Source organism: Heterodontus francisci, chromosome 18 (assembly GCF_036365525.1).
Source record: "Heterodontus francisci isolate sHetFra1 chromosome 18, sHetFra1.hap1, whole genome shotgun sequence".
In the NCBI taxonomy this organism is placed as follows: domain Eukaryota; kingdom Metazoa; phylum Chordata; class Chondrichthyes; order Heterodontiformes; family Heterodontidae; genus Heterodontus; species Heterodontus francisci.
The window spans coordinates 45,309,045-45,873,977 of record NC_090388.1 but is presented as its reverse complement, the minus strand read 5'-3'; the positions used below and the strand labels follow the sequence as shown (position 1 = coordinate 45,873,977).

Sequence of the window (564,933 nt, the reverse complement as noted above, 5' to 3'; positions counted from 1 at the left end):
TTCCAATTTAACTCCAAGTTAAATTTCAAACCTCCCATCTTATCCAGCATCAAGACTTTCTTACATTTCCACAACATTGCCTGCCTCCATTCCACTTCAGCTGCTCTACTACTGAAACCCTTAAGCTTTGTTCACTTTAGATTCGAGTTCTCAATGCTCTCATCTTTGGTTTCCTGTCCTCCACTTCTCCAAATCTCTGCTGCAAGTATCCTGTCTACAATAAGACCCACTTGTCCGTCATTCCCCATCCCCACTGACACACATTATTAATCCTCAATCTGGGACAGATTCAGTTCAAGATATTTGTCCTCCATGGTCTTGCCCCACCCATTCCCTGCAACCTCCAAAACCCCACACACCCTTCCAAGTACTCTGTTTCTCTGACTCCAGCCATCTCTATGCCTCTCCAGTTCTCTCCTTAATAGTTGCAAAACCTTCAAATACCTTGACCACATTCTTCTTTCCACCTGTAACAATCTCTTCAAAAGCCAACCCTTCAGCCTAGCTTTTACTTTTCTTTCCTGGATCAGCATCCATTTTCTTTACTTGTGAAGTATTGTGGGACTTTTTTTTAAAGAAAGAACATTCCCAAAGCACTTGACAGCCAAAGAAGTACTTTTGAAGTGTCGTCACTGTTCAAGTGTAGATACACATAACAGTCAATTAGCACACAGCAAGATCCCACAAACAGCAATGAGATAATTAACCAGATAATGGGGGTAATTTTCATCTCGCTGCTTCCTTAGTGAATAGGGTAGTAGTGGGACAGAGTTTTATTAAAAAGGTGCTGCTAATCTTATGCCTAAGGCCTACCTGATGTGATTTTCCTGCAGGCTCTGTATTAGCTGGTCAGTGTTCTCACCTGAAACAGACGAAAGTTTAGTATCCAAATACAAATCAGTGCCCTGTGCTGGTTTCCCATCCAAAAGCCATAACTGATAGTAGTTTTTGGATGCTTAGAATATGTACAAGTAAGCAGTCATCCGTTTTGCACCCATGAAAGATAAATCAGAGTATTTTCTAAGTGATGAAAAACTGGTACTATAGAGGAGCAAAGAGGTTTGGAATTCAAGTACACAAATCAATCGAAGCGCGTAGACCAGTAAAGCAATCAATAAAACTAATGGAATGTTGGCCTTTACCTCAAGGGGAATGGAATACAAAAAGAAGAAAGTTGTGTATAGAACCTTTGTTAGATCCCATTTGGTGTATTATCCTTAGTTGTGAACACCACACCTCAAGGAGGATATATTAGCCTTGAACATAAAATCTAAATTGCAAATTCACCAAAATTATACCAGGCTTAGAAGGTTAAGTTACGAGGACAGGTTGTATTAACTTGGGTTGTATTCCCTTGAGTGTAGAAGTCTAATTATAGAATGGTTTTAACACAGGCCATTCAACCCATTGTGTCCGTGCCAACTCTCCGCAAGAGAAACTCAACTCCCCTGCCTTTTCCCCATAGTCCTGCAAATCTTTTCCCTTCAGATAATTATCTAATTCCCTTTTGAAAACCATGATTGAATCTGCCTCCACCACACTCTCAAGCTGCATAAAAACGTTTTTCCTCATGTCGCCTCTGGTTTTTCGGTGTCCTCCGGTTCTCACCCCTTCTGCCAATGGGAACAGTTTCTCTTTATCTACTCTGTTCAGACCCCCTCATGATTTTGAAAATCTCTATCAAATCTCCTCTTAATCTTCTCTAAGGAGAACAACTCCAGCTTCTCCAGTCTATCCACGCAACTGAAGTTCCTCATCCCTGGAACCATTCTCATGAATCTTTTCTGCGCCCTCTCCAATGCTTCACATCCTTTCTACTCCAGTTGAGGCCGAACCAGTGTTTTAAAAAGGTTCACCATAACTTCCTTGCTTTTGTACTCTATACCTCTATTTATAAAGCCCAGGATCCCGTATGCCTTTCACAACCTGCCCTGCCACTTCAACAATTTGTGCACATATACTCCCAGGTCCCTCTGCTCCTGCACCCCGTTTAGAATTGTACCCTTTATTTTATATTGCCTTTCCTCATTCATCCTACCAAAATGAATCACATCACACTTCTCTGCATTAAATGTCATCTGCCACATAACCACCCATTCCACTAGCCTGTCTATGTCCTCTTGTTGTTTATCACTATCCTCCTCACACCTCACAATAATTCCAAGTTTTGTGTCATCTGCAACTTTAAGGGGTGATCTAATTGAGATCTTTAAAGTATTAAAAGGATTCGATGAGGTAAATACAGAGAAATATTTACCCGGTCTAGAAATCAAGAACAAGGGGTTAGATGAAGAGGGGTGGGAGGAGGCTCACGTGGAGCATAAATGCCAGCATAGACTAGTTGGGCCAAATGGTCTGTTTCTGTGCTGTGGAATGGTTGTAATTCAATGTACCTACTTTGGTTCCTGGTTCAGCAATGCCTTGAATTTAAAATTCTCGTCCTTGTGTTCAAATCCCTTCATTGCCTTTTTTGCATCTTCTCCAATGCCTCCATATTCTTTTAATATGGAAACCAGATCTGTGCACAGTACTCCAAATGTGGTCTAACCAAGGTTCTATAAAATTTGAACATGACCTCCCTGCTTTTCAATTCTATCCCTCTAGAAATAAGCCCCAGTGCTTGGTTTGCTGCTTTTTTTAAAAAATAAAAGGAGGTCTTATTAATCTATGCTGCTACTTTTATTGATTTGTGTATCTGTATCCCTAGATCCCTTTGCTGCTCTGCCGCATTTAGATTCTTATTATCCAAGCAGTATGTGGCCTCCTTTTTCTTCTCACCAAAATGCACCACCTCACACTTGCCTTTATTGAAATTCATTTGCCAATTAAACATCTATTCTGTAAGTTTATTAATGTCTTATTGTATTTTGTCACAATCTTCATTTTTATTAACTATACCCCGATTTGTAGTTGTCCGCAAATTTTGAAATTGTACTCGATTCCCGAGTTCAAATCGTTAATGTAAATAATGAACAACAGTGGTCCCAGCATCGATCCCTGTGGATCACCACCCCCCACTTTTTGCCAGTCTAAGTAACTGCTCTTAATCCTTACTGTTTAAAATGTTGTAGTCAGCTTGCTATCCATTCTGCCCGATTCCACATGCTGTGACCTTAGTCACGAGTTTACTATGTGGTATCTTGTCAAAAGTATCGGAGCATCGTGTGATGGGCGAATGGAACTAGTGCAAGTTAGAATACGGGCAGTAGTTTTGGATGAACTGAAGTATATAAACCAGTAATGTATAAAGATTTAGTGTAACTTCCTTACTTTTATACTTTATACCTCCGTTTATAAAGCTAAGGATCACGTATGTTTGGCACGTGTTACAAAGCTGTAAAACAACCAAGTGGTTAAGATGATTCAATAAATGACACGAGTTAATCATCTCAGCTCTTGCTATTGTGTTTTAGCTTTAATTGCATAATGCAAACCAACTATCATTAATTATAATCTATACAAGTTTTTGAAAATTTTAAATTAAATCACTTGCAGTATTGTTATTCTTTGGAGTCCGTGGCAATGTATGGAGATGTTATGTATCAAGGATGACAATATTTCAGACTTTTCTTTCCCGGTTTTTCTCTCCATTGCTACTAAAGGTGACAATTATTTCCCAAATACAGTTCCAAAACCACTAGTAGCCCTCTTGCACTTTGCTCAGGTGGCTGTGCTTCATGTGTAAGCTTATACAGTGTGTTGGTGGGTTATTACAACATGGATGGCATGTTCTGTTCTTGCCCAAAGATATGAAGAACAATTGCTAAACCCAATTGCCACATTGTCCTTGATAATTCAGCACAAAGCAGGAATTAAACCTGGGACCTTCTGATCTAAGATGCTTATTTTTAGACCATGCACAGCATTTGCCAACATGCCACTGGGACAAAACAACAGATCTTATGAGATCCACATGGCAGGAGAAGAGATTGACAAAAACAAGAAATGCTGGAATTACTCAGCAGGTCTGGCAGCATCTGTGGAAAGAGAAGCAGAGTTGACGTTTCGGGTCAGTGACCCTTCTTCGGAATGAAGAGATTGACAATCCTGATAAAAGTATCATTTTAATTACATGTCCTGCTGTTAATTGTAATAGATTTGCCTTTATTTTATTGAGACAATAACGTGCCAGCTAGCTTTTTAACCCAATAGTCAATGGGCGTAACATCCAGTCTTAGAGAGCAAGAGTGAGTATAAAGCTGTGGTGTAGTGAAGCTATTATAATTTACTATTCCTGCTTGCAGTACTCAAAACTTGTGGAAGAGGTGTTCAGGAGAGAGGAGAGAATGTACCTTTCTGAAGAGGAGGAGTGGCAACAATTGTATAAAGATCTTCAAATGGGAGAAGGGGAGGAAGCTATTTACAAATAGAAAAAACATGAGAACCATGCTCATCTATTATAACTCTGCCATAACTAGGATCACTGGAAAATTTAAATTTAGCAACTGAGGGTATCAATATATGTCCAGGAATTTTTCTGCAAGAAATGACTGGAAATCACTACAATATTCCAGAATTTTTCAGTGGCACATAACTTCTAGGTCTTTCTCATATTTTTCACTGTTACTTCCTAAGTACAAGGTACAAATTGATCAGCTGAATGGTTTAACACAACTTTTCTACTGAAGGTATTGCCAAAAGGTTGATTTCACCCAGCTTCATTATTGCACACTTGTCATGCCTCGATGATATCTTTGCAGTGACGAAATGAGGACCATGATTGATGGGCCCACAAAGACTTTGTGACCCCACAGCAAGAAAAGGACATCGTCACAAGTGTACCCATTCCCTAGACATATTCTTTGTGATTAGAAAAGCAACTGTCAGATGTCAAGGTCAATCCTGGAGTGTTGTACTAGAAGCAGAAGGAATGAGACTGGCATCAGCAACTGGCTGTGTACTATAATTGGCTAAAGCTGTGTTTTATTTCTCCCTCCACAGAAGACAGTTCAATAGCACAAAGACTGCTTAGATATTTGAGATCCACTTGATAGGAAATGGCAAAAATAGGCTATCGCTCCAAACATTGAGAAAACCTGTTCCAAAACTTCCCAATACAAAATAATCTCCCTTAAACCTACAAGGCTGTTACTAATTATGTAACAGAAGGAGGAACAGCTTGTAACATTTATATAACATTATTGATGAAAAAAATGAACAGTATTGGCAATTCCTCAATTATATAATATTGAGACTGACAACATGTCATTAAATGGGTCACAGAATCAGAAATCTAATGGAAATCAGTCTCACACCATAAATCATGTGTACAAATATACGATGCCCACAACCCATGAAATGAATAAAAAAACATACAAAAAGGGTTACAACCACCACCAGCATCAAGCTCACCCCATCCAGTAGATGATGTACCTTCATATACTGTCCGTCCTTCCACTCCGTGGTATTATTGGACAAGAAAAAAAGGTCAAAGACTATATATATGCAATTGTGCTTCTAGTACCAAGGAATGTCAGAAAGAAAAGAGTACACAGCATCAATACAATGAAGCACTTGTTGCCCTTGATATTTTGGAGGATTCCCTCCCACACACAAAATGATGTCTTCTGCTGACCTGATCTTTAATAGTTAGATCAGGAGACCGAATTGTGGTGAAACACACAAATAAATGAAAATAAATCAATCTGAAAGCCAAAATGTTACACATGGATATTAGCATCTGCAGTATTTTGCTTTTATTATGTTACATATGGAAGTGGTTTATATAACCAAGTACAATCAATTAAATTTATCATCTTTACATAAGAATTTATTTTTAAGACAAAATCATGCCTCAAGACTTATGCAAACAATACATTGTTCAAGCTTCATGCAATTGCATGGGAACAACTATACTAAGAGGAGCGTGCAAGCAACAATTGGTGAGTAGATAATGTATAGCAGAGAGATTCTGCATATTCCTTAGTACAGCAGATGTACTTTGATTTAAATATTTTCACAGCTCAACTTGAGAGATTAAAAAATAGAGCAACACAATAACTACAAAATATTAGTTTTTAAAAAATCATGTAAAGTACAGTGGGATTTTGAAATCAGCTAAAAATTAACAAATAAAAGCATTCAATCTGTCAGAAGCATCCTGCAGTCTAAAATATTTTACCCACAATTCTTTGCAATTCAAAACCATGTACCACTTCTTTAAAAAAGAAAATGACATTACATTGCTGATGCAGAAGTTTATCCTAAATTTTCAAAAAGAACATAAAGCTATAAACAGAAGATCTTAAGATAAGGGTGGTAAAATTATATTGTGGTAGATCCTAAGAAGTTTGATTCAGAAAGCAATGTCAGGAAGCATTCTTTCGTGTGTGTTTTTGCAGGGTTGATGTGTATCACTTAAAAATACTTGTATATAAAATCACAAAATTAATGTTGGGATCTTATGTTCACAAAGATAGTTACAATGTTATTAAATTTCAGTGAAAAGCTATGTGTATGTATATTTGTTGGTGTCCTTTCTGACTAGATAACAACTGAATCACTAAGTCACATGCAAAGTTTGTAGGTTTGGAAGAATTAAAGATATTTGGATTCAGATTTTATAATGCAGTTGGTGAAACTGAAATAAAAGTAAGCAAACTCTCCGACAGAACAACTTCAATGATCATTAAAGAATAGCAATTGAAGACAAGTCACTGTTCTTCCAAAATGGTCTGGTGATCTTTAACTATATTACCTAATATAAGTAATATTTTGGAGCGAGAATTTCTGTTGTTCTGTTTCCCCAAGCACCAATCTGCCAAATAGAAATGTGTGATTTAGAAAAAAATTAATTCAGAGCTTCATTAGTCTTCCAAGGTTGCTATTCTGTGGATGGGCTCAACAGACCACAGCTGAATCTTGTTTCTCAGGCAGCATGTAGCATTATGACAGATGGGATTGGCTCATTGCTGCATTTATCATACCAGTTGACCCGAGGGAATGGCTGAATTAGGAAACAAATTTCATTGATAAAAATACTCCCCAAAATATTATATATCTTAATATGAGAGCCATTACATTTAATAAATAATCTGTACAGTTCAAACAATGCAATCATGAACAAACATATTGTTATATAGGAATATAGTAATTGTGCAACAAAAGAAGACCAAGGTCCACCTGGCTTGCCATCTAGCATTCTGGAGGTCACATAATACAATGATAATGGAATTGCTGACGAATCATACAAACAATCTCCATCAATTAGTCTGCAACAGACCCAGATATGAGGTGAATAAATCCCTGGTGGTGGAAAGCTTTGGGTACCAGAGGTCCAAGTCACCTAATCGCCCCAAACATGCTACCCTTACCATATGTCTTTGTCTCAAATTACTCATATACTGTAACCCAAAATATTATTTTCTGAAAGAATCCATATAATTTGCATTTGAATTAATCAATGCTACCTGCTTCCACCATCTCCCTTGGGAGCCTGTTCTATAGATAGACCACCAGCACACTAAAATAATTTTTCTCCAGCTTAGTTTTGAACTTGCCCACTTCAAGTGCAGAGCATGTCCTCTGATTCTACTTTTCTGGACAATGTTAAGCAGTTTATCATGGTCTACTGTATCTAGTTCCTTTAGAATCCTAAGACAGCAACAGTATTACCTCTCAATTTTCTCTTTTCCAGTGAGAGTATGACCAATTTACAAAATCATAGTGGAAGGCAAATGGAGAGGGGATGGTGGTGTCACAGCAAGGGCTAAGAAGGGCGATTGGTAGGGGGCATGAGGAGGGAGAATGAGGGTGGATGTGGATGGTGAATGGGACAAATGGGAGTGGGGAAAATAGCGGGACACAGGGAGGGCGAACGTGGGGACAGGGGAAGGCGAATGTGGGGGACGGGGGAGGGAAGAGGTTAAGCAGATAATTTTAAATAAAAAAACTCCTCCTGCAACACACTTCCGCCATCTGAGACTCTGCTCCCACCTGGCGACATGCAGATGGGGTTTGAGAGTTTAAATTACCTTGTGTAAATTGAGCACTGTGCAAATTGTTGGAGCTGCAGGCTGACAAGTCCCCGGGTCCTGATGGATTTCAGCCTAGGGTCTTAAAAGAAGTGGCTAGTGAGATAGTTGATGCATTGCTTTTAGTTTTCCAAAATTCCCTAGATTCGCGGAATGTTCCTTTAGATTGGAAAATAGCGAATGTAACTCCTTTGTTCAAAAAGGGAGACAGAAAGCCGGAAACTACAGGCCAGTTAGCTTAACATCTGTCATAGGGAAAATGTTCGAAGCTATTATTAAAGACTTTATAGTAGGGCACTTAGAAAAATTCAAGGTGTTCAGGCAGAGTCAACATGTGAAAGGGAAATCATGTTTAACCAATTCATTGGAGTTCTTTGAAGAAATAACATGTGCTGTCGATAAAGGGGAATCGGAGGATGTACTGTACTTAGATTTCCAGAAGGCATTTGATAAAATGCCACGTGAAAGGTTATTGCAGAAAATAAAAGCTCATGGTGTAGGGGGTAATATATTGGCATGGATAGAAGGTTGGCTAGCTAACAGGAAACAGAGTAGGCATAAATGGATCATTTTCTGGTTGGCAAGATGCAGTGAGTGATATACCACAGGGATCAGTCCTGGGGCCTCAACATTTTACAATTTACATAAATTACTTGGATGAAGGGACTGAAGGCATGGTTGCTAAATTTGCTGATGACACAAAGATAGGTAGGAAAATAAGTTATGAAGAGGACATAAGGAGGCTACAAAGGGATATCAATAGGTTAAGTGAGTGGGAAAAGATCTGGCAAATGGAATATAATGTGGGAAAATGTGAAAGTGTCCATTGTGGCAAAAAGAATAAAAAAGAAGCATATTATCTAAATGGTGAGAGATTTCAGAGCTCTGAGATGCAGAGGGATCTGGGTGTCCTAGTGCATGAATCACAAAAGGTTAGTATGCAGGAAAGCTAATAGAATGCTATCACTTATTGTGAGAGAAATTGAATACAAAAGTAGGGAGGTTATGCTTCAGCTATACAGGGCATTGGTGAGACCACATCTGGAGTACTGCGTACAGTATTGGTCTCCTTACTTAAGGAAGGATGCAAATGCGTTGGAAGCAGTTCAGAGAAGGTTTACTAGACTAACACCTGAAATGGGTAGGTTATCTTACGAGGAAAGATTGGACCGACTAGGCTTGTAACCGCTGGAATTTAGAAGAGTAAGAGGCAACTTGATTGAAACATGTCAGATCCTGAGGGGTCTTGACTGGGTGGATGTGGAAAGGATGTCTCCCCTTGTGGGAAAATCTAGAACTAGGGGTCACTGTTTAAAAATAAGGGGTCACCCATTTAAGACAGAGATGGGAATTTTTTTTCTCTAAGAGGGTTGTGAGTCTTTGGAACTCTCTTCCTCAAAAGTCAGTGGAAGCACAGTCTTTGAATATTTTTAAGGTAGAGGTAAATAGATTCTTGATTATGTTATGATCGAGGCAGGAGGAGTGCACTGATCATTCTAGTCCCACTTCTCCACAGGCCACAATATATATTTATTTTTTCCCACTTACTGATACGGTCAATCATACACTTTATTTTTCCCAGAATAAAACACACTAACCAGTTTTCGTTAAATAAACAACAAAATTATCAGTTTATTATAAAACAAGTCTTAACCAGCAATGAAGTAAAGCATAAACACACAGATTGAAGTGTTAAAGTTCCCCTTTTACCTTAGCCCCTCACACTCACACACACATACACCGATTAACTGGAAAAATAAAGGGATTTCTGTTTCAGAGCCCTATTACAAACAAAAAAACAGGCTGAATACTTGCTCATTCTTGAAGAAACAGCAGATGAGATATGTTGTGTTCCAAAACTAGTATACAGGCTGGCCTCCGTGTACATGTAGATGGGTCACTGGGATCTTGTTTAGAACAGTTCTTTTCAGGTGGCGTTGCGAATTAATTTAGCAGGCTTTTCTTCAAAGACAAGAGAGGAGATGAATTGACACAACGGACTTCTCAGCATCTTTTAGAGAGGTGCTGGAAAGCTGAGCTGGGTTGTGGTCTTCTCTTCTTCCTTGGGAATTCTCTTCTCTCCTTGGAAGTTCTCTCTCTTTTTATACAGTTCAACCCCAACTCAAAACAATTCAAAAGCGAAACCAAGAACAGGAGGTCAACCTTTTGACCTCCATCAATCTCGACCTGTCACTTCCTTGTAAACAACTTCTCTATGTGTCCAAGGTTCTCTGTTGTTTATTGAGCTGGAATTCAGGTGGTTTCCTGGAAAGGCCTGTTTTCCTCACAAGTCCTCTCAGTGTCACTTTTAAAAAATATTTCCAGGCATTGTTTTTAAAGTCAAGTGGCCTTTACATGACTCCCCCCTTTTGAAAACCCAAAGTTTTTCATTACTTCAATCTTTCAAAAATGAATTCTCAAAAAATATATTTAACAAAACACAGAGGCACTTTTGTAACAATAAGCAAGGGGGTGAAAAGTTATCAGGGGTAGGCGGTAATGTGGAGTTGAGGTTACAATCCGATCAGCCATGATCTTGTTGAATGGCGAAGCAGGCTCGAGGGGCTGAGTGGCCTACTCCTGCTCCTAATTCGTACGTATGTGCATTTGTATGTTTGTTAGGTTCAGGGACATTTAGTGCCTGCCTAGCCTTCCCAATGCTCCCAGTGCCCAGTATCCTATCTACGGTTCCAAAACATCACCATCTAGCTCAGACGCCCAAGCCACCACTCCCAGTAGTGCAGACCTTAAAATCCTCCCTTACTTGCTCCAAGACTGAATAAGCCTCTCTTATTAATGGACTTTTAAAAATACAAAACATTGATGAGTACACATCAAGGTACATATCATAATAAAGGTCACTGATTTAAAACTTCCATATACATTTGGGCATAATCACATAATTTGAACCCCAAAATATCACATTTTCCACAGCATTTGTAATGAAAATACAATTCAAGTTATTTATAGCAAATAACTTGGTTACAATATATCAGCAACCTAATATATTGTGCATTATGTAGGGTAAAGCAGTGTTTCTTCAAGCTCACCTTGAGCAACACCATGGGAGATCTGCTATATATTTCATAGGATCTAAACTTAATTCTTCTTAGATTTTAAGAATTACTTTTACAAAAAATGTAATCCATACTATTTTGTTGCTTTTCTTTAAATATTTTTGTTGAAGCAGTGAGCGCTAAAGATATTGGTTTCCAGGGCTGCTGGAAGTATGGGTATACAGAATGGGTGTAGAACTATCTCGAGTTCATGATCATCTCGACTTAAGTCGATAATTCAGCTCCCTCATAGACAGGCCCAATAATACCTTTAAATCAGCACCGCAATAATATTTATTCCCCGGAACAAAAGATATTAAATAGCGCTTTTGTAATTGTTCGTTTTTTTAAAGGGCCCTGACGGCGAGTTCCCGTTTTTATTTAATAGATTAAAATGGATATTCGTGGAAGGAGGTTTTTGGAATCGGTATCACACTCAAACCTTTAAGGAAACAAACCAAAAGAATTAAAAGAAATTAATTCTAACTAGAAGTATTTCGTCAGAATTTAATTTTGCACAGATCCATTTATTTTTGAGCATGAAAAAAATCGGAACTCTTTAAGTATACAATTTTGCTGCAGTTTCTCCACCAGAACATTTTAACTAGTATTTTTGACTGCGATATTTCCCTGCAAATTTGTGGTTTCCTCTTTTTTCCCCCAATATTGATTTAATTGCAATAATTTCTCTTTAATTAATATTTGAAAAGACAGGATCAACATCTCCTTACTCCACATCGTCTCCTGCTTCCCACATGTTCTACACACACTACCTGAAAGCGCAGCCATGCACAAAGGATACTTGATGCTCTAGTATTAAAAAAGTAGCGCCGCAGCCCAGGTCAAATGGTTATGTTGTTCTTAGGCAGAGCACCGCTCCTCGCTGCAAAAGAAATCCCCAGGAAGGCGAGCTTCAAACCCGCTTAAGGAGATGTATTAGAAGCTGAGGGAAAAGAAACACAGGCATCATATTACATACCCGGGAGGGGGAAAACACAACTAAAAGTCTCTGTATTATAGCGAGCTTGCCGAAATAAAATAGTACGTTGGGAAAAAGAGCAAAAAAGGAGGGTGTTAGTGGCGGAGGGAGAGGAGGCGAGTGTTGTCGTGTGCTTGCGCCGACGGTGAGCGGAGATTGTGTGTGTGTGAGAGAGAGAGTGCGCGGCAGCAGAACCATGGCTGGCGACAGGGATACTTTGCAGCGCTGCCCAAAGTAACATTGTAACTATGTGCTCCGATGTGTCGCCACGCTGAGCTTTCTTTGACGACCTAGAAAAGGAAAAGAAGAGGAAGGGGAAAATGGGTACCGCGCTGAGGAATTTGCTGTTGTGCAGCGTTTGCTCAATGATAAGGGGTGAGTCAAAGTTAAAAGATTGCTTGGCCCTCTTTCTGCAAAAGGAGGGTAAGTGAGAGAAGGAGAGAGTGGCCTTGCATGCTGTTGTGAGGGGCCCGCGAGGGGAGCGGGTGGGGGGGTTAATGTCTCTTGTTTTGCGCTGGGTTTGTATGCATGATCATTTATGTTGGAAGTCAAGTGGCTCAATTACAAACTCCAATAAAATGTCGTTCAGCGCTTTCTGCTGTTGTAGTCTCGTGTGTGTGTGTCTGTGTGAGAGACAGAGTGTCCGCGGTTAGGTAGAATGAAGGCAGAGATTTCTGTGACTGAGGAGTGCTGCCAGTTTGTGTGGGGAATATGCTTGGCAATGCAACGCGGGGTGCTTCAAAGGGAGGAACGGATCTACTGGAACTTTTTTGCAGCAAAAGTAATGGTTTAAGCATCTGTTTGCCATATTGTGGTTATTTACGAAGCATTAAAGAAACGCGACTGATCCAAGTGTTGCGATGCACCGATGAAACAGACGGACGACCCTATTTTTGTACTCGAAGCACCAATTGATTTATAAAGAGCAGTTTATTTTAATTTGTTTCGTAACACTTTTTGTAAGGACAAATAAAAGAATAACCCCAGGGCACGAAAATCGCTTGAAATATCTGATTAGTTTTAGAACTTTTCTTAAATGTTTCTTCAACGCATTGGGGTTTATTTGTAAATGCAGTCAACGGTCAGAAAAATGTAAAGAACCTGAGTTTTTTTTTAAACCTGGAGCTACAGAATCAGATTGAAGACGTAATTGTTTTGATAAACAAATTGTTTATACTTCTGTGTTCGTTAAAGTAACGAGGATATGTTGACTAGCCAAATGCAACAGGTAGTAATAGTACTGTAAAGCGCTCTTGATTTAAGCGACTTAAGGACAAAAGTAAGAAATGGCTTGTTTCAGAAGATGACAAATAGTTTACTGGGTAATTTGAGTGGAGCTTGTATCTGGTTACTTCATATACCACAGACAAATTACTTTTATTAATAGTACAACTCCATATCTCATCCTCATTTCGCATTACAGCTATGAGGATTCCTGACAGGTGGGTACTGGTAAATTGGCAGGATTAGTCTTGCTGGAAGATGAAATAACGTTAATTTAAGTTTCCCAAAAAAGGGTATTTTGAAATAAAATGTTTCCTACATTATTAAAAAAAAAATGAGGTTTACAATATTTTGTATAAACTTTATCATTCAGAAGCAAGTAATATACAGTACATGGTAAACCTTGGGGAAACCCCAAGTTTTGAATATGAAATACTGTACAAGTTTGTACCTGGTTTTAGTTGCAGATGTAAGAATAAGATGATGTTTAGGCCCCAAAGATGGGCAAGGTTTCTGTCCACTTTACCTTTTAATATGTTGTTTACACTTAAATGTTATGCAAATTTGATTTAAATTGTTAATGCATTGAGTCACTTGATAATGTCAAAATTGACTCTGTAAGCAGGTGTTTTTGGGATCATGCTTGTGTAAAAATTATTTTTTTTTTCATTAACTATTAGGCAGTTCTTCTATTTAAATGGAATGGAGAGTCTGGTGTGGAGATGTGGTTTTACTGCCTTTCATTTTGGATTCCACGCATTCTGAATGGAGATTTAAAATGTATAATTTTGGCAATATGCAGATACAGCTTGTCTGTTACTTTGAAAAATTATTGTGCATTATTGATTGGGGAGGGAATGCTGTTGATGATAAAATCTGAAAAGCTACTCATGGAAAGTCTCAAAACTGAAGTATTTTGATTTTTACATAGCTAATTGTAAAGGTATGGGGCAGTCTGTGATTTATGACTACTAATTTTTGGTTGATATCCCATGTGAACTTGTGTTTATATTATGTTAGTGTAGTACAGACAAATGTGAGGTGATGCATTTTAGCAGAAGGAATAGGGAGAGGCTATATATACTTAATAGCATAGTTCTAAAGAGTGTGCAGGGCCTGGGGTTCCATGTGCATTGATCTTTGAAGGTGGCAGGACATATTGAGAGAGTTGTTAGCAAAGCATATGGCATCTTGGTCTTCATAAATAGAGGCGTTGAGTACAAAAGCAGGGAAGTTATGCTGAACCTTTATAAAGCTCTGGTTAGGCCCCAACTAGAGTACTGTGTCCATTTCTGGTGGTCAAGCTTTTTAGGAATGAGGGTCCTTGAGAAGGTGCAGAGGAGATTTACCAGAATGTTTCCAGGGATGGGGGATTTTAGTTACATGGTTAGGTTGGAAAAGCTGGGTTTGTTCTCTCTGAGCAAAGGAGATTGAGGGGAGAGTTAATTGAAGTGTAGAAGATTATGACAGCCTTGGATAAGTTAGACAAGGAAAAACTGTTCCCATGGACTAGGGGACACAGATTGATAGTTTTGAACAAGAGATGCAGGGGGAATATGGGGAAAACTTTTATGCAGCAGGTGGTAATGACCTGGAACACACTGTCTCCGCTTCCACCACACTTATGGGCAATCAATGACTTCAGAAGGAAATTGGATGGCCACGTGAGGGAGATAAACTTGTAGGGCCACGGGAATTGAGCAGGGGAGTGGGTCTGACTGGATTGCTCCACGGAGAGCTGGCATGGACTCGATCGGCCTACTGGCCTCCTTCTGTGCTGTAAATACTCTGTGACCCTATAAGTATTAACTCACTCTGGAATTGTATTGTCACACATTGTAGCCATAATCTATTTTTCACTGTTGCTCTACAAATGCAATGTTTACCTTCATGAAGTTGGTAAAGGCAATGAAAATTGTATTTTAGTAATGATTAAATTAAGAAATTTACACCAATTACTGCATTTCACATTCGGTTGCTCCTGATAGCAAAAGTCTTCAAATGCATTAATTTGGTAATATTACATGTACATTAGGTTAGAAGAAATTATACATTTATAAACATTTGCAAGGTACGCATTTCACCCACTTCTGATAATTTGAGGATTGGTAGAAATCGTCATCATTTAACATATAGCTGAGTATGGTGTAGACTGAATTTTACACATTGCTTCTTTTCAGTAACACCATTACCTTGTAAGAAGTTGTTTACAGCACTGAAAGCAAGAAGACTCTTTCAGTTCAACAGGAATCAATTGGGGGAAAATTGTAGAGGGTGAAGTACAGTTTTGATATAACTGGAATTATGATTTAAAAGGGCTAATTTATTCTTGTGTTGTATTCATCAAATGTTGTCCTTATGTGCAGAAATAGGGGAAAGGTCTTCATTTAATTAATTGTCAAACTTGTACACTGCTGTATGCATCTGATCCAACAATGATGAAAGGAAGGATATAAGTGAGGTTTGCGTATGTTTTTTCCCAAGCTGCTACAATTGGCGATTCAAGAACAATGGTTTGTCATGATAAAAAGACAACTTCACCAAAGAACTCAGAAAATCACTAAAGTTGAGGTGTAGCCTGCATTGTTGTCATCATTCCTGCATGCTTGTGAACAAAAACCGAGGTCTCATGATATTTTATGGCATTTGGAATATTCTGTTTATAAGCACAAAGGTACATAGATCAGAATGCTTCCTGTACAAACAACTTGAGTGTGTTTGGGAATCTATGGTTAATTTTTACTTTGTGCAAAAATTTCCAGTTTGCACTTGATACACTGTATGTGATGAGTGCTGACACCGATCACTGGACTCCATTTTGAGAGTTTTGTTAATTTTACGACTCCTAACTGACTATACAAAAAGCTTAGCATTGTCTGTTTTTCCCCAGGTTACTCTCCAAACAATATGCATGTTAATTTTATATTTACTACAAGATGTGTGTGGGATTGAGATGAAATAATTGCTTGCTGGAGTAAGTTGTTGTTTCATTGTGCTAGTGATATGTTTTCTTTTGCTTGAGCAAGTGATGTTTTACTGACGGTTGTCAATAACTTTATTTCTCTATGTATATAGGTGCACCACTGTTATTATTTGCAAATCGGCGAGACTTGAGGTTGGTGGATGCTGCTGGTAGCAAGATGAACGCCACAATTGTTGTAGCTGGTTTAGAAGATGCAGCTGCAGTGGATTTTCTATTTTCAGAGGATCTTGTATACTGGACTGATGTGAGTGAAGAAGCGATCAAACTGATTTTTCTAAACCAGACAGGGAACACTCAGAATGTGGTGATATCAGGGCTTGTATCACCTGATGGACTGGCTTGTGATTGGCTGGGGAAAAAGTTGTATTGGACAGACTCGGAAACTAATCGGATTGAAGTTGCTCATTTAGATGGATCATTGCGTAAAGTATTATTTTGGCAAGACCTGGACCAGCCCAGGGCAATCACGTTGGATCCAGCAAGGGGGTGAGTACAGTGTACTTGAATTAAACATTCTGTCTGCAGAGCAATGATCAGATTTGGAGATGTTTTTTGAAGCAGGAAATGGAAAGAGACAGTTAATCTGTGTTGCTGTTTGTCAATTTGTAATTTCTTTTAAATAAGTGATTCTCTTACTCTTTCTCAAAACATACAAGATTGTCTTATATTCATAAATTTGGCAGTAAGGTAGTTTCATTAGAATGATGAAGAAACTCCAATATTTTTGCTTTCTGGAAAATTTGTGATTTAAAAATAAAATTCATACTGTCACTGCAATTTTTTTTTTTGAAACTTTATTCATGCAGAGAGCAAAAGAAATGTATTTTGTAAAAACTTAATTGGATCATAGCATTTTAGAAAAAAAATCTGGAATGGATCCACTTGTAACATTTTCTCAGATTCTGCTAATGTAAACTCTGTTGTTCAATTTTATTTACCTTTGCAAGTTTCCGCAACTCTTATGGTCAATGGTCTTGTACAATTGCAGCAGTAGGAAACTAAATGTTGATATTTGACGAGGCAGTATTAAAACTGCATATAACTTGGGGTTGGGGGAACTGTTTATTAAATAAAAGCAAAATACTGCGGATGCTGGAAATCTGAAACAAAAACAAGAAATGCTGGATTCACTCAGCAGGTCTGGCAGCATCTGTGGAAAGAGAAGCAGAGTTAACGTTTCGGGTCAGTGACCCTTCTTCGGAACTGACAAATATTAGAAAAGTCACAGATTATAAACAAGTGAGGTGGGGGTTGGGCAAGAGATAACAAAGGAGAAGGTGCAGATTGGACCAGGCCACATAGCTGACCAAAAGGTCACGGAGCAAAGGCAAACAATATGTTAATGGTGTGTTGAAAGACAATGCATTAGTACAGATTAGGTGTGAATATACTGAATATTGAACATCAGCAAGTGCAAACCTGAAGAAAAACAACCTGAAAAAAACAGTGGGTAAGCAAACTGAACAAACTAAGATGAAATGAAATAAATGCAAAAAAAGATTGTAAAAAAAGAATGTAAAAAAAAAGGAAGAAAAAATAACTAAAAATGACTAAAAATGAAAGTAAAATGGGGGGCTGTCATGCTCTGAAATTATTGAACTCAATGTTCAGTCCGGCAGGCTGTAGTGTGCCTAATCGGTAGATGAGATGCTGTTCCTCGAGCTTGCGTTGATGTTCACTGGAACACTGCAGCAATCCCAGGACAGAGATGTGAGCATGAGAGCAGGGGGGAGTGTTGAAATGGCAAGCAACCGGAAGCTCAGGGTCCTGCTTGCGGACTGAGTGGAGATGTTCCGCAAAGCGGTCACCCAGTCTGCGCTTGGTCTCCCCAATGTAGAGGAGACCACACTGTGAGCAGCGAATACAGTATACTACATTGAAAGAAGTACAAGTAAATCGCTGCTTCACCTGAAAGGAGTGTTTGGGGCCTGGGATAGTGAGGAGAGAGGAGGTAAATGGGCAGGTATTACACCTCCTGCGATTGCAAGGGAAGGTGCCCTGGGACGGGGACGAGGTGGTGGGGGTAATGGAGGAGTGGACCAGGGTGTCGCGGAGGGAACGATCCCTTCGGAATGCTGACAGGGGAAGGGAGGGGAAGATGCGACTGGTAGTGGCATCACGCTGGAGGTGGCGAAAATGGTGGAGGATGATTCTTTGGATATGGAGGCTGGTGGGATGAAAAGTGAGGACAAGGGGAACCCTGTCACGGTTCTGGGAGGGAGGGGAAGGGGTGAGGGTAGAGGTGCGGGGAATGGGTCGAACTGTTTATTAAGTTCAACTGCCTAGTTTTTGTCAATACAGCTATTTAATTGGTTGTTGAGATGTGCTCGAGTAATGCCTTCTCCCGTCTACCTCCCCTTCCCTGACGCCCCACTTTCTTCCTTGGTAGGAATCAGGTATTTAGCATGCAGAGAAATGCAGCTTGTTGTATATTGAATATGTTGTAGCACTGTGCCATGTGAGGAGTGTGTATAGGTAAAAGGGTCTTAAGACATTTTGTATCCAGATAGTATAAAATTACAAGCATAAAGCTAAATGCTGAGTGTGTACTAAAGCCAAATTAATGGAGAGAACAATGTAGCATTATTAAATCCATTGAGCCTCCCATTACGTTTTGTAGCTCAACTGAAATCTGCTTTGGAAGTGGGAGTGTGCATTTTTAACTCCTGACTGATCAGAATGAACTCTTAGCACTTAATAGTGTTAGGAAATTGTCTGCAGAAACATTTAGTGTGGTGTAAAGTAGGCTAATGAAAGACAGTCATTTAATCTACATAAGAATCCATTGATTTTTGTCCACAATGCTTCGGTATTCTTTTAATCTGAGCCAAAGAAACCAGGTAATAGTGTTCTGGTATAAGTATCATTAATTTCAAAAATCTGAGTTGCTCCTGCTTATTTCTTTCTTCTTCTTTTGGGCCTCCTTATCTCGAGAGACAATGGATACGCGCCTGGAGGTGGTCAGTGGTTTGTGAAGCAGCGCCTGGAATGGCTATAAAGGCCAATTCTAGAGTGACAGGCTCTTCCACAGGTGCTGCAGAGAAATTTGATTGTCGGGGCTGTTTCACAGTTGGCTCTCCCCTTGCGCCTCTGTCTTTTTTCCTGCCAACTACTAAGTCTCTTCGACTCTCCACATTTTAGCCCTGTCTTTATGGCTGCCCGCCAGCTCTGGCGAACACTGGCAACTGACTCCCACGACTTGTGATCAATGTCACAGGATTTCATGTCGCGTTTGCAGACGTCTTTAAAGCGGAGACGTGGACGGCCGATGGGTCTGATACCAGTGGCGAGCTCGCTGTACAATGTGTCTTTGGGGATCCTGCCATCTTCCATGCGGCTCACATGGCCAAGCCATCTCAAGCGCCGCTGACTCAGTAGTGTGTACAAGCTGGGGATGTTGGCCACCTCGAGGACTTCTGTGTTGGAGATACGGTCCAGCCACCTGATGCCAAGTATTCTCCGGAGGCAGCGAAGATGGAATGAATTGAGACGTCGCTCTTGGCTGGCATACGTTGTCCAGGCCTAGCTGCCATAGAGCAAGATACTGAGGACAGAGGCCTGATACACTCGGACTTTTGTGTTCCATGTCAGTGCGCCATTTTCCCACACTCTCTTGGCCAGTCTGGACATAGCAGTGGAAGCCTTACCCATGCGCTTGTTGATTTCTGCATCTAGAGACAGGTTACTGGTGATAGTTGAGCCTAGGTAGGTGAATTCTTGAACCACTTCCAGAGCGTGGTTGCCAATATTGATGGATGGAGCATTACTGACGTCCTGCCCCATGATGTTCATTTTCTTGAGGCTGATGGTTAGGCCAAATTCATTGCAGGCAGCCGCAATCCTGTCGATGGGACTCTGCAGGCACTCTTCAGTGTGAGATGTTAATGCAGCATCGTCAGCAAAGAGGAGTTCCCTGATGAGGACTTTCCGTACTTTGGACTTCGCTCTGAGACGGGCAAGGTTGAACAACCTGCCCCCTGATCTTGTGTGGAGGAAAATTCCTTCTTCAGAGAACTTGAACGCATGTGAAAGCAGCAGGGAGAAGAAAATCCCAAAAAGTGTGGGTGCGAGAGCATAGCCCTGTTTCACGCCACTCAGGATAGGAAAGGGCTCTGATGAGGAGCCACCATGTTGAATTGTGCCTTTCATATTGTCATGGAATGAGGTGATGATACTTAGTAGCTTTGGTGGGCATCCGATCTTTTCTAGTAGTCTGAAGAGACCACGTCTGCTGACGAGGTCAAAGGCTTTGGTGAGATCAATGAAAGCAATGTAGAGGGGCATCTGTTGTTTGTGGCATTTCTCCTGTATCTGACGAAGGGAGAACAGCATGTCAACGGTCGATCTCTCTGCACGAAAGCCACACTGTGCCTCAGGGTAGACGCACTCGGCCAGCTTCTGGAGGCTGTTCAGAGCGACTCGAGCAAAGACTTTCCCCACTATGCTGAGCAGGGAGATTCCACGGTAGTTGTTGCAGTCACCGCGGTCACCTTTGTTTTTATAGAGGGTGATGATATTGGCATCGCGCAAATGCTTATAGCATTTCTTTTATTGCAGTAGGTTGAATCAGTTTGAACAGTTACTTGGTGAACTTTATCCTGAATTGATTTTTTATTTTGGATAAATTCCAAAAAAAAAGCTGGCCAAAAGATATCTGTGTCTGTTTTGCCGTTTGCTTAATTAATTTCAGTCTTAGTTTAAGGAATACATGGGAAATGTGATTATGCTGCCATGCTTTGTTCACCTACTTCTAAGCATTCTACTATCCTGATCTAGAGGAAGTGGGTGTATATGTATATATTTTTTATCCATATAATGTGTGCATATAAGTAAATAAAGATCTTTAAGATCTCAATTTACATTTTGACCTATCATTTCTCATTGTGGGTTGCTTGGTCCATTTTAGTGGGATAGATTCTCTTTTTTTATTCTGAAATGTGAGACAAGGATATGCCAGCAATCCAAAGCATGTAGGTTTGTGTTGCTGGCAGCTTCTTATTTCAACTTTTGCAGTGAGAATTTGACAGTTCTGTAAATGCTGACTCACATTGCTTGCTGCTGATCGTTATGTAAAGTAGTTCTTGAATGGCTGTTACTTCTCTCAAAAATAAAAGCAATAGAATTGACAAGTCTACTTTATTCGGTAGCCCTGTTGTGGATATATGCTTTAGGTTGATCAAATTTAGATTGAGCACTAATGAGGCTGAAACTTTGTAAGAATGGAGCATTCTATTTATAGATACCTGGTTGGAAAGTCCCAGCATCAAGTTCTAGTGACACTGGAGCAAGATAATTTTAAAAATGCAAATTATCTACAAAATTTAAAACACCTGACCACAATTTATCATTTTTAAAAATGGTAGCAGCAGGTTGGAGTCGTACCTAGCACCAAGGAAGAAGGTTGTGGTTGTTGGAGGTCAATCATCTCAGCCTCGGGACATCACTGCAGGAGTTCCTCAAGGTAGTATCCTAGGCCCAACCATCTTCAGCTGCTTCATTAATAACCTTCCTTCAGTCATATGGTCAGAAGTGGGGATGGTTGCTGCTGATTGTGCAATGTTCAGCACCATTCGTGACTCCTCAGATACTGGAGCAGTCCGTATAGAAGTGCAGCAACACCTGGACAATATCCAGGCTTGGGCTGATAAGTGGCAAGTAACATTCGTGCCACACAAATGCAAGGCCATGACCATCTCCAACAATAGAAAATCCAACCAACACCCCTTGACATTCAGTGGCATTACGATCGCTGAATTCCCCACTATCAACATCCTGGGGGTTACCATTGACCAGAAACTGAACTGGAATAGCCATATAAATACCGTGGCTACAAGAGCAGGTCAGAGGCTAGGAATCCTGTGGCGAGTAACTCACCTCCTGACTCCCTAAGGGCTGTCCACCATCTACAAGGCACATGTCAGGAGTGTGATGGAATACTCTCCACTTGCCTGGATGGGTGCAGCTCCAACAACATTCAAGAAGCTCGACACCCTACAGGTCAAGCAGCCTGCTTGATTGGCACCCCATCTACAAACATTCACTCCCTCCACCACCGTCGCACGGTGGCAGCAGTGTGTACCATCTGCAAGATTCACTGCAGCAACACATCAATAAATGCTGGCCTGGCCAGCAACGCTCGCATCCCATAAATGAATAAAAAACAAGTGGATAAAATTTTCTTGATCTTTTCTGTTATAAAATCACACTTTTATGTAATGCATGATCCAAACTTCTCCCTCCAAGTTGCAAAAGGCAAAATTACATTGAAAGCACATTAAAGTACTTTGACAATACAGTACTTGTGTAACACTCAAATTCATCCACCACCTGTATTCCTTTAACCCCTGTATTTCACGCTGTTTATTACCCAAAGTGCTCTCCTTGAGGCACAATTTGATTTTGGGAAGATAAAATCTGCTATTATACTACTGAATGTTTTCTGAAGTTCAAATGACCATATGAAAATTTTGTTTACCAACTATTGCACTTGACTGAAATCCTAGGATTTAATAATTTGTTCAAAACTTCAACTTATAGGTAGTATCCATTTTACTGCTTAAATCAGTCATTTGTTGCAAAACCTATATATAACAACAAATATTGTTTCCTTGAAGTAGTATGCTTTAATTCCATTGGTGGTATAACCATTGCTGCTGTGATGCAACCACTGAAGATCTGATTAACAAAGTTCTGTGATTTTTAATTTGTTTTTTCTCTCTCTTTAATTCTTACACTTGGCTTTAGTGTCCTTTTATGAATGAGATAGATTTTTGAAATATCAGAGTTCAGGGCTATGAGGAACTGGCACAAAAGAGGAATTGAGGTCTGGGGCAGATCAGCCATGATCTTATTGAATGGTGGGGCAGGCTTGAGGGGCCGAATGGCCTACTCCTGCTCCTAGTTCTTACGCAATAGCCCACATTGTCTGCTTGAGATCAGCTAATTTAGCACAAAACAGGAATTGAACCTGGGAACTCAATAAACTCAATCTCAGCCACGCGTGCACCCAAGAAGCAGGAATAACCTGCTCGGTGGTGCTTAGATTGGGTTCCACCAGGGCCACTCAGCTCCTGACCTCATTACAGCCTTGGTCCAAACATATACAAAAGAGCTGACATCAGAGGTGAGGTGAGAGTGACTGCCCTTGACATCGGCAGCATTTGACTGAGTATGGCATCAAGGAACCCTAGCAAAACTGGAGTCAGTGGGAATCGGGGAAAACTCTCCACTGGTTGGAGTCGTACCTAGCACAAAGGAAGATGGTAGTGATTGTTGGAGGTCAATCATCTCGGTCCCAGGACATCACTGCAGGAGCTCCTCAGGGTAATGTCCTAGGACCAACCATCTTCAGCTGCTTCATCAATGACCTTCCCTCCATCATAAGGTCAGAAGTGGGGATATTTTCTGATTATGCAATGTGCAGCACCAGGCACGACGACTCAGATACTGAAGCAGCCTGTGTCCATAAGAAGCAAGACCTGGACAACATTCAGTGTTGGGTTGATAAGTGGCAAGTAACATCTGTGCCATGCAAGTGCAGGCAGCATCACTGAATTCCCCACTATCAACATCCTAGGGGTCACCATTGACCAGAAACTGAACTGGACGAGCCACAAAAATGCTGTGGCTACAAGAGCAGGTCAGAGGCTGGGAATTCTGTGGCAAGTAACTCGCCTCCTGACTCTCCAAAGCCTGTTCGCCATCGAGAAGGCACAAGTCAGGAGTGTGATGGATTAATCTCCACTTGCCTGGATGGGTGCAGCTCCAACAACTCTCAAGTCAGCTGGACGCCATCCAGAACAAAGCAGCCCGCTTGATTGGCACCCCATCCACCACCTTCCACATTCACTTCCTCGACTACCAACGCACTTGGCAGCAGTGTGTGCCATCTACAAGAAGCACTGCAGCAACTCATCAAGCCTCCTTCAACAGCACCTTCCAAACTCGCAATCTCTACCACCTAGAAGGACAAGGGCAGCAGGCACATGAGAACACCACCACCTGTAATTTCCCCTCCAAGCCACACACCCATCCTGACTTGGAACTATATCACTGTTCTTTCACTGCCATTGGGTCGAAATCCTGGAACTCCCTTCCTAACAGCACTGTGGGTGTACGTACACCCCAAGGACTGCAGTGGTAATTAGGGATTGGTAATAAATGCTGGCATAACAGTGACACCCACATCCCCTGAATGAATAATTTAAAAAAAAACTTGCAAACACTTCTGTCCTCTCTGGTCTGCACTGTCTGCCTGTCATTTTCAAAGCAATAAATTTAAATCCCCACCTTTGTCTTCAAATCTCTACACTGGCTAATCCTCCCTATTTCTGTACCCCCTCCAGTCCAGTATCCCCTCCTGCATTCTTTAGTCGCCTGACTCTGGCCTTTGTGCACCCCACTCACTCTACCATTGGTCAGAGAGCCGACAGCTGTAGTGGTTGCATTTTCAAATTCCACACTGAACCTTTCCACTTCTATCTCTACTTCAAAAACTTTCACAAAATCCATCTTTTCAACCAAGTTTTATGACCCCTGCTTGGTACCCTTTTCTTATTATCTATTTCCCTGTTCCTGTCATACAGCACTGGGTTTTGTCTATGTCCAAGGCACTAGATAAATGCAAGTTGTTCCTGTGGATCTGTTTGGTTCAGCATGGGTATGTTGAGCCACTCAACTGTTATGAACATTTCAAACAATGTACACATGCCTACCCCAACATAACTGAAGAAGCAAATAATAAAAACACTTGATGTACACAGCTGACAAGCAAAGGTGTGGAGACGCATAAATCCTTAACTGGCAGATAAAAACAGCCATATACTGCTGAGAGGATTTGGTGAATAAGCCATAACTGAGTCATAGAAAGATGTACTCTGTACATTTTAGGAATAATCAGGTTGGACAAAATACTTGTCTGCTTTATATATGCAGCACAGAGAATTTTTTAAATTGTAAATATTAGGTCTGACAAGTAACTTAAAAATTGTTCCTGTTTTAGGAGAGTGACTTGAGTGCACTGCTTTCCATTTTTTCACATTTAATGCCAGGTGTTGGTCTCTATGGGCTAGACTCCGACGCAGACTACTTCAGTGCGCAGTGCACATAATAATCTTCCTGTGGTTGGCTCTGCTGCATTAGAAACCCTAATCCAGTACTAGAATTATACATCCACATTTTTGTGCTATAAAATAACCATCAATTTTCTTCCCCCTACTCCAGTTTATGCAATAACTGATGGAAGAACAACCACACATTTGCACTTGGCTGCTTTTTTTGCTATCCTCGGGATGTGGACAATATGGCAAGGCAGCATTTATTGGTTAACCCTAGGTGCCCCGAGATAGATGTGCAGTGCGGAGCTAGAGACAAATGCAGGCCAGATCAGGTAGTGGTAGCAGATTCCCTTGCCTGATGGACATTCATGAACCTGTTGAGTTTAATGGTTATTTTTTTTCTGATAGCCCACAAATTACTTAACTTTTGAAAATTCAGTTTTGCATCTTGCCACTTTCTACTGCAGTATGTAAACCACGAGGATACAATACCTTTTCCTCTCCTTCACAAGAATCCTGAGCCTCTGGTCATTTCTGCTGTTTGAATCAGCTAGAATGGTAACTGCATTAGTGAGCCTCACCTTTCTCTGCCTTTTTCAATCTGTTTTAACGTGCAATCTTTCTCTGTGTAAGATCTAAAATGCTCATTTGCCTTCTAAATGGTTTTTATCTCTCTGCCAGTTAAGGATTTGTGTGTCTCCACACGTTTGCTTGTCTGCTTAATAGAGAAATGTACCATTTCAAATATATCTTCACTTTTTTTATTCTTGGTTCTAAAATATACAGCCTCATTTTGGTTATTAACTGCATCTGGCCATCTTCCTAGCCTGCTTATGTCCTCCTGTGGTCTCTTGCATTCTTCACAGTTGTTTGCTCTGCATCAGAGTTTGGCATCAAACTTTGATAGCCACTCCTTTGTGGAATTGCAATTTTTTTTTTGTGAATACCGTTTTTTATTTGATCCATTCAGGGATCTAAATTTATAAAACAAAGATGGACATGTTCACACATTGTTGGCACAAGAATTAAATGAACTGCTAGTGGCATTGATGAGCTTGTTACCCATGCACCCTAATTTATTTATTTATTTATTTAAACAGCACTGAAACAGGCCCTTCGGCCCACTGAGTCTGTGCCGACCAACAACCACCCATTTATACTAACCCTACAGTAATCCCATATTCCCTACCACCTACCTACACTAGGGGCAATTTACAATGGCCAATTTACCCATCAACCTGCACGTCTTTGGCTGTGGGAGGAAACCGGAACACCCGGCGAAAGCCCACGTGGTCAAAGGGAGAACTTGCAAACTCCGCACAGGCAGTACCCAGAATCGAACCCGGATCCCTGGAGCTGTGAGGCTGCGGTGCTAACCACTGCGCTGCCCTAAATATTTAGTAACTTTCTTCCCTCCCCCTCTCTAAAGGACTGACTCTCTTGTTGGGCTGCAGTTTCACTGGTGCTGGCAAAGAAAGGCTTGCATTTACATTTCACGACCTCTGGATATTCCAAACTGTTTTACCGCCAATTACATGATTTTGAAGTGTAGTAACTGTTGTAATACACACTGTGGTAGCCAACTTTGTAACATTGCCTGAATTTGTCCCAATCTCAACTCATCTGGTGTGAGGTTAGAGTAAGAGGGAATGAAATAAGTTTACTGTATAGAGTGTGGTAAATAAGGTTGGTGTACTGCAGGTGCAGATAGCCACGTGAGCATATGATGTGGCGATAACTGAGACCTGGCTCAAAAAAGTGCAGGATATATACTAAATATACCTGGATACAAGGTGTTCAGGAAAGAAAGGAAGAGGGGTAGCCATACAGATTAAGGAGAGCATTGCAGTGCTGGATAGAGAGGATGTCCTAGAGGGGTCAAGGATGGAACTCTTTGCTTAGAGCTAAGAAACAAAAGAAGTACCATTACACTACTGGGTGTATTCTATAGGCCACCAACTAGTGGGGGAAAAATATAGAGCAGGGGTGTTCAACCTTTTTGCAAGAGGGGCCGCCTGTCAATTTTTGTCCTACATAAAAGGCCAGTGAGCAAATTTCGGAAAGATAAAGGCATTAGAAATTTATCTTGCTATTAATCAAAACCACAAATGTGCAATTTTGTGAACAAGCTTTAAATGAGAAGGCTAATTTATTAACTTACTTTCTCGTCACTATGTTGAACACTGATTTAGGGAGATACCTGGCAATGTTTTTGCTTGCATAAGTAGTCAGTGTCTGCCTGTACACTTGTAGCAATGTGGAATATTTTGGATAGATGTCCATCTGTCAGGAGTGATCTTGATTTTGTTTTGAAGCTTTTCATTCTTGAAAAAGACTTAGCAGCAATATGTGCTGCCAACAGTGCAGTGAATTGAAGGGCATGCATCCTTTCTGCCTGTCTCTCTCTCTCTCTCTCACTCTCACTCTCTCTCTCTCTCACTCTCACTCTCACTCTCACTCTCGGCGTGTGCGCTCCCTCAGTGTCGCTCCACCCCACACGTCTGGCTGTGTGTTGGTCCGCTTCTTGATCTCTGCTTGGCCTTGCTCTCGCCTGCTTTCCCCCCCACCCCCAGCAGCAGCCATTCCTATTCACTTACTCATTCCCTGAACTGTCCGAAAACAGCAGGCTTGGCTGATCCCAGTGTGCTTGTGCTGAAAACCACCAATCTGTGCCTGGGGAGCCCACTGTCAGTCACACAGGATTGGTTGGCCAGATTCTGATATAGAAGAACAAACTTGCAAGAACTATAGAGTAGTTATAATGGGGGACGTCAGTTATCCCAATACAGACAGGGATCGTAATCGTGTAAATGGCAGCGAGGGACAAGAGTTTATGAAATGTGTTCAAGAGAATTTTGTAGATCAGTATATTTCTGGCCCAACAAGGAAGGAGGTGCTCCTGGATCTGGTTCTGGGGAATAAAATGGCTCAAGTGAATCAAGTGTCAGTAGGGGAACATTTAGGGCACAGTGACCATAGTATCATAAGACTTAGGTTAGCTATTGAAAAGGACAAGGGGCAATCCAGAGTAAAAATAATCAATTGGGGAGGGCCACCTTCAATGAGAACAGATCTGGCCCATTTAAATTGGAATCAAAGGTTGCATGGCAAAACTATATCAGAACAATGGGCTTCCTTCAAAGAGGAGATAGTTTGGGTACAGTCCAGGTACATTCCCACAAGGGTGAAACATAGAACAAAAAAATCCAGAGCTCACTGGATAACGGCAGTGATAGAGAGTAAGTTAAAGCAGAAAAAGGTTGCATATGTCAGGTGGATAGTACAATTGAGAACCAGGCTGAATATAGAAAGTTCAGAAGGGAAGTGAAAAAAGAAATGAGAAGCTAAGAGAGAGTATGAGAAGAGATTGGCAGCTAATGTAAAAGGGAATCCGAAAGTTTTTTTTTAATGTAGGCATCTAAATAGTAAAAGGGTAGTAAAAGGAGGGGTGGGGCCAAAAAGGGGTTTTGCTCATGGAGACAGGGGACATGGCTGAGATACTAAATGCGTACTTTTTATCTGTCTTTACCAAGGAAGAAGATGCTGCCCAGATCATAGTGAAAGAGGAGGTGGTTTTGAGATACTGGATGAGGTAAAATTGATAAACAGGAGGTATTGGATAGGCTGGTTTTACTTAAAGTTGATAAGTCACCAGGGACAGATGAGATGCATCTGAGATGAGGGAAGTAAGGGTGGAAATTGAGGAGGCAGTGACCATAATCTTCCAGTCTTCCTTGGTGTTATGAAAGTGCTTTCATTTGTTTGTTAAATATTTTTTGAGGACTCATGTAAAGTGTGGAAATGGATTCATTTTGGAAGACTGAAAATTTCATAGATGCTGAACTTTGCTGAAAGTTCACTGGGAGGTCTTGTTTGAAAACAACCTTTACTCTACTCTATATATAATGCCTTAAGCTCAATAAACAACAGAAACCTTGGTGACTTGGGGGAGATGTTTACGAGAAGTGACATGTCAGTATTTATGAGGGTCATGGTTTGGTTTCACTTGTGAGATTTTGTTTTGGTTTAGTTGGGGTGTGGACAATGTTGAAAAACAGTTTGTTTTGTAGCTGGCTGAAAAAGAAACCCCCAGCTCATCTTTCCTGCATCTCTCGAAGAGACCCTGAGAAATCCAGTGTGTCAGCTCCTCTTTCTCTACTGTTTTGAAAAAAACACTGCGAATCCAGAGTGTGATAACTGAAACCCCTGATGCTACATTTCTCTTGGAAAGCCTACCAGGTTATTTCTCGACATCTTCAGAATGAACTGCTTCTGAAAGGATCCCAGTGACCTGTCTCCGTATAACTGGATGGCAGACGAAAAGGGACAACTGACATACTTCCATATCTTTTTTTTTCAAGAATTAGCAAGTATTTGGCCAATGTAGAATATATGATTGACCGTACTGGGAGCTGGATAAATATTTAAATATATGTTCTGACCTGTGGAATTAGAAAAGAAAATGCACTCCTCCCACCTCAGTCGTAACACTTAGATACAGGGCTGGTGCCAGACGACTGCAATTGCAAATGTTACAATGTGCACAAATCATTGAAGATGGCAGGGCAGGTTGAGAATACATTAAATAAAGCATATGGGATCCTAGGCTTTAAATAGAGGCAGAGAGTACAAAAGCAAGGAAGTTATGATGAACCTTTATAAAACACTGGCTCGGCCTCAACTGGAGTATTGTGGTCCGATTCTGGGCACCACACTTTTAGAAAGGATGTGAAGGAATTAGAGAGGGTGCAGAAAAGATTCACAAGAATGATTCTAGAGCTGAGGAACTTCAGTTGCGTAGGTAGATTGGAGAGGCTGGGGCTGTTCTCCTTGGAGAAGAGAAGATTAAGAGGAGATTTGATTGAAGTATTAAAAGATCATGAGGGGTCTGGACAGAGTAGATAGGGAGAAACTGTTACCATTGGTGGAAGGGTCGGGAACCAGAGGACACCGATTTAAGGTGATGATTGGCAAAAGAAGCAACAGTGAAATGAAGGAAAATTGTCTTGCGCAGCGCATGGTTAGGATGCAGTGCTTGAGAGCATGGTCGGGGCAAATTCAATTGAGGCCTTCGAAAGAGAATTAGATAATTATCTGAAATGAAAATATTTGCAGGGCTACGGGGAAAAGGCTGGGGAGTGGAACTAGGTGAGTTGCTGTTGTAGAGAGCCAGCAGAGACTGGCCGAATGCCACCCACCTGTGCTGTAACCATTCTGTGATTCTATCTGCTTTATGAATGAGGTTTTCAGCCTTTGTGATCTCCGAGAATCAACTATTCCAACACACTCCTGGCTGGTTGCCCACATTCTACCCTCTAATCTTGAGGCCATTGAAAACTCTGCTGCCTGTGTCCTAACTTACACCAAGTCCCGTTCACCTATCAGCCCTGTGCTCGCTGACCCACATTGGCTTCCAATCAAGCAACATCTTGATTTTTAAAATTCTCATCCTTGTTTTCAAATCCCTCCATGGCCTCTCCCCTCCCTATCTCTGTACTCTGCTCCAGTGCCACAACACTCCAAGATATCTGCACTCTTCTAATTCTGACCTCTTGAGTATCGTCCGTTTTAATCGCTGCACCATGCCTTCAATTGCCTAGGTCCTAAGCTCTGGAAATACTTCCCTACACTCCACTGCGCCTCTCCCTTTCTTTCCTCCATTAAGACATTCCTTTAAAACCTGCCTTTTTGACCAAGCTTTTGGTCATCTGACCAATATCTCATGCTGCTTGGTGTCATATTTTGTGCTTCTGTGAAGTGTTTTAGAATGTCTTAAAGGTGCAATATAAATATATGTTATTGTTGGGAAACACAGCTGAGCTTGATTCTCTCCCTATGTCCACGTGCATGCACTTTTTGACGGAGCCAATGGATATCTGTCGGGTGTGAGAGAACCATGGCTGACTTTTCTCCCCGCCCCCCACCATCAACCAGCATTCTTAGCTTGCCCATGGACATTAAGCTAAAGTTGCACCGCAACTACTTCCACAACTGTGATCAGATAATTGAATGTAGACTGTGGGGTGGGGTGGGGTGGGGGGGGGTGTAAAATCAAGTGGGAGGTGGGGTGTGTGTTGTCATTGCCTATCTGCCCCTGCTGATATTTTACCAGTGGTGGGGGAGGTGGCAAATGGCCCACCTGCCCCAGGCCAATTGAGGCCCTTAAGTGGCCATTGGTCACTTACGGGCCACACCCCGCTGCCACTGTTATATTACCAGCAGCGGACGGGCACCTCACCACTGAGGAGGCCGAGAGTAATTCCTGGCGGTTTCCTTTTGGGCATGCAGGTGGGGTCCCCGTGATCGGGCACCCTGTGCCCCACAGAGGGTCCCCCCAGCAGCACCTGCTGCCCCTACTAAAACTACCTCCCCGACCTACATTCCAATCTCTGCTCCACTTCCCGGGGCCCAGCCGATTGTCCCCGGCAAGGCCTGATGCTCCGACACCACCACCCCACCGCCGCTCACCTGTTTTAGGTCGGCATCCATGCTGGCTTATCTTGCTAGGTGCAGTCCTAGCATTGGCTGCCGCTGCTGGGACTGAGGTGCTGCCAGCCCTGTAAAATTTGCTGTGTGGCTTCCAGGTCTGGTGGAGGTGGGCTCTGTCCTGACTTTTCAGGCGGTGAGTGGAGTCGCCGCCTGAATGTAAAGTTCCAGCCATTATTTCTGGGAGGCATTCGTTATGGAGTTGGTCAGATATTCCACAAATGTTGCTGAAATTGTTTGCTGCAAGTATCCAGAGCTGCGGGGAAGGTACTTTGAAATCTTTTAAGGAAGTCTTATTAATGCTTTATATCAGTGGTTTTCATCCCAAACAGGTTGATCTTCGGAAGGGGACAATATTTTGACGACAGTGGACACATTTTCATCCATCCTGCTGACACTGGGCATGCAGGCAGCCAAAAACCTTTTGAAGAACTGTATATCTGAACATGTTACTGCCCTGAGGAAGTTGTGGAGGGGTGGTTGCAAAAACCTGGGCAATGATCTTTGCCTGCCATTAATAGTAGTCTCTTGCTTTAATTTCAAATTGTTTTAGGTGTAATTGTTTTGAGGTTTGTAGTTAAATGTCTAGAATTGTGAAAATAGTTCATTTTATAGTTTCTTTTCCCCTTGCTGAGCTTTTCAAAGTGGAGTAGTTTATTTTTGAGTATTGTAATTACTCTCCAGCCCTTTGCCCACTCCCCAGAATGTTGGATATCTCTTCCTCCAAAATGGAAGATTACGCAGCAGAGATACTCCATTGTGCAGTTTGACTATGAACTGTTGAAAACCTGTTATCTGAGGCAATCTGGTCAGAGATAGCAGCCCTGAGATCTGGAGTGTACAGTTTTCTAATTGTGAGTCAATGGCCTAACCTGTGTGGTATCAGTAGCATTTACACAAATCAATGGTGTGGTCGATTGGCTTGAAGAAACCTGATGTGTTTTCCAGTAGTTTTCTTCTTTTGCACAATATTGAGCTGTTTTGATGTATTTTTTTAAAAATAGTATGAAACCTGTTGGGCTTATCTCATGGATCAAGTCATTACTGCACCTGGGACAGGCTAACATTACAAGGGAATTTCATATTTCAATTTCTGTACTATCAGATGTAGTTTAAATTTGTTTAAATGAAAATGTTCATTTATAGTGCAGTTGAGTGCAAAGAAAATGCTGCCAGTACGTCATTTGTTTCTGAGATGCAGGCTATCGTTTTACTATGTGACATTTTCTTAAAATTGGTAGTTTGGGTGCTGGGTTTGGGAGGGGAAAAATCAGATGCAGTTTTTGTTCCTGGAAGGGCAGTCATTTTCCTTTTGGGGAGGGAGTGAGGTCAAGGGCACAAATGGTGACTCACCGCAGGCTGGTAGTATGTTACTTATTAAGCCTCTGCTTCAAGGTTTTGGGAACAGAATTAATAAAATAGATACTTTCTGTTTCTAGCTGTCTAAAATTGAAGTATTTCTCTATTTAAGATTATTGTCTCAGATTTCTTCATGCTAGAGTTATGCAGTTGTTTGAATGGGGTTCCCCTATAAATCAGGCTGATAGGAGAATTTGTTGTAATGAGATCTGTACACATCAGACGACTGTATAGTAATCCAAGGTATGTTAGAAAGAAATTATCTACTCTGAGGACTTGTTCTTAAACCAGGTTAGCTAAACCTAAGTGGGTTGTGAATATCCTGTAAATCCCAGAAATACACTATCACCTTTTAACTAAGTACTTCATTTAGTTTGTGACTGCTCCAACTTAGTGAGTCATAAAGTCTAATGTTACTTATTATGACAATCTTGTGGAGAGTTGAGTACCTATCATTATTTGTAGGTCTTGTGCAGTTGATGGGCTTAATTTTTAGCCTCAATAGTCTGCACTGTTGAGTGTAGCAGAGATCCATTCTTTCCTGGTTCTTCTGATCTGCCATTTGTCTTTAGAGGGGAAAAACAATAAACCTCGACTGACCTTTAAAGCACCAGTTTGGTTTGTTTCCATGAATTGTCTGTCTCACTAGTGACTGAAGCTTTTATTTTCTTGTTTTAATAAACCGCTGTAATCATTTAAATATGTCTTGTGAGTGTGTCTGTTGATGGATTTAGGCTGGCTTGTGCACCAAAGAGATGAATGTTTCCACCTTTGACAATTATTTTTCATTTTAGACTAATATGGAATCCATCTAAATGTTTGGCAGCTGGAAACAGTAATTGAAGGTGTGTGTGTGTGCGCGAGAATTTTTTGCTCTCTGCAGGAGTATAAGATCAGCTGATAGCTGAAACAGTTATGCATACGTTAACAAGTCCATCCTGGAGTGTTTGTCCTTGGCAGTGTAACTGGCTAAGATCACAATAGACTAATGAGACTGGTTGTTCAGGTATAGAGGATGAGAATTTCTCTGACACTTTGGAAGGTACTGCATTGTAACTTCAGGATGAATACAAGGTGGCTTTTGTTATTGTGTGTGTGTGTGTGTGTATATATATATATATGTATATAAAAACTTTTTGTGTGGTTACCAAGGTGCAAAATGCCAGTAATAAAAGTGGCACTGGGGTTTCACTTTTCTCAACTTTGTCTTTAATGCCACTGAAGGCTCTTAATTCTGGTGTGGTACAAAGTGCCTGCTGTGATGATGCACAATTTGCCATCACACCAACCTGAGAAGGCAATCGCACTGATTCTGCCCGTGTGAATGTTTTTTTTTACTTCCCTCAGCAGCCATCCTTCAGCATATGATTGCTGATGTATGGCTATTTTTATGTTGTGGATTGCCACTCACTAGGCACACTAGGTGAGGAGGAAGGAGCCAGTTATTCCTTTATGCAACATCTGAAATGCACACTAGTGCAAGCTAAAATAGAAAGAAATGTGTAGTGTTTAAACTGGGTGGCTTTGTTTAGTCCACATTTGTGGAGTTTCCTGCTGAGCATGAATTATAGACCATTGATCGTCTTGGTATAACCAGGATGCAAATGGAAGGTAATGTGCATTACTGCTCGAGTTTGGTTAAAAGATATTGCAATTGCTGGTGTAAACAAACTCCGAAATATAATCGGTCGCTAATGGTGATCCGTATTCTATGCAAGGATGCATTTAATTTCTGTGATTTGTTATGATATAACGATGTTTCCAAATATGAATGTATTCCATGTATTTGAGTTCAGTCTATGCTTCAAAATCAAAATTTGTAATTCCAATTATCTGAATTTAATTTTTAAGCATTAAATTTCACTTTCCTTTATTTAGAGTGCTCAATTTGAAATCATAAAAGTTTAGTGCAAAAAATGACCTGAATTATCAAGAATAGACTATTATCCAATCTGTTCTGACTTCAGCTGTGATTTTTAGTTTCTCACTCCTTTAATGCAGCAAGTTTGTTTTGGTCCAGAATTTTGTGGTGTAATTTACATAAGGTGTTTTTTAATTTTCTTTTTCACTAACACTGAGTCTGGACAATGCATGTTTTGTATTACGTTCTGTGCAATGAATTCCTACTGCTGATAAAGTAAAACTTAGAAACTTCTGTAACTACAGATCATTTTGTGCTGCAGAGTGGCTTACTTTATAAATTTAAACTTAACTTTATTTGCTCAGATTCCTCAGCTCCCTTCAATTCTGTCTCCTTCTGTCCTTTAGTTGTATCTCCTGTTGGGACCTACTGCTACCTTTTCTAAAAAAGAATGTTCTTTGAGGTTAATTGTACCACCTTCACTTCTGTCCCAGCTAAAATAGCTAACTCAGCAGAGAATGGAAATCATACCTGACTTGTCCTGCTTGTTACAGGAAATTCTATACTGGGTAGCGCATTTACCAATGAAACCATATTTAAAACTCTGAGATTCTACCAGTGTTTTTATATTTGGTCAGGAATGAGGGAAGTATTCCTGGTGGGAAAAGAAGCTGGACACGATTCACTTTCCATATACAACTGCAAGCAATGTGACATGATGTGATGACAGGAGATGACTAGTGACCTCTCCATAGCAACTGGTGGCTGCTCTTAAGTGAATAGAAAGCATCTACCTTGAAAGCTTTGAGCATGAAATAGTGCTGGTGACTAAATATCAGAAATGTATTTTGTATGAAGTATTAAGTTTCATGTTTTCTTTCTTGCATGCATCTCTGCATCTGTTTGATCTCTGTCTTCTGTTATCATATAATCCATCCTGTGGCCAGTCCATGGTTGTCTTTCTACGACACACTATCAATTAAACTCTGCTCATTGTTGCAAAAGTGCTTCCATTTTTTAATGTTTTTGATGATTTGTGCTTATAAATTGTGGAAATGGGTTCATTTGAAAGACTGGAGAGATTCCATAGATGCTGGACTTTATTTTTTTTTTTAAAAAGGTCACTTGAAGGACTTGGGGACTTTGTTTAAAAACACACTTACTGGAAGTCACATGTCTTAAGCTAAGTAAACAGCAGCAGCCTTCTGACTAGGAGAGTTGTTTACAGAAAAGTGATGTGTCAAGATTTATGGTGGTCAAGAGTTGGTTTCGTTTTGGATTTTGTTTTGAGTCAGTTGGGGGTAAGCCTGCTAAGAAAGATGCCACCTGCTCATCCTTTTTCCACCTCTTTTGAGAAACCCTGTGAATCCAGTGTGATAGCTGAAACCCCTGATACTGTGATCCTCCTGGAAAGCCTGCCAGACTAATCCTCAGCGGCACCTGATAAGAACTGCTCCAAAAAGATCCCAGTGACGCATGTTTGGAAGCCAGAATAAAGGACTGGGAACCATATCTTATCCTTTTCAGGAATTAAAAAGTATTTGGCCAAAGTATTTTTTATCTTTTTGTCAAGAGTTTCTGCAGAGAAAACTTCTTTTTTCTTCCTGTGTGTGTGCGCGCATGTTTGTGTTGGAGTAATTTAGAAGGGAACTGTCATGTTTCAACCTGTATTAATAAGCTTTGCATCTTTTATTATGTCTTTTATAATTTAATTTTGTTTATTGAAGAAACCAGGTTGGTGGAGTTTATTCTGAAATTAAACTCAAGTATATAATTGGCCGTATTGTTTACTGGGTATAATGTTTCTATGTTGTGACCCATAGAAAAGTGGAACTAGAGAAAGACCGTGCACTCCTCCAGCTTCAGTCATAACACCGTCATCAACTTGGTGAGACTAGGAAGTTGGAGCTGAAGTTTCTGCAGAGATGATATTCACTCTTGAGTGAACCTTGTAGTTCATTGCTTCTGTACTTCAAAAAGTTGGCCTCAACAGTGTAAATTCATCTCTGGTCGAATTCTCTGATCAGCCGCATTGTGTGTCTCCAGGTTGCAGGGGACAACATTGAAAGGATATTTTGGCTGTGCACTCTTTTTCACTCTGCTTCAGTTACTGGAAAAAGCATGTTAAACCGTGCAAAGTTTGAGTGGAAAATTACTGAAGGGGTTTCGGTTTAGCACCCCACCCAAAAATAATTCCGTCTTAAATTGGTAAATTTTGTGACCAGTTAGATATTGTAATAAGGTGATAAACTGCATGGATGCATCTTGGCGCAGGGCATCAAGAATTGATTGTTTATGAAATTAATGAATGAATTAGGAGTTTATAATTTTGAACTCTACTTGTGGTCCTTTTAGAGAGGCAGAAAGTCTTGCTAATGTTGAGAAGGAAAGAAAGTGTCCTGTGGTATTCCGTTTGCCATAGTTGGCAGTCATGTCCACCCTTGAAATCAAGTATTCAAGTAATTAAGTCAAAGTTGACTTGCAGTCTGGTTCTGTTTAAACTGTTTCCTTTGAAACTACACCATGTGCAAACAACTGTTTGAGCTGCAGCAAAGCAGTTTGAGCTGGTGGACTTGTGATCATTTGGGTGAAAGAGTCAAATGTCCTGAGTGGTGGGAGCTGTTTCTCTTCCCCCCCCCCCTCTTTATTCTGTAGCTAACTGGTTAATCGCTTTCATTTCTATCATACTGCAGTTGAACAAGATGGTTAGATAACATTTTTAATGTTTCCATTTCAAATAGTTAAAGTTGTTGAACTGTCTTTTGGCATACATTGCAAAAATCCTCTGTTGTGTAAGAATACTTTTGTCAAAGTAAGAGTAAAATAGAGATCATAGAGAGATACAGCACTGAAACAGGCCCTTCAGCCCACCAAGTCTGTGCTGACCAACAACCACCCATTTATACTAATCCTACATTAATCCCATATTCCCTACTACATCCCCACCTTCCCTCAATTCTCTTACCACCTACCTACACTAGGGACAATTTACCATGGCCAATTTACCTATCAACCTGCAAGTCTTTGGCTGTGGGAGGAAACCGGAGCACCCGACGGAAACCCAGGCGATCACAGGGAGAACTTGCAAACTCCGCACAGGCAGTACCCGGGTCGCTGGAGCTGTGAGGTTGCGGTGCCAACCATTGTGCCACTGTGCTGCCCTAAGTAGTTAATGAATGTATACCAAGTCCACTGATTCTTTAGCAAATTGGGTTTTGGACTAATTATGGCACTCACTGAAAATTATTCCAGTTGTCACTTTTAAAATGCTTTTTATGTTTATTTTTGTTTGGAAATACAGGTTATGATGGGCTTTGCATTTTCCGTACTAAATTTAAAATGCAAACCATAGTGCTTTTACATACAAATTGCAAAAATATACTAATAGATGTAGCAATTCTAACTCATTTTTAAACATTTTGTACAAAGATTTGCATAAGTGAAAGTTGAAACCATGCAAATCAAATTGACAATTGGGAAAAACATGATGTCAGTAATTTCAAATACTCTGATGAAACCAATGAAGAGCTAAATCATGTAAATCAACCCAGTCCCAGGGCTTTAATGAGTTAATAAATCTCAGGTGGTAAGGAGCTACAACAGACCTCAGTGACCCTTGGTTAGGGATGGGAAAATCAGCTGGAGTTCCTCTCCTTGTCATTATCCAGTAATGTCAGGAAATGCATGTGTATAAATATTGGATTAGAATGGGATCATGCTTGGCAGTGATTTCTCTTCCACCCTCCCTACTAGACTCAGATGAAGTGTGATCACTTGCATGAGGTGTCAGAAAGTGAACTGCGCCCAACAGGAAGTTGACGAGTTTTGCTCCGTGCTATTGGTGTAGCCATCAGTTCTGCCTCAGTGATGGTGCTCTCGCCTGAGTCAGAAAGTTGTGGGTTCAAGTCCCACTTTCTCCACAGCCTTGAATACATGAACCAGACTGACACTTCCGTGCAGTACCGAGGAAGCACTGCACTATAAAAAGTGTAATCTTTTAGATGAGATGTTTAATCAAGGCCTTTGTATGTCCTTTTCAAGTGATGTAAAAGATCTTGTGCCACTATTTGAAGTGAAGCTGGCAGTTCTTGTCTCCTGGCCAAAATTATCTCTCAACCAGCATCACTTAAAAACAAATTATCTGGTCATTGATTTCAGTTGCTGTTTGTGGAAACTTGCTGTGTGCAGATTCGCTGCTGTGTTTTTCTACATTCAAATAGTGACTAACATATTCCTAATCAACTTGAATGTTCATATATGACCATTCTGAATTGGTGTGAGAAGCTACAGTAGTCATTGATTTGCAGCAGCTGTTGGAAAGTCCTGATTTTGGTTGTGCTGAAGGGGAAAGATGCAAGGAATAGTTCAGGTTTTCCTCTCAAGTATTCATTGAGCTGTGGAAAGATGTGTAAAACTGAAAAAGGCTCTAAAAGTAGTATTCAGATTAAAGTAAACATAATTTGTGCTTGTAATTACATAAGAACAGGAGTAGGCCATTTAGCTCCTTTAGTCCGTTCCACCATTCTATGAGATGATGGCTGATTTGTGACCTAAACTCCATATACCTGCCTTTGCCCAATATCCCCTTAATACCTTTGGATAACAAAATTCTATTAACTTCAGTTTTAAAGTTAACAAGTTATCTAGTATCAATTGCTGTTTGCGGAAGAGAATCCAAATTTCTACCCCTTTTGTCTGTAGAAGTATTTTCCTAATTTCTTTCCTGAAAGGTCTGGCTCTAATTTTTTTAGACTCTGCCCCCTAGTCCTAGACTCTGTAACCAGTGGAAATAGTTTCTCTATCTACCCCATCTGTTCCCCTTTTTATTCGAAAACTTTGATCAAGTTAACCGTCTGAATTCCAGGGACTACAAACCTAGTTTGTGTTATCTCCCTTTATAATTTAGCCCTTGGAGTCCAGGTATCATTCTGGTATCCTTCCTAAGGTATGGTGCACAGAACTCCGAGTATGTTCTAGCAAGGGCTTTGTTTAGCTCTAGTATGACTTCTACCCCTTGTAGTTTAATCCTCTAGCTCTAAAGCCCAGCATTCCATTAGCCTTTTTGATTATTTTCTGTTCCTGTTCATGTCATTTTAATGATCATTGTACCTGGATCACCACTGTTTCTTACATTTCATCATTTGGAAAGTACCCTGTTCTATCATTTTAGGTCCAAAGTGGATGACCTCGCATTTGCCTACGTTGAAGTCCGTTTGCCACAGTTTTGTCATTCACTTGATCTGTCAACATCCCTACATGTTTACAGTGCTATCTATCTTTGTGTCGTCAGCAAATTTGGATATGTGTCTTTCTATCCCATCGCCGAAATCATTAATAAATACGTTGAATTGTTGAGGCCCCAACACATTTGCACATGGGACACCACTAATCACATCCTGCTAATTAGAGTTCATTGTCTCTTTTCTCTCCGTTTCTTGCTGCTCAGTCAGCTTCCTAACCAGGTCAATAATTTGTCGTCTTTTCCATGGTTTTCAACTTTAGCTAACAGTCTCTTATAGGGACTTTATCAAATACACTCCAAACAGCATCTCTTGCCTACTCTTCCATATGTTGTTGATCCTGACATATACCACAATGATTGGACCTTCCCCCTTCCCTCTCCAGTATCCTCACAGGTCAATTTGAGATGTCCCTCAGCCTGGCAACACAGCATGTGGGACTCTCATGACACAAATTACACATCAGAAATAGAGGATGACTAAGGAGCTACTAAGAGTGAGAAACTTCAAGTAATCACTATCCGCAGAGAAAAAGTATTGGAGAAACTTATGGAACTAAAAGCTGACAAATTCTCCAGGACCTGATGGCCTATGGCCTAAAAGAGGTAGCGGCAAAGAAAGTGGATGCACTGGTTATGATTTTCCAAAATTTTCCCAGATTCTGGAATGATCCCAGTGTATTAGAAGTTAGCAAATGTAACACCACTATTCGCGAAAGGAGGGAGAGCTAAAACGGAATTAGTCTAATTAGCCTGACAGCAATTGTCGGGAAAAACTGCAATCTATTAGTAAGGAAATCTCAATGTAATTAGAAAATTGTAGTAAGATCAGACATAGTCAACTGGGTTTCATGAATGAGAAGCTGTGTTTGACAAATTTATTTACATTATTTTGAGGATGTAATGAGTAGATAAGGGGGAGCTGGTAGATGTAGTATACTTGGATTTCCAAAAGGCATTCGACAAGGTCCTACACAAAAGGTTAATGCACAAGACAAGGGCTCATGGAGTTGTGGCTAATATATTGACATTGGTAGAAGATTAGTTAATGGATGGGAAGCAGAGAGTAGGGATAAATGAGGCATTTTCAAGTTGGCAGACTGTAACTAGTGGAGTGCTGCAAGGATCAGTGCTGAGACATCGCTATTTGCAATCTATATTTGATGACTTAGACAAAATGACTGAGAGTAATGTAGCCAAGTTTTTTGACGATACAAAGCTAGGTGGGAATATAAGCTGTGAGGAGGACACAGACTGCAAAGAGATAAACAGGTTAAGTGAGTGGGTAACAAGGTGGAAGATGGAGTATAATGTGTGTGAAGTATGAGCTTATTCATATCGGTAGTAAAAATAGAAACGGCGCGAAACTTCTAAACATTGATGTGCCGAGAAACTTGGGTTTACTCATACAAAGGACACAAAGTTAGCATGCAGGTGCAACAAGCAATTAGGAAGGCAAGTGGCATGTTGGCCTTTATTGCAAGGGGATTGAATTACAAGATTAAGAAAGTCTTGGTACAGTTGCACAGGGCTTTGGTGAGACCACACCTGGAGCACTGGGCTGGATTTAGTGGAGCCAGCAGGGCTCCCGGCACCAGGCCGAAAAGGCGGTGGGAGCCCCGCCTTTGCCATTTGAAGCCACTCCCCCAGCTCTATTTAACAGTGCTTGGGCAATTTAGTGCTCCAGAATAGAGTGCATTGTAAACAGAGTACAAAAGTTGGGAATTTTGTGCAAGTGGGAATTGGGTGCAGCGGGGCAAGGAAGTGCTGCTTTCTGCCGCTTGTAGTGGTCCGTGCAAGCTTGAGACAGTATGTATTCAAAATTGCTGCCCAGTGTTTTAGTGCTTAGTGCAAGCTAGTGTGTAGAAAAAGAAAAACAATTATGACAAACTAACAAGAAGATAATATACTCTAAGATATGGTAAATTGAGAGTCTGGATTGAAGTATGTGGGAGTTTGTAGACTGTCCAGAAGAACACACCTGCAGAAGATGTCTCCTTCTGAAAACTCTCCAGCTCAGTATCATTGAGCTGCAGTGAGTTGAAGATATTCTGACACATAAGGGAGGGGGAGCAGTCTCTGCATAGTTTGCTCCAGACTTCCGCCACACCTTTTAGAGCGATGTAGGTTCAGAGTGAGGTTAGTGTGACTGATAGTGTACAGAGTAAGGGGAACCAAGGTAAGATAGGTAATGTAGATCTACAGAGATTTTACCATTGTCTTGACTCTTTGCTGTTCAAAATCATGGAGGGTTTTGATAGAATAAATAAGGAGAAGCTGTTTCCAGTGGCAAAAGGATAACCAGATGACACAGATTTAGGGTAAGTGCAAAAAAATCAAAGGTGACATGAGGAAAATGTTTTTATACCGTGAACGGTTATGATCTCGAATGCACTGCCTGAAATGCTAGTGGAAGCAGATTCAACAATCAGTTTCAAAAAGGAATTGGATAAATACTTGAAGGAGAAATATTTGCAGGGATATAGAGAAAAGCAGGGCGGTGGAACTAATTTGATTGCTCTTTTAAAGAACCTGCACAGGCATGTTGGGCCAAATGGCCTCCTTACAATGCTGTATCATTCTATGAAACTGACCCATCCAACAGCAGTGTACTTGCCATATGTGATAAGGATAAAGACTGTCAGGTGTACAACCAGACCATGGCACTTTGGAGGAAGAGGCTATCCAACAGGGATAGGAGGAGGCGGAGTGTAATGTTGTAGTTGTAGGGAATTCACTAATTAGGGAGACAGACAGTGTCCTTTTGTAAGAAGGATTACATAACATAACCTAAGATGCAGGAGTAGACCATATGAGCCGTCGAGACTGCTCCACTATTTAATATGATCATGGCTGACATTCTGCCTCAACTCCGCTTTCCTGCCCCTCTTTCCACAACTCGTTTCTCTGAGACACCAAAGATCTATCTAAGCTAACCTTGAATATACTCAATGGTGGAGCGTCCACAACACTCTGGGTTAGAGAATTCCAAAGATTTACAACACTGTGAAGAAATGTATCCTCATCTAAATGATCGACCCCTTATCCTGAGTGTGCATCCTTGTGTTCTAGATTCCCCAGCCAGGGGAAACAATCTTACTGTCTACCCTATTCAACCCCTTCAGAATCTGTTTCAAAAAAATCACCTCTCATTTCTAAACTCGAGAGTATAGGCCCAATTTACTCAGCCTCTCATCATAGGACAACCCTCTCATCCCAGGAACCAATCTACTGAAACTTTGCTGTACTGCCTCTAATGCAAGTATCCTTAGATATGGAGCCCAAAACTGCACATGGGGGTGGGGTGGGTGGGGGCCCGATAGAGTTGCAGCTGGAGGCAGGGGCTGGAGGGCCCGGTGCACTGCAATTAATTCGGGGCCGGGCAAGGCTTATCATTAGCCACTAAAGGGCCTCTTCCTGTCAATGCTGGAATTAAGCTGGGTTGGGGGGGGATGGGGGATTATCGTCTATCACATGGGGAAGTCAGAGTAGAAAGAGGCGACCTCCCTGCTCACTTTGATGGGGTCGGGGGGCCTCTTCCGTGGACAATCTGGCCCACAGAGGGCCCCCGGAGGTAAACACCCCACCCCCGCACTCCTCCTCAACCCCACTCCCAAACACCAGGGCCTGCCTCGCTTACTTAAGGTCCGGGTCTCCAGTTCTAGGCCTAGTTCCAAGGCATTCTATAGCAGCAGCACTGGTCAGTGCTGATACTACTGAGCTACCGACCCTCTAATTGGCTGGCACCTCTTGGAGGTGATATCCCACAGTCGGGCACTTAATTGCTCGAGTGCTGTTAAATAGAGCCGGGGAGGTGGGGGCTCCAAATGGCCATGGCGGGGCTCCCACCGCCTTTTCAGCCTGGCGCAGGGAGCCCTGTCAGCTCCACTAACTTCAGCCCAATACTCCAGGTGTGGTCTCACCGAAGCCCTGTGCAATTGTCATAAGACTTCCTTATTGTACTCCAATCGCCTTGCAATAAAGGCCAACATGCCATTTGCGCCTTAATTGCTTTGCTGTACCTGCATGCTAACTTTGTGTTTCTTGTACAAGTAAGATAGTGCTGTTGGAGAAGGTTTAAGCTAGTTTGGCAGGGGGATGGGGACCTGAGGGTAGACTCAATTGGGACAAAATCAGAAATGAAAATGGAAGGCAGAGGAAACAAAGGTTAGAAAATAAAAAAACAAGGGTTTGGCAGTGCTCAACAGTATCTACTTCAATGCAAGGAGTGCAGCAAATAAAGTAGATGAGCTGAGGGCACAGATAGACATGTGGCAGTATGATATCATAGCTATTACAGAAACATGGCTTAAGGAGGAACAAGAATGGCAGCTCAACGTTCCTGGTTATAGGGGTTTCAAACGTGATGGGATAAAAAAGGAGGGGGTGGCAATTTTGGTCAAAGAAACAATTACAGCTATGAGGAGGGATGATTGGTGAGAAGGATCATCAACTGAGGCCATATGGATTGAGCTAAGGAACAAAAAAGGGTCAGTAATACTGCTGGGAGTGTACTATATAGGCTCTCAAACAGTCCGAGGGAGATAAAAGAGCTGATATGTAGGCAAATCTCTGAGAAGTGCAACAACAGGGCAGTAATAGTAAGGGATTTTAACTACCCTGATAGTAACTGGGATAGTTTTAGTGTGAAAGGAATTAAGGGAACCGAATTCTTGAGGTGCATTCAGGAGAACTTTATTGGCCCGTATGTAGTAAGTCCAACAAGAGAGGGTACAGTTTTGGACTTAGTTTTAAGAAATGAAGTGGGACAGTGGAAGAAGTGGCAGTGGGAGAGCATTTTGGTGGTAATGATCATAATTCAGTTAGTTTTAACATAATGGAAAAGAACAAAGAACAGGAATTAGTTTTCAATTGGGGCAAGGTCAGTTTACTAAGCTGAGGAGTGATTTAGCGAACGTGGACTGTAAACAGTTCCTTGAAGGTAAATCAGTGTCAGAGCAGTGGGAGGCATTCAAAGGGGAGGAGATTCAGGGGGTTCAGAATAAACATGTTCCCACAAAGACAAAGGGTGGGACAGCCAAATCCCACCCTGGATGGCAAGGAGCTTACAGGATAAAATAAGGCAGAAAAGGAAAGCTTATGTCTGACAGAGAACTCAATACTACAGAAAGCTGAGAGGAGTATAGAAAGTGGAGGGGTGAAATCAGAAAGGAAATTAGGAAAACAAAGGGAGGGCGTGAAAAAATATTGACCAGCAAAATCAAGGAGAACCCAAAGATGTTTTATCAATACATTAAGAGTAAGAGGATAACTAAGGAAAGAGTAGGGCCCATAAAAGACCAAAAGGTTACCCATGTTGGTATTGTTCTTACTGAATACTTTACGTCTGTCTTCACAAAAGCGGGGGATGATGCAGATATTGTAGTTGAGGAGGAGTGTGGAATATTTGATGTGTTAAACATAGGGCGAGAGGAAGTATTAATGGGATTAGCATCCTTGGAAGTTGATAGATCACCAAGGCCGGATGAAGTGTACCCCAGGTTGTTGAAGGAAGCCAGGGAGGAAATATTGGGTGCTCTGCTCATCATTTTCCAGTCCTCGCTGGATACAGGTGTGGTGCTGGAGGATTGGAGGACCTCTAATGTTGTACCTTTGTTTAAAAAGGGAGCGAGGGATAGACTGAATAATTACAAGCCTGTCAGTCTAACCTCAGTAGTGGGCAAATTATTGAAATCAATTCTGAGACACAGAATAAATTCACTTAGGGCATGGATTAATCAAGGATAGTCAGCATGGATTTGTTAAGGGAAGATCTTGACTGACTAACTTGATTGAATTTTTTGAAGAAGTAACAAGGAGGATTGATGAGGGTAGTGCAGTTGATGTGGTCTACATGGATTTTAGCAAGGTTTTTGACAAGGTCCCACATGGCAGACTGGTTTTAAAAAAAAAAAGCCCATGGGATCCAGGAAAATGTAGCAAGGTGAATACAAAATTGGCTCAGTGGCAGGAAACAAAGGGTAGTTGTTGGGTGTTTTTGTGATTGGAAGGCTGTTTCCATTGAGATACAGCAGGGCTCAGTACTCGGTCCCCTGCTTTTTGTGGTATCCATTAACGATTTGGATATAGAAGTAGAAGGCATAATCAAGAGGATTGCAGATGACACAAAAATTGGCCGTGTGGTTGACAGCGAGGAGGATAGCTGTAGACTACAGGAAGATGTTGATGGACTGGTCAGGTGGGCAGAAAAGTGGCAAATGGAATTCAACTCTGAGAAGTGTGAGGTGATGCATTTGGGGAGGTCAAACAAGGCAAAAGGATACACAATGGGAGAATACTGAGAAGTGTAGAGGAAGTGAGGATCTTAAAGGAAGTATCAGCGGAGATAGTGGATCCATTGGTTATAATCCAAAATTCCCTGGATGTGGGAAAGGTTCCAGGGATTGGAAACAAGCTAATATAACGCCCTTATTCAAAAAGGGAGGGAGGCAGAAAGTAGGAAACTATAGACCAGTTAGTTTAACATGTCATTGGGAAATTGTTAGAATCCATTATTAAGGAAGTAATAACAGAACATTTAGAAAGTCAAAACGCAATCCATCAGAGTCAGCATAGTTTTATGATGGGTAAATCGCGTTTGACTAATTTGGTTGAGTTCTTTGGCGATGTAACAAGCAAAGTGGATAATGGGGATCCTGTAGATGTATATCTGGACTTCCAGAAGGCATTTGATAAGGTGCTGCACAAAAAGTTAATATACAAGGTAAGTTCACATGGGGTTAGGGGAAATTTATTAGCTTGGATAGAGGATTGGCTAACCAACAGAAAACAGTAGGGATAAATGGGTCTTTTTCTGGTTGGCAAGATATACCGGGTGGGGTGCCACAGGGTCCGGTCCTTGGGCCCCAACTATTTACAATATATAATAATGACTTGGATGCAGGGATAGAAGGTACTATAGCCAAATTTTCAGATGGCACTAAAATAGTTAGGATAGTAAGCTGCAATAAAGAAATAAGAAATGTACACATGGATAGGTTAGGTGAATGGGTCAAAATGTAGCAGATGGAGTTTAACGTGGATAAGTATGAGGTTATCCACTTTGGTCAGAAGAACAGAAAGGCAAATTCTTATCTAAATGGAGAGAAACTTCAGAATGCTTCGGTGCAGAGAGATCTGTGTGTCCTCGTGCATGAATCACAGAAAGCTAGTATGCAGGTAATAAGGAAGGCAAATTGAATTTTGGCATTTATTGCTAAAGGAATAGAATATAAAAGTAGGGAAGTGTTGCTGCAACTGTACAAGGCATTAGTGAGACCGCACCTGGAGTATTGCGTACAGTTTTAGTCCCCTTACTTGAGGGATGTAATTGCATTGGAGGCAGCTCAGAGGAGGTTCACTAGATTGCTTCCAGGGATGAGGGGTTTGTCTTATGAAGAGAGATTGAGCAGTTTAGGCCTTTACTCTCTGGAGTTTAGAAGAATGAGAGGGGATCTAATTGAGGTATATAAGATGACTAAGGGGATTGACAAAGTAGACGTAGAGAGGATGTTTCCTCTTGTGGGGTAATCTAGAACGGGAGGTCATAGTTTTAGGATAAGGAGTACAGATTTAAAACAGAGATGAGAAATTACTTCTCTCAAAGGGTCATGAGTCTGTGGAATTCACTATCCCAGAGTGCGGTGGATGCCGGGACATTGAGTAAATTTAAGGAGGAGATAGATTTTTAATTAGTAATGGGTTGAAGGGTTATGGAGAATGGGAAGGAAAGTGGAGTTGAGGCCGAGATGAGTTCAACCATGATCGTGTTGAATGGCGGAGCAAGCTCGAGGGGCTGAATTGACCTTGGAGTGAATGTCCACAGATCCCTGAGGTGGCAGGACAGGTTGATAAGGTGGTTAAGAAGGCATATGGAATCTTTTCCTTTATTAGCTGAGTTATAGAATACAAGAGTCGGGAAGTTATGCTGGAACTGTATAACTCATCGGTTAGGCCACAACTTGACTGTGTGCAGTTCTGGTTCATTACAGAAAGGATGTAATTGCACAGAGAGGGTACAGAGGAGATTTACGAGGATGTTGCCAAGACTGGAAAAATGCTATGAGGAAAGATTGGATAGGCTGGGGTTGTTCTCCTTGGAAAGGTGAAGGCTGAGGGAAGATTTGATTGAAATGTACAAAGTTTTGAGGGGCCTGGACAGAGTGGATGTGAAGGACCCATTTACCTTGGCAGATAGGTCAGTGACTAAGGGGATTAGATTTAAAATGATGGGTAGAAAGATTGAAGGGGAGATGAGGAAAAGTTTTTTTTTCACCCAGAGGGTGGTAAGGGCCTGGAACTCAATGCCTGTAAGGCTAGTAGAGGCAGAAACTGTCAGCTCATTCAAAAGGAGTCTGGATATGTACCTCAAGTGCCGTAACATGCAGGGCTAAGGACCAAATGCTGGAAAGTGCGATTAGGCTGGATGGCTTGCTTTCGGTTGACGGAGACTCAGTGGGCCAAGTGGCCTCTTTCTGTGCTGTAAACTTTTGATGATTTTGTGATTTCTAAGTGTGCAAGAAAGGAGGATTACACTATGTGGTGCATGTGGAGAAAAACTGCAGTGCAAGCTTGATCAGCCAAATGACCTATTTCCATGCTATAACATTGTGATTTTAATATAGCTTAGACTGGACACCTGGGCTGGGTGATCTAAAAAACTGAGTTGCTTGGAAATCTCAAAAGAATAGGTCATTCTCAGAAATTCATTTTGCTTTAACTAGGAGCTGCAGTAGTATAAGCATTAAATCAGATTCTGGAATCATAGATATGTCATGAAATTCAATATCCTGCAACCAGGGATTCTACAGCTGACCTTCTGACAAAAAAATCAATACTATTGATATGTAAGCTATATCCGTTAGGTGATTAAAAACCTGAAGGTGTGACTTGATGCATTGTGTTTTATGTTACCTGAGTCCTGGCCAGTGATCAAATATAATCAATATTTTCCACAAGTGAAGCTGTCTGGATAATTCAGAGAAAAGGTATACGAGGCACAAGAGTAGGGGTACCTACCTATTGTAATTTTCTGCTGGAAGCAATGCTTTCTTTATCTCGCTTTTGATGTGTTTCTAAATGAAAATCTTTTTGCTTTGTTATGTCATTGGACATATTCTTTTGCTTTTGCGAATATGCTTTTTTAAAAAAAAAGACATTTTTGCTCACCGTTTCGCAGCCTGTTTTAAAAAAAAAAAAAAGTTCAATATGTTCTACCTCCATTTTTGAAATGTCTTACTGACTCCCCCGCCCCACAAAAAATAATAATTTGAAGAAATGAAGAAAAACTTCTAAATAGAGAGTGCCAAGACTGAAAGAAAGGTCTTCCATCAATAGAGCTAGCTGCACCATGTGGATGCATATGGAGAACTTGGGTGCCTTAGTCAGGCTTGGACTGCACATTCTAAATTCAACTCTGGCTCTAGCCTTGGGCAAAAAGAGAAACTCCATGCCAGGGTCTGAGGCCTTCAAGTAAAAATTTGAATAAAGACATTAAAGGAGACGAAAGGCCGTTCAATTGATGTATTTAATCATGTTACTGTGTGGCATGTCATTTTACAATTTTTATTTTGTTTCAGCCTTTCTTTTGGAAATTGGAACTTCAGTTACTGAAGAAAAAAAGCTAAAAGAAAATTCTCATAGCATTTTGAATGATTTATGCATGACTGCACGGTGCCAGGATAATATATTGTAACTATAAAATAGCACCTATTTTGCCACACAGTGCGATGTCATGAACATTGAAAATACCCATTATAGCATCACCTACAGGTGCACAAGTTTTCAATGAAAAGCACCATATGCCAAGTCTAATCTATAATTCCAAATTACAGATGTACTTCATGCTGTGAATAACCACTTCCTTATCCATTTTGGCTGTTGATTTTTGTTCATGAGCCATAGAAGCCCATTGGCAAGTGCATTCTTAAAATTGTATGTATGACTTTCAAGCTCAACTGTGCACTGAGTTAGAAAACAGACTACCTCATTCTTGTCGGTTTGATGCATTTAGGTTTGTTTTTATGTTCCCTTTTGATAAGCTCCACATAACATTAAAAACGTAACTGGAATACCTGCTGTTTGCTTTTGCTTTTGTTTAAAAGATAATAGCAGAGGCTGGTTTAGAAGACAGATGCTTTAATTTGGCAGTGTTTGTAGAATTTGCCACCCTTTAGATTTTACCATAAGCCATCTATTATGTGTAATAGCACTCGCTGCGAAAGTTGACATTGGAATTGCATATTTATGCCTTTCCGCAGGCTGAGTACATTTGGCAGCCAAGGTGCAATAGAATAATTGGTGTATCTGTTGCTCTCTGCCTGGCCTAAAGACAGGTTCCACTGGGAGTGTGCAGTCCACTAGTGAATGAAATTGGTACCCTCCAGTCCAGTTTTAAAAACAGGAAGAAACTACTTTTAGAAGATTGCAGCGAAGCACAGTATTTCAAAGAGGATGGAATTTTACAAGTTTATAGATAGGAATGGCTAGGTTGGTATCTGTCGTTCAGTAAAAGCCCCCTTCTGAAGTGCTCAAAATTAAGGCTGCATAATTACTAGCGACAAGGACCAATATGCTCTTGCTAATCTTATCTGCTTGAGGCACTCAATGCCACCTCATTCACTGGGTGTATGCAGTGTTCTGGCTTCCTCTGAAATTGGGATGCTATTTAAGAGGCATAAATTTGCCTGTGTGCACACTGTGATAGTTCAAGTTTCAGAGGAAGCTAAGTATGTCCTCTTTGATATTTGATCTATTCATTAGTGTGACCATTTCAACTCAAGGGATGGGGAGGGTGTGAGAATCAGATTCACACTAAATATGGATGGTTTCTGTATACATTTTGACATGCTGTACCGAGAGAAAGGTTGGGGAACTGATTTGTAAAGGCCCCCCCCACCCCAAACAAAAACATTTGCAGTTCCACTAATAGGAACTATTGCCTGAATAGATTTTTTTTTTTCACTGGGGTCATTGAAAGGACACTTTGAAAACATTTACTGAAGTCATCTATCTTCAGCTAAATACCTCACAGGGGCTTTTTGAGTTGGGAGATGTTTACGGAGAAGTGACAAGTCAAGATTTATAGGAGTCAGAAGGCTTGTCTCTTGAGATATTGTTTTTGGTTTCGCTTTGGACAGTGTGTTGGAGTGTGAACTGTTTTGAAGGCAGTTGGAGAAAACCAGCCAACAGAGCAGTCACTGTCTGCCGTGTCTGCTGTCTCTCCCATTGAATCAGGTGTAAGAAATAGAGAAACTGATGCTGCATTTCTGCTGAAAAGCCCACCAGAAACCCCTGATGCCTCATTTCTCCTTGAAAGGCTGCCAAACTGATCTTCACCGCCTGAAAAGAACCGCTCCAGAAAGACTTCAGTGATGGCCTTCTACGCGTATTTGGGATGCTAAACTAAAAAGGGACAACTGACATCTTTCCATATCTTTTTTTTTCTTCAAGAATTAACAAGTATTCGGCCAAAGTATTTTTTGTCTTTATTTTTAAAAGTGTGTCTAAGGTAAAAGGGAACTTTCATGTACCAATGTATTAATGCTTTGCTTTGTTACTGGTTAAGTCTTGATTTATAATAAACTGATAATTCTGTTACTTATTAAAGAAAACCTGGTTGATGTATTTTTTGGGATAAAGAGCAGAGTCTTTGATTGAACATATTGGTAACTGGGCAACATTTAAACATATGTTTAACTAGAAAAAACAGTGCACTCTTTCCACCTCAGTTGTAACACTGTTTAAAATAATTTTCTAATCTACTTCACTTGTGCATTTGCTATGGATTGAAAAATGGTGAAGGATTGTAATGAAATAAAAGTTTATTATGACCCAAGTGTTGTAACGACAGAGTTCAATCAAAATCATGCTTTCTCTGTGACGTTGAGTGAAAAATATAGATTATTTTGCAGTCAGTTTTAAGTTGTTGTCCATCCAACATGAAATATAACTGGTAACCTGTGTTTTCAGTCACAGGTTCTTCTATTACTGGCAAGATGAGGACAATGTGGCTTCACATCCCAAAGGAAATGATTTTTCACTGGAAAGTTGAAACATGGTATTCAGAAATTGGAAACAATGGAATTATACCCTGGTTAGACTTTCCCCAGTGTCTAGCTCTACATGTTCTGGCTAAACAATGGCCCTTGATTTCTCCTACTTTGGAACACCCTGTAATGCAGCAGTGTGCATTCTTCCACCTCCCACTTTGCCTTAAATGACACTTAGGGCTCAATTTTATGAGTGCGCCGCAGTTCACGGTTGATTTAAATAGAGGGGGTGGAGTGGCTGCCCCCGATGACAGAGGGTGCAGCCACCGCTTCCCCGGCAACGGCTTCTGGCGCCACCGACATTTATAAAGGGCTTTAAAATTTTTTAAGGTAATTTTTATTAAATAAAAATTTGTGTAATGGAGGCCCTTCCCCAACGCCCCCAGTAGTTATTTCATTGCCTGAGATAACCAAAACATGCCTTTTTCCTGACCAGAACTTTACCTCCCAACCTTCAAATATTTGCCCGTCAGCCCCATCCAATCAAAACTGTTTTCCCTGCTCCTGCACCCCTCCCGCCCTGAAAATGTTATTCCTCTCCCCTCCCCACCAGGTTCCCCCCTCTGAACTCCATATGGAGTTTCAAAGGCGCGGGAGGGACGAACGGTGGCTGTAAAATCAGCGTGCAACGGCGCCCCCAGTAGCTAAGTGAATTTGCATCTAATATAGTATAATTTGCATATGTACATGAAGGCCAAGCGGCAGGGTGGGGGGTGAGGGCCGCACTGAGGTCCCCTCGCCGCCGGTAATGTCCAGCGGGCCCTTGATGTCACTGGTCGAGGCGGGCCTCTCCCCGCAGAATGTTACGGCCCCCCCCCCCCCACTGCAACCAAGGTGTCGAGGGGCTGGTAAAATTCTGCCCTTAGTGTTAAATTATGGACAATTCACTGCAGTTACCTGCACCTTCTAAAATATGGATTGAGACTTCTGCAAAGTTTAATTTTCGTAAGGATCCTTAAATCTAGTAGAGAGAATTTCATCACAGTGGTGCAGGGCATATTTAACCCATGTTCCAAATGGAAAAGGATGTCGTGCTGACCATAGCACAGCAAAATATTTCCAGTTTCTCTCATGTTTATGGACGGATGCATGGTTTTACTGTGGATCAGTTTCTGTACCAATTGCAGGTCCAGTTGCCCAGTGGCCCTGTGGCCTTAATTTTGAACTCTGATCATATAAGAAGTTTGACCAAAGAGAAAAATAACAGAAGATCGCATATGGTTTTGATGTAGTGGAATTGAAAATTTTTGAAATGTTCAGCCAAAAGATTTTCGTATTTGCGTTGTGTTTTACACTTAATAACAGTATGAAATATTAACAACTTCAGTTTGCATTGGGAACATTGTATTGTCATTTCTTCGTCCATTGTGCAATTCTTCCCAAGGGCATGCACCACGTTGACTAAACTTTGATCAGATGTTTACAAAAACCTGAAATTGTCAGCTTTGCAGAAAATAGCAGATTGAGGAGACAGACTTAAAGCAGTGCAGAATACAGTGAGACATAGAGATTTCTTAATGTTATTGGCAGATTTCATATGAGAAGCAGAGTGTAATGGTAATTTTGATGTTGCTTGTATTCCTGGCCATTGGATCAACTGTAGCCTGCCAGTCAGCTTGATGATCAATTGTAAAGTGCCGCTGTTCTTCTGTCCAACACTTAAGATCTGGCTGGATTTGTTTTGGGGAATCTGTATAAGATAATCTGAATGAATGCAATTTGGGATGAGGATATGCTTACTTTTACTTTATAGTAGTAAATGTTTTATTAATCTGTACAGTTTGGTATGAAACTTTGGAATTCTCTTCCTCAAAAGGCAGTGGAAGCAGAGTCTTTGAATATTTTTAAGGCAGAGGTAGATAGATTCTTGATAAGCAAGGGGGTGGAAGGTTATCGGGGGTAGGTGGAAATGTGGAGTAATCAGTTCAGCCATGAACTGACTGGCAGAGCAGGCTCGAGGGGTCGAGTGGCCTACTCCTCCTAATTCGTATGTTCGTAAACTTTGCAGTGAGTTGTCTTGAATATGTAATGAAGATAAAATAGATCATCATCTGTCCACGTGCATCCAACTTGAAAGAACCTACTGTCCAGAACTGCCACTGTGCATGATGTGCTACTTGCACCACAATGTGGATTTTTATGCCAAAAGTGTGGTATAAATAGAATAAATGTATAAATACACAGCTGTTGCCTCCTCTCCTGAAGCTGACTTGTCCTGGGATGTGGTCCATAGGTATAGGCAGTCACGTGGTATCTCTGTTGATGCCAAGTTTTTATTGTACTCTTAGACAGTGACTTAGCAAGCTGTTCAGCAGTTGAAAGCAGCACAACCAAATCAAATCCTATCTTCATTGTATATACCTACGCACTTTGACGATCAGACTTCTGCAAATCCCCAGAAAGCTACAGGTGGTGGTGAGATAGAGGATAGTGTCTTTACCCCTTCCCCAATTAAGAATAACTAACTCATCGTAGAAGATGGATCAGAACTATGATCCAGGAAGGCCATAAACTGCCCTGTGGTAGTAATTTGCACTGTCAGCTGCACTCTTTCCAATCATGTTTCCCAGCACTGAAATGTTGCGGAGACTTGAAAATGTGGTTATGGCCGTCATTCAGAACTGAATGTAGTTGATGAATATTCACTTGTCCAGGTTCCTGATCTGTGGATTACACTGTCCCAGTAATGGTGCCGGTTACATAAAACTATTTTGTCTACTGTTGTGGCACTGACATTGGTACCAGTAGGGGACTGGTAGCAATGGATTAAATGTAGGATCACATGAGATCTCATGACTCAATATCTTGAATTTCAAGTATTTACACTTGGAATTCCTCCAAATAACCATGGGGGAAACTGGAAAAATAAGCTCATTATACTATTTGTTTTTTGCCCTCAGTGAAGTGCCTTATTGCATTTTTCTACAGTAATGGCATTATATAAATGCCTATTTTTGAATTTCCAAAAGTTACAAAAGAAACCGTGAATATTTGGTTAGCATTTAAAAACTATAACAGTAAATTCCATCCAAGTATTAGAAAGCTGATGCATAATGCTACATTTGTCATTCAGTGAAGCTGACCCTTTTACATCCCCTCTCTTTTGGTCTCTGGGACCTTACTGTGGTGCAGATTGGCTACTGTTTTCCCCTTCATAAGTGGCTACACTTCAGAAATACTGTTATTACGAGTTCTTCGAGACATCCTGAGGTCATGAAAGTCACAATATAAATGCAGATTATTTCTTACTGGACTTTTATGAAATTGTTTTAGTGCTGTGTAGTGGTATATTTTCTTCGCTCTCCTCCCATTGCTAACTTTTAACTTAAAAGCCTATGGATGTAATGCTTATAACTCAATGTAACTGTAACTAAGGATGATTGATATTGTACAATGTTGAGGGGGCCTTGCTTATGTTCCTCATCTTGAAGACTTCTCTAGTTACTTCTGCTAGTCCTGCATTCTTAAATTAGTTTAAGTGTGGCTTCCGTCATATCCGTAGATATGTGTCTAGTTTTCTTGTCTCTTCAAAGAACATTCATGGTATATAGACCATGTCATGCAAGCAAACTGCATATTGGCTGAGTGTAAGTATCTGTATATATTTCTATTTTTGTAAATGGAAGAGTGGCTTAATAAGACATGCAATAGAAGTGTTAGTTTAGTTTAGTTTAGTTTAGAGATACAGCACTGAAACAGGCCCTTCGGCCCACCGAGTCTGTGCCGACCATCAATCACCCATTTTTACTAATCCTACACTAATTCCATATTCCTACCACATCCCCACCTGTCCCTATATTTCCCTACCACCTACCTATACCAGGGGCAATTGCTAATGGCCAATTTACCTATCAACCTGCAAGTCTTTGGCATGTGGGAGGAAACCGGAGCACCCGGAGGAAACCCACGCAGACACAGGGAGAACTTGCAAACTCCACACAGGCAGTACCCAGAATTGAACCCGGGTCGCTGGAGCTGTGAGGCTGAGGTGCTAACCACTGCGCCACTGTGCCGCCCGTTATGAGGAGAGCAACTCTAGAAATGTAATTTAAAAAAAAAATCTTCCTTTTTTGCCACCATTATGTATTTTAGGTAATGTTCCGACCTTGAGAACACTACTTCAGAAAGTGAAGTGAACACTGCTGGATCATTTTTCAAATTAATGGATCATCTTCCATTTCATTGCTGATGGGTAGTCAGGATGTTGTGCTTTATAAGGAAGAAGGCATAGTGTATGTGTTGCTGATGTTTAGTGCGCATCAGATTTTCAGTTATTAGCTTTGTGTTGATTTGAATGATGACGCAAGAATAATTTAGGGAACTGGGAAAGTGAGATGCTTCAGGAGGAAAGTTGGAAGGTAAAACTAGTTGGTGTAGTATACCTGCTGAGTATTTCCTGCATTTTCTGTTATTTTAACTTTCCAACACCCTGGCAAGTTGGCAATAGTGTGACATGATCTTGTAAAATCAGGAAGTTTGAGCATTAATAAAATCTTTAATTTTGATGGATGGGAATGATAGTATAAAGGCCATTCAGGGAATGCCTGTCACCAATTAGGTTAAAATTATATTGTTCTAATAAAATGCTTAAAACCTCCAACCAGGTTGTGTGTCCTGTAAAACCTTTAGTTATTAGGGTAGTCAAAATCATGTGGTCGAAAGCTTGAAGCATGTGATAAATGCTGCGTCAGCACTGTTGTTCAATTATTCTAGGTCTCCATGCACAAGCAGGCTTTGCTCCCACAGGAGGCTTAACGAGATGAGCTGAGTAGGAAGGCATTCTTTTGGCAGTTGTACTATAATTACTGTATTGTACAAATAGCTTAGTAAGTATTCTATTAATTACCCAAGCTTTCTGAAACCCTCCTGCTGTGTTCAGTTAGGGCTGATTACTTTGCCTTTAGCAGTCAATGAGTGTTCCTGCATCCTTACCTTAAAAACAAATTCAAAGCTTCCATTTGCTTCATTTTTTTTTTTGCTGATGAACTTTTGTTTGAATTTGTGAGGTCTGAAATAAGCCATTATGAAACATCAGCTTTAGAATTTCTAATATGAATGCAACTTACATACAATACATGCTAGGATACTGAGACATGTGGAGGAACAGAGGGACCTGGGAGTGCAAATCCACAGATCCTTGAAAGTGACTGGACAGGTAGATGGGATGGTCAAGAAGTCATACGGGATACTTGCCTTTGTCAGCCAAGGCATAGAATTGAAGACCTGGGGAGGTTATGCTGGAACTGTATAAAATGCTAGTTAGGCCACAGCTAGAGTACTGCATACAGTCTGGTCACCGCACTAGAGAGGAGATATGTTTGCACTAGAGAGGGTACAGAAGAGCTTTACAAGGATGTTGCCTGGACTGGACAATTTCAGGTATGAGGAAAGCTTGGATAGGCTATGGTTGTTTTCTTTGGAAGAGTGTAGGCTGAGGAGAGACCAAATTGAAGTGTATAAAAACTGAGGGGTCGAGATAGAGTGGATAGGAAGATCCTGTTCCCCTTAGTTGAGGGGCCCATAACCAGGGGGTATAGATTTAGGTAAGAGGTACGAGGTGTAGAGGGGATTCGGGAGGAAATTCTTTTCACTGAGGGTGGTGGGGGATCTGGAAGTCACTGCCTAAAAGGGTGATTGGGGCAGAAATACTCTCAACATATAAAAAGTACTTGCATATGCACTTGATGTGCCATAACCTACAAGGCTACGGACCAAGAGCTGGAAAATGGCATTAGGCTGGATGGCTAGTTGTTTGCTGGCATGGACACTATGGCCTCCTCCCGTGCTCTTGATTTCTATGATATGAGCTTGTGTGCCCTATGTTTGATAGACTGCCAAATTTTTATATAATCAATTTAATTTGGTCTGAAACTAGTTTTTGAAGGAACACTCTTTCATAATATCACTGTTTTACCTAGAGGTGCTGGTGTTTAGCAACTTATTTTGGGATATATATATTTTACAAAAAAAATGCTCCTTTACCCTTCCTTTTCTTCAGACCCCTCGCATCAGCTATGACCGAATGCAGTTAATGTACCGACGAGGTGTGAGAGTGGACCATTGTTAATTTCATATCTTCTCTTTCCCCCCCCCCCCCCCCCCAACTCCCTGCTGCACAAGCATCTCCTTCCATCTGACTTCACCTGATCCTATCAGCATAACCTTCTATTCTTTTCTCCCTCATGTACTTGTCTAACTTCCCCTTTAATGCATCAATGCTATTCAACCATATGATTCCATGTGTTAGCAAGTTTCACATTCTAGCAACTCTAGAATTAAAAAAAAGTTTCTCCTGAATTCCTTCTTGGATTTATCAGTGACCATCTTATTTCAGTTTTAGTGAGCTTGAGGGAAAACCCAGCCCCTATCTCCTTAGCTGAGGTCTGCCTGTACCCCACACAGCTGAAGGGCTGGTCAGTAATTTATTCCTAGGCCTGAGCCTTGTTTATGCACTGAAATTTGTGCATTTGCTGCCCTTTTCATAAGAAGCTTGGCTGAAACTCTACCTGAAGTTTCCTTACACAGTCTGTGGAGGGACAGGTTCCTTCTACCATTTGGTGGTAAAGTGTACTTAATTAATTATGTTTGAATTGGAGATTTAGGGCGCCTCGTATAACAATAACAGCATACATTTAAGGACTTTACATAAATAAAACATACCAAGGTGCTTCACAGGAGCATTGTAAACCAAAATTTGACACTGAGCTGCAGACACTGATATTGGGGCAGATGACTATAAGCTTGGTCAAAGAGGTAGATTTTAAGGACCACCTTCAAGGATATAAGTGAGGTAGCGAGACAGCGGGTTAAGGAGAGAATTTCAGAGCCTAGGGCCTATGCAGCTGAAGGCACAGCCACCAATTGGGGATGCTTAAGCGGCCAGAATTAGATGAGCATCGATATCTTGAGAGTGTTGTGGGCCTGAACGAGATTAGAGAGATGAAGAGGGCTAAGGCTGTGGAGGGACTTGAAAAGAAGGATGAGAATTTTAAAATCAAGGTGTTGCTTCATCAGGAGCCCAATGTAGGTCAGTGAGCACAGTGAATGAGACTTGGCACAAATAAGGTCACGGGCATCAGAGTTTTGGATGCATTCAAGTTTTGAGAAGATAGAAGGTGGGATGCTGGCCAGGAATACACTGGAATAGTCAAATCTGGAGTTAAAAAAGGCATGGGTAAGGGTTTCTGCAACAGATGAGCTGAGGCAAGGGTGGAGTCAAGCCATGCTACAGAGATGGAAATAGCTAGTCTTAGTAATGGCATGGATATGTAGTTGGAAACTCATCTCTGGGTCAAATATGACACCAAGGTTTTGAACAGTATGCTTCAGCCTCAAACAGTTGCCAGGGGGAGGAATAATGTTGGTAGCTAGGGAATAGAGTTTGGAGCGGGAACCCAAGATAATGGCTTTAGTCATCCCATGTTTCGTTGGGGGGTTATTCCTGTTCATCCGGTACTGGTTAACGGGCAAGTAGGATGATTTTAGCAGCAGTAAGGAGTTGAGAGATGTGGTGGTGTGGTGTTGTCAGCGTACATGTGAAAATTAACCTTTTGTTTTTGTATAATGTCGCTGAGGGGCAGCATGTAGATGAGAAATATGAGGAGGCCATGGCAAGTGATACTCTGGCTATGATTAAATGGTTAAGAATGGAACCAGGCGAGTGCAGTCCCACCCAGTTGGATGACAGTGGAGAGGCATTGGCGAACCTTTATTAGTGGGGAATTTTGTATCAAAAATGGCCCCGCATTTCGGATTAGTACTGCAGGTGTTAAAAGATTTTCAGACAATCTGGTGTGTCAGATGAAGGCAATGAGGTATGTTTATTCTGGGAGATTCACCTCGATCATACCTGATCCTAACAGGTGGGCAACAACAGTGATATGTGTTGAAGTCTGAAACTGTAGGCTTGTGTCGTTCCTTTGGTAAGGAGGTTTCAGGCCTTGCAGGTACTGGTAAATATGAATGATGAGTGGCTGGCTTTAGACTCAAAAGTGAGTGAGTCAGAGCTAGTGTGGATGATACTAAACTCAACAACCGTAGACTTGGTAAGACTCCACAGCACAGTGAAGTGGCAAGACTTGGAGGACAAGTTATTAGAAGTCACAAGGATCAGTTTAACCAGGCTGAAGGGAAATTTGAAATAGATAATGAGAATGGTGTAAGAATAATTATCCCATTTTCATAAATGATTACAATGCTTTGTGGGGGGTGGGTGGGGAAGAAAGACAGGATGCACCCAACTAGCAGATACTATGAGACCTGTGAAGGGCTGAGAGGCTGCTATTGAAAAACATTTAAAGTAGTTTAAGGATGTGGAGGAGGATGGCAGAAAGGAATCTGGATCCCCACACAAGACAGCTCTAGAAGAAGAAAAAGTTGTACAGCCAACTGATGAGTACAACTGTGATAATGAAGGATTTAGCTTTAAAGAACGGGGGCACTAAAAGGAAAGGAAAAGGAAGACAAATCGACATTTAATGAGCAAAAGAATGCTAGAAGCATTCAAAACAAGATTCCTGATTTCAGGCTGTGTTGTTGTAGTGACAAATGACTCAATAGCATTGAGAGGTTGGAAACTGTCACCTCTGAGTTGGGACTCCAAATTGCGGAACACTAGTACCCAGGTGTATGGTTTTAGGAAGATCAACCTAGGATGTTGAAGGAAGAGCTTGAAATGCATTGATTAACTGGGGGAAATAGTGAGCAGGAAATCCATCTTTCCTATATCATACTAAATTAATCGATTCATTTCGATCTGTGATGTGCAGGGTGCAATATTGAGATTTTGGCCTATATGTATATGATTTTCTTTCACTCCTTTTATAGTTGTCTTGATTACTGGAAGAATTTTTTTTTAAGTATACTTTTACTACAATCTCAAAATGGTACGCAGTGGTAATGTAAGTGTAAGATTATGTTCATATCTTATGAATTCATTAAGAACTCACTGATTTGAAGATCAAATGCACTGAGTATGTATAGTATCTACATTTAATGCTATAGGATAATCAAGCTATAAGCATGTCTGTAAATCGGATTGATCCATTTAGATTTAGGTCTAGATGTGGTGGATTTACAATAAACTTTCACGATCCTTTTTCCCCTAATAGTCTAATGAGCATTACATCATATTCATTTCGTTTGGAGTGGTGATGATTTGATGTATAAGTGAGCCTGGGCTCACAGAAATATTTTCTATATGTATAATTAATAAAGGGGGTTTATGGACAGGAACTTGATTTATATAGGCGCAACTTTGAGTTAATAAATTTCCTCATCAGCTCAACAGACTGTAATGGATAGTGCAGGGAATTAGAAATCGTTCTGACCCAAGGAGTTTTTGCTTTTTTTTTCCTGCTAGAATTGCAGCCAAATTTTCATTTTGAGACAAAGTAGTGCAGGCTTGGAATGTTTTTTAAGTTGCTCAAAAGACTCTAATACAAAAGGAGTGAGTGGTGCATGCATTGATTAACAGCTGGGAACTTATCTGCAGTGGCTGCCAAAACTTGGCGAACTGAGATGATAAAATGGAAAGGAGAGGATTTTTTTGTTTAAGTACTTAACTGTCTGAGTGATGAAGGGTACCTCTAGTCTGTTGTGGAATGACATTGGCTTTCTCTTTATAAAATTGGCCAAGTGCGAGATTTGGAAAGGTTTGTTGTTTTTTTTCCCCTTTGTTCAATGCTGCTGTCCAGGCCACAAGAGGCCTAGGATAAGGGAAACTGCATGCAGCCTTATTCATTCACTCTGCATGCTTGGCTGGATTTGTATGCTGACTGGAATGGGGGTCATTGTTGGTGCTTCCTGCAGGAGCAGGTGAACAATTTCATCAGCTTATAAAACCTATGTAAGCGGCAGCATTAAACGACATGCTAGGAGACACTGAGTGGAATTGTACAATGCAGCGTGCCTGTGGGATGAGGGTATGTATCACTGTATGTCAAAAACTCCAAGTTCCAGGTGCAATTAGGCGGGCACATGTATAAGCATTTGCTGTATTGACGTTTGCATTATCCCACCCGGGTTTGTCTTTATTTTTTACGCTGGTGTACTTCTCAAATGATCTTGGGCTTCATTCACCTGCAAATTAACTCTCACATTTGTGCAGTTTTATTTTTTGATCAAGAACCAAAGTGGAAAAAGTAGGATTGCAAAACTAATAATTAATAGTACGTTTATGTCAAAGAACAGCTTCAGATCTTGGTTCCTTATTTATACTGTAGAACCGTTTCCTACAAGATGGGAAACATATTTAAATGGCTGTGCAAGAATTAGATTACATGTGTGCATTTGTTTTAAATTCATTAGTTGTAACTATTCTGCTGCCGAGGTTACTTACCCAAGTCTTCCCCGGGTGCTGGAGAAGAAAATAAAGATATCACCATGCCCTGTATGAGGTGAGCACAATTGCTTCAGTTGGTCAGCTTTCCAGCAGCCAAATAATCGTGGCTACCTTGGCCATGAGTAGAAAGTCTACTTTTGTTTATATTCCCACTGGAAGTGGTGCAACCATCAGCCATGCACGAATTGTGTTTTTAACACAAAAATAGGTCCCTTTAACACAAAGATGGGTCTCAAGGTCCTTCAAAAGAATAAAGAAAACTGATGCAGATCCAAGCACTACATAGAATTTTACAGCACAGTAACTGGCCATTTGGCCCAACTGGTGTGTGCTGGGGTTTGTGCTCCATGCAAACCACCCCACCCCGCTTCATATGATCCTATGTGGATTAGAAGGAACCGTAGAACCATAGAAATGTTAGGGCACAGAAGGAGGCCATTCAGCCCATCATCTCTGCGCCAGCTTAAAAAAAACTAGCCAACCAATCTAATCCCACCTTCCAGCACCTGGTCCATAGCCTTGCAGGTTACAGCACTTCAGGTGCATGTCCAGGTGCCTTTTCAATGAGTTGAGGGTTACTGCCTCCACTACCGATCCAGGTAGTGAATTCCAGACACCTACCATCCTCTGGGTGAAAAATCTATTCCTCATGTCCCCTCTAATCCTGCCACCAATCACCTTAAAATTTGTGCCCCCTGGTAATTGACCTCTCCGCTAGGGGAAATAGGTCCTTCCAGTCTACTCTATCTAGGCCCCTCATAATTTTGTATACGACAGTTAAGTCACCTATCAGCCCCTTTTGTTCTAAGGAAAACAACCCCAGCTGATCCACAAACAAGAAATGCTGGAAATACTCAGCAGGTCTGGCAGCATCTGTGGAGAGAGAAGCAGAGTTAACATTTCAGGTCAGTGACCCTTCATCAGAACTGTCAGATATTAGAAATGTAAACGGTCTTAAGCAAGTAAAGTGGGGGTGGGGCATGATATAACAAAAGAGAAGGCATTGATAGGACAAAGTCACAGAGACTAACTGACCAGAAGGTCATGGAGCAAAGGCAAACGGTATGTTAATGGTGTGTTGAAAGACAAAGCATTAGTACAGAGAGGGTGTTAATGGACAGAAAACTGAGCAGACTGGCCAAGCACAAACATGAAAAAAAAAAGTGGGTAGGCACAGTAGAAACAAACTAAACAAACTAAAATAAAATAAACATTTTTTTTTAAAAAAGAAAAAAAACTGAAAATAAAAAAGTGGGGGCCTGTCATGCTCTGAAATTATTGGGCGGCGCAGTGGTTAGCACCGCAGCCTCATGGCTCCAGGGACCCGGGTTCGATTCTGGGTACTGCCTGTGCGGAGTTTGCAAGTTCTCCCTGTGACCGCGTGGGTTTTCGCCGGGTGCTCCGGTTTCCTCCCACAGCCAAAGACTTGCAGGTGATCGGTAAATTGGCCGTTGTAAATTGCCCCTCGTATAGGTAGGTGGTAGGGAATATGGGATTACTGTAGGGTTAGTATAAATGGTTGATGGTCGGCACAGACTCGGTGGGCCGAAGGGCCTGTTTCAGTGCTGTATCTCGAAATAAATAAATAAACTCGATGTTCAATCCGGCAGGCTGTAGTGTGCCGAATTGGTAAACGAGATGCTGTTCCTCGAGCTTGCGTTGATGTTCACTGGAACACTGCAGCAATTCCAGGACAGAGATGTGAGCATGAGAGCAGGGAGGAGTGTTGAAATGGCCAGCAACCGAAAGCTCGGAGTCGTGTTTTTGGACTGAGTGGAGGTGTTCCGCAAAGCGGTCACCCAGTCTGCGTTTGGTCTCCTCAATGTAGAGGAGACCACATTGTGAGCAGCGAATACAGTGTGCTAAATTGAAAGAAGTACAAGTAAATCGCTGGTTCACCTGAAAGGAGTGTTTGGGGGCTTGGATAGGGAGGAGAGTGGAGGTAAATGGGCAGGTATTACACCTCCTGCGATTGCAGGGGAAGATGCTGTGGGAAGGGGACGAGGTGATGGGGGAAATGGAGGAGTGGACCAGGGTGTCGCAGAGGGAACGATCCCTTCAGAGTGCTGACGGGAAGGGAGGGGAAGATGCGTTTAGTAGTGGCATCACGCTGGACATGGCGGAAATGGCTGAGGATGATCCTTTGGATGTGGACGCTGGTGGGGTGGAAAGTGAGGACAAGGGGAACCCTGTCGTGGTTCTGGAAGGGAGAGGAAGGGGTGAGGGCAGAAGTGCAGGAAATGGGCCGGACACAGTTGAGGACCCTGTCATGCACAGCGGGGGGAATCCTCGGTTGAGGAAAAAGGAAGACATATCGGGGCGGGAGTAGGAAACGGCACCGATACGGTCATCAATGTACCGGAAAAAGAGTTGGGGGAGGGGGCCTGAGTAGGGCTGGAACAAGGAATGTTCGACATATCCCACAAAAAGACGGGCATAACTAGGACCCATGCGGGTACCCATAGCAACACCTTTTATTTGAAGGAAGTGAGTGGAGTTGAAGGAGTTGTTCAATGTGAGAACAAGTTCAGCCCGGCGGAGGAGGGTGGTGGTGGATGGGGACTGGTTGGGTCTCTGTTTGTTTAAGGAAGAAGCGGAGAGCCCTCAAACCGTCCTGGTGGGGGGTGGAGGTATAGAGAGATTGGATGTCCATAGTGAAGAGGAGGCTTGGGGCTAGGAAACTGGAAATTGTCAATGACGTAGGGCTGATCCAATCTTTCCTCATAACTACAACTTTCAAGCCCTGGCAACATTCTAGTAAACCTCTCTACACTCTCCAGAGCAATTATGTCCTTCTTGTAATGTGGTGACCAGAACTGTATGTAGTACTCCAGCTGTGGCCTAACCAACGTTTTATACAGTTCCAGTATTACATCCCTGCTTTTGTATTTTATTCCTTGGTCAATAAAGGAAAGCATTCCATATGCCTTCTTCACTTTATCTCCTGTCCTGCCACCTTCAGGGACCTGTGGAATGCACTCCAAAGTGTCTCACGTCTTCTACCCCTCTCACTATCCTCCCGTTTGTTGTGTATTCCCTTGCTTTGTTTGCCCTCTCCAAATTCATTACCTCACACTTCTACAGGTTGAATTCTATTTGCCATTTTTCCACCCACTCAACCAAACCATTGAGATCATTCTGGAGTCTACAGCTATCTTCACTATCGACTACATGGCCAATTTTTGTGCCCTCTGCACATTTCCCAATCATGCCTGCCACATTTAAGTCCAAATCATTGAGATATTCCACAAACAGCATGGGATGCAACACTCAGCCCTGTGGACCGCCACTGGAAACTGCTTTCCATTCGCTTTGTTTCCTGTCACTGAGTCAATTTTGGATCCAATTTGCCACATTTCCCTGTATCCTGTGGTCTTTTGTTTTTCTGACCAGTCTGCCATGTGGGACCTTGTCAAGTGCCTTACTAAAATCCATGTGACAACATCCATTGCACTACCCTCATTAATCCTCCTTGTTACTTCCTCAAAAAATTCAATTAAGTTAGTAAGACATGACCTACCCTTAACAAATCCATGCTGACTATTGCTAATTAATCCGTGCCTTTCTAAGTGGCAGTTTATCCAATTTCTCAAAATTGATTATAATAATTTGCCCACCACCGAGGTCAGACTGAGAGGCCTATAATTATTTGGCCTATCCCTCGCACCTTTTTTGAACAATGGTATAACGTTCGCAGACTGCCAATCCTCTGGTACCTCACCTGTATCTAGTGAGGATTTGAAAATGATCTGTAGAGCATCCACTATCTCCTCCCTGGCTTTCTTTAACAATTTGGGTACAATCCATCTGGCCTTGGTGATTTATCCACTTTCAAGGACCCTCTAATACTTTCCCTCTCATTATGCTTTTCGTATGTAATATTTCACACTCCTCCCTGCCCACATCTTTTGCATCCTTTCACAAGTTCCCTTGCACATTTGTGATAGGCCTTACCCTTTCCCTCATTATCCTCTTGCTCTTAATTTACTAATAAAACATCTTTGGGGTTTCCTTGATTTTACCTGCCAATAATTTTTCATGACTTTTCTCTTTCCTTTCCTAATTTCCTTTTTTACTTCACTGCTGCACTTTCTATACTTGTATTAGGAAGGGTAACCATGAACTTGTTTGAAGAGTTGAGTTTTATGGGTGTTTCTCAAAAGGAAGAGATGCAGTGATTTAAGGGTGGAGTTTGAGAGTAGGACCAAGAAAACAAAAGTTCTGCCATTAATAGTGGATGAAGGAAGAAACTGAGCACTCAGCAGATGATAATTGGACTGGGAGCGAGTGCAGAGATACAGTGGGGTTAACTCCTGGAGGGATTTATAGATGAAGGACAGTGATTTTGAATTTCAAGAGTTGGGGGACAGGAAGCCACTGTAAGCTGGCAAGGACTGCGGTGATGGATTAGTGAAACTTGGTGCAGGACAGGATATTGCTACAGTTTTAGACTATTTAGAGTTTATGGAGGTTGGAGCATAAGAGACCAGCAAGGAGAGCGTTAAAGTTTGAAGGTGACAAAGACATTTCCAAGGGATTCAGCAGCAGAGGGGCCAAGGCAGGTGTACTCTTGGTGATGGGTGGGATATTTTGCTTAAAACTCAGCTCAGGATTGAACAGGATGTCAGGATTATGCACAATCTGTTTCAGCCTGATTTGTTTGGCCAGGAAGGGAGCTGAGTTGGTGGCAGGGGCTAAAAGTGTGATCGCTTTTGTCTTCCTGAGGTTTCGCTGGAAGGAAGTTGTGATATATCCAGGACTTTGTGTTGTACAGGCAGTCTGACCACATGGGGGCATTCAAGTAGTCAAGAGATGGGGTGGAATGGTAGGGAGTAGGTGATGTTGCATAGGGGCAGCATGTGGATAAAGAGGAGGATGACCCTGGAAGTGATGTACGTGGTCCCCCACCGATCTATCTATTCATCAGCATGAGATACAAATCTCTGAAAACACCTCAAGTTTGAAATACCTGACCTAAATTTTCATATACACTGACAAAATATGAATGTTGGGTGTAAACTTTTGATCAACATCGTTAGTTGTGTATGTGCTTCTTCCAATGATTGATTTTTTAAATGTATAAGTATAGTTTTCTACCTTAATTTATATGTGGTATGTAAAATTATGAATAAGTTGAGCTCCTCTTTAGTTTCTCCTCTTCCTACCCCCACCCCCACATAAATGTATCCCTGTAATTATTCTTCCTAGCATATTCTAGATAGCCTGGTGGGCAACCATCTCACATACCTCCCATAATGCTCTTTTTGGCTCGCTGGTGGAAGACATGAGTTTGGCTCAGCAAAGACTCCAATTGTTCTCCACCCCTCTAAGCACCCCTGTTGCACTTACTGTGCCTCCCCCTGCCAAAAAAAACCATACACACCCTTTGCAGGAACAGCAACACGATAGCTAAGAATGGAAACTTGGCCGACTGTAAGGATTACATTCCCCTCCCTCCACTACGCCAACAATATTTTTCATTAAATGTGCTTATTGTACTATCCACCAAGACCCCTCAATGGAGGTGGTGCGGTAACATGAACAGGGGAGACCACATTTCTTAAGACAGGAAAGAGCATCTTTGGAGGTAGTTTGATTCTCCCTCTAGCTGAAAAGCACTGATGCTGATGGAGGTAAATGGTTGCTGTTGGGGCCACCATTTTATTTTGCCGACAGGTCGGCTGAGTTCTCAACTCACCCGTACAGGCCAACGTCGCTGTATGTTGACTGTTGGGGTCTCCCCTGATATCAAGGATGTTGTCTCGCCAGAATGTATGGGCGGTATACCTTCTGTATCTTTTCTGCTGTGTAGTTGCCTATGATATAAGATGGGCAGCATTGTAAGCAGTGTAGATGGAAGCATAAAATAAGAGATTATTAGATTGTGAACAGGCAAAATTATGGCAAATGGATTTCAATATAGGCAAGTTTGAGATCATCCACTTTGGACCTAAAAAGGATAGATTGGCGTACTTTCTAAATGGTGAAACGCTAGAAGCGGTGGAGGTCCAAATAAAGTTAGGGTTGCACTAACATGATTTTTTTGTACCCGTCCATGATCTAATCAAAGTTGTTGATAAAATGCTGGCCTTTATATCTAGATGACTGGAATACAAGGAGTTAGAAGTCATGCTGCAACTATACAAAGCCCTAGTTAGACAGCATCTGGAGTACTGTGAGCAGTTCTGGGCAGCACACCTTAGGAAGGATATATTGGCCTTGGGAGTGAGATATAGATTTACTAGAATGATACCTGGACTCCAAGGGTTAAACCACAAGGAGATATTACACAAAATAGGGTTGTATTCCCTGGAATTTAGAAGATTAAAGGATGCTTTGATCGAAGTTTTCAAGATATTAAGGGGAACTGATAGGGGAGGAACACTTTCCACTGATTAGGGAATCTAGGGCGAGGGAATGTCACCTAAAACTTAGAGCCAGGTCTTTCAGGAGTGACGTTAGGAAACACTTCTACATACAAAGTGTGGTAGAAATTTGGAACTCTCTTCTGCAAGCGGCAGTTAATGCTGCTGGTTCTATTAATTTTATATCTGAGGTTGAGAGATTTATTTTAACATTAATGGGGCAAAGTGGGTATCAGGAGTTAGATCACAGATCCGGCACCATCTCACTGAATGGTGGAACATACTTGAGTATTTAAATGGCCTATTCCTATGTTCCTGAATCCACCTCGCAGTAAAATGGGGTGAAGTCAGCATCGTGGGATCTGGGTATTATTGTGGGTATGCAGTATAAATGAAATATCCGTTAAATTATTTTCTTCCGAATGACAGCTAGAGACTTCTTTCAAAAAAAGACCATATTAACAATTGTAATGCTTACCCAAATGTTTGCTACCTAATCATATGAGCCAAATGGTATTTTTCACCAACCAGTCTTGTTTAAAAAAAAATGTTTCTGTTGGGAGTATGGATTAAAGTAGCAACCAACCGCCTATGTTAATGCAATATGCTGATGCCCCAGTGCATTGTGCCACATAGTAGTGGATTGAGATTTGCAGACATGGTTCTGCATAAAGTGAGTGTGTTTTCAGCTGTGCTGTTAGGAACAGTCCAATATAGAGAATGAGGGGCGCAAGTTACATGGGTAGTGTTCGGATTATGTTGCCTAGTTGCTGCGTCAGCTAGGGTTGTGACCTGTGGAGATCTGCAGAGTACTGATTTTCCTCTCCCCTTGTCCCTCAAACCACTCTTTTCTGCAGACATGAATGCTCTTTGAGGTATTGCTCCTCAGGCACTTTGTGCCCTCACCCATTAGCTATTCTTCAAGTGTCAGCCTGGACAGTAATTGTTGGCAAACCATTTGACTACATTTTTGTCACAGCCGAGCTGCAATCCGCCCTTCACTGTCCACGTTTGTGCACTTTTCAGCAGAGGTCACTGAATATCAATTAGGAGCAGAAATGTAGGCTTTCTTTTCTTTCCTTTCCCCAACCCAGTAACCTTTTAAGAGGCGCATTTATAACTAAATAAGTTTGTTCTTCTCCGGATGGGTGTTTGTATTTGCACTGCATGGCCAATTACTGAGTCACATCCAATGAACGAGAATCTTGGGTTTGATTTCTGGTGAGACTGGTTAGCCATGACTGTAGTTGGGATGTCAACATTCTTTGATTAGAACGCTGAGAGAAAACCAGAGAGAAAAATTAGCAGAAAGCAACAAAAATGGACTGCTAACCTAAGAAATACTAAGCATTTTGTCATTCAAAGCGGTAATTAAGCTTAAGCCTATCAGCTGATTCCAGTTAATAACACTGGGGAAAATGTTCTTAAAAAGCATCAGCTAACATACACAAGTGTCCAGAGATATAGAAAGTGTTATTGTAATGCAGTTGTATTTCACAGTTAAATCTCAACCTGAATTTGATTTAATCGAGGTGAAAAAATTGCCAGACTGCAATAGCTGGGCAAAGAAATACACAGGATAAAATCTATCTATGGTCAGATCTGGAAATTGATGCACAAATGTAATTACATCGTGTGCTGTCCAAGAATGAAAGGTAACAGTAGAAGGAAGGAGCTATATTGATTATTTACAAATAACTTTCTATTTGGTATTTGTTTTATTATATCCTATTTAGTCTTAAAAGGTTTGAAATTTATCAATATCATACCAATAATTTTTTTTCTCCTGAAGTAATGGTATTAACAGGTCCATTTTATCATATCTACACAGTTCTAAGGGTGCAGCCTAGATTATAGTGCTTGGTAGAAGTCGGGCTTTAGTGGAAATTTTAGTGTGGATTTATTGAGAGTGAAACAATAGTTTTCCAGCGATGAAATTTAATCTATAGCAGTATGGTCATCGCATATCTAAAACATTCTCCCTTACTCCTGGACTTCAGTTGCACCATCCAATCCCACTCTTCCTCTTACCATTGTTAAAACGTGGCCCATCACATTGTCTCCGCTTCTGCAAATGATTTGTGCCTGGAAAATTCTAGCAAAGTTAAACTGCAAGCTCCCCAGTGGGGGTGCAATTCTGGCTCCACCATAGTTAGAAACATAGAAAATAGGAGCAGGAGTAGGCCATTTGGCCCTTCGAGCCTTGCTCCGCCATTCATTATGATCATGGCTGATCATCCAACTCGGTAACCTGTTCCTGCTTTCACCCCATACCCTTTGATCCCTTTGGACCCAAGAGCTATATCTAACTCCTTCTTGAAAACATACAATGTTTTGGCCTCAAACAAAAACAAGAAATGCTGGAATCACTCAGCAGGTCTGGCAGCATCTGTGGAAAGAGAAGCAGAGTTAACGTTTCGGGTCAGTGACCCTTCTTCGGAACTGACAAATATTAGAAAAGTCACAGATTATAAACAAGTGAGGTGGGGGTGGGGCACGAGATAACAAAGGAGAAGGTGCAGATTGGACCAGGCCACAAAGCTGACCAAAAGGTCACGGAGAACAGGCAAACAATATGTTAATTGTGTGTTAAAAGACAAAGCATTAGTACAGATTAGGTGTGAATACACTGAATATTGAACAGCAGCAAGTGTAAACCTGAAGAAAAACAACCTGAAAAAAACAGTGGGTAAGCAAACTGAACAAACTAAGATGAAATGAAATAAATGCAAAAAAAGATTGTAAAAAATGTAAAAAGGAATGTAAAAAAAAGGAAGAAAAAAAATAACTAAAAATGAAAGTCAAATGGGGGGCTGTCATGCTCTGAAATTATTGAACTCAATGTTCAGTCCGGCAGGCTGTAGTGTGCCTAATCGGTAGATGAGATGCTGTTCCTCGAGCTTGCGTTGATGTTCACTGGAACACTGCAGCAATCCCAGGACAGAGATGTGAGCATGAGAGCAGGGGGGAGTGTTGAAATGGCAAGCAACCGGAAGCTCAGGGTCCTGCTTGCGGACTGAGCGGAGATGTTCCGCAAAGCGGTCACCCAGTCTGCGCTTGGTCTCCCCAATGCAGACTGGGTGACCGCTTTGCGGAACATCTCCGCTCAGTCCGCAAGCAGGACCCTGAGCTTCCGGTTGCTTGCCATTTCAACACTCCCCCCTGCTCTCATGCTCACATCTCTGTCCTGGGATTGCTGCAGTGTTCCAGTGAACATCAACGCAAGCTCGAGGAACAGCATCTCATCTACCGATTAGGCACACTACAGCCTGCCGGACTGAACATTGAGTTCAATAATTTCAGAGCACGACAGCCCCCCATTTTACTTTCATTTTTAGTTATTTTTTTCTTCCTTTTTTTTTACATTCCTTTTTACATTTTTTACAATCTTTTTTTGCATTTATTTCATTTCATCTTAGTTTGTTCAGTTTGCTTACCCACTGTTTTTTTCAGGTTGTTTTTCTTCAGGTTTGCACTTGCTGCTGTTCAATATTCAGTGTATTCACACCTAATCTGTACTAATGCTTTGTCTTTCAACACACCATTAACATATTGTGTGCCTGTTCTCCGTGACCTTTTGGGCAGCTATGTGGCCTGGTCCAATCTGCACCTTCTCCTTTGTTATCTCGTGCCCCACCCCCACCTCACTTGTTTATAATCTGTGACTTTTCTAATATTTGTCAGTTCCGAAGAAGGGTCACTGACCCGAAACGTTAACTCTGCTTCTCTTTCCACAGATGCTGCCAGACCTGCTGAGTGATTCCAGCATTTCTTGTTTTTGTTTCAGATTTCCAGCATCCGCAGTATTTTGCTTTTATTTTAATGTTTTGGCCTCAATTGCTTTCTGTGGTAGCGAATTCCATAGGCTCACCACTCTGGGTGAAGAAATTTCTCCTCATCTCAGTCCTGAAAGGTTTACCCCATATCCTTAGACTATGACCCCTGGTTCTGGACTCCCCCACCATTGGGAACATCCTTCCTGCATCTACCCTGTCAAGTCCTGTTAGAATTTTATAGGTTTCTATGAGATCCCCCCTCACTCTTCTGAACTCCAGCGAATATAATCCCAACCGACTCAATCTCTCCTCATACGTCAGTCCCGCCATTCCAAGAATCAGTCTGGTAAACCTTCGCTGCACTCCCTCTATAGCAAGAACATCCTTCCTCAGATAAGGAGACTAAAACTGCACACAATATTCCAGGTGTGGCCTCACTAAGGCCTTGTATCATTGCAGAAAGACATCCCTGCTCCTGTGCTCGAAACCTCTCACGATGAAGGCAACATACCATTTGCCTTTTTTACTGCCTGTTGCACCTGCATGCTTACCTTCAGCGACTGGTGTACAAGAACACCCAGGTCTTGCTGCATATTCCCCTCTCTCAGTTTATAGCCATTCAGATAATCTGCCTTCCTGTTTTTGCTACCAAAGTGGATAACCTCACATTTATCTACATTATACTGCATCTGCCATGCATTTGCCCACTCACTCAACTTGTCCAAATCACCCTGAAGCCCCTCTGCATCCTCCTCACAAATCGCCCCCCCATCCAGTTTTGTGTCATCTGCAAATTTGGAGATATTACATTTAGTTCCCTCATCTAAATCATTAATGTATATTGTGAATAGCTGGGGTCCAAGCACCGATCCCTGCGGTACCCCACTAGTCACTGCCTGCCATTTGGAAAAAGACCCATTTATCCCTACTCTTTCCTGTCCGCCAACCAATTTTCTATCCATCGCAATACACTACCCCCAATCCCATGCGCTTTAATTTTACATGCTAATCTCTTATGTGAGACTTTATCGAAAGCCTTCTGAAAGTCCAAATAAACCACATCCACTAGCTCCCCCTCATCAACTCTGCTAGTTACATCCTCAGTTAGGTTGTTGAAGCAGGTTTATTGGATATTTGGGTCCCTTTTTTTTTGGTGGTGTTATTGCCAACCACTTAATCTGTCTCTGTATTGGGAGGGTAATAGAAATTGTTGGAAGATTTTTGCACTGGGCAACAGTTGCAATCTTCCTTGTAGTAGGCAATGTCTTGATCTGAGACCCAAGTCAACCTTTGTTTGATATCCATGTGGTAACTGTGCCAAATCCAACTAGGAATGGAAAAACTGGTAATTGCTTCTGTATAAAGAATGTAGTGCTCCTAACAGCACTTCAGGATGATTACAAAAAGTAAATCAAAATTGCACAGCTTTGATTTCTTTGTGCGCATTGCGGCATATCTGTGACATCATGGCACCTATACTATGCAGTGTGCATGCTGATATTGTGGATGCAGAGTATCTCTATGAAATATTTGGAAGAGAACTGTGGAAAATAGGGATTTTTTTTTAGAAATTCAGAAGAATTTCTTTTTACTGATTCGCATTTAAGGGAAATTGGTAAAAAAATTGATTTTTGGTTGTGATGGGAATCGCAGTTGAACCTAATGATCACCTTGCTGAGTATCCACACAGATCACTGGACAGCAATCAGGAATGCTGGCAGATTTTCTGCCCCTCCCCCCACATGGCGCTGTTAGTACACTCCTGGATGAGATCAGCTTTGTGTGTATATTATTGCACTTAAGTTATGCCCTCGGGGGAGTGAGAGCATGAAGGTATACTACTGAGGCTTGATATATAAATGGAGAATAGTTCATGACTGAAGCATTTAAGGATAAGTTATTTAGGTGTCTAAAGGAAGAGCGTAAAAGGATATGGGAACCAAGCAGGCAAATAAGATGAGAAATGGTGCTAAGATTATAGCTGAACTTCTACATCAACTCTACTTTCCCCTCCTATCACCATATTCCTTGATTCCTGTAGTGCCTAAAAGCGAGATCACCTCTCATTCTTCAAAACTCCAAAAATTTTCAGCCTATTCTACTCAATCTGTCCTCATAGGATTGTTCTCTCATCAGGAATCAATCTAGCGTACTTTTTTTTTTGCACCCCCTCAAAATATAGCCTTCCTTAGGTAAGGAGATCAAAACAGTACTGCAGATGTGGTAATCCTATATAATTGCAGCAAGACTTCCTCACTCTTGTATTACAATCTAAAGACCTGCTCAGGTCGGGAAAAAGAACCTGACCCGAACCCAACCGTACCACAGCAGACCTGAGCCTGACCCCGACTCAATCCGACCCGACCATCCCTTTACTTACCTTCCTGACACCGAACCCGCAGAAAGCTGCAGTGCATGTGTGTTGACGCATAATGACGCCACTCACTCCACTGCGCCGACTCCGTTTCGTCCCGAACTCCCAGCTCAGGTAAGTTTTTTTTTTTTTAAATTCCAGTACTTAACAGCAGAGCACTTAGCGTGTGTATCTGACCCGACCCGAGCCCGAAAACTGGCCCTGGAAGAGGGACCCGCCCTGACCAGAACCCAACAAGTCATTGGGTTCGGGTCAGGTAGCAGGCCTTTACTACAGTCCCCTTGCTGCTTGTTGTACCTGCGTGTTAATGGTCTGTGACCGCCAAGTCCCTCTGCATACTAACATTTACTAGTGTCTCACCTTTCAAAAAATCATCTTTTCCATTCTTCCTACCAAAGTGGATAATTTCGCATTTCCCAACATTATACACATCATCTTGCCCTATTACTTAACTGAACTATATCACTTTTCAGTCTCTTCGCATGCACCTCATAACTTACTTTCCCTCCTAGATTTGTATCGTCAGCGGACCTGGACATTTTACATAGGTTCCCTTACTTAAGTCATTGCTATAGGTTGTAAATAGCTGAGGCCCAAGCTTGATCCTTGCGGCATTCTACTGGTTACACCCTGCCATCCCAAAAATGACCAGTTTATTCCGACTCCCTGTTTTCTGTAATTAACCAATCCTCAATCCATGCTAATATATAATCCCCAATCCCACGAATTCTAATCTTGTGTAACAACGTGTGTGGCACCTTATTGAATGCCTTCTGAAAATCCAAATATAGGGTGTCACGCTCACGCAATACGAACTTATGAACTGTAAATATGAACTTATGAAGTAAACCCAACACAGACACTTTCCTGGAAAACAAAATGGAGTTGAGGTCAGGTGACTTTTTTCCTGTCAATACACGTGGAGCTACAAGAACCCCAAGCTAATGTTCATGTCTGGACAAGGTCTGGTAGTCATTAAAATGCAAACAACCTTTCTGGACATTTCTTTGAGAAGTCATTAAAATGCAAATGGCCCTTCTTGTGGTAATGGCTGCATTTCTCTAACTAATTAATAAAAAAAACAACTGGGTTCACAATACTTCTGCTCCAAACTTGGAATCCAGAGAATGGATGTGAAAAGCTCTATTTTTATCTAGATGGGATATGAATGAGTGATTCCAGGACTCCATTGTCCGACAATGACCTTAACATAAACTATTTCAGAACAATGGAAAGCGATGCTGTGGTCACTTGACAGAAACTAGGTTTCTTATGAGGGTTTTAATAAGGTATATTCTGACTGAGGAGAAACTTCTATGCCAGCGAAGAGAAAGGACTCTGTCGAACACCACCAGCTTTAAAGCAGAGACTGGAGTTGGCCTTGAACTCATCCACCTGAGGAATCAGAGAAGGGCTTCAACATCGAATCTTGACTGGAGTATAACAAGAGAATTCTGCTACTGTGAAAAATAAAACAACAGCGAATCCGTCCTCCTAAACCTTCAGAGCTTTTCTTCAGTGTACGAGAAAGGATTACAGGCCTGTGTCATTTCAAGTCTTCACCCTGGGGAAAAGCAGTTGTAAAAGAGAACTCCTGAAATCATAAAGTCTAAACACATGCTACTTTCATAATCTCAATCTTTTCTTGAGTGTGTATGGATCAGTATGAATGTGAGAGTGGCTGTAGTTGCGTGTACATTTGTGAGTTGAACAATAAACATTTATCTTCCTTTTAAAACTCACGTGAAAACCTTTCATTTGTCTGTTCCTGACAATTAAAGCACTCGGGGTTAAAACAATTTTCTTTCAAAAAAAAACATTCTTCGGTCAGTCGAGAGGTGAAAAAGGGGGTGCCATCCCTACCATCCCATACCTGTCAATAACAACAATACCCACTCATTCTCCCCATCTACCCTGTTAGTTGCATCCTCAAAATACCTCTTAGAGTTTTAAACACTATTTCCCTTTCATAAAACTGTGTTGACTTTGCCTAATCATATGGTAATTTTCCAAGTCACCTGTTAGCATGTCCTTAATAGATTAGGCGTCGTCCCTCCTACTAATGTCAGGCTAACTGGCCTTTGGATTCCTGTTTTCTCTCCCTCCTTGAACAGTAGGATTACATTTGCAAATTTCCAATCCATGGGGACCATGGACTGATCACAACCAATGCATCCACCTCTTTCAAAACCCTAGGGTGTAGGCCATCAGATCCAGGGATTTGTCAGCTTTTAGTCTCATTAATTACTCCAGTACCCTTTGTTTGTTAATTACTTTTGAGTTCCTCACTCTCATTAGACCCATGGTTCCTCACAATTTCTACCTTTGTGTCTTCGACTGTGAAGACAGACACATGATGAGTCAGAATCATAGAAAGTTTAAGGCACAGAAAGAGGTCACTTGGCCCATTGTGTCTGTGCCAGCTGGAAAATGATCCTGCTATTCTAATCTAAAGGCCTGCTATCCGACCCGAACCCGACAACGTGTTGGGTTCGGTTCGGGTCGGGTCGCACTTCCAGGTCTGGCATTCTGGGTCGGGTCGGGCCGGATCGGACTTGCTCTATCACCACCTCGGGTAAGTGATCCTACTTTTTGGACTTTAAAGGTGGTTTTGTTACAATTATGCAAAGCGTGTGCAGGTAAGGAACAAAGTGAAAAACGGAAGATGGGTTAACTGATGGTCGGGTCAGGTGTGGGAAAAAATGGAAGGACTCGGGCCGGGTCAGGCTCGGGGTTGGATGGGGTTCTGTCAGGCTCGGGTCAGGTCTCATTTGCAGACCCAAGCAGGCCTTTATTCTAATCCCACCTTCCAGCATTTGGTCCATAACCCTGCAGATGACGGCACTTGAGGTGCATATCCAGACTCCTTTTGAATGAGTTGAGGGTTTCTGCCTCAACTACCCTTTCATGCAGTGAATTCCAGACCCCCACCGCCCTCTGGGTGAAAAAGCTTTTCCTCATCTCCCCTCTAATTTTTTTACCAATCTCTTTAAATCTATGCCCCCTAGTCACTGACCTCTGCTAAGGTGAATAGGCCCTTTACCGCATCGCTATCCAGGCTTCTCAAAATATTGTACATTTCAATCAGATCTCCCCTCACCCTTCTCTGTTCCAAGGAGAAAAACCCCTTTATCCACCCTACTTGTTACAAAAGTTGTCAAACATGATATCGCTTTCATAAAACCATATTGACTTCGCTTGATCGCCTTATGATTTTCTAAATGTCCTGCTACTACTTCCTAATAAATGGATTCTTGCATTTTCCCAGTGGCACGTTAGGCTAACTGCCCTATAGTTCCCTGCCTTTTGTCGTTCCTTCCCCCCCACCCTTTCTTGAATAGAGGTGTTATGTTTGCAGTTTTCCAATCTGCTGGGATCTTTATAGAATCCAAGGAATTTTGGAAGATTACAACCAGTGCATCTGCTATCTCTGCAGCCGATGGCTTTGTCCTGTGTGACTGTGACAAAGGTAAGCTTTCTCTTCACATCCTTCTCTACCTCTCTGCAGCCTTTGACACGGTTGACCACACTATCATCCTCCAATGCCTCTCTGTTGTCGTCCAGCTGGGTGGGACTGCTCTCTCCTGGTTCCATCCTTACCTATCTAATTGTAGTCAGAGGGTCACTTGCAATGGCTTCTCTTTCTGCTCACGCACAGTTACCTCTGGTGTCCCCCAAGGATTTATCTTTGGCCCCACCTATTTCTCATCTGCACACTGCATCTCGGTAACATCATCTGAAAGCACAGCATTAGTTTTCACCTGTATGCTGGAGACACTCCGCTCTACCTCACCACCACCTCTCTTGACTCCTCCACTGTTAAATTATCAGACTGATTATCCCGACATCCAGAACTGGATGAACAGAAATTTCCTCCATTAAATATCGGGAAGACTGAAGCCATTGTTTTCAGTCCCCACTCCAAACTCTGTTCCCTAGCAACTGACTCCATCCCTCTCCTTGACAACAATCTGGGATTAAGGCAAACTGTTCACAACCTTGGCACCACATTTGATCTGACCTCATATATTGGTGCCGCCACCTATTTCCACCTTCGTAACATCATCCAGCATCCCTGTCTCAGCTCATCTGCTGCTGAAACCCTCATTCATGCCTTCGTTACCACGTGACTTGAGTATTCCAATGCATCTCTGACTGGTCTCCAACATTCTACTCTCCATAAATTTGAGGTCATCCAAAACTCTGCTGCATGTATCTTAACTCGCTCCAAGTCCTGGTTTTCTAAAAGATGATATTTGTTATTTAAAATTCAATGGAGAAAATGCAAATGTTGTAAATCTGAAATAATTTTCAAGCTGTGAATGAAGAAATGGCTAATTGAATACTTTGTATGTGTTTCGCTATTGCAGATGTCAGTGGTGTCAAATTGAAATGTTGCTAAAATATGGTCTATAGAAGTAAATTCCAAAATGATCTTGGCTAGAATTAAGGCATCAAAGCTGTTTGGGCTGCTGGCATTTCTGTGAAGTGCCTTGAGACAATGGCATTTATCCCAGATTGCTGAAGGAGATGGGAATGTATTCAAGCTATTGAGTCATTGTCACTTACGGCATAGAAGGAAGCCATTCAGCTCATCGACACTACGCCGGCTCTCTGTGGAGCAATCCAGTCAGTCCCACTTCCCTTCCTGATCCCCATAGCCCTGCAAGTTTGTTTCCTTCCCATTTCCTTTTGAAATTATTGATTGTCTCTGCTTCCACCCACCCTTGTAGGCAGCAAGTTCCAGATCATTGCCACTTGCTGCATAAAAAAAGTTCATCCTCACATTCCCCCTGCATCTCTTGTCCAAAACCTTCAATCTGTGTCCCCTAGCCCTTGTACCATTAGTTAATGCGAGCAGTTTTTCCTTGTCTAACATAACTAAGCCTGTCACAATCTTGTACCCCTCTATCAAATCTCTGCTCCAATCTCCTTTGCTCCAAGGCAAACAACTCCAGCTTTTGCAACCTAACCTTGTAATTAAAATCCCCCATCCCTGAAACCATTCTGGTAAATGACCTCTGCACTCTCTGTGACCCTAGCATCTCTCCCATAGCTTTTGAAGATTCAGCATAACTTGGCTACTTTTGAACTCTGCCTCTATTTATGAAGCCCAAGATCCCAAATGCTTTGCTGATCACACTCAATATGTCCTGCCACCTGCAAAGATCTTTGCACATGCACCCCAGGTCCCTCTATCCCCACACACACTTTACAACTGTGCCATTAAGTCTACATTGCCTCTTCCTCTCCCTTCTGCCAAAATGCATTACCTTACACTTCTCTGTATTAAACTCCGTCTGCCACTTGTCTGCCCATGCTGCGAGTTTTTCTATGTCCTGTTGCAAACCGTTTGTATCATCCTCACTGTTTGCCACTCCTCCAAGTTTGGTATTGTTGGCATATTTTGAAATTCTACTCTATATTCCAAGATCCAAGTCATTTATCTGTAACAAAAAAAGCACTGACCCCTGGGGAACTCCACTATCTGCCATCCGCCAGTCTGAAATATTGCTTTGTATATTTAATAGTTCTTTGAGAACTGGCCTAGAGGGAGACTCATATAGCTTCTGTATTTAAGAAGGGCAAGAAATCAAATTCAAGAAGGGCGACTTATAGGCCTGTCAGTTTGGCATTTGTATTTATGCAAAATGCTGGAAGACATTATAAGGGATGTAATTCACCTGAGGAGTTTGTCAGTTATTAGAAAATCCCAATATGGCTTTAGAGAATGGGCTCCTGCCTTACTTTGAGGAAGGAACAAATTAGTGAAAGGAGTCCAACAAGAGTTGTATACCTTGAGTTCCAGAATAGCCTTCAATCAGGTGCCACGTAGGTGACTGTTTGAGAAGATGAGGTGAGGTGAGAGTTAGTACCCATGACGACATCAAGGCAGCATTTGACCGAGTATGGCATCAAGGAGCCCGAGCAAAACTCAAGTCAATGGTAATCGGGAGAAAGTTCTCCACTGGTTGGAGTCATACCTAGCACAAAGGAAGATGGTTGTGTTTGTTGGAGGTCAATCATCTCAGCTCCAGGACATCACTGCAGGAGTTCCTCAGGATAGTGTCCTAGGCCCAACCATCTTCAGCTGCTTCATCAATAACCTTCCATCAATCATAAAGTCAAAAGTGGGGATGTTCGTTGATTGTGCAATGTTCACCATTCGTGACTCCTCAGATACTGAAGCAGTCTGTGTAGAAATGCAGCAAGAACTGGACAATATCCAGGCTTGGGCTGGTAACTGGCAAGTAACATTCGTGCCACATAAGTGTGAGGCAATGACCAACTCCAACAAGAGAGAATCTAACCATCTCCTCTTGACATTCAATGACATTGCTATCGCTGAATCCCCCACAATCAACATCCTAGGGTCTAGCATTGACCAGAGACTGAACTGGAGTAGCCATATAAATACCGTGGCTACAAGTGGAGGTCAGAGGCTAGGAATCCTGCGGCGAGTAACTCGCCTCCTGATTGCCCCAAAGCCTGTCCACCATCTGCAAGGCGCAAGTCAGGAGTGTGATGGAATACTCTCAACTTGCCTGGATGGGTGCATCTCCAACACTCAAGAAGCTCGACACCATCCAAGACAAAGCAGCCTGCTTGATTGGCACCCCATTCACAAACGTTCACTGCCTCCACCACCGACGCACAGTGGCAGCAGTGTGTACCATCTACAAGATGCACTGCAGCAACACACCAAGGCTCCTTGGACAGCACCTTCCAAACCCGCGGCCTCTACCAACTAGAAGGACAAGGGCAGCCAATGCATAGGAACACCACCACCTGCAAGTTCCCCTCCATGTCGCACACCATCCTGACGTGGAACTATATCACCGTTCCTTCACTGTCGCTGGGTCAAAATCCTGGAACTCCCTTCTTAACAGCACAATGGTTGGCCCTATCCATCATGGACTGTAGCTCACCACCACCTTCTCCAGGGCAATTAGGGATGGGCAATAAATGCTGGCCTAGCCGGCGACACCCACATCCCATGAATGAATTTTTAAAAATTCATCATTTGTAATTGGCGGTTCGATTCTACGCTGGGTAGTTATCTTCTGTTGCAAGCTCATAGGCAGATAGTCATTATAAATAGGAGAAATTGAGTCCCACAGCACTTCATGTTGGGGGCATTGCTGCTTATCATCTTTTATGATTTGGATACAATAACAACTTGTACTTAAATAATGCCTTTAATGTAATAAATTGTTCCAAAGCACTTAACAGGAGCACTATGAAGTACAATTTGGCACCGAGCCACATGAGATATGAGAGTTGATGACCAAAAGCTTGATCAAACAGGTAGGTTTAGAGCACTGTCTTTTAAGAGGTGGCGAAGTTTCGGGAAGGTATTCCAGAGCTGAAGGCAGTGCTGCTGAAGGCATGGCCGCCAATAGTGGAACAGTTAAAATTGGGGATGCTCAAGTGGCCAGAATTAGAGGAGCGTGGATATCTTGGAGTGTTGAGAGACTGGAGGAGATAACAGAGGTAGGGAAAGACGAGGCCTTGGTGGGATTTGAATACAAAGATGAGCATTTTAAAAATGAGGCATTGCTTAACCAGGAGCCAATGGAGGTTAGCGAGCACAGGGGTGATGGTGAACAGGACTTGGTGCGAGTTCGGACATGTACAGCAGAGTTTTGGATGACTTCAGGGTTAAAAAATGTAGAGCACGGAAGGCCACCTATGCTGATCTAAGTGTTGATTTTTCTGGGCTATGACTTTTGTTCTCACTATTGTTTTTTCTCACTACTGTCTTTATCTCATCTTTTTTGTTCAGGGCTCCCCCTCCCGCTCCCCAGCCTTTTCCAATTCTCCTATCTTTTTTCTAAAAGTCAAATACCCTGAAATATTAGTTCCCTTGCTTAGTCACCCTGCAACCACATCTCAGTAATGGCTACTGGGGTCAAAATCATTTATCTTTGTACCATTAATTCATCTATATCTTGTTACGAATGCTTTGTTAATTCAGGTAAGGCACCTTTGCTTTTAACTTCATACTATTTTCCCTATTGTGGCCTCAGTTGCTAATGCTCCTTCACTTTTGTTAAATCCTCTGTGCCTCCTGACACACTGCTTGATTTCACCCACATCTGTACTTTGCCCTGCAGCCTTGACATTTCTCTTTTGGATTTATGAAGTTACCCTGACCCTCCCTCCCTCCCCCTTATTAGTTTAAAACCCTATTGTGCAAGGGTGTTAATAGCCAATGAGAAAGTTGGATGGCAACTTGAGAGAAATAGACTTGCAGGGCTATGGGGATAGAGCTGGTGAGTGGGACCTACAGCATAGCTCCATGGAGAGCCAGCTTGGACCCGATGGACCGAATGGCATCCATCTATGTCGTAACTGACGCGATGACTGTTAGTAAAACAAGGTGTTGCATTGTAACCGTTGCCTCTGATCTGAGAAACAGCTTGGCAGCAGTATTGGCCCAGATCTTGCAGTGTAATGACGTTGAAACTGTCAGCATTCGCTGCTGTTATTCTTGTGAAACTAACAGCAACTTCTGGAGTCCATACATGTACAGTTAAACGCAGAAATCCAGAAGTTGCTATCAGTGATTCTACGCTTCTCCAGAGGGTGCACTGATGCGGTCTCCCCAGAATGCAATCAATTCGAAATGACTGAACTAATGAGAACTTTCACTCTTTTGCTATTATGTCTTGCAATAAAAGCCCTTGAATAACTAACCCCCTGTTGAATGAGGTGTAACTGTGTTTTTAATGGTGCACTAAGTTCATAATTACTGCGAAATAGCTTCCCTGGCCCTGAAAGAGTAATTTTATATGAGCAGTCAAATGAGCTCCCTTTCTTGATGTACAAGTTGAGAAATCTGTTAAGGGGTTCTCTACCACCGGTCTACCGCAAACCTACCTTTACTGGTCAGTATACTGGTTGGGATTCTTACAGTTCCATGCATTATTAGATTGGCCTTATCGGCAACCTTGTAAATAGGGCCCGAGCCATCTGCTCACCATGCAAGCTTGATGCTGAAGTAGGGCGAATCAAAGGCATCCTGCGTGACCCTGGCTACCCTGATCAGATCACTTCTTGCTGTATATCGCACAAACTTATGAATGGGCCTAAGGCCATCATGATCAGCCTTTAAAAGTGCCCAGTTTACCTCAAATTACCCTGGATGGGTAACGCATCCCAAAAATTTGAGCAACAGGTGAAGCTAGCTGTTTCACACTGCTACTGTGCGGTAACAAAACGTGGTGTTCGCCACTAACAGGATGCTGCCGTCAAGCCAAAAAGACATCCTGCCTATCACACAAATGAGTAATATGATATATGAATTTTAATGGCAGTGTGATGCTAGGTATAAAGGCCATATGTCCCAAAGACTGGTGGATCGTAGCAAACAACATGTCCCTTCTACTGTTCGCAACCAGCAAGGTACAGACCATATCCAACCAGCCCGTGCTTGCAAAACACAAAACACAATGTCCAGCATTAGATGTGATTTCGTGATTGGAGAACATTTGCTAAACAATCCTCAGTGTACTAAGAATTACACTGACAACCAATTTAAGATTGTCAGTAGGGCTCGCAGTGTGACGCATTTACTTGTACTGGAAGCTACATATATTAATACACAGGGCAGACAGAAAGAACATGTAGAAACATTGCGTCTGTTTCAGCTAAACAAAATAAGTGACAGCCATTTGCTGGTTCATTCCTCAGGGCAATGCCTTGACCATTCAGAGTCAAGCCGCCTGGTTTAAATTTCAAACTAAGTTTGGCAGTTGACTGTCAGTCACCGTAAACTGGTGCATTCTGCCTGGCAATGCCTCTACCAATCACAGTTCACTTGCCAACCAATCAGCACTCTCTTATACAGTATAAAGTTGTTTTCCCTTACATTGATATTATTGTGGATTGTCCTGATGAGTGCAAGATGAAAAGCTTCAACAACATGTCTCTATTTTCAGCAATTCTCAAGTTCTGTATTACCAAACAACTATTTAATTTATTGAATGTCCAAATTCTTCATTGATAAATTCCACATTTTTAATTTTCTTTTAAAGTTTGATGTTTTAGCTTCCACCTTAATCCCATGTGTATGTCCCAATCATTTATTTTGCTATCTGTAAAATCCAAAAATTAAAAGTGGAGATTCAGTGATTTTTTTTTTTTACTTCCTGTTTTGCCCACTGAGAGAATACTTCAGTGCGATTGGCTGCTTGCCCTACTTGATAACTGTTACTGGACACCTGGAGATTGCATTGACTTGGCTCCAGATTCAAACTGACATTGGGAAAGGGAGAATCCCCGACAATGAGATCACTCGGTCTTTGTAGGTAGCTTGAGGTCAGTGGCAAAAATCATTGCCTCGCTGTTGACTGCAAAAAGCCAGCCCATTATTTTACCAATTTTGTTTCTCTTCGCAAACAACTCAGCAACCTTATGTTTGTCTACTGCTGCTCATTTACAAATTCAGTTTGAAAAAGGGAAAATGAAAACGTAGTTTACCTGTCAGTGTTACAGTACATAAACTTTGCATCTTGTCTCTCTTGCCTCTTCCTCAGACTAAAATATGTATTTTCGTTGTCAGTTTGTCTGAAAGGTATGTAATGGTGTAAAATCAAGACTAATTCCAGTTCGTTGTAGTTATAACTCTGATTTCTATCTCCTTAGACATTTGGTTGATTGAGTTTGACTGTTCTGTACATTAATTTTGTGCCCCTCTTTGTGAAAGGACAGAATAAATTTGGTTGGAGCTCGGAAATAACAGATTTGTCATTACATTACTGGGAGCAACTAGTGGGAGCAAATGTGCAGAGGTGCAAGAACTATAGAGTAGTGATAACGGGGGATTTCAATTTTTCTGATATAAACTGTAATAGTGTAGCAGGCAGAGAGGGGGAAGAATTCCTTAAGTGTGTTCAGGAGAATTTTCTCGATTAGTATATTTCAGGCCCAACAAGGATGGAGGCATTGCTGGATCTGGTTCTGGGGAATTAGGTGGATCAAGTGGCAGTAGGGGAACATTTAGGGAATAATGATAATTGTATCATAAGGCTTAGATTGGCTGGAAAAGGAAGTAAGGGTGGAAATTGCGGAGGTACTGGCCATTAACTTCCAATCCTCCTTAGATGTGGGGGTGGTACCAGAGGACTGGAGAATTGCAAATGTTACACCCTTGTTCACAAAAGGGTGTAAGGATAAAGTCAGCAACTACAGGCTAGTCAGTTTAACCTCATTGGTGGGAAAGCTTTTAGAAATGATGATCTGGGACAAAATTAACAGTCACATGGACAATTGTGCATTAATTAAGGAAAGTCATGATGGATTTGTTGAAGGCAAATTGTGTTCAACTAACTTGATTGAGTTTTTTGATGAGTTAACAGAGAGGGTTGATGAGGGTGATGTGGTGCATATGGACTTCCAAAAGGCGTTAGATAAAGTGCCACATAACCTGCATGTCCGCAAAGTTGAAGCTCATGGAATAGAAAGGACAATGGCAGCATGGATACAAAGTTGGCTGACTGACAGGAAGCAGTGTCGTGGTGAATGGTTGTTATTCAGACTGGAGGAAGGTAAATGGTGGAATTCCCTAGGAGTCGGTACTAGAATCACTGCATTTCATCTATATTAATGAGCTTGACTTGGGTATGCGGGGCACAATTCTTAAATTTGCAGATGATGCAAAACTTGGCAATATAGTGAACTGTCAGGGGGATAGTGATAGACATGAAGATATAGACAGGCTGGTGGAATGTGCAGACAAATGGCAAATGTAATTTAATGCAGAGAAGTGTGAACTGACGCATTTTGGTAGGAAGAATGAGAGGCAATATAAAATGAAGGGTACAATTCTAAAGAGGGTGAAGGAACAAAGACTTGGGGGTATATGAGCTCAAATCGTTGATGTCAGGGCAGGTTGAGAAAGTGGTTAAAAAGGCATACGGGGTGTTGAGCTTTATAAATCGAGGCATAGAGTAGAAAAGCAAGGAAGTTATGATGAACCTTGATAAAACAGTGGTTCGGCCTCAACTGGAGTATTGTGTCCAGTTCTGGGCACCACTGTTTAGGAAGGGTGTGAAGGTTTTAGTGGGGATGTAGAAAAGATTTACGGGAATGATTCCAGGCATGAAGGATTTTAGTTACGTGACTAGATTGGAGAAGCTGGGGCTTTTCTCCTCGGAAAAGAGAATGTTGAGAGGATATTTGACCGAAGTGTTCAAAATCATGAGGGATTTAGACAGAGTTGATAGAGCAACTGTTCCCATTGGCAGAAGGGTTGTGAACCAGAGGACACTGGTTTAAAGTGGCAAAAGAACAAAGGTTGACAGCAGGAATAACCTTTTACTCAGTGAGTGGTTATGATCTGAAATGTACTGCCTGAAAGGGTGGTGAAGGCACATTCAATCATGGCTTTCAAAAAGGAACTGGAAAAGCATCTGAAGGGGGAAAAAATTGCAGAGGTATGGGGAACAGGCGGGGGAGTGGGATAAGCTAAATTGCTCTTGCAGAGAGCTGGCACGGGCCAGATGGGCTGAATGGTTACAGCACAGAAAGAGGTCATTCAATGAATATGTTCTCGCTGTAATAACTCAATTACTAGTGGAGTCTCAAATTAGTTCCTCATGGCATTGCAGCACAAAACTATCCATGACTTGGCACTAATTGGAAGGCTATAATTTAGGCATGTCACAGAACCACTCGTATGATCATTTGAAAAATATTTTGCTGTTTGCTGAGTAAATAAAGTTTGTTTGCTATGTTAGTTCTGTTTGATGCATGTCCTGCTGGCAACAAGTCCAGCCCCAGCTGAGATTCATTGGCTGACACAGTGGTGTCACTCTGAGAAAGGCCATGCTGATGCAGTGGGGGTAGTCCTGAATTTGAGGCAAAGTAGAGAGAGCTTTACTCTGCATCTCAACAGTGCTACATCTGACCTGAGGTTTCTCAATGTTGAAATGAGTGTTCAAAGTAGAAAATGTCCTGTTACCGACCCCCGCCCGCCACCGCCAGCACTAATATTCCTCCTCTTAAAAATCACAGAATTGAACAAACATAAAATGGCAGTATTGCATGGTGCAGGTAGCTTGATGTGCTGCATCCAAGAGTAGTTTGTATCTGCACCTTCCCACTGAGAGTTTCTAATGTGATCTGAACAAAAGGTGCTATGTTGACGGCTGGTGTCATTTCTGCAGGGAAGTGGGGAAAGATAGCCTGAGTGCTATACTTGCGCATTTTCTGGTGACTGGTTGAAGAATGGTGATGGCTCTAATCATGTAAGGCCTACCACTGAGAGAATTATGTAGATTGATCGATCTGAAGAGTGTTTTTTAAAAAGACACAACTTAAGTGCATTGAAACTGGAGGTGATGGGGGAGAGGAATCGACTCTTCAGATTGTTGTTACCAATCTTCCTTTGTAGTTAAAGACACAACCAACATGCTTTGCTTTTCTCAAAGCAGCAGCAGCATCTTCTCTATGTCTTTTTTCCAAGTGTATTTTAGAATTTTTCCTCAACTTTTGAAAAGTAATTTAGTACTTCTCTGGGTTTCTAAAAATAAAAATGCAGGTATCCAGTTAGGGCCATGAGCACTTTGAATGTTTATCTTAAAGCATTCTGTCATTAAACATCAACATGTTACCTCAATAACAGCCTTTTAAACCCATTTTTTAACCAAATTTGATGGGCTTTTTTTAACCATAACTTCTTAATATGAAAAGAATCAATGAGCTTGTGCTTTTATTTCTTTGCCTTCTCCCACTGTACCATTCTACAGCTTGTTATCTAGTGAGTGAAAGTGACCCACAAACAACCTTGTTTAGTTTAGTTTAGTTTAGTTTACTTTAGAGATACAGCACTGAAACAGGCCCTTCGGCCCACCGAGTCTGTGCCGACCATCAACCACCCATTTATACTAATCCTACAGTAATCCCATATTCCTACCACATCCCCACCTGTCCCTATATTTCCCTACCACCTACCTATACTAGGGGCAATTTGTAATGGCCAATCTACCTATCAACCTGCAAGTCTTTGGCATGTGGGAGGAAACCGGAGCACCCGGAGGAAACCCACGCAGACACAGGGAGAACTTGCAAACTCCACGCAGGCAGTACCCAGAATTGAACCCGGGTCGCTGGAGCTGTGAGGCTGCGGTGCTAACCACTGCGCCACTAGATTTAAAAAAATTTTTTGCCAACCTCTGGATGATTTCCACAAGTTTCTGCAGTAAACATTTTTGTTTGGGAACAGGTTGTGGGGAGGTGGGGGGTGGTGGCAGTGATTTGTCCCAATACAGCATTCACTGTATAAAGTAGTTTCAGCTTCACACCGGCTCTAAACTCGTACAGCACAAATTGGGTGTTGAGGCCTAAACTAGCTCATTAATAGTGTGTTACGACCAGGTGAGAAAGGTGTCTAGGGGTCCCTCTCAGCCTTCACCTGGTCTTACTGTAACAGGGTTTAATTGTAAACACACTGAATTTTGAGCTCCCCCTTGGTGCATCCTTGTTCGCCGCTTTCCAATTATATGCCAAAGAAATGAGCACAAACAGGCTTTCTTGGGTTTAAAGAAGAAAAGTGAAATTTATTAAACTTAAACTTAAAACTCTAATTTGGTTAATGCCTATGGATACATGCTGTGCCCCACGCTAGCATGCACACGTGATATGTACATGCAAATAGGGACAGAAAAGAGCAGAAGAAAAAATGGCGTGGAAAGATTTGAGGCAATATCTGAACAGTTGTCACGGTTCTTTGAGCTCACTGTAGAGTCCTTGCTTGTAGGTAATTCTTGCTTTTCGTTGGGGCTCAGTATCCTCCATAAACCTTGTTCACAGTAGGCGACCTTTCTCTCTTGGGGTTCACGTGTCTTTAGTGGATTCTGAAGCTGGCGAGAAAGAGATGGTAGCAGACAGGAGAGGCTCTTTTCAATCCAGGAGCCAAGAGCTTTCTGTTTTCAAACACTGTTTCTCCAATTTAAAACTCTCAGTTCAAACTGAGAGTTTGTAGTGTATATTAATGATTTAGACGTGAATATAGGAGGTATGATCAGTAGGTTTGCAGATGACATGAAAGTTGGTGGTGTTATAAATAGTGATGAGGAAAGCCTTGCATTACAGGATGATATAGATGGGCTGGTAAGATGGGCAGAGAAGTGGCAAATGGAATTTAATCTTGAGAAGTGTGAAGTGATGCATTTTGGGAGGACTAACCAGGCACAGGCATATACAATGGGTGGTAGGACCCTCGGAAGTACATAGGGTCAGAGGGACCTTAGTGTACTTGTCCATAGATCACTGAAGGCAGCAGCACAGGTGGGTAAGGTGGTTAGGAAGGCATATGGGGTACTTGCCTTTATTAGCCGAGGCATAGAATACAAGAGCAAGGAGGTTATGATGGAGCTGTATAAAACGCTAGTTAGGTCACAGTTATTCTGGTCGCCACACAATAGGAAGGATGTGATTGCAGTGGAGAGGGTGCAGAGGAGATTCACTAGAATGTTGTCTGGGCCGGAGCATTTCAGCTATGAAGAGAGACTGGATGGGCTAGGGTTGTTTTCCTTCGAGTAGTGAAGGCTGAGGTGGGACCTGATTGAGGTATACAAAATTATGAGGGTTATAGATCGGAAAAAACGTTTTCCCTTAGTGGAGGTGTCAATCACCAGGGGGCATACATTTAAGGTAATGGGCAGGAGGTTTAGAGGGGATTTGAGGAAATTTTTTTTCACCCAGAAGGTGGTAGAATCTGGAAGACACTGCCTGAAGGGGTGGTAGAGGCAGGAACCCTCAACATTTAAGAAGGCTATGGGCCAAGTGCTGGAAAATGGGATTAGAATAGATAGGTGCTTGATGGCTGGCACGGACATGATGGGCCAAAGGGTCTGTTTCTGTGCTCTATGACTCTATGACTGCGTCTGTTCTGTATGTTGGGAGTAGGGACTGGTCATTTGTTCCAAGCAGTGTCTGTTACTATGCAAAAAATGTCCTTCCGGCCAGGGGCCTGGTAATTCCTTGTAACAGGCCTTCTATTCTTCCCAGCAACAATTTGAAATTTAATGTCCATGTGGTGAAATTAATGTGCTTCATTCTTGGCAGGTGGGGGCCTGCATGACAAGTGGAATTCAACAATCTCCTCCCAGGAGTCTTGCACTGCTTCACCCTACTGTCAGGGTGAGAACAAAAACAAAGATGCTGGAAGTACTCAGCAGGCCCACATCACCTGTGAAGAGCACGTCAGTCAACGTTTTGGATGTTGTACCTCTGCTTGGAACCAGCTCAGTAATTGAAAAGCTAACTTGTGTTCTCTCTGCTGCTGCTGCCTGACCTGCTGAAGTTATGTGTTTCATATTTCCAGCATCTGCAATATTTTGCTTTTTGGTGTCATGGCAGATATAGGCTTTATTTAATTATAACTGCTGCATTAGTGCGAAGCAAAACCACTTTGCACTGATGCTGTAGTTATTGTGGTAATGCAGCCTTAGCTCTGCTTTTAATTTTCGTTTTGAAATGAGCAGTATGGTTTGGCCACCTGAAAAGTAAAAAATTGGTTTACAGAGCAACTAGATCTTGTCTGTTGCTGTTTAAAAATACGAACTGTTTAAAGTAGTTATCGTGTGATGTTGCATTTATTTCAAACGATGTTGGCCAGATTCTCTTGCTAAATCCTTTTTTGAATCTAGATCTGTTTCAAGGTTTGCCAGAAATGGCTGAAAACCCTTCTGTGCTCAAAAAGACAAAAAATGGCAGCAAGATGTTAAGATAATGCACACCATGTTGGCAGTGAATCTCTGGCTTAGTGTGTGTCAGCAGCATGTGTCCCACACTGGAATTCCACATCATAACTTGTCGAACTGTTATTCGTAAAATGGTCCCAGTTGGTTTCTGCAGAACATGTGTGCTTTCTGTTGGCTCTTTGGGTCTGTCTTCATTCTAGAGGAATGTTACTTCAGTAGCTACAAAGCCTAGCATGAATGTTTTTCAAGTACTTGATTTTTAAAAAAAAAACTATTATCTGAGCCAAAGATTTCACCATTTGTAATGCTTCGGCTTTTTTTCTATGTTTAATCAAAACCGTTCAACTTGGAAGTGCTGAGAAAAAATCTCTTACAGATCACTGAAACCCTGCTCTCAAACTTTTAAGGGGGCTTTTTTTAAACTTTTTTTATTTTTTATTTTATTTTTGTTTTTAGAGATACAGCACTGTAACAGGCCCTTCGGCCCACCGAGTCTGTGCCGACCATCAACCACCCATTTATACTAATCCTACGCTAATCCCTATATTCCCCTACCACCTACCTATACTAGGGGCAATTTGTAATGGCCAATTTACCTATCAACCTGCAAGTCTTTGGCATGTGGGAGGAAACCGGAGCACCCGGAGGAAACCCACGCAGACACAGGGGAGAACTTGCAAACTCCACACAGGCAGTACCCAGAATTGAACCCGGGTCGCTGGAGCTGTGAGGCTGTGGTGCTAACCACTGTGCCGCTTTTTGGTGAATTTTTATCGAGGAAAGGGGTACACTGCTGGGGCATGGCATATATTTTCACTTCTATGCAATGTTACGATAATGGATTAACAGAACTTTTATTAAAAACTGAGTTAGGACCATGTTAATGCTTTGCACGTAATATAGACCCATCTCATTGTCCCTGCCTGGGCTTGGTCACACAGCTCGCTGGTCGTCCACTTCACATCTGTTCAGCCACTCCTATCCCTCTGCAATGGTCAGATTCCTGAGATTTTCCACCTCCATCCCCCAACATTTCTTATACCAACTTATCTCTCCGAGTTAGATTACTGGTTTAGTGCTACTTTGTAGGTACTTCTAGGCAGCAGGTTCAGACTCATTGGTAACCAGATTGAGATGTTTAAATTATTTCCAGATAAGATAATTACTGTCAACAGACAGGAGAGATGGAAAACTTTCAGTCCTGTAGTCCGGGTCAGTTTGTAACCCAGGTACTAGTGTATATAAACCTTTGGAAAGCTCTCTAGAAAACCCTGTTTATAAAAGCATAGTGCTCCACAGTTGTTGCATTTATTAATATTTTCGGATGTATCGGTGCCTGGTCCTGGGAAAAGTTTAAAAAAAAAAATCTCAGTGCTTTCATTTCATGATTTTCTAACAGGTGAAGGCCTGATATTAAAACCATTTTGTACAAAGGTTATTGAAAAATGCAGAATGGTGGTTGATCAGAGATTAGTGATTATAAGCTAGACATATGTCTAAATTTGGAATCCCTCTAAAATTATTTTTTGTTCAAGTTGTTTTTAGCTCCTTCCTATGCTCGAGTTTAGGACATGAACTGTAAACATACCGTTCTATGTTCTAGACGCTGGTTGTGGTTAAGACCTCCCATCAAAATGTAATATGCGAACTGTACCAAACATTAGAGTGTGTGTGTGTATATATTATATACACAGCTAGTTTAATACCACCAGTGAATAATTTTTTTTGCTAATTTTCTCTCCTTTTGTGAAAATAATGACTTTCGGGGGCACAGTTCGTGGGTACTGGCAGCTTCGTATCTTAACCAAGTGGCCTTTGTCCATGTGTGAGCCTGGGCAGGTGTTTTGTAAAACCTCACAACTGATCTGAATCCTGTCTTCCAGCTGTCCTAAACACTGTCATAGCTCCTGTCTAAAAAATTAAACCTGGAATGTTATTGTGTCCCTCTAGTTTATAATTCCTGAAAGCTTTCTTGATGGCTCAGTCATGCAAACCAGAAGATCACGGGTCTCTCTAGTCTGTGCTGAGTCAGCCAAGGTGGCATTAGAGGCACAAATATTGATGTAATTGTGGCTAAATTAATAACAGCAAGCTTCCTCCTCTTAAAGACCTGTTTTTTTAATTTTTCACTCCTAAATTTGTAGACACCAGATGCAGAAACTAAGATGAATGTCTAGTGTTAGGCAGTCCAACTGTAAACTGGGTTTCTGTATAGTGTTAAAAAAGCATTGTTGTACTTCATAGGCTTTCTCTTTGATTGCAAGCAATTTATCTTTGTCTATCCTGGAATTGTTCGTATTGTGAAAGTGAAAATGTGAAAATCTGATTTTATTTCAAGGCAAATTGAATTTGCTCTTGACAGGAATTGATCCTGTGTTCCACTTATGACATCCAGGACTGGATGAGCAGAAATTTTCTCCAATTAAATATTGGAAAGACTGATACCATTGGTTTAGGTCCCTGTTCCAAACTCTGTTCCTTAATTATCGACTTCATCCCTCTCCCTGGCAGCTTTGAGTCTAAAAAACACTGTTCATTACCTTTGGTGTCATATTTGACCCCGAGCTGAGCTTCCGACCGCATATGCACACTGTCACTAAGACCGCTTGTTTCTATCTCCGTAATGTCACCCAACTTTTCCCCAGTGCTCCTCTGCTGCTGAAACCTTAATTTTATGCCTTGTTTACCTCTAGTCTTTGTTATTCCAACGCATTCCTGGCTGGTCTGCCATATTGAACCCACTCTGACCTTGAGGCCATCAAAAACCTCTACTGCCTTGCACCAAGTCCAGTTCCCTATCACCCCTGTGCTCACTGACCTACATTTTGCTCACAAGCAGCGTCTTAATTTTAAAGTTCTCATCCTTGTTTTCAAATTCCTTTGTGGCCTCGCCCCACCGATCTTTGTAATCTCCTTCAGCCCCACAACACTCTGAAGTAGCTGCACTCTTCAAATTCTGGACACTTGAGCATCTCTGATTTAAATTGCTCCACCATTGGTAGCTGTGCCTTCAGTTGCCTAGGCCCTAAGCTCTGGAATTCCCTCCCTGTATCTCACCGCCTCTCTACTTCTCTTTCCTCCTTGAAGATGCTCCTTAAAACCTACTTCGTTTGGTCATCTGCCCTAATATCTCCTTATGTGGCTCTGTCATTTTTAAAATATAATGCTCTGGTGAAGCATCTTAGGACATTTTATTGCATTAAAGGCACTATATAAATATAAGTTGTTGTGGGAAGATTTAATCTGTTCACTTAGAAGTATTGCTGACATGTTTGCTACAGAAAGTAAATTTAAATTTCAGTGTATGAATTCCTGTTAAATGAATATTTATGTGAGTACCATTTAAGCTATTCATGTACACATCGCCTGCAGAACTAACCCATGCTTCAAGAGTAAATGCCAATCCCTGTGAGTGGGGTCATTTTAGTATTCTATGGATTATGCGTCAGGCACAGTGGTTCCTTTAGTAACTATGTGAGGCTCTCTAGAGCCTGACAAAGATTAGAAATAACTGAAGGATTTGGATTATAGGATGAAGTGGGTAGTGCAATTCAACCCAATAAATTGGTTTTCAATTTATTGAAGATCGTTCTGTGTTGCAATTAGAGTAATGAGTGTTTTTGAGTATCTGCAAAAGTATCTGCCACTTAAATAATTGTAAGTATATTTTCAGCTCACTTGCTCCATACCTCCTAATCAATTTTTTGTTTCTCTCTCTGAAATTAATGAGGAACTTATAGGATATTGATGGCAGAACAAGAAAGGCTGGAGTTAAAAGCATATTAGAACAATATGAGGGAATCAAACTTTAGTACATACTTTAGTCTTCTGATTTATGCTGCCACTTTTGTATTGATGCACATCAGAATCAGTTTGCACTGATACAAAAGTAATTATACAGCTACACTGTTTATTTAAAAAAAATGCATGAAAACCAGTTAGTTTCATTACTTCTCATGACATAACTTCATGATATCCATCAAGGGAAAAAGATAAGGAAACCAAAGGCAGGGCTTCTTGGATGTTGAAGGAGATAGAGATGATACAACAAAAAGAGGGTGTATGATGCACTTCAGGTGAATTCTTCAAGCAAGAACCAAGCCAAATGCAATAAGTTGAAAGGGGAAGTGGAGGGGAAAATAAGTCTGGCAAAGAGAATATCCCAATAGAGTGCACACAGTGTGAAGCCAGGAGTTTGGTGAGTGAGGGGATCTTAAGGGTTTATCTCTTGCTAAAGTCTAGTTTTTGTTTACGTTTAGCAGTTAACTAAAAATTACTGTTTAAGTTAAGAGGCAATTTAAGTTTCTTCCCATCTTAAACAGGGATGTACAAACTCTCAGAGCAGCTGGAGCTAGGTTATTGGGTAGCTAGCTTAAACTGGTTTCTGAGCTCTAGCAGAGCTGACTGTTCTTCAGAGAGTATAAATACAGGGGTCTCTGAGTGCACAGTGTATGAAGCTGGGAGTTTGTTGAATGAGGGAGTTCAGTGAAGAGGGGAACTATAAATTAAGTAAAATAAATGTATTTAACACAAAGATGGCAGGGCAGGTGATTTGTCGCAGCTACAACATGTGGGAGCTCCTGGATGCCATTGCAATCCATGGCAACCACGTCTGTATTAAGGGGGTGGGGGAAGAGATACCTGGGCACCTTGTTCCAGAAGGCAGTCACACTCCTTAGGATAGGGTCATCTGATTTGGTCAGTGGTCAGGAACAGGAGGGTGTGACTGCAAGTCAGGCAGGTAAGGGAATCAAGAAGGTGGGAGTGGAGGGGCCTCAGCCCTTGCAATTGAGCAACAAGTTTGAGGTTCTTGTTGCTTGTTTGGACAAGAACGAGGGCTGTAGTGTGGATGAGCAGACTGACCATGGGAGAGGAAACCATTCAAGTGGGGGGAGTTAAAAGGAATGCAGTGGTAGTTGAGGACAGTATAGTCAGGGATAGACATTATTCTCTGCAGCAGCGAGCGAGAATCCAGAAGGCTGTGTTGCCTGCCCAGTGCCAGAGTTCGAGACATCTGCTCAGGGCTGGAGATGAGCTTGCAGTGGGAGGGGAAGGAAGGATTGAGTTGACATAGACCATGTAGGTACCAGTGACTTGGGTAGGATTAGGAAAGAGGTTCTGCATAGGGGGTATGAGGAGCTAGGCACTAAATTAAAAAGCGGAACCTCAAAGTTAATAATCTCTGGATTATGCAAATTGGCATAGGGTAAATAAGATTAGAGAGATGAATGCGTGCCTCAAAGATGGGTGTGGAAGAAGTGGTTTCCGGTTTATGGGGCACTGACAACAGTACTGGGGAAAGTGGGGGCTGTACCATTGGATGGACTTCACCAGAACTGTGCTGGGACCAGTGTTCTAGCGAGTCATACAACGAAGGAAGTAGAGAGGGCATTAAACTAAATAGAGGGGAGAAGGGATCATGTAGGGGAAGATTGAGTAAATTAAAGGGAAATGACAAGGCAAGAGATCAAGGTAGCAATAAAGTTCGTGATAATCAGAGTATGGAGGAAGGGACAGTGATTGCAAACTAGAGTGTGCCAGCAGATAGGGCCAGAGTTTACAAAAACAGTTAAAACAAAAACTGAATCAAGGGCTCCATATCTGAATGCCCACAGCATTCACAATAAAACAGATGAATTGTCAGCTCAAATAGAAATTCATATGTATGACCCGATAGCCAATACAGAGACATGGCTACAAGAAAACCCAAGCTGGGACCCGAATATCCAAAGGTACTTGACATTCAGGAAGGACAGGAAGCTGGGAAAAGGTGTTGGGGTAGCTCTGTTAATTAGAGGGTTTTAGTACTGTAGTGAGAGATGACCTTAGTTCTAAAGATCAAGATGTAGAATCAGTTGACCGCGTGGGTTTTCGCCAGGTGCTCCGGTTTCCTCCCACAGCCAAAGACTTGCAGGTTGATGGGTAAATTGGCCATTATAAATTGCCCCTAGTATAGGTAGGTGATGGGGGAATTGAGGGAAGGTGGGGATGTGAGAGGGTAATGGGATTAATGTAGGATTAGTATAAATGGGTGGTTGATGGTCGGCACAGACTCGGTGGGCCGAAGGGCCTGTTTCAGTGCTGTATCTCTAAATAAAATAAGAAACTGCAAGGGGCAGAAAAGATTGGTGGGAGTTGTTTATAGGACACCAAACAGCAGTGGTAATGTAAATCACAGTATAAATCAGGAAATTAAGAGGTGTGTGCAACAAGGCTAATACCGTAATCATGGAGGATTTCAATCTACTTATAGACTGGGTAAACCTAATGAGTACTGATGTTGTGGAGGACAAATCTTTGAAACGTATGTGAGATGGTTTTCTAGAGCAGTACATTGAGGAACCAATTAAGGTGCGGGCTATTTTAGATTTAGTATGATGCAATGAAAAAGGGCTAATTTATAATCTTGTAAAGAAGCCTTTAGGAAAGAATGACCATAATATGGTAGAATTTTAAGTTTGAAAGTGATGTAGTTCAATCAGAAACTAGCGTCTTAAAATCTAAGCAAAGGAAGCTATGAAGGTATGAGGGCAAATTAGCTATGGTGAATTGGGAAACTACATTAAAAGGTATGACTGCCGACAGGCAATAGCTAACATTGAAAGAATTAATATATAGTTTTCAACAAAAATACATTCCTTTAATGCACAAAAACCGAGCAAGTGTCCAACTGTGGCTAATGAAAGAAATCACGGATTGTATGAGATCAAAGGAAGAGGCATATAAAGTTGCCATAAAAAGTATGCCTGAGGATTAGGAGCATTTCAGGATTCTGCAAAGGAGGACCAAGTAGATTAAGAAAGGGAAAATAGATTGAGAGAAATATAGAACGGACTGTAAAAGTTTTGATAGGTATAGGTATGTTGAAAGGAAAAGGTTAGCAAAAACAATTGTCCATTACAAGCTGAGTCAGGAGAGTTTATAGTGGGAATAAGGAAATGACAGAGAAACAAAACAAATACATTGCCTCTGTCTTCACAGAGGAAAATACTAAAAACCTCCCAGAAATAATAGAGAATCAAAGGATTAGTGTAAATGAGGAATTGCAAGATATTAATATTAGTTAAAAAAAAAGTTATTAAAAAATTAGAGCAATTAATGGAACTTAAAAGTAGACGAATCCCCTGAACCTGATCTGCATCCCAAAGTGTTGAAAGAGGTGGCTGTAGATATAGCAAATGCATTGGTGGTCATCTTTCAAAATTCTATAGACTCTAGAATGGTTCGTGCAGATTGGAAGGTGGCAGTTGTAACGCCACTATTTACGAAAGGAGAGAGAGAGAAAACAGGGAACTATAGACCTGTTCGTCTATCAGCCATAGGGAAAATGCTAGAATCTATTAATAAAGCATGTGATAACAGGACAATTAGAAAATAATGGTAGGATTGGGCAGAGTCAACATGGATTTATGAAAGGTAAATCATGTTTAACAAACCTGTAGGAGTTTTTTGAAAATGTAACTAGCAGAATAGGTAAGGGGGAACCAGGGATGTTGGTATATTTAGATTTTCAGAAAGCATTTGTTAAGGTCCCACACAAGAGGTTAGCAAACAAAATTAGAGCACATGGGATTGGTGGGAATATACTGGCATGGATTGAGAACTGGTTAACAGGCAGAAAACCGAGATTAGGAATAATGGGTCATTTTCAGGTTGGCAGTCTCTGACTAGTGAGATACGGCAAGGATCAGTGCTTGGGCCTCAGCTGTTCACAATCTATATCAATGATTTGAATGCGGGGATTAAATGTAATATTTCAAAGTTTGTAGATGACGCAAAAGAAGTGTGAGTTGTGAGGAGGATGTAGATATGCTTCAAGGGGATTTGGAAAGGCTAAGCAAGGGGACAAAAATTTGGCAGATGGAATAGAGTCGTAGAGAGATACAGCACTGGAACAGGCCCTTCGGCCCACCAAGTCTGTGCCGACCCATTTATACTAACCCTACATTAATCCCATACTCCCTACCACATCCCCACCTTCCCTCAATTCTCCTACCACCTAGCTACACTAGGGGCAATTTACAGTGGTCAATTTACCCATCAACCTGCAAGTCTTTGGCTGTGGGAGGAAGTCGGAGCACCCAGCAGAAACCCACGCGATCACAGGGAGAACTTGCAAACTCCGCACAGGCAGTACCCAGAACCGAACCCGGGTCGCTGGAGCTGTGAGGCTGCGGTGCTAACCACTGCGCCACTGTGCTATATACTATGTGGAGAAATGTGAGGTTATCCACTTTGGTAGGAAAAGCAGAAAGACAGAGTATTTCCTAAATGGTGAGAGGTTGGGGAGTGTTGAACTTCAGAGTGACTTGTGTTTCCTTGTTCATGAGTCATTGAAAGCTAACCTGCAGGTACAGCAAGCAATAAAGAAGTCAAATGGCCTTTATTACAAGAGGATTTGAGTAGAGGAGTAAAGATGTCCTACTGCAATTATATTGAGGCTTGGTGAGACTGCGCCTGGAGTATTGTGAACAGTTTTGGTCTCTTGCCCAAGGAAAGGTAACTTGCCAAAGAAGGAGTGCAATAGATGGTCATCAGACTAATTCCTGGGATGGAGGGATTGTCCTAAGAGGAAAGATTAAACAGACTGGGCCTTTATTCTCTGGAGTTTGGAAGAATTAGAGGTGATCTCATTCAAACATACAAAATTCTTAGAGGGCTCAACAGGATAGATGCAGGAAGGATGTTTCCCCTGGCTGGGGAGTCTAGAACCAGGGGACACAGTCTCAGAATAAGGGGCAGGCCATTTAGGACTGAGATGAGGAGGAATTTCTTCACTCAGAGGGTGATGAATCTTTGGAATTCTGTACCCCAGAGGGCTGTGGAGGCTCAGTCGTTGAGTATGTTCATGACTGAGAACGATAGATTTCTACATATTTTAAAACATCAAGGGATACGGAGAAAGTGCAGGGAAATGGCGTTGAAGTAGATGATCAGCCATGATCTCATTGAATGGTGGAGCAGGCTCGAGGGGCTGAAAGGCCTACTCCTGCTCCTGTTTCTTGTGTTCTTGTAAATGACAAACATAAGAGGGAACCCAAATACAATACAAACAATAAGCAAGTAGCAAGAGGCAGGGTGGGACTGATTAGGAACAAAGAGGGTGATATATGCTTAGAGGTGCAGGGCAAGGCTGGAATGCTTAATGAGTATTTTGTATCAGTGTTTACTAAGGAAGAGGATGCTGCCAAAATACCAGTAGAAACGGAGATGATAGAGGTAATGGATAGGGTGAAAATGGATAGGCTGGGCATTCTGAAAAGGCTGGATATGCTTAGAGTTGATAAGTTGCCTGGTCCAGACGGCTTGCATCCCAGGTTGTTGTAGGAAGTGCGGGGTGGAGATAGCGGAAGGGCTTGCTTGCCATAATCTTCCGATCTTTCCTAGATATGGGGGAGGTGCCAGAGGATTGGAGAGTGGCAAATGTGACAGCCTTATACAAGAAAGGGGGTACGAACATTCCTAGTAATTACAGGCCGGACAGTTTAACATCAGTGGCGGGTAAGGTTTCAGAAACAATAATCAGGCAAGAAATCAACATGCACTTGGAGGGGCTTGAATTAATTGAAGAGAGCCAGCATGGATTTGTACAAGGCAGATTGTGCTTGACTAATTGAATCTTTTGATGTCGTAACAGCAAAGTTTAATGAAGGAATGCAATGAATGGTATCTATATAGATTTTAAGAAAGCGTTTGATAACCTGCCTTTTATATGGCACCTTAACAAAATTGAGCTCATGAAATAGGAAGATCAACATCAGCTTGGTTAAAAAAATTGGCTTAAGGATGGAAAATAGCGAGTCCTGGTCAAGGGTTGTTTTTCAGACTGGAGGATGGTATCCAGTGGTGTCCCACAAGGGTCAGTGCTAGGACCACTGCTTTTTTGAAATATACATATGGCTTGGATATAGGAATAGTGAAATTTCAAAATATTCCAATAATACCAAACTTGGAGGTGTGGCAAATAGTGAGGATGATACCGATCAACTGCAACAGGACATAAATAGGCTAGCAGAATGGGCAGACAGGTGGCAGATGGAACTTAATACAGATAAGTGTGAGGTGATGCATTTTGGCAGAAGGGATAGTGAGAGGCAATGTAGACTTAATGGCATAGTTGTAAAGGGTGTACTGGGACAGAGGAACCCGGGGGCTCATGTGCATAGATCTTTGAAGGTAGCTGGACATATTGAGAGACTAGTTAGTAAAGCATATGGGATCTTGGGTTTCATAAATAGAGGTATTAAGTACTAAAGCAGTGACGTTATTCTGAACCTTTTATAAAGATCTGGTTAGACCGCAATGCAAGTATTGCATCCAGTTCTGGTCACCACACTTCAGCAAGGATGTGAGGGTCCTTGAGAGGGTGAAGAGGAAATTTACTAGAATGGTTCAAGGGATGAAGGATTTTAGCTACAAGATTAGATTGGAGAAGCTGGGATTGTTCTTGCAGCAAAGGAGATGGAGGGGAGATCTGATAAAGGTGTACAAGATTATGACCGGTTTAGATAAGGTAGGCAAAGAAAAGCTCCCATTAGCTGCTGATACTAGGACTAGGGGACACAGAATTAAGATTTTGGGTAAGAGATGCAGGAGGGATGTGAGGAAGAACTTTTTTAAGCAGAGTGGCAATGACCTGGAACTCGCTGCCTATGAGGGTAGTGGAAGCAGAGGCGATGAATGATTTCAAAAGGAAATTGGAAGGACACTTGAGGGAAATAAACTTGCAGGGCTACATGGATAGAGCAGGGGAATCGGACTGACTGGATTGCTCTACAGAGAGCTGGCATGGACTTGATGGGCCGAATGGGCTCCTGCGCTGTTATGACTCCATGATTTATGCAATTAATGTTGAACCTTCTAGGCGACTCATTCTATGTTTCTATAAAGCAGGGATGTGGGACAAAGCATGACCACTGTTCCTCAGAGCCAGCACAATCATGATGGGCCATATAGCCTCCTTCTATGCTCTTTTTTTTCTTCTTCTTTCAAGGGATGTTAGCGTCAGTGGAAAGGCCAGCATTTGTTGTCCATCCCTAATTGCCCTTGGTGGTAGTGAGCCATCACCTTGAACTGTCACTGTCCATCCAGTGCAGGTACACTCACAGTGCTGATAGAAAAGAAGTTCCAGGTTTTTGACCCAGCGATAGATCTGTTGTCACATCTACCCACCTGCACTGTCCTCCTTTTACTTTTGACCTTTTGAAATCCTCTCTCTTCATGTGTTTCCACAGCCAATACTTAAAACATCATTATGGGCGGCGCAGTGGTTAGCACTGCAGCCTCACAGCTCTAGGGACCCGGGTTCGAATCTGGGTACTGCCTGTGTGGAGTTTGCAAGTTCTCCCTGTGACCGCGTGGGTTTTTGCCAGGTGCTCCGGTTTCCTCCCACAGCCAAAGACTTGCAGGTTGATGGGTAAATTGGCCATTGTAAATTGCCCCTCATGTAGGTAGGTGGTAGGGAATATGGGATTACTGTAGGGTTAGTATAAATGGGTGGTTGTTGGTCGGCACAGACTCAGTGGGCCGAAGGGCCTGTTTCAGTGCTGTATCTCTAAATAAAAATAAAAATTATCATAATTTGCATGATGCTAAATCAGGATGCCATTTTTTCACTCTGCTAATTCCTAAAGTTCATATTTAACACAAATGTAATCACATTGTCGTCATCCAGGGCAAACTTTCCTCTAAGAACATTTCATAGTTCTGAAATTAAGTTTAATTCCAGGAGCGTGCGTATTCATCAAGTATACAGTGATGCTTGACTAAAATGTGAATTTCAGCTTCAAGTAATGTTCAACAAATAGATAGTTCAGTTTACTTAAATCCAGTACAAATACTAAACACAGCCTGAAATGTTGGAAACCGAAGATCCAATTTGTTTCCTTACCCAGAAAATCTAAACTCAAAATGATCAGTTTCACATATTATATGCACGGAGTTTTAGGGAATGCTATTGTAAAGTTGCACACCATTCTTTTTATTGTTTGAAATTAGGTTGGGAACATGAAATTATTCATGTTTTTAAAAGGGTCAAAATTTTCACAATGTAATTTAGTTCATGGCAGAATGTAATTTTTGAAATGCATGTTTTTTCACTTTATTTTTTATCTAGAAAAATTGGTCAATTGTGCTAAGATTCATTTGACCAAGGTGCTGGCAAAGTCAGGAGTTCTTGTTACTGCTTTGCGATAATCACATCACCTGTCTGGTGCCATTCTAGTAAAAGAATGATTGATTTGCATTTATATAGTACCTTTTGTGATCTCTGGGTATCCCAAAGCATTTTACAGCCAATTAAATACTTCTGCAATGTGGTCACTGCTGTAATACTAGTATTTATGCATCCTATGGGAATATAGATATTAAATTTACAGAAATAGGAAACAAACGTTTGAGGAATAGAACAGAAAATTTAACCTTTTAGTCAAAAACATTTTCCTAATCTGTTCAGAAGTGTAGTACAAGTGCCCATGGATGTTTATGGATAGCAAAAATATTTAAATACTAAATATTCCATTATACTTCCTTTGTAACTCTCAGTTCATCAGTACAATTTTATTTTCTTAAATGACCGATTATTAAATCATCTCTTCTATTGTCCGAGCAATGAAATGTCTGATATCTGTGAAACATTGCATTGAGAAATAGTACAAACTTGATTGGAGTGGGAGGAATTCTCCTGCCTGTGGTCCGTATCAGATGTAACAGACAAAACAGAGGCCCAGTGAGACCCAGATGACTGTCTCAAACTATTGAATGGCAGTCGTTGTCAAGCACATAGTAGGAATCTGTTCCTTTTAGGTTCAGCAGACGTCACATTTTGGCTGGTGTGAGTAAGCCCTTGGGCACCGGGCTACTTTTGCCTTTGTGACTCCATACTGCGAGAGCATACGTTTGTCAGTCTTATGGATTTGTTCCCACTTCTCTCTTTAATAACACTGAAATTGTAGAGCAGCAGAAAACTATGCACTATATATTTCTTATATTCCTGCCCAGATTAATCATTGCAGCCTGGATTTAGAATTGCCCACACATTCTTGCTGCTGATCCCCTGTGGCTGTCCATGTCGATTTGTGTTTCCAGTGTACAGCAGCAGAGCTTGCAATGCCTTCCCAAAGGTGACAGCTTGTCATTCATACTGAGTGTTGCTGAGACTCCAGAATGCCTCAAAGTTTTTGCTGATTTAATTGACATCACAACGTACTGGTGAGGTTTAGCTGCCACATTCCCTACCTTTTGGAATTTCTTAATTTATGCAACTGAAGAAAGAATTCATGTAAACAGAGTTACATCTTGTCACAGTTTCCTTTAGGACAGAATCCTGACCATGTTTTTTTTCTGCTAAAAGAATGAAACAGTAGTATTATGAAAAGTGAACATGTTGTGCTTATTGAACATGCACGTTCAGGCTAACCGAAGAGCGAATTTTTGGTGCAGCTGTATGAGTAAACCTTGTTTTTGACTAATTACTGACTGCAATAAATCAAATGTATGTTTTGTTTTTGCAAAATAAAAATCTCTAAGCAAAGATTGCAGGATGACTAAAGCTTTGTTTCTATAGGGGAAAAAAATCCAATCTTTAGAATTTAAGAGTTCTCCTACTCTGGTATTTCTGCTCTCCTTGAACATTTGAGTGAGGAGAAATAATAATCTATTAGCAGTATCATCTGGGAACTATCAAAGTCTGGTAACATTCTTGCCAAAGTGATTAATTGCAGTGACTGGGTAAATGGAAAAGCCTCTGGGCTGGAACATCCTTTTAATTGAAATGATGAAATTATTTTTATAAGTTGGATATTGAGGAGTATCTTATCCAGTAAATTCAGATTGTTGGGTGGTGGGGGGTGGTTTTCTCCCCCTTTTTCATGAGGAATCTGAGAGGAGGAGAAAATAATGTTTTCTTACGTTCCTTGTAATGTTTGTTCAAAATCATTTTCATGTGGTTGGCATCTGTTTCTACTGAATAACCTGAATGACTACTTTACAAATGCCCTGCAATGGAAAAATTACTGAAATGAGGATGTGCTCTAAAATGCTAGAATTATACACCACAGAAAGAAGCTATTAGGTTCAAGATGCTTGTGCCAGCTCTCTGAAAGCTGTCTGCCTAATAAAGGAAGAAAGACTCGCATTGCTTTAGCGCCTTTCACGATCACCGGATGTCCCAACGTGCTTTACAGGCAATTAAGTGCCTTTTGAAGTGTAGTTGCTGTTATGTAAAAAAACGAGGCAACCAATTTGTACACAGCAAACTCCCATAAACAGCAATGCGATAATCACCAGATAATTTCTGCTGGTGATATTGATTGAGGGATGAACATTGACCAGGATACCTCTCCTGCTCTTCTTTGAAATATTGCCATGGGATCTTTTACGTCCACCTAAAAGGGAAGGAGGGACCTTGTTTTAAGGTCTCATCCGAAAGGCAGCACCTCCAGCAGTGCAGTGCTCTTAGTACTGCACTGGAGTGTCTTGATTTTTGTGCTCAAGTCCTGGAGTGGGACTTGAACCCACAACCTTGTGACTAATCAAAACAAAGTCCTAACTTAGTATTTCCACTACTCCTTCCAAGATTTTCTTTTCATCTTTAATCGTCATCATTGTCCTTTCTTTTCATGTGTTTATAAAGTTTTTGCTATTCTTCTGTTACCTGAAAGTCTTTTGTCCAACCTACTTAACTTTTCTCATTATCTTTTTGTTTCCAGTATTGTAGAAAAGCCTGTTGGAAAAGCACTACTAATTGAGTTATGATGATGAGATAGTCACATATTCAAGTTTGTGGATGACGCAAAGATATAGGTGGAATTGTGAGCAGTATAAACGAAACACAAAATTACAGTAAGATACTAATATATTAAGTGAATGGGCAAAATTGTGACAAATGGATTTCAGTGTATGTAGATGTGAGGCCATCCACTTTGGACCTAAAAAAGAGTCCTTCCTAAATGATGAGTTAAAAACAGTGGCGGTCCACATAGATCATTGAAAATGATCAAAAAGGTGAATAGAATGCAAGGGCGCAGAAGTTATGCTGCAGCTATTGCAAAGTCCCTGGTTAGCCCACATCTGGAGTACTGTCATCAGTCTGGACACCACACCTTAACAAGGGCACAGTAGCCTTGGAGAGATTGCAGCTTAGGTTTACCAGAATAATAAATGAAAGGGTTAAATTATGAGGCGCGATTACAAACTAGAGTTGTATTCGCTGGAATTTTGAAGTTTAAGGGGTAATTTGAATGAATTTTTCAAGATAGTAAGGGGAACAGATAGGTAGATAGAGAGAAAGAATTTCCAGTGGTTGGGGAGGCTAGGACCAAGGGCCGTAGCCTAAAAATCGGAGCTAGATTTTTCAGGAGTGAAGTTAGGAAGCACTCTTACATGCAGAGTGGTAAAAATTTGGAACTCTCTTCTGTAAATGGCAGTTAATGCTGTTAATTGTTAATAGAGTCAATTGTTAATCTTACATCTGAGATTGATGGATTTTTGTTAACCAAAGCTATTAAGGGATATTGGACAAATGGAGCTAGGTCAGAGATCAGCCATCATCTCATTGAATGGCAGAACAGACTCGAGTGACTAAGTGGCCTCCTCCTTCCTGTTCCTATGTTGTTCTGCTTTATTGCATCATAGTGTTGCCTCTCTTTTTAAAAAAGGAAAATGTCAGTCATTGAAAACAAACTTGGCTGGGACTGGATGAAAATTAAAATGCTGCTTTAATGCACTGAGGCACCTAAAAAGTCAAATACAAAGCTTTCAAAAATATTAGTTCAGGGGATGGGAATGTCACTCGCAAGGCCGAATTCTTGCCCATTTTTGTTCACCCTTGAGAAGGTGGTGGTGAGCTGCTTTCTTGAACTGTAATTTTCCATGTGGCGTAGGTACACCCACAATGCTGTTAGGTAGGGAGCTACAGGACTTTGACCCAGCGACCATGTTGGAACGGTAGTAAATGTTGAAGTCTGGATAGTATGGGATGGGGGGAAACTTGGAGGTGATGGTATTCCAATTCTCCCACTAAGTGATCAAGGCCATGGTTTGAGAGGCACTTTTGAAGAAATCTTGTCGAGTTGCTGCAGTGCAGCCACGTCGTGTTGATGGAGGGAATGGATGTTAACGGTGGTGAATGGACTGCCAATCAAATGGATTGCTTTGTCTTGGAAGATGTTAAGCTTCTAGAGTGTTGTTGCAGCTGCACTCATCCATGCAAGTGGAGAACTTGGCTCTTGTCTTGTCCCTTTATAGATGGTAGAGGCTTTAGGGAATTGGGCGGGGAGCCACTTGCTGCAGAATACTTGAGGTCTCTGACCTGCTCGAGGAGCCACAGCATTTATAATATGTCATCCTTTCCTGGTGATTTCAGAAGAGTACTTTCTCTTTGTTTTAATCAAAATAAGTTGGCGCAGTGGTTAGCACCGCAGCCTCACAGCTTCAGTGACCTGGGTGCTGCCTGTGCGGAGTTTGCAAGTTCTCCCTGTGACCGCGTGGGTTTTCGCCGGGTGTTCTGGTTTCCTCCCACAGCCAAAGACTTGTAGGTTGATAGGTAAATTGGCCATTATAAATTGCCCCTAGTATAGGTAGGTGGTAGGGGAATTGAGGGAAGATGGGGATGGGGGAGGAAAATGGGATTAATGTAGGATTAGTATAAATGGGTGGTTGATAATCGGCACAGACTCGGTGGGCTGAAGGGCCTGTTTCAGTGCTGTATCTCAAAATAAATAAATAAAAATAAGTTCCTGTCTGTGCAGTTTCCTCCCATTACAACTCCTCTCCCAAAGGTCAGTCATACTGGGATAGCATTTAAGAAGCTCTCTATGACTTCATTTGAGACCTTTCTCCATACAGACCTGTACAGGTGAGCTTTGACATCCAAACTGGTTCTGGTTGCCATCCAATGTTCACACTTGCACTTTTCAATTTAGATCACTGACCAATACAGTGAAGGAATGTTGGGCAAATTTTTCCCTTCCTAACAAGAAATTGGCCATTAGGTGGAAAACAAATCCCTCATTCTTCTTACTCTGACAATTTTCTTGTCTCCTGTCCTGTGGTATTGAATCCTTGCTGTCAGGTGTGGTTGCGAAGGCAGTATCTCACTCGTGATCACTATTCATGGTTGAACCTTGATGGCAAGTAGGATTTTTCACTGTGGGAAGCAACACAACTGAGCTTGAAACTGTTCTCGCCATGGTTCTCAAATACTCAGAAAGAGTTTGTTGTTGCTTTGCTTGTTTCCAAACTCTTCTCTTGGAGAATAGTGTGAAGCAGTGGAAGGACTCGTAGGCTGCTTAACAGTCTGGCAGGCGTGAATGCTCCTTTATACCAGCCAACTGGGATGGTTAGTCCTTTACACTGCTAGGGTTTGATGGGCTTCCACAATGCATACTCTCTCAGGACTGAAGTATCCTGCTGCATGTTGCTTGCAATTCAGCAGGAGCTCTGGTCTAATAGGAGCAGGATGAATCCCACCACTAAGCTGAAGGCTTGCTTCTCCAAAAAGAGGTGCTAGTTTGTGATTAGAAGTGAGAACCTTGGCTGATGTCTTTGAGGTGAAACCTGCAATTTTCTGTACAGTATACCAATAAAGTCGGAGCAGTCATTACGAGGATTTCATTAAATAGTCAGAGGCATCCCAATTTTTAATAATGTGCCCATCTGAACTGTCAGCAGTACAACCGTAAGGTTGTGCCTTTTCAAAATAAAAACAGGAAGTGCTGGAAATAGACAACAAATCTGTCAGCATTTGTAAAGGGAGAAGGTGGGGGTAATGTTTTGCATTCTGCATTTGACCAAACTAGAAATAGGATAAACGAGCTCCTCTAAAGGACTGAACAAAAAGGAGGGTGAGAGAAACCGAGTTAACGTTTCAGGTCAGTGACCTTTTATCATTGATCTGAAGCGTTCACTCTTTCTCTCTCCACAGATGCTACCTGACCACCTGAGAATTCCAGTATTTTCTGTTTTTATTTGATTTCCAGCATCTGCAGTATTTCGCTTTTGGAAAAAGGAGGGTGACCGCTTCAGCAAACTTACCCCTTCTGTTTTTGAGTTCAATCCTGACCTCTCTGGCTCACCACTTCAACTCTCCCTCCCACTCTAAGAGCTGTATTTTATGGACCCATGAGGCAGGGGTGGAGACGGGAGGCCCATAGAATCATGGCCGGGGGTGGAGGGCCCGTCACCACCTCGTTGCCTAGCGATTTTGCTGGGGGCGGGATAGGCCGATGACGGCCTTCCCATCCAGAGGCCAATTGAGGCCCTTAAGTGATAGAGTCCCAGTCCATAAGGCCCAGTAATACAAGGCACCTGCCCTGTGGGCTTGGGGGATGGGGGGGGTGGTCGGTTGGAGGTCCCCCCTCCATGCGAAATCTGTGGCTCACTGAGGACCCCTGTCAACAAAACCTCTACCTCCATGGACACCCCCCTCCCCTGGATTTCACACCCACCTCTCCCTCACTGGGACCTCCTGGACTGGCCCTGGCGACCCCGCCTCACTTACGCCTGAACAACAGAAGGTAGCACTGGGGGACTCAAAGGCCAAGGTACCAGGAGCCCCGTCATCGCCAAAAAATCCAGTCCTAACTTTCTGTTCTTGGCCTACTGCAGTGTTTCAACCAAGCTGATTGCAGAGTTCACTAATAGTATTTTATCTTTTTCCTTGGCACTTGGCAACCATCTAGTATGAAAATTGATTTCAGAAACTTAAGGGTAGCAAATCGCCTTGGACGGTACTGCAGTGAGTCCAATGGAACTGATTATCAGGTGGGCCGTATAACTAGCAGCTGAAAAGAGATGGCCTGTTATGCACTACCACTCGAGGTGAATTTCTACCCAATGAATTCTGTCTCCTGTTTTCTCTTTAGTCTCTTGCATTTTGAAGCTTTCCCTATATCTTTTTCCCCTTGCATTTTCACTGCCTTAATTGGTTATTGTGAAAAGTTTGACATTTTTTGTAGATGCTTGAAACAAAGATAGAAAATCCTGGAAGCACTCCAGTCAGGTGGCATATGTGAAGAAAGTTAATGATTTGGCTGTGGATCCTTCCTCAGAACCTGTTTTCACTCTTTTTGTTTTAGTACCTTTTCACTGCCAAATTTGTATGATCTTGGTATAGCAGTACAAAATTATCTAGCAATTTTTCACTTTTCAGTTTTGTTCTAAATGTTTACAGACTATTAAACTCATTAACTCTTTGTTGCAGGGAGTCGGCATTTCTGACTCAAATTTTACCTGGTCACCCTGCCCTTTCGTTTTGCCCAGCTCTATAAATAGCCTCATTTATTTGCTTGTTGCATTTTTGCCGAAGAATCTGCATCAACACACGAACCTGCCTTTACTCTTCAGCGATATTGACTGACCTGTTGTTTGTTATTAACATTTTCTATTTTTATTCCAGGTTTTCCGTGTTAGTTTTCTTTTTACCTTTTGTAACTAGGGGGGGGAGTCTTTTAACTGAAATATTGGGGCAAAAGTTTTATTATTCATTTGGGGGATGGGGGCATTGCTGACTAGACAAGCATTTATTGCCCATCCCTGATTACCCGTGAGAAGGTGGTGGTGAGCTGCAGTCCTTGGGGTGTAGGTACACCAACAGTGCTCTTAGGGAGGCAGTTCCAGGATTTTGACCCAGTGACCGTGAAGGAATGGCGATATAGTTCCAAGTCAGGATGGTGTGTGGCTTGGGGGGGATCTTGCAGGTGGTGGTGTTCCCATGCATCTGCCGCCCTTGTCCTTTCTAGGTGGTAGAGGTCACGATATTGGAAGGTGCTGTCGAAGGAGCCTCAGTGAATTGCTGCAGGGAATCTTATAGATGGTCCACACTGCTACCACTGTGCGTTGATGGTGGAGGGAGTGAATGTTGAAGGTGCAGGATGGGGTGCCAGTCAAGACGGCAGCTATGTCCTGGATGGTGTCGAGCTGTTTGAGTGTTGTTGGAGCTGAACTCATCCAGGCAAGTGAAGAGTATTCTATCACACTCCTGACTTGTGCCATCTGTGGTTAACTATAACGGTTAAAGATAGTATCAAACTTAAAGAAAAAGCCTATAATTTGCGCAAAGATGAGAGGCAGGTCGGAAGATTTGACAGACTACAAAAAACAGCAGAGAATGACAAAAAGATTGATAAGAAAGGTAAAATTAGAGTATGAAAGAAAGCTAGCGAGAAATATATAGACAGATAGTAAGAGTTTCTATAGATATTTAAAAAGGAAAAGAGTTAACAAAGTGAGCATTGGTCCTATAGAAAGTGAGTCTGGGGAATTAATAATGGATAATAAGGAGATGGCAGATGAATTGAACAGATAGTTTGCATCGGTCTTCACTATTGAGGATACAAGTAACCGCAGTATTAGGTGTCAGTCAGGAACTGGAAGGGAGGAAGGAACTGAAGAAAATTACAATCATCAGGGAAGTGGTACTGAACAAACTGTTGGAGCTGCGGGCTGACAAGACCCCAGGTCCTGATGGACTTCATCCCAGGGTGTTAAAAGAAGTGGCGAGTGAGATAGTTCATGCGTTAGTTTTAATTTTCCAAAATACCCTAGATTTGGGGAAGATTCTTTTAGATTGGAAAATAGCAAATGTATCTCCTTTATACAAAAAGGGAGGGAGACAGAAAGCAGGAAACTACAGTTATTTTAACATCTGTCTTAGGGGATATGTTAGAAGCTATTATTAAAGACGTTATAGCAGGGCACTTAGAAAAATTCAAGGTAATCAGGCAGAGTCAACATGGTTTTGTGAAAGGGAAATCACGTTTAAGCAATTTATTGGAGTCCTTTGAGGGAGTTACATGTGCTGTGGATAATGGGGATCCAGTGGATGTAATGTACTTAGATTTCCAGAAGGCATTTGATAAGGTGCCATATCAAAGGTTATTGCAGAAAATAAAAGCTCATGGTGTAGGAGGTAACATATTTGAATGGATACAAGATTGGCTAGCTAACAGGAAACAGAGTAGGCATAAGTGGATCATTTTCTGGTTGGCAAGATGTAACGAATGGCGTGCCTTAGGTGCTGGAGCCTCAACCTTTTACAATTTATATAAATGACTTGGATGAAGGAACCAAAGGTATGGTTGCTAAATTTGCTGATGACACAAAGATAGTTTAGTTTAGTTTAGAGATACAGCACTGAAACAGGCCCTTCGGCCCACCGAGTCTGTGCCGACCATCAACCACCCATTTATATACTAATCCTACACTAATTCCATATTCCTACCACATCCCCACCTGTCCTTATATTTCCCTACCACCTACCTGTACTAGGAACAATTTATAATGGCCAATTTACCTATCAACCCGCAAGTCTTTGGCATGTGGGAGGAAACCGGAGCACCCGGAGGAAACCCACGCAGACACAGGGAGGTGGGAAAGTAACTTGTGAAGAGGGCATAAGGAGGCTACAAAGGGATATAGATAGGTTACGTGAGTGGGCAAAGACCTGGCAAATGGAGTATAATGTGGGAAATTGTCCACTTTGGCAGTAAGAATAAAAAAGAAGCATATTATCTAAATGGTGAGAGATTGCAGAGCTCTGAGATGCAGAGGGATCTGGGTGTCCTAGTGCATGAATCACAAAAGGTTAGTGTGTAGTACATAATTAGGAAAGCTAATAGAATGTTTCCGTTTATCGCGAGGGGAATTGAATACAAAAGTAGGGAGGATATGCTTCAGCTATACAGGGCATTGGTGAGATCACATCTGGAGTACTGTGTACAGCACTGGTCGCCTTATTTAAGGAAGGATGTAAATACATTAGAGGCAGTACAGCGAAGATTTACTAGACTAATACCTGGAATGGGCAGGCAGAAAGGTTGGACAGTCTAGGTTTGTATCTGCTGGAATTTAGAAGAGTAAGAGGTGACTTGATTGAAACATATAAGATTCTGAGGGTTCTTGACAGGGTGGATGTGGAAAGGATGTTCTCCCTTGTGGGAGAATCTAGAACTAAGGGTCACAGTTTAAAAATAAGGGGTTGTCCATTTAAGACAGAGATAAGGAGAAAATTTTTCTCTCAAATGGTCATGAGTCTTTGGAATTCTGTTCCTCAAAAGGCAGTCGTGGCGGAGTCTTTGAATATTTTTAAAGCAGAGGTACATAGATTCTTGATAAGCAAGGGGGTGGAAGGTTGTTAGGGGCAGGTGGAAATGTGGTGTAATCAGTTCAACCATGTACTTATTGAATGGCAGAGCAGGCTTGAAGGGCCGAGTGGCCTACTCCTACTCCTAGTTCATATATGTTTGTATATGCCTTGTAGATGGTGCACCGGCATTGGGGAGACAGGAGGTGAGTTACCCGCTGCAGAATTCCCAGCCTCTGACCTGTTCTTGTAGCCACGGTATTTATGTGGCTGGTCCACTTTAGTTTTTGGTCACTGGAAACCCCCAGGATGTTGGTGGGGAATTCAGTGATGGTAATGCCATTGAACATCAAGGGAAGATGGTTAGATTCTCTCTCATTTGAGATGGTTATTGCCTGGCACTTCTGTAGCGCAAATGTTACTGCCACTTACCAGCCCAAGCCTGGATGTTTTCCAGGTCTTGTTGCATATGGACATGGGCTGCTTCAGTATTTGAGGAGTCGCAAATGGTGCTGAACGTTGGTCAATCATCAGCGAACATCCCCACTTCTGACCTTCTGATGGAGGGAAGGTCATTGATGAAGCAGCTGAAGATGGTTGAGCCTAGGACACTACCCTGAGGATTTCATCAGTGATGTCCTGGGACTGAGATGATTGACCTCCAACAACCACAACCTTTGTGCTGGGTATGACTCCAACCAACGGAGTGTTATCCCCCTGATTCTCATTGACTCCAGCTTTGCTCGGGCTCCTTGATGCCACACTCAGTCAAATGCTGCCTTGATGTCAAGGGCAGTCACTCTCACCTCACCTCTTGAGTTCAGCTCTTTTGTCCATATTTGAACCAAGGCTGTAATAAGGTCAGGAGCTGAGTGACCCTGGCGGAACCCAAACATGAGCGTCAGTGACCAGGTTGTTACTGAGCAAGTGCCGCTTGATAGCACTGTCAATGACCCCTTCCGTCACTTTGCTGATGATCGGGAGTAGACTGATAGGGTGGTAATTGACCGGGTTGGATTTGTCCTACTTTTTGTGTACAGGACATACCTGGGCAATTTTCCACATTGCTGGGTAGATGCCAGTGTTGTAGCTGTACTGGAACAGCTTAGCGAGGGGTGCGGCTTGTTCTGGAGCACAGGTCTTCAGTACTATTGCCGGAATGTTGTCCGGGCCCAGTGCCTTCAGTCGTTTTTTGATATCACATGTGGTGAATCGGATTGGCTGAAGACCGACATCTGTGATGCTGGGGACCTCAGGAGGGGACCGAGATGGATCATCCACTCAGCACGTCTGGCTGAAGATGGATGCAAACGCTTTAGGCTTGTCTTTTGCACTGATGTGCTGTGCTCCCCCAGCATTGAGGATGGGGATATTTGTAGAGCCTCCTCCTCCTGTCAGTTGTTTTATTGTCCACCACGATTCACGACTGGATGTGGCTGGACTGCAGAGCTCGGATCTGATCCGTTGCTTGTGGGATCACTTAGCCCTGTCTATTGCACGCAGCTTCTGCTGTTTGGCATGCAAGTAGTCCTGTGTGGTAGCTTCACCAGGCTGACAACTCATTTTCAGGTATGCCTGGTGCTGCTCCTGGCATTCCCTCCTGCACTGTTCTTTGAACCAGGGTTGGGCCCCAGATTGATGGTAACGGTAGAGTGGGGGATATGCCAGACCATGAGGTTACAGGTTGTGGTTGAATACAATTCCGCTGCTGCTGATGGCCCACAGCACCTCATGGATGCCCAGTTTTGAGTTGCTAGATCTGTTCAAAATCTATCCCATTTAGCGCGGTGGTAATGCCACACAACACAATGTTTTTTCACCTTGTTCGTTCCCTAACCACCTGCCGCAGACTCAGTCTAACAGCATTATCCTTTAGGACTCGTTAGCTCTGTCAGTAGTTGTGCTACCAAGCCACTTTTGATGAACATTGAAGTCCCAATCAGAGAATACATTCTATGCCCTTGCCACCCCCATTGCTTCCTCCATGTGGTGTTCAACCTGGAGGAGTACTGAGGGGAGGTGGTAGGTTGTAATCAGCAGAAGGTTTCCTTGCCCATGTTTGGCCTGAGTCCATGAGACTTCATCGGATCTGGAGTTGATGTTGAGGACTCCCAGGGCAACTCCCTCCCGACTGTATACCACTGTGCCGGCACCTCCACTGGGTCTGTCCTGCCGGTGGGTCAGGACACATCCGGGGATTGTGATGGCGGCGTCTGGCACATTGTCTGTAAGATATGATTCTGTGCGCATGACTATGTTAGGCTGTTGCTTGACTAGTCTGTGGGACGGCTCTTCCAACTTTGGCAGAAGCCCCCAGATGTTAGTAAGGAGGATTTTGCAGTGTTGACAAGGCTGGGTTTGCCATTATCGTTTCTGGTGCCTTGGTCGATGCTGGGTGGTCCACCCGCTTTCAGTGCTTTTCAGACTTTGTAGCAGTTTGATACAACTGAATGACTTGCTAGGCCATTGGAGAGGGCATTTCAGAGTCAACCACATTGCTGTGAGTCTGAACTCACCTAGAGGCCAGACCAGGTAAGGATGGCAGATTTCCTTCCCCAAAGGACATTCGTGAACCAGATGTGTTTTTGCAATAATCAGCAATGGTTTCATGATCACCACTAGCCTAGCTTTTTAATTCCAGATTTTTATTAATTGAATTCAGATTCCACCAGCTGCCGTGGTAGGATTGAAACCCATGTCCCTGGAGCATTAGCTTGGGGTTCTGGGTTACTAGTCTAGTGACATTGCTACTATGTCACCACCTGCCCGCATAGTCTGTCAATGATGGTGGAAACAATGGAAAAATTTGAGGTGGTCAATTAAGAGTAGCACAGTATGAAATTTCACTGGCTTGGCATTAAAGCATTTTTGTGCATGGTTCCTGATTTCCATGAATTCTGATTTTAAATGATTCATCCTGTTTCAAATTTTTCTTGCAAGTTTTAGAATATTGTGTTGATTTTTTAAAAAAGAAACACAACTGAATGCACCTTTGGCCACTTAAAGAGCCAAGTATTGTCCTTCTAATCATTTGGAGTTGTTCCCTAATTGCTGGAACAAACCCATAAAATGTAGTTTTTTTAAAAACTCTGGTAATATCACTCTGTTCTACTAATTCACTTTAGCTAAAGCCAAATTTCTGGTTTGAATAAAAAAAACCACTAATAAAATAATATTAGAATAAGTATTGAAGCAAAATACTGCAGATACTGGAATTTGGAAATAAAAACAGAAAATGCTGGCAATACTCAGCAGGTCTGGCAGCATCTATGGAGAGAGAAACAAAGTTAACGCTTCAGGCCAATGATCTTTTTGTCTGACCTGAAACATTAACTCTGTTTCTTGGTTCACAGATACTGCCAGAATAAGTCTTTCTAGATTGATTTTTATTGAAATAGGCAGTGGGAGCGCAAACAAAGTAATACTTCTGACTGCAAAAGGGAGACTTCAGGAAAAAAAAGAACTTGCATTCTTATAGCATCTTATCATGGCTTCATGATGTCAAAGAGTAAGGTCTTACAAGCAGCAAATGGATAAATGGCCAGTTCATGTGCTTTTGGTGATCTTGGTTGATCTGAGAATGTTAGCCAGGATATCAAGAGAACTTTCAGCTCTTTGAGAACTGTTATGTGTTTTTTAATATCCACCTAAGCAGTCCGACAGATGGGGCCCTTAGTTTAACAGTTCATCCGAAAGACAGTACTCCCACCAATACAGCACTTCCTCAGTACTGCGGTAAAGGGTCAGCCTAGATAATATGCTCAAATCTTCACCTTTTTTTGGGATAATTGTCTTACCATCCTTATAATTTTGATTACGAGACCACAGTTCCAGCTTCATTGCCTGATGTCTATTCCTGCACTCCCACACGTCTTGTCAATGCTCCTGTGTGTCCTCCACAATGCTTCCATTGCTCCCCTTCAATCTCTTCCACCTGCTCACTCTCTGTGTCCACTTTAGACATACCTTCACTTCCCTCATTGCCTTTCCTTTTCTCCCTTCTCCTTTTTGCCAGTGAAGATCAAAGCGAGATGGCTGGATGTTCCGTTATTCCAGATGGTCATTACGTGGCACACACATTACCTGCCACTTGTTAGTCAAAAGCTTGGCTTGCTGTCCAATTCCTGCTGTTAAAAGCCTGCTTTGCTGTCTCGGTCAATCAACAACAGCAATGGCTATCAATTATATCGTGCCTTTAACATAAGGCTGTTTACGCTGGAAAGTGGCGGCACTCTCCCTCCTTTGCCTGATATCCTGCAGCAGAATCTGAACTGCTGTGATGAGAAATGTCTTGCTGAAAATTGTATAATTGAGGTGCTATTGTCAGGACAGTAGACTTTGGGAACTGGAATATCATTAACAGTGATAGTCATAAAATTCTAAATATAGTATCAACTGTACATGCTAGTTTAAGTTCTGTGAGATTCTGTTTAGCAGTCCTGCCAAGTAGTAATCTGATTTTTTTTAAATTCCAAAAGTTGACTGTAAAGAACTTAGCAAAATGAAGGATATATGTTCTGTCATGGTTCTGATAGGAATTTTTAGCTTGCAGTCATTATGATAGAAAACTTTTTGTCGTATATTTGAGAATCAAATCTTATATTTAAAGTGTTTTTAAGCATTGGAAATTATGAACTAGTGAAATGCAATATGTTCAGTAGTCCTTTTTTAAAAATGCCGTATATACTGAAATAGGCGCCATCTTCTATTACAGCAACATGAATTTATATACTGTACCTCACAAATAAGAACGTCTTAGAGTGCTAAATAAATTAACTTGTGGAAAATGAGGTGCTCAGCGGAGCTGGCTATATTTATTTTTTAAAATTTTTTATTTAGAGATACAGCACTGAAACAGGCCCTTCGGCCCACCGAGTCTGTGCCGACCATCAACCACCCATTTATACTAATCCTATACTAATTCCATATTCCTACCACATCCCCATCTGTGCCTATATTTCCCTACCACCTACCTATACTGGGGGCAATTTATAATGGCCAATTTACCTAACAACCTGCAAGTCTTTGGAATGTGGGAGGAAACCGGAGCACCCGGAGGAAACCCACGCAGACACAGGGAGAACTTGCAAACTCCACACAGGCAGTACCCAGAATTGAACCCGGGTCCCTGGAGCTGTGAGGCTGCGGTGCTAACCACTGCGCCACTGTGCCGCCCTAATAAACTATTAAAATTAAATTGGAGTGCTGCAGAAGTGGAGTTCATTTGTTAAACTGTATCTTTTGTAAATAAATTGTTTTATTTGAATGTATGTGGAAAAAGTATCATTTGTTAATTGGAAGATACTGCCCATCTTCATAAAACTATTACATCCTTGTAATAGTGTGCATCTTTTCTGTTCTTCAGCTCTGTGAAGCATCATGTTTGAAGTTATATTCACTTTTCCTGAGCATATTCCTTTTTAGCCAAGAGTTGAAGTGTTCAGATGACAGGTTGAATTTTTTTGGTTTGCTGTTGATTATTTCATGCCCATCATTTGAATTTTTTATAAACTTGAAGTGATGTGCAGTAATCTAATTCATGACTTCTGAGGGCCTGAATCATCCTAATCACAGACTACTATGTGGTCAATTTTAAGTTTCATAAACATAAATAAAAATGATTGAAAAAATTATTGCTGTTTTAACACTAGTAGTATGGCTCCCAAAAATTCAGTCTGTATACTTATGGAGGGTACCTTAGCTATTAATCTGCTTCAGTTTAATTACAGCAGTTGGATTCAATGGGTTAGCAAAAGACAAATTATTTATATTAATTTGTTCAAGAAAAGTTATTTAATATTGGGGATGAGCAAGAAATGCCCTAACCATTCCCCAAAATCCATCCTTTCTGTGAAGGAGTGTCACTAATTTCGCCAGTTATCCTGAGTTTGAATAATTCGCTTACTTCCTGTCCAACAGTTAATCTTCAGCATATGTGTAAAAGCCTGTTTCAGAATCCTAAAGTGCTGTAACCAACTGTGTTTTTCATAATTCTAGGTACATGTATTGGACAGATTGGGGAGAAGTACCAAAGATAGAACGAGCTGGAATGGATGGTACAACGCGATCAATCTTAATTGACAATAACATTTACTGGCCAAATGGGCTGACTTTGGATTATGAAGAAAAAAAATTATACTGGGCAGATGCGAAACTGAGCTTCATTCACCGATCAAACTTTGATGGAAGTTTCCGGTAGGTGTTTCCAAAAAGAGGAAAACATGAAGTCAAATTCTCTGTTTGGATATGTAGTTATCGAGGCCGAACAGTTGGAGTTATCATGACACATCTATTGAAGTATGCAGTTCAGCAGTTGGAACTCTTCACTTCATTTAATAGACGACATGTCCTTTTACTTCCTTTAAAAGAGGGCTTCCAGCAAACATTTTCCATGTTATGCTAAAGAGGACTATAAACCTGGTAGCACAGATGCGTTAATACAGAAATACAGAATTTCAATGGGAAGAATTTAAGAATGGAATATGAGATCTGAATAGTCATGAATCATAGAATGATTGTAGTATGGAAGGAGACTGTTTGGTCTGTTGTGTCTGTGCTGGCTGTCTGCAAGAGCAACTCACCTAGGTACCCTTCCCCCGTCTTTTCCCGTAGCCCTGCAAACTTTTTCTCTTCAGATAATTATCCAGTTCTTTTTCAAAGGCCTCGATTGAATATGCCTCTACCATGCTCTCAAGCAGTGCAATTCAGATCCTAAACACTCGCTACATTTAAAAAAAAAGTTTTTCCTCATGTTGCCGTTGCTTCTTCTGACGATCACCTTAAATTGGTGTCCTCTGGTGCAGGAACCTTCCGCCAATGGGAACAGTTTCTCCCTATCTACTCTGTTCAGACCCCTCGGTTTTGCACACCTCTATCAAATCTCCTCTTAATTGGCTCTTCTCCAAGGAGAGCAACCCCAGCTTTTCCAATCTATCCACACAACTGAAGTTTCCTCATTCCTGGGACCATTCTTGTGAATCTTTTCTGCACCCTCTCTAATGCCTTCACATCCTTCCTCAGTGAATTAAATGTAGTACGCATTGAAAACACCGCATAACTGGTGAGAACCCTACACTGGTAATATATTAATTGTGTAAAGGATAGAGAGGGTCAAGAGTTTCTCAAGTGTGTTGAGGAGAATTTCCTACATCAGTATGTTTCCAATCCAATGAGGAATTGTTGGATCTGGTTCTGGGGAATGAAATGGGTTAAGTGAATCAAGTGTCAGTCGGGAAACATTTAGGGGACAGTGATCATAACTTCAAAATTAGTAGGTTAGCTATGAAAAGGGACAAGGAGCAATCCAAAATAATAATTAATTGGGGGAGAGCCAGCCCAGAACTGGACACAATACTCCAGTTGAGGCCGAACCAGAGTTTTATACAGGTGTCTCATAACTTCCTTCCTTTTGTACTCTGTGCCCCTATTTATAAAGCTCAGGATCCCATTTATTAACCGCTTTCTCAGCCTGCCGTGAAACCTTCAATGATTTGTGCACATATACCCCCAGGTCCCTCTGCTCCTGCACCCACTTTAGCATTGTACCTTTTAATTCATATTGCCTCTCCTCATTCTTCATACCAAAGTGTATCACTTCACACTTTTCTGCATTAAATTTCATCTGCCGCTTGTCTACCCAGTCTGTCTGTCCTCTTGAAGTTTATCACTATCTTCCTCACAGTTCACAATACTGCCAAAATTTGTGTCATCTGCAAATTTTGAAATTGTGCCCTGTACATCCAAGTCTAGGTCATTAATATATATCAAGAAAAGCAGGGGTCCCAACACCGACCCCTGGGGAACCCCACTATATACCTTCCACCAGTGCGAAAAAGAACAGTTTACAACTACTCTGTTTCCTGTCACTCAGCCAATTTTGTATCAATGCTGCTACTGTCCCCTTAATCCATGGGCTTTAACTTTGCTGACAAGCCTGTTATGTGGCTTTTTATCAAATGCCTTTTGGAAGTCCATGTACACCACATCAATCACATTACCCTCATCAACCCTTCTGTTTCCTCATTAAAAAAACTCAAGCAAGTTAGTTAAACACAATTTGCCCTAAACAAATCCATGCTGACTTTCCTTAGTTAATCCACATTAGTCCAAGTGACCAGTAATTTTGTACAGAATTATAATTTCTGAAAGCTTTCCCACCACTGAGGTTGAACTTACTGGCCTGTAGTTGCTGGGCTTATCCTTAAACCATTTTTTTGAACAAGGTTGTAAATTTGCAATTCTCCAGTCCTCTGGCACCACTGCTATATATAAGGAGGATTGAAGGATTATGGTCAGTGCATCTGCAATTTCCACCCTTACTTACCTCACTAGCCTTGGATGCATCTGATCAGTCCTGGTGACGTATCAACTTTAAGTGCAGCCAGTCTATTTTATACTTCCTCTTTATCAAATTTTAGCCCATCCAGTGTCTCAACTACTACCTCTTTCACCATAACTTGGGCAGCATCTTCTTCCTTGGTACTCATTTAGTACCTCTATGCATAAATCCCTTTTTAGGTCCCTAATCGGCCTCACTCCTCCTTTGACCACCCTTTTATTATTTATATGTCTGTAGAAGACCTAAAAAGGGATTTATGGGCTACTTTTATAGAGGATCTAGTTCGGGTACAGTAGGATTCCCTTTTATGTTAGCTGCCAGTCTCTTTGCATACTCTGTCTTTGTTTCTCTTATTTGTTTTTTCACTTCCACTCTGAACCTCCTTTATTCAGCCTGGATCTCAGTTGTATTATCCAGCTGATATCTGTCATATGTACCCTTTTTCTGTTGATCTTGCACTCTATTTCTCTCATCAGCCAAGAAACTCTGGATCTGTTTGCCCAACCTTTACTGCTTGTGGAATGTACCTTGACTGTACCCGAACTAGATCCTCTATAAAAGTAGTCCATTGTTCAGTTACAATTTTGCCTGCCAATCTTTGAATCCAATTTACTTGGGGCTGGCCCTCCCCCAATTAATTATCTTTATTTTGGATTGCTCCTTGTCCCTTTTCATAGCTAACGTATTAATTTTGAAGTTATGATCACTGTCCCCGAAATGTTTCCCGACTGACACTTGATTCACTTAACCCATTTCGTTCACCAGAACCAGATCCAACAATTCCTCCTTCCTCATTGGATTGGAAACATACTGATGTAGGAAATTCTCCTGAACACACTTGAGAAACTCTTGACCCTCTCCTATCCTTTACACAATTATTATAATTTTACCAGTGCAGGGTTATCACCAGTTATGCGGTGTTTTCAATGTGTACTAAATTTAATTCACTGATCGAATTTAGATAACTTTTTACAAATTTGTAAGTCAAAAAGCAGCCTAATTATATGAACATGGCTGTTATTTTATTTGTATGTATAAGCAAGGGTTTACTTTCCGGTTACCCACCATGCTGACTTTCAATTTTTTAAAAATAATGCCAAGAGATAAATGGTTTTAATGAGCACAAAAATATAGCTGTGCTGTTGTAACAAGGCATTGAAATTAATCAAATTGGAAGCCTTACACCAGGTGTCTGTTTGCGACCTGTTTTTTCAGTGTGGACGAGTGATGTATTCAGCTCATAAAATAATGCTTTGTATTTGGTGAAAGTGACTTGTGACACTTCATGTGTCTCGCCCTAATTGTTCCACGTAGACCTGTTTAATAATGAGTGATGAACCTGAAGTCAAAGTTTGAGTTTGGTCTAGTTGGCATTTAAAAAAAATCCACTTTTGTAAGATACCCATTTGCAACATATCGGGGCAGAAAGCTTTTGAATTCTACAATTTGTTTTCCATAATGATGACAGCTGAGTACTTTGGCTGGAGCCACAGGGAAAAGAGGTCGATCATTTCCAAAATGGAATGGTTGTGGCTAACTTCAGTGCTTAGTTGGCATCTGAAAGTCATTCAGTGCATATGCTTTCATATGGTTTGAGGCAGTCACATTTCTGCCATTTTGTTTTTTTGTCCTGAGTAGGTCAGAGAAGATGGTCTTCCATTTCCATTGCTCTTCAATATCCAAACTTGAGATTTGAATAAACCTGTGGAACTTACTTGTATGAACACAGATCTGTACTGGTTTACAGTCAAAGGTGAAAATAGTGTGGTCTTGCTTTCAAACATCTTAAAAATTACGCACTGCTATGTTTGAATAATTTTAGAGTTTAACACTCTTTAAACATTCCTTCATGTAAGCATTTTTTGTATTTATTCGTTTGTGGGATGTGCGCGTCACTGGCTAGGCCAGCATTAATTGCCCTTGAGAAGGTGGTGGTGAGCTGCCTTTTTGAACAACTGCAGTTCTTGGGGTGTAGGTACACCAACAGTGCTGTTAGGAAGGGAGTTCCAGGATTTTGACCCAGCGGCAGTGAAAGAACGGCGATATAGTTCCAAGTTAGGATGGTGTGTGGCTTGGAGGTGAACTTGCAGGTTGGTGGTGTTGCCATGCAGCTGCTGCTCTTGTCCTTCTAGGTGGTAGAGGTCGCAGGTTTGGAAGGTGCTGCCAAAGGAGCCTTGGTGAGTTGCTGCAGTGCATCTTATAGATGGTATGCACTGCTGCCACTGCGCATCGGTGGTAGAGGGAGTGCATGTTGATGTTGGATGGGGTGCCAATCAAGTGGGTTGCTATGTCTTGGATGGTGTTGAGCTCCTTGTGTGTTGTTGGAGCTACATCCATCCAGGCAAGTGGAGAATATTCCATCACACTCCTGACTTGTGCCTTATGGATGGTGGACAGGCAATGGGGGGGACAGGCGCTGAGTCACTCACTGCAGAATTCCCAGCTTCTGACCTGCTCTTGTAGCCACAGTATTTATGTAGCTGGTCCAGTTCAGTTTCTGGTCAATGGTAAACCCCAGGATGTTGATGGTGGGGGATTCAGCGATGGTAATGCCATTGAACATCAAGGGGAGATGGCTGGACTCTCTCCTATTTGAGATGGTCATTACCTGGCACTTCTGTGGCGCAAATGCTACTTGCCACATCAGCCCAAGCCTGGATGTTGTCCAGGTCTTTCTATATATGGACATGAGATGCTTTAGTATCTGAGGAGTCGCGAATGGTGCTGAACATTGTGCAATCATCAGCGAACATCCCCACTTCTGACCTTTATGATGAAGCAGCTGGAAATGGTTGAGCCTCGGACACTACCCTGAGGAACTCCTACAGTGAATGGAATTGAGATGATTGACCTCCAACAACCACAACCATCTTCCTTCGCACTAGGTACGACTCCAACCAGTGGAGTGTTTTCCCCCTGATTCCCATTAACTGCAGTTTTTGCTTGGGTTCCTTGATGCCACACTCTGTCAAATGCTGCCTTGATGTCAAAGGCAGTCACTCTCACCTCGCCTTTTGAGCTCTTTTTTGTCCTTATTTGGACCAATGCTGTAATGAGGCCAGAAGCTGAGTGACCCTGGTGGAACCCAAACTGAGTGTCAGTGAGGCAGGTTATTTTTATTTATTTAGAGATACAGCACTGAAACAGGCCCTTCGGCCCACTGAGTCTGTGCCGACCAACAACCACCCATTTATACTAACCCTACAGTAATCCCATATTCCCTACCACCTACCTACACTAGGAGCAGTTTACAATGGCCAATTTACCTATCACCTGCAAGTCTTTGACTGTGGGAGGAAACTGGAGCACCCGGCGAAAACCCACGCGGTCACAGGGAGAACTTGCAAACTCCACACAGGCAGTACCCAGAATCGAACCCGGGTCCCTGGAGCTGTGAGGCTGCGGTGCTAACCACTGCGCCACTGTGCCGCTTGACAGCACTGTTAATGACCCTTTCCATTGCTTTGCTGCTGATCGGGTGTAGACTCATAGGGCGGTAGTTGGCCAGGTTGGATTTGTCCTGCATTTTGTGCACAGGACATACCTGGACAATTTTCCACATTGCTGGGTCAATGCCAGTGTTGTAGCTGTACTGGAACAGCTTGGCTCGGGGCGCGGCTAGTTCTGGAGTGCAAGGCTTCAGTACTATTGCCAGAATGTTGTCAGGGCCCAAATCCTTTGCAGTATCCAGTGCCTTCAGTCATTTCTCTATCACATGGAGTGATGCTGGGGACTTCAAGAGGCTGAGATGGATCAACCATTTGGCAATTCTGGCTGAAGATGGATGCAAATGCTTCGGCCTTGTCTTTTACACTGATGTGCTGGGCTCCCCCATCCTTGAGGATGGGGATATTTGTGGATCCTCCTCCTCCTGTCAGTTGTTTAATAGTCCACCACCACTCACGACTGCATGTGGCAGGACTGCAGAGCTTAGATCTGATCTGTTGGTTGTTGGATCGCTTATCCCTGCCTATCGCACACTGTTTCTGCTGTTTGGCAAGCAAGTAGTCCTATGTTGTAGCTTCACGAGGCTGATGCCTCATTTTTAGGTATGCCTGGTGCTGCTCCTGGCTTGTCCTCCTGCACTTTATTGAACCAGGGTTGGTCTCTTGGCTTGATGGTGATAGTAGAGTGGGGGATATGCTGGGCCATAAGGTTACAGATTGTGGTTGAATACAATTCTGCCCACAGCACCTCATGGATGCCCAGTTTTGCATTGCTAGATCTGTTCAAAATCTATCCCATTTAGCATGGTGGTAGTGCCAAACAACATGATCCTCAATGTGAAGATGAGACTTTGTCTCCAGAAGGATTGTGCGGTGGCTTCTCCTACCAATACTGTCATGGACAGATGCATTGTCAACAGGTAGATTGGTGAGGACGAGGTCAAGCATGGTTTTTCCCTCTTGTCGGTTCCCTCACCACCTGCAGCAGACCCAGTCAAGCATATTTTTCCCTCTTGTTGGTTCCCTCACCACCTGCTGCAGACCCAGTCTAGCAGTTACATCCTTTAGGATGCGGCCAGCTTGGTCAGTAGTGGTGCTACTGAGCCACACTTGATGACAGACATTGAAGTCCCCACCCAGAGTACATTTTGTGCCTTTGCTACCCTCATTGTTTCTTCCAGTTGGTGTTCAACATGGAAGAGTACTGATTCATCAGCTGAGGAAGGGCGGTCAGTGGTAATCAACAGGAGGTTTCCTTGCCTATGTTTGACCTGATGCCATGAGTCTTCATGGGGTCCGGAGTGGGGGCTGAGGACTCACCGGGCAACTCGCTCCCTACTGTATACCACTGTCCCGCCACCTTTGGTGGGTCTGTTTTGCTAGTGGGACAGGATGTACCCAGGGATGGTGATGGTGGTGTCTGGGACATTATCTGTAAGGTATGATTCCATGAGTATGACTATGTCAGGCTGGTGCTTGACTCGTCTGTGGGACAGCTCTCCCGCTCTTCCAACTTTGGCACAAGCCCCCAGATGTTCCTAAGGAGGACTTTGCAGGGTTGGGTTTGCCGTTGTTGTTTCTGGTGTCTAGGTCGATGCTGAGTGGTCCATCTGGTTTCATTCCTTTTGCATTCCCTTGAGTTTAGAAGGGTTAATGGGTGATTTATTTTTTTGGAGGTATTTAAAATGATAGAGATTCAATAGGATAGATGGAAAGAAACTATTTTTTAGTGGAGGAATCCAGAACAAGAGGGCACAATCTTAGAATTGGAGCTAGGTCATTTCGGAGTGAAATCGCAAAGCACTTTTTCATGCAAAGGAAATTTGGAATTTGCTGCTCAAATGTCTGTGGATGTTGGGTCAGTTGAAATTTTCAAGAATGTGTCATAGATATTTGTTGGGTAGGGGTATCGAGAAACTTGAAGCAAGGGCAGGTAAATAGAATTGCAATGCAGATCAGCCGTAATTAGAACAGCTTTGAGGGCTGAATGCCCTTCACCTGAACCTAGGTTCCCATGAATTAGTTAATGTGAGTTCTGGCTTCTAAAACTGTTTACATTTTATGTGGATGCCGTTCGGCTGTTTTTTTTAATAACGGGTGGGGGGTCACTGATCACTCAGATTTAATTATATGCTTGCCTTATATAATCCCACCCCTCCCTGCAAAATTAAGCATTGGGCTAGAAACATAGAAACAACCAATTGCATACAGACTAACTATGTGTGTGAGCCATTCATTTGGATGGAAAACGGGAAGAAGAATGCAAAATATAAACTGAGTAAAAGGATGGAGAATATAGTGGGAGAAGACGACTAATAGAGGAAGAAACGCAAGATAAAAACAAGAGAATAGCATTGGATAATAAAAACCACCAAAGTATGATGCAACTAGTATGAAGATAATTTCTTGATTGCAATATCTACATCTGAGGCAGAGAGCTTTACTTATGAAATGTTTTCAGACACTTCCAGACTGCAGGGCTTTTTCTTCATTTGGGAGGAGAGAGGGGGGGGGTGGGGGGAGAGGGAAGGAAGACCAATTGAAAATTGTACAGATAATAGGGTTAGCTTTGCCATCAGAAATAGTGGCTGATTCTTATGTAGAACATGACAACCTAAAAAGCGTGTACTGAATCAGATGAATGCTCAATACGGAGTATATATTCTAAAACTTAATCGTTAGTTTATTTTTACAGTCCTATCTTGTTTAAAACCGACTCAAAGGGAAGATATATTCTTACTTGTGGCTGCATTTAGCAATTATACTGCAGCAATCATGGCTCCATAAAATTGCATCTTTTTTGGTATTATCGTGATCCAAAAATCATCTTTGGTCATCCACGAATAGCATTTTACAAAATGTCTGTTTTTGCGTACTGTTACCTTTTACCATATTTGAGTGAGTAACTGCAGTGTTCTCACAATTTTGTGTACAGTTTTGGTCGTCTGACCTACGGAAGGATATACTTGCCATAGAGGGAGTGCAAAGGAGGTTCACCAGACTAATCCCTGGGATGGTGGGATTGTCTTATGAGGAGTCGTTGAGGAAACTGGGCCTGTATTCTCTAGAGTTTTAGTTTTTTTTTAGTTTAGAGATGCAGCACTGAAACAGGCCCTTCGGCCCACCGAGTCTGTGCCGACCATCAACCACCCATTTATACTAATCCTACACTAATTCCATATTCCTACCACATCCTCACCTGTCCCTATATTCCCCTACCACCTACCTATACTAGGGGCAATTTATAATGGCCAATTTGCCTATCAACCTGCAAGTCTTTGGCATGTGGGAGGAAACCGGAGCACCCGGAGGAAACCCACGCAGACACAGGGAGAACTTGCAAACTCCACACAGGCAGTACCCAGAATTGAACCCGAGTCTCTGGAGCTGTGAGGCTGCGGTTCTAACCACAGTGCCATTGAAACTTTAAAAATTCTTACAGGGCATGACCAGGTGCATGTAGATTGGAGGTTTCACCTGGCTGGTGAGTCTAAAGCCAGGGGACATAGTCTCAGAATAAGGGGTAGGCCATTTAAGACTGAAATGAGGAGGAATTCTCTACCCCAGAGGACTGTGGAAGCTCAATCATTGAGCATGTTCAAGACCGAAATGGGTAGATATCTGGATACTAATGACATCAAGGGATCTAGGGATAGTGGGGGAAAGTGACATTGAGGTAGATGATCAGCCATGATCTAATTGATTAGTGGAGCAGGCTCAAAGGGCTGAATGGCCTATTCCTGCTCCGATGTTCCTAATTTTAGATCCGTGTTCGGTAAAGGATCAGTTAATATCAGCTGCCTTTCAAAATATCAAGGGCCACCTCTGTTGCCTAAAACTCTCGTTAAATTTTTGCACAAAGGCATCAATATGGGTTCAACAAAAATTACAACATAGTACAATCACAAATCTAAAGTGAAGGAAGAACTTGTATTTATATAGCATTTTTCATGATCTCTGGACAACCCACGATGTTTCACAACTGGGGAAGTATGTTTGAAGTGTCATCACTTCTGTCATGTAGGGAAGCATACTGACTCTTTAATTGTGGCAAAATTTAACAGTATATTGAAAGAACTGTTCATTCATGAGCATGCACAATCAAGATCTGGATTTATTGTGCTTTAAAAGGATCTTCTATTTACTGTAATGGCAACCACTACTGAATAATCAGTAAGACTTTGAAGTTTATACATGATTATGAAGAAGTAACTATAAAAATAAACTAGTCCTAGTGATTAAGTATTTAAACATATGCTGTGTATTGAATGCCTTCTGCAGGGTATACTTTTCCTTTTAAACAGCAGCCCACATCCTCTGTAAGAAACATACTTAAAGTTTTTTAATGGGCGTGGAGTGGAGGAGAGGGCAGTTGCATGCCACATTGGTATAGTAATGGAATTGTAGGGTTTGAGTAGGTTTCCTCAAATTTTCTCTCAGCGTTTTGATCTCAGCAGACCTATGAACAAAAGCAATGTAGAGATGCACTTTGAGCTCCATTTAAAGTGCGGGAACAGGAAGTCTGCTCAAAAACTTAGTGTACAATGCAAGGAAACAATGGGACAAAACACAAGATTGCGCAGGGATACTTAACATTATCAAGTAAATAAAGTGTAAAATTATAACAAAAATTGCTGGAAATACTCAGCAGGTTGGGTAGTTTCTGTGGAGAGAGCAACAGAGTTATCGGCTGGAATTTTACGCCACCTCAATGAGCGGGATGGTGGCGGGGGGAGTGGCGTAAAATGAAGCTGGAGGCTCCGGGAAGCTTTCCTGACGTTCTCCCGCCTCCGCCGCCCTTTATGTAGGGTGGGGGAGGGGGTGAGAGAAAAATGGCCCGCCCACCCCAGGCCAGTCAAGGCCCTTAAGTGGCCACTTAACGACCTTCGCCCGCCTCCACGCGGATTTTGCGTGTGGCAAGGGGGTGTCCTGGAGCCGGGAAAAGCTGGCTGGGAAAAACAGGCAGCTTCTCCGCATCCCGGGGTTTGGCTGGGGTGGGGGGCTTGTCTGCTTATCGGGCACAGTGTGCCTGATGGAGGGCTGCCCCCACTTCCTCCGCCCCCCCCCCCCAAACGACCACCCTTGCCTCATTGGGGCCCGACTGATTACCCCCGGCGAGGCAACCAAAACTTACCTGCCTTCTCGGCTCTCGGGCATCTTCTGTGCACGCTGGGTGCAGTCCCAGCAGTGGCCACCGCTCCTGGTGGTGCTGCTGGGACTAAGAGCTGCCAGTCCGCTGATTGGCCAGCAGCTCAATGAGGCGGGACCTCCTCCCTCCAGCGGGTGGAAGACCTGCCTCTGAACAGTTAAAGCCTGGGGACCTGTAAAAAATGGAACAGATCTCCAGGCGAGGCGGAAGCGGATTCGTCACTGAATTTTATGTCGGAAGCTGGTTCACGTCCGCCCACCGTAAAATCCAGACCATCATTTCAGGTTGATGACCTTTCATCAGAACTCTGCTTGACCTGCTGGGTATTGCCACTATGTTCTGCTTTTATTTCAGATGTCCGGTATCTGCGTTATTTTGCTTTTGCTTAAAAGTAGAAGTGTATTGGTTCTAAAATGGGAGTTCACTGTGGTTTAGCAGTGTCAAGCTTGAGTTAGTTTACTTATCCTGTCACTAAATATTTATGTAAGAGTCTTAAAGTAATGTTATGGTAATAGTCTATCTGGTAGATTAGTCAATGGCCTAATAGGCAAAGGCTACCCAGCATAGCAGTAAGCTATACAGACCAGAAGGTTCCAGGTTTGAACCCCAATCTGTGCTGAGCTGGTTGACTTGAGTTAGAGCAGCAATTGTATTACACATGACTAGAGAACCTCTGGTTGAGCTAGAGGGAAAATTGGTTAGAGTTTTGACTTCTTGGCTGTTCAGTGGCATTGGAAAATCTTTGTGTGCTTGGACATAAGCTGAGGATCGGGTCCCAGTGGATTGTGATGCTCCCCATAATTGAAGAACCTGCTAGCGCTAATGTTTTTTGCTCACAGTTGAAGAGTGACATTTGGATAAGTTCCTGGTGGGCGGGCAACATCAATGTAATTGTTCTGCATCGCTGGTCTGGGGTGGGGTGAGGGGTGTGGATTCTTCATAGATTCACATGATGGTTACAGCACAGAAGGAGGCCATTTGGCCCGTTGTGACCTTGTCAGCTCTCTACAAAATCAACTCACCTGGTCCCACTCCCCCACCTTTTCCCTGTAACCTACAAATTTTTTCTCATAATTATCCAGTTCTTGTTTGAAGACCTTGATTGAGATACACTCAGGCAGTGCATTCCAGATCCTAACTACTCGCTGTGTAAAAAAGTTTTTCCTCAAATCGCTGTTGCTTCTTTTGCCATTCACCTTAAATTGGTGTCTTCTGGTGTTGGATCCTTTGGTCAATGGGAACAGTTTCTCCTGATCTATTCTGTCCAGATCCCTCATGATTTTGAACATCTCGATCAAATCTCCTCTTAATCTTCTCTTCAGAGAAAACAGATTCAGCTTTTCCAATCTGTCTACATAACTAAAGTTCCTCATCCCTGGAACCGTTCTCGTGAATTTTTCTGCATCCTCTCTGATGCCTTAACATCTTTCATAAAGTGTGGTGCTCAGAACTGGGCACAGTGCTCCAGTTGAGACCAAACCAGTGTTTTATTACAGGTTTTTCATAACTTCCTTGCTTTTGTATTGCATGCCCCTATTTATAAAGCCCAGGATCCCATATTCTTTAAGAACTGCTTTCTCAACCTGCCCTGAAACCCTCAATGATTTGTGCACATATACCCCCAGGTCCCTCTGCTCCTGCATCCCCTTTAGAATTGTACTCTTTAATTCATATTGCCTCTCCTCGTTCTTCCTACCAAAATGAATCACTTCACACTTTTCTGCATTAAATTTCATCTGCCAATTGTCCGCCCATGCCACCAGCCTATGGCCTTTTGAAGTTTATTGCTATTCTCCTCACAGTTCACAATACTTCCAAGTTTTGTGCCATCCGCAAACTTTGAAATTGTGCCCTGTACAAAGAAATCTAGGTCATTAATATATATCAAGAAAAGCAGGGGTCCCAACACTGAATCCCGGGGAACCCCATTATATACCTTTCTGCAGTCTGGAAAAACAAAAGTTCACAACTGTTTCCTGTCGCTAAGCCAATTTTGTATCAATGCTGCTATTGTCCCCTTTATTCCATGGGCTGTAACTTTGCTGACAAACCTGTTATATGGCATTTTATCAAATGCCTTTTGGAAGTCCCTGTCTATCACATCAATCGCATTGCCCTCATCAATCCCTCTGTTACCTCATCAAGCAAATTAGTTAAACACGATTTTCCCACAACAAATCCATGCCGGCTTCCTTAATTAATGCGCATTTGTCCAAGTGACCATTAATTCTTGTGGTGTATGTATTAAAGTGTACTACCTTGGCCCACAGTTTTCTGAAACTGTGTTACTGGCAAGTTGTACTGAAATTTACAGCGGTCTTCCTGACAGTGAGATATGTTGAAATTTTCTGCATCTCATTAGCATACACCGGAGCATAAAAACTGCTGGAAATCAACATGAACACTTGGGGATTAAGGAAAGCAGCAAACTTATGCCATGTTTCTTCAAGTCTCTATGCATGAAAGTGAAAGTTCGAACACATCAAACCATTATTTATTCACAATATGCAGAGTACTGCAACATGGAAGTTTTTCAATTTTTCACAGAAATCATTCTGATTCCATAAAGATGCATTTAAAGGTACAGAAAAATACATTTTAGATTTCAGGAAAAATATTTTTAAAAATCACAGCCACCTGAAAAATAACTTTGGGAACCATTGCACATAAAACTTTAGACATAAATTTACAGCTTGTTCAGAACTGGTGTAAATTTGTGACAGCTGTACTTTTGAATGGGGGCAGAATTATGTTAACAGTGGAGGGTGTTAGCAGAGGTTCTGCAGAATTAGCTTTTAAAAAATCAAGGAAGTTCAGGCACAGCATAAAACTGGATGTAAATCAATTGCGTCCAAATCTTCTGCACTGAAAATGACATTGTGATGTTGTTTCAGTGCAAGTTTTTAAAAGAAATTTTGCATAATGTGCATGCTAAAATTGGTTCTGTACTGATCACATTATTGAAAAAGGCAGCTGAGTCACTCCAGGCTGCAAATGTGAATTGGAATGTAAGTTGCTTTATTTCTCCCTCCGAAAGCCACACAGGGCTTGGTGATTCGCGGGTGGGGGCAGGGAGGGACTTGATACAATTGTGGCTGGCTGTGTATGACGACACAAACACAGATACATATCTGGACTTAATTGGAGTGTTTCCAGGACTGGAACCATTTCCAAAGGATACACTGCTTGCTGCAGTTAGTCTTTAATACCTGCTGAATTTCTGATTTTGTTCCAATTCGGAAGTCCATGTGAGTGCAGTGTTCTAAAGAAAGACTCTTATTTACATAGCTCCTTTCACACCACCGGGCATCTCAAAGTGCTTTACAGCCAGTGAAGCAATTTTTGAAGTGGAGTAATGCTGGAAATGTGGAACCCAGTATGCACTGAGCAAACTCCCACAAACAGCAAATATGATATAAAAACAAAAAAATGTTGGAAATACTCAGGAGGTCTGGCAGCATCTGTGGAGAGAGAAGCAGAGTTAACAGGTCAGTGACATTTCATCAGAACTGGCAAAGGTTTGAAATTTAATAGGTTTTAAGCAAATAAAGCGAGTGTGGGGCGAAGGGTAACATAAGGGAAGGTGTTGATAGGACAGAGGGTCACAGAGACTAACTGACCAGAAGGTCATGGAGCAAAGGCAAAGGGTGAGTTAATGATTGGTGAAAGACAAAACGTTCGTGCAGAGTTGAATGATGGAATAATGAACAGCCCTGGCCAAAAGCACAAACATGAAAAAAAAGAGTGAGCAGGGACATGGTCAAAAAAAATGTTGAAGCAAACTAAAACGACATTTTTAAAAAATACTAAAAATAAAAAAGGGGGGCCAGTCATGCTCTGAAATTATTGACCTCAATGTTCAGTCCTGTTGGGTGTAGCGTACCTAATCGATAAATGAGATGCTGTTCCTCGAGCTTGCGTTGATCACTGGAACACTGCTGCAAGCCCAGGACAGAGATGTGGGCATGAGAGGAGGGGGTGTGTTGAAATGGCAAGCAACAGGAAGCTCGGTCATGTTTGCGGACTGAGTATTCCGCAAAGCGGTCACCCAATTGCCTTTGGTCTTTTGCATTATCAAATATGATAATGAGCAGATAATCTTTTTTTTTTGTGATGTTGATTGAGGGATAAATATTGGCCAGGATATCAGGGATAGCTCCCCTGCTCCTCTTCAAAGTAGTACCATTGGATCTTTTACAACCACCTGAGCAAGCACATGGGCCCATGGTTTAACGTCTCATTCAAAAGACGGCACCTCCAAAAGTGCAGTACTTCTGCAATACTACACTGGAATGTCAGCCTTGATTTTTGTGCTCAAACCCTGGAGTGGGAGCTGAACCCGCAACCTTGTGGCTGAGGTGAGATTGCTGCTAACTGAGCCACAGCTGACATGAAGTTAGAACTTTTTTTAAAACATCTATATTTCAAAATACATGTTTTTTGTGGAGTTAGCTGATCTGTGTATGGCAGGGCTGGGGAGGGGAAGAGGAGGCAAAACGGTCAAGTTTTCCTATCCAACTGAGTCCTGGAAAATGTGCAGGTGACAACAGGATTGGAACCAGGTATGAAGCTATAAATATTTAAATAGCCTGTTGCCAATGTCAAGGTTCATATAACTGGCCATTTGGGTGAGGTAATAATAAGCAGGTACTTCTAGAGCTGCACTACACTTAAGATTCAACGTCTTTGAGAGAAGGGGGGAAAAAGTGATCATATTTTCCTCCCCCATATTTTATCATGAAATCTAACATGCTTTCTTTAAACTAATTTGCGCAACAAGTATTGTCATACTTTAAAAAAAAAAAATCCCCTGTAATCATGCCAAAGTCAAAAGAAAAAAAGACTACAATTGATTGTGCTCTATTGAAACTGTTAGATCATTAATTTGCATTCAGGAAACTTTTTTTTTGTTAATTTCATGGGATGTGGGTGTTGCTGGCAAGGCCAGCATTTGTTGCCCATCCCTAATTGCCCTTAAGCAGGTGGTGAGCTTAAGATTCAACATCTTCAAGAGAGATGCTGCAGTCCATTTGGTATAGGTACACTCTCAGTGCTGTTAGGGAGGGAATTCCAGGGTTTCAATCCAGCGACAGTGAAGGAATGGCAATATAGTTCCAAGTTAAGATGCCATGTGGCTTGGAGGGGAACTTGCAGATGATGGTGTTCCCACGCATCTGCTGCCCTTGTCCTTCTAGGTGGATGAGGTTGTGGGTTTGGAATGTGCTGTCCCAGGAGGCTTGGTGAGTTGCTGCAGTGCATCTTGTTTATGGTGTACACTGATGCCCACTGTGCATCGGTGGTGGAGGGAGTGAATGTTTAAGGTGATGGATGGGACGCCAATCAAGCGGCTACTTTGTCCTGAATGGTGTCGAACCTCTTAAGTGTTGGAGCCGCAGCCATCCAGGCAAGTGGAGAGTATTCCATCACACTTCCGACTTGTGCCTTGTCGATGGTGGACATGCTTTGGGGAGTCAGGAGTTGGGTTACTCTCTGCAGAACTGCCAGCCTCAGTCCTGCTCTTATAGCCACAGTATTTATGTGGCTGCTCCAGTTTAGTTTCTGGTCAATGGTAACCTCCAGGTTGTTAATAGTGGGGGATTTAGCGATGGTAATGTCAGGGGGAAATGGTTAGATTCTCTCTTGTTGGAGATTGTCATTGCCTGCCACTTTTGTGGTGCGAATGTTACTTGCTATTTATCAGCCAAAGCCTGGATATTGTCCAGGTTTTGCTGCATATGGACACTGACTGCTTCAGTATCTGAGGAGTTGCAAATGGTACTGAACATGGGGATGGATAATAACTGTTAGCCTAGCCAGCGGCGCCCACATCCCATGAACGAATCAACAAAAAATCGTACAATCATCAGCGAAGATCTCCATTTCTAACTTTATGATGGAGTGCAGGTCATTGTTGAAGCAGCCGAAGATGGTTGGGCCAACGTCACTACCCTGAGAAACTTCTGCAATAATGTCCTGGGGCTGAGATGATTGGCCTCCAACAGCTACAACCATCTTCCTTTTGTGCTAGATATGACTCCAACCAGTGGAGAGTTATCCCCCTGATACCATTGATTTCAATTTGGCTAGGGTTCCTTTATGCCATACTCTGTCAAATGCTGCCTCAATATCCAGGACAATCACTCATTTCACCTCTTGAGTTCAGCTCTTTTGTCATATTTAGACCATGGCTGTTATGCAGTCTGGAGCTGAGTGGCCCTGGTGGAAACCCAAACTGAGCATCAGCGAGCAAGTTGTTGCTGTTTAAGTGGCGCTTGATAGTACTGTCAACAACACCTTCCATCACTTTGCTGATGATTGAGAGTAGACTGATGGGACAATAATTGCCCGGATTGGATTTGTCCTGCTTTTTGTGGACAGGACAGAACTAGGCAATTTTCCATATTGTCAGGTAGATGCTCTGTTGTAGGTGTACTGGAGCAGCTTGGCTAGGGTCTTGGCTGGTTCTGGAGCACAGGTCTTCAGTATTACAGATGGCATGTTGTCAAAATCTGTAGCCTTTGCAGTATCCAGTGTCTTCAGCTGTTTCTCTATCACGTGGAGTGAATCAGATTGGCTGAAGTCTGGCATCTGTGATGTTGGGAACCTCAGGAGGAGGCCGAGATGGATCATCCATTTGGGGCCTCGGGGTCAAGATGGTTGCAAATTCTTCAGCCATTTCTTTTGCACGGATATGCTGGGCTGCTCCATCATTGAGGATGGGGATATTTGTGAAGCCTCCTCCTCCAGTTAGGTGTTTAATTGTCCACCACTACTCATGACAGGATGTGGCAGGGCTGCAGAGCTTAGATCTGATCCTTTGCTTGTGGGATCACTTAGCTCTGTCTACTGCATGCTGCTTCAACTCTTTAGCATGCAAGTAGTCCTGTGTTGCAGCTTCACATCTAATTTTTAGCTATTCCTGGCGCTGCTTGTGGCATGCTCTCTGCACTCTTTTTATTGAACTACGGTTGATTCCTTGGTTTGATGGTAATGATGGAATGGGGGATATACTGGGCCATGAGCTAAGAGAGGGTGGTTGAATACAGTTCTCCTGCTGCTGATGGTACACAGCGTCTCATGGATGCCCAAGTTTGAGCTGCCAGATCTGTTCTGAATCTGTCCCATTTTGCACGGTGGTAGTGCCACACAACACCATGGAGGGTATCCTGAGTGTGAGGACAGGATGTCATTTTCACAAGAATTGTGCAGTGGTCACTCCAACAGTACTGTCCTGGACAGATGCATTTACAGCAGGTAGATTGGTGAGGACAAGATCTAGTAGGTTTTTCGTTCTTGTTGGTTTCCTCACCACCTGCCGCAAACCCAATCTGGCAGCTATGTCCTTCAGAACTCGGCAGCTCAGTTAATAGTGGTGCTACCAAGCCACCCTTGGTGATGGACTTTGAAGTCCTGCACCTAGAGTATATTGTGTCCTTGCCACCCTCTGTGCTTCCTCCAAGTGATGTTCGACATGGAGGAGTGCTGAGGGAGGGCGGTAGGTGGTAATCAGTAGGAAGTTTCCTTGCCCGTGTTTGACCTGATGCCATGAGACTTCATGGGTCCGGAGCCAATGTTGAGGACTCCCAGGGCAACTCCTTCCTGACTTTACTTCACTGTGCCGCTACTTCTGGTGGGTCTGTCCTGCCGGTGGGACAGGCCATACACGGGGATGGCGATGGTATTGTCAAGAATATTGTCTGTAAGGTTTGTTTCTATAAGTATGACTGTCAGGCTGCTGCTTGACTCGTCTGTGGGACAGCTATCTCAATTTTGGCATAAGGCCCCAGATATGAACATACATACGAACATATGAATTAGTAGCAGGAGTAGGCCACTCGGCCCCTCGAGCCTGTTCCGTCATTCAGTAACTTCACGGCTGATCTGATTATTCCACATTTCCACCTACCCCCAATAACCTTTTACCGACTTGCTTATCAAGAATCTATCTACCACTGCCTTAAAAAAATATTCAGAGACTCTGCTTCCACCGCCTTTTGGGGGAAGAGAATTCCAAAGGCTCACGACTCTGAGAAAAAATTTCTCCTCATCTCTGTCTTAAATGGACAACCCCTTATTTTTAAACAGTGACCCCTAGTTCTAGATTCTCCCGCAAGGGGAAATATCCTTTCCACATCCACCCTGTCAAGACCGCCTCAGGATCTTATATGGTTCGATCAAGTCACCTCGTACTCTTCTAAATTCCAGCAGATACAAGCCTAGTCTGTCCAGTCTTTCCTCGTAAGACAGCACGCCCATTCCAGGTTTTAGTCCAGCAAACCTCCTCTGTGCTGCCTCCAGCGCATTTACATCCTTCCTTAAATAAGGTGACCAATACTGTACACAGTACTTTGGTTTCACCAAAGCCCTGTATAGCTGAAGCATAACCTCCCTACTTTTGTATTCAATTCCCCTTGCGATAAACGATAACATTCTATTAGCTTTCCTACTTACGTGCTGTACCTGCATACTAACCTTTTGCGATTCATGCACTAGGTTACCCAGATTCCTCTGCATCTCAGAGCTCTGCAATCCCTCACCATGGGATTATATGCTTTTTTAATTCTTCCTGCCAAAATGGACATTTTCACATTTTCCCACATTACACTCCATTTGCCAGATCTTTGCCCACTCACTTAACCTATCTATATCCCTTTGTAGGCCCCTTATGTCCTCTTCACAAGTTACTTTCCCACCTATCTTTGTGTCATCAGCAAATTTAGCAACCATACCTTTGGTCCCTTCATCTAAGTCATTTATATAAATTGTAAAAAGTTGAGGCCCCAGCACAGATCCCTGTGGCACGCCACTATCTACATCTTGCCAACCAGAAAATTACCCATTTATGCCTACTTTCTGTTTCCTGTTAGCTAGCCAATCGTCTATCCATACCAATATGTTACCCCCTACACCACGAACTTTTATTTTCTGAAGTAACCTTTGATGTGGCACCTTATCAAATGCCTTCTGGAAGTCTAAGTTCAATGCATCCACCGGATCCCCTTTATCCACAGGACATGTAACTCCCTCAAAGAACTCCAATAAATTGGTTAAACATGATTTCCCTTTCACAAAACCATGTTGACTCTGTCTGATTACCTTGAATTTTCTAAGTGCCCTGCTATAACGTCTTTAATAATAGCTTCTAACATTTTCCCTTTGACAGATGTTAAGCTAACTGGCCTGTAGTTTCCTGCTTTCTGTCTCCCTCCCTTTTTGAATAAAGGATTTATATTCGCTATTTTCCAATCTAAAGGAATCTTCCCCAAATCTAGGGAATTTTGGAAAATTAAAACTAATGCATCAATTATCTCACCAGCCACTACTTTTAACACCCTAGGATGAAGTCCATCAGGACTTGGGGTCTTGTCAGCCCGCAGCTCCAACAATTTGTTCAGTACCACTTCCCTGGTGATTGTAATTTTCTTGAGTGCCTCCCTCCCTTCCATTTCCTGACTTACAGCTAATACTGGGATGTTACTTGTATCCTCAATCGTGAAGACCATGCAAAATATCTGTTTAATTCATCTGCTATCTCCTTATTATCCATTATTAATTCCCCAGACTCACTTTCTATAGGACCAACGCTCAGTTTGTTAACTTTTCTTTTTAAAATATCTATAGATATATTTCTAGCTAGCTTTCTCTTGTACTCTAATTTTGCCTTTCTTATCAAACTTTAGTCTTTGCTGCTTTTTATATTCTGTCCAACCTTTCGACCTGCTACCCATCTTTCTGCAATTATAGGCTTTTTCTTTAAGTTTGATACTATCTTTAACTGTTCTAGTTAACCACGGATGGCGGGTCCCACCCTTGGAATTTTTCTTTCTCGCTGAAATGTATCTATTCTGTGTATTCTGAAATATCCATTTAAACGTCTACCACTGCATCTCTATTAACCTATCCCATAACCTAATTTGTCAGTTCACTTTCGCTAGCTCTGCTTTCATGCCCTCCTAATTGCCCTTATTTAAATTTAAAATACTGGTCTTGGACCCACTCATCTCTCCCTCAAACTAAATTTTGTAAAATTCAATCGTATTATGATCGCTGCTACTTAGGACGCCTTAACTATGAGGTCATTAATTAATACTATCTCATTGCACAATCCCAGGTATAGTATAGCCTGCTCTCTGGTTGGCTGCAGAATGTACTGTTCTAAGAAATTATCCTGAAAGCATTCTATGTACTCTGCATCTATGGTACCTCTGCCCATCTGATTTTTCCAGTCAATATGTAGGTTAAAATCCCCCATAATTATCACCGTACCTTTCTGACAAGCTCCCATTATTTTTTCCTTTATACTTCGTCCTACAGTGTGGTTAATGTTAGGTGGCCTGTACACCACTCCCACAAATGACTTCTTGCCGTTATAATTTCTCATCTCTACCCAAACTGCTTCTACATCCTGAACTTAGGTCATCCCTCTCTATTGTGCTAATACCTTCATTAATTAACAGAGCTACCCCTCCACCTTTTCCTATCTTCCTATCCTTCCTAAATGCTATGTACCCTTCAATATTCAGGTCCCAATCTATGTCATCCTGCAGCCATGTCTCTGTAATGGCTATCAGATTGTACTTATTTATTTCTATTTGTGCTCTCAGTTCATCTGTTTTGTTTCGAATGCTACACTCATTCAGATATAGAGCCTTTAGTTTTGTCCTTTTATTATTTTTGTAACCTCTAGCCTTATTTGTTGATTTACTCTTATATTTGTGCGCTTTGTCCCTTCCTGTCACAGTTTATCATTTCCCATATTAATACCTTTCTCTCTTGCCTTGTCTCTACTCCTTGATTTACCATATCTTCCCAAATTTGAGCCCTTGCCCCCACTATTCAGTTTAAAACCCTCTTTACTTCCCCAGTCATGTGGCTCGTGAGAACACCGGCCCCAGCACGGTTCTGGTGTAGACCATTCCAATGGTACAACCCCCAGTTTCCACGGTACTGGTTCCAGTGCCCCACCTAATGGAACCCACTTCTACCACACCAGTCTTTGAGCCATGCATTAATTTCTCTAATTGTATTTGCCCTATGCCAATTTGTGGAGATTATTACCTTTTGAGGTTCTGCTTAATTTGGTGCCGAGTTCCTCATACTGACTATGCAAAACCTCTTTCCTGGTCCTGCGTATATTGTTGCTACCTACATGGACCATGACGACTGGATCCTTCCCCCTCCCACTGTAAGTTCCTCTCCAGTCCTGAGCAGATGTCCCGAACCCTGGCACCAGGCAGGCAACACAGCTGTCTGGACTCTCGCTCTTTGCTGCAGAGAACAGTGTCAATCCCCCTAACTATACTGTCCCCTACTACCACTCCATTCCTTTTTTCTCCCTCCACTTGAATGGCTTCCTGTACCATGGTGCCATGGACAAGTTGCTCATCCACCCTGCAGCCCCCACTTTCATCCAAACAAGCTTGAAAGAACTGCAGACCTGTTGGACAGTTGCAAAGGCTGAGGCTCCTGCACTCCTGCCCTCTGGGTCCCCTTACATGCCTCAGCTGTAGCCACACTCCTGTCCCTGACCACTGACCAAATCAGAATACCCTATCCTAAGGGGTGTGACTGCCTCCTGGTACAAAGTGTCCAGGTAACTTTCCCCCTCCTTGATGTGTCGCAGTGTCTGCAGCTCGGCCTCCAGCTCAATGACTCTGAGCTGAAGCTCTTTGAGCTGCAAACGCTTACTGCAGACATGTTCACCTTGGATCACACTGGCATCCAAGAGCTTTCACATGTTGCAGTCGTGACACATCACCTGTCCTGCCATCCGTAATGTGTTTTAATTAATTACTTAATTACTGTGTTCAATTATTTTCTTTTTATATATTTTATTAAGCTTACCACCAGTTTCTTTACTATTTGAAATGTTAGGATTAGAATAGACGTTAATCACTTCCTAGATACTCACCAAATAGGTAGCTTCTTCCCCAACCAACCATCTCCATGCTTGCCTGTGATGTCACACTTGATTTTCTTGAACGGGCTCGTTCCATTGAACTGAACAGAGGATCCGACAGAGGACAGGAAGCCTCTCTGCGCGCTCTCTGAAATGAAGCCTCTCCCCGCGCGCTCTCTGAAGTCAAGCCTCTCCCCGCGCGCTCTCTGAAGACCTGCCAAGCCTCTTTCTCCCCCCCCCCCCCCCACTGTTAGTAAAGAGGACTTTGTAGCGTCAATAGGGCTGTGTTTGCCATTTTGGTTTCTGGTGCCTAGGTTGATGCTGGGTATTCTGCCAGGTTTTATTCCTTTTCAATTTTTGTGTAGCAGTTTTGTACAACTGAGTGATTTGCTAGGCCATTGGAGAGAGCAGTTAAGAGTCAACCACATTGCTTTAGGGCTGGAGTCACATGTAGGCCAGACCAGGGACGGAGAGCAGATTTCCTTCCCTAAAGGACATTTGTGAACCAGATGGGTTTTTATGGCAATCGATGGTGGTTTCTTGGTCACCATTACTGAGACCAGCTTTCAGTTACAGATCTTTTTCATTAATTATTTGGATTTGTTAATTAATCGAATTTAAATTCCACCAGCTGCCAATGGTGGGATTTGAACCAGTGTGCCCAGATTATCAGCCTAGGTTCTGGATTACTAGTCCAGTGACCTTGCCAGTTTAATTTAGTTTAGTTTAGAGATACAGCACTGAAACAGGCCCTTCGGCCCACCGAGTCTGTGCCGAACATCAACAACCCATTTATACTAATCCTACACTAATCCCATATTCCTACCAAACATCCCCACCTGTCCCTATATTTCCCTACCACCTACCTATACTAGTGACAATTTATAATGGCCAATTTACCTATCAACCTGCAAGTCTTTTGGCTTGTGGGAGGAAACCGGAGCACCCGGAGAAAACCCACGCAGACACAGGGAGAACTTGCAAACTCCACACAGGCAGTACCCGGAATCGAACCCGGGTCCCTGGAGCTGTGAGGCTGCGGTGCTAGCCACTGCGCCACTGTGCCGCCAGTATGCTACCATCTCCACAAGTGAATGCCATTTTTACCATGAACAAAAATGAGAGCATATGGAATTCGAGGCAACCTATCAGCTTAGATGGGAAATTGCTTACGACGTAGGTGACCAAGAGTAGGAATAGTGGGTGGGTACTCAAATTGGCAGGATGTGATAAGTGGTGTCCCCATGGATCTGTACTCAGGCCTCAACTTTTCATTCCATTTGTATATGACTTGGAGGAAGAAATAGAGAACCATATACCTAAGTTTGCTGACTAAACTAAATCAGTTGGCACATTAAATAGTGTAGACTGGAGCAGAAAATTACAAAGGGATAATTCTACACATGCAGATGTTAAACTGTTACATTTTCAACTTTTGCTTTAGCTATGGATATTAAGGGTAATTACTTGGGTCAATAAAGCAAAAATTACATTGCTGGCCTATTAGAGCAGTTTGAGCTCTTAGGAAAAAGAAAAGGTGGCTCGGGGTATACAGTGCAGTTCCCACTCCTTATAGTGGGTGGATGCATTCGTGTTAACGCCGTGATTTGTTCGTTATAAGAAGTGAACAGTATACAGAAAGCAGAATTGAGGATTTTTTCTGCATCGCCATCTCTGGATCATTGTGATTCTCCCAGTTGCTCCCCTGTGGACCCGATTTGTCACTACTACATATCCGAGGAATTCCGTAAGTGTTGTGCATCTTGATTTATAGAACCAATCAGTTCAAAAGCATAAAAAGGGCTGGTTGCAGTTTCTGAACAGCAAAATACCAAAGCTTCCAGGTCCTATATGCCTAAAATAGCCGACGCATTTAATGTCAAATAAACGGTAGTTTTATAATTGACTTCACTGGTGATGGCAAATGATTAATGCCATTTGCTTGCTATAGATGGATGCCCTTGTTATGCATGGTTGATATAAGTTACGGGGACTGTACCTCCAACAGTGCGTCTTGTCGCCAGAGGGACTAATACCACCTTGTTCCCCTTATCCTGCTGCCACAGGAGTTGGGACTTGCCTGTAATATAAATGTGATGTAACTTTTAAGCATCCTGTGTATCATGTTTGCATAGATTGGTTTAGATGTCATTTCATTTGAATTCAAGATGTTTTGTATAATCTTTCATCCTCCCCTCCCCCCATATACCCACGCAGTTTTAATTGTTTCACCAGATTGTTGATAAAATGACCCTTCTGCATTCCTGTTTTGTAGCTTTCCCATCGTGCCATATGGGAGAATTTTCTAGCTTCATTTTTAGTGTAAGCCAACATAATTAAAAGAAACCAGCACGTAGCCTGGTGCCCAGTTTCTGAAGAATATTTTACTGAAATGCAGTCTTCATCTGACATGGTAGGGCCATGCCAGTCAAATTCACTCTTGTCTCCTGTGACCACTGCATGAAGCAGATGTGGTTTAGTTGAGGCAGCTTATCAATTATATTTTGGTTTGTTCCCTGAAGCGATAACCCTTAATAATAAGTTAGGATGTGGGTTGATGCAAGCAAATTTGCTACCTTTTCCCTGAGGAAACATCTGTGTTAATAAGCCAAGCTGTGAGTTATCCTGGGAACATGTCTGACTGTTTTTTTTTCCCACTTTGTTTAGAATTATTTTGTCAAATGTCACTGCAGAGTATCCATCAAAAATATGTGCAGTCAGAATGGGTCTGTTCAGTGTTGCTTTGAAACTGAATATAAATGTGAATGAATCTATATAATCTGTACTATTTCACAAAATGGCCAGGCTTTCTTCCCCTTCCCCACTTTGAACTAAATTTATTTGGGGGTATAGCTAGCACTGAGGAAGTATGCAACGTAATGCAAGAAGACATTTGAAAATTTACAGACTGGGCAGTTAAGTGGCAATTGAACTTTAACAGAGATACATGTGAGGTGATGAGCTTTGGTAGCAAATATAGAAACATCACCTATACTATTTATATATTAAAAAATTATAAACTGAGTGAAGTAGAAGCACAAAGGGATCTCTGGATACAAGTGAACAAATCATAAAAAGTTGCAGGTCAGCAAAGCAATTAAAAATGCTAACAAAGCACTGGGATTTATTTCTTGGGGTATAGAATTCAAAATTAATGAAGTTAATGTATAGACGCCTGGTAAGGCCGTGCTTAAGCATACTGTGCACAGTTCTGGTCTCTAAACTATAAAAAGGACATAGAAGCACTGGAAAAAGTGCAAAAAAGATTTACAAGAATGGTACCAGAACAGAGAGTTGCAGCTATTGGGAAAGATTGAAAGGTTGGGGCTTTTTTTTTCTTTAGCAAAAGAAAACCAAGAGCTGACCTATAGAGGGCCTTAAAATTTTGAATGGCTAGTACAGGGTAGATGTGGAGAGAATGTTTGCCCTTCTGGGGCCATAATACAAGATAGCAGAATCATAACTGCTTACAGCATGGAAGGAATGCCAGTTGGCAGACCCATACCAGCTCTCTGCAGGAGCAATTTAGTTTGTCCCGCTCCCCTGCCCTTTCCCTGTAGCTGTTCAGGTGCTTATCCAATTCCCATTTGAGGGCCACAATTGAATTTGTCTCCACCACCCTTTCAGGCAGTGTATTTGTTTTTCCTCATGTCACCTTTGGTTCTTTTGCCAATCACTTTAAATCTATGCCCTCTGGTTCTTGATCCTTGGGTGAATGGGAACAGTTTATTTCTATCTACTCTGTCTAGGCCCCTCATGATTCTGAACACTTCCATCAAATCTTCTGTCAACCTTCTCTTCAAGGAGAACAACCCCAGCTTCTCCAATCTGTCCATGTAACCCAAGTTGATAGGGTTGTTAAGAAGGCGTATGGTGTGTTGGCTTTCGTTAACAGGGAGATTGAGTTTAAGAGCCGCGAGGTTATGCTGCAGCTCTATAAGACCCTGGTTAGACCACACTTGGAATATTGTGTTCAGTTCTGGTCGTCTCATTATAGGAAGGATGTGGAAGCTTTAGAGAGGGTGCAGAGGAGATTTACCAGGATGCTGCCTGGACTGGAGGGCATGTCTTACGAAGAAAGATTGAGGGAGCTAGGGCTTTTCTCATTGGAGCGAATAAGGATGAGAGGTGACGTGATAGAGGGGTACAAGATGATGAGAGGCATAGATAGTGGATAGCCAGAGACATTTTCCCAGGGTGGAAAGGGCTATCACCAGGAGGCATAATTTTAAGGTGATTGGAGGAAGGTTTCGGGGAGATGTCAGAGGTAGGTTCTTTACACAGAGAGTGGTGGGTGCGTGGAATGCGCTGCCAGCAGTGGTGGTAGAAGCAGATACATTTGGGACATTTAAGCGACTCTTGGATAGGTACATGGATGATAGTAGAATGAAGGGTAGGTAGGTAGTTTGATCTTAGAGTAGGTTAAAGGTTCGGCACAACATCGTGGGCCGAAGGGCCTGTACTGTGCTGTACTGTTCTATGTTCTATGTAACTGAAGTCAGGGGGAGGCAGTGGTATGGTAGTAATGTCACTAGTCTAGTAATTCAGAGCCCAGGCTAATGCTCTGGGAACACAGCAGATGGTGAAATTTGATTTCAATTAATTTTAAAAATCTGGAATTTAAAATAAAAAGCTAGTCTAATGGTGATCATCAAACAATTGTCTAATGTGGTAAAAAACCATCTGGTTCACCAATGTCCTTTTGGGGAAGAAAATCTGCCCTCCTTACCTGGTCTGGCCTACATGTGACTCCAGACCCACAGCAATGTGGTTGACTCTTAACTGCCTTCTGAAAAGACCTAATAGTTCAAGGACAATTAGGGATGGGCAATAAATGCTGGTTAGCCAGTGATGCCCACATCCCACAAAAAAAGTTCCCTTATCCCTGCAACCTTTCTCATAAATCTTTCCTGCACCCCCTCTAAAGCCTTCTCATCCTTCCTAAAAAGTGTGGTGCCCAGAACTGGACTCAATCCCCCAGTTGTGGCTGAACATGTCTTTTATAAAGGTTCATCATAACTTCCTTGCATTGTGTTCTGTGCCTCTATTTATAAAGTCCCGGATTCCGTATGCCTTTTAACCACTTTCTCAAGCTGCCCTGTCGCTTTCAACAATTTGTGCACGTATACCCCCAGACCTCTCTGTTCCTGCAACCTTTAGAATTGTACCAGTTAGCTTATATTGCACCTCCTCATTCTTCCTGCCAAAATCTATCACTTCACACTTCTTTGCATTAAATTTTATCTGCCATGTGTCTGTCCATTCCACCAGCCTGTCTCTGTCCTCTTAAAGTCTTTCACTATCCTCCCCACAGTTCACCTATACTTCAAAGTTTGTCATCAGCATGTTTCAAAATTGTGCCCTGTGCACCCAAGTCTTAAGTAAGGGAAATGAGAAGAAATTTCTTTACTCTGGTTGGAACATGGAACTCTATCCCACAGGAAGTGGTCGAGGCAGAGATCTTAGATGCTTTCAAAAGGAAACTAGACGAACATGAGAGAAAAGATGAGGCAGATGGAATGGGAGGAGACTTGTGTGGGGTATAAACACCAGCACAGACTAGTTGGGTTGAATGACCTGTGTCTGTGCTGTGTTATATGTAATTACAAGCATTTAACAATTAAGGTCCAGGTGTAAATATTTTAAACGCAAGTTTGTATGCTGTATACTTCTTCATGTGACACCGTTATTTGTTTTAATTCCCTCCATTGGACTACCTCTCAATCATAAATCCCCCTCCCTCCGTGCTCCCTGCCCCCAACCCCATTTCAGGTGATTTCACCATTATTTCAGCCTATTATTCTAAGCAGCAGTGCTTTTGATTTGGCTTTATAATGGGCTGGATTTATTTTTTATTATTTCGTTCATAGGATGTGGGCATCGCTGGCTCGGCCAGCATTTATTGCCCGTCCGTAATTGCCTTGAGATGGTGGTGGTGAGCTGCCTTCTTGAACCGCTGCAGTCCTTTGGGTGTAAGTACCCCAATAGTGCTGTTAAGGGAGTTCCAGGATTTTGACCCAGCGACAGTGAAGGAACGGTGATATAGTTCCAAGTCAAGGTGGTGTGTGGCTTGGAGGGGAACTTGCAGGTGGTGTTGGTGTTCCCATGCATCTGTTGCCCTTGTCCTTCTAGGTGAGAGAGGTCACGCATTTGGAAGGTGCTGTCTAAGGATCCTTGGTGAATTGCTGCAGTGCATCTTGTCGATGGTACACGCTGCTGCCACTCTGCGTTGGTGGTGGAGGGAGTGAATGTTGAAGGTGATGGATGGGGTGTAAATCAAATGGCTGCTTTGTCCTGGATGGTCTTGAGCTTCTTATCCAGGCAAGTGGGGAGTATTCCATCACACTCCTGACTTGTGCCTTGTAGATGTTGGACAGGCATTGGGGAGTCAGAAGGTGAGTTACTCCCGGCAGAATTCCTGGCCTCTGACCTGCTCTTGCAGCCACAGTATTTAGGTGGCTGGTCCAGTTCAGTTTCTGGTTATTGGTAACCCCCAGGATGTTGATCGTGGGGAATTCAGCGATGGTAATGCCATTGAACATCAAGGGGAGATGATTAGATTCTCTCTTTGAGATGGTTGTTGCCTGGCACTTGTGTGGCACGAATATTACTTGCCACTTATCAGCCCAAGCTGGATGTTGTGCAAGTCTTGCTGCATATGGACATGGGCTGCTTCATTATCTGAGGAGTTGCCAGTTGTGCTGAACATTGTACGATCATCAAACATCCCCACTTCTGACCTTATGATAGAGGAAAGGTCATTGATAAAGCAGCTGAAGATGGTTGGGCTGAGGATATTACCTTGAGGAACTCCTGCAGTGATGTCCTGGGACTGAGATGATTGACCTCCAACAATCACAGCCATCTTTTTTTGTGCTAGGTATGACTCCAGCCCGGTGGAGAGTTTTCCCCTGATTTCCATTGACTCCAGTTTTGCTAGGGCTCTTCGGTGCCATACTCTCTCAAATGCTGTGGTGGTATTGCAGTAGGGTGGGACTTCGACTCATTGCCCAGGCAATGTCATAAGCCTGACCCGTTTCCTGGATTGGGACGATTGGGTTCTAGTTGGGCACAGAGTCCGACAGTGGGACTGCTACTGCAGCAGTACAAGAAATGATTGACCTTTTAAAGAAAACTGTCGAGCCCCTAAGAGGAAATTTTTTTCCGGGCCAAGACCGAGGCCTAATAAGGCATGGCATTGGTGTTGATGTGGATGGAGGTTTGGTGAGGTGGCAGGGTCTCTACTAGACTCTCCTGCCAGTAAAAGTATTTGGCGCCGTTCCTTCTTACCCTGGGCTTATTACTACCATTCCCTGAACAGTTACAGTAAGACGGGGCATATGGGAACAAAATCAGCTATGGGCTGTGGATCAACCCAATCAATTAGTTTTCTGTACCATAAATTTTAGGAAAAATAACTTCACCTTCACTAACCTTTCTTTTGGGTTAATGCACATAAAATAGTTTGACTGTACTTTCGGTGTCTAAGTTTTTATGACGTGCATGCAAAACAGCATTGTTTTTATGACATGACTGCTACCACTGTTTTATTGCGTAGCATGTACAGTTCCTTGAAGGGAGGGAGAGTGACGAGCACTTTTGTTAATTTGGCCTTTCCACCCTTTCTCTTCACTCCTAGTGTATAGAATTGCAGGTATCAAACATGGCTGTCCGTGGTAATGTGGTTAGTACACTGTGTCACTGGACCATTTTGGTTGTACAGAAAAGTCATGCTAATGATAATTTAAGGAAAATGGCAAACTCATTTCTTCAGTTCCCAAGTGTACTGGAGAGGCAGCTTACCTCAGACCAAATGTTTGTACTTGAGAAGTGAACAAACCAAATGAGGGACGCTTTTGTAACATCAAATGTCATTCTTCTTGACAGTGGATCAGTTGGAAACCGTATCTGCTGCTTATTTGTATATCCAAAAATAAGTTGATTGTGACCTCAGCTACATTAATTTTAACTAAACGCAAATAGTTTCATCTTGGCAGAAACAAATTTGTTTATTTAAAAATATATGTAGCCATATAATTCCCTCCCGCATTTGGCTTAAAGTGTTATTGGATCCCATCAGTACTCTATTGGGCTTGCTTTGTATTGTTAAAAATTCCTTCCTACAACAGATCCTTGAAGTCACCCATAGTTTTGTATTTAATTCAAGCTGGCAACACCGATTTATTTTTGTTTTTATTTGTAAATTAAGTCAGTTTTTCTCTCATGCTTACAACAGATGTAACTGTCACTGTATTTAAATTTGTCTTAGTACATTTGACCAGTAGCTTAGTTCTGCCCGGTAATCCACTGTATTGGTAATAGCAAACGTGAAACCTTGTTCTACTACTCAATGACACAATGTGTTGGTACACCACTAAACTGCGGCACTAGGCCACCCTTTTGTTTTTGGGATTTACCCAAAGGGAAATTATGGCATATGTCATTGGCAAAGAACTACCTTTGATTTTAATGTTGAGTACTATCGAGCTAGGTGTTGGTTTTAAGTAATTCCTATTTATCTGTTTCTTCTCCAATATTTTCTCAGTGTGCTTTTGGGAGGAGAAAGCAAGAGTATTTTTTGTACTCTGTTGCTAAGCCTCTTTTAATATTTTGTATCTGACCATTATGTTGAATATTTAAGGATTAGTTTAAAAGAGAAAAAGGCGCAATTGTTAATAAAAAGCATGATTTCATTAGCTGTGGTGAATGAGAATAGGTGGGCAATTATATGTTAAGTGCAGTACTGGAAAAGTAGGGGGGGCTAATCCTGTTTTCCTGTGTAATTGGATGGGTTGAACCTCATTTAAAATAGTGCTTTAAAAGGCAGCTGGAATTTATGTCGAAACTATTTTGCGTGCAGCTATTACAGTCAATTAGGAAAGGGATAATATGGTCTATTATGTAAAGGCAGTGGCTTTTATGATACAAACTATCATCAAAGTTGTAGAACAACATGAAGTGATAGTACTCATTTCATTCATTTTGTTGTGTAAAGGTGAAGTGTTAAGATTTACACTCAAGTAGTAAGGTCTGCAACAATTGAGTAAAGCAGTTTAAGTCTGGGATTTTGTTCAGTATAAAAAGAATAATAACATGCTCGTTCCTCGACAAGGATGTGATGCTGGCTAACCTGATTAGTTAACCAGATGTGCAATGAGCTTTGTCAGTTCTCAGCTATGTCTTTTTGGTATTTTCCTCCCTTTCTCTCCTATTTTTACCTGTTCTCAAGGCACTAACTTGTGACAATAATTGCATCCATATAATACCTTAGCATATTTCAATTTTCAAAAGTACGTTATATAGTAAATTGCTTTTGTCATGTTACCGTTATATAGGTATGAGTCTGCTGGGATGTGGCTTTAGTATTTCGCCTCGAGTGGCCAGTTTAGAGCTATTAACATTGTGGGGGTGGGGAAACTGTTAAGAGTTAGGCCTATGTGAGCTAACAATGAGAAACACGGTGAAGTTGTTAGCTTGACTCTTGTGTATGATGCACCCTCACCTCTGATGTTTGCCTATCTAATAGTCACATCACTTAAAAGGAATTATTTTATGTGAAACACTTCTGATGTTGAGAGTGCCATGATGAGCCATTATGTGAATCCAAATCTTTTTCTGTTAAAGGTTTGACTTGAGATGCATCAAAATGCATTAGAATTGTAATCCAAAATGAGTGTGGCTCATACATGACCATGGGGCATGTCACGGCAAAGGTCGATTACCCTGCACCCCACCTTTCCCCAAAGAGTGGAGACACTGGGGAATTATGGCACTGTGTCAACTGAGAGAAGCGATTGAACCTACATGGTGCGTTTGTACACTGAACCATCAACAGAAGAGGCCCCATTCCGTATTTGAGAGGATATGCAGGGGGCCTGTTCTCGGACCTCTAGTGATACTTCTCTAACTGGTTGCTGACGAGTATGTAATTATGCCCCATGATGTCTGGATTGTGTTTTGACATTTCCCCTGATAATGTGCTTGAGCTTGGAACTTACTATTTAGCCATGTTATAATCTGCTTTGCTATGTCTCTGCCGTGCTTCAAAAAAAAAAATCCTTTAACTTTTTTTTATCCCTTCTCTGGAACCCATTGCTGTGTGTTTCCCAGTACTGCTTTTGAAGCAATGACTAGGAGCCTCATGAGTTGATTTAAGATTCCTAGCTGTTGGAAATCACTTGGCTTCAGTTGACATTTCCCTCCCTTTCTGGCACAATTGTAGTGTGGGGCATTGTATGAATGCACAATGATGCCACCCCATCATCCTTGCTTAATTGAGTATAGAATCAGCATTTCCGGCTGAAAGAGAAATTACTTCACTGGCTTTCACGAGATGTTGCAGTCATCTTCAGATCATGATATCTGAGCTGAAAGCTTGGGAGCTACTTTTCTTTCAGCTAACAATTGCATTCAATCATGTATGAGGACACATGGCTGTGAAAAAAGCTTTTAATTTTGTAACCACAGAATCTGTTTATATGTATTTTAGTCTTTGAAGTTGCTAGACATTTAATTGCAATGCAAAACTTCTAAAAGCAGACAATGCTTTAGTCCAGCATTGTTTGGAATATTCTTTTTTTTTAGTATTTTTTTGTTTAATACATGAGGTATTGTATTTTTCTTTTAATCTGAATTTTGTTTTGTCAGGCAAGTTGTGGTTGAAGGCTCACTTCCACATCCGTTTGCTTTAACATTGTTTGGAGATACCTTATATTGGACAGACTGGAACACTCATTCTATTCATGCATGCAATAAATACACTGGAGAGTATCGCCGGGAAGTGCACAGCAATATTTTCTCTCCCATGGATATTCATGTCTTTAACCAGCAGAGACAGCCCAATGGTAAGTGTGTGTAGTTTTCTCTCAATCGATATATCTGAATATATGAAAAATGGTACATCACACATTGTTTAATGCTGAATGCTTCTCCCCAGTAGTTTGAAATTGATGAGTATTTTCCAATTCACAATGTTACCAAGCCAATTAGTTAAACCCTGTAATTGATCCAAACTTGAGTTTACTGAAGAATTAAACTTTATGGCCTTAAAGGGAGGACAGCTCCATCTTAGAATAACATTCTGCATTATGTGATCAATGTAAATGCATTTATTGCATATGCAGTTGCATAGTGCCTTTAACTTAGTAAAACAATCCAAGGAACACCTGCAGTACCTGTTACACTTGTAGATAATTGTGATAATGCTTTTCAATTGAAAGACAGAAAGACTTATATTTTTATAGCACCTTTCATTACCTCAGGATGTCCTAAAGCACTTTACAGCCAATGAAGTAGTTTTGCAGTGTAGTCACTGTTGTAATTTAGGAAACATTAAAGGTCTGGAGCTCTTTGTAAAGCTATGTGTTGCAATAACCATTATGTTGTAGTGAGAGTAGAACAATATGAGAAAGAGAAACTGCTGATTTGCATACCTATTATAATGTTTGTTTGTGCTATATAAATTTATAACTCTCGGTAATGTTATCATTGAAATTAAGTTTTTAAAAATTTTAAATGTTTAATTTTGATGCAAATAGCCCCTTAATTATCTCACCTATTATGTTAATTTGGAAATCTAATCATTCTAATTACAAACCAATGTGTGTGTGTAAGAAAATCTTCCATTACTGTTTGTTCCATGAAATATAAAGGGTTGGATTTTGAAAGCTGTAAAAACTGTCTGTATTTTACTGATGGTTAGTAATTGGAATAGACAGATAGACTGTTAATTGTCCAAGAAACAATCACAAAATATCAAACTCAAGGTAAAGAGATTCCTTGGAATATTACCATCCAGTGGTGCTAGACATGAGAACCCTCCCTTGAAAAACCAAAGCCATCAGGCCCATACCCTGTCCCTCTTCTTGCAACTGGCGGTTGTTAGTGGCCTAAACTTCATATTCAACCTGTAGTACGGTCAAACCCTGGTTTCCCCTCCACAGTGATGATCAAAGGACTCCCCATGCTATCAAACTTCAGAAGACCTATTCAGTACTTTTAAAACCCAGGACTCCAGTCCCTCCCTCATTCTTTCTAGTTCTGACAATGTCCAGGACCATCCCTGATGCTACCGAAGTCCTGTACTGCCTTCGTTGTGACCAGAAATCAGGATTCCCCCTACTTAAATGTAGCTAAATACCAGATGTTTACCTCCACACTGCATTTTGCATGCAATTTTGCTGTATATTCTCAGTTTTAAAATGGTGTGGCATAAAAATTAAATCAGTAAAGGTAAATATTTAAAAATCAAGGCCGCTCATTTACAGTTTTGATAGAATAGTTGTCATAATTGAGAAATTCAATAATCAGAGCATCAGAATAACAAAATTTATCTCATTCAATCACTGTAAAACATTGATGCTGATGCTATACCCTGAATGCCATAAACGTTTGTTATTATAAACCAGTGAATACTTCAACTTACCATATGCAATGATCTTCTAGCTTTATATCGAGAGCAATATATTACTCCTCACATCTTGTATTTCTGGTGCCACACTTTTAGATCCACTCACAATCTGTAACAATAGCAACTCCAGGAAAAACAAGACTAAACCACTCAAATTTTAAAAAGAAAATAAAAGCAAAATACTGTGGATGCTGGAAATCTGAAATAAAAACGAAGTGCTGGAAATACTCGGCAGGTCTGGCCGCAGCTGTGAAGAGAGAAACTGAGTTAACGTTTCAGGTCTGTAATGGAAGTTCATAGACCTGAAACGTTAACTCTGTTTCTCTCTTCACAGATGCTGCTGGACCTGCTGAGTATTACCAGCGCTTTTATTTATTTTTATTTTAAAAAGAAAATCTCTGGTCTGCTTTTTTTCTTTTTCTTTCAAAGCTTAGCTGTCCACATCTCAAAATAAAGTTAGTCATAAAATTTAAAAAAACTAACTAAAATTGCATATTTCCCTCTGGTAGCCCTCTTGGGGCTGGAAGACAAAGGCAGAGAGGATGAAAGAATTAGAGATTGGGAAAGAAACTGAGGTAGAAATTAGGAGGTAGTGACTGGAAGTTGGTGAAAGAAATGGGCTTTGAGTCTTTTAAAGGTGGAGAGGGGTGAAAAGGTTTAGGTAAGGAGTTCCAAAATGTTAAACAAAAGTGGTTGAAAGCTCTGCCAGCAATGATGGGAAGGACGAGGTGGGGAATGCACAGAAGAGTAGAGTCAGATGAACTGAGCTGGAGGAAGAGGGGCGGCACAGTGGCGCAGTGGTTAGCACCGCAGCCTCACAGATCCAGCAACCCGGGTTCAATTCTGGGTACTGCCTGTGTGGAGTTTGCAAGTTCTCCCTGTGTCTGCGTGGGTTTTCTCCGGGTGCTCCGGTTTCCTCCCACAAGCCAAAAGACTTGCAGGTTGTTGGGTAAATTGGCCATTATAAATTGCCCCTAGTATAGGTAGGTGGTAGGGAAATATAAGGACAGGTGGGGATGTGGTAAGAATATGGGATTAGTGTAGGATTAGTATAAATGGGTGGTTGATGGTCGGCATAGACTCGGTGGGCCGAAGGTCCTGTTTCAGTGCTGTATCTCTAAAACTAAAAAAACTGAAAAAAAAAGAGGAGAGAATATATGGAAAGATTGCACAGACAGGGTGGGGAATGGCCATGGAGGGATTTATAGATCATGGGGATTTTAAGTTTTATCACATGGGGACTGGGGATCAGTAGAATATGTAGAAATGGAGAAAGATAATATACGGTCCCCGGAAGTGCAGAAGGTCTTAGTTTAGACAGGCATCAAGATCGGCGCAGGCTTGGAGGGTCGAAATGCCTGTTCCTGTGCTGTACTGTTCTTTGTTCTTTGTGTGTTAAAGCAGGTGATATATTTCATAAGTGCTCGTATGTACAGTTTCATTTCAACCAAGGGGTGCTGGTCTAAGCTTAATCACACAGCTTATATGGCTAAGAGGGCATGGTAGTGTTATGACCTCAGTAGAGATCATTAACTTTAAAAACAAGAGATATGAACTCCCCAGACCAATTCAAGAATTACACGACAAGATTTCACATTTTAAGACTTTTACTATAACAACTGAACTAAAAATGAACATTAACTAAACAGTACTTCGTTGGTTTAAAAACAAGAAATGCTGGAACCACTCAGCAGGTCTGGCAGCATCTGTGGAAGGAGAAGCAGAGTTAACGTTTCGGGTCAGTGACCCTTCTTCGGAGCTTCTCTTTCCACAGATGCTGCCAGACCTGCTGAGTGGTTCCAGCATTTCTTGTTTTTATTTCAGATTTCCAGCATCCGCAGTATTTTGCTTGTATTTTAGTACTTCGTTGGTAGCTAATACACGAAATCAAAAGAGAAAGGTATTTCTCATTAACTTATTAAAACTCTTGAAAATTCCACACCACATTTCTGTTTTACCGTGTTCTCATCAAATCGGTATCTTTGCAGTTAAAAGTCCCAAACTCTTCCCAGTTGCAATGGTTTGGATCTTCCAGTCCTTCTGAAAAACCAAAGTCCCCTTCGCTCACTTCTTCCCAGCACATTTGACTGGTCTTCTTTAAGGCAATCTCTGGTAACTCTGTTGTCTTTTCTCCTCCGCAAACCTCAACTTTTGAATCGGATTCAAGTCTTAGCAGCCTCTCACTATATCAGTGCTCTGACAACAGTTTTTTTTTATCTCTTAAGGCTGGTTACCTTGTTTTCCATTCTTCCTTACAGCCTGTCAGACTTGGGGAAAACCTGTTGAATTTATCCAGAACCAAAGTCAATAGTTGCTTTCATTTTACAATATTTAAAGTCCGTAAGTCTGGCCATATCAAAACCATCTAGGCCACTTTTTGTTTCCCAGTGTTAGCAATTACGTCTTGAATTTGCATTTTAGAACCTCTGGGTCCCTGTTTACGATTAGAGAGTCTGGGAGAGCGAAACCCATTGTCATTCAGGTATTACAACCTTGCACTCTGCTTTCAAAAGAGTCTTTGATCTGGGTTCCATGTGTTCAAGACCCCTGGCTTTTTTCTCGCTAGACTTGGTGTGAGGTCGTATGTCTCCTTCTTCGACTTTTTACCCTGCGTTAAAAATCAGTTTTTAGAACATAATCATGCTACAAATTCAAGCATTCATAATAGTGCGTCGCCTTATTGAAGCTACAACATTCTGCAGCAGCATTCCACCCTAAAACTATTATGGGTTTCCCTTGAGTGGCAATCATTATATGCATGCACAATTTTCTAGCAAGTGTAGAAACACCCATATCTGAACTTAATCTGAAAATATGTGTTTCTTCAGGATTGTTGTGTATAGGAAAACCATGTTGAGGTCTTGTCAATGTATTATAATTGAGAGGTTAAACTTGTGTATCCATTTGCTAGACTATGGGTGTAAGATCAATGTTTACTTAGAACTACCATTCATCAAATAGAAATAGTACTGTTGGGAATTGAAAGTTATAGCAGCTGAAATCCTTTGGTAGAACTGCTGAATATTGATTTGACAAAGTTATCGTAATTAGAAGCCTTAGATTCACTGTTATCCAAATAGCTTTGTTCACCTGATATTACAAAAGTATCTAGGTTCCTGGACAGCAGAAGATAAATTATCATTATCCTACAATTCTGATCCACATGCTGCTGTTTGGGCTAAGAAATTAATCTTTCAGAACTGGAAATAATAACTTAAAGCATATCACCCATTTCCTGTTTCAGCATTGATGTATGTGGCTCCATTTAATACTTAGTGGATTAAATTAATGCTTCAAATCAATTAAATATAATGCTGAAGAAAATGATGGTTATGATATATGAAAGAATATACTTGGGTTTCCACATGGTTATGTAAAAACTGTACATAGATGGGGCCTCAAACCTAGTTGTTTTTAAATTTTATTTTATAACCCTGTATCTGCGTGGGTTTTCTCCGGGTGCTCCGGTTTCCTCCCACAAGCCAAAAGACTTGCAGGTTGGTAGGTAAATTGGCCATTATAAATTGTCACTAGTATAGGTAGGTGGTAGGGAAATATAGGGACAGATGGGGATGTTTGGTAGGAATATGGGATTAGCATAGGATTAGTATAAATGGGTGGTTGATGGTCGGCACAGACTCGGTGGGCCAAAGGGCCTGTTTCAGTGCTGTATCTCTAATCTAATCTAAACCTGGACATAGTAATTGTAATTCCAATCATTGGTCTCTAAGTATAGTAACTTATCTGGTTGCTATTACACTTACCCTTTGATCACTGACCTGAAACGTTAACTCTGCTTCTCTCTCCACAGGTGCAGCCAGACCCGCTGAGTATTTCCAGCACTTTTTGTTTTTATTTATCTTTACAGTTTTGTGTTGAGTGTAGTGCTTTACATTTACACTATTCCAGTACATTATTATTTTTGCGATGGCTCATCTCAAGTGTATAAAGTTTTCACAGGTGTTTTGGATTTTATAAGGCTCAGTTAGCCACGGTCTAGTCTAACTTGATCTGTTTTATTTTAGCAGCAAATGGCACCAGATAAAAATAGTGCCAACTAATCACTTGAAAGTTGCAATTATAAAAGCAAACTGCTCTTCTGCAAAATTGCAGACATGATGATGTCAGCAACATTTTGGTAATGCCGTATGTTGGAGAATCAGCTTGTACTGCTGCTAATGGGACAGACACAGATTTGACCCACCTATTGGGAGGTGTTGAGCAGAAACTAGGTCCTTCCCCCACAGTGAGAAAGTTAGATGCGAGTCTCTTTCTTAGCATGATCGTGCGTGCTTCCTGGTAGTTGGTTCAAAGTGATATTGATGGTGCTCAGAAAACAGACAAAAATGATGCATGGCCTAGGAAGACAAGAAATCAGAAAAAGGGGAGAAATCACGGAGTATCCTAGAGCCAAAAGAAAGCTGGTATGCCAGAGCTTTGTGGTATGAACTGACAAAGTGCAGCTTTCTACCTATTGTAGTTCTTTTGGGCCTCCTTATCTCGAGAGACAATGGATACGCGCCTGGAGGTGGTCAGTGGTTTGTGAAGCAGCGCCTGGAGTGGCTATAAAGGCCAATTCTGGAGTGACAGGCTCTTCCACAGGTGCTGCAGAGAAATTTGTTTGTTGGGGCTGTTGCACAGTTGGCTCTCCCCTTGCGCCTCTGTCTTTTTTCCTGCCAACTACTAAGTCTCTTCGACTCGCCACAATTTAGCCCTGTCTTTATGGCTGCCCGCCAGCTCTGGCGAATGCTGGCAACTGACTCCCACGACTTGTGATCAATGTCACACGATTTCATGTCACGTTTGCAGACGTCTTTATAACGGAGACATGGACGGCCGGTGGGTCTGATACCAGTGGCGAGCTCGCTGTACAATGTGTCTTTGGGGATCCTGCCATCTTCCATGCGGCTCACATGGCCAAGCCATCTCAAGCGCCGCTGACTCAGTAGTGTGTATAAGCTGGGGGTGTTTGCCGCTTCAAGGACTTCTGTGTTGGAGATATAGTCCTGCCACCTGATGCCAAGTATTCTCCGAAGGCAGCGAAGATGGAATGAATTGAGACGTCGCTCTTGGCTGGCATACGTTGTCCAGGCCTCGCTGCCGTAGAGCAAGGTACTGAGGACACAGGCCTGATACACTCGGACTTTTGTGTTCCGTGTCAGTGCGCCATTTTCCCACACTCTCTTGGCCAGTCTGGACATAGCAGTGGAAGCCTTACCCATGCGCTTGTTGATTTCTGCATCTAGAGACAGGTTACTGGTGATAGTTGAGCCTAGGTAGGTGAACTCTTGAACCACTTCCAGAGCGTGGTCGCCAATATTGATGGATGGAGCATTTCTGACATCCTGCCCCATGATGTTCGTTTTCTTGAGGCTGATGGTTAGGCCAAATTCATTGCAGGCAGACGCAAACCTGTCGATGAGACTCTGCAGGCATTCTTCAGTGTGAGATGTTAAAGCAGCATCGTCAGCAAAGAGGAGTTCTCTGATGAGGACTTTCCGTACTTTGGACTTCGCTCTTAGACGGGCAAGGTTGAACAACCTGCCCCCTGATCTTGTGTGGAGGAAAATTCCTTCTTCAGAGGATTTGAACGCATGTGAAAGCAGCAGGGAGAAGAAAATCCCAAAAAGTGTGGGTGCGAGAACACAGCCCTGTTTCACACCACTCAGGATAGGTTGTAGTGAGAGCTGAAAGGGTAAAATCCAGAAAATAGGTTCTTCCTCTCATCCATTGTCCAGAAGGTGGGGAAATGGAAGGTGAGCCAACTAAAGGTGTTTTTGGCTGAGCTCCAAGCATCATAAGGTTGGGAATTGGCTGCCTTCCCAACACAGTCCACCTTTGCATGGATGAGCCAAAAGGAGGGGAGGAAAAAATGAATGTGTGAGTGAGCGGGAAGGAAAGAGGATCTGTGAAGAGTGATAGAACGTGGTTATTTAAACTTGGTATCTAGTTTAGTGTCTCAAGTTTCAATATATGCTTGAACATTGCCATTTATTTTCTTCTGAGACTGATTTCATGGTATTTCAAGCACCTCTGTTTCTTATTTGGATGAAAGTAATTTTATTAATTAGAGTGGATGGGTTAAGATTGCTTGTCATAATTTTTTGTATCTAAAATGCACTGTATGCAATGTACACTTAGTTCTTTCTCTAACATTTTGCACACAACACAAACGTCAAACACGTTTTCTGGTTTAAAATAATGCATTTGTTTATTTTTAAACTTTCTCAACATGCGCCTAGGTTTTTTGTTTCTGTATGATAGTGCATCATGTACATGAAAACTTTAAAAAAAAATACCTCTGGCGTACAATTAATTCTTTGTATTTAGGCATTGAAACCTGTTTTGACCAAAAGTTGAAATGTAGTGCATTGTATTAATATTTATAAACTTTGCTTATTCAAACAGCTACAAACCCCTGTGGAAGCAATAATGGTGGTTGTTCCCACTTGTGCCTGATGTCTCCAATCAAACCATTTTTTCAGTGTGCCTGCCCAACTGGTGTCCAGCTGCTAGAAGATGGGACAATGTGCAAAGATGGTAATTTATCAAAGATTAATTTCAGGAAATTAAAGCGGTACTACTGAAAAATTACTCCTCACTCGAGCATTTTCTGATCTTTTACTTCGTTGAAACCTTTATTTAATATTTAAATTTGAAAACTAAAACCCTTTCAGGACATGAATACAGCAAACTCATAGTTCGTTGTCCAATTTACAGTCACTTGCCTTGTTGTCTTTAGAGTTGATCACTATGCAGGCGATAGCCAGGTTCTTCTTATGAAGTCTATATGGATTATAGTGAAAGCTTTGTTAACGTGGACTTGCGATTAATCTCACTCCTGGAAATAAGATTCTTATCTCACAGAGGCACCGTTTATCCCATGTTGTACCTCTTTCTGTTTTGGGGATTCTAAATGTTAATGTCTGCTATATTTTATAGAACCTTTTACACTATCACTAGATCATTGCACCATAGCAATTATGAAAATGTGGAAATCATTTCAGTGGGTTTCAACTGACTGTGATTGTGGTTACTGGATCAAGATTCTGTTAATAAACTTCAAGTTCCTACCTTTGCAATTGCAATATTACATTATCAAATATTCTTAATGTGAAGAGCATTCTTAAAGAAAAATAATGCTTTGTGGGTTTCATTGACCTGTTCAGTACATCTGCATTTGGTCAGGTGTGTTGTAATGCTGAATATGGGATCTGCATCCTTTCTGGTTCCAGATGCCACTGTCAGAGCTTCAGTCCAACTATGAAGTTCATCAAATCTCTGCTGATATGAAACTTGCTGAGTGTACATACAGAGTTTCGAACAGGCTAGAAATTATACAATATCTCCTCTCGGATAGACATTCTGAACAAAGTTTTAAAACAAGTATATCCAAGAAAAATGAGATTAAAAATACCTCACTCCCCACCAAGTAGTAATCTCCTTTGTCAAGTTATTTGAACGCTGAGTCAATTGCGGCCCACGTATGTTTTGCTGACTTGAAAATGCAAATGGTGACCTTTGTTTTGGGATGCCTCTTGGCGTTGATTGATGATCTTTGCAGTAGAAGGTGAGGTGAGCTGACCCTAGTTAAATAGCAGCAACTATGGAAATCTGTAGTTTTGAATAGTCGGGATTTACAACTCGGCCATTCTTGCATGTATTCTGACCAGTGCAAGAAGAAGCTGTCTTTTGTTCTGTGGCCCTGTGACTTATACAAGAACAATTCCTCATTCATCTGTACCTTCACTGTTTCTTTTTCCCTCAGTTCTTAAATTAAATGAGATAGTGCATGTTTGGTCATGCGTGGTGCAATCCTTGGCTGCCTGGTTGAGATGTCTCTAACAGAGACTGACATGAGCCATTGATACAGCTTAGACCATGCTATTTACATTCCAACTGTGAAAGACTGCATACGGAGTGAAACCTAATAAATAGAAACTTACAGCGGTGGAAAAAGTTTTGTAGATATGCAAAAATGGTGTGTTTTTTTCCCTCCATACTGAAATTTGTATAATAAAAACCCTGCCAGAGAGAGGAAAGAATTTTTTTTTGTAGGGAGACTGATTCCTGTGTTGCTAGGGCATGAGCATGTGAGGGCAGCCCTGACTTTTCAAATGGCTATTTTGGTAAGAAGAGGAAAGCTGTAGCAGATAACTGTCCTATAAATATATATGCGAATATATATGCTATCCTGTAAAGCAGTATATCCTAAAATGATGGACATCCACATTCATTGTTGACATTGGGGTTGGGGCAGTTTACATCTAACTGTCTTGACCTGGAAATGCTCAACGCTGACTACAGAATGTGGAATATGTATACCAGTTGACTAGCACGGATATTCCTTATTTTGATAACCATAGAAATTCAGGAACAAAAAAAGATGGTACTTAATTGTTTTCAGTTTTAATTGATTCACTGCAGTTTATGTTGTTAACATTACCCTGTCACTTGCAGTCCTTTTGTAGGCCAGTAGGACTCTTCACTAAATGCTGCCACTGAATTATTCCTCAATAAAGCCCATATCCAATCTGCACAGCTTGCAATAATGACACCACCAATTGGCGTTTTCCCAGGAACAAGGATTATAGTGGTAATGATGCCAAATTGCGTCTGTAATGGATAACCCATTAATCAGCATAAAGACTCAAATTGCAGTGATAGCATTATCAGTATACGCTTCATCAAACCCAAGAAATTTTGCAACAGGATTATTTAACAGCAAAACTTCCAATATTTTTCTATAAAGTAAAAATTACTTCACAAAATGCTCTTCTGTGACCTATGAAATGAGCATATGCATACATGTATTTTGTTTTACTCCCAGGTTTTTGCATACTCAGTACTTTAAACTCACTATTCACTTTTTTTATAAAGAGAGCATTTATTTTTTAATAATGGCCTAAATATCCAGCCATGCTCAATAAAATAGAAATACAGTAACACTGCTCAGCATTGAACTAGGGAAATAATACTTTCTCTTGCTTCTTCTAATGCCATTCGGCCACAGTAATTAGATGGCTGTAAGTTATTGTGTGTCACGTTGATGGTCTATAGAGTCATGACTTATATGCATTTAACAGGCTTTTTAGCCCATCACTTGCCAGCAACAAAGCAGCTTTTGTCATCAATCACAGCAATAAAACTGCTGCAAGGCTGAGAGTAAAATATCTGAAGCTGAATGGTGGTACCCCATTGGTCAGATACAGCTGTACAAGCCAAATTGCTATAGCAGCAGTAGTTTAGCTCTTTAAATCTAAAAGTTTTTCTTCGCGAGTGAAGTCAACTGCTTGAAAAAAGATAATTATATTAGAGCACATTTCTAAGTTTACTTCTGTCCAATTGTGGCTTTCTTGTCTTTCTATTTGATAAGTATGATTTTTCCCTTGACTAAATGCCATGAAATTTCTATTCAGGTTGGTCTTGTATTGAACAATTATTTAGCAAGACAGTCAATAGGGTGCAAACCGAATGATGCCAGTTGTAAGTTTATTGTGTATCTTTTTAAAAACAAAATTAATTTATTTTAAAGGTGCCTCGGAGTTATTGCTGTTGGCGCGACGAACCGACTTAAGGCAGATATCTTTGGACACTCCTGATTTTACAGATGTCGTCTTGCAGCTGGATGATATCCGCCATGCAATTGCAATAGATTATGATCCAGTGGAAGGATATATATACTGGACTGATGATGAAGTGCATGCTATCAGGCGTGCTTACCTGGATGGCTCAGGAAGTCAGTTTGTTGTGACCTCCCAAATCAACCATCCTGATGGCATTGCTGTAGATTGGGTAGCCAGGAACCTTTACTGGACAGATACTGGCACTGACCGTATTGAAGTAACTAGGCTGAATGGTACAATGCGTAAGATCCTAATTTCTGAGGATCTGGATGAACCAAGAGCAATTGTGCTTGATCCAATGTCTGGGTAAGAATTTATTTGAAATTTCTTCCATGGTTTAGTGAAAATTCCTTTACTGAAGTCCACTTATTGGTGTCGATTCTCTGTATTAAATTTATTTGTGTCCTTGAGATTAAGAGGGGGAAAAAATTGTAACATTAAGGGAACAATTATATTTTATGTTGCAAGAGACTGTGTAAAATGTACTGGTGCTCTGCGCTGTGAACTCGTGGTTTGGAAAATAGCATTGGAACTCCCAAAGTTTATTTCTTGTAGTACCTTCGCACGCTGGAGAGAGAGAAATTTCATACTTTGACTGTGTGGCCTTTCAACCATAAGTCCCATATACTTTTCACGACTGTGTAGATGTGTTTGAAGTCAAAATATATCTTATAAAGAGTATCCTGTCACAATATTTTGCTCCCTCTCCACTTTTAAAATCCAAGGGTGATCAGCCATGGTAGTGAATATTTTGTTTATTTTTGTTTAAATATTAAGCAGCCATTTTTAATTTGTGCCTTTACTTCCTCCAACCAGGTACATGTATTGGACAGACTGGGGCGAGATTCCAAAGATAGAACGTGCTACTTTAGCTGGAACAGACAGGGTTATCCTTGTTAACACTTCATTGGGTTGGCCAAATGGTTTAGCCCTGGATTATGAGGAAAGAAAAATGTACTGGGGAGATGCTAAAACCGATAAGATAGAGGTTTGTATATAATTCAAATTAAAATAGTAACTGTCATAATTTTTGTATGTAGATTCTCATGTTATACATTTTTCATTGAACATTCCAGTTGAAATTGTTTAAGAAGTTTTGGATATATTTAAGACAAGATATATTTTATTTCATTTTATTCATCTATATCATCCAGTCCAGTTTTCACTGCTATATTGCCAGATAAAGTTATTTCAAGGTATTCCATTCTGTTTTCTTTCAACTAGTCCAGCCATTGTGCCTATGGTTGAGTACATGTGGAGAATAATGCCTTCTTTTGTTTTGAAATGGTGAATCTCTTTTTGTTTTTTAGCTCTGTTCCAGGTGCCCCCTCCCTCCCAACCCTTTGCTCTCTGTATCTTATTTTAACTTCATCCACCGTGTCAAATATTATGCCAAATAATAATGAGGAAAAAAACTTTCTGGTTTTTGTCCAAAGTTAAACTTATTTTTTTAAATAAACAGCTGAAACATTCTACTCTATAATCAACTCCTCCCAATAAATTCAAAAGCTATATATAATATTTAATTAAACCGTCTCTACTACAGTATATTGAGCATCTCTAGCTACAGAAAAGTTGCATTTATGGTCCTGGTCTCTCTTTTAGCAATGGAGACATTAAAGTTGCAATAAAGCAAATAGTTTCATTATCCAATTTCAAAAATGACATTTATAGATGCCACATCTGAGTTTATTTAAAAACCAATAAAAATACCCTTAGTATCCATCCCATCATGTCTTGTGCTACTCAGTCCTGTCTCCTCATATTCTATTCAAATATTATCAATCATTTAAATAATGATGGTTCTCTCTGTATCCTCAGCAGATGAGCTGTTCCATATGAATGGTGTACATGCCCAAATAGTTAGAGCCCACAGCTTTCAGCTCTAGGGAATTTCACAAGTCAGTTGTAGTGAGAATATGGTGTTTTTTCTCACATTGGTGCAATAAAAATGTCAATGCCCTCAAGTGACCATTTTAACTTGACAGAGGAACCCATGCACAACCAAAGACATTACTGTGAATATAATGCTGGCAAGAAATGTGTGTCTGACTAGGAATTCAAAATGGTTAAAATCTTGCTTTTTATGCGCTAGCTACCTCGCTAATGGAAGATGTGTTCTGATTTCTGCATCTAAAATTGAGATTGCTATCAGTTAACTTCTAATTGTCAACTTGGAGAAAGAAAGAAGTCAGCATTATTTTAGTTAATTCCAACAGAAATGGATGAGTTTCCTGTTCAAAGTAATTTTGTTTAGAAGGGCTTCTTACATTTAGTGAAACAAAATCTTCCTGGAACAGCACCAATGTTAAAAGCATTGTAACTGAATATCTTTAGTTTATTAAAAAATATGCCTAGAATCAACAGCTTGAGGATCAAACTTTGTGTTTAAGAAATCAATAATTATACCCACACTTGAAGTTTATCGAGATGTGTGGAGGGGAGGGCAATGGTTTTAGTATAGGACTGTAACAAAGCTTCACTCACTCAAGTTAGATTCATTGGCAAGATGCTGATTTTACAAACTTCCAATTAGGTTTGATCCTGCTTGCTCACTTGGCCTATATTTTTGCATCTTTTTACTCTTAATACTTTTTTTTAAAACCACTGTAAAGGAAACATGCAACATTTTGAAACCTCACTCATTTTTTGCTCTTCCTTTTCTCCAAACAGCTCCATTATATTCTGATTCCAAAAGGTTTAGACAGACTGCATGCAGATAATTCAATTGCCTTGTGCCCTAATATATTACTGATTTAGTCACTACATTGTTCTGATATTACCCTCCATTGATGCTGGCAGCAGCAGCTGATGTGAAATTATTTTCCCCCCAAAAAATGTCGTCTTTTTTTTTCAAAACGAAATGCTCTCCCCATTTGACAAAACTTCATATCATATCCAAGGACAACTAATAGGTTTTTATCGTGGCCAAATCTGCACTACCACCAAGATCTGCGAGAATTTCCTAGGCTTCTTGTCCTGTTCCCCCCCACCTCCATTTCTTCTTTCTTGTGCTAAAACACTTACTTCTGCTGACAGCATGACTGAGATGGGAAGTGGCAGGGAGCAAAGCTGCATCTTAACCATACTGCAGACAGCTTGTTAGAGGGCTAAAAGATTGTGCTGCTAATTGCAGGTTTTATTAGATTTTTAAAAAACTTTTAATATACTTCTTGTGCTATATAATATATAGTCGATCCCTGTACAGATTAAGCCTTTGTTTTGTCAGATGGAGAGAATTTTGTTTACAAAATAGTTGGGACACTTGAAGGTAGAGCAATTGTAAGCTAGTCTTTATGTGTAACCCAGTTACTTTCAGACTGTTTTTTAAAAAAAAACTCTGCACTTTTCTGTGAACACAGATTCCCCTAGCTTTGACCTTTTGATTGCTTAGTAACCAACTCTGTGGATGGTATGCAGATGCAGTCTGTTTACATCAGCAGTGAAACATTCATTAAGAAGCATGGCAATAGAGATGGCTGCTGTAGTACTGGGGCCCCAAGGAGATGATAAACAGCAGCAGGGGTTAATGGAGATCAGCAGGAGGTGCAGCAGGATTCTTTTGTTCCCAGTTTATCTGGCAGTGTACACTAGGCAAAGCAGCCTGCAACTTGGCAGTCTGGTTTGTCATCATTCACAGTTGGTTGCTGCTGGTAAACTACGATATGATTGGGGCTGCTGACATCTTTCGTCTAGCACGAAAGCTTCAGCTTTCTACACGTAAATATATTTAGGCGCATTTGCCATTAGTGATGTTTTAAATACTTAAATGTCATAAGTGTCATTTCTCCTATTTTCTTTCAAAAACATTACTTGGTGCTTACTGCAAAATAGGACTAGATAATTCTGTTAATCTCCAGTTTTAAACATGCATAAAGTCAAAACCTTGAACAGTGTCAAACTGCTTTCCATAAAATATAGCTTGCCTGCTTTGAAACTATATTGGTTTATGCAAGAAGAAAACATTTTCTGTTGGATCTAATTATTGGAAAAATAAATTTACAACTGGATAGATTTCTGGACTGTACCCAGCAAGGTTAGACATGTTTGGAAGTATTTTTGAGAGCTATGATAATTTCTCAAACTAACGAATTATTTAAGTGACAGATTTTGCTTTATGCAATTTACAGACTAAATTACCAATATGTTATGGTTCTTCACATTTAACTCCATTAGAATTTTCAAGTGTTTGAAATTCCCTTAAGTAAGGAAACCCAGTGGTATAGTACATAATGCATTGTCAGAATAGTGAGTCAAGTTCACACCTATGATTTCATATACAAAAAAACTGTTGGCTCATGCAGATTGGAGGCTTGGTGCTTTCACAAAAGGATATGGAAGGTCTACCACCCCCATTGATCCTCTGATTTGAACTGACAAACTGGCACTGGCAGGTTATTTAACCATTCTTTCTTCCCCAAAGAATGTTGTGTGAAACTTGACCTAAAATAGGGGTGGCATGGGGAGTATTCAGAAGGAAATAACACTGATAATTTAACAATGGATTACACTCTGTGCCATGTGCTAGTGAGTATAGAAATAGAAGGATAGAGCAGATGAATTAGTGGCTGGAGAGACAGTGCAGGAGGGGTTGCTTTAGATTCCTGGGATATTAGGACCAGTTCTGGGAGAGATGGGACCTATACAGACTGGACAGGTTGCACCTGAACAAAACTGGGACCAATGTCCTAGTATGGTGGTTTGCCAGTGCTATTGGGGAAGGTTCAAACTAACTTGGGAACAGGAGATAACATTAGAGAGGAAAAACAAAGAATTGGGAGAGACAGTTTGCACCAGAGTGAGTGATAGTAAGGTATTAGTTGGGATCTGAGTAAGAAGAAATGTAATAAAGCCTAAATTGGGTTTACTGTGCATATAATAAAAGTAAAATACTGCAGATCCTGGAAATCTGAAAGAAAAACAGTTAACGTTTCAGGTCTGTGACCTTTCATCAGAACTGACATCAGAACAAAGCTAGAGCTCCCTGGGTGACGATAGATAGAGGGTAAGATGAAGCCAAAAAAAGGGTGCGTAATAATCCAAGTGAGAGCCAGGCTGAATATAGAAAGTTCAGAAGGGAAGTGAAAAAAGAAATAAGAGCAAAGAAGACAACCAACATAAAAGGAAATCCAGAAGTCAACTATAGGCATATAAATAGTAAAAGGGTGGTAGGAGGAGTAGGGCTGTTTAGGGACCAAAAAGTGGATTTATGCATGGAGGTAGAGGGCATGGCTGAGGTACTAAATGAGTACTTTGCATCTGTCCTTACCAAGGAAGAAGATGCTGCCAAAGTCGCAGTGGAAGAGGAGATGGTTAATACACTGGATGGACTAAAAATTGATAAAGAGGAGGTAATAGGCTGGTTGTGCTTAAAGATGATGTGTCACAAGGACCAGATCAGATGCATCCAATGGTATCGAGGGAAGTAAGAGTAGAAGTTGCAGAGGTACAGGCTGTATTCTTCCAATCCTCCTTACATACAAGAGTGGTGCCACAGGACTGAAGAATTGCTGATATACCCTTGTTCAAAAAAGGGTGTAAGGATAGGTCCAGCAAATACAGGCCAGTCAGTTTAACCTTGGTGGTGGGAAAGCTTTCAGAAAGGATAATCCAGGGCAAAATTAACATTCACTTGGACAAATGTGGGTTAATTAAGGAAAGCCAGCACAGATTTTTTTAAGGGCGAATCATGTTTAACTAATTTGTTTGCGTTTACCGATGAGGTAACAATGTTGATGATGGTATTGCGGTTCATGTGTTGTATGTGGATTTCCAAAAAGCATTTGATAAAGTGTCATATAACAGGCTTGTCAGCAAAATAGAAGCCCATCGAATAGAAGGGACAGTGGCAGCATGGATATGAAGTTGGCTGAGTGACAGGAAACAGAGTAGTTGTGAACGATTGTTTTTTGGAGCAGAGGGCAGTATATAATGGGGTTCCCCAGGGGTTGGTATTTGGGCCACTGCTTTTATTGATCTTTATTAATGACCTAGACATGGATGTACAGGACAAAATATGAAAGTTTGCAGATGACACAAAACATGGAAGTTGTTGTAAACTATGGGGAGGATAATGATTAGATTTCAAGAGGGCATGGACAGGCTGGTGGAATGGGCGGACACGGGGCAGATGAAATTTAATGCAGAGGAGTGTGAAGTGATAAATTTTGATGGGAAGGATGAGGAAAGGCAACAAAGTAAAGGATACAAGTCTAGAAGGGGTGCAGGAGCTGAAGACCTGGGGGTATATATGCACGGAGCATTGAATCTGGCAGGGCAGGTTGATGGGACATACAGGATCCTGGGCTTTATAAATAGAGTATACTCTGCATAGAGTATAAAAGCAAGGACGTTGTGATGAACCTTTTATAAAACACTGGTTCGGCTTCAAATGGAGTATTGTGCCCAATCCTGAGCACCATACTTTACGAAGGATGTGAAGGCATTGGAGAGGGCGCAGAAAAGATTTAAGAGAATGATTCTAGGGCTGAGAGATTTAATTGCTTGGTTAGATTGGTGAAGCTGTGACTGTTCTGCTTTGCGAAGAGGAAGGTGGGGAGGAGATTTGATAGAGGTGTTCAAAATCGTGAGGGGTCTGAACATAGTAGATAGAGAGAAACTGTTTCCATTGGCCAAAGGACAGGACCAGAGGTCACGATTTAATGTGATTCTCAAAAGAAGCAGATGTGACCTGAGGAAAAACTTTCATGCAGTGAATGACTAGGAGGCAAATTCAATCATGGCTTTAAAAAGCAAATTAGGTAATCATCTGAAGAAAAAAGATTCGCAGGGCTACAGGGTAAAGAGGGAGGAGTGGCAATAATGGAAGCATGGAAAAATGGCGAGGAAAAGTGCTTAATACACAGGGATATAAAGTGTTCAAAAAAGATAGCGAAAGTTAAAAAGGGAGGTGGGGTGGCAGTACTGATTTGGGAAGACATTGTAGTGTTGGAAAGAGAGGATGACTTTGAAGGGACAAAGACCAACCATTTGGTTAGAATTGAGCAAAAAGGGTATAATCACACTACTAGCAGTATTCTATAGGCCTCCAAATAGTGAGAAAGATAGAGGAGCAAATCTGCAGGGAAATCACAGAGATGTACAGGAACTGTGGAGTAGTGATATTGGGGGACTTTAATATCGATTAGGATAATGTTGGAGTAAAGGGAAAAGAGGGGAGGAATTTCTGGATTGTATTCAACTAGAAAGGAAGCAAGCATTGCTGGATCTGGTGCTGGGAAATGAGGTGGGCCAAGTGGACCACATGTCTGTTGGGGAGCACCTGGGTAAGAGTGATCTTCGTATTATAAGGTTTAGACATGTAATGCAGAAAAGCATTGAGCAGTGGGTAAAATGGAACCAAAGACTGACAGGAAAGGCTGTATCTGAACAATGGGTTATTTTTAAGGAAGAGATGCTTCAGGTACAGGCTAGGAACATTCCAACAAGGGCGAAATGTAAGGGAACCAAAAACAAGACACCTTGGATGACGAAGGAGATAGAAATTATGATGAAACAAAAAATAGGGTGTATGATGCATGTCAGATGAATTCTTCAAGTGAAAACCAGGTCAGATACAATAAGTTGAGAGGGGAGGTGAAGAGGAAAATAGGACTGGCAAAGAGAGAATGAGAATAGAATGGCAGTCAACATAAAAGGGAACCCAAAAATCTTGTACTGGCGTGTAAACAGTAAGTGGGTAGTAAGAGGTGGAATGGGACCTATTGGGGACAAAGAGGGTAATATATGCTTAGAGGTGCAGGGTAAGGCTTGAGTACTTTGTATCAATGTTCACTAAGGAAGAGGAATCTGACAAAATATCAATAGAAGCAGAGAGAGTAGAGGCAATGGATAGGGTAAAAGTTGAGAGTGAGGAAGTACTGGAAAGGCTGGCTTTGCTTTGGGTGGTCACCTGTTCTGGATGGCTTGCATCCCAGGTTGCTGAACGAAGTTGGGGTGGAGATAGCCATAATCTTCCCTGGATACCAGGGAGGTGCCAGGGGATTGGAGAGTGGCAAATACCCTTACTCAAGAAAGAGTATAAGGACAGTCTTAGCAACTACAAGCAAGTTAGTTTAACAATAATCAGGGAAAAAATCAACAGATGCTTGGAGAGGTTTGAGTTAATTAAGGATAGCTAGCATGGATTTGTGAAAGAGAGATCATACTTGACTAATTGAATTTTTTGATGAAGTAACAGAGCAGGTTGATGAAGGGAATGTGGTGGATGTTGTCTGTATGGATTTTAAGAGAGCTTTTGATAAGGTACCACATAAAAGGCTGGTTAACAAAATTGAGGCTCGTGGAATAAGAGGGTAACTGTCAGCTTGGATAAAAAAATTGGCTTAAGCAGAGAAAACAGCAAGTCATAGTAAATGGTTGTTTTTCAGACTGGAGGATGTTAGTGTTGTTCCCCAATGTTCAATACTGGGACCACTGCTTTTTTTTTGCTCTGTACAAATGACTTGGATTTTGGAATACAGAGTAGAATTTGAAAATTTGCCGATGACACCAAACTTGGAGGTGTGGCAAACAGTGAGGATGATGTGAGCCACCTGCAACAAGATATAGATAGACTAGCAGAGTGGGCAGACAGGTAGCAGATGAAATTTAATACAGACAAATGTGAGGTGATGCATTTTGGCAGCAGGAATAGGGTGAGGCAATATGTACTTAATGGAACAGTTCTAAAGAGTGTGCAGGAACAGAGGGACCTGGGGGTGTGTATGCATTGATCTTTGAAGGTGGCAGGATATATTGAGAGAGTGGTTAGCAAAGCATATGGGATCTTGGTCTTCATAAATAGAGGCACAGAGTGCAAAAGCAGGGAAATTATGCTGAACATTTATAAAGCTCTGGTTGTCACACTTAAGGAAGACTGTGAGGGTCCTTGAGAGGGTTCAGAGGATGGTTCCAGGGATGGAGGATTTTAGTTACTAGGTTCAGTTGAAAAGCTGGAATTGTTCTCCTTAGAACAAAGGAGATTGAGGGGAGATTCAATAGCAGTGTACAAGATTGTGACAGGTTTAGATAAGTTAGACAAAGAAAAACTGTTCCCATTAACTAATGGTACAAGGACTAGCGGACACAGATTGAAGGTTTTGAGCAAGAGATGCAGGGGGAATGTGAGGAAGAACTTTTTTACGCAGTGGGTGGTAATGACCTGGAACTTGCTGCCCACAAGTGTGGTGGAAGCGGAGACTGTCGATTTCAAAAGGAAATTGGATAGCCACTTGGGGATTGAGCAGGGAAGCGGAACTGGCTGGATTGCTGCACAGAGAGCCAGCGTGGACTCAATGGGCCAAATGGTCTCCTGCACTGTAAATAACTCTGAGTGGGAGTAGCTGAGTTGTTGTTGCAGAGAGCTGGCATGAATACAATGGGCCAAATGGCTGGCTGCCTTCTGTGCTGTAACCATTCTATGATTCTATGAATTATTTTAGGGAGCTGTTTAAGCACATTTTTACTTCTGCATTGAAAAGTGGAAATTAAATATTTATAAAGATTAATTTACATGCTCCCAGTGGTGCACATCTCAGTATTATGAAAAGCAATGTTGGATTTGATCAACGCATTCCACAACTACATCTTGCATAGATTGTCCAAGAATTGCTTGAACTCCTGACCAGGAAACTTGGATTAAAATACTTGTCTTGATTTTACTTTTACACTGAGACATTTTAATTCTATTAGTAGTGGTTATGGGAGGCCAAGTTGCCTGAGGAAAGACAGGAAAAATCAGTTGAGATGCGAATTTTTTTTTTTTATTTACAGTGCTCGAATATGGTTTCCTGGAGTCTTGGAAGATATGGCTTTGATAGGAGAATGGGGTCAGTGTAGTGAGCTGATTTTGGAGGAGTTTTAGTGGGGGGGGTGCGCGGTGGGGAAATGACAGAGAACATTTATTTTCTCCGAGGAGTTGAACCTTTGGATAGATAATCCCCTGTTTGGCAGTGTTGCTGTCCAAGTTTAGGCGAAAATGGCTCCTTGTGTATTCAGGAAGTGATTTCAGTGACACATAGGAAAATAATTAAGTTTTGGTAACCCAGGATGAAATTGTGACTGTATAGCCTTAATCCTCTTTGTGTTAGTTCTTTGCTGCTGTTTTGTAGTTTCTTCTTGTGTCCTATGTGTGGAGCAGGATCACCAGCATTATTTTGGATTTTAGGCTGTTTTTGGGAAGAAGTGGGGAGGGAGAGTATGAAGGGAAAGGATTAAAAGCACCTCTTTTTGTTTTCAGCTGGTGGTTTTACACTGTCATCCATCTTGAATCATCAGCTTGCTAAGAACTGTTGTAGACATTTGCCTGTGTGGTGTAGTTGGATTTCTTTCAGTAAAACAAAGCCATTTGTGTTGTCTGAGGTTGCAGTCTTTTTGTATTCAGCAAGATACTGCATTGGTTCACACAGTAATTTGCCTGATAAAGAGCTGTGCACAAAGTCAGAGAAACAGAGGGGGTTTTTTTCCTTGTGTGTTGGCAAATCATTTGTATTAGATGGGAACAGAACCGGTATCCGGAGAATGCTTCGTTTTACATCCTAATCCTGAAATTGAGGCTGCCTTTTCCTCTGATGACAGACTACAAAGTCCAGCTAAAATGAAGGTTGTTTTTAGCTGTCTAGACTGCGTAAAGTTCTATCGGTGAGTGGCAGCTTGCACTGCCTACTGTGGGGAATAATGAAACATAAGGCCTCCATTTAGTCAAGCAGAGAAGATTCAAAGGTTGTAACCTTGACTTTAGTGAATACTGAGTTGAATACAAATTGATTTGGGGAGGAGGTTTACAGCTCAAGCAGTTGAAGGGCTGTTCGATACTGTTTGTAAGCAGTGTGTAACTGGATTTGACATTTTAAGATGGTCAAATTCCCAGAGGGGTTATGGGGCGGAGATGGAGGTGGAGCAAGAGAGATTTCTTCAGCAATTGTTTTTGACTTACAGTGAACCCTGTAAATTAAAAGGCAAAACCTAAGCAGTGGTTATCTCTTAATTGACAAGTGTGCCCAAAAACTCTGCATATTAAATTTATTAAAACTCTATACATATGAAGATTTTGGGAAATATATAAATCTACATTTTTAGTTCATTTATTTTTATATTAGAATGCACTCTTGTTTTTGAAATCCTTTTTAAATCAGTTAATTTCTCCTCTTCCTCTCCGCTTTAGTCTGGAGACACTGATTTGAATTGGGTTCAGATCGATATCTATGTTTAATAGCTTCTACTCCAAAGTGGCCATGTTTCATATTCCACCATAAATAATGAGTGTGAGACAAGCTGTTTAACCCGGGTAGCAGCACAGTTGAGCCAGGTCTTGCCCTCATTTTCAGCAGGTGTCGCTGGATAGAAACAGAATGAAAACACTGGCTGCCTTTTCTGTTCCCTAGCTCTTGTCTCAGTGCCACACTCCTGGGCTAGATTTTATAGACCGCCCCACCCCCCCCACCCCAAACCTCCTCAACGTCAGGGTGGGGGAGGTGCAGAAAATGCCTCCGGGAGTGGCCCGTCATGGCCTCGATGCCAGAAAGGCCCAGCTTGATATTGCCGGCGGTGACTGGACCTTGTGGCAGCCCCCCTACCGCTCGGCGACGGGAGCAGCAGCAACGTAGTCAAAAAAATGCAAACGAATGAATTAAATGCTTACCCACTCCCGCGCCTTTGGATCTCCATTCTGAGATCCGATGCAGGACACTGGGTGGGGGTGGGGGGGGGGGTGGGGAGAGCAGGTAAATATTTCAGCGCCAGTTGCGGGGAGTGGGTTCAAACTATTCTGATTGGAGGGGATGGTAGGAAGGGGTTGAAGTTAAAAGTTTACGAACTTTGTGAGGGGAAGGTCAGGTAAACAAGGTAAGTATTTTGGGGGTGAGAAGGCAATGAATTAATTGGATATTGGGGGGTGGGAGAGGGGATAATCTAAAATGCCTATTCCTTTAAATATTTAAACAAGATGTAAGGGCTGAAAGCCCTTTAAAAATGGTGTCAGCGACTGCGCAATGGTGCCGGATGCTATTGCTGGGGACGGACCGCCCGCCCCCACCTTCTCATTGGGGGGGAGGGGTTGTCCCGGCCTGGCCATTTAATGAGCCATCGCATTTATTATTGCGACGGCTGAGCGGTCTGCATGTGCGAACCACCGTAGTTTACGGCCACCACCAATTTCGGCGGAGACCGTGTAAAATGCAGGGCTGGGTTTTAAAATTGTTTTTTTTTTGAAAGACTCGCCCACATGAATTCAGCCAATTTTGGATGACAGCCCTAGCTTGTAATCTAGAATCACAATAAGCGCAAGGAATTTTGTTAAACTGACACAGGTGTGGCATCCATGCCTCGCATCAGTACCAAGATGTTTGCATTCCAATTCCTTGAGATAAATGCTAGGGTAGTGGTTCTATTATATCACAACTGTTAATTGATGTATATCTTTGTGCATACCATACTTTAAAACAGGCTACAACATGCTCAGAAATGAGACTTCAGCCCACTGTAGTTTGATCGTGTGGTGTTTAAGTAGGTTATTAAAGTTGGGTATCTTGCACTGTGGTTCAAGGTTACTGTATTTGTTTTTGATCTGGTGGGTTGAGAAGTTATGTTGTACAAGATTTGTGTCACAGGCTTTGTGATCAGTCTTTGTCCTACCGCTCACTGCATAACTGATTGTGGGAAAATCTGCTCAAGTCTGCATTAATGATTTGTCTCCAATTATGCTAACACGTAATCTTTGAATTTTTGTTGTGGGTTGGGATTTATTAATGGTGGTTGATCACTTTCAAACTATTCAGACTTTTGGAGAAGGGGGAAATGTTTGTAAAAGTTAGCCCATTTACTTTCAGTACTTTCAGCAGAATTAATTTTGGTGTAGAAAGAAAAATGTTCCTTTACAGTTATGATTGAACACATGCTGATTTTAGGTAAACAGATTTTGAATTACATGTCTGATTGTACAGCATCTGTATTTATGAAATTATATAAAATTACCATTGTGCTTCCTCACTCTAGATGCATTTGATGTTTCTTACACTTGCAATATCATGTTACACGTTTGTGTTGAAAATCTATTCCTAACTGTCAGTGGCTCATTTGGGAAGCAGATTGCTTAAAATGGAGCAGATCTGTGAACTCCATGATTGGATCGTAGGATAGGAGGTCTCAGCTGGGCTCACAGGAACACTACAAATTGTCCCTGTACCTTTGTTACTTCTAGACTTGACTATTACACCACACTCCTGGCTGGCGCCTCTCATTCTGCCCTCCATAAATTTAGGTCAACCAGAATTCTGCTCATGTCCTAACTCTCTCAAAATCCCCTTCGCTCATCACCCCTGTACTCACTGACCTACATTGGCTCCAGGTTAAGCAACAGCTCGAATTTTAAAATTTCTCATCCCTATTTTCAAATCTCTCCATTACCTTGCCCTTCCCTATCTCTGTAGTCTCCTCCAGCCCTATAACTCAAGATATCGGCCCTCCTCTAATTCTGGCCTCTTGATCAACCCCAATTTTAATCGGCCCACCGTTGGTTATGCCTTCAGCTGTTTGGGCCCTGAGCTCTGGAATTCCCTCCCTGAGCCTCTCTGTCTCGATACTGCTCTTTCCTCCTTTGACGCTCCTTAAAACCTGTCTCTTTGACTAAATTTTTGGTTGTCTCCCCTAATTTTTTTTAATGTGCATTTTCTTTTTTGATGCTCCTGTGCAGCACCTTGGGACATTTCATTGGAATAAAAGCCCTTTATAGATGCAAATTATTGTTTCTGTTGTGGACGTATGATGTTTTCTAGATACTGGGACTGGCCAGGTGGATCACAATTTTTTTCCAGTCCTATGCATTTTTATGTCCTCTTGTTCTATTCCTTTTGCTTGTGTAGAAAGTGAGTACAGGATCAGGTTAGCTGGGATATCTCACCCTGTTCCATTTAAAGTTAAGTCTGGGTTCACACATAAAGAATGGCTGCTTGAATGAAGTGCCAAAGACCAACTGACACTTTGGAACCTTTCGCCAGCAGGAATGAGGGCAGTGGTTCACTGAGACCAGCGCAGCTTTTTATAGTTTAAATTTACTTCAAAACTTTTTTTTTTAAAAAGATTACGTAGTTAAAACAAGATTGGGTGTGAATAACGAGGTGTGTAAAATTGTGATAGAGGGAAATGAGGAATACGGATGATATAGTAGGTATGAAATACATTACAAGGAGGAAAGTGTACTTCAGCCTATTCCAATAGGTACAAAAACTGTTCACATCATAGCACTGGAAGTTGTTGATGATATCATCAATAGGCATCGGGTGAACTTTCAATGTATATTGGTAATACCCAGCATCCTTAACCCCACAGCATCACTGTGCTGTCCAACAGCTCGTCATGGAGGAGCAAGGTGTTTTTATAACTTGACATTCATCAGCTGAAAGGCATCTGCTTGGCTTCCACCAAGACTCTGTATCCTAGCCCACTCCATCCCCTTCCCCATATGCTTGCTTAAGCTGAACTTAATGGTAGGCACTTTCAATGTCCTGTTTGACCCGAGGCTGAGTTCCAAATGCTCTATCCTATTCATCACTAAAACCGCCTATTTTGATGACAGAAACATTGCTCTCCTGTGGCATCACCACTCCCACTGAAGTCTACGGCAAGTCAGCCAATGCAATTCATTCAGATTCTTTGTTTTCATTTACAAATCCCACCTTGCATCACCACTTCCTAGCTCTGCAACTTCCAACCCTCAATGCCAACACACGCTGCCTACTCTTTTAACACTGGCTTCCTTTGCAACTTCAGCTCCAGGTTCAATGACCGATTCCTTAACCGTCTTAGGCCCTCACTCTGACATGCTTTCCCTAGCTGCTTCCATCTTGCTATTTTCTACCCACCTTCAAAAACTTCTTCAAATTCCACCACTTTGACCATTCTTTACATCTCCTCTCCTGGTTCTGTTCTTGCTGCTCAGAGTTTATCAAGCCCTCTGTGAACTAACTTGGAATGTTTTGCTATGTTAGAACTACTATATAAAATGTAAGTTGAGAAAATACTCCAACTCGTCTTTCTTGAGTCCAAACTTTTAATCTCTGAGAAAATGAGACTTCGCTCTGTACATCACTGGTGGGATGCAGAATCTTGTGTGAGGAATTATAGGAAACATTTCATTGATTTCAGCAGCACTGAGTTTCTGATATTTTGTGTTGCTTTGAGCTTTATTTCAGCTACAGGGTGGGTACCGTAAAAATGCTATTTTATTCTTCAGTAATGCAGGTAAAGTCATCCGTCGTTGCACCACACCCAAAATCTGCCAACATCCTAAATCCTGACTGATTAATAGTAATGCCTGTTGTTGTTTCTATAACTGACTTTGTATTTGTAATTTTTCTTCCATCTTCACTTCGGCACAGTGGCGCAGTGGTTAGCACCGCAGCCTCACAGCTCCAGCGACCCGGGTTCAATTCTGGGTACTGCCTGTGTGGAGTTTGCAAGTTCTCCCTGTGTCTGCATGGGTTTCCTCCGGGTGCTCCGGTTTCCTCCCACATGCCAAAGACTTGCTGGTTGATAGGTTAATTGGCCATTATAAATTGCCCCTAGTATAGGTAGGTGGTAGGGGAATATAGGGACAGGTGAGGATGTGGTAGGAATATGGAATTAGTGTAGGATTAGTATAAATGGGTGGTTGATGGTCGGCACAGACTCGGTGGGCCGAAGGGCCTGTTTCAGTGCTGTATCTCTAAACTAAACTAACTTTGTCTTGTTCTTTAGATACTTTAGTCTCATGCAGCTGCTTTGTTTTCTTCAGGCCCTCAATTAAATATTGACCAGGTTATGTGCAGCAGAACAGTAATGTGCAATGATTATTGGAATTCATTTATTGCTCGATTCAGTTTTTCTGGATTGAAGTGTGGCTCATCTGGGCAGATGCATGTGTTTGTTGTAAAGAATTGTTCTACCTTATTGGATGTAATTATTGTCTTTGTGCCTGATGAATTAGTTTATTTTAATAGTTTAATTTTAGTATTCATTTGTGCAATCCACAAAAGTCAGTAAGCATATCGTAAGTAAATTTATTTAAAATCAATTCCAATCTTAAATTCTGGTTAAGATCAAATGAATGGATTCCGGATTCCTATTCCATTGTTGATTTGACGTAGTCCCTAGTAGGATTGCTATTTTCCTTGGAAAATTAAATTTATCTTTTGTTCTTTTTGTTTCTTCAAACTAGATATGGTGAATTTGCTTTTACTTTGTGTTACTTGTTTCAGCCTTATTACTTATTTTGGTGGCATGTATTTTTAAAATAAGACATGGAAAATTGTTGTCAGAAACTTGCTGAGAAAAGGTTCAGGCGCAGCATCTGCCATTGCTAGTGCAGTGGTAGAGTTTTATATTTGTTGTGTCTGCATTACGTTTGCAGTGTTGCTGAAGTATGTCTAGTAAGGTGGTGATTGTGGTGTAGTCACAGCTGTTTGCTGTTGTAGACAATATTCTTGCTGTGGTTTGAGTGTTTGATGGCCTCAGAATGTGAAATCTATACCACAGTGTGGTTTGCACAGGAAAAGAAACACTGGTTGGTAGAGGTCTTGAAAAATGACAAGAGCTGACATGAATTGTAAATTTGTTTTTGGAAGGGCAAATGTCAACCTTATGTTGCACCCTTTTTCTTTAAATGAGCCAACATTTTTTCTTTGTAATACATAGTGGAAAGGCACTGTACAAAAGCTTTGTATTTCCCAACTACAATCTAGGCTCTATTAAAATAGCATTGACATAAAAATAGGTAATCATACAATTAAACTCCAAATTATATTATTTTGATTCGATTTCCAGAGAGTACATAATTACGGAAGAGATGAAAAAGCCCTCTAGGAACTAAAAAAAAAAGTAGCTTGATTAAACCTGACTTCATATACAGTAACAGGTCATTAAATTGCGCTGTCATTGAGGTCAACCATATGAAAATAACTTAAAGGAAGATTATTCTAGAATAGTTTAGTGCACTTTTTGCCTTGCAAATTCCTCCTCCAAATGAAAAGTGACCCATATTGAATAAGTTAAATTTTTGTTGTTCAAAATTGTCCTTTTTGGATTTTGCATTTTTTTAAAAATAAAATAAATATGTAATTATATCACTGATGTCTGCAAACGTTATAATCAAAGAAGAGTTAGTAATTACTGGCGACTATCATGCAATAACTTATGAGCACTGGTCATATGAAATTGAAGAATACAAAATGGAAAATGCACTTGTATATTTTGGCCTGAAAGTGATTTGGATTTAAGCCTATTTCTGATCGTAGGCAGTGTTCGAAGCTTGGAGTAGGAGAATATTCCCTATTGATGGCATGCTTTGTGATTAGCTCCCCTTACTGTTTCGTTTCTGTAAGCCATAAGAGTAAAAACTGGTTATGCAAAGAATCTGAGTTTAACCTGTATTTACTGGTTCATAAGGTAAATGGTGATGTACCAATGTGTTAAACTGCTGTGCTGTGGAGTGCTATAGCTTACTTTTCTGTTACCTACAATATCTATTGCACTTACTTCAAATGAGCAGAAATAGCATCTGAAACTGCAACTTGGTATGGTTTGAAGGAAAAAAAATGTTTGGCTTAGTTTCAATTAAGAAATTATCTCAATAATACGAATCTTAGAAATTTTGGAATTGTAACATAACACCATATATGTTTTCAGTCATGTTATAAGAAGGGCTTTGCTGTAAAAGCAGCTCATTATTTCACTTTGTTCTACATTAAAAAATAAATTGAACAACTTTATTCAGCAGAGATTTTTTTTTAGGAATTCTTAGCTTGCATTTCTTCAGGCAATACAGTGGTACGCATGTCCAGTACAGTGGTCTGTGGAGGTGAAGGATGGGTTTATGCCTGTCCCTTCCTGAAAATTAAGTTAATAATCTTGGCTGTGACATTGGGGACAGAAAAGGTACAGGGCAAAGGTCTGGGGGGAGATGATGGCACAGTGGTAATTGAGGCCCAGGCTAATGCCCTGGGGAAACAGGTTCAAATCCCACCACGGCAGCTGGTGGAATTTAAATTCAATTAATTTTTTTTTTTTAATCTAAAATTGAAAGCCAGTCTCCCTAATGGCACCATGAAACTATCATTGATTGTCATAAAAATCCATCTGGTTTACTAATGTCCTTCAGGGAAGGAAATCTGCTGATCCTTACCTGATCTGGCCTACATGTGATTCCAGAGCCACCAGCAATGTGGTTGACTCTTAACTGCCCTCTGAAACGGCCTGGCAAGCCACTCCGTTGTCCAGAACGATTAGGGATGGGCAACAAATGCTGGCCTTGCCAGCGATGCCCACATCCCATGAAAGAATAAAAAGTGGTGGTAACCCATAGTGATAAAGGTTGGCCAGGCTGAGAGCAAGTTATTTGCTTGGCCTAGTAGGGTGCAGGATGGGGTTTCAGATGAGAGAGGGAATCAAAAATAAGGAAGAAATATATCAGCAAAGCAAGGGTAAAGTTTTTTAAACCTTGAAATAAAGTTCATTTAAAAAAAAAAATTATTTGCTTTGTTTCCATTCAGTAGAATGGGTTGTTTACAGGTAAAGGGACGTCTGGCAAGTGGGAGGCTTTTAAAAGTGAGATAGGAAGAGTTCAGGGCTGGCATGTTCCTGTTGGATGGAAGGGCAAGGCTGGCAAGTTTAGGAGACCTTGGTTGACGAGGGATACTGAAGGTCCGGTCAGGACAAAGAAGGAGGCATATGTCAGGTATAGGCAGCTGGGATCAAGCGAGTCCCTCGAGTATAGGGAATGTAGGACTACATTTAAGAAGGAAATCAGGAGGGCGAAAAGGGGCCATGAGATTTCTCTGGCAGATAAGATAAAGGAGAATCCCAAAAGATTCTATAAATATATTAAGAGTAAAAGGGTAGCTAGGGAGAGAGTAGGTCCCGTTAAGGATCAGTGTGGCAATCTATGTGTGGAGCCACGGGAAATGGGCAAGGTCTTAAATGAATACTTCTCGCCTGTATTTACCGTGGAGAAGGTCATGGAAGCTAGTGAGTTCAAGGGAGGGAACAGTGATATCCTGGAGCATATCAACATTACAAAGGAGGAGGTGTTGGAGGTTTTGAAGCGCATTAAGGTGGATAAATCCCCAGGGCCTGACCAGGTGTATCCTAGGAAGCAAGGGAGGAGATTGCTGGGGCCCTGGCAGAGATTTTTGTATCATCGTTAGCCACGGGCGAGGTACCGGAAGACTGGAGGATAGCTAACGTTGTGCCTTTATTTAAGAAGGGCAGCAGGGGTAAGCCAGGGTACTACAGGCCGGTGAGCCTTACATCAGTGGTGGGAAAATTATTGGAAGGGATTCTAAGAGACAGGATGTATATGCATTTGGAAGGGCATGGTCTGATTAGGGATAGTCAGCATGGCTTTGTGCGTGGGAAATCATGTCTCACGAATTTGATTGAATTTTTCGAGGAGGTGACCAAGAGGATTGACGAGGGCAGGACAATGGACATTGTCTACATGGACTTTAGCAAGGCGTTTGACAAGGTAGGCTGGTCCAGAAGGTTCGAACACGTGGGATCCAGGATGAGCTAGCAAATTGGATACAAAATTGGCTTGGTGATAAGAGGCAGAGGGTGGTAGTTCAGGGTTGTTTTTCAGATTGGAGGCCGGTGACCCAGTGCTGGGCCCTCTGTTGTTACAACAGGATATCAATAAACTGGGAAAGTGGGCAAGGGATTGGCAAATGGAATTTAACGCAGACAAGTGCGAAGTGCATTTTGGGTAGTTAAACCAGGGCAGGACATATACAGTGAATGGCAGGGCCCTGGGGAGTGTTGTTGAGCAGAGAGACCTTGGGGTGCAAGTACATATTTCCCTGAAAGTGGCAACGCAGCTAGACAGGGTGGTGAAGAAGGCGTATGGCATGCTTGCCTTCATCGGCCGAGGCATTGAGTACAAGAATTGGGACGTCATGTTACAGTTGTACAGAACGTTGGTTAGGCCGCATTTGGAGTACTGTGTGCAGTTCTGGTCGCCGCACTACAGGAAAGATGTGATTAAGCTAGAGAGGGTGCAGAAAAGATTCACAAGGATGTTGCCTGGTTTGGAGGGCTTGAGTTATAAAGAGAGATTGGATAGGCTGGGTCTGTTTTCCCTGGAGCGAAGGAGGCTGAGAGTGGACATGATAGAGTATATAAAATTGAGAGGCATAGATAGGGTAGATAGCCAGAGTTTGTTTCCCATGGTAGGGGTGACTAAAACTAGAGGGCATAGATTTAAGGTGAGAGGGAGGAGGTTTAAAGGGGATCAAAGGGGTAAATTTTTCTCACAAAGAATAGTGGCTATCTGGAATGAGGTGTTGGAGGCAGGAACAGTAGCGACATTTAAGAGGCATCTGGACAGGTACTTGAATGAGCAAGGCATAGAGGGATATGGAATTAATGCAGGCAGGTGGGATTAGTATAGATAGGCATTATGGTTGGCATGGAAGCGGTGCGCTGAAGGGCCTGTTTCTATGCTGTATGACTCTATAACAAATTAAATGCTGTACCATCCATTTGTCAGTTTTTGATTACCAGTGATCCAGTACTTGGACTATTTATTGTTTAGCCATTACACCTGGAAAGTTTATATAATATGCTGTGGTGTGTTCAATAGGTGTGACTGGCGTTAAACTGATTACTCGTTTATTCTTGATTGGAAAGTGTACTCATAACTTTGTACATGAAATGTATTTTACTTTGGAAATGTTGGACTGCAGTTGATTTGGTCCGAAATAAGTGTAAATGTTGAGTTGTTGATTGACTCCAATACCGTGAATGGATAACAGGAATATGGCAGCTGTATGTATATGGTTTGCCTTTTCGAGCAGTTGCATGTCACTAAACATGAGATGGTCATATTATGTGAACACTGAATGGCTGATCAAACCTTATATCAAAACTTATTTATATATTTATGTACGTGTGTGTTTGTGTAAGAACTTTACTATGCAGTGCTGATTCTACTTTAGATGGTATCCTTGTAAATTAATTGAACAAAGAAGTCTCCTGCTTGTAAGACCATTTTTATTTTGGGGGGAAAGGGATGAATTTATGATACCAAAGTGACGGATGCCTTCAACGAGTTTTATATCCAGATATTCCAAATCAGCTGCAGTATAATCAAATGCAGAGCTACCATCGTGTTGTGACTTTACCCCAACCCCAAGAGAGTATCACTTCTGCTGTAACATTAATTTTTCACGTCAGCCATTGCTGTTTGTGAGATTGCCAATCCGGTATCAATTTCTGCTGAACTGTGGACAATTTTGTGTTGTCATCCTGTGTGCACTAAGAACTGGGTTAAGTGTGATTTTTGTATTTCATATAGAACCTTTGTAGCCAGTACAGAGGAATGTCTTTTATTCCATCAATCAAAGTTAGAATCATAAGGGCTGAAGGCCTATCCTACCTGTGCCATATGGTCCAGAGCAATTTAAAATAAAATCCCATGGCCTGCATTCTCGTCCGAGTCCCATATCGTCCTCTGTTTCAAATATTTATCTAGTTTTCGCTGAAAAGGTGCAATAGTCTCTGCTTCAGCCACTCTACCAAAACATCCTCTGTGTAAATACATTTCATTAACCTTCATCCTCACTCTCAATAATTTTAAGATGATAGATCCTCACCTGTAAGAAATGGTCTTTCCCTATTGATAAAATTCTTCACAACTTGGAAACCCTCTTTTAAATCTCCTCCTGGTTTTCTCTGCTCCCCATAACTACATTGCATGCGCTTTATGGCTTTCATGTCCTTTCTATAATTGGGCACTCAAACTTGCACACTGCACTCTAACTGTGGCCTAACCAATGTTTTGTCTGTATCTATTAGTAAAACCAGAATTCCATTGGCTTTTTATTTGCCTTTATTTACTAACATTATCAGTTTCAGGCAGTTATGTAATTAACCCTCGGTCTCGCACCTTTGTGTCTTTCTTTTAAGTCTGTCTAACCTCCCATTCCTTGGTTTCTTCTCCCAGAATGTCTTGCCTCATATTGTTTACATTAAATTGCAGCTGCCCATTCCACTAACCTGATTATATATTCCTAAAGTATTTTACAGACCAGCTGACTACTTTCCAAACTTTGCATCATGAGCAAATTTTGAGAATGTGTTCCTCTACCAAAGTCCAAATCATCTGCATATATGTGGAAAAAAGTGGACTCAGTGCTGACCCTTGGACTGCACAATTTTCAATGCTTTTCCAGTCTGACGACCTGTTTATCCTTAATCTGTCCTCTCTGTCAAGCAACTTTCTATTTGTGCTGCTATGTTAAATCCTCTTAAACTATATTGTTATGAATTCAGGTTTGCTATAGATATCTACTTGGGTTCTGTGGTCTCAGTCGCTCCCTTAAGCAGTCTGTCTGCTTACCAAAGTTATTCCCACTGTCCTGTATCTACTAGTGCAATAGTGGGACCCGGGAGTATAACAGTGAAACGCCCTTGTGTTCTAGGCTGGGTCAATGTGTCTTGCATACATGTACTGCTTCAGTCTTTCCAAGGGTGAACTGCGTTATCATTAGGTGCCACAATGTTTGTTTTGATTGTAAGTGGCTTTATTCCACAGTAAGCTAAACATACAGAACATAAGAGTATGATGAGAGACACTTAGTACAATCGGTGCAACTTTTTTTTGCAAACTATTACAAAATAAGGAACACATGTACATGAGCCTACTTTTGTGGGCTCCTAACATAAAACCACACCTTCTCTCTGACCAGGGAAGAGTTTTTTCCCTGTACTGCTGTCTTGTCACTGATTGTCTGTGTCCTGATTTTTCCAAGTCTTTGCACAAAGATTAGTAGCGACTGCAGCGTTTAACACCAAGGTGCTAGATGTCTTCCTGAATGGCCAGACATTGCTAATGAACTGGCCATTGTTTGGGATCTGTGCAAAACAACTGCCTTTCCTGCACTTCAAATACTACTTGTCTGTATATGTGCCTAGTACTCAGTATAGGATTGCCCTGAAAAGCTAGCACCTTTTTCAGTAGCTTTTGCTTCGAATATATATTGAAATCTACGTTCAGGCCTTTTCCGTTGAAAAGTTGCAAAAGCATTCTAAACTGTGACACTCAAGTCTGACTTTTCTAATAAGTCCCTTGTGAGAATTCGTGCTGAGGGCTTTCTGAAAATCCATATACACTGCAGCTACTGCATTTCCTTTATCTATCCAATTAATCACTTCAAAAGAAAATTCAAATTTGCCATACCTAACCAGACTTGTAACAAATCTAGCAGCATTCTGAAGGGATCGTTCCCTCCGCGACACTGCTCCATTACTCCTGACACCTCATCCCCTTCCCACGGCACCTTCCCTTGCAATCACAGGAGGTGTAATATCTGCCCTTTTACCTCCTCTTCACTGTCCAAGGTCCTAAACACTCCTTTCAGGTGAAGCAGCGACTTACTTGTACTTCTTTCAATTTAGTATGCTGTATTCGCTGCTCACAGTGTGGTCTCCTCTACGTTGGGGAGATCAAACACAGATTGGGTGACCACTTTGCCGAACACCTCTTTTCAGTCTGAAAACATGACCCCGAGCTTTCTGTCGCTTGCCGTTTCAACTCACACCCCTGCTTTCATGCCCACATATCTATCCTGGGATTGCTGCAGTGTTCCAGTGAACATCAACGCAAGCTCGAGGAACAGCACACCTCCGTTACCAATTAGGCATGCTACAGCCTACCGGACTGAACATTGAATGCAGTAATTTCAGAACATGACTGGCCCACACTTTTTTTAAAATTTTACTTTGTATTTTATATTTGTATTTCATTTTATTTTAGTTTGTTTCATCATTACATTTTTTTTTTTTAAACCATGTGCCTGCCCACTGTTTCTTTTTTTCATGTTTTTGCCTGTGTCTAGGGCTTTCATTATTCTGTCACATAACACCCTCTCTGCACTAACGCTTCGTATTTCACTACAGCATTAACACACACTTTGTCTTTGCCTTTGCCCCATGACTTCCTTGTCAGTTATTCTCTGTGACCCTCTGTCCTATCACCACCTTCCCATTTGTTCTCTTTTGCTCCACCCCCACTTTATTTGCTTAAAACCTATTACATTTCTAACCTTTGCCAGTTCTGATGAAAGGTCACTGACCTGAAACATTAACTCTACTTCTCTCTCCACAGATGCTGCCAGACCGGTTGAGTATTCCCAGCACTTTTTTGGTTTTATATTGTAACAAATCTAGGCTGTTCTTTGATTACTGCTTACTAATTGGTCTTTAATTATAGATTCCAAGAAACTGCTCACAACTGATATACTAACTGGTTCATAGTTACCTAGTTTAGCCTCCTCTCCCTCCTTGAACAAGAGGGCTGCATTGGCTACATGGTACAGTGCTACAGTGATACAATGCATAAGCCTTTGCTATCTCTTTTCCTAGAATGCTCACCATCAGGGCCCAATGACTTAACCGCCTTGAGTCGTAATCATTTTTCAAATCCAATTTTTTTTTTTATTTCCTGGGGTGTGGATGTCACTGGCAAGGCCAACATTTGTTGCCCATTGCTAATTGCCCTTGAAGGTTGTGCTGAGCCGCCTCGAACCACTGCCGTCCATCTGGAGCGGGTACTCCCACAGTGCTGTTGGAAGGGAGTTCCAGGATTTTGATCCAGCAACAGTGAAGGAACGGCGATATAGTTCCAAGTCCGAATGATGTGTGGTTTGGAGGGGAACTTGCAAGTGGTGTCCCCATGCATGTGCTGACCTTGTCCTTCTAGGTGGCAGATGTTGCGGATTTCTGAAGGGGCTGTCGAAGGAGCCTTGGTGAGTTGCTGCAGTGCATCTTGTATATGGTACACACTGCTGCCACTGTGTTGTATTGGTGTGGAGGGCGTGAAAATTGAAGGTGGTAGAGGGGGGGCTGATTAAGCGGACTGCTTTATTCTGGATGTTATCGAGCTTCCTGAGTAGTGTTGGAGCTGCACTAATACAGGCAAGTCACTCCTGACTTGAGACAGGAGGTGAGTTAGCAACCTCAAAATTCCCAGTCTCTGACCTGTTCTTGTAGCCACAGTATTTATATGGCTGGAGGGTTCCGAAGAAGGGTCACTGACCCGAAACGTTAACTCTGCTCTTTTCAACCAGTTCCGAAGAAGGGTCACTGACCCGAAACGCTAACTCTGCTTCTCTTTTCACAGATGCTGACAGACCTGCTGAGTGGTTCCAGCATTTCTTGTTTTTATTTATATGGCTGGTCTAGTTCAGTTTCTGGTCAGTGATAACTCCCAGGGTATTGGCAGTAGGGGATTCAGTAATCGTAATGCCATTGATTGTCAAGGGGAGATGGTTAGATTCTCTCTTGTTGGAGATGGTCATTGCCTGGCACTTTTGTGGTACGAATGTTACTTGCCACTTATCAGCCCAAGTCTGTATGTTGTCCAGGTCTTGCTGCATGTGGGCACGGACTGCTTCAGTATCTGAGGAGTTGCGAATGGTACTGAACATTGCGCAACCATCAGCGAACATCCCCACTTCTGACCTTATGATGGAGGGAAAGTCATTGATGAAGCAGCTGAAGATGAGTGAGCCTAGGCTACTACTCTGAGGAACTCCTGCAGCAATGTCTTGGGGCTCAGATGATTGTCCTCCAATGATCTCAACCATCTTTCATTGTGCTAGGTATGACTTCAACCAGTGGAGAATTTTCCCCTGATTCCCATTGACTTCAATTTTGCCAGGGCTCCTTGATGTCACAGGCAGTCAATCTTGCCTCCCCTCTTGAGTTTGGTTCTTTTGTCCATGTTTAGACCAAGGCTGTTATGAGGTCAGGATCTGAGTGGCCCTGGCGGAACCCAAACTGAGCCTCAGTGAGCAGGTTATTGCTGTGTAAGTGCCGCTTGATAGCACTGTCGATGACCCCTTCCATCACTTTGCTGATCGAGAGTAGACTGATAAGATGGTAATTGGCTGGATTGGATTTGACTTTTTTGTGGACAGGACATACCCAGGCAATTTTCCACATTGTCGGGTAAATGTCAGTGTTGTAGCTGTACTGGAACAGCTTGGCCAGTGACGCGGCTAGTTCTGGAGCACAAGTCTTCAGTACTACTGCCGGGATGTTGTCGGGGACCATAGCCTTTGCGCTATCCACTGTATTCAGCTGTTTCTTGATATCTCGTGGAGTGAATCGGATTGCCTGAAGATTGGCATCTGTGATGTTGGGGACTTCAGGAAGAGGCCAAGATGGAACATCAACTTGGCACTTCTGGCTGAAGATGGTTGCAAATGCTTCAGCCTTGTCTTTTGCACTGATGTGCTGGGCTCCCCTATCATTGAGGATGGGGATATTTGTTGGCTCCTCCTCTTGCTGGTTGTTTAATTGTCCACCACCATTCACGACTGGATGTGGCAGGACTGTAGAGCTTTGATCTGATCCATTGGTTGTGGGATTACTTAGCTCTGTCTATTGCATACTGCTTCCGCTATTTGCCATGCAAGTATCCGAGTTGTAGTTTCACCAGGTTGACACTTCATTTTTAGGTATTCTTGGTGCTGCTCCTGGCATGCCCTCCTGCACTCTTCATTGAGCGGTTGATCCCTTGGCTTGATAATGATGGAGTGAGGGATATGCTGGGCCATGAGGTTACAGATTGTGGTTGAATACAATTCTGCTGCTGCTGATAGCTCACAGTGCTTCATGGATGCCCAGTTTTGAGCTGCTGGATCTGTTCAGAATCTATCCCATTTCGCACGGTGGTAATGCCACACAACACGATGGAGGTATCCTCAATGTGAAGGCGGAATTTTGTCTCCACAAGGACTGTACGGCGGAGAGTTTCATCTGTTGACTTTTTTTAATTAAAATAAAACCACCCAGTTTGTATATTTCCTACCTATACCGTCATGGACGTATGCATCTGCCACGGGTAGATTGGTGAGGACAAGATCGAGTAGGTTTTTCCCTATTGGTTCCCTCACCACCTGACACAGGGCCAGTCTGACAACTATGTACTTCAGGTCTCGGCTAGCTTGGTCAGTAGTGGTGCTACCGAGCCACTCTTGGTGATGGACATTGAAGTTCCCCACCCAGAGTACCACCCTCTGTGCTTTCTCCAAGTGGTGTTCAACATGGAGGAGTACTGATTCATCAACTGAGGGAAGGCGGTAGGTGGTAATCAGTAAGTTTCCTTGCCCATGTTTGACATGATTCCATGAGACTTCGTGGAGTGCAGAGTCAATGTTGCGGACTTCCAGGACAGCTCCCTCCTGACTGTACACCACTGTGCTGCTGCCTTTGGTGGGTCTGTCTGCCAGTGGGACAGGACATACCCAGGGATGGTGATGGTGGTTTCTGGGACATTGGCTGTAAGGTATGATTCTGAGAGTATGACTATGTCAGGCTGTTGCTTGTCTAGTCTGTGGGACAGCTCTCTCCCAATTTTGGCACAAGCTCCCAGATGTTAGTAAGGAGGCCTTTGCGGGGTTGAGTGTGCCATTATCTTTTTGTACAGTTAACTATAATTGTTTGCTATCCTTCCATTCTAATTTGCACATTGATCTGTGAAAACTGACGCAAAATATTGCATCAGTGCCCCAAGATTGTGAACCCAGCCCTCTTGCACCACCACTGCAGCCATAGGTTAACTTTCCTAATTCTCCTTTGCTTAACCTGTCTAGCATTTGTCAGTGGAAACAATCACGATTACCACCCTTGACGTTTTGTTTTACAATCTAATGCCTAACTCATTAAATGCCTTCTGGAAGATCTGAAGCATTCTTCTATTTACATCATCGGTTTCAAAGTGGATCATGATTTTTGGAAACTCTTGCTTCCTTTCCAGTAATATTTGGACCCATTCTTTAATGTCGTCCTGGTACCAGATGGATGAAAGGTGGAACTAAACTTGCAACACTCACAACTCTTGTGTTTTAAAGACCTTCCCTAATAATCTTGTTTCGTTTATAGTTATGTACTTTATTGTTAAATGGACATTTTGTCTTTTTAATGTAATACAGGTAATGAACTGTGATGGCACTGGTAGGCGAGTCCTTGTTGAGGATAAGTTACCGCACATCTTTGGTTTTACTCTTTTGGGCAATTACATTTACTGGACAGACTGGCAGCGCCGCAGCATTGAACGTGTTCACAAGAAATCTGCTGAGCGAGAAATTATCATTGACCAGCTGCCTGATCTGATGGGCTTGAAGGCCACGAATGTTCATCGGATCTTGGGTAAGTAAAGACCAACCCGACGTTTTTTTTTGAGAGATTTTTCTTCTTGGTGTTTCCAAGCAAATGTCTGCATTTACCACTTACAGACACGTATAAAGTGCATTGATGTAGATTGTTTGGAGGATTAAGTAAGCTGGTTCAAGGGAACTGAATAAAACTTTCATTCCTACTAAGAAGCAGTTTTAAATTATCCATGGAAATTTCTATAGATTGGCCTATCTTACTTAACCTTGCTGTTGAGGAATGTTTGCTAACTTAAGAAAGATAATGGAAATTAAGAAAAATTGTCATTGTCCGTTTTAACCTCAAAGGCTGATCCAAGGGGCAATTTTCTAGAGAAGAATCCATTTTAATTTTAAACAGTGCTTGGAAAAAATTACATTTATTGTTTTTGGATTTTCTCTGAAAACTGCTTCCACTATGTTGCATTTGTAGGATGAGACTTGGGCAGTTTTGAAAAATACAGTCATATATGTATTAAAAGATTAATGATTCAGGAAAACCACAGGGAATTGTGTCAGATAATAGTGACTGTGCTGTTATTGAAACTTGTGATTGCTGAATATTTATTGAAATCTCTCTTTATTATACCTGAATCAATATCTTATTGCAGATAAACTAGGTTGAGTTTAATATATTTTCAGGTACCAATCCATGTGCAGAAGATAATGGTGGATGCAGTCACCTGTGTTTGTATAGACCTCAGGGTGTGCGATGTGCCTGCCCAATAGGCTTGGAGCTCATCAGGGACATGAAAACCTGCATAGTACCAGAAGCTTTCCTCCTTTTCTCTCGGAGAGCAGACATCAGAAGGATTTCACTCGAAACGAACAATAACAATGTGGCTATTCCACTAACTGGGGTAAAGGAAGCCTCTGCTCTAGATTTCGATGTGACTGACAACCGGATTTACTGGACGGATATTAGCCTGAAGGTATGAAAAACCTTGCTGCTGCTGTTTTTCTGGTATCTGTGTGACTCTGAGCTGCCAGGGCTAATGGGCTCCCGCAGGATGCTGCTGGAATAGTAATTGCAGCCTAAGTATATATACCTTCCTCCAGTCCGAAAACAACCATTCACCACTACTCTCTCTTTTCTGTCGCTCAGCCAACTTAGAATACAGTAGCAGCACGGATACAATCACAGAGAGAAGGAAAGCCATGAGTCTGGATAATGCACTTGAATATTTGTGTATTTTTTAAAAAATAGTTATTACATAAGTCTGTAATTCACATGAGAGGAGTACGAGAAAAAAGCCCTTCTGCTTAAATGTTTCCATTTATTTATAATGTACTGCAACAATTTTTAGCATTGAAAAGTGGTGAAATTAAAGACCATGGGCCCAGTAACTTGTTTGTAATATTTTGATTACTTTTAAAAATGTACATTTCTCTGTAATTAGTGTGACCAGTTTGGTGAGTGAATGTGAAACTGGTTAAAATGCTTATATAAAGCTGACACCATTTATTTAAGCATGACTTAACCCTTTGCTGACTGACCAATTCAAACCAAAAATCAAAATTCTTCTGAAGATAAGAGTAGAGGCCAACAGCAAGAACATGTGACAGTTTCTTTTTCCTTAATACATAAAAGTAGATCATTTTTAAAGTCACATAGAATCATAGTATTACAGAATGGTTACGGCACAAAAAGAGTCCATTCGACCCATCGTGTTGGTGCTGGCTCTCCAAGAACAACTCGCCAAGTCCCCCGCCTTTTCCCTGTAGCCTGCAAATTTCTTTTCATCAGATCATTATCCAGTTCTCTTTTGAAGGCCTCGATTAAATCTGCCTCCACCACACACTCAGGCAGTGCATTCCAGATCCTAACCACTTGCTGTGTTTTTAAAAAAAAACTTTTTCCTCATGTCACCGTTACTACTTTTGCCAATCGCCTTAAGTTGGTGTCCTCTGGTTCTGCATCCTTCGGCCAATGGGAATAGTTTCTCCCTAACTTCTCTATCGAGAACCATCATGATTTTGAACATCTCTATCAAATCTCCTCTTGATCTTCTCCAAGGAGAACAACCCCAGCTTCTCCAACCTATCCTCGTAACTGAAGTTCCTCATCTCTGGAACCATTCTTGTGAATCTTTTCTACATTCTCCCTAATGCCTTAACATCCTTCCTAAAATGTGGTGCCCAGAACTGGGCACAATACTCCAGTGGAGGCCGAACCAGTGTTTTATACAGGTTTATCATAACTTCCTTGTTGTTGTATTCTGTGCCCCTATTCATAAAGCCCAGGATCCCGTATGCTTTATTAACCACTTTCTCAACTTGCCCTGCAACTTTCAATGATTTGTGCACATATACCCCCAGGTCCCTCTGGTCCTCCACCTCCTTTAGAGTTGTACACTTCAATTTATATTGTATCTCCTCAATCTTCCTACCAAATTGAATCACTTCACGCTTTTCTGCATTAAATTTCATCGGCCACTTGTCCGCCCATTCTGCCAGCCTGTCCACGTCCTCATGAAGTTTATCACTATCCTCCTCACAGTTCACAATACTTTTTTGTCATCTGCAAATACTTCCAAGTTTTGTGTAATCTGCAAATTTTGAAATTGTGCCCTGTATACCCAAGTCCAGGTCATTAATATAGATCAAGAAAAGCAGGGGTCCTAACTCCTGGAGAACCCCACTATCTACCTTTCTCTAGCCTGAAAACAACCATTCACCACTACTTTCTGTTTCCTGTCACTCAGCCAACTTTGTATCTATGCTGCTACTGTCCCGTTTATTCCATGGACTCTAATTTTGCTGACAAACCTGTTATGTGGCATCTTATCAAATGCCTTTGGAAGTCTATGTACATCACATCAATTACATTACCCTAATCAACCCACCCTGTCACCTCATCACCGAACTCAAGCAAGTTGGTTAAAGATGATTTGCCCTGAATAAATCCATGCTGGCTTTCATTAATGAATCCACATTTGTCCAAGTGACTTTTAATTTTGTCCCAAATTATCTTTTCTAAAACCTTTCCCACCACCTAGGCCTGTAGTTGCCGGGCTTGTCCTTGCACCTTTTTTTGAACAAGAGTGTAACATTGGCAATTCTCCAATCCTCTGGCACCATACTTGTATCTAAGGAGAATTGGAAGATTATGGCCAGTGCCTCCACAATTTCTACCCTTACAACCCTCAGTGTGCTTGGATGCATCTCATCTGATGCTGGTGACGTATCAACTTCAGGTACAGCCAGACTAGCTAATACCTCCTCTTCATCAATTTGTAGCCCATACAGTGTCTCAACTACCTCCTCTTTCACCATGACTTGGGCAGCATCTTCTTCCTTGGTAAAGGGGGATACGGAATATGCATTTAGTACCTCAGCCATGCCCCCGCCTCCCTTTTAGGTCCCTAATCAGCTCACTCCTCCTTTGACCAAATATGTCTGTAGAAGACTTTTAGATTCCCTTTTATGTTAGCTGCCAGTCTCTTCTCATACCCTCTTTGCTTCTTCACTTCCCCTCTGAACCTTCTGTATTCAGCTTCGATCTCAATTGTATTACCTATCTGCCATATGCATCCTTTTTCTGCTTCATTTTACTCTCTATCACAATATGTAAGGAGCCCAACAAGGAAGGGTTTGCTACTGGATCTAATAATGAGGAATGAGCCACAGCAGGCAAAAGAAATAAAAGTAGGGGAACATCTAGGAAAAAGTGACTATAATATTATACATTTTTAAGATAATTGGGAAGGACATAAGGACATTACAGGGATAGTGCAAGAAAATGGTGTTGAAGTAGATCAGCCATGATCTCATTGAATGGCGGAGCAGGCTCGAAGGGCTGAATGGCAGACTCTTGCTCCTTTTTCTTATGTTCTATCTCTTTCATCATCCAGGGAGCTCTGGATCTGTTTGCCCTACGTTTTTCCCCTCGTGGGAATGCAGTTGACTGTACCTGAGCTATCTCCTCTTTAAAGGCCGCTCATTGCACAGTTACAGTTTTGCCAACCAATCTTTGATTTCAACGGTATTTGTTTGCTGATGAGAGTAATTTTTAGAAGGGATAAAGCAAACTTGATATGATTCTCATTACCACATCTTAAATACCATGAAACAGATAGCAAAGATGAGCAGCCTCTCCGTATCTTTCGGATCCTATATATGTGGAAGCAAATATATGGTACACTTCTGTTCTACTTTACAGACCATTAGCAGGGCTTTCATGAATGGGAGTTCTCTGGAGCATGTTGTAGAGTTTGGGCTTGATTACCCAGAAGGTATGGCAGTAGACTGGTTGGGAAAGAACCTATACTGGGCTGATACTGGAACCAATCGAATTGAAGTTGCAAGGCTGGATGGACAGCACAGACAAGTATTGGTGTGGAAGGACCTGGACAGCCCCAGAGCTTTGGCACTGGATCCTGCTGAAGGGTAAGTCACCAAGACTACATATTGGGATGCTTCTGGCTTTTAAGTAAAATTGCATTTTCCAAAAGATGGCCTAAAATCACTTCCTAAAAATTGATGATCGGTTAGCTCAGCCTTTCCCAAAGAGTTTTTGTCTGACATTTCTAAAGCATTAACTTTAGCACAGGGCTGTTATTTGGAAATGGAACTTCAACAATCCGTAGAAACAGCATGGGTGGCGATTTGGAATAAAAAGGGTCAGAAAACACTGGTGGGAGTAGTTTATAGGCCCGCTAACAGTAGTTTTGCTGTTGGACAGAGCATTAAGCAAGAAATAATTGGAGCTTGTAAAAAAAAAAGGCAATATAATAATCATGGAGGACTTTAATCTTCATGTAAACTGGACAAACCAAGTTGGCAAAGTTAGTCTGGAAGATGAATTTGTAGAATGCTTTTGCGACTGTTTCCTGGAACAATATGTTGTGGAACCAACTGGGGAAAAAAACTATTTTAGATCTAGTATTGTGCAATGAGGCAGGTTTAATTAGTAATCTCATAGTAAAAGATTCTCTGGGAAAAAGTGATCATAATACAATTGAGTTCCATATTAAGTTTGAAAGCAACATACTTCAGTCCCAAACAAGAATCCCGAAAAACAAAGCTAATTACATAGGTATGAGGGGAGAGCTGGCGAAGGTTGATTGGGCAAATAGACTAAAAGATATGGTGGTAAATAAACAATAGGAAGCATTTAAAGAAACAATGCAAAATATTCAACAAAAATACATTCCATTAAAAAACAAAAACTCAGCAAGAATGATCCACCTGTGGCTTACTCGGGAAGTTAAGGATAGTATTAGGTTAAAAGAAGAGACTTATAATGTTGCAAAGAATAGTGGTAAGCCTGAGAATTTGGTGCATTTTAGAAACCAGCAAAGGGCGACCAAAAAGTTGATGAGGGAAAAAATAGAATGAGAGTAAACTAGCCAGGAATATAGAAACAGATTGTAAGAGCTTTTCCAAGTAAATAAATAGGACAGTGGCTAAAATAAATGTTGGTCCCTTTGAGGCAGACACAAGAGAAATTATCATGGGGAACGAGGAAATGGCAGAGATGTTGAACAAGTAATTTTGTGTCCGCCCTCACAGTAGAAGCCACAGATTACATACCAGAATAGAGGGTAAGCAATGGTCTAATAAGAGTGAGGAGCTTAAAGTAATTAATATCAGCAAAGGAAAAGTAGTGGAGAAACTTAAAGGGCTAAAAGCTGACAAATCCTACGTCCTGGGGTTCTCAAAGAGATTGTGATTATGGTTATCCAAAGTACCTTAGACTGGTCCCAGTGGACATGAAGTTAGCAAATGTAACACCACTATTCAAGAAAGGGGGTAGAGAGAAAACGGGGAACTGTCAGCCAGTTAGCATGACCTCGGTCATCAGGAAAATGCTGGAATCTAATATTAAGGAAGTCTTAACAATGTACTTTGAAAATCATAGTATGATCAAACAAAGTAAACATGGTTTTACGAAAGGGAAATTGTGTTTGACAAATTTATTAGAGTTTTTTGAGAATATAACTAGTAGGGTAGATTAAGGGGAACCAGTAGATGTGGTATACTTGGCTTTCCAAAAGACATTCGATAAGGTGCCACACAAAAGGCTACTACACAGGATAAAGGTTCATAGAGTTGAGGGTAATATATTAGCATTGATGGAGGATGGAAACTTGAAGCAGAGATTTGGGATAAACTGTAACTACTGGAGTGGTGCAAGGATCAGTGTTGGGGCCTCAGCTATTTACAAACCATATTAATGACTTAGATGAAGCGACGAAGAGTAATGTATCTAAGTTTTTTGATACAAAGCTAGGTGGAAATGTACGCTGTGAGGCTGCAAAGAAATATAGACAGATTAGGTGCGCGGGCAACAAGGTGGCAGATGGAGTATAATGTGGGGAAGAGTGAGTTTTTCCTATTTGATAATAGAAAAGCTGAATATTTTTAAAAGGCGTGAAACTTTTCAATGTTATTGTTTGGAGAGACATGAGTGTACTCATAAAAGGAACACAGAGGGTTGGCATGCAGGTACAGCAAGCAATTAGGAGGGCAAATGGCATGTTGGCTTTTATTACAAGGGGATTGGAGTACAAGAATATGGAATTTTGTTACAATTGTACAAGGCTTTGGTGAGACCACATTTGGAGTACTGTGTTCAGTTTTGGTTTCCATATTTAAGGAAGGATGTACTTGCATTGGAGACGGTACAACACAGCTTCACTAGATTGGTTCCTGGGATGAGAGGGTTGTCCTATGATAGGCTGAGTAAATTGGGCCTATACACTCTGGAGTTTAGAAGAATAAGAGGTGATCTCATTGAAATATACCAGATTCTGAAGGGATTTGACGGGGTAGACACTGAGGTTCTTTCCCCTGGTTGGAGAATCTAGAACATGGGGACACAGCCTCTGGATGAAGGGGCGATCATTTAGGACTGAGATGATAACCCTCTTCACTCAAAGGATGGTGAATCTGTGGAATTCATACCCCAGGGGGTTATGGATGCTCCATCCTTGAGTATATTTAAGGCTGAGATAGACAGATTTTTGGTGTCTCAGGGAACCAGGGGATTTGGGGAGCAACGGGTGAGTGGAGTTGCGATAAATGATCAGCCATGATTGTACTGAATGGTGGAGCAGGCTTGAGGGGCCATATGGTCTTCTGCTGCTATTTCTTGTGTTCTTATCTGGAGTTCATAGATGAACTTCATATAACCATTACTTTTTATATTTGGTCTCTAACGAACACACACTGACTGGTAAATACAATACAGTTTTCATATATTACCAGCGGTGAGAACAGTTTATATACAAAGTTAACTTGTAAGGCAGTGGTTCTGAAACTTTTCTGGTTGAAGGGTCCGTTCAATCAGGGAGCCCACATCTATATATACAATACTGTTAATTAAGTGCTGGACGTAAAGTGTGTTCTTAAGAAAACGGATACTTATAGATATCAGTGAGATGAGTGTACCAGTTGTTCACTGCCGAGCCTGCCTATCCTTGGTGTAATGTTTGACAATGACATTAGTAAATCATTCTACATAAAAGCTTGTTTTTTAAGGAAAAGTAGATGGAATTGCCAAATGTGGTTCCCAAAAAATGCCCATAAAAAGCTATCTAAAATTAAAATTTGATTTATTCAGTGCGGTAAAGCAGTGGCTCTGTAGAACACTGCAAGAATGGCAGAAGGATGGTCTAAGTTTAGTTTTGTTGTATTATATTTATCTAGACTAATACAAACAAAGCTGAAGGGCAGGCATAGAGGTTGAACACAGAGACTTGTTGCTTCAGCTTACATGCTTTAACTGTGCAAGAGAACTGAATAATGTGTTATTGCTTCATATCCTTTGATTTCATACATATTAACGTAAACATATATTTATATGATTATATTTAACATCTATCTAAACAAATACACTATCAGAACAAGTTTGACAGCTTTCTGTGTCTCAACAGACAGTGCGCCAATGCAAATGCAGCAGACTTTAACATATGTCACATCGCTCTACATGGGGTTATTAACCAAAATCTCAGCATCGTGAGCAGTGACAGGTGGTCGTGAGGGGTTATGTGGTGGCAAGACGGGTTCCAAGCGCTGACCATGGCACCCTGGGTGGTCGCCCACCCATACGGCCAACCCTGTTCAGTAAGCGCTATCACATTATTTCACAGACTCCCCTGAAAAGTCTGCAGAAATCCCCAGGGATTCACGGACCCTAGTTTGAGAATCACTGATGTAAGGTACAGCAAGTAATATGAAGTTTTGAATATCCCTTGGATTAGTTTTCCCATATCCTGTATCTTTCCCAGGTTGTAATGGTGACCTGCTCCCATACCATTGTCAGTGCTTTGCTGTATATAGCTGATGGTACAAAACTAGAAGTGGGCAATGGTGACTCAATTGCCATTATTAAATATTCTTAAATCATTTTTCTGCCTCCCTATGCAGAAGCACCTAGCTATTTGTCTTTCTACAATGCAGCAATGGATAGTATCTCCACTTGACCCTCTGTACTATCACATTAAACTGTAATGCAAATGTTTTATTTTGTCCGAAAGTAATATAAAAATCTTGCAACATTTCCTGCGATAAATGTTTGGCAGAATATGCTTGTAACTGCACCATTGATTGGTGTGTATTTTCTTAGGTTCATGTACTGGACTGAATGGGGCGGCAAGCCAAAGATAGACAGAGCTGCCATGGATGGAACAGGGCGTATCACTTTGGTGCCAAATGTTGGCCGTGCAAATGGACTAACTATTGATTATGCAGAGCGAAGACTTTACTGGACAGACTTGGATACAAGTCTAATTGAATCCTCCAATATGTTGGGTCAGTTTGTATTTGTATTTAAATTTGGAGGAACAGGCGGACTTTATTTGAATTCAATACTGATTTTATTCTGTACCTTTATTGATGGTAATGAAGGTTTCAAGGAAAATTTTTTGTAAGTTTTAGGCAGCACGCAACTGCTTTCATGAATTCTGTGATTTGGTTTAACTGATAAAATTTGGAAATATAAGCAATTACACTGAAGTGTTTGACTTGAAAATGACGTGCCTGATACAATGATAATTGGTTGTCTTGTAGGTTTGGACCGTGAAGTAATTGCAGATGACTTACCCCATCCATTTGGCTTAACCCAGTACCAAGACTATATTTATTGGACAGACTGGAGCCGCCGTAGTATTGAGCGAGCCAACAAAACTAGTGGCCAAAATCGCACTATTATTCAAGGCCACCTAGATTATGTTATGGACATACTGGTATTTCATTCTTCAAGGCAAGGTGGTTGGAATGAGTGTGCTTCAAGCAATGGACATTGTTCCCATTTGTGTTTAGCTATGCCGACTGTTGGTTACGTTTGTGGCTGCCCTGCTCACTACTACTTGAACGTGGACAACAAAACCTGTAGCCGTAAGAAGTATTATAGTACTTTAAATTTGGTAGTTTGTTTCTAAGGCATGTGTTTTTAAAGTCGTTTTCAAAAGGTAGTAAAGTGGCACTCTGTAATGGAACACTAGAGCAATAGGGCAGAGAGGCAACAACAGTTTTTTCTCTTAATCATATTGCTGGCTCACAGCAACACTGACAGAGGTGGGAGCACGCTCACATAGATATGCATGCTCTTCAAGAGCTGAAAGTAAGAAAAGATGGAAACCTGAGTTTAAAAACTCTCAGGTTTTTTGTTCCATCTGTTAGAGATTATAATTTTAAAGCAATTATATTTTGGATATGGTTAAAAGATTATGCACAGTCCGAAGTTATAAATTGTATTTATTATAAATTGCAGCATTTATGCAAAGTGAACAAAGCTATGATTCTCAAAGGACTTTTCTCTTTTGTCCAGGTGCATTTTTAATTTACATGTTGTCTTTTGGAAATGAAATATCCTTAAAATCTGGTTTTAAAACTAAGCCTGTAAGAAACTTGCTTTCACACATAACGGAAGCATTTTTCATATATTTTCTTTAAATTTTTCCGATCAAATGATTGTTTTTTTTCTCTTAAGCTTTTCAGTAGTCACTCCAGACTAACAAAGGAATAATATTATCATTTTGCAGCTCCAACTTCATTTCTGCTATTCAGTCAAAAGAATGCGATTAATCGGATGGTAATTGATGAACAACAGAGCCCAGACATCATTCTTCCTATTCACAGTCTGAGAAATGTCAGGGCCATTGATTATGATCCTGTAGATAAACATCTCTACTGGATCGATTCTCGTCAAAATGTTATCAGGCGAGCACAGGAGGATGGAACCCAGGTTTGTATTAATAGGGGGAGCTGAGACAAAAATATTTCTGTCTTGAACCACATATATTAACTTGGTGATATTTGAATTTCTTCTATCCCTTCAAACAATAAGAAAAAAGAACAGTTGGTTAATTCACTGTTTTCCTACCGGGATCTGTTCCGAATAGTACTTCTGCTGTTTGAAATGGTCTTTTTTTATTTATTGGATTCTCCCAAGTACGTTCCCATATATATTTCATGGATCCATTATGTATGCTGATCACACAGTGCTGGAAGGAGTACATTGAAACATCCAGGTGGTCTTTTCATAAAATGTGCAGCCTAATACAAAACTTTGGACTCAAATCAAGACTAGCGCTAACTTAGTTTTATGTGGGTATTGCTTGGAAGCTCTTCCTCCAATATAATAATTTAGCAATTGCCATTTTTCTTTTTACACTGCAGCAGCTTTTTAAAAATAAAATCATTACCTTTATCTTTTTCTAAAATACAGTAATTTTCGATCTGCCATTGTTTAAGTTGTCTACTTCCGTTGCAGAGTTTTACAGTTGTGACCAGCGCAATCCCCAACCAAAACTTGGATATGCAGCCTTATGACTTCAGTATTGATATCTACAGTCGTTACATCTTTTGGACCTGCGAGGCGACTAATGTTATAAATGTCACGCGACTGGATGGCAAACCAATAGGCGTGGTCTTGAGAGGAGAACAAGATAGGCCAAGGGCAATCATCGTAAATCCAGAGAGGGGGTAAATCAAAAATTTGATATTTGACTCTCAGCGTTATTATTGGTGAAGCTTTTGTCAGGGACAGCTTTGAAGAGTATGATATTAAATAATTGTTTTCTTCTTTTCTTTCCTCCCTCTCATAATAACTCCATAGGTACATGTACTTCACTAACCTTCAAGATAGATCACCGAGAATAGAGCGTGCTGCATTGGATGGTACAGAGCGTGAAGTTCTGTTTTTCAGTGGGCTAAGTAAACCAGTCGCACTTGCTATCGACAACAAGCTTGGCAAACTCTTCTGGGCTGACTCTGATCTACGCCGCATAGAGAGCAGTGACTTATCAGGTAGCGAGAAAAAAAATATTTTGTATAGTATAGAGAGATACAGCACTGAAACAGGCCCTTCGGCCCACTGAGTCTGTGCCAACCAACAACCACCCATTTATACTAATCCTACATTAATCCCATATTCCATATCACATCCCCACCTTCCCTCAATTCTCCTACTACCTACCTACACTAGGGGCAATTTACAATGGCCAATTTGCCAATCAACCTGCAGGTCTTTGGCTGTGGGAGGAAACCGGATCACCTGGCGGAAGCCCATGCAGTCACAGGGAGAATTTGCAAACTCCACACAGGCAGTACCCAGAACCGAACCCGGGTTGCTGGAGCTGTGAGGCTGCAGTGCTAACCACTGCGCCACTGTGCCGCCCTTTTGGAAGGACTTCTAAGCAGGAGGCAGGGGGAGGAAGAGAAGGAAAAAAATGCTGTTTTTAAAATATCTGTTAAGTGCTATTATTTAAAGCATGGAGAATTTTTATTTCTGAATAAACAGAACAATTTGAGTGCATAGTCAGGATGATTATTGAGATGAGTTTATTCTTTTCCTTCTCTTGCACCTCCCCTCCAAATTTTTGCAAGTTACCTTTTCCCTTCCTGTGTGATTTGGACTGCCTCCAGAAGTCTGCTCCCAGCCTTCTGGTTGGTGGGAGCTGAGGCGATCAATGATTTCAAAAGGACATTGGATGGTCACTTGAAGGAAATAAACTTGCGGGGCTACGGGAATCAAGCAGGCAGTGGGGCTGACTGGATTACTCCGTGGAAAGCCAGCATGGACTCGATGGGCTGAATGGCCTCGTGTGCCATAAATGACTCTTAATTTATAATTTTTATACCAGATATTTTTTTGTTTTGTCATAGCAAAATACTTGAGCATTGTGCTACATAACATATTGCAACATTTCGAATTGTCATTGGTCACGATTATTCGTGGATTGGGTGGGTAACTTTTCCATTTTGTTTCACAATGTAAATTTTTCCACCAGTTTAACAAGATCCTATCTGACACTGATAAAGCACAGATGATTTCTGCTCTGTCCAAACTAACGTGTCTAATGATGTAGAGATATATTAATGCTTACAGGATTTCTGCTGTCTCTCTCTCAGTGCTCATAGGAACAAATAAAAAAGAACTTTGCTGGAAAACCTTGAGAGTTTGATACACTGGGATACTCTCTGGTGGTCCGTAGAATTAATTTTGAATTATGCATTAGGAAGATGTTGCTCAAAAGAAAATACACTAGATGGTAGCGTTGTTCAATGGAAATTGCTGACTAGCCACAGGTGGGTGGCTACAGTGACCCTGCTTTTGCTACATGCACTGATTTTAGTGGAAAACATCTTGCATATACTTGTACAATACCGGTAAATGTACTTCAAGTGTATATTTAATTAACAAATGGCCAACATTGTTCAGTAACCAAGGAAGCAAAGCACCCACAACAACAGCAATTTGTATTTATATAGCATCTTTAATGCGGTAAAACGTTCTAAGGTGCATCAAGAAGTGTTACTGAACAAAACTTGACACCAAGCCACATCAGGAAATATTAGGACAATATGACCAACAGCTTTTTCAGAGATTAAAAAGCACACTCACACTCTGATTTTTGTCCTAATGTGTTAACCAGCAAATGGCCAAAAAGGTTAACGAACATGTTGTGCGAGTATTGAGATTACATGATTTACCAGTGCAGTTAGTCACATGTTGATTTCCCAGTTGTCCAATATGTCAACTACTAGCCACATGTGGCTAACACTGCTGTGCAGAATAGTATATGGCACTAAGCATTACATTCGATTTATAAAATCTTACAAATTTACTTCCAGGTGCAAATCGAATTGTTTTGGAAGATGCCAACATACTTCAACCTGTAGGTTTGACTATATTTGGTAACCACTTATACTGGATTGACAGACAGCAGCAGATGCTTGAGAGAATTGAGAAGACGAATGGTAACAGTCGTACTAAAATTCAAGCCCGTATAGCGCAGCTGAGCGACATTCATGCCGTGAAAGAACTTGATCTGGAGGAATTTGGTATGATAGTAATATAAAAGCTGGATGTATCTATTCTATGTGCCAAAAACTATATAGAAATCTATTTGAGAAACGTTTGAAAGGGAAAAAAATGAAAACAAAAATACAATCTATAGTCTTGTTCTGGTTGTGTAAAGCACTGCAATTTAAAACTAGATAATATTTTACTTCCTGGTGTCTGACTGTGGATAATTACTCCAAAGACTTGCAGCAGTAATATCGCACTGTTTAATTTCTCTATGAATGCCATCACGCATCCACTATGCAGAGCAAAGTGGCAGCCAATGGGTATCACAACTCTGATGCACAACAGAATAAGGCCAAAGCTGAATAAAACCTCTCCAATGCTGGGTCAGATTATTAAATAAAGTAATGATTCTAAGTGGAAATCACTTCCATAGAACCCTTCTTCTGTATCTGCCTGAAAACACAAGATTTTTTTCAATGAACTATAATTTGTCATTGTTATATAGACACCTTCAAGGTATTTAGTAAGCCATTCCTTTACTTTGTGACTTTTTTTTTAAACAATGTCCGTACTTGTACTGATTGATAACACGTGGTTAGAAAACATAACCAGTGTGAACATGTAAATAGTAACTGGATTTTACAATAGTTCAAAAAAAAATCATTTGTTTACAACCAATATAGGTGGTGCAGGAATGTTTTTTGCTATTTAAATCTATGATCCAAGCCTCGGTTATTGCCTTGCTGGGTCACATAAAGATTCTTGCTAAATGGTGGGGAGATTCTTAAAAATTTTAAATATATTGTATTTCCAAATTAATGTTTCAGTATTGAAACATTTTTCAGAGTTGAGATTATTGGTGCTTTCCTCGCTAAATACTGGTTCATTTTTGCTGTAATGGTGCAAGTTAATCTATAACTACTGTTCTGTGGTATTGCAGCGGAACATCCTTGTGCCCAAGATAATGGTGGCTGCTCTCATATCTGTATTGTGAAGGGAGATGGTACTACACGTTGCTCATGCCCTGTTCACCTAGTACTTCTGCAAGATGAGCTGTCTTGTGGAGGTAAGAGAAAAACTATTTATTCTCTCTCTTAGCGCCATCCTTTTTACCGATGTTTGCTTTTCGATTGGCAAACCAAAACTCCAAACACAAAATGTTTGAGAACCAAGAAATTAGTCTTTTTTTAATGATTTCAATCAATCAGATTTACATACATTTGTTTGAAAATACTGAAAGATACCAAAAATACTAAACCTGTTCCTCATTCTGGATATCAACAAATTTAATGGCGATATGGAGCAGCAATTTGGTTCTCCCTGTCCCCAACCCATTTATAAATTTCATAAAAATGATTTATATTTAAGTCACTTGATTTTTTTTTTTCTCTAACTTGGAAAGGTAGCCATCAATTTTGTCTTTTTTTTCAGAGCCACCAACTTGTGCACCAGATCACTTCACTTGTGCCACGGGTGAGATTGATTGCATTCCTTTGGCTTGGCGATGTGATGGGTATCCTGAGTGTGATGATCAGAGTGATGAGCAAAACTGTCCAGTATGCTCAGATAGTCAGTTCCAGTGTGCCAGTGGGCAGTGCATCGATGCTGCCTTCAGATGCAATGGAGAGACTAACTGTCAAGACCAATCTGATGAACAGAAATGTGAAGGTATTTGAGCATTTTTCTTTTATAATCTAAAAATATATATTTTTTCGCCCGTGAAGTACCAACACTAGCTCCATGGAGAGTCGAGCCCCTATGGTCCCTCGGCTGTTTGACCAGGAAGAGTATTACAGCTGAGCTTATCCTGTTCACACTTGGCATTACGCACAGTTTCGAGCATGGGTAACTGATCAACAATTAGGAAAGGGAATCCTTGCCGATTCCCTTCCCTTCCTTACCCAATGATGCTAAGGCCAATAGTGGTATCCGAACTGTAATCAACACTGGCTGGCGATCGACTATTCATGTACAGATTGTATTTTAATTGTGATTAATTGTATGCAGGTGGTGAGCATTAACTGGGGTTTTACTTAAGCTGTCTATAAATAGACACAGATTGTGGTTGTTGGGTTGGGAGGTTTATGCTTGTAATATGTAATTCGGTAAATAAATATAAAAGTAAAGATTGGCTCCAGTTCTATCTTTTGCCAGCTGGCTTTCTGGAATCGAACATTAACTTGAGTCTATTATGATCTATAGAACTCAGCTATTTCATTGCCGTAACCAACTAAGCCATTTGGGAAGTTTTTAAAAGATCTTTAAACTGATTAAAAGAAACCTAAAGACAGATTGGTGTATGACTGGGTGATGTGTTGCAGAGAGGTTCGGTAGGAGTTTGTGCTTTCATGGCATATTGATATTGAGGAGAAGAAATCGAAGGGTGAATCATCGAGGGCTGCTGTTTTGCGTCATTTTTAGGAGCTTGGGAATGAATCACACATCTCTTTTTTTTTATGTTGGGAAATTGTCTTCTGATATTCAGAGGGGTTGGCGGTGCAACTCCTCCAAGAGGAATGAAAAATAGACGTGGTGAAAGGTATATTGGTTTACTAATGAGTTGCGCACCATGTGGCAGGATGTAGGTTCGTTTTCCAGAATTTTTATTCTTCATTCATTGGAGGGGGCACCACTGGCAAGGCCATCATTTATTGCCCACCCCAGTTGCTCTTATGAAGGCGAGGGTGATCCACCAGCTTGAACCACTGCAGACCGTGTGGTGAAGGTACTCCCACAGTGCTGTTAGGTAGGGAGTTCCAGGATTTTGACCCTGTGCTGATAATGACCATATATTTCCAAGCAAGAATGGTGGTGCTCCCATGTGCCTTCTCCCCTTGACTTACTAGGTGGTAGAGGTCGCAGGTTTGGAAGGTGCTGTCAAAGAAGCCTCTGCAGTGTATCTTGCAGATGGTACAGGCTGTTGCCACTGAGTGCTGGTGGTGGATGGTGTGAATGTTTAAGTTGGTGGATGGGGTGCCGGTCAAGTGGGCTGCTTTGTCCTGGATGATGTTGAGCTTCTTGAGTGTTGTTGGAGCTGCACCCATCCAAGAAGTTGGAGAATATTCCATCACACTCCTAACTTGAGCCCTGCAGATGTTGGAAAGGCTTTGGGGAATCAGGAGGTGAGTTACTCGCCACAGAATATCCAGCCTCTGACCTGCTCTTATACCCACAGTATTTATATGGTTGCTCCAGTTAACTTTCTGGTCAGTGGATTAGATAATGCTAATGCCGTTGAATATAAAGGGGAGATGGTTAGACTCTCTCTTATTGGAGATGGTTGTTGCCTGCCATTTGTTACTTCCCACTTATCAGCCCAAGCCTGAAAAGTGTTCAGGTCTTGCTGCATATAAGCATGGACTGCTTGATTATCTGAAGAGTAACGAATGGAACTGAACACTGTGCAATCATTATTAAACATCCCAGATCTGACCTTATGGAGGAATGTCATTGATTAAGAGGGTTGGACCTAGAACACTGCCCTGAGGAACTCCTGCAACAATGTCCTGGGGGTGAGATGATTAGCGTCAACAACCACAACCATCCCTTTATGCTGGGTATGATTCTAGCCAGTGGAGAGCCTTTCCCCTGATTCACATTGGCTTGAATTTTACTTGGGCTCGTTGATGTCAAGTGCAGTGACTCTCCCCTCTGGCATTTAGCTCCTTTACCCATGTTTGGACAAGGCTGTAATGAGGTCTATAGCTAAGTGATTCTGGTAGAACCCAAACTGAGCCTCAGTGAGAAGGTTATTGCTAAGTAAGTGCTGCTTGATAACACTATCGACGACACCTTCCATCATTTGGTTGATGATTGAGAGTGGACTGATGGGGGAGTAATTGGCCAGATTGAATATGTTCTTTTTGTGGACAGGACATACCATGGACAATTTTCCACTTTGTTTGGCAGAGGCATGTGTTGTAGCTGTACTGGAACAATTGGCGAGAGGCATGTCAATTCTGGAGCACAAGTCTTCAGCACTACAGATGGGAAGTTGTTGGGGCCCATAGCCTTTGCTTTATCCAGTACGCTCAATCATTTCTTGATTTTATGTGGAGTGAATCGAATTGGCTGAAGACTGGCACCTGTCATGGTGAGGACCTCAGGAGGACACCAAGATGGATCATCCACTCGGTACTTCTGGCTAAAGATGATTGCAAACACTTCAGCCTCATCTTTTGACTTGGGTGCTGAGCTCTGCCATCATTGACGATGGACGTATTTAGAGCCCTCTCCTCCGGTTAGTTGTTTAATTGTCCACCACCATTCCCTATTGGATGTGGCAGAACTTTGATCTGATCCTTTGGTTGTGATATTCGCTTAGTTCTGCCTAGAGCATGTTGTTTCCACTCTTTAACATGCATGTAGTCCTGTATTGTGGCTTCACCAGGTTGGCACCTCATTTTCAGGTGCTGCTTCTGGCATGCTCTTCTACACTCCCCATTGATCCAGGGTTGATCTCCTGCCTTGATAGTAATAGTGTGAGGAATATACCATGTCATGAGGCTACACATTGTGCTGGAATACAATTCTGCTGATGATGACCCACAGTGCCTCATGGATGCCCAGTTTTGAGCTGCTAGATCTGTTCTGAATCTATTTCATTTAGCACAATGATCGTGCCACGCAATAGAATGGACGGTATCCTTAGTGTGAAGACAGGACTAGTCTCCACAAGGACTGTGCGGTGGTCACTCCTAATAATACTGTCATGAACAGATGCATCTGTGACAGGTAAATTGGTGAGTATGAGGTCAAGAAGGTTTTTTCCCCTGTTGGTTCCCTCACTACCTGCCATAGGCCCTGTCTGGCAGCTATGTCCTTCAGGACTCGGTCAGCAGTGGTGCGACCAAGCCACTCTTTGTGAAGGGCATTGAAGTTCCCCCATTCAGAGTACATTATTTGCCCTTCCAGCCCTCAGTGCTTCTTCAAAGTTGTGCTCAACATGGAATATTGATTCATCAGCTGATGGAAGGCAGTCGGTGGTAATCAGCAAGAGGTTCCCTTGCCCATGTTTGACCTGATGCCATAAGACTTCATGGGGCCTGGAGTCAGTGTTGAGGATTCCCAGGGCCACTCCCTCCCAACTGTTTACCACTGTGCCACCACCTCTCGTGGGACAGACATACCCAGGGTTGGTGATGGACGAGTCTGGGACATTGGCTGAAAGATACGATTCTGAGAGTATGACCATGTCAGGTGGCTTTGATTAGCTTGTGGGAAGACCTCCTCAGTACTGGCGTAAGTCCCCAGTTGTTAATGAGGAGGACTTTGCAGTGTTGACTGGGCTGGTTGTACAGTGCCTGGATCGATATCTGTAATCCATCCAGTTTTATTCTTTAACTTTTCCGTAGCAGTTTAATGCAACTGAGTGGCTTGCTGGGCCATAACAGTGGGCAGTTAAGAATCAACCACATTGCTGTGGTCTGGAGTCACATATAGGCCAGACTGGCAAATTTACTTCCCCAGAGGACATTAGTGAACCAGTTGGGTTTTTAACAACAATCTGGTAGTTTCATAATCACCATTACTGATGCAAGCTTTTTATCGCACATTTGTTTAATTAACTGAATTTAAATTTTCCAACTGCTGTGTTGGGAATTGAACTCGCGTCTCTGTTCAGGGTTGTAGATTACTCCTCCAGTAATATAATTTGTATACTACTGTATTTCATGGCATAGCAGCAGTCCCCAGAAAGGTCTGGGGGTGGGGGGAGAGATGGGGGTGGGTGGATGGTGTGAAGAGAAGCGATTTGGAAAGCGGGAGTGGTCGAGGGGGGGTCACTTGGGCAACTGGGGTTGGAAAGGGTGGTGCACGATTGACAGGGGAGGACTCCCACTCCTCTTACGGCATTACATTCAGTTAAGTATATTTTAAAAGCTTATCTTTCTGGTGGTGACCTGCAACAATTCCTTTAAGGACAGCTGGTTAGGCCATATTTAGACCTGTTTTCCCCAAAAGCAGTTGCCCCAGCTCCATCTGTATTCAGGGCAGTCTGGTTTTACCAAGGGGTCCTCAAATGGACGTTAGACCTTTGCATATGCAAATAACGCCTGTTTCAGGCACCTGCCCTGAATGCCTTTTTTATTTGCCTTTACTGATAAGGCGGTGGCACACTTCTGGCTGGTAATGAGTGTATGCTTCCTGCTCACCATAATGGAAGTTTAGTTGCCCATTTAATACCTGAAGAACAGTTGCGGTGCCATCGAATTTCAAGGCCCAGGAATTTTTCAGATTAGTAACCCTGTGTGAGCTAGATCAAGCTATCCCACTTTTGGCTAACCTCTGGCAAATGGTTGCAGAATGACATTGGCGAGGCTGGGGGTGTTGAAGAGGTGAGCAAGGAATCTAACCATTTTACTTCTTGCCAAATCACCTTTCAGTTGACCATTATGATGGTAACTCTAGCATATTGGAAAAATGTTGCAAAACTGACTACTGCTTTTAAACTGCTCTGTATTTGAGATGTGTTCCAACTCTGAACCTTCCCATTACACCTGAACTCTCAGCAAAGTAAATTCTTGTCTTTTTCTGCTTCTCCTCAGTTCTGTGCCCCATGGATCAGTTTCAATGTGCCAATGGTCAGTGCGTTGCCAAACATAAAAGATGTGATCATAACCGTGATTGCACCGACAATTCGGATGAAGTTGCCTGCTGTAAGCTTTCACCAAATAACTTTTTTTATATAACGGGGTTCTGTTTGGATATGTTTGTGCTTTGTATTTACGGTAACTGTAAAATAGCAGCTCTGTTTACTTCAGTCAGAAAATAATGATTTTCTGTCTTCCTCCCTTAAAGTTGCACAATACAACAAAAAAAGTGAATTTAGTGGCCAATCTGAATTCTTTGCCAGTATTATAGGTACCAGTTGGGATCTCTCATCAAAGCACCTAATAGGACACCACAGATTAAACAAAGGTTGTGAAAATTGCACAGTACCCTCAAGTAAAAGATTTGTTTCCTGATAGTTGTTGATTAGCCAGTTCCCATTGTCAGGTGTCAGCCATGGCTCAATTGGTAGCACTCCAGGACTTGATCACAAATATCAAAGCTGACACTCCAGTGCAGTCTTTCAGATGAGACATTAAACTGAGGCCCCAAAGCCCCCTCAAGTGGATGAGAAAGATCCCATGGCATTATTTCAAAGAGCAGGGGAGTTATCCCTGATATCCTGGTGAAAATTTAGCCCTCAACCATCACAAAAACAGATTATCTGTTCATTATCATATTTGCTGTTTGTGGGAGCTTGCTGTGTGCAAATTGGCTGCTGTGTTTCATAAATTACAACACAAATGTACTTCATTGGTTGTAAAGTGCTTTGGGAAGTCTGGTAGTCGTGAACGGTGCTATATAAATGCAAGTCTTTTGCTAAACCAATGGATTTAGAATATTTGAGGCATTCGAAATAAAGGGCTTTCAGAAATGATGGAGAACCATTGGCAAATAAAAGAAATGGGGCAGAGAAAAATTGACTTACTGATGGTTTGGCTGTAAAAAAAAAAGTGGCATTTAATTGCAGGAGAGAGAATGAACATCCACTTATGTCATGAATTATGTTTTTTAAATTTAAATTTGCAAATTAGGAATAAAATTTTGTGAAACTGCAGATTTCTGTCACAGTGTTGTACTTCATAGTCCCTGTGACATCGTGATCAAGCTGAATATTTTAAACTCGTTACCACAGAAACTTAGTGGGTTTTTTTCTCTGTTTAAATACTTTTCACTTTGTTTCTGCTTTGTTATGCTGATGTAGTGAAATGTGGAGCCGAGTGAGGCAGTGAGATTTCAATTCATCTTAAGAGATTTGCTTAATTATTTTATGTTTGCTTCTCCCTTTTGAAACTAAACCCAGCACTATCTACTTAAATAAATATATCTGTCTGTCTCTTTTCTCCTGAACATACTTATGGTAAACACCAGTGCACAAAGGCTGTAATTATATACACATTTAATGACAACCAGATGCAACAAATTTACCTCCTTGGTCTGCTGACCAAGCGAATCATCCTTTTGTAACATGCTTCTTGTTAATTTATTACAGATCCCACAGAGGAACCTACCCCTCAACCTACAAACACCATTGGTTCAATTATTGGTGTGATCCTCTCTGTCTTTGTGATTGGAGCTATATACTTTATCTGCCAACGTGTTCTGTGCCCACGGATGAAAGGTGATGGAGAAACAATGGCAAATGATTTTGTTGTGCATGGATCTGCTTCAGTGCCTCTAGGCTACGTACCACATACAAACTCCCTCCCAGGATCGCTGCAAGGTAGGAATACTTTATTATCATTACATGCTGAAAATTGAGGCCTTGTGTGTGGAATCACACTGGGAAACAATTATGTAGTTATTAACCAGGCTTTTTCCATCTTTAACTGTTTAGCATTGTGTTTCCTTTGTGGGGACTTCTTTAATATAGCGCTACTCGTGTTTTAATTTGTATTTCACATCAGTTTATATACCTGCATAAGAAAAAGTATTGGATTGGTAACTACAGCTGCAATAAATTTTGATTGCTTTTTATATATTTTACAGTTTTTAGACAGGTGCCATAATAAGGTTATCCTTTATTTAGCCATTATCCCTCTTTATCTCACTGCTCCATATATAGTTTCACAGGCACTGAATATCCTCTGGTGTCACACTCTCGAGGTGTGACCACTGACAGTCGCTGTTGGCAGACTATTCATGGAAACATTGTAGCTACGTCTGATCTTGTCCCTAACTGGTGTCCGTGCACACATTTTCCAAGAGGCCACTGATTGAAGTGGGCTGTCTGGCTGAGGTTTTCCTTTGCCCAGCCCAGCAGTGTTGCAATCAACTATAGCAACTCTACAGCAACTCCAGCAGAAATTGGCTGTTGCACCTTGTGCTTTCTTCGTCTATGTGTCTCTATTACATGCTGCCTTTATCACCTAGGCCACTAGGGGCATGTACCAGGGTTTTCATCTTGTAGGTGTCAGAAGCCTCCTGTACCACAACTGATGTCAGTCCCTACTGACATAATTGCAAATCACTAAGCAGTAACTGTGGACAATAAACAAACACCTCATCTTTTTGAAAACTTAGCTAACTGTTCCATAATGGTATCTATTTTCAACCAGTTTTTAAAAAAAGCTTAGAACCACAGTAGACCAGTTCTCCATCTCTAGTTTCGACTTCAGAAGTAACAGTAATGGGGGGAATCCTGAAAAAAGATAAAATAAAGGAGGGGAGGAGTGGTTAGTGAATGTATCTGCATTTTTAAATAAAATTGTGAATAGTTTAAATATATTTAACATATTGTATAGGATTTAATTTAGTTTTTGTGTTGTGTTTTCTTTAATTGTAGGTATGTCCCGTGGCAAGTCTGTGATGAGTTCCCTGAGCATTATGGGTGGAAGTAGTGGGCCTCCGTATGACAGAGCTCATGTTACAGGGGCCTCATCCAGCAGCTCCTCGAGTACAAAAGGCACTTACTTTCCTCCTGTAAGTAGACAGCTTAGTTTTCAACTTTGCTTTTATCTTTTAAAGAATAGTCTAAATTTAACGAAAGCAAATGTCTTTTTGTTGAAAAAATCTTCAATCTTTCTTTATCTTTGTTTGATCCATGTTTGCTTTCTGAATCGACCTCTGTACTTCCAAGTTGAGAAGGAAAAATTTGTATTGATTCTATTTTTTAATATTCCCTTTTGCACCTGACTGAGGGCTGCGGTGCAGATTTTCTGAGAACAGGTGCCAGAACATAGTACAAGTGGCAATTTTTCATGTCTAGCACAGACAGTGAGTATTGGCAGAATGTCTGACCAGGAGTGCATAATAGCTGATGTGCTTCTGTTCTCACTTGTCATCTTACACACATGCACTCTCCAACAAAATGTTGGTCAGAGGCAAGCACCCTGGCTAGCTTAATTTTTGTTTCGTCCTCTCTGCTCCCCTACGTCCCAAGCTTGGGAAGACTGAGACAATTGCTTTGTTTCACTCTTCTAGCTGAAATAAGCCGATGCAGTACATCAATCTGGGAAATCTGTGTAGTTCAGTACCACAACACATGGGGCATTTACCCACTGTGAATATATCTTCTTAAACAGCTTACCTGAATTTATTGCTTACTTTTTTTCCCCTCTCTAGATGCTGAATCCTCCACCTTCACCAGCTACTGAACGTTCACATTATACCATGGAATTTGGTTACTCATCAAACAGCCCTTCTACTCATAGATCATACAGGTAAATGGAGAACACAATGAGGTGGAGATTTTACTGAGTGCACTTAACCACAATATCATACTATGTTACTTTGCAAATGCTAACAGAAACCAGATAAAAGGATTTTTTCCTCTTTGAATGAATGTAATTGTTTCCTGCAGTTACTCTGCACCTTCAGTGTAAAATATCTAGGAGCTTCGAATGATACCTGACTATCTTTTGATCAAGCGTGCTGGAATTTTGGTTATTTATTTTCCTGTTTCATCTGACAGTGTAATAAAGACTTTTATGTAATACTGAGCAGTTTTATACATTTGAACAGGTTACACTGGAAAGTCAATCTTCATTATCTTATCTTTGGTGGGCAGGGTGGGAAGGAGGTTAAACCATAATCTGTGTATTTTTGCAGTATTTTGTGCTGATGGAATTTGGTTCCTCTTTATGTAGAACTAAAAAAGCTTCTCTAAATTTAGTGTGTAATACTGTAAAAATAAACCACTCCTCAAGTTTATTTAGCCATAATAGAAGAACAGTTTCCTTCAGAAGTAGGTGATTTTGTAAGCCACTAATCGTTTTGTTACCATAGCTGCATCTGGTTTAATTTGAGGTCTGGCATTCCTACTTAGAGAAACGTAAGGGGTGTTCATCCTTTCAATTTTTTCAACCCTTTAAAAACATTTTTATTAGCTTGTGTATCATAGTATATGTGCTCACTCATTTTTTGTAATGAATCTAAATTCTTTTAATCAGTAAATTAAAATTAACTTTACAAACTCTACAAACAAGTTGATATTAATATCTTGTACTTTCTTTCCCTGTCTTCAGCTACAGACCATATGTTTATCGAAATTTTGCTCCACCTACTACACCTTGCAGTACTGATGTATGTGACAGTGACTACACTCCTGGGAGGAGAATTGCTACAACAAAATGTTACAGCGATTTGAACTATGACTCTGAGCCTTTCCCTCCGCCTCCAACTCCACGAAGCCAGTACTTGTCTGCCGAGGAGAACTATGAAAGTTGTCCACCATCACCTTACACAGAAAGGAGTTACTCCCACCATCTTTATCCACCCCCTCCCTCCCCATGTACAGACTCCTCCTGAGCACCATTTTTGCCTATTGTAAATAATTGTTAATATGAAGAGATTGCTTAAAAGAAATACTAAAGAGGGGAGATGTGATTTGTACAGTGAAAATAGATTGGGGGGGAGGCAATGAGTTGCAAACAATTTGTACAGGAGAGAGGATATTTATATATTTTCTAACAGCACCTGCTGGTTGTGCCATAAAAATTTGTAAAATTTGTACAAACAAAAAAAAAATCTTTTTTTCACATGCAAACAAAAATGCCTTAACCCAGGGAAGCAACTGTACCTAAGAAGAGATAGAAAACTAGCACACACATTAACAGGGCACAGGATGCTGGATGGATTGCAACTCTGGTGCCCAAAGAGAATCACAGTGCGTTCTACAGTGAAAACAGAAATGCTAACGATCTTCATTTCTACCAAGAGAAAGACAGCTACACAACACTGTTATAGAACTGAAAAGAACGACTCATGGAAAACTGGCAAGAGGATATTTTTCCTTACATTTTTGGATAAAGCTCTTTCAGCAATGCTCAGTTGAAGGAGAGCGCCTGTAGCGTCACGTACTAAGATTCTTGTCACACCAGTGCCAATAATGTATACAATTTCACAGTGAAACCAATGTCAGCCACTCTGCAGCTTTTAAAGTTGATTTGTGCCATATGCTCTGAAGCTATTCCACACCCTTGCTGCACAGAGTCAGTGTGGGGGTGGGAGGGAAATCACCTTGATCCAGCTTCTTTGTAGTGAAAATCTTCATTATTCTAAAGTAATATGGGGACAAATGGTGGAATAGCATCTGTGACTTTTTAAAAGTATTTGACCAAGGGTAGAAACCATGCCCTGATACCTTTTAAATTCTTACTCAATGAGCTTTTAACTTCAGTGCCCACAAATGTTCTGAGTGTATTTTTATACCACATATTGTGTAGATAACCTATTTATAAGCTATAAAATAACCTTGTATTAGATTTTCTGTAAAACCTGTCCATATATCCTTGCAGTACATTCATGTATAGTTTTATTATTACTTTATGCCTCATTTTATTTTTCTATAAAACATTAGTGTAAGGGTAATGACAATCTCAGATTTTTTTTAATAGATGGCCAGATGAGTTTATTTTTTCCATTTTAAATGCAGTTTTTCAATTCTCAGTTAAGGTACTGTGCAAAATACAGGCACCATCTTTATATATTACATTGTATAAAAACGTTACATTTTGTAGCAAAGACTGAATACTTTGTAATGGTCCTTATCATTGACTGACAAGCCCAGTGGATCTAAATCATGTTGCAGTCCTTGAAAATGTTTTTTTCCAGTATTCAGTTATTTAATTAAGTCACAAAATTTTCCACAAAGCATACATAGGACAATTTGTACATGAGGATTTTTAAACTGTCTGCTGCTGTATACATGGTGCCAGGAAGTCCTGGTGCATTGGTCCAGGTATACTTCTGAGTGATAGTAGAACTCTGTGTGCCAAATTCTGTTACAAAAAACACCATGCGGTGGTGTGTGTCTGAAGCAAACAACCTTGTTTGCAAGTGAAGGATCTGGTGCTGCTGAATGCATTAACTCTAAATCTTTACATGTTTTTTTTCTTTTGATTTTCCTCCTGCTGTCACTTGGGGCTGACAGTCTTGTGTTCCAGGAGCAATCCCCTGGTACCAATATGCTTTGCAAGGATGTGTTTATATTAATGACCAACATTTGGTCAGTCCTATCCATTTTGCCTAATAACATCCTGAAAATGTAAAATAAGTGCTTTACTTGTCTAAGCTGTGTTTTTAAAAAAAAGAGAAAAAAAGCACCTTGTACAAAGCTCTTTCTGTTACTATCAAGTTAAGTTGTAACAAATGAAAAGTTGATTTTTATAATAAAACTGAGTGAAATCTGCATTTATTTTTTTCTACCAAGTTGCCAAAGAAAGGAGCAGAAAGAAATGCTGTTAAAACACAACTAAATTTTATTATTCAATCTGAAGGAACTGATGAACTACTGCATCTTGTAATTTTAGCGAAGTTTGAGATTATCTACTGCCCATAATAGATTTTTTATTGTAATAAAAACAGAAAATGCTGGAAATTGTCAGCAGGTCTGGCACCATCTGTGGAGAGAAACGAGTTAACATTTCAGATCTGACTTTCATCAGAAAGGATTTTTTATTGGGCCTGGGAGGCAGAGTTATTTATAGTATAATAAAGGTTTGTAATAAAGGGATGTCACTGTATGCTGCATATTTCAGAGTTAAATGGATGGTTGAAGATGTGTGTACATTTATAAGCATTTCTCAAGTTAAAACATCAGTGGGATGGCATGGGTATTGGTGCATTAAGTGCCATCCCTAAGGGAAAACCTCAAGTCAATTCTATGGGCTACCAGTGTCACTGGCCACTGGTACAGAATAGTGTATAACATAACTAAATTTAACAGTAATCAAACAGCTTTCTATTTGAGCATATGACATTGTTCAAAGCTGGACCAGCAACTAATGATTCAATTAGTGTAAACAGCCAATATATGAAGCTAAAATGATGTTTAAATATCTGGACCCTGATGTGTATTGCTGTCTTTAACATAGAAAATAGGAGCAGGAGTAGGCCATTCGGACCTGCTCTGCCAATCAAAAAAGATCATGGCTGATCTAATTCAGTACCCTGATCCTGCTGTTTCCTCATATCCCTTGATCCATTTGGGATTAAGAAATATATCTATCTCCTCCTCTATCTTATTTAATGACTTGGCCTTCTGCGGTAGAGAATTCCACAGGTTCACCACCCTCTGAGTGAAGAAATTTCTCCTTATCTCGGTTCTAAATGGCATACCCCCTGTCTTGAGACTGTGACCCCTGGTTCTGGACTCCCCAGCCATCGAGAACATCCTCCCTGCATCAAGCCTGTCTAGTCCTGTTAGAATTTTATAGGTTTCTATGAGATTCCCCCCTCATTCTTCTAAACGCTAGTGAATTTAGGCTCAGTTGACCCAATCTCTCCTCATATGTCAATCCTGCCATCCCAGGAATCAGCCTAGTAAATCTTCTTTGCATTCCCTCCAAGGCAAGAACATCCTTCCTCAGATAAGGAGACCAAAACTGTACACAATACTCCAGATGTGGTATCACCAAGGCCCTATATAATTGCAATAAGACATCCTTACTCATGTACTCAAATCCTCTTGCAATGAAGGCCAACGTACCATTTGCCTTCCTAATTGCTTGCTTTCAGTGACTGGTGTACCAGGACACCAAGCTCTCGTTGCACCTCCCCCTTTCCCAATCTATCACCATTCAGATAATCTGCCTTTCTGTTTTTGCAACCTCACATTTATCCACATTATACTGCATCTGCCATGCATTTGCCCACTCACCCAACTTGTCCAAATCACATTGGAACCTCTTTGCATCCTCATCACAGCTCAAATTCCCCCCCCCCCCCCCAGCTTTGTGTCATCTGCAAACTTGGAAATGTTACATTTAGTTCCCTCACCCAAGTCATTAATATATATTGTGAATAGCTGGGGCCCAAGCACTGATCCCTGCAGTACGCCATTAGTCACTTGCTGCCACCTGGGAAAAGACCTGTTTATTCCTACTGTCTGTTTTCTGTCTGTCAACCAATTCCCAATCCATGCCAGTATATTATCCCCAATCCCATGTGCTATAATTTTGCACACTATCCTCTTAAGTGGGACCTTATCAAAAGCCTTCTGAAAATCCAAATACACTACATCCACTGGTTCTCCCTTATCTATTCTACTAGTTACATCCTCAAAGAACTCCAGTAGATTTGTAAAGCATAACCTCCCTTTTGTAAACACATGCTGACTTTGCCCAATCTCATTTATGCTTTCTATGCTTAACTACTTCATACCTGTTGTCAAATGACCATTTACAGATTCAGTAAAACGGGCAGGACATTAATATGTATAAAATGTACAACATAGATTCACAAGGCCAATGCTACGATGGGAAACTACAATTATGTAGAAAACCTGACCTAAGACAATTTTCATTGCAGCTGAGAAAGCTAGGAGGGGAGTTAATAGAGATTTTTTAAAATTTAAAGGTTTTTTTTTAAAAAGATGGTCTTTCCCTCAGCTTACAGTCAGTAATGAATTTGAGGAGAGATGAGAGTTTTTTACATCACGGGTTGCTGGAGTTTGGAATGCTTTGTCGAAGGGAATCATTGAGGTGGAGACCATTGCATCTTTTAACTAAAAATTGGTAAAATATTGGAAGTGGAGGAAAATGCAGGGCTGTGTAGAGAGAGTAGGGTAGTGGGATTATATTTAGATTGTTCCAGCAAAAAGCCTGCACAAACTTTGCGAGGTTGAATGTCACCCTTTTGTGGTCTAGACGCTATAATTCTTTGAGATTGACTTCTGTGCAATGCAGTTCCACACATATTAAATTTCACATTTAACAGCTTAATATTTAATGTTTGGATTAGTTTTATTTCAATGCAAGCCATAGCCAATGTAGAAGATACTATAAAGTGTCCTCATGTCTTTATATTTCACTCCTCTCCAGAAAGTTTAGTCTGCCCCTGTTGAATATCCTAATAAATGGGGAATAAGGTTCGAATTTTTGGCCAGGGACAGCATGGAGAGCTGTATTTTTTTTTTTTAAACAGCCTTTCATTAAATTGTTGTGTTGGCTTTAACAGTTTGAAATGAATATTGGAAGAAATAAATTTAGTTACTCAGTTTTTGCACGAGCATCTGTTCCAGAAAATAACTTTACTGATTGAATGTTAAAAATATACTTGGAGTGCCAGTAAGATGAAGATAAAAGCAAAATAATTTATCAACAGGAGCATATTATTAAAAGAGGACTGATTAAAAATGGTGGAGGGATAAGGGGTGTGGTAAGGTGGGAAGTTGTAATTAGAGCAGGAGGAGGCTCATCAGCATAGGCCAGTTATAGAATCATAGAATGGTTATAGTGCAGGAGGAGGCCATTTGGTCCATCATGTTTGTGCCAGCTCCCTATAAGAGCAACTCGGCTAGTTCCACTACCCTGCCCTTTCCTCAGAGCCCTGCAAATATTTTCTCTTCGGTTGCTAATCTAATTCCCCTTTGAAAGCCCTGTTTATATCTGCCTTCACCACACTCTCAGGTAATGCATTCCAGATCCTAACCACTCGCCGTTGGTTCTTTTGCCAATCACCTTAAATCAGAGTCCTCTGGTCTTGATCCTTCTACTTATGGGAACAGTTTCTTTCTCTCTCTATTCTGTCCTCATTCTTTCTACCAAAATGTATCACTTCACACTTCTCTGCATTAAATTTCGTCTGCCCATTCCAACAGCCACTCTATGTCCTCTTGAAGTCTATCACCATCCCCTCACAGTTCACATTATTTCCAAGTTTTGTGTAGTCTGCAAATTTTGAAATTGTGCCCTGCACATCAAAGTTCAGGTCATTAATATAAAGGAAAGTGGTCCTAATACTGATCCCTGTGGAATCCCGCTGCGGACCCTTCCTCCAGTCTGAAAAACAACCATTCACCACTACTCTCTGTTTCCTGCCACTCAGTGAACTTTGTATCCATGCTGCCACTCTTTTTTTATTCCATGGTTTCAAACTTGCTGGCATGTCTATTATGTGGCACTTTATTAAATGCCTTTTGGAAGTCCATATACACCACATGAACGCATGACCATCATCAACCATCTCTGTGATCTTATTAAAAACTCAATCAAGTTAGTTGAATATGATTTGTCTTTAACAAATCCATGCTGGCTTTCCCTAATTCACACTTATCCAAGTGATGGTTAATTTTGTCCTGGATTATCGTCTCTAACAGCTTTCCCACTAACGAAGTTAAAGTGACTGGCCTGAGTTGGTCCAAATGGCTTGTTTCTGTGCTGTAGATTCTATGTAATTCTAAATGACATTTAGTAATTTATACAAACCAGGTTATTCACTGTAATGTTTATAGAATAACAATAACCTACAGGAAGCTAAGACTCTATTCCCATGTAATAAAAACAAGAAATGCTGGAAATACTCAGCAGGTCTGGCAGCATCTGTGGAGAGCACAGATGCTGCCAGACCTACTGAGTATTTCCAGCATTTCTTGTTTTTATTTCAGATTTCCAGCATCCGCAGTATTTTGCTTTTACGCTATCCCCATGTGCTTTTCTAATATATGCAATTTTTTTTAAACGGGCTGCACAGTGGCGCAGTAGTTAGCACTGCAGCCTCACAGCTCCAGCGACCCATGTTCAGTTCTAGGTACTGCCTGTGCGGAGTTTGCAAGTTCCCGCTGTGACTGCGTGGGTTTCCGCCGGATGCTCCGGTTTCCTCCCACAGCCAAAGACTTGCAGGTTGATGGGTAAATTGGCCATTGTAAATTGGCCCTAGTATAGGTAGGTGTGAGGAGGATTGAGGGAAGGTGGGGATGTGGTATGGGATAAATGGGTGGTTGATGGTCGGCACAGACTCGGTGGGCCGAAGGGCCTGTTTCAGTGCTGTATCTCTCTCAACGGCTTACTAAAATTAGACAGTCATATGCCTGACATTGTAGTGCAACATTAGATCTAAATATTAAATATTTTATATGATAATGGGACACCATCTTCCATGGTACACAAGTTGAAATTGGAAAGTCATCATTTAGAGAAGTCAGAAGAATGGACCCACAACTCCTAGTCCAGCTAACTTATTGCGCTGCACCAATATTCATGTAAATTTGAAAATATATAAAAGCTGTATTATGTTTCGGTGTAATATGAGCATTTTTTGTTACCAGTTATTATGATGATGCAAGACAATCAAGGACTTTCCTCAAAAGTGTTGCTGTAAAACCACCTCACTGTTTTACATATAGCAATAACTGCTGTACCAGACAACACAGGATGCAATAATTCCAGTTCTGTAACTGTTTGTAAGACAGGAAATTGTACGGTCCTTACTTCTCCCATAAAATATCCATTCTGTTGGCATGTATTCTGGGCTGTAGTGAAATGATAATTAGACATACTGCTTAAGCTTTTCCTTCTGGTATTAATTTGTCAGTCTCCTGATTACATTTACAGCTATGCAACGACAGCTGCTCTGTTATATCTTCCACAGCATGACCCTCTTAGTACTGTAACTTCATGGAATTTGGTTTCCAGGAAAAACACAATTTATTTAAGTCCCTTCAGTTGATGTTCATAAGCAATCTTTAGTTTCCATTTTACTGACTAAAATGAATATAAAATATAAAAACACAAAGGTTGAACTTTGCACTACAGGATTCTTCAATATGGCACCATCATAACTTTTTACTTCAGCTTAGAGTTTTTTGTATTGAATTTTGGGGATGCTTTTCTTTCAGCCATGCTTTGCACAAAGTAACTAGAAACCCCTGCTGGGTGCATTTTGAGAAGGGAGTAAAGCTCCATGTTTGAAGTCAGGTCAGGTGAAGGAATGCTTGGGAATTGTGACTTTGCAATTCATTTAAGTAGAATCTACAGGTTTTAAACATGAATTTAAGAACATTAACTATCAACTACAGTATCTATCTCCGGTTGAAAATCTTTGGCTAACATTTCATTTTTGTACTGAACTGCAGATTTTGCTACAGTTCATTTCCGCTGCCCCCTTTCAAATCTTGGTAAATGGCAGTTTCACAAAACTACATCTACTTCTGTGCCAAAGGAAAACCAGGTACTGGAAAAAAATTCTTCAAGAAATATTGACTAGAACACAATTGTACCCTGCTCCTAACTTGATGTATTTAATGTCATATTTTCATCCACGTAGGCAGCCAAATGGATCCTCACTATTTCAATCAAATCAGTGAAATTCACTCCAAGGAGGATGAGGTTCAGTTTTCAATGGGTGTAGCTTTTTGGGACTGAATAGTTTGATTCAGTTCAGTACTGTTATAATTGGGGAAGTTGGCTAGGAAGTATCACGTGATAATTTAGCTCCCTCTGTGACAAAATCAGTAATTTCACTTGATAATGTACCAGGGTAGAAACGTTGATCAGAATTATTTAACTCGTTTTAAAGGCTATTTAGGTAAAGCCTTCTGCATTAATTGTGTATCTAACAGTATAACCCTACCGAATTCAAAGCCTTGAAAATGCGTCACAGACCATGAAATCTCGGGTCCGCCATGAAATAGGCCATTTTGAAACTTTGTGCATTTTAGTGATTGACACAAGGCTCACCTCGTTGATTGCTGTGGGCATGTACTGAACATCGCACATTTTAGTGATTGATACAAGTTTCAACTTGTTGATTGGCAGATGAGGGAGGGCTTCTGGTGCAGTTTTGAGCGAAATGGTCTCAAGTATTAGCAGACAAGTGAGAACGCCACCATGAGCAAATCAAAAACGGCCACAACCATTACTGCAGCACATCAGGTGAAAGAATTTGGAAGCCAAATTCTGCATGCCGATCGTGGAGTACTGTTTTATACAAGCTGCAGTAAGAACATAAGAAATAGGAGCAGGAGTAAGCCATTCAGCCCTTTGAGCACACTCGCCATTCAGTGAGATCATGGCTGATCGACTTCATTTTCATCCATTTTCCTGCCCTATCCCCATATCTCGATGTTTTCAAATGTAGAAATCTATCGATCTCAGTCTTGAACACACTCAATGACTGAGCCTCCACAGCCCTCTGGGGGAGAGAATTCTAAAGATTCACCATGTTCTGAGTGAAAAAAATTCCTCCTCATCTCGGTCCTAAAGGGCCTACCCCTTAGGCTGAGACTGTGTCCCCTGGTTCTAGACTCCCCAGCCAGGGAAATCATCCTTCCTACATCTACCCTGGCGAGCCCTGTAAGAATTTTGTATGTTTGAATGAAATCACCTCTCATTCTTCCAAATTCCAGAAAATAAAGGCCCAGTCTATTTAATCTTTCCTTATAGGACAATTCCTCCATCCCAGGAATTGGTTTGATGAACCTTTGTTGCACTCCCTCTATGACAAATAAATCTTTCCTTGGGGAAGGAGACCAAAACTGCACACACTACCCCCAGGTGTGGTGGCTCTATATAATTGACATCTTTACTCCTATGCTCAAATCCTCATGTAATAAAGACCAACATGCTATTTGCCTTCTTAATTACTTGCTGTACCTGCCTGTTAGCTTTCAGTGACTCATGAACAAGGACACCCATGTCCCTTTGAAATTCAACACTTCCCAGCCTCACCATTTAAGAAATACTTCATATTTCAGTTCTTCCAACCAAAGTGGATAACCTCACATTTCTCCACATTGTATTCCATCTGCCAAATTTTTGCCCACTCGCTTGGCCTCTCCAAATCCCCTTGAAGCATATTTGCTGCATCCTCACTTGGCAATATCGCATATAATCCCCACATCCAAATCATTGATATAGATTGTGAATAGCTGGGACTCAAGCACTGATCCTTGGGGTACCCCATTAGTCACAGCCTGCCAACCTAAAATGAACCATTTATTCCTACTCTGTTTTCTATCTGTTAACCAGTTCTCAATCCATGCTAGTATATTCCCACCAATCTCATGTGCTCTAATTTTGTTTACTGACCTCTTGTGTGGGACCTTGTCAAAAGCTTTCTGAAAATCTAAATATACCACAACTACCGGTTCCTCCTTATCTATTCTGCTAGTTACATCCACAAAAAACTCCAACAGGTTTGTTAAACATGATTTCTCTTTCATAAATCCATGTTGACTCTGCCCAATCCTACCATTATTTTCGAAGTGTCCTGTTATCATATCCTTTATTATAGATTCTAGCATTTTCCCTATGACTGATGTTAGACTAAAAGGTCTGTAGTTCCCTGTTTTCTCTCTCCCTCCTTTCTTAAATAGTGGGGTTACAATTACCAACTTCCAATCTGCAGGAACCATTCCAGAGTCTACAGAATTTTGCAAGATGACCACCAATGAATCTACTATCAGTCACCTCTTTCAACACTCTGGGATGTAAATCATCAGGTACAGAGGATTTATCTACTTTTAAGTCCCATTAATTTCTCTAGTACTTTTTTTATTAATATTAATACCTTGCAGTTTTGTTGGATCATGCACAGTGGACAACATTTCAGTGCCATTTAGACTCCAAAAGCAATCGCAGCAGGAAGAGAGCATCTGACACCATATTGCTGGAAAAATGAACACAAGCAACAATTTCATCTTTTAACAAGTCGATAGAGAGCTCAGAAAATCGGCAGTTGGTTTCAATGGAACTTGTGGATGCTTTTGCAAGCGGCAGCATACCATTGGAAAAATTTGATCTCCCAAAGCTGCAGGTATTCAACATAATGTGCAAAATGGTGGTTGTTTGCCAAGTGCAAATAAACTACGAAGGTTTATGCTACACATTGTGAGGAGATGTGAGTCCTTTGCAATTATTTGTGATGGGTCCACTGATGAGCAACACAACTATGTGTTGCATGTTTAGTTTGATTTTGACTGGTAAGGCCGAAGATGTATGGTCAGGAAAGTTAACAACAGTGCTCGCAGACTATGTCCACTTAGAAGCTGTTAATTACATCACAGTTTCCCAAGCGATAATCAAAATCATTTCACACTATGGTGCTTTCTTTCATTACTGTCTGCTTTCATTAGTGACAATGCAACTTGCATGACAAAATCTTTCAAATCTGTGCTCCAAGGTGTAATACTTAATGCTGTCCACAATACATGTAATGCACATATATAGGGGCAGGATTTTGTTATGCCGGCGAGGCTCCTGACCCCAGCTGAAAAGTCGAGGGGAACCCCGCCTTGGCCTTTCGGAGCCCTCACCCCGGGTGCGATTTGACAGCACTCAGGCATAAGTGCCTGGTGCCGAGATCACCAGCCCTTCAAAGATGAGGATCCTGCCTCCAAGACCTGCCGGCCAATCAGGCGGCCAGCAGCTCACTAGTATCGGCAGCGCCACTGGGAGTGGTGGCCACTGCTGGTACTGCCTTGGACCCCAGCCCAGTGCTGGAGACCAGACCCAAGGTACTTGAGGCGAAGTCACCGAGGCCAGACTGACAGCCCCCAGCAAGGGGGGGGGGGGGGGGAAAGGGTTGGTGTTTAGTGCAGGAAAGGGGGTTTCACGTAGGTGTAGTGTTTTATTTGGCACCTCCCCATATGGTGGAGGCAACCCTCTCCCCACCCTCACTGCTGGTTAAATCCCAGAGGCAGCAGGAAGATGCCCTTAAATGGTGGGTAATAGGCCACTTAAGGGGTTGAATTGAATTCTGGATGGGAAGGCCATCATCAGCCCTATCCCACCCTCAACTAAATTTCGGTGCAAAAGAAATGTGACGGTCCCTCCACCTCACACCGCAATTCTATGGGCGCACCCCCCTCCCCCACCCAACCCTGCCTGCGCACCTGTCTCCGGAGGGCCCATTAAATTCAGCCCATAATTTCTCTTGTCAGTGAGCTGTGGAAAAGCGAGTTTGGTGAAGTTGAAAAACTGGTCAGCTACATTAAAAAGATCTTCAAACACTGCCCGAGCCACAAGCTTCAATACAGGCAACACATTGCAAATGTGGCTGAAATGGCTGGAATTGGGGAATGAAACAGAGCCAGTAATTACGTGTTGCAATTCTTGGTTTCCGGCAGTACGGGATCATGCAGCTCACCTGAAATACCACTCAAACTTCATCTCAGAAAATCTCACACTGAAACCGAAAACAAAAGTTTTAACAGACATTGTAACCCTTCTAAATAATGCTCAGCTTAATAAGGAGGTTCAGTTTGTGCTAGCTACATGACTGATGGATTTAATCACTTGGTTTGAATCTCGACACGTCACAATCCACAAAGCTTCCAATAAAGTAATGGATGTACTGTACTGGGCTGAAGAACAGTCAAACAAACAATGATCTGATGATGCTGAATTAAATAACTGTGCTCAGCAGGTGTTTTCTTGCATGGCAAAGAAGCTCAAACAATATTAGCTATGCGGAAGAGTCAAGCGGTGAAGAAAAAGCAGCTCAGAGGTTTCAACATCCTTCTGAAAGCTGTGCGTATCTTTGAACCTGCACAAAGGCACCTGCTGATGATGGGTTTAAACTTGTTTGATGCAATTCCTGGCTTTGACAAGAACTGTAGGCTGGAGATTCCTGCTATAAAACATTGCAAAAGAAGCAGATTGTACTTTGCCTGTGCTGCAGTTTTGGAACTCTATGGAATGCAGAATCCCCCACCTTGCAAGGATAGCATGGCACAGTCTGACACTTCCAACAAACTCTGTGGGTGCGGAGAAAGCTGTGTCTAAACATGGACTGGTGTTCACAGCACAGAGACAGGGAATGAAGAAAGAGACAGTTGCAGATTGCTCCAAGTTCACGTTTAACCACTGACTTCAATGAGTAAAGAATATGACCTGTTTATAGTCAGCACTTTACAATAATTTTTGAGTATACAATAAATGAGTATACAATAAATGCCAGAGACTTCTCTCATCTTTTTTTTGTTTTAAATAGATGATTCTCAAGGTTTGTTGTGACCTATAAAAAGGTTAGCTCAACAAATAGCTCCAGATATTACTTTCACCAGAAGCACTAAGCTCTGGAATTGTCTCCTTAAACCCTTCCCTATCTTTTGAAACCCACCTATTTGACCAAGCTTTTTATCACTCCTGCTGCAATCTCATGCTTTGGTTTACTGTTCATTTTCTTTGTTTATAAATCTTGTGAGGCACCCTGGGACTATTTTCTCCACCCATGGTGCTATATAAATCCAATTGGTCTTGTTGTTAAGTAATGTCGATTAACACTGCATGTTCCCACGAATACTATTTTAGCTACTAGGGGCACTCAGATGCAAGCTCCTGTAAAAACAACTTTTGGAAAAACTTCTTACTTACTGCTTTTGCTCAGCAAAAGAAAATGTATTTTTATCAGTAAGTAGAGGCCTGGACAACGTATGCCAGCCAAGAGCGACGTCTCAATTCATTCCATCTTCGCTGCCTTCGGAGAATACTTGGCATCAGGTGGCAGGACTATATCTCCAACACAGAAGTCCTTGAAGCGGCCAACATCCCCAGCTTATACACACTACTGAGTCAGCGGCGCTTGAGATGGCTTGGCCATGTGAGCCGCATGGAAGATGGCAGGATCCCCAAAGACACATTGTACAGCGAGCTCGCCACTGGTATCAGACCCACCGGCTGTCCATGTCTCCGTTATAAAGACGTCTGCAAACGCGACATGAAATCGTGTGACATTGATCACAAGTCGTGGGAGTCAGTTGCCAGCATTCGCCAGAGCTGGCGGGCAGCCATAAAGACAGGGCTAAATTGTGGCGAGTCGAAGAGACTTAGTAGTTGGCAGGAAAAAAGACAGAGGCGCAAGGGGAGAGCCAACTGTGCAACAGCCCCAACAAACAAATTTCTCTGCAGCACCTGTGGAAGAGCCTGTTACTCCAGAATTGGCCTTTATAGCCACTCCAGGCGCTGCTTCACAAACCACTGACCACCTCCAGGCGCGTATCCATTGTCTCTCGAGATAAGGAGGCCCAAAAGAAAGAAGAGCATGAACCACTGATTCAGTAATTCTGCTTTACTTCTGACTCTTAACACCTTTAATAACCATTTTTTAATGAGTATCAAATTATCAAAAATGACAATACATGCCTGGCATTCTGCCTGACAAGGTGATATATGTGATATTTGAAATTCTACTTGAGGCTGGTGCTCACTTGGCCACTAATGAGTTAACAAAGTTGGTCACACTCATGGTTTAAAATGATTGTCATACGATTCAGCATCCTCTATAAACATATAATTTTCTATAATGATTTACCATTTTCTTAAGTGGTTTGTACCTACTGGTGATTTTGGTCCTCAAAATACTTCGATCTGTTCCTTTAACTTTTTACAGATTTTTCTACTGAAATCAAAAATACCAGTTTCAAAGGAGATTAGAATGTTAATGGTTTCTGTGGTAGTTATTTCAAAATGATTTTCTTTCTATTTATGGACCAGGCTTACAAAATTGTCCTCAGTATTCAATTATAGTATGAGAGCATATGGAAATCTAAATTATTTACTACCCAGGGTAAGAACAGATGTTGCTTAAAATGTCTTCTTATTAGGGACATTTTAACTATAGGACTCACAGCCCACTCAACTAAAGTTGTATGGTTCAACAATATCTAACATTTTCTTAAATTTGTTCAATAAAATGAAACACATTTTACTTGATAATTCATTTAAAACAAACTGGGCTTTGCCTTATGCTAAAGATTACCTGATATTAAGTTTTTTTTGGAAAATGAATTTTTAAATTAAAAATAACGAAAGCAGAGCCACATGTTCATTTTCATCTGATTCTTTTTAAAACCTCAAGTTGGGCTGGCATCTGTAATCATCCAGGGTCGGGCACAATAACCAGCATCATTGTGAGCCTATTGCTTCTAACCCTGCATCACATGCTGTTATTAAATTGAATTTAGACTGCAGTGGAGAGGCACACAGGACCTATAGTTAATTTTCACCAGGGAACAATCTCCACTGCCTTGATGGGTTAGTGGATAAAAGCACAATCTATGGTTTCCTGAGTTAGCTGAGGAAACTGCGTAGTGCTAAATGCCTCATGGTCCTTAAAAATAGAAAAATCAACCAGGGTTCAGCTCCAAATGTTGCTTGATGAGGTACTGAAGAGCTGCCAGTGCTGTGGAATTCAATCCCATCAGGAGTCAGCAACTTTAGGAAAGGAAGGGAGAAATTTGAGGAGGAGAAAAGAACAAATATCTTCCAAGATGTAGATATTTGGCCCAAAATGTGTTTTGTTCCCCCAAAGACATGTTCTAAAAATAAATTTTTGCCCATAAAAGAATATCCAGAATATTGGAATTTACACCTTCTCCTCCTGCTTTGCATTTTGTGTCTTGCTACTGTTTTTTTCAATTTGCAATGGAAAAGTACTGATGCAATGATCATTACATTGAAATGCTTTTATTGCAAATTATGAACAAAGTTTAAAACAAAGGAACAAAAACAGAAAAGCAAATAGGTATATTTGCTTCTAAAAACAGTGCAAGTTTATGCCCTGCTTGGAAGTGATGCAACATGTTTTCATTTTTTTCTTGGCACTTTTCAAAACTTAAGGTATTGTTTGAACTTAACTCAGGGTTTGCAACAATGCAGATTTTGGCAGGGTGGAACCTTAAAATATAGTTCCGCAAAACTTTTATTCATTTCCCTTAAATGCTGGATTTCTGAAATAAAATTGTAAACTTACCACACATAAACAACAGCTGTTGTACAAGAAAAGTGATCCAATAACTAGTCTGCTAACATGACTCATGTATGTTTAGAGATCTATCAATTCTTATCTTAATTGAACTGAGTATGCATTCTTCAATGTAATTCCAAAAAAGTAATTTAAAATTATTTTATGAAATAATCAATGTGGAAGTATTTCTCAGTAATTTCATTTTTGAGTAGGGTAACTGTTAAGATCATATGAAGTATACACAATATAATTTTAAAAATGAATTGTAAAAAAAGTGAGTAATTACTGGACTTTTAGATGTTGTACATAACACAATGACATGTCCCTGTGTTGAAACAATGATAAACCACTTAAACTTTCTGTAACTTTTTGGCTCTTTTTGCAACCTTCTTCCCCTGGATTTTTCAGTTTCATACCTTTGATCACTCTTGTGGGTGATTCCCAAAGTCCAATACCTTTAAGAATATCTAAGATCTAGATATGGTTTTAGTAATGTGCCTGCTGAAACAAACAGCAAAACCTGCTCATTATTGAGTTTAGAAATGGATTATCTTATGCTTCCACAAGGACCCACTCCATTCTATTAAAACAGTAGTGCATCACATGAAATCGCATTTAAAGTTTAAAAATGAAATTAATTTATTACACAAAGAAGCGAATAATCTAGAAATGATGTAGAAACATAGAAAATAGGAGCAGGAGTAGGCCATTTGGCCCTTCGATCCTGCTCCGCCATTCATTATGATCATGGCTGATCATCCAACTCAGTAATCTGTTCCCGCTTTCGCCCCATATGCTTTGATCCCTTTAGACCCAAGACTCCTTCTTGAAAACATACAATGTTTTGGCCTCAACTGCTTTCTGTGGTAACGAATTCCACAGGCTCACCACTCTCTGGGTGAAGAAATTTCTCCTCATCTCAGTCCTGAAAGGTTTACCCCGTATCCTTAGACTATGACCCCTGGTTCTGGACTCCCCTACCATCGGGAACATCCTTCCTGCATCTACCCTGTCAAGTCCTTTAAGTTTAGTTTAGAGATATAGCACTGAAACAGGCCCTTCAGCCCACCGAGTCTGTGCCGACCATCAACCACCCATTTATACTAATCCTACACTAATCCCATATTCCTACCACATCCCCACCTGTCCCTATATTTCCCTACCACCTACCTATACTAGGGGCAATTTATAATGGCCAATTTACCTATCAACCTGCAAGTCTTTGGCATATGGGAGGAAACCGGAGCACCCGGAGGAAACCCACGCAGACACAGGGAGAACTTGCAAACTCCACACAGGCAGTACCCCGAATTGAACCCGGGTCGCTGGAGCTGTGAGGCTGCAGTGCTAACCACTGCGCCACTGTGCCGCCCGTTAGAATTTTATAGGTTTCTATGAGATTCCCCACTCGCTCTTCTGAACTCCAGCGAATATAATCCTAACCGACTCAATCTCTCCTCATACGTCAGTCCCACCATCCCAGGAATCAGTCTGGTAAACCTTCGCTGCACTCCCTCTATAGCAAGAACATCCTTCCTCAGATAAGGAGACCAAAACTGCACACAATATTCCAGGTGTGGCCTCACCAAGGCCCTATATAATTGCAGCAAGACATCCCTGCTCCTGTACTCGAATCCTCTCGCTATGAAGGCCAACATGCCATTTGCCATTTTTACTGCCTGTTGCACCTGCATGCTTACCTTCAGCGACTGGTGTACGAGAACGCCCAGGTCTCGCTGCATATTCGCCTCTCTCTGTTTATAGCTGTTCAGATAATAATCTGCCTTCCTGTTTTTGCTACCAAAGTGGATAACCTCACATTTATCCACATTATACTACGTCTGCCATGCATTAGCCCACTCACTCAACGTATCCAAATCACGCTGAAGCCTCTCTGCATCCTCCTCACAACTCACCACCCCACCCAGTTTTGTGTCATCTGTGAATTTGGAGATATTACATTTAGTTCCCTCATCTAAATCATTAATGTATATTGTGAATAGCTGGGGTCCTAGCACCGATCCGCAGTACCCCACTAGTCACTGCCTGCCATTTGGAAAAAGACTCATTCATCCCTACTCTTTGTTTCCTGTCCGCCAACCAATTTTCTATCCATCGAAATACACTACCCCCAATCCCATGCGCTTTAATTTTACATGCTAATTTCTTATGTGGGACTTTGTCGAAAGCCTTCTGAAAGTCCAAATAAACCACATCCACTGGCTCCCCCTCATCAACTCTACTAGTTACATCCTCGAAGAATTCTAGTAGATTTGTCAAGCATGATTTCCCTTTCGTAAATCCATGCTGACTCTGCCCAATTCTACCACTGTTCTCTAAGTGCTCTGCTGTAAAATCTTTGATAATGAACTCTAGAATTTTCCCCACTACCGACACCAGGCTGACTGATCTATAATTCCCTGCTTTCTCTCTACCTCCCTTTTTAAATAGTGCGGTTACATTAGATACCCTCCAATCTTTAGGAACTGTTCCAGAGTTTATAGAATCTTGGAAGATGACCACCAATGCATCCACTATTGCTAGGGCCACTTCCTTAAGTACTCTGGGATGCATACCATCAGGCCCTAGGGATTTATCAACCTTCAATCCCATCAATTTCCCCAACACCATTTCTCTACTAATACTGATTTCTTTCCGTTCCTCTCTCTCACTAAGCTCTGTGTTCCCCTACATATCTGGTATGTTATTTGTGTTCTCCTTTGTGAAGACAGAACCAAAGTATGCATTTAGTTGGTCAGCCATTTCTTTATTCCCCATAATAAATTCCTCTGTTTCTGACTGTAAGGGACCTACATTTGTCTTCACCAATCTTTTTCTCTTCACATACCTATAGAAACCTTTCCAGTCAGTTTTTATGCTCCCTGCAAGCTTGCTCTCGTACTCTATTTTCCCCTTCTTAATCAATCCCTTGGTCCTCCTTTACTGAATTCTAAACTGCTCCCAATCCTCAGGTCTGTTGTTTTTCCTGGCAAATTTATTTGCCTCTTCCTTGGATCTAATGCTATCTCTAATTTCCCTTGTAAGCCATGGTTTGGCTACCTTTCCTATTTTACTTTTGCACCAGACAGGTATAAACAATTGTTGCAGTTCATCCATACGCTCTTTAAATGTTTGCCATTGCCTATCCACCATCATCCCTTTCGGTAACGTTTCCCAATCCGTCATGGCCAACTCGTGCCTCATACCTTCATAGTTTCCTTTACTAAGATTGTCTCAGAATCAACTATGTCACTCTCCATCTTGATCAAGAATTCTATCATATTATGGTCGCTTGTCCCCAAGGGGTCTCGCACCACTAGATTGTCAATTATTCCTCTCTCATTACACAATACCCAGTCTAGGATGGCCTGTTCTCTAGTTGGTTCCTCAACGTATTGGTCCAGAAAACCATCCCGTATACACTCCAAGAATTCCTCCTCTACAGTATTGTGACTAATTTGATTTGCCCAATCTACATGCAGATTAAAATCACCCATAATTACAGATGCATCTCTAATTTCCTGTTTAATGCCATTCCCAACATCACCACTACAGTTTGGGGGTCTATATACAACCCCCACTAATGTTTTTTGCTCCGTAGTGTTTCTCAACTCTACCCATACAGATTGCACATCATCAGAGCTAATATCCTTCCTCACTATTGCGTTAATTTCCTCTTTAGCCAGCAATGCAACTCCACCACCTTTTGCTTTTTGTCTGTCTTTCCTAAATGCTGAATATCCCTGGATGTTCATTTCCGATCCCTGGTCTCCTTGCAGCCATGTCTCCGTAATCCCGACTATATCATACCAGTTTACATCTATTTGCGCGATTAATTCATCCACTTTATTGAGAATGCTCCGCGTGTTAAGGCACAAAGCCTTAAGGCTTCTTTTTAACATTACTTGTCCCCTTCCCACTATTTTTCACTGTGGCCCCGTTTGATTCTGGCCCTTGATTTCTTTGCCTATCACTTTTCTTATTCCCCTTACTGTCTTTTGTTCTTGTCTTTGATCCTCCCTCCTCTGACTCCTTGCAAAGGTCCCATCCCCCTGCCATTTTAGTTTAAACCCTCCCCAACCACTCTAGCAACTACTCCCCCTAGGATATCAGTCCCGGTCCTACCCAGGTGTAACCTGTCCAGTTTGTACTGGTCCCACCTGCCCCAGAACCGGTCCCAATGCCCCAGGAATCTAAAACCCTCCCCCTCACACCATCTCTTCAGCCACGTATTTATCTGATATATCCTGCTATTTCTACTCTGACTAGCACGTGGCACTGGTAGTAATCCTGAGATCACTACCTTTGAGGTCCTACTTTTGAACTTACTTCCTAGCTTCCTATATTCTGCTTTTAGGACCTCATCCTTTTTTTTTACCTATGCCATTTGTACCAATGTGTACCACGACCACTGGCTGTTCACCCTTCCCCTTCAGAATGTCCTGTAACTGCTCTGCGACATCCTTGACCCTAGCACCAGGGAGGCAACATACCATCCTGGAGTCTCTTTTGCGGCCACAGAAATGCCTATCTATTCCCCTGACAATTGAATTCCCTATAACTATTGCATTCCCACACTTTTTACTCCTCTCCTGTGCAGCAGAGCCAACCGTGGTGCAACAAATTGGGCTGTTGCTGCTTTCCCCTGAGAAGCCATTCCCCCCAACAGTATCCAAAGCAGTATACCTGTTTTGCAGGGGAATAGCCACAGGAGATTCCTGAACTGCCTGCCTAGTCCTCTTGCTCTGCCTGTTAGTCACCCATTCCCCTCTTGATTGTGGGGTCTGAGCCTGCGGTGTGACCACCTCTCTATACATGCTATCTATGATACTCTCCACCTCGTGGATGCTCCACAGTGTCCCCAGCTGCTGCTCCAGCTCCAAAGCCTGGGCTTCCAGGAGCTGCAGCTGGATACATTTCCTGCACACATGCTGGTCCCGGGTACTGGAAATGTTCCCGGCTTCCGACATGGAGCACACCACAGCTTTGAGCTCTCCTGCCATGACTTAACCCTTTAAATTAAATTAAACCTTCTGAAAGATCTTAATGTCCAATAATATTAGTTACTCTCGGGCCCTTCTTCCCTGGTCCTTGGAACTCCCTAAAAAAAAACACGACTTATTATATATGAAATAAACTTTAAACTTTTAAACAAAAACAAGAAATGCTGGATTCACTCAGCAGGTCTGGCAGCATCTGTGGAAAGAGAAGCAGAGTTAACGTTTCGGGTCAGTGACCCTTCTTCGGAACCTTTTAAACTTTTCTTACCTGAAATACTCAGCTATTTAGAGCTGTTCCCTAACACCAACCAATCAATCACCTTGCAGCTCTCCTGTGACATCACTGTTGGCTTTTTTTTTCAAAACTCCGGCGCGCTGCCACTGCACTTTTAATAAATAATAACAACAGACTGTCTCTGATCTTTTGTCTTTAGACAAAATAATGAAATATTGTAACTCTAAGGACTAAACTAATCTTTTTCATATGACTTTTAAATACACATTGTGGGATTGAAATTGGTAGGTGTTGAGCTCATTTTTGTGGTGGAGAACTGATGTAAAGCATATCAATTTAGCAGTGGGACAGCCTTTATCGAATCTGTGCAGCTATTAGTTCCACTGCTGAATATGTAGGAACCTCACTTTAGGGGCTGAATATTATTGGAGCGCTGCCGTCTCCCACTCAAGTGTAACATTCCTTCTTGTAGGCGTGCTGCACCTGGGTGAATAATCTTAATTTTTCACATTTCAGGACGTGAGACTTAAATGGACCATAAAAGGTATTACAGAGGTATACAGAGAACACACTGCAACAAATGGGAATGCACGGGTGTCACAGCAGTGTAAATATGTCTTTCACTAAATGTTCCTCACCAACATGTGTGTCCTTTTCTCATTGTGAATGATGTGTGCCAGCATGTAGCACCAATGTCATATCCCTTTGCACTGTTGGCCTTTCAGGAGAACCAAAGTATGCAATAACATCATTGCCATGCCATCATTACACATGAACGTCTCCACGGATGCAGTGACATGGACATTGGCTCAGTCAGCTGCTGCCTCTAATGGTTTACACAGGGATGCTGCAGATGTGGACTGGTGTACAGCAGGTGAGTGAGGGTGATGTGTGGCTTGCAGAGCTCGTGTCGGTTCCTATGGAGTAGACATCCTTTGGCTGATAAGCCACTTCCGTACATCCCTAGCTCACTGCTAGCCCTGCGTGCAGAGTCTGGGTGCCATTTGCCCTCCCATGTGTCTTTCATGTTGTAGGTCCTCAGCATCCTCATAGTCCGAGGAGGAATCCTGTTGACATCGCTCCTCATCATGCCAGGCCTGGCCATACTGGGTGATTTAGATTTTTTAGATTTTAGATTTAGAGATACAGCACTGAAACAGGCCCTTCGGCCCACCAAGTCTGTGCCGACCATTAACCACCCATTTATACTAATCCTACACTAATCCCATATTCCTATCACATCCTCATCTGTCCCTATATTTCCCTACCACCTACCTGTACTAGTGACAATTTATAATGGCCAATTTACCTATCAACCTGCAAGTCTTTTGGCTGTGGGAGGAAACCGGAGCACCCGGAGGAAACCCACACAGGGAGAACTTGCAGACTCCACACAGGCAGTACCCAGAATTGAACCCGGGTCGCTGGAGCTGTGAGGCTGCGGTGCTAACCACTGCGCCACTGTGCCGCCCCTATCTCACAAAGTGAGATAGCCATCATATAGCTGATAAAAAATTGATGAAACTCAGCACCAATAAGCTATGAAAGTACAGCCAGGTATAAGAACACAAGGTACAGCCAGGTATAAGAACACAAGATCTATTATTTATGGCTCCACCATGATTGGATTTACAACTGCTGCAGAAGTTCTGCATTTCAAACTGGTGAAACTACTGTTAATGAGGGATTGTGTTGGCTTAGTTATGCAGAGCAGCAAAGAAAGGAACTGGCCTTTTCGGCCCATAGTACAGGGCATCACCCTATCCATTGGAGGCACTCTTCCAGCATGCTGATCTCCTGCTCAATGATGGCTCATGTAGCTCAGTAGCTGGCATTGTATATCTCCTCTGCAGCAGTGGTGGAGTCTCTCACTGGTGTCGGGAGCCATGTGTGCAAAGGATAGCCCATCTCCAAGAAGTCACCCCTCCATCTGTGTCAGTTCAGTGAACAGTGGTGGCATGCGGGACTGGCGCAAGACCCAGGTGTTATGGCAGCTGCCTGAGAAGCGGTCACCCATTCGCAGCAAGAATCTGCGGTGATCACATACCAGCTTCACCCAGATTGAGAGGTCTCCTTTAATGGTGACGTCTGCAGGTGGTAGCCTGGTGGGAGGCCTGATGGCCACATGAGTGCAGTCTATGAACATTACAACTTATGGTTCTCCCGCAATGGTGCCAGAACCAATGGCTCTCTGGGCCTGGCTGTGAGAGTGTGGCCTGAAGCGGACATCCTCACTGGCCCTCCAGTGCAGGGCATTGGTGACCTCCCTGATGCAGCGGTGCACTGCTGACTGTGTGACCCCACAAAGGTCTCTGTTGGGACCCTAAAAGGCTGCAGAGGCATCAGGCTTGAGAACCTCTGCCACTATGAGGAACAAAGGCATGGGATGTCCACCGAAGCCCATGGGCTGCAGGTCATGCTTGAGCAGGGCACAGAGACATGTCACCACCCTCTCTATATGCGCAATCTCCTCTGACACTGGTGCTCTGACATCCGATGGCATGTCATGTGGGGCCTGTAGATGCACGGCAAACGTAATGGCGGGCTCCCCTTGGGGGCTGCTGCTCACGACCGGTGGCCTCTACATGGATCCCACCTGCCTGTTGGTATTGCCTCTGGCACATACGGATTCTCATGTGTGGAGGATCACACAATGTAGGATGAGCCATACCGCTTTCCATGTGATAAATAAAGTTGAACCCTGCATGTATTCGAAGGTTCCTAACAGGGCAGGGATTGGTGTTGATGGGTACATCAGCTGCTTTCCTGGATCGACTGTGTGGTGTGCCATGGCTTTGCCCATCTTGGCCAACACTCAAAGTGGCACAGCACGACCACATCAAGATCCTACCAGCTGAATCGATTGCCCCCACCATCCATACAACCTTAATGCTCCTGCCCTTTCTAGCGCCCTCCCCACACGCAGGGTGCCTAGTGTGCCATTGCCCCCTCACAAACACAGAGCGTACCCAGTTAATGGAGGGAAGCTACATGGTAACTCCCTTCATGCCAGCATAGCTTTCCCTCCAATGCTCCCAGCCCCCCTCCCTTTCAGAATGCAGAGTGCGACCCCTGTGTATTCCTCCCCCACCTCCTCCCTTTAGGAATGCAGAGTTAGACCCCTGTGTATCCCCCCTTCCCCCCTCCCTTCCAGAATGCAGTTAGACCCCTGAATATCCCCCACCCTCCTCCCTTCCGTAATGCAGATTGAGACCCCTGAATAACACAACTTACCTTTGCTGGCAACAACTTCTGCCTCTGAGGACCCACCGGCTATTCAGATCGTGAACGGGGTGGCATGTGACGGCTGCTCTTTCAACGAAAAATCTGGCAGTGTCGGTGGAGAGGCGGTGGGCTGCATAATCAGCAATGGTAAGTAATCATTACTATATGTTGATTCTGGTGCCGCTGCAGTGCGGTGGGGGGCCGCACTGAGGGCGGTGGGCCCTTCTCGACGTCACTGGTCAAGGCAGGCCTCTCCCTGCAGCATTTTACCGGCGCCCGCGCCGTGGCCCGCAGCATCAAGTGGCCGGTAAAATTCAGCCTTAGGAGTCCTGGACGGACATCTAAAACAATTGTTAGGGCGCTTAAATATGCAAATTAGGGATCTAAAGCATTGAAGGACTCCATCTAGCAATTAGTCAATGATGAGTTGAGGAGGCAGCAGGGCTACCTGTTCAGGATTCCTCAGTGGTCCTACGGTTGCCATTGGTTGTTTTTAGACAGTTCCTCTCAAACAATTTTACAACTGCCAATTGCTAAATTTCTTGTCTTACATCTGAGGAGAGTTACTGGGACTTCATAGGTTTTGGATAACTAATGAATCAAATAGATATTGAAAAATACATAAAGACCTGTATATATTTTTTTTTAAATGTGCGAGACTCTATCTCAAGCCGTTTGCCAGGTGGCTATAACAACAAAGTTCACAGCATTGCTTCAAAATAGGTTTGGTGGAAGATTATTACCTAGATGGCTGTTAAGCTATTCATGTATTATGACAGGATTTAGAGGCAGAAACTAACACAATAATCATTAATGTTGCACTTGGCTTTTGCACTTGATGCCATTGCAACCTTTCTATCCTGTCAAGAAAACATGCCTTACCAAACAAGGATGTTTAATTAATCGATTGGAAACCTACAATAATCTTTTAATGAAACAAGGGAGCTTGAATCAGAGATGGGCACCAACATGCTGCACCACGGACATTTGACAAAATTATTGACTCGGCCACGAACATGAGGGCAATCAATCTGTATATAAAGTGTATAGTCAATCTAATGCGATCAAATTTAAAACACATTTCTCCCTATAAATAAAATAGCTAAGCATACAAACATCAATGAAGAGCAGCAAAACTGTAATAGCTAGCTAGCATGCAAAATAGTTTGCAATGCCAATGCGAATTACTTTCATTGACAGAATAGAGCTAGCTACACCATGTCACAGAAGGTAGAAGGACCTTGTCAGATGACCTCTGTAGATTCACACTGTGTCAGGACTGCAAATTGATCTAATAAACCATAAAACTCAAGGAGAGGATTGTTATTGTGGTTATTTAGGTGAGGCAATAGAAAAATCAGCAATAGGAACAAGGACCATTTCTCGCACTGCTGTTGTCACAAGACAATTTAACCCATGGTCAATGTTTGTGCAACTTTTCCACCTTCTTGTAATATGTGTCTGAAGACAGGGCAGCCAACAAAAGGGCAGTGATCTCCAAATAAGGAGAATTTTATAGGATGGAGCAGATAGTACTTCAGAAGAGTCATGTACAACAGAAAAACAGAGTGGGACAGGAAGGGACAGAGAGATTAATGGTAGGTAGCCAAGATTAGTTTGTTCATCTTGACAGGCTGTTAAACACAGTCCTGAATGCTAAAATACAGAAACAATAGAATCTCTCATGGACAAAATGTCATTTGCTCAACAAAGCTAGTGACAAAATTAGATAAACACATTTACAAATAAAGAGCGTCCTTCAGTTCCTCCAATAAAGTGATTCTCTTAAATTCATTTATGTCTTTATCTGTCTATCACTGTTGATTCTGATTCAGCTCTAGCAAGATAATTATTAACAAAAAACTTTTCTACAAAAGGTTGAGCAGTTGTTACTGCACGTATTATTCAATTACAAAATGTTTAGTCACTATCTGTAAGATTATACTCCAGACTAATAAATCTATGTCCAAGCCAAATCTATTACCTGTTAGCAAAGGTGTACTTATAACGTAATGCAATTATATGATACAGACAACTCTCAAATGACATTAGCCACTCATGTTATCTGCCCTTAAACTGGATAGTAAATGATACACATTGCAGTTACTGATCTTTGACATATTTGTAGAACGTGTCCTTTAATCCAATTCACAGCACCAAAAAAATCAGTAATGACTGTTTCTAACCTAGTCATTGAAACATAATAAATTTTTACTCTGTCTTCCCCAACAGTTTTTAAAACTGTAAATGCAGCATGGATTTTGCTAAGGAATTGTAGGCAGTTCATCATAGATTAACGTTTATTAAAGCTATCCGTAACATTGTATTTACTAACTATTGTATATGGGTCAGCAGCATCCTGTTTTCACCAATATCTGGAGATTCCTTGGATTTTCTTGTCTGTTTTACCCTTTATACAAGTTCTGGAACAATGTGATTCCAAATGGATAGCAGCAGAATTGTGACATTTAAATAGAAGTAAAAGTCCAGTAACTTTGAACATGTCACTGAGCTTGTGTCCCAAATGAATGTAATGCGGCCAGAGCATATAAAGCGAGACATTCCCTAAGTGACCTTTTCCATTTTAAAATGAGCTTACATAACACATGCCTTTAAACTTGTGTTTTAAAATAACCTAGCTGCTAAGTTATTTTAAAATACAAGGTTAAAGGCTCGGAGCGGGGTGTCCATCCTTTTCGCAAGGGGGGTGGGGGTGCACATTACAATTTTTGTCTTACATAGGAGGCCGGTGAGACAATTTTGGAAAGATAAAGGCATTAAAAAATTATGTTACTATTAATCAAAACAACAAATGTGTGCTAATTTATTGATTTACTTTCTCGTTACTATGTTGGACACAGATTTTAATGAGATACCTGGCATTTTCTTTGCTTGCACAAGTAGTCAATGTCTGCCTGCACACTTGTGGGGCAAGGCGAAGTATTCCAGATAGATGTCCATCTGTCAGGAGTGACCTTTATTGCTCTCTCTCATTCCTCTGTCTATCTGTCTGTCTCTCCCTCTCTCTCTATGTCCCCCCATGTTGTCCCGCCTCTTCTGTGTGTTGCTCCCTCCCCCCTCTGTGTTGCTTCCCCTCCCCGTGTTGTCCCACCACTCTGCGTCATTCCCTCCCCCCCCCCATGTCGGCCCCCCTCTCTCTATCCCCTCTCTCTCTGTCCCCCCACACCTCACTCTATCTTCTCTCTCTCTGCTTCCCCACCTCTCTCTCTCTCTGTCTCCCCGATCTCTCTCTGTCCCCCACTCCCTCTGTCCCCACCCCCGTGCTCTCTCCCTCTCTGGCCCCTTCTCTCCCCCACACTCTCTCAGTCCCTCTTTTCACCCACTCCTCCTCCACTCTCCCTTACTCCCTCAAACCTTCCCTCTGTCCCACCACTCTTCCTCTCTCTCTCTCCATTCTCTCTCCCATTTTCTCTCTCTCTCTCTCCCTATGCTCTCTCTCTGTACTGCCCTCCCACTCTCTCTCTCTCTCTGCTCGCCTCTCCCACTCTCTCTCCCCCCACTCTCTTCCTCTCCCCCACTCTTTCTCTCCCCCCCTTTTGTCTCTCCCTGTCTCTCCCCACACTCTCCCTCTCCCCCTCTCACTCTCTCTCTTCCACCTGTCCCACTCTCTTCCCCCAATCTCTCTCTCTCTGTGTACCCCCTCCTCCTTCTCTCTCTCTCCCCCTCTCGCTTTCTCTCTGACAGTTGCTGACTGCGAGAACAGCACTTCTGAACTCCAGACTGCTTCGTGATTTTCTGGCGGATTTTTAAAAAATCAGAACCTGCCGGCAAACTGAATCTGTCTGAAGTTCAGAAAGGACTGTTCTGCTTTCGCATCTGTCAGCTGTGAAACTGACACTTGCGATTTTTTTTTTAAAAAGCTGGTCCATAGAAGCCAATAGGAAATTTTGCATCTCTGAAATTAACAGTCACGGACCACAAAATCTTTTTACCATGGACACTGGTGTCCGTGTACAGACATGTTGCTGACCCCTGACTGGGATCCTACAGTTAACCTTTAAAACGTTGGCAGCCAAGATGGCTACCACAATTTGCATCTGAAATACCTGATATTCCAGGACATTGAATTGGAGACATATGTCTAACAAGAATCCCATCCAGGACAGTGCTTTGGCTAACTGAGTAGATTATCCATATATCAACCTTGTTAGCGGAACATTCAAAGCCATCTTAAGGCATTCATGAGTGGAGACTTCCTTTCAGAGGAAAACACTTACAATACCACCTGAGAGAGGTTTGGATTTTAGACTTTGGACCCCATTAAAAACAAAGGAGATTGAGAGGACTATGTGACAGTCTCCCCAAGCTGTGTAAAACTGGGATACAAACAAGAAATGCTGGTCTGGCAGCATCTGTGGAAAGAGAAGCAGAGTTAACATTTCGGGTAAAACTGGGAGTTTTGTTACACACAGCAGACAAGCTCCTGAGACTTTGAAGCAGACATGCATTGAGTGCCAACCAGGCAGAACCCCAGTGGGGCTGTGTGTGTCTCTCTCTCTCTCCAGATAACATCACAATTTGAAAACCATCTGCGACTGTGGACTATTCAAGCCTACTGTCATGCTAGGCCCCCACCTGCCTAGAATGAGGCACATTAATTTTTCCATGAACATTGATATTAAACTGTTACTGGAGTGAAGAAGGGACTTGTTAATCAGATCAGCCGTGGCTGGAAGATCCATTTACATATTAATAGGCGGTGATTGGAAGGACAAAGGACCATTCCCCAGCACATTCAACCCACTATGGACCTTGATCACAAGGTATTGTGTGTAAGAGGAGCATTCCAGAGACTGCTAAGGTGATACAATCCAAGACATGGTCAGACCAGTTAGTCACATGATGAACCTGCTTGGCAACTTGGGTTTTTTCTGAATGGTACAAACAGTTTGAACTCGGAGAAAGTCTGTTTGCTCCTGAACTGAGAAGATCTCTCCTGTCTGCTCCCATTTCTTGCTCACAAGCCTCTGAATCTACCGAAGACACATGAACCCCAGCAGAGAAAAGTCTCCTACAGCGAACAAGGTTTAAGAAGAATACTGGGCCCCAGCAAAAAGCAAGATCTACCTAAAATCAAGGACTCTACAGTGAGCTCAAAGAACCGTAACAAAACTCTTCAGATATTGCCTCAAACTTTTCCACTTTAGTTTTTTTCTTCTGCTCTTTTCTGTCTCTATTTGCATGTGGGTATCACTTATGCATGCTAGCGTGGGTGCGTTGTGTATCCATAGGCGTTAACCGAATTAGTGTTTAAGTTTAAGTTTAATAAATTTCCACTTTTCTTCTTTAAACCTATGAAAGCCTGCTTGTGCTGGTTTCTTTGCCTTATAATTGAAAAGCAGTGAATAAGGATTCACCAAGGGGGAGTTCAAAAAATGGTGTGTTTAAAATTAAACCCTGTTATGGTAAGACCAGGTGAAGGCTGAGATGGACCCCTAGACACCTTTATCACCTGGTTGTAACACTACAGATTGCTACAGCCAGAGACCCCAGGGAAAGAAAGCCACCTGCAGTTCTGTTTCCAAGAAAACCCTGAGCCAAGTGGGCCAGCAATGAAGGGCACTTCTAGCAGCCAAAGACTTCAAGATCACAACTTCAGCCAGATGACAATGGGATTAACTGACCGCACGGACTGTGTATTCATTTAAACTTATTCTGGACTCTAATCCAAAACAACTTATTTCTTAGCACTCTACTCTATTTGTGTGTATGATTCATGTGTGTGTGTGTGAGTGAAAAGTGTAGCATAATTTTATTATTTTATTTAGATTGGGTTTAGTTTTTTTTAAGTACAATAAGCTCACCTCTTTCTTGTTTAAACTCAAGAAAACCTGTCCAATTGGTTATTTTATGATCACAACAAAGGAAAAGGGAAAAACACTCATTGAAGTGGGAAGCACATTTTAAGAAATAATAAACCTGTTGCGGTCAGACAAAGAGGAGGACAAGAGGGAGCCTTGTGATCCCGCCTCACCTGATCGTGACAATGGGCTGAATTTCATAAACCCACTGCTGAATTTGGCAGTGGGCAAAATAAATTGCTGCTCGCCCATGTGGGCCGCAAGCCAAAAAGCCACTGCGATTCCAAGCACAGCGGCTCATTTAAATAGCCGGGGCAGATTGCCCCCCACTCAATCACGTGCGTTCCCAGCAATGGAGTCAGCTGCCTAAGTGCAGGCGCTGACACCATTCTTAAAGGGCTGTTAGACCTACTGTCATATTTAAATATTTAAAGAAAGATCAAATGAAAATTATTAAATACATCTCTTTTGCCCCTCTCCCACCTCCCAATAACAATCAAATGATTTGCCCTTCCCCCAAAAACATTTACATATACCATCTGACCTTCCCTCCACCCCGCAAACGGCAGAAACATTAAACTACAACCCTTCCCACAATCCCCTACACCCATGACGTTAACCTGACCCCATCCCCACCCCTCCCACACTGAGAAACTTACCTCCTCCCCCCTCCCCACCAGTGTTGCCCCTCACTTCCCTGGATGGGGATCCAAAGGCACGGGATTGCTAGCCGCCGCGCCAAAGATCGCAGCAGGGCATTAGGAGGTGAGGTAAATTTATTTAAATTAATTATTTTAATTGATTTAAATATTCAAATTATGGTCCCGTTGCCCAGCGGCGGGGAGGCCGCCACTTGCCTTGCCGCCGGTAGGAGGATCGGGCTGTGCCCTGCCAGCGTCGAGGTCCATGGCAGGCCTCATCCGGGGCCATCTTCAGGCCCCCCCACCCCGCCACAGATCCCGATGGTGAGGGCTTCTTAAAACCGAAATACAAATCAGAATCATTAACAAAAAGTCATGAACGCTGACTTTGCTAGTTAATGTCCTGAAGGTCACTATAGACTAGTTTAAAAGCAAAATACTGTGGATGCTGGAAATCTGAAATAAAAACAAGAAATGCTGGAACCACTCAGAAGGTCTGGCAGCATCTGTGGAGAGAGAAGCAGAGTTAACGTTTCCGGTCAGTGAACCTTCTTCAGAACTTACTATAGACTAGTTGTTGTTCGATCTTTCACAACTAAGGAATGAACATGCTCCAAATCTTTGACACTAGTAGATTATTGTCAAGACACCAGTATTTCTTCAGGAACGTGAAAAATGGGTTAGCTACATCAATAAAAACCACAATTGACCAGGTAGATAAGTGAAAGAAAGCATTATAGTCCTGTTGCAGCTAGGACTTCAGTTTCATTTAGACCTCATCAAGATTGATGGTGCAATTCAGTGCTAAGCCTAGAAAACCTTAGTGTATCATTATACAAGAACAACAACAATTTGCATTTATATCGCACCTTTAAAATTGTTAAACATCCCAAGGTGTTATACAGGAGTGTTATCAAACAAAAGTCGACACTGGGTTAGATTAGATTAGATTAGAGATACAGCACTGAAACAGGCCCTTCGGCCCACCGAGTCTGTGCCGAACATCAACCACCCATTTATACTAATCCTACACTAATCCCATATTCCTACCAGACATCCCCACCTGTCCCTATATATTTCCCTACCACCTACCTATACTAGTGACAATTTATAATGGCCAATTTACCTACCAACCTGCAAGTCTTTTGGCTTGTGGGAGGAAACCGGAGCACCCGGAGGAAACCCACGCAGACACAGGGAGAACTTGCAAACTCCACACAGGCAGTACCCGGAATCGAACCCGGGTCCCTGGAGCTGTGAGGCTGCGGTGCTAACCACTGCGCCACTGTGTAGATATTAGGACAGATGACCAGGAGCAAGACGTGGGGAGGCAGGAAGGTTTAGGGAGAGAATTCCAGAGCTTAGGGGATAGGCAGCTGAAAGCACATCGCCAATGGCACTCCAGTGCAGTTCTGAGGGAATGCTGCCTTGTCGGAGGTGCTGTCTTTGAGAAAGGACTTTAAACCAAGGCCCTGTTCTCAGGTGGGTGTAAAAGATCCCATGGCACTATTTTGAAGAAAAGCAGGGAAGTTATACTGGCCAATAATTATCCCTCAATCAGAATCACTAAACAAACAGATCGACTGGTCATTGTCACATTGCTGTTTGTTGGGAGTTTGCTGTATGCAAATTGGCTGCCGTATTTCCAACACTATAGTAGCAATTACACTTCAAAAAGTACTTCATTGGTTGTAAGCACTTAGGGACAGTGGAAGGGCATGAAAGGCGCTATATAAGTGCAAGTCTTTTTTTGTCCGATGGTGGAGCAATGAAAATTGGGGATGCACAATAGGCCAGAATTGGAGGAGTGCAAGTATCTTGGAGAGTTGCAAAGCTCAGGGGTTGGAGGATGTTGCAGAAAACGAGAGGGGCAAGGCCATGGAGGGATTTGGAAATAAGGATGAGAATTTTAAAATCGAGACGTTGTTGGACAGTTTGGGAATCTGCAAGTAACTCTGATAATTGATATTTTTATTCCTTCTTGGGATATGGGGCTTGCTGGCAAGGCCGGAATTTATTGCCCTAAGAAGGTGGTGATAGCCGGCCTTTTCCTTGAACCACAACAGTCCATTGTAGTGGTTTGATACAGTAGGCCAATGCAGTTAAGAGTCAACCACATTGGTATGGGACTGGAATCACATGTAGGCCAGATCAGGTAAACACGGCATGTTTCCTTCCCTAAAGGACATTAGTGAACAATTTATTATCAATCCAACACTTTTGCGGTCACTTTTATTAATATCAACTTTTTAATTTCCAGATTATTTTTTAGACTGAATTCAAATTCTCAAACTGCCATGATGAGGTTGAACTCATGTAGATTAACAGTCCAGGTTGGTCCAGTAACATGAGCGCTACACTACCATAACCTAAGCAATTATATAACTGCGTACTTGTTTTATTGCAATAGTAGAGAAATATATTGTTAAATTGACAACCTAGGAGTAGTGGAATACTACATTTCTAAAGAAGTTTTAAAATAATTAAGCTCACTTTTTAAAGAGTTGTTTGCCAGTTTAACATTATTTAGCTTGCCTCAGGAGTACATCCTAGAAAAAAATCCTTAAAATAAATTGTTTTCAGGAATTAACTGCAGTCAAATCCAAATCCCAAAAAGGAGACCTGATTTTTGTGGAATGCTTGTGCAAATCCAGTCTGATGAGTGCCACCTGCTGATTGTTAAAATGTATTACATAAAGCACAAATGTTAGACACACAATCAATTGAGCAAACTTAAGAGGGAGGCAAAATGATCATAACAAAAGGGATATGCAAGAATTCATTAAATGCATATAGACTGTAATTATAATCCAATTGGTTTTGCTACTGGGCTAGTAATCCAGAGAATGCAAATTCAAATCACACTGTGGCAGCTTGAGAGGTTGAATTCATTTACAAAGAAAAACCTGGAAATAATTTTAAAAATACTAACATCAGTAAAAATGACCAAAAAGTTGTCAAATTGTTGTAAAGTTAAAAAAACACACTGGTTCAAGAAATGCCCTTTAGAGAAGACAACCTGCTGTCCCTACCCAGTCGGGTCCATATTGACTCCAGTTCTACATGAATGTGGTTGACTCTTAACTGCCCCCTGAGATGGCAAGCCCACTCAGTTACATCAGAGGAACTGGGAATGGTCAATAAATGATGGCATTGCCAATGATACTCTCATCCTGAGAATACATTTTGAGAAATGGATGGGAACATTTTTTAAATCCTTCATAATTTGTCTAGAGTTAAGTGTTCATTTTTTGGGAGTGGTAACATCTTCAAAGTCCTCAGAATTATGGAACTGCATTTAGAAAAAGTAATTATATATATTTTTAAGATGGATAATAATATAGACACAAGCCTACCAATAACAGCAAGGGAAATGATGAGTTGCATTTAACTAATACTGAAGTATAGAGTCACTGAGGGTTAATTGTAACATCCCTGGGCTCATTATACTCAGCCTTGCCTAACCTCACCTCTCCCATTCCTCCCAGGACCTACCTGTAGCTGCTGCCAGTGTCCCAGCTGACTGACATTTCTGTGGTTCAAAGCCAGTGAGTTGCCTTAGGAGGTTTGTTTGGTGGGTGCAGCTCGGCGGCCGGATTCAAATGAGGCCCAGGTCTCAAAATGTATTTACTAAGAATCATAATAAATGTCCCATCATATTTTTTGCTGGAATAGGAAATCTTGAACTGATTAAACATTAAAGATTCAAGCCCATCTCTATTTCTGCAATGTCCTCCAGCCCCGCAAACCTCCGGGATATTTGCCCTCCTTTAATTCTGGTTTCTTGAGTATCCTTGATTTTAATTGGTTCACCATTGGGGCCATTCCTTCAGCTGCTATGCTCTGGAATTCCTTCCATAATCCTCTCTGTCTCTTTCCTTCTCTTTCCTCTTTTAAGAGGTGTTATATAGTGGTATATTATTCGTAAAGAGCTAGGAACTAACTGTTATGTGTAAGTGTGTTCCAGGGTGCTACATTCACTGCTGCACTGGAGTCATATGACAGGTAACACTACACTGGTCTTGTGGGGTGGGTGGGGTGGGGTGTGGGGTTCCTAAAAAGCAGCATGGAGAGCTTTATCAAAACACAAAGAGCTCCAGCCTTTTCAAGTCTAAAATATGGTTATTTCTAACTTGTGGGAAACAGAAGACATAATATGGTAGCAGCAGCTGTCTGTGAGCAAGCCTTTTGTGAGCAAAACATTTTAAATGAATTTAATGCTGAATTAGATTTTAAAAAATTGATTCAAATTAGTGCTAGAAAGAAAAAACGGAATGAATTGTGCGAAAACGAAATGACCGCTGGCACAGCGATGCATGCTAGCTACAGCCCATAATGAATTAAGAAGCTGATGATATCATAGAGGCATTTGGGAAGTTTAAACAAAAGTGCAGATTGACAGTCAATAGTTTTCTAAAAGGCACAAGTGCAGAGGAGAAGGTTAGCTATGTCCTTCTGTAGGCAGAAGATGAAAGATTAGATTTGTTTAATAGCTGGAAGCTGAGTGAAGAAAACAGCAGAAACCCAAGCAAAATCTTTGAAAGATTCAGCACCTAGCACCAACCAAAATCAAATCATCGAATCTACTGATATGAATTTCAAGGCCTCAGACAGGAATTAGGCGAGCCTATTGATAATTTTGTAACAAGATTGGAAAGTGCAACCAGAAAATGTAACTTTAAGAAAAGAGATGAAAGACTGATAGATCAGCTAATTTGGAGTTCTGCACACCATGAAGTACAAAATGTTTTAATTGGAAGGAACAAGCTCACAATATCGCAGACTGAGCACACGAAGCCACAAGCAGACAGATGAAGTCATTGACTACCCAAATGGCTTCAGTTAAGCCAAGAGAAAGGCAACAGGTTTGATGCAGTGAAACAGCAACAAAAGAATCTACACCAAACAGAGAGAAAGATGTGCAGGAGCTGTAGACAACCACATGAATTCACAGACAGAAGGAAATGTTCCACATATTGATCAATTTGCAGACCTTGCAGAAAGAATAATCACTGGAAAAGATGTGCAGAACAAAGGAAGAAGGTGGTAGACGAGTCACTAGAGACAGAGCAACAGGGTGAATAAGTAGGAAAAGAAACCAAAACATCCATTCGCTGGAAGATGACAATGAATTTGAGAGCAGGATAGACATAGGAACCATACAACTGCATGAAATGTCTGGATGTAACAGTTCCCAGAGAAAAGAAATTCACACAACCTTTCAGATTAGGAAAAGGGTGAGAAATAAGCCCACAACGATAAATCTGAAGGTGAAGATTGACACTGAAGCGCAGAATAACATCATCCCACTCAGAATATACCAGAAGAGCTTTCCTGAGCATTTGGAAGAAATGGTTATCCAAGGAAAGGTGCTCTGAAACTGAACAATGTCATATGAACAGCATGTGGGGGAACTGAGATTCAACAGCTAGGAACAACTCAAATTAGAGGGACACACAAAGGAAAAGATGTTGACTGTATGTTCTATGTCACTGAAACAGATGGTCCTGCTATCCTGGGGTTGAAGAATTGCGAAGAGCTGCAGATTATCTCCCTAAACCTTGAGGTGAAGGAGGCAACACTGAGGGTTGAAGATAGTACACCCATTGAAAAGTGTCCTCCGATCAGAAGCAAAGAAAACCTGGTATCAGGTATCACATCACTATTGACCCAGGGATGAAACCAGTGATTCATATACCACATAAAGTACCAATAGAACTAAAAGGAAGAAAAGAAGGTGATCGCTAGGGTCACAGAGCCTACAGATTGGGTAAATTCTATCGTGGCGAGAGAGAAGTCAAATGGACGGCTAAGATTTCGCCTGGATTCCAAAGATCTTAATCAAGCAATAAAAAGGAATCACTACCCTATTCCAACACTGGAAGAGATCACACCAGCACTGGCAGGAGCAAATGTTTTTAGCAAGCTTGATGCCAGAAATGGCCAGTGGAACATGAGGCTTAATGAGGAATCTTCGCTATTGACAACATTCAACACACTCTTTGGATGGTACAAATTCCTGCATATACCTTTTGGCCTTAAAGTGAGTCAGGATGTGTTCCAGGAGAAAGAAGACGAGACGTACAGGGGATGTAAAGGAGCAGTTGGCATAGCTGATGATATCCAGATATATGGTGTAGGTGGAAAAGATCATGACCACCATCTACATGAAGCCAAGGAGAGAAACAGGAAAGCTGGGATCAAGCTAAATGCAGACAAATGCATTGTGAAGGTGACAGAATGCCAGTTCTTCAGAATGGTGTACACACCTGACGAAGTCAAGCTGAGTCCTGAAAGAAGCTCTATCTGGGATGGAAACCCCAAAAGATAAGAGAGAGTTGAGAAGTTTCCTTGGCTTGATCCATTACATAAGCTCTTTCATACCACATATGTCAGATCACACCACAAACCTGCAGGAGCTGATGAAAGAAGATGTAGAGTACCAGTAGTCGAGTCACATGATAGGAGTTTCAACAAACTAAAAAAGGTAGTATGTAAGGAGACAAATCTGTCATTCATGACAGAAAGAAACCTGTGACTCTGCAAGTAGATGCTTCTACAAAAGGACTGGAAGTAGCCCTGTTACAAGAGGGAAAGCCAACAGTATTCGCATCCAAGGCTCGAACATCAGCTGAGTCCAGATATGCCAACATGGAAAGAGAGCTTTTGGCAGTTGTGTATGTGTGAGACGTTCCATACATATCTATATGAGAGAAAGTTCATGGTAGAAAGTGATCATCATCCACTGGAGCAGATCTACAAGAAAAATCTATGTAAAGCACCAGCAAGACTGCAAAGGTTACTGTTGAGGATTCAGTCACGATGTCACGCTGAAGTACAAAACAAGAAGAGAAATGGTGCTGGCAGATACCCTATTTCAGTTGTCGCCACAGGAGAAGAATGAGATAGAAGATCTGGGTATAAAGATTCATCACCTGGTGAATGTAACACCACCGAAATGGAGTCAAATTAGAGATGAGACCAGCAAAGACAAGGAGTTACAGATGCTATCTCAGCAAGTGATCCAGGGCTGGCCTGATAAGATACAGCAAACACGGCCAGCAATTGGCAGTACTGGTCTATCAGAGATGACATCTCACTAGAAGATGGTGTTCTGCTAGCCAGATCCAGAATAATCCTACCTAAAACAATGCAGAAAGACCTTCTCCAGAAGAAACATGAGGGACACATGGGAATGGAGAAGTGTAAGCTCAGAGACAGATCAGTTGTCTACTGGATAGGCATATACAAAGACATCGAAGATGTGGTGTCTACATGCCATGTATGTCAGAAGTACAGAAACACATAGCAGAAAGAGGATATAACAACTACTGAAGTACTGCCCAGACCAGGGCATACTGTAGGAGCCGGTTTATTCACACAGAATCAGGAATGGTATCTCAAAGTCACAGACTACTACTCAAAGTTCCCTTTTATCTGGAAGGTGAAGGACTTGAGAGCCACAACAATCATCTCAGCAGTATGAGTTCTGTTCACTGAGAAAGGGATTCCTGAAAGATTAACATGTGACAATGGCTCCCAATTCACCTCCAGAGAATTTAAGGAATTCGCTGAACAGTATGGGTTCAACACCATCACCTCATCATCACTACCCATGGGGACACAGATTTACAAACAGATATGCCCAGGCAGTCAAAAGAACCCTTGCGAAACCGAGAGACTAAGACCCAAACCTTGCCTTATTGTCACATCAATCTATACCTCTCAAGGCTGACATGAAATCACCTGCAAAGCTGTTGAATGGAAGGACGTATAAGACAACTCTGCCAAGCAAGTGACCAGGAGGAAGTGAGACAACAACTTACTGAAAACGCAGGTTGAAGGAGGTCAACACTTTGACAAGCATACTAAATCCCTACCTGAGCTATTTAAAGGACAAACAGCAAAGGTTGTTGATGAAGCTGAGACTCCAAGGTCATATGTCATTAAGACTGAAACTGGTAAGTAATCAAGAAGGAACAGAGTCCATATTTGACTACACCTGAGCTGGAAAAACAGAAAATATCATCAACAACACTGAAAACATCAATATCCAGCAAGACAACATCAACAACATCACCAGCAACAGACACAACATTATCAACACCAGAAGCAACACGTGCAACATTGCCTGTGCAGTGTGCCAACTCACCACTGAGAACAACAAATGCCAAGTCTACAAGATGGAGGCACATCTTTCCAAGTAAGTGATACCGTGAACAATACTTTAGAAATGAAAACAAACTATAAAAGACTCTAAAAAGGGGTTCAGTTTATTTCTAAAAGTTGATTGATAATCTTCTTTAGTTTAGGAAAACCCATTAATGATTGGTACAGTTATATTATTATAGAGGCATTATATTTTTAAAGAAAGAGCAATGTTATATATTGTTGTATTACTCGTAAAGAGTTAGGAACTAATTAGTTAGGAACCAACTGTTATATGCAAGTGTGTTACAGGGTGCTACATTAACTGCCACACTGGAGCAATGCAACCTCTAACACTACACCGGTCTCAAGGGTGGGGGGGGGGGGGGGCTGAAGTAATTTATGACTTTAACCCCTTAGAGGGACTAAACCAAATCAACAGTACATCCCTATGAATCTCCTTTAATTAAGTTCAAACCAGACAAACTCTTATAGACACTTATTTGGGTCCAAAGAATTGAACTAGTTTTCCCTCAAAGAAACAAAACTAACAGAGAATATTACCATCTTACGGATAGCCTATTTAAAAAATAATTATGGCTAAGTTATAAATATCCCAGATATTATAATAGTCTAGAAACTCTCTGCAATACGTATCTCTCCACTTAAAGAGACACAGAGAGGGGGTTCTTATAGTTGTATACAGAATTCTACATGAGACGATTTATTAACTTTTATATATTTATTAAAGAATTTAACATGCAATACACTTTTAAGTGGATAAGTATACTACAATATCAAAGATTACTAAGAGATGTAAAACATAATCTTATTTCTAAAATAGAATCCAAAAGTTCAACCTTGACAATGTTACAGTAAAATATCTTAGAATATCCATCAAAATTCAAAGTAAACTGTTACCTTAAATTCCCCGAGTAAACCTCCTGCTTAACAAGACAAAACACTCTTGGCTAAGAGCAGAATTCTCTTGTCATGCAGTCAACCATTCTTACCATAGGTCGAGAAGCATTGATGAGGAATTTCAATACCTCTAATTTTTCGATTCAAAACTCTCATGTTCGTACTGTTTCTAATCTATTAACTCATCTTTTGGAATGTAGATGTTACCTTTCTTTGCGTGTTTTTCCTGCTTTTGTTATTCATATATGGTAATATCATTAGCTACTTATTCCCAATTAATTATGTGCTGAGAATTCCCTTCTCATGAAGTTGTGAGCTTTTATCTGGTCAAAATCTTTGTAGTGTTTTATAGTAACACGAAGACTTAACTTTATAAATGTGTTTTATACTTAAAAGATTTTTAATTAAATTTGTACAGTAACTGTTTTTTCCTTTTTGGGTTAAATTGGGTTTACATGGCATCTGTTTTTGTAGGTAACATTCCATTTTGTGATCGATCATCTGTGATTGTTCTTTGATGGTACCTCGTACCATCTCCTTAAGTTAGTCTGTCTATATCATTAACATTATCAACTAATTAAGATTATAGTTATCAGTATGGACCATGTATAACCTGTCTTGGTATGTTTCCAATGTAGCAGAGACCTTGGAATGGATTTTTTTTTAACTTAAAAGGTGTTTCTGGTACACATTCCATTGTAACAGGGATGTTCATGGATTTTTAACTCTGCTCTTAAAAGGGAATTTCAGTGAGTCTTGAAAACTGACCATTTATTCAATCTTTAATTCGAAAAGGTATAATGTATTAATTATATCTAATTCTACCTAATTAAGCCTATGATACCTATATTTCATCACAGGGCTACCAAGAAGCACGTAGAGCTGTACTAAAACACAAAAGCTCCAGCCTTTCAAGTCTAAAGTGTGATTTTTTTCTAATTTATGAGAACCAGAAGACATAACAAGAAGCTCCTTAAAACCTACCTCATTGACCAAGCTTTTGGTCATCTGTCCTCATATCTTTGTGTGTCTCAGTGTCAGACTTTCTTTATAATGCTCCTGTGAGGCATCTTGGGATATTTTATCACATTAAAGGTGCCAAGTAAATACAAGTTGTTGTTTTGAGCATGAGACTAAAGCTCAAGCTTCAATTAGCTCTCCTATTTTGCTATCAAACATTCTGCAATATTCATTAAAACCATTTTATTGCTTGTTTACTATTGGCTCCACAGCAGATTTATGACACTGCTATGCTGCTATGTTGCAAGTAAGTGAAATTCACCCTGAAAGCTAGACTGATTAGGCCACTCTGTGTTAATACAACATTGATCAGCTTTTAACTCAGATATAGCATTAAAATTGCAGCATAGAATGCTAATTTTGTCTGTTTCCAACAATGAGTGAACTTGGATCAGTGAGATCGGGGGTAATGGTGAGTGTGACATAATGTAGGATAGCATATGGGTGGTTGTGTTTTGATTGAGTTGGAGTTCATGGAGAGAGCATAAGGAGAGGCTGGCAAGGAAGTTATTAGCGAGAACGAGCTAGACAAAAGCATGGGTAAATGTTTCAGCAACAGTAGGGTGAGATAGGCAAGGAGGTTGGAACAACATTCCGGTAATAGTACTGAAGCATTGTGCTGCAGAACTGGCCATGCCCCTAGCCAAGCTGTTCCAGTACAGCTACAACACTGGCATGTACCTGGCAATGTGGAAAATTGCCCAGGTATGTCCTGTCCACAAAAAAACAGGATAAATCCAACCTGGCTAATTACCACCCTGTCAGTCTACTCTTGATCATCAGAAAAGTGATGGAAGAGATCGTTGACAGTGCTATCAAGCGGCACTTGCTCAGCAACAACCTGCTCACGGACGCTCAGTTTGGGTTCCACCAGGGCCACTCAAAGCCTGACCTCATTACAGCCTTGGTCCAAACATGGACAAAAAAGCTGTAATCCAGAGTTGAAGTGAGAGTGACTGCCCTTGACATCAAGGCAGCATTTGACTGAGTATGGCATCAAGGAGCCCTAGCTGATAAGTGGCAAGTAACATTCGAGCCACACAAGCGCCAGGCAATGATCATCTCAACCAAGAGAGAATCTAATCATCTCCTCTTGATGTTCAATGGCATTACCATCACTGAATCCCCCACCATTAACATCCTGGGGATTACCATTGACCGGAAACTGAACTGGATCAGCTACATCAATACTATGGCTACAAAAGCAGGTTAGAGGCTGTGAATTCTGTGGCGACTAACTCACCTCCTGGCTCCACAATGCCTGTCCACCATCTACAAGGCACAAGTCAGGAGTGTGATGGAATACTCTCCACTTGCCCGGATGAGTGCATCTCCAACAGCACTCAAGAAGCTCAACACCATCCAAGGCAAAGCAGCCTGCTTGATTGGCACCTTATCCACCACTTTCAACATTCACTCTCTTTACCACCAATGCACAGTGGCAGCAGAGTGTACCATCTACAACATACACTGCAGCAACTCACCCAGGCTCCTTTGACAGCGTCTTCCAAACCACGACCTCTACCACCTAGAAGGGCAAGGGCAGCAGATGCATGGGAACACCACCACCTGCAAATTCCTCTCCAAGCCATACACCATCCTGACTTGGAACTTTATCACCATTTCTTCACTGTCACTGTGTCAAAATCCTGGATCTCCCTTCCTAACTGCCCACACGCCAAGGAGGCAGCCGTTCAAGAAGGCAGCTCACCAACACCTTCTCAAGGGCAATAAATGCTTAGCCAGCGACGCCCACATCCCATGAATGTAAAAAAAAAATTGTTGCGGAGTTAGAAGTAGGTGTTCCTGGTGAGAGATGAGATCCGGGATTTGAAACTCATCTCTCTGGCACACAGGAGCCAAAGCTTTTGCATGGCCTAAATTAATCTCCAAAAGTGGTTAGAGACAGGGATAGTAGTGGCAAGGAAGTAGAGTTTATGGTGAAGCTCATGCCTTCAGTCTTCATGTTCCATTGAAGTAAATTTTCATTCATCGATAGCTTAATGTCATTTAGGAAGTCTGACAGCATGGCTGTAGGCCAAGGGAAGCACTGGAGGTCTGCTGTTATCAGGATCCATATGGATGCTACCTTGTACCTACAAATGATGTCACTGAGAGACATGTGGACAAAAAGAGGGCCAGGGATAGAACAATGGAAACTGCAGAAGTAACTATACAGGGGAAGAGAAGCTATTGCTGGATATATGCTGACTCTGTTGAATAGGTTGGAGTGGAACCTTACAAAGGTGGAGGATGACATGGTTAACCATGTTGAAAAACCATGTGGGAAGCTAATGCGTCATGGTCTCAGCCAGAGAATTTTGTGACTTTTGTCAGGGCAGCCTCAGTGATGTCATTTGGTCAGAATCAGAAGTATACAAGAAGAAATATTGGGTGCTTGTGATAAAGGGACGGCAATAAACATGGGTGATTTTAATCTACATATAAACTGGAAAAATCAGATTGGCAATAGTAGCCTGGATGAGAAGTTCATAGAATGCTTTCAAGATAGTTTCTTTGAGCAGCATGTTCCGGAACCAACCAGAGAGCAGGTTATATTAGACTTGGTATTGTGTAATGTGACAGGATTAATTAATGACCTCAGAGTAAAGGCACCTCTAGGTAGCAGCGACCACAATATGATTGAATTTTACATCCACTTTGAAAGAGAGGAGAGTGGGTCTAAGACTAGTGTTTTAAACTTGAATAAGGGCAACTATGTGGGCATGAAAGCTGAGCTACCTGAAGTGAACTGGCTTACTAGGCTAGTAGATAGATCAATAGAGAAGCAGTGGCAGACATTTAAGAGGGTATTTCAGAATACTCAGAATAAGTATATTCTTACTATAAAGAAAAATTCGCACCATCTGTGGTTAACTAAAGAAGTTAAGGAAAGCATCAAACTTAAGGAAAAGGCATATAATTGCGCAAAGTTGAGTGGCAGGTCAGATGATGGGTTAGACTATAAAGAACGGCAGAGAATGACGAAAAGGTTAATCAGGAGAAAGAAATTAGAGTATGAGAGGAAGCTAGATAAAAATGTAAAAACGGATAGCAAGAGTTTCTACAGGTATTTAAAAAGGAAAAAGTAAATAAAGTGAGTGTTGGACCTCTAGAGTGAGAATGGGGAACTAATAGTAGATAAAAAGGAAATGGTGGATGCAATGAACAAATATTTTGTTTCTGTCTTCACTATAGAGGATACAAAACACTTTCCAGTAATAGCTGTAAATCAGGAGGTGGAAGGAAGAGAGGAACTTACAATCACCAGGGAAGCGGTACTGACAAAACTGATAGTGCTGGGGGCTGACAAGTCCCCAGGTCCTGATGGACTTCATCCTAGAGTCTTAAAAGAGTGGCTAAGAGGTAGTAGATGCGTTGGTGTTAATTTTTCAAAATTTGCCCTATTTTGGAAAGGTTCCATCAGACTGGAAAGTAGCAAATATAACCCCTCTATTCAAGAAGTGGGGGAGGCAGAAAACAGGTAACTATAGGCCAGTTAGCTTGATGTCTGTCATGGGGAAGGTGTTAGAATCGATCATTAAGGAGGTTATAGCTGAGCGCTTAGAAAAACTCAAGGTAATCGTGAATAGCCAGCATGGTTTTGTGAAAGGGAAATCATGTTTACCAATTTATTGGAGTTCTTTGAAGGAGTGACATGTGCTGTGGATAAAGGGAAGCCCGTTGACATACTGTACTTGGATTTTCAGAAGGTATTTGACAAGGTGCCACAAAAAAGGTTATTGTGCAAAGTAGGAGCTCATGGTGCAGGGGGTGACATATTAGCATGCATAGAAGATTGGCTGGCTGGCAGAAAACAGAGAGTATGCATAAGCAGGCCCTTTACTGATTGGCAGGATGTGACGAGTGGAGTCCCGCAGGGGTCTGTGCTGGGGCCTCAACTTTTTACAATTTATATCACTGACTTAGATGAGGGGAGCGATGGCATGGCAGTTAAATTTTCAGATGACACAAAGATATGTAGGAAAGTATGTTGTGAAAAGGACATAAGGAGGTTGCAGACCGACATTGATAGGTTGAGTGGGCAAAAATCTGGCAGATGAAGTATAATGTGGGAAAATGTGAAGTTGCTTACTTTGGCAGGAAGAATAAAAAAGCAGAGTATTACTTAAATGGAGAATGACTGCAGAATTCTGAGTTGCAGAGGGATCTAGGTGTTCTAGTGCATGAATCACAAAAAGTTAGTATGCAGGTACTTTTCTTTTGGGCCTCCTTATCTCGAGAGACAATGGATACGCACCTGGAGGTGGTCAGTGGTTTGTGAAGCAGCGCCTGGAGTGGCTATAAAGGCCAATTCTGGAGTGACAGGCTCTTCCACAGGTGCTGCAGAGAAATTTGTTTGTTGGGGCTGTTGCACAGTTGGCTCTCCCCTTGCGCCTCTGTCTTTTTTCCTGCCAACTACTAAGTCTCTTCGACTCGCCACAATTTAGCCCTGTCTTTATGGCTGCCCGCCAGCTCTGGCGAATGCTGGCAACTGACTCCCACGACTTGTGATCAATGTCACACGATTTCATGTCGCGTTTGCAGACGTCTTTATAACGGAGACATGGACGGCCGGTGGGTCTGATACCAGTGGCGAGCTCGCTGTACAATGTGTCTTTGGGGATCCTGCCATCTTCCATGCGGCTCACATGGCCAAGCCATGGTACTACAAGTAATAAAGAAGGCTAATGGAATGCTATCCTTTATTATGAAAGGAATTGAAAATAAAAAGTAAGGTTGTTATGGTTCAGTTATACAGGGCATTGGTGAGACCACATCTTGGATACTGTAATGCAGTTTTGGTCTTCTTATTTAAGGAAGGATGTAAATGCTTTGGAGGCGGTTCAGAGGAGGTTTACTAGATTGATACCTGGAATGAATGGCTTGCCTTATGAGGAAAGGTTGGACAGACAGGGCTTGTTTTCACTGGAGTTTAGAAGAGTGAGGGGAGACTTGATTGAAGTTTATAAGATTCTGAACAGTCTTGACAAGGTAGATGTGGAAAGGATGTTTCCTCTTGTAGGTGAGTCCAGAACTAGGGGGCACTGTTTTAAAATCAGGGGTCGCCATTTTAGGACAGAGATGAGGAGAAATTTTTTCTCTCAAAGGGTCGTGCGACTTTCGAACTCTGCCTCAGAAGGTGGCGGAGGCGGGGCATTGAAAATTTTTAAGGCAGCGGTAGATAGATTCTTGTTAGGCAAGGGAATCAAGGGTTATTGGGGGTAGATGGGAGTGTGGAATTCGAAACACAAACAGATCAGCCATGATCTTATTGAATGGCGGAGCAAGCTCGAGAGGCCAAATGGCCTACTTCTGCTCCTCATTCGTATGTTTGTATGTATCAGGACAGAAGGAATTTGAACAGAGACATTACAATAACAACTTGCATTTATATAGCACCTTTAATATAGTAAACTATTCCAAGCTACTTAAAACACATTCAAGGAACTTAGAGAAAAAAGGGAATTTAGAGATGAGACAATAGGTGAAAACGATGAGGCTGGGTCTTTGAGGATGGGGTGGGGTGGGGTGGGGTGGGGTGGGGGGCGGAGTTGTTTGTAGATTTGAAAAGGACAGTGTCTGAGCAAAGAGAACCCTTAGATTAGAGTTTAAGAAAGGCTTTCTAATACTTGGCTCAGAATTTTTCCACTGATGTTAACAGAAGTTGGATTCAGTCTAATGTCTATTCAAATAATGTCCTCTTAGTTACAGGCTGTCTGCAGCTTTTGTACTCTTTCACAAGCAGCCGGTTGGTGGTATTTCTCCTCTGGGCTGACACAAACCTATTGAGTCCATCCCTCAGGATGAGTGAGTCAGGCTCAGCTTTCCTTTGGTTCACAATAGGAGCCTTGTAATAAGTGGCATTGGATACCCTCTGACTGCTCTGGAGCTGGAGTAAGTCTTTGCAGTATGGCCCCTGACACTTTATACTCTATATCAGTAAATCGTTAAAACTATTTGCTCTATAAACTAAAATACTTTTTCAACTGTTCCACCTCTTTGTATCTTGTAGAATGTGTGCATTTGTTTGAATGGTTTATTCCTATATCAATATTATGCTGTTTAACGTCAATTAAAAACAATTTGGGTTGAAAAGATGTCAGAAAAGCACCCCTTAATTGTAAATATGTGAAATGAGTTACTATTGGTAGACACCTGTTGCATTTGTGGTTTAAATTAAGATATTAGGTGAAAAGAATGAAATAATTGGAAGTAGACCGGATAGCGAATAATTTCAGAGAGCAGTCTACCAAGGAACATGACTGGTCTCACAATCCGAGAGGACATAATTTATTTATTTAGATGTACAGCACTGAAACAGGCCCTTCGGCCCACCGAGTCTGTGCCGATCATTAGCCACCCATTTATACTAATCCTACATTAACCCCATATTCCTACCACATTCCCTCAATTCCCCTACCACCTATGCACACGAGAGGCAATTTACAATGGGCAATTTACGTTTCACCCTGCAAGTCTTTGGCTGTGGGAGGAAACCAGAGTACCCGATGGAAACCCACGCGGGCACAGGGAGAACTTGCAAACTCCGCACAGGCAGTACCCAGAATCGAAACCGGGTCGCTGGAACAGTGAGGCTGCGGTGCTAACCACTGCGCCACTGTGCTGCCCAAATTTATATATAATAAAGTTATATATAATATATAATAATGGACACAGTCTCCCCTCCTGTACTGACAGATCCCACAGTTATATATAATATATAATAATGGACACACAGTGCTACCTCCTGCACTGACACATCCCACCAGTTATGTATAATAACGGACACACATTCTCACCTCCTGTACTCGCACATCCCATCTCTGCACTGACACATCCCATAGTTATACATAACATATAATAATGGACACACAGTCATTAACACTCAGATCTTGCTTAGAGGTTTAATGTCTTGGCCGAAAGACAGCTCTTCTGACAGTGCAGCGCTTCCTCAGTGCTGCGCTGGCCAACCTCCATTGTGTGCTCAAGTCCAGACTGACTTACACCGAGAGCTGCTTCCATTGACACAAACGCTCAACACGCTGGAAATATTGAAATCAAATCTAAGTCAATGCTGACACCCGCTGTATGCAAATCAACATCGGCTTTGCTGATGATGTTTACGGCGACAGGGCCGTCATTAACCTTTCTGACTGTTGCTGTTCTGTCTCTGGTTTGGAGGGCGACCCGGAAGTGAAGTGCTGAGCAGTCATTGCTCTCCTTGTGTAACATTTCTGCGAGTGGAATTGCAACAGTGGTGGCTGCGTTCCAGTTCGAACCTTGGCCGGACAGCGCGCGCCACAGCCAGGAGCACCGGCGCCGGCTGCAGGAAGCTGTGCGTTTGTTCAGAGCAGCGGGAAACTTCTACAAATAGTGAGAGAGCGTGAGTTTTGAATGGTTTTGCGGAAAGAAGGTTAGGGAACGGTGGCTACAAAGTGCTTCCGTGCAACAGCAGGCCGCACAGTGTGAAGAGACATCTTTGTTGTGAACTGTGACGGTGTCCACGCGTATGCTATTTAAAGGCAAATGCTTATTGGTTTTCTGCGTTTCCAGGTGACGGTCTGCTTGCAACCTCAGGTACAGCGTTCGGAATGAATGCACTGCTAGATTCTGTTGTTTGAGAAATGTGAGATGTTGCAGGAAAGGGGTGGTGTAATTTAGTGTTAAATAATATAGGTTGTGACTTGTAAAATTATTTGACCTCTCCTGTAACTGTGAGGAATGTTGCTATGGGAGGGATGAAGGATCTGGATACTGAAATATCTGCAACATGCAAACTCAGGTTTTGAAAGGATTGGTCAAAAAATTACTCACGCTAGCAGATTTCTAAAAGTAATTGTCTTGGAATGTATTGCACCTTTTTGTGCATTTTGTTAGGCTACAATACCAGATAATAGCTAAGGAGTCAATATTCGAAAATCTTGTACATATGATAGTTTGAAGCTGAATACCTAACTGGATAGAATGTAAAATCTAGTTGACTAATAACATGCAGTAGAACCATGCTGTATAGAATAAGTCTGTGAAGACAAAGCTGCACATTGTAGGAGTAAACTGAATATCAGGAAAGATTGAAGGCATTTGAGCAATCACTCATATCAGAGTTGTAGAGCATCTGTTGCTGTCAGTTGGATCATAAAAAAAATTGGTTTCCCCCTCTAGTGTACACCAAGTACCTCATATGTTTTGGAAAATACGAAGTGGATCGATGAAAAGAATGTGTGACTTTTCCCTCCTCGACCTTTCTGCAGCCTTTGATATGGTTGACCAGACCATCCTCCTCCAATGCTTTTCCTCTATTAATCTTTGTAAACAGAGTATTTCCAATAATGGCTTCTGTTCTGCTGCCGTTCAGATACCTTCGGTGAAAATAAGGAGCTATCCTTGTCTCCTTCCTGTTTCTCATCTGCATGCTGCCCCTTGGTGACATCATCCACAGATATGGGGTTCAGCTTGCCTGTGTACATGGAAGGCATCAGCTGTATCTTGCAGCAATCTCTGTTGACCCCTCAACTGCCTCTGTGTTGTCTTGGATGAGCTTAGGGAAGACTAGAGTGATCTCTCCAGCCCCCACCATAGCCTCCATATGTTGCAATTGTTTCCATCATCTCAGGGCCATTATGTCATTTTGAACCAGACTGTGCACAGTCTCGATATCCTTTTTGACCCTGAACTGAGCTTCTGACCCCCATGCCTTCTCCATCACAATGACTGTCTACTTCCAGCTCTTTAACACCAACTACTCTAACAGATTTACTGCTAAAACCCTAAGTCGTGCTTTTGTCACCTTCAAAATCAAATACTCCAATACTCTCCTGACCAGCCTCCCATCCTCCATCCTTTTATAAACATCAGTTCCTTCAAAATTCTACTCCTGGTTTGCTGTTGTCCCACATACCTATTGTCCCTGATCTTACTGATCCATCTAGACCCCCCCCCCCCCCCCCACAGACAAACTGCCAATTGAAAATTCTTATCCTTGTCCCTCCCCCCTCCCTCTCCTCTGTCACCTCCTCCAACTCCATAATTCACTCCTGAACTCTGGAATCCTCTGACTCTGGCCTTCTGTGCAAACACCCCCACCCACCTTTTCCCCACCATTGGCAAATGTGTCTTCATTATGCTCTGGAATTCTCTCCCTTAAACCCCTTTGAATCTCTGCCTCCCCCTGATGGTTTGAGGCCCTCCTTAAAACTAATCTCTTTGAGTAGGCTTTTGGCCACCCCTCCTAATGCTAAAAACACAGTATAAATGCAATTTGTTGTTGTTTAGAATTCCTGATTTAAATAATTCCATGGCATCTTTTCCATCCACCTGAGCTGGCAGGCAACAACTCTCTTTAACATCTCATCTGCAAGGTGACACCTCTGTCAGTGCAGCCTTTCTTCAATACTACACTGAAGTGTTTTGTGCTCAATTTCTGAAGTGAGGCTTGAGCATATAACCTCCTTATTCAGAGGCGAGAGTGGTACCAATAGAACTATATGGCTACTTAGCCTTACTTGCACTCGAATTTAAAAGACATCCTTTAAATAATAAGTAAACTTGCCTAGCAAGTATCAGAGGTGAGCTGGTGTTGTATATTTGCTTTTGCCATAGATCCTCCTCTGGTTCGATGACCTCAGTTGTTTCTGTAAATGGATCCCATGTTCCTTATGTTCTGGCATTGACTGACTCCACCCAATATTTACTCATTGAAAGGATAACACGGAAAGTAAAAGTGTGTGTCCTTTGACATAAAAATTGAATATTCTCCAATCTTTCAGTAAGCAGACAGTTTACACTTGAGTGAGACAAGGCCAGAAGGAAACATTAGCTTTTTAAAAATTTCACAACAGAACAACATTTATAATCAGACCCACTTAGTTCAATCAGTAAAACTTGTCTTTGAGTAATAATACAAAATAGTGAACACTTAACTGTTTCCCAGATCAATGGGTTGTCTTGTTTGACTTAAAATAACTTCTAACTACCGTTTTGCATCCTAACATGTGACCTCTCACTTTTCATGGTAGCTTTTGTGCTTGCAGTGCAACTCCTGGTATCTGCTGGCAAGGACGTAAACCTGTACTTGTCAGTTGTTGATAGCCTATTAGTGACTATCCTCCAAGGGGTAGTTTAGCAATGTGTTTGGGACCAATGGAAACATGTGTACCAATGGAAACATGTGTACCAATGGAAGTTCAGGATCGGATTAACCAAGAATGAAAGACTCGGGAATCTGATATCTGAGCTAGGTAGGTTTGCAGTCGAAAGGGCACTGGTAATGCTTGACAAGCCAACCTGGTAAGTATTGGAACTTGGAGGGGAGATCTGTGGGGTTTTTCTCACTCAATTCCAGATAATTCTGCAAGCCAATGTCCGAACAGTAAAGGTGGTCCGAGCCAGACAGTAGCTGGAAACTTTACCAGTGCTCTGTGTTAGTAGACTGTATAATTTTACTTCAATAATGTCTAGCTCTTGAGCTGTCTGGATTTGGCTCCGTATTGTATCCCTCTGCAGAAGAGAGAATGCATCCTATGTCAGGCAAACAAAAAAACCCACCCAATTTCTGAGCAGTTTGGTTTGGAGATTCCTAAACATGGTAATGGATTTTTCACATCTGTCAGAAATTTGGCTGATCAAAAATAAATGTGGCTCATCTTCACAACTAGAACTCCCATATGTCATTTGGGTTTTATTTTGGTTTGTTTATTTAGTGGACATTTAGACAAGTTTATGACTTGTAATGAATTGGATACTTTGCTGAGACTTTTAAACAGCTGGGACATCCTTGGTATTCAAGATAACTCAATACAACATTATACACAAGCTTAGTAAGAAAATATAAGTTGTTGATAGAAATTATGGTTTAAATTGTAACCACCCTTTAAAAATGGTCTGTTTTGAATCAATTATTTATTCTAGATGTGCTTATTTCTGTAAAATAAATCAATGCAATTTGATTGCATTCATTCATTTAACAGGAGCTCCTATCAGAGCACTCAGAATTCATGCATTTGATGACACTAAAACTTGAACCAAATGCCTAGTATATATTGAGTAAGGTGAAAACCAGAATATTTTCTTGCAAGTGCAGGGGCATGAGCCATCTAAAACAAATCTGTTTTGGTTGCATCATTAAATTACAAAATATGTTCAATAATGAATATTGCTAACTTATGCTTTGTTTTGCAGATATTCAAACCTGAAATTGTCGTGACTGAAAAATAGGGCAGATTTACATCCCCCTTTCCAAGTATATTTTAAAAATTAAATTATAAGAAATGTATATTGAGCAATCCAATAATTACAACTCTGGTTGGAGAATAGTAGTGTGCTCTTTCCTAAGATCAGTGTGTAACACACTGTCTTACTGGGCAAACAGCACCTAGTTACCAGCCTCATCTTATAGACCCAGATTTTGCAATCAGTAGTGAAGGAACAGTGCTCACCGTTCATCTGTCTGAAGCTGCCCATAGAGTTTTCTTGGGCTGTGGAGTAGAGTTCCCCTAATACAGTGTCTGTTCTCAGTATGATGTCCTCTACAGGGGATCTGTGGTGCCTGTGAGCTAGTCAAGTAACAGTGTGGCTCTTCAATCAATCAGATTGAAGAATCCTCATTGTGACAGAGTCTAAACCAGGAAGTATAAAGCAGGGACTATAAATTAGATTTAAATATTGTACAGAAGGCAAAATAAAGATTGAGAAATACAGATGGAATAAAGGGGGAGAGAGATGAGAGGCACAGAAAAATAATTTTTTTTTAAAGAGTTCCAACGCTAATTTTTTTCCAAAAGAATGTGACATCGCACTTGTAAAATTAAATTTTCAGAGCTAGAGCAGTTATTTGGCAGCAACTATCACTTATCATGCAGTTCAAACTCACTTTCTCCTGAACGTACCAACCCAAAGCTTTTCAGACATTTTTAGTACGGAACTAGTGGGTAAGTACCCATTGCGTTCACTTCAGTGCTGAGTCTATCAGTGAGGACTATTACAGCACACCTCGTGGAAAAGCAGGGAATTGGAAAGCAACTTCCTGATGGTGTGTTTGACTGCACATGGGTGGATGACAGAGGTTGCTGTCCAATGTATCCTGTTATAACAGTGAGGGCCTCACTGTTTTTACCACAAAGTTCGGGCCATTATCTTTAGGGAACATTCCACAGCATGTAAGTGATGCAACAAAGCAGTTTTTCTGTGATGCTAAAGATGTTGTATAAAAATGGACTAATGGCAGCGTACTCTGATTGCTTTGAACAGGAGAATGCAGGACGCTGACCCCAAGCAGCCGATAGTTTGATACCTGAACTGTAAATTATAATATAACCTTGATCTTCTATAGTTCTGATTTGACTGGGGTGAGGTTGAGTCATTGGCTGTCACATGATGTCACCAGACAAGTGTCATGATGTTATAATGTCCAGTGACTTCAGACTGTTAAATCCAATGTAATTCAGCCCTCCCAACCAAATTGCAGGAGCAATTCACTCAGTTTTTTTTTGTTACATTGTAATTGCATCGTTAAATCAATGAACTTGAGTGGTGAATGTATTTAGTATAATTCTCTTTCTCTTTCTTTCTATCGTTCTATGATTGGCCATGCAAATGTTCACTTCCCAACCAATTTCTTATGTGGTGCTTTATCAAATGCTTTCTGAAAGTTTATATAACTTGCATCTACCACTTCCTCCACAATATTTTCCATTATTTTCTTAAATAATTTTATCAGGTTTGTCAAACATGACGTATCCTTCAGAAATCCATGTTGACTATCTCTAATCATTCCATGCCCTTCTAAGTATTCATTTATTTTCTCCCAGATTATAGTCTCTAGTAATTCTTCTACTACTAATAGTAACAATTGATATTTGCCTGATGTATTCCTTTCTCCCTTTTGGACAGTAGTGCCGCATTTGCCACCGTCAAGTCCTTTGGCACAGTCCTTATTTCTAATGAATTTTGTAAAATGAAGGGTCATTCTTTTGCCGGTCCCTCACTAACCTCCTTGGGTATTCCAGGGTGCCTTTTTAAAAAAAGAGAAATCATTTTCTTATTACTGCATATATCTATTTGTTGTACATCCAGTTTTTCTTCCACAAGCTATTCAAGACATTTTTACTCTGTTTTTTCGTAAATACTGAGGCAAACTACTTATGAGGCAATTTTTCAATTTCCTTATTTGCCACAATAATCTCACCATGCTCTTTTTTAATTAATGCATGAAAAATCTTACTATTTCCTTTATGTTGGCTATTTTTCATGATTCCTCTTAGCTTTCCTTAGCACTTTTTGTTTGTTGGTAGAGTATAGTTATTTTTCACAATTCCCATATGCTTCACTAACTTTAGGATTGTCATGTGCATTTTTATATTTTTATTCCTTGTTTTCAGCTGCTGTTCATCCATGGCATCTCCTGAAGTCTGTTACTATCCTCCTCATTGTTTACTACATTTCAGAATTTCATATCCTCTGCAAACTTTGAAATTATGCCCTGTATCCCCAAGTCCATATGCACGCACACATCTATATCATATATTTAATTACTTCGAATCTTTTTCCATTCTAATGTCAGACCCCTTCCTTAAATAACACTGCACTGTTCCGTTTTTTGCTATGCTATTGGAAAATGTTATAATATTGAATGCTTAGTTTGAAATCATACCATGGGGAAAACCATATAAATCTTCAGACGCCTTCAGCACAGGCCATAGGGCTGGGAGTCGCCTTTGCCTCTTTTTGAGTAGTTTGTCTTTAAAATATCCTTGGTGGAGATTTTGGCTTAAATGTGAGATATTAGAGGTGGAAGGTGTGAAAAAAATGGATTTCCATGATTGTTTAGTAAAATGGTGTAACATTTAACTTCAAATTGAGTTCTGTAACTTGGAGCATCCTATGCTGTATGCTTCTGCGTTGCACTAAGCATTGTGTCTACTTTGTACAATAGAATGCAGGTGAAGCCCTAGTGTTCTGGAGTACAGTGTGCTATGATGCCGATTTGTCTCAGGGGTTTGAAAATCTTCTTTTTAGGCAGTCCTCCACTCCAGGGTTGTGGGTCCTTAGCTGACTGAATAGTCCAATTCTGGATCCACATACTCTGCCATAGGTGGGGCAGGTAGTGTTTGGTGAGGCAAGTGAATGGGATACTCGAAATTCCGAACGCTCCTTCCGTTGTTTGCACTTGGTCGCTGACCATTGCCCTTCCTGGTACAGCCCTCATATCCGCTTCTTTAATTTCATGGGTCACAGACTTGAAAGGATACGGTGGACAACTGGTTTAGCCATCCACTGCCAGATCTGGCTAGACCACATGAAGCACTTTTGGGTTCTGCTCTTGTCTGCTAAAACTGCTCACTATTCCAGGACCATCCTGTCTCCTCCACCCTCATCTGCAAAAATAAGTGCAAGGAGCTTTTGGGCTTCTTTGTCACTAAGATTGAGACCATTCAATGGCATCTGCCACGTCCCTCCCTTCCACTAGCCCAAACTTCCTCTAAACTTCCCCACTGCCCTAGCTCTGAACTCTCATCTCTCTCTAGTTAACTCCCCTCATGCCCTCTCCAAGTTCATCTCGTCAATGAGGCCCACCTCCTGCCCCCTTGGCCCTGTTCTCACTAAACTGCTTGCCACTCTTATCCCCTCCTGGTCCCCATGTTATCCGATATTGTTAACTGTTCTCTCTCTTCAGGTGTTTTCCATCTCTCTTTTAAATATGCCATCATTGCCCCTCCCCTCAAAAAAAAAACCCTTGCCCCCCCCACCCCCCCGGCACGGTTCTTGCAAACGACCACACAATCTCCAACCTCCCTTTCCTATCAAGTCCTTTAACATGTCACCTCCCAAATCCATGCCCATCTTTCCCGGAACTTCATGTTTGAATCCCTCCGATCAGGTTTCCGCCCATGGAACAGTACTGAAACTGCTCTTATCATAAATGACATCCCATGTGAGTGTGATACAGGTAAACTTTCTTGACCTGTCTGCAGCCTTCGACATGGTTGACCACACCATCCTCTTGCAACTCCTCTCCATTGTTGTGTAGCCGGGTGGGACTGCTTTCACCTGGTTTCATTCTTATCTAGCTAATCGTAGCCAGATTATCACTTGCAATGGCCTCTCTTCCTAGTTTAGTTTAGTTTAGTTTAGAGATACAGCACTGAAACAGGCCCTTCGGCCCACCGAGTCTGTGCCGACCATCAACCACCCATTTATACTAATCCTACACTAATCCCATATTCCTACCACATCCCCACCTGTCCCTATATTTCCCTACCACCTACCTATACTAGTGGCAATTTATAATGGCCAATTTACCTACCAACCTGCAAGTCTTTTTGGCTTGTGGGAGGAAACCGGAGCACCCGGAGAAAACCCACGCAGACACAGGGAGAACTTGCAAACTCCGCACAGGCAGTACCCAGAATTGAACCCGGGTCGCTGGAGCTGTGAGGCTGCGGTGCTAACCACTGCGCCACTGTGCCGTCCTACTTCAGCACCATTACCTCTGGTGTCCCCTTGGCCTTGGCCCCCTCCTATTTGTCACCTACATGTTGCCCCTCAGCGACATCATCTGAAAAAACATCATTAGTTTTCACACGTACACTGACGATACCCAGCTCTACCTCTCAACTTCTCCACTGTTGCTAAATTATCAGACTGCTTATCTGATGTCTAGTACTGGATGAGCAGGAATTTCCTCCAATTAAATACTGGGAAGACTGAAGCCATATTTTCGGTCCCCGCTTGTAACTCCGTTCCCTAGCTACCGATTCATCTCTCTCCCTGGCGCCTGTCTGAGACTGAACTGGACTGTTCGCAACCTTGGTGTCATATTTGACCCCTAATCGAGCTTCTGACCGCATATTCGCGCCATCACTAAGACTGCATATTTCCATCTATGTGACATCACCCGACTTCACTCCTGTCTCAGCTCATCCGCTGCTGAAACCCTCATTCATGCCTTTTTTTACCTCTAGACTTGACTATTCCAATGCACTGCTGGCTGGTTTCCCACATTCTACCCTCTGTAAACTTGAGGGGCTGAATTTTACCAGCCCCTCGATGTTGCTGGTTGCTGGGGGTGGGGGGGGGGCCGGTAAAATTCTGCGGGGATAGGCCCGCCTTGACCCCCGCGTAGAGAAGGGCCTGCCGCGTGTTACTGGCGGCAGGAGGACCTCGATCCGGCCCCCACGCCACATGGCGGCGGGCCCTTCATCTAACTATGTATATGAACAATAATGGTAAGAATAAACTTACCTGCAGGCGGCGGCCATCCCACACCGATTTTACAGCTGCCGTTCGTCCTTTGTGCGCCTTCGGAACTCCATCCGAGGCGAGAACCTGGTGGGGAGGGGGGGAAGAATCAAATTTTCAGGGTGGGAGGGGTGGAGGAACGGGGAAAAGAATTTTCATTGGTTATGTGAATGGTGGGAAGGGGTTGAAGGGCAAATGTTAGAAGGTTGCGGGGAAAAGTTCAGGTAGGGAATAAAGTGATTTTTGTCAATGAGGACCAATTAAAAGACCATTGGCAGGGCGGTTGGGGAAGGGCCTGCATAACATAATTGTTTATTGAATAAAAATTGGAACTACTGTGCCTTTATAAATCTACATCTGTGTTAAGGTCTTAAAGCCTTTTAAAAATGGCACCTGCGCAGTGGCGCTGGATGCAGTTGCCAGGGACGCGGCAGCCGCCCCCTCTATGTTATTGGGGGCAGCCACTCCGCCCCCTCTATTTAAATGAGCCCCCATGCGTAACATCGCGCCTTCAGTTGCCTAAGCTGTGGAATATCCTCCCTTTACCTCTCCACCTCGCTTTCCTCCTTTAAAACACTTGGTAAAACCTCTTTGACCAAGCTTTTGGTCATCTGACCTAATATCCCCCAATGTGGCTTGGTGTCATTTTGTTTAAAATGCTCCTGTAACAAAACATCTCAAGATGCTTCACATTAAAGGTGCTATACAAATATAACTTGTTTTTGTAACTCTTTGTTTGGTTTGTGCAGGGTTGAGGTACTCTGGGATCACATTTCAGTACCATGGGAGCTGAACAGAGCACATATAATGATAAACAACCAGAATCCCATGTCTCGGGTAAGTAACTGTTCAAGCACTGGGACTTCATTAACATTCATTTCAGTTCAACTCAAGTGGTTTCTCATGCACCGCCAACGAGCTGTATTGGGTTAGTGTTGAAGAAAGCTGAAGTAGAGGTCAGCTTTTGCAATGCTGATGATAGATGCACATGAAAAAAAGGCAATTTTTTTGTATATTTTATAATTTAATATAGTTTTAGCAAAGGTACTCAATATAAATTGTTACTACATTAGAATCCGTTTGCAATGATTGATGTGAATAGGCCCCATTACAATTTGAGCACTGTATGTAGTAGGCCACTATACCAGTTACTGTACAGCTGATTCATCAACTGCTATGTACTTCAGAACTACCCCCTCATACCCATTCAAGTTACTACTGATCTTAGGGGAGAAGACTGTATAAGCTATCTCTAAGATTTGTTTTGGTTTAGATTCCACACAGACCCCCTGGTGCTGATGTCTGTGTTGCTGGATGTGACTGTCTTTAGCTCTGTAGCTGGAGACTCATTGCAATTGTTTGGAATCATACCTAGCACGAAGGAAGATGGTTGTAATTGTTGGAGATCAATCATCTTAGTCCCAGGACATCACTGCAAGAGTGTCCGAGGCCCAACCATCTTCAGCTGCGTCATCAATGATCTTCCCTCCATCATAAAGTCTGAAGTGGGAATGTTTGCTGATGATTGGTGCTGAACATTGCACATTCACGACTCCTCAACTACTGAAGTAGTCTGTGTCCAGATGCAGCAAGACCTGGACAACATTCAGGCTTGGGCTGATAAGTGGCAAGTAACGTTTTCACCACAAGTGCCAGACAATGACCATCTCCAGCATCTCCCCTTGACGTTGAATGGCATTACCATCACTGCATCCTTCACGATCAACATCCTAAGGGTGACCATTGACCAGAAACTGAACTGGACCAACCACATAAATACTGTGGCTACAAGAGCAGGTCAGAGGCTGTGAGTTTTGCAACGAGTAACTCACCACCTGTCTCCCCAGTGCCTGTCCACTATCTACAAGGCACAAGTCAGGAGTGTGATGGAATACTCTCCACTTGCCTGCATGGGTGCAGCTCCAGCAACACTTGAAAAGCTTGACACCATCCAGGACAAAGCAGCTAGCTTGATTGGCACACCATCCACCACCTTAAACATTCACTGCCTTAATCACTGACACACAGTGGCCGCAGTGTGTACCATCTACAAGATGCACTGCAGCAACTCACCAAAGCTCCTTAGACAACACCTTCAAAACCCGTGGCCTCTACCACCTAGAAGGACAAGAGCAGCAGACGCATGGGAACACCACCACCTGCAAGTTCTCCTCCAAGCCACACACTATCCTGACTTGGAACTATATCGCTGTCATTGGGTCAACATCCTGGAACTGCTTTCCTGACAGCACTGTGGGTGTACCTACACCCCAAGGACTGCAGTGGTTCAAGAAGGCAGCTCACTACCTCTTCTCAAGGGCAATTAGGAATGGGCAATAAATGCCCATAGCCAGTGATGTCCACATCCCATGAACAAAATCGTACAAGCCATAGTTTGGATGCTATATCACAAATGGTGATCATTAAAAGTGAGTTCCACTATATTGGAAGGTTTTATAGAAATATGATCTAGGGAATCTTTCTTAATGAAGTTGACCTCAAACGTTCACTGCTCCTCTGAATCAGTTACTGTCATAGGAAGGATTTTTGGAACTTTTGGATTCTTGAATACCAGTCCAGTGAATACAGCAGTCAAAATGTGCTACATAATTATGTTTGTAGCCTTATATCTTAGTGCTCCTTGACAGTCAAATCTGTTAACTGTAGGGCTTTTTCATTCTCCACGGAGGTGATTTAAATGGGTCATTTATGTTGAAAGTGAAATGATATATGTCTGGAGGTAAGATTCATTGGTGAATTGACTAAAATATGACTTTTGGAAATCAGTATATGGGACAAGTTTATGCTTTCTGATTCCATTGCTGACAAAAGTGAAATGCGCTTAGGAATTTTTCATACTTGCACGAATTCAAATATGTGGATCTCATTGAGTAAATGTTTTTCCCCCTATCAGTTATTCCACTACTTTAGTTTAAAAAATATTTTAACGATGTGTATATATGCGGGAAATCATTAAAAAAATCTTTGTCTATTGTGGTAACAATCTTTGTTTTGCTATATTTTTCTCTCTTACCTTTCTGTTTCTTTGTTTTTCAGCTTCCTCTCTTCCATTTCTCTTTTCCACTTCTGTTTTTCTTTACAATTCTGTTCCTTTTGTATTCCTCTTTCCTTCTCTCTCCATTCTGTTTCTTCCTGTTTATTCATTTAAGTTGCTCCTTACACATTTGTTTCTCTTTCTCCATTTTCATTTTTATCTCTCTCTCTCTCTTCACTTATGTTTCTCTTTCTTTTAATATTCATTCAATTTCTTTCTCCTCATTTATGTTTTTCCCTTTTACTCATTTCTCTTTTTTTACTCTTCCTACTCTTCACATTCCCCTTTCCTATTTTTATCGTAGTCACCTCTCTGCCATGGGCGGATGAAAGGCTGTTGCATCAGTGGGCTTTGAGCTTCTGGCTTCATAGCGCTATATGTTGTAGATGCTGCCGTATTGATTCTCATGGGCTATTTGTGTGCATATTTTTAATAAATGAAAAACCATGTTACGAACGTGTCACTTTTTTCTTATTTAGCAACAAATTCACCAGCAAAGCAAAGAGCAAAAATGGATGACATCATAGTTGTTGCTACAGGAACACAGCAACCTGCTCGAACCACATGGAATGATCCAGATGTTATTAAGCTGCATGAAATTCCTACCTTCCAACCTTTGCTCAAAGGTAATGCTTACGTTTCATCTTTGCTTCGTCAGTACATGGACCGGAATTTTACGCCCCCCCCACCAAACCCCCTCTGCAGGAGAGGGCTGATGGTGGTGGGGGGTGTGGGGGGGTTGTGAAATTAAGTGGGAGGCTAGGGGTGGGGGATGTTCCGCTGCAATTTTACGAGGGGCGCTGCTGGGACTAAGCTGCCGGCAGCTCTTGGAGGCCGGTCTTCCTGCCTCAGGGAGGTAGAAGTCCCACCCGATGCTAATTAAGGGCCTGGTAAGTGTAAAATCCTAGTGTGGAGGCTGGCTTGCCCATGACATTTTGGCTGGTGGGCGGGGCCTCCCGCTCAACGTAAAATTCCAGCCATATATCATTTGATTTCATTACAAGTATATCTAGGCCCACATAGCTATCACAAGTGCCCATCTAATTATTTGCTTCTCCTTTTCTCCACCCTTAATTACCCAAAATAAATCTTTGTCCCGTTTTTAATGCTTTCACATTGTCTCTGTAATCATTTCAGTCACTTTTACTGCTAGCTGATTTTTCAAGGTGTTGCTTATAGTGAGTCAGATTACGCTGTTGCAAAGATTGAGGCTGGAGTGCACATCTCCATTGAGAGGATTTGGAACAAAGTTAGTAAGAGATCTCCTTCGAGACTGTGAAGTAATTGCTTTTGATGGGCTCCTGGAAAAAAATTGTTTTCCTTCACCATTGCAAGTAGACAGATAAATCCATTTATTTCCACAGTTAGATAAATAAATCTCTGCATGTTTCACAAGGAGAGAGTAGCTGTTCAAACAGGCCATCAAATGGGTACTCTGTCCCATCTGTTTATAGAGTATGAGTTTCTATAGTGAGGACTAAGAAATGTAACACTTAAGAGTAGATTGAGATGTCTTGTATCCTCTTTGCCTAATATCTCTGTAACAATAGTGTTATGACGTCAGTGAGACTCTTGTCATGGAATTTCTTTTCCTTCTGTTTAAAAAAAAAAACTAAAGGGGGTCTGTGTGCCTTTAAGACTGAGAGCAGTTTTTATATTCTCTGGGAACAGTGTGTGAGCTGCAAGCCTGTTTCCTAAGCAGCGGCAAGAGAGAGATATCACATTAGATCAGTTTGACTGCATGTAAAGACTGGCTAGAACCGTTTTGAACTGGCAGACCAGCGAAGCATGCTCTCCTGAAGGAAGGAAGAATTTGTGTCTCAACAGAAAATCTACATTGGCCTACAGGCTGTGTTTCACCTAAGGAGGAAAAGACCCTTGGAAAGGAAAATTTGCTTTATTGAAGTTAGCAAATTCCTTTTTACTCCCGTCTCTAAGAAGTATTTGCCTCAGGAGTGACTTTCTGTTGCCTGTCGCGTTTCTGGGAGTTCTGGAAACTCAGTAGGGTTAGGAGCAATAAGAAGCTATAAAGTCTTTTCAGACATAGATTTATCTCAGTATTTAAGATTTAGTTTGTTAATAACTAGTTAATTTGTTGTTGCTTAAAGATACCTGGATTGATGTGTTTTATTCTGGGGGTTAATAAAATGTTTAATTTGGCTAATTTCTGGTAGATGGAAAACCTTAATAATATGTTATGACCTGTGGTGTAATGGGACTGAATTGACAGTGCATTACTCCCGCCTCAGTCATAACACCCTTAATGTTAAAACAAGAACCCACCAGGCCAATTTTAAAGAAGTACACGACCAGATTTCTAGGTAAAGTTGGTGTGAGTCACATATCTCCTCCGAATCCTCCTTATACTGCATTAAATATCACAATTTTTAAAAACATGATCGTACTACCAGGTCCAGTGTTCCTACCAGTAGTTCTGCTTTACTAAAGATATTTAAATTCAGAACTTTAATTCAGAAATTCCCTGAAAACGGTGTTAATGGTACAATTATTCCAGAATTTGCCATCCATAATAAATGTGGTTTTTGCTGATTGCTCTTATAGACGGTTTCCAGTTGCTGAGGGGTCTACAGCAATGGGACATAGACATATGATTAAATATATGATATCATCTACGTCAGGGAACAGGATTTTATCTTACAAGAGCATTGTGAGGCTGTGTAATACATGATGGGAGTTACTGGTTTTTAAACTGTGCTCTTGAGAAGTGGGCAAGGCCACATTTATTGCTGATCCATCTATCTTGAGGTGGACCTTCTCCTTGAACAGCTGCAACCTTTGTGGTGATGTGCTCATATAATAATGTTAAGTAGGGAATTCCAGGCTTGTGGTCGAGTGATGAAGGATGTGTGTCCGAGTTAGATTGGTGTGTTACTTGGTGGGGATGGCGTTCCCACAAAATTGCTGCTCTTGTTCTTCTTGGTGCTAAAGGTCGCGGGGAGGGAAGTGCTGCCAGAGCATCTTTGGTGAATTGTTGCAGTGCATCTGTAGATAGTACATATTGCACCTGCAAACTGTTCAGGATGTTGATCTTGAGTGCTGTTATGGCCAAACCCACCCAAGTGAGTGCTGAGTATTCTGCCACACTCCTGACTTGAAGATGGCACAGAGGTTTTGAGAGATCCGGCGGTGAGCTGCTTATCCAAGAGTATCCAGCCTCTGGACTGTTCTTGTAACACATTGTAGATATGACTGGCCCAATTCAGCTTCCAGTGAATAATGACCCCTAGGATGTTGAGGGATTGTGTGCTACTGGTGCCATTGAAGATAAAGAGATGATGTCTGGAGTTTCTCTTGTGATGGTTATTACCTGGAACTTAATGTTTTCCAAGTCCTGTTGTAGGCTGTCATAACTTGAACAAGGGCAATTACAGAGGTATGAAGAAAGAGTTGTCTAAAGCAGGCTGGGAAGATAGACCAAGGGGCAGGTCAGTGGATGAGCACTGGCAACATTTAAGCAGATATTTCATAACGCTCAGCAAAATTTTATCCCTGTCAAAAAGAAGGACTTGATGCGAAGGATGAACCCACGGGGTTAACGAAGGCGGTCAAGGAGAGTGTCCAATCAAAAACTAAGGCATACAAAGCGGTGAGGATTGGGAATTTTTTAAGAACCAACAGCGATGACTAAAAAGCTAATAAAGAGGGAGAAAATTAATGATGAAAGTAAATTGGCAAGAATTATAAAAGCAAACAGCAAGCGCTTCTACAGGTATATAAAAAGAAAGTAGCTAAAGTGAGCGTGGGAACCTTGGAGGATGTGACTGGAGAGTTGATAATGGGGAACAGGGAAATGGCAGATAATTTAAACCAATATTTTGCATCGGTCTTCATGGTGGAGGACACTATAAACAACCCACAGATTTCAGATAAGCAAGGAGCTAATGGGAGGAAAGATCTTGTAACAGTCTCTATCAGGAGGGACAAAGTATTTGACAAACTATTCGGATTAAAGGCAGACAAGTCACCAGGACCTGGTGGCCTACATCCAAGTGTTTTAAAGGAAGTGGCTGCAGAGATAGTGGAGGCTTTGGTCGAGATATTCCAGAACTCACTGGATTCCGGGAGGGTCCCAGCAGATTGGAAAACCGCTAATGTGACGCCCCTGTTCAAGAAGGGAAGGAGACAAAAAGCAGGAAACTATAGGCCAGTCAGCCTAACATTGGGAAAATGCTGGAGTCCATTATTAAGGAAGAAATAGCAGGGCATTTAAAAAAGGCTTAGTGCAATCAAACCGAGTCAACATGGTTTTGTGAAAGGGAAATCATGTTTGACAAATTTGCTAGAGTTCTTTGAGGATATAACCAGCAGAGTTGATAAAGGGGAACCGGTAGATGTAGTGTATTTGGATTTCCAGAAGACATTCGATAAGGTGCCACATAAAAGATTCTTGCACAAGATAGGAGCTCACTGTATTGGGGGTAATGTATTAGCGTGGATTCAGGATTCTTTAACTCACAGAAGACAGAGAGTCGGGATTAGTGGGTCTTTTCCAGGTTGGAAAGATGTAACTAGTGGAGTGCCACAAGGACCAGTCCTCGGGCCTCAATTATTTACTATATATATTAATGACTTGGAGAAGGGGGCAGAGTGTAATATATCTAAATTTGCTGGTGATACAAAAATAGGTGGGAAAGCATGTTGTGATGAGGACATAAGGAATCTGCGAGGGGGTATAGATAGGTTGAGTGAGTGGGCAAAAACATGGCAGATGAAGTTTAATGTAGGAAAGTGTGAGGTCATACAGTTTGGTAGGAAGAATCAAAAGGCAGAATATTATTTAAATGGAGAGAGACTCCAAAAAAGTGCAGCACAGAGGGATGTGGGTGTTCTTGTGCATGAAACACGTGCAGGTGCAGCAAGTAATTAAGAAGGCAAATGGAATTTTGGCCTTTATTGCTAGGGGGTTGGAGTTTAAAAATAGGGAAGTCTTGTTACAACTGTACAGGGTGTTGGTGAGGCCGCACCTGGAGTACTGTGTACAGTTTTGGTCCCCATATTTAAGAAAGGATAGACTGGCATTGGAGGCAGTTCAAGAGAGATTCACTAGGCTGATTCCTGGGATGAAGGGGTTGACTTATCAAGAACGGCTAAACAGGTTAGGCCTTTATTCATTAGAGTTTAGAAGAATGAGGGGGTGATCTTATTGAAATGTACACAATTCTGAGGGGCTTGACAGGGTAGATGTTGAGAAGATGTTTCCACTAGTGGAGGAATCTCAAACTAGAGACATAGTTACAGAATAAAGGGACATTCATTTAAAACTGAGATGCAAAAGAATTTCTTCTCTCAGATGGTAGTGAATGTCTGGAATCTTCTACCCCAGAGAGTTGTGAAGGCTAGATCACTGAAAGTATTTAAAAAGGAGGTAGTTAGATTTTTGAAATATCAGGGAGTTGAGGGCTTTGAGGAACTGGCACAAAAGAGAAGTTGAGGTCTGGGGTAGCCCAGCCATGAACTTTTTGAATGGCGGGGCAGGCTTGAGGGGCCAAATGGCCTGCTCCTGCTCCTATTTCTTATGTTGTTATTATGTCATGGGCTGCTTCAGTGAGATTGAAGCAGAGGCCCTCTCAACATTGATGAATAGCTTAGATAGATGGTTGAAGGAATGTGGGATAAAGTGATATAGGAATAATGTGAGATAAAACTACTTATATGGAGGGCAAGTACAAACACTGACTAGTTGGACTGAAAGACCTGTTTTCATGGTCTAATTTCCATGACTGTCGCATAAATAACAGAAATACATTTGCTATAAGCATTTAGAATGCATTATAAAATATAAATAAAAATTAAACATTGGCAACATTTCAAAAGTGGACCTATGTTAGTAAAGCTTATGGAATCCTGTGCTTTATGAATAGAGGCAGAGAGTATAAAGCCAGGAAATTATGTTAAACCTATATAAACACCAGTTTGGCGTCAGCTGGAGTATTATGTCTGATTCTAGGCACCATACTTTAGGAAGGACATGAAGGTTTTGGAGAGGGCGCAGAAGAGACTTTCTAGAATGGTTCCTGGGATGAGGGGTTATAGTTACTTTGATAGACTGGAATTGTCCTCCTTTAGAGGAGAGAAGGCTTAGAGGAGATTTGATAGAGGTGTTTAAAATCATCACTGGGTTTAGATAGAGTATATAAAGAGAAAATGTTTCCAGTGACTGGAGGGTCAATAACCAGAGGGCACAGATTTAAATTGATTGACACAGGAACCAGAGGCGACATGACAAAAATCTTTTTTACACAACAAGCAGTTAGGATTTGGAATGGACTACCTGATAGGGTGGTGGAAACAGATTCAGTAGGAGCTGACAAAAAGGAATTGGTAAATATTTGGAGGAGAACTAAATGGATTGACCTCCTACTGGGCTGTACTATTCTATTATTCTATGTGCATGCACAGGAAAGGGGCAGGAAGGCAGAGGGATTGAAGAAAGAAGCAGTATGGGAGATATTTTGCTGTGAACTGTGACTGGAAGCACTCAGTTGGACTCATCAGGGGCCACTACTGGTTGTACCTAGCAGGAAATCGAACCTGGCCTAGTCTTAGTGGCAATGGGACATTAAATGATGGTAAATCTTCAATCAAATAAATAAAAATATATTAAAAAAATAATGTTCAATGATGTGAAAACGGAAACATTTGGGAAATGAAAAAATATAATCACATTTATATGCTTAAAGTATAAACTTAAGAAGTTGAAGTTTTAGGACGAGGACTTACCTGAAGTAGTTAGAATCGTACATGCAGAGATTCAAAGCTGAGTAGTGGAAAGGTCGAAGGATACAGTTGCACAGTGCCAAGATACTGCTCCTCAGTATCGCCCAGTGGCCAGAACCTAGAACTACATGTAGACGAAGCGCAGTATGTTTTAATCATATACTACTGCTGTAAAATAGCTCCAGTTATATCACCAGGCAGTATGCTTTATGTGACAGGTAAGTTGTGATATCTTTAGCATTACCACCTACAGGTATTTCAGGGAAATATGATCACTTTTATAATGTGGTTTTCAATACAATTTGCACCTAGCGTAACAAATTCAATATGTTATGAATAGATATGGATGAGCTTACCTTGTGACAGCACCTCTCCATCCTGCAACATCTACCAGAGAGCAGGGCAAGCATAGCAATGTGATGGGAACACCATTATCTCCAAGTTCCTCTCTAAGTCACACACCACCTGACGTAGACAGATGTTCCCAGCTGAACCAAAAATCTGGAGTTCCTGAAGCAGCACCATTGTGAGAACACCAGCACAAGTACTGGAGTGGCTTAACGAACTAGGGATGGGCAATAAATGCGGCCTTTCCAGCATTTCCTACATTCGTGAGCAAATTTTTTTAAAAAAACTTCCTGATGTGGAGAAAGGCAAGTGGAAAGACTGAGGGATGCAGTTGCACAATGCCAAGAGGCAGATTAAAGAATGGCAATGCTGGAGTTAAGGAGCAGGTTTCTGGCCCCCACAGCGAGGGAAAGTATGTGATTGTTTGGGAGGAAAATGGATTCCATTTGAAACCATGAAGTTAATTTTAGAAATTTAATTTCTAGTAAAATCAATTGTGTTAGTATTATTATGACTTAAAGAAATCAAACCTTTTCAGGAGTAATCCAATTTGAAAATTGGATTATATTTATGTATTTTTGTCTCTTTTTATTAACATTGGGAATGATTTTAAGTCTTGTGAAGACGAGCATCAAGTGTTTGTCAGAGCATATTGGCTGTTTTTATGTTGTTTGAAATATCCAAGTGAAACATTTCAAAATGTCTGGCTGACTGTGACTCAGAATAAAACTTAGAGGAATTAGAAATAGAAGCAGAGACTGCTTGAGTTGTGTACCTATCATAACCTCTGCATCACCAACTCGTTCTTTCACACTAAACCCTGTCACCAGGTTTCATGGAGGCACCCAAGATCACGTCGTTGGCACCAGCTAGACCTCATTGTCACAAGGCGAGCCGCCTTAAACAGTGTTCAAATCACACGCAGCTTCCACAGTGCGGACTGCGACACCGACCACTCCCTGGTGTGCAGCAAGGTTAGACTCAGACCAAAGAAGTTGCATCATTCCAAGCAGAAGGGCCACCCGCGCATCAACACGAGCAGAATTTCTCACCCACAGCTGTTACAAAAATTTCTAAATTCACTTGTAACAGCCCTTCAAAACACTCCCACAGGGGATGCTGAGACCAAGTGGGCCCACATCAGAGACGCCATCTATGAGTCAGCTTTGACCACCTACGGCAAAAGTGCGAAGAGAAATGCAGACTGGTTTCAATCTCATAATGAAGAGCTGGAACCTGTCATAGCCGCTAAGCGCATTGCACTTTTGAACTACAAGAAAGCCCCCAGCGATTTAACATCCGCAGCACTTAAAGCAGCCAGAAGTAATGCACAAAGAACAGCTAGGCGTTGCGCAAACGACTACTGGCAACACCTATGCAGTCATATTCAGCTGGCCTCAGACACTGGAAACATCAGAGGAATGTATGATGGCATGAAGAGAGCTCTTGGGCCAACCATCAAGAAGATCACCCCCCTCAAATCTAAATCGGGGGACATAATCACTGACCAACGCAAACAGATGGACCGCTGGGTTGAGCACTACCTAGAACTGTACTCCAGGGAGAATGCTGTCACTGAGACTGCCCTCAATGCAGCCCAGCCTCTACCAGTCATGGATGAGCTGGACATACAGCCAACCAAATCGGAACTCAGTGATGCCATTGATTCCCTAGCCAGCGGAAAAGCCCCTGGGAAGGACAGCATTACCCCTGAAATAATCAAGAGTGCCAAGCCTGCTATACTCTCAGCACTACATGAACTGCTATGCCTGTGCTGGGACGAGGGAGCAGTACCCCAGGACATGCGCGATGCCAACATCATCACCCTCTATAAAAACAAAGGTGACCGCGGTGACTGCAACAACTACCGTGGAATCTCCCTGCTCAGCGTAGTGGGGAAAGTCTTTGCTCGAGTCGCTCTGAACAGGCTCCAGAAGCTGGCCGAGCGCGTCTACCCTGAGGCACAGTGTGGCTTTCGTGCAGAGAGATCGACTATTGACATGCTGTTCTCCCTTCGTCAGATACAGGAGAAATGCCGTGAACAACAGATGCCCCTCTACATTGCTTTCATTGATCTCACCAAAGCCTTGGACCTCGTCAGCAGACGTGGTCTCTTCAGACTACTAGAAAAGATCGGATGTCCACCAAAGCTACTAAGTATCATCACCTCATTCCATGACAATATGAAAGGCACAATTCAACATGGTGGCTCCTCATCAGAGCCCTTTCCTATCCTGAGTGGTGTGAAGCAGGGCTGTGTTCTCGCACCCACACTTTTTGGGATTTTCTTCTCCCTGCTGCTTTCACATGCGTTCAAATCCTCTGAAGAAGGAATTTTCCTCCACACAAGATCAGGGGGCAGGTTGTTCAACCTTGCCCGTCTAAGAGCGAAGTCCAAAGTACGGAAAGTCCTCATCAGAGAACTCCTCTTTGCTGACGATGCTGCTTTAACATCTCACACTGAAGAATGCCTGCAGAGTCTCATCGACAGGTTTGCGTCTGCCTGCAATGAATTTGGCCTAACCATCAGCCTCAAGAAAACGAACATCATGGGGCAGGATGTCAGAAATGCTCCATCCATCAATATTGGCGACCACGCTCTGGAAGTGGTTCAAGAGTTCACCTACCTAGGCTCAACTATCACCAGTAACCTGTCTCTAGATGCAAAAATCAACAAGCGCATGGGTAAGGCTTCCACTGCTATGTCCAGACTGGCCAAGAGAGTGTGGGAAAATGGCGCACTGACACGGAACACAAAAGTCCGAGTGTATCAGGCCTGTGTCCTCAGTACCTTGCTCTACGGCAGCGAGGCCTGGACAACGTATGCCAGCCAAGAGCGACGTCTCAATTCATTCCATCTTCGCTGCCTTCGGAGAATACTTGGCATCAGGTGGCAGGACTATATCTCCAACACAGAAGTCCTTGAAGCGGCCAACACCCCCAGCTTATACACACTACTGAGTCAGCGGCGCTTGAGATGGCTTGGCCATGTGAGCCGCATGGAAGATGGCAGGATCCCCAAAGACACATTGTACAGCGAGCTCGCCACTGGTATCAGACCCACCGGCCGTCCATGTCTCCGTTATAAAGACGTCTGCAAACGTGACATGAAATCGTGTGACATTGATCACAAGTCGTGGGAGTCAGTTGCCAGCATTCGCCAGAGCTGGCGGGCAGCCATAAAGACAGGGCTAAATTGTGGCGAGTCGAAGAGACTTAGTAGTTGGCAGGAAAAAAGACAGAGGCGCAAGGGGAGAGCCAACTGTGCAACAGCCCCAACAAACAAATTTCTCTGCAGCACCTGTGGAAGAGCCTGTCACTCCAGAATTGGCCTTTATAGCCACTCCAGGCGCTGCTTCACAAACCACTGACCACCTCCAGGCGCGTATCCATTGTCTCTCGAGATAAGGAGCCCCAAAAGAAAGAAAAAAAAGAAATAGGGAAAGGAAGTATGTTCAGGAATAAGTGTCTTGTAGTATACTTACTATTACATATTAGAAATATTGACACTTGCATTGAAAACAAATTCAAATGATGAACCATTTAAAAAAATTTTTTCAAAACTTTTTAATTATTACAGCAATGGACACATGTTGCATTCAAAACATAGTGTACAAGGTATAACATTCATGGTAGATTGCAGACGTTGGTGAGCTATACTGTAGTTGAGGTGGATGATCCTGGCGAATGATTCCAGGGAGTAGCAGTGGTGCTTGGTACATCTCACTATGCTCACCTGCTGTGTCAGTGCTTGATGAGTTTTGCTTGTTTTGCTAAAGTTTTGACAGTCATTGTGTTCAGGTTTTATATTGGATGTAGGGGCAATTGTACTATGCTTACACCATTCTCCTTTCCTTTTGGGCCTCCTTATCTCGAGAGACAATGAATACGCGCCTGGAGGTGGTCAGTGGTTTGTGAAGCAGCGCCTGGAGTGGCTATAAAGGCCAATTCTGGAGTAACAGGCTCTTCACCATTCTACTGTAAAAGAAAATGAACAATTTGTATTCTGCAACATTCTTTGCAGACTGCTAACCAGTTCCTTTGAGCAGTCACTATCAATTCTTTTGACTGCTAGTATTCAGTGCTTACATGCTTTGCAGTAATATTGTAGGCCCTGTTACGGACAGGTAGTAAATGGTGTGGGTGGCTTCCACGTTTCACCTCCCAACTGACAGTATTGTTAAAATGGTGCGTTAGTCTCTGAGTGTTTTAGGACAAATGACAGGTTTTCTCATAGGTTTTTAAAAAAAAGCAAGATAACTGTTGTTACGAGAGTCCATATGTTTTGTCAAAACTTGAGAATCTATATTTTTTTTAAAAACTGAAAGGGATTTCAGTGGACATTGAGGCATATAGAGATTAGCTGAACTTTATGGATGCTTTTGGAAGGAAAGCAGGGTCAACGAGAGGTTCCTGGTTTTAAACAGTAAACAAATACTGGAAACCAGGTAATTTCAAGGAAACCAGCAGGGGGTTTGATTTAAGAGCCACCCTTTGTGTGACAAGGGAGAATTTATGACTTGGAAGGTTTTGGTTTCATTTTTGAACTGTGTAAAAGCCAGTGGGTTTGGACTAAAGCAGGCAATTGAAATTTGATTTGGACCTGCCAGGCGATCAGAAGAAGAACCAGACAAGTATTACCTCTCTGTAAAGAATCTTTGCTCTTGAAAAGAAAAAGCTTGTATAAAGTGGTACTGTTGCCTCCTGCATTTCTGAAGAAACCCTGAATTTGCAGAAACCTTGCATCTTTAAAAAGACTTTTGCATCGAATGTAAAAACTGACACCTGTTGCTACACCCCTAATGGAAGGTCTGTGTGAAGCCTTCTACAGTTGAATTTCTTTGAACGCCTACCCAACACAGACTCTTCGTCAACCTTGCCTGAAAGACTTCAAGTGGCATCCAACTATTTGACTTTGGGACACTTCACCAAACCCAAGAACTTCATTCCAGATCATTGCAGTCTAAGTTTTTTTTATTCCTTTGAAACTGCTGTAAACCAAAATCTCTTTTTTCCTGGTTAACCGGTTTTTGGATGTATGTGCGTATGCATGAAAAATGGGAGAGGGAAAAATTATCTCAATTCTATATATATGTATGTATGTGTGTGCTTTAGTCTGGGGACAAATAGAGTATCTGATTGGCTGATTCGGTAAGTGGGAAAATTTATTGATATGCTATGACTTGTGGAGAAGTGGGACTGAATTAACAGTGCACTCTTCCCGCCTCGGTCGGAACACTATATTTATTTTCAAACAATTCCTGAAATTGTCACAACCTTCACCCACTAGTACATTCACACATACATATATACACAAGAATAGATAGAGAGAAAAGGTTAGGATGCAGTTAAGGTCCAAGGTAATGTAGGAATACGTAGTTGAATCTTTTCAGGAGGAAAGTTTTTTTTTAAATGGTGCCAGGCCTGCTTGTTTGCAGTCTTGAACTTGCTGAGGTGTTGTAGAATTCTAGTGGTTAAAACTCAGTCCAAAGTTGGTGGTGTGAATTTAGTTTACCTTCACAGATGGAGAGTCTCAGTCACTTTGTAATTTCTCTGCTGTCGTGGTTGATCAGCTGTTTTCTGCAGGTTTCTTTGTTTAGCTGGATCTCTCTTACAGCCTCTGGCTAGAAACTAGTTTTCTGTGGTCTTGAATTGATCTCCCCCTCTCTCTCTCCAGAGGGTTTTTTTTTATTCATTCATGGGATGTAGGCGTCGCTGGCCAGGCCAGCATTTAATGCCCATCCCTAATTGCCCTTGAGAAGGTGGTGGTGAGCTGCCTTCTTGAACTGCTGCAGTCCATTTGGGGTAGGTATACCCACAGTGATGTTAGGAAGGGAGTTCCAGGATTTTGACCCAGCGACAGTGAAGGAACGGCAATATAGTTCCAAGTCAGGATGGTGTGTGACTTGAAGGGGAACTTGCAGGTGGTGGTGTTCCCATGTATTTGCTGCCCTTGTCCTTCTAGTTGGTAGAGGTCACGGGTTTGGAAGGTGCTGTCTAAGGAGCCTTGGTGCGTTGCTGCAGTGCATCTTGTAGATGGTACACACTGCTGCCACAGTGCGTTGGTGGTGGAGGGAGTGAATGTTTGTAGATGGGGTGCCAATCAAGTGGGCTGCTTTGTCCTGGATGGTGTCGAGCTTCTTGTGTTGTTGGAGCTGCACCCATCCAGGCAAGTGGAGAGTATTCCATCACACTCCTGACTTGTGCCTTGTAGATGGTGGACAGGCTTTGGGGAGTCAGGAGGTGAGTTACTCGCCTCAGGATTCCTAGCCTCTGACTTGCTCTTGTAGCCACGGTATTTATATGGTTATTCCAGTTCAGTTTCTGGTCAGTGATAGCCCCTCGGATGTTGATAGTGGGGGATTCAGCGATGGTAATGCCGTTGAATGTCAAGGGGAGATGGTTAGATTCTCTCTTGTTGGAGATGGTCATTGCCTGGCACTTAAGTGGCAAGTAACATTTGCGCCACACATCAGCCCAAGCCTGGATATTGTCCAGGTCTTGCTGCATTTCTACATGGACTGCTTCAGTATCTGAGGAGTCACGAATGGTGCTGAACATTGTGCAATCATCAGCGAACATCCCCACTTCTGACCTTATGATTGAAGGAAGGTCATTGATGAAGCAGCTGAAGATGGTTGGGCCTAGGACACTACCCTGAGGAACTCCTGCAGTGATTGACCTCCAACAACCACAACCATCTTCCTTTGTGCTAGGTATGACTCCAGCCAGCGGAGGGTTTTCCCCCTGATTCCCATTGACCTCAGTTTTGCTCGGGCTCCTTGATGCCATACTCTGTCAAATGCTGCCTTGATGTCAAGGGCAGTCACTCTCACCTCACCTCTTGAGTTCAGCTCTTTTGTCCATGTCTGAACCAAGGCTGTAATGAGGTCAGGAGCTGAGTGGCCCTGACGGAACCCAAACTGAGCGTCACTGAACAGGTTATTGCTAAGCAAGTGCTACTTGATGGCACTGTTGATGACACCTTCCATCACTTTACTGATGATTGAAGGTAGGCTGATGGGGCGGTAATTGGCCGCGTTGGACTTGTCCTGCTTTTTGTGTACAGGACATACCTGGGCAATTTTCCACATTGCAGGGTAGATGCCAGCATTGTAGCTGTACTGGAACAGCTTGGCTAGGGGCGCGGCAAGTTCTGGAGCACAGGTCTTCAGTACTATTGCCGGAATATTGTCTGGGCCCATAGCTTTTGCAGTATCCAGTGCCTTCAGTTGTTTCTTGATATCACGTGGAGTGAATCGAATTGGCTGAAGTCTGGCATCTGTGATGCTGGGGACTTCAGGAGGAGACCAAGATGGATCATCAAGTTGGCACTTCTGGCTGAAGATTGTTGCAAATGCTTCAACCTTATCTTTCGCACTGATGTGCTGGGCTCCCCCAACATTGAGGATAGGGATATTTGTGGAGCCACCTCCTCCAGTTAGTTGTTTAATTGTCCACCACCATTCATGGCTGGATGTGGCAGGACTGCAGAGCTAAGATCTGATCCGTTGGTTATGGGATCGCATAGCTCTGTCTATCGCATGCTGCTTACGCAGTTTGGCACGCAGATAGTCCTGTGTTGTAGCTTCAACAGGTTGACATCTCATTTTGAGGTATGCCTGGTGCTGCTCCTGGCATGCCCTCCTGCACTCTTCATTGAACCAGGGTTGGTCTCCTGGCTTGATGGTAATGGTAGAGTGGGGGATATGCCGGGCCATGAGGTTACAGGTTGTGGTTGAGTACAATTCTGCTGCTGCTGCTGATGGCCCATAGCACCTCATGGATGCCCAGTTTTGCATTGCTAGATCTGTTCGAAATCTACCCCATTTAGCACGGTGATAGTGCCACACAACACGATGGACAGTATCCTCTATGTTAAGGCGGGACTTCGTCTCCACAAGGACTGTGTGGTGGTCACTCCTACCAATACTGTCATGGACAGAAGCATCTGCGACAGGCAGAGTGGTGAGGACGAGGTCAAGTATGTTTTTCCCTCGTGTTGGTTCCCCACCACCTGCTGCAGACTCAGTCTAGCGGCTATGTCCTTTAGGACTCGGTCATCTCAGTCAGTAGTGGTGCTGCCGAGCCACTCTTGGTGATGGACATTGAAGTCCCCCACCCAGAGTACATTTTGTGCCCTTGCCACCCTCAGTGCTTCCTCCAAGTAGTGTTCAACGTGGAGGAGTACTGAGTCATCAGCTGAGGGAGGGCTGTAGGTGGTAATCAGTAGGAGGTTACCTTGCCCATGTTTGACCTGATGCCATGAGACATCATGGGGTCCAGAGTAGATGTTGAGGACTCCCAGGGCAACTCCCTTCCTACTGTATACCACTGTGCCACCACCTCTGGTGGGTCTGTCCTGCCGTTGGGACAGGACATACCCGGAGATGGTGATGGCAGTGTCTGGGACATTGTCTGTAAGGTATGATTCTGTGAGTATGACTATGTCAGGCTGTTGCTTGACTAGTCTGTGGGACAGCTCTCCCAACTTTGGCACAAGCCCCCAGATGTTAGTAAGGAGGACCTTGCAGGGTTGACAGGGCTGGGTTTGCCATTGTCGTTTCTGGTGCCTAGGTCGATGCCGGGTGGTCTGTCCGGTTTCATTCCTTTCTATTGACTTTGTAGCAGTTAGGTACAACTGAGTGGCTTGCTAGGCCATTTCAGAGGGCATGTAAGAGTCAACCACATTGCTGTGGGTCTGGAGTCACATGTAGGCCAGACCAGGTAAGGACAGCAGATTTCCTTCCCTAAACGACATTAGTGAACCAGATGGGATTTTACAACAATCGACAATGGTTTCATGGCCATCATTAGGCTAGCTTTTAATTCCAGATTTATTAATTAAATTGAAATTCCACCTTCTGCTGTGGTGGGATTGGAACCCATGTCTCCGGATCAATACTCTGGGTCTCTGGGTTACTAGTCCAGTGATAATACCACTACGCCACTGCCTGCCCCTAACGGGTTACCGTTTTAAAGTAAAGATCCATCATATATGAGTCTCTGTCAGGTGTCACAGGGCCCTCTTACCTGGTGTGACCACACAATAGTCCAGGATATGGATACCATGGCTATCTATTGATGTCTGAATGGGGCCCATTCTGTTATAATGGTGCTACTTCACTCCTATATATTTTGGTTTGGGCTGTGAGTCTGTCTGTCTCCAGAACCCTTTGCTCGTTCATTTGTGTAAGTAGGAGTCTTCAATATGCAATGGTGCTGCTTTCGATTTCAATGGGTTCTCGCCAGAGCTATTTCATTCTGTGCTATGTATTGTCAATACGGGATAGATCACCTGACCACTACTCCATTTTGTCTGTGGTACGATTGACCATGTTCTTGTGGATCAGTTTTACAATTGACTTTCTATTTTCATAATTTCTCCAATCCACTGTTAATTTCATCACGGCTCCTTCTGAGCATGACAGCTCTCTTCCGTTGACCGCACAACATAGTACCCAGTTTCACAGCACAGTGCGAGCTCACTGCATCGTCCAGTCGTCAGATATGTTGTTTGCAATTGTCTTGACGTGGTTCCATCACCAGAAGTTAACAAATGCGACCTGCTGTGATTTTTATTTGTTTATTTTCCACTTGTATCCTTCTCCTCAAACATAAGTTCATGATCTTAACTGTGAATTCAGAGTCTGCAGGTTGGCTATGCTTTCCCCATCTGGGAGGGGTTCTAGGAGCAAGACAAAACGTTCAGTTATTTTTTTCCATTCTCTGACTTCAAAGTAAACATTGCAAATGCTGATATTCAGAAATAAGAACATGAAATGCTGGAAATAAATAACGGTTCCATCAGAATTTAGGAGAGAAAAAGTTGGATAATATTTCAGATAACGATCCTTAACCAGAAGCCAATTCAGTGTTGATTAAGGGCCCACGTGAAACATCAATAAATCTTTTTCTTTTCGAATGTTGAAATACTGTGTATTTTCAGCATTTTCTGTTTTTAATATCTCTAATGTGGCTGACAGTGTTTGAAGCATAGGAGGTTTCGCCTCTGCCTCTTTGGCTGAGGGTTTCTGCAGGCCACCATACAGACATAAAACTATAATTAATGGGCGAGGATGGGAAATTGAGTGTGGGGCCTGGATTGCTGAAGAGACAGCTGCTAACGTTGGGGAGGAAGGAATGCACAAGAAGCCAGAGTCAGGAACATAGAGCTCTTGGGGGTTTTAGGGTTGGAGGAGGTTATAGATACAGAGGATCAAGCTATGAAGGGATTTGAATGAGAATTTTAAATTGGAGCTGTTGACTGACTGGGAACTAATGTAAGTCAGCCAGTACTTGACTGAGATGGAATATTACCATCAGAGTTTTGGGGTGAGGTGAGGTTTAGAGAGGGTCAGCTTGTTCTTCTATACTGTTCGTCACATCCTCCTCTTTCTTGAGATTTTTGTAGTTTTCAAACACATCCTCTTCTACCACTAGTAACAGCAGAAGAGGTTCACTTTTTAGAATAAATTGGCCTTCTAAAGGCAATATCGTGCTTCTATTGCTTTCCCAGAAGTAAGCAGAAGTTACTTTCATTCTATATTTTATTTAATGTATTTATCTAAGTTGAACATGAAGCAGTTAGTCCCTTGTAATTGTTTTTATATTGTGAATGTACAGCAGTATGAACAGTGATTTTCCCAGAAATATGTAGCCACCTGTAACTGCTTGCACCTTGAACAATGTTGTAATGATTTGGCACTTTCATAATAAACATTATTTCAATTGTACCCAAACCTGTTGTAAAGCAGTTGTACATGGAAGCTCTCCAGGAACTACTGTAACATTTCAGTGCCCAAATAAATATTATTTTTAAACAGATGGGGAACTATGTTCTTGGGGAATGTGGCAATACCTTTTCTGCCATCAGTGTCTTTCCACAGCAACATTGTTGAGATTGGGAAATCCAGTCGTGGGTGATTGCAGAAGTGAATTGATTTGCTAATACTCTGTGGCACAGTGCTACATCCCAGTGTGCTTTGCCACCTGATGAGCATTTTTATTTTTGTGTGTCAGGATTGCTAAGTTTTAATGTTCACTAAAACAAAAAATTCACATGGAAACTTTTAATGTCTAATGAATTAACATAAGTATGCAGACGAGTTGAAATATATATATATATTTTTATAAAAATATGAACAGTTAAAGTTTGTTTTTAAAAAAAAATAATAATTTCTGGATACATAAATAATTATGTTTTGAAGCTATTGTAAAGTTGTCTGCAATTTATTTAGCATTTAATGTCTGCACTTGTCCTGACAGCACAGAATAACTCCTAGCTTTATTTCAGGTGCACAGAGAGCTGATTCAGGAAGGAGGATGATTTAGCTTCATACATATGCACTTTGGGCTGGTAATTTCTCTAAGTGCTATTTTTAAGAACTTAACTAATTTGTAGTATTCCTATCTGTGCCATCTTAACAAAGTCACTTTTTTAATAAGAATTTCATAAGAGCATGTTAAGTTGTTTAAAAACAACAACAAAGATAACTTCTGCCCTTTAATCTCATCAAACTATGCTTTTATCCATATGCTTGTTGGATTACAAATGTTTGGAATCCTGGATCAAGATCATTTGGAAGGACGTTTTGTGAATGCTTATGTGTGGACTAAAACAGAGAGTGGAAAAATGGTGACTATGGGTTGGAGCTAAACTGTAAACTTTTGCAATGAGTCATTCTTTAATTTAAGTTTTCTGCTTCTTTGCAAGGACTCTTGGATAAAAGATGACAGCTGTGAAATTCCTGGGAAGCAAGCAGATCTGGGATGGAGCAGAATTTTCTCCAAACTGCCCAATGCCAATGACCTTGACCCTTTTAGAAATCCTGAGGTCAGATTATTTTAAATATCCTGGGTGAGCACCCAACCATTCGCAATGCAATTGGGGCACTGGCTTGAGTCGAGGGGAGTGGGAGGAATTTTGCTGCTGCACCATAAGTGGGCCGACGGTGCTCCAGACTGTTAAGGTGTTTCACTGTTCCCTTGGCTTCTGCAATTGATGGCTCTGTATTCGATTGTGTAGTCAAAGCCAGTCATTCACCTCTCCCATCCATGACCTGAATAATGCCAGACATAGGGACTCATGAGCATTTCTGGTGCCCAATGTTGCTCAAGGTTTAAATGAAGAACTACATCTTGTAACATATTTTCTTCATTTACATCTCATTATAATTCACCCACTCATTTGTGGATGGGTATATTATGGGCCCTCTGCTAAAAGCACCAGGATATCAGGGGCTTGGGCCAGAACCCTAGCAGATCTGGGATTCTCCTTCTCTCCACTGGCAGTTTAATGCAAAATGGGCCTCAGGATTTTTAGGACTACTGTTTCCAAAAATTCACCTGTGATATTAAAAATGGGAGAACTCACTGCTGTCTTTCAAATGACGTCATGGGATCTTTTATGTCCACTGAGTTGGCAGGCGGTGTCTTGGGATAATGTCTCATGTGAATAACAGCACCCCTGACAATGGAGTATCTAGTAGTACTGCCCTGTAATGTCCTAAGTTATGTGTTTGAGACCATAATTTTCTGACTCAGTGGCAAGAATCCTGCCAACTGATCCAAGCTGACACTAAGATGTTTTCCAAACGAATAGCTCCTAGAATTATGCCACGAAATACCAGCTCCCAAGGTTATTTTGAAAGAATAATGCCTCAGCTAAAATAGCAGAGAGCAGTTTCAGATGAATGTGTTAAATGTTTGTGCACTAGCTTTGCACAGTGTAATTTCAGGGCCATAATGTTAACATACTACTGAACAGTAATTAGGCATAACTTATTAATACAGTAATTACAAACAGCATTTAATATTGGCAATAAGAGATTATTTGTCTCTGGGTCATGGGAAAATAGCTAATATGATGGACAGAAGTCGGTGTTACTTCCATAGTTACAGAGAAATTATTTGAGCTGATTGAACATGGGGCAGTGCTGAGACAGAGAATTTACACCTGGAAAGCTGGAGGTAGCTGGCAATAGTATAGCGCTGTGAGAGATTGAAATATGATTTTCAGCTTCTGTGTGTCAAACTGCTGCTGATAGTTAATCTTTATTAAACTGAAACTGCTGGAAACACTCAGCAGGTCAGGGAGCATTTGTGAGGAGAGGAGAGTAAGGTTGTTTCGGGTCAATAATCTTTTGTCCAAAGGTGGAAGTTAAAAGCAAAGTTAATGGAATTCTCCAGCTTGGGATATGAACAGGAAGCAGCACGGACCATTGATGCACCAGAAAAAGAGGTTAGGAAGGGGACATGAATAGGACTGGAATAAAGAATACTCAGTATCCTACAGAAATGCAGGCATAGGTGCGACCCCTTTTATTTGGAGAAAGTGAGTGGAGTTAAAGGAAAAGTTGCTCATTGAGAGGACAAGTTCAGCCAAGTGGCGGAGGGTAGTGTTGGACAGACACTGACTGGTAGGCCTCTGTTCAAGGAAGAAGTGGTAGGCCTGCAGTCTAATCCATTAGGGGAATGAGGAAAGACTGACAAAAGGTCATTGATCTGAAAAGTTATCCTCACCTACTCTCTCCACAGGTGCTGCCTGATCTGAGCGTTTCCAGCATTTTCTGTTTTCATTTCACATTTCCAGCAACTGCTGGCTTTTCTTGTTGATTTGCTATCGATCTTTAGTTTGATATTTACTAGTAACTGGCCTGAGTTTAGCGCCTTTTTTAATAATGATCATGAACGATTGGCTTTGTTGGCTTTTGCATTAATCTGCCTAGCAGTAATGAAGTTTAACCCGTCCACCATACTTTGACCACTAAGGTTAACATTTAATTAAATGCGATTTAGGATTCTGATCTGTTAGCATTCTTCTTTCCTCAAAATGACATTAATCTTGTTTTCAAGTGATTGTTATACACTTAAAAGGACTAATAAAAATTGTTCTGATCGGGCATTGGATAAGTTCTTTACTGACCTCCCTGGGATTGATGAGCATGATAAGTTGCTAGAAAAGTTAAACGACCGAGAAACATAAAAGCAATAATATTTTCTTTGCTATGGTTATATTTCAACCTAATTGACTTAATCTGTAAGATATTGGAATCTGTTCTGGACAGCATGACACACAGATGAACTGAGGGCAGTTTAGCAATAAGTTCTTAGTATGGGGCTGCAATAAACGGTTGTTCATTATTACAATCTGTAGAGGGCGATCTTGAGCTTTTTTCAGTTTTTAAATATAAAGTGGTTAGGCTGATTTTTATACTGTGACTTGTATATGTTGAAACCAAAACAAATTGTCAGAAATCTCACCAAGTCACATTTTACATGTTGAAGGTGCTAAAATGGCACAGTAGAGCCTTGTTAAAAATTTAATTTTTGGCACCTAGCCTGCCATGCAATACTTTTTAAGGAGAGAATGTTACAGAGAGGATTCTTAAATGAGTGGTGTAAGGAAACTGTTTTATCAGCTGGATTGGTGGTGCTACACACTGGGAACTACTATGTGTGAGGCCTCATTTGTTCACTGTCTCAATTCCACAACCTATGTATTTTGAATGACCTTGGTAATACTTGCTAATGGGAAGTTAGCACCTGCTACTGCTAGTATGAGTTTAATGTAGATTTTTAAATTCTGTTTTGGTTGTATTAGAAATGACAGACAAAGGTACCAAGTAATGCAGTGGTTCCTTACATTGTCCTTTCGTCTCTGGGAGTTAAGACGGAATGTGGTCCAGTGGGATCCTCTTTCTTTTCTCAGTCCCTTCACTTTCAAACTTGTTCTTTCAAACAAAAAATTGGAACACAGACATAAATTCTGTTTCTTTCCCTCTTTCTCTTCCCTGCTCCCCTCCCCACTGTGAGACATGTGAAAACATAGCATCTCAGTCTGGAAAGTGTAAGCCATTAGCAATTACTAGTTTCTAATTGTCAACAAACCACAGGCGAGCTAATTAGTTGGCTTCAAGATTCAACTGATTTTCTTTTTCAAAAATGAAGTCACATTACATAAAAATATACCCCCTCCTTACCCTCCCTTTCAAATCAGAGACTCCATCAGGTATATAATAATAGCAGTCATTTTTCTTTCTCATACACCCATGGCCCTTTTTAAAAAAAAAAAAGTACAAATTTTATCTTGAAGTGTTTGCCTTCAAATATTTTTGAAGGGAAACTGCTAGAAGTTAAAGAAAACTATTCTTCAATATAGTTGACAGATGATAATGATGTATCCTGGTTAATGAAGTACACTATACAGGCTGGATTTTATGCAGGAGGCAGGGCTCCTGGCACTGGGCCAAAAAGGCAGGGAACCCTGCCTCTGCATTTTTTCAGCCCCCCTCCCCTCCCCGCCCGCCCCCCCCCACCCACCCCCAGAGTGATCCTTGGGTCTTTTGGGGTCAAAGTTTAAGGAGGCGGGATCCCTGTCACTTTAAAGACTTTATAGGGACAGGGATCCCACTGATTGGCCAGCAGCTCAGCAGTATCGGTGGCACCACCAGGTGTAATCCGGGGGGGGGGGGGGGGCGGGGTCCAGTTGTTCTCATGGGGGTGAGGTGGTGGGTCCTCTGTGGGCCACAAATTGCCCACCAAAGAGGGACCTGCCTCCACCCCACCCAAGCCCGCAGGGAGGGCACATCGTTTTACAAGGTGTCCTCACTGTGCGGCGGAAGGCCCCCCCGCCCTTGGTAAGATCCCAGCGGCAGGGGTAAGAGGGCCTTAATTGGCCTCTAGGTGGGAAGGTTGTCTTCGGCCTATCCTGCCCCTGGGTAGATCGGAACTGGGAATACCAGCGTCTGGTTCCATGACGGATCGTCTGCTCCGATTCTCCAGCATCGCCCCCACCACCCGCACCCCAGCCACGAAACCTACCTTCCAGACGAGCACAAGATCTGACCTTACATTTTTAGGCTGCACGATGCAAATTCAGTTCATAATTTTTCAACTTTAAGCAAAAATATCAACTTCAATCCCAAGTTTTTGGGAGATGTTGAGGCCTTTGACTAAAAACTTTAATGAAGGCATTAAAGGGCACAAAAGACAATGCAATAGATACATTTAATCATGTTACTGGGAAATATTTAATTCTTTGATTCCTTTTAAACCCTTATTTTGAATATTAGAAATTTCAGCTACTGAAGGGAAAATGATGCATGAAAATAACTTTCAGAAAGCATTTAGAGAGAACACTGTGCAGTCTGGCCACTGGCTTCCCAATCAGAGTGATGAGCTTACATAGCCAATTTCCATTATAAATGTGACTAAAGGATTTTATAATGGAAACTTTGACTCAGAAAGTGTGACAAAAACGGGAAGCCAAGTAGCACAGCCAGTAAATGTGCACAGCCATAAGTTTCTAATATAGATATATATTTTCATCTCATAGGACGACCAGCGGGTTGGCAGAGGGACGTGGAAGCTCAATGCGACACTGCTGACCCCAGAGAACGGTGAGGAACTCAAAAGGGATTACAATGGTTGGAGGACCGTGAAACCCCTCTTTGAGTCTCCAGTTCACTGGTGGGAAGCGATTAAGGAGAACATCAAGAGGTTCTTCATCCACAAAGGTGTTCAGAAGGCGAGAGAGAGACAGAGGGAACTGTCCCGACTCCAGAAAATTATGCAAAATCTACTCCGGTTGCAGTCAATGGGGGTCGAGGTCAAGGAGGACCTCCAAGAGGTGAAGAGCCAGCAGGCCTCGGTCTTTGCCAAGGAGGCCTCCAAGATCATCTTCCGGTCCAGAGTCCGCTCCATCGAGCAGGATGAGACGTGCTTGCGTTACTACTTCCAAAAGGTACACAGAGAGAGCTCTGTTATCAGCAGCCTGAAGGAAGAAGATGGCTCGGTAACGTCTTCGCAGTCCGACGTACTAAGGATCAGCAAATCCTTTTATGCTGGGCTGTATGACGCGAAGCCCACAGACAGCAGAGCCTCCCAGTCCTTCCTGTCACCTATCACAGAGGTCTTGGATGACAGCAGGAGGGAGGGACTGGACAAGCCGCTAACTCTGGACGAGCTGACAAAGGCCGTCGAGTCTTTCGAGACGAGTAAAACTCCCGGGAGCGACGGCTTACCGGTCGAGTTGTACTCGGCCCTGTGGGACTGGGTCGGCCCAGACCTGCTGGAAGTATACGAGAGTATGCTCCTGGCCGGCAGCATGTCAGAATCCATGAGAAAAGGCATCATCACCCTCATTTACAAGCAGAAGGGGGAGAGGGCAGAAATCAGAAATTGGCGGCCCATCTCGCTGCTTAATGTTGATTACAAGATTCTGTCCAAAGTCATAGCCAGTCGAGTCAAGTCTGCTCTGGAGTTGGTGATTCACCCCGATCAGACCTGTACTGTACCCGGCAGGAAGATCTCGGATAGTCTCGCGCTACTCAGGGATACGATCGCCTACGTACGGGACAGGAGGGTGGACACCTGCCTCATCAGCCTGGACCAGGAGAAGGCTTTTGACAGGATATCGCACACCTACATGATGGACGTGCTTTCCAAAATGGGGTTTGGGGAGGGAATCTGCAATTGGATCCAACTGCTCTACACAAACATCAGTAGCGCAGTCTCAATCAATGGGTGGGAATCGGAAAGTTTCCCGATCAAATCTGGAGTCAGACAGGGCTGCCCTCTGTCCCCGGTCTTGTTTGTTTGCTGTATTGAGCCCTTTGCTGAGTCTATTAGGAAGGATGCGAGCATAAGAGGGGTGATAATCCCAGGCAGCGGAGACACTAAGGTTAAAACCTCCCTGTACATGGATGACGCCACCGTCTTCTGCTCAGATCCGCTGTCCGTGCGCAGACTGATGAGCATCTGTGACCAGTTCGAACTGGCCTCGGGAGCCAAAGTTAACCACGGCAAGAGCGAGGCCATGTTCTTTGGGAACTGGGCTGACCGATCCTTTGTCCCCTTCACCGTCAGGTCAGATTACCAGAAGGTGCTGGGGATATGGTTCGGAAGGGCCGGGGCGTGCACCAAAACATGGGAGGAGCGAGTAGCCAAGGTACGACAAAAGTTGGGCATGTGGGGGCAGCGATCTCTCTCCATTGTGGGTAAGAACCTGGTCATCAGGTGCGAGGCGCTCACGTTGTTGCTCTACGTGGCGCAGGTCTGGCCCATACCCCACTCCTGCGCCGTGGCAGTCACCCGAGCCATTTTCCGCTTCGTCTGGGGATCTAAAATGGACCGGGTCCAGAGGGACACGATGTTCAAATCTCTGGACAAGGGCGGGAAAAATGTACCCAACGCGGCCCTCATCCTGATGACCACCTTCATGTGCGGCTGCATCAAGCTGTGTGTAGATCCCCAGTACGCAAACTCCAAGTGTCACTACGTGCTGAGGTTCTATCTGTCCCCGGTGTTGCGAAGGATGGGCCTGGTCACATTGCCGCGGAACGCTCCATGCAGTTGGGCGGTGCCGTACCACCTATCCTTCGTGGAGCAGTTTCTGCGGGGAAACACCTTTGACCACCGGTCCATCAGGCAGTGGTCTGCACGGAATGTCCTCAAGGCCCTACGGGAAAAGGAAACGGTGGATCCTGTCGGATGGTTCCCCGAGCAGACCGTCAAAGTCATTTGGCTGAATGCCTCATCACCAGAACTTTCAAACAAGCACCAAGACGTAGCTTGGCTGGTGGTGAGAAGGGCCCTCCCCGTCAGATCCTTCATGCACACCCGAAGTCTCGCCCCCTCCGCACAATGCCGCCGCGTTGGCTGTGGTGGGGAAGAGACGGTCGCCCACCTCCTCCTGGAATGTGCCTTTGTAAAGCAGGTGTGGAAAGAGATGCAGTGGCTTTTGTCAAGGTTCATCCCAAGCAGCTCTGTAACACAGGAGTCTGTGCTCTACGGGCTGTTCCCAGGGACGCACACCGAGACAAACATCAACTGCTGCTGGAGGACTATCAATTCGGTGAAAGACGCCCTTTGGTCTGCCCGAAACTTGCTGGTCTTCCAGCGCAAAGAGTTGTCCACCACCGAATGTTGCAGACTGGCACATTCCAAGGTCCAGGACTACGTGCTGAGGGACGCACTAAAGCTTGGGGCAGCCGCAGCAAAGGCTCAATGGGGAAGGATCACAGTGTAAGGTTCCCCCACCAAGCTGGACTGAGGGGCTGAATCCATGGGAAACCCCTCGAACTGTATCGTTAATATTCTCAATTGCTGTAAATGTAAAACTGTAATTGACATGACAATTGTGAAATGGAAGGGTTGGGAAGAAACTCATGACAGTATTGAAGGAAACTGATCTCCCTTGCAATGTTTGTATTTTTTGGTGCTGTTTGGAAACTGTTTGGCAATGTAATTTTTACAGATTTTTATGAATAAAGTATATTTTGGAAATAAAAAAAAAAATCTCATAGGCCATTGCATACAGGAAGTCAAGGGGCTGAATTTTACCGGCCCCTTGACGCCGCAGGGGTGGGTAAAATGCTGCGGTGAGAGGCCCACCTTCACCCGCGACGTTGAGAAGGGCCCGCCGCATATTACCGGCGGCAGGGAGACCTTGGCACGGCGCCCCCGTCACCTGGCGCCGGGCCCTTCATCTATATATGCACATTAACACTAAAGAGATGCAAATAAACTTACCTGCAGGCGGCGACTGTCCCACAGTGATTTTATGGCCACCATTCATGCTTCGCGCGCCTTTGGAACTCCGTATGGAGTTCCGAGGAGAATCTTCTGGGGAGGGGGAAGAATAAAATTTTCTGGGCATGAAGGGTGAAGGAGCGGGGAAAACAAATTTAATTGGTTGAGTGAATGGTGTGAAGGGATTGGAGGCCAAATGTTAGAAGGTTGTTGCGGAAAGTTCAGGCAGGAATAAAGTATTTTTTTGACACCGAGTGCCACTTAAATGACCATTGGGGGGGTTGGGGAAGGGCCTCCACATCTTTACTAATTGTTAATAAAAAAATTTCAAATTATTTACCTGTAAATATTAAAATTAATTCTAAGGACTTAAAGCCCTTTAAAAATGGCGCTGGCGCCTGTGCCCGGGATGCGGCGCCTGCCCCCTACACGTCATCGGGGGCGGCTGCTCCACCTCCTCTATTTAAATGAGTCCCCACTATTTATATCGCGGAGGCTCCTCGGCGGCACTTCCGTGTTGGAAGGCCGCCAAGCTGAAAGCAGCACGCAATTAAAATTTAGCCCAAGATCATTTGTAGGCTTAAGGTGAAGCAGGCTCAGAAAGCAGAAGATAAATTGGCCAGCGTGCACAAGCGGACTTCAGTCCCCATTTGAAAACATACATTCTGTCCATATTTTAATGTTACTTTGATTTTATATGTTGTTTATAATTAAATAGCAATAATTAGTTCAGCTATGACAGCAGAGAATTAGAGTTGGTTAGAGCATATGATTCTCTGTTGTACATGGCTGAGGAGCTGGGAGAGGCAAATGTGAGGCACTGCAGTGTCGCTACTGGCAGGATGGTGTAATTACAATGTGACAATTGTCAGTATGGACATAGGAATTTACAATATAAATATGACTAACTTTAATAGTGACTTAAGTGTATGCAGATATATATTTGATCTATTGTGGTGTTGCTCACTGAAGAAGAAACAGCATGTCTCTGTTCCTAGAATTGCACCTATATCCCCCTCTATCTTTTTGTCTGTTGCAAACCATAATATCAATAATGTGTAGAAATAACGAGAGCAAAGAGTCAGTTACAAATTTTAGGGGCAAATTGGATATGTCAATTCTGTTCAGCGGGCGGTTTCATTTGCATGTCTCCATGGATATATGCACGTATGCATTAGGAGCAGGAGTAGGCCACTCGGCCCTGCGAGCCTGCTCCGCAATTCAACAAGATCATGACTGATCTAATTGTAACCTCAACTTCACATTCCCGCCTACCTCCGATAACCTTTCACCCCCTTGCTTATCAAGAATCTATCTACCTCTGCCTTAAAAATATTCAAAGACTCTGCTTCTACCACCTTTTAAGGAAAAGAATTCCAAAGACTCACGACCCGCTGAGAGAAAAAGTTATCCTCATCTCTGTCTTAAATGGGCGACCCCTTATTTTTAAATAGTGACCTCTAGTTCTAGATTCTCCCACAAGAGGAAACATCCTTTCCACATCCACCCTGTCAAGACCCCTCAGGATCTTATATGTTTCAATCAAGTCACCTCTTACTTTCCTAAACTCAAGTGGATACAAGCCTAGCCTGTCCAACCTTTCCTCATAAGACAACCTGCCCATTCCACGTATTCTAGTAAACTTTCTCTGAACTGCTTCCAACGCATTTACATCCTTCCTTAAATAAGGAGACCAATATGTACACAGTACTCCAGATGTGGCCTCACAAATGCCTTGTATAACTGTAGCATAACCTCCCTACTTCTGTATTCAATTCCCTTCACAATAAACAATAACATTCTATTAGCTTTCCTAATTACTTGCTGTACCTGCATACTAACCTTTTGCGATTCATGCACTAGATCCCTCTGCATCTCAGAGCTCTGCAATCTCTAATCATTTAAATAATATGCTTTTTTTATTCTTCCTGCCAAAATGGACAATTTTGCATTTTCCCACATTATACTCCATTTGCTAGATCTTTGCCCACTCATTTAACCTATCTACATTCCTTTGTAGCCTCCTTCTGTCCTCTTCATAACTTACTTTCCTTCCTATCTTTGTGTCAGCAGCAAATTTAGCAACCATACCTTCGGTCCCTTCATCCAAGTCATCTATATGAATTATAAAAAGTTAAGACCCCAGCAATGATCCCTGTGGCACACCACTGTACCAACCAGAAAATTACCCATATATGCCTACTCTCTGTTTCCTGTCAGCTAGCTAATCTTCTATCCATGCCAATATGTAACCCGCTACACCATGAGCTTTTATTTTCTGCAATAACCTTTGATATGGAACCTTATCAAATGCCTTCTGGAAATTTAAGTACAGTACATCCACTGGTTCCCCTTTATCCACAGCACATGTTACTTCTTCAAAGAACTCCAATAAATTGGTTAAACATGATTTCCCTTTCACAAAACCATATTGACTCTGCCTGGTTACCTTGAAGTTTTCTAAGTGCCCTGCTATAATGTCTTTAATAATAGCTTGTAATATTTTCCCTCAGACAGATGTTAAGCTAATTGGCCTGTAGTTTCCTGCTTTCTGAATCCCTCCCTTTTTGCATAATGGAGTTACATTTGCTATCTAATGGAACCTTCCCCAAATCTAGGGAATTTTGGAAAATTAAAACAAATGCATCAACTATCTCACTAGCCACTTCTTTTAGGACCCTAGGATGAAGTCCATCAGGACCCAGGGACTTGTCAGCCTGCAGCTCCAACAATTTTCTCAGTACCACTTTCCTGGTGATTATAATTTTCTTGAGTTCCTCCCTCCCTTCCATTTCCTGATTTACAGCTAATTCTGGGCTATGTGCTGTACGTTAGCTCCTGTCTGCTGTTATCTATTTAAGTACATAATCCAGGCTGACACTTAAGTGCAGTACTGAGGGTGTGCTGCAGTAATGGAGGTGCCATCTTTCAGATGAAATGTTAAACCATAGCTTTATCTTGTATAGATGTGACAGATTCCATGGCACTATTTTGAAGAGCAGGGGAGTTCTCCGAATGCTCTGGCCAATATTTATTTCTCAACCAGCATCATTATCTCACTGCTGTTTGTGGGACCATACTGTGTACAAATTGTCTGCCACATTGCCTATATTACAACGGTGACTATGCTTCAAAAGTACTTCATTGGCTGCATTGTGCTTTGGAATGTTCTGAGGTTGTAAAAGGTTCTATATCAGTGCATGTGTGTATAGGGGAAGTGGTTAACTTATAAATGTGAATTGGGAGTATATCAGGAATATGAAAAAGAGAAAAGAAATGCCAGTTCAGGCAGTAGCAGGGAGGTTTTAGTGCTCGCTGTTGGACAGAGAATGAATGAGTAGGAAAGCATAGTGTGGAAGACTGATGAGAAAGAAAAAGTTGAGAAGATGGGCATTAGTTGGAAAGATACGATTACAATTAATGATCAAATTGAAAAATTAGAAACAGACTGTACTTGCATACTTACTAGTACCACTGTCCGAAGCTAGAGGGACACAAGAGCCTATGAGAAATTATTTTGAAGAACCTGGCCCACCCGCTCGCCCGCCACCCCCCCACCCCCAAAATTTGAAAGTCACTGTTTTAAATAACTGCTCAATTTTCTGAGCGTCAGAAGTTGTTACAAAGGTCTATTGTGCTATTCTTTATTGCCAGCTATCTGCAGAACTAAAGTTTTTTTTGTTAAAGAAGTTGAACATGCATTAGTTAGAATTGTCGCCTACAGAAAAATGTATTCTGGATTCTCTTGGCAATTACACAGTTCTATTTCAATTGCAGTAATAAGTGCAGTTGCATTGTATTTAATGACTACTTATTCTAACAAAATTGTAACAACTTCTCAGAAAATTGAATAATTGTTTAAACAGTGGCTTCCAAATCTTTGGGGCTCAGGTTCTTCAAAGAAATTCTCATAGGCCCTTGCGTCCCTCTAGCTAAGGATACTGGTACCAGTAAGTATGCAAATAAAGGTTGTTTTGCTTTACTTCATTTCTGTTTTTCTAGCTTCTGCTTTACTTTTTTGTCTGTATCTTTCTTTTTTTCACCCCAAGTCAAGGCAAAGACAGGGAGTCCCAAAGGCTGTGTTGCCTACCTGGTGCCAAGGTTAAGGCAATCTCTTCTGCTCTGGAGAGGAACTTGGAGTGGGAGGGGAAGGATCCAGTTGTCATGGTCCATGTAGGTACCAATGACATAGGTAGGACTAGGAACGAGGTTCTGCTGAGGGACTATGAGCAGCTCGGGGCGAAATTAAAAAGCAGAACCTCAAAGGTAATAATCTCCAGATTATTACCTGAGCCACGTGGAAATTGGTGTAGGGTAAATAAGATTAGAGAGGTAAACGCGTGGCTCGAAGATTGGTGTGGGAGAAATGGGTTCCGATTCATGGGGCACTGGCACCAGTACTGGGGAAGGAGAGAGCTGTTCCGTTGGAACGGGCTTCATTTGAACCATGCTGAGACCAGTGTCCTGGTGAATTTTTTTTTTATTCATGCATGGGATGTGGGTGTCGCCGGCTAGGCCAGCATTTATTGCCCATCCCTAATTGCCCTTGAGAAGGTGGTGGTGAGCTGCTGCCTTGAACCGCTGCAGTCCATGTGGGGTAGGTGCACCCACAGTGCTGTTAGGAAGGGAGTTCCAGGATTTTGACCCAGTGACAATGAAGGAACGGCGATATAGTTCCAAGTCAGGATGGTGTGTGACTTGGAGGGGAGCTTGCAGATGGTGGTGCTCCCATGCATTTGCTGCCCTTATCCTTCTAGTTGGTAGAATTGTATAACTAAGGTTATAGATAGGACTTTAAACTAATTAGTGGGGGGAGGGTTCAATTGAAGGGAAGTTTAAAAAATCAAAAAGAAACGAGAGAGCAGAGGTGCAGGGTAGTGAAGAGGCTAACGGTAATCCAAGTGTGACAGGAAGGGGCAGAAAATATAAGCAGAAGAGTGCAGCAGAAATTAGAACCAGAATGAGTAATAATGGCAAAAAGTCAAAGCTTGAGGCTCTTTATCTGAATGCACGCAGCATTTGTAACAAGATTGATGAGTTGATGGCACAAATAGAAATAAATGAATATGACTTGATAGCCATTACAGAGATGTGGTTTCAGGGTGACCAAGACTGGGAACTCAATATTCAAGGGTATTCGACGTTCTGGAAAAATAGGCTAAAAGGAAAAGGAGGTGGGTAGCTTTGTTAATAAAGGAAGGTATCAGTGCGGTGGTGAGTAGTGATATAGGTGCAATAGATCGTGATGTGGAATCAGTTTGGACGTAACTAAGGAATAGCAAGGGGAAGAAGTTACAGATGGGAGTCGTCCAATGGCCCCCGAAGAGTTGCCTCACTGTAGGACAAAGTATAAATCGGGAAATAATGGAGGTGTGTAAGAAGGGCGCTACAGTTGTCATGGGTGATTTTAATCTGCATATTGACTGGACAAATCAGATTGACAGAGGTAACATGAAAAACGAATTTGTAGCATGCATCAGGGATTGTTGCTTTATTTTTTCATTCAGAGATGTGGGTGTTGCTGGCTAGGCCAGCTTTTATTGCCCATCCCTAATTGCCTTTGAAAAGGTGGTGGTGAACTGCCTTCTTGAACTGCTGCAGTCCATTTGGGGTAGGTATACCCACAATGCTGTTAGGAAGGGAGTCCCAGGATTTTGACCCAGCGACAGTGAAGGAACGGCGATATAGTTCCAAGTCAGGATGGTGTGTGACTTGGAGGGGAACTTGCAGGTGGTGGTGTTCCCATGCATTTGCTGACCTTGTCCTTCTAGTTAGTAGAGCTCGCGGGTTTGGAAGGTGCTGTTTAAGGAGCCTTGGTGCGTTGCTGCAGTGCATCTTGTAGATGGTACACACTGCTGCCACTGTGCATCGGTGGTGGAGGGAGTGAATGTTTGTAGATGGGGTGCCAATCAAGCGGGCTGCTTTGTCCTGGATGGTGTTGAGCTTCTTGAGTGTTGTTGGAGTTGCACCCATCCAGGCAAATGGAGAGTATTCCATCACACTCCTGACTTGTGCCTTGTAGATGGTGGACAGGCTTTGGGGAGTCAGGAGGTGAGTTACTCGCCTCAGGATTCCTAGCCTCTGACCTGCTCTTGTAGCCACGATATTTATATGGCTACTCCAGTTCAGTTTCTGGTCAATGGTAGCCCTTAGGATGTTGATAGTGGGGGATTCAGCGATGGTAATGCCGTTGAATGTCAAGGGGACATGGTTAGATTCTCTCTTGTTGGAGATGGTCATTGCCTGGCACTTGTGTGGTGTGAATGTTACTTGCCAATTATCAGCCCAAGCCTGGTCTTGCTGCATTTCTACATGGACTGCTTCAGTATCTGAGGAGTCACGAATGGTGCTGAACATTGTGCGATCATCAGCGAACATCCCCACTTCTGACCTTATGATTGAAGGAAGGTCATTGATGAAGCAGCTGAAGATGGTTGGGCCCAGGACACTACCATGAGGAACTCCTGCAGTGATGTCCTGGAGCTCAGATGATTGACCTCCAACAACCACAACCATCTTCCTTTGCGCTAGGTATGACTCCAGCCAGCGGAGCGTTTTCCCCCTGATTCCCATTGACCTCAGTTTTGCTCGGGCTCCTTGATGCCATACTCTGTCAAATGCTGCCTTGATGTCAAGGGCAGTCACTCTCACCTCACCTCTTGAGTTCAGCTCTTTTGTCCATGTTTGAATCAAGGCTGTAATGAGGTCAGGAGCTGAGTGGCCCTGGCGGAACCCAAACTGAGCATCACTGAGCCGGTTATTGCTAAGCAAGTGCCGCTTGATGGCACTGTTGATGACACCTTCCATCACTTTACTGATGATTAAGAGTAGGCTGATGGGGCGGTAATTGGCTGGGTTGGACTTGTCCTGCTTTTTGTGTACAGGACATACCTGGGCAATTTTCCACATTGCAGGATAGATGCCAGTGTTGTAGCTGTACCGGAACAGCTTGGCTAGGGGCGCGGCAAGTTCTGGAGCACAGGTCTTCAGTACTATTGCCGGAATATTGTCAGGGCCCTTAGCCTTTGCAGTATCCAGTGCCTTCAGTCGTTTCTTGATATCACGCGGAGTGAATCGAATTGGCTGAAGTCTGGCAGCTGTGATGCTGGGAACTTCAGGAGGAGGCCGAGATGGATCATCAACTCGGCACTTCTGGCTGAAGATTGTTGCAAATGCTTCAGCCTTATCTTTCGCACTGATGTGCTGGGCTCCCCCACCACTGAGGATGGGGATATTTGTGGAGCCATCTCCTCCAGTTAGTTGTTTAATTGTCCACCATCATTCACGGCTGGATGTGGCAGGACTGCAGAGCTAAGATCTGATCCGTTGGTTATGGGATCGCTTAGCTCTATTGCATGCTGCTTACGCAGTCCTGTGTTGTAGCTTCAACAGGTTGACATCTCATTTTGAGGTATGCCTGGTGCTGCTCCTGGCATGCCCTCCTGCACTCTTCATTGAACCAGGATTGGTCTCCTGGCTTGATGGTACTGGTAGAGTGGGGGATATGCTGGGCCATGAGGTTACAGATTGTGGTTGAGTACAAATCTGCTGCTGCTGATGGTCCACAGCGCCTCATGGATGCCCAGTTTTGCATTGCTAGATCTGTTCGATATCTATCCCATTTAGCACGGTGATGGTGCCACACAACACGATGGACAGTATCCTCAATGTGAAGGCGGGACTTCGTCTCCACAAGGACTGTGCAGTGGTCACTCCTACCAATACAGTCATGGACAGAAGCATCTGCGGAAGGCAGATTGGTGAGGACGAGGTCAAGTATGTTTTTCCCTCGTGTTGGTTCCCCCACCACCTGCCGCAGACCCAGTCTAGCAGCTATGTCCTTTAGGACACAGGCAGCTCGGTCAGTAGTGGTGCTACCGAGCCACTCTTGGTGATGGACATTGAAGTCCCCCACCCAGAGTACATTTTGTGCCCTTGCCACTCTCAGTGCTTCCTCCAAGTGGTGTTCAACATGGAGGAGTACTGAGTCATCAGCTGAGGGAGGGCGGTCGATGGTAATCATTAGGAGATTACCTTGCCCATGTTTGACCTGATGCCATGAGACTTCATGGGGTCCGGCGTCGATGTTGAGGACTCCTAGCGCAACTCCCTCCCTACTGTATGCCACTGTGCCACCACTTCTGGTGGGTCTGTCCTGTCGGTGGGACAGGACATACCCAGGGATGCTGATGGCAGTGTCTGGGACATTGTCTGTAAGGTATGATTCTGTGAGTATGACTATGTCAGGCTGTTGCTTGACTAGTCTGTGGGACAGCTCTCCCAACTTTGGCACAAGCCCCCAGATGTTAGTAAGGAGGACTTTGCAGGGTCGACAGGGCTGGGTTTGTCGTTGTAGTTTCTGGTGCCTAGGTCGATGCCGGGTGGTCTGTCCGGTTTCATTCCTTTTTATTGACTTCGTAGCAGTTAGGTACAACTGAGTGGCTTGCTGGGCCATTTCAGAGGGCATGTAAGAGTTAACCACATTGCTGTGGGTCTGGAGTCACATGTAGGCCAGACCAGGTAAGGACAGCAGATTTCCTTCCCTAAAGGACATTAGTGAACCAGATGGGTTTTTACAACAATCGACAATGGTTTCATGGCCATCATTAGACTAGCTTTCATTCCAGATTTATTAATTAAATTCAATTTCCACCTTCTGCTGTCGTGGGATTCGAACCCATGTCCCCAGTGAAATACTCTGGGTTACTAGTCCAGTGATAATACCACTACGCCACTGCCTACTTAGAGCAATACATTGCAGAACCTGCACAGGAACAGGTTATTTTAGATCTAGTAATGTATAATGAGGTAGGATTAATAAGAGATATCATAGTTAAGGATCCTGTAGTGGGTAGCTATCACAACATGGTAGAATTTCAAATTCAGTTTGAGGGCAAGCAACTCTGGTCACAAACCAGTGTCCTCAACTTAAACAAGGGCAGTTACGGAGGTATGATGAAAGAGTTGTCTAAAGCGGGCTGGGAAAATAAACTAAGGGGAAGGTTAGGGGATGAGCGGTGACAGACATTGAAGCAGATATTTCAGAACGCTCAGCAAAAATTTATCCCAGTCAAAAAGAAGGACTCGATGAGGAGGATGAACCACCCGTGGTTAACAAAGGCAGTCAAGGAGAGTATCCAATCAAAAACTAAGGCATACAAAGCGGCGAAAACTAGTGGTAGGCCAGAGGATTGGGAATTTTTTAGGAACCAGCAGCGGATGATTAAAAAACTAATAAAGAGGGAGAAAATTGATTATGAAAGTAAATTGGTCAGAAATATAAAAACAAACAGCAAGAGCTTCTACGGGTATATAAAAAGAAAGTAGCTAAAGTGAGCGTGCGACCCTTGGAGGATGCGACTGGACAATTGATAATGGGGAACAGGGAAATGGCAGATAATTTAAACCAATATTTTGCATCGGTCTTCATGGTGGAGGACACTAATAACATCCCACAGATATCAGATAATCAAGGAACTAATGGAAGGAAAGATCTTGTAACAGTCTCTATCATGAGGGACAAAGTATTTGACAAACTAATCGGATTAAAGGCAGACAAGTCGCCAGGACCTGATGGCCTACATCCAAGGGTTTTAAAGGATGTAGCTACAGAGATAGTGGAGGCATTGATTGAAATATTCCAGAACTCACTGGATTCCAGCAGAATCCCAGCGGATTGGAAAACGCTAATGTGACGCCCCTATTTAAGAAGGGAAGGAGACAAAAAGCAGGAAACTATAGGCCAGTCAGCCTAACATTGGGAAAATGCTAGAGTCCATTATTAAGGAAGAAATAACAGGACATTTACAAAAAGCTTAGTGCAATCAAACAGAGTCAACATGGTTTTGTGAAAGGGAAATCATGTTTGACAAATTTGCTAGAGTTCTTTGAGGATATAACAAGCAGAGTTGATAAAGGGGAACTAGTAGATGTAGTGTATTTGGATTTTCAGAAGGCATTCGATAAGGTGCCACATAAAAGATTATTGCACAAGATAGGAGCTCACTGTATTGGGGTAATGTATTAGCATGGATTGAGGATTGGTTAACTCATAGAAGACAGAGAGTCGGGATTAATGGGTCTTTTCCAGGTTGGAAAGACGTAACTAGTGGAGTGCCACAAGGATCAGTCCTCTGGCCTCAATTATTTACTATCTATATTAATGACTTGGAGAAGGGGGCAGAGTGTAATATATCCAAATTTTCGGACGGTACAAAAATAGGTGGGGGGGGCATGTTGTGATGAGGACATAAGGAATCTGCGAGGGGGTATAGATAGGTTGAGTGAGTGGGCAAAAACATGGCAGATGAAGTTTAATTTAGGAAAGTATGAGATCATACACTTTGGTAGGAAGAATCAAAAGGCAGACTATTATTTAAATGGAGAGAGACTCCAAGAAAGTATAGCACAGAGGGATGTGGGTGTTCTTGTGCATGAAACACGTGCAGGTGCAGCAAGTAATTAAGAAGGCAAATGGAATTTTGGCCTTTATTTGCTAGGGGGGTTGGAGTTTAAAAATAGGGAAGTCTTGTTACAACTGTACAGGGTGTTGGCGAAGCCACACCTGGGGTACTGTGTACAGTTTTGGTCCCCGTATTTAAGAAAGGATAGACTGGCATTGGAGGCAGTTCAAGAGAAATTCACTAGGCTGTTTCCTGGGATGAAGGGGTCGACTTATCAAGAATGGCTAAACAGGTTAGGCCTTTATTCATTAGAGTTTAGAAGAATGAGGGGTGATCTTATTGAAACCTACAAGATTCTGAGGGGGCTTGACAGGGTAGATGTTGAGAAGATGTTTCCACTAGTGGGGGAATCTCGAACTAGGGGACATAGTTACAGAATAAAGGGACATTCAGTTAAAACTGAGATGCGAAGGACATTCTTCTCTCAGATGGTAGTGAATATCTGGAATTCTCTACCCCAGAAAGTTGTGGAGGCTAGATCACTGAAAGTATTTAAAAAGGAGGTAGTTTGATTTCTGAAATAGCGGGGAGTTGAGGGCTATGAGGAACTGGCACGAAAGAGGAGTTTGGGTCTGGGGCAGATCAGCCATGATCTTATTGAATGGCGGGGCAGGCTTGAGGGGCTGAATGGCCTACTCCTGCTTCTGTTTCTTATGTTATGGTCATTCTTGTTTTCTCTTCACTTCTGCCTGTTTTAGATACTTCTGTGTGTCTCTCCTGTTTTTACGTGTATCTTTTTTTCCTGTCTGTGTCTCCTGTGTTTCTGTCATTTCTCCCCTTACTCACTTATATTTCTCTGCCTAGCACTCTTTCCCTCCTTTTTCATCGCGCTCGCTCTCTCTCTCTTTGTTTTAGTTCCTTTATCTCTTTCATTTCTGTTCCTTTACTTATCCTGCTTCCTTCTTTCCTTTTCTCTCCTCTATTAAAAAGAAACTTATTCACTTTTATAATGCTATGTAAAGTGGTTTGCCTTCTGAAAATTAAAACATAAACAGCTTGCAATCAGTACAAAATCCATCACTGAATAAGCTACAGGTTCAACAAGAATCAACAAGACAATAACTATACCCAGTTAAGTAATGAGTTTGGGGGTGGGGGTGATGTGTCGGTGTTTCCAATATAACAAACATCCCTCCTGTTATACAGTTGGGAATAGATGATTTGTTGTTCCTTGATTTATGGATATATTTCATTTTTCCGTTCAAGCTGCATGTATCTCTTTTGTAACTTGAGAAAGTCTGTTTGTTCAGCTGTCACTTCACATATTCAACCCCAAAGTGAGAGGTGCAGAATGGAAAAGAATGCAGTCTGCCACAACAAGCCATGCAGTCTTCCTGGCAGTCTGACCCACATATCTATAGTTACAGAGGTGGTGGAGAGGATATGTGGTGCGGAAACTCAGAGGATGGATAATATGCACCGTACCAAATACTGGATAACAGGCAGCACTCTTAGACAAATTTAATACTGAGTAAAATTCTCAGGTATCGAATAGTTTAGTAGAATGAGAGCTCAGGAAACAGCACTCAAGGTGTTAATCAATAGATCATTCTGATAAGGTACTTTGAATTCTTTGTGTAGACATTGAGGTGAAATACTTCAAAAGAAATAAACAGTCTTGTTCCTCAGTGAAAATATAATACAGTACGAACTTTAAGGGAAAGCTTATAAAGTCTAATACATCTTTGTGTTCCACAGTGAGACACACCAAATTGCTTATACAAAAATAATTGCTGTTTTTGTTATATTCATTGTTCCGGCAAAGAGCAGGCATTTGCTTTGCAGGTAATTCTGTTAGATAACGGTAATCATCTGAAGAATACTAACAATCTTTCCAAAGGCGTATGGATGACTACCTGGGAGTAGAACAAATATGCATCATTTGGGTTCAGGCAATTTGACACTGTTTCACTGCATAATACATGCCAGATAAATTCAATTGTTATCTGGTCAAAGCACTTTCAACATAATTGTTTTTCTCCTAAAAGTTGAAAGCAGAAAGGGAAATTAACTCCTTACTTTGAGATCAAACTATCTTTACATGAAACATCATTCCCCTGGAAGTGCCAACAAAATATCGTCTCCCTCTCTAAAACTACTTCTCAATATGTGATGACCCTTTCTGCCAGCTAGCTTTCTTGCTGTACTTCTTCATCTCCTACGAAGTCCTTCCAGAGTGGCGTGAGGGTGGGTGACTGCAGTGGAACCCTGGAGTCTTTGAGAATGACTCTCATCTCACGGTATCTGCTATCTCAGGGGGACTATCTGCTGTCAGCCTGGTGCTTGCAGTTGTAAAGGGTACAAGGCCCAGATCTGAAGTTCTCGCCTGTGAAGACATTGGAGGGGGCCTTAAGGAAGCAGGGTTACTGCCATTCTCTGGAGTGACAGCAAAATCTGTGCCCACTCCTTGCAGGCCCCTGATACTGAGCATAGTGATGGCTTGCATCAGAACTGTACCTCCCTCCCATCGGCAGTAAGCCAATGAAGGGAGACTTTCGAGCCTCCAAAATGACCCGCCTGACTAATGCTGTTGGGAGGATAATCCAGAAGGTTGACGGTAATTTCACGTTGGTGGGTGTTTCGACCACCACATGCAAACCCATCAATCGGAGGAATATCCAGGCCATTAGGTATATTATATATTTGTCACTTTCTGGAATTTTGAATAATTTTACCATATAAGTATGCTGGTATGATTTATGTTGAAATGTACTTTTAAGTAAAATTTTGCTGTCAGAATTAATGGCTCTGAACACGAGCACTGGAAGATGTGTGCTAAAACTGGATGAGCCAGTTTGTGATGATGGTACTTGCATACCATTCCAGTCTGAGACAATAAGATAGATTGAGTGATTCCACTTAGAGGCCTGCTTTAGGTCAGGAAAAAGAACCCGACCCGAACTACAGCAGGCCCGAGCCTGACCTGGCCCGAGTCCCTCCGATTTTGCCCCGAGCCCAACTCGACCCGACCCCTGACCCAACCATTCCTTTACTTACCTTCCTGACGCCGAACCTGCAAGAAGCTGCAGAGCGTGCGCGAGACATCATAGTGACGTCATTCACTCGCTGCGCAGACTCAGTTTCGTCCTGGACTCCCAGCTCAGGTAAGTTTTAAAAGTTTTTTTAATACTTAACAGCAGAGCACTTAGCGTGTGTGTCCGTCCCGACCCGAGTCGGCCTGACCCGACCCGGACCCGACGACATGTGTCGTGTTCGGGTCGGGTCAGGTAGCAGGCCTCTAATTCCACTGATATGGCTTCTTTCTCTGGAACCATCCAGGCTCGTTGTGTCTGGATGGCCTTGTACATATGAGAAACAACAGGGAGGTTAGTTTATAGGGGACCTCTGCCCAGGAGCAGTACCTTATTTCATTGGCAATCCTACTGGCCAACTCCCAGTCTGGGAGAAAGCCAAAGGTCAAACCTGCTGGTTTCCTGTCCAGCGAGTAACAGAGAACAAACAATTGGTTTGACACAGGCCTAGAGGGCCTGATCAGGGAGAGAGGCAGGAGGCTCTTCCTTAGAGCAAGCTTTGGTCAGAAAAATGAAATTGAGCCCAATAAATGGGACAATGTGGCATTTTATTATTTTATTTGTTAGGAGGTATGATAAAAGAATCAAGTTGCAGTGTAATGAGATTTGCTATGAATCTCCATTTTATTCACTGAACAATTTCAAAATAAGTTAGTCTGTTGATTGTAATTTGGCTTCAGCTGTTTAAAGTGTGAATCTGTCTGCCTCCTGGGAAATTGGCCTTGTTGTATGTCTCACATTTCAATTTAAAACATAAGGTAAGAAGTTAGTTGAAGAGAAAAGCAAATACGTTTAATGTTATTAATTTCATTTTTTGTACTCCTGTTTAACTAAAGGATATTGCATAAGAGCCTTCAATAGTCTTGTCTCACCTTGCACCTTGTAACTTATTATTTAAAACAAGGGTGTAGGGTCGGAAGACTGGGTAGCGCATTGGTTCAGCACAATGTCCTTTCAATATTTTCAGAACGCTCATAATTTTTTAAAACTTTGTATAAATTTGTAAAATGGCCAGGAGGTCCAACAGGCTTTTAGAGCACTTGTAAATGCTGACTTGACACCACATTGGAGCTATACTCCCTGTGGCTTTGAGCCCAAATTGTGTGAGATGGTCTCCTCTGGTTGGATGGTTTGCACAGGGCAGTCTGGAATCATACTTTGCTGAGATTGAAAAAAGTAACAATATAACTGCACCCAAAGAGATGTCTTGGTAAGTCTGAAACAAATAAATGGCACCTGATGAAAGGTCACAGACCTGAAATCTGTTTCTCTCTCTCCACAGATGTTGCCAGACCTGCTGAAAATTTCCAGCACTTTCTGTTTTTATCCTTCAAATACAAACTTCTCTGAAAAATAAAACAGTTACAACTTATTAAAAATGACTGAAGTACATACTTTGAAAGTGACTTTCTTGCTTACAATCCATTTGCATTTCATTGGCAGCTGCATTGTTTAGTATATTTCTATTGCAATTATAATTTTCAATTTTGCATTATTCACAGATAATAGAACCGTAGAATGACCCCTAGCGTTTTTATTGGACAAATTTAGGATTTCTGAGTTTTTAATTTATTTTTATTTTTTGATCTTTAGTTTAGTTTAGTTTAGAGATACAGCACTGAAATAGGCCCTTCGGCCCACCGAGTCTGTGCCGACCATCAACCACCCATTTATACTAATCCTACACTAATCCCATATTCCTACCACATCCCCACCTGTCCCTATATTTCCCTACCACCTACCTATACTAGTGACAATTTATAATGGCCAATTTACCTACCAACCTGCAAGTCTTTTGGCTTGTGGGAGGAAACCGGAGCACCCGGAGAAAACTCACGCAGACACAGGGAGAACTTGCAAACTCCACACAGGCAGTACCCAGAATTGAACCCGGGTCGCTGGAGCTGTTAGGCTGCGGTGCTAACCACTGCGCCACTGTGCCGCTTTGTGTCTTGGATTTTTATTCTTTGCTTTTTCACCATTCGCCAAGTCATGTAACGATTGCAAATGGGGGAAAATGGCAGGCTCCCCAAACTTTCACCTATGTCTGCCCTTGAGAGGGCACAAGGAGATGTTTAAGAACCAGTTCATAACAACCCTCCCTCTGATTCCTTCCACCACTGCTCCACCCCCCCCAAGCACCTTCCCCAACCACACAATGTCGGGAACCTTATTGCTTTCCCATAGCAGTATGGCTGAGAGAGATCGCCCAGTAGAGAATTCTGCTTCATGCACTGATTCACCACAGACACCGCTCACCCCTCCATGCTTTTGCATTGAGCAGCATCAAGTGATCTTGATTTTTAATTTGAGAAAATTAGAAAATGAGTGCTTTCCTTAGCTGTCTGAATGACGTTAAGTCCATCACGGTAGGATAAACACACATTTAATATCAAAACTGTATTGTAATTCATTTTCAAATTTAGCTGAAAGAATTTTAGATTGGGGGCGGCTGTTTGAGCGTAAATCAACATCTGACATGTGGGAGTCTTTCAAACGTCAGTTGATTAGAATCCAGGACCAGCATGTTCCTGTGAGGAAGAAGGATAAGTTTGGCAAGTTTCGGGAACCTTGGATAACGCGGGATATTGTGAGCCTTATCAAAAAGAAAAAGGGAGCATTCGTAAGGGCTGGAAGGCTAGGAACAGACGAATCCCTTGAGGAATATAAAGACAGTAGGAAGGAACTTAAGCAAGGAGTCAGGAGGGCTAAAAGGGGTTATGAGAAGTCATTGGTAAACAGGATTAAGGAAAATCCCAACACTTTTTATACGTATATAAAGAGCAAGAGGGTAACCAGGGAAAGGGTGAGCCCACTCAAGGACAGAGAAGGGAATCTATGTGTGGAGCCAGAGGAAATGGGCGAGGTACTAAATGAGTACTTTGCATCAGTATTCACCAAGGAGAAGGACTTGGTGGATGATGAGCCTAGGGAAGGGAGTGTAGATAGTCTCAGTCATCTCATTATCAAAAAGGAGGTGGTGTTGGGTGTCTTGCAAAGCATTAAGGTAGATAAGTCCCCAGGGCCTGATGGGATCTACCCCAGAATACAGAGGGAGGCAAGGGAAGAAATTGCTGGGGCCTTGACAGAATCTTTGCATCCTCATTGGCTACAGGTGAGGTCCCAGAGGACTGGAGAATAGCCAATGTTGTTCCTTTGTTTAAGAAGGGTAGCAAGGATAATCCAGGAAATTATAGGGCGGTGAGCTTTACGTCAGTGGTAGGGAAATTATTAGAGAGGATTCTTCGGGACAGGATTTACTCTCATTTGGAAACAAATGGACTTATTAGCGAGAGGCAGCATGGTTTTGTGAAGGGGAGGTCGTGCCTTACTAATTTGATTGAGTTTTTTGAGGAAGTGACAAAGATGATTGATGAAGGAAGGGCAGTGGATGTTATCTATATGGACTTCAGTAAAGCCTTTGACAAGGTCCCTCATGGCAGACTGATACAAAAGGTGAAGTCGCATGGGATCAGAGGGGAGCTGGCAAGATGGATACAGAACTGGCTCAGTCATAGACGACAGAGGGTAGCAGTGGAGGGGTGCTTTTCTGAATGGAGGGATGTGACTAGTGGTATTCCGCAGGGATCAGTGCTGGGACCTTTGCTGTTTGTAGTATATATAAATGATTTGGAGGAAAATGTAGCTGGTCTGATTAGTAAGTTTGCAGACGACACAAAGGTTGGTGGAGTTGCTGACAGTGATGAGGATTGTCAGAGGATACAGCAGGATATAGATCAGTTGGGGACTTGGGCAGAGAAATGGCAGATGGAGTTTAATCCGGACAAATGTGAGGTAATGCATTTTGGAAGGTCTAATGCAGGTGGGAAGTATACAGTAAATGGCAGAACCCTTAGGAGTATTGACAGGCAGCGAGATCTGGGCATACAGGTCCACAGGTCACTGAAAGTGGCAATGCAGGTGGATAAGGTAGTCAAGAAGGCATATGACATGCTTGCCTTCATCGGTTGGGGCATAGAGTATAAAAATTGGCAAGTCATGCTGCAGCTGTACAGAACTTTAGTTAGACCACACTTAGAATATTGCGTGCAATTCTGGTCGCTACACTACCAGAAGGACGTGGAGGCTTTGGAGAGGGTACAGAAGAGGTTTACCAGGATGTTGCCTGGTCTGGAGGGCATTAGCTATGAGGAGAGGTTGGATAAACTCGGATTGTTTTCACTGGAACGACGGAGGTGGAGGGGCGACATGATAGAGGTTTACAAAGTTATAAGCGGCATGGACAGAGTGGATAGTCAGAAGCTTTTTCCCAGGGTGGAAGAGTCAGTTACTAGGGGACATAGGTTTAAGATAAGAGGGGCAAAGTTTAGAGGGGATGCGTGAGGCAAGTTCTTTACACAGAGGGTGGTGACTGCCTGGAACTTGTTGCCGGGGGAGGTGGTGGAAGCAGGTACCATAGAGACGTTTAAGAGGCATTTTGACAAATACATGAATAGGATGGGAATAGAGGGATACGGACCCCGGAAGTGCAGAAGGTTTTAGTTTCGGCAGGCATCAAGATCGGCGCAGGCTTGGAGGGCCGAATGGCCTGTTCCTGTGCTGTACTGTTCTTTGTTCTTTGAAATTTACAATTATTTTCACTTTCATGTTTTTTATTATGTGAAAAGATATCCTAAGTTCTGAATTTTTTTTCATGTGTAACAGCCATAACTCAAAAGTAGTGCAGATGTGAATAAATTATGTCTTTCAGGCTGTTGGACTCAGCTGTGCCCAACCCCCTGCCCACCTTACCCACGTTTTTAGTAAGGCATTTGTTTTACTATTTATAAATTATGTTTAATTTGTGCCAGTAGGGGGCAGATGTGTAATGGAAGAATGGTATTAGTTACAGTGTCCAGTTCCATAATATTTTACTCGGTGGTATTGCACATCTGGTGAAAATCTCAATACTGCGGTTATATGCGCTTTGCAACAAAAACAGAAAATGCTGGAAATACTCAGCAGGTATTTTTTTATATACCCTTCGATTGAACATCACAATTATCTCAATTTTTCCTTCTACATAAGGCTTTCCCTCTAATCTGCATTGTCCAGCGCTTATCTCAGTGGGCGAAGATTAAAAGAAATTCCAAACATGAAATTGAAAAAGTGCACATGCAGTTTTTTCAATGCCTGTCATTCGGCACAAATTCCCAGCTGGCATTGAGAATCTGGGGTAATACTATAAACTCAACACGAAACAGTTAAGACACAAAAAATGTCAAACCTTCCATGGTTCAATTTAGTTTGTACTACTCTAGCTGTTTGTACTTATAATTCGTACTGAAGCAGCAGGGGATGAGTTGAGGGGAGAATCCCAATGGTAGCAGCAGCTGTGTTTGTCAGTATACAAAATTTGACAGGAAAATAAAAGACGATAACCCATTGATCTGCCTGATTCAGTGGACTCTTATTTCTTGTTAGCTGTATAAATAATTATTTGCAAGTGTACCTATTCAAAAGCCCAAAACAGGCTGCAGTTCACTTAATAGTTGCAAGATAAAAATCCCCTTATCCACCTAATTGTATGACCCCTTCTGACTTGGTGTATCTCCCTCCTCCTCCCCCTCCCCGCCCCCTCAAAATAAAACAAAGGGGTAACTCTGGGTGTAATTAAAAATGGTCATATTTGGCATTTCCTGCTTCAAAACTGATAGTTTATCTGCCTGAACCTCTTGGAGCTGTTGTGTATTTGGTCAGATTTTTTTTGCAATAAGCGAAATTCAGAGTCACTGCGTGCTTTCTATAAAACGACATCAGTTTTTAATGATTGTAATTATGACCAAAACACCCTGAATATCACTCCCAATTCCTTGCTGAAGTGGTTACTCTTTACCTGTGAGCCTAGACTGAGTGTCACGAGCCATTCAGTGGTGCATTGTATCACGAGCCATTCAGTGGTGCATTGTATCTCGGTAAACTTTTAGGAATGTGCCTAGGAAAATGAACAGAAAATCCTGGCTGATAATTACTTTTAGCTGCTAAATTATCTTTTTACTCTATTTTAAATTTTAAATAATCATAACCTATTAGAACCAAAGTTTTAATTTCTTTGATCTATGTGGCTACTTTGTTACATTAGGAGGTTTCACTACTTTTATTAAAGAAACCTGATTTGAAGATTATTCAGCTCTAGCTACAAAATGAAAGTACAGTACCTTGGAGGATGGAACTGATGCTATATCTGTATGTGTAATTCTTCATGAATGAGGGTTGGCATCCTTCCATCTACTAACAATGATGGACGCACAGAAAACAATCCATTTAGGTGGGGTGGCTTCTCTTTTTGGATCTTTGTTGATGGCAGTGAAGGCCCATCCTTGAGAGGCAGGTTCTGCCACAAGAATGTGAAGCTGCCAAATGACGCTGTGAGTTGTTGTTTTTGACGTTGGTGCATGTTGCCAAGCTGCTGTAGCTACTGGTTGTCATGGTAGTGCACACCATTCACAGGATGTGTTGCCATTTCCCCCTTTCACTAGCTAGTGACTCCCAAGTGCAATAGTCGACATTTAGGGCCTTCATGTCACACTTGCATGCATCCGTGAAGCAGAGCTTTGGGCGCGCCACTAGTCGTCTGGCCCCGGCGATCTCACCATACAGAAGGTCCTTGGGTATGCGACTGTCTTCCATCCTGCGGGCGTGTCCAATCCACCGAAGCCGTCTCTGTTTGATTCATGCGAACACACTTTGGAGCTCTGCCTTTGAGAGGACTTCCGCATTTGTGATATTGTCCTGCCAGAATATACCCATAATGTGTCGCAGACAGCGAAGATGGAAATTATTGAGCTGCTTTTCCTGGTAGCTGTAAGCCGCCCATGTTTCACAGCCATACAGCAAGGTGCTGAGAACACAGGCCTTATAAACCATGAGCTTGGTCCTAAGGGTCAGCTTGGTGTTATCCTATGTGCAAGTCGGCCAAAGGTGTAGCTGCTTTCCCTAAGTGTGTATCGAGCTCTGCATCAAGGGACAGATTGTCTGTTGCCGTGGACCCAAGGTAGCAGAATTTACTAACAACTTCCAGTGGGGTGTTGTTTAGTGATCAGGGCGGAGATGTAACACCTTGTCACATGAGCACGGTTTTCTTGACGCTTAAAGTCAAGGAGAACAAGTTATAGGCATGGGAGAGACAGTCCATGAGTTTTTGTAACTGAGTTTGTGTGTGTGACCAATGCAGGATCATCAGCATAGAGGAGTTCTCTAATCAAGACGTGATCTGTTTTCGTCTTCACTTTCCGCCTTGACAGATCATAGAGCTTGCCATCTGACCTAGTGTGTAAGTAGACTCCTTCCATATCTGCAGGGAAGGCAAAGGTCAGGAGCATGATGAAGAAGATGCCAAACAGAGTGGCACTTCACTTCATTCTTCACACTGAAACTGTTGGAAGTGGAGCCATCAAACTGTACAGTGCAGTGCATGTTGTCATGGAAGGAGTAGATGAGACATGACTAAAGAACAAAGCAATAAAATGTAAATGGCTTATCCTGCAATGAAGCAAAATTCAACTTGCCATCTCCTGCTATTTACCAGCTAGGATCTCTCTTGTGCCGCTACACCTTCCCTTGCCGCTGTTCCACGCAGGTTGTGGTTCAGGAGTTGAAGCCCTTCAGATCTTCAGGGCTGCATGGCTCTGGTGGTAGAGGGCATTCTAGTTATTTCATTGTTTGAGCTGCCTCTTCACAGTCGACAGAATTAATTTGGCTGTATCCCCACTTCTGCATAAGGGCTTTGCAGCGGCCAACACCAGTCCTGAGACAATTGAGACACAGCTAAGAAGGCCATGTTTCATTGGCTTCTGATGGGAGGGATTCCTCTGGGTCATTAGACAACTTGGTCACATCGCGGCCCCTGTCGGGCTTTGTCTAGCCTGCGAATCCTTCTACAACACTACACTCAAATTTCTGCCATCTGGATTTCTCTATGTGGTAGTGGAGTGTGAAGAATGAATCCACCAGCTATGATATAACTCGTGTATATTGTCATGTAAGGAGATCTATATTGACACACACAAGGAAATCTTTAGGTTATGGTCAAAGGAGATTCAGTGCCACTGTACTCATGGAACATCTGCTAGGTAGTTTTAAGACTGGTGAATAAATGACCAAGTTATCTTCAAATGTTTGTAATATTGATGTTTTACCCCAGAAAAAATTTGAGAATGATTTGAGTTTTTCCTTACTCCACCAATGTTGTATGTTTTAGCCTCATAATTCTCCAGATGGCAAGTTTTTGGTAATTGTTGGGAAATTGTTTTCTGCAAACAATAATAGACAGGCTTACTAAATTACCTGGGGTCTTTATTTTACGACATCAGGAAATTAATCAACCTGCCTGTATATTTACTTTTTGTTTGGTCTTTAGCTTCCCATTTATGACATATTGCCATTTGTGTCTCAACTACAGTGTGGCAGCGTTTCAATATTTAACCAGTCTGATAATGTTGCAAGAATTCACCTGAGAGTGGGGACCAAGCAAAGGTGGCTGCTATGCTGATTTTATTCCTTCCTTACTGCATCGGAAGGCCTGACCTCTGCTCAGATTGTCTGAGATTGAAAGCATGATTTGTGGAGGATTGTGGGTGCAAACCTGTAACTTGCTGCGCTCTGGAACATGTTTGAGTTCCAGCAGGCAGTGTCCTTGAGATGCCCTGTGTACAGATATTTTAAACAATAAATATACACAGTTTCTGCTTGTACAACACATGGGACAATGGTGTGAAGCAGTGTTTTTAACCTGAGCTTATTAATATGTTCATATTTAGACCAGTTAATTTTTATGGCCACGTGTGACCTGGGTGGTTCTCACTGTTCAACATACCACCTGACTGCAGCAAGTGTATTTGTATTAGAGTTTAGCCCTTTGGCATTTTATTTTTCAAATAAACAGACAGCGACAGGTTTTCTTGTAGATTTTAAAAACAGAAAGTCGATTGCTTATTGATCATTACGCCTTACCCCGAAATTGTTGCAACCGCATCCACTGTCACATTCGCTCACGCATGTGTGCACATAAAGAACGATAAACCTGTTGAATTCCTCTTGAGACTCAAGTTCTAGATGGTTGCAGGCCTGAAATGATTGTAGTTTTCTCTCTTGATTGAAGGTTCTGTTGAAGATGGTGGGTCACTTTCAGCTCTCTGCTGTATAATGTAGATGTTGGGTTTTTCAGCGGAGCATGCGCTTTCTGGCTTGTAACAGCTAGCATTTCAACAAGTAGCTTCACCTTCTGGGTCAGTGTCTCTTTCTCATTGGTTTACGCTAACAGTGGATAATTAATGAAGAGTGCATACTTTGTAGTGATAATGTGCAACAACATCTCACTAGTTGGTTTTCTTATTAAATCCAGTATACTGAGGATGTCGGCGATCACAGGTGGGGAGGAGGAGGGAGTAGAAGTAGATTGATCACATGTTGCTTGTATGCTGTTAGCCTGAAAATGCATTGTTTTAAAAGCCTAATTTTTAATTTGGAGAAAATAAAATAGTATAAGGTTTTATCCAGTTTTGAGTTTATCCCGTGAAATAAGTAAATGTTAGGTTTCTGCTTGCAAATACTAAGTGGGTGAGTTACAAGTGACCGGGAAGGAGGCTAGAAGAAGACGGAATGAAAATTATTTGGATAAGTATCTAATGTTAATATGGGAAAACAATCTTTTGTGTGTTTTCAGTTCATGGAAAGCATCAGTAAATACTAATGAATTGAAGTCATACTAGGCTGAATGAAAGATTTGATTCTTATTCCAACAAGCCTGGACATAGAAACATTCTTTATGAACAAGGATGAAAAAATACTTATGTTTGTGTTCATTACATTAAGGAACAAATCATTTGAAGGGGGAGAGGTTAAGGTCTCACATGGCATGCGATCAGATGATGCATTGACAATTTCAAAAAAGAATGTTGTACTTGGGCATCTGTTTAAATATACATAAACAGCACAATGTAATCATTTGTTTTAACATTTGTAGCCTTGAATTTCTTATGTTGAAAATGAATCTCATCTTTGCTCCTTACTTGCCTTTTACTCAAAATTTAAATGGCTAAATTTACTTGGGTAAATTAAGTAAATTTACCATTCTCTTAATTGGTTATTGAAGGCCTGTAATACTCCATATAACTTGTGAACTTTGATGGTGGAGTATCTTTGTTTCAAATCTCATTGAGATAAGAATAAAGGCCTGGAGTTTCTGCTCCATTACATTGGTTGTTTTGGCATGTTTCTCCGAAATCAGTGTAACTGGCACTAGAGATCACAGAATTTTAAGCGCAATTTGCGTTCGGCACGACTAGTTTCTGCAGTCTTTGAACTAATTTTTAAAAAATCACACAGAAAACAGAATCCGCTAACAAAACTGGCCCCCAGGGTGAATTGATCACCACTGGGAGTTTCTGCTAATTGCACTCGTTTGCATGCCTTCAAGGAGGCTTTAAAAATTAAGCTGGTTCTTTTGTGCGCAAGGACACTTAAAGGAATGTTTTCAAAGCTTCTGAATATAATTTTTGTCTTAATTTACTAAGAAACTGACTATTATGCCACAATATAACAAGAAAATTGTTATTTCTTTTAAAAGTGAATTTCAGAGGTAGTGGATTGACACTGATTTTAAAATGCTTATCTTTTGTGATAGATCCAGTTTCAGCTGTTTTAATCAAACATCAGGTTACCATGCTTCAACATAAGAAGGAAATTTTTTTTGACGCAAATCGTTTTGAAAATATTACGTTTTAAAACACTCCCCAGTTGTACTGCTTCATGGTAGATTTTGAGCTCACTGATATGCAAATAACTTTCGGCAGAATTTCGGGGGTGGGGGGCGGTGTGTAAAAAGAGCCCGACTCGAAACGGGAGCAATTTGCACCCGAATTGTCGATTCTGCTCAAAGTAGAAACTCTACTCCAAATTATTTTATCTAGTTTTGGCTTTGTGGCTGTCTCTTTAAAGCCAGTGACAAAACACAAGGTGTTTAAAAGCCAGTTACAGTTAAAATCCATGTCCTCAGGCAAAATCAATGAAACTTTGTAAGCTTAGGCCATTTGTCTCCAAGGCTACCAAGAAACAGGAACAAAACCACATAAGTCAAACATAAACAATGCTGTGTGATTGGTTCAGTTATGTATATGACTGATCGCTCCTTTTCAATTGACTTGTCAGTTAATGAAATTCAGAAAGGCCAGCTACTGTTTTCAGGGATCTTAAGTAATTTGAATTTTTCAATTCAGAGAGATTCAGTTTAAAATCTTCAAAACCTAGATCAACTATCAAATGGACAATCACTCTTTTGGGGAAAACTTAAAATAAGCAAAATGTTATGCATCGAATGAGTATTGAAGCAATTTAGCTGTCTGCTTGCCACTCCTATGTTTGAAAGCAGTAGGGGGAGAAAATGGAAAGAGGGAAAATATCTACTATCTGATCAAAAAATGACACATCCCTTTTACCCTTTACCTTTATAAAACACTGGTTCGGCCTCAATTGGAGTACTTTGCCCAATCTGGGTATGAAACTTTAGGAAAGATGTGAAGGCTGAAGAGGGTTCAGAAAAGATTTTTGAGCATGGTTCCAGGGATGAGGGACTTCAGTTATGTGGATAGTTTGTGTGGGGCTAGGTTGTGCTCCTTGGAGAGGAGAGGGTTGGGAGGAAATTCGATGGAGGGCTTCAGAATCTTGGGGGATCTGGACAGATTGGATGGGAAGAGGATGTTCCCAATGGCAGCGTGGTCGAGGACTGGAGGACATGGATTCGGGGTCGGGGTGATTGGCAAAAGAACCAGAGGCAACATGAGGAACCTTTTAACGCAGCGGGTGATCTGGAGTGTACTGCCTGGGAGCATGCTGGAGGCAGATTCAATCATGGCTTTCAAGGGGGAATTGGATAAGAACTTGAAAGGAAAAAATTGCAGGGCTATGGGCAAAGGGCAGAGTTGTGGGACTAGCTAAATTGCTCTTGCAGAGAGCCAGCACAGAGATGACTGGGCAAATGACCTCCTCCTGTGCTGTAACCATTCAATGATCCAACTAATGTAGCACCCACATTGGTGAGAATAAAAGAACATTGTGTATACAAATTGTTAATTGAAAAAAGTAGTGGCCAGAATTTTACTCCCTCTCCTCTGGGAGTGGGCTGGGAGGTGAGGGAAAGCGTAAAATCGTGTAGGATGGCGGGGGCACTGTGCTCATCGTCTACCAACCCAATTAATGGCCACTTAAGGGCCTCTTCCTGCCACCACAGGTATTCTCCCAGTGGCGGATGGGCACTTTGCTACCTCCGGAGGTCACCCAGTTAAACCTGGCGGCCTCCTTGTGGGCTGCAGGAGGGGGAGGGTGGTGAAGAACTTCCTGATCAGGCACCCTATGCTACACTGAGGACCCATTCCTCCCTCCCACACCCCCCCCCCCCCACACCCCCCACCAACTCATCAGAAGTTTGTTTTATGTGATATTACTGACTAGCAACCCAGAACATTGTCATGCTTTTGCAAGCAATGGGTACTAAAGAATTTCATATAACCCTCTTGTCACGCTTGCAACAAGTGCGACGAGGAAAAAGTACAGACTCAAACTGAAGAGTTATAAAAATTGACTCTGCCTTTTTAAAAAAAAATAGACAATGCTGCAAACGATGGCCGCATGTGTATTCGAACATTGCCACACTGTTTAGAACAAAGGATGCCTAATCAGGTTGAGAAGTGTCAATTACACCCATCCTGAAACATTCCTGAATTGAATAGTTTCTACTGAAATGAAGAACATATGAAATGGAAACATCATAACTGGATTATTCTCTTCGTGTGTGTGTGTGTGCACGTGTGTGCGTGTGCATGTGCGTGTACGCGCATGCGCGAGTGAATGGGTGAGTGGATGCATTTACGACAGTTTCGGGATAAGGTGTATTGCTCAATAAATAATCTTCTGTTTTAAACCTACAAGAAAACCTATCGCTGTCTATTTATTTATTTGGTAAATAAAACGCAAAGGGGTTAAATCCTAATAACAAAAAACATTTGCCGCAGTCAGGTGGGAGTTGAACAGTGGGAACCACCCACACATCTCATTATGTGGCCGGAACACTCTGCAGATATCCTGATATCACATAATCACAAGTTGACCAGTGTTTAGCCTACAACTGAAAATATAAACTCAGGTGTCATTTTGTTGCATACATTCTATTAATTGGCTGAAGGTAAAATAAAAGAAGAGGTAGGCAACTTACGAATCAAAAGTCGAGAGGAGTGAGAAAGTACTAAAAAGATATGAAACAAACTGAAGGATCAGTCAGGAAAACTAACAATAAAAGAAAGAAGGAGAAATGGAAGGGCATGTTTTGCGGTGTAAGAGGTTTTCTGAGTTTTAGTTTTCCCAAATGATGTGAAAACAAGGTGCAGGAAGGATGTTTTGGGTTTTGTCAAAGACTGTGATGAATTACTCACTTCACGATCCCTCAATGCTTCCCCACCAGCTACAAGGCTCAAATAAGGAGTGTGATTAAATACTCACCACCTACCTGAATGGGTGCAGCTATAACAACACAAGGTGCAGCACCATGCAAGGCAAGGTAGTCCACTTGGTCAGCATCACTACCACTGGACTCAGTATCCACTCCCTCCAATACAGGTCACTGCACTATTTACAGGATTCACTCTAGCACCTTTAAAAGCTTACTTTGAAAATACCTCCCAGCCCCACAACATCAACTGCTGGGAAGGACAAGAACAGCAATATATTATAATGCAGAGTTCTTGGAAGGTTGTTAGGCTGGAGGAGGTTGCAGAAATAAGGAGTGGTGAGGCCATGGAGGGATTTGAACATGATGGGATTTTAAAAATTGAAATATAGGTGTGATCAGGAGCACTGTAGGTCAGCAAACACGTGATAGATGAACAGGACTTGGTTTGGGTTAGGATATGGGCAGCAGAGATTTGGATGAATTCAGGCTTACTGAGAGTGCAAGATGGAAGGCTGGCCAGGAGGGCATAGGAATAGTCGATTCTGAAGGTAAAACATTGATGAGGGTTTCAGCAGCAGATGTGCTGAGGTGGGAGCAGAGACACGTGATGTTATATAGATGGAAGTAGGTGGTCTTGGTGATGCGGAGGAAATAGGATGGAAGCTCATCTTGGTTGAATAGAGCGCTGAGATTGCAAACCATCTGCTTCAGCTTGAGGCAGTGGCTGCAAAGGGGATGGATTTTGTGACTGTGGCCGAAGATGATGTTTTCAGTATTTGCAATGTTTAATTGAAGGAAATTGCATCATCAAGAACTGGATGTCAGATAAGCAGTCTGACAATATGCAGGGGTCAGGAGAGGTGAAGCTGGGTGAGGTCAGCATACATGTGGAACCAGGTATCATCTTCAAATGATATTGTCAAGGGGCAGAATATACTTGAGCAACAGGAGGGCACCAAGATAGATCCTTGGGGACTATAGATGCAACAGTCAAGAGGCAGGAAGAGAAGCCATTTGCAGGAAATTATCTGACTGGTTGGATAGTTAAGAATAGAACCAGGCAAGGACTGTCTCTGTCAACTGGGCAAGGAGGGACATTGGAGGAGGATGGTGTGGTTAAATGTGTTTAAGGTTGCAAACAGGTGGGGAAGCGTAATGAAGGGATAGCAGTCCCACACAACATGCCATTTATGAATTTGATTAGGCGGAAACCTGATTTGAGAGCAACACTTTGTTGCTGGTGCAAAACAGTCTTAAATGCTGCTTGCTTTGAGCTGGAGTCTGTAACTGATTTGCAAAATTTCCAGACCAATCATCAATTAAGCATTGACTTGAGACCCTCCTAATTTAACAATTTCATTTTATAGCCATAAAGGGACACAGCTCATACCTTAGCGGCAGGATAATACATTGTGCATTCTAAAGTATAACATTTCTGCCTTTGTAAAATAGAGTATATCAGACCTACCATGACTGACACCCTGGGAGATTTGCTAATATATGCTCTGTTTGATGGCTCAACGTTACTGATTTGTGCAAACCAAGAAAGTCACAGATTCAGTCCCTGGCCTATGCTGATGAAAAATTCTGAAATGTGGCACCCAGGATGAATCTTTTTCAGGCCTGCTGATCTGCAGTCACCGAAAAAGTCAAATTCTCTTTTTATTGCATTGGATTATGGTTTTATTTGAGATTTTGTTCTTTTATTTTGAAGATCGTGTTTTGTGGTCACGTCAATTTTTATAAACTATTTAAATTTTGCCGTTCCAGGTTTTGAAGTTTAGATTGCTGCATTGTGATAATTCCAAGATTAGCGCCTAAAAATTGTACAGTTGAAAGTTATTTCCACTACAGTGATATTATTGATATGCTTTTTGTGAAAAAATGGAGTTCCTATCATTCAGAATCATAATCTTCATAACTATGTAAATAAAAAGTGGAAATCTGGACTAAAAGCAGAACATGTCTGACATGCTATTTCCAGCATTTTCTGTTTTCTTCAACCATATGTTCACCACATGATGGCATGGGATGCAGCCTAATGGAACAGTTAAACAGCAACACGGAACAGCTTAAATTTAGCAATACAAAGGTGTAATTTTAACACCTTTAGATAATTGCCCTGATGAAAGCTTGGCTCTCAAAATAAAATTGTGCTTCTTGCATAAAGATGAATTTTAAATGTTTACAATGTTTTTTTCATGGTGAATGCTTGTGTTTATCAAGCTGACTGATGTCAGTGCTGGGAAATGGAACACATTTTTTCTGATTAGGTCATTTTGTCACTAGCAGCATTGGGTCAGGTATAGGGCAGCCAGATGCAGAACAAAGTTCCTTTTACTCTTCAACAACAGCTTGTCTGAAACCTAACCTTAATCTCCATGTCAGTAAAGCACCTCCTGCTGACTAGGGGTTTTTTCCCATTTCCCACAACAACCATGCTTCTGAACCCACTCTGAGTGAGATTGCCAACTTAATGTCACATGTCCAACTAACTTTTATGGGCACAGTAGGAACTGGGTTATTACCTGTCTCGCGAAAGGGTAACTTGCCAGTTTCATAAATTCATAGTGGAATTGTCTAGGGTATAGATGGACTAGAGTCAACTTTATGTTTCAGTGGTCTATAGTTTTAATGTTTCAGGAAAATGGAGTATTGCAGTGAGTTTTTTAATCTGAATTCTCGGCATACATAAATGGCAGAGGGAAATCATATTACAAGTACTTTTGAAGCAAATTTACTATGAATTATTTCTGGATGTGTGCATATTCGAACTAGGATTGAGCTTCTCTAAATATTACAAACTGTAATGCAGCCGTCTAGGGAGCATTCAATGGGTGCCTGCAGCTTACTGAAAATGTTGTAGGCCCAGCTCCCTAATGGTTTTTTTTCTGGAAGGTACCAAGTCTCATTGTGTGTAACACAGTTTTAGTTTTTGAAAAATATTAAGACAACATAATTGCCTTATGGTGTGGGAACTTAACCATTGCAGAATGTTGCAGTGTTCCCTGACATACCAAGTGACAGAGAATACAAATTTTGTGAAGTGGAGGTCAAATTGTTAGGTTGCTGCTTTTAGGTATATGCTTGTGTTTGTGATTCTGTAAGTCAGCGATGGGTTGAGAAACTATCCAGTGGTACTCTGCACATATATAAGATGCATTCAATGTTGGGAACACTACAGCTGAACTTTAAATATGGAGTTTTGGTTTTGACTATTTGACTTATTTGTTCCAAAAAGTCTTTTATGATGCAATGAGATCCATCTAATTTCAAGTTACAATTATTTGTAGCTAAGAATCGTCAGAGTTTTTAAATTAAGCTAAAGTCTACTGAGAATTCCTTTGTCAGAATGTGTGGGCTAAGTGGAATATAATCTAAGCTTTCCTGCTTGGAATGAGCCTTGATATTTAAAGAGGACCTGCCGCTGTTTGTTTATACCGATTGCTCACAAACACTCCTCTGTCAGAACTAAGTTGATTTGAAAGTTTCCGTTGAGAATATATGTGAATTGTTTTTGAGGAAGCAGGCCAAATTATTTAATCTTGGTGGCCTGTTAGCAAGTTTCTTGTCTGTCGTGGCAGTTTTTTTGTCTTGGACATATGACAATTGCTTGAATCAAAAATCTGAATAGTACGCCTTGGTTTTTTAAGTTTGAATTAATTTACAGTTCTCTGAACAAAGGCAGTTGAGGCTAGGATTAGAAGTGCTAAGTTTTTGCTAGCGCTTTAATTTATGTCATTCAACTGTTAGCTGCACACCACAGTAGCGAGCTGGAATTCCATGGTGATTAGAGCTCATAACGTACTCGTTTATTATGTTGGATATTAACAGCTTAATATACTTGTGAAAGTAAAGTAGTGTCAGTCTAGATTATGTGCCTAAATGTACACTGAAGTTTGAACCTACAACCTTCTGTCTTAGAGGCAAAAGCACTACCAACTGAGCCAAATTGACATAATGAGGAGTGAAGTCTTGATAAATCAAGAAGTAATGATTAGATGATGTCAGACTTGGATTTTAAAACCCTATAGATTGGCAAAGAGCAGAAAGACAGAAGGAGGCAAGAAGTTCCAGTTTTGAGTTCTTGGTAGAAAAATTAGGAATTTGAGTAGGAGTCAGCACAATAAGTCTTGATTTCAGCAGAGATGCAGGGAAGAGTATGTAAGATGGAATGCTTGAAGAAAATAATTCAGAGGAACAATGATGAAAATACTAACAAAGATTAGATTGATTTTTTGTAATATTTAATGTTCTTTTGTAAGGAGGTATGGTCAAAACTCCCCTTCCTCTTTATTACTTTCATTGCTTTTGTAATCCTGTGTTTTTGCAATTCCGCCCAATAAATGAAGCCTGTTCTCCCTATAGTATAGCAGAAGTTATTTAACATACTTGAATTTTTTGAGTGATAAAATGTTAAAGAGAGAACTATGCATGGGTTGGAAAAGCTAATCACTGCAAGATTCCCCAAAAATCTGTGCTTAACATGGAATGAGAAATGAGATGGAAGTGTATTGGTTGTTACAGAAGTACATGTTAAACAAATTGCCAATCACCATCATTTGTGCATTGCTTAGCAAAAACTGAAAATAACATTTATTAGAGGTATATGAAGACTCTTGATATTTAATTTTATTACTATTTGCTGCATAATATATTGGACAAAAATATGGCTTAATTGGTACAGTAATTATTCTCCTAGTAGGTAGGGGCACCCACCGTCTAGTACTAAGAGAAACTGACCAGTAGGTCCTACCAATTAGTTAAGTCCTTCATTTGGGCAGAACAATTGATTTCAGTGTCTTTGCGGATAAGGAGGCTAAAAGATTAGCCTGAGTTTCAACTTCTGATTTCTCTTGCAATGTATGGGCGTTAGGTGATGACAGAATCGGTTTTAATTTTGATGCCTCTATGGCTGCATAACTTGCCAACATGTACTGTACAGTCTGAGACATGCAGAAGAACCATTTGGGTGAGATACTATCCCTGTTAAACAGTGACTTGTGGATGGGTAAATACAGAATTGGCACAGTTACATTGTGATGCATCAGTCTCTGCAGCAACTCCAAAAATGGTACTTCCTATTCTGTAGAGGTATCGGTTAGTTTGTGAGACTAAAAAATTAGTTATATGATCAGTCACATGCTTTTATATCATCATCATTTTGGACTTGGCAGCAAAACTATAGCCAGAGAGACAGTCCTCCACAGACTGAATTCTCAGTGTTGCAATGTTTGGCTAAGATGATTTCAGTGTATGACAGAACTAATCAAGATGTGCAGTCAGGCACACCTGGTTGTGCTCTGATACAGAATGCAAGCCATATTGCCTCATTCTGTCACTTAGGGCTGATTTTCCTATGCTTGGAGGTGGGGTGGGGCTGGGGAAATAGGGGGCAGTGCATCAGGACAGCTCCCCGACGCATTTTGGGGATCATTCCCAGGTTGGAGGAGAGATGAGAGGGTAGGTTGGGAAACGGATAGGCTGCCCGCTCCACGGAGGCGGGTAGTCAATTAATATTGTTAACGCCCCAATTAGGGGCGATTTTGCAGCCTTGTCACAGAGCAGTTACCCTCAACCACCCCGCCCCTGCTGCATGAGGAGACACCAGCTCAATGGAGGCAGTCTCCCTGTGACAGGGCAGGGAGGTTCGTCAGAGCCAGAGGCTCCATGCCCTAATGACATGGCCGTGGGCAGGAAGGGCCACATTTGTGGCCTAAACGATTCCATCAGAAAGGTTTCCCCTCCACTTTGAGGGGCCGAACCGCTTCGGCCTTGAGTAATGTTTTATTTCCATTCACACCTCCATGTTGAGGCGTTCTCAAGGTCCACGACCCCTCCGGGTGGGGCTGCCAATCCTCTGGCTGCCTCCGGGGGCAGGCTCCTGATGCTGCCTGCCCAATCAGGAGACTGCCTCCTAGAAGATTGTGCCACTGGTCTCGCTGCCGGCAAGTGCAGGCATGGGATTCCCATTTGGGCCCGAAGCCCCTGGGAATATCCAGCCCATATTCTCCCTCTAGCACCCGCTGTATTGTACTAAAATTTGTGTTTATACTCGAGCTTTTGTAAACCAAATACACAATACTACGGATGAATTTCTACAATACAAAGTTTTTTAGTTTTTAGAGATACAGCACTGAAACAGGCCCTTCGGCCCAACAAGTCTGTGCCGACCATCAACCACCCATTTATACTAATCCTACGCTAATCCCAAATTCCTACCACATCCCGACCTGTCCCTAGATTTCCCTACCACCTACCTATACTAGGGACAATTTATAATGGCCAATTTACCTACCAACCTGCAAGTCTTTTGGCTTGTGGGAGGAAACCGGAGCACCCGGAGAAAACCCACGCAGACACAGGGAGAACTTGCAAACTCCACACAGGCAGCACCCAGAATTGAACCCGGGTTGCTGGAGCTGTGAGGCTGCGGTGCTAACCACTGCGCCACTGTGCCGCCCAAGGTTCAGTAGTTCAGTGAAAACCATTAGTCGGCACATGTTTGGGATATTTCATAATTCCCAATCATTTTCAAATGTTTTTGTGTTACTGTATCTTATGGCCCCTCTGAAGCAAATGTGCTTCATGCCAGTGAAAAATAAAGACGAAACACTTGTGAAATATCACCCAAGGCTCCGTTCAACATTCCAGAACTTGTGAAAGAATGTGAAATATACAGTCGCCAATTCAGAAATATATAACGCTGCTGAAGAATCCCTATTTGTAATCTACTGTGTAGTGTGAAGTAACTAATCAACAGCTGTTGTATTGCAGATGTTTGAATGGTTTATATGGAAATTATGAAAGGCTGCATTGAGAACCATTCTACAGACATAATGCCTATGGAATTATTCCACGTAGAAAGCCTGCAGTATGCATTCAGTTTGGAAATCTATATTTTTAAAACATTTAAATGCCTCGCATAATATATTGAAAAGAAAATGATAAAATTGCTCTGCATTCTATACACTATATTCACAAATGTCAATGTGCCAATTTGTGGTTCTGCTTTATATTATTGAAATCTATGTATTTTGTTTCCAGTTAGGCATATACTATAGCCCTTGTGTACAGTAATGTGATAGTTTGCAGTGCAAATAATTTAATTCCAATCTTTAAGAAAAAATCCAAGTGGAGGGTTAGTCCCGCAGTGGATGCAAATGAGCTCTCAAAAGATCAGCTCTGCTGATTTTTAATAAGGCTTTGATCTTTTCAATAATTACAATACTACATTTACATCAAAAAACAAGTTCCTCTTCAAAAAAGTAATTCTTAATAAAAACACTCCAGCACAAAGCTTAAAAATGTCCTCTCCTCCTTCAAATTTTCTTAGGAAAAAACATAGCCCATAATTAAAGCTCAATGACTTTGAAATTAACTATGGTAGAGTGACCTTATTTCCTAACTGATCCGGGGACACACAGGTAGCTAGGATGGAAAATGTAGATTGCTCCAAGTTACAAGGCAAACGTTTTTTAGTAGTCTGTATTTTAGCAGTTGCACATAGATGCTACAAATGCAAAACAAATGTGCATACAATTACCATGGATGTGAAGTTGCACTATTGAAGCGCATTCAGACACACTTGCAAACTAATACAATAACACCGTTCAAGAACGTCAATTTTTCGTACCTGCCGTCTATACAGTCTAGTCTGTGTTGGCTCAACTTTGCAAAAATTAAATCAGGAACAGAACTTGAACTAGCACATGTTGTTAAGAGCAACTTTATGCTTAGTGGTACCTATGTGTTCTTTTATAGATATCCTGCCTCCAGTTGAAATGGAGAATACTGATTGGCATATTGAACGTAATACAGATGTTTCTTTTGCAGTTCGTAAATATGGAAAATTCCTTTGAAGCTGGTTGTTAAAACAATTATGCTTTTTTGACAACGCCATTTTCACTTTACGCTGAATCTTGTATGTGTTCTCTGTCATATGCTATTCAATCAGCCTCGTAGCTATGGCAACTGCAATAGTGTTGTACCATCTAGGTTATAGCTAGTACTTACAACAGAAACATTCTGGATATTTCTCTATAAAAGATTTATTCTTACTTAGATTTTTAGCAGACACCTTTATTCAAGGTGACTTACACTACATATTCTGTGCTGCACCTCACTTATGCATTAGATATATTCCAACATGAGAAGTTAAAAGTTAGGCTATTCAGGGACGTGTTTCGTGAACTGGGGACTCTTCCAGGGACATGTTTGCTCAGGGACACAGTACCTCAACCAGGGACTGTCCCTGGAAAATAGGGATGTATGGTAACCCTACACTATGGAATGGGATGAACATCCTTTTTCTGTTACTCTGTCGGAGACTGTAACCCATGATGTTGCAGCTGGCCTTTTCACCTCCCAAGCCCAGGTGTTGCCATTGCTGGCAACTGTTGGCTGGACTGAGGTCAACAATGAAACAGAGCAGGAATAAGACCTATAATCTCTCGTTCTGTATGGTGCGTGTTGTGCCAGGCAGTGCCTTAAGTTTTTTTTGTATGTTTTCATACTTGAATTTATGTTGTGTTTTTGTGTATTCTTTACCTTATGAAAATATCTTCAGTGAACCATAAAATAATTAAACCAAAATCCACACTCCACTGGAGCAATCAGCTGATGTGGTTTTTGTTGTGCCTCCTCTTTCTTGACACAAACACGCCAATCACACAGACAAGATTGGCAAATCTAAAAGGTGGGTTCTTTTATTTAAGATACTAACTTATATACAACAATACTAGGAAGGTAGGTTATAGGTCTTGTTTCTGCAACTGCTTCCAACAAGTGCTTAGAGATCACATAGGTCTGTACATCACATCCTGTCTGATGATTGACAGCCATTTCAGATATGCCCCTTAAAGCAATACAAGTTTTAAATTATGTATATAATCTAATTTTATTCTTGTGTTTCACAGGACTGTTAAGTGGTCAGACCACAGCCAGCAGCAACAAATTGGAGAAGCTAGACTCGCAGCAAGTACTACAGCTCTGTTTACGCTACCAGGATCATCTGCACCAGTGCGCAGAGGCAGTGTCTTTTGATCAAAATGCCCTTGTTAAACGAATCAAAGAGGTAGGATGGAGGAAGGGAGGGAGGAATAAGAACTATCAAATGAGCATCTGTAAGACTGTGGCTTATCTGTAATTAGCTCTGAGCTAGCTTTCTATGGTCTTATTATAAATATCAGGATAGAATGATTTTCACTGTTGTCTCCTATGAGCTGACTTGGATTTTGGCAAGCCTTCAGCAAATTTCTATATTTTTTGTTAGTTTCTAAGTTTTGATATAAGTATGACTGTGTTGCCTCAATTGTTCTTGTGCTGTGAAATATTTTAAAATGACCAGGAACATTTGATACAACAAATAGTTAAAAATTAGATTTGAAAAAGGTAGTAGAATTGGAAAATTTGTTCTACAAAATATATGGATTACTTTTTGCAACAAGTCAGAGCATTATTAAGCATTACTAATTCAGATACAATGCAAGTCTGATAAAACTATCTCCACTTGTGCCCTAGTAATATGCCCTGACCCAAAATTCAGTAGTACAACTCCTACTGTTAGCCTGGCACTTTTCATGTCAGCAAACAGTATAGTCTTCTGGAGTCAGCCAGGTATAGATAGTTCTTTGTCATAGCTAGTCCAGCTAATTTAACTCTGGGGGCCTTACAACCATTTGAGATGCTTTAACTCATAATCTGTATCAGAGTTGAACCCAGATCCCTGAGGTATAAAAGGACAGTGCCCTAACCTTCGATGTAAACTGAGGGTGTGTGTACTGGCCCAAGCACCTCCTGGGACAGTCTTGACCAATGCTTTGCAAAAGCTGACTTGTCAGTTTGCTGCTCCTTCTAAAAATGCAGCCACCTGTTCTGTTCCCTTTTGAAAGTTCAGCTCTCCCCCCTCTGTTCCCTTTTGGATGTACTACTCTCCATTCTCTGTTCCCTTTTGGATGTACTACTCTCTTTTCTTTGTTCCCTTTTAAGACTCCTGCTCTGCATTCTTTCTAAAAGTTCAGCTCTCACCTTTCACATGCTGCTCCTCGTGTGGCAGCTCCAAAACTGCAAGAATCAGCTTGAAAAGAAGCTGTTGAAAAGGTAACAGGAGAAAGTAAGAGGACAGAAAGATGAAGTAAAAACTAAAGGAAGAGAAGCAAAGTGAGTGAAAAATAAACATGGAAGAGAGCTTAAAAAAAAAGAGACAGAAGCAGAAGTGAGAGAAAGAGGTTTCTGACAAATGTCAGGTCCATCATTCAGTGGAAAATCAAGCCAAAAATAAAAAGTACAGGGGAGAACTGAAAAAGGAAGTAAGAAGGGCAAAGAGAATGTATGAGAATAGATTAGTGGCTAGCATAAAAGGGAACCCAAAAGTCTTTTAGAAATATATAAATGGTAAAAGAGTAATCAGTGGAAGAGTGAGGCTGATTAGGGACCAAAAAGGAAATCTTTTTGTAAAGGTAGAGGGTATGGCTGAGGTACTAAATTAGTACTTTGTTTTTATCTTCCCTAGATAAGAGGATGCTGCCAATGTATCAGTAAAGGAGGAGGTAGTAGCGATATTGGATAGGATAAAAAATAAAGAGGAGGTACTTAAAAAGTTGGCAGTGCTCAATGTAGAAAAGTCACCTGGTCTGGATGGAATGCATCCTTGTTTCCCGAGGGAGGTAAGGGTGGAAGGGAGGATTTGGCCACAGTCTTCCAATCCTACTTGGCTATGGGAGTGGTACCAGAAACTAGAGGATTGCCAATGTTATGCCACTGTTCAAAAAAAGTGAGAAGAATAAAACCGGCAACTACAGCCTAACATCGGTGGCGTGAATGCATTTAAAGACAATGACCTAGGACAAAATTAATTGGCTTTTGACACTGCTGTTGTCACAAGACAATTTAACCTGTGATGGTTAATGTTTGTACAACTTCTCCATCTGCTTGTAATATGTGTCTGAAGACAGGGTAGCCAACAAAAGGGCAGTACAAAAGGGTAACTCTGTTACCTCATCGAAGAACTCAATTAAGTTAGTCAAACATGACCTGTCCTTAACAAATCTGTGCTTGCTTTCATCTATCAACCTAGACATAGTAAAAATTTATTATGTACGTGTTAGCAAATGTGCACTTTTAATGTCATATAATTATATGATACAGACAACTTTCAAATGGCATTGGCCACTCAGGTTATCTGACCTCAAGCTGGACAGTAAATAATGCACATTGCAGTTACTGATCTTTGACATACTTGTAAAATTTTAATCCTTTAATCCAATTTGCAGCAGAAAAAACACAGTTAATGACTGTTTCTAACATGGTCATTGAAACATAATTAATTTTTCCTATGTCTTGCCTGACAGTTTTTAAAATTGCAAACACAACATGGAGTTTGTTTAGGAATCATGTGTCCATTATAGATTAAGGTTTATTAAAGGTATCCGTTACATTGTATTTACTAACTATTTGTATATGGGTCAGCAGCATGCTGTTTTTGCCGATATCACTCAGCCCCATTACATCGTACTCTTGTATTCATGAGGAACTTACAGTGCTGACGTCTGGAGATTGGTTGGATTTTCTTGCCTGTTTTCCACTCAATACAAGGTCTGCAACAATGTCATTCCAAATAGGAAGCAATGGAATTGCGACATTTATACAGAAGCAAAAGTCCAGCAACTTTCAACATGTCGCAGAGTTTGTGTCCAAGTGAAAGTAATGCATGCCAGATCGTAGAAACCGAGATATTCCCCAAGTGACTTTTTCTATTTTAAAATGAGTTTACATAACACGAGCCTTTAAGCTTGTGTTTTAAATTAACCCAGCTGCTAGGTTATTTTAAAACACAAGGTTAAAGGCTTGGAGCAGGGGAGTCCAACCTGTTAGTGTGGGGGCCACATTACAATTTTTGGCCTATATAGGGGGCCGGTGAGAGTTTCAGCAAGATAAAGGCAGAAAAATTTATCTCACTATTAATCAAAACAACATATGCATTTTTGTGACGAACCGTGTCTCGCCCCCCCCCCGCGAGTGTCTCGCCCCCCCCCCCGCGAGTGTCTCGCCCCCCCCCCCCGCGAGTGTCTCGCCCCCCCCCCCGCGAGTGTCTCGCCCCCCCCCCCGCGAGTGTCTCGCCCCCCCCGCGAGTGTCTCGCCCCCCCCGCGAGTGTCTCGCCCCCCCCGCGAGTGTCTCGCCCCCCCCGCGAGTGTCTCGCCCCCCCCGCGAGTGTCTCGCCCCCCCCGCGAGTGTCTCGCCCCCCCCGCGAGTGTCTCGCCCCCCCCGCGAGTGTCTCGCCCCCCCCGCGAGTGTCTCGCCCCCCCCGCGAGTGTCTCGCCCCCCCCCGCGAGTGTCTCGCCCCCCCCCGCGAGTGTCTCCCCCCCCGCGAGTGTCTCCCCCCCGCGAGTGTCTCCCCCCCCGCGAGTGTCTCCCCCCCCGCGAGTGTCTCCCCCCCCGCGAGTGTCTCCCCCCCCGCGAGTGTCTCCCCCCCCGCGAGTGTCTCCCCCCCCGCGAGTGTCTCCCCCCCCGCGAGTGTCTCCCCCCCCGCGAGTGTCTCCCCCCCCGCGAGTGTCTCCCCCCCCGCGAGTGTCTCCCCCCCCGCGAGTGTCTCCCCCCCCGCGAGTGTCTCCCCCCCCGCGAGTGTCTCCCCCCCCGCGAGTGTCTCCCCCCCCGCGAGTGTCTCCCCCCCCGCGAGTGTCTCCCCCCCGCGAGTGTCTCCCCCCCGCGAGTGTCTCGCTCCCCCCGCGAGTGTCTCCCCCCCCGCGAGTGTCTCCCCCCCCGCGAGTGTCTCCCCCCCCGCGAGTGTCTCCCCCCCCGCGAGTGTCTCCCCCCCCGCGAGTGTCTCGCCCCCCGCGAGTGTCTCGCTCCCCCCGCGAGTGTCTCGCTCCCCCCGCGAGTGTCTCCCCCCCCGCGAGTGTCTCGCTCCCCCCGCGAGTGTCTCGCTCCCCCCGCGAGTGTCTCGCTCCCCCCGCGAGTGTCTCGCTCCCCCCGCGAGTGTCTCGCTCCCCCCGCGAGTGTCTCGCTCCCCCCGCGAGTGTCTCGCTCCCCCCGCGAGTGTCTCGCTCCCCCCGCGAGTGTCTCGCTCCCCCCGCGAGTGTCTCCCCCCCCCCGCGAGTGTCTCCCCCCCCCGCGAGTGTCTCCCCCCCCCGCGAGTGTCTCCCCCCCCCGCGAGTGTCTCCCCCCCCCGCGAGTGTCTCCCCCCCCCGCGAGTGTCTCCCCCCCCCGCGAGTGTCTCCCCCCCCCGCGAGTGTCTCCCCCCCCCGCGAGTGTCTCCCCCCCCCGCGAGTGTCTCCCCCCCCCGCGAGTGTCTCCCCCCCCCGCGAGTGTCTCCCCCCCCCGCGAGTGTCTCCCCCCCCCGCGAGTGTCTCCCCCCCCCGCGAGTGTCTCCCCCCCCCGCGAGTGTCTCCCCCCCCCGCGAGTGTCTCCCCCCCCCCGCGAGTGTCTCCCCCCCCCGCGAGTGTCTCCCCCCCCCGCGAGTGTCTCCCCCCCCCGCGAGTGTCTCCCCCCCCCGCGAGTGTCTCCCCCCCCGCGAGTGTCTCCCCCCCCCGCGAGTGTCTCCCCCCCCCGCGAGTGTCTCCCCCCCCCGCGAGTGTCTCCCCCCCCCGCGAGTGTCTCCCCCCCCCGCGAGTGTCTCCCCCCCCCCGCGAGTGTCTCCCCCCCCCGCGAGTGTCTCCCCCCCCCCCCGCGAGTGTCTCCCCCCCCCCGCGAGTGTCTCCCCCCCCCCGCGAGTGTCTCCCCCCCCCCGCGAGTGTCTCCCCCCCCCCGCGAGTGTCTCCCCCCCCCCGCGAGTGTCTCCCCCCCCCGCGAGTGTCTCCCCCCCCCGCGAGTGTCTCCCCCCCCCCGCGAGTGTCTCCCCCCCCCCGCGAGTGTCTCCCCCCCCCCGCGAGTGTCTCCCCCCCCCCGCGAGTGTCTCCCCCCCCCCGCGAGTGTCTCCCCCCCCCCGCGAGTGTCTCCCCCCCCCCGCGAGTGTCTCCCCCCCCGCGAGTGTCTCCCCCCCCCGCGAGTGTCTCCCCCCCCGCGAGTGTCTCCCCCCCCGCGAGTGTCTCCCCCCCCGCGAGTGTCTCCCCCCCCCGCGAGTGTCTCCCCCCCCCGCGAGTGTCTCCCCCCCCCGCGAGTGTCTCCCCCCCCCGCGAGTGTCTCCCCCCCCCGCGAGTGTCTCCCCCCCCCCGCGAGTGTCTCCCCCCCCCCGCGAGTGTCTCCCCCCCCGCGAGTGTCTCCCCCCCCCGCGAGTGTCTCGCCCCCCCCGCGAGTGTCTCGCCCCCCCCCCCCCCGTGTGTCTCGCCCCGCCTCCTCCCCCCCCCCCCCTTCTTGCCTCGCCCCCGCTCTCCCCGGCTCTCCCTCGTCCCCCCCATTCCCCCTCTGCCCTCCAACTTACCCCTCCGACTCCTTCCCCTCTCTGCGAACCCCCCTCCCTCGGCTCCCCCATTCCCCACCCGGCCCTCCGACTTACCCCTCTGATTCCTCTCCCTCTCTCCGATTCCTCCCCCTCTCTCCGACTTCCCCCCCCCCACCCCCACTGCCCCCACCACTGCATCTCACCCACCCCCCCCCTCTCTCCAACCCTCCCTGACTCCCCTCTCCCTGCCCCCCGACTTCCCCCTCCCATCTCCGATTCTCTTCCCCGTCCCATCTCCGACTCTCTTCCCCCTCCCATCTCCCCGACTCTCTTTCCCCCTCCCATCTCCCCGACTCTCTTTCCCCCTCCCATCTCCCCGACTCTCTTTCCCCCTCCCATCTCCCCGACTCTCTTTCCCCCTCCCATCTCCCCGACTCTCTTTCCCCCTCCCATCTCCCCGACTCTCTTTCCCCCTCCCATCTCCCCGACTCTCTTTCCCCCTCCCATCTCCCCGACTCTCTTTCCCCCTCCCATCTCCCCGACTCACCCCTCCCACCCCCTCCCCGCACACCCCTCCCCCCCCACTCTTTCCTCCCCTCCCCTCCTCTCTCTTCCCGCCGCCCCCCCCCCCCCCCCCGCACAAACTGGAGTCCGTGTACAGACATCATGCAGATCCCTGAACAGAAAGCAGTGTTGAACCATAATTTTTCAGACTGGAGGGTCGTGTGCAGTTGTGCCCCTAAGGTGTTCGTGTTGGAACTACTGCTCTTTTTGATGTATATTAATGACCTGGATTTGGGCATACAGGACATAATCTCAAAGTTTGCGGATGAAACAAAACTCAGGAATTTAGTAAACTAGGTGGAGGATTATAACAGCCTTCAGGCGAGCATAGAGATATGGTGAAATAGGCACATGGTCATTGGACACGGGACCCCTTGACACGGGTTATTTTCAGGTTGGCAGGCTGTAACTAGTGGGACACTGCAAGGATCAGCACTTGATGCTCAGCTGCTTCCAATCTGTATTAATGACTTAGATGAGGGGACAGAGTCCAATGTAGCCAAGTTTTCTGATGATGCAAAGGTGGGAAAGTAAGCTATTAGGAGGATGCAAGGAGGCTGCAAAAGGATTTAGACAAGTTAAGTGATTGGGCAAGAACATGGCCGATGGAATATAATGTGGTAAAGTGTGAAGTTATCCACTTTCTAGGAAAAATAGAAAAGCAGAATATTTTTTAAATGGTGAGGGACTGGGAAATGCTGGTATTCAGAAGGATCTGGGTGTAAAGGCTTGCTCAGGTCATGAAAATAAAATGACCTGCACCTGGCAGAACCACATCAGACCCGGGCCCGACCCGACCACCGGAATGTTCCCTTTACCTACCTTGCGACTCCCAATCTACAGGAAGCTGCAGCATGAGTGTGATGATGTTATAGAGACGCTCTCTTGCTCATTGCGCAGACTCAGAGTTTCCCTCTTTGATGTCCCAGCTCAGGTAGGTTTTTTACTTTTAACATTTCTTACAAGAATGATACCTGGACTACAGGGGTTAAGTTACGAGGAGAGATTACACAAATTAGGCCTGTTTTCACTGGAATTTAGAAGGTTAAGGGGTGATCTGATCGAACTCTTCAAGATATTAACAGGAAAAGACAGGCTAGATAAAGATAAACTATTTCCACTGGTTGGAGATTCTAGATCTAGGGGGCATAGTCTAAAAATTAGGGCCAGAGCGTTCAGGAGAGATGTTAGGAAGCACTTCTTCACGCAAAGGGTGGTAGAGGTTTGGAACTCTCTCCCACAAACAGCAGTTGATTCTAGAACAGTTGTTAATTTTAAATCTGAGATAGATAGATTTTTGTTAAGCAAAGATATTAAAGGATATGGGTCAAAGGCAGGTATGTGGAGTTAGGCCGCGGATCAACCATGCTCTCATTGAATGGCGAGACAGGCTCGAGGGACTGAATGGCCTACTCATGTTCCTATCTATCTTCCTATGTGTCCGACCCGGATTCGATCTGACCTGTGCCCAAAAGCTGGACCCGGAAGAGCGACCCGACCCAACACATGTCATCGGGTCCCGTCAGGTTCGGGTCGGGTAGCGGGCCTTTACCTGGGTGTCCTTGTACACGACTTACAAAGTTAACATGCAGGTACAGCAAGCAATTAGGAAAGAAACTGGTATGTTAGCCTTTATTACAAAGAGATTAGAGTATAAAAGTCAAGAATCCTTCCTGCAATTATATAGGGCCTTGGTGAGCCTACACCTAGAGTACTGCTTTGGTCTCCTTACCTAAGGAAGTATATACTTGCCCTCAAGGGAGTGCAGCAGAGGTTCACCAGACTGGTTCCTGGAATGAGGGGATTGTCCTATGAGGAGAGATTGCATAGGCGAGGTCTATATTTCCTTGAATTTAGCAGAATGAGAGATGATCTCATTGAAATATATTTAATTTTTGAGGATCTTGACAGGGTAGCTGCTAGGTGGATGTTTCCCCTGGTTGTGGAGTCTAAAATTAGAGGGGTCACAGTCTGCGAATAAGGACCAAAATGAGAAATTTCTTCAATCAAGATTGTGAATCTTTGGAATTTTGTACCCCAGAGATCTATGGATGCTCTTTTTTTGAGTATATTCAAGACAGATGGATAGATTTTTGATTACTAAGGGGTTCAAGGATATGGAGATAGTGTGGGAAGGTGTTGAGGTAGAAGGTCAGCCATGATCATCTTGAATGCTGGAGCAGGATTGAACGGCGATATGGCCTTGTCCTGTTCCTATTTGTTACGTTCTTATGTTTTTAGTTGAAATTTAATGCAGAGAAGTGTGAAGTGATTTTGGTAGGAAGAATGAGGAGACATTGATGGTACAATTTTAAAGTGGTCGCAGGAACAGAGAGACTTCAGGATGTACATACACAAGTTTTTGAAGGTGCCAGGGCAAGTTGAGAAGGCTGTTCAAAAGGCATACAGGATTCTTGGCTTATAATTAGAGGCATAGAGTGCAAAAGCAAGGAAGTTATGTTAAACCTTTAGAAAACACTGGTTAGGCCCCAGCTAGCATATTGTGGCCAATTCTGGGCACCACGCTTTAGTAAGGATGTTAAGCCTTAAAGAAGGTGCAGATGAGATTTACTGGAATTGTACCAGAGGTGAAAGACTTCAGTTATTTGGACAGACTAGGAAACTGGGGTTGTTCTCCTTAAAGCAGAGAAGGTTAAGGGGAGATTTGATACATGTGTTCAGAATCATAATAGGGTTTTGTTAGAGTAAATAATGAGAATCTGTTTCCAGTGGCAGAAGGGTTAGTAAACAGTGGACACAAATTAATGAGTAATTGGAAAAAAAAGACAGAGGCAACATGAGTTGTTATGATCTGGAATGCACTGCCTAAAAGGGTGGTAGAAGCAGATTCAGTGATAACTTTCACCAGGAAATCGGATAAATACTTGAAAGGGAAAAAATTGCAGGGCCAAAGGGAAAGAGTAGGGGAGTGGGACTATTTGGATAGCTCTTTCAAAATGCACTCTTTCCATGCTGTACAGTTCTGTGAAAGTGAAACAGTGGTGGAAGAGGAAATAGCAAGAGAGAAGTTGAAGTGATATGGAGTGAAAATCAAGAACAGAATGAGAAAAAAGGTGGAGAGGGAGACCAAAATAACAATGGAAAAAGACAGCAAAATAGTGGAAATGAAGGAGACCTTTCTTGCCGATATACTATTACCAGTAATACCTAATGGGGCTGAGGTTTTTTGGTGGGTGATCAGCCATTTGGTTAAGTTTCTTTGGGCTGAGATGAGTTGTTTGTTTTCCCGTTTTTTATTTTATGAAACGCGAATGTGCAGTTGAATGATGAACTGAGGGTTAAATTGTGTCTGCAAATGTATGTAAATTCAAAGTTGATTCAGCTTGTTTTTGCCAGTTGGGAAATTGAGTTTCATTTTGAGCGATAGAAATGTGATGACCTAAGAAGCGATAAAACGTATTTATGTTTGTGTTGTGGTTCGAAGCTGCTTGCCAAGCATTACACAATATCTAAAGATATTTGCAGATGTTTCAAATTCTAGTTGTTTCCAAAACATTATTCTCCTTTGAGTTATGCAAGGATGTATCAACTGATGCATTTTCCAAAATCCATGAAATGTCTCACACTAATATTTACCATAATTTTTTGCAGAACCGTATTATCAAACTCCTAACTACATTATTGAGGTTTAAGTAATAAAAATCTAAAAGTATCATTAGGAATTTTGAGAATTGAAATACAGCTGCTTCAACTAAAGGGAATTTTTGGGATAGATAATCGGGCATAATACCTGTTGGGTGGCCTCAATAAACTGCTGATGCAAGCCATCTATTTTGTAGTAAAATATTATTTTAATATGTCACAAGTGATTGATATTTTTTTCATATTACTTGTTTTTCCACTTCTCTGTTACTCTTGCCCTCTTCTCTCAACTGTGGCTCAGTTGGTAACACTCTCACCTCTGAGTCACAAGGTCCTGAGTTCAAGTCCCACTTCAGGGCTTGAGCACGAAGATCAAGGTTGACACTCCAGTGCTGCATTGCCAGAGGTGCTGTCATTCGGATGAGATGTTAAACCGAGGACCCAGCTGCCTACTCGGGTGGATGTAAGAGATCCTATCATACTATTTAGAAGAAGATTAGGGGAGTTTATCCCTGGTGTCCTGGCCAATATTTATCCCTCAATCACCATCAGCTATCTGGTCATTATCACATTGCTGCTTGTGGGTGTTTGTTGTGTACAAATTAGCTGCCATATTTCTGACAGTGACTACACTTCAAAAGTATTTCATTGGCTGTAAAGAATTTTGAGATATCTGGTGGTCATGAAAAGCATATTTAAATGCAAGTCTTTTTCTTTCTCTCACTTTCCATCCCTCGCCCATCTCCTCCTTATCTCTTGCCTGTCTTGTTTTCCCTCACCTCTCTTTCATTAAACATAATGCAGTACATGATATTGATGAGTTTTTATTAATTAATATCTTCTCACGAAAGGGATGGACAGTATCTGCCCTGTGAATTTCTAATCAGTAAATAGTACTCGCAGAACAGAGAACTGAATTGTTAGCTGTAAAGTGCCATCCCTCATTGCCCTGATTATCTTTACACAGTACTTTGAAATCATGTTCATTTTGCAATAATTTTACTAATTTAACTGGACCATATAGTGTTCCTGGGAAATATGTTACAGATTAAAATATACCACAAAGTAAACTATTCTGTAACTGTTGAAGTAGGATTTTCTGGGTTAGATTATGCAGTAAAGTTTCTGTTGAGTCAATAAATCTAACAGGGCTTTTGAGTGCTTCTAAATTTCGCAGCATTTCTATTTACAGTCTTGAGGCAACATCTCTTATGCTGTAATGTAGTGGAAATTCATAGTTAACAATTTTAGGGCAAGAAATTATATATGGTGTTTCTTTGCACCTGAAGCTGCATAAGATGTGCAAGTAAATGAAATTTGTGAAAATAATCTCTTCAAAACATTATATATATCTGGCCCTATTGAGACTTGTGGCTATTTTTCCCCAGTAGTAGCTAGTAAAGTTGTCCAGTTGGAAAATAATGAGACCACTCTCTGTTTCATGTGACTAAAAAAAAAAATGCTGTCCATGTCGATGAAGTAGAGTTAGTTAAGATGCTTAAACAGTCCTAATAGGTTGGAATGCCTGTGTAAACCACACAGGGATGAAATTCAAGGCATAATTGTGCTTTATAATGATTAAAACAGAAAGATAAAAGAACATTTTGGAGTCAGTCTGAGGTTGTGATATAACCTTTCTTGGTGTTGGTTTTGTTATTTTTCTATTATTTAAAGAGGCATTCCTTCCCAATTTGTCAGATAGAAATTTTAACCATGAAGTAAGTTTATCTTTACTACTGAATTTCCATGCCTCATAATCTGTGTTTCCTTTGTTCTGCTATTGCTTCAAAACATTTGTATTTTATGCAGCACTTTATCATTCATGATTTCAATTACTTGACATTGACTTAAACCAGTTGTTGCTTAGAACTGTAATTGTGGTGGAGTAAATATTTCTGTAAGAATTAAGAGAAAGAATTCCAGTTCTGCACTCTATACACAGTCTGTGTTCACTTCTAATGTGTTTGGATAGCTCAGAATTTAGTATACAAGAAAATAAGTACATGGATCTGCATGCTGTAGTAAAATATATGGCAGGAAAAAAGACAGAGGCGCAAGGGGAGAGCCAACTGTGCAACAGCCCCAACAAACAAATTTCTCTGCAGCACCTGTGGAAGAGCCTGTCACTCCAGAATTGGCCTTTATAGCCACTCCAGGCGCTGCTTCACAAACCACTGACCACCTCCAGGTGCGTATCCATTGTCTCTCGAGATAAGGAGGCCCAAAAGAAGAAGAAGAAAGAGTAAAATATTCCCATGCCAACTTTATACTGATTGGGTTTCAGAACTTTTGGGTCAGTATTACTGTGTGTTGGTGGCGTTTTACTGCCCATTCATCATTTGTGGAGAGGAAGGAATCTTATATTTCGTAGTCCTACAGATTCGATGGATGTGTCTTTGAGCTCATGAGCCTATATGACATTGATATTGTGTGGCACTGGAGCCAATTCAAGGGCTCACCGTTCTGCATCGTTTTTGAGTTTTCCCCTGTCTTGTACCACTGTTCAACTAATTTACGATCCTTCAAGGTGTTGTCACATATTTGATTAAATTCAAGGTTACACTTTATAAATGCCTGCACAAGACCAATTATCTGGACTAGCTACTGGAATTTGCAGTTTGTGTGTTTATTTTTTTCCCTCAAAGCCTGTTGACTACTGCATGATAGTGATGTGCAACCCTGAGAAGTATAAGAAAGGCACCAGCATAATCACTATCTGTCTCCACTCTGTCTAAAATTATCTTTTTCAGACTGTTCTGCCCTTCCAACTGTCCTGTTGCCAGATCTTTCAATGTGTGAGAACATTTTTGTTTGACAGTGGGTCTTGGGAAACCTCTCTGTAGGGGATAATGGGCCCACAGTGACAAAAATTCCTGCATGCTTAAGAGTTGAAAAGTCTGCTTTATTGCTTTTGCTGTTTCTGGCTTGTTCTTCTGTCTCCCCTTCCTGTCCCACCCTCACCCAATTCCCTGTTTTTGGGTTTTTTCTTTTTTTCCCCTCCAGTTTCATTTGTTGGAATTTTCTTTCTTCTTTCTGTTGGTTGTCAGATTGCTGTATCTGCCAATCTGAACTAACTTGTGTTTGCAAAGTTGATCACTTACAAAACAGTTATGAATATATGTTTAGCTTGGAAATCACAAGTCCTGCAAGCAGGGATTCAGGAAAGGTGTATTTGTTTGATAAAATGGAGAATAATATAGATGAATGATGCTAATATTACATAATTTACATGGAGATTTATTTGATTGTGTGTTTTCCTCTCAGTGAATTACCACAATGCCTGCTATATAGTCAACGGTCTAAGATGTAAAAGTGTGTAATTTATAAGATTAGTTTATTATCTGGATCCCCTCTCCCCATCTCGAGAGCACAACTCCATTTAGAAAGTACGATTCATGAACAAATGGGAGTTTTAAATCTTGCTCCATCTCACTTTATATTCTTTTACATTTCAGTGCTGAATCTTAATTTTTGTAGTTATCAGTTTGTTTTTAGTGCATTTTTGGTTTATTTGGCTTCCTATTCATTTATGGCTGAATGCTACATTTTTCTTCTGTCCTATTGATTTGTTATCAGGCAAAAATTTTTGTTTTGTTTTGAAAAATTACTAAAATAACTTCACCCAATGTAAACAAACCTTTAAAGTTTGGAACATGTATTTTTATATAAAATTTGTGTGTATGTATTTGTATGGGGGAGAATTTCCATGCCATTTGGGTGTAATTTCAGTGCATAATCAGGGCACATAATTTTTTGAGGCTGGAAAATGGATTGGATGCTTTTTGCACTGGTTTTCAGCCCCCAAATAACTTTGTTTTTTGCCTCCCCCCCCCCCCCCAAATCCGTTGGGCCTGTTGGCTCATCTCTTGTTTTTTTTCCCCCATCGAGCCCTGGTTATTCTCATCTAAATTGGGGGTCAATGGTAATGCAACTCTGAGTTTCCTGCTTTTACACTCGCAAGGTACTCGGGGTAACTTAGATTGAGAATTCTAATGTACAGTTGTTGGCAGCATCATGTGGTTGATACTGCTGGTTAATTAGTCATTCTTAATCCAATTTGCATTGAGCATGATCCTTCAATACAAAACCGCTGAAAATTTGGTATGAAATTGGCAGTCTTAATTAGAGATTTGGTGTTAGTAGTTGGTCCAGAAGGAGATCCTTTTCTGATACCATTTTATTGTGAATTGTTGGGGCAAAATGAAGGAGCCTGGACTTTTGTCAAACGTGTTGTGTAATGGGACCTGATGGTGCTTGACGAGTGCATTAATACTAAGAATTTTTACTTAGCTACCAACAAAATTTACTCTCTCACCCCTTCCCCTAAAAAGAAACTACCAAGTTCTTTCCAGAGATAATTTGCTGACTGATTTGAATTACATTTATAGTCCATTGTATCTTAAACATTCAGAAGAACAAGTAGTAAATTATAGGATTAATCAAAACCATTTTGTTGTTTTTCAATATATTAAGTGCCTGGAAATCAATAAATTAAAGAAAGTTATGAGCATACTGCAGACCTCTGCGAGTGATAGAAAAATGAAACTGTATAGATATTTTGACAGTAGCACAGATAAAAGACAATTTGAATTATATTTGAATTTAAGCACATCTGCATTGCTGGGGGTGGCAATGAGGAGAGACGAAATAAATGTCATTGCTGACATGTCAGAGATTTAGGAAGTTTTAAAAATGGAACACATTAAATAAATGTTTACGGTTTATTGAACCAAGCAAAAGTATCGAGCTTTATTTTAATGTTCGTGTGATGTTTCTAGGCAACCACAAATAAAAGAGCCACGTATTTTGAAAGATACAAATAGAGGAGTGTTCTTGATGATGCCAATTGAGTTTTCAAAGGTTATTCATTCATCACTTGGAATAATAATTAGCCAGAATCCAACCAGCTGCAGCTCGGGTCTGCAGAAGGAAATGTAAGAATTCAAATCTGCATTTAAACATGTATTTCAAGCAGTAGAAATAGTTAAGAAATTGGCCATGTTCAGTCTCGTTAAGTGCTTGTTTGCTCTCTTTCCCCCTTTTGCAGGTCCCACAATATATGTTCAGGTTTATTTATGTTAGCTTTGCAGAGGTCCTTATGGTGACATATACATGAATGCTTCACCAGTTTAATTCTATGAATGTTGCTTTAGCAGTGAAATCTGTTACTAAGTACTGAAGAACTATTTTTGTTTATGGGAAACAAAGTGACTCTATCACTCATGGTTTATTTTTCCTCATCTTTTTCTCTTCTGCTGAAACAGTAACATATTGAGGTGTGTTTCCATGCATACCAGCAGCCCTTTAGTACATTCACTCACTTGGCTATTCATAAGGGGAAGAGTAGATTGCTGAGTTGTGGGAAGCTATGTATTGTGTGGGGAGCCGCTGCCAATCCTCTCCTTGTCCTACCTGTACACAGGGGTTATAGCACGGGTCCCTGGATAGCGACCAAGTGGAAATGTGGAATTATTTCCATCCTCTTTTCCTCCAGTGCTATGTCCAGCTGAGCTAATTCATTAGAAACCAGGGACTGATCTTGGAATCTTCTTGGTCTGCCTACTTCGGTACTTAATTTTGTGGTCCATTTATTCACTGAACACTGGGGGAGCTGCACTGGTTGCCTCAAAATGGAACTATATAAACATAAATGATGCAGAGCAGGGGAAGAACAAGCATGGTCGCTGTAGAGAAAATGGTTATTATTTTTGGATGTCTTGCAAAGTATGGTTCAAAATACAGAATATGCCAGATTTACTATTGTCTGTACTGGACCATGTTAATTTCCAGGTTACATTTGGGCAGACCTGGATTCTTGCATTGTTGTCTGTTATACTCAGCATTGTGGGTTGTCCTTTGGTTGCCTAATCATGAGGAATGTTGGAACTTCTTGCTATCTGTGGGTTGATGTTGGTTAATTAGACATTGTAACATTTTGTTGTAACATTAAAGTACCAAATGTATTGAATGTATCAATTTTTGATCCATCCAAAAAGGACACCTTCAGTAGGGGAACAGTCCTGTTTACAGCCAGAACATGTTTCTTCTAATCTCCGCCATACTTATGGCGAGGAGAGAACAGGAGATGGAAAACCTAGGCCTAAATGTGGAAATTAAAATTAAACTTGCCTTCAATTTATGGATACCTAAATCTCATTAAGTATTCTGTATTTTATTGGCAAGAAGCCCTAGTGGTCTTCGTTCAAATTTTGTTGGAAATCAGAACTACTGTTCTCCATCAACCCCACAATGCCTTCTGGTACAATGCTACTTAAAGTCACATTTTGAGATTGCTGCAGAGTTCAATGCTGCTGTCATTTCACAATGAGGTTTGGAACACAAGTGTTTTTGTTCCAGATAACTTTAATCCCCTTCCAACAAGGAAAGTTTTGATCTGTATGAGCACTCCGGAAGCTGAAAAGACATAATATACTTTCAGATGGAAACCCTTGTCTCAATTATTAGATCCTTCCATTGTTATTTGTACTGTGTGGATAGCAAGGCTGTTTGCTACTATGTTTCTGTCCATCCCAATCATCAGAAATTATTAGGATGTCAGTTGCTATCTGTATGCTGTAATTTATTGTAGCTTGGGCTCTTTTTAATATGATTGTTTGCCAAATTGGTAATGGTCACTTATGGGGAAAATCAAAGTGACCTCAATTGGGCTGATTTCTCTTATGGGCATGAATTTGAATTTTTCCCAATGTGCACCATTTTAAGTTATCCCTGTTGCTTTTAAAAACCAAAATAACAAACCACATGCGTGAGAGTGATACGATCATCCTTTCTGAATGGATTCTACATGACTTACGTTCATATTCCTCTTTTCAACTGTTTTCTAGCCTTCTAGATACTACTCTGTACTTCCATTGGGAAGAATTTCTGTGCATCAGAGAACAGAGGAACATTGAAAGAGGACAAATTCACAAAGGAGAAATCCCCATTATCCACAGTTATTAGACCAAAGACCAATTTACCCTCGATATGCATCTGTTTCTCTTACCATTCTAGAAATAACATCTGTGCCTCTGGTCTGACTTTTAACCAGTTCCCATCATTAATACAAGCTGAAGCATTTATCTTATTTCCTTGCTTCAATCACTTTGTCACTCCAGCAATCCGGTCTTTCAACAGAAGGACTTAATTAGGAAATTTGATTGTAAAATTATTTTTAAGAACTTATGACACTGAGCAGTTTTTCAAATGGCCCTAAATAGGGGTTTGTTTTTTCTTCTCCTGTCCACCTTAACTCTTCTCATAGGGCGGTATTTCTCTTAATTTGTTGATCTCGCATGAGATTTTAAAAAAAAATTATTGTTGGGAGATGGGTGTTGCTACCAAAGCCAGTATTTATTACCTGTCCTTAGTTGTCATGCGAAAGTGATAGTGAGCTGCCTCCTTGAACCACTGCAGTCTATGTGATGAAGGTACTCCAACAGTGCTCCAGGATAGGGAATTCAAGGATTTTGACACTGTGACAACGAAAGAACAGTGATATATTTCCATGTCAAGATAGTGTGTGACTTGGAGGGCAGCTTGGAGGTGGTGGTGTTTCCATGCACTTGCAGGCCTTGTCCTTCTAGCTGGTAGAGGTCACAGATGTGAGAGGTACCTTCGAAGAAGCCCTGACGAGTTGCTGCAGTGCATCTTGTAGTTGGTACACACATTGCATCCAGTGAGTCTAGATGATGCACACAGACATCTACATACCTTGCTTAAAAGTCCCCAAGCATGCTATGGTCTCTTAGAATTTCCCCCAGTAAAGCAACAGAATAACTGACATTATAATTCTCTCTCTTTTAGCTCAAATAGCAACTTACCAATAGCAATGAATGAACTGACCTTTGAACTGAGTGCGCATTTAGTTCACAGATCAGGCCCATCTGTGTATCATGCCTAGTGGTCGTATGACCTTCTGCGTCATCTTTAAAATCTGTGGTGCATCACTAGACTGACTCACCAAATTAAATTAATATTGTAAAAACATCCTGAGGGTTTCCATATCTTGAGTTGTGTTTTGTTTCTGTTTTTTAACATAACTTACGAAATTTGATAGGAATTGCAATTAATGGCTCAGTGTAAGTGGGGTGGTGGGGGAAGAAAAAGTATGAAATACCAGGAGCTTATTTCCTTTAAAGAAGTCATTTAAACTTTGCATTCTTTGGAAACTAAAAGTCCCATTTTAAACTTTTTTTTGATTAAAAGAATAAAATTCCAAAAGTGTATACTGTAGGCCTACACTTGCACAATTGACATAGTGCGGCCAATTTTTCCTCTACCTACTTCTTCATGAGGATCTACTCCTGGGGTATTCGGCAGTGGAGCCTCTGCTCCCTTTGAGCTTAATGTGCATATTGCTAGTCACAATATATATTAATGATATAGATGAGGGAATTAAATGGACTGGTTGAGTGAGTGGGCAGATGCAGTATAATGTGGATAAATGTGAGGTTATCCACTTTGGTGGCAAAAACAGAAGGCAGATTATTATCTGAATGGCAATAGATTGGGAAAGGGGGAGGTGCAGCGAGACCTGGGTGTCCTTGTGCACCAGTTGCTGAAAGTAAGCATTCAGATGCAGCAGGTAATTAAGAAGGCAAATGGTATGTTGGCCTTCTTAGCGAGAGGATTCGAGTACAGGAGTAAGTATGTCTTGCTGCAATTATACAGGGACTTGGTGAGACCACATCTGGAGTATTGTGTGCAGTTTTGGCCTCCTTATCTGAGGAAGGATATTCTTGCTATGGAGGGAATCAGGCCGATTCCTGGGATGGCAGGACTGACATGAAGAGAGATTGGGTCGATTAGGCTTGTATTCGCTAGAGTTTAAAAGAATGAGAGGGGATCTCATAGAAACCTACAAAATTCTAACAAGACTGGACAGACTAGATGCAGGAAGGATGTTCCCAATGGCGGGGGAATCCAGGACAAGGGGTCACAATCTAAGGATAAGGGGTAAGCCATTTAGGACTGAGATGAGGAGGGATTTCTTCGCCCAGAGAGTGGTGAACCTGCGGAATTCTCTAGAAAGCATTTGAGGCCAAATCATTAAATATATTCAAGAAAGAGTAAGATATAGTTCTTAGGGCTAAAGGAATCAAGGGATACGGGGAAAAAGCGGGAACAGGTTACTGAGTTTGGACAATTAGTCATGATCATATTGAATGGCGGTGCAGGCACGAAGGGCTGAATGGCCTACTCCTGCTCCTATTTTCTATTTCCTGGGACATCCTTAGTGTGGGTAGGCAGTTCCTCCCTGAAACGGGTTGGAGCATTTAAATTTTATATGTATGCTGTGGGAGTGATGTCATGCATCATTTTCCCCAGGTTTCTGCCTTGTGTCTGCCACTGGATAGGGCTGTCAACAGAAAGTACACATTGGAGTTTGAATTTCTCTCCTCATAATTTCTGTTATCTGTCCATTCATAGGTGGAATTTCCATCTGGGTCAAAAATATCTCATTCAAATGACCTGGTCCCGGAAATTCAGCCAGGTACGAATACGTTGAGGTTGGGTAGGTTTTGCTTAACTTATGCTGGTGCGTAGTGGGGAAGAGCAGGCCCCAATGTGTATTGCTTATATTTGCCTGGAAGGAAAATTCATACATCATTATCCTATTAATTTTCTCATTATTAGAAAATGTATGATAGACTCCAAAGGACAGTGTTGTAGACATCAACATTTAAACTTAAATTTAAAGGTATTCTATAAAGTAGCCTGATAGCAGTGCACATCCTGAGGGTTATCATTGACCAAAAACTTAACCAGACCAGGCACGTAAATACTGTGGCTGTAAAAGCAGGTCAGAAACTGGGAATTCTGCGGTGAGTAACTCACATCCTGACTCCCCAAAGCCTGTCCACCATCTACAAGGCACAAGTCAAGAGTGTGATGGAATACTCTCCCCTTGCCTGGATGAGTGCAGCTCCAGCAACACTCAAGAAGCTCAACACCATCCAGGATAAAGCAGCCCGCTTGATCGGCATCCTGCCCACCACCTTAAACATTCACTCCCTCCACAGTGGCAGCAGTGTGTACCATCTACAAGATGCACTGCAGCAACTCGCATGGCCTCCTTTGACAGCACCTTCCAAACCCGCAACCTCTACCACTGAGAAGGATAAGGGTAGCAGATGCATGGGAACACTACCGCCTGCAAGTTCCCCTCCAAGCCCCACACCATCCTGCCGTGGAAATATATTGCTCTTCCTTCACTGTGGCTGGGTCAAAATCCTGGAAGCCCCTTCCTAAGAGTACTGTGGGTGTACCTATTGCACCGAATAAAGAAGGAGGTGACTCACCACCATCTTCTCCAGGGCAGTTAGTGAAGGGCAATAAATGCTGGCTTAGCCAGCTATGCTCACATCCCATGAAAGAATAAAAAACACCCTTGTACTAATTTATTGCACTGCACATTGGTCGAATTTTGAATCTAGCTGGTGAATTCTCACACCGATTATCAGTTTCAGACATAAAATCATGAAAATGGGAAAATTTGGTTGCCAAACCCTAACTGTTCTTTTGCACTTGCTTTAGGCAGTTGGGAGTTGGTCATGGACATACAAACATACGAATTATGAGCAGGAGTAGGCCACTTGGCCCTTCAAGCCTGCTCCGCCATTCAGTAAGTTCATGGCTGAACTGATTACTCCACATTTCCACCTACCCTGATAACCTTCCACCCCTTTGCTTATCAAGAATCTATCTACCTCTGCCTTAAAAATATTCAAAGACTCTGCTTCTATTGCCTTTTGAGGAAGAGAATTCCAAAGACTCACGACCTCTGAGAGAAAAAATTTCTCCTCATCTCTGTCTTAAATGGGCAATCCCTTATTTTTAAACAGTGACCCCTAGTTCTAGATTCTCTCACAAGGGGAAAAATCCTTTTCACATCCACCCTGTCAAGACCCCTCAGGATCTTATATGTTTCAATCAAGTTGCCTCTTAATCTTCTAAATTCCAGCGAATACAAGTCTAGCCTGTCCAATCTTTCCTCGCCCATTCCAGGTCCTTCTCTGTACTGCCTCCAATGCATTTACATCTTTCCTTAAATAAGGAGCCCAGTACTGTACACAGTACTCCAGATGTGGTCTCACCAATGCCCTGTATAGCTGAAGCATAACCTCCCTACTTTTGTTTTCAATTCCCCTCGCGATAAATGATAACATTCTATTAGCTTTCCCAATTACATGCTGTACCTGCATACTAACCTTTTGCGATTCATGCACCAGGACATCCAGATCCCTCTGCATCTCAAAGCTCTGCAATCTCTCACCATGTAGGTAATATGCTTCTTTTTTATTCTTCCTGCCAAAGTGGACAATTTCCCACTTACCCACATGATACTCCAGTTGCCAGGTCTTTGCCCACTCACTTAAACTATCTATATCCCTTTGTAGCCCCCTTATGTCCTCTTCACAATTTACTTTCCTTCCTATCTTTGTGTCATCAGCAAATTTAGCAACCATACCTTCGGTCCCTTCATCTAAGTCATTTATATAAATGGTAAAAAGTTGAGGCCCCAGCACAGATCCCTGTGGCACACCACTCATTACATCTTGCCAACCAGAAAATGACCCATTTATGCTCACTCTCTGTTTCCCGTTAGCTAGTCAATCTTCTATCCATGCCAATATGCTACCCCCTACACCATGAGCTTTTATTTTCCGCAATAACCTTTGATGTGGCACCTTATCAAATGCCTTCTGGAAATCTTAAGTACAATACATCCACTGGTTCCCTTTTATCAACAGCTCATGTTACTTCTTCAAAGAACTCCAATAGATTGGTTAAACATGATTTCCCTTTCACAAAACCATGTTGATTCTGCCTGATTACCTTGAATTTTTTTTAATGCCCTGCTATAACGTCTTTTTAATAATAGCTTCTAGCATTTTCCCTATGATAGATGTTAAGTTTTCTGCTTTCTGTCTCCCTGCTTTTTTGAATAAAGGAGTTACATTCACTATTTTCCAATCTAAAGGAACTTTCCCTAAATCTAGGGAATTTTGGAAAATTAAAACTAACGCATCAACTATCTCACTAGCCACTTCTTTTAACACCCTAGGATGAAGTCCATCAGGACCCGGGGACTTGTCAGCCAGCAGCTCCAACAATTTGTTCAGTACCACTTCCCTGGTGATTGTAATTTTCTTGAGTGCCTCCCTCCCTTCCATTTCCTGACTTACAGCTAATACTGGGATGTTACTTGTATCCTCAATAGTGAAGACCATGCAAAATATCTGTTTAATTCATCTGCCATCTCCTTATTATCCATTATTAATTCCCCAGACTCACTTTCTATAGGACCAACGCTCACTTTGTTAACAATCTGTCTTTATATTTCTAGATAGCTTTTGCTCGTCCTCTAATTTTACCTTCCTTATCAATCTTTTAGTCATTCTTTGCTGTTTTTTATATTCTGTCCAATCTTCTGACCTGCCTCCCATCTTTGCATAATTATCAGCCTTTTCTTTAAGTTTGATACTATCTTTAACTGTTTTAGTTAACCAAGGATGGCAGGTCCCACCCTTGGAATTTTTCTATACTCGCACCCCCAGAACAATGAAAATATGAAAGGTAGAAAGTGAAGATAAAATGGAAGAAAATGTTTGTGGTTCTTTGATAAAGCAAGTCTGGTGTGGTACTCATTCATGCAGACCTGTAAGTCCCTAGGTTCAACCACAGGTCTGCATTGCACCATAATGAGCTCTACACATTGGGGAGAGCATACGAACATACGAATTAGGAGCAGGAGTAGGCCCTTTGAGCCTGCTTCACCATTCAATAAGTTCATGGCTGAACTGATTACTCCACATTTCCACCTACCCTTGATAACCTTCCACTCCCTTGCTTATCAAGAATCTATCTACCTCTGTCTTAAAAATATTCTAAGACACTGCTTCTACCACCTTTTGAGGAAGAGAATTCCAAAGACTCATGACCCTCTGAGAGAAAAAATTTCTCCTCATCTCTGTCCTCAATGGGCGACTCCTTATTTTTAAACAATGGCCCCCAGTTCTAGATTCTCCCACAAGGGGGAATATCCTTTCCACATCCACCCTGTCAAGACCCCTCAGGATCTTATATGTTTCAAGCAAGTCGCCTCTTACCCTTCTAAATTCCAGCGGAATGCCAGTGAAGAAAAATCAACCAGGATCCCAGCTCCTTATTGCCATCCAGAGTGTTGACATACTGTTCAACTTTGGAAGCATTACAACTGAGCCTAATTCTGATCTTGCTCAACATTCACACACTTGCACTTTATCATGAGTAGGCGTGTTGTTGAGTTCTCTCTAACATCTGGCCCCTCTCCCCAAATCTCCTCAGACTGAGTTATAACACATCCGTTGTTACCCCAGCTGAGCTTGGTTAACTCTGCACAGACTAGGTACTGAATCTGGGACAGCATGTGGTTCAGCTGTGATGCTTGCCAGCATCTACTTGGAAAAATATTGGAGAGCAGTTGTTAGCTGTAGAGCCATAAAGCCAATGAGAGCCAGCACCTTTTGGTCAAAAGGAGAGAAAATGATTTTCAAATAATGTGCTGGAGTACTTGAGTTTACAGAGAGCACAACACAGCAGATCAATGCCACTTGTTAGGCCACTTCCACCATTCGAAGAACAGCAGTGGAGTTCCTCCAGTGTCCTTGCCGGCATGAATCCCTCAAACCATTGCCACCAAAAAAATTAATTCATTGCTGTTTGCAGGACCTTGCTTGGCAAAAATCGCTGTGATTGCTTGCAATGCACCAGTGACCAACTGAAGGTAATTCCTAGGCTGTCTCACAGCACGTTACAGCAAGAGAATGTGAAAGGCAGTATATAAATGCAGTTCTTTTATAGATTACTGGTGCAGGTACCAGCAGTTTTTACTTTATTGTTGTCATTTCTCAGCTTTTGCATCTTACTGGAATGCTATGCAGAATGCCACATCAGGGAGTCATGTAGAGACACTCAACTGTTAGGAAACAGCAACCAGAATTTTATGGGAGGTTGGCGTAAAATTGAGTGGGAGGTGGGGTGTTGCCATTCCTGACACATACCTGATCCCAATGCTATTTTACCAGTGGCAGACAGGCATTGCAGCACCTTAAGAGGCTGCCCAGTAAAATCTGGCAGCCTCCTTGCGGGGTGGGGGGAGGTGGGACCCTCCTGATTGGGCACCCTGTGCCCCACAGAGGACCCACCCAGAAGCATGGGCCACCCCTGCTAAAACTACCCCCGCCCTGCTCTCTGACTCCCAACCCCTCTCGGCGGGACCCAGCCAATTGTCCCCAGCAAGGCCTGAATCCCACTGACCCCGCTGAAGGGCGACGTTCATCATCCTCTTCTTGCCTCCACTCCCGGTGTTGCTGCTGGGACTGAGGAGCTGCCAGCCCTCTAGTCTTGGAGGCACGACTTCCTGACTCAGAGGGACAGAAGTCCCAACCGAGGCCAGTTAAGGGCCTTGGCCATGCAAGATTGCTGTGTGGCTTCCAGGCCTGTTGGAGGCGGACTGTCCCCTGATTTATTTTTAGCTGGTGGGCGGGGCCACTGCTGCAGCGTAAAATTCCAGCCAGCTTTATTTGCAGATTGTTGGAAGAGCTGAGTATCAAAGATAATGAAATGGTTTTTGGGAACAGAAGACAACTGAGATTCACAACTAACTGCTTGTTTCTCTGATTCAGCAATCTCCCCAAACTACCATCATTTCAGTTGTGAAACATAGCTGCTCTCCATGCATCCAAACAGAGTTGACAAAACGTGTTTGTTTTTCAGCTCTTTTCAGTTGCGAGTAGAGCAGCCATGTCTTGTAGCTGACTAAAATCCAGCTAAGAGGGTGGTGGCAGGGACGGAGAATGTAAACAGTACACGGTGCCTTATAGTTCACTTTTCATCCAACTGTTACACCTGACTTTTAACAGAGGCAGGGGAAGAAATTGACCCCTTTTAAGCCCTTTTATCTTTGGCAAAATATTTGGGTTGCAATTTCCCATGCCCAATTCCCCTGGATGTGTGCCAGCTGCCAAATTGGATGTCCATGGCGCCTGTCTGAAATGGGCATTAAGTGTCTTGGATATACAAATTATGGTCCTTGCACCTGTTTCAGGAGCCATGCATGCTCTGCCCAGTTCTGGGTCCACAGTGGCCTAACTGGTGGTCCTTAACAAGAGCCACTAGAGGCTGCTCACAAAAATGTAAGTTAACTGTTTTGTACTTTCATTTCTGTGGAGTCAGGAGGAGCAGGAGAGCTCTTCTTGGCTCCACAAAAATGCTGTGGTTCGCTATCAGCCCAAGCTTGATCCACTCTCATTTGCCAGGACGTATCTCCTACTGGTTCAAAGTTACAGCTGGCTAAATTTCAGACCGATGAGCTGCATAAGGACTCCCATTGGCAATCGCATATCAATGGTTTCAGAGTTGAAGCTCGAGACCCAATTTCTAGTGAGCCTTGGGCCGACATCTTTGCGCATTCAGCGGACATTGCCCGTTTCATGTTAGTTTCTGGCATGTCATGAACGTGCTTCCATTGTTAATATTTTTGAGGACTTGTGTGTAAAAGACTGTGGAGAATATTTGAGGAGATTCTGGACTTGATTTTTTTCAAAAAATAAAGTGTCAATGGTAGGACACTTGGGACTTTTTTTACAAACTCTTACTGGAGTCTTATATACGTTATATATTTTCGGTCTTAAGCTAAGTGAACAGCAGGAGACTTGCTGACTGAGGTTTGCAGAGAAATGACATGTCTAGATTTATGGTGGTCGGGAGTTGGTTTCGTTCTTGAACTGTTAGAATGGGCAGTTGGGGTGCAAGCCTACTAAGAGAGAGAGGCTACCAGGTCATCCTGTTCCACCTCTTTGAAAAACTGTGAGAATCCAGTGTGAGAACTGGAGAAACTGATGCAGCATTTCTCCTGAGAAGCTTCTGCAACACATTCTCTTGACATCTCCTGAACAAACTGCTTCTGAAAAGATCCCGGTGACCACTGTGTGTACCTGGACACCAGACCAAAGAACCATTTGAAAAATTCTTCTTTTTCTTCAAAAATTAGCAAGTATTTGGTCAAAGTATTTTTGTTTTTGTAAAGTTGATCTTTGCAGAGAAAGCTTCTTTATTTTTCCTTTAACCGGTGTGTGTGCGTGGGTCTTGGATTATTTAGAAGGGAATATATATTTCATACTTCAACCTGTGTGTAAATAAGCTTTGCATCTTTATTGAATGAATCGTGCTTTATAATAAATTAATTTTGTTTATTAAAGAAACTGGTTTGTGGAAGTTTATTCTGAAACTAAAATAGATGAAGTGTATAATTGGCTGTATCAGTAACTGGGTAAAACATTTAAATATATGTTGTGACCCGTGGAGAAGTGGAACTAGAGAAAGACAGTGCACCCCTCCATCCTGTCCTAACGGGCATTACATATATTTTCTCTTCTACAATTTGTTTCATCATGAAAGAAGGTTGAAGAAACTTGCTGTATTGAATGAAGAATGGCTGAACTCTTGAGAAAATAAATTACAAGGTTCTGAGATGAGTGGCAAACAAAAGACCAGACCCAAAACTATAAATACACAGGTTACAAAGATGTTGGGGGGAGAAAAAGATCAGACTTAAGAGCGCTTAAGGAAAGTTCAAGAAAACCATATGCCTAAATTGACAATTAAGGATATTACTGAACTTGGATTATGACAGCATTGAAAGTTAATTTTGAGATGATTGAATGCATCCATTGAAAGGTTCAGGCTGTGGAAGAAAATTTAGGTTCCACTAAATATGATCGATGCAAAATACAGGAGCAACAAGCAATGACTGAAAAGGAGTTGAACAAGATGTTTTGAGACCATTGCTTGCAGAAATATAAAACAAATATTCACCAAAAAGACCAAATGAAGGAATCATGCAAATGTACCAAAAGGTATCAAAAATTTGTGCAATATGGTTCATGGAAAATAAATCTGTGTTCCTATCCCCTTGAAACATTTATAAATCTGCCATGACCTGTTTTGTGTACTAGTCTTCTGACATTTTTTAAGTTCGGATTGGTCAGGGTTAATTACCTTCCTGAAATGCTGAAAGTGCTAAGTGCTACAGGGCAGGCCCCTTCTTAAGAAGTTCCACATTGACCATTATTTACAATCTAATTTGTTACCATAAATTAGATGACTTCCCTGTAATTCTGTTTAATGTATATATTATTCTCTTCTGCTTTGGTGCATGTATTTCTTGTCTAACCCATTGTGATAACAATCAGCATTTAGAAATTTGCTGAGAAAGAACTCAAAAGATGAAGTTTATATTTTCTGCTGTTGATTAGAGGCAATATCAGTTTTTCATAATTGCAGTGCCAGATTCTAAATGAATCATGCTTGATATAGAGATGAGATTTCTTACCTATTAATTTATTAAAAATCTTGCATTTGCACAAACTTTATTGCGTAATACATGCTTCCTGCAATCTGAGATTTTTGCCGTCACACATTTTGGTTAGTTCAAAGTAAGCCAGCAACAATCAAAACTGAAGAGGTATACAATGTGAGAATCAAAAATGAGGACATGCCTAGAAAGCTGCCAGTAAGAAGCTACTAAGGGTCTATGAAAACAACCAATCCTGAGTAACTAGTCAAAGAAATCTAGCCATAAAAGGTTGGGCACGAATTTGGGTGGCAACATGACATTCAAGGATTTTGGTGAGTTATGGAAGGTCAGAGATGGGGCAATAATTTGCAGAAACATACGGGTCAAGGGTGGTTTTTTTGAGGAGGGGGAATAATGATGGCAAATTTGAAAAGGAGGGGAACAGTAGCAGAGGAGATGAACCATTTACAATATCATCGAGCATTGGGGCCAGGGAGGGAAGTTGCATGGTTAGCAATTCAGTGGGAATAGGTTTGCGAGACCAGGAGGTTGGTCTCATGGACAAGGGGGCATGACTGGAGATAGGAGAGGAACTAGAGAAAGATGCAAGTCCAGGGCTAGGGCAGGGGAACGGGGGAAGTTTGTCTTGGTGGGCTAGAGGAGAAGATGGATACAACATAGGCAGCTAAACAGATGGTCTCAATCTTTGTGATAAAGAAGATAACAAACTCCTCACACTTGTTGGAAGTGAAGGTGGAGGGGGCAGGGAAGAAGAGTTTAAGATCCCGACAGCAAAATTTCTGGCTCGCTGTCAGTAATGCCACGGGTGATTTGCCAAGTAATGTATATTTAATGGTAAATATTTTCATAGCTTATGTAAACATACTTTTCAGAGTATTCTGAATCATTTGCTTGATAGTGAGATATTATAATAGCAATGGTGCAAATGATAAAGTTATTGAATGATTTTGCTATTAAGGCAAAAGGAGGCCAAACATCTCAGCTGCAGGACATTGCTGCAGGAGTCCCTTAGGGTAGTGTCCTAGGCCCAACCATCTTCAGCTTCCTCATCAATGGCCTTCCCTCCATCATAAGGTCAGAAGTGGGGATGTTCAGTACCATTTGCAATTCCTCAGATACCGGTATCACTGTCGCTGTATCAAAATCCTGGAATTCCTTCCCTCACAGCACTGTGGGTGTACCTGCACCAGATTGACTGCAACAATTCAAGAAGACAGCTCACCACCACCTTGTCAAGGGCAATTAGGGATGGGCAAGAAATGCTGGCCTTGCCAGCGACATCCAAATCCCATGAACGAATAAAAAAAGCACTTTCAATAATAGCTAGAGTAGCTTGGTTTAAGCAGTCAATGGTTGTGATGTATATTTATCTACAACATGCATAACCTGAACTTTTTGACAGCTGAAAAAGCTAGTTAATAGTTAACAAAAACAGGTGCTTATCTATACCTGATCATTTATAGATCTCATGTAAATATACTACAATCTTTTTAATGTAAGGAAAGTTGAGTACATAAATTTGAAAGCTCTTTGGAGGACTGAATGAAAAGAAGGTCATTAATCAAATAATTGTTTCATAAACACTATCAAACCCATTAACTAACTGGGTGACAAGCTGATCATTTATCTGGTTTAGTGCAGAAATAACAAAGATTCAGAATGAAAACATGTAAAAGAGATCTTGAGATTAAAAAGTAAATTGCTTTGGTAACAGTAATAGAACCCTCAACACAATATTTGCTGCAAAGCTATTAAACAATGTGGTTACTATAGAAACTGGTAGCCATAATCTATCTTAATGATTCTGTCAATATGGCTCCTTTGCTCTAATTCCCCTGTTGTAACAACTGGGTATTGCATCAAACAGAACGTGTATAGCAGGATCTGATCATTATTTTATGCTTTCTACTGGCATTGCATTTTTTCTGTTGTTTAATTGTACTTAGTTTTATTTGTCACATTGTATTTGCTGATTGGTATCTATGTTGGATTTTCTTTCAGTTTTGAAAAATAATTGGCAGACCATATATTGATGTTGACAATATGGGTGTTTTGAGTGACAGCACAGAAACAGGCCATTGAGCCTAAAAGATCTGTACCAGTGTTTATGCTCCACATGAGCCTCCTCCCACCTAACTTCATCTCGCCCTATGCCTGGATGAATGCGGCTCTAACAACATTTAGAAAGCTTGGCATCATTCAGGACAAAGCAGGCCGCTTTATCGGCACCCATCCACCATGCTAAACATTCACTCCCTCCATCACAGGCACACAGTGGCAGCAGTGTGTACCACAAACAAGATGCACTGCAGCAACTCACCACACATCCTTCAACAGCACCTTCCAAACCTGCGACCTCTTCCAACTAGAAGAACAAGGGCAGCAGTCGTGTGGGAAGACCACCATCTGCAAGTTCCCCTCCAAGCCATACACCATCCTGACTTGGAAATATTTCGCTGTTCCTTCACTGTCACTGGATCAGAATCCTGGAACTCCCTCCCTAACAACACTGTGGGTGTATCCACACCAGATCAATTGCAGCGGTTCAAGAAGGCAGCTCACCACCACCTCCACAAGGGCAATTAGGAATGGGCAATAAATGCTGGCCTTGCCAGCGACATCCACATCCCATGAAATGAATAAAAAAATCCATATCCTTCTGTTCTTTTCTCCCTCGTGTACTTATCCAGCTTTCCCTTATTCAACCGAAACACTCCATCTGGTATAAAAACAGATAATGCTGGAAATACTCAGCAAGTCATACAGCATCTGTGGAGAAAGAAGCAGAGTTAATGTTTCAGGTCTTTTGTCAGAACTGGAAAAAGTTAGAGTGTAGCAAATTTTAAGCAAGTATTGGGGGGTGGGGGGGGGTGGTGGTGGTGTGGTGAGGAAAAACAAAAGGGAAGGTCTGTGATAGGGTGGAAGGCTGGAAAGATTAAATGACATAAGGGGATGATGCAGAAAGCAAAATAAGATGGTAATGGGACAAGTACAGAAACAAAGGTTGGTTCTGGAGGAGGTGTAAATATGAATAGCAGAATCATCACCAACATCTGCCATCTGAAAAAATGGGGGCAGATGTTATGATCTGAAATTGTTTAACTCACTGAGTCCAGAAGGCTCTAAAGTGCTACCATCTGGCAACGAATTCAGAACATACACTTATACACCACTGCATTGTTGGAATGCAAGGCAACAAGTCTTGCTCGTATTGCTTACAGACAGAAAAATATTTTGAATGTGAGTTGAACATTTGACAAAGCAAAAATGTGTGTTTAGTAAAGTACCATGTCCAAGCAGGATGTTATTGTTGCTTTCAATACTGCAGTACAATTAATTTAACTGCCTCCCTGTTATTTTTCTTCTTTGGCCTCCTTGTCTCGAGAGACAATGGGTAAGCGCCTAGAGGTGGTCAGTGGTTTGTGGAGCAGTGCCTGGAGTGACTATAAAGGCCAATTCTAGAGTGACGGACTCTTCCACAGGTGCTGCAGATAAAATTGGTTGTCGGGGCTGTTACACAGTTGGCGCTGTCCTTACATTTCTGTCTCTTTTCCTGCCAACTGCTAAGTCTCTTCGACTCGCCTCTCTTTAGCCCCGCCTTTATGACTGTCCGCCAGCTCTGGTGATCACTGGCAACTGACTCCCACAACTTGTGGTCAATGTCACAGGACTTCATGTTGCATTTGCCGACATCTTTAAAGCGGAGACATGGACGGCCAGTGGGTCTGGTACCAGTGACTAACTCGCTGTACAATGCGTCCTTGGGGATCCTGCCATCTTCCATGTGGCTCACATGGCCAAGCCATCTCAAACGCTGCTGGCTCAATAGGGCATATATGCTGAGGATGTTGGCCACCTCAAGGACTTTGTAGATACAGTCCTGCCACCTGATGCCAAGGATTCTCCGGAGACAGCGAAGATGGAATGCGTTGAGATGTTGCTCTTGGCTGACATACGTTGTCCAGGCCTCGCTGCCGTAGAGCAAGGTACTGAGGACACAGGCTTGAAACACTGGGACTTCTGTGTTCGGTGTCAGTGTGCCATTTTCCCACACCCTTTTGGTCAGTCTGGACATAGCAGCAGACACCTTTCCCGTGCGCTTGTTGATTTCTGCATCGAGAGACAGGTTACTGGTGATAGTTGAGCCTAGGTAGGTGAACTCTTGAACCACTTCCAGAGCGTGCTCGCCAATATTGATTGATGGAGCATTTCTGACGTCCTGTCCCATGATGTTCGTTTTCTTGAGGCTGATGGTTAGGCCAAATTCATTGCAGGCAGCCGCAATCCTGTCGATGAGTCTCTGCAGACGCTCTACTTTTATTTTATTTACAGATACAGCACTGAAACAGGCCCTTCGGCCCACCAAGTCTGTGCTGACCAACAACCACCCATTTTTTTAATACTAACCCTACATTAACCCCATATTCCCTATCACATCCCCACAATTCGCCTACCACCATCTCCTACACTAGGGGCAATTTACAATGGCCAATTTACCTATCAACCTGCAAGTCCTTGGCTTTGGGAGGAAACCAGAGCACCCGGCGGAAACCCACGTGGACACAGGGAGAACTTGCAAACTCCGCACAGGCAGTACCCAGAATCGAGCCCAGGTCGCTGGAGCTGTGAGGCTGCGGTGCTAACCACTGCGCCACTGTGCCGCTTCCGTGTGGGATGTTATTGCAGCATCGTCAGCAAAGAGGAGTTCCCTGATGAGGACCTTCCGTACTTTGGTCTTCGCTCTAAGACGGGCAAGGTTGAACAACCTGCCATCTGATCTTGTGTGGAGGAAAATTCCTTCTTCTGAAGACTTGAATGCATGGGAGAGCAGCAGTAAGAAGAAGATCCCAAACAGTGTCGGTGCGAGAACACAGCCCTGCTTCACGCCAGTCAGGATAGGAAAGGGGTCTGATGAGGCACCGTTATGCTGAATTGTGCCTTTCATATTGTCATGGAATGAGGTGATGATACTTAGTAGCTTTGGTGGACATCCAATCTTTGCTAGTAGTCTGAAGAGACCACGTCTGTTGACGAGGTCAAAGGCTTTGGTGAGATCAATGAAGGCAACGTAGAGGGGCATCCATTCGCAGCATTTCTCCTGTAGCTGGCGAAGGGAGAACAGCATTTATTATTTATTTATTTAGAGATACAGCACTAAAACAGGCCCTTCGGCCCACCGAGTCTGTGCCGGCCATCAACCACCCATTTATACTAATCCTACATTAATCCCATATTCTTAACACATCCCCACAATTCCCCTACCACCTACCTATACTAGGGGCAATTTATAATGGCCAATTTACCTATCAACCTGCAAGTCTTTGGCTGTGGGAGGAAACCGGAGCACCCGGCGAAAACCCACAGGGAGAACTTGCAAACTCCGCACAGGCAGTACCCAGAATTGAACCCGGGTCGCTGGAGCTGTGAGGCTGCGGTGCTAACCACTGCGCCACTGTGCTGCCCAATGTCAATGGTGGATCTCTCTGCTCGAAAGCCGCAATGTGCCTCAGAGTAGACACGCTCAGCCAGCTTCTGGAGTCTGTTTAAAATGACTCGAGCGAAGGCTTTCCACACTCTGCTGAGCAGGGAGATTTCACGGTAGTTGTTGCAGTCACCCTTGTTCTTATGGAGGCTGATGATATTGGCATCGCGCATGTCCTGTGGTACTGCTCCCTCATCCCAGCACAGGCAAAGCAGTTCATGTAGTGCTGAGAGTATAGCAGGCTTGGCATTCTTGATTATTTCAGGGGTAATGCCATCCCTTCCAGGGGCTTTTCCACTAGCTAGAGAATGGATAGCCTTACTGCCTCCCTGTTATATAACATCACATATAAGAAAACAAGCACTTCAGTTAATCAGGTGACTAAAAGTACATAGAACATAGTTAGTGGAGGGCTATTTACATCAGCATCTGTTCTCCAGAACATTAAATACATTCCGATATGATTTATGTTGTTCTAGTTTGGAATCATTTAAGCAAGAACCTAAGCTTTGAAATAACTATTAACAGGCTTGGAGACTAGAACATGACAGTGTATAGAGTTATGCTAGCATACATTCAAGCTAACTCCTGTGTATTCTGTATTTGGGTTGGAGCTGGGTGTTATGTGGCAAAAATATTTTACAGTTTCTTATAGTCCTTAATACAGTAATTAATAAATTTAGACATTGGTGCCTTAATTTTAAATCCATATTCATGTCTGCATTTTTATCCTGTTTTATTCCAGTCTTACAAGTAAATTAAATCTTAGGTGATTTGCTACCAAGTTCAGTTTTAGCTCTGACATTTTCCAGGTCCAGCTTTCCTTAAGTCTGCTGAATAAACAGGGATTCTGTGCATTTAGTCCTATGGTTATAGGTGATCTCTTGAATAATGTAACTCCCAGGTGCAGTAAAATGGAGAATTTCAGTAACCAGTAATCATAAATGATTATGCCCGGATTCCTTTTAACCACCATTGGTGGCTGTGCCTTCAGCTCCCCAGGTCTTGAGCTCTGGAATTCTCTGCCTAAACCTCTTCGCCTCCCCCTCTCTCTTCAATTTCTGCCTTAAAACATAGCTCCTTGACCAAGCATGCCTCCTAATCTGGGTGTCCTGGTACATGAGTCAGAAATTAGGATGCAGGTACAGCAAGTGATTAGGAAGGCAAATGGAATGTTGTTTCTTGCAAGTCGAATAGAATATGAAAGTAGTGAAGTTTTGCTGCAGCTGTATCGGGCCTTGCTAAGACCACATCTGGAGTACGATGTATAGATTTGGTCTCCTTCCTTAAAAAAGGATAAAATTGCATTAGAAGCAGTTCAGAGAAGTTCATTCGATTGATTCCTGGAATGAAGGGCTTATTTTATGAGGAAAGGATGAACAGATTGAGCCTATACCCATTGGAGTTTAGAAGAATGAGAGGTGATCTGCTTGAAACATATAAGATCCTGAGGGGAATTGATGGGGTGGATGCTTCCACTTATGGGTGAAACTAGGACTAGGGGACACAGTTTAGAAATAAGGGATTTCCCAATTAAGACTGAGTTGAGAAGTTTTTTCTCTGAGTCGTTAGACTGTGGAATTCGCTTCCTCAGAGAGCAGTAGAGGCTGGGTCATTGAATATATTCAAGGTTGAGTTAGATAGATTCTTGATAGACGAGGGAGTCAAGTGTTATGAGGAGCAAACAGGAAAGTGGAGGTGAGACCACTTTCAAATCAGCCATGATCTTATCAAATGGCAGAGCAGGCTTGTATGCATGTATGTTCTAACATTTCCTTCTTTTGTCTATCAGTTTTCATCTGCTTTCACTTCTGTGACGTGCCTTTGGATGTTTATATATGTTAAGGATGCTATATGAATGCAATTGGTTGTTGATTTGTGGGGAAAAGAAATACAGGACCGACTAATTGTATAATAAGTACTTGTTACAGGTCAGTGTTGTCACTTGACATTCCAATTCCTATTAGAGCACGACTTAGTGGTGTGACATGTACTGAGCGGCCAAAGTTGCTATTTTAATATTAGATCTCCCATTAGTGCACCACCTAGTGCTGTGACAGATAAGTGTTGACATTTTAAGATTGGAATTCCCATTGAAGTATTTACATAGTAGGTGTCAATGACGTGTAGATCTATGCAAGATTTTTTAAATTATATGAGAGTGCCAGAAAGTCATATATAATATAAAATGATGAGAAAGATTAAGAAATATGAGACCTGTGTAATGTGAGGTTGGATGCTTTTAAGATATCCTCTAATGCAACATGCATAAACTGGCTCATAAATTGCTTATGGAATGAACTTTTCTTTTTCTGGGTAACAGCTGTTAGTGGAGAATTTAGTTTTCAAACCAACAAGCCATTTTTGAAACTGTAGCAGGCCTACCCCATTGGTTTAACCATTCCTATTGTATAAAGTACGACATTTTTATATAGTAAGAGACCCTTCTTTGCATGAGTGTGATTGAAAATGTTTCATTTCATAATTATGGAAGACAGTATGGAAAGATTTTACGACTCAATAGGTTAGATGGAATTAAATCACCACATACCAATTTTATTGCAGACTATTTTTATGCCAAGTTTCTTTCTATTCTTGGAAAGGATGTGAGTTTTGCTGGCTAGGCCAGAATTTATTGCCCATCCCCAATTGCCCTTGAGAAGTTGGTGAGTCGCCTTCTTGAAACGCTGCAGTCCATGTGGTGTCGGTACACCCACAATGCTATTAGGGAGTTGCAGGATTTTGACCCGGTGACAGTGAAGGAACGGTGATATATTTCCAGGTCAGGATGGTGTGTGGCTTGGTGGGGAACTTGCAGGTGGTAGTGTTCCCATGCATCTGCTGCCTGGGTCCTTCTAGGTGTTAGCAGTCACGAGTTTGGAAGGTGCTGTCGAAGGAGCCTTGATGAGTTGCTGCAGTGCATCATGTAGATGGTACACACTGCTGCCACTGTGCATCGGTGGTGGAGGGAGTGAATGTTTAGGATGGTGGATGGAATGCCAATCAAATGGGCTTCTTTATCCTGGATGGTGTTGTGCTTCTTGAGTTTGTTGGAGCTGCACTCATACAGGCAAGTGGAGAGTATTTCAACACACTCCTGGCTTGTTCCTTGTAGATGGTGGACAAGCTTTGGGGAATCAGGAGATAAGTTACTTGCTGCAGAATTCCCAGCCTCTGACCTGCTCTTGTAGCCACAGTACTTATATGGCTGCTCAATGGTAACCCCCAGGATGTTGATAGTGGGAGATTCAGTGATGGTCATGCCATTGAACATCAAGGGGAGATGGTCATTGCCTGGCACTTGGGTGGCACGAATGTAACTTGCCACTTAACCTGAACAGCATTCAGGCTTGGTCAGATTTGCTGCATATGGACACGGACTGCTTCAGTATCTGAGGAGTTGCAAATGATGCTGAACATTGTGCAGTCATCAGCGAACATCCCTACTTCTGATCTTATGATGGAGGGAAAGTTATTGATGAAGCAGCTGAAGATGGTTGAGCCTAGGACACTACCCTGAGGAACTCCTGCAGTGATATCCTAGGACTGAGATGATTGATTTCCAACAACCACAACCATTTCCCTTTGTGCTAGGTGTGACTCCAACCAGTGGAGAGGTTTCCCCTTGATTTCCATTGACTCCAGTTTTGCTAGGGCTTCTTCATGCCACACTCGGTCAAATACTTTCTTGATGTCAAGGGCAGTCACTCTCACTCCTCTCTGGATTCAGCTCTTTTGTCCATGTTTGGACCAAGGCTGCAATGAGTTCAGAAGCTGAGTGGCCCTGACGAAATCCAAACTGCATTTCAGTGAGCAGGTTATTGCTGTGCAAGTGCTGCTTGATAGCATTGCATCACAAAAAGTTTTATTTTTGTACTAAAATCTTGAACTTCAATGTGTTTCAAAAAAAAATGAAAGAAGGTTTTTACTCAGTGAAGGACACCTGCACAAATAATTAGAATTCCAGCAATGTTTTGAAAGGAAGTTCAGAACAAAGAGTTGAACTTTATGGGTGTTTTGAAAGGAAATTAAACTTGTAAAAGGGCAGGAAGGTCAGCAGTTTCAAGGAAATCGCAGGGGTTTGACCTTTCTTCAGAGCACCTTGAGTGACAAGGGGGAGACCCTGTGTCTGGACATGTGACCATGTTCAAGAAGGTTCTTTTTTCACTTTGGACCGTTTAAAAGCCTGTGAATTAGACCAAGGGCAGCCATTTGAAATCTTGGCTTGATCTGCCTGGAGCCAGAGAGACAAGACCTGGAGAAGTGTTACCTCCCTCTGTAAAGGAGACGTGCATCTCTTGAAAAGGAATTCTGCATTTGAAAGGTAGCAGATTCCTGTTGCCTCCTGTGTCTGAAGAATTTCTGCATCCAGTGAGATTCCTGTGTTCTAAGAAAATCCTGAAATCTGAAAAAGTCTTCTACTGCTAGACTGCTACTTCAAAACCCAAGCAGACCTGTTGCTACACGCCTGATGGAAGATCTATATGATGCCCGCTGCAGTTAAATTGCCGTGAACACCTACCCATCACAGACTGTTCATCAGCCTCGCCTGGAGAGACCTTGAGTGGCATTTGACTCTGGGATATCTCACCGTACTGAAAACATCCTACCAGAATGTGATACTCAATTATTTTTTATTATCCTTCTGTTCCTAAGAAACCGTTATAATCCAAAACCCTCTTTTGAAACTGGTTAACCGTTTGTTTTTGAATGTGTGTCTGTGTGCATGAGGGTTAAGGGAATAATTTTTCATGTATAATTTATCTCGTTATTAGTTAAGACCTATTATTTCTTTTCCAATAAATAGTTAATGTTGTTGTTTAAAGAAATCTGGTTTGGTGTGCTTTATTCTGTGTTTAATTTGGCTAGTCTTCAGTAGGTGGGAAACTTTATTTGATATGCTATGATCTGTGGAGTAGTGGGACTGAATTAACATTGCATTACTCCTACCTTGGTTGTAACAACTGTCCACGACACCTCTACCGCTCTACTGATGATCGAGAGTAGACTGATAGGGTGGTAATTGGCTGGGTTGGATTTGTCCTGCTTTTTGTGTACAGGACATACCTGGGAAATTTTCTACATTGCCAGGTAATGCCAGTTTTGTAGCTGTACTGGAACAGCTTGGCTAGGGGCACAGCCAGTTCTGGAGCACAAGTCTTCAGTACTATTGTCGGAATGTTGTCAGGGTCCAGAGCCTTTGCAGTATCCAGTGCCTTCAGCTGTTTCTTGATATCATGTGAATTGAATTGGCTGAAGACTGGCATCCGTGATGCTGGGGATCGCAGGAGGAGGCCGAGATCAATCATCCACTTGGTGCTTCTAGCTGAAGATGGTTGCAAATGCTTCAGCCTTGTCTTTTACACTGATGTGCTGGGCACCCCATCATTGAGGATGGGGACATTTGTGGATCATCCTCTTCCTGTTGGTTGGTTAATTGCCTACCACCATTCATGACTGGATGTGGCAGGACTGCAGAGCTTAGATCTGATCCGCTGGTTGTGGGATCACTTAGTTCTGTCTGTCGCATGCTGCTTCTGCTGTTTAGCATGCAGGTAGTCTTGTGTAGTAGCTTCACCAGGTTAACATCTCATTTTTAGGTGTGCCTGGTCCTGCTCCTGGAATGTCCTCCTGCACTCTTCATTGAACCAAGGGTGCTCCCTCAGTCTGATAGTAATGGTAGAGTAGGGGATATGCTGGGTCATGAGGTTACAGATTGTGGTTGAATACAATTCTGCTGCTGCTGGCCCACATTGCCTCATGGATGCCCAGTTTTGAGTTGCTAGATCTGTTTGAAATCTATCCCACTTAGCGTGGTGGTAGTGCCACAAAAGTAACAACCACAACTGCCATTTACATATTTTCCCAGCTGAGACTGTCATCATTAATTGAACAATAGCAGCTTGCATTTATATACTGTCCATAATGTAGAAAAACATTTATTTATTTTTTTAAATTTAGAGATACAGCACTGAAACAGGCCCTTCAGCCCACCGAGTCTGTGCCGACCAACAACCACCCATCTATACTAACCCCACAGTAATCCCATATGCCCTACCACCTACCTACACTAGGGGCAATTTATAACAGCCAATTTACCAAAATCCTGCAAGTCTTTGGCAGTGGAAGGAAACAGGAGCACCCGGATGAAACCCACGCAGACACAGGGAGAACTTGCAAACTCCACACAGACAGTACCCAGAATTGAACCCGGCTCCCTGGAGCTGTGAGGCTGCGGTGCTAACCACTGCGCTGCCCATTTATAGAGGTGTAATCAGACAAAAATGACCACAGAAGCAGATATCAGAAATTATGTACCTGGCTGCTAGGAAACTGTTAATTTACACTGATGGAAATAAATTCGCTATTGCTGGGTCAGAATCCTGGAACTTCCTTACTAACAGCACTGTTGGTGTACCTGCACCCCAAGGACTGCAGCAGTTCAATGAGGGAACTCACCAACACCTTCTCGAGCAATTAGGGTTGGGCAATAATGCTGGCCTGGTCAGTGACGCTCACAACCCATGTATGAATAATATTTTTTTGAAATTTGTGTGTTCTGCCAATAGGATCCTTTTTGGTTTAGATCATATGCAGCTGTATCTTATGGCAAGGAAATTCTGAAGACAGTTTGCTGCAATGTAAAAGTTGCATGATTCCAAGCCAGGTATCCTTGGCAATTGCTTCCATTTATATACTAGTCCTGTCTATGGTATTTGGGGGGAAAAAACTCTCTTTAAAAAGCATTAATAACTTATGAGCTTTATTGCAGTACATTAGGTAGGTGGCTTCATGTTTTGGGCTTTATTCCTGAATAATGAGGGGTATTTTGATTCATTGCTGTTTATTTACTCGATGTATACTTGTCAAAACTCTTTGCCTCAGCTTGTGTATAATTTGTTTTATTTTATATCAAACTTTAAACCACTTCCTCCCTAAAAATGTAGTTTCTAATAGTTAACCACTTTGATAATATTTTTGTTTGTTTATAGATGGATCTCTCCGTTGTTGCCTTATACAGTGTTATGCAAGAGCGACAGAAGAGATACGCCAAGTATGCTGAGCAAATACAGAAGGTTAATGAGATGTCTGCTATACTCCGACGCATACAGATGGGCATAGATCAAACCATTCCATTAATGGAGAAACTTAATAGCTTATTGCCAGAGAATGAAAGACTTGAACCTTTTAGCATGAGAGCTGACAAAGATATAAAGTACCAATAGACTATCAGAGCCAAATCGTTACCCTCTTTGCTCCACTAGATTTGTGTACAGTCACCACCCAATCTGCTGTTTAGATATTAAATCAATTGAAGCATCAAGCATTTCTGGGTATATTGAGCATTAATTGTAATGTGCTGTTCTGCCTCTCTTCCAGAATGATCTGGACTGCAAAGTAATAGTACACAGGAAATTAACACTTGGATTCCAATGTACAAGTTCTTGGCTGATAGTGTGGACACTGCCATCCATTAGTGATAGCTGGATGTTAGTTAATGGAGAGATTACCAAAATCATTTGGAGAGACTTGAGGGATTTAGGGACAAACATCTGCACCAATTTGCACTACTGCAAATCAGTTCTCATTGCAGTAGCCACTATTAGATGATTTTAAATTAATGCATGGAGAAAGGACACGGCCTTAATACTTCGATTTGGAGCTTTCACCACTTACCTAATTAAACAACATGTTTGTTGGTGTCCTGCAGCACATTTACATTGCTAATTGGTGCCTTGTGTATCTGTCTGATGCATCTCAAGACGACTTGTTTTATTTGGTGCTTCTTTTTGTAAAGATATCAATTGTGCTTGGGTAAAAAGTGTAATCACTTGCTATTGTACAGCTCAGGAACTTGCATATATTGCAAGCTTTCAGACAGGTAGTTCAAAAAGGTGGTGACAATTACCAGAGCTTTTCCATTGTCAATTCAAGTCTGATCATTGGGCACCTTGTTAGAGAAAATTTGGAATAGTTTGCTCTAATTTATAGTGAAAGTGAATTAACATAAGTTATTGGTTTGTAAAGTGGTCCAACTATGCTGAAACTTGAGTCCCAGACTCTGTGTAAATTAATGAACATAGAACTAAGGAAAGAATGTACAGTACCATAAGTAATCTTAATGGGAGAAATGGAGGCAAGGAAAAATAATTTAGTACTTTTGTCTTCACAATACATTAAAAATGACATTTTAATAACCTTGATGTTGCTTACATTACCTACAAGTAGTATTTATCATAGTTTTTTATGGAGTTTCACAAAGTCTTGATCTTTACTGAGGGTAGCTAGAGTACAGTTGGAAATGCAGTTGTTAGTTTTATAACTTAAGTTCAGAAAGTGTATGAAGCTGCAGAGAACTATAACAATATTTGGTCATATTGCATGGTGCTAAGCATTTATGCTAGTTCCTTTTGTTCTGTGATCAGCAACTCCTCTTGGAGACAGATAGAAACAAATTATGTTCAGAAAGAATTTCTTTCACAGGTAAGATTCTTCATAACAGAGCTGAAAATAAACAACAAATATGGGGTAACACATCACCTTCAACGCTGGTGCTAGATTAGAATTGCTACTTGCATCTAAAGGGCTAATCTAGAAATGAGAATTTGAAAAACAAAGGGCAGAAAAAGCAAGCACTATATATAATGCAACAAAAATGTCCCCAATGCACATTAGTAATAGGAATAATCAATACCGTGCATTTCAGTGTTGAAAGTTTAAAACAAGTTTATTGGGTACCTTATTGGGTTTTATTCAGCTTGCATGATCCATGATCTTACCTTCAGACATTAAACATTTGAGTCCTTGAGCATACAAAAGGGAAAATACTTTGCAACAAATAGTAATTTATAGATTTGTTGGGTCTTCTATGTGTTCATTGGCTGTGATGTTTTACTATCTTGTTGATGTGGTAGTATTTTATTCATTTCTATTCACAATATATTTTGTGCATTGTATTAATTTTTTAAACATTTTAAAACAAAAGGTGGTGCAAATTTTTCTCCAGTGTCATTTTTAGTTAATTCAAATCAGAAGTACCAACCCAAATTTCTTCACAATTTTTGTTAAACCTAGGGGGTGATGAAACCAATTATAACTACTTAAGAGATTAGCTAACTCAATTCATCACAGACCCAAGAACAAAATCTTGGACGTTCCCAGTCTACGAGATTCAGTTACTCACTTGGATAAACTTACTGTTGGGGGAGTTGTGCTGCTGTACCATTTTTATTTAAATAATGATCTGTAAACAGCAAACTGAGAAAATAAGTTAGCTGCAATGATAATTTGACATCATTACGGAACTGGTTTGGAAAATTAAGCCAAAATATTGCTCTCAGCAATTTTGAGAAACTGGTTATACCAATTCTAATCACTATTACCCCCTCAGGATTTAATTGGACATTTCATTTGATTTTAAAAGTGACCTTCTGGCACCTTGAAATTTGCTATTGGTAACTGATCACGTTTTACAAAAACATTTACGGATTCTAAAAATGTAATTTAAAGACTGAAACTGGATATTTGAAGTAGACAATGCTGGAAATGCACAGCAGGTCAGTCAGGATGTCAGGAGAAAAAGCAGCTTATGATATTTTAGATGTGCACTCTTCTGACCTCCTGCCCTATGTATTTTCGGCATTGTCTGTTTTCATTTTAAAATGGTTTACTGAAATTCCATAGCTTTGATTTCAGCATATTCCTATGGCGGTACAATACAATGGAGGCCGAGTGTTAGAAATAGTCATTTCCTTCCTTTCGGGCTAAGTCACTTTGAGGTCCCCCTGGCAACATTAGCAGAACGTAGAAACTCAGGGGGTCAAGCAGCATCTGTGGAGAGAGACCGTTAACGTTTAAGAGTATTTCCATCATTTTCTGTATCCGAGTAGTTTGCTTATGTGCTGGAGCACGTAATATTTACTTTCCAGTCTTGGGCATTAGAGCAGCTCATCAACTTGACACACTTTAAATCACACTTGTATGTAACAGGTACCATCTCAGATTTTATTTCAAAATATGCTCAATATTTCGCCTCAAGATGAAGAACATTTGTCTCAGTTATCCATTGACAACTCTTCATACATTACACATTCGAACAAAATTGCTCCACCACGCAGACACTTTGTACCATCCTGAACAAGTTTCCAGCACTTCTCCACCAGAGGACTCCCACAAGCATCCTTCTAACCTGCAACTCATGCACTCTGCATAGAATTCACGTATCTGTTTCATTTATACTTCTACTTGTTTTTGAGACTGTCCTCATTTATATGGCCACAAGTAAATGTACACACAGATATTTTCTCAGTGCTAATTTTGCAGTCCACATTAGCAGTTTAAATTCAAACCTAGCCAAAAACTGGAAATCTCATCTGTATCAAGTAAGACCTGAGATCTGATTTGCTGAATACCTACATACAGTATAAGCTTTAGAATTCTGAGGTATTTGCTCTAAGCAGCACTGGCACCTTACCTATCCATAAATTCAAATCAAGATAGTTACACCATTTATTTACAGATGCAAAGAAATTTGCATCACATAAGCTATGATTACACCAGATATCCAGATTCTGCCAGCTTGTCTGGAATTTAAAAAAAATCTCCATAGAACTTGGCTCAGTCTTCAGAGGCAAAGTGCATTATTGGCCAATTACATAATGCTAACTGGGCCTTTTTTTTCAAATGCATTAGGAAAGCCTGACAATTATGCATAATTGCATTGATTAGATAAGATACTTGTATGTTGAATTAAATGATGAACAGAGAGTCATCATCTGAAGCATTTGAGCAACAGTATTCTAGATTATTGATGTTCCTGGCTGAAAATGTGAAGTGCAGTTTTGCAGAAACTGTCTACATGTGAATTATAACTTGACTGAATCACCACAGTCTGTATTTTAACATTTCTTCAGGAAACTTCAATGATCTCCATGCTGCCAGAAAAGCTGGACTGACTTCCAATTTTTCCTAGGTCCTCCCGGGACGTGCTTTCATTCATGCCTTCCTCAAATTCCATTTGACAGCTGCGCCGTTTGTACTGTTTTTCATACGGGCTTTCCTCATGCCAGCTGCGCCTGGAATCTCGGCGGTCACAGTGTTTCTCACGCCGACGCACCATCCCTGACTGATCATGGTCACAGCCTGATGGTAGTTGACTGCAGCTAAATGCTGAATAGGCTGTAGCACCACCGAACAGAGTAGAACTTGACAAAATCCTGGGAGATTGTCCTGCCAACGCTTCTGTTGCAAAGTACCAGGTGTTGGCCAATGATGCAGTTGAGGTTTGAGGTGAGAGTATGTCTGAGTGCCATCCCTTGAGCCCCATTCCTGCTGCAGATGTTGCTAAATGCTGTTGGCTGCTAGAAAGACCCAGTAGGAAGTTTGTTCTATAGTTATCCTCCATGCTACCACTTCTGTGCAGGGGGTACAGGAGTGTTCTAGGCACTGTGTTTGTGCTTGCTGCTGTTTGTGCTGAAGGAATAGCTGCACTTTTTGGCGTTCCTTGCTCCCATATGGTTTGTGGCTGTTTCATGTTTATCTCCATCACAATAGGCGTAGTGTGTTCTGAAAGCTGCTCCACTTCTTTCTGAGCTGATGAGAACAAACAGAACCTGCTAGATTCACCTACATTTAATTCCTTCAAAGAATCACAATTATCTTCGACAGATGCAGCCATTGGTGCAGAACTAGCATCTCCACTGCTTATAGGATACGATACAGACTTGATGTCCAACGAAAATGAGCGTTTTAACCGGTTGTTATCCTCTAGCCTGTCCAAGGACAGGCTAAGTCCATTGATTCCTTGAGCCAGAAAACATTCTTCTTCCACTTTGGAAACAGTGGATTCCATAAGTGCAGATAAAGGTGTAGCAGATGTAGTCGGGTTCTGATCCATAGTGTCTGAGGTAGTGGATGTAAAGGCTTGGTTTTCCATTACTGTATCAAAGTGGCCACAATCCTGGCTCATCCTCTGTTCCCCAGCTCGCTCCAACTGCAGGAGTTTTAGTTTGGTAATGGTTCCTGTTTGACCAGTCTGAGTCTTCAATTTTTTCTCAAAGTCCAGCAATTGGCCAAGAAAGTTAAAGTTGGGTGAAATGGTTGGTCTCTTCTCCTTGACAAATCTTAAAAAACCAAAAACAAATTTAATTTCTTCATAAATGACATATTAAGTACCATGAAGTAAGTAGGTTCCAGAAAAATACTGTTCCAAAAATAGGCTTAACTGTTAATTTGATGTGACACAATTAAGTTGGTAATCGAACCAGTAAAAATTAAAGCCTATTTTTGTGGTCAAACTGTATACAGTAAAGAACATTAATCCTTCACCGCCATCCACCATGGGGAAGAAATTATTTACCGTGATGAAAATACCACTTCCAATTTCTTGTAGCATGGGCAAACAGGAGAATATGGGAGCAGCTTGGTGGGTCTTTATCCCCCAACCCCAGTATTACTCAGAACAAGAACTAAATGTCTAACGGTGCTATTTTAATGCTGAGAGCAGCCATTGAGCTGCAGTTGCCAGTGGTTAGAATATTGCTTCTGACTATTTAGAATAATCAGCATTCTACAGCCTAGGAGGAGGAGTGAGAAAAAGTTAACGTTTCAGGTCGATGGCTTTTCAGCAGAACTGGGTTTCTCTCTCCACAGATGCTGCCTGACCAGTTTAGTATTTCTAGCAGTTTCTGGTTTTATTCCTTGTTTTTGTATTCATGCTCCTATTTACAAAGCTAAGTATCCCATACACTTTCTTAACGGCCTTATCAACTTGCCACCTTCAAAGCTTTGTGACTATGTATCCCCAGGTTCCTCTTCCTTTGCACCCCTCACAATATAATAACCATTCTGTTCTGATGAAGGGTCATCAGCCTGAAGCATTAACTCTGTTTCTCTCTCCACAGGTGATGCCAGACCTGCTGAGTATTTCCAGCATTTTCTGTTTTCTCTCTTAATACTGATCCCTGGCAGACCCCACTGCATACTTCTGTCCAATCAGAAAAACATCGATTCACCAGTACTCCCTGCCTCCTATGCCATAGCCAATTACATACTGCCTCCTCTTTATCTACTTTTATCCTGTTCAATTTCTCCCCCATCACCATCCCTTTAATACCATGTGCTTCTGTTTTCAAAGTAAGTCCGTTAAGTGGCACTTTATCAATTGTCTTTTGAAAGTCCATATGTACATCTACTGACTACCTTCACCAACTCTGTTACTTCATCAAAAACTCAAGTAAGCTACTCAGACACGATTTGGGGGCTTTAATAAATTCTTGCTGGCTTTCATTTATTAACCCATATTTTTCCAAATGGCAATTCATTTTTCCCAGTTTATTGTCTCAAAGTATCCACACCAATGTTCAGCTCACTGGCCTGTATTTGGTGGGTTAAACCCTCTCCCTTTTTTTGAACAGGGGTGTAGCATTTGCAATCTTCCAGTCCTCTGACACCACTCACATATTTAAGAAGCATTGCAAGATTTTTTTGTTAATTCGTTCATAAGATGTAGGTGTTGCTGGCAAGGCCAGCATTTATTGTTCATCCCTGCTTGCCCTTGAGAAGGTAGTTACTGAACTGATGCAGTTCATGTGGATTATAATTTTCTGTCATTATATTTGATACGGCTACATGGCTTGCGAGGACATTTACGTTAAGAATCAACCACATTGCTGTGGGGCTGGAGTCGCATATAAGCCAGACCAGGCAAGGATGGCAGGTTTCCTTCCCTAAAAGGTATTAGTGAAGCAATTTGGTAGTTTCATGATCACTATTCCAGATGTAATTAACTAACTGAATTTAAATTCCTCAAATAGTGTGGTGGGAGTTAAATTCCTATCTCCAAATTATTAGCCCAGGCCTCTGGGTTCCTAGTCCAGTCACATAACCACTGTGCTGTCATACCCATCATTGGCCAGAATCTCTGCAATTTCCAACATTACTTCCATCAATAAACAATGATGCATCCCATCCAGACTGGGTAATTTCTATACTTTTTAGACACCCTCTCTTGATCTATTTTTATCCTATCCAGTTTCTCTACTGCCTCCTCCTTTATTGCTACATTGACAGCATCCTTTTTAGTGAAAGAAAGATGCAAAGTATTCATTCAGTATCTCATGAATGCCTTCTACTTCCACAAGACCAGGTCCTAACTTTTCCTTATTAACCCCTACCATTCCTTCAATTATCCTTTTTAAATGTTTATAAAAGAATTTTGGGTTCCCCATTATTAGAATTAGAACATTACAGCGCAGTACAGGCCCTTCGGCCTCGATGTTGCGCCGACCTGTGAAACCATCTGACCTACACTATTCCATTTTCATCCATATGTCTATCCAATGACCACTTAAATGCCCTTAAAGTTGGCAAGTCTACTACTGCTGCAGGCAGGGCGTTCCACGCCCCTACTACTCTCTGAGTAAAGAAACTACCTCTGACATCTGTCCTATATCTATCACCCCTCAACTTAAAGCTATGTCCCCTCGTGTTTGCCATCACCATCCGAGGAAAAAGACTCTCACTATCCACCCTATCTAACCCTCTGATTATCTTATATGTCTCTATTAAGTCACCTCTCCTCCTCCTTCTCTCCAACGAAAACAACCTCAAGTCCCTCAGCCTTTCCTTGTAAGACCTTCCCTCCATACCAGGCAACATCCTAGTAAATCTCCTCTGCACCTTTTCCATAGCTTCCACATCCTTCCTATAATGCGGTGACCAGAACTGCACGCAATACTCCAGGTGCGGTCTCACCAGAGTTTTGTACAGCTGCAGCATGACCTCGTGGCTCCGAAACTCGATCCCTCTACTAATAAAAGCTAACACACCATATGCCTTCTTAACAGCCCTATTAACCTGGGTAGCAACCTTCAGGGATTTATGCACCTGGACACCAAGATCTCTCTGTTCATCTACACTACCAAGAATCTTCCCATTAGCCCAGTACTCTGCATTCCTGTTACTCCTTCCAAAGTGAATCACCTCGCACTTTTCCGCATTAAACTCCATTTGCCATCTCTCAGCCCAGCTCTGCAGCCTATCTATGTCCCTCTGTACCCTACAACATCCTTCGGCACTATCCACAACTCCACTGACCTTAGTGTCATCCGCAAATTTACTAACCCACCCTTCTTCACCCTCTTCCAGGTCATTTATAAAAATGACAAACAGCAGTGGCCCCAAAACAGATCCTTGCGGTACACCACTAGTAACTAAACTCCAGGATGAACATTTGCCATCAACCACCACCCTCTGTCTTCTTTCAGCTAGCCAATTTCTGATCCAAAGCTCTAAATCACCTTCAACCCCATACTTCCGTATTTTCTGCAATAGCCTACCATGGGGAACCTTATCAAATGCCTTACTGAAATCCATATACACCACATCCACTGCTTTACCCTCATCCACCTGTTTGGTCACCTTCTCGAAAAACTCAATAAGGTTTGTGAGGCACGACCTACCCGTCACAAAACCGTGCTGACTATCGCGAATGAACTTATTCTTTTCAAGATGATTATAAATCCTGTCTCTTATAACCTTTTCCAACATTTTACCCACAACCGAAGTAAGGCTCACAGGTCTATAATTACCAGGGCTGTCTCTACTCCCCTTCTTGAACAAGGGGACAACATTTGCTATCCTCCAGTCTTCCGGCACTATTCCTGTCGACAATGACGACATAAAGATCAAGGACAAAGGCTCTGCAATCTCCTCCCTAGCTTCCCAGAGAATCCTAGGATATATCCCATCTGGCCCAGGGGACTTATCTATTTTCACACTTTCCAAAATTGATAACACCTCCTCCTTGTGAACCTCAATCCCATCTAGCCTAGTAGCCTGAATCTCAGTATTCTCCTCGACAACATTTTCTTTCTCTACTGTAAATACTGACGCAAGATATTCATTTAACACTTCCCCTACCTCCTCTGATTGCACACACAACTTCCCACTACTATCCTTGATTGGCCCTAATCTAACTCTAGTCATTCTTTTATTCCTGATATACCTATAGAAAGCCTTAGGGTTTTCCCTGATCCTATCCGCCAATGACTTCTCGTGTCCTTTCCTTGCTCTTCTTAGCTCTCCCTTTAGATCCTTCCTGGCTAGCTTGTAACACTCAAGCGCCCTAACTGAGCCTTCACGTCTCATCCTAACATAAGCCTTCTTCTTCCTCTTGACAAGCGCTTCAACTTCTTTAGTAAACCACGGCTCCCTCGCTCGACAACTTCCTCCCTGCCTCACAGGTACATACTTATCAAGGACACGCAGTAGCTGCTCCTTGAATAAGCTCCACATTTCGATTGTTCCCATCCCCTGCAGTTTCCTTCCCCATCCTACGCATCCTAAATCTTGCCTAATCGCATCATAATTTCCTTTTCCCCCAGCTATAATTTTTTCCCTGCGGTATATACCTGTCCCTGCCCATCGCTAAGGTAAACCTAACCAAATTGTGATCACTATCACCAAAGTGCTCACCTACACCTAAATCTAACACCTGGCCGGGTTCATTACCCAGTACCAAATCCAATGTGGCATCGCCCCTGGTTGGCCTGTCTACATACTGTGTCAGAAAACCCTCCTGCACACACTGGACAAAAACTGACCCATCTAAAGTACTCGAACTATAGTATTTCCAGTCGATATTTGGAAAGTTAAAGTCCCCCATAACAACTACCCTGTTACTCTCAACCCTGTCGAGAATCATCTTCGCTATCCTTTCCTCTACATCTCTGGAACTATTTGGAGATCTATAAAAGACTCCCAACAGGGTGACCTCACCTCTCCTGTTTCTAACCTCGGCCCATACTACCTCAGCAGACGAGTCCTCAAACGTCCTTTCTGTCGCTGTAATACTCTCCTTGACTAACAATGCCACACCCCCCCCTCTTTTACCATCTTCTCTGTTCTTACTGAAACATCTAAATCCCGGAACCTGCAACATCCATTCCTGCCCCTGTCCTACCCATGTCTCTGAAATGGCCACTACATCGAGATCCCAGGTACCAACCCATTCTGCAAGCTCACCCACCTTATTCCGGATGTTCCTGGCGTTGAAGTGGACACACTTTAAACCAGGTTCTTGCTTGCCAGTGCCCTCTTGCGTCCTTGTAACCTTATCCCTAACCTCACTACTCTCAACATCCTGTACACTGGCACTACATTTTAGGTTCCCATTCCCCTGCTGAATTAGTTTAAACCCCCCCCGAAGAGCACTAGCAAATCTCCCCCCCAGGATATTGGTACCCCTCTGGTTCAGGTGAAGACCATCCTGTTTGTAGAGGTCCTACCTACCCCAGAAAGAGCCCCAATTATCCAGGAAACCAAAACCCTCCCTCCTGCACCATCCCTGCAGCCACGTGTTCAACTCCTCTCTCTCCCTATTCCTCGCTTCACTATCACGTGGCACGGGCAACAACCCAGAGATAACAACTCTGTTTGTTCTCGCTCTAAGCTTCCACCCTAGCTCCCTGAATTTCTGTCTTAAATCCCCATCTCTCTTCCTACCTATGTCGTTGGTGCCTATGTGGACCACGACTTGGGGCTGCTCCCCCTCCCCCTCCCCCTTAAGGATCCCAAAAACACGATCCGAGACATCACGAACCCTGGCACCTGGGAGGCAACATACCAACCGTGAGTCTCTCTCATTCCCACAGAACCTCCTATCTGTTCCCCTAACTATGGAGTCCCCAATGACTAATGCTCTGCTCGTCTTCCCCCTTCCCTTCTGAGCAACAGGGACAGACTCTGTGCCAGATACCTGTACCCCATTGCTTACCCCTGGTAAGTCGTCCCCCGCAACAGTATCCAAAACGGTATACCTGTTGTTGAGGGAAACGGCCACAGGGGATCCCTGCATTGCCTGCTGGTTCCCTCTCCTTCCCCTGACGGTAACCCATCTACCTACTTCTTTTACCTGAGGTGTGACTACCTCCCCATAACTCCTCTCAATAACCCCCTCCGCCTCCCGAATGATCCGAAGTTCATCCAGCTCCAGTTCCCTAACGCGGTTCTCGAGGAGCTGGAGCTGGATGAATGTTACCTGCTAATCTTTTCTCATTCTCTCTATTGCCCTTTTTATATCCTTTTTTCAATTTTCCCTGCACTCTCTATTCTGTCTGGTTTTCTATTGCTCATTTACTGTTCTCTCAGTCAATCTTTGTTTCCAGTCCACCTGTGCTACATCCCTTTTCAAGTTACTGAAATTGGCTGTCTTCCAGTTGAGTATTATCAGCATTGATTTTTCTTTGTCCCTTTCCATAACTTAATAATCACTATTACACAGCTGCACTCCTACTGAAACACATTCTACTTGCCCTACTTCGTTCCTTAATACAAAAGCAAAATACTGCAGATGCTGGAAATCAAACAAAAACAGAAAGGCTGCATTTGCAGACAATGCAACCACTCGGTGGCTGAGTACTGGCACATACGCAAATGCCACCTCTGACTGAAACGTCACTGCGACGTCTCGGGCAGCTGCCAGTAATAAAAATCACACTGCTCAATTTGACACACGAAAAGGAAAAGACGACAAATCCCCTCAGCCCTCAATGGCCACAATCGCCACTTCCCTTCCCCGCTCACCCCCCCCCCCGCCCCCTTCGATCGCTGCCTCAATTGCCATTTCTCTTCCCCACTCGTTCCCGCGATTGCCACTCCCTCCCGTGACCGTCTGCTCGCTGCTGCATCCCGCCACTCCCAACTGCTCGCTGCTCCCTCCCATGCCCACCGGCTCGCCACTCCCGACGGCTCGCTGTTCCATCTTGCCATTCCTACCCAGAGAAGAAGTGGCGAGGGGGTGGATCAAGTGGAGTGTGAGGGGCTGTTTGGGGGGGTGGGGGAAGAGGTAGCGAGCAGTCGGGAGCAGGAGAGGACGGCGGGATAGAATGGTGAGTAGGCAGCTGCTCGAGGAGAGGCAGCGATCATGGGAGAGAATAGGGTACTGTTGGGGGTATGGAAGCGGCGATCGCTCCTAATTTTCTCACCCGTTGAGGGGTGAGGCAACACTCGGACATCATTATGTGCAGATTCAAGCTGACAAATGTTTGGACGCTCTGACAACGTCGGCGATCTCTCTGCATTGTCAGGAGGCACTCAGAAACAGAACATAGAACATAGAAAACATAGAAAAATACAGCACAGAACAGGCCCTTCGGCCCACGATGTTGTGCCGATCCTTTGTCCTCTGTCAAGGACAATTTAATCTATACCCCATCATTCTCCTTTATCCATATACCTATCTAAAAGCCGTTTGAAAGTCCCTAAAGTTTCTGACTCAACAACTTCCCCAGGCAAGGCATTCCATGCCCCGACCACTCTCTGGGTAAAGAACCTTCCCCTGACATCCCCCTTATATCTCCCACCCTTCACCTTAAATTTATGACCCCTTGTAACGCTTTGCTCCACCCGGGGAAAAAGTTTCTGACTGTCTACCCTATCTATTCCCCTGATCATCTTATAAACCTCAATCATGTCACCCCTCATCCTTCTCCGTTCTAATGAGAAGAGGCCTAGAATGTTCAGCCTTTCCTCGTAAGACTTATTCTCCATTCCAGGCAACATCCTGGTAAATCTCCTCTGCACCCTCTCCAAGGCTTCCACATCCTTCCTAAAATGAGGCGACCAGAACTGCACACAGTACTCCAAATGAGGCCTTACCAAGGTCCTGTACAGCTGCATCATCACCTCACGGCTCTTAAATTCAATCCCTCTGCTAATGAACGCTAACACCCCATATGCCTTCTTCACAGCCCTATCCACTTGAGTTGCAACTTTCAACGATCTATGCACATAGACCCCAAGGTCTCTCTGCTCCTCCACATGCCCAAGAACCCTACCGTTAACCCAGTATTTTGCATTCGTGTTTGTCCTTCCAAAATGGACGACCTCACACTTTTCAGGGTTAAACTCCATCTGCCACTTTTCAGCCCAGCACTGCAACCTATCCAAGTCCCTTTGCAGACGACAATAGCCCTCCTCGGTATCCACAACTCCACCAACCTTTGTATCATCTGCAAATTTACTGACCCACCCTTCGACTTCCTCATCCAAGTCGTTAATAAAAATCACAAACAGGAGAGGACCCAGAACTGATCCCTGCGGCACGCCACTGGTAACTGGGCTCCAGGCTGAGTATTTACCATCTAAGACCACTCTCTGCCTTCTATCAGTTAGCCAATTCTTAATCCAACTGGCCACATTCCCCACTATCCCATGCCTCCTGACTTTCTCCATAAGTCTACCATGGGGGACCTTATCAAATGCCTTACTAAAATCCATGTACACCACATCCACTGGTTTACCCTCATCCACTTGCTTGGTCACCTGCTCAAAGAATTCAATCAGGCTTGTGAGGCAAGACCTACCCCTCACAAAACCGTGCTGACTGTCCCGAATCAAGCAGTGTCTTTCCAGATGCTCAGAAATCCTATCCCTCAGCACCTTTTCCATCAACTTGCCTACCACCGAAGTAAGACTAACTGGCCTGTAATTCCCAGGGTTGTTCCTATTCCCTTTCTTGAACAGGGGCACAACATTTGCCACCCTCCAATCACCTGGTACCACCCCCGTCAGCAGAGAAGATGAAAAGATCATTGCCAGCGGCTCTGCAATTTCATCCCTTGCTTCCCATAACATCCTTGGATATACCCCGTCAGGCCCGGGAGACTTGTCTATCTTCAAGTTATTCAAAAACCCCAACACATCTTCCCTCCTAACGAGCACTTCCTCGAGCTTACCAGTCTGTTTCACACCGTCCTCTTCAGTAATACACCCCTTCTCATTCGTAAATACCGAAGAGAAGTACTCATTCAAAACCTCACTTATCTCTTCCGGCTCAACACACAGTCTCCCGCTATTGTCCTTGACCGGACCTATGGTCCCCCTAGTCATCCTCATATTTCTGACATACGCGTAAAAGGCCTTGGGGTTTTCTTTTATCCTACCCGCCAAGCATTTTTCATGCCCTCTCTTAGCTCTCCTAATCCCTTTCTTCAGATCCTTCCTGGCCATCTTGTATCCCTCCAGAGCTATGCCTGTGCCCTTTTTCCTCAACTTTATATACGCATCCTTCTTCTTCCTAACAAGACTCTCAACCTCTCTTGTCAACCACGGTTCCCTCACATGACCATCCCTTCCCTGTCTGACAGGGACATGCTTATCAATGGCCCCTACTATCTGCTCCTTGAAAAAGTTCCACATTTCGACCGTGCCCTTCCCTGCCAGCATATGCTCCCAACTTATGCTCCTCAGTTCCTGCCTGACAGCATCATATCTACCCTTCCCCCAATTGTAAACCTTGCCCTGTTGCACATACCTATCCCTCTCCATTACCACAGTGAATGCTACAGAATTGTGGAAATAGCAGGCCAGGCAGCATCTGTCTCTCTCCACAGATGCTGCCTGACCTGCTGAGTATTTCCAGCATTTTCTGTTTTTGTTTCTGCTTCCTTCCTCGTTGGGCTTGAAACAGAAATGATAAAGAAAGTTCTCCTGTATACATTTCAGGAATATTTTACCCTCCTTGTTCTTTACACTGTTTTTCTCCCCAGTCTATATTAGGGTGATTTAAGTCCTCTATTAGTACTGCTCTATTTTACATTTCACTGAAATTTATCAAACAGAGTTGTACCTTTTCTGTTCCTTAACTCTCAACAAATAGATTCAATCTTTGAACCCTCAAGTGTATCATTCCCTCTGTAAAACTGTAATTTTATCTTTGATCAATACTGCCACTAGTCCCGCCCTTTCTGCCTTTCCTATCCCTCCTGAATACATTGTAGCCGGGAGTGTTTAGTTCCCACTCCCACCCATGCATTCAAAACCGTGCTAGTCACCTGTATTTCCTCCATCTAATTCCTGCTCTTTCTACATTAATCTTTATTGTGTTGATATTTGATCCTCCTAATTTTCTATGCTCCTCGTCTCTCCTCTCTGATGCTACATCTAGTGCCCCTCCTTCTGCCAAATTTGTTTAAAACACCCACCACAGCACTAGTTAACTTCCCTACAAGGACTTTAGTCCCAGCCTTGTTCAGGTGCAACCTGTCCAACTTGTAGAGGTCCCTCCTTCCCCAGAACTGGTTCCAATGCCCCAGGAATCTGAAGCCCTCCAGCCTGCACCACTTCTCCAGGGCACCATATTGTACTACAGTTGAAGAAGAATTATCAAATGTACACATTTTTTCTGCTTTAATTGAATTTGCTACAATCTGTCCCTGAAAACAGTGATTAAAACATTGCTGTTCAACCAAATTGCATATTCCTGTGAGGTGATATAGACAACACTCCTAATAGCTGCTATATATTTGGATAAATTCAAACATTTACTGCATTATATTCCTGTTTCTGTACTCACTGGTACATAGCACTGGGAGTAAGCCAGAAATTATCACCTTTGAGGACCTGTTCTTTAACCTTTTTCCAGGCTCCTAAAACTCTGAAGGACCTCAAGGAGCCTGAAGGGCCTCAACCCTTTTCCTACCATGGTCATTGGTTCCAATATGGTCCACAACTTCTGGTTATTCTCCCTTTCTTCACACCCATTTATTTGGCTCCATTTAAGGTTGTAGCCCAGCTATCAGTTAATAAATTTATCCTCATCCCTCCAGACCCACCTCCTGATGTGCTTGTCTTTTAAATGTTTTTAAATTTCGATATAAGAAGACTACATGCCTTCGTATTAAAATCTTGATCTGAATTTATCCCAAATATATAGCAGTTAGTATGAGTGTTGTCTGTATCATTTCACAGGATTATGCAATCTGCTTGAACAGCAATGCTTCAATCACTGTTTTCAGGGACAGAGTGTACAAATTTCAATTAAAGAAAGCAGTTAGAAGTAATGTGCACATTTGGTAATTCTTAAACAGTAGTACAATATGGTGTCCTATGGGAATGTTCAGACTGCAACAAATATTAAGCTGTGCAAACTTTTACAAAATGTTCATATTAGTTCCATCAATTTTAAAGTCAGAAGTATTAAAATTGCAGTAGCTTTTGTGAAGATATTGTTAATTTAATGTATTTCTCAAGTCATAGATCTAGCAGAATGATTTACAAAAACACTATTAGACAATTCCCTATTAATTATAAGGTGTACACCAACTTGCGATTTACAGCTTCTAAAAACTCTGCACTTCTCTACTCCCTCTCCCAACAGAGACACTGGAAGGGGGAGGGAGGGGAAAAGAGGATAATGTTATTTCTCTTGTGATTTATATTATGTCTAAAATAAGTTTAGGCTTAAATTATATAAGATGTAGAGAGGAACATTCCTCTCACTCCTCTCCCCATTCCTTCTCCTTACATAACTATAATTGAATAATTCCGTTTCTGACAGACCCAGAGGAAAGTACAGAAAAAAAAACTTTTAATGAAAATACCCTATAATATCTCCCCTTCTTTTCTGAAAATGCTGACACCCCAACCAGAAACCCTCCAGTACAGTGCTATAGTGTTTTCAGTATTGGACTAGCAACCCTCAAATCCCATGAAGACAAGCTGTGAAATTGAATTCAATGGATCTCACAATTTATGGACTAGCACCAGGGAAATTACCAAATCAAATGACTGTCAAAAAATTAACTGGTTCACTAATTTCCTGCACAGAAGAGAACCTGCCAGCTTTACCTGGTCTGGCCTACACATAATTCTACTCCCAAAGCAAGTGGTTAACTCTGAATAGGAATTTAGGAACAGGAATAGGCCATTTAGCCCCTAGGGCTTGTTCCGCCATTTATCAGATGATGGCTGAACTGTAACCTTATTCCATTAAACCGCCTTTGCCCCATATCCCTTAATACCTTTGGTCAACAGAAATCTATCAATCTCAGGTTTAAAAAATTAGCAATTAACCCAGCATCGACTTCCATTTCCAAGAGAGTTCCATATTTCTACCACCCTTTGCATGTAGAAGCGTTTCCTAACTTCAAAGGCCTAGCTCTAACCTTTTGGGGTTTCTGCAACCAGTGGACTTTGTTTCTTTCTATCCTGTCAGTTCCCCTTACTATCTTAAAAAGTCGATTAAATCACTCTTCATCTTCCAAATTCCAGGGACTACAACCCTAGGTATCATTCTACTAAATCTATGCTGCATTCCCTCCAAGAACTGAACACGGCACTCCAGGTGTGGTAACCAGGGCTTTGTATAGTTGCAGCATCACTTCTAACCCCTTGTGTTGTAGTCCTATAGATATAAAGCCCAACATTCCATTTGCCTTTTTGATTGTTTTTTGTACCTGTCCTCTTCTATCATTTTTAGGTCCAATGTGGATGACCTCACATTTTCCTACACTGAAATTCATTTGCCACAGTTTTGGCCATTCCCTTAATCTAGCAATATTGCTTTGTAATTTTTTTGCTTCCATCTGCACTACTTACAATTCTGCCTATCTACTTGTCATCTGCAAACTTGGATATTGGCTCTCTATCCCATCATCTAAGTCATTAATAAATACAGTAAATAGTTGAGGCCCCAACACAGATTCCTGTGAGATACCACTAGTCACATCCTGCCAATTAACAGTATTGGCCTATTAACCTTACTCTCTGTCTCCTGCTGCTCAGCTAATCTAACCAAGTTAATAATTTGCCCTCAATTCTATGAGCTTCACCTCTTATGAGAGACTTTAATCGAATATCTTCTGGAAGTACATATAAATAACATCCATAGACATACCCTTGTCCACTATTTCATTTAATTCTTCAAAGAATTCAATCAAATTCATCAAGCATGATCTACTCATTACAAATCCATGCTGGCTAGCTGTCTGATCACTTTCAAGGTGTTCAGTCGTTCCATCCTTAATTATAGACTCCAACCTAGCATCTGTTGTCGAAGAATTACTAACTGTGGTGGTCACACCACAGGCTAGGGGTATGCTGGCAGATAGGGAATGGGTGACCGCCAGGCAGTCTAAGAGAGCCAGGCAGGTAGTGCAGGAGTCCCCTGCTATGATCTCACTTGCTATTCAGTTTTCCATTTTGGATACTGGTGAGAGTGATGGTTCCTCAGAGGAGTGCAGTCAGAGCCAAGTTTGTGGCACCACAGGTGGCTCAGCTGCACAGGTGGGGAGGAAGAGGAGTGGAAGAGCAGTAGTGATAGGGGATTCATTAGTTAGGGGAATAGACAGGCGTTCCTGCGGCAGTAAACATGACTCCAGGATGGTGTGTTGCCTCCCTGGTGCCAGGGTCAAAGATGTCATGGAGAGGCTGCAGAACATTCTTCTGGGGGAGGATGAACAGCCAGAGGTGGTGGTCCACATTGGTACCAATGACAGAGGTATGAAGGGGGATGAGGTCCTTAAAGCAGATTTTAGGGAGTTAGGAAGGAGATTAAAAAGGCAGAACCTCAAAAGCAGTAATCTCAGGATTATTCCCCGTCCCACGTGCAAGTGAGCATAGGAATAGGAAAACTGAGCAATTGAACACATGGCTGGAGAACTGTGTAGGAGGGAGGGAATCAGATTTCTGAGACATTGGGACCGGTTCTGGGGCAGGTGGGCCCTGTACAAGATGGACGGGTTGTATCTTAGCAGGACTGGTATGGATATCCTTGCAGGGAGATTTGCTCGTGCTGTTGGGGAGGGTTTAAACTAAATTGTCAGGGGGATGGGAACCTGAGAAGGAGTTCGGATTGGAGGGAAGCAAAACTGGTAACTTGTCTGGGGTTGTGGGAACCAGGAGCAAGTATTAAGACAGGAATACCAAGGTGCACAGAATACTGGGGGAGATAGATGGCACAGTACGTTATTAGGAGGGGTCAGAGTAAGGGAGAAAGTAATAAAGTCTGAATCAGGGTTAATGTGCATGTATGTGAATGCATGGAGTGTGGTTAATAAGACTGGTGAGGTACAGGCGTAGATTGACATGTGGAAATATGATGTGGCTATAACAGAGACCTGGCTCAAAGAAGGACAGGACTGGGTGTTAAATATTCCTGGATACAAGGTGTTCAGGAAAGGTAGGAAAGGGAAAAAACGGGAAGGGGTGGCAGTATTGATTAAGGAGAACATTTCAAAGCTGGAGAAAAAGGATGTCCCAGAGGGGTCAAGGACAGAATCAATTTGGCTAGAGCTACGGAACAAAAAAGGTGCAGTTACATTGTTTGGTGTTGTCTATAGGCCACCAGCTAGTGGGAAGGACACGGAGGAAGAAATTTGCAAAGAAATTACAGAGAGGTGCAAAACTTATAGGGTAGTTATAATGGGGGTCTTTAATTATCCAAACATAGACTGGGATAATAGTTTAAAGGGCAGTGAGAGGCAAGAGTTCCTACAGTGTGTTCAGGAAAGTTTTCTACAACAATATGTTGCTCGTCCAATGAGAAAGGAGGCACTGCTAGACCAGGTTCTTGGGAATGAGGTGGGCCAAGTGGATCAAGTATCAGTAGGAGAGCATTTAGGGGATAGTGATCATTGTATCATAAAGTTTAGGCTGACTATGGAAAAGGACAAAGAGCATTCCAGGGTAAGAATAATTAACTGGGGGAAGATGAACTTCAATGGGGTAAGAATGGAGCTGGGGCAAATAAATTGGAGTCAAAAGCTGGCAGGAAAGCTGGTAGATGAACAATGGGCTACCTTCAAAGAAGAGATAGTTCGGGCACAGTCAAGGTATGTTCCCTCGATGGGGAAAAGTAGGGCAAACAAATCCAGTGCTCCATGGATGACAAAAGAGGTGGAGATTAAGAAAAAGTGTGCTTATGACAGATGCCAGGTAGAAAATACTATTGAGAACTAGGCTGAATATAGAAAGTCCAGAGGGGAAGTGAAACTTGAGGAAGGACGTGAGGGCATTGGAGAGAGTACAGAAAAGATTCACGAGAATGGTTCCAGAGATCAGGAATTTCAGTTATGATGATAGATTGGAGAAGTTAGGACTGAGAGGTGATTTGATAGAGGTATTCAACATCATGAGGCGTCTGGACAGAGAAGATAGAGAGAAACTGTTCCCACTCGTGAAAGGATCGAGAACGAGAGATTTAAAGTATTTGGTCAGAGAAGCAAAAGTGACACGAAGAAAATTTTTTTCACAGAGCAAGTGGTTAAGGACTGAAATGCGCTGCCTGAGAACGTGGTGGAGGCAGGTTCAATTGAAGTATTCAAAAAGGGAACGAGACAGTTATATGAAAAGGAAGAATGTGCAGGGTTACAGGGAGAAGGCAGGGGAATGGAACTGAGGCAGTTGCTCTTTCAAAGAGCTGGTGCAAACATGATGGGCCAAATGGCCTCCTTCTGCACTGTAACGATGATTTGATTCAGTGAACGGGTGTATAATTTCCTGGTTTCCGTCTCACACCTTACTTAAATAAGAGTGGCGTGCAATTTTCTAATCTTAAGGAACAGTTCCTGAATGAAGAGAACTTTGGATGTTCACAGGGCAGCTGCTTTCTTGAAAACTGAGATGAAAACCATCCGGTCCTGGGGATTGGTCACTCTTTAATGCCATTATTTTCTTCATTACTGTAAATTTGCTTACATTAATTTTGGTGAGTCCCCGTCCTCGATTCAAAATTACTTTCTTTGGGTTGTCCAGCATGCTATCCTATATACATCTATATATCCTCTGTATTTCCATCTCCTTATTTTTCTTTATGATATTACCAATCAGTTTTTAAGGGGCCCATATTGTTTTTAACCACCCTCTTTTTCCTAATATTATTGTAAAAGCTTTTTGTTTTGATTTTGATATCTCTTGCAAGTTTCTTTTCATAGTCCCTTTTAGTAACTCTTCCTGTTTTGTCACCCTTTGCTATTCTTGTATGCTTTTTCTTTTAGCTTTATGTTGTTAGCTACTTCTTTGGTCACCCATGGCTGTTTCTTTGGCAAGTAGAGCTCTTGCTCCTTAGGGATAGAAACTGGTTCTATATCACATTAAATTATTTTTTGTCATTTTACCATTATGATTTTACCCAAATGATTTTGTCATTTTACCCATTAACAGATTTTCCCAGTTTTCCTGTGGACAGTTTCCACCTCATCCCATTGAAGTCAGCCTTACCTAAACCTAGAATCTTAGTAGATGTTTCGCATTTCTCCCTTTCAAACACAACATTGAACTCAATTTTAGTACAGTCACTATCAGATACATGTTCATGCACTGTTAGGCTATTAAATATATCTGGCTCATTAATCATTATTAAATCTAATGTGGCATGACCCTTTGTTGATTCTGGGACATATTGTTGCATTAAACGATCCTGAATGTTCAAGAAATTTACTACCTTTCTGTTGTGAGCTCATCTGCTTATCCTAATCTATACAGAAGCTAAAATTCTCTGTTACAACTGGCTTGCCTCTAATACATGCTTGTTTAATCTCTGCATTGATGCATTCTACCGCTTCACAGCTGCTACCAGAGGGCCTATACACAACTCCCACTACAGTCCTTAATTCTATCTGTAAAGCCTCCTGCCTGCTTACCTTTTCTCTTAGATACTACAGTTAAAGGGAAAACGAACGTATAATTCTGACTATTTAGGCTACTCTCCCTTTTTATTTGTTTTGGAACTATTAATTATATTACCTTTTCCACCCGAGTCCTCCCCCTCCTTCCCCGCCCCCACTCCCATTTACTAGTTAAAAGTCCTTAGATGGAGCTCTTCCCAAAAGTCAGTTCTTTCCTGTCCCAGTAGTGGTGCTAATGTCCCATGAAATCGAACCTCTCTTTCTGACATCACTCCTTCAGCCACATGTTTACCTCCCTAGTCTGCTTATCCTTATGCCAATTTGCACATGGCTCCTAGCTCCTGGTGCTCTCTGAAAAAGGATCTCTTGCCTACACTGTCCAATATTATTGATCCCAAAATGGACCACAACGACTGGATGCTCCCCCTCTCCAAGATTTTCTTTCAAGTCAGTTTGAGATGCTCCTCACCCTAGCACCAAGTAGACAACACATGTGGGACACTCAATCCTGCTTACAAAGGATACTATCCATCTCCCTAATTATTGAATCCCCTACAATTACCACATTATGGTTCCCCTCCTCCCTTTGGACAACCTCCTGCTCTAAAGGTGCTATGGTCAGCATTCTGTCTGTCCATCTGACAATTTTTATCCTTATCCTCACAGGTAGCATATACATTGCACCTGCTGGACAGGATCAATTTCTGCGAATTCTTGTTCGCTATCCCACCTGGATTCCCTTTACTCAGTACACCATCGGTCACACTAACCCCATTCTGAACCTGCACCTCTCTACGAGGAGTGACCAAGCTCTGGAGCAAACTGTCCAGATCTTCCTTCCCATCTATTATGTCTTGGGAGTATTTCCAACTTGCACTACAGCTCAATGACACTGAGCTGGAGAGATTTAATGCAGAGACATCTGCTGCAGGCATGTTCACTCAGCATGACAATCTCGCTGTCCACAAATTCCCATGTACTGCAGACCAGACACACAGCCTGCTCTGCCAGTTGAATGGCTTTTAAGTGACCTAACAAGTGATCCAGCTGTAAAACAGCTGCTACAGAACAGCATCATAACAGAAGTATCTGATGGACACAAGGACAAGGACCCAGGCATCAGATCAGGACAAGATTCACGCAATCCCAGCCCAATTGACCCTGCAAAGTTTCCCTCACTAATATCTGGGGACTGGTGGCCAAGTTAGGAGACTAGTCAAGCAACAGCCTGCTATAATTCTATGCACAGAATCATATTTTTCAGCCCAAAATCCCAGACCTGTCCATCATTAGCCCCAGGTATGCCTTGTCCCAAGACCACATGGATATCCCCATCCTCAACTATGCTGAAGCCCAGCATGTGAGGACTAGCGATAAAGCTGAAGTGCCCAATGGATGATTCCACTTGGTCTCCTTCCATTATAAATGCCAGACTACAGCCAATTCAGTTTTTTTCACAAGAAAAAAAACCCATAGCCAAATGCACTGGACACAGTATAGATCAGGGGTCTGCAACCTACGGCTCTGGAGCCGTATGTGGCTCATTAAGGAGTCGTGCAGCTCCTGATCTTGAGCGATTGAAACCATTTTTTCATTTTGCCAGTGCCTGGGAGGGGACCAGCACCAGACAGCATGGCCTGTCAAAAGCAGCATCTATCCCCATGGCGCTCTCAGATGCCAAGGTGCACAGTAAAGGCAGCAGGTAGCTCAGGATCTTGCCACTTGCAGTCTGTACCACGCACAACACTTTCTTCCCTCGCAGCAGAGCTGTGATGGTCTGCACTTGGATTCTGGTGGAGTGGGAAATACCATCCTGACCAATGCATCCTGCAGCTCATGGCATAGCCCCAGCAAGCTGAAGCTTCTCTTCCTCCCCTTCTGGTAGAATGGACGGCTGGCCCCAGGTGTTGTCAATGACAAAATAATCCCCGGCCACCTTCCTGTGTTTCTGGCCCTTGGAGATGAGGGGTAACTGGCTGATATCACTAAAAGCATGGCCAGCGTGCTGGTTCAGCTGGGGCCACTTCCCCATGACGAGCAGCCACTGGGACGTCACCAGCTTCAACGTAGGCGCCTTGCTCTCTGCTGTGCATTTCAACCTCTCCTCCGCCCAGCGCCACATCTGATGGGGGATGTGAATGACAGGCAGCTTGCTACAGTGGGCCGACACCCGGGGCCTCCACTGGTGGAGAAGCACAACCCCAATCCCAATCTCTCCCTCAGCAGCGCCCCAGGTTTGGTCGCTGGAGATAGGGGGCCCCATGGCTGAAAATGGAGCCTAGAGCTAAATACTTTCTCCCAGTCTACATGTGTTTTTGGTGTGTGACAGCTACACTCTGCCCTAGGCAGCAGTTTGAGATTTGCATCAATTGGTATCCAGGTAGGGGCTACATTTTTATATTTTGAAATACTCCACCTTGTCACAGTGTAAAGTCAATATTTTGTGCCATAATGGTATACTAACTATAAACTGTTCAAAAAATACTTTCAAAAAATTGGAGTTGGATGCAAAAATAAAAGATGCTTACATTTGTGACCCTACAGTAAATATTGGTTTGTGATCTCAGTAAATCTGAAGGGATTGATGGTAATTAAATGGCTTGCTTCGTTTTTTTAAACTTTTATTGACATGCACTTGTGAGAAATAGCATTTGAGTAACAACATTGTAACTCTTTAAGAAACTGCGTTTTTGATAAATTTAAAAAAATGCTCTTCTTGTTACTAAGGTTGCCGACCCCTGGTATAGACTACAAGCCCTGAAATCATCCCGGCTGTAGTGTGGAAGACCTGCACACCAGAACTAGCCATACTCTTAGCCATGTTATTCCAGCTCATATGGCACTGGTATCTAACAAACAATGTGCAAAATTGACCACGTATGACCTACCACAAAATGCAGGACAGATCCAACCTAACCAACTGGCCTATGAGTTTCTTCCTAATTATTAACAAAGTGGATCAACAACATCAAGGCAATACTATCATTTCCCTTTTAACAATAACTGGGTCGCTAATGCTTATTTATTGCTATTGATGAGTGCTATTCACACATGACACCAGCCACAAATCATATTACCACATTAGAATTATGGTTTGATTACTAACTAAACAAAACATGTATCTCTGTACCTTTTAACTAATTTGTTACTACCTCTACATTCTGCTGCTTTAATTCACCTTACAAGTCAGTAACAAAATCTCTGCAAAAACTACTTAACTGATAACATATTACTTCTTACCTATAAGCTTCATCTAGTGACATATCCATTCTCTTCATTATATAAGCTATGGCAATGGTGGCAGAACGGGAAATTCCAGCCAAGCAGTGCACCAACACACAGCCATTTGATGCCTTTGCTTTCTCTAGAAATAAAATGATGAAGGAACATTAGCAATGTTATTTTTACTGAAATTAGGTGCAACTTACTACCTAATACAACACTGGACACTTTATCAGAAGATTAGTCTGGATTTCACTATTTGTTATATTTTATTCACTTTGCCCTCAATCTCTTCATGCGATTACCCAATTGCTAGGTGATGCTTAAGCATGTATCTAGGTGCCACCTCAAACTTCTGTTGTTAATTGACACATGGATTTGATTTTCCCATGAGCCATCTTTGTCAATCTCGTGTTCTATCAAGGAACAGAAAGAAAACTCAACAGCATGCTGGTAAAGAATGAATTTGATGTCATCAAGCCCAATATCTGTGGGTTGGCCTGTTGTCCTTGACGGAGGGAAAGCTGAAAATTAGATTTGAGAAAACACATTGTATGGTCAAGCAGACACTGAATAAACCACAAAGATTCAGTTAACCAGCTGACAGTGTTTGGAAAATTTATATATTAGGATTTTTTTTAATTTGAAGTAAACAACTCAGGTGGTTAAGTACTAAAATACAAAATAAAGTTTAATTAGTCAACAAATGAGATAGATAGTTAAACATTTATCAACAGGCAGGTACATTTATTTCATCTATTTGAAATTGGTGACAATTATTTGGATCAATCATACTTTATAAACATAATATAAAAATTCCAGAAATGTACCACAAGCCAACATTATGCAGCCTATTTTAAGAAAAATTCTATTTTATGTTGCACATAAGCCTGGATATGTATTTATTAAAAAATCAAAATAATACTGTTGAGATTTTACAGATTCCATGCTGATGGCATAATTTACACCTGTGATTACTCTCAGCATTCCTGATCCCAGTGCCATGAAGCTGTGTCAGATGGAAGACAATACTCCACTATGGGGGAGGGGAGAGGTCAAAACTCCTAACTGCACCCCAAATTTCTCTCTCAACAATCTCCTTATGGCTGGCTAAAGAAGAATTACAATCAGAAAGTCTCAAAGCTAATGCTAAAGTATTAGCAAAATTACCTCAAAAACTTTTTTAAAAAGATTTAAAATCAACAAGAAAATCCCTACTGACCTATAAATTCCACCGACTTGTCAAGCCAAGGCAAGATCTTCTCACAAAAGCTGTCATTGACTGGAACTCGTAGGAAGTGACTCTCTGGGATAAAGTCAGGTTTTGGGCATGTGTTACTTGCATTGAGTACATAGCCAATATCAATCTGTTGCATTAGCTCCTATATTTGAAGTGAAACAGAAAGCATGTAAATACTATGGACTGCTGCTCAGTGCAGTTCACATGGGAGTATTGTCTCAAACTTGAGTTTTATTTTGGCATAATCCTGCTATAATTGTGGTATACAAAAAGTTAGTTCTCGAAACACCATGGGCCCAATTTTCTGTCTGTGCAAGTGGGTGGGATTTTGAATGAGTTACAATCTCACCCCATATATTTCTTGCATATTTTCAGTGATATAATTAACACCACAAATACCTAAAAGAAGTAGAAAATCGCTCGTCACTTTAATAGAAAAATCTAAGTCAATGAAGTAGAGTGGGTGGGGTGGTTTTGCTGTGCAAAGTCAAAGGTTTATGCACACTGACAGCTACACTCCTTACCCTGTTCAATACATCTCGTTGGCAACCAAGGTAAAGATGCGGAAGAATGCGCGTTGGGCCATTGTTGGTGACAGGTAAGCATGGCTGTGAAATGCTTGTAGGCACTAAAGCAGATTTTCCTTCACAGAGGCCAGAGAAGCTAGATGAAAATGTGGCAAATCCACCTAGAGAAAACATCAAAAACAGCCAAATGATCAGAGAACAAATGAAAACCTGACCAGTTGTGAAAGGGAGAAAGGAAATTCTCAACTCTCTCCAAGACTACGTAACAAAACTCACAAAGACAAAGTGATGGTATTTTCTCTTCCATCCCACTTTGCTTGGTCACCTGTATTAAACATAGTGAATATAATAGGTTCTGCTTTATTCCTTTTGACTATTCACAAAGTTCACCCAAACAAACCAACAACCAATCCCATATAAGGACTAGAGTTTATTTTTTAACTCTTCACTGCCTCCCCCACCCCCCGCCCCACTCCAAACAATTATGCAGTGCATCCTCTCTATTGTGGAGGATGGGCTAGAGATTTGTTCCCAATTCTCTCAAAATCATAGTCACCACAAAGTGTATGGGAGAAATGTAGCTACATAAATTAAAGACTTAAGTAGCCAATGAGTAGTTATATCTTTTTAAACAAAATACATTTGTTGATTTATTGCTCTACATTACAGATCACCATTCGAGGACAGTCTGCTATTTTCTAGGCTCAGACTCAGTCCTCGATTTATTCTGTCTACCTCCCTCCACAGACACTCCTGGTTACCACTGTAAGTCTGAGACTGATGACTCACAGAGCAGAAACCATTCTATGGCACAATGTAATGAGATAAAAACAGAACTGCATAATCACACTGTCCCACTTTTAAAAATGATAGTCATGTATAACTGTTGTCTATAGTGAAGACTTGCTGTCAATCAGATCTAGTAAATATGCTGTATGACATTTCACATTTTTTCAGTCATTGCTTGAAGAGAAAAATCATATTGCATAAAGGTTAGTGATGAATTTAACCCACCTCAATGACAGGATCAGACTTTGGAAGTCAATAAAATTAATGATTGGACCTACTGCCCCTTTCCTGCTGGCCACCATTTTAACTGCTCACTTAATTTAGGTGGGTGCTCGCTGAATGCATGCAAATTGGTGTCCTATAATACACAAGACCCCAATGTAATTTTAACTGCCCGACCCAGTGGCCAATCCACTGAATGAAGCATCAGAGGATTGCATTCAGGCACCACCTGACTGACTGAAAGCCTTATTTAAAGGGCCATTCAGATCATAGGGGTCTGTGTGCTGTTGTGTTTAGTAGTTTTCCAATGGTTTTGAGCTTCAAAATTGTTTTTATGTCACTTACATTATTCAGTCTGATTTAAGTTCTTACAGCTTATCTTGGCTGCTAATATTGAGAGGAGGTTCACTAGACTGATTCCAGAGATGGGGGGACTTGTCTTATGAAGAGAGATTGAGCAGGCCTTTACTCTCTGGAGTTTAGAAGAATGAGATCTAATTGAGGTAGATAAGGTGATTAAGGGGATTAACAAAGTAGACATAGAGAGGATTTTTCCTCTTGTAGGGCAATCTAGAACGAGAGGTCATAGTTTTAGGATAAGGGGTAGCAGATTTAAAACGGAGATGAGGAGAAATTACTTCTCTCAAAGGGTCGTGAATCTGTGGAATTCACTACCCCAGAGTGTGGTGGATGCCGGGACATTGGGTAAATTTGAGGAGATAGATTTTTAATTAGTAAAGGGTTGAAGGAGAACGGGAAGGAAAGTGGAGTTGAGGCTGAGATGAGATCAGCCATGATTGTATTGAATGGCGCAGCAGGCTCGAGGGGCTGAACTGCCTATTCCTGATCCTAGTTCTTATGTTCTAATATTGCTTCCTTGCTTTGTTGGACGTCGAGGTGCTGCAACAGCCACCTCAACATCTAAGAAGAGTAGCAAGTGGGCTCGTTAGAAAATAGTAAGTGAGGAAGCTACTCGAATAAGCCCACACCCAGTCCACAGGGTCTTTAGGCAGTTACTTTCCTTGATATCTCTGAGGAGCAGCACAGCAGGAGGCTGCACTTCACCAGACAGGCTGTCGCTGATGTATGCAGTCTTCTGCAACATGACGTGCTGCCTTTTGGATATGAGACCATATTGTGCAAGTGACTGTCAAAGTCTCTGCCATCTAAACGTTTTTGACACCGGTCCCTCCTCTTGTTAACAGGAGGCATCATCAGCATCTCTCCATCTGCAATGCACAGCTACATTAAGGCATGAAGCCCTATTTTCTAGGCCCAGCCAGTACATAACCTTTCCCATGAATGCCATCACTCAAAATTAAAGTGCTCTAGGATTTGAAACAGTGGCTGGTTTGCCTCATGGTCAGGCTTTTATAGAGTGCATTCATGAAGACATCAAGGCACTAGAGAACCAGCCAGCAGTTTTCCTCAATGAAAAGGTCATCACTCAATTAATGGCCAGTTGATCTGTGATTACCACAGAAGGATCCAGAAGCCTGTATCCCCAGTCTCTCAGGCAGCTATCACAATGGGCTGGATTTTACACCAGGCGGACGGGAGCAGGCTATCGACATAAAATTCGGTGGTGAACCTGCTTCCACCTAGCCTGGGGATCCGTCCCATATTTTACAGGTAATTGGGCGTGCCCCGGCAAGGCAATGGTGGTTGTTTTGGGGGGGGGGGGGGGGGAAGGGGGGGCCGTCTTGGGTCCTGGGAGCAGTTGGGGAAGCAGGGGCGGCCCTGTGCCCGATTGTCAGGCCCCCCCGCCCACTGGGGCGGGAAGAGACCAACAGCTTTCACCAGGTGGCCTTTCTCGGCTCCAGGATGCCCGCTTGCCACAGGTAAAATCCCTGTGGATGTGGACGAAGGCCCTTAAGTGGCTGTTAATTGGCAACTTAAGGGCCTTGATTGGCCTGGGGCGGACGGTTAATTCTCCGCGCCCCCCACCCTATGTAAAGTGGGGTGGAGGCGGGAGCGGGTCGGGAAGGTCTCCCGGAGCCTCCTGCTCCATTTTACAACACCAATCCCCAACCCTGGCCACCATCCGGCTCGCTGGGGTGGCATAAAATTCTGGCCAATGCCTTCATTCTGCAACATTCATCAATCCCCCACTATATAATTCCACCCTCTAACCAACGTAAGTAGGAAGTCATGAGCCATGTAGCGCAGTTACAAATAAAAGATACTTAACCAATGCCTTGGGTTATTGAACAGCACAATGCACTGATACACGAGAAGCCTTGTGAGAGCTGCAACTTGAATTACTAACTCCACATATTAATTAAAATGAAAAGGCGCTGTCAGTTTTTAAAGGGCACACTGTTTATTCCTCTACTTAGAAACCTGGAACTAATTGCAGCTAACAAATTTCCTACTTACCCATAGCATGTTCTTTTGTTGAAGTTGCATATGTCCTGTAGTCAACAGAGAAAACCATATGCATGATATATGATCCGATACATGACAAAAAAACAGCTCCCTTCATTATGGAGCACCAAACTTTAAATGTTCTCAATCGCTGCCCTGAAGGTGAGCAGAGATGCATTATTACAAATTTTGCCCATCGAATTCTGAACTTCAATTTTGCTTTATACACTGTTGTAGAGATTAGTAATACAATAGAGTGTGCCGTTGGCTCAGATCTCCTGTAAACAGTCATCCTCCCTTTACAAAAAGGCACATTCATTTAGTGGTACAGCATTTATCATAGTTCTAATTTATAATATTTCAGAGGTTGTAATCAGATTTTAAGTGTTACCTCACATTCCTCATAATCTTCGACTAATTAATATAGCTCCTGTCCCCTAATGGCCTTCTTGAAAATCACACTCACAAACTAGGGATCTGGATGAGATCAGATCAAATTTGCCCTGGTCAGCTGCAGGGTGTAGTGAGGTGCAGCAAAAGAAGTGCAAGTATGAGGGTTGCATGTGTCTTTTTTTGCACGTGCAAAGCCTCATGGACTCATAAGCCAAAAATACAGCATAAATAAACTGACACGTGTAAAAAGATTCAAGACTGCAGCCGTCCAAATTATAGAAGTGCCGCCACATTAAGGAGAACATTAAAAACTAGAAACTGGGGTTCTGTTTAGTGAGTAATTGGGACAGCTGATGTGATCCTGACTCATGGGGGGAATTTTATGTTCTCCCCCATGGCAACTTTAGAGGCAGGGAGAGCATACAGTCAGGCGGGATGGTGGCTGGCTGAGGGGGATGGCGGGGGGCCCGCCACATTCCCGCCTCCACCCAAATTAAGTCCGGGGCAGGAAGGCCTGTGAACGGCCTACCCAGCCTGCTGCCAATTGAGGCCCTAAAGTGGGCAATTAATGCCTAATTAAGGGCCTCATCCTGCCTCTGCTGGTATTAGCTCAGTGGCGGGTGGGCCTGTCACCACACAGGGAGCACGCCAAGCAAACCTGTGCGAGTTGCTTGTCAGCTCTAGAAGACCTTGTTAAAAGGCACTTAGTGCCTGATCGAGGAATGCAGCATTGGGAAGGGGGGCCTGCCGAAAGCCACCCCCTGCCCTTACTGCTGACCCTCCATATCTCCCACCCCACGTGAAACCCCTCCCCCTCTGACTTACCTACGGCCTGGGTCCCTTGCCTCTGGTGGGTTCAGTACCAGCAGCAGCCAGTGCCTCTGTGGTTGCAGAGCTCAGTTAAAGACCTGCCAGCCTCTGACTGGCCAACAACTCTGACGGCTGGGATCCTTGATCCCAGGGAAGGCCTGCCGCTGTCCACTTAAGTGCCTAATTGGCACTTAATTTGACAGGCCTTCCCCAGAGGAGGTGGCACAGGGCTCTCACTGGCGCTTTAGCTGGTGGTTGAGACCCCACCATTGACCAGATAAAATCCCAGCCATACAGACCAGGAGGGTTCCAGGTTCAATCCCCTGTCACATAATTTCATCCAGGCAACAACTGGGATGCTTTAATTAGCTTCGGTGTGCCCAGGCTTGTGTTAGGGTGGGGTAGGAGGGAAATAGAGAATCAGCTTCAGCTGCTGCTCCTCGTCATTATCAAATGACCTCTGCTAGAAAAGCATGTGCAACTTAAGGCAAGAAGCCCCTGTAAAATATACTTATCCGCACTTCATAAAATTTAAGTTTTTTTTAAAGAAAAAGATGAATAATTTACTTTTTTTTCCTGTTTCATCTGTTCTGTGCTCCCACTCATGCCTTATTTGTCACCTCTGTTGCAGTAGTAAAATCGAAACAGAATCACAGAATAATAACGTGCAGAAGAGGCCCTTCGGCCCATCAAGTCTGCACCGATGCATTAAAGACAGCTGACCTGTCTACCTAATCCCATTTGCCAGCAATTGGCCCATAGCCTTGAATGTTATGGCGTGCCAAGTGCTCATCCAGGTACTTTTTAAAGGATGTGAGGCAACCTGCCTCTACCACCCTCCCAGGCAGGGCATTCCAGACCGTCACCACCCTCTGGGTAAAAAGGTTCTTCCTCAAATACCCCTTAAACCTCCTGCCCCTCACCTTAAACTTGTGTCCCCTCGTAACTGACCCTTCAACTAAGGGGAACAGCTGCTCCCTATCCACCCTGTCCATGCCCCTCATATTCTTGTACACCTTGATCAGGTCACCCCTCAGTCTTCTCTGCTCCAGCGAAAACAACCCAAGCCTATCCAACCTCTCTTCATAGCTTAAATGTTCCATCCCAGGCAACATCCTGGTGAATCGCCTCTGCACCCCCTCCAGTGCAATCACATCCTTCCCATAATGTGGCGACCAGAATTGCACACAGTACTCCAGCTGTGGCCTTACCAAAGTTCTATACAACTCCAACATGACCTCCCTGCTTTTGTAATCTATGCCTCGATTGATAAAGGCAAGTGTCCCATATGCCTTTTTCACCACCCTATTAACTTGCCCTTCTGCCTTCAGAGATCTATGGACAAACACGCCAAGGTCCCTTTGTTCCTCGGAACTTCCCAGTGTCAGGCCATTCATTGAATACTTCCGTGTCACATTACTCCTTTCAAAGTGTATCACCTCACATTTTTCAGGGTTAAATTCCATCTGCCACTTTTCCGCCCATTTGACTAGCCCGTCTATATTTTCCTGTAACCCAAGACAACTCAACCTCACTGTTAACCACTCGGCTAATCTTTGTGTCATCTGCGAACTTACTGATCCTACCCCCCACATACTCATCTATGTCGTTTATATAAAAGACAAACAATAGGGGGCCCAGCACAGATCCCTGTGGTACGCCACTGGACACTGGCTTCCAGTCACTAAAACAGCCATCTGTCATCACTCTCTGTCTCCTACAGCTAAGCCAAATTTGAATCCACCTTATCAAGTTACCCTGTATCCCATGTGCATTTGCTTTCTTGATAAGTCTCCCATGTGGGACCTTGTCAAAGGCTTTGCTGAAATCCATGTAAACTACATCAACAGCACTACCCTCATCTACACCTGGTCACATGCTCAAAAAATTCAATCAAATTTGTTAGGCATGACCTCCCTCTGACAAAGCCATGCTGACTATTTCTAATCAAATTTTGCCTCTCCAAGTAGAGATAGATTCTCTCCTTCAGAATTTTCTCCAATAGTTTCCCTACCACTGACGTGAGAGTCACTGGTCTGTAGTTCCCTGGCTTATCTCTACAACCTTTCTTAAATAGTGGGACCACATTAGCTGTTCTCCAGTCCTCTGGCACCTCCCCCGTGGCCAGAGAGGAATTAAAAATTTGGGTCAGAGCCCCTGAAATCTCCACCCTCGCCTCCCACAGCATCCTGGGATACAAATCGTCCAGACCTGGAGATTTGTCCAGTTTTAAGCCTGCCAAAACCTCCAATACCTTGTCACTCCCAATGCAATTTGCTCAAGAACCTCGCAGTCTCTCTCTCTGAGTTCCATATCTACATCCTCATTCCTTGGGTGAAGACAGATGTGAAGTATTCGTTTAACACCCTACCAATGTCCTCTGGCTCCACCCACAGATTTTCCCCTTGGTCCCTAATGTGTCCTACTCTTTCCCTGGTTATCCTCTTCCCATTGATGTACTTACAGAATATCTTGGGATTTTCCCTACTTTTACCAGCCAGAGCTTTCTCATATCCCCTCTTTGCTCTCCTAATTGCTTTCTTAAGCTCCATCCTACACTTTCTGTACTCCACTGATGCTTCCATTGATTTGCTCTCCTTGTATTTGCTGAAAGCCTCTCTTTTCCTTCTCATCGTACCCTGAATGTTTCTGGTCATCCAGGGTTCTCTGGGCTTGTTGCTCCTACCTATTACCCTAGAGGGAACATGTTAGGCCTGTACCCTCCCCATTTCCTTTTTGAATCCCCCTCACTGCTCTTCTGTAGATTTCCCAACAAGTAACTCTTTCCAGTCTACCTTGGCCATATCCTGCCTCATTTTACTAAAATTCGCTCTCCCCCAATCCAAAACCTTTTTTTGCAACTTGTCTATTTCTTTCTCCATAACAAGCTTAAATTGTACCACGATGTGGTCGCTATCACCAAAATGCTCCCCCACCAACACATCAACCACCTGTCCAGCTTCATTCCCCAGAATTAGGTCCAGCACTGCACCCTCTCTTGTTGGATCCTCTACATATTGAGCTAAAAAGTTCTCCTGTATACATTTTAAGAACTCCACTCCATCTAAGCCCTTAACATGATGACTATCCCAATTAATGTTGGGAAAGTTGAAATCACCTAATATAATTACCCTATTATTATTTTTACACACCTCTGCGAATTGCGCACATATTTGCTCCTCAATTTCCCGCTGAATATCTGGGGGTCTATAATAAACACCTAGCAATGTGGCTGTCCCTTTTTTTAATTCCTAAACTCTACCCATAAAGCTTCATTTGATGCCCCCTCCAAGATATCATCTCTCCTTACTGCAGTAACTGACTCCTTAACTAATACTGCAATGCCCCCTCCTCTTTTACCCCCTCCTCTGTCTTGCCTGAAGATTCTATATCCCGGGATATTGAGCTGCCAATCCTGCCTCTCCCTCAACCATGTCTCCGTGATGGCTACTATATCACAATTCCACGTGTCAATCCTTGCCCTTAACTCATCCGTTTTACCTGTAATACTCCTGGCATTAAAGTAGAGGCCATCCATCCTGGTCTTACTCCCTTGAAACTTACTTCCGCTGTATTCCCTCTGCCTTGTTTGCTTTCCTGTGTTTTGCTGTGTCCCTATTCTGCTCGGAGTCTGCGTCCCCTTCCCCTGCCAAATTAGTTTAAACTCCTCCCAACAGCACTAGCAAACCCGCCAGCAAGGATGTTAGTCCCCCTCTGGTTCAGATGTAGACCGTCCCGCTTGTACAGGTCCCACCTTCCCCAGAAACGGTCCCAGTGGTCCAGGAATCTAAAACCCTCCCTCTTGCACCAACTCTTAAGCCACGCATTCATCTGTGCTATTCTCCTATTTCTATACTCGCTAGCACGTGGCACTGGGAGTAATCCAAAGATTACAACCCGAGAGGTCCTGCTTTTTAGTCTACTGCCTAACTCCCTGAATTCTTGATTCAAGACCTTATCCCTCTTTCTACCTATGTCATTGGTACCAACATGTACCATGACCTCTGCCTTATCACCCGCCCCCTTCAGGATGCCCTGCAGCCGTTCAGTGACATCCCAGACCCTGGCACCAGGGAGGCAACACACCATCCTGGAGTCACGTAGATGGCCACAGTAGCACCTATCTGTTCCCCTGACTATAGAATCCCCTATTACTATTGCTCTTCTTCTCTTTCCCCCTTCCTGTGCAGACAGGCTGCTTGTGGTGCCAGAAGCTTGGCTCTGTCCGCACTCCCTGGAGGAACCAGCCTCATCAGCCTCCAAAATGAAATACCGATTTGCAAGCGAGACCCCAGGGGACTCCTGAACTATCTGCCTGTTTCTCTTGGACTGCCTGGTGGTCACCCATTCCCTTCCTTCCCCAAGTCCCTTCAGCTGCGGTGTGACCACCTCTCTAAACGTGCTATCCACGATGCTCTCAGACTCGCAGATGCTCCACAGTGTTTCCAGCCGCCGTTCCAGCTCCGAAACCCGAGCTTCCAGGAGCTGCAGCTGGACACATTTCCTGCACACATGCTGGTCCCGGGGACTGGAAATGTTCCCGGATTCCCACATGAGGCAAGAGGAGCAAACCACGGCTTTAAGCTCTCCTGCCATGACTAAACCCTTTAAATTTAAAACTTTAGAAGACTGTTATAATTCAAAAAATCAACTAAGTCTTGCTAAAACAATGACTTACAATTTCAGAACAACTTTATTATGCGTCTTTAACATAATAAAATGTCCCACGGTGCTTTACAGATGCGTTATGAAGCAAAATGTGACACTGAGCCACAGAAAGCGGTATTGGGTAGATTGCTAAAAGCTTGGTAAAAGAGGTAGATTTTAAGAAACGCCTAAAAAGGAGGGAAGAAAAGAAGAGACGGAGAGATTTAGGCAAGGAATTCCAGATCTTAGGGCCTGGGCAGCCGAAAGCAAAGCTGTCAATGGTGCAGCAATTAAAATCAGGGATGCTCAAGAAGCCAGAACTGCAGGAGCGCAGAGATTTCAGAGGGTTGTGGGACTGGAGGAGATTACAAAGACAGGGAGGGGTGAGGTCATGGAGGGATTTGAAAACAAGAATGATTACTTTAAAATTGAGGCATTGCTTGTCCGTGAGCTAATGTAGGTCAGCAAGCACAGGAGTGATGGGTGAACAGAACTTGGTGCAAGTTAGGACATGGGCGGCAGAGTTTTGGATGATCTCAAGCTTACGGAGAGTAGAATGTGGGAGGCCAGCCAGAAGTGCATTGTAATTGTCAAGTCTAGAGGTAACAAAGGCTTGGATGAGAGTTTCAGCAGCAGATAAGCTGATGCAGGCATGTTACATAGGTGGAAATAGTCGGTCTTAATGATGGCGTAACTATGTAGTCAGGCGTTCATCTCAGAGTCAAGTATGTCACCAAGGTTGTACACAGTCTGGTTTAGCATCAGACAGTTGCCAGGGAGAGGGATAGAGTCGGTAGCTAAGGAACCGAGTTTGTAGCAGGGACCAAATACAATGGCTTCATTCTTCTCAATATTTAATTAGAGGTAATTTCTGTCCATCCAGTACTGGATGTCGGACAAGCAGTCTGATAACTTAGCAACAGTGAAAGAGTGGAGAGAGGTGCTAGTGAGATAGACCTGGGTTTGGTCAGCGACATGGGAAAGCTGACACTGTGTTTTCGGACGATATCACCAAAGGGCACCATGTAGTTGAGAAATAGGATGGGCCTAAGGACAGATCCTTGGGGGACATAAGAGGTAATGGTGCGGGAACAAAAGAGACCTTTGCAGTAATACTCCAGCTATGATTAGATAGACAAGAACAGAACCAGGCGAGACACTGAAGGAGGCTGGTGCGGTCAACCATGCAAACAGATTGAAAAGGACGAAGAGGGATCATTTACTGAAGGAAGACCAGTCACCAAGCTCAGGAGATGAAGATTGAGGGCAGGAACATTGAGATACTGAACGAGTGAACCATGCTACTTTACTAGCATTCGAAATGCAACTCAACAGTAAAGATCCTCCAGTGTTTGGCTAACTTGAGGTCAAATTTAAACCATGTCCAGATTATGTACTGGATGATGAAGAAGATATCCCAAATTACAATTCTCGGTCCATCACAAGCCTTTTACAGCCCAGTTCAGGTCAATTTGTGATTTAAAAACTACTTTGAAGCCAATCCCAAACAAAACTAGAAGTTTACCCATTGTACTGGTCACCTCTCAAACTAGGAGGCACTAGTTGAAAAATCAGCAAAACCTGTGCGTTTTCACAGGTGTTATTCTGGTGTCAACACACACATCATCTAATCATTTCTCCTTCATTGCCATGGGATAAAGTAAATTGTTCATGTGGCGTTTTAATCCTGAGCTGCATTTTGTGCAGATGTTTAATTTTGTATTAGCAAGTTTAAATTCCATCTCATTTTTCCCACAATAATTCCCACATTCCAGTATGTGACTCAATTATTTTAATACAAAAGTTTAAAATTTAGCTTGCCAATAAATATCTTTATTTAACTGCTCTACAGTATTATGGAACTTTTCTGGAGCTCTTAAGTGCCTCAAGAACAGATGTTCATTTGCATTTAACAGAAATAATAACAAGCAGCATGCGCCAACAGTCTGAAGAAGTGGTTACTGTAATGCAAATCAAGCTACTTCAATCAGAAGCTAATGCACTTGGATCTGTTTGTTGGTTATCTGTTAATAATTAAAAACAATTTTTCATTAAAAGCACAGCTGACACGTGGTTCTCCCTTTGTTGGCTACACGGATTAATGAAGACGATCAACTTTGAGGAAACTGGTGAGATTGCAATCTATGAAAACATGAGTCTGTCGGCTATTTTAAGGCTTCACTTTATAGAAATGGTGCGACGACACTGCTCTCTCAAGAATTAATTTTTTTTGTTCACGTTTAACAGAAGTAAGCAGGAGGCCAGTAAACTATCAATTTAGCTCCTTCACTATATTCCCCTCTGACAATAAATGCTCTTTGCAAAAGTTACTTGCATTTATATAGCGCCATTAACATGCAAAACCCTTCATAAACAGGAGTGGATATTGAATCTAGGGACAGTGACACCAAACAGATTGTTTTATTCTGCATGCTGTTGAGCTTCAAGTGTTGTTGCAGTTGCACTCATCCAGGTGATCACAGAGTATTCCATCATACTCATGGCACGAACCCTGTAAGTGGTGTAGGAAGGCAGGGAGTGGGGTCACTTGTTGCAGATACCCAGCTTCTGCCCTGGTCTTGCAAATACGATGTTGATAATGGTTAGTCCAGTTAAGAAAAGAACATAAAAAATAGGAGTAGGAGTAGGTCATTTAATTCTTTCAGACTGTTCCACCATTCAATATGATCATGGCTGATTGTCTACCTCAACTCCATCTTCCCGCACTATCCCCATATCCCTTAGTATCCAAACATTTATTGATCTCCGTCTTGAATATACCCAACAAATGAGCATCCACAGTTCTCTAGGTAGAGAATTCTAAAAGGTCCACAGCCTTTAAGTGAAGAAATTCATCTCATCTCAGTCCATAATGGCTGATCACTTATTCTGAGACCGTGACCCTGAGTTCTAGACTTCCCAAACAGGGAAAACATGCTCGCAGTATTACCCTATCAAGCCCTTAAAAATTTTATATGTTCCAATGAAAGCACCTCCCAATCTGCTAAATTTTGGGGAACATAAGCCTAGTCCACTCAATCTCTCCTCATAGGACAATCCTTTCATCCCAGGAATCAGTCTAGCGAACCTTTGTTGCACTCCCACCAAGGCAATATATCCTTCCTTAGGTAAGGAGACCAAAACTATACATAATGCTCCAACTGTTGTCTCACCAAGGCCCTATACAATTGCAGTCGACGTCATTAGTCTTGTATTCCAATCCCTTTGTAATGGAGGCTAACATATCATTTGCTTTCCTAATTGCTTGCTGTAGCTGCATGTTAACTTTCCATGAGTCAAGTACACCCAGGTCCCTCTGAATGCCAACATTTCCCAGTCTCTCACCATTTAAAAGTAGCCTGCTTTTCTATTTTTCCTTCCAAATGGATAACTTCACATTTCCTCACACTTTATTCCATCTGCCACCTTCTTGTCCAATCACTTTACATGTCTATATCCGTTTGCAGGCTCTTTATGTCCTCCTCACAGCTTACTTTCCTCTCTAACTTTGTATTGTCAGCAAACTTGGAAAAATCACACTGGGTCCTCTCATCTAAGTCATTGATATAAATTGTAAAAAGCTCAGGCCCAAACACCGATCCTTGCAGTACCGCACTAGTTACAGCCTGCCGACTCAAAAATAGCCTGTTTATTCCTCTCTCTTTTCTGTCTGTTAACCAATCCGCAATCCATGCTAACATATTACCCCCTATCTCATGAGCCCTAATATTGTGCAATAACCTCTTGTCTGACACCTTACTGAATGCTTTTTGAAAAACAAACACACTAAATCCACTAACATAAAGTGCCGGAAATACTCAGCAGGTCTGGCAGCATCTGTGGAGACAGAAAGAAAGTTAAAGTTTCAGGTCTGTGACCTTTCAGCAGAACTGGCAAAGGTTAGAAATGTAATAGGCTTTGAGCAAGTGAAAAGAGGACGAGGGGGGAAGGAGGGGGAAGAATAACAAAAGGGAAGGTGTGTGATAAAACAGGAGAGATCAAATGACAAAGATGTCACGAAGCAAAAGCAAAGGGAGTGCTTATGGGCGGCACAGTGGCGCAGTGGTTAGCACTGTAGCCTCACAGCTCCAGCGACCTGGGTTTGATTCTGGGTACTGCCTGTGCGGAGTTTGCAAGTTCTCCCTGTGTCTGCGTGGGTTTCCGCCGGGTGCTCCGGTTTCCTCCCACCTCCAAAGACTTGCAGGTTGATAGGTAAATTGGCCATTGTAAATTGCCCCTAGTGTAGGTAGGTGGTAGGAGAATGGTGGGGATGTGGTAGAGAATATGGGGTTAATGTAGGATTTGTATAAATGGGTGGTGGTCGGCACAGACTCGGTGGGCTGAAGGGCCTGTTTCAGTGCTGTATCTCTAAATAAAAAAATAAAATAGTTATATGAAAAGACAAAGCATTAGTCCAGAGAGAGTGTTAATGGCAGAATAATGAACAGCTCTGGTCAAAAACAAAAACATGAAAAACAAGTTTAAGACAGGTCCATGGCCTTTGTCCCAGCACAGTTTTGTTATTTAATCTCTCCTGCCCTTTGTTCTCTTCCCCCCACCACCCCTCCTTCACTTTCTTAAAACCTAATTCTTTTCTAACTTTGCCAGTTCTGATGAAAGGTCACAGATCTGAAATGTTAACTTTGCTTCTCTCTCCACAGATGCTGCCAGACTTATTGTTTATGGCCCTAATATTTCCAGCACTTATTGTTTATGGCCCTAATAATAGATACTAGCATTTTCCCTACTGTTGATGCAAGGCTAACTGGCCTATAGTTTCCTGTTTTCTCTCCCTTCTTTCATGCATAGTGGGGTTACATTTGTGACCTTCCAATCTATGAGGACTGATCTAGAATCTAGGAAATTTTGGAAAATCAAAACCAATGCATTCACTATCTCTGTAGCTACCTCTTCTAAAGCCCTAGGATGCAGGCCATCAGATCCAGGGGATTTGTTGACTTTTAAGTTTAATTTCTCCAGTACTATTTCTTTACTAATATATTCCTCATTAACCAGACCCTTGGTCTGTCACTATTTCTGGGAATTTTTTTGTGCCTTCTACCAGGAAGAGTGATACAAAGTATTTGTTTAATGTCTTCGCCATTTCTTTTATTCATCATACAGTTTCTCCCTTCTCTGCCTCTAAAGGACTCTAAAGAGAGAGAGAGAGAGGACAGAAGAGAAGAGGAGGGGAGTTGAGGAGAGATTTTTTCACGCAGAGGGTGGTTGGAATCTGGAACACATTGCCTGAAGAAGTGGTAGAGGCAGGAACACTCACGACATTCAAGAAATATTTAGATGAGCACTTGAAATGCCATAACATACAAGGCTACGGGCTAAGTGCGGGGAAATGGGATTAGTTAGGACGGGTTCTTGATGGTCGGCACAGGCTCGTTGGGCCGAAGGGCCTATTTCTGTGCTGTAAAACTCTATGACTCACATTTACTTTCACTAGTCTCTTCCTTTTCACATACCTATATAAGCTTTTACAATCTTTTTCATGTTTCTTGCTAGTTTACTCTCATATTTTCTTTTCTGTCGTGCTAATCCTTTGCTGAATTCTAAAATCCTCACAATCCTCAAGCTTACTACACTTTGTGGCAAAATTATGAGCCTTTTCCTTTCATCTAATAATATCTTTAATGTCTCGTTTGCCACAGTTGGAGCACTTTTCCATTGGGTTTTTATTCTTTAATGGAATATATATTCGTTGCCAATTATGTATTAACTGGCAGAGATCCACAAACCATCTGTGGTACAATTAATATCTTTATTGCAACAATACATCTTTAAATCCCCATCCCATGCCATTCCATCCTTCTCATGCCATACACATCATCCTCATCCCCCCCCCCCCCCCCCCACCACCCAATGCCATCCCCCACCACTGCCCCACCATCATCTCCTCAATCCCTCCAGCCAGGGTAACTTTATTCTCAGGCTTCCCTTACCTTCCGACCTGCAAAACATTTGCAGTCAAATTAGTACCTTTATTGCAACAGTGCTTCTGTAAATCCCCAACCCATGTCATTCCATCTTTCCCATGTCATACCCATCCCATTCATCCCTCTCATATCATTCCCATCCCATCCCCCATCCCAAACCTTCTTCCTATGCCATCCCCATCCCATACCTCCCATGCATTCCACCCTCCCCCCAACCTATGTCGTTTCTGCATGCCATTCCCTTTGCAGAGTGCTCTATGTTTGATGAGATTGTTCTGCAAGACTCTGTTGTTCTGCTCCTGTGGGATGACAGTTGGTTAAATATTTTAAAACTTCATTGTAACATTTGGCACCGCCTATCAAACAAACCAACCAACAGACGCACCCCTTAAACTAACCAATCAAAAAATCCAGACAGACAAAAACTGATAATAGATTCTTTAAATATTTGCCATTGCTTATCTACCATCATCTTTTAATCTAGGTTCCCAATATATCTTGGCCAAGTTGCCCCTCACACCTTTCCAGCTTGCTTTGTTCAGATTGAAGACCCTAGTTTTGTACTTAACCAAATCACTCTCACACTCAATATAAAATCTATCATATTATGAACACTATTCACCAGAGGCCCCTTTATTACAAGGTTATTAATTAAACCTTTCAGCATTGCCACAATACTAGAACTAAAGTAGACTGTTCCCTAGTTGGTTGCTCAACAACTCCCTTGAATGCATCCTGTGAACTTGTCCTCAACACTATTAGTACAAACTTGGTTTGCCCAGGCTATATGAAGATTGAAGTCCCCCATGATTACTGGATAACCCTTGTTGCATGCACTTCTAATTTCCTGATTTATACACTGCCCGACACTACGATGACTGTTAGGGGGCCTGTAAACTACTCCCATAAATGTTTTCTGCCCATTGTTGTTTCTTAGCTCCACCCAAACTGATCCTACGCCTTGATTTTTCCCTACTCTCCACTGCCTTTATCCCACCCTTTATTATTAGGGCTACCCAACCACCACCACTCTTCCCCCACCCCCACCCCCCCCACCCCTGCTTTTCCATATTGTCATTTTTAAGTTTCTGGTTAATGATAACCTCCAGGATGTTGAGTTGGCAGTGATGGTGCCACTGAAAATCAAGGGAAGTTGTTCAGGCTTTGGGCTTGCTGGAAATAGTTATTGTGTACCATTTTGTGGCACAACGGCTAGCCACCACTTGGCCAGGTCCTGCAGTAGGCGGAAGTGGGCTGCTCCACTAATCATAGGAACTGCTGAACACAGTAGAATCACCAGTGTTAGCCTAACTCCAACCTCGAACTCAGGAATGGTCATGAATGACGTTACTGAAGATAGTTGCTTCCTGAAGAACTCCAGCCATGAATTTCTGGGGCTGCAATGATTGGCCTTCAACAATAACAATCAATTTCTGTGCATCAGCTATAACACCATGGAGCTCAGTTTGATTAGAGCTCCTTGATGTCATAACTGTTCAGTTACTATCTTGATATTGAAAGCAACCGCCTCTCCTCTGGCATTCACTGCTTGTATCCATGTCTGGATCAAGGCTGTGACTAGGTTGAGATCTGAATGGTTTCAGCAGAATCTGACTCAAATATCACTATAAAGGTTATTGGTGAAAAGCTGTCCATCGATAGCGCTGCTGATTATATCTTCCATCACCTTACTGATGATTGGGATGAAGTTGATAGGATGATCATTGGCAGGCCTGGTTAGATTTGTTATATTTTTGTGGATAAGACACCTGGGCAACCTCCAGATTGTCTTTGTGGCATTGGAATAGCTTGGTGCCTCAACTAATTTGTACAATGTACAATAAACATTTAAATACAAATCATAATTGTACTTTTATGTCATTTCCTACAATATCATGAACTGATATATTTAGATTTATACATGGAATGTTTATCTTTTATTTTATTCATGAATATATTAAAGCTCCAGGGACCCGGGTTCGATTCTGGGTACTGCCTGTGCGGAGTTTGCAAGTTCTCCCTGTGTCTGCGTGGGTTTTCGCCGGGTGCTCCGGTTTCCTCCCACATCCAAAAGACTTGCAGGTGATAGGTAAATTGGCCATTGTAAATTGCCCCTAGTGCAGGGAGGTGATAGGGAATATGGGATTACTGTAGGGTTAGTATAAATGGGTGGTTGTTGGTCGGCACAGACTCGGTGGGCCGAAGGGCCTGTTTCAGTGCTGTATCTCTAAATAAATAAAAAATAAATAAATTACATTTAGAATTAATATTACATGTATGCGATATTTGGACATTCTATATATGTATTTCTGAAGCTCAATTATTCAACTTTTAATGATTAGGTAATCAGGCACAACAGTACCTGATAGATGCATTTATTTTTAAACTGTATGAGGGACAGATTTGTTCATTTAACTCACTGAGTCAAGGACACGTGCAGTCAGTACTCCACTTGTTTTATTGATCTGTTGAACCATACCACAGAAGGTCCATTAGTTTATATCTATAAAATTACGTGATATTTTTAAAAAGTGCATTTGTAATAATTAAAAAAGATCAAATATTTTCCTATCTTCGTTCCAGGATAATATCAAAGCACACAATAGAACCATAGAAAAATTACAGCACAGAAGGAGGCCATTCAGCCTGTTGTGTCCATGCCGGCTGAGAAAACTAGCCACCCAATCTAATTCCACCTTCTAGCACCTGGTCCATAGCCTTGCAGGTTACAGCACTTCAGGTGCATATCCAGGTACCTTTTTAAAGAATTGAGGGTTTCTGCCTCCACCACTGTTCCTGGCAGTGAATTCAAGACACCCATCATCCTCTGGGTGAAAAGGGTTTTCCTCATGTCCCCTCTAATCCTTCTACCAATCACCTTAAATTTGTGCCCACTGGTAATTGACCTCTGTTAGAGGGAACAGCTCCTTCCTATCTACTCTATCTAGGCCCCTCATAATTTTGTACACCTCAAACAAGTCACCCCTCAGCATCCTCTGTTCGAAGGAAAACTACCCTAGCCTATCCAATCTTTCTTCATAGCTGCAACTTTCAAGCCCTGGCAGCATTCTTGTAAATCTCCTCTGTACTCTCTCCAGAGCAATTATGTCCTTTCTGTAATGTGGTGACCAGAACTGTACGCAATACTCCAACTGTGACCGAACCAGTGTTTTATACAGTTCCAGCATTACATCCCTGCTTTTGTATTCTATTCAGCCAATAAAGGAAAGCATTCCATATGCCTTCTTCACCACTCCATCTACCTGTCCTGCCACCTTTAGGGACCTGTGGACATGCACTCCAAGGTCTCTCACTTCTTCTACCTCTCTCAATATCCTCCCGTTTATTGTATATTTCCTCACTTTATTTGCACCCCCCCCCCCCACCAAGTGCATTACCTCACACTTCTCCGGATTGAATTCCATTTGCCACTTTTCCGCCCACTTAACCAAACCATTGATATCATTCTGGAGTCTACATCCATTCTCTTCACTATCAACTACATGACCAATTTTTGTGTCAATAGCAAATTTCCCAATCATGCCTCCCACGTTTAAGTAGATAGGTAAATTGGCCATTGTAAATTGCCCCTAGTGTAGGTAAGTGGTAGGAGAATGGTGGGAATGTGGTAGGGAATATGGGATTAATGTAGGGTTAGTATAAATGGGTGGTTGTTGGTCGGCACAGACTTGGTGGGCCAAAGGACCTGTTTCAGTGCTGTATCTCTCTATGACTCTAAGTCCAAATTATTAATATATACCACAAACAACAAGGGACCCAACACTGAGCCCTGTGGAACGTCACTGGAAACAGCTTTCCATTCGTAAAAATATCTGTCGACTACTACCCTTTGTTTCCTGTCATTGAGCCAATTTTGGATCCAACCTACCACATTCCCCTATCTCCCATAAGCTTTCATTTTACTGACCAGTCTGCCATGTGGGACCTTGTCAAATGCCTTACTAAAATCCGTGTAGACCACATCCACTGCACTACCCTCATCAATCCTCCTTGTTATTTCCTCAAAGAATTCAATTAAGCTAGTAAGACATGACCTTCCCTTAACAAATCCATACTATCCCTGATCAATCTATGCCTAAGTGGCAGTTCATCCTGTCCCTCAGAATTAATTCTAATAATTTACTCACCACCGAGATCAGACTGACCGGCCTATAATTATTTGGCCCATCTCTCGCACCCTTTTTAAACAATGGTTACAACGTTCACAGACCGCCAATCCTCTGGTACCTTGCCCGTATCCAATGAAGATTTGAAGATGATCCTCAGTGCATCAGCTATTTCCTCCCTGGCTTCCATTAACAACCTGGGATGCAATCCATCCAGCCCTGGTGATTTATCCACTTTCAGGGATGTTAGACCCTCAAGCACTTCTCTCATTATGCTAATTGTATCTAATATTTCACATTCCTTCTCTTTTACTACAATGTCTGCATCATCCCTCTCCTTTGTGAAGACAGAGGCAAAAAACTCATTAAGAACCCTGCCCACATCTTCTGCATCCACGTGTAAGTCCTTACTACCTTGAATCTTACAGAGTTATGGTCACTATCCCTGAAACGCTCCCCCACTTCTACCACTTGTTCAGCTTCATTCTCCAGGATTAGGTCCAGTACTGCCCCTTCTCTTGTAGGACTTTCTACGTGCTGGCTCAAAAAGCTCTCCTGGGTGCACTTTAAATATTCCGCCCCCTTTAAGCCTTTTACACTAAGACTATCCCAGTTAATATTGAGGAAGTTGAAATCCCCTAATATTATTACCCTATTATTTTTACACCTCTCCGAGATTTTCCTACATATCTGCTCCTCTATCTCTCCCTGACTGTTTTGAGGCCTGTAGTACACTCGCAGCAAAGTATTGCCCCTTTTTGTTTTTAAGTTCTACCCATATGGCCTCATTTGAGGAACCTTCATCCCTCCTTACTGCAGTAATTGACTCCTTGATCAACAGTGCAATGCCACCTCCTCTTTTACCCCCTCCCCTATCATGCCTGAAGTTCTATACCCTGGAATACTGAGCTGACAGTCCTGCCCTTCCCTCAACCATGTCTCTGTGATAGCAATAAAATTCATATTCCCATGTGTTAATCAACGCCTACAATTCATCTGCCTTACTTCCAGAACTCCTTGTGCTAAAATAGATGCAATCCAGCCTTACATTATTCACTGTGCCTTAACAGGTCTATATTTGCTCTGCCTTCCAGACTGACTCAGTTTCTCTTCTATATTTGACAGTGCATGACCCCAACTGTATCTCCACTCTGTATCCTACCCCTCTGACAAATTAGTTTAAACCACCCCACCCCCTCCCTCCCACAACAGCACTAGCAAACTTCCCAGCAAGGATGTTGCTCCTGTTCTGGTTCAGGTGCAACCCGTGCAACTTGTACAGGTTCCACTTTCACCAGAAGCAGACCCAATGATCCAGGAAACTAAAGCCCTCCCTCCTGCACCATCTCTTCAGCCACGCATTCATCTGCTCCATCATCCTATTCCTATACTCACTAGCACGTGGCACCAGGAGGAATCCAGATATTACAACCTTTGAGGTCCTGCTTTTTAAACTGCTACCTGGCTCCCCAAATTCTTGTTGCAGGACCTCATCCCTCTTTCTACCTATGTCGTTGGTATCAGCGTGTACCACGACCTCTGACTGTTCACCCTCCCCCTTCAGAATGTCCTGCAGCCACTCCATGACATCCTTGACCCTAGCACCAGGGAGGCAACATACCATCCTGGAGTCACGTTTGCGGCCACAGAAACGCCGATCTGTACCCGTTACGATAGAATCCCCTATCACTATAGCTCTACCACTCCTTTTCCTCCCCTCCTATGCAGCTGAGCCACCCGTGGAGCCACAGACTTGGCTCTTGCTGCATTCCCGAGAAGCTACCTCCCCCAACAGTATCCAAAGTGGAAAATCTGTTAGTTAGGGAGATGGAGCTAGGGGACCCCTGCACTACCTGCCTAGTTCTTCTACTCTGCCTGGGCGGTCACCCATTCCCTTTCTGCCTGAGCAGTCTTTACCTGCGGTGTGACTACCTCCCTGTACGTGCTATCCACGATGATCTCAGACTCACGGATGCTCCACAGTGTCTCCAGCCGCCGCTCCAGATCCGAAACACGGATTTCAAGTAGCTACAGCTGGAGACACTTGCTGCACACGTGTTCGCCCTGGACACTGGAAGTGTCCCGGACTTCCCACATTGCACAGGAGGAGCACTCCACGTTGCCGAGCTGCTCTGCCATGACTTACCCTTAATTTACTCCCTTAAATTACCCAAAAATTTGATTATTTACACTAGGGACCTTGATTCCCTAAGAAAAAAATATTACGTACTATATTAAAAAAAAATTGTAGACCTTTCTCTTTACTTGGTTACTTACTCAGCTATATTAGAGTTATTCCCCAACAGCAGTTACTCACCAACTAATCACCTTTTAGCTTTCCTGTGATGTCACGACTTTTTTTTCCTTTTTTCAAAACTCCGGCATGCCTTTACTGCTCTCCGCTCCCGGAAGGCAAGTGTCTAGGCCGTGATCCTCAGGCTGTATTTATCTGCTCCTCACTCGGCGTTCTCCCCACAGGTCTGCTCCTCTCCGCTCCTGGACGTTAAGTGTCTAGGCCTTTGTAGGTCGAATGTGTTAGGGAATGTTCCTTTGTCCTTCCAATCACCGTCTGTTAATATGCAAATGACTTTTCTAGCCACAGCTGATCAGTTTAACAAGTCCTTTCTTCACTCCAGTAAGTTTAAAATCAATGTTCATGACAAAATTAATGTGCCTCATTCTTGGTAGGTGGGGGCCTAGCATGTCAATGTCCTCTTTTTGTTTTTCTAATTTCCTTTTTTACTTCACCCCTGCACTTTCTATAGGCTTTCTAAAGTATTAAGTTTCTTGTGATCATCATAAGCTTTCTTTTTCTGCTTCAACTTACCCTTTGGCTTCAGATAACCAGGGGGCTCTAGATTTTGCCTTATTAGATAAAGGGTGGTACGGCCATGTCATCATAATTACATCTAAAATGTTCCCAAGTTCAAGGCTTTGAAGGCATTTATATAACTGGTCAGACTGGGCATAGACTCCATCATTGAACTCACCTGCAGAATGCAAACTGTTTTCAAATGAACATTGACTGTATTAGTGACTATCTGGTGACAAAGATAAATGATGTAATTACTAATAAAAAGAAACCAATATTTAAAAAAATTACTATGTGCACCAATAATTTTCATTGCCCAAGCAGATTCGCTTCACTTCTAATTGGAAACAGGAAGTGGTAGCATTGGATTTGGGCATGGCTCAAATTTTACCTTGGATAAAATTAGTCAATAACCTAATTTTTAATTACATGATAGAGAGTGCTGATTAATGATGAAAACTAATCAATAAACTAGTTATTAACATATCTGCACAGTTGTAAGGGGTACTGTTAACCACACTATTGCTCAGTGTTATAGACTGTGGCGCCAAGTAGATGATGCAGCATTTACAAGGAGGGTGGAGGGAATATCGAAGGGGAGGCACATTTTCAAGTTAGCTGTGACACCTCCTGGGGCTTGATTTTCCTTCTGGGATTGGGAAACCAAAGTCAGGACCGTTTCTGGGTCTCAACCCTACCCCGGGGGGTGGGGTGGGGGGAGGTAGTCACAGCTCCTGATCTTCAAGGTGTTGGGCTCCTAATTGGCCAGAGGGTAGGTTTGGCAACCAATTAGCAGCCACGGAGGCAGGACTGTGCAACTGCGGGCCCTATTTAAACACTTCACGGCAGCTCTTACTGTGGTTGCCATTTGACTGAAAGAATGGATGCACCAGTGATCGAAAAAGAAAGGCAGAGGGTTGGCACCCAGGCCAGGGCTGCCCCTCGCTTCTCCGACGCCATTCTGGAGGCCCTTCTGGAGATATGAGAGGTCCTCTTTCCAGAGGGTGGCAGAAGAAAGCCACCCTCCCAAACAAAACTGGCGTGGCTGCTGGTGGCTGAGAAGTGTGGTCCGTAGGATCTGGGTCCAGTGCCGGAAAAGGACCTTATTCATCTGGTAGGCTAAGTGAGCAGCCAGACCCTCATGACAGGCCTCCAGATATTCAAGCCCCAGCTCCTTGCTCTCTCTTTTGGCCTTGCAGGAGAAAAGAGCTCAAAATGCCAGAGAAATGCACTGACCGAAGGAGAAGGGCCCCGCCTCCACATCATGACTGCCGCGGAAGAGGGAGCCACAGCGATCACAAGGGTGGTCTCCCAGGAGCAAATCAGGGAAGGAGAGATGGCCATTCCTGGTGCAGAGGGTGATAAAATATTGCAACCTGTAGACCAAGGGGTGGAGGACCTTCCTCCCTGTTCGACATGCAAGACTCAGCTGCATTGGGAAGCTTCAGTACTGCGAAGGCTTCTGCTCTCCAAGGCCAGTTCTGATGATGATCACTTCTCGTGTCTCGCACAGTTTCGAACGTGGAGATGAAAAGACAGAGTCCTGTGGTGGTGCAGGGGCAAGCGCTGGAAACGGAGACATCAGAGCAAGCACCATCACCCTCCACCAGTGCAGATATACTCACATTGGTGGGTGCTCGCACATGATTAGATAGGGCGGTACTGGGTGAACAGCACATCAAGGTGAGAGAGGTAGCTGTGAGCAGTTCCTCTTGAAGGATGAAGAAGACACAGCTCAGCTGGGCGCAGATGCAGGGCCTCAGGAGGCACAAGAAAGGAGGCTCTAATTAGACCAGCAGCAACAGATGTGTTGTTACATGTCAAAGCTCTTTGAGCAAGTGCGGGGTCGTAGGCTGAGAATGGAGAAGCCCATTCAACTCATATTCATCACCATGGCTCAAGGCTTTGAATGCATGGGCTCCTCCATTGAGAGAGTAGCCAACCTCATGGACAGCCATATGTGGCAGTACTCGGAGTAGCACACTGATGTGCGCAGAATGCAGCACCAACCAGTCAGTGGCGCAGGTAGCGCGGATATGTTTGGAGTGGATCCTAGTTGCGCCTCAGCTGGTGTTCCCCTCCAGCCATCTGGAGCACCAACCAAGGGCTGAGGCTGTCACTGAGTAGAATGAGGATGCCACCCCACACAGGTGCCATGATCATCATCATCATTGGCCTCCTTGGCTCCTCTGACTGAGGGACCATCTACGCAAAAGGTCCCAGTGAGAGTCTGCCCCTGCATTGATGCCAATGGTGCAGCCTCTGGATGTGCTCCCACTGGCACCTTGATGACGAGGACAATCACCATATGCATCTCAGACACAAGCAGAGACAAGTGAGAAGTCTGCCTCCAACTCATCTGAGGCCGCAAGGGAAGCACCGCGTAGAAGTGACTGAAAGTGGAGGCCATCGTGTCAGGCACAGCACTGAGTGAATCACTTGGGTTTGCCTCACCTGTATTTGCGCACTTTTTTCTTATTCAACACAATGTTAACATTGACACATGATGCCAGACGTGTGAGCTTCCATTCTTTAATGCCGACACTGGAAAAGAGGGAAGAGGTGGTGAAGGGAAGGGTCCTTGAAGAGGAAAGTGAAATCTCTAGGCAGACATGGATCATTGGTTGACAGTAAGAGTTGATCTATTCCAGGCTGCGACTTCAATGCTCTCACAGGCAGCTCACTGAGTCTCAGGCCAATGCCATCCTTCTGGATTAGAAGGGCTCAGCTGAAATGTGCCTAGATCAGATGATCCCCGACATTGAATCCTGTGTTGGACCCGGCCACCTCCCTGTGCAGCAGGGACACCTCTGTGTTCTGCATCTTCCTTGTCCTGCTCCTCCTCCGATGAGCTATGTCGTTCCAGGGCCTCACCCACTTCAAGGTCCACACCTCTCTGGAAGGCCATGTTATGGACAGCGCAGCAGACCATCACAATGAATGAGACCCTTGCAGGAGTGTATTGCAGGGTGCCACCCGATCTATCCAGGCACCAGAACCACATCTTCAGAAGCACAATGGCTTGCTCAGTGGTGGTCTTTGTGAGCAGATGTCTTCGGTTATAGCACCCCTATGGCTCTGTCTCGGATTCTCATTAAGGGGTGAGTAGCCATTTCTTCAAGGGATAACACTTGACCCCTAGAATCCATGGCATAGCTTGGGAGGTGGAATTAAGAGGTGCAGCAGCTTGGATTGCCAGAGGATAAAGGAGTCATGGCAGCTGCCAGGAAAGCAAGCGCACACATGTAGGAAGCTCTTTGGCTGCAGACCAGTTGAACATTGACTGAGTGGAAGCCCTTCCTGAGGAAACTCAGTGGGTGGTCACTTGGTGCCTTGATGGCCACATGGGTGCAATCAATGATGCCCTGCACCTGCCAATGAAGGTGAAACCCTTTGTGCTTGTGAGGCCTCATCTGTCTTGAATTGAATGTACCGCCCAGCTTTTGCAAATAGGGCATCAGTGCCCTGTGAGATGCAGTGGTGTGCAGCCATTTGCGAGACACCACCAAGGTCTGCAGCTGATCCTTGAAAGGAGCCAGAGTCAAAGAAATTCACAGCTGCAGTGACTTTGTTGGCTACTGGCAGGGCATGGTGAGCAGTGCTGAAAGGTATGAAGTCTTCCGCCACGAGGGTGCAAATCCAGTGCCTGGATCAGTGGTCTCCTGCGGCACTGGTTCTCCAGCATCTCCATGTAGCTCCATCTTCGCTGGTAGATCCTGTGCTGAGAGTATGGCCTCCTTTGCCTTCCTGCCTCTTGTCCCTCTCCGCTGCCCTCTTGCCCAGAATTCTGCCTCTCCTGTTGAGGATGTTGCTCATCACCACAAAACTCAAAATCTGACAGTCATGCTCCCATTACCAGCTATTGCCTTCCTTGCACTCAGCTGGACTCCATATAATGTTAGGAAGCCTTAGCCCCTTCTCATGCAGCTACGATGCCCAAGCGCATACAGACCACTCTCCCCATCTAATGGCACCTGTGTGCCAATGGCTGAGTGACCCTCTCAGCCATGCTCCCTTTTATAGGCCCACCTAAGTTGATGGTGTGGCCGTGAATGCACCCCCACCAAAATCCCAAAGTGGGCCTCAACGAGCTCATTAACATTAATTGGCCACATTCTCAAATCAGCAGGTTTCTGATGCTCAACTTCCCCCAACCTGATGAAACTTGCCGGCGGCAGGAATAGTGACAGGAAACAGGCATACACCCTAGAGCCCACCCACCTCCGTTGCCACCGCCAGCAGGCCCTAAAAATCCTGCCGCTGATGTCCAGCTGCCAAGGTCATCAACTGACGACTGAAAGCAGATTATGTGCTCATACTAATATAAAAGCAAAATACTGCGGATGCTGGAAATCTGAAATAAAAACAAGAAACGCTGGAAACACTCAGCAGGACTGGCAGTATCTGTGGAGAGAGAAGCAGAGTTAACATCAGTGACCCTTCTTCAGAACATAAGAAATGTAAAAGATTTTAAGCAAGTAAAGCAGGGGTGGTGCTCATATGCCTGACTTCTGGACAGAAAGACAAAGTAGAGGATGAGAAAGTTACCACAAACGTCTACAAACAGTAAAAAATGTCATTTTACATATTCACAAATCATGGTCTATTTTTGATAAAGCAAGACTGGTTCATAGCAGAATCATTTTGTTGTCTGGCTTTATGTGCATACTAAATGTTAGCAATAGAATTTGTCTGTATTCTGAGGTTTGTCAGCAAACCTCAGCAAAATTGGATGACAAAAGATCAACTAAATGGGTTAGAAACCCAAACCAACTTTTATTAACTAGATTGAACTATTCTTGACTTGATATAGAGTCAATGTGGTCCTGAAAATTTCTGCTGAACCTATTAAGCTAAGAAGATTGAATTTATGTTTCCAGCTAATTGTTCAGGACCAGATGTGGGCCCAGAGTATCATACCTCATGAACGAATGCTTAAGCTATACATAGTATCGGATTTCTTCCACTCTTCATGCACCAATAGGCTCCTTAAGTAAGAAAGCCAAATCTATGATAAGTCTCAGTGCGAGCCATTGGGAACAAGATCAAGACTGCACAAACTCCGACCGTTTTGAAAAGCCATCACAAAGAGAAGATTTTCATTCCATTTGTTTGGAATGGATTCAAAGCCAGGTTGCAGAGGGGAAAAAGCGATAATGTGCAAAAACTTTGTGCCATCCAGTCTTTTCTGCCAAACATCTTTGAAAGCACTGCTTCTATGTGGGGATTTCGTCACTCCATTTTTAAAAGCTGTAGTTATTGAAGAAAATTGATCATAACCATATACATTAACAAAATTCTCACTCGTGATCACAAGTCCCAAGATAACATTCATTCCTGGGCAAGAATCATGAAAAAGTCTTTTCACAATAGCAAAAGGCAGCATCACCTAAACCTTGTAGATTTTCTGCTTTAAAATCCTTCTATATAAAAACAGTTTTGAGAGCAGTGATCACAGTGCAGACAACATTATAATTTATACATAAATGCATATAAAACACAACGAACGATCTTTAAAAAAAAATACAAAACGAAACCCAATGATTACTTACCAATTTTTTTGCCTTCAGATAAACTCTTACCCAAAGAGTAAAGCCAAGCAACTGTCAATTTAGAGAGATTTTCAACAAACGTTGTCACGGAGCGGCTGCAGAACATTCTGAAGGGGGAGGGTGAACAGTCAGAGGTCGTGGTACACATTGGTACCAACGACATAGGTAGAAAGAGGGATGAAGTTCTGCAACAAGAATTTAGGAAGCTAGGTAGCAGATTAAAAAGCAGGATCTCAAAGGTGGTAATCTCTGGATTATTCCCGGTGCCACTTGCTAGTAAGTATAGGAATAGGAGGATAGAGCAGATGAATGCGTGGCTGAAGAGACGGTGCAGGAGGGAGGGCTTTAGTTTCCTGGATCACTGGGTCTGTTTCTGGTGAAGGTGGGACCTGTACAAGTCGGAGGGGTTGCACCTGAACCAGAAAGGGACCAACATCCTTGCTGGGAGGTTTTCTAGTGCTGTTCGGCAGTGGGGGGGGGGGCGTGGTTTAAACTAATTTGTCAGGGGGATGGGATACAGAGTGGAGGTACAGTAGGGGGTGATGCACAGTCAAATATAGAAGAGAAACTAAATCAGTCTGGAAGGCAGAGCAAATATAGACCTATTAAGGCACAAGCAAACAATGCAAGGCTGGATTGCATCTATTTTAACACAAGGAGTCTTACTAGTAAGGCAGATGAATTGAAGGTGTTGATTAACACATGGGAATATGATATTATTGCGATCACAGAGACATGGTTGAGGGAAGGGCAGGACTGGCAGCTCAATATTCCAGGGTATAGAATCTTCAGGCATGACAGGGGTTGGGGCGGGGGCGGGGTGTAAAAGAGGAGGTGGTATTGCACTATTGATCAAGGAGTCAATTATTGCAGTAAGGAGGGATGATATCTTAGAAGGTTCCTCAAATGAGGCCATATGGGTAGAACTTAAAAACAAAAATGGGGCAATCACTTTGCTGCGACTGTACTACAGGCCTCCAAACAGTCAAGGAGAGATAGAGGAGCAGATATGTAGGCAAATCTCAGAGAGGTGTAAAAATAACAGGGTAATAATAGTAGGGGATTTCAACTTCCCCAATATTAACTGGGATAGTCTTAGTGCAAAAAGGCTTAAAGGGGGCGGAATATTTAAAGTGCATCCAGGAGAGCCTTTTGAGCCAGCACGTAGAAAGTTCGACAAGAGAAGGGGCGGTACGGGACCTAATCCTGGGGTCTGAGGCCAGACAAGTGGTAGAAGTGTCAGTGGGGGAGCATTTCGGGGATAGTGACCATGACTCTAAGATTTAAGGTAGTTATGGAAAAGGACAAAAGGTACTGAATTGGGGGAAGGTCGATTTCAATATGATAAAACAGGATCTGGCCAAAGTGGAATGGGAGCAGCTACTTGTAGGAAAGTCTACATCAGACCAGTGGGAGTCATTCAAAAAGGAAATAGTGAGAGATCAGGGCCAACATGTTCCCATAAAGGTGAAGGGTAGGACCAACAAGTCCAGGGAACCCTGGATGTCCAGGGATATAGAGGATTGGATAAGGGAAAAAAAGGAGGCTTATGGCAGATTCAGACGGCTGAAAACAGCAGAGGCACTAGAGGAGTATAGAAAGTGTGGGGGGAGGGCGGTACTTAAAAAAAGTAATTAGGAGAGCGAAAAGGGGGCATGAAAAAACATTGGTAGGCAAGATAAAGGAAAATCCCAAGGCGTTTTAAGAGTATATTAAGGGCAAGAGGATAACCAGGGAAAGGGTAGGGCCCATGAGGGACCAAAGTGGCAATCTGTGTGTGGAGCCAAAGGACATAGGTGAGGTTTTATATGATTACTTTTCATCTGTGTTCACTATGGAGAAGGACGATGTTGGTGTAAAGATCAGGGAGGGGGATTGTGATATACTTGAACAAATTAGCATTGAAAGGGAGGAGGTATTAGCAGTTTTCGCAGGCTTAAAAGTGGATAAATCCCCAGGCCCAGATGAGATGTATCCCAGGCTGCTATATGAGGCAAGGGAGGAAATTGCAGGGGCTCTGACACAAATTTTCAAATCCTCTCTGGCCACAGGAGAGGTGCCAGAGGACTGGAGGACAGAGAATGTGGTACCATTATTCAAGAAGGATAGCAGGGATAAACCAGGTAATTACAGGCCAGTGAGTCTAACATCAGTGGTAGGGAAACTATTGGAAAAAATTCTGAGGGACAGGATTAATCTCCACTTGGAGAGGCAGGGATTAATCAAGGACAGTCAGCATGGCTTTGTCAGGGGGAGATCATGTCTAACAAATTTGATTGAATTTTTCGAGGAGGTGACTAGGTGCAGATGAGGGTACAGAAGTTGATGTAGTCTACATGGACTTCAGTAAGGCTTTTGATAAGGTCCCGCATGGGAGATTGGTCAAGAAGGTAAGAGCCCACGGAATCCAGGGCAATTTGGCACATTGGATCCAAAATTGGCTTGGTGGCAGGAGGCAGAGGGTGATGGTCAAGGGTTGTTTTTGCGATTGGAAGCTTGTGACCAGTGGTGTATTGCAGGGACCCTTGCTGTTTGTAGTGTACATTAATGATTTAGATGCGAATATAGGAGGTATGAACAGTAAGTTCACAAATGACACGAAAATTGGTGGTGTCGTAAATAGCGAGGAGGAAAGCCTTAGATTACAGGACAATATAGATGGGCTGGTAAGATAGGCAGAGCAGTGGCAAATGGAATTTAATCCTGAGAAGTGTGAGGTGATGCATTTTGGGAGGACTAACAAGGCAAGGGAATATACAATGGGTGGTCGGACCCTAGGAAGTAGAGGGTCAGAGGGCCCTTGGTGTACTTGTCCATAGATCACTGAAGGCAGCAGCACAGGTAGATAAGATGGTTAGGAAGGCATATGGGATAATTGCCTTTATTAGCCGAGCATAGAATATAACAGCAGGGAGGTTATGATGGAGCTGTATAAAATGCTAGTTAGGCTACAACTAGAATACGGTGTACAATTCTGATCGCCGCACTATAGGAAGGATGTGATTGCACTGGAAAGGGTGCAGAAGAGATTCACCAGGATGTTGTCTGGGCTGGAGCATTTCAGCTATGAAGAGAGACTGGATAGGCTAGGGTAGTTTTCCCTAGAGCAGAGAAGAATGATTGAGGTTTACAAAGTTATGAGGGGCATAGATAGGAAGAAACATTTTCCCTTAACGGAGGTGTCAATAACCAGGGGGCATAGATTTAAGGTAAGGGGCAGGAAGTTTAGAGTGGATTTGAGGAAAAATGTTTTCACCCAGAGGGTGGTTGGAAACTGGAACACACTGCCTGAAGGGGTGGTACAGGCAGGAACCCTCACAACATTTAAGAAGTATTTAGATGAGCACTTGAAATGTCATAGCATATAAGGCTACGGGCCAAGTGCTGGAAAATGGGATTAGAACAGATAGGCGCTTGTTGGCCGGCATGGACGCAATGGGCCAAAGGGCCTGTTTCTGTGCTGTATAACTCTATGACTCTAATGATATATAATTGGCCTTGGGACCTAAGCTTTTTTTTTTAATTCATTCACATGATGTGGGCATCGCTGGCAAGGTTAGCATTTATTGCCCATACCTAATTGCCTTTGAGAAGGTGGTGGTGAGCCACCGTCTTGAATACAATAGAATGGCTTGCTAGGTCATTTCAGTGGGCAGTTTGGTCTATTGGTCAACCACATTGCTATCAGTCTGGAGTCGCATATAGAACTGACTGGGTAAGGGCAGCAGGGCATTAGCGAACTCGATGGGTTTTTACGACAATCCAGTAGTTTCATGGTCACCATTATTGTTATTAGATTTTTATGCCAAATTTCTTTAATTGAATTTAAATTTCTCAGCTGCTGTAGTAGGATTTGAACTCCTATCCTGGATCATTAGTCCAGGCCCTTAGATTACAAGTGCAGTAACATAACCAATATGCCACTGAACCCCAACGCTGACCACCTCCCCATGGAAAACCTGAGCAGTGGCCTTTAAAGTGGACAGCTAAACATTGAAGCTAGGAAGCCTGCTTCCCGCTCCCACCCTTCCCCAGGGAGTTTGATTGCTATTAGTCAACAACGTCATCTTCATTGTATTGTGCAAGTACCACGATGATAGAAGGTGAACAAGATGGACTTTGATCTGTTTATACCTACCTATGTTCCTAAAACCGCTGATGTTGAGGTAGGGCTACAGAACTTTGTTCTGATCCATTAGCTGTGGGACAGCATAGGTCTATCTATAACCTGCTGCATGTTCTTTAGCATAGTTAGCTCAGTGTAGCAGCTTCACTGGGTACATAACTCATTCTAGGTTATGCCTAGCATGCAACTCCTGGCACACCCTTCTACACACTGTTGGTCTCCTAGCTTGAGAGTGATCAAAGAGTGTGCCAGGCCGTGAGTTACAGATTGTGATGGTATGCAGTTTATCTGGTGCTGATAGTCCTTAGCACCTAATGGATGCCCAGTTTTGGGCTGCTGAGTCTGTTTTTAGTTTGTCCCACTTAACATGGTGAAAAGAAATGGCAGGGAAAGGCAAGTAGATAAACTGGCAGAAAAGCATGCAACGAAAAAAAAAATCTGTTGCATTGATTAGTTCAGCCAAGGAATTGAGTGAAATAATTTAACCTAAGTGACAAACTGCATTAAATACTTAACAGACAGATGGTGAGGATTAATAATTAACTGAAAATCAGATCTGGTACCAGTATGGTAAATACACAGAAAAGTAGATTGTAAACTCATCGCAATGCAGAACGCTTACAGAACAACAAAGGAGGTAACAATCCACAGAGTTAAGACTGAAACCTACAAAAAAAAACTTTTTTTTTTAACCTGGCCCTCTCATAACCATTTCAGAATATCCCCAAAGCAAATATTTAACAGTGCAAAGTTATTAAAATAGTAAGAAACTGGTTTCCACCACAATTTTTTCAGCAATCCCTCTTTCCTTCAGTTTTTTTCCCCCTTATCCCCTCAGGTTACAAATTTAAGGGCAGATGGGATTGACCATGCCTCTCATAATCCCACTCGCAACAAGTTACTGTAATGTTTGTTATAGAACACTTACAAATAGCTTTAAGCGGCGCATAAACACTGGCACAGACCAGTTGTGCTGAATGGCCTTTTTTGTGCTGCAAATTTGATGTAATTCTATGAAATTTAGCTTGGTTCAAAATTACACATTACTCAAGGTTGAAAATCCAACAAGAAGTTGAGTGGTGCTCTCGACTAAGACAACCGCTAGAGAAGAACCCAGATACCATCAGCACTGTGATTTGTTGGTAAACTGAACTTCATCTCAGCAAATCTGCCCTAACAACTTGCACTAATTCATTAAATATTTTTAAAACCCCAACTAGAACTAACTGCCCCAATAAAAGATTTTGGGGGAGAAATTTGGTTGTGGCAACACTATGCAGATTTACGTCAATTTCGGGGCAGGCAGCTCTGCAGGCCACTACCTGCGCAGCGTTCTCCATTGATATCATTGGATAACACTGTGCACGATTTTATCTATGTGACCCATGACATTGTCTGCCGTGGTGAATCAAGGCTAGTATGCACAGCACCACTCAGTGATACACAATCAAATTTCTCCCCCTTTTTTCATTACTCTTGTTAAGATGATAGAGTTAAACAAGGTAAAATATGCCATGGTGACCAAAGTTTCACAGAAGATGAGGAATTTCATCTTCCATGCATTAATGACTGAACAACACAAATTTTATATGACTATAAATATCTATTTTAATAATACTACTACTCAGTTTTTGTCTGTCCGGACTGTTTTGATTTGTCAGTTTAAGGGGTGCATCTGTTGGTGTGTGTATTTGGTGGGCAGTGCCTGGCACATGTGGAGGCACATGGGGGAAATTGGAGCGCTGACAATCGTTGGTGACAGCAGTGGCAGGGTCGGGGGTGGAGGGTTTGCTGGAGAACAAAAACAGTGGAACTTAAGGGGAGCCCAACAACAAAGTTAACCTGGTTTGAGAGATTGTTTCCATGAGGAACGGCATCGGATTGATGGGATTGATGGCATGAGAGGGATGGCATTGGAAGGAAGGGATGGGATAAGATGGGGTGGTTAAGTGTGGCAAAATGGCCGGGATAATTATTTGATACAAATTATTCGAAAGCTACTCTATACAAAAAAATGAGGATTCACTAGATTTGAATGAAAAAGCTTTAGAAAAGCTGTCAAATGAATTAAAAGAATACATCAGTATTGATTCCATAGACAAATATGATAACAGTTTATACCCTCCTAAGTTTCCACACAGTCTAACTCAAATGGGCATGCCATCACACAAACTTAAGACTCATGGAGCTGTTATAATGCTGCTACGAAACCTGAATCCCAAACAAGGACTTTGTCATGGAACATGATTGGCAGTTAGGAGCAGTTTTCTTCAAATGATAGATGCTGAAATTATAACAGGCAGATTTCAAAGAAATAGAGTGTTTATTCCTTGAATAATATTGAGCCCATCAGATGTAAACCTGCCTTTTCAACTCAGGAGAAAACAGTTCCCAAATAGACTTTCTGTTCTATGACTGTAAACAAGTCACAAGGCCAGACTCTTGACAAAATTTGCATTTATATTCCTCGGCCTGTTTTTAAACACATGGACAGTTTTTTGTAGCTTTTTCCAGAGTGAGAAGTTTTGATTTTGTTAAAGTCTTTGGTGAAAGAATAACTAGAAATCCTGTATGTCAGGCAACCCCCCCCCTCCCCCCGCCCCCGCCCCCCACCTGCCAAGACTGAGGCACACAGTATTTCGCCACATTAAATCTTAAAATTGCAAGACCCTGAATGGAAAGACATTTGCATAGTAACTGACAGTGTTGGAACAATGGGGACCCAGTCATTGCTTCCCCAATGCACAGAAGTGGTCAGACCAGTTTTAATCACATAACTAACTGGCTGTTGCAGAGGTCGGAACGGAGAGAGTTTTAAATTGGAGAAAAGAGAGTGTTTGAAATCAGAAAGCCGTGTGCTTCTGATTGGAACAGAACCTCCTCTCCAGCCCTAGAGTCATAGAGAGATACAGCACTGAAACAGGCCCGTCAGCCCACCGAGTCCGTGCTGACCATCAACCACCCATTTATACCAATCCTACATTAATCCCATTTTCCCTCTCACATCCCCACTTTCCCTCAATTCTCCTACCACCTACCACCACTAGGGGTAATTTTTACAATAGCCAATTTAGCTATCAACCCGCAAGTCTTTGGCATGTGGGAGGAAACCGGAGCACCCGGAGGAAACCCACGCGGTCACAGGGAGAACTTGCAAATTCCGCACAGGCAGTACCCAGAACCGAACCTAGGTTGCTGAAGCTGTAAGGGTGTGGTGCTAACCACTGCGCCACTGTGCCGCCCTGCCTGCCTCCACCTCTTTCCCATGGAACTGAATCTTGTGAAAACATGTGAACATCAAAGACAGAAAAGTCTCCTACATGAACAAGATTTAAGAAGAACACTGGGCCCCAACGAACTGCAAAACTACCTACAATCAGGTGAGCACGAAGCACAGTAAACAAGAAACTCTCCTGATATTGCCTCAAACACCTCTCTACTTTATTTTCCTCCTCTTTTCTGTTGCTATTTGCATGTGTGTATCACGTATGCTTGCTAGCATGGGCGCGTCGTATATCTCTAGGCGTTAACCATATTAGAGTTTAAATTTTAATAAAATGTCATCTTTCTTCTTTAAACCTCAGAAAACCTGTGTGAATTGGTTTCTTTGTCTTATAATTGGAAAGCTGTGAACAAGGATTCACAAAGGGCCAGCTCAAAACACAGTATGTTTAAAATTAATACTCTGTTACAATAAGATAAGGTGAAGACAGTAACAGACCCTTAGACATCTTTCTTACCTGGTCGTAACATGTATTTAAAGAAGTACTGTTGCAATAGAGATACTAATTTTACTGCAAATGTTTTGCAGGTCTCCACTAGTTGGTTATTGTTTTTTGGGCAGTTTATAGTCCAGATTTGCATATGGTAACTAGGCTGAGGCTCTGAGCATTACAGCCAAACTTCCATCTCAGATGAATCTAGCTACAAAAATCTGAAAATACATGGTTTCACTCACCATACTGGCAAGATCATCAGGCCAATGCAATTTAGTTAGCTTCTAAAAATAATTTAATGCCCCAAACAAGCAGCATTTCAGGGGATTAAGTACAAGATTTAACAGTACTGAAGTTCATTCATATTTCTAAAGACTGACTACTATTCCCCTGTTCTAGCAAGACCACAAGAGGACTGGCAAATTTCTCAAGATTATCGTACTTATCTACATCATTTCATTCATTTGAATCAGAATCAGGTTAGATTTACTGAATATCATCTACCAGATCATCAGCTCGAATGACTGTACCTTACTTGTTCCAGGGATGTGGGCATCACATGTACAACTACATTTATTACCCATTCCTAAATACCCTGAGGATGTGGTGGTAAGCAACTCTTTTACAACTAATATGCCTTCATAAGGCATATCAGAGGGCTTTAAGAGCCAATTATGCACTGTGGAGCTGGGGTGACATGTAGGTCATACCAGGCATGGGTGGTGGGTTCCGTTCCCTGAAAGGATTGTCAACTGTTTAATTAATGTCTTTTTACAGCAATTCAGCCGTTTTCGTCCTCATTTTTTCTGGTGCTAATCCACAAATTACAAGATTTATTGAATTTAGTTTCCCAATTTTCTATGATGGAATATAAACTGACAACTTGTTGGCTTAAAGAGAGATACACCCACACTTTACAGTGTCAGAATGATGCATTGTATGATATATAGTATAATGCCCTGTCCTTATAAAATAGTGCATCTATATAATATATTAAACTGTCTTGTGTATTGTACATATATTTTCTACAAGCATCTCACTTCCTGTCATATTTCAGCTGGCAATTCATTCTGACAAAACAATCAGAACAACCGGTTAATAAAAGAAAGACGCTAAACCAATTGAAATCACTCAATATTTACTTATTTTATTCTTTCATGGGATGTGGGCATCGCTGGCAAGGCTAGCATTTATTGCCCAACCCTAATTATCCTTGACAACTGAGTGGCTTGCTGGGCCATTTCAGAGGACGGTTAAGAGTCAACCAGATTGCTGTGGGTCTGGAATCACATGTAGGGGCCAGACCAGATAAGGACGGCAGGACATTAGTGAATCATGTGGGTTTTTACAACAATTGAAGATAGTTTCACGGCAACATTACTGAGACTAGTTTTTAATTCCAGATTTTTATTAATTAATTGAATTTATTAACTCGTTACATTTTAAATTCCACCAGCTGCCATGGTGGGATTTGAACCCATACCCCCAGGGCATTAGCCTGGGCCTAGTTTAGTGATATGACCACTACGCCACCATCTCCCCACTTAGCAAAGAGAAAAACAACTCTAATTGAAATTGCTAACATCTGAAATAAGGCTTGTAATATAAAAGGCAGAAAAAAAATTAGTTCAACTGATTGCATATGTCACAAAGTGTAAAGGTAGCAAAAAACACAGTACACAGCAGAAGGCAAGTCACCTAATTTCACAGCCTTTCAACCAGTTATGAAGCTATACTGGCAGACAAGTGGACAATCATGGTGTGTGAGTGTGACACCTGGGGAATGCCCGGAACAGAAAGGAATCCTTTTATCTCCCTCAACTCAATGAAATTTGAGATTCTAAATATAACAGTCAATCGTTTCACTGCAGATTAATAATGTCTTTCAGTTGCATTTTGTGATGCAACTATTTATATTGAATACTTAGAAATTTGACTAACAATGAGGGGAGGGGCTAAAATTATAGAAGTGAAATTTTCCATTTATCGGTTTAGCGACAGGAAGCGTTTTGGTTGCTACTATTGTTACTGCTTCATTCATTTGTGTCCTGACTGAATGTATAACATTGAATAAGCTACAGCTGCTACAGTGCATTTGTATTGCATGTACATTATGGAAAATTAAAACATTGGTATTTTAAAAAGGGACTTTGCTAATTTGCCTCTTTTTCAAGAAACTTATAGTTGTGGAGAATGGACAAAAGAATGAGAATAGATTGGGTGGCTCACGTGGAAAATAACTACCAGACTTGATGGCCCAGTGAGCCGTTCCTGTGCTGTAACATTCTATGATAAACTCATAATTGACTTCATGAAAATACTGTCAGGCAAACCCCCCCACCTGCCAAGACTGAGGCACACATTATTTCGCCACATGAACAAAATTTAAAATTACAAGCCCTCACTGGAAGTACATTTGCATAGTACTGGAAAATGTTGAAAAGGGGAACCCAGTAGTTGCTTCCCCAATACACATAAGTGGTCAGACTAGGTTAAGTCACATGACTAACTGGCTGTTGCAGAAGTTTGAACTGAGTTTTAAATTGGAGAAAACAGGTTTTGAACCGAGACAAAGCCGTGTAATCATGGAGTAAAATCTCTCCTGGAACTGAAGCAAGAAGACCTTTCTCCTGCCAGCTTCCATCCCCTTCCCACGGAACTGAATCTTGTGAAAACACGTGAAACTCAAAGAGAGAATAGTTTCTTATGTGAACAAGGTTTTAAGACGACTACTGGGCCCCAACGAAAAGCAAGAATACTTACAAAAGAACTACAATGAACTTGAAGCACCGTAACAAGATATTGCCTCAAACTGTTCCACCTCATCTTTTCTGTCCCTATTTGCATGTGTATCACATGTGCAAGCAAGCGTGGGCACATCGTATATCCATAGGCGTGAACTGTATTAGAGTTTAAGTTTCAAGTTTTAATAAAATTTCATCTTTCTTCTTTAAACCTGAGGAAGTCTGTGTGAATTGGTTTCTTTGTCTTATAATTGGAAAACTGTGAACAAGGATTCCCAAAAAAGGGAGCTCAAAACACAGTGCTTAGAATAAAACCCTGTTACAATAAGACGATGTAAAGATAGTAACAGACCCCTAGACACCTTTTGCTCCTGGTCATAACAATACAGATATGCTTCAATTAACCTTTTTTTTTATATTAGTTTATGGGATGTGGGCGTCACTGACTAGGTCAGCATTTATTGCCCTTGAACTGAGTGGCTTCTTGAGCCATTTCAGAGAGCATTTTTTTTTCAAAGAGTCGCCCACATTGCTGTAGATCTGGAGTCACATGTAGGCCAGACCAAGTAAGGACAGCAGATTTCCTTCCCTAAAGGACATCAGTCAACCAGATGGGTTTTTACAACAATCGACAATGGTTTCATGGATTGATGGTCATCATTGGACTAGTTTTTTAATTTCAGATTATTAACTGAATTCAAATTTCACCATCTGCCGTGGTGGGATTCGAACCCATGTTTCAGAGCATTAACCCTGGACTCTGGATTACTAGAACAGTGACATTACCAATACGCCACCGAAATGGTGGGGAAGTATGGTGTCCTGGATCGTTTAGTGATTGAGTGCACTGTATGCTATGGTACCGAGCCCAAACGAACCAGTAAGATTGCATATTCAAATCCATGGTCTACACGAGTTTGCTGACCTTGACTAGGGCAGCAATGGAGACACTACAATTTACCTTACTGTAGATGAGGTGTGCATTCTTTCATTTTCTTTTTGGATTTTCAATTTGTTTCTTGAGCTAGTAAAGGGGAGAGAAGTTCACACTCCTGCTTGTTAAACAATAAGTGAGGGGGAAAGATCTACATAGATGAGTAATAGGTGAGGATTGGATTAGGACCCATATGATGAAATAAGACTACTGTTCAGGCTCATGTGTGACTAACAACCACTTAACTGAGTTGACAGAATGTTTGAGGTGGCTTTGGAAATATACTGCAGCATGAGTCACAGCCAAGTGAGCAGAGAAAGGAAAAAAAATGAAAATGCAAAAAAACTGCACACCTCCGAGTTACGGTATATGAATTACACAAAACCCAGAGGAGCTGTCTGCATAAAAAGCAGTTGTCCCAAAGGACAAAGCTTTTGCTCTTGCACAATTACAGTGCATTTATGTAGGTGGAGCATCTTAATATGAGACAATTAAATATGAAAAACTAAAAAGGGAAATGGAAAGAGAAGAAAAGGAGTCTGTGCCGCACTAAACTCTGAGAAAGGTACTGTTCAGCTTGCCTCAACAAAGCATCATCAATTCTTTATATCTGTTTAAGCAGGTTTTCAAGCTTTTGAAAAAGTATAAATTGTGCACTGAGTTAGTCGCTTCATGACAGATTGATCACTGAGGACCAATTTATACAAAATGACATTTCCAATATATCAGAATAATAGAATTCTGGATATGTAAAGTTTTCTGAAAATCTCCGTCCACACAACAATGGCTTTGCAAATGCAAAACGCCAATGGTAAAATCTAATCAGTACCAAGTAGCCTGGGTGGGATGTTTCACTCAAGGTACTTGCCTGCCTCATTTGGTTCTCTCGCATCTTATCAACTGAATAAGGATGCAGGTGTGAACAGCTGTTGCTGAAATTCTTAAAGCAGGAGAGGAAATTCTGATACAAAAGTTCAGCCAGTAGTAGCATTCACTGTTTGCAATTCACTCAGGTGCAAATTTTATTTCATTCAGATTTTTGCTAAATCATTTTGTGTTCATCCTTCTCTTCCTCCTCTTTAGTTAATCATACAGATCCCATACAGCATCACCTGGCACTTGTTTAACCTGCACACAGTCCTGTGCGTATGTTGTATCCATCATGAGGATTCACCATCTGATTTTCTCTGACCCCTTTTGGGAAAGTGCTTGGTTGCACTCTTTTTTTTTTTGCAGCCTCATCTGTGCTGTTTTGTTAAAGGACTATAAATCTTTGATTTGCAAAGAGGAAATCTTACTGATGCACAATGGGGAATTGTGAACCCACACATGTTCAAACTGACATCGCTCCCAAGATAACAGGAGTGATAGCTTCAGGTCAAAATGCATTTTTAAATGTTTTTATTTATGTTTACACCCTTACACATTTCAAATTTCAGTTACCGAAAAAGTGACAAAAAGATTTGGATATTTTTGTTCAAGTCATTTGATTTGTTAGACCAGAGCATTAGCCAGTCAAACCAATCAGTAAATGAGAAGGTGCTTTCTTTTTTGCGAGCACTAAGTATATTATATATATTTACAGATCCTGCGTAAACTAAAAGCCAGTTTCTCAGCTTAATGACTGAAAAAGAGATTTTAGTAGGATTTTTAAAACCAATTAATTCTCCTTTACCCTCTTCCCATACTCACAATCGTCCTCACTCTATAAGCTCCCATGACTCCCCCAACCACCTCACCAACCCTTGCTGAGCAGTCACATCAAATCATTATTCCCCACTCATCCACAAGCCCCCTATTGCCCTGCTTTTCTCAGAAGCACCCTACACCTCTGCTCCCATTGTTCTCATTCCCCAAGATTCCCTCCCAGAACTTCCACACCCAACCTTCCCAATGGCATCACTATTCCAGTCTTGACACAGCCTGTATACATTCTGCCACCTGTCACACCCAGCACCTCCCTCCCAGTGCTTCCAACTCTCTCCCATATCATGATTTACCCAAGTGCTACCATATCTTAACCCTCCTAGTCCTACCAGACCTAACATGTATCACTTGGTTTCCAAACAACATGGGTGGAATTTTGTGCCAGCGGTGAGGCTGAGATCCCTGTGTCAGCTCTTGTACGGAAGGCCTAATGAATTTAGTGCCAATCAGGCACTTAACTGGACAGCAGCAGCCTTTCTATATGATTTAGGACCCTGCCGCTGGAAGTTCTGGCCTTGCAGAGGCTGGCAGCCGCAGCGCCACTGCTGAGGTGGTGGCTGCTGCTATAACTACAGCATCCAGACACCGAGGAGCGGCGCTGGAACCAGGCTCAAGGTAGGCCAGGGCAGGAGAGGTCTTGTGAGATGGGGGTTGCGTGGCGGGGGAGGGTCAGCAGCAAGGGCAGGGGGTGGCCCTCAGTGCTCCCCCCCCTTCCCGATGCTGGATCCCTCAATCAGGTACTAAGTGCCTTTGAACAAGGGACTCCCCCCATCCCCGCAGTCGGGCAGCAGCCCGCACAGTTTTTCATGCCGTGCTTCCTGTGCGGTGACAGGGCCACCCACCGCACAGGTCAGTGCAGCTGCGGCAGGAAGAGGCCTTAAATTAGGGGTTACCAACTCAGTTAAGGGTATCAATTGGCGGCAGGGCAGGAAGGCCATTCAGAGGACTACCTGCCCCGGAATAAATTTTAGTGGAGGCGGGTTGGTGGCAAGGTCCTCCCCACCCGTCCCCCCCGATTTTATGCTCTCCCTACCTTCAAACTCGCCATGGGGGAGGGCATAAAATTTCACCCCATGACCTTCCCTCGCAGTGGCCTGACTCCCGCAACCTCTTCACTTCTCCAGACTCTTTAACCCCCTCATATAACAGTATTCCCTCCTGCTCCCACTGCACCCCCGACCCCACTTCCCACCCCCCCACCCCACTCACTTGCCCTGTAACTCCTCTTTCAATTCACCCAGACTCAATACCAAGCACAGGCTCAAGGAAAGCCAAGAAATCTCAGGAAAGGCGAAGAAATCCTCAGCAAATGTAAATGGTGCAGAGACCCGGTGGATTTCTGCCCCCTTTTTCCTGATCTTTGCATCTAGAGACAAAAGTCAGAAAAACTTGCTCTAGTCATTCACTACAAATCAGTGGCCTTCATAATTAAAATGCATTTCAAGGCATAACATCACATCTTCCACAAGCAAGATCCACTATTATAAAAAAACGGTTCATCTAGTGTATATTTTCTGTTCATCACACCACAGATGTCACAAAGTGTAATGTAAGTTTCTATGCCACATTCAAAATAAAACTATAAAGCAACAAAGTCAGTGATTTGGAATATACAGAAAACCAACTTACTGTGAGCAGTGTTACTTTACAGAAAGCTAGTTGGTGATGGATAGTACTGCAAGCCAATCTTTACTCAATCTTACATTTATTTGCAGAGCTAAACATTGCAGGCATACACCTCCTAAGTCAACCACACACAATTTCAATAAATGTCACTTTATATGTGTTCAAGTGAAACCCCAGTTAATGCCCACCACCTACGCACAATTAATATACAATAACTAGCAGTACCATGGAATCCCCACTAATACTAAAAAAAAATATAGAAATGTTACAGGAATATAATTTCATCTTAGAAGTTCAAATTTTATTTCCAATCAGCCTTCTCAACCGGTCTGCAGCCTTTGACATGGTTGATCACTGATTCAAAGCCTCACTAGCGTCATCCTGCTGGGTGGGACTGCATTCCCCTAGTTCCATTCTTACCATTGTTACGGTCAAGTGAGGAGGGGTCGAAAGACTTCCCTCTTTTCCCTCTCCTTGTTTGATCACAACAGGTTTAATTCTTTCTTAAAGTGGATGTACTGGCCAATTCAATAGGTGTTTGATTACTTACTTGCTATGATCATAACAAGAACCAAATCAGGTATGTTTTCTTGAGTTAACAAAGAAAGAGATTACCTTTATTATACGTAAACTGAACTAATAAAAATAATAAACTATGCGCCAACTTTCAGTCACACACACTAGAGGTTTACACACACACAAATAGATTACTGAGTGGGGAAAGGCAATGTGGTTAAGAGTTCACAGAAAAAAAAGAGGTATACAGTCTGTGGGGTTTGGTGATTTGGCTGGCTTCTAGCTGAATTTAGTGGTCCTGAGGTTTTTAGTTTGAAGAGGTAGATGACTGGTTTGGTGGGTCTTTTGGAGACAGCAATGCGGATGATTTCCTCCAACGGGGTTTCGGATTGTAGCCAGAGTTTGCAAAGGTGATCAGTCAACAGGCATGATTTGAAAGCTTTCAAATTGGAATGGAGAGAGAGAGAGATCCCCACATATGGTCTGCACATGTCAGAGTCCAGTTGCTTCTCCTATCTCTGTTGCAGAAAGACACAAGCTTAAAACCACAGACGGGGAGGGGCTTGTCACATGACCATCACTCAGTCATTCAAACATAGCAGTTGGCAGTATTCCTTTCCTGTTAAAAGGAACAGGTAATTCCTTTAAACTCCCTGGGTCTTGGTTCTTGCTGGGGCATCAGCAGACATTTTGTCTCCTTCCTCACAAGCTTTGCAGTGTAGGATACAGTGTTGCAAATTAGGTGATCATCTTAAGATGCCAGCAAAGTCATCCTTTTAGCTGGTCTTTTTTAAAAAAATATATAAATTCAGATTTCCAGTCAGTGGATTAAGTAAAATCATCATTCAACATAGCATACTGGCGTAACACCATCTATCCAGCCATAGCCAGAGATTCACCAGCAATGGCTTCCCTTCCCATTCCCACACTGTTACTTCTGGTGCCCCCCAAGGATTTATCCTCGGCCCCCTCCTATTCCTCATCTACATGCTGCTCCTTGGCAATTATCCATAAACACAACTTCCCCATGTACCCTGATGACACCTAACTCTACCTCACCATCACCTCGCTCGTAATTGTCAGACTGCTTGTCCAATATCCAGTACTGGATGAGCAGAAATTTCCTCCAGCTAAATATTGGGAAGACTAAAGCCATTGTCTGCAGTCCTCACCACAAACTCCATCCCTCCCCCGGCACCTGTCTGAGGCTGAACCAGATTGTTCACTGTCTTGGTGTCAGATTTACCCTGAGATGAGCTTCTGACCGCATATCCGTACCATCACAAAGATTGCCTATTTCCACCTCCATAACATCACCCGACTCCACCCCTTCTCAGCTCATCTGCTAGTTAGATCCTCATCCATGCTTTGTCACCTCTAGACTTGACTATTACAATGCACTCCTGGCTGGCCTCCCACATCCTACTCTCCGTAAACTTGAGGTCGTCCAAAACTCTGCTGCCTGTGTCCTCACTCATGGTCCCATTCACCTATCACCCCTGTGCTCCCTGACCTGCACTGGCTTCCAGTTAAGCAGCACCTCGATTTTAAATTCCTTCCATGGTTTCACCCATCCCCAAGTTTGTAATCTTCTCCAGCCCTACAATCAATGTTCTCTCTAAGCTGTGCAGACACCCTCGAGAGTTACCGCAGAGACCGCACAGCAGTCAGCCCCCTTAAGTTAAGCAGGACAAAAATAATTTAATGGGCCGCACACTTAAATTATCTGCGCACTCAAAAAATAAAAAAATAGAGGGTATGTTGCTTACAATCCTTCAAGATATCTGCGCTCCTCCAATTCTGACCTCTCGAGCATCCCAAATTTTAATCACTCCACTACTGACGGCCATGCTTTCAGCTGCCAAGGTCCTAAGCCCTTGCTAAAGCTCTCTGCCTCTCTTTCCTCCTTTAAGACACTCCTTAAACCTATCTCACATCTGCCTTAATATCTTCTGTGGTTCAGTGTCAAATCTTGTTTGATAACACACCTTGGGACATTTTACTATTTTGAAGGCACTATACAAAAGCAAGTTTTTGTTGTTTGTAGTTTACAACAGTTTGTATGCCTCATTCGGTCCACCAAGGTGAGTACTCCATATCTCTTTCCCTTTTGGGGCCGGCATGCAGCAATGCAACAGGATGTGCTTGGTGGAGAGGGAGTGACCACCCAGTCGGCGGCAAAGGGGTAAGGAGACAGCATATCCTGTCAGAGGCATGGCTACATCTCAGTGAGAGGTTCCGGTCTGTCATTTCTGACTCGCACAAGGTTATTCAAAAATAGCCACATGCAGGTGGCATTGGTGTGCCTGTCATGGATCGCTGGAGTGCCAACAGCATGGGTGTTGTGCTCATCTCCATGGGGAAATGAACAGTGTTCTTTCTTGTGCTTGCAGGAGAAGACGGTGTGTGTGTGTGCGCATATGTGGTGGGTTAGTTTAGAAGCTTTCATATTTCAACCTGTGTGTTAATAAACTTTGCATCTTTACTGAAGAAGTCTCATTTCATAATAAATTAATAATTTTGTTGTTTTTTTTTAAAGAAACCTGGTTGGTGGATTTTATTTTGAAATGAAAATAGAGTATATAATTGGCCGTATCGGTAACCGGGTAAAACATTTAAATATATGTGGTGACCTGTGGAGAAATGAAACTAGAGAAAGAAAGTGTACTCCTCCAGCCTCGGTCATAATAACAGTGAATAGTAACTGTTGCAGAACAGAACCCAATATGACACTATTACTCACCTCCAACCACTCAAACTGCATTTAACTCTTACTCTCTTTCTTCCCTTCTAACCAGTTTTTAAATCTCAACTTCTCCCCCTGTTGATTTCCCATGCTCTGAGTATTACAATGCATACACTTTTTTGCTCATATTTAATGCTACACTTTACCCCTTGATTGTTTGTCCAAGCCAACACCTTGTTCCGTTATCTCACAGCCTTTTACTTGGTTATAACTGGTTGATTTGATTTTCCTTCTCTATTCACTTTATTTCTTCTGCATACTATCTCTTTTACCAATTGTTTTGTAATTTAGCTTCCTAAACTTCCCAACACATTCTCTATTCTTCCACTGGTGAAGCAATCCAGAGATTACCACCATTGAAGTCCGACTCCTAAACCTGTTACCAGATCTTCTGAACCGTTTTTGCAAGACTTCATGCCTATCTTTTTCCATATTGTTGATTCCCACATGGACCTACATAGTTCCCCGCCACAATCTTTTCCAGTCTTTACAAAACATCTCTTAGTGTCGAACTGTGAGGTGATAAATCATCTCTGTGACTTTTGGTCTGAACAACTGAATTTCCTATTACTACTTCATTCTTACTGAATTGCTCATTCCCCTTATCTCTGAACCATTTCACATCCTGCAGGAAATATACATAACTATCCCTTCCTGCGCTACCATACTTACTATAATATTTATTAATTTATTTCATATATGAAGTCTAAGAGTTTGTCATTAGACTAACTGGTGTATGGTTACCCAATCTGTCCTACTCTCTACTGCCACAGCACAATTGGCATATTTGAGTATTGAAGCCAAAGCCTCAGTTATTTCATATCTGACTTCTTTCAAAGCCAGAGAGTGCATGTTATCACAGCCAAAATGACATTCACCTAAATTCTGCTACATTTTTCACAAATAATTCATTTTCTACAGCCAGCTCTATCAATTGTTCCACATTCATCTCTAGTGCAGTTATGTTCTCAAATGCACCATAATTTGTAGAAGCCAAAGCAATATCTTTATTTAATATCTCCACCATACCTTCAATTATACTCAATTTTTTTACCTTGAGTAGTCCTAACATCTTTTTATATGTTCATTTTTTATGCGCTTATAAAAGCCCCATTTCTTTTTATATTATCCACTAGCATTTTTGCATATATCCTATTAGCCCTTCTAAGGTAATTATTCAGACTGGCAAAAGATCAGAAGCAGTATTCCACCAGGATCAGCGCTATTGTTTACCATTTACATAAACTATTTGGACTCGGGATTTGGAAGTACAATTTCAAAATTTGTGGATGACACCAAATGGGGGATATAGGTAATACAGAGGACGACAGTGACAAAATACAGGAAGACATTAATAAACTTGCAGAATGGGTATGTAATTGGCAAATGAACTTCAATATAGACAAGTATGAGGTGGCACATTTTGGTAGGAAGAATAAGGCGGCCACATGCTCCTTGGAAAGTAAGTGGCTACATAGGGTAGAGACACAGAAGGAGTTAGGGTTACAGATACACAAATAACTAAAAGTAGTGATGCAAGTTAATAAAGGTATTAAAAAAAAGTAAAGTACTGGGGTTCATTACAACAACAGACCCAGCACTGATTCTGTGGAACACCAATTCACACCTTTTGCCAGGCTTAGTAACTACTTTTAATCCCTACTCTCTACTTTGTTTTATAGCGAGCTTACAATTCATTCTGTTGCCTGACTCCACCTGTTCTGACCTTAGTCATGAGTCTATTATGTGTTATTTTATCAAAGGCCCTTTAAAAATCCAAATATATTACATCAACTACAGTACTCATGTCAACACTGTTTCTTCAAAAAATTCAATAAGGTTGGTCAAGCATGACCTTCCCTTTTGAAATCTGTGCTGACTATTCTTTATTGTATTTTCAGTTTCTGGATGCATTTCTATTACACATTTGCATAAGGCTTCCATTATCTTTCTTACCACCAATGTTAAGCTAGATGATCTGTAGTTCCCTGAAGAAGGGTCACTGACCTGAAACATTAACTTTGCTTCTCTCTCCACAGATGTGGCAGACCTGCTGAGTATTTCCAGCATTTCTTGTTTTATTTCAGATTTCCAGCATCTGCAGTATTTTGCTTTTATTGTATTATTGTAGTTCCCTGGACTTGTTCTATCTCCCTTTTTAAATACAGGAATCACATTAGCTGTCTGACAATCCTTTGACATTATTCCCTTTTGTAATGAATTTTTAATTATGTATAATAGTGGCTCTGCTATCTCCTCCCTAACTTCTTTTAATATTCACGGATGCAATCCATCCAGACCAGCAGCTTTATCCCAAGTTTGATTAGTTTATCAATTATCTTCCCTCTTTCTATCTTAAATGTCTTTATATCTTTTTGATTTATTCTTAACATGGCGGCACAGTGGCGCAGTGGTTAGCACAGCTCCAGCGACCCGGGTTCAATTGTGGGTACTGCCTGTGTGGAGTTTGCAAGTTCTCCCTGTGTCTGCGTGGGTTTCCTCCGGGTGCTCCGGTTTCCTCCCACATGCCAAAAACTTGCATGTTGATAGGTAAATTGGCCATTATAAATTGCCCCTAGTATAGGTAGGTGGTAGGGAAATATAGGGACAGGTGGGGATGTGGTAGGAATAGGGAATTAGTGTAGGATTAATATAAATGGGTGGTTGATGGTCGGCACAAACTCGGTGGGCCGAAGGGCCTGTTTCAGTGCTGTATATCTAAATCTAAATCATGCCCACCATGTTAGTCACCCTGGTAAATACTGAGGTAAAGGAATTAGTTAATATTTCTGCAGTTTCCCCGTCATTACCTGTGAGATTTCATGTATATCCCTTAGTGGCCCTATCTCTATTCTGATTTTTTTTTGTTATTTATGGAGCTGTGGAATACTTCACTATATCTTTTCATTTCTACTTCTTTTTTTACCTGTTTCATATTTGAAGATTTTCCCATTGTCGAATCTGTTTGCTAACATTTGTATGAAGTTAACTTGGGTTAGGTTTACTTTGACCTCATTGAACTTTGCCTTTTTCCAGACCAACACCTTTATCTTTGACTATTATTTTATTTTCTATTCTCAATTGAATCCAGATTGTGGTCACTATTTCCCAATTCTTCTCCTATTCTGTTATCTACCCACTTAATTTCACAGAAACATTCTGATCCAGGAACCAGTCCTGAATACATTCTGAAAAGCATTCCCTAGTTTTTCAATATGGAATACCTTAATTTTGGCCCATCTTGGAATAGTTAAAATCACTCAGTGTTAATGCTGTTTTTCTTACACCTCTGAACTGTCTACAGATCTTGATTGGTGGCCTGTAATGCACATCAGGAATTGCCCTTCCCTTTTCTTAACTCTATCCATATGGATTCTGTCTCAATACAAACTCCCAGGACGCCCTTAAATTGTTTGGCTATGATAGAATCCTTCACTAACACTGTTGCCCCATCTCCTTTCATTTCCTCCCCATTTCTCCTGAAAACATTACAACCAGGAATATTACATCGCAGACCTGTTCAAGCTTAAGTTATATATTAATAGCTATTATATCAAACTCGTCCATAATTAATAATTCTGGTTCTTCAATTTTGTTTTGAATGCTTTGTGCATTTATTATACATACCATGCAATCATTACTTCAATTTTTTGGGATGCACACCTTGTTTTTTTTTTTACTTATCATTTAATTTTAATGACACCCTCTACCCTTTCTACAAGGGTGTTTTTATCTCGGTATTTCATAGCCAGCACATGAAACCCATACCCTAAATGTGCTTCCAATCAAAACTGTTACAATTTTTCAAATAGAATTTGGTGAATGATTGGCCTATATTTCCTGTTTTTTAATGTCTGGATTTAAACTCTGTCTCAGTGAGGATGCTTCAATCTGATTGGTTGAACTTCACTGTTTCTTGCCCTGTTCACAGATGCCACAGATCCCATTTGGGGGCGCCGCATTGAAACAGGTGCTAGATTAGTGGAAATCCCCGCTGATAAGCCTGCAAAAAAATGTGCGGAAAGTTGTACGCGAGGTGAACCATGAGTACCATTCCTTCGCTGCTGACAGCAAAATCCAGGCCAATATAACTTACAGACTTTACACCACCTACTTAATAGGGTATGAAAAGTGAGTTTATAGGAATTTTAAACGGTCAGTGAATGCCTTAAATTGGATGTAGACTGGTGCGACAATTCATTTATCAAGTTTTTTTTGTAGAAAGTCTCAAGTTCCTACCTGTGAGGAGGGACACATTGTTAAAACTCTTCTCCAGTTTGCTCAGAAGAACAGAAAGAAAGCAATCAGAAGCAATTCCACTGACATCTTGCGTACACTGGTCATATACCACCACCTCCTGTTCACCAAATGCAATCTGTAACGGTAATGGGGGAAATGATTAATAGAAAGCAATGCCCACAATAGTCAATGCAAATTGATTCCAATATGCAAGACAAACTTCGAATTTCTTTTCACATGAAATTATGTTACAAAATTTTCAATGTTTCACAAATACATGAATGTTATTGTACTTTTTCAGCCTCTCCTCACACATTATCAAATCCATATATTCTTCAGTGTATAGGTTCCCCAATGACAGATGAAAAATGAAATCTAGGAACCATGATTCTTTACATTAAAGCAGAGAGAGCATGAGTTATCCGCACCACAGCCCTTGAATCAGATAATTTAGGAAGGGACTTAGTATGCTATTTTATAGTTCTCCCCCCTAACTTTTAAATAGAATTAGCAGTTTATCAGATTTGAAATTAAAACTGCTCCCCAAAGAATACATCAAAACTTATTATTTATGAAGTACTCCAAAGGATTTTTCTTTAAAAAAAAATGATAACTCTTAAGATACCCTATTCTTATATACATAAATAGGATTAGGACTTGGTTTTAAGCTCCTATGATTGAGGTTTTTGCTTTATTTACACGTATAGCTTGTAGACTTGTATGTAGTTAGAAATAATAAAATGGTTATGTTGCTCATTTCCAAAATTCTTCAGGGTATGAATGACATTTAGCAAGAATAAAGGTGGTCGACAAAGAAAGGGGTTTAGTCAGCAAGTAATGCTGAATAAAGGAGTCAGTGGTCTCCCAGCTGAGGGGGTAGCCTATATCACAAACAATTAAGACAATGATCAGTTAGGAAACTGAAACAACTTATTTTAAGGGATGGATGTGCATGACTAGAGCTCTATAAAGATCTTAAGCTTTCCTTTACAATTTGTAAAACAGACAAGAACAAAAGGAAAAAAAATCAATGAAGGTTATGTTCACTATTCAGAGCAAAAGCAGTAATATTGTTTATTTCTCTATTTGACTATTTCTTAAGACAGAGTGTGTCAAGACGGTGTCAAACTCAAAAAAGATTATTTATAACCAAGTTGGTGTTAAGTCTAAGAACCTTACAACTCCCATAATGGCACAGTGGTTAAATGAACCCTTCTGAGTGGCACTATATAATACAGATCATTCACTGGATTCATTCACTGGTCTCAGCTGAGTTAGATGATCTCAAGCAGGAGATCCCACAATTGGACTGAGCATGCCTGGATCAGGAAAAAAAGGCAAAACAAAAAAGTAACCAAAAGCTCACTGTACTCAATTACATCTTCTGCTGACATGTGCATGCATAGATAATAGCTGAGCACTGAATCAGTCTTGTCTGTTATGTACTTCACTGTTCCAAGAGCCTGTTGGCATTTGCTATCTTGGTTCACTGAAGAATGTCAATTTAACAGTCTAATAATTTAACATATAAACCACCATGGTCAGAAGGGGAGGAGTAAGAAAACAAGATATTCAGACCCATAATAGGAATAACAGGTACTAATTAGGACCAATTACCATGGAGCTGAAAATCGCAATCTAGATTTAAATATTTTCAGCTATTTATCAGTCAGTGTCTTCTATTTTTTGAGTCATGGTCGCAAAATTGTGGGGTAGCGATCATACTTTCTGGTAAAGTCCTGCTACCCAACCCGACAACATGTGTCGGGTTCGGGTCAGGTCAGGCCGCTCACACACAGTAAGTGCTCTGCCGATAAATATTGAAATAAAAAAAAAACGGGACAAAACGGAGTCTGCACAGTGAGCGAGTGACGTCACTATGACGTCATCACGCACATGCTGCAATATCGTGGAGCTTCCCAGTCGGAAGGTAAGTAAAGGGATGGTCGGGCTGAGTCAGGATCGGGCTCGGGTCGGGTCAGGCGCTGGGCGAAATTGGAGGGACTCAGGCCGGGGTCCGCTGTGGATTGGTCAGGTTCGGGCAAGGTTCTTTTTCCTGACCTGAGCAGGCCTTTACTTTCTGGTGCCATTTTAGATACAAACTGGTGGATAGGTTGCGCACGCACTTCTAGTGTGGATCAGGCAGATGCATTTTGGGTAGGTCGCTAGCATGGGTGCTGGGAGCATGTGCAGGAAGTATGCAGAGTAGGCAGATCGTGATGTCAGACAGTGTGCAACTCTGATTTTATGCCAGCAGGGCCATTTTCAACCTCAATGCTCTAGCTAATGCCCTCTTAATCTCTCACACCTGAACATGGGATCAGCAGGAAAGAGCCCCCACCACCACTATTTAAAGGGATCAACGTCTTTCAGGTTAGTTGATTTCTACTGGCTGTTTTGGAGTTCGAGGTAGTGTTTGGAGAGGGAGTGGTGTGGCACATGGTGAAGGCCTTGGTTCTCACTTCAAGGGTTGTACTCGGACCACTTGCTCCCAGTCATGGGTGCAGTAGTTTCCATTCCCCTTGGCCTGAAGCATGACAGGGAGAATGAGCAAGGGAACACACAGGAGGACAAGCAACTGTGACGGAAACCACACCTTCCAAATGGAAATATATTAATTTTGTCAGATGGAACACTACTCGAATGCTTTTGCTGGACTTTGCACAGAACTTGTTTTAAAAAGACCACAGAGTTGAACAGCTGAAACATGGCTGCACACTTGCATTCTGAGAGACAGTTGAATAGAGACAATGGAAGTGCTCACTGAACCAATTAACAAGATTGGTCTGGGCAATCATAATAATCAACCTTCTTTGTCTGTGCAGCAGCCAGAGCTCCACACCCCACAGAGTGTGACTGGAGAACTTTAGAATCAACAACCTTCGCAGAAGATGCTGTTTCAAACAAAAATCTGGTCACATGATTTACCTGCCGGCCAGACTAGGAACTGTTTGAATTGTGCTTCACAGAAAGGTTTGGAGCACACTGCAATTTGAAGACCAAAGAGAAGGAAGATCCCTCTCTCTCTCTCTCAAACAAAGTCCCAGGGACCCACAGAAGCAGCTTAAGCTTCAAGACAGAGGACTTCTTCAGCCTCCTGGTAACAGAGAAGCAAGTTTGAAAATGTGCACTGGGCCCCAGTGAGAACTGCAAATCCTCAACTCCAACCAAGGACTTTATATCAAAACTGAAAGACAGTAACTGAATTCTATTTATTTCCAACCTTACTTAAACCTCCCCCTTTAATTCTTTCTCCCCCTCTGTATCTATTTGCATGTGTTTATCTCATATGCATGCTAGCGTGGTGGCATTGTGTATTTTGGTAATTTTAACCGAGTTAGAGTGGTAAGGTTAATAAACTTACATCTTTCTTATTTAAACCGGAGAAAACTTGTCTGGTTGGTTCATTTACAATTAAAATTAGAGAGCAGTGAGCAAGGACTCACTGAGGTGAAGCTAAAAATACTGTTTTAAAAAGGTAAACCCTGTTACGGCCAAACCAGGAATGGGGCAACTCAAAGAGGTTAGAGGTAGACAGTGGGGGTGAGGGGGAAGGGCTCTCAGTTGGAGGCCATATCCACCATGGATCTTCAGGGAGCATTTCTCTGACCTCAACCGCAGTGAGGAACAGTGGCTGGGATTTTGTGAGGCCCCCTGAGGCAGGGTCAGAGATAGGGGTGGATGGGGCACACAGTATCACTACGGTTGGCAGGGGCGCCGCAGGATAATTGGCTCCCCATCGACAAGCAATCTTCCCAAGGGCAGGATAGGCCAGAGGCCAACTGAGGCCCTGAAGTGGCCTATTAATGTCCAATTAAGGGCTTCTTCCTGCTGCCGCTAGGACCTTACCAGTGGTGGGGGGCTGGGGGGGATGTCATCTGACACGCGGGGAGAATACCTTGTAAATTGAGGCACCCTCCCTGCAGGTTTGGGGGTCAGGGGTGGCTTCTCTCCTTCATGGGCAATTTGTGGCGTAGAGAGGACTCCCAACCGCCCAGGACCCCACCTCCCCCTGAACTACACAACCACCCCCACCCCCTTCACTAAGGCCTTCTGGACTGGCTCCAGCAATCCCACCTCACCTACCTCTGTTTTGGGGTTTCTCTGCTCAGCCTGGGTCCAAGGCCTCTGTAGGACCGACAGAGGCCTCTGCTCCCAGTGACAATTCTGATACTGCTGAGCTGCTGGCCCTCTGATTGGCCAGCAGCTCTTGGAGGCGGGATCCCCGACAATTTAAAGTCTTTAAAAGAGATAGGGATCACACCCCTTAAAACTTTGCTTCAAAAAGACCGAAGAATCGCTCCAGGGGGACACGAAAAGGCAGAGACTAGGATCTCCCGCCTTTTCGGCCCGGCGCAGGAGCCCCGCCTCCAGTACAAAGTGCAGCCCATCGTGTACAATGTTTTTGCTTCATTAAAGGAGGTGCTCACTGAAATCTGCCCCTGCTGCAGAGCAGGGCGAGGACTACATTGCCAGTGGTTATGAAAGTGATCTTAGGCGTGAATTTTATTGGGTCAACTTCTTTCAGGTTGGAGCAGGCAATATTTCCAGCATCTTGCAGTTTGCAATCCACTGTTGTATAAAGGAGGTCACTGTATGCAAGGACAGCTGAATATATTTCATTTTTTCTTGCCAGAGAGAAACAGGCAAAGCGAACACATGACTTTGTCAGGATAGTAGACATCTCCATGGTGTAGGGTGCCACTGACTGCACACACGTTGCTTTGCAGACGTTGCATGTAAATTCAGAGATGTACCACAACTGAAAGTAGTTCCACTCTATCAATGTCCAACTGGTGTGCGACCATACTCAACGCAGCATGCAGGTCAAAGCCCAGTATACTGACAGCAGTCACAATATCTTTATTCTTTAGCAGTCTGTTTCACCAACAGCATTTGAGCCACCCTGACAAACCACAGGGTAGTTATTGGGCAGCAAGGACTATCTGCTGATCACCTGGCTCATGATTCTGGTGCTCAACCCACGAACACATGTGCAGTTATCATATTACAAGAACCATGTTGTCACACAAAATGTCATCAAGCAAACCATGCAGATGCTTAAGCAAAGCTTCCACTGCTTGGACAGCCCTGCAGGAGTCCTGCATTACTCGTCACAGTCTGCTGTGTCCTGCACAACCTTGCCACCATGAAGGCACTGCCCTTGCCACCAGTCATATGGAAAGCATCTGAGGAGAAAGGAGGAAGGAAGTAACCAACACAGCGCATTTCCGGCTGGCTGTCTATGATCAACTCTACTGACTGTGGTACCAATGAACACAACCCTAATGCCCCATTCAACAACAGTCCCATACCTCAACGTCCCTCTGTTACTGACCATTGTAGCATCCTCTTGGCCGTAATGCTGAAATAAAGCCATCACCAAACAAAAATTCCAAACCAACTTTATACATAGTTCAATATAAATCAATGTAAATGTCAACGAATCACCCTTGTGCATTCCCTTTATGCCTGTTTTCTGACCTGTCCTAGTCCTCCTACTCAGTGCTACCCCTCTGGCTGCAGCATGGCTGGCTGAAGGCTGCTGACTTTCAATGAGAGAGACTGCAGATGCTTTTGCAGGATAATCTTGAGCAGCTCTGGCCCAAGAAGGACTGGCAGCTTTGGACTGCACCACCTCGGCATGGGCAGCAACAGTCTGGACGGACTGGCTGGCTAACAAGCAACAGCAAAGGCACTGGTAGAGTGGCAGTGATGGGAGGATGAACACGGTCATCCTGAGAGAGGACAGGAGATTCATGCTCCATGCAGCCACTGCCACTCCCCTGGGACGACGCCTCAGCAATCCCAGCATTGTGTTGGAGGACAGATTGCTGGACAGCTGTGAAACCCGACACGCCCATTTACACAGTGGTATCTGCAGCCATGAAGGCAGCATTCTGAGCTTGCGTAACAAGCTGCACTCATACGGCAACAAGCCAAGCTTACATGACTTCAGCCTGAGCTTCCACTGCAGGACTCAGACTTTGGGCAGCTTTTGCTTGTGCTGCAATGGAAGCAGATACATTGGTCATTAGACACTGCATCATGGTTGGGTCTACAAATGTGGTAATAGGAGTTGGCCACCACTTCCACACTGAAAAGGATGGGCTCAAAGCCCTGTGCAAAGCAGTTGCTGGACTTCCCCATGCTCTTTGATAGTGACTGCAGGCTTTCAGGCAGACCTGCCAATGCAGCAAGGATTTCTATGTGCATACCCATCAGCCTTTTTCTGTATGCTGCCCCATCAAGTTCTTATCTAAGTGCTCTACAACAGAACCAGTGTACAACCTTGCCCTCTGGGGAGCTGACACCTGCGCTACCCTTTCCTCCAGTCCTGGCAGCAGGTCACTTTTACCCAGTGTCTCACCATGTGCAGATCCTGCCTCTAAGCTGTCCTCTAAAGTACACACAGTGTTGATATCTGAGCTGGTGGATACAAGGTGAGAGATCAAGTGACGGTGTTTCATCATGATCAATCTTTTCTTCCTCTTCCACCTCCTGCACTATTACCTGACCACCTTGCAGTTCTTGGGTATTTAAAAGGAAAAAGGCACAAGGGTATAGTTGCAGTGAGGGAAATGGGGAAAGCAAGAGGTGCATGCTTCGACCAACTGCAGCTTGTAAATCACAAAAGATTGCAGATTGAGGGAGAAGTAGGATGTGAGGAGGAGGATTAGGTATGAGTATACCATCACCTTCAATGGTTATAGCCCCAAAACTGAGCACAGCCTCAGTCGTGGCCACTCTAATGATAGTGAGCACCATGTCCTCCATCAGGGTGAGGACTTGCAGCCCTACCTGTCTCACACTGGTTAGGTCCTGCTGCCTGCGATTGTGTGCCACCTTGTCCTACAAGAGCGGGAACTGTTTGGGTGATGTGCCTGTCATGATTGAATAACTGGGCAATGTATGCAAGCTGTGAGATGTGGGTGTAAGGATTGCAGCACTGTTAAGTGTGTGAGGGTGAGGGTGTAGTATGAGGCATGTTTGATGGAGATTGTTAGTCAGTGAGTAATAGGGGGTTGGTGAGTGGAGCAGTTTGAGAGAATAGTGGTGCAGTTGGGGGGGGGGGGGGGGGGATATGGCATTTGGAGATGCATTCACTGACCCTGGCCACTTGTGTGAGGGCACTGGTTTTCTTGCAGCACTACATCCAGGTCCTTGGGACTATACTGCCAGCATTGACCGCGATGGCTATCTGCTTCCACTGCCTTCACACTGTCTGAAGGGCCTCCTGATCCTCTGTAGATAGAGGTCATCTTTCCTCCTGAACACCTCCTGCATCAAGGCATCCAGTGCTGCCTTGGAGAACTTTGGAGCATGCGGTCTGCTGTGTTGTGCCAGCTTTGTGTCTTTCCCGGGTCAAACTCACTTTTAGAATGACTTCCAGCACTTGCTCCAGTCAAAATGCACCTCCCCTTTAACAAATGCAGGATAGCTTGAACTCATGCTAGCTTCTCGATGTTTAACATCCTGCTCGGGCGTGCATCAACTCAACAGCATGCTTAACACTGGCTGCACGCTACTATCAAGTAAATGAGCAGGCAGCATGAAATTTGTGCATTGTGATCCCCGTACCCGTTTTCAGTGGTTATCCAATTTTACTCCTTTAAATCTATTAAACACTAATTGCAGTAAGTCCTAATCAAACCAGTTTCATCACTTCCTGTGCACTTACAAGATTCCAGGCACTTACACTTGACAGGATTAAAATTTAAGCTGACATTTAAAAATACGGAGCTACAAATTTTAACATTTCTTTTAAGACTATCTGCTAAATTAACAGCAATGGAAGGTTTGTGGCAAAGAATACTGAAAGCCTCAATATTAAAAAGGAAAGTATAACCAACCAGACCGCATTCTTCAGTAGTTGTGACAGAAGGGATGCTGTTGGACTGTTTTGCAGTTCTCTGATGTGATTTATTATGGTATATGGTATAACATACATAACTCATTAAAAAGGTTATGGCTGTGTGCAAGTCCTGTGTTAACCTGTTCTATTATAAATTCCTGTGTCCACATTTATAATAGAAACTACCCATGTAAACACTAATTACACTCTTCCGACTGTAGTGGTGCAGTAGCATCTCTCAGCTCCTCAAACAGTACTGCAGACAAACACACACACAACCTCTACGCCTGATAATTTCAGTCATTTCTGCACCAAAAATTGAATTATTCAAATTATATTAAGCAATATAACACATCAAATGGGGAATTTAGTACTTAATCACAGATACGGTATATTAAGCAACGAAGACTGCACCATATATGAAAAACTAAGAAATGTGATACAGCATCCATCATTTAATTCTACAGTAAGCCTAACTTGACTTAAATTTTAAAAAGCTTACAATATCATACGAAAGATAAATCTATTTACGAACAGAGGGAGGGTTATATTACTGGCGATTACAATGTTCCAGAAGTATCAAGTGTGTTCTGCTTTTTTCAAATCTTATTTCTGTAATGCTCCCTGCATTTAAAAACAACTTGGCAATTTTTTTGAGGACAAATCAATTGCAGCTGTGCAGTTTGTTGCGATAGTTCTTTGCAAAATAGTGCTTTGGGACCTTCTAGGTTGTTTAGCTGTAAGTATGTATTTGGCTCAACAACAGCAGTGTTCTATAAAATATTTTAGCGCATCAGAATAAAAAGCTCAAAAAAGCTTTTTTTTTTATAAAAACAGGTACGTAAACCAAGTGTTGACCAGGTTTCATCCGCTAGTGCGCTGCTCTATGTATTGTTATGCCAATGTGCTTTGTTGAATGATCATTTTCTTAAATCCACTGACTGGAGATCTGAATTTGTATAATTTTTTAAAAGACATTTTTAAAAGACAGTTAAAACAAGATGACTGATGTCAGCTTAAGATGATCACCTAGTTTGCTACAATTTATCCTACATTCCAAAAGACTGAAGAGAGAGACAAAATGTCTGCTAATTTCCCAGCAAGAACCAAGACCCAGGAATTTTAAAGGAATTACCTGTTCTTTCAGAAAGCAGAAAAATACTGCCAAGTTTGAATCACTGAGTGACTGTCATATGACAAGCCCCTCCCCATTTGTGGTTTCTAAGCTGGTGTTTCTCTCTGCAACAGAGGAGAAGCAACTGGACTCTGACATGTGCAGACCCTAAGTGGGGTCCCTCTCTCTCTCTCCATTCCAGCTTGAAAGCTTTCAAATCCTGCTTGTTGACTGACCATCTTTGCATACTCCCGCTACAATCTGAAACCCTGTTGGAGGAAATCATCCACAACGCTATATCCAAGAGACTCAACGAACCAGTCATCTATCCCTTCAAACTAAAAGCCTCAGAACCACCGAATTCAGCTAGAAGCCAGCCAAATTACCAAACTCCACAGACTGTATACCTATTTTTATGGACTCTAACTCAACCAATCTACCTTTCCCCACTCTAAACTATTTGTGTGTGTGTGAACCTCCAGTGTGTGTGCGTGAGAGTGAAAGTTGGCGTATTGTTTATTACTTTTATTAGTTCAGTTTAGGTACAATAAAATTAACCTCTTTCTTTGTTAACTCAAGAAACCCTGTCCGATTACTTACTTGCTATGATCATAACAAGAAAAAAACACCTACTGAATTGGTCAGTACATTCACTTTAAGAAAGAATTAAACCTGTGGTGGTCTAACAAGGAGAGGGAAAAGAGGGAAGCCCTACAATCCCTCCTCATGAGCGCAACAGTATGTATCTATTAAAATTACAACACACTGTTTTGATTATTAATGCACCTAAAATCTTAAAATACAAGCCCAAGAACATCCAGTTGATTGGGCCAATGTTGATGTCACACAATTGTGAATTCAAGCTCATTTCACATTTATGAAAACCATGTCAACGATGCACCATTTCAAGTAGAGGATGCCATCACAAAGACCTAATTACTACGATACAGCTGCTGAAAGTAAATCATGTCATACCAGCTCATTAACTATCATTTTAATACCCTTTCTATAGGCCATGGCATCTCTACTGTGCTCTTGCATCCACTGTATAACTTCTTTTTAAAACTATGCATCATAAAAGAGAAAAAAGTAGGAATGAAATAAGGCAATAACTTAAGTTTTGGAGCTTTGCTGGCACACAATCTGTGTGAGCTTCGGCCTTCAGTTTCAGAATTGTCAGAAGCATTTGTCTAAATTACTACCTTGCATCTCACTACTAGTCTCATCACATATTTCCCTCCCGGGATGTAAAATTTTAATAATATTGAATTCTAAAAAGAGTAACTTCACAAGATAAGGTCAAATGAACGCCCTTCAATCCATATGGTTTCATCTTTCCAGACGATTAACCCTACTGCCCGCTTATTACAGCATCTAGTTGTTTCTTAAATGAGTTCAATGTTCTGAGCAATCAAAGTGATACATCACTGATAAGTCTTTTTCCATTTCCACAACAAATAATTTGGATTGCTAACTTCTGCTAAATTATAGGTTGCTTTGTGCTACAGACCTACGTCCACCAGGAGCTAAATTAAGAACCTTACATCTGGCAAAGCGAGTGTGACTGAGCGATCGTATGGAAGAAATTTGAAAAGAAGTTAGGAAGATAGAATGTTAACTCACTATAATGCTCAATCTGCTAACTCGATTCAATGAGAAGCAATTACTATTTAAATTTATGCTTCATATGTTTGTGGATACTGGCTAGAAATGTGTAGATGCTTTGGAGTCCAATGCATAATTGGAATCCTGCAGTTCAGTAAATTGAATTACCATTTCCTTTCAGACTTCCTTTTCATAAAAAAGAGCTCAAAATGTTGGCCAAAACAGTAATTGAGAACCTACAATTTTTCTATTTCAATATGAAATAGGAACAGAAGGAATGGAGTCGGCTATTTAGCCGCTCGAGCCTGATCTGTACAAAGCTCCATCCATCCACCTGCTTTGGCTTCATAGATTTTTATTAGACAAGGGTATAATAGGCTATCAATCTTTGGTTTAAAATTATTAATTGAGCTGGCATCTACTGCTTATTGATAGAGCGTATTCTACACTTCTATCACCGCGTGCATGAAGAAATGTTTCCTAACTTCTCCCTTGAACGGACTGGCTCTGATTTTAGGGTTATGTCACCTTGTCCTAAACCGCACCACCACCACCCCACCCCCCCCCCCCCCCCCCCCAGCAGAAATAGTCTCTCTATCTACCCTATCAATTACTTTCAAAATCCTATACACCTCAATTAAGTCACCCCTTAACCGCCTATATTCCAGGGAACACAAACCTAGTTTATGTAATTTCTCCTTATAATCTAACCCTTGGAGTCCTGGTAACATTCTGGCGTGAGATCTCAGTCTTGGGCAAGAAAGCTTGCCTTTCTGTAGCATTTTTCATGTCCTCAAGATGTCCTAAACAGCTTTATAATCAAAGACTTTTAAAATGTAGCCACCATGGTTACGCTGGCAAAAGCAGCAGCCAATCTGCACACTGCAAGGTACCTCAGATAGCAATGAGATAAACAAACAGTTAATCTATTTTAGTGGTGTTGATTGAGACATAAATGTTGACCATACTCTTCCATGAATTGTGCCATGGGATCTTTTACATCCACTTGAACAGGCAAGGAGGGCACAGTTTTAGTGTCTCATCCAAAAGACGGCACCTCTTATGATAGAGAACTCCAGCAATACTGAAGTGTCAGCTTGGATTATATGATCAAACTCTGAAGTAGCTCTTGAACCCAGAACCTTCTGACACAAAGGGAACAGTGCTACCACTGAGCTAAGGGTGGCACCTTAGAAATACCTACAGTGCTAATTTCCAGGTTTCATCAAAAAATGCAGCAATAATTATAGCTGTACAGCAGAAGCAGATATCTTTCTAGTTTTAATCCTGCTTTTACTGTAACAATGACCCAAATCAACTAAGGTGAAACTCACTAGATATCAAAATACTGTAACACGTGTTGAATGGACAGTACAACTCTTTATCCCAAACTTAAGAAATTTTCCTTCCTATCTTTAGACTTTCCTAAACTATGTATCATTTCACCAAGTATGGTGGAAACTGGGAATTGTGATGACAATCCAGCTTGCTACTCCTCTAAAGGTATTGCAGTTTGCAACTTGAGAATGTCTCATTGCAAGTTACTGTGGGCCATCAGCAGCACCACAATCTGTAATCTCATGGCCTAGCATATCCCTTATTCTATCATTGCCATGAAGCCAAGGGACCAAACCTGGTTTAATGAGGAGTGTAGGAAAGCAGCACCAGGCATACCTAAAAATGACTTGGTGAAGCTACAACCCAGAACTACAAGCCATGCTAAAAGCAGAAGCAGCATACCATTGACAGATAAGTGATCTCACAACAAATGGATCAGATCAAAGTTCTGCAGTCCCAGCAAATCTATTTGTGGATGATGGCGGACAATTAAACAACTAATAGGAAGAGGAATCACCACGAACATCCCCATCCTCTAGGATGGCAAAGCCCAGCATATGAGCATATAAGACAAGGCTGAAGCATTTGTAACTGTCTTCAGCCAGAAGTGCCAAGTGGATTATCCATCTTGGTGTCCTCCTCAGGTTGCCAGCATCACAGAATCCAGTCGTCAGCCAGTCTGTCACAAGATATCAAGAAACAGCTGTGCGCATTGGATACACCAATAGCATCCCGGCTCTAGTGCTCAAGATTTGTGCTCCAGAACTAGCCATCCCCTAGCCAAGCTGTTCCAGTATAACAACAACACTGATATCTATTCAACAATCTGTAAAATTGCCCATGTAGGTCATGTCCACAAAAAGCAGGACAAATCCAATCCAGCCAATTGCCACCCCATCAGTCTACTCTCGATCACCAGCTAAGGCTTGTAAGGTGTCGTTGACAGTGCTATCAAGCCATACTTACTCACCAATAACCAGCTCACCAATGCTCAGTTTGAGTCCCACCAGGGCCAGTCAGCTCCAGACCTCATCACGGTTCATTCATGGACAAAAGAGCTGAATTCCAGAGGTGAGGTGAGAGTGACTGCACTTGATATCAACGCAGCATTTGACAGAGTGTGGCATCAAGGAGCCTGAGTAAAATGGAGGTCAATAGGAATCAGGAGGAAAACTCTCCACTGATTGGAGTCATGCCTAGCACAAAGTAAGATGGTTGTTGTTGTTGGAAGCCCATCATCTCAGCCTAAGGACATCACCACAGGAGTTCCTCAGGGTAATGTCCTAGGCCCAACAATCTTCAGCTGCTTCATCTATGACCTTCCCTCCATCATCAAGGTCAGAAGTAGGGATGTTTATTGATGATTACATTGTGTCCAGTTCCATTCATAACTCCTCAGATAATGAGGCAGTCTGTGCCCACATGCAGCACGACCTGGACAATATTTGGGTTTGGACTGATAAGTGGGAACTAACATTCGTGTCACACAATTGCCAGGCAATGACCATCTCCAACAAGAGAAAATCTAACCAGTTTCCCTTGACATTCAACGTTATTACCATCGCTGAAACCCCCATCATCTAGGGGGTTACCATGATCAGAAACTTAACTGGGACCAGCCACATAAATACTGTGACTACAAGAGCAGGTCAGAAACTGGGAATTCTATGACGAGTAACTCACCTCCTGACTCCTCAAAATCTGTCTATCATCTAAAAGCTACAAGTCAGGAATGTGACAAAAATAATCCCCACTGTCTAGATGAGTGCGGCTCCAACAACACTCAAAAGCCCGACAACATTCAGAACAAAGCAGCCCACTTGATTGGCAGCCCATCCACCACCTTAAACATTTACTCCTTCCACCACCGGTGCACAGTGGCAGTGTGTACTATCTACAGGATGCACTGCAGCAACTTCAACAGCACCCACAATCTCTACCACCTAGAAGAACAAGAACAGCAGGTAGATGGGAACACCACCACCTGCAAATTCTCCTTCAAGTAACACATCATCCTGACTTCGAAATATATCGCCGTTCCTTCATTGTCTCTTGGTCAAGGTCCTGGAAGTTCATCCCTAACAGCACTGTGGGAGTACCTACACCACATGGACTGCAGCAGTTCAAGAAAACAGCTCACCACCACCTTCTTGAGGGCAATCAGGGATGGGCAATAAATGGTGGCCTTGCCAGTGACACCCACATCCCACAAACAAATAAAAAAAGTCTTTATGTTCGAATAAGGCAGTTTGACATATAAACTGTATTACAACCAAGGTGGGAGGAGTACATCGTCTTTTCTAGTCCGACTTCTTCACAGGTCACATATATATTTTTAAAATGTTTACCCAGTTACTGATTCGGTCAATCATACACTCTACCCTTTATCCCAGAATAAAATACACCAACCAGCTTTCTTTAATAAACAACAAAATTATCAGTTTATTATCAAACAAGACTTATCCAGTAACAAAGCAAAGCGTTAACACACAGATTGAAATATGAAACCACACACACACACCAACACACACACACACGAAAGAATACTTTGGCCAAACACTTGAAAAAAAAAGATATGGAAGGAAGTCAATTGTCCCTTTTGGTCTGGTGTCCAGGTATACGGAGACGAGTCACTGGGATCTTTTCTAAAGCAGTTCTTTTCAGGCAGCATTGAGAATTAATCTGGCAGGTTTTTCCAGCTTCTCGGAGAGATGCAGCACCATGGATTTTAGCTCTCCCACACTGGATCTTTGCAGGGTTTCTTCAAAAAGAGGTAGAGAGAGAGGTGAGCTGGGTGGTTTCTTTTCCCTTGGCAGGCAAACCTCAAACTGTCATCAAAACAGTTCACACCCCAACTGAACTGAAAACAATATCTTCCCCAAACAGAAAGTCAACTTCCTGACCTCCATAAACCTTGACATGTGGCTTCTCTGTAAACATTTTCCCCAGGTCACCAAAATTTGTTGTTTATTGAGCTTAAAGCACATGATTTCCAGTACAGGTTGTTTTCAAACAACAACTCAAGTATCCTTTCAGTGAACTTGGTAAAAAAAAAACACATCCAAGGAATCAAATTTTAAGTTTTAACACAAGTCCTCAAAAAAATAAAATATTAAAAAAATGGAAGCACTTTCGTAGCAACTGAAATACAAAACATGAAATGAAACTGAACAAAAGCTGGCATTTCAAAAAAATGCTTTGAAGAATATGCTGTTTATTGAAATTAATTTTGCAGGGTAGCATGGTATCATAGTGTTCTGCAGTTCCAAAATAGTAAACAATGGGCTGCCAGCATTAATATTTTGATTTGCAGCTTCACACAGTGGGTTAGATGTCGTTGTCCCGCCGCCAGGGGTGGCATTGGAGACACCATTCACGATGTCACCCGATGCTGGAGCAGGTGCTAGCGTCATTTTTAAAAGGCTGCCAACCTTGCAAACAATTCAAAATAATGCAGAGTTGACGCCTTCCACCCCACCAATCTATACTCGGAATGCAAAGTTGACCCCTTCCCCCCCCACCCCCATACATACTCAGAATGCAGTCGTGACCCCTCCCCCTCCTCAATGGCGCCAGCTTCTCCTGGACAGGACAGCGAAGGCGCGTGAGTGCTGCATGTCATGCTGAAGATCATGAACGGATGAGAAGATCGTGGTGGATGACATGGTAATGTTTGCAGAAAGGTATTTTAAATAATTAAACCACGGTCCCGTTGCAGAGCAGCAGCCATGGAGCTTCCCTGCCGCCAGGAAGATCAGGCCCCCCAATCCTGGCGTCTGGTTCCGTGGCGGCCACTGCTGCTCAGATTCTCCGGACCCCATGCCACAAAACCCATCATCGGGCTGGGAACAAAATCCGGCCCAGCGAGTTTCTCATCTTAACTAGTGTTCTGGAGCAGTTCTGAGAGAAAGCCAAGTGCTTCCCAGAGGCAAATCAAATAGAAAATCATAAGACCAAGCACACAAAGCCACTCTTGCAAATTGTAGCAGTTGACTCCATAGCAACATTGCTAGAAAGCAGAGAGCTAATTATCAGCCTATCTGCTTGGACAAGAAGAGATTTTAAAAAAAGCGATGTGCCAGCTTAGAGGGGTTCTGAGCCCAAATGTTTGAAGGCAATTCACTGAAGTATCCTGAGGTAATGACTGCATCCACTTTTGTTGCAAAGCTCAACTGAAGTTGAATTAACTGCGCCAAGGCAGTTCACCAATTATGTTTGAATCAAATAAGTTAGCATCACAAAAAACAAAAAAAGTCAAAAATTCACAAGAGTACACTGAAGGTAAAAATTTATACCAATTTAACTTTGAATTTGACTTACCTTCCGGGAGCAAAGAGCAGTTGGACCTGTGCATAGAGCAGTCCAGGCGCACGGAGTTTTGAAAAAAAAAGTCAGTGACATCACAGGAAAGCTGATAGGTGATTGGTTAGTGAGTAACAGCTGTTAGGGAATAACTCTAAATAGCTCGGTCAGTAACTAAAGAGAAAGGTCTCCAGTTCTTTTTTTTAATATAGTAGGTACTTTTTTTTTTAGGGAATCAAGGTTCCTAGTGTAAATAATCTAATTTTTGGGTATTCTAAGGGAGTAAAAACAGAGTGAAAAAAAAGTGACACCACAGGAAAAACGGAAGTTCATTGGTCGGTAAGTAACTGCTGGCTGAATTACCTATTCTAATTTGATTTCAGATTAAAGGTGAATAGGAGAAATATTTTCAAGATTAAAAACTAGAAAGCAGTCAGAAATTTAAAAAACAAATTAAAATCTAATCAAATAAAATAGAGGTGCAGGGCCAGGCGATGTGTTGTACCTGTATGATGGGGGAGCTGGTGGATCCCATTGTGGTTCCCAGTGACCACATCTGTAGTAAGTGTTGGCTGTTTGAGGAACTCCGGCTCAGAGTTGATGAGCTGGAGTCTGAGTTTCGGGCACTGCAACACATCAGGGAGGGGGAGACTTACCTGGACGCTGTGTTTCAGGAGATGGTGACACCCCTTAGATTAACTACCTTGAATTTGGCCAGTGGTCAGGGACAGGAGGGTGTGACTATGAATGAGGCAGGTAGAGGGATCCAGGAGGTAGTGTTGCAGGAGCCTCAGCCATTGTCCTTGTCCACCAGGTTCGAGACTCTTGCTCCCTGTGTGGACGAGAGCAGGGACTGTAGAGAGGATTAGCAAACTGACCATAGCACCGTGGTACAGGGAGCCATTCAAGTGGGGGGAGAAAAGAGAAATGTAGTCATAATCGGGGATAGTATAGTTAGGGGCATAGACACTGTTCTCTGTGGCCAAGATTGAGAGTCCCGAAGGCTGTGTTGCCTACCTGGTGCCAGGGATCTGGATATCTCATCTGGGCTGCGGAGGAACTTGGAGTGGGAGGGGAAAGATCCAGTTGTCGTGGTCCATGAAGGTACTAACGATATAGGTAGAACGAGGATAGAGGTTCTGCTGAGGGAATATGAGCAGCTAGGGGCTAAATTAAAAAAGCAGAATCAAAAAGGTAATAATCTCCGGATTACTACCTGAGCCACAGGCTAATTGGCACAGGGTCAATAAGGTTGAAGAGGTAAATGTGTGGCTTAAAGATTGGTGTGGGAGAAATGGGTTCAAATTCATGTGACATTGGCACCAGTACTGGGGAAGGAGGGAGCTGTTCCGATGGGACGGGTTCCACCTAAATCATGCTGGGACCAGAGTCCTGGCAAATCGCATAATTAGGGCTGTAGATAGGACTTTAAACTAAATAGTTGGGGGGTGGGGGGTGGGGGGAGGAAAGGGACAGAACATGTGAACGTCATATTGCAGCAAGGAATTGTACAAGAGTAGGGAAATTTGATAATAGAACAAACTTAAAGGCTTTGTATCTGAAAGCACAAAGCATTAGGAATAAAATGAATGAGTTAACAGCGCAAATAAAGACGAATGGGTATGATTTAGTGGCGAATACTGGGACGTGGTTGCAGGGAAACCAGGTTTGGAAACTGAATATCCAGAAGGTACTTCAGAATTCAGTATTTCAGAAGGATAGGCAGGAAGGAAAAGGAGGTGGTGTAGCTTTGTTAATAAAGGAAGAGGTCAGTGCTGTAGTGAGAAATGATATAGGCACTGGAGATCACGACGTAGAATCAGTCTGGGTAGAATTAGTGGGCGGCACAGTGGCGCAGTGGTTAGCACCGCAGCCTCACAGCTCCAGGGACCCAGGTTCAATTCTGGGTACTGCCTGTGCAGAGTTTGCAAGTTCTCCCTGTGACCATGTGGGTTTTCGCCGGATGCTCCGGTTTCCTCCCACAGCCAAAGACTTGCAGGTGATAGGTAAATTGGCCATTGTAAATTGCCCCTAGTGTAGGTAGGTGGTAGGGAATATGGGATTACTGTGGGGTTAGTATAAAATGGCCAGCACAGACTCAGTGGGCCGAAGGGCTTGTTTCAGTGCTGTATCTCTAAATAAATAAGAAATAGCAAGGGAAAGAAGTCCCTGGTGGGAGTAATCTATAGGTCCTCAAACAGTGGTTCTGCAGTGGAGAACAGTATAAACCAGGAAATACTGGGGGCTTGTAAGAAAGGTACGGCAATAATTATGGGTGATTTTAATATGCATATAGACTGGATTAATCAAATTGGCAAGGGTAGCCTCGAGGGAGAGTTCACTGAATGTATTAGAGATTGCTTTTTGGAGCAATATGATGTGGAACCAACCAGGGAGCAGGCTATTCTAGATTCGGTATTATGTAATGAGGTGGGATTAATTAATGATCTCATAGTTAAGGATCCTCTAGGGAAGAGTGATCATGGCATGCTAGAATTTCAAATTCAGTTTGAGGGCGAGAAACTGGAGTCCCACGCTAGCGTTCTGGAGTTAAACAAAGGTAATTACATAGGCATGAGGACAGATTTGGCCCTAGTGGACTGGGCAGGAAGATTAAAAGGTAGGACAGTTGATGAGCAGTGGCAGATGTTTAAGGAGATATTAAATTCCTCCCAACTAAAATATATTCCAGAGAGGAAGAAAGATTGTAAGGGGGGATAAAACATCCGTGGCTAAGCAAGGAAGTTAAGGATAACAAAGACAAAAACTAAGGCATACCATATTGCAAAGGCCATTGGCAGGCTGGAAAATTGGGAAACTTTAAGATCAATAAAGGGTTACTAAAAAAGTAATAAAAAGAGCAAAGGTAAATTATGAAAGAAAAATTAGCACAAAATACAAAAACAGATAGCTAAAGCTTCTATATGTATATAAAAGAGAAGAGAGTAGCTAAAGTGAATGTTGGTCCCTTGGAGATTGTGACTGGGGAGTTAATAGTGGGGCACACAGAAATGGCGGAGACACTAAATCAGTATTTTGCCTCAGTTTTCACGGTGGAGGACACAAGTACCATCCCAATAGTAACAGGTAATGCAAAGGTTATAGGAAGGGAGGAACTTGGCGCAGTGGTTATCACCGCAGCCTCACAGCTCCAGGAACCCAGGTTCAATTCTGGGTACTGCCTGTGCAGAGTTTGCAAGTTCTCCCTGTGACTGCGTGGGTTTCCGCCGGGTGCTCCGGTTTCCTCCCACAGTCAAAGACTTGCAGGTTGATAGGTAAATTGGCCATTGTAAATTGTCCCTAGCATAGGTAGGTGGTAGAAGAATTATGGGGATGTGGTAGGGAATATGGGATTAATGTAGGATTTGTATAAATTGGGTGGTTGATGGTCGGCACAGACTTGGTGGGCCGAAGGGCCTGTTTCAGTGCTGTATCTCTAAATAAAATAAATAAATCACCACCACTAGGGAAAAGGTACGGAGCAAACTATTGGGATTGAAGGCAGACAAATCACCAGGGCCTGATGGCCTACATCCTAGGGTGTTAAAGGAAGTGGCAGCAGTGATAGTGGATCCATTGGTTATAATATTCCAAAATTCCCTGGATGCGGGAAAGGTTCCAGTGGATGGAAAAAATGCTAATATAATGCCCTTATTCAAAAAAGGGAGGGAGGCAGAAAGTAGGAAACTATAGACCAGTTAGTTTAACATCTGTCGTTGGGAAATTGTTAGAATCCATTATTAAGGAAGTAATAACAGGACATTTAGAAAGTCAAAATGAAATCCATCAGAGTCAGCATGGTTTTATGAAGGGTAAATCATGTTTGACTAATTTGCTAGTGTTCTTTGAAGATGTAACAAGTAAAGTGGATAATGGGGATCCTGTAGATGTAGTATATCTGGACTTCCAGAAGGCATTTGATAAGGTGCCGCACAAAAGGTTAATACACAAGGTAAGATCACATGGGGTTAGGGGCAATTTATTAGCTTGGATAGAGGATTGGCTAACCAACAGAAAACAGAGTCGGGATAAATGGGTCCTTTTCTGTTTGGCAAGATGTAACTAGTGGGGTGCCACAGGGTTCGGTCCTCAGGCCCCAACTATTTACAATCTACATTAATGACTTGGATGCAAGGATAGAAGGTACTATAGCCAAAATTTGCAGATGACACTAAAATAGGTGGGATAGTAAGTTGCAATAAAGAAATAAGAAATTTACAAATGGATATGGATAGGTTAGGTGAAAGGGCCAAAATTTGGCTGATGGAGTTTAACGTGGATAAGTGTGAGGTTATCCATTTTGGTTGGAAGAATAGAAAGGTAAATTATCTAAATGGAGAGAAACTTCAGAGTGCTTCAGTGCAGAGGGATGTGTGTGTCCTCATACATGAATCGCAGAAAGCTAGTATGCAGGTGCAGCAGGTAATAAGGTAGGCAAATGGAATTTTTGGCATTTATTGTTAAAGGAATAGAGTATAAAAGTAGGGAAGTGTTGCTGCAACTGTACAAGGCATTAGTGAAACCGCACCTGGAGTATTGCGTACAGTTTTGGTTCCCCTTACTTGAGGAGGGATGTAGTTGCATTGGAGGCAGTTCAGAGGAGGTTCACTAGATTGATTCCAGAGATGAGGGGTTTATCTTATGAAGAGAGATTGAGCAGTTTAGGCCTTTATTCTCTAAAGTTTTAGAAGAATGAGAGGAGATCTAATTGAGGTATATAAGATGATTAAAGGGATTGACAAAGTAGACTTAGAGAGGATGTTTCCTCTGGTGGGGCAATCTAGAACGAGAGGTCATTGTTTTAAATCTGCTACCCCTTATCCTAAAACTGAGATGAGGAGAAATTACTTCCCTCAAAGAGAAGTGTGTCTGTGGAATTCATTACCCCAGAGTGTGCTGGATGCCAGGACATTGAGTAAATTTAAGGAGGAGATAGACAGATTTTTAATTAGTAATGGGTTGAAGGGTTATGGAGAATGGGCAGGAAAGTGGAGTTGAGGCCGAGATGAGATCAGCTATGATCGTATTGAATAGTGGAGCAAGCTCGAGGGGTTGAATTGCCTACTCCTGCTCCTAGTTCATGTTCTTATGTAATGTGGATGGTAACAACTGTTAATTAAGAAGATATCCTTTGTGGGCAAGAGTAATTTGATGGTGCCCATAATTTCAGAACAGTCGAAGATTTCCAGGTTGCTGTTCACACAGGGTGATTGCTCAATGTGGGGTTTTCATGGCCCAGTCAAATTAGAAAGAATGCTTGATAGCTTGTGGCCACCTTTTCAGTTAATGCATTCGATCAGTTCTGTGGATAGGTTTTCGGGAAAGGGCTGCAGACTGCTTGCTGTTTTCAGGCTCCAGGCACAAACCATGCGATAGTCTGATTGGCATATGCTGCTGTGTGGAGGTTTGCATCTTGTAATCATGGAAGCACAGAAGGAGGCTGTTTGGTTAATTGTGCCTTTGTCACATCTGGCTCTTGCCTCTGCCTTTTTAAATTTTGCCTTTTCAGATAAATATCCACTTTCCTTTTAAAAGCTATTATGGAATCTGATTGCACCATTTCTGTTTGGGCATTCCACGTTCTAATAACCCTGTGCATTAAAATAACCCTAAACTCTGTTATTTTGATCATCTCCGTAAATTTATGTCTTCTAGTTACTGACTCAGAAGATTGGAAATAGATTTTCCCTATTTAACTTGTCAAAACCGCACCTAATTTTGAATATCTCCATCAAATCTCTACTTACCTATCTCGGTTCTAATGAAAAGATCATCAATTTCTGCAGTTTCGCCTCACAACTAAAGCCTCTTATTCCTGGTACCATGCAAGTGAATCTCTTCCATACTCTCTCCATGGCGTTGACATACTTTGTAAATTAAGGCACCCAAAATTGTGGCCCAATTTTCTAACTGAGGCCTATCCAATGACTTGTGAAGGTTTAGCATTAACTCTATTTTTCTACTTGATGCCCTTATTTATAAAGCCTGAGATAGCATATACTTCTTTTAGATTCATTTCATCAACTTGCCCTCCCACTTTTAAAGACTTATGTGTATGAACAAAGCCCTTCCGCTCCTCTACCCTTTTAAAGTTGTACAATTTAGTGTATATTTTCGGCACTTATTCTTCCCTACAAAATGTATCAGCTCACATTTTTTGACATTAAATTTTATCAGCCCAATGCACTACCTATCTATGTCAACAACAGCTTGCATTTATATAGCACCTTTAGCATTAAAAAAAAGTCCAAAGGCGCATTATAAAACAAAATATATGACACTGAACCACAGAAGAAATATTAGGGCAAAAGCTTGGTCAGAGATAGGATTTAAGGGCAGTATTAAAGCAGGAAAGTGAGGTAGAGAGGTGGAGAGGTTTATGGAGGGAATTTCAGTCTTAGGACTTAGGCAACACCACCACCAATGGTGGAGCGGTTAAAATAGGGGATACTCAAGAGGCTGGAATTAGAGGAGTGCAGATATCTCAAAAGGTTGTTGGGCTGGAGGAAATTACAGAGGGGCTAGGCCAGGAAGGGATTTGAAAACAAGGATGAGAATTTTTAAAATTGAGGTATTGCTTAACTGGCAGCCAGTGTATGTCAGGGAGCAGTGGGGTGATGGGTGAACAGGAGTTAATGAGAGTTAGGACATGGGCAACAGAGTATCTGATGACCTCAAGTTTACGGAGTGTAGTATGTGGGCGGCCCGCCAGGAATGTGTCAAAATAGTCAAGTCTAGAGGTAACGAAGGCTTGGATCAGAATTTCAGCAGCAGATGGACTAAGGTGGGGGTGGAGTCGGGCGATGTTATGGAGGTAGAAATAGGAGGTCTTAAGAATGGTGCAGATATGGTTGTAAGCTCATTTCAGGGTCAAATATGACACCGAGGTTGTGAACAGTCTGGTTCAGCCTCAGTCAGTTGCCAGGGAAAAGGATGGAGTTGGTGGTAAAGGAATGAAGATTGTGGCAGTCTTCCCATAATTTAATTGGGGGAAATTTCTGCTCATCCAGTACTGGATGTCGGATAAGCAGTCTGATAATTTACAGACAGTGGATGGGTTGAGAGAGGTGGTGGTGACGTAGAGCTGGGTGTCATCAGCGTACATCTGAAAATTGACACTAAGCTTTCAGATGATGTCGCCAAGGAGCAGCATGTAGATGAGAAATAAGAGGCGGTCAAGGATGAATCCTTGGGGGAACACCACAAGCAACGGTACAGGAACGTGAAGAGAAGTCACTCATGGCGATTCTCTGGTTACGATTAGTTAGATGAGAATAGAACCAGGCAAATACAGCCCCACCCAGCTGGAAAACAGTGGCAAGCGTTGGAGGAGGATGGTGTGATCAACTATGTCAAAGGCTACATACAGGTTGAGAATGACAGGGAAGGATAGTTTGACTTTGACACAGTCTATAGGATGTCATTTGTAACTTTGATAAGAGCCATTTCAGTCTGTAGCGGGCAGAAATCTGATTGCAAAGATTCAAACAAGGAGTTCCCGGGAAAGATGGGCATGAATTTGAGAGGCGACAACACATTCAAGGACTTTGAAGAAAGTGAGGTTGGAGATGAGCGGCGGTTTGCAAGGACGGAGGGGGGGGGTCAAAGGCTTTTTTTTTTTTTAAAGAGGGGTGGTGACAGCAGGTTTGAAAAGGAGATAGAGACAGAACCTGAGGAGAGAGAACCGTTAACAATGTCAACTAATATGGGAGCCAGGAAGAAAAGGTGTAGTTTAGTGGGAATAGGTTCAAGAGAGCAGGAGGTGGGTCTCATGGACAAGATGAGCTCAGAGAGGACATGAGGGGAGATAGGAAAGGAACTACAGAAAGATACAAATTCAAGGCTAGGGTAGGGGGAACCTTCGAGGAACTTCAGCCTAGTGACTAGGGCAAGGGAGGGAAGTGGCACAGGCAGCTGATCAAACGGTCTCAATCTTAGTGTCTAAGTAACTCATGAGCTCCTTGCATTTGTTGTTGGTGAGGGTGGAGGAGTCAGGTGAGAAGGATTTAATAAGACATTTGCAGTAAAGAAGCCAGGGGTTACTTTTGCATTCCAGGATGATCTTGGAATAGTTAGCAGTTTTCTCAATAAATTCCTCCTGAAATCACTTACTGTTCTGTTCGCTGTTAAACATGCTTCCATTTTCATGCCCAAAATATCCCAGTACAGATCATAACTGTAATTTTGATATCTTATATATCTTTTAGAAAAGCAATGTTTCCAACGCTGACCTTTGGGAGATACCCTATTTATATCCCTCCAGTCCTAAAAGCACTTCTGAATCATTACTCTCCCATTTTTGGTCCTTTAACCAATTGCCTTTCCACAATGCCACCTTCTCTACTTTGTGCCTCCATTTTCTGAACAAGTCTCCCATATGGCACCTTATCAAATGCCTTTTGCAAATCCAAATACAGAACATCTACTGCATTTTCTTTACCAATACACATGGTTATCTTCTTGAACAAGACTAGTAGGAGCTGTACTAGCCTACAAACTTCCTGTGGGTGGTTCTTTCTCAAGTGAGAAAGCTCAATAGGCAAAGGCCCAGATCTGCAGGAATTGTATGACCAATTGTATCCTCTGTAGTCAGAATGGTTGAATGCAGAGACAGGAATATAGTATGTGTAGCAGTGTGCCTTCCTGACCCTGGCTGCTCCAGCAGAAAGGAATACTATCAAATTGCGCTGTTTCCCAGATTACTCTTAACTGGGTCAACATGTCATTGTATTCTCTTGAACGTATTGCGTAACAGTGGAAGGATTTTTAAACAAACTAAAGAAAAATAATTTTAGATTCATAAAAGTTGATGTTAAATTTTTAACAAACTTGCCATGATGTTCATTGAATCGCTTTGCTTTTGGGCCTCCTTATCTCGAGAGACAATGGATACGCGCCTGGAGGTGGTCAGTGGTTTGTGAAGCAGCGCCTGGAGTGGCAGGCTCTTCCACAGGTGCTGCAGAGAAATTTGTTTGTCGGGGCTGTTGCACAGTTGGCTCTCCCCTTGCGCCTCTGTCTTTTTTCCTGCCAACTACTAAGTCTCTTCGACTCGCCACAATTTAGCCCTGTCTTTATGGCTGCCCGCCAGCTCTGGCGAATGCTGGCAACTGACTCCCACGACTTGTGATCAATGTCACACGATTTCATGTCGCGTTTGCAGACGTCTTTATAGCGGAGACATGGACGGCCGGTGGGTCTGATACCAGTGGCGAGCTCGCTGTACAATGTGTCTTTGGGGATCCTGCCATCTTCCATGCGGCTCACATGGCCAAGCCATCTCAAGCACCGCTGACTCAGTAGTGTGTATAAGCTGGGGGTGTTGGCTGCTTCAAGGACTTCTGTGTTGGAGATATAGTCCTGCCACCTGATGCCAAGTATTCTCCGGAGGCAGCGAAGATGGAATGAATTGAGACGTCGCTCTTGGCTGGCATACGTTGTCCAGGCCTCGCTGCCATAGAGCAAGGTACTGAGGACACAGGCCTGATACACTCGGACTTTTGTGTTCCATGTCAGTGCGCCATTTTCCCACACTCTCTTGGCCAGTCTGGACATAGCAGTGGAAGCCTTACCCATGCGCTTGTTGATTTCTGCATCTAGAGACAGGTTACTGGTGATAGTTGAGCCTAGGTAGGTGAACTCTTGAACCACTTCCAGAGCGTGGTCGCCAATATTGATGGATGGAGCATTTCTGACGTCCTGCCCCATGATGTTCGTTTTCTTGAGGCTGATGGTTAGGCCAAATTCATTGCAGGCAGCCGGAAACCTGTCGATGAGACTCTGCAGACACTCTTCAGTGTGAGATGTTAAAGCAGCATCGTCAGCAAAGAGGAGTTCCCTGATGAGGACGTTCCGTACTTTGGACTTCGCTCTAAGACGGGCAAGGTTGAACAACCTGCCCCGTGATCTTGTGTGGAGGAAAATTCCTTCTTCAGAAGATTTGAACGCATGTGAAAGCAGCAGGGAGAAGAAAATCCCAAAAAGTGTGGGTGCGAGAACACAGCCCTGTTTCACACCACTCAGGATAGGAAAGGGCTCTGAGGAGGAGCCACCATGTTGAATTGTGCCTTTCATATTGTCATGGAATGAGGTGATGATCCTTAGTAGCTTTGGTGGACATCCAATCTTTTCTAGTAGTCTGAAGAGACCACGTCTGCTGACGAGGTCAAAGGCTTTGGTGAGATCAATGAAAGCAATGTAGAGGGGCATCTGTTGTTCACGGCATTTCTCCTGTATCTGACGAAGGGAGAACAGCATGTCAATGGTCGATCTCTCTGCACGAAAGCCACAATGTGCCTCAGGGAAGACGCGCTCGGCCAGCTTCTGGAGCCTGTTCAGAGCGACTCGAGCAAAGACTTTCCCCACTATGCTGAGCAGGGAGATTCCACGGTAGTTGTTGCAGTCACCGCGGTCACCTTTGTTTTTATAGAGGGTGATGATATTGGCATCGCGCATGTCCTGGGGTACTGCTCCCTCGTCCCAGCACAGGCATAGCAGTTCATGTAGTGCTGAGAGTATAGCAGGCTTGGCACTCTTGATTATTTCAGGGGTAATGCTGTCCTTCCCAGGGGCTTTTCCGCTGGCTAGAGAATCAATGGCATCACTGAGTTCCGATTTGGTTGGCTGTATGTCCAGCTCATCCATGACTGGTAGAGGCTGGGCTGCATTGAGGGCAGTTTCAGTGACAGCATTCTTCCTGGAGTACAGTTCTAGGTAGTGCTCAACCCAGCGGTCCATTTGTTTGCGTTGGTCAGTGATATGTCCCCCGATTTAGATTTGAGGGGGGCGATCTTCTTGATGGTTGGCCCAAGAGCTCTCTTCATGCCATCATACATTCCTCTGATGTTTCCGGTGTCTGAGGCCCGCTGAATATGACTGCATAGGTGTTGCCAGTAGTCGTTTGCGCAACGCCTAGCTGTTCTTTGTGCAGTACTTCTGGCTGCTTTAAGTGCTGCGGATGTTAAATCGCTGGGGGCTTTCTTGTAGTTCAACAGTGCAATGCGCTTAGCGGCTATGACAGGTTCCAGCTCTTCATTTTGAGATTGAAACCAGTCTGCATTTCTCTTCGCACTTTTGCCATAGGTGGTCAAAGCTGACTCATAGATGGCGTCTCTGATGTGGGCCCACTTGGTCTCAGCATCCCCTGTGGGAGTGTTTTGAAGGGCTGTTACAAGTGAATTTAGAAATTTTTGTAACAGCTGTGGGTGAGAAATTCTGCTCGTGTTGATGCGCGGGTGGCCCTTCTGCTTGGAATGATGCAACTTCTTTGGTCTGAGTCTAACCTTGCTGCACACCAGGGAGTGGTCGGTGTCGCAGTCCGCACTGTGGAAGCTGCGTGTGATTTGAACACTGTTTAAGGCGGCTCGCCTTGTGACAATGAGGTCTAGCTGGTGCCAACGACACGATCTTGGGTGCCTCCATGAAACCTGGTGACAGGGTTTAGTGTGAAAGAACGAGTTGGTGATGCAGAGGTTATGATAGGTACACAACTCAAGCAGTCTCTGCCCGTTCTCATTCATCTTTCCAACGTCATAGCGCCCAAGGCAGGAGAGCCATGAGTCATGGTCGGCCCCAACCCTGGCATTAAAGTCCCCCAGCAGGAATAGGTGTTCGGTGTTGGGGATGCTGCTAATGATGTTATGGAGTTGTTCATAGAACTGGTCTTTAGCTTCAGGTGGGGAGCAGAATGTTGGAGCATAGATGCTGAGTAGGTGTACTGGACCAGAGGTGGTGAGCAGTCGGATGGACAGTATGCGTTCCGAGCCATTTGAGGGAGGCTCTATCATGCTGAGCAAGGAGTTAGTCATACTCATAAACATATGTTTACTCAGCAAGGCAAAAGTCTCAAACGTAACAGGAAGCCAAGTAGACATTTTAGTGAAGCTTAAATTGTACTCCGTGAGAAAGTACTAGTGAGTATTTCTATCATTTGATGAATACTATATTCATGTAGCTGAAAATTAACATGGTGGATGCAAAATTAATGGTATGGCAATGTTAGCACTTACAAACATACGAAGCTGATCTGAAGAAACTGAGAATTTCTGTGTTAAATTATGCTTCATAAGATTTTCAGAGATAACAGCAATCCTGGAAAAGATAAATTTTTATCAATAGGTCTATTCTGCTATTAGAAGAGACTACAATATTCCCCATTCAATTGTAAGGTCCTTTTCCAACAGACTTCAATATTTTACTTTAGACATATACCTTTAAGCAGCTGGGGTTCTTTTTTCTCGAAACGTGTCGGTTGAGAGGTGAACCGATAGTAGTCTTTAAAACTAGAAGGCTAAAAATTGGTCCACACTGTTTTTTGGGTGCAGGGGGTCACATTCACAGCTTGCCCATGCCCATTGCCATGGAGATAGGCAACATACAAACTTGGTGTTGCCTCATCATTTACCTGACTGTCGCTTTGGTCCGAGCAGGGCCCATGCTGCTGGATGCCTGACGCTCAGTAAAGGGCCAAGCAGAGTTTGCAAAGAGCACATGGTGCAGGCAGTCTGTCCCTCTTAAAAGGAGAACTGCACTGAATCACAGGAGGTTGCTACCGAGTGCTATTACTACAGTTCTATAAAAGAAAAATAGAACACTGGGACAGAGGGCTCCGAGGTTCACGGAATTGACGCTGGAGTCCTCCTTAGTGGTGGAGGCAGACAGGAGGAGATAGGTCATGTTTCCATGGTGGGGACAGGAAGCCCTCAAAGACCATTCATAGAGTCATTTATGGCATAGGAGGCCATTCAGCCCATCGAGTCCATGCCAGCTCTCTGCGGAGCCATCCAGGCAGTCCACTCCCCCACTCGATCCCTGTGCAAGTTTATTTACTTCAAGTGACCATCCAATTTCCTTTTGAAATCATTGATCGTCTCCGCTTCCACCACGGTCGTGGGCAGAAAGTTCCAGGTCATTAGCACTCACTGTGTAAAAATGTTCTTCCTCACATTCCCCTTGCATCTATTACCCAAAATCTTCAATCTGTGTCTATGCACAATTAATTAATGGGAACAGTTTTTCCTTATCTAACTTATTTAAGCCTGTCATAATCTTGTACACCTCTATCAAATCTCCCCTCAATCTCCTTTGCTCCACGGAGAACAACCCCAGCTTTTCCAACCTAATCTTGTAACTAAAATCCCTCATCCCTGGAACCATTCTGGTAAATCTCCTCTGCACCCTCGCATCCTTCCTAAAGTGTGATGACCAGAACTGGACGCAATACTCTAGTTGGACCTAACCAGACCATAATAAATGGTTCAGAATAACTTCCCTGCTTTTGTACTCTATGCCTCTATTTATGAAGCCCAAGATCCCATATGCTTTGCTGATCACTCTCTCAATATGTCCTGCTACCTTCAAAGATCAATGCACATGCACTCCCAGATCCCTCTGTTCCTGTGCACACTTTAGAACTATGCCATTAAGTTTACACTGCCTCACCCTATCCCTTCTGCCAAAATGTATCACTTCACACTTCTTGGTATTAAATTCCATCTGCCACTTGTCTGCCCATTCTGCTAGCCTATCCTGTTGCAGGTGGTTCATATCATCCTCACTGTTTGCCACTCCTTCAAGTTGGTATCATCGACAAATTTTGAAATTCTATCATGTATTCCAAGATCCAAGTCATTGGGGAACACTACTGTCTACCATCCTCCAGTCTGAAAAACTACCATTTACCATGACTTCTGATGAAGGGTTACTGACCTGAAACGTTAACTCTGCTTCTCTCTCCACAGATGCTGCCAGACCTGCTGAGTATTTCCAGCACTTTCTGTTTTTATTTCAGATTTCCAGCATCTGCAGTATTTTGCTTTCATTTACCATGACTTGCTGTTTTCTGTCCTTCCAATTTTTTTTTATCCAATTGGACACTGACCCTCCTATCCATGAGCCTCAAATTTTGTTAACCAGCCCTTTTATGTGGTACTTTATCAAACACTTTCTTAAAATCCATACAGACAACATCTACTGCATTCCCTTCATTAACCTTCTCTGCTACTTCATCAAAAAATACAATAAGATCAGTCAAGCATGATCTGCCTTTTACAAATCTGTGCTGGCTATCCTTAATTATGCCTGTTGATTTTTTTCCCTGATCATTGTTTCTAAAACCTTAAACACCACTGATGTTAAACTAACTGACCTGTAGTTGCTAGGACTGTCCTCACACTCTTTCTTGAATAAGGTTGACACATTTGCCACTCTGAAATCCTCTGCCATTTCCCCCCTATCCAGGGAAGATTGCAAGATTCTGGCAAGCCCTTCCACTATCTTCACTCGCACATCCTTTAACAACCTGGGATGCACACCATCTGTACCAGGTGATTTATCTACCCTAAGTACAGCAAAGGGAATGGGAGAAGGTGGTCAGAGAAGTCAATTGCTAGAGTCTGGCTGCAAGGACCTGGTAGAAGTATCACAAAAAGTGTAATGTCTTCATGTGGCAGGTCAAGGCAAGTGAATGCGTCTTCACTCAACATCTGCTATCCACCACTCCACCAACCTCTCATGCTGCTCAAATGCACCTTACCCCATCACTCAGCCATCAGAGCCCAGCACTCAGGACTCAGGCATAACATTCATCTACTCCACCTCACCCCCACAAACTGAGCTCCTGCTGCTTCCACATACCTCCAGCTACTCAGTTGGGGCAGGTACATCAGCCAAACACCGTGCAACACAATCACCAACATTCGTCCCTCTCTCTTGCAGATCGAGGTGGCCCATAACAGGAGGGAGCAGAGCAGAACTGGGGGAATTAAGGATGCCTGCATCTCCTGAGCCCAATGGAGGAGATAGTTCCCTGCATCATGGGATCAGCCCGTGGTATCCAGCAATGCTGAGAACATTAAGGATGATGGTATGTTCCTGCCTGATGCTCCTTCTCAACTCACAGCACACCCTCATCTTGCACAGCGCTTATGAAAAAGCCCCATCACTTTATCTGACATTCACAGCCATCAGCTCAGACACTACCACTGCAGGTACTTTAGAAGCTGGTACAGAGTTGGGATCTGCATGTGGTGAGTCACTGGGCGCAAGGTAGCTGCAGTCAAGCAGAAGGATGGCTCACATGCTAGCTTACTGGAGGGTGAAGTCACAGACAAGCTCTTGTGCAGGGGACTCAGATGAGGACCTCGATGGGGCATCATACAGGAAAACACTGATGAGGATGCACACAGATGCTGGATGCATTGGCTGGCCTGCCAAACAGCCTCCTGTCACTGTCAAAGAGCATGGAGGAGTCTAGCTCTGACTTGGCAGAGGGCATCGCACGGAGCTTGCTTTTGATGAATGACAAGCGAATATGTAGAGTGGGCCTACATGGTCCAAGTTTGTAAGCAGAGTGTCAAATCAGGCAGTAGTGATGTTTGATTTTAAATTTTTTTTAATTGATGTGTACAAAATTATGAGAGGCCTAGATAGAGTAGACAGGAAGGACCTGTTTTCCCTAGCGCAGAGGTCAATTACCAAAGAGCACAGATTTAAGGTGATTGGTAGAAGGATTAGAGGTCAGATGAGGAAAAACTTTTTCACGCAGAGGGTGATGAGTGTTTGGAATTCACTGCCCAGATTGGTGGTGGAGGCAGAAACCCTCAACTCATTTAAAAATGGTACCTAGGCATGCACCTGAAGTGCTGTAAACTGCAAGGCTACAGACCAGGTGCTGGTAGGTGGGATTAGATAGGGCGGCTAGTTTTTTAAGCCGGAGCAGACACGATGGGCTGAGTGGCCTCCATCTGTGCTGTAACCTTTCTATGGTTTGACATCATGACAGATCAGAGGCTTCCAGCACATGTAGGGGATGCCTGCACTAGCACCCTCCCAGCATGGGGCGCTACGCGGGGCTGTGCTGGAAGTAGTGGGAGGTGCTCTCCACCCAACTTGAAGCTATCTCCAGTGGTGCAATGGATCTGACTTTCACGCCCATAGATTAGGTGTGATAGGGTAGGCATTGCAAAGTTGTTTCCAGTTGTTGGGGGTGGGGAGGGTGGGTAGTGGTGGTGGGGTGGGCAATCCAGATTAGGGATCATAAATACAAGATAGTCACTAATAAATCCAATAGGAATTCAGGAGGAACATCTTTACTCAGAGTGGTGAGAACTCACTAACACAGGGTGGTAGTTGGCACAGGTAGGTAGTGCAGGTGTCCCCTGTGGCCATCCCTCTCTCAAACAGATATACCGCTTTGCATACTGTTGAGGGGGGATGGCCTCCCAGGGCAAAGCAGCAACAGCCAAGTTCGTGGCACCATGGATGGCTCTGCTGCTCAGGAGGAGGTGAAAAAGAGTGGGAGAGCCATACTAATAAGGGATTCAATCGTAAGGGGAACAGACAGGCATTTCTGTGGCCGCAAATGAGACTCCTGGATTGTATGTTGCCTCCCTGGTGCTAGAGTCAAGGATGTCTCAGAGCGGCTGCAGGACATTCTGAAGGGAGAGGATGAACAGTCAGAGGTCGTGGTACACATTGGTACCAACGACATAGGTAGAAAGAGGGATGAGGTCCTGCAACAAGAATTTAGGGAGTTAGGTAGCAGATTAAAAAGCAGGACCTCAAAAGATTGTAATCTCTGGATTACTGCCAGTGCCACGTGCTAATGAGTATAAGAATAGGAGGATAGAGCAGATGAATGCGTGGCTGAGGAGGTGGTGCAGGAGGGAAGGCTTTAGTTTCCTGGATCACTGGGTCTGTTTCTGGCAAAGGTGGGACCTGTACAAGTTGGACGGGTTGCGCCTGAACCGGAACGGGACCAACATCCTTGCTGGGAGGTTTGCTAGTGCTGTTTGTGGGGGTTAAACTAATTTGGCAGGGGAATGGGATACAGAGTGGAGTTTCAGTAGGGGGTGATGCACAGTCAAATATAGAAGAGAAAACAAGTCAGTCTGGAAGGCAGAGCAAATATAAACCTGTTAAGGCGCAAGTGAAAAATGTACGGCTGGATTGCATATACTTTAATGCAAGGAGTCTTGTTAATAAGGCAGATGAATTGAGGGCATTGATAGCACATGGCATTATGATATTATTGCTATCACAGAGACATGATTGAGGGAGGGGCAGGACTGGCAGCTCAATATTCCAGGGTATAGAATCCTCAGGCATGACAGGGGAGGGGTTAAAAGAGGAGGTGGCATTGCACTGTTGATCAAGGAGTCAATTACTGCAGTAAGGAAGGATGAAATCTTTGAAGGTTCTTCAAATGAGGCCATATGGATATTACTTAAAAACAAAAAGGGGGCAATCACTTTGCTGGGAGTGCACTACAGGCCTCCAAACTATCAGGAAGAGATAGAAGGAGCAGATATGTAGGCAAATCTCAGAGAGGTGTAAAAATAATAGGGTAATAATCCTAATAATAATAATTCGGTGGGCCGAAGGGCCTGTTTCAGTGCTGAATGACTCTATGTAATCTATGTAATAATAGTAGGGGATTTCAACTTCCCCAATATCAACTGGGATAGTCAGTGTAAAATGCTTATAAGGGGGCGGAATTCTTAAAATGCATACAGGAGAGCTTTTTGAGCCAGTACGTAGACAGTCCTACAAGAGAAGGGGCGGTACTGGACCTAATCCTAGGGAATGAAGCCGGACAAGTGGGAGAAGTGTCATTGGGGGAACATTTTGGGGATAGTGACCATAATTCTGTAAGATTTAAGGTAGTTATGGAAAAGGACAAAGATGGACTGAAAATAAAGGTACTGAATTGGGGGAAGGCCGATCTTAAGATGATAAAACAGGATCTGGCCAAAGTAGACTGGGAGCAGCTACTTGTAGGAATGTTGACATCAGATCAGTGTGATTCATTCAAAGAGGAAATTGTGAAAGTGAGGAGCCAACATGTATCCATTAAGGTGAAGGGTAGGACCAACAAGTCCAGGGAACCCTGGATGTCAAGGGAGAGAGAATTGGATCAGTAAAAAAAAAAAAGGCTTACGGCAGATTCAGAGGGCTGAAAACAGCGGAGGCACTAGAGAAGTATAGAAAGTGTAGGGGGGTACTTAAAGTAATTAGGAGAGCGAAGAGGGGACATGAAAAAACACTGGCGGGCAAGATAAAGGAAAATCCTAAGGCATAAGAGAATAACTAGGGAAAGAGTAGGGCCCATTAGGGACCAAAGTGGCAATCTGTGTGTGGAGCTGGAGGATACAGGTGAGGTTATAGTAGGTTACTTTTCATCTGTGTTCACTATGCAGAAGGACAATGTAGGTGTAGAGATCAGGGAGAGGGATTGTGATGTACTTGTACATATTAGCATTGAAAGGGAGGAAGTATTAGCTGTTTTAGCAGGCTTAAAAGTGGATAAATCCCCAGACCCAGATGAGATGTATCCCAGGCTGTTATGTGAGGCAAGGGAGGAGATAGCAGGGGCTCTGATACAAATTTTCAAGTCCTCTCTGGCCACAGGAGAGGTACCAGAGGATTGGAGAACAGCGAATGTGGTACCATTATTCAAGAAGGGTAGCAGGGATAAACCAGGTAATTACAGGCCAGTGAGTCTAACATCAGTGGTAGGGAAACTATTGGAAAAATTTCTGAGGGACAGGATTAATCTCCACTTGGAGAGGGAGGGATTAATCAGGGGTAGTCAGCATGGCTTTGTCAGGGGGAGATCGTGTCTAACTAACTTGATTGAATTTTTTGAGGCGGTGACGAAATGTGTCGATGAGGGTAAAGCAGTTGATGAGGGTAAAGCAGTTGATGTAGTCTATATGGACTTCAGTAAGGCTTTTGATAAGGTCCCGCATTGGAGACTGGTTAAGAAGGTAAGAGCCCATGGGATCCAGGGCAATTTGACAAATTGGATCCAAAAGTGGCTTAGTAACAGGAGGCAGAGGGTGATGGTCGAGGGTAGTTTTGTGAGTGGAAGCATGTGACCAGTGGTGTAGCACAGGGATCGGTGCTGGGACACTTGCTGTTTGTAGTGTACATTAATGATTTAGACGTGAATATAGGAGGTATGATCACTAAGTTCGCAGATGACACGAAAATTGGTGGTGTTGTAAATAGTGAGGAGGAAGGCCTTAGATTACAGGATGATATAGATGGACTGGTAAAATGGGCGGCACTGTGGCAAATGGAATTTAATCCTGAGAAGTGTGAGGTGATGCATTTTGGGGGACTAACAAGGCAAGGGAATATACAACGGATGGTAGGACCCTAGGAAGAATAGAGGGTCAGAGGGACCTTGGTGTACTTGTCCATAGATCACTGAAGACAGCAGCACAGGTAGATAAGGTGGTTAGGAAAGCATATGGGATACTTGCCTTTATTAGCTGAGGCACAGAATATCAGAGCAGGGAGGTTATGATGGAGCCCTATAAAACGCTAGTTAGGCCACAGCTGGAAAACTGTGTACAGTTCTGGGCACCACGAGGAGATTCACCAGGATGTTGCCTGGGCTGGCACATTTCAGCTATGAAGAGAGACTGAAAAGGCTGTGGTTGTTTTCCTTAGAACAGAGAAGGCTGAGGGGAGATATGATTGATGTATACAAAATTGAGAGGCATTGATAGGTTAGATAGGAAGGAACGTTTTCCCTGAGCAGAGGGTTCAATAACCAGTGGGCATAGATTTAAGGTAAGAGGCAGGAGGTTGAGAGGGGACTTGAGAAAAAATGTTTTCACCCAGAAGGTGGTTGGAATCTGGAATACACTGCCTGAAGTGGTGGTAGAGGCAGGGACCCTCAACATTTGAGAAGTACTTAGATGAGCTCTTGAAACGCCATAGCATACAAGACAACGGGCCAAGTGCTGGAAAATGGGATTAGAATAGTTAGGTGCTTGATGGCCAGCACAGACACGATGGGTCAAAGGGCCTGTTTCTGCGCCACATATCTCTGTGACTATGACTCTGTGACTGGTTGAAGCAAATATCTACTTTTCCCTTAAATGCACCAATGCTGAGTACATAGGGAAAAAAAGAATAGGGTATGTTGACAGGGCGAGATGAAATAAGGTGGGAGGAGACTCGCATAGAGCATAAAAAGGGGGAGGCGGTGGCGTACTGGTATTGTCACTGGACGAGTAACCCAGAGACCTGGGGTATTGCTCTGGGGAATTGCTCTGGGGACATGGGTTCAAATCTCACCACAGCAGAAGGAATTTGAATTCAATTAATAAATCTGGAATTAAAAGCTAGTTTAATGATGGCCATGAAAACATTGTCGATTATTGTAAAAACCCATCTAGTTCACTTATGTCCTTTAGGGAAGGAAATATGCTGTCCTTACCTGGTCTGGCCTACATGCGACTCCAGATCCACAGCAATGTGGTTGACTCCTACATGCCCTCTGAAATGGCCTAGCAAGCCACTCAGTTGCATCTAACTGCTACGAAGTGAATAAAAAAGAATGAAACCAGACGGACCACCCGGCATCGACCGAGGCACCGGAAACAACAACAGCAAACCCAGCCCAGTCAACCCTGCAAAGTCCTCCTTACTAACATCTGGGGGCTTGTGCCAAAGTTGGGAGAGCTGTCCCACAGACCAGTCAAGCAACAGACTGACATAGTCATACTCACGGAATCATACCTGACAGACAATGCCCCAGACACTGCCATCACTATTCCTGGGTATCTCCTGTCTCACCAGCAGGACAGACCCAGCAGAGGTGGCGACACAGTGGTATACAGTCAGGAGGGAGTTGCCCTGGGAGTCCTCAACACTGACTCCAGACCCTTGAAGTCTCATGGCATCAGGTCAAACATGGACAAGGAAACCTCCTGCTGATTATCAACTAATACCCTCCCTCAGCTGATGAGTCAGTACTCCTCCATGTTGAACAACACTTGGAGGAAGAACTGAGGGCGGCAAGGGCACAGAATGTACTCTGGGTGGGGGACTACAAAGTCCATCACCAAGAGTGGCTCGGTATCACTACTGTTACTGACCGAGCTGGCCGAGTCCAAAAGGACATAGCTGCTAGACTGGGTACGTTGCAGGTGGTGAGGGAACCAACAAGAGGGAAAAGCACACTCGACCTCATCCTCACCAATCTGCCTGCCGCAGATGCATCTGTCCATGACAGTATTGGTAGGAGTGACCACCGCACAGTACTTATGGAGACAAAGTCCCGCCTTCACATTGAGGATACACACTGTTGTGTGGCACTACCACCATGCCAAATGGGATAGATTTCAAACAGATCTAGCAATGCAAAACTGGGCATCCATGAGGCGCTGTGGGCCATCAGCAGCAGCAGAATTGTACGCAACCACCATCTGTAACCTCATGGGCTGGCATATCCCCCACTCTACCATTACCATCAAGCCAGGAGACCAATCCTGTTTCAATGAAGAGTGCAAGAGGGCATGCCAGGAGCAGCACCAAGCATACCTCAAAATGAGGTGTCAACCTGGTGACGCTACAACACAGGACTATCTGCGTGCCAAACTGCGTAAGCAGCATGCAATAGATAGAGCTAAGCGATCCCATAACCAACGGATCAGATCTAAGCTCTGCAGTCCTGCCACATCCAGCCGTGAATGGTGGTGAACAATTAAACAACTAACTTGAGCAGGTGGCTCCACAAATATCCCCATCCTCAATGATGGGGGAGCCCAGCACATCAGTGTGAAAGACAAGGCTGAAGCATTTGCAACAATCTTCAGCCAGAAGTGCCGAATTGATGATCCATCTCGGCCTCCTCCTGAAGTCCCCAGCATCACAGATACCAGACTTCAGCCAATTCGATTCACTCTGCGTGATATCAAGAAACGACTGAAGGCACTGGATACTGCAAAGGCTATGGGCCCTGACAATATTCGGCAATAGTACTGAAGACCTGTGGCCAACCATCAAGAAGATTGCCCCCCTCAAATCTAAATCATGGGACACAATCACTGACCAACGCAAGAAAATGGACCGCTGGGTGGAACACTACCTAGAACTGTACTCCAGGGAGAATGTTGTCACCGAGACCGCCCTCAATGCAGCCCTGTCTCTGCCAGTCATGGATGAGCTGGACGTGCAGCCAACAAAATCGGAACTCAGTGATGCCATTGATTCTCTAGCCAGCGGAAAAGCCCATGGGAAGGACAGCATTACCCCTGAAATCATCAAGAGTGCCAAGCCTGCTATACTTTCAGCACTGCACGAACTGCTTTGCCTGTGCTGGGCTGAGGGTGCAGTACCCCAGGACATGCGCGATGCCAATATCATCACCCTCTATAAAAACAAAGGTGACCGTGATGACTGCAACAACTACCGTGGAATCTCCCTGCTCAGCATAGTGGGGAAAGTCTTCGCTCGTGTCGCCTTAAACAGGCTCCAGAAGCTGGCTGAGCGTGTCTATCCTGAGGCACAGTGTGACATTCGAGCAAAGACATCCACCCATGCTGTTCTCCCTTCGCCAGCTACAGGAGAAATGCTGTGAACAGCAGATGCCCCTCTACATTGCTTTCATTGATCTCACCAAAGCCTTTGACCTCGTCAGCAGACGTGGTCTCTTCAGACTACCAGAAAAGATTGGATGCTCAAAGCTACTAAGTATCATCACCTCATTCCATGACAATATGAAAGGCACAATTCAGCATAGCGGCGCCTCATCAGACCCCTTTCCAATCCTGAGTGGCGTGAAACAGGGCTGTGTTCTCGCACCTACACTGTTTGGGATCTTCTTCTCCCTGCTGCTCTCACATGCGTTCAAGTCCTCTGAAGAAGGAATTTTCCCCCACACAAGATCAGCTGGCAGGTTGTTCAACCTTGCCCATCTAAAAGCAAAGACCAAAGTACGGAAAGTCCTCATCAGGGAACTCCTCTTTGCTGATGATGCTGCTTTAACATCTCACACTGAAGAGTGTCTGCAGAGTCTCATCGACAGGTTTGCGGCTGCCTGAAATGAATTTGGCCTAACCATCAGCCTCAAGAAAACGAACATCATGGGACAGGACGTCAGAAATGCCCCATCCATCAATATCGGCGACCACACTCTGGAAGTGGTTCAAGAGTTCACTTACCGAGGCTCAACTATCACCAGTAACCTGTCTCTCGATGCAGAATTAAACAAGCACATGGGAAAGGCTTCCTCTGCTATGTCCAGATTGGCCAAAAGAGTGTGGGAAAATGGCGCACTGACACAGAACACAAAAGTCCGAGTATATCAAGCCTGTGTCCTCAGTACCTTGCTCTACGGCAGCGAGGCCTGGACAACGTACGTCAGCCAAGAGCGACGTCTCAATTCATTCCATCTTCGCTGCCTCCGGAGAATCCTTGGCATCAGGTGGCAGAACCATATCTCCAATGCAGAAGTCCTCGAGGCAGCCAACATCCCCAGCATAAACACCCTATTGAGCCAGCAGCGCTTGAGATGGCTTGGCCATGTGAGCCGCATGGAAGATGGCAGGATCCCCAAGGACACATTGTATAGCGAGCTCGTCACTGGTACCAGACCCACCGGCCGTCCATGTCTCCGCTTTAAAGACGTCTGCAAACGTGACATGAAGTCCTGTGACATTGATCACAAGTCATGGGAGTCAGTTGCCAGCGATCGCCAGAGCTGGCGGGCAACCATAAAGGCGGGGCTAAAGCGTGGCGAGTCGAAGAGACTTAGCAGTTGGCAGGAAAAAAGGCAGAAGTGCAAGGAGAGAGCCAACTGTGTAACAGCCCCATCTGTCACTCTAGAATTGCCCTTTAAAGCCACTCCAGGCGCTGCTTCACAAACCATTGACCACCTCCAGGCGCTTACCCATTGTCTCTCGAGATAAGCAGGCCAAAGAAGAAGTACTGAAGACCTCTGCTCCAGAACTTGGCACGCCCCTAGCCAAGCTGTTTTAGTACAGCTACAAGACTGGCATCTACCCTGCAATGTGGAAAATTGCCCAGGTATGTCCTATGCACAAAAAGAAGGAAAGTCCAACCCGGCCAATTACCACCCCATCAGCCTACTCTCAATCATCAGTAAAGTGATGGAAGGTGTCATCAACAATGCCATCAAGCAGCACTTGCTTAGCAACAACCTGCTCAGTGATGCTCAGTTTAGGTTCTGCCAGGGACATTCAGTTACTGACCTCATTACAGCCTTGGTTCAAACATGGACAAAAGAGCTGAACTCAAGAGGTGAGGTGAGAGTGACTGCCCTTGACATCAAGGCAGCATTTGACCAGGTATGGCATCAAGGAGCCCCAGCAAAACTGGTCAATGGGAATCAGGGGGAAAGCTCTCCGCTGGTTGGAGTCATACCCAGCACAAAAGAAGATGGTTGTGTTTGTTGGAGGTCAATCATCTCAGCTCCAGGACATCACTGCAGGAGTTCCTCAGGGTAGTGTCCTAGGCCCAATCATCTTCAGCTGCTTCAATGACCTTCCTTCAATCATAAGGTCAGAAGCACCATTCGCAACTCCTCAGACACTGAAGAGTCCGTGTAAAAATGCAGCAAGACTTGGACAATATCCAGGCTTGGGCTGATAAGTGGCAAGTAACATTCACGCCACACAAGTGCCAGGCAATGACCATCTCCAACAAGAGACAATCTAACCATCTCCCCTTGACATTCAATGGCATTACGAACGCTGAATGGTCAACATCCTAGGGGCAACCATTGACCAGAAACAGAACTGGAGTAGCCATATAAATACCGTGGCTACAAGAGCAGGTCAGAGGCTAGGAATCCTGCGGCAAGTAACTCACCTCCTGACTCCCCAAAACCTGTCCACCATCTACAAGGCATAAGTCAGGAGTATGATGGAATACTCTCCACTTGCCTGGATGGGTGCAGCTCCAACAACACTCAAGAAGCTCGACACCATCCAGGACAAAGCAGCCTGCTTTATTGGCACCCATCCATAAACATTCACTCCCTCCACCACCGACGCACAGTGGCAGCAGTGTGTACCATCTACGAGATGCACTGCAGCAACGCACCAAAGATCCTTAGACAGCACCTTCCAAACCCGCGACCTGTACCAACTAGAAGGACAAGGGCAGCAAATGCATAGGAACACCACCACCTGCAAGTTCCCCAAGTCACACACCATCCTGACTTGGAACTATATCATCATTCCTTCACTGTTGCTGGGTCAAAATCCTGGAACTCCCTTCCTAACAGCACTGAGGGTATACCTACCCCCCATGAACTGCAGTGGTTCAAGAAGGCAGCTCACCACTACCTTCTCAAGGGCAACTAGGGATGGGCAATAAATGCTGGCCTAGCCAGCGACGCCCACATCCTATGAATGAATAAAATAAAACTGGCATAGACCTGTTGGGCCAAATGGCCTGTTTCTGTGCTGTAAATTCCAGGTGATAATGCTAGCCCCGAAGAAATGTAATTTGGAAACAAGATTTATGAAACATTTTTCTAAAATTGTAAAAGAAAACATATATGCTTACCTACAATCATCAGTCACCTGAGTGGACACTTCGTGTTTTTTGTGAATAATATGACACACACCGTTTCAAATTTTTAACCATGCCACAAAATAAATATCAACTTTCCTCTAGCGTGCTTTTTCTTTCATTTTTCACTTCAGCAGCACAGTAATGATGTTAGTTAGCATTTTAAGAATTAATGTCATTGGTTCATGTTTAGTAATCAAATAAGATAGATTGAGGCTATTACTCGAGTTTCCCTTTAATTAGGGTATTGCAATACTACAAATTTTAATTGTATTTGCATTGAAATGTAATCACTTCCCCATTCATAATAAAAAAATAATTTTAGCACTAAAATGTCAAGCTTAAAAGGTAGAGAAAGGATTAAAATGGAAAAGATTTTGAAAGTAATGATCTATGTAAATTCCATTGATATTCTCTTAATTTTACTTTTTTTTTAAAAAGCAGAAACCTACCTTTTGTTTTGCAGAATGCTGGATGAGTTCTAGTATTTGTACCTTGTCTTGCTGTAGTCTTCTTTTCATGAGCTTTGAGCAATTAATATTCACAGCATCCAAGATATGTGAGGCATTGTATTCAACAAAAGATCGACTGTCAATAACCAGCACACTCTCTATGCCATTTTCCAGCAGTCCCACTAGCTTCTCAGCAGTTACCATTTGAGTCCTGGCCTTTTCATCAGCCATGATGACACTGGACTGTCCCCAAATTATGGGTTAATTGTATTAAAGAATCAGCCACTTCATTACAGCAGAAACCTATAATGTCACGTAGATTGTAATTGACTTAGAACAATAAAATTCATTTCAATGATCTATAAAGCTTAAACTTTTCACTGCTAATATCCTGTTGTTGGACAACAGCCTTACTGTGGGTTGCCCTGGGACATCACCTCATGAGCGTAAAGGATAATTCAGCCTCACATCATTCTTCACCTATATCTCCAACTCAACATTCTGAATGGCATATCTGCAAACAAAACAAAAAGCATCTTTAGAAAGAAGGACTAACAATAATCTGAAGATTAGTTTACCAAAGACAAATTAGTGCTGCAAAAAAAAAAGTTGCAAAAAATATTTAAAATTAAATCATCTTCTCTCTTCAAATTTTGAAATTAACATTGTTACGACCAGGTGAGAAAGGTATCTGGGGTCTATCTCAGCCTTCACCTGGTCTTATTGTGAAAGGGTTTTGTTGTAAACACATTGTGTTTTGAGCCCTCCCTTTGGTGAATCCTTGTTCACCGCTTTCCAATTATAAAGGCAAAGAAATGAGCACAAACAGGCTTTCTTAGGTTTAAAGAAGAAAAGTGAAATTTATTAAAACTAACTCTAATTCAGTTAATGCCTACACAACGTGCCCACGCAAGCATGCGCACAAAATACAGACATGAAAATAGGGACAGAAAAGAGAAGAAAAGGAAAGTGAAAAAGTTTGAGGCAATCTCTGAAGGGGGTTTGTTACTGTGCTTCGAGCTTACTGTAGAATCCTTGATTGTTGGTAGTCTTGCTTTTCGTTAGGGCCCAATATTCTTCTTAAACCTTGTTCACAGGAGGAGACTTTTCTTTCTTGGGGTTCATGTATCTTCAGTTCCACGAGAAAGAGATGGGAGCAGTTCCATGAGAAAGAGATGGGAGTAGACAGGAGAGAGGTGTTGTCAATCCAGGAGTTAGGAGCTTTCTGAGTTCAAATTCTGTGGCCAATTTAAAATTCCCCTAGTTGGCCAACAGGTGGTCACGTAACTGACTGGTTTGACCAGATCTCTTCTGTGTATTGGCAGCATCTTAGCAGTCAACCTGGAATGCTACCTTCCCCACCTTCAATGTCTGGTAATCAAAAGTCCATTGTGGATTAAATTGGGGCAGGGAGTGGCCCCTTTGTCCTTTCCAAATACTGTCTGTTACTATGCAAATGTCTTTCTAGTCAAGGGTCAGGTGTTTTTTTTTTAAACAAGTTCTTTCTTTACTCCAGTAACAGTTTAGAAAATCAATGTTCATGTGGTGAAATTAATGTGCCTCATTCGTTGCAAAAAATATTTAAAATTAAATCTTCTCTCTTCAAATTTTGAAATTAACATACACAATAAAATGATCCCAAATTCAAAAATCATACCAAAAACAAAGTTTGCAATTTTACAAAACATTGTAATTTTATGAATAATTCAATTAAGATTGTAAATGCTAGAATATCTATATCCACTTTCAAGTGCCTGATGGACAGTTTTGCCTGTAACTCTTAAAATAATTGTAGGTTGTTGAGTCTGAATAAATCATGTTCCTTTCCAAAAAGGACATTAGCAGGACATTAGGATTATAATTCACTCAGAAAAGAATAACACCCCAGTTTTCCGCAGTGTGTCAAATTTCAACAGTTCAGCAAAAGCTAAATACTTGTCTGCCAAGCTCCTTAGTAGGCCTTTTAATATTAGCAAATTTTCCAAATTATACTGTATTCTAATTATATAGTTGCTCAGCATTGGTACAAGGAAGATTGACTATTCAGTATTACAAGCCACAGAGATGTGGTTTTTCTAATACAATTTCTTTTGGATATACAGTCTATTTCATTTCAAAATATCGCAAGTACCAAAATTTATTTTCTCACAACATCGTCATTGTAGCACTGAATTACATTTACAATGAAGGTTTTGCAAAGAATATATAAATGAAAAATCTGAAATGTATTTTGCAGGTCTATTTATACCTGTATAATGCTACAAATGAATATGGTAGAAAGCAATTGCTCAAAAGACGACAAAAATGTAGCACAAAATAAACAGCATGCCGTGCACAGTAGCTTTATATCTAAAGATAAAAAGATGATTATGGTTTGCAAATTTTAGCATAAGTGAAGCCATACTATTTGCTGCTTATATCAGTCAATCAGGAGAAAACTTCAAAGACTGACAATTGATGTCTGGGAAACATCTGGGAGTTTGCAAGTTCTCTCTGTGACTGCGTGGGTTTCTGCCTGGTGCTCTGGTTTCCTCCCACAGCCAAAGACTTGCAGGTTGATAGGTAAATTGGCCATTGTAAATTGCCCCTAGTGTAGGTAGGTGGTAGGAGAATGGTGGGGATGTGGTAGGGAACATGGGATTAATGTAGGATTAGTATAATATGGATGGTTGTTGGTCGGCACAGACTCGGTGGGCTGAAGGGCCTATTTCAGAGCTGTATCTCTCCAAAAAAAAAAGTCAGGAGCCTCTAAGTGTTATAGATTTAAGTACGGTTTTGTCTGCAGAGCAAAGTGACGCCAGTGTTTAGCAGTAGATATTTTTTTACTCTTGCAGCATATCCTTCACTATGTTATTCAGGGGCTGGCCTTTAAATGTGTGCATTAGATGTTAACTCAACCTTGACACTCCTGCAAATTTTGGAATCTGTTAGTAATGCAAACCAGATTTTAGTCATCAGAATCTCAAATCAATAACCAGACAAGTGTTATACATATACTACAGACAGATATAATAAAGGTGGGCAGACCAAGCTGCAAGTCATGCTGGAATGATATCAAACATGAAAATCAATCAATCAATCAGGAAAGCCGGTAAGGCTAAGAACAAACAATTTAGATGCACATAATTACATCCCAATGTCAATCCTAACACCACCAGAAGCTAACTTAGGTAGTCTCAGTACCATTCCAACCTATTTCTATACACTTCCTACTTGCAGGCTTCGAGGTCAAAAATGATTTGTTTTTAGAGACTGGAACATCCTCTTACCAAAATCAAAACAGATCTGCAGCTCGCAAGTTTTCCCAAAATGAGGACAAAGGTCCAATTTCCAGTAAGCCTCACGCCAAAGCCTTTGGGCACAGTTCCTAGTCCAATGCTCATTTTACGCCTGTCTCTGAAGCTATATAAATTTCTCACCCAAGAGTCCATATAAGATAATCAGAGGGTTAGATAGGGTGGATAGTGAGAGTCTTTTTCCTCGGATGGTGATGGCAAACACGAGGGGACATAGCTTTAAGTTGAGGGGTGATAGATATAGGACAGATGTTAGAGGTAGTTTCTTTACTCAGAGAGTAGTAGGGGCATGGAACGCCCTGCCTGCAACAGTAGTAGACTCGCCAACTTTAAGGGCATTTAAGTGGTCATTGGATAGACATATGGATGAAAATGGAATAGTGTAGGTCAGATGGTTTCACAGGTCGGCGCAACATCGAGGGCCGAAGGGCCTGTACTGCGCTGTAATGTTCTAAAAAAAATAATAAACTTGCCTAATAGAGTACTCTTAATGAATTGAATTTTTAGTACACATAGCCAATTTACCATAATTCCAGGTCAACACCCTGTGTAGACACCGTGGGCTGAATTTTTCAAGCACGCCACCAATCTTGGCAGCAAGCTTCAAAAGCGGCACAGCGCATGCGTGAGATGTGCACCACAGAGCCGCCATGCTATTTAGCGCAGCAGCTCATTTACATGGAGTGGGTGCAGCAGCCGCCCCCAATGACGTATAGGCATAAAAGGCACTTAGTGCCTGAATGAGGGCTCTGGCATCGGGAAGAGGGGGCCCGCTGAGCGCCACCCCTCTGTCCTTGCTGCTGAACCCCCTCTCCCATCCCCACAAGATCCCTCCTGTCCTGACCGGTTTCCAGCAACATTCCTCGGCCTCCAGTAGGTGCAGCTACCGGCCTCTGATTGGCTGGCAGCTCTGCAGGGATGGGACTTCCAACAGGATCCTTGATCCTGTGGACGGTCCGCCACTGTCTGATTGGCACTAAATTTGGCAGACCTTCTGTAGAACTGGCAACGTGGGGATCCCGGCGTCAGTTTCTCCAGACAGAGACCACCGCCCCCAGGATAAAATTTCCATTATTTTAGCCAACGTCCATTGTATATGACATACACAGGCTGTGACAACCAAAGGTTAATATTTTTTTAAAATAAAATCTGATGGGAAGTGCGGGAGGGGCATTTTTGAATTACATCATAAAGGAAGCTCAACAAGATGTACAAAAGACAAAAAAAAAAATGCGGGTTTGATAAGTATGGCATTTCCATATGAATAAAAAAAATTGTACTCAACAACATAACAATAAAGGCAAAGGTGCAAGAGGAAATTAAACTGGCACTGTGGAATTTATATCCATACAAGATCATTTTGTTTGTTTCAGTTCACCATCTGAGGCAAAAAAACAACACACACACATACATACGTGGTGAAGGGTACTACAGAATACTTATAATTCAAACTATTCAGCTTTGTATTTTGTATTCAAGTCATTTGATTTTCCTTTGCTCATAAAATGCCAAATAGGGGCAAGAAGACCACTAACAACAACAAAAAATGGTGACTGAGTGCCACAGACTAGCACATTGTCCTTTCACCTCTGGTTTCTGGGTTGTAATCCAACTCAGATAGAATCAAAAGGGGGCAATTTTAATCCAACTCCTTGGGCGGGAAAGTGTAAGTGTGGATCGGCTGCCCATTTTACAACCCGCCTGATTTTACTCTCCATTGCAGTTAATGACAAGTAAAATTGGGGAGTTTAAAATGGGTTAGGTAAAAATTACTCCTAAAATCTCCACTTTTTCTGCCTTGTGCACGCTATACGGAATTAATTTGGACAGATTTAAAGCTGTTTCTGCTGGACCATGTCCCACAAAACAAAATTGCCTCTGCTTCAATAAAATTGAAGAAAAGTTGTTTATTTTTCTCTAGTATTTTCTGTCACTTTGTATTTTTCTTGTTAATTTGAAGTTATATATACACATGGAACACTTTACATACATGGCTTTCATCAAATTAGACAGGAATGGCATTGTGCTAAAATACAGTGTATCATTTTGTTTTACTCAACACTCCTTCCCACAGGGCAGTTTTTCTCTTTCAATTAAGTACAGTGAAAATGTAATTAGAGTAGCACATATCCAATTACCCCAGCAATTAAAGGTCGTCTGAGATCAGGTTCAGTGGGAACCCTCCCCACCCCATCCCCCTCGCCCCACATCTACCCACACAAATTCAATTGAGGGCAGCAAAATTCAATTTGTCACTGCGAGAGGCTATTACTGTTTAGGTTTGGGTGCTAACAATCAAAGCAATAAATTGTAGATAACAGTATCCTGCTCTCTGTCCATCTCCGATCCTTCATTGCTCCTTCTCTGTTATACCTTCTCAAAATTGCTCAACTTGAACAAGTGGTGAATTTGATTAGAAGCTGCCCAATTTACGGCAGTCAAACTGGATTCACATGGTAGCAACCCCAGATGGTAGGCTGAATAAAATACAACTGAAAGCCATTAAATAAAACTTGAAATTAAGGTTCCATTTTAAACGGAGAGATCACTGCCAAGCAATGGAATCTGAGAATGCCTACCATCAGAAATACAATACCTTGGAGAAAGTCAAACAAAACAGCAAAAAGATCTTTTGCCTTGCATAAATATGCCAAGTTACCATGTCTGGCATTCACTGAAACTGATCCCAAAGTGTCCAGAGCAGGAGACCAATCACCTATCCCCGTTGATCTACAATGGCTCCAGATCCCCGAATGCCTCCAATTTCTAAATTCTTATTTTCATATTCAAATACCAACCTGGCCTCGCCACTCCCCATCTCTAACCTCCTCCAGCCCTACAACGTCTGAGAACTCTGCATTCCTCTAACTCTGGCCTGTTGTCCATTCCCCGCTTCCTTCACCACAGCACTGGTGGCTATGCCTTCAGCTATCTCAGCACTAAACTCTGGGATTCCCTCCCTAAACCTCTCTGCCCCTTTCTACTCCACTAAGACCCTCCCTCAAACCTACTGCTTTGAACAAGCTTTTGGTCACCTATCCCAATGTCTCTTTATTTGGCTTGGTGTTAATTTTTGTCTGACTATGCTCCTGTGAAGCTCCTTGGGACATTTATCATGTTAAAGGTGCTTTAAGTGCAAGTTGTTGTCATTTTAGGGAGCAAATTGAGAAATGGTTCATATCAACATGATATAAAAAGGTACACAAGTAAACAAACATGAGTAAGAGATTACGGGGTAGAGTTTCTGCTTTGGGCGCAATCGGCAATTTGGGCGCAAATCGTGCTTGAAAATATGCTGGTTTCCAACATGAAGTTATAGTTCAAGTTTAAGCTCAAATTCCTTTGCATAAATCAGAAAAGCAAAATTTTCCACAAACCAGCACAATCGGGCAATGTTTTAGAATGTAATTATAAAAACTAATGTCCTCGTGTATTTTTTTTTTTAAAAGCCTCATTGAAGGCTGCAAACGCAATGACAGAAACTTGCCATGCTCACTGATTGAATATGAGGGTGTGGGCATTTTTGTGGGTGGGCCAGCTTCTGGTATAATGTTTTTTAAATTAACGTAAAAGTTTGCGGAAATTCAATTTGTGCCAGATGTAACTTGCGCTTGAAATCCCTCATTCTGTTATACTGGTTTGGCCAATTTCAGGTGAATTCAGTGTCACCTACCCCTATATCCAGCTAACAGAATAACATTTTTTTTTCCTCTCTGTAGTGACCATGTCAATCTTCTTTTTCATTGGTTTATATTTTTTCTGCTTTCTAATTGGCTACATTCTTTCATATTGCATAAATCATATTGCTCAAAAGTAAAAATTCTCCTCAATCTTTTTCCTCCAAAATACTCTCCCATCACATTGCAGTGAAAAAAACTTCTCAAACATACAGCTGTCATGATAACTTCTGACCACTCCACTAATATGCCACATAAAATGTTTATAATATAGTAAACAAGAAGAAATTTAAGAAAATTGCAAATTGACCCATCTTTTCCTCCATTAGTTCCAACAACCCCTCAATCTTCACCACCTTATGCATTCCACCTGCCCCTTTTTAATACATTCACAGAATGTGCGCATCACTGGCAAGGCCAGCATTTATTGCCCAGCTCCTGAACCATTGCAATCTGTGTGGTGAAGTACTCCAACGGTGCTATTAAGTAGGGAGCTCCAGGATTTTGATACAGCAACAATGAGTAATGGCAATATATTTCCAAGTCAGGATGCTGTGTCACTTGGAGGTAGTTGTGTTCCCATTGTCAGGCAAGCCCCGCACCTGCCAAGACTGAGACACACATTATTTCACCACATGAACATTAAAACTTAAAATTGTGGCTGCGAAGAAAAGAGGGCCTATCACAAGGAATTGCCAGGCCCCTGACTGGAAAGGCATTTGCATGCTAGCAGACAGTGTTGGAACAAGGGACCCAGTCCTTGCTTCCCCAATACACAGAAGTGGTCACACCAGTTTAGTCACATGACTGGCTGGCTGTTGGTTTTTTGAATTTGAACTGGCCACAGAATTTTGAACTCAGAAAGCTGTTTTGCTCCTGGACTGGAAAAGACCTCTCTCCTGTCTGCTCTCATCTCACTCTCACCAGCTTTGGAGACTGAAGACATAAGAACCCCAAGAGAGAAAAGTCTCCTACAGTGAAGAAGAATACTGGGCCCCAACGAAAAGCAAGGACCCTACAGCGAGCTCAAAGCATAGTAAAAAACGCTCTTCAGAGATTGCCTCAAACCTCTCCATTTTATTTTTCTTCTGCTCTTTTCTGTCCCTATTTGCATGTGCATATCACGTATGCATGCAAGTGTGGGGCGCAGCATGTATCCGTAGGCATTAACCGAATTAGAGTTTGTTTAAGGTTTAATAAATTTCACTTTTCTTCTTTAAACCTAAGAAAACCTGGTGTGCTCAATTCTTTGCCTTATAATTGGAAAACGGTGAACAAGGATTTACCAAGGAGGAGTTCAAAACACTGTTTAAAATTAAACCCTGTTACAATAAGACCAGGTGAAGACAGTAAAAGACCCCTAGACACCTTAGTCACCTAGTCATAACACCATGCTCCTGCTGCCCATGTCCTTCTAGATGGTAGGTGGCTTTGGGAGGTGCTGTTGAAAAAGCCTTGGTGAGTTGCTTCATGCTTCTTGTCGATGATACACAATGCAGCCATCGTTCACCATGGTGGGTGGGCTGCTGATCAAGCGGGCTGCTTTGTCAAGCTTTGAGTGTTGCTAGAGCTGCATTCATTCAGGCCAGCAGACAGTATTCCATCACACTCCTAACTTGTGCCTTGTAGATGGCAGAAAGGTTTTGGGGAGGCGGGAGGTGAGTTAATTACCACAGAACACCCAGTCTTTGACCTGTTCCTATAGCCACAGCGTTCATGTGGCTAGTGCAATTAAGTTTCTAGTCAATGGTGACCCGCAGGATGTTGATGGTGAGAGATTTGATGATGGTAATGCCATTAAATGTCAAGGGGAGGTAGTTAGACCTCCTCTTGTTGGTGATGGTCATTGCCTGGCACTTGGGTGGCACGAATGTTATTTGTCACTTAGCAGCCCAAGTGCAAATGTTGTCCAGGTCTTGCTGCATGCGGGAATGAATTGCTTCATTATCTGAGGCATTACGAATGGAACTAAACACTCTGCAATCATCAGCAAACATCCCCACATTTCTGATCCTATGATGTAAGGAGGGTCATTGATGAAACAACTGAAGATGGTTGGGCCGAGGCCACTGCCCTGAGGAATTCCTGCAGCGATATCCTAGGACTGAGATGAATAGCCTCCAATAACCACAACCATCTTCTTTTGTCCTAGGTATGACACGAGCCAGTGGAGATTTTACCCCCGATTCCCATTTTGCTCAGGCTTCTTGATGTCACACAGCCAAATGCTGCCTTGATATCAAGGGCAGTCGCTCTCCCCTCACCTCTGAAATTTAGCTCTTTTGTCCATGTTTGCACCAAGGCTGTAATGAGGTCTGCAGCCAAGTGGTCCTGACGGAACCCAAATTGAGCATCGGTGAGCAGCTTATAGCTGTGTAAGTGCTACTTAATAGCACAGTTGATGACACCTTCCATCAGCTTGCTGATGATTTGAGAGTAAACTGATGGGGCGGTAATTGGGCAGATTGCATTTGTCCTGATTTTTTGTGGACAGAACGTACCTGGGCAATTTTCCACATTGTCAAGTAGATGCCAGTATTGTAGCTGTACTGGAACAGCTTGGCTAACGGCACAGCTAGTTCTGGAGCACATGTCTTCAGTAGTACAGCCGGGATGTTGTCAGGGTCCATAGCCTTTGTTGTATCTAATGCGCTCAGCCATTTCTTGATATCACGTGGAGTGAATCAAATTGGCTGAAGACTGGCATCTGTGATGCTGGGGACCTTAGGAGGAGGCAGAGATGGATCATCCACTCAGCACTTCTGGCTCAAGATATCTGCAAATGCTCCAGCCTTGTCTTTTGTACTTGCGTGCTGGGCTCAGCTATCATTGAGGATGGGGATGTATGGACCCTCCTCCTCTCATTAGTTGTTTAATTGTCTGCCACCATTCATGACTGGATGTGGCAGGACTGCAGAACTTTGATGTGATCCAGTGGTTGTGGGATCATTTAATTCTGTTTAAAACATGCTACTTCCATTGTTTAACATGCATCTAGCCTTATGTTGTAGCTTGCCATTTTTAGGTACACTCCTTATTGAACCAGGGTTGGTCCTCTAGCTTGATGATAATAGTAGAGAGTGAGGAATATGCGGGCCATGAGGTTACAGATTGTGGAATACAATTCTGCTGCTGCTGACGGCTTGCAGCGCCTCATGGATGCCAAGTTTTGAACTCATAGATCTGTTCTGAATCTATCCCATTACGGAGGAATTGCCACACAGCACAATGGAGGATGATCTCAGTGTGTAAAAGGGAATTTGTCTCCAAGGCTCTGTATGGTGGTCACTCTTATCAATACTATCATGGACAGATACATTTGTGACAGGTAGATTAGTGAAGACAAGGTCATGTAGGTTTCCCTTCATGTTGGTGCTCTTACCATCTACTGCAAGCCCTGTCTGGTAGTTATGTCCTTCAGGACTCAGCCAGTTTGGTCAGTAGTGTTCTTACCAAGCCACTCTTAGTGAGGGACATTGAAGTCCCCTACCCAGAGTATATTCTGTGCTCTTGCTACCCTTAATGCTTCTTCCAAGTGGTGTTTAACATGGAAGAGTACCTTTTCATTAGCTGAGAGAAGGCAGTAGGTGGTAATCAGCAAGTTTCCTTTCCCATGTTTAATCCAATGCCATGAGACTTCATGGGGCCCAGAGTCAGTGGTGAGGGCTCCCAAGGCCACTCCCTCCTGACTTTATACCACTGTGCCACCACCTCTGGTGGGTCTGTCCTTCCAGTGGATCAGGACCTACCCAGGAATGGTGATGGAGAGGGGAATGGTGATGGAGAGGTTTGGGATGTTGACTGAAAAAGGTATGATTCTGTGAGTACAACTATGTCAGGCTATTGCTTGATTAGTCTGTGGGGCCGCTGTCCCAATTTGGGCATAAGTCCTCAGATGTTGATGAGGAGGATTCTGCAGGGCCCACTGGACTTTTGAAGGATTGACTGGGCTATGAACATCTTTGATCTCAGGTACACCTTTTACAATATTTTATAACCCAACCTGCTCAAATGTGATTCAATGTTCTGATACAAAAAAGTACAGTACTTCTCTAACACATTACAACTACACCACTCAGGCTCCATCACAATGCACACACGGGGAGCACAATCCTACCGCATGGCTGATCCAACAGAACTAAGCAATCAGACTAGCAGAAACCAATACGTGGCCTGAATTTTCGAATCCCCTTCCCCACAGGTACCCCAAACCCCACAATTTACCACTCCCTCCCAGTCTCAACTCTGACTTGCTTTCCAAACCACACTTCTATTCTCAGAAACCCAAAGCCAAATACTTTGCCACTCCTGCTTATTCAGGTTCAATCTGATCCCACTTCCAATGCCACCACCTTGCTGCTGTCTTTCCAGACATTTTCCTGGACTCCACTACAGACTTTCCACTATTGCTGTTTTGGTATTGCTCTCTGTTCTAATCTTACATTGTGCCATTTGTTCCCTTCCCTAACTCTTGCCCCACATATTCTAAGAAATTGAATGCACATTAATGAATACTTTAATTAAACATTTCTGATATGTAAATAAATTATGCTATTAATGGACAAGTACATAATTTCAAAATATTTGCACACGTTATTAGATACAAAGATAAATATAATTTTGGACATGTAAACGAATATTAAAGCAGAAGAACCATGAAAGGAGGACCATCAAAAGTTAAACATTCAAAAGTAACCACAGATTTACTGCAAGAGAACTGCAGCAAAAAACATTTATAATAAATTGAAATGTTGATATAAAATTAGATGGGCGTTATTTCCTAACCACAGTCTCAATTACTACAGCAGTATCAAAATAATCAGCACCACATTTACTATGAAATAGTTTCATTTCTCGTGCTTAAGTTTTACTGAGTGCTTGTACAGTCTGTTGCCAGTTCTCCCTTTGTCATTCATATAGATCTAGAGTTTGCATGCCAACATTTTTGCATTATGAAATGCATTCTAGCATTGAGCTACTTACAGGCTCTTTAGCAGCCCTGCCAAATATTGTTTACAGATGCACAGCACTAAATATCCACAAAATTAAGTGTTTTGTGTCTAGGGCATGCCTGTAGAGCAAAAATAGCCTATGGGGAACAAAACGTTGCACAGGAAATGTTTGTGGAGTAAAACATTCCATCAACAAAACACAAACCACTATCTTCAAAAACCTTTGGCACCTCATTCTTAAAACTTTCCATTCACTAAAAAGCTACCAATGAACAACTGACAATCACCATAAAAACAGCTAATCAACTGCCTCAATGTATATTTTTTCAAGCTCTGTACTGATTCCCATAAAAACAACTTATATTGATGTAGCACCTTTAATATAATAAAACGTCCCAAGGTGCTTTACAGGCGCATAAAACTATATAACTCACCAAAACTAAAATAACAAAACCTTACTAATTAAACTCAGTCATCAAATTTTACAACTGCACTGGATTCCTCTCTCTCTCTCTCTCTCTCTCTCTCAGGGGTTTCAGATTTGCCTTCCCACCTTTCAGTCAATATATTTTATGCCTCGTGTGTATGACTTCAAAATTCACCCCTTTTCTTGGACATCCTTTTATATATTACAAAATGCAGAGATTTAAAAGTTGGTCATTCCCAGAGTGTCCAGTGCAGTGGGCCAGGTAGAAAAGTGGGAGTAAGTTTGGAATTAGTACTGCCTCTCTCAGTAGAGACTGATCAGACCTTAATTTAAACCTCATGTTTCAAAATTAAACAAAAATAATCACCCATCCACATGGTTTTCATTTGTCTCCACATTTTTATAATATTGAATGTGAATCCCTACATAAACATTGAGTTTATTTTGTAAATTGCTCCAAATGTTAAAATAAGGTTACAATTATATTTTAGCATCTTGTTTTCTATAACAATATAAAACCTCAGGGCACCTTTGAACAATGCTGAATGATAAAACTGAAACACAAACACACATTATATATTTATTTGCCTTATCCTTCCTTTTACCTACAGCTGTGTTGGACAGTGCAGCAGGATAGTTTCAGATCTCCATTCTAAAAAGGCTCTAAAATGGTAATTTTGACAATGTGAATCCAAACTGCTGTTGTACAAAAAAAAATTGAAGAAAATAGATGAAATTCTCTCTACAGTACCTACACTTCCTGTACCAACTAAGGAAGAATATTAAATACAGTGGTTGGTGAGAATTGGTTAGGAAATGGCTCCTTAATTGTTGATCTGGTGACAAAATACTTCAGTCGCAGTCATAAACTCACTCCCCAATTACACCTCCCTCCTGCCCCATTGTTTTGGGCTGAACTAAGATTATCACCTCAGTCTCCAGTACAACTCGGAATCACTGAGTTTCTGACCCCATATCTGGTCCATCACCAAGACTGCTAACTTGCATTTCTACAGAAATGCCTGCCTCCACTGCTGAAATTGTAAACCATGCCATTGTTACCTCCAAATGACCTTCTTTCCTCTACCTACCACCAGCTCCAAATGGTTCAAAAATCTGCTACTTGTCCTGTCCTGCACTTAAGTCCTGTTCACTCATGTGCCTCGAAGTTAAATTCTTTATCTCATTTTTAAATCTCTCCACGGCCTTCCGCCATCCCACCGTTATTTTCTCGGCAAATGTTGCAACTAATTTGTATACAACAAGGTCCTATAAAGAGCAATAGGAGTTGAAGGACCTATTTTTGTGGTGATTGAGCGATGAATGTTGATCAGGACACACAACTCCCTGCTTATCTTCAAAAGATGGAAACTCTGACAATGCAGCATTTTCTCAGTATTGCACAAAAATGGGTTATCACTGTCCCTCCCTAACTGTATAACCTTCCCCAGCTCCATAACCCTCTAAGAATTTGGAATTTCTCCAATTCTGGTCACTTGTGCATTTCCCGACTCTTTGCCCCACCCTTGGCAGCTGAGCTCTCATTCATTTAGGCCCGAAGTTTTGTAATTCCCTCCCTCCCCTCATTTTAAAACCTTCCTTAAAACCCACATCTTTGACCAAACTTTCAGTCATCTCTCCTAACATTTTCTTCCGTGGTTCAGCCTTGTTTTTTGTCTGAACATGCTTCTGTAAAGTACCGTAGGACATTTTTATATGCTAAACGTGCCATGTCCTTTGTTTTTGCTGTGGATGTCCCAGGAATGGAGCTTAAAACCACAGACACAGCCATCAAGTGAGTAAGTGAGAGAGCTCCCAACTAAACTGACAGAAACTAAGGCAACAGGTGTTAGAAGAATCCATCATGAGCTATGGGCAGACATATTGAAGAGAATGAAGACACAAGGAATCAGAGTTGCGCAAAAGACTGAAAAGAGTTGGACACAAATAAAAACATAAACACCACAATACAAAATGCACATGAAAGGCATAGAAGAAAAATTCATCAGCACTTGAGTCAAACCCCTTTCCTGCATCTCCGAGAAGACATACAGACAGACATTGAAGATGACCTTGGGCTAAGTGCTATTTTGCAGCCTTTCTATCCATTCTCGCTCAGGAAGTCTTTCACAGTAAAGGAACAGTATTATTTTTAAACAACAAATGCATAAATCAATTACTAATTCTTATCTCAAATATACTGACCATTTCATGATTTCTCTCATTCATTAGATTTTTGGGCTATGTCATTTCCTATGAAAGTATGCTTACTCTACCCCAGATCAATTCTGACTTGTGTATCTACAGCAGACTGCTTCTCAGCCTCTGCTAATATCACTCGTATATTTGCCAGAACAATGCGAGAGATTGCGGTCTGGTGGAAACTCCAGTCTGCCTTTCCTCCTCCTGTGGGAATTTCCAGGCCTCCACTTTGGGATTTCTCTTAGTACTCTGCTAAAAATAGAGACTCAGTAGAGTGGGGCAAATGAGCAGAAACCAGTTAAGATGTATTAAATTATTCTTTTCCTTCTCTTTGTTATACCTTATGCCTTGCCATTGTGAATTAGAACTTTAACAGGAAAAACTATTAGGCTCAACAGGCCTGAAAGTGCTCCATTATCTTAAAAAAAAATAATACTTTTGATTAAGTCAGGATGGACTTTTTTGAACTGATAACAACGCATGGGGACAAACAAAGCAAAATTTAAAAAATAGGTCCACTACAGGACTTGAATTCAAAAATCAAGGCTGACACTCCAGTGCAGTACTGATGGAGTGCTGCACTGTTGGAGGTGCTGTCTTTCGATGGGACATAAAACCGAGGCCCCATCTGCCCTCACAGGTGAAGATGAAAGATCCCATGGCACTATTTTGGACGGCACAGTGGTTCGCACGGCAGTCTCACAGCTCCAGCGACCCGGGTTCGATTCTGGGTACTGCTTGTGCGGAGTTTGCAAGTTCTCCCTGTGACCACGTGGGTTTTCACCAGGTGCTCCGGTTTCCTCCCACAGCCAAAGACTTGCAGGTGATAGGTAAATTGGCCATTGTAAATTGCCCCTAGTGTAGGTAGATGGTAGGGAATATGGGATTACTGTAGGGTTAGTATAAATGGGTGGTTGATGGCCGGCACAGACTCGGTGGGCCGTAGGGCCTGTTTCAATGCTGTGTCTCTAAAATTAAAAAAAATAAAAATAGGTTGCGAAAATGGTAATATTTTACAACTATGGAGCTGGATTTTCAAAGGGCCACGAGGTCGGGAACCAGTGAGGACACGATTCAAAAATCGCAATCCCAGAGGTCATTTCCAGAATCCGATGTCTCCAGGACAGTCTGCAATCTCAAATGTGAAAGTGGTGGGGGGGGAAAAAAACGGGGAAGCCGCTTGCCTCCAATTAATGATCCATTAAGCTCATGGAGGAACTCATTAAGGGACTGGGGAGGTGGGTTGGGGTCCACATAGCAATTTTCAATCAGGATTCCAGCGAGCACAATAGCACACAGCTGTCAGGTTGCAGTGGGCAGGCGACAAGACATTTTTGGTAGGAAATGAAATGTTTTGGGCCCGCGGGAATATTGCGCCAGGCCCAGCGTGAGACTTTTTTTTATTTTGAAGCGCTGCCTTACCTTTTTATTCCACGTGACCTCCATGGAACTGTACTGCCTGCTCTCATTGGCAAAGCAGCGCAGGCCCCATTGAGGCTGCAACTTGCCTTTGCTTCTCGCACTCTGTAAGCAGCTCCCACCTCCTGCAGATGCTCGGCGCCACTAATTGTGCGCCAAGCTCGACTTCTGCCCAACTAAAGCATTTACATTTAACGAATGCATCGTGTTAGCGACACAGCTGAGGTGCAGGGTCGGGACCCAGGAATCATCTGGACATTGGGTTCCTGACCCAGTTTTGAAAATTCAGCCCATGGTTTCTTCCAAACAAAAGATCTCTGAAAACAGATAAAGCTGTCCTTTGCTTCCTTGAAATGTTTTCATCAACTTGTAGCAAAATTAAAAATACCAAAAAAATTATTCAACATCAGTTGATTCAATAAAGATCTTTTAACTGATCTATGACAATTCAACTTTAATTTAAGAAGTGTTATTTTAAATGATAATTTTAAATTTTGCTGAGGGTGAAGGTCAAAATGATATATTTTCCCTTGGAAACAGCCAGCCAATTGTTGTCTCCAGTTAAACTCAAGTAACCTCTTCTCCTCTTATTGACTCAAACAGAAAAACAGAAAGTCCTTCTGTATTCTTAAAGGGTATAAAGGTCATTTTTTGTTCTGATTGATCACAATTACTACAGTTACCACAAGAGACAGCTTAACATATGTGATCTTGTTTCACATAATACACCAAAATACTGTCACAATGCTGAATACACAGACCTATATAAAAGAAATTAATTGTAGCCAATAAACACAAATTTGAAAGCTTTCCTGACAGCTCAGTGGGTGAATGAACAACCTGCATAGAGACCAAGGTGAAGTACCAGGTTTGATCATTGGTCTATGGGAAGTTAGCTTGCGTCAGCCAGGGGGAGGGATAGGACAACTAGCTGATTGTCACAGCTTCAGCTGTGATCACCTGGACAAGGAGTTTTGTTGGTGCTCTGGAAATCAGACCCAAGAGCAGTCAGTATCTTCAAAAAGATGACAGGAGAACAAATATACATCAATTTCTAGTTTGAGCCTATTTTCTACAGTCTTACTTCTTACTACAGTCTTATTTGACAAGAACTTACACTTAGACAATACTTCTGACTTAGTAAAGTGAACACTTTTGCTATGGCTCTAAGATGTTTCACAAGGCAAGAAAGAAGAAACCGAATCAGGAGCAGAAGAAAAGGCTCGCGCCTCTGAAAAGTGCGATTCTGCACCTCTGAAACGTTTGACATTCACACAGACACACAGACACAGAGACACACACACAAGTTGAGAAGAGGAGCCCCTAGGGCCACCACTGTTTATATCCCTCCAATCTGAAAAACATACATTAACCACTTACTCGCTTCTCTCTCCTTCAGCAATTTCCCACTCATGCTCTTACATTCACTTTAAAACTATTTGCCTTAATTGTATCAACACGTCTCCCATGTAGCCCTTTATCAAATGTGCGTTTCACTCCTTAGACCTTGGCATTCCTAAGAATTCAGCCAACTTTGTGCTGTAGACTCCCATTCTCATTTTGAAAACTACACTACACTGTTATAATTTATCACTCATTTGTAACACAATTCATTCACACACATCAACTTGCTCACAACTCTTTGGTTGAAATTGTCAGTTTGATTAGCAAAAACAGCTCATTAAGCTTGTTGAATACTTTGCTACAATTACACTCTGGCCAAAAACAGACTTGGGCTATAACACTAACCATGCTCTAATATACCAAACGTTTGAGTGATACTGTGAATTTATCAAACTGCTCCCACAGAGGTGGATGAGTAACCATCATTATTTCATCACAGTATCTAGAGCCATTTTTTTTTTGAAATATTCACTCATGGGGATGTGGACATCCCTGGCAAGGCCTGCATTAATTGCCCATCCCCAATTGCCCTGAAGAAGGTGGTGGTGAGCCGCCTTCTTGAACCACTGCAGTATATGCGGTGAAGGTACTCCCACAGTGCCACTTGGGAGGGAGTTCCAGGATTTTGACCCAGTGACAGTGAAAGAATGGCATTATATTTCTAAGTCATAAGGATGTGTGACTTGGTGGGGGGGGGGGGGGGGGGGGGGTGGACTTGCAGGTGGTGGAATTGCCCTGTACCTATTGTCTTTCTCCTTCTAGGTGGTAGATGTTACAGGTTTGGGAGGTGCTGTCAAAGAAACCTTGGCGAGTTGCTGCAGTACATGTTGTACACACTGCAGCCACTGTGCATTTCTTGAGACCTGTAGGAGCTGCACTCATCCAGGCAAGTGACTTGTGCCTTGTAGATGGTGGAAAGGCTTTGGGGATTCAGGAAGTGAGTCACTCACTGCAGAGTAGCCAGCCTCTGACCTGCTCTTGTAGCCAGAGTTTATATAGCTGGTCAATCATGACACCCACCCCCCCACAAATCCCCAAAGGACGTTGATGGTGGAGGTTGGGCGATAGCAATGCTGTTGAATGGGAGGCGGTTAGATATGCTCTTGTTGGAGATGACTATTGCCTGGCACTTGCATAGCACAAACGTTACTTGCCATTTATCAGCCCAACCCTGAATGTTGTCCAGTTCATGCTACATGCTGGCACTGACTGCTTCATTGACTGAGGAGCTGCGAATGGTACTGAACATCTCAGCAAACATCCCCCTCTTCTGACCTTATGATGGAGGGAAAGTGGTCATTGAAGCAGTTGAAGATGGTTGGACCTAGAACACTGCCCTGAAGAGCAGCAGGAATGCTCTGGGGCTGACTGTCTTTTCTAGTTCCACTTCTCCACAGGTCACAACATATATTTTTAAAATGTTTACTCAGTCACCAATACAGTCAATCATATACTAGAGTCACAGAGTTATGTGGTACAGAAACAGGCCCTTCAGCCCATCGTGTCCATGCCGGCAATGAAGCACCTATCTATTCTAATCCCATGTTCCAGCACTAGACCCGTAGCCTTGTATGCTATGGCGTTTCAAGTGCTCATCTAAATACTTCTCAAATGTTGAGAGAGTTCCTGCCTGTACCACCCCTTCAGACACTGTGTTCCAGATTCCGACCACCCCCTGGGTGAAAACATTTTTCCTCAAACCCACTCTAATCCTCCTGACCCTTACCTTAAATCTATGTCCCTGGGTTATTGACACCTCCACTCAGGGAAAAAGTTACTTCCTATCTACCCTATCTATGCCACTCATAATTTTGTATACCTCAATCAGGTCCCCCCTCAGCCTTCTCTGCTCTAAGGAAAACAACCCTAGCCTATCCAGTCTCTCTTCATAGCTGAAATGCTCCAGTCCAGGCAACATCCTGGTGGATCTCCTCTGCACCCTCTCCAGTGCAATCACATCCTTCCTATAGTGTGGCGACCAGAACTGTACACAGTACTCCAGCTGGGGCCTAACTAGCGTTTTATACAGCTGCGTCACAACCTCCCTGCTCTTATATTCTGTGCCTTGGCGAATAAAGCCAAGTATCCCATATGCCTTCCTAACCACCTTATCTACCGGTGCTGCTGCCTTCAGTGATCTATGGACAAGTACACCAAGGTCCTTCTGACCCTCTGTACTTCCTAGCGTCCTACCATCCATTGTATATTCCCTTGCCTTGTTAGTCCTCCCAAAATGCATCACCTCGCACTTCTCAGAATTAAATTCCATTTGCCACTGCTCTGCCCACCTATATCGTCCTGTAATCTAAGGCTTTCCTCCTCACTATTTACGATACCACCAATTTTCATGTCATGTGCGAACTTACTGATCAAACCTCCTATATTCATATCTAAATGATTAATGTACACTACAAACAGCAAGGGTCCCAGCACCGATCCCTGCGGTACACCACTGGTCACATGCTTCCAATCGCAAAAAACAACCCTCGACCATTACCCTCTGCCTCCTGCCACTAAGCCAATTTTGGATCCAATTTGCCAAATTGCCCTGGATCCCATGGGCTTTTACCTTCTTAACCAATCTCCCATATCAAAAGCCTTACTGAAGTCCATGTAGACTACATCAACTGCTTTACCCTCATCTACACACCTAGTCACATCCTCGAAAAATTCAATCAAATTTGTTAGACATGATCTCCCCCTGACAAAGCTATGCTGACTATCCTTGATTAATCCCTGCCTCTCCAAGTGCAGATTAATCCCATCCCTCAGAACTTGTTCCAATGGTTTCCCTACCACTGATGTTAGACTCACTGGGCCTGTAATTACCTGGTTTATCCCTACTACCCTTTTTGAATAATGGTACCACATTCGCTGTCCTCCAGTCCTCTGGCACCTTTCCTGTGGCCAAAGAGGATTTGAAAATTTGTGTCAGAGCCCCTGCAATCTCCTCTCTTGCCTCACATAACAGCCTGGGATACATCTCATCTGGGCCTGGGAATTTATCCACTTTTAAGCCTGCTAAAACTGCTAATACCTCCTCCCTCTCAATGCTAATTTGTTCAAATATATCACAATCCCCCTCCCTGATCTCTACACCGACATCGTCCTTCTCCATAGTGAACACAGATGAAAAGTAATAATTTAAAAGCTCACCTACGCCTTCCGGCTCCACACACATTGCCACTTTGGTCCTGAATGGGCCCTACTCTTTTCCCTGGTTATCCTCTTGCCCTTAACATACTTAAACATCTTGGGATTTTCCTTTATCTTGCCCGCCAGTGTTTTTTCATGCACCCTCTTCGCTCTTTTAATTACTTTTTTTTTTTAAGTAACCCCCCCACCCACACTTTCTCTACTCCTCTAGGGCTTCTGCTATTTTCAGCGCTCTGAATCTGCCAAAAACCTCCTTATCCAATCCTCTATATCCCTTGACATCCAGCGTTCCCTGGACCTATTGGTCCTACCCTTCACCTTTACGGGAACATGTTGGCCCTGAACTCTCACTATTTCCTTTTTGAATGACTCCCACTGGTCTGATATATACTCTATGCTTAATCCCAGGATAAAATATACCAACCAGGTTTCTTTAATAAACAACAAAATTATCAGTTTATTATAAAAACAAGACTTATCTAGTAATGAAGCAAAGCATTAACACACAGATTGAAATATGAAAGTTCCTCTTATAAATCCCCCACACACAAGCTCACACATACACTGAAAAGAATAAAGAAATTCTTTCTGCAGAGCTCCGTTACAAAAAAAAAGACAAACAAAAACTTTGGCTAAATACTTACTATTTTTTTCTCCAAGAATAAGTGTTATGGAAAGATGGGTCACTGGTATCTTTTCCGGAGCAGTTCTTTTCAGGTGGTGTTGAGAATTAATCTGGCAGGTTTTTTCCAGCTTCTCTGGAGAAATGTGGCATCAAGGGTTTCGGTTCTCACACTGAATACGCAAAATTTTTCAGTGACAGAAGGAAAGAGATGAGTTGGGTGGTTTTTCCTTGGCAGGCTGATCTTCAACTGTCTTCAAAACAGTTCACACCCCAACTGAACTGAAAACAATATCTAAACATCAAACAGAAAGTCAACCTCCTGACTTCCAGAAACCTTGAGGCGTGGCTTCTCTGTAAACATCTCCCCTTAGTCCAAGGTTCCTGTTGTTTATTTATCTTAAGGCAGGTGATCTCCAGTAAAGGTTGTTTTTAGCACTCCTAGATTCTTCCAGTAATTGTTTTCAGTCAAGAGTCCTTTCAATGACCCCAGCAAAAAAAAAAGTCCAGCACTTCTTCAGACTTCCAAATGAATCCATTTCCACAAGAGTCCTTAAAAACATATTTAAGAAAAGAAGCACTCTCATAACACAACACTAGAACATTTGTGCAAAGAGCTAAATAAAATCAGGTCAAAGGTCAGCAGCCCTGCCACATCCAGTCAGGTGAATCATGGTGGACAACTAAAGGGAGGAGGAGAGCTCATGAACAACCCCATCCTCAACCAGAGTGGGACCATGTGTTCTAAGTATTTTCACATTGGTGAGCAATCTGTGGTTTGTTTTTTGGTATGTTTTGGAGAACAACTCTTCTCGGCATTAAGTCACTGAGGCAGATTATGCAGTTACTTTGCTTTCCTATTGAAAACAACCTTAATGTACCTGGAAATGTCATCTTACCCAATGTAGATTATATGTTTACACCTTTTTTCATACTGACCACCCACCAACTGCAGTCGGAATACACTGTAGTAGTGGCTTGATCCTGCAGGAAATATAACCAGTGCACTAAGCCAGGGCAAGATCCAAATTCATGCAATTGAGGCCACTTCTTTCATTCTTTTACTGGTTTCTTATTTAGAAACTTTACAAATCAATCTCATGAGAATATTAAAAATGACTGGATTCTAATATTTCATGCTGTTTGTAAACATGACTTTACATCTGTAAATGTACATGACAGTACAGTTGCTGACAAATATGAATCACAGAAGCATTGCATGATACTGCACAGAAGGAGGCCATTCAAGCCTATAATCCAATAAGTCCCACTCTGTTCTGCTCTTTACCGATATCCGCGCAAATATTTTTCCCTTCAAGTATTTATCCAATTCCCTTGTGAAAGTTACTACTAAATATGCTTCCACCTTTTCAGAGCATTCCAGATCACAACTCGCTGCATAAAAATATTTTTTCTTTTGCTGCCTCTGGTTCATTTTCAAATACCTTAAATTTGTGTCCACTGGTTACTGACTCTTATCACTAGAAACAAATTCTCCTTATTTATCAAAACTCTTCATGATTTTGAACAGCTAAGAGTCATGATCATGGTAAATTCGGATACATTGATCTTCCGTTGCAAGTTTTTGTAGTGGCAGGTTCCAATTTATACCCTTCTTCAAAGCTGACAACTTATATTTGTGGTATCCTTACTGGAGAAAAATGTGCCAAAAGTACTTAAAACATGAATGCTAAGCCATAGAAATTATGGAGGTATTAGTAGGGCTGACTGAAAATTGCTCAGAGCATTTTTTGTTTAAGGTCTTCGAGGAGGAGCAGGAAGTGGATACAAGAAGGGGTGTGTGGAGGAAATTCCAGAACTCAGAACTTCAGCCAATGAAGGCATAGCCAATGGTGGTATAAATGGAGGGGAGCGGGGCTGATGCACAAGAGCCAGAATCAGAGGCACAAGAATTTGGAGCCGTGTCAGAGGGTTGCGGTTGTAGAACTGGAGATGTTTACAGAGATAGTGAGGATTGAGCCATGATGGGATTTAAACACGGGGGAGAATGTTAAATTGAAAGCATTGGGGTCTGACAGCCAGTATAGCCAGCAAGGACAGATCTGATGGGAGAGGGGACAGGATACAGGCAGCAAGGTTATGGATCAGCTGAGGTTTACAGAGGGTAGAGGATGGAAGACAAGCCAGGAGAGCAATCTAATGGTTGACTCTGGAAGTGGCAAAGGCATGGATGAGTGTTGCAGCAACAGATGGGTGTGGTTAGGGCAACAGAAGGTGGGGAGAGGGGCTCGATGTTACAAAGGTGAAAGCAGTCATTGTGATGGAGAGGTTATTGTGTTGGAAGCGGAGCTCACGGTTGAATAGGATAAAAGTTGCCAACAGTTTGGTGTAGCTTGACACAGTGGCAAACGAAGGGATAGAAATCAGTTGCACGAGTACAGAGTTTATGATGGGGGCCAAAGATGTTGGCTTCATGTCTTCCCAATGTTTAACTGGAGAAAACCATGGCTCATTCAAAATTGGATGGCATATGAGCAGTCTGACAACAGAGGGGCATAAGAGGGTTTGAGCAGAGCTGGATATCATCAGCACACATATGGAATGTGATCCCATGGGGGTAATTTCAACCACTTCCAGGATGGGCAGGACAGTATTGGGGTGAGGGAGTTAAAAAAAACTGTCACAATTACGCCTACTTCCAGTTTAACTGAGGCCAATTTGGAGTTGGACGAGTCATCTGCTCCCAAGAGACAGGTCACCAATTACAATATTTAAATAAAGTTGTGAGCCTCAGATTATGATACCAATGAAACATTGCAGGATTTGGTTTTAGTTGAACACAACCAAATTTCAGCAAAGCAGATTTCACCAAGAAATATCACACCCTGGAAGCATCATTAAGGCCATAGACACATTTGTTCAGTTTCCATAGTTTTCCTTCTGCATCTACTGCCTCCTTAGGTGGTTTCAGAAATACTTCTCTCTGAAAAGTATCATCCTGCAAAATGGCAGCTTTTATGTCGATTGATCTATACTCCCATGACTATGTGACCAAAAGAGCTAAAAAGATTCAAGATTGCATCTTGGCCATCATCCTGAAGATTCAAACAATATTTAAACTTGCCAGTAACTTTTTCTGCACATCCCCACAATTGTTGCACCCTCCACTTATTAAACCCCTCTGGAATACACGTCACCCGAGTACCTACACAGGGCAACTAGCCTTTGGATGCGATAGTTCTGTCTGTGCATTGTGATCGGTCACATTACCACTTTCCAACCCTTGATCTACCATAATAAAAGCAAAATACTGCAGATGCTGGAAATCTGAAATAAAAACAAGAAATGCTGGAAGTACTCAGCAGGTCTGGCAGCATCTGTGCAGAGAGAAGCAGAGTTAACGTTTCAGGTCAGAGACCCTTCTTCAGAACTGACAAATATTAGAAATGTAAAGGGTTTTAAGCAAGTAAAGCAGGGGTGGGGCAAGAGATAACAAAGGTCAACGTGTTGATAGGACAGGGTCACGGAGAATAACTGACCAGAAGGTCATGGAACAAAGGCAAACGGTATGTTAATGGTGTGCTGAAAGACAAAGCGTTAGTACAGAGAGGGTGTGAATGACTGTAAAGCACACAGCACTCCAAGCACAAACATAAAAAAACACATTAAGAAAACCAAAACAGTGGGTAAGCACAATGGAAACAAAAACTGAAAAACCTAAAATAAAATAATCAAATAAAAAAGGAAAAAGAAAAAAATAACTAAGCATAAAAAGGGGGACCTGTCATGCTCTGAAATTACTGAACTCAATGTTCAGTCCGGCAGACTGTAGTGTGCCTAATCAGTAAATGAGGTGCTGTTCCTCAAGCTTGTGTTGATGTTTGTTGGAACAGTGCAGCAACCCCAGGACAGAGATGTGAGCATGAGAGCGGGGGGGAGGGGGGGGGGGGGGTTGAAATGGCAAGCAACCAGAAGCTCAGGGTCATGCTTATGGACTGAGTGGAGGTGTTCCACTAAGCGGTCACCTAATCTGCGTTTGGTCTCCCCAATGTAGAGGAGACCACATTGTGAGCAGCGAATACAGTATACTACATTGAAAGAAGTACAAGTAAATCGCTGCTTCACCTGAAAGGAGTGTTTGGGGCCTTGGATAGTGAGGAGAGAGGAGGTAAATGGGCAGGTATTACACCTCCTGCGATTGCAGGGGCAGGTGCCATGGGAAGGGGACGAGGTGGTGGGAGTAATGGAGGAGTGGACCAGGGTGTCGCGGAGGGAACAATCCCTTTGGAATGCTGACAGGGGAAGATGCGTTTGGTAGTGGCATCACGCTGGATGTGACGTAAGTGGCGGAGAATGATCCTTTGGATCTGGAGGATGGTGGGGTGGAAAGTGAGGACAAGGGGAACCCTATCACGGTTCTGGGAGGGAGGGGAAGGAGTGAGGGTAGAGGTGCAGGAAGTGGGCCGGACATGGTTGAGGGCCCTGTCAACGATAGTGGGGGGGGGGGGTTCCTCGTTTGAGAAAAAAGGAAGACATATCAGAAGCACTGTCGTGGAAGGTAGCATTATCAGAGCAGATGCATCAGAGATGGAGAAACTGGAAGAATGGAATGGAGTCCTTACAGGCGGCAGAGTGTGAAGAAGTGTAGTCGAGGTAGCTGTGGGAGTTGGTGGGCTTATAATGAATATTAGTAGACAGCCTATCCCCAGAGATGGAGACAGAAAAGTCAAGGAAGGGAAGGGAAGTGTCGGAGATGGACCATGTGAAGGAGAGAGAAAGGTGGAAATTAGAAGCAAAGTTAATAAAGTTTTCTAGTTCCGGGTGGGAGCAGGAAACGGCACCGATACAGTCATCAATGTACCAGAAAAAAAAAGAGTTGGGGGTGGGGGCCTGAGTAGGACTGGAACAAGGAATGTTCGACATATCCCACAAAAAGACAGGCATAACCGGGACCCATGCGGGTACCCATAGCAACACCTTTTACTTGGAGGAAGTGAGTGGAGCTGAAGGAGAAGTTGTTCAATGTGAGACCAAGTTCAGCCAGGTGGAAGAGAGTGATGGTGGATGGGGACTGGTTGGGCCTCTGTAAATCCTTGATCTGCCATAATCTGTTCCTCAGGACCTTCATCACAAAACACATGAGCATCTGAAGTATAAAGTGCATCATTTCTTTCTATCAGCTGCTTAAATTCTGAGATTTTATAATCAATCCTTATTGTGAGGAATTAACCTTAACAGTTTGATTTCCATGCTTGATAACTACTGTTTTACCATCACGACCTATTACCTTACTCAGGCCTTTACATTCCCTATGAGCCTCTCTTTTATTTTATTTTTTTTTAAATTTAGAGATACAGCACTGAAACAGGCCCTTCGGCCCACCGAGTCTGTGCCGACCAACAACCACCCATTTATACTAATCCTACATTAACCCCATATTCTTTACCACATCCCCACCATTCTCCTACCACCTACCTACACTAGGGGCAATTTACAACAGCCAATTTACCTATCAACCTGCAAGTCTTTGGAGGTGGGAGGAAACCGGAGCACCCAGCGGAAACCCACGCAGACACAGGGAGAACTTGCAAACCCCGCACAGGCAGTACCCAGAGCTGAACTCGGGCCGCTGGAGCTGTGAGGCTGCGGTGCTAACCACTGCGCCACTGTGCATCAAATCTACTGAATTAAATTCTAAGATGGCCTTATATGATGCCTTAGAACTCTCAGAATTTTCTCCGAGTCCCCAGCCCTGATGAAAGCCTGTCTCCCTGCATGTAAAGCATTCAACTGTGCAGAAAATAAAAATTGAAATGTAGTAACTTCGAGAGCAGGAGGACTGTCACACAGTACAGAAGGCAATTTGGGATTCCGCCTATAGACTATCAGGACTATACCCCACAACCATCTGAAGCAAATTCTTTGCATGAACCGCCCATGCCAGGGGAGTTGTCAACTTGCAGTTTGATTGGTCAGCTAAGATTTTATGCAGCATTTCATCGATCACCGCGTGATTCCTTTCACAGAGCCCACTGTTGAAAGGACTTTCAGCTGTGGTATTCATGACTATAAGGCTTATGTTTTCACACATCTCTGAACTCATCATAAGCAAATTATCAGTCAGAAACCTAGCTGGTGCCCCAAGTCACCTATCCATTTGACTTTACCTATAATCATCCTTGCTATGTATTACTGTAGAAAGATTAAATCTGATTACCAGGTCTACAAAATATAGAATGAAAATATTTCTGTCTATGTCCTAAACTTTTAAATCCATGGCAACTACCTCGTTAAAGTCACATGCCAATGGAAGGCTTATAACAGGATGCGACGGCAACCTCCGATACTTTTACAGATTTCACACTTTCCACTAATCTCTTCTATTATCCCTGTATAGTCTTCAATCACACCTGCATCTTTTAGAAGGGTTTTTAAAATCTTTAAGGAAGGAAGGGTGAGCAAATTGTCTGTGTAACTAAGACAATTTGCTTTTACTCTCTGATTCTTATCACCTGATGCCATTAATACTTCTCTAACACTGACTAGAAACATCAGGTTTTGTTAAGGGGATACGATAGTGCCCTGACTGGATAAACTACAAATCTACTGACTTTTCAAAAACATTTGCCTTATCATGCTTCATATCAAGTTTCATTTGTGCCTTTTTCATTTAAGGTTTACGCAACAGTAATGATATCTCACTAGAGACTACATCAGTGCTGATAAAGTGGCTTACTCCAGCTATTTTACATTTGAATTACAACTCTCCTCAGTAATTTCATGTATTGTCATCACCAAACCTAAAGCAAGTAGTATATACTTATATACTTCTTAACCTTGCCTCAATCCTCACTAGAGTGAATCCAAGTGACATTTTAACCAATTTGCTCCACATACTGGCAGCATGCAAGCACTATCTAACACAGCACAGTTGAATGAATCCACAACTAACACATTCATCACAGAACTAAAACTCATGACTAGTACAATTCATTCAGATTCATCATTATCTTCCTCTTCTGCTTCAGAATTCTGTCTCATGTGTCATTTTGAGGACTCTGCCCCTCCACTTTGGGCAGTTCATTGCATAATGATACTTTGAGTCACACCTGTAGAACCTATTAACTGTTCTTGAGCATTCCTGGGATCCATTTGTCTATTATTGCTGTTCCAATTCTGTCTTCTGCTGTAATAGCCAAATATGCTAAAAGTGCTTCCATCCTCATTCCTCCTACCTTTAACTTTTCCATTGCACTGGTGCCTGCATCCAGTATCTGAACCATTTCAAAATCCAATCACTGAGTCCTTCATTCTTTGTGTCACTGCAGAATGCCCCATTTGTTCCAAGACTGCCAGAAATGACTGTTTCCCCAGAGATGTTCATAAGGCAGCCGACATCCAAGAGAGCCCTTTTCCAAGAACCGAACTCCAGTTAAAATCAGGAGCATGTCCATATGCGACACCCTAGCACAATCTAGCAATTTAAATGCTAGTACTTAACCAGGGATCTCCAAATTCAATTTCCTCAATCTTCTATAAAGTCTGTTAAAGTCCATGATATATTCCTCCATTAATAACAATCTGATTTCCGAAATCTATCAAAGTCTGACCATGCCTCATAGGCATTTAATAGATCATCTTTCTTGTTAATCTCATCCAAGGATTTGAACAGAAGATCCAAACTTTCATCAGTATCCAACTGATGAGCATTCAGTTCACAAAATACTTTACTTCTGATATTACTTTTGGTAGGAAGTGACAATGCCAAGGAGTGTCAGGAGTGTGATGGAATACTCTCCACTTGCCTGGATGGGTGCAGCTCCAACAACACTCAAGAAGCTCGACACCATCCAGGACAAAGCAGCCCGCTTAATTGGCACCCCATCTACAAACATTCACTTCCTCCACCGCCAACGCACAGTGGCAGCAGTGTGTACCGTCTACAAGATACATTGCAGCAATGCACCAAGGCTCCTTAGACAGCACCTTCCAAACCCGCAACATCTACCACCTAGAAGGACAAGGGCAGCAAATGCATGGGATCACCACCACCTGCAAGTTCCCCTCCAAGTCACACACCATCCTGACTTGGAACTATATCGCCGTTCCTTCACTGTCGCTGGGTCAAAATCGTGGAACTCCCTTCCTAACAGCACTGTGGGTGTACCTACCTCACTTGGATTGCAGCAGTTCAAGAAGGTAGCTCACCACCACCTTCTCAAGGGCAATTCAGGATGGGCAATAAATGCTGACCTAGCCAGCGACGCCCATGAATGAATAAAAAAAAAACCTTGTTTCCTCTTTGGTCCACAGATCCACTTCATTCTAACATTGGTCATATGGTTCTGACTCAGAACATCGGAGGATAATCATACCCTGACAATTTACACTTGCTTTCAGCTATTTTTCACAATAGCCAGTGGGATTTCAGATTGCTATGTGATTTTTTTTCTCAGTTTCCAACCTTCACCTTTAGGCAACCATTCTCTGCTACCAAGTTATATTCCAGAAAGCTTGTTGTTGAAGGATTATGCTGCAGCCAATCTTTACTCAGTCTCGCATTTATTTTACAAAGTAAAAAGATTACAAAGATGCAGTTCCTCACATACACTCAAGTGAGACCCAAATTAACACCCTCCACCTGCATATGATTAAGCACAATTAACAGTCACAAAATATAAACCTGATGTACATGAGCTTAGACAGATGTACCAAAGGAATGGGGCAAATTTATTTATAATTTATTTATATAATATAATTTAATATGATATACTAATGAACAGAATTTATCAAGTTAGAAGACAAGACTTCTGCTCACCCAGGTCTCAGTCCCAATAATATTGGTTTTAAGTTCACACCCTTGACATTTTACAAATGGATACCACACATCAGTCAATAATTGAGCTTTTGTTGATTTAAGGCAGCTCCATTTGTTATTTTTGTGAGGTCAACTTTACCCAATCCTGCTATTATAGAGCCACACAGAGGGAAGCACCAAATTACCTTGAGAAAACAAAAAAATGATCAGGGCATTTCAAGACCAATTGAAATAGGCATTCCGTTTTTGACAAATAAGTTTGACTTTTCAAAACGAAATAAAATCCAATTTTACTTTAAAATGCACTTTCCTATTGAATAGAAACTCTGCAGAAATTTTCATTGAAAAACACAGAATACACTTTTTTTTTAGGAAGGTGCAAGTGACCATGATTGAGATTATAAAACACAAAACACTGCAGAAAAAAGAAACAACTTCCCCCAGAAGTTAGAATTCGTAACACTTGAGAGGTTTTTCTACTTTTTAAAAAATCAAAAAAGAGCAAGAAATCCCAGCAATATACTAATTATGTCTGCTGCAAGGAACTAAATACACTATAGCCTTTTTACGTGGCACCTAGAAATTCTTAAATGATTGTTGAGAGTCAATTTATTTAGCAGCAATGTGAAGACTGGTTAGTCTCATTCTCGCAGTTCTCTAACTGCAGAGCAGAGACTCCGATAGGTACCATAAAATGCTGCATTAGATTGATCACTGACATTTACCCATCAGAATTGCAACATTTGTGATGCTGAGTTTTTTTTTAAAGAAAATAAAACATCCTTCCATTAAAAGAAAGTTTCAAAGTTGACAGCCATTAAGCTTTCTTTAACCTTTCCTACACTGTGTATATAATATACTGTAAATACTGGCAACTTGGTAGAGACTATCGTCACAAAATGTTCCAACTGACTCAATGTCTTAGCAACCCACCAGTTAATGAAGCTTAAAAGAATACCCTCTCTTACAATTAGATCATCGGTGAATAACCTCTATGCAAATTTGAGGTTTATTGGTGCTTTTCTTTAAAAAAATACACTTTAAAAATAACAACAGAGTCCTCATTTGGGTTGCTGAGGGATATGATGTTACGAAAGTGCCTCTCTGTTTTGTTAATATATTTTTTGAGGATTCATTTTTGAAAGATTGAAGAAATGTTAAATTTTGGAGTTTTCAAAGGGGGTCATGTAAAGGCCACTTGACTTTAAAAAACAGTCCCTGGAAAAAAAAAAATTTTTTTTAAAAAGGGGCACTGAGAGGTCTTGAGGAAAACAAGCCTTTCTGGGAAACCACCTGACTTCCAGCTCAATAAACAACAGAGAACTTTGGACACCTGGAGAGGTTGTTTACAAAGAAGTGACAGGTCAAGACAGTTTCATTTTTGAATTGTTTTGACTGTATAAAAAGGAACAGAACTTCCAAGGAGAGAAGAGAATTCTCAAGGAAGGAGAGAAGACCACAACCCAGCTCAGCTTTCCAGCACCCCTCTAAAAGACCCTGAGACGTCCACTGTGTCAACCCATCTCATCTCCTGTGTTTGAAGAAAAGCCTGCTAAACTAAATATCAATGCCACCTGCAAAGAACTGTTCTAAAAGATCCCAGTGACCCATCTACGTGTACTTGGAGGCCAAACTGTGCGTTAGTTTTGGAACACAACATTTCTCATCTGCTGTTTCTTCAAGAATGAGCAAATATTCAGCCCAAGTGTTTCTTTTTGTCTGTAATAGAGCTCTAAAAACAAAAATCCCTTTATTTTTCCGGTTAACGGAGTATGTATGTGCGCGTGTGAGAGTATGAGGGGCTAAGGTAAAAAGGAACTTTAATACTTCAATCTGTGGGTTTATGCTTTACTTCATTACTGGTTAAGACTTGTTTTTAATAAACAACAAAATTATCAGTTTATTATAAGAAACCTGGTTGGTGTATTTTATTCTGAGATAAAAATAGAGTCAATGATTAGGATCAGTAAGTAGGAAAACATTTAAATAGATCTTGTGACCCATGGAGAAGTGGAACTAGAATAAACTGCACTTCTCTCGCCTCAGTCACAACAATGGAAAGAGAGCTTTGTCTAACTCACTACAGCAAATGAATCTTAGCCAGTTGAGATCAAAGCAACATTGATCAGAAGTTACTATATAATTCATGATTCAATAACATGATTAAAATGTTAAATATTTAGATAACTATGAGTTAATCAAGGCCAATCAGAATTACTTTCTATAGAAAAGATCATTCTTCAGCAACCTTACAAAATTATTGAGAAATAGCAAAGAGGATAGAGAACAGTTTCAGTGGACGTAGTTTATATAGATTTTCTAAAAAAACATTTGATAAGGTACTACATAAGAGACTTATGACAAAGATAATAGCACATGGAATTAAGGAGAATGTTAGCATATGCACGGAATGATGCTTGAAGGGCAAAAAGCACAGGGCTAAAAGGAAATTTCTCAGACTGTACAAATGTGGTGAGTTGTGTTCCATGGATTCTGTGTTAATGCTGTTATTATTCTAACATCATGGCCAGATGAGTGGAAAATGGAGTTCAATATAGAAACATTTTAAGTAATATATTTTGGAAAAGGGAAACAAAATATAGCTTAAATGGGAAAAAAAATAAAAGGAGTCGAGTAGAACAACCTGTATGCAGATGCACAGATTAGTAAAGGTGCCTACACAAATAGATAATTCTATGTTTTCTCAGCCAATAGAATGCACAGATATGAGCGAGAATATGGAAGGTGCAACTAGATTTTCTTTAAAATAATGGAAATTTTTAATTCATCTGGCTTGAAGATGAATAGAAAGTAACATGTTAGGCTTGTATCAGAACATTTTTTTATTATCGGAGTGAATAGGCGTAGGATAAGAAATTCTAAGGTTGACAGGATTTACTCAATGCATTAGTATTTTATATAGAGACATCCTTTGATTGATTTAGTGATGCAAAATATTTGCAAAACAACTAAAAACTGAAGAGAATAATTTCTTCAATGTAAATAAGCGTTAGGTTTTAAACGTAGAGACATGAATAGGCATTTAGCCCCTTGAACTTATTCAGCCATTCAATAAAGTTAAGTCTGATCTGCAACTAAACTCAATATATCCACCTCTGACCATATCCCTTCATACCTTTGGATAACAAATATCTATCAAACTCAGTTTTAAAGTTAACAGCTGATCTATTATCAATTGCCGTTTGCAGAAGAGTTCCAACTTCTACCACCCTTTGTGCATAGAAGTGTTTCCTAATTTATCTCCTGAAAAGTCTGGCTCTACTGTTAAGACTATGCCCCCTAGTTCTAGCCTCCCAAATCAAATAGTTTCCCTCCATCTACCCTATCTTAATATCTTAAAAACTTCAATCAAATCACCCCTTAACCTACTAAATTCCAAGAAATACAACCCTAGTTTGTGTAATCTCTTAGTAATTTAACCCTTGGAATCTAGGTATCATTCTGGTAAACCCATGCTGCACTCCCTCCAAGGCTAATATATCCCTCTTAAGGTGTGGTGCACAGAATTGCTCACAGTACTCCAGGTGTGGTCTAACCAGGGCTTTGTATAGCTGAAGCATGGCTTCTACCTGCTTGTATTCTAAGCAATTAAACTTTTTAGATTATTTCCTGTACCTGTTCATGACATTTTAATGATCTATGTATGTGGACCTCCACTGTTTCTAGCTTTTCATCATTTAGAAAGCAGAGTGTTCTTCCTTTTTAGGTCCAAATTAGATGCTCTCACATTTGCCTAAATTGAAGTCCATTTGTCACAGTTTTGCCCATTCACTTAATTAATATCTCTAATTTTCTGCTTCCACCTGCACTGCTTACAATGCTGCCCATCTTTGTCCTATCAGCAAATTTGGATATGTGACTTTCTATTCCATCATAAGTTGTTAATAAATATGGTGAATAGTTGAATACATTGAAATCGAGATAGTCCACTTTTCTTCAGAAGTCTTTTAAAGATGTCTTGCTAGTCTGAGATTCTCTCCACCACCAACACCCCACCACCCCCCCCCCAACATAAATCAGCGAAATGGATTTTGCTGTGGTCTCTCCCCCTGCCACAGAGATAATAGATGTCTTGAAATTGTAAAGGTGCATCATCCTCATTTCAAGTGAGCTGTTTGTCAATTTCAGATGCTGGAAATTGACCTGATTTAAAGGAGAGGGTCTTCCATAACAAGATTACTGTAATAAAATATTGAAGCCCCTTTTTGAGAGGCAGAAAGAGGAGTAATGAAAAAACACAGGTGTACTTCGTTTTATTGCAGGCTCACATGGGAGCCTGGTTCTAGTCTTGCAACACCTGCGGTAAAACCCTATCTATAAGCCACATCAGCGTATAATATGCACCCAAATCTTTTCATTGTCTTACATTAACCATACTCGAGTAAAAGTTACAACTATAGGAACAGGAGTAGGCCATTCAGCCCCTGGAGTCTGTTCTGGCATTGTTAGATTGTGATTGATCTCGAGCTTATCTCCATTATCCCATCTCTGTTTGATGACCCTTAATACCCTTGCCTTATAAAAATTTATTAATCTCAGTTTTGACATTTTCAATTGACAATTGATGCCCCCTCGCACCTCTCCTCCCCACCTTTCCACCCAGCCTCAACAGTTTTTTGTGGGGGAGACAGTTCCAGATTTCCACAACCCCTTGTGTGAAGAAGTGCTTCCTGACATCATCCCTGAACAACCTACCTCTAATTTTAAGGTTATGCCCCCCTTGTTCTGGACTCTCCCATCCCACCACCAGAGGAAATAGTTTCTCTCTGTCAACCCTATAAAATTGTTCAATCATCTTAAACACCAATTCGATCACCCCTTAATCTTCCATACTCAAGGGAATACAAGCCTAGTCTGTGCAACCTGTCCTCATAATTTAACTCAATTACCTGTTGTGTTGTGTGTAGAATAGTGCATAGAATCACCCAGAAGAGATTCATCCTGCCCAGCTTGCCTGTTCCAATGGTAGTCCTCCCATCGAAACTATCCGTTCCTATCTCCCTGCTCGTCTGCCATATTGCTTAACATCTTTCTCCATCCATTGAAATACCACCATGGACTCGGCTTCAGTGCCTACTTGTATGTGTTGAGAACAGTGCATTTGCTTTACAGAGCTGACATACACAAGAGTTCTGGCCTCAGTGCCAGCACAGTAAGCTACATGCGCTGGTGCTGAGGCTTCAGCAGGTGCTGGGACCCACATGAAGTGATGGCTTTTGCCAACTGGGGCGGCACAGTGGTTAGCACCGCAGACTCACAGCTCCAGCGACCCGGATTCAGTTCTGGGTACTGCGTGTGCGGAGTTTGCAAGTTCTCCCTGTGACCGCGTGGGTTTCCGCCGGGTGTTCCGGTTTCCTCCCACAGCCAAAGACTTGCAGGTTGTTAGGTCAATTGGCCATTGTAAATTGCCCCTAGTGTAGGTAGGTGGTAGGAGAATTGACGAAAGTTAGGGATGTGGTAGGGAATATGGGATTAAGGTAGGATTAGTATAAATGGGTGGTTGATGGTCGGCACAGACTCGGTGGGCCGAAGGGCCTGTTTCAGTGCTGTATCGCTCATGACTCTATTCAAACCAGTGATCTTTTCTACAAGTTCCATATCATAGCTGTTTCCAATGCTTAGCAACACCTTTCACTAACCCTGTTGCAATTTATGCAGGTGCAATGTCCACACTATACAAATGTAAATTCCCATAAAACAAATGGATAATGGTGTGGTAAAATGCAGTAAAATTGCATGTCATTTAATTAATTAAAGTCTTCACTTTTATACTCTAAAGCAAAAAGCAGACTATTCCATTAGCTTCCCCCTGCACCCCCTTCCCATGCACCCCCCCCCACCCCCTTACAGCCCCCTTCCCAGCTCCCCCTCACACCCCCTCCTCCCACCGGCATCCTCCTACCCCTGTGTAGGGGCCCTAACAACCCCACTGCCTTGTGGGCATCTCGGGAGAGACCAAGGCTAAGGGAGTAAACCCTAACAGAAAATACGGAGCGGATCCCTGTAGGCGGTCATGTGACACCTTTGGCATGTTTCCGGCAGTTCCTGCAGCCATACCGGTGCCAAACGTCGTGCTCTGCACTCCTTTGGACCCCACCAGAAAGGCCGAGAGGGGGGTTTTGACACTTGGGCAACTCTCAACCTCCATACATTCACCCAGGCATGCGCCATGGAGAGGTCACTCCATAGTTGCCTCACAGCGACTGAAACAACACGGAAAGCAGCAGTTACGGGTTATAAGTCCAGCTCAATTGGCGTAGAGGTTGGGTGCCACGGGTTGCCTTTGTCGGTGGCAGAGGTCATTGCACCTCACTGGACAGCTACCGCCCGCCTCAAACCGGGCAGCCCCGTCAATAAGGTTCTGTCCCGCCACAGTCCACCTGCTTCAATGGGTTCTTGGAGCTCAGGGTCATAGCCCAAAAAGTAGACTGCAACACCGCACCAAACAACACGAAAAAAGGAAAGAAGGTACCAGCCCTTCGCTTTGCAAGCTGGAACTTCAGAACTATGTGTCCTGGCCTGTCGGAAGACCTTACACAAATCAACGATTCTCGGAAGACCGCCATCATTAACAACGAGCTCAGTAGACTCAATGTAGACATTGCAGCACTTCAGAAGACACGCCTCAATGCGAGTGGATCTCTAACAGAGCAAGACTACACTTCTTCTGGCAGGGTAGGGATCCTGAAGAACCAAGACAGCATGGAGTGGGCTTCGCCATCAGAAACTCCTTGCTCAGCATGATAGAGCCTCCCTCAAATGGCTCGGAACGCATACTGTCCATCCGACTGCTCACCGCCTCTGGTCCAGTACACCTACTCAGCACCTATGCTCCAACACTCTGCTTCTCACCTGAAGCTAAAGACCAGTTCTACGAGGAACTCCATAATATCATTAGTAGCATCCCCAACACTGAACACCTGTTCCTGCTGGGGGATTTTAATGCCAGGGTTGGGGCCGACCATGACTCATGGCCCTCCTGCCTTGGGCGCTATGGCGTTGGAAGGATGAATGAGAATGGACAGAGACTGCTTGAGTTATGTACCTATCATAACCTCTGCATCACCAACTCGTTCTTTCACACTAAACCCTGTCACCAGGTTTCATGGAGGCACCCAGGATCGTGTCATTCGCACCAGCTGGACCTCATCGTCAAAAGGCGAGCCTCCTTAAACAGTGTTCAAATCACACACAGCTTCCACAGTGCGGACTGAGACACCGACCACTCCCTGGTGTGCAGCAAGTTAGACTCAAACCAAAGAAGCTGCATCACTCCAAGCAGAAGGGCCACCCGCGCACCAACACGAGCAGTATTTCTCATCCACAGCTGTTACAAAAATTTCTAAAATAGAAACAAGAAATGCTGGAACCACTCAGCAGGTCTGGCAGCATCTGTGGAAAGAGAAGCAGAGTTAACGTTTCAGGTCAGTGACCCTTCATCGGAACAAAAATTTCTAAATTCACTTGTAAAAGCCCTTCAAAACACTCCCACAGGGGTTGCTGAGACCAAGTGGGCCCACATCAGAGACGCCATCTATGAGTCAGCTTTGACCACCTACGGCAAACGTGCGAAGAGGAATACAGACTGGTTTCAATCTCATATTGAAGAGCTGGAACATGTCATAGCTGCTAAGCGCATTGCACTGTTGAACTACAAGAAAGCCCCCAGCGAGTTAACATCCGTAGCACGTAAAGCAGCCAGAAGCACTGCACAAAGAACAGCCAGGCGCTGCGCAAATGACGACTGGCAATACCTATGCAGTCATATTCAGCTGGCCTCAGACACCAGAAACATCAGAGGAATGTATGATGGCATTAAGAGAGCTCTTGGGCCAACCATCAAGAAAATCGCACCTCTCAAATCTAAATCAGGGGACACAATCACTGACCAACGCAGACAAATGGACCGCTGGGTTGAGCACTACATAGAACTGTACTGCAGGGAGAATGTTGTCACTGAGACTGCCCTCCATGCAGCCCAGCCTCTACCAGTCATGGATGAGCTGGACGTACAGCCAACAAAATCGGAACTCAGTGATGCCATTGATTCTCTAGCCAGCGGAAAAGCCCCTGGGAAGGACAGCATTACCCCTGAAATATTCAAGAGTGCCAAGCCTGCTATACTCTCAGCACTACATGAACTGCTTTGCCTGTGCTGGGACGAGGGAGCAGTACCTCAGGACATGCGCGATGCCAATATCATCACCCTCTATAAAAACAAAGGTGACCGCGGTGACTGCAACAACTACCGTGGAATCTCCCTGCTCAGCATAGTGGGGAAAGTCTTTGCTCGAGTCGCTTTCAACAGACTCCAGAAGCTGGCCGAGCGCGTCTACCCTGAGGCACAGTGTGGCTTTCGTGCAGAGAGATCGACCATTGACATGCTGTTCTCCCTTCGTCAGATACAGGAGAAATGTCGCGAACAACAGATGCCCCTCTACATTGCTTTCATTGATCTCACCAAAGCCTTTGACCTCGTCAGCAGACGTGGTCTCTTCAGACTACTAGAAAAGATCGGATGTCCACCAAAGCTACTAAGTATCATCACCTCATTCCATGACAATATGAAAGGCACAATTCAGCATAGCGGCACCTCATCAGACCCCTTTCCTATCCTGAGTGGTGTGAAACAGGGCTGTGTTCTCGCACCCACACTGTTTGGGATTTTCTTCTCCCTGCTGCTCTCACATGCGTTCAAGTCTTCAGAAGAAGAAGGAATTTTCCTCCACACAAGATCAGGTGGCAGGTTGTTCAACCTTGCCCGTCTAAGAGCGAAGACCAAAGTACGGAAAGTCCTCATCAGGGAACTTCTCTTTGCTGACGATGCTGCTTTAACATCTCACACTGAAGAGTGTCTGCAGAGTCTCATCGACAGGTTTGTGGCTGCCTGCAACGAATTTGGCCTAACCACCAGCCTCAAGAAAACGAACATCATGGGACAGGACGTCAGAAAAGCTCCATCCATCAATATCGGTGACCACGCTCTGGAGGTGGTTCAAAAGTTCACCTACCTAGGCTCAACTATCACCAGTAACCTGTCTCTAGATGCAGAAATCAACAAGCGCATGGGAAAGGCTTCCACTGCTATGTCCAGACTGGCCAAGAGGGTGTGGGAAAATGGCGCACTGACATGGAACACAGAAGTCCGAATGTATCAGGCCTGTGTCCTCAGTACCTTGCTCTATGGCAGCAAGGCCTGGACAACGTATGTCAGCCAAGAGCGACGTCTCAATTCATTCCACCTTCGCTGCCTCCGGAGAATACTTGGCATCAGGTGGCAGGACCGTATCTTCAACAGAGAAGTCCTCGAGGCGGCCAACATCCCCAGCTTATACACACTACTGATTCAGCGGCGCTCGAGATGGCTTGGCCATGTGAGCCGCATGGAAGATGGCAGGATCCCCAAAGACACATTGTACAGCGAGTTCGCCACTGGTATCCACCGGCCGTCCATGTCTCCGTTTTAAAGACGTCTGCAAACGCGACATGAAGTCCTGTGACATTGATCACAAGTCGTGGGAGTCAGTTGCCAGCGATCGCCAGAACTGGCGGGCAGCCATAAAGGCGGGGCTTAAGTGTGGCGAGTCAAAGAGACTTAGCAGTTGGCAGGAAAAAAGACAGAAGCGCAAGGGGAGAGCCAACTGTGTAACAGCCCCGACAAACAAATTTTTCTGCAGCACCTGTGGAAGAGTCTGTCACTCTAGAATTGGCCTTTATAGCCACTCCAGGTACTGCTCCACAAACCACTGACCACCTCCAGGCGCTTACCCATTGTCTCTCGAGACAAGGAGGCCAAGGAAGATTGGCCAACATTGAAAACGTAGCCTATTTTTGGATCAGTGAGCAAAGCATTGCACATGTGGAAATAACAACTGCAATTTGCATTTATTTGGCACCTTTAATACAGTAAACATCACAAGATGCTTTAGACAGGAGAAAATGAGTGGGCATTTAGACTTTTTGTGCAGGGGGGGGCATTAGGAGAACCTGGTCTTGTTTTGAGAAGGCTTTTAAAGATGGGCTGTGAAGTAAAGAGGCATTGGGTTTTGGGCAGGGAGTTCTAAACTGTGCGGCAAAGTCAACTGAAGTCTTCCCCGTAAAAGGTGGAGTAAAGGGACTTCAAGAGCAGTTTGAATCAGAGGCTGTGAGATGGACTTCAATTTTGGAGAAGGTTGCAAAAGTAGGGTGCAGAGGAAATCCTAGATGAGGATGAAACTTCAAGTTTGTTCCACTGCAGCACTGGGAGCCAATGTAGGTCAGTGAGGATAGGGAATACATGCAACAGGATGCAGGCAGCAGAGCTTTGGATGATTTGGAGTTTATAGACAGTAGATGTCAGAAAGACAAAAAAGGAGAGCATCGAACAAGTCAAATATAGAGGTAAGAGGTTCAACAACAGTGGAGTAAGGTAGGGGAATAGGCAAACAATATTGCAGAGTTGGAAGAAAGTGGTCTTGATATTGGATAGGATGTGAGCTGAACAGCTGCAAGCAGTCTGGCTCAGCTTCAGTGAGCAGCCAGAGAAAACGATTGAGTTGATGCATACGGTTCAGAATTCTTAACGGATGCTGAATGCAACATCAATCTTCCCAGTATAAAATATATAAAAACAACATCGAAGCAATATTATATCTGTCCTGCTAGTTAGCAATCCCTAAATCAGGAACTGGTCTTAAACCAATACTTGTAATCTAGCAGGTACCTGCACTGTGATAAAACAAAAACACAATTGGCTAAGTTTTGATATTGCTGTCTCCTCAAGAATAATGACTGGGTTTAGCAGCCAGGTAAGCAATATACAACACAAGGTTTATTGTTGTGGTCTCCCTGGTACAAGGCTTGAGAGGAGATCTAATGTAAAATTTTCAAAGATAAACAGACTTTGTGAATCTGTTTCTAAGGGACTGATAGTCAAAATCCCAGATCTGAAAAGGAGAAATGTTTAGTTCACATAAGCAGTTGGAGATTTTCATGAAGAGAGGCAATTAGAAAATACATCGAGAAGAGTGTCATTTTAAAAATCTCTGTAAAGCAGCCAAAAGACAGTAATGAAAAGAAATGACAGGTCAATATCCCTGCAGGAAAAGGGAAAATCTATACAAATTTAGCTTAGTTTAGTTTTTAAGAGTTGCAAGCTTTTATTTAACCTTCTTGAAAGTCATATATGGCTATAATTCACTGTAACATTATTCACAAAAACATAAGAACTAGGAGCAGGAGTAGGCAATTCAGCCCCAAGCCTGCTCTGCTATTCAATACGATCATAGCTGATCTCATCTCAGCCTCAACTCCACTTTCCTGCCCATTCTCCATAACCCTTCCATCCATTACTAATTAAAAATCTGTCTATCTCCCCCTTAAATTTACTCAATGTCCCGGCATCCACCGCACTCTGGGGTAATGAATTCCACAGACTCACAACCCTTTGAGGGAAGTAATTTCTCCTCATCTCAGTTTTAGGATAAGGGGTAGCAGATTTAAAACAATGACCTCTCGTTCTAGATTGTCCCACCAGAGGAAACATCCTCTCTACGTCTACTTTGTCAATCCCCTTAATCATCTTATCTACCTCAATTAGATCTCCTCTCATTCTTCTAAACTCTAGCGAGTAAAGGCCTAAACTGCTCAATCTCTCTTCATAAGACAAACCCCTCATCTCTGGAATCAATCTAGTGAACCTCCTCTGAACTGCCTCCAATGCAACTACATCTCTCCTCAAGTAAGGGGAACCAAAACTGTACGCAATACTCCAGGTGCGGTTTCACTAAAGCCTTGCACAGTTGTAGCAACACTTCCCTACTTTTATACTCTATTCCTTTATCAATAAATGCCAAAATTCCATTTACCTTCCTTACTACCTGCATACTAGCTTTCTGTGATGCATGCACGAGGACACCCAGATCCCTCTGCATCGAAGCATTCTGAAGTTTCTCTCCATTTAGATAATTTTCCTTTCTATCCTTCCAACCAAAATGGATAAGTGTGAGGTTAAACCCCATCTGCCAAATTTTGGCCCTTTCACCTAACCTATCCATATCCATTTGCAAATTTCTCATTTCTTTATTGCAACTTACTATCCCACCTATTTTAGTGTCATCTGCAAATCTGGCTATAGTACCTTCTATCCCTGCATCCAAGTCATTAATATAGATTGTAAATAGTTGGGGCCCGACGACCGAACCCTGTGGCACCCCACTAGTTACATCTTGCCAACTAGAAAAACCCATTTATCCCGACTCTGTTTTCTGTTGGTTAGCCAATCCTCTATCCAAGCTAATAAATTGCCCCTAAACCCATGTGATCTTACCTTGTGTATTAACCTTTTGTGTGGCACCTTATCAAATGCTTTGTGGAAGTCCAGATATACCACATCTACAGGATCCCCATTATCCACTTTACTTGTTACATCTTCGAAGAACACTAGCAAATTAGTCAAACACGATTTACCCTTCATAAAACCATGCCGACTCTGAAGGATTGTGTTTTGACTTTCTAAATGTCCTGTTATTACTTCCTTAATAATGAATTCTAACAATTGCTTAGTGGAAGGTGGTAGAGAGTGATGGTAGAGGGTTGTTTTTGCAAATGGAGGCCTGTGACTAGTGGGCTACCACAGGGATCGGTGCTGGGACCCTCACTGTTTGTAGTGTACATTAATGATTTAGACGTGAATATAGGAGGTATGATCAGGAAGGTCGCAGACGACAAGAAAATTGGTGGTGTTGTAAATAGTGAGGAGGAAGGCCTTAAATTACAGGACAGCATAGATGGGCTGGTAAGATGGGCGGAGCTGTGGCAAATGGAGTTAATCCTGAGAAGTGCGAGGTGATGCACTTTGGGAGGACTAACAAGGCAAAAGAATATATAATGGATCGTAGGATCCTAGGGAGTACAGAGGGTCAGAGGGACCTTGGGGTGCTTGTCTATAGATCACTGAAGGCAGCAGCATAGGTAGATAAGGTGGTTAGGAAGGCATACGGGATACTTGCCTTTATTAGCCAAGGCACAGAATATAAGAGCAGGGAAATTATGATGGAGCTGTATAAAACGCTGGTTCGGCCGCAGCTGGAGTACTGTGTACAGTTCTGGTCACCACACTATAGGAAGGATGTGACTGCAATGGAGAGGATGCAGAGGAGATTCACCAGGATGTTGCCTGGGCTGGAGCATTTCAGTTATAAAGAGAGACTGAATAGGCTAGGGTTGTTTTCCTTGGAGCGGAGAAGCTGAGGGAGGACCTGATTGAGGTTTACAAAATTATGAGGGGCATTGAGAGGTCAATAACTAGGGGCATAGATTTAAGGTAATGGGCAGGAGGTTTAGAGGGGAGTTGAGGAAATATTTTTTCACCCAGAGGGTGGTTGGAATCTGGAACACATTGCCTGAAGGGGTGGTAGAGGCAGGAACACTCACGACATTTAAGAAGTATTGAGATGAGCACTTGAAACGCCATAGCATAAAAGGCTATGGGCCAAGTGCGGGTAAGTGGGATTAGTTTTGGACGGGTGCTTGATGGTCAGCACAGGCACATTGGGCAGAAGGGCCTGTTTCTGTGCTGTAAAACTCTGACTCTAATTTCCCAACGACAGATGGTAAACTAACTGGTCTATAGTTTCCTACTTTCTGCCTCCCTTCACTTGGTTATTATCTGTATAACTAGCTCACTTTATATTTTAACTTAAAATGAGGACTATAGTGATACTTGACTGCTTTCAAAGACTCAAGTAGGACTTTACAGAGGCACAAGAAAATCCAGTACCAAAAAGCAATTAACAAACATAATTTGCTGTTCATTTACCCAGGATCAAAAACTTACCTAAATGTAATCAAAAAGATAGGTCCTCTCAAAAGGTTATGGAAGTTGGGACTTACTAATCAGGGTGATTCAATTAACCAGAACAAAAATAACATTGGGTGCTTTTTAAACCTTTTTACCAAAAAAGTAACCAAGCACCAAGAGATAGACAAAAAAAATGTTATATATAATCAGACTTGCACCTAGCAAACACAGCTATATTAATGACAACTTAACAGGCTCAAACTGTGTTAGTAATGATATTTTCATTGACTTTGCAGCAAGAACAGCTAGATTAATAACCAAGCAGGCACAAACTGGGTCAGCAAGAAATTGTTATCATTGATTTTCTCCTAATAAATAATAAATTTGACTGCTTCAACCATTTTAGTATGATTTTTACTACGCTTTGAGGTTATTTGACTTTTAGTTCAAAAATACATTTTTGAGCTGTCTGAACTGGAAACAATTCAAATTTCAGTGATACATCAAATACAATATACATATGGTTTAAGCTGACAGATGGATTTTTCATGCATATTTAGAATAGATGTTGAGCGATAGTGGAATACCCAGCTTACTTCTATGAGTGAGTAAAATCACTGTTCACAAGTGCTCCTTAGTAATGAGATACAGTGTTTCCCCACTGTATATTGAAGGGATAACAAGTTAAAATATATTTCATTTTAGCGCACATTATTAAAAAGCACAAAGGGTGCTTTAATACTCCTTCTGCTATATAAACTAACCTGTACCTCTTTGAATGTTGTGTTTTTAACTTCCTGAAAATCAAAACATTATTGTATAAATAACTTGCAAAATTCTAAAACAGAAAGGATGTTTTAAAAAAAAAATTAACTTCTGAAATTCCATAAGCTCCTATGAGCAGTTAGCTTGACTTGGAGAATCTTTTACTTATTGAGTCGGTGTCAAATTTTGTTCAATAATCGCTCCCGTGAAGAGTGTTAGAACATTTTACTATGTCGAAGGTGCTGTGACGGAAATCACAGCTACCAAATGGAAACATATTAATTTTGTCATATGGGACACTACTGAAACTTTTTTACTGGACATTGCACATAACTTGTTTAATAAAACCAACAGAGCTGACCAGCTGAAAACATGGTTGCACATTTGCATTCTGTGAGACAGTTGAATAGAGAGACTATGGGAGCGCTCACTGAATCATTGAACAAGATTGGTCTGGGCAATCATGATAATCAACATTTTTTGTCTGTGTAAGAGCTAGAACTCCACACCCCACCGAGCGTGTCTGAAAAGTTTTGAAATCAACAACCCTCCCAGAAGCGGCTGTTTCACACAAAGAGATGGTCACAAGACCTACCTGCTGGGCAGACTGGGGACTGTTTGAATTGCGCCTCACAGAAAGGTAAGAGACTGCAACTAAACTCCAAAAAGAAAGCACCTCTCTCTGGCTCCAGCAAAGTCCCAAGGAGACCACAGTGACAATGTAAGCCTCAAGGCTACAGGCCTTTACAGGCAACCACCAAGATGACAACTGAAACCTCTCTTTGGCCTTCTGGTACCAGAGAAGCAAGCTTAAAATTGTGCACTGGGCCCCAACGAGAACTCCAAGACCTCAACTTCAACGAAGGACATTACATCAAAGACAAAAGACAGTAACTGAATTCCATTTATTGCCAACTCTACTTCAACCCCACCCCCGCCCCCCACCTCATTCTTCCTTCCCCTCTATCAATTTGTGCGTGTGTTTCTCTCGTATGCGTGCTGGCGTGATTGCGTTGCATATTTTAATAATTTTAATTGGGTTAGAGTGGTAAGGCTAACAAACTTACATCTATCTTGCTTAAACCCAAGAAAACCTGTCTGATTGATTCAATTACAATTAGAGTAAAGTGAACAAAGACTCACTGAGGAGGTAAGTTGAAATCACTGTGTTTTAAAAGAAAAGCCCTGTTACGGCCAAACTAGGAAAGGCCAAACCAGGAAAAGGGGCAAGAGGGGAACCTGAGACCCCTTCCTCACCTGGTCTTAACAGTGCTATATAAACGCAAGTTGCTGTAAAAACCTAACAAGTTTCACAGGCCTAATATCTATTGAACTGAACAGTACTTTCAATCATATGGCTCAATGTCAGCAAAACTGAAACCATCCTGTTAAGTCTTCAGTACCTATGTGCATCTGTCTTTGGCCAGAACAATCTTCTTTGCTGCTCGCTCATGTTGAAGCCAGCAAAGTGCTACTTAGGCAGTTAGACCTTAAGCTGAGCTTTCAATCCCACATATGGTCTATTTCCAAAACTGCCTTCTTCCTCCTCCAGAACATTTCCCTCCTCACCAGCTATATTTCCACCACAACTGAAACACTCATCCATGCCTTCATCATTTTGAAAATCAATTTCTCAAAAGGTCACCTTGCCAGCATCTTCACCACTGCCCTTCAAAATGCCACATAATCCACAACAATGTGATTCAAATCCTTTCATGCCCGCTGCAAGAGAAAAGAAAAATAATTGCATTTATATAGTACCACTCATGTCCTAAGGACCTCCGAAGTGACTTATAGGCAATTAAGTACTTTTGAAGTGCAATCACTGTTGTATCCAGGCAAATGTAGCAGCCATTTTGTGCACAATAGGGTCCCTGAGATAATTACCAGATAATCTGTTTTGGGAGTGCTGGCTAAAGAATAAATGTTGGCCAGGACACCAGAACTGCCAAGTCTCCCCCAAATCTACTGGTTTCCTGAACCCCAGTAAATTCATTTCAATATTATTCTTGGTTTTAATTTCCTCTATGGCCCACCTTATTTGGGAACCTTCTCCAACCATATACCCTAGTTATACCTTTCGTTCTTCAGACTCTAATTTACTATTCATTTCCCATTCCCTCTGCCTCACCACCAAGGATGATCTTTCAGCTGGAGCAGGCTCCATCCTATTTTCTTCAACTATTAATCCATGCAATCTCTATCACTCACCCACCTCCCTCCACCACCACCACCCCCAAATCCATCTATAAAACCTTTTAAAAATCTTTCAATTGACTTTCAATACCATCAATATTTCACTTCCTGTTCAGCATTCACTCCTATCGTTTGTAAAATGCCTCCAGTAATGCACTTATGTGCAATTCCCTGATAAAAAAATAAGTTATTTACAGACACCTAAATTTCCACTTCATGTTCACATAGTGACTTAATCGTTCATTTCTGTATCATTTTGGAAATTACAAATCATTTAAATCTTTAAAAAACACAACTTTTTGAAAAAGAAAAAGACTCCAAAGTAGGTGCGTCACTGAAAGGCTGATTAGATTACTGCTGTGTTTATACAACTGGATCATCGGTGCAAAGCTGTTTCACTTTCCAACAACATTGAAGGGAAGTGTAAATGCTTGAATCTGTAGCATTAAGCCAAAACCGCTTCACAACAACCCTAAACTTTTACTGCAAATACACCCCAAGTGCTTTATGTACATCACTGAGTTACTATTCTGTATGTTTAATTTAGTAGATAGTTAAAATGGGTACTGTTGAATGGAGAAGAGCAGGTGGCTGAGACAGTGTTATGAGGCAGGGCAGTTTATGAAGGTCATCCAAGTCCCAACAGTATTACACTTCTGAACAAACTGATATCAAGCTTTTAAAAGGTTTGTTTCTGGAAGGTTTTCCCATTTTGAACTTCATCCAAATTTTAGCACCAATATCTTGAATTATGACTGTCATCATGGTTGCAAATATTTGCGCCATATAATGGGAGAACATTTCAGAAAGAGAGCCAACAGATGAATGCTAAAATAATTACAGCTAAAAACACTATACTGACTATAAAACTGTATTATAATACAAATTTACATACTTTAATCGTAACTAATATCTGAATGCCCTGGAAGATTGAGGCGGAATTATTTTTAAAGTAACTGGATCATTTAAGATTTGAGATAATGTCCTCATTTTAGGGGTCATGAAGTTGACAGAGCAACAAAATTGTATTTGCATTACTTGCAATGCACGTTATATACAATATAGAGACCATGAGAGCAGAGGCCCAGGCTGATGCCCTGGGGACATGGGTTCAAATCCTACCACGGCAGCTGCTGGATTAAAAAAATTAATAAATTCAATTAATCAATAAAAAAAAATCTGACATGGAAAGCTAGTCTCAGTAATGGTGCCATGAAACTCTCATCGATTGTTATAAAAACCCATCTGGTTTACTAATGTCCTTTAGGGAAGGAAATCTGCCGTCCCTTCCTGCTCTGGCCTACATGTGACTCCAGACCCACAGCAATGAGATTGATTCTTAACTGCCCTCTGAAGTAGTCTAGGGTAATTAGGGATAGATAATAACTCCCATATCCCATGAAAGAATATAAAAAGTCACCTGCTGCAATAAATAGTAGATTCTTGCTTCACCAGCTGCTACTTTCACCTGCAGAATTTACATTTGCTTGGCATCAGTTTTTAGCAGCCACAGTCAGACTCAATGCATTTTATTAGACAGTTTTGCCCCCATCCCCTTTCCTTCTAATGTTGGCAAGACCACTCTCGTCACTGATTTTACTTAAATCTCTAGTCTCCAGAAATTTGCACCAACACCATTATCTTGTGAATACAAAATGTTGATTTTAACTGCTTTTGTGCAATTTCATACATTTAAGAGAAGAGATAATAATCACTTATAGCACACGGGCAGTAAAGACCAAATTTAGTCTTCAGGTGAAGCTGGACTAGAGGACAGGAGATAATTGGACCTGGGCACACTGGCAGGATTTAAGTAAGTGCTTAATATCTTGCTTTCACACACTGTGAATTTGAAGCTGTTGATTGTGCTACCATTTTATAACCTCTATTAATGAGGCATAATCTTTGCAGAATTTTACAGCTAAACTTCAAGTACCCAAAGTGCAGAACAGAAAATAGACATATACGTAGTCAGAAATATTATAAGATGACTGTTTTGTTAAATGGATTCTTACCATTTGGTAACTCTGGTGGCAAAGTTTTATACCATAGTTATATCTAAGGCAATTTATGGGCAAGTTATACAATGTAGTTCACAGTGATTCAAAGAATGTTGTTGGCCATGTATTCAGCAACAACTTTAGTGCATTATCTAGGAGAGTTTAGAATTTAATTTTTCGTGGTTCATTTGTCTCTCCGCCAACACTAAAATGCCACTTTGAGCAGGTTGTGACTCAAACCTTTGCCTGGAGTATAACATGACCTTGTATTCAGCATTTAAAATCTACAAAAGGTTTAAGTTACTAATTCTCAGGTACTTTTCTTTTTTCTTTCATACATATACATAAGATTTGTCCATTTCTGAAACAGCACATAGATAGAATTGGGGTAAGTGCAACTGGCTGCAAGTCTCAAAAGCTCTTTTTTCCATTTGAGGCCGACGTCTTGTGCATTCCCTCTCCCATTAGCCCACCATTGAGGCTGTGCCTTCAGCTACTTAAGTCTTAATCTCTGAATTTGTTCACCCCTCCACTTCTCTCTTCAAGTTTTGGTCATATCCTAATTCTCATTCTTTAGGTCAGCATCCATTTTTGTCATGCCTCTGAAGCACCTTGGGACATTTTTCTACATTAAAGTCACTATGTAAATGCAAGCTGTTGCTATAGTAAAATAAATGGCAACCTGTACACAAACCTTACATGTTACTGTATGCATAGCAAATCGTTTAATTTTGTTAGTTATTTTATTAGATTTTATCATAGGAGGTAAATATATATTTTCGACTCAGATCTGCCATCCCAGTAAAATTTTAAGCTTAACACTATACAACAATTCTGCTGTGCACTCCTATCATCGCTTTTAATGAGTATAAAATCTAGACTTGCCTGTCAATCAAATACGTACATATGGTCATTTATTATTTGAAACCTGAAGTGTGTTAATGAAATCTGATCTGGTGAATAGGTTAGATGACCATCGTACTGCATAAATCCACTTAATCTAATTTTCTATACATTTTAAACCTACTTTCCCTTTTAGTAAGCGAAACCGTTTCCCGTCACAAACCTTACAAGTTTGACTTTTGATATTACGAATCATAACATAAAAGCCAAAAAAGAGAGACAAATACAAGCTGGAGCTCTGCGGGAGTTTATTTGCATTCTGTAACTTTTATTGGCAGGATTAGGATTTAATTGAGTCCATTTGGACGAGTACAGCAGCACTGTAACCAATGGCAAGTACATGAAGTACCGGGCGAGCTCCTCTGGGGAGGAAAATGTAGTTCTAATATTAGGTTTCCAATGTTATTAAAACCTCGGGTCTGTTTATAGATCGGCGAAACGTCTCTTAAAATGTTTTTTTGTTGCAGTATATATTGTCCTTTCCCCAGGCCTTTCACATACAGAGAAAACAAGCAGCTTCAACTATAGAAGCGGCGGGGACCTTTTAGACGGTAACATAATTAAGTGCAGTTCAACTAAACTTCCGAGAACAAAATACATTTTTTATATAAACAAATAAAGACCTATCACTCCAATAATAGTGAGCAAACTGCCTCCAACACTTTCTCACATCTACCCCACCCCCAACACGTGAGGCGACAACTGCAGGCCCGCAGATGATTTTTTGGTGATTTTTTTTCCCCTTGTAGGGAACTTACTTCAACAAACTCGAGGCTCCAGCGAGGTTCAAAGTCTTCTCGTCCGATGTTCTGTGTAGCCAATTTGTAATTTTAACGTGACACAAGGAGGAGAGAAGTAAAGCTAGTTTTTGAAAAAAAAAACATACACAGAAGGAAGGTTTTTTTTCTGTTCAGTAAAACTTGAAGCAGGGATGAGGTCATTGGTTTAAGAATAAAAGGATGGCGTCATTTCAGACCAATCCCACTGATAGCCACTTCCCAGAGAAGGGGCTGGGGAGAGGCCAGCTATTCACTCCGCTTTCTACCAACAGTAAGGCACCTTTCATCCGCACTTTGTAACAATATAACACCGTTCACATAAAAAAGGTAGTAAAATAGTTTTCTTCTCACCTTCCCTAATCTTTTCTTCGCTTCATCGTTTCTCGTTACTTTGTTTTGAGTGGGGCGGGATTTCAGCAAACAGCACTGAAAGGACAATGTTCCGTATTCAAATTACCTGCTGCTTGGGAACGCTTCCAAAGAGCTTTTTCAACCTTTATCCCCCCCTTCCTTTCAGGATAGGATTAAATATAATCAATTCTGGTCTGTAAATGTTATTATGTTTATACAACGCACAGACTTACTTCATATGCAATGTGCTTCTAAGTACGAAAGCTTATTGGGAAGAACCGGTTATTTGATTGTGTTGGCTTCAATATCCTGAGTGATAGTTTTGTTCCAGTAATCCCAATAGCAAATCCATTGAGTTACGGATTGAACATAACAGCAAGGAGAGATCTATCTAATCGGAAGATCAGGTCATGTCATCTTACCTTTTCTTATCTCATCTTTTGTTTTTACGTTATTACAATTTCCCTGATGAATAAAATTACTTTTCTACCATGCTAATAGTTATTTTATCTAGAAACGTTGCCATTATAGGTTGGGAAGTATCTTTTACGGCATTCTTTAGACTCCTGTGGCAAACTGAGCGCAGTGTTTGGCATTCACTGAAGGGAAAAAACTACGTGTGATGTAATTACTGTAGGTTCATAGACACCATAGGCAGTTGATTACATGAAAAATGCACACAACATATACATTGCATGCATTATTGCACATTATGCTAAAGAGTGATGGTTATATAGAAGGGGGGAAACGTTTGAAATATACGTTTCACGTTGAATTGTGAAAACAGTGTGATGTGCTGAAATTATGTCTTTCGATTAATATAGTGTATTCATTGCGATAAAAGCATTAGATTAAGCTAACCAAACAATGTATTGTTAGATTTGATACCCCTTAAAATTCAGGTAAAATCGAGTACAATACAGACCCACGAAGAAATTTTCATTGTAGCAAAGTTCACTAGGTTCTCCAAGATTAATTCATATTTTTTTAAAAACTTATCTTAGGCTACCTTTTTTCATAAAAGAATGGCTACTGTAAAAATATGTTTTAACACAAACTCTTTTGCATTAAGCCACTTTGACAAGATCAAATACAACACCTACAAAAATTGTTAAATAAAAAGCTCAGGGAAGATAGCTTGAGTATATCTTTGCATAATTCCCCCATCAGAAGTTATTTTTTCCTTGTCTATTTTGAGATTCTCCCTCACCTTCCCTGGTGCACCTTATTCCTGGATTGGATAGGATTCTGTCAATGTCTCTCAAGTCAGTCTCTAGAGATGTGTCAGAATGGCATCGGGTGAGTTTTTTTCATTCTTGGGATACGAGCATCGCTGGCAAGACAGGCATTAATTGCCCATCCCTAAATGTCCTTGGAGAGGTGATGGTGAGCCACCTTCTTGAAGTGCTGCTGTCCATGTAATGTAGGTACATCCACAGTGCTGTTAGGGAGGGAGTTCCAGGTTTTTGATCCAACAGTGAAGGAACAGCAATATATAGTTCCAAGTCAGGATGCTGTGTGATTTGGAGGGGAACTTGCAGCTGGTGGTGCCCTTGTCCTTCTAGGCGGTAGAGGTTGCGGGTTTGGAAGGTGCTGTTGAAGGAGCCTTGGTGAGTTGCTGCAGTGCATTTTGTAGATGGTACACACTGCTGCTACTATGCGCCAGTGGTGCAGGGAGTAACTGTTTAAGCTAGAGGATGGGAAGTCAATCAAGCGGACTGCTTTGTCTTGGATGGTGTTGAGCTTCTTGAGTGCTTTTGGAGCTGCACTCATCTAGGTAAGTGGAGAGTATGCCATCACATTCCTGACTTGTGCCTTGTAGATGGTGGACAGGCTTTGGGGAGTCAGGATGTGAGTTACCCACTGCTGAATTCCCAGCCTCTGACCTGCTGTTGTAGCCACAGTGTTTAATGTGGCTGGTCCAATGAAGTGTCTGGTCAATGGTAACCCCCATGATGTTGGTGATGGAGATTCAGCGATGGTAATGCTGTTGAACGTAAAGGGGAGATGGTTAGATTCTCCCTTGTGATTACGACGGAGGCAGGAGTAATGCATTGTTAATTCAGTCCCGCTACTCCACAGGTCACAGCATATGAGTAAAGTTTCCCACCTACCAGAAAAAAAATCCCCTTATGTCCTGGTAGAGGAATGTGATGTGCTAACCTTAATAACCAAATCATTCCCTAGGAGTAGGTCAATTCCGTCTATTGGCAAACTGTGGACAACTCCTACAGTGATCATCCCAGATATTAGGTCACACTCAAGGTGCACTCTATATAAAAGGTACCGGTATGTACCCCCCCCCCCTCCCCCAATTCCATAACCAAAACTTTAGCATTCAGTGCACTCTGATGGAAACATTATACCTTTCCCCAGCAAGAGAGTTTGGGCTGCTCCTGTATCCCTAAGTATAACAATAGGTTTTCCTGCTTCACTTGAGGGATATGGAGTTACTTTTCCCTTTGACAAGAATTCATTATAACTTTCAGGTATCTTACTCTTAACCTCTACACTCACTTTGGTTTCTGTGTCTGCTTTTACAGCTGCCGTTAAAGCTATAGCCTGGTCTGCTGTACTCTCAGAGAAACAGGCTTTTTCTCAGCATTAACTTTGTGTACCCCAACAAGTCCCATGGGTTTACCTCACAACTTCCAGCATTCTGAACGAAGATGTCCTACCTTGTGGCAATGATAACACTTTGGCTTGCGGACCTCACTTCTACCCTCAGCACCTTCTTTTCTGGCCTGAGGAGGTGATCCTGAGGCATTCCCAGCTGTTCATTCTCGCCTGTGGCTTCTTGCCTTCCTTTCACTCTCCCAATTTCTATTCTTCTCGGGTTTGTGGGGATGACAGACAAAAGGTTCTGGCTTATTCACAAGCTCAAAATCATCAACAATTTCCACTGCTTGCCTGGCTTTTAAAACTTTCAGGTTCTCTACATGAGTTCTCCCTACTGAAGGGATTGAATTTTTAAACTCTTCCAAGAGAATCATTTCTCTAATCTTCTCGTACATGGTGTCTATCTTTAATGCCCGTATCCATCAATCAAAATTAATTTGCTTCACCCTCTCAAATTCAGTATAAGTCTGCCCAGCCAATCTGCGTAAGTTCTGAAACTTCTGACAGTAAGCTTCAGGGACTAACTCATATGCAGCCTTTATTGCTATCTCAATCTGCAGAAGCCCCTTCAGGAAGCATAAACTTCATAAGCTCTGCCCATCAACCTGCTTTGCATAAGTAGTGTCTAGCTTTCCTTTGGCCATTTCATTTGCTTGGTTATTTTTTTCCAAAAGAAATGAAAAATGCCTCTATGTCCCTTTCCTCAAACTTAGGAAGAGCTTGTATAAATTAAAACTGCTTTTCGCTGGGTCCTGGGTTGGATTCAGATCCTTCCCTGGATTCAAGACCAGTCCTTTGTTTTAGTGCCATCTCTTTTAATTTGAATACCCTTGCTTCTCTTTCACTTTCCCTCTGACATGCTCTCTCTTTCCCTCTTTGCAATTCAAGTTTTTTTCATTGTCAATTCCTTCTCAAAGTTTTTTCCATTTCTTTTTCCTGTTCAAGTCTGAGTTTTTCCATTTCTAACTGAATTTTAGCCACTTCAACAGTATCACCCTCTGACGTACTATCTTCTAATTTCAAATGTTTTTTTATTCATTCATGGGATGTGGGTGTTGCTGGCTAGGCCAGCATTTATTGCCCATCTCTATTTCCCCTTAAAGTGGTGGTGAGCTGCCTTCTTGAATCGCTGCAGTCCATGGGAGGTAGGTACACCCACAGTGCTGTTAGGAAGGGAGTTCCAGGATTTTGACCCAGTGACAGTGAAGGAATGGCGATATAGTTCCAAGTCAGGATGGTGTGTGACTTGGGGAACTTGCAGGTGGTAGTGTTCCCATGTATTTGCTGCCCTTGTCCTTCTAGTTGGTAGAGGTCGCGGGTTTGGAAGGTGCTGTCAAAGGAGACTTTGTGCATTGCTGCAGTGCATCTTGTAGCTGGTACAAACTGCTGTCACTGTGCATCAGTGGTGGAGGGAGTGAATGTTTATGGATGGGGTGCCAATCAAGAGGGCTGCTTTGTCCTGGATGGTGTCGAGCTTCTTGAGTGTTGTTGGAGCTGCACCCATCCAAGCAAGTGGAGGGTATTCCATCACACTCCTGACTTGTGCCTTGTAGATGGTGGACAAGCTTTGGGGAGTCAGGAGGTGAGTTACTCGCCACAGGATTCCTAGCCTCTGACCTGCTCTTGTAGCCACGGTATTTATATGGCTACTCCAGTTTCTGGTCAATGGTAGTTCCTAGGATGTTGATAGTAGGGGATTCAGCGATGGTAATGCCATTGAATGTCAAGGGGAGTCGGTTAGATTCTCTCTTGTTGGAGATGGTCATTTCCTGGCACTTGTGTGACATGAATGGTACTTGCCACTTACCAGCCCAAGCCTGGATATTGTTCAGGTCTTGCTGCATTTCTACACGGACTGCTTCAGTATCTGAGGAGTCGCGAATGGTGCTGAACATTGTGTAATCATCAGCGAACATCCCCACTTCTGACCTTATGATTGAAGGAAGGTCACTGATGAAGCAGCTGAAGATGGTTGGGCCTAGGACACTACCCAACTCCTGCAATGATGTACTGGAGCTGAGATGATTGATCTCCAACAACCACAACCATCTTCCTTTGTGCTAGGTATGACTCCAATCGGCGGAGCATTTTCCCCGATTCCCATTGACTGCAGTTTTGCTAGGGCTCCTTGATGCCATACTCAGTCAAATGTTGTCTTGATGTCAAGGGCAGTCACTCTCACCTCACCTCTGGAGTTCAGCTCTTTTGTCCATGTTTGAACCAAGGCTGTAATGAGGTCAGGAGCTGAGTGGCCCTGGCGGAACCCAAACTGAGCGTGACTGAGCAGGTTATTGCTAAGCAGGTGCTGCTTGATGGCACTGTTGATGACACCTTCCATCACTTTACTGATGATTGAGAGTAGGCTGATCGGGCGGCAATTGGCAGGGTTGGATTTAGAGCCATAGAGAGATACAGCACCAAAACAGGCCCTTCGGCCCAACGAGTCCGCACCGCCCATCAACCACCTATTTATACTAATCCTACATTAATCCCATTTTCCTTCTCACATCCCCACCTTCCCTCAAATCTTCTACCACATGCCTACACTAGGGGCAATTTTTACAATGGCCAATTTACCAATCAACCCGCAAGTCTTTGGCATGTGGGAGGAAACAGGAGCACCCGGAGGAAACCCACGCGGTCACAGAGAGAACTTGCAAACTCCACACAGGCAGTACCCTGAACCGAACCCGGCTCGCTGGAGCTGCAAGGCTGTGGTGCTAACCACTGTGCCACCCCCCAGCAGGACTGCTTTTTGTGTACAGGACATACCTGGGAAATTTTCCACATTGCAGGGTAGATGCCAGTGTTGTAGCTGTACTGGAACAGCTTGGCTAGGGGTGCAGCAAGTTCTGGAGCACAGGTCTTCTGTACTATTGCTGGAATATTGTCAGGGCCCATAGCCTTTGCAGTATCCAGTGCCTTCAGTCGTTTCTTAATATCACACAGAGTGAATCAAATTGGCTGAAGCCTGGCATCTGTAATGCTGGGGACTTCAGGAGGATGCTGAGATGGATCATCAACTCGGCACTTCTGGCTGAAGATTGTTTGCAAATACTTCAGCCTTAACTTTCACAATGATGTGCTGGGCTCCCCCATCATTGAGGATGGGGATATATGTGGAGCCACCACCTCCAGTTAGTTGTTTAATTGTCCACCACCATTCACGGCTGGATGTGGCAGGACTGCAGAGCTTAGATCTGATCCGTTGATTATGAGATCACTTAGCTTTGTCTAACGCATGCTGCTTACGCGGTTTGGCACGCAGGTAGTCCTGTGTTGTGACACCTCATTTTGAGGTATGCCTGGTGCTGCTCCTGGCATGCCCTCCTGCACTCTTCATTGAACCAGGGTTGGTCTATTGGCTTGATGGTAATTGTAGAGTGGGGGATATGCCAGACCATGAGGTTACAGATTGTGGTTGAGTACAATTCTGCTGCTGCTGATGGCCCACAGCGCCTCATGGATGCCCAGTTTTGCATTGCTAGATCTGTTCAAAATCTATCCCATTTAACACGGTGGTAGTGCCACACAACACGATGGACGGTATCCTCAATATGAAGGCAGGACTTCGTCTCCACAAGATCTGTGCAGTGGTCACTCCTACCAATACTGTCATGGACAGATGGATCTGCAGCAGGCAGATTGGTGAGGATGAGGTCAAGTATGTTTTCCCCTCTTGTTGGTTCCCTCACCACCTGCAGCATACCCAGTCTAGCAGCTATGTCCTTTAGGTCAGTAGTGGTGCTACCGAGCCACTCTTGGTGATGGACATTGAAGTCCCCCACCCAAAGTACATTCTGTGCCCTTGCCACCCTCAGTGCGTCCTCCAAGTGGTATTCAACATGGAAGAGTACCGACTCATCAGCTGAGGGAGGGTGGTAGGTGGTAATCAGCAGGAGGTTTCCTTGTCCATGTTTGACCTGATGCCAAGAGACTTCATTGGGTCCGGAGTCGATGTTGAGGACTCCCAGGGCAACTCCCTCCCAACTGGAGACCACTGTGCCGCCACCTCTGCTGGGTCTGTCCTGCCGGTGGGACAGGACATACCTAGGGATGGTGATGGCAGTGTCTGGGACATTGTCTGTCAGGTATGATTCGTGAGTATGACTATGTCAGGCTGTTGCTTGACTAGTCTGTGGGACAGCTCTCCCAACTTTGGCATAAGCCCCCAGATGTTTGTAAAGAGGACTTTGCAGGGCCGACAGGGCTGGTTTGCCATTGTCATTTCCGGTGCCTCGGTCAATGCTGGGTGGTCCGTCCAGTTTCTTTCTTTTTTATTGATTTCATAGCGGTTTGATACAACTGAGTGGCTTGCTGGGCCATTTCGAGGGCATGTAAGAGTCAACCACATTGCTGTGGATCTGGAGTCACATGTAGGCTAGACCAGGTAAGGACAGCAGATTTCCTTCCCTAAAGGACTTTAGTGAACCATAGAGTCATAGAGAGATACAGCACTGAAACAGGCCCTTCGGCCCACCGAGTCTGTGCCGACCATTAACCACCTATTTGTACTAATCCTACATTAATCCCATATTCCCTACCATATCCCCACAATTCTCCTACCACCTACCTACACTAGGGGCAATTTACAATCGCCAATTTACCTACCAACCTGCAAGTCTTTGGCTGTGGGAGGAAACCGGAGCACCTGGCAGAAACCCACGCGGTCACAGGGAGAACTTGCAAACTCCGCACAGGCAGTACCCAGAACCAAACCCAGGTCACTGGAGCTGTGAGGCTGCGGTGCTAACCACTGCGCCACTGTACCGTCCCTAATGGGTTTTCACAACAATCGACAATGGTTTCATGACCATCATTAGACTAGCATTTTTTTTTTTAATTCCAGATTTATTAATTGTATTCAAATTCCACCTTCTGCTGTGGTGGGATTTGAACCGAGGTCCCCAGAGCAATACCCTAGGTCTCGAGGTTACTAGCCAGTGGCAATACCACTATTGGAGTATTACATCAATTATCTGCTTTTTTTAAGCACTAGATTTCAACTCTAACCTCAATTTTGTTGCCAACTCTATCAATTTAACCTTGGTTAAAGTTTTCAAGTCACTGAGGAACACATTCTCCTTTCCCAGAATCTCTGCTGCAACTGCTAATGCTATTCCAATAGTATAGCCCTTAGTCTTATACAAACCTGGTTCTTTTATTTTTTTTTCTCTTTCAAATTATTACTCTCCTTATAATTCATGTAATTAGCATTGGATCCCAGATGAGCCCCCAACTAATATGTTTCAACCAAGGCAAGAGTAATGCACTGTTAATTCAGTCCCACTACTCCACATTGGGGCGGCACAGTGGCGCAGTGGTTAGCACCGCAGCCTCACAGCTCCAGGGACCCGGGTTCGGTTCTGGGTACTGCCTGTGCGGAGTTTGCAAGTTCTCCCTGTGGGTTTTCGCCGGGTGCTCCAGTTTCCTCCCACAGCCAAAGACTTGCAGTTGATAGGTAAATTGGCCATTGTAAATTGCCCCTAGTATAGGTAGGGGATATGGGATTACTGTAGGGTTAGTATAAATGGGTGGTTGTTGGTCGGCACAGACTCGGTGGGCCGAAGGGCCTGTTTCAGTGCTGTATCTCTATATAAAAAAATAAATAAAATAAAAAATGTCACAACATATTAGTAAAGTTTCCCACCTACCAGAAAAAAGTCAAATTAATCACTATTTATCCCCAGAATAAAGCACACCAAGTTTCTTTAAACAACAAAATTAAGTTGTTAATAAACCAAGTTTTAAGCAATAATGAGATGAATCTAGATGTATGAAAATATTTTATAACTCCTTAATCCTCCTAACCCTCATGCACACACATACATTCAATTACCAACATTTAACCCGGGAAAATGAGTGATGTGACTTTACAGCAGTTTCTTAGGAATTTAATAACTGGGTTGTAACTTCTGGTAGTATTTTCCTGGATCAGTGAGGTGTCCCAGACTCAAATAGGTAGATGCCACTCGACGTCTCTCCAGGTGAAATTCATGAACAATCTGTGGTGGATAAACATTCAAGGTAGTTTGTCTGCAGCAGGCATCATACAGATCATTCAGCAACAGGTTGTAGCAACAAGTCTATTTAAATTTTAAAGTAGCAGTCTAACAGTAGAAACTTTCTTGAGAGTTCAGGAACTTCCAAAAACATAAAAGTCAACAGGACTTACTCTCGGCAAGGAGCCTTCACCACAGAGTATAGCACTAAGAACTCACTCTCGAGGCAAGGATTCTTGACTGGAGGCAACAGTAACTTACCCAAAACACAGGCTTTCTTTCTCCAAAGCAGTGTTTCTCCACGGAGTATAGCAATTTCTCTTTTCTCTGGGTCTCTTCCTCTCTCTTCAGGCAGGTAAAAACCTCACCCCAAATATAGCACATTTTCCCTTGAAATGCAGAGCTTATTTTCAGAGAGAATAAGCCTTTTTCTCTGGTCTATCAGCAAAACACAGCTCCAGCCTTTGCTAACTGTTCTGTTTCCTTCTGGAAAACTAAAACCGAAAGCCTTTTTTTATAAACAATAAGAGTCACAAGACAATCGTAAAACAATCAGGTTGCTTGGATACAAATTGCCCTGCAGCCTGGACTTCAAATACACTGTTCACAGAAAGTAGAAACGGGTCTTAACGGCATACAGACTCCGTAGTTTTTTAGAAAAACAAAACTCTTATGACACTTGTTGGAGATGGCCATTGCCTGGCACTTGTGTAGCGCGAATGTTACTTGCCACTTATCAGCCCAAGCCTGAATGTTGTCCAGTTCTTGCTGCATGCAAGCACAGACTGCTTCACTATCTGAGGAGTTGTGAATGGTATTGAACGCTATGCAATTATCAGCAAACATCTGCACTTTATGTTGGAGGAAAGATAATCGATGAAGTAGCTGAAGATGGTTGGGCCTAAGAAACTACCCTGAGGAACTCCCACAGTGATGTCCTGGAGCTGAGATGATTGGCCTCCAACAACCACAACCATCTTCCTTTGTGCTAGGTATGACTCCAACCAGTGGAGAATTTTCCCCTGGTACCCATTGACTTCAATTTTGCTCGGGCTCCTTGATGCCACACTCAGTCAAATGCTGCCTTGAAGCCAAGGACAGTCACTCTCACTTCACCTCTGGAATTCAGCTCTTTTTTCCATGTTTGGACCAAGGCTGTTAGGAGGTCTGGAGCCGAGTGGCCCTGATGGAATCCAAACCGAACAGCGGTGAGCAGGTTATTGCTGAGTAAGCACCGCTTGATAGCTCTGTCTATGACACCTTCCATCATTTTGCTGATGATTGAGAGTAGACCGAGGGGGCGGTAATTGGCCAGATTGGACTTATCCTACTTTTTGTGGACAGCACATGCCTGGGCAATTTTCCACATTGTTCGGTAGATACTTGTGTTGTAGTTGTACTGGAGCAGCTTGGCTAAGGGTGCAGCTAGTTCTGGAGCACAAGTCTTCAGTATTACCGCCGGGATGTTATCAGGACCCATAGCCTCTGATGTATTGGTGCCTTCAGCCATATCCTGATATCATATTGAGTGAATTGAATTGTCTGAAGACTTGCATCTATGATGGTGGGAACGTCAGAATTCAAATAGCAAGTAAGCTCATTCTGTTTCCATTTTCCACTTAATAGGCTATAGAATTCATGACCTGGGAATGGGAGCAGATGACTTGGCTAACCTTTCAGCCAGGAATTGTGAATAGCACAGGTGTACCAAAAAGGTCAGTAAGAATATCTTTCTTTAACAGACGTAAGAAATATTACCATAATGTCAGTCAATTCTACTTTTCATCATTGGTGAAGTGTTCAGGTTTTCTTTCTAATAGGTTATTTGCTACTCTCACCATTCACATACTGTATCACACAAAATCTTTCACATGGTCCCAGACATATTTCTTTCTTTCTTTCTCTCTCTCTCTCTCTCTCTACCACCCACCAGCGACCACCCCCCCACCACCCGCCCCCCAACCCTTTCATTGGGCATGGCAACATTTTAAGACTTTTGACCTATTTTGCCTATAAGGGATTTTGGTTTCATTGATAAGGGTTTCCTACGAAGTTAAATTCAGTTTACAAAGAGTTCATTCCTACTCTTCTGACTTGACATTTCAAACGTTTGTAGAATACTAAAAAATGGATAGATGGGAATGTTAACATGGGGAAATAAGATAGCCATTTAAATTGTATACTTTTGGATAACACATTAGTTTTGACAGAATGGGAAGCCATTGAATACATTTGAGAGCAGCACACAGCCTGGGGTTGGAATGGATTGTTATTCAATACACTCAGCAAGTAAGAAGGGGGAACCGTAACTAAACAGATGAGTGAGCTTCCACACCAAGGGAGGGAGGGCTTCTCATTCAAGGCGGTAACATTGATTAGCAGCTCAGCATACCAATCCTTATCATAGAAAGTTGATGAAGGTTAGTCTCTCTCTGGAGAAGTTGGTCTGGAACAGGGAGGGAGACAGACAGAGAGCGGCTGAGAGAGCTCAGGCTGAGATATGAATAAATATGACCAATGGGAGAATAGATTAACACCAGTTTGTTAATAGACTGCTAACCTGAAAAGTGAATTTAGACCACTAACAAAGGTAGAATGGCGTATTTTAGTATTTAACACATTAATAAGGGTGATAAATAGCTATATCTTACTGGAAGACTTGCTTTTTGTTCATTCATTTTATGTAAAATAAATAATTTTTTTCATTCACGAGCAGCCTTGTTTGCTAGAGTGCTCATCAGTCCACCTTTCAAAATAACAGGAGAATGCAAGTGGTGATACATGTGAAAACAAAGTGTCCAATTAAAGGGTGGTACACTGGTGATGTCACTGAACTAGTAACCCAAAAGACCAGGCTAATGCCCTTGGGACATGGGTTCAAATCCCACCACGGCAGCTGGTGAAATTTTAATTCAATTAATTAATATATATCTGGAATTGAGAGCTAGTCTCAATAATGATGCCAGGAACTATCATCATTTGTCATAAAAACCCATTTGCTTCACTAATGTCCTTCAGGGAAGGAAATATACCATCCTTGGCCTACATCTGACTCCAGACCCACAGCAATGTGGTTGATTCTTAACTATCCTCTGAAATGGCCTAGGAAGCCATTCAGTTGTCAAGGGTAATTAGGGATGGGCAACAAATGTGGCCTTACCAATGATGCCCACATTCCATGGTGTCTTTAGTGTTGTGCCACTTGAGTGCTGTTTCCATCCCTGCCTATTGGAAAATATTTTTTCCCTACTTAGCACCTCATGCAACACACAAGCTAAGTTTGTGAATTTTCCTCTTAAGAAATGAGTATAATATCCAAACAGTTCTTACTCTTTTCAGTGTATTAATTTGGTCATCTCACCTCATTGGACTTCTGTCTTCTGAATAAGTTCTCGCCTCATTTGCATGTTTGTAATAATGCATAATGTAAGATCATGTGATAGAGTATTATAATTTTTGAGGTGTATGATCAGCTTTTTAAGTTTTCTGCATATAACATCAGATTTTACTAGGGCTTGCTTTCGGAATTCTATTACTTGACACTATAGAAGCTGCATTGCACTTGAAATATCTGTTGACAGCTGCTGCACCTGTAGTTGCCTGGTTAGGGTCAATTTCTAGCTTTATGAATGGGCTGCATGTGGTTCTTGTTAAGAATCAACATTCCAAGGAAGTCTCAGCAATATAGTGCTGTCCTGTGAAATGAAGCAGGATTCCTGAATGTGGATTTAATATGAAAATTATATTTGTAATAGCAGAGGACCGAGAGATGCTTAGAGCACTCATATTATTGCCTCATGTACTATATTCAATTCAATTAATCAGCTGTTGTCCCAAATCTCAGAGTTTCTTTGTCAATAATACAACAGACAAATTGGATCCAGAATTGGCTTAGTGACAGGAAACAAAGGGTTGTATTTATTTTTATTTAGAGATACAGCACTGAAACAGGCCCTTCAGCCCACCGAGTCTGTGCCGACCATCAACCACCCATTTATACTAATCCTACACTAATCCCATATTCCTACCACATCCCCACCTGTCCCTATATTCCCCTACCACCTACCTATACTAGGGGCAATTTATAATGGCCAATTTACCTATCAACCTGCAAGTCTTTGGCTGTGTGAGGAAACCGGAGCACCCGGTGAAAACCCACGCAGTCACAGGGAGAACTTGCAAACTCTGCACAGGCAGTACCCAGAATTGAACCCGGGTCACTGGAGCTGTGAGGCTGCGGTGCTAACCACTGTGCCGCCCAGTTGTCGTCAACGGACGTTTTTGTGAATGGAAAGCGGTTTCCAGTGGTGTTCCACAGGGCTCAGTGTTGGGTCCCTTGCTGTTTGTGGTATATTTTAATGATTTGGACTTAAATGTGGGAGGCATGATTGGGAAATTTGCTGATGACACAAAAATTAACCATGTAGTTAATAGTGAAAAGAATAGCCGTAGACTCCAGAATTATATCAATCTTTTGGTTGAGTGGGCAGAAAAGTGGCAAATGGAATTCAATCCAGAGAAGTGTGAAGTATTGCATTTGGGGAGGGCAAATATAGCGAGGGAATATACAATAAACGGGAGGATATTGAGAGGGGTAGAAGAAGTGAGAGACCTTGGAGTGCATGTCCACAAGTCCCTAAAGGTGGCAGGACAGGTGGATAGAGTGGTGAAGGAGGCATATAGATTGTTTTCCTTTATTGGCTGAGGTATTGAGTACAAAGGCAGGGATGTGATGCTGGAACTGTATAGAGCATTGGTTAGGCCACAGCTGGAGTATTGCGTGCAGTTCTGGTCACCACTTTACAGAAAGGACATCATTGCTCTAGAGAGAGTACAGAGGAGGTTTACAAAAATGTTGCCAGGGCTTGTAAGTTGCAGCTATGAGGAAAGATTGGATAGGCTAGGGTTGTTTTCCCTGGAACTGAGGAGGCTGAGGGGTGACTTGAATGAGGTGTACAAAATTATGAGTGGCCTAGATAGAGTGAACAGGAAGGACCTGATTCCCCTGGTGGGGAGGTCAGTTTCCAGGCGGCACAGATTGAAGGTGATTGGTAGAAGGATTAGAGGGGCCATGAGGGGAAGCATTTTCACCCAGAGGTTGGTGGGTGTCTGGAATTCACTGCCAGGATTGGTGGTGGAGGTAGAGACCCTCAATTCTGGACATGTACCTGAGGTGCTGTAACCTGCGGTGCTATGGACCAGGGGCTGGAAGGTGGGATTAGTTTGGGTGGATAATTTATTCAGGCGGTGCAGACATGATAGGCTGAATGGTCTCCTTCCGTGCTGTACTTTTTCTGTGGTTCTAACAGACATTATCCATTCAACATGGTGGACGGACCAACACAAAGCAATTTGAATTGTGCCAGCAAACTTGAGGTTCTAGGTATCTAAGCCCAGTGTTGTATACCAACTTACTCATTATGCAGTTGCTACATAAGGCCCATTTGTACCTCAAAATTGCACTCTTGCTCCATGCACATCATAGGACCCTAATTTGCAGATTACAAGTGGCCTTGTCTGACTGCCCATCTCAGGACCCTATCCAAGATGATGGCATCTAGAATGCAGTGGTATGTGACTCAGTGCCAGTTTTAGGCCATTACCATCCCTTTTATACTAAGCAAAGGCAGTTACAATTAGCTGCATGTAATAAGATGGTTAACAATGGACAACACAACCTCAATTCTCTTCTGAGACGAACAACATATGCAATTTAATATGTATAAGTGTGAAGTAATATATTTTGGGAACCAAGTGTAGTATCTGTTCTTATAAGCTGATCTTGAATGTCAAGTCTTGTACTTTCTCAGTCAGGTGGATCTCAATGCTGACCTTGGCCTAAAGCCACTGCAACATGCAATCTTCTTTATGATTGGTGGATCCCATGCTGGCTTTGAGCTAACACCTAAAGCAAGCTAAGAGTCAAATGTGTCAACATGGTAGGAACGAACACTCAAGCACTGAGTCGGGGGTGTGGAACACTGTCAGGGTGACAGCAAAGAATACAGAAGCCCATATAACTGTGGACCACACCTTTTTGGAAAGGGTTCTGTTCAACTACTATGGATTTCAAGCTGTGGGTTTTTTCGACCTGCAGGATTTTCCCAACAGTGGATACTTTCTGTAATGTTTAAAAACATCACTGGATACCTGAAGTTTCTGCAGGCTTTCAAAGAGAAAGCAGTGAAGCACCTCTGTCGATCCTGATTGCGGAGCTACTATTAATCCTGCCCATGCAAAGGAACTGCATAGTGACAGTGCGATGTAGAACCCCACAATCCTGTCATTAATGTGCTGACTTTTCTTGTCAGATACGTCGAGTTGGCTGGAAAGATCATTGAGATCAACGATCAGTTTGGGATCTGGACCAGCAAGTGGCAAATCAAGGTGATGCTGAAATTGGATACTAGATGAGCCATCTTGTACCCCATCACCCCTCCAGCTTTGTCACTGGGGGAAGTCGAGGCTACATGATGCATGCCGGGCAATGCAGTGTGTGTTGCAGCTGCAGCATATCTGGACATGTGGCAGCTAACTACAGCAGAATTATGGAGTCATAATGGCACAGAAAGAGGCCATTCAGCCCATTGGCTCCATGCCAGCTCTCTGTAGAGCAATCCAATCAGTCTTATTCCCCCGCTCTATCCTCATAGCGCAGCAGGTTTATTTCCCTCAAGTGCCCCCAAATTTCCTTTTGAAATAATTCATCATCTCCACTTCCTGGACCCTCATTGGCAGCTATTTCCAGGTCATTACCACTCACTGCGTAGAAAATGTCTTCCTCACATTCCTCCCTGCATCTCTTGCCCAAAACCTTAAATCTCTGTCCCCTAATCCTTGTACCATCAGCTAATGGGAACAGCTTTCCCTTGTCTATCTTATCTAAACCTGACATAATCTTGTACACCTATATCAAATCTCCCCTCAATCTCCATTGCTACAAGGAGAACAACCACAGCTTCTCTAACCTAACCCTGTAGCTAAAATTTCTCATCCCTGGAACCATTCTGGTAAATCTTCTGTGCACCCTCTTAAGGATTCTCACATCCTTCCTAAAGTGTGATGACCAGAATTGGACGCAATACTCTAGTTGAGGACTAACCAGAGCTTTATAAAGGTTCAGAATAACTTCCCAGCTTTTGTACCGAATACCTCTATTTATGAAGCCCAAAATCTCATATGCTTTGCTAACTGTTCTCTCAATATATCCTGTCACCTTTAAAGATCTATGTACATGAATCCCTAGGTCCCGCTGTCCCTACACACTTATTAAAACTGTGCCATTAAGTTTATATTTCCTCTCCCTATCTCTTCTGCCAAAATGCATCACCTCACAATTCTCTCTATTAAATCCCATCTGCATTTGTCTGCCCATTTTGCGAGCCTATCTATGGCCTGTTGCAGTTGATTGGTATATCTGCAGGAATTGCAAGCAGAGAGACCATCAGACAAAGAACTGCAAGGAGAAAGTAAGTATTACAACCTGTTTGGTGAGGCTGGCCATCTTTACATGGTCTGCCCAGAGTACAGTTTCAGTTATGCACAGGCGGCAAGGATCAAACTGGTGCACTAGGAAGGGACAGCAAATGGGCTGTCTCAAAGGAGACCAATAACCCTCACCCCACTGACCCCCCCCCCCCCCTCCCCCCACCCATGAAAGTGCAATGAGACAGGAGGACAAAGAGAGGGACAAGGAGCAGGAAAAGAGTGTTACAGTAAGCTACCAAACCCATAGACCAATTCGAAGGGACTGAAACCAGTATACTTATTTGGCATGTCCCTAGTTGCAAATAACAAAAATGATATCCCTTTATTCTAATCATGGGGCTACTCAAAACAATTGGCCTTTATCATACTCCTTAGGGTTTGGTGATATCTCTCTAAAGCATCTTGTGACAGCGGCTGATAAGCAGACGATTTGAACTGCTTCACTCCCAAATTACACATGACCTTCCGAAATACACCTGACATGAAATTTGACCCCTGATCCAACTGAATTTCTTTTGGCAACCCATACCAAGTGAAAAACTGGACCAACCCCTCAATCACAACTTTCGCTGTGATCTTTTTCAAGGGTGTAGCCTCTGGAAATTGAGTGGACAAATCCATGATGGTAAGGAGATAATTATGACTCTATTTAGTCATGGGTAAGGGTCCAACACAATCCACAAGAACCCTACTAAACAGTTTGCCAAATGCAGGTATCGGCATTAAGGGGACTCATTTAATCGAAGGCTGTGGCTTCCCAACCATCTGACATGTGTGACATGTCTTACAGAAGTCAA

At 42.4% G+C, this 564,933-nt stretch overlaps 3 protein-coding genes across 15 annotated transcripts; 2 read left to right on the top strand and 1 right to left on the bottom strand.

The window, feature by feature from the left end:
• The first annotated feature begins 12,142 nt into the window (after positions 1-12,142).
• lrp6 (low density lipoprotein receptor-related protein 6) lies at positions 12,143-219,408 on the top strand. Of its 3 annotated transcripts, XM_068050637.1 has the most exons (23): positions 12,143-12,383; positions 16,308-16,701; positions 119,914-120,111; positions 153,396-153,592; positions 161,566-161,697; positions 164,693-165,089; positions 165,600-165,771; positions 192,749-192,965; positions 193,610-193,899; positions 197,130-197,356; positions 201,540-201,724; positions 201,983-202,309; positions 202,957-203,159; positions 203,688-203,899; positions 204,033-204,223; positions 206,051-206,260; positions 207,169-207,294; positions 207,660-207,896; positions 212,774-212,884; positions 214,270-214,500; positions 215,563-215,699; positions 216,342-216,439; positions 217,244-219,408. In XM_068050637.1, the coding sequence occupies exons 1-23, from the start codon at positions 12,329-12,331 to the stop codon at positions 217,524-217,526; spliced, it is 4,830 nt and encodes a 1,609-aa protein (XP_067906738.1). In that variant the 5' UTR covers positions 12,143-12,328; the 3' UTR covers positions 217,527-219,408. The 3 variants fall into 3 exon arrangements, with proteins under 3 accessions (XP_067906738.1, XP_067906740.1, XP_067906739.1); XM_068050639.1 differs by lacking the exon at positions 119,914-120,111; XM_068050638.1 differs by lacking the exon at positions 207,169-207,294.
• A 45,470-nt stretch (positions 219,409-264,878) lies between these two features.
• borcs5 (BLOC-1 related complex subunit 5) lies at positions 264,879-380,887 on the top strand. Of its 3 annotated transcripts, none has more exons than XM_068050634.1 (5): positions 264,879-265,074; positions 274,686-274,773; positions 277,471-277,617; positions 339,468-339,625; positions 378,874-380,887. In XM_068050634.1, exons 2-5 carry the CDS (start codon positions 274,719-274,721, stop codon positions 379,105-379,107), a joined length of 594 nt encoding a protein of 197 aa, XP_067906735.1. In that variant the 5' UTR covers positions 264,879-265,074; positions 274,686-274,718; the 3' UTR covers positions 379,108-380,887. The 3 variants fall into 3 exon arrangements, with proteins under 3 accessions (XP_067906735.1, XP_067906734.1, XP_067906736.1); XM_068050633.1 differs by having other exon boundaries at positions 264,879-265,084; XM_068050635.1 differs by lacking the exon at positions 264,879-265,074 and adding an exon at positions 265,100-265,278.
• On the bottom strand, positions 380,055-548,116 carry dusp16 (dual specificity phosphatase 16). Of its 9 annotated transcripts, XM_068050625.1 has the most exons (10): positions 547,656-547,828; positions 518,476-519,005; positions 497,299-497,812; positions 455,298-455,433; positions 408,670-408,704; positions 405,556-405,604; positions 405,277-405,440; positions 404,735-404,894; positions 403,531-403,654; positions 380,055-384,003 (listed from the first exon to the last, which is right to left on the bottom strand). In XM_068050625.1, the coding sequence occupies exons 3-10, from the start codon at positions 497,527-497,529 to the stop codon at positions 382,791-382,793; spliced, it is 2,112 nt and encodes a 703-aa protein (XP_067906726.1). In that variant the 5' UTR covers positions 497,530-497,812; positions 518,476-519,005; positions 547,656-547,828; the 3' UTR covers positions 380,055-382,790. The 9 variants fall into 9 exon arrangements, with proteins under 9 accessions (XP_067906726.1, XP_067906727.1, XP_067906729.1 ...); XM_068050626.1 differs by lacking the exons at positions 518,476-519,005; positions 547,656-547,828 and adding an exon at positions 548,028-548,116; XM_068050628.1 differs by lacking the exons at positions 497,299-497,812; positions 518,476-519,005 and adding an exon at positions 543,444-543,520.
• Between the last annotated feature and the right edge of the window lie 16,817 nt (positions 548,117-564,933).

Excerpts from the sequence above, each read along its gene's own strand:
- dusp16 (XM_068050626.1), bottom strand. The coding sequence starts at position 497,529 with ATGGCTGATGAAAAGGCCAGGACTCAAATGGTAACTGCTGAGAAGCTA. Across the intron at positions 403,655-404,734 it reads CAAGTCGGTGGAATTTATAG|AGAAAGCAAAGGCATCAAAT; the intron begins GTCAGTAGGGAT and ends TTTTATTTCTAG. Across the intron at positions 384,004-403,530 it reads TCACTAGATGAAGCTTATAG|ATTTGTCAAGGAGAAGAGAC; the intron begins GTAAGAAGTAAT and ends TGGTTTTTTAAG.
- borcs5 (XM_068050634.1), top strand. The coding sequence starts at position 274,719 with ATGGGAGCTGAACAGAGCACATATAATGATAAACAACCAGAATCCCAT. Across the intron at positions 274,774-277,470 it reads ACCAGAATCCCATGTCTCGG|CAACAAATTCACCAGCAAAG; the intron begins GTAAGTAACTGT and ends TTTCTTATTTAG. Across the intron at positions 339,626-378,873 it reads TTGTTAAACGAATCAAAGAG|ATGGATCTCTCCGTTGTTGC; the intron begins GTAGGATGGAGG and ends GTTTGTTTATAG.
- lrp6 (XM_068050637.1), top strand. The coding sequence starts at position 12,329 with ATGGGTACCGCGCTGAGGAATTTGCTGTTGTGCAGCGTTTGCTCAATG. Across the intron at positions 193,900-197,129 it reads GGACGGATATTAGCCTGAAG|ACCATTAGCAGGGCTTTCAT; the intron begins GTATGAAAAACC and ends TCTACTTTACAG. Across the intron at positions 204,224-206,050 it reads AGAGAGCAGTGACTTATCAG|GTGCAAATCGAATTGTTTTG; the intron begins GTAGCGAGAAAA and ends ATTTACTTCCAG.